The 433,701-nt window shown below is 37.2% G+C and overlaps 12 protein-coding genes, 1 long non-coding RNA gene and 1 pseudogene across 25 annotated transcripts; 10 read left to right on the forward strand and 4 right to left on the reverse strand.

Moving 5' to 3' along the window:
* Window positions 1-13,566: 13,566 nt before the first annotated feature.
* On the reverse strand, window positions 13,567-18,510 carry LOC131438936 (uncharacterized). The gene is made up of 3 exons (XR_009231014.1): window positions 18,370-18,510; window positions 14,163-14,291; window positions 13,567-13,808 (listed from the first exon to the last, which is right to left on the reverse strand). It is a non-coding gene; the product is annotated as an uncharacterized LOC131438936 (long non-coding RNA).
* On the forward strand, window positions 15,749-18,235 carry LOC131438935 (uncharacterized). The gene is made up of 3 exons (XM_058609340.1): window positions 15,749-16,005; window positions 16,067-17,854; window positions 17,913-18,235. The coding sequence occupies exons 1-3, from the start codon at window positions 15,884-15,886 to the stop codon at window positions 18,118-18,120; spliced, it is 2,118 nt and encodes a 705-aa protein (XP_058465323.1). The 5' UTR covers window positions 15,749-15,883; the 3' UTR covers window positions 18,121-18,235.
* A 944-nt stretch (window positions 18,511-19,454) lies between the features above and the next one.
* LOC131437909 (vitamin K-dependent gamma-carboxylase) lies at window positions 19,455-27,630 on the forward strand. Its single transcript, XM_058607572.1, has 4 exons — window positions 19,455-20,008; window positions 24,777-25,874; window positions 25,931-26,113; window positions 26,169-27,630. The coding sequence occupies exons 2-4, from the start codon at window positions 25,237-25,239 to the stop codon at window positions 27,478-27,480; spliced, it is 2,133 nt and encodes a 710-aa protein (XP_058463555.1). The 5' UTR covers window positions 19,455-20,008; window positions 24,777-25,236; the 3' UTR covers window positions 27,481-27,630.
* A 4,900-nt stretch (window positions 27,631-32,530) lies between these two features.
* On the forward strand, window positions 32,531-37,549 carry LOC131436232 (iron-sulfur clusters transporter ABCB7, mitochondrial). 2 transcript variants are annotated; one of them, XM_058604852.1, is made up of 7 exons: window positions 32,531-32,693; window positions 34,354-34,543; window positions 35,087-35,408; window positions 35,510-35,664; window positions 35,729-35,895; window positions 35,956-37,137; window positions 37,195-37,549. In XM_058604852.1, exons 1-7 carry the CDS (start codon window positions 32,565-32,567, stop codon window positions 37,426-37,428), a joined length of 2,379 nt encoding a protein of 792 aa, XP_058460835.1. In that variant the 5' UTR covers window positions 32,531-32,564; the 3' UTR covers window positions 37,429-37,549. The 2 variants fall into 2 exon arrangements, with proteins under 2 accessions (XP_058460835.1, XP_058460836.1); XM_058604853.1 differs by having other exon boundaries at window positions 32,532-32,693; window positions 35,285-35,408.
* A 113-nt stretch (window positions 37,550-37,662) lies between these two features.
* On the reverse strand, window positions 37,663-38,541 carry LOC131437030 (chromobox protein homolog 1-like). Its single transcript, XM_058606072.1, has 2 exons — window positions 38,435-38,541; window positions 37,663-38,374 (listed from the first exon to the last, which is right to left on the reverse strand). The coding sequence occupies exon 2, from the start codon at window positions 38,366-38,368 to the stop codon at window positions 37,778-37,780; it is 591 nt and encodes a 196-aa protein (XP_058462055.1). The 5' UTR covers window positions 38,369-38,374; window positions 38,435-38,541; the 3' UTR covers window positions 37,663-37,777.
* A 1,619-nt stretch (window positions 38,542-40,160) lies between these two features.
* Window positions 40,161-40,860, forward strand: LOC131438862 (RNA-binding protein 8A). The gene has a single exon (XM_058609205.1). The coding sequence runs from the start codon at window positions 40,285-40,287 to the stop codon at window positions 40,777-40,779; it is 495 nt and encodes a 164-aa protein (XP_058465188.1). The 5' UTR covers window positions 40,161-40,284; the 3' UTR covers window positions 40,780-40,860.
* A 2,533-nt stretch (window positions 40,861-43,393) lies between these two features.
* LOC131438861 (2-oxoglutarate dehydrogenase complex component E1-like) lies at window positions 43,394-68,748 on the reverse strand. 4 transcript variants are annotated; one of them, XM_058609200.1, is made up of 12 exons: window positions 68,589-68,748; window positions 60,773-60,964; window positions 60,568-60,708; window positions 60,306-60,509; window positions 58,883-58,985; window positions 55,079-55,141; window positions 53,897-54,387; window positions 52,221-53,836; window positions 51,985-52,132; window positions 51,768-51,922; window positions 50,167-50,292; window positions 43,394-44,886 (listed from the first exon to the last, which is right to left on the reverse strand). In XM_058609200.1, exons 2-12 carry the CDS (start codon window positions 60,863-60,865, stop codon window positions 44,787-44,789), a joined length of 3,240 nt encoding a protein of 1,079 aa, XP_058465183.1. In that variant the 5' UTR covers window positions 60,866-60,964; window positions 68,589-68,748; the 3' UTR covers window positions 43,394-44,786. The 4 variants fall into 4 exon arrangements, with proteins under 4 accessions (XP_058465183.1, XP_058465185.1, XP_058465187.1 ...); XM_058609202.1 differs by lacking the exon at window positions 50,167-50,292 and having other exon boundaries at window positions 68,589-68,747; XM_058609204.1 differs by lacking the exons at window positions 50,167-50,292; window positions 55,079-55,141 and having other exon boundaries at window positions 68,589-68,747.
* Window positions 68,749-78,521: 9,773 nt separating this feature from the next.
* On the forward strand, window positions 78,522-84,732 carry LOC131436320 (general odorant-binding protein 70). Its single transcript, XM_058604985.1, has 5 exons — window positions 78,522-78,827; window positions 83,883-83,973; window positions 84,046-84,161; window positions 84,220-84,412; window positions 84,483-84,732. The coding sequence occupies exons 1-5, from the start codon at window positions 78,738-78,740 to the stop codon at window positions 84,581-84,583; spliced, it is 591 nt and encodes a 196-aa protein (XP_058460968.1). The 5' UTR covers window positions 78,522-78,737; the 3' UTR covers window positions 84,584-84,732.
* A 17,851-nt stretch (window positions 84,733-102,583) lies between these two features.
* LOC131437646 (uncharacterized) lies at window positions 102,584-110,058 on the forward strand. 2 transcript variants are annotated; one of them, XM_058607126.1, is made up of 5 exons: window positions 102,584-102,843; window positions 102,910-103,047; window positions 108,470-108,853; window positions 108,911-108,975; window positions 109,033-110,058. In XM_058607126.1, the coding sequence occupies exons 1-5, from the start codon at window positions 102,737-102,739 to the stop codon at window positions 109,962-109,964; spliced, it is 1,626 nt and encodes a 541-aa protein (XP_058463109.1). In that variant the 5' UTR covers window positions 102,584-102,736; the 3' UTR covers window positions 109,965-110,058. The 2 variants fall into 2 exon arrangements, with proteins under 2 accessions (XP_058463109.1, XP_058463107.1); XM_058607124.1 differs by having other exon boundaries at window positions 108,911-110,058.
* Window positions 110,059-119,649: 9,591 nt separating this feature from the next.
* LOC131438288 (uncharacterized) lies at window positions 119,650-124,811 on the forward strand. 5 transcript variants are annotated; one of them, XM_058608183.1, is made up of 4 exons: window positions 119,650-119,769; window positions 119,830-120,043; window positions 123,043-123,480; window positions 123,541-124,811. In XM_058608183.1, the coding sequence occupies exons 1-4, from the start codon at window positions 119,740-119,742 to the stop codon at window positions 124,614-124,616; spliced, it is 1,758 nt and encodes a 585-aa protein (XP_058464166.1). In that variant the 5' UTR covers window positions 119,650-119,739; the 3' UTR covers window positions 124,617-124,811. The 5 variants fall into 5 exon arrangements, with proteins under 5 accessions (XP_058464166.1, XP_058464165.1, XP_058464163.1 ...); XM_058608182.1 differs by having other exon boundaries at window positions 123,043-123,288; window positions 123,346-124,811; XM_058608180.1 differs by having other exon boundaries at window positions 123,043-124,811.
* A 3,529-nt stretch (window positions 124,812-128,340) lies between these two features.
* Window positions 128,341-133,267, forward strand: LOC131435319 (ABC transporter F family member 4). Its single transcript, XM_058603057.1, has 7 exons — window positions 128,341-128,479; window positions 128,667-128,937; window positions 129,161-129,223; window positions 130,608-131,161; window positions 131,227-131,716; window positions 131,816-132,605; window positions 132,663-133,267. Exons 2-7 carry the CDS (start codon window positions 128,686-128,688, stop codon window positions 133,043-133,045), a joined length of 2,532 nt encoding a protein of 843 aa, XP_058459040.1. The 5' UTR covers window positions 128,341-128,479; window positions 128,667-128,685; the 3' UTR covers window positions 133,046-133,267.
* Window positions 133,268-133,302: 35 nt separating this feature from the next.
* LOC131436287 (U3 small nucleolar ribonucleoprotein protein IMP3) lies at window positions 133,303-134,046 on the reverse strand. The gene is made up of 2 exons (XM_058604927.1): window positions 133,824-134,046; window positions 133,303-133,749 (listed from the first exon to the last, which is right to left on the reverse strand). The coding sequence occupies exons 1-2, from the start codon at window positions 133,958-133,960 to the stop codon at window positions 133,341-133,343; spliced, it is 546 nt and encodes a 181-aa protein (XP_058460910.1). The 5' UTR covers window positions 133,961-134,046; the 3' UTR covers window positions 133,303-133,340.
* A 9,412-nt stretch (window positions 134,047-143,458) lies between these two features.
* Window positions 143,459-432,909, forward strand: LOC131438628 (uncharacterized). Of its 4 annotated transcripts, none has more exons than XM_058608764.1 (7): window positions 143,459-143,764; window positions 143,923-144,831; window positions 151,269-151,773; window positions 158,823-158,996; window positions 414,527-414,832; window positions 422,614-422,990; window positions 430,828-432,909. In XM_058608764.1, exons 3-7 carry the CDS (start codon window positions 151,390-151,392, stop codon window positions 431,951-431,953), a joined length of 2,367 nt encoding a protein of 788 aa, XP_058464747.1. In that variant the 5' UTR covers window positions 143,459-143,764; window positions 143,923-144,831; window positions 151,269-151,389; the 3' UTR covers window positions 431,954-432,909. The 4 variants fall into 4 exon arrangements, with proteins under 4 accessions (XP_058464747.1, XP_058464748.1, XP_058464745.1 ...); XM_058608765.1 differs by having other exon boundaries at window positions 143,459-143,605; XM_058608762.1 differs by having other exon boundaries at window positions 143,459-144,831.
* LOC131439717 (U4 spliceosomal RNA) lies at window positions 175,329-175,443 on the forward strand (annotated as a pseudogene).
* Window positions 432,910-433,701: the final 792 nt, after the last annotated feature.

A 433,701-nucleotide genomic window follows, 5' to 3' on the forward strand; every position in this document is an offset into this window, starting at 1 on the left:
ATTTAGAGATCTTACAAAAGCGACACCATTCTGAACTCCCGGAAGAATGCAGAACGATTCGCAGTATGTACGAGCAGAAGTAAATTCGGCACCCCCTAAAGGATGCCAAACAATCTGCTAAACCCTATTTAAGGTGAATACAGAAGGGATTCATTCACTCCAGGAAGAACGATGAACCCTTCTGACTATAGCTCCTTACCACATTGGGTGAGAAACGAGAGAATATCCTTCAATTTTAGCTCCGCATACACAGACTCAACCATGTATGGAGAACCAAAAACCCGGATACGTAGCTGCGTCAATGCGGGACAGTTACATATCAGATGATATGAAGTACCATAATCGCATTCACACAAATCACACGAATAATACTCAGCACGTTGAATAGTAGCCATGTGATAATTGAGTTTGCAATGTCCAGTCAGAGCTCTGACCAGAATACTGCAATGTTGCTTGGAGAAATGCAGTAGACACTTTGACATTTTCAGATTTAAATCTGGTAGAAATGCTTTTGTCTGAGCGCAAGTTTGCAAGCTGCGCCAGTTGTTGGCATGTTTGAATGCAGCCCAAGAACGAATCTTGTGCTTTATCCAACTAGTTGAAAGTGGTAAAGCTGGTTCAGGACCAACAAAATCATTCGTTGCACCAGCTCTAGCCAACTCATCATTTCCAGTAATACCAGAATGGCCGGGTACCCATAAGAAGTAAACAGCATATGAAATGCTGAGGTCTTCAATTTGAGTTCGACATGCGATCACTAGATTCGACCGTGAGTCATTCGAACTGAGTGCTTTTAAGGCTGCCTGACTGTCGGAACAAAAATAAATTCGCTTACCACAGATCCTCTGCTGAAGTGCCGATTGTACTCCACACAGAATCGCGTAGATTTCTGCTTGGAACACAGTACAGTATCTACCAAGTGAATGAGACTGCTCCAGCCTCATTTCACGACTGTAGACACCAGCACCAGCACGACCATTCAACAGAGAACCGTCCGTATAACAAACTATGTGTTCATCAAGTTGTCGTTCCAGACAACCAGGCAACCATTCCTCACGAAGAGGATAGCTCACATGGAATGTTTTGAAAGGAAAACTGCATGTGAGAGTTAGGTCACTAGGAGCGAGTAAATACTCATCCCATGTAACCATTTGAGACCACAAGCGAGTGTGGCTGGTAGCATAATCTAATGGGTTACTGTTCCAAAGCCCTGTACCCTTAAGACGGTATGCACAAGATAATGCTTCTTGTTTTAGGAACACATGTAGTGGTTTAATGCACAGTAGCGCCTCTAGAGCAGCAGTAGGAGTTGTCGTGAATGCTCCTGTCATCGCCATTAGGACCATCCTTTGGAGATGATTTAGCTTTGACTGAACTGTCTCGACTTCTCCTTTCTGCCACCATACAAGACAACCATATGCTAAAATTGGTCTAACAATAGTTGTGTAGATCCAATGAATATATCTGGGTTTGAGTCCCCATGATTTTCCAAAAGCTCGTCTGCATTGGCCGAAAGCCATACAAGCTCTCTTAATCCTGAAGTCAATGTGAGCAGACCAATTCAGTTTTGAGTCAAGAATAACCCCGACGTATTTAACTTGATCGACCACAGTGACCTCTGAACCGAAGAACTGTAACGGACGAGCTCCTGTGATTATCCTACGATGAGTGAAAAGCACCATTGATGTTTTGCCCGGATTTACAGACAATCCAACCTGACAACACCATTGTTCAACAGATCGCAGGGCTTGCTGCATTAAATCAAATAGAGTGTAATGCTTATACCGGTCATCAATATATGATAATCGTCGGCAAAACCATAAGTCGGAAATCCAAGGTTATTAAGTTTCCTTAACAAACCATCAGCGACTAGGTTCCATAAAAGTGGGGATAGTACACCACCTTGAGGACACCCACAGACACTCAGCTTTCTAATCTCTGCTTGCCGAAGCGATGAACAAAGAAGTCGATTGCTAAGCATTGCGTGTATCCAATTTGTGATACTTGATACTGTCGAACCGTTTGTTTAGCGGTTTCGGACCTAGTTTCATCGCAATAGAACTGAAATTCGGATCTGTTTCGAACTTGATTCCCATATCGGACTCGATCATACCACACAATGAAACAATGAAAATTGTTTGTTAAAATAAACTACCTTGTGTCAGCTCCAAGTTTCTCATGCGGAATCGACATTGAAAGGATAAAAGGAAAAAAAATTGACACATGTTTGGATCAGGGTTGGCGGTTCAATGCATAGGGCGCTGGTCTCACAAACCAGTTGTCGTATGTTCGAGCCCCGACCTGGAAGGATTCGTAGTGTCAGTAGAATCGTAGCACTAGCCATGCAATGGTTCTGTACACTCTGAATCGGCTGCGAAGTCTGTTGAAACAGAAGGTCAAATTCCACTACAGGAATGTAATACCAAGGCTTTGCTTTGGAGCAGGAAATTGAGCATAAAATTACTTCAGTTTCTTTATTTTTCCATATACTTTAAAAGTAAAAAATTAGGCGTCATTTAAAAATACTGAGCCAACCATTAAAAAATCACCATATTCCGATTAAGTTTTGCATCGATGATTGTTTTCAATCAAATTTTCGATTCAACTGAAGTGTATGTCATAGTAATTTTGATTTACATATGTTAATATCATTAACTTTTTCTGTGTAGGTTCAAAATCGTTCAGTTGAGAGAGCACATTTGATGGTGCTGACAATCGTAGGATGCCATGAATTATACATGTCAATAAATTTTGCTCTTTTCATGAATGTGTTAGTGTAATAGGCGACTTACTTCATTTTACTACACTTAAGTAATGAACGATGCAAAGCCAAGGTGGGCCCCTGTATTGGTTTTCTACTATTTCCAACAGTTTATTCTGTAGTTTAACGAAAAACTGAACCTAAACCAATTCTTATTCTTATTATATCTTCATTTCAAGATTAACGTATACTAGCTGCCGCGTCGAACTTCGTCTCGCCAAAAAAAATATTTTTTCGAATTTATGCAGAATTGTCAATCGACTAAGTGATTAACGTTTCTCTCTATTATTTTTCTGATTACTTAAACTACAATCAACAGAAATTGAAACACATTCGCTTCAGCCCAAATAGACATATCGCTAAAAAATTAATGCGAAGATGTGAAATATTTCTGTTATGCCATATTAGAGGAAATGCACAGATCGCCATCCCATCCTTTGAGTCAATGCAATGGACACTCTCCAATGGCCTTGACATAATAGACGTTTTCTCTTTATTCGGTAGAGTAGATTATATTTACAATTTGTATTTAGGCCAAGTAACCTAAAGTTCGTAAAAAACAGATTTGGTTTAAGCAGCATACGAAGCATTCTGAACAGCCTGTTTTTAAGGAATTACTTGAATGTTCACCCGCCACAACAGAACAAACATAGAAGTAATTACTTGTACAGCTTTTTAGCAGCGAGAAAGTTTTCTCAGAACTTTTTCTGTACGTTCGAGTTGCCAAAAAGTGCCACGCGTACTTTAAAGCTCTAATAAAGTGAATATTTTTCAGGTACTGTGGAACTTTCGATTGCTTGGAGAATTCTCTATTGATCTTATCAATTTGAACATTTTTGACAGAATATAAAATTTAAAATGGTAGTCTCAATTTATGGAAATCATATTGAACATTGATCTAATTGCCAATGGTTTTGTGTGCTGAGTGTAATCTAAATTATTCGATAACAAAATGCAAGGAAAATCTCTCAGTTCGACCATAGCGCTTCTTTAGCACAATCTTTTTAGGAATTCACTCAAAACAAATCTGATTTATTAAATTCACGCTGAAAATGACCAATATTATTCAGCTGACTCCATTACACACAATCCATCAACTGGTCAACGATATCAGAACATTTTTCTCCTACCTACAGTGGTATTTCTGGTACAGTCATATACATTCCGCCAGTCATTTAGTCAACAATAATTTTCATTCCAAAATAAACACGTGGCTCGAAATGAAGAATCACATGGGTCAAGTATGCATGTCAAATCTCCACACAAAACAACTCGTAGCTCACCAAACGGGTTTTTCAACGATCTAGTATTCTTTTCTTCGACTCAAAACATTTATGCAACTCATTATGCGCTCAACGATCTAGTATAGACGACTTTTTCAACGGAAAATTCCATTGTCCATACAAAACAATTTTATGGATTTTTTCCACTTTTCCGGTGATTTTTCTCAATTTTTTAATGCACGAACCCGGCGGGGATAGAAACTGATCAAATAAAAAATGAATCATGTAAATCTGTCCATCCGTCCATTACGTGATGCGATTACAAAGAATGATCTCTGCATTTTTATATGTATAGATTAATAAATTAATTTAATTTCGAAGCTCATTAACAAGGAGCACGAAAACGTGCACAATCAAAGATGAAAATGTTTCTTTTCTCCTTCAATTCGGTTGTTGCACTGGCATCCGCATTGATTCGGAGTTCCGAGAGAACTTTTTTTTCTATTTCAACCTGGTAATGTGGGTCGCGACTTCAACCGGAAAACTTCTTAATTTTGAGTACTTGCCTTCAAGTTTCGGGTATCTGTTCAATCATCCAATTTTTTGTAATGTAGCTCTAAGTAATTTCCATGAAGCAATGGAAGGTGAGTTATATCTACTCAATAGTAAGTTAGATTTACTGAGCTGATGAGTTGTACTAACACAATTTTAGGTTGAATGCAGTTTACTTAATTCTAGCTTATTGAACGAGTTTCTCGCTATTGGGTGGTCTTCTTTGACAACAATAAAGCAAATGAAAGAAAATATTCGAAACGACTCAAAATTAACTAAAATGTAGTCTAGTAATAGGTAATTTTAGAGAGTAGCTAAGCTGACTATTGGTGCGGTTACCCTTTTTAAATTTTTTTCCAAAATGAGCTGCGAACGACGAGAAACGGTTAAAGTCTTTAATGAAACAAACAAATCATTTTCCAAATGATTTGGTTCTTCAATAGAAAGTCTTTCGAACCTTTTGATTTGACATCTTTCAAGATGCTTACAAACGGACCGTTGCAGTTCACGTAAATTCACTTGTAGGAACATGTAATATTCCGTGATTGATAGCGACAGCGGCGACTTGAACCGAGAATCGTTGGACCAAAAAGTACATCCGTTAATCGACTGAGCCACAAAAGCACACATTTGCTTGACAGGTAAATAGTAAATATAAATTCATACAGTCGTCGTAATGCAAACTCCAATCGAAAGCAGTCAAATTCATTCTAATTCAATGTGAAGTCATCACAAATGGAATTTTCCGTCATTTGTCAAGTTAGGCCTTTGTGAGTTGCATCGTAAGTGGGATTAGGCAACCATAAAGTTTTTGTGTGTGCGCACTAACAATTCGTGAAAGCACAGATGAGCGGGACTGTGAATACTTTTCATATTTATCTAAGTTTAAGTAAATCGGTCATCTCTGACAAAAGTGAATAATTTCCAATCTGGAGCCTTGGAGGAAACTACATTACCTACAAATTAAAATTGGTTTGTGCCCAATTTATAACAGTTTTCACAGTTAAGAGATCACAGGATCTTTCATTTGAAAATCGATTTTACCATCACTGAGAAAAGTGAGTCAGATTCATTTGGGAAAATTTACCACTTTTTCCGGTGCCTCCGGAATCGTAAGCCAGAAGCCAGGATAGCCGAAATTAGTTTGTTTGACCGTCTACTAATAATGATTATCGAATGGAGTAATTTTGAGGCCTGTTTAGAAATTTTTTTACGTATATTGTTGCGGCGCTTTATGTGATGGAGTAAAATTTTTAATGCACTTTACCCTATAATTCTGGAACCGACAGTCGGATCCAGATGAAATTCAAACGTTTTGTATAGAACCATAAAAAACAATCATTCTTCCCTAGTCGGTCGGCTAATACAAATCTCGTTTGTTTTACACTATTTTGACCCGAGCAAATGTCCAATAAATTCCAGATCGGCACAATCTACAATGACCTTAAGGCTGCTTTCATCTCTGTGAACTAGAGATGGTCGGATCTCGGGTATTTTACCCGATACCCGACCCGTACCCGTACCCGACGGGTTTTTGGTCGGGTACGGGTAAATATTTTTATTTTTAATCGGGTACGGGTAAAAAATGTTACTGCTCACTCGGGTACGGGTCGGGTACGGGTAAAAAAATTTACTGCTCACTCGGGTACGGGTCGGGTACGGGTAAAAAAATTTACTGCTCACTCGGGTACGGGTCGGGTACGGGTAATTTTTTTTTCTGATCGATTATCCGACCATTTGTACTTCACATAAATATGTTTACACGCTGACGAGAATTTTTTTTTGCAAAACAGTTCTTCCGAAAAATAAACAATTTGATTCAAGGGGTTTTGACATTCGCGCCTAGGACCAGACCTGACAACTGGCATCTTTTTCCAGAAAAAAATTTCTTTTCTTCATTAAAAGAAACGATCACATCATAGTTACGTGAAATGTTATGTGAATATTTTCCACCCTACTTTTTTATAACATATTTAATAAGACACACTGCCTTAGCTCTAAGATGTTGCGGTCAGACCCTACTTTTCACGTAGGTTTTAATGGATGTTTTTAAAGCTGTTTAATGCACAATCCAGTAAAAATTATTTGATTCATATATAAAATGTAGTGTAGTATTCATATCACATTCAGATACCAGATACTGTTATTTTAAATATTGGTTGGAGATTTTCTCAAATTTTCATATAAATAATTAGGATTCTAACCATAAAAACATGAACATTTATTTCAGAATATCTGCATAGAAGTTCTTCTTATTCTTCACTTCTGGGTGGTGTCATCTCACTTGAAATGACACCGATTGATGGCACAGCAAGTTAGGCTATATTGCCAGTTAATTTTCATTTCTTTTCACTGGACTACAAATGAAAATCGCGATGCGTGACAACGTGGAGTCACAAAAAACAGGTGAAAATCTTTTCTCGCGAAATACTCAAATTTTCACCGTGTTCACTCGTTGGGGGTTCTACCAGAGACGGCAGAGAAGTTCAATGGCTGTAAAAACCACCAGCTACCGTTAACATCGTGGATGTGGGTTTGTGAGGTTTACAAAACGGGCATAGTTGACAGATTAATTTAAATCAAAATCATAATTCATTGTGCTTTGTAGTAAAAAATTGTAACCAAAAAAAATTCGCACGAATGTTCAAACTCCTTACACTTGAAGGACTCACTATTCACCATTTTCAAAATTGAATTTCATTCATTTTCGTCACGTATGATATTCAATTAGACATTTGGAACCATTTTACGTGATTTTTCAAGTGATTCGAATGTAAATTTTTATTTGTGTGTCAAGATAATGAGCACGCTTACTTGTGGGTCTAAAGAATTGGATCAAAAGTCGCACTGTTTCGTACAAACCATACCTACCCAAAATTGAATACAACGGGTATTACGACATTTTGCGTAAATATGTTTCTCGAAAAATTTGAGTAGATATTACTCCTTTATGTTGACATTTGTAAATGAGTATAAAGTACCAAAGACATTGGAAATCTATTCATGCTTCACAGTGTATTTATATGTTTAAATGTAAACTGTTCACTGTCATGTACCCTGGCGATATTTCCTCGTCGACCGTTACTGTCATATCCCCCGCACTATGGATGACAGAGAGAGAAGATACCGAAAGAAACAAACTTGTTCTTTTATTCCACATGTAACCATTCGCTAATAAAGACACAGTTAATCTATTCGTGTGTAATTTTCTTATCGTCGCGTGTTCCGAAGTTCTTTCCTCGAGTTGTTTATTGTTCGCCTGTCCCTGCGTAACCTGTTTCGTTGTCCCACAGGTTATGGGCCCAGAAGCTGATAGAGAAGTTTTAACGCGTCGTGCTTTTGTGACCACGCTATCGAATGTGTAGGCATTCTAACCTCTACTTGGAGCTGGTTCTTGAATCGACGGAACAGTCGTCTTAACAATCGGATTTCGGCTCGGTTGGTGGTAAAAGCCATATCGTTGAAATATACTTTCAGTGCAGGTGAAATTTTGAGTATGGTTGGAAGCCAAACCGATAACGAGAATGTCAGATAACAAGTTTCTTTTCGCACGACTGTCTAATCAAAATTACCAGACATGGAAACTTCGTATGGAAATGCTCCTGAAACGGGAAGGTTTTTGGTATGTTGTAGTGAATCCCAAACCGGAACCTGTGACCGCAGATTGGAATAGAATGGACCAGAAGTGTCACGCAACACTTGTTCTTTACCTAGAGGATGGTCAGTTAAATCTGGTTAAAGATGCGGAATCGGCAAAAGATGCGTGGGAGAAAGTTAAAATTTACCACGAAAAGGCAACAATAACATCTAGAGTTTCATTGTTAAAGAAAATTTGTAGCCTGAATTTATATGAAAGCGGTGATGTTGAAAAACACTTAGTTGAGCTTGAAGAACTATTCGATCGTCTAACATGTGCCGGACAAGCCTTGGAAGACCCGCTGAAAATCGCTATGATGCTAAGAAGCTTGCCGGAATCGTACAGCAACCTGGTAACCGCCCTTGAGAACCGAGCGGAGGCTGATTTAACATTGCCGTTCATAAAACAAAGAGTGTTGGATGAATATCAACGAAGATCGGAACGATGCACTGATCCGGGAGAAAAAGTCCTAAAAGCGCAGTTCAAAGGAAAGAATAAAAGATTGTGTTATCACTGTCAAAAACCCGGACACTTTCGGAAGGATTGCCGATTATTGAAACAGCAGCAATCAAAGAAAAGTGATGAAGTTTCAAAAGGTGGTAAGCAAGAAAAGAAAAAAGGTGATGAAAAGAAGGATGCTGATAAAGATACACAGTTGTGTTTTTCGGCTGCCAGTGTCCGTAATCGCAGTTGCTGGTATATTGACAGTGGTTGTTCCAGCCACATGTCAAATGATCGTTCGTTCTTCATAAAGCTGGATGCAGAAGTCAGAACGGAAGTGGTTCTGGCAGACGGTTCTACAACAAAATCCGATGGAATCGGTGATGGATACGTGAACTGTGTGAATAGTGCCGGAAATGTGAAGAAAATCCTGTTTAAGGATGTATTGTACATTCCAAAGTTGGACAGTGCTTTATTGTCAGTGCGGAAACTGACACAAAGAGGATTAAAAGTGAATTTCGCTGGTTCCCACTGTGATATTGTAAGTGCTTGTGGCGAAAAAGTGGCTCTCGGTGAACTATACGGAAATTTGTTCGTATTGAAGACGGTGGAATACGTGAAGCTAACTAAGCAGATTGGACACTTGCCGAATTGCCAGCATACATGGCATCGGCGTTTCGGGCATCGTGATCCGGCTGCTGTGGAACAAATGGCAAAGAAGCAGCTTGGGATCGGATTGCAGTTAAACGATTGCGGTTTGAGACAAGTATGTGAACACTGTCTCGCAGGTAAATCCTCTCGTATTCCATTTCCTCGCACCTCTGATAGCAAAACCAGCAGTATTCTTGAGCTGATTCATACTGATGTTTGTGGTCCAATGTCGACTATAACACCCGGCGGAGCCCGATATTTGATGTCCTTGATCGACGATTTTAGCAGATTCACGATTGTATGCTTGCTTCGTCATAAATCTGATGCAGTCAGTTGCATTAAGCGATTTGTTGCCGAAATGAAGACAAAATAAGATAAAGTACCTTGTGTTATCCGTTCTGACGGCGGCGGGGAGTATGTTAACGCAGAGCTCAAGTCATTCTATGAGAAAGAAGGAATAAAATCTCAATTAACAGCGCCATACTCTCCACAGCAGAATGGGGTCGCCGAGCGAAAGAATCGCTCGTTGCAAGAAATGGCAACGTGCATGCTAGCTGATGCAAGGCTTGATAAAAAATTTTGGGGTGAAGCTGTTGTGACTGCTGCCTATCTTCAGAATAGGCTCCCCTCTCGTTCGATTGATAGAACGCCGTATGAAAAATGGTTCTTGAAAAAACCAATTTTGAGTCATCTGCGAATTTTCGGAAGTACTGCTTATGTGCATATAAATGACAAGAAAAGATTAAAATTTGACAATAAGGCGGTGAAACTCACTTTTGTTGGTTATTGTGAAGGCCGCAAGGCATATCGTTTTCTTAATCCGGTAAACAATACAATAGTGATAAGTCGAGATGTTCGTTTTATCGAATTAAACAATGGCTCGCTTAATGCAATATCCGATGCACATTCAACCGTAGATACTATAGGTGATGATACATGGTATAAGTGTGAATATGCAACGCAGGAGGAGAATAATGGTGTTGTAGACCAACAACAAAATGAGACGTTAGACGCCGTCGACGATTCTGACGATGATTTCTTGGGATACGAGCAATTAGATTCGTCAGGTGATATCAACATTGAGCAGGAAACTGAACGAGTTGGACAACGAGAGCAAAGAAGCACAAAAGGTCTTCTACCAGTAAGATTGCAAGATTATGTGATAGACATTGCGAAGGTGGTTCAGCAGGAGCCGGTTAGCTACGATGAAGCTATTCGAGGATCGGAACAAGATTTATGGCAGGAAGCCATGACAGAAGAGTATAATTCACTTATGAAGAACAATACCTGGACTCTTGTGGAGCTACCCATCGGTCGCAAACCAATTGGTTGCAAATGGGTATACAAACGTAAGGAGGACGCTCATGGAAAGGTTTCGAAGTTTAAAGCGCGCCTTGTTGCACAAGGTTTCAGCCAGCAACCAGGCATAGATTATGACACCGTTTTCGCACCAGTTGCAACACTGACTACTTTCAGAATCTTGTTAACAGTTGCGGGTTATAAACGCATGACTGTACGGCACCTGGATGTCAAAAGTGCCTACCTTCATGGGCGTTTACAAGAGGAATTATTTATGCAGCAGCCGAAAGGTTTTGTAATCCCTGGAAAGGAACACCTCGTTTGTAAACTTCAGCGCAGTTTGTATGGCTTGAAGCAAGGAGCTAAGATATGGAACGATACCATATGTGCAATTCTTGGAAAACTGGGTTTCAAACAAGGCAAAGCGGATCCGTGTTTATTTAGCAAGAAATTGTCGACTGGTGAAATGGTTTACATCCTGATTTATGTTGATGACATGATAGTTGCGAGTGTTTACAAAGCCGAAGTCGATAATGTTGAAAAATCGCTAATGAACAGTATCAGTTTGACTTCTCTTGGGGACATTTCATATTTCCTCGGGATTCGCGTCACAAAAGACAACGACGGTATCTACGCTTTAGATCAACACTCTTACATTACGAAGGTAGCAATACGATACGGGCTTGATAAAGCGAAAGGATCTAAAATACCGTTAGATGTTGGATATTATCGAAATCGTGAAGGTAGCAAATTACTTACGGATAACAGTGAATACCGCAGTTTAGTCGGAGCTTTATTGTATGTGTCGATTAATACCCGGCCGGATGTGGCAGTATCTGTGTCAATCTTGAGCAGAAAGATAAGCCAGCCATCGGAAGCCGATTGGACAGAGCTAAAACGAGTCGTTCGTTATTTGCTGTGGGCTAGTGATTATAAATTGAAACTTTTAGTAAATAGACAGCAGAGGATGATGCTAGTTGGTTACAGCGATGCAGACTGGAGTGGTGATCCTACTGATCGGAAGTCAGTGACTGGCTACGTGTTTCAGTTGGGCCAAGCAACAGTGTGCTGGACGAGTCGTAAGCAGTCTGTGATATCTTTATCAAGCATGGAAGCAGAGTACATTGCTCTCTCAGAGGCATGTAAAGAGACCGTTTGGCTACGAAGGCTTTTGGATGAAATGGACCTTAAACAGGAAGGACCGACTACAATCTACGAAGACAATAATAGTTGTGTTGAGTTTGCTGGAATGGATCGTCAGTCCAGGCGTTCGAAACACATAGACACTCGAATGTTCTATGCCAGAGATCTTTGTGAGAAAAATGTTGTATTGTTGCGTTATCGTTCATCGGAATTCATGATTGCCGATGTATTGACTAAGCCTCTCGGAGCACAAAAATTGAAACAGTTCGTGGAGATGCTGTGTTTAACCGATAGCGTAAATTGAAAGCAGAGTTGAAAATATCGAGGAGGAGTGTTCACTGTCATGTACCCTGGCGATATTTCCTCGTCGACCGTTACTGTCATATCCCCCGCACTATGGATGACAGAGAGAGAAGATACCGAAAGAAACAAACTTGTTCTTTTATTCCACATGTAACCATTCGCTAATAAAGACACAGTTAATCTATTCGTGTGTAATTTTCTTATCGTCGCGTGTTCCGAAGTTCTTTCCTCGAGTTGTTTATTGTTCGCCTGTCCCTGCGTAACCTGTTTCGTTGTCCCACATAAACAAGCATTTTTATATATTTTACTTACCAACTAGAGCCTAATACGGCTCGCTATCTAAAAAACATTATTTTCTTCATCCTGAATTTTGGTAAAATTTTTACTACTCATTCGGGTCGGGTACGGGTACAGGTAATTTTTAATCGGGTACGGGTAAAATTTATTATTTTTTGTCCGGTACGGGTCGGGTACGGGTAATTTTTTTATTGTTGATCGGGTACGGGTAATTTTTTTAATATTTAATCGGGTACGGGTAAATTTTTTTGCTGACCACTCGGGTACGGGTCGGGTTCGGGTATAGGAATTTCTATACCCGACCATCTCTACTGTGAACCACTAGATTTTGCTAACCAAGCTGAGCAAACTAGGATACACGACCAAATCCGACCATATCTCGTTAAACGTAAAGTTGTCGTACAAATTGGAAATACTGTATCTGAATCCTTTGCAAGCATCTCAGGAGTTCCTCAGGGAAGTACTCCAGGATCACTTCTTTTTTCGTTGTTTGTGAACGATGCTTTATTTGTCTTAAGGCATGGTGGTAAATTATTTTTTGTTGACGATTTGAAAATATTTCTCGTTATTCGCAAAGCATCTGATTGTCGTGAATTGTAACATCTTGTTAATTTGTTTTACGAACGGTGTGTAAGAGACAAAATGAATCTCTGTGTTTCGAAATGTTCCTTGTCATTAGCTATCATCGTACGAGAAGCATGTTTAGCTTTAATTACACCGTCGCTGGCACTCAGCTGCAACGCGTTGATCACATCAAAGATCTAGGTGTCATTTTGGATGAAAAACTAACGTACACTCATCTTTTAGCAATGATTGACAAAGCAAATCGTTTACTTGGATTTATATTAAAAATCTCGAGTGAATTTCATGACCCACTTTGTTTAAAATCGCTATATTGTTCATCGGTTCGTTCACAGCTAGAATTTTCGAATGCTATTTGGTGTCCATACAACAAATGGATGCAAAGGCTGGAAGCTGTGAAACGTAAATTCGAGCGTTATGCTTTACGGGAACTACCGTGGAGTAACCCACCATATGAAGATCGTTGTCAACTATTGGGACATAAATCTTTAGCAGATCGTCGACGTGCTTCACAAGCCACTTTTGTATCTAAGCTACTACTGGCTGAGTATGATGTTTCGGATCTTCTATCACAAATTAACCTGTATGTTCCAGCACGTGCTCTTCAGTCTCGATCATTACTGCACACTGATCTGCGCAATACCAACTGCTGTACGCGTCAGAAAATAATGAGACTCTAACATTTTTAATTTTATTAATTAATAAATACAACCTGTATTAACATAAAATGTTCGTAGAAGATTAAGCTTCGTCTTCACTCCATATGACCTCCGCCTCTAGACGACGCCTAAAGCTTTTGCAAACCTTGACAATATAATCTGATGACATTTCTCTCCAATGCATTGTAATGAAGGTCCGTAGAGAGATCAAATTCGAGTGAGGATGTTCACATACACGGGCTTCAATATTCGCCCATACACTGAAATCCAGAGAATTTATGTGAGGCGAGATAGGTGACCACATATGTTTAGACAAAAATTGAAGCATGTTGTTCCTTAACCATATTTGTGTTTTCTTCGACGTGTGGGCTGGGGCCTCATATTGCTGGAACACAATATTTACGTCCTTGTCGTAGGAAAACGTAATCCAAGGCAAAACATGATCCTTAAGAATGCCTATGTACACATCTTCACATTCAGGCCTTCTTGGATAAAAGCGGTCCATTTTTGGCCATCGGAAGCAATTAATCCAAACACCATCGCCCCTGCACACATTCACATTTCGGACCAAGCATCTAGTCCGAGATGTGAATGTGAACTTTGAACTTACGTACCAATTGGGGCGACTGTTGGACACGATATCGACAGTAAACAGCTTCTCATCCGTAAATAGAATGGCGGTGGTCCTCTTCTTAAGATTACTAAGCAGTTTCTTGCTTCGCTCCACTCTTGATGCTTTAATTCTGTAAGTAATCAAATATTTTTTCATACAGACCTTTGAAAAACTTTTATCTATCTGCAGGCTGAAAATGGCTGGAAAATTCGGAGGATTTTCCGATTCTTATCAAAAATAGCTCTGAAAAATGAGTGTTTTTGTGATCTTTCACAATTATTTGGAAAAATAATGCGATGACATAACGATTTCTTTAAATAAACCTTACATTCAGACACATTTTTGGAAAAGCTTTTCATGCTTTTCATGGAAAATCAATGAATTTCATATAACCGATGTTATTGTATTTTGACGGTTTAGAAGTACTAAATGATATACAAATTATTTTGCAACGATGCTAATTCAATTTATAATCAGAATGATGTTAGTTTTGTGAAGTTTTCTATGTTTTCCACAAAACAAGATCAATTTTTCAATGAACTGACGAAAATCCGCTTCAGTTTGGATGTGTAATAATTGTGAAAGATAACAAAAAAACTCATTTTTCTGAGCTATTTTTCATATCCTCATATCCTCTGAATTTTTTAGCCATCTTTGTCCTGCAGATAGATGAAAGTTTTTCAAAGATCTGTATGTTTTTGGTTTTGGCAAATTTTTCAAAATTTTCATCGAAAATTTCGTAAAACCACCCGCACGCATGGTACTTGGACGATGGCCTTGAAGGACCATACGACCATTCATTTAAATCTTAGTTTGTAAAAATCGGTTACGCCATCTATGAGAAGTAATTGTATACTAATATTAGCAACGCAATACAAACATAAGAAAAATATAAAACTAATTTGAGTCTTCGTGGATCTACAATATTGAAAAACAAAAATAAATGCATTGTAACACTGGTACATTTAGGTGTTTCCATTTCACGCAGCACGAAGCACATTGCGCAAAACTAAAAGATACAGACCGCCAAGTGACGCTTTTACGCCCACCATATTTTTTTTTGACCACCCACAAGTACCCACTGGATAGCAGTTCCGACGGTTGGCGCCATGACGTCACTCAATGAGTACACACTCATCGGTATCGATGTACAGAAATATTCACTTGTATTTCACTTTCTCCGAAATTGGTCTGCACACCTATTACGATCGGTCACAGCTGGGCTAGACAGGTCCGCACAGACAACCACAACCGTTGCATAAAACTCACACGAGTGATCTCCACTACCACCGCGTCTGAGCTGCGTCCGCACGCTGGTGGCACCGATCCGCGAACAAAGCCGTTTCACGCGTATAAGCCGAAACCATAGAGCTTGGTTGTAAATTCGGCATCTTACTTCAAATTTTATGAATCTCTGGGGCAAACGGGTGCACGTGGTTCACAATAGGTTGGAAACCGTAACCGTTCGTTGTTTTGCTTGCCTCTCCGGTATTCCTCGAAAAAACAACTATCTTGGGAGAGTGGGTACTCGACTTACCCTCGTATATACCTCTGAAAGCTTGTTTGGCGCCGTCTTCGGCAACGGAACTGCAGTCTGGCAACAAGCGGCAGCTGCAAACCTAGGAAAGGCGTGAATTCAATTTTTTGTTTTAATTTGTAGTTCGAAACACAGATCAGTGATAGTGATATGTGCGGTGCTTTCAGTGAGCAAAAGCAAGGAGAATGACGAGGGTTCGCGTGGAAGTTTTAGTCCTCGTTCTAATTATAGCGCACAGTTGCCATTCTATTACTACTAACAGTAAGAAAGTAGTGAACTCCAGTGGGAACGCTAGAGATACGCAAAGGTCAGTTAAAAGCTTCAGAGTTATAGCGAAAAATAACGTTTGTGATTGTGTGTTTCCACAGTGTAACATTTTCCTCTAATGGAGAAGATCAGCTAATATTTCGGGATCCAACTTTTCCACCTCCGAGCGGTGATGCCAGAACCATACAAAATCCTAACAGAAGAGCCGATTACGAAAATGGTGCCGACGAGTTCTTCGAACGAGGTTGGATGCCGTTACACAGCTACCGTTTCGATGGAGATGGAGGGAGCAAAATATCAGATCAACAACCTCAGGAAAACGTTCATCGACCAGCTGTACGGATAGAGCCCCCAAATCGGATGACAAAGTTTTTACGATTCTCCGAATCGGATATAATGCAAACACCGATGAATGATCAAGAAGTGTTGTCCATAAGTGAAAATGTGATCAAATCAAATGAAGATACGTCTGAAGAAGAATACGAAGAGGACTCTAGCAGTTTGCAAGCTAGTGATGAGCATGAACCTTCCCCACTGGCGGTCAATCTGACACATGCCTTTCCAAGAATGTTGAAGTTTGAGGAGTCTGATCGAATGGAAATGGGAACGAGAATGCCAAGTGTGTTGAAATTTTCCGATGATAGCACAAAAAGGGAAATGTCCAACGTAGACTCCCAACAACCAGCAAACTATGAAGTATACGTAATTGAGAATCTTATGAAAAATACAACTGGTTCATTGCGGTTTGATAATCCAGTTATGAATAATGCATCAGCTTCTAGTGATGAGTTTTCAAATTCGCCCAGAAACTCTAGTAGGTTCTTTCGATTCGAGGAACAGGATCGACCAAGAGTGGAAAAGAGTCCGGTCGTTTTGAAATTTCAGGACAACAATCCTCAGCAAGCCAATTTCAAATTCCCGAATAGTGATGTGTCGCGAGCAGGAGAAATGCACTATTATACCGATACCCCAATTAAATTTCATGATACCGACAGCAGACCACAAACACTTCCATCCAGTCAAATGCGCTTCGAGGATAATGATTCTGGACCTTTAAAGTTTGCCGCTGATAGTCCTACAAGCTCCCAGGCGGAGTCTGATCAGTTTTATACCGTAAAGGCAACTTATCAGATTGGCAATTGGAATTCTGCCGCTGCCATTACACCTCCTACGCTGCCAGCAACAAGCTACAGGCCGAAACAGAAAAAGCCGAAAATTTACAATCCCAATTTACTGGATATTCGTAAGCAAGATGGATTCAATTATCAATCGCCTTCTGAATATGACAACTTCCTTCAAAGTGCTCAACAAGCTCAACCTGTCCTAATGAATTACCAGTCTAATTCTCAAATTCCTTCAACATCTGAAGGCTTGCCTAATAATAACCCCTATTACCCAACCCAAGGAACTCCTTACCCTCCGTTTAGTCAAAACAATTACTACATCCAGGACTACCTATCCAACTATCCGTATGCAGTGACGAACCCAAATCAGCAACCATTAGCCGATAGTTCTGCACTTTATCCCTCTCTGTATCCTCAGCATCCAAATGTACCGACAAATCTCATTAATGGAGGACAAACCGACAGTCCTGTGAGTGCCCAAAGTATTTTCGGGTTCCTGCAGAGCATTTTTAATTTTGCTCCCGGAACATTCAATAGCTTTCAGTCCCTAGGCCAAACTGGTAACGTCGCTTCGGCAGACTCCCAGCAGTCCAATGCTGGACAGAGTTCCCCTATTATGGCGGTTAGCACACAGTTGCGAAAAGCATTAGATAACATCGCTGGGAATGATGAACTTCAGTGTGTCCCAAAACTCATCTGTATGATGTCGCGAAGATCAAGTGGACAAGGTTTCAGTACCTACGTCAATCGTGGATTGTTAAGCACGTGAGTAATGATCTACCGTATTCGAAGGAAAACCATAATCAAGTATGAATAATTACAGGGTTCTCAGTGCCGTTCCCGATAGTTCACCGTGGTTGAAATTCTCACGTGCCGCCCTGCTTGGATATGGCATCGGAGCCAACAGTTGCGACATATACTATCCGAAATGTCCGAAGGACGAGTCGGAGATAATCTACTATCTGAACAATCATCGTGGAGGCTTCTTTCGCTTCTTCAATGATGCTACTAACAACGCGAACAGTGGTTGACGATCGTGCCAATTTCAGACAGTCGCTGGACAAACACAATTGTATGATAGAACAGGAGAATGTGTGATTATTTATTGCTAGTTTGTAGATTAAATAAAATAAATTGATTTATCAACTAACCCAATGAAACTTTATCGAATCAAGTCTTTTCATTTTACAGCTAAATGTTATCCGAACTAGTGCTAGAACCGATTTCTTCAAACATGCGAAATGCTGAAATCCAATTCGCTGAAACTCAACAATACTAACCTTTATACATGTACTATTATCGCTGAATCGTGCGGTCTTCGCAAAACACGACCATACTTGTGACCGCATCGATTGTTGTTTGCACTGATGAACGCATCTCGCCGTAGCGATTATTTAACCTGACTGGAAAGGCCACCCACACGATAGTCCTTCGCTCGCCGATCGGTTACATCGATGTTAGAGCGATTCATAGTTTACTTTCTCAACCAGCTGAGATGAGAAAAAAATTGAAGGAAATAAATTATCACAGTTATTTAGGGGTTAGCCACAGGACAAATAACCGTTTTTAGTTTTCTTCACGTTTCGTCTTAGTTTATGTTGCACTGTTATGCCACCTAGCAGTTCAACACAAACCGCTAAGCAGTCGTAAAGTTTATAGAATACTTTTTTGTTTTAAAGTGAAGTCCTTACTATAGTTGCCGTTGACGTATCATATTTTGATTAGCAGCTTATATGGATCGTTTCATTTTTTTTCATTTGATTATAATTCCGTAATTTTCCTAATGCAATTTATAAATTTGAGTAATTTTTGACGCCACAACCGCCTAGACCTGGATTGTAATGGCATTTCAATCTTTCCACTGTGGTTCAAGCCGATCATTTCATAGGAAAGAACTGAAATTACACAATACAAGTAGGTTTAGAATTTTCCCTACACAAAAATCTCAGAATTGCGGAAGCAAATGATGTCCTCAAGGTAATAACCAAATCATATATATATATATATATATATATATATATATATATATATATATATATATATATATATATATATATATATATATATATATATATATATATAACAGGGCTGAAAAGTCACCACTTGTGGCTGAACACCCAATTTAAATCTTAATAATTTAATTTTAACTCATATTCCAATAAATAGTTTAAAAAAAAAGGGAAAGAACTGAAAGGTTGGATGGAAATAAACAATTTGTGAACTAGTGTATGCACACCATTCGAACACTTTGAAGCACCCTACGATGCACATGGCAAGCAAGGTAACCAACCATACGCGAGCCGGACTACCACGCAAAAATAAAATAAAAATAAAAGTGAAATAGCAAAAACAAAACAACAGCTTTCACGCAATCACGCCAAAATAGATCCAGCTAAGATCCGATACGCATAAATTACATTTATTGCCGTGTGGTACGGGTGTTACACTATCACTGGTGTTTTGTTGATTCAGCTCGTTATCGTTGTTTTTTTTTGTTGAATGTTCCTTGTATTACATCTTTGGTTTGTGGCAAGTGCAAGAGCTTCGCAATTTATTCTCATTATTAAGGGTTATACGTTTGCTGTCACATGACAAAATGTTCATAAAGCAAAGTAAAATCCATGATGAGTTTCATTGATATGGATTACGAGGTCACATATTTGAAAATAATGAAGTCTAAATACAACTTATGCCGTTTTTAATTGAAAAACACTGGTGGCGTGGATTGTTCTGGTTTTGCACTTTGGAGCAGAAGTCGATGTCGATGATCAAATAAACTTATTTCAGTTTTACCGGTATTCCGTTTTCGATCCCGGAAGATACCCTACAATTTTATTTGGAACGCACTACGATTTCTTTATGTGGAGACGTATGCTTGATACAGCATAGGACAGCCCAGGACTATAGCTGTTAGGTAAGGTAAGTACTACGATTTATTAACGTTGCCTACACTGATTTTCAAATATTTCGGATCTAATGAAATGGTTTACAATCCATTAGATGAATTTAACTGGCTTCGGTTACACCGATTCCAGAATTCCGTGTCCAAAAGTATCGGGAATAGAGAGGCTAAACAAGAATTCAAATTAAAATAAACTTATGCTTCCAAACAAAATTGCTGATTATTATCCGACTCCGACTGCCAATTTCGAGATTACAGAATGATGAGTTTCTAAAATTCAAACCGTCATGATAGATGACAATACCAAAGGCTCAAAACTATTTCAATTTATTCAAAACTATTTCAATTTATTGTACATACGAACTTCTGAAAGTACCATAAATAATGACAAAAACTTTAAAGAGAAACTCACTTCTACATTTCATTAAATGCTTAATCGATTGTCGCACGTTTATATTAAAAGGAATAATTGTAAGGTTTCTTACAATATCTATCTTAGATTCGTCTTGCAGTTCCAAAATTACAAGGTAATTAGTGATTGAACTTTCAAACTCTCATTTAAAACGACGGTCATTAAAATGATTTCATAAAAACTTAAAACATCGCAGAATATTCACCCGAAAAAAACATGTGAATTGATAAAAAAAAGTATCATCTCACTGCTTGGTGGATTAGGCACGTTTTTTTGTGAAAATAGGTTTTGGCGTTTCTTATAAAACAAAATGAGCTCCGTTTTAAAGTTTGTGATCACCATTTCCCTAACTGGGAACTGATAAATTCGAATTCAAAGTTTTTGGTCATCAACGTGTCTTGCGCAAAAAAGAGGGGTCGTCGAATGGTGAGATAACTAAATGCTCACAAGTTCCTATCTCATGCCTCCCCGTGTGTCTATGATAACATTTGGTCAATAGAACGGCGTCGACTGGATGCTATTGCTCTATGTGTTAGTAGCAGAATGAGAGGGTGCGAAATGGCTTATGAGTTAAAGCCCATCCTAAAGTGCAGTGTTTATCATAGCATATTGCAATATATAATTCTGTTGTTTATCACATTATGTTTCATTATATTATATATAATAATAATAATAATAATAATAATAATTATTATTATTATTATTATTATTATTATTATTATTATTATTATTATTATTATTATTATTATTATTATTATTATTATTGTTATTATTATTATTATTATTATTATTATTATTATTATTATTATTATTATTATTATTATTATTATTATTATTATTAGAGAAATATTATATTTCCTGCAGTACTGCGACGAAAGAAGAGCATAACTTACACTGCGACATTAACTGTCATGTTATATAATAGCATATTATTCCATATATTATCGTCTTACATTATTTTATGTTATGTTATATTATGTTGTATGGTTTTATACTGCATTGCATTATACCATATTATATTGTATTATGCTCGCACCTTTTTAACAAACAAACCATCAGGCGAGTTTAAGCTGGTATAGCGAAATTATTTATTATATGACCGGATGGTTTTGCTGGAAGGCGCCGGATCCTCAGAACCCATTTTGGTCTTCTTAACAGCAGTTATATGGAAGCTATCTAATAATCAAATTCGGATCTACTGTAAGTCACTGGTAATGCCTTGAACTGATGGTGGCTTCACACATACATACATACATAACAGATCGGCTGAAAAGTTCGTATCGTTTCTATGAGAGGGCGCCACTAGAATTAAATCCATACCATTTTCAGTTAGTACCAACCTTCAAAAGATGCGTGTATAAATTTGACAGCTGTCTGATTATTAGTTTGTGAGATATTGCATTTTGAGTGAAGCTACTTTTGTTATTGTGAAAAAAAATGGAAAAAAAGGAATTTCGTGTGTTGATGAAACACTAATTTTTGATGAAAAAAAGTTCCGCCGATACCAAAAAATGGCTTGATGAGTGTTATCCAGACTCTGCACCGGGCGAAGCAACAATTCGTAAGTGGTTTGCAAAATTTCGTACTGGTCATATGAGCACCGAAGACGATGAACGCAGTGGACGTCCAAAAAAGGCTGTTACCGATGAAAACGTGAAAAAAATCCACAAAATGATTTTCAATGACCGTAAAGTGAAGTTGATCGAGATAGCTGACACCCTAAAGATATCAAAGGAACGTGTTGGACATATTATTCACGAATATTTGGATATGAGAAAGCTTTGTGCAAAATGGGTGCCGCGTGAGCTAACAATCGATCAAAAACAACCATGCTGAAATTGAACGAATTGGGCTTCGAATTGCTCCTTCATCCACCGTATTCTCCAGATTTGGCCCCCAGTGACTTTTTCCTGTTCTCAGACCTCAAGACAATGCTCGCTGGTAAAAAATTTAGAAGCAATGAAGAGGTAATCGCTGAAACTGAGGCCTATTTTGAGGCAAAGGACAAATCGTACTACAAAAATGGTATCGAAAAGTTGGAAGATCGCTATAATCGGTGTATCGCCTCTAATGGCAATTATGTTGAATAATAAAAACGAATTTTGGCAAAAAAATGTGTGTTTCTATTAAACGATACGAACTTTTCAGCCGAACTGTTACATAACACATGGATCAATAAGTCCCGAGACTAACAATGGAAACAACATTTTTTTTGCGAATTTTTTTTTTATTCATCAACATAATCACCTTTTAGGATGATACAATGGTTTTAACGTTTTTCCAATTTTTCAATACCATGTTTATAAAAAAAATATCTTTCGCTTCAAAATAAGCTTCAGTTTCAGCGATGACCTCCTCATTTGAGCCAAATCTTTTTCCCTGGAGCAATTTTTCAAGATCAGCAAAGAGTCAGTAGTCACTGGGGGCTAAATCTGGCGAGTATGGGGGGGGGGAAGCAGATCAAAGCCCAATTCGTTCAATTTCGCCATTGTTTTCATCGACTTGTGGCAGGGTGCATTGTCTTGATTCTCTGCATGTGCGGTGGTTTTTTTGCGATTTCCTTCTTCAAACGCACCAGTAAGTCAATATAATAATCACTGTTGATCGATTTACCTTTTCCGAGGTAGTCGATGAAAATCACGCCATGCGTATCCCAAAAAACTGACGACATGACTTTGCCAGCTGACTGCTGCGTTTTCGGACGCTTCGGACGGCTTTCGCCAGCTGTGCGTCACTCAGATGACTGCCGCTTCGACTCTGGAGTGTAGTGATGTATCCATGTTTCGTCCATGGTCACGTAACGACGCGAGAAATCTTTTTTGTTGCGAGTAAATAGCGATAAACTGCTTTCTGAATCATCGACTCGTTGCTGTTTTTGTTCCATCGAAAGCAATCGCGGCACCCATTTGGAAAAAAACCTTTTTCATGCTCAATTTTTCATGAAGGATAATAAATACAGTTCCATATGATATCCGTGTCATCTCAGCAATCTCACGGAGCTTCACTTTACGATCTTTCATTATAATTTTTGTCACTTCACCCACATTTTCCGGTGTAACGGCTTCCACAGGTCTACCCGAGCGTTCCGCGTCATTTGTGTCGGTACGACCACGTTTAAACTCGGCGAACCACCGACAAATCGTTGCTTTTGATGGACAAGAGTCCGGATAATATTTTTCAATCCATTGTTTCGCTTGCACGGTGTTTTTACCCATTAAAAAACAATGTTTTATCAAAACACGAAACTCGGTTTTTTCCATTTTTTTAAACAAACTACAAAACGACTTTACTCCAACCTCGATAACTCAGCTGTTTCTGGTCGGATCGACTTAAAATTTTGACCCGTTTCAAGCAAAGGTTAGTACTCTAGAAAGACGTGGTTACTGGTTTACTACGAGCACCATCTCTGCTTTGGTCTCCGGACTTATTGATCCATGTGTTACATACATACATACATCTTACGCAAAAAGAGAGTGATATGGTTAGTTCAGAGGATGTTTTTTGTTTAAGTTTACAACGCCATGTATAGAAACATGTTCTTGAAATTTAAATTTTTACTTATAATTCTGAAATTCCGAAACCGGAAGTCGATAAAATCAAATTCTATGGGATTGTAAGGCCGGTCATTTGAATCTAAGTTTGCGCTCCGGCATATTTGTTGCTCAACGTGTCTTTTGAGCCCTGCAATTGGATCAAAAATTTGAACAGGATTTGTTGAATTTACTTGAACTACGTTGAAGAAAACAAACACGTTTAAAAATCAATAATCTTGTTACATTCAGGTTTTTAATAAATGCATATTTTGATTTTGTGTAGCATCTGACGCTCGTTCCTCTCAATCCGGTGTCATTCAATGATAAATCACATCTTCAATAGTCAGAAAAAAGTATACTTTCATAAAATTAGTCTTTATACTAGATTCCGATACAGAGTTTGGGACTGTTTAGATAGATGTCGTAGTAAATTATTAGTATCCGAACAGTTTCAAATATATTTTTATGATCCTACATAATCTAACAGTCCTTCCAAGTTGCGATTTACAGACGTTTTGTAGAACCAACGTCTTCCAGTGTGATTCCCAACAATGCTCATATTATGCTTGTTTTCTTGTAAAATGTTTACCCAAATTTTAGATATTATTGACTAATTATTTATGCGTATTTAAAACGACAAGATAGACCAGAATTGGAACATAACATCTAGGCTTTCTTATGCCTCGATTCTTATGATTTGTATACAGTAAGCAGAGAACTTCCTTGGAATGATAAATTCTCGACCAAATTCAATTAAGTAGATAATTGTTTTTTATTTGAGCGAATAAGATCTAAGTATCTTGAGACCATCTCATGAGAACCTGTTTTGAATTCTTTCAGCGACAATACTGGCAAGGAAATAGTTCGGATTAAACAAATACGTCGCAGTTCCAATAAATGTTTCGAAAAATAATACCGATTATTGATTGTATCGCTTCCTAGATCAAAGTCTAGAAAGAAGTTTTTTTTATGGAGATAGTTAATATTGACGGAAATCATATTGCTTCACCCACTTGCAAGCTACATAAAATTGAGACATGCGCAAAAAAGAGTTCTCAGGTGTGAAAGGATACAATCACAACATCCTTGCACCTATAAAACGAAGATATCCTTCGCACTACAGTCAGTACAGTTTGACCACCCGGCAAAATCGATGTCAGTAAAATTGATCCGCATAGGAATTGCAACTATTACGAGATAAATAAAGTTAACCATATATCAAATTATGTATATCAAAAATGTTCGAAACCTGCTTTTGAAAAAGTAGGTCATTAGATCACTTCACGAGGAAATTCAATCTATGTTAGTAAGTGTTCGGCAGTGGTGCTACGAATGGGACATTGTGCATCGTTCAGCGTATCATCTTTTATCAATGGGACCGGTTTCGCCAGTTAATGAGCCGCTGATAGAAGAATTAAACCAATCGGCAGCGATTATGCATGGCAAATATGAGCCGAAAATTGCATTTCCCACCCGATTGAAAATAAACGTTTCTCGTCTGCTCCTTAAGTACTGTGGGCATGATTCGAAATGTTTGCATTCATTCGATCAGTTCATCGCCCTGATGTACCGCCCGACGGATGCTGCAGCTTTGGGAGTTGCGAGATTGATGTTCGGGTTGATGATGCTAATTGACATTCCCGAAGAACGTGGAGGTGGTAGTCTGGACTATCGATGGGGTGATCCGAAAGGATGTACGTTTCCCCTTATCGATGGCATAGAGCCTATGACATTTCCAAGAATGGGCATTGTCTATTTGATGATGTGGCTTGGATCATTGGGGATCATGCTGGGATATCGATTTCGCTTGACTGCCTTGATGTTCGTGACTACCTATTGGTACGTGTTCCTACTGGATAAAAGTGCATGGAACAATCACAGCTATCTTTATGGGTTGCTTGGAACATTGTTCCTATTCACGGACGCAAATAGATTCCTGTAAATTATGGTAGGTTTAAGCCTTTCACACGTAAGTAATCTCGCATTTGTTTAAGATCGTTGGATGCATATCGCAATAGAACGACACAACCCGTGGTTCCGTTTTGGAATTATTTCATACTGAAATATCAGTTCTTCATATTATACTTTTTGGCTGGAATGAAGAAAATGAGCACAGAGTGGCTTTCAGGATATGCCATGACTAATTTAGGCTACCATTGGGTGTTTTTACCGTTCAGGTATGTTTTATGATATATGATAAAATTGACGATGATAAAAATTCTCAATTTTCAGAATAATCATCGGAGTGAAATTAACGGATCTACTAATTATTCACTGGTTTGGGTGTATCTTCGACACATTGGTTGTATTCTTCCTGATATACGCACCAACTCGAAAAATAGCTACGATGTTTGCCTGCGCATTTCACTTGATGAATTCACGACTTTTTCACATTGGAATGTTTCCGTGGACATGCCTAACTCAGCTACCCCTTTACTATAGTGTAAGTTGGCCGCGCTTAGTACTAAAAAGACTACCGTTTCAAAACCCACCGAAATTACCGAATAACAGCAGAAACCAAACCGTGACCAACGTACGATTAGTGGGAAAATCATCAAAAAGGCAAAAATTCGTAGTGTCCACTATGCTCATCTACTGTGGGCTACAACTTTTTTTGCCTTACTCACATTTCATCACCAAAGGCTACAACAACTGGACGAACGGACTTTATGGCTATTCGTGGGACATGATGGTCCATGCTTGGGACACCGTCCTCACATCGATAAAAATTGTAGATAATCTCAGCAATCAGACTCTATACCTTCAATCGTACGCTTTCGTTGATAACGATCGATGGACCAAACACGCTGATATGGCGCACCAGTTTGCTCGATGCATCGATCGATATATACGTGAAGAATATCGCTCGGAGAAACGACCGTTTACCAATTTTTCGATATACTTCGACATATGGTGCAGTCTCAATGGTCGTTTTCTGCAACGTATCTTCCATCCCGAGGTGGACGTTTTGAATGCTGAATGGTCACCGTTTGAACCCGCTGACTGGTTGTTGCCGCTTCTTCATGAATTCACTGGAATGCGAGCTATGATCACCGACTTAACGAAAGAAGTGCACTCCTGGAGTAACAATTCTGACGTTTTATTTGTAGCCGATTTTCCTGGATTTACTTTAGACAACTACATTGTTCCCGAAATGGATAATGTTACATTGACTGTACTGGAAGGAAGTGTTGCTTATAGGTATAGTAATAATACCGAGTCTTTTTACCTTTCCAAAGGACAATATCTGAACGGTATTCCATCCTCATTTCATCATGTAAAAACAACTAGCCATACACCGTCATCTTTGATGTACACCTACGTCAACAAATCAATAAACATCGCACCTAGCGAAGAAAAACTTACTGAAAAGCGACAATCGAAACCAATTCTGCCTTTATGGCAAGAGCTTAGTCATAGACTTGAAAATTATGTCAGGTTTTTGCAGCATGTTGGAAATTCTATACTGTATGAGATTTATGGTGTTCCAATGCCACGGAGAATAAGAATTACCCCCGACGAAGAAGACTGGATGCACGAATAAATAAAAATTTTCGAGACCATGAAACGTTTTCATTACTCGAAATGAAAATCACAAATTGGGAATCTTTTACACCAAAATGGAGGACGATATGAGATATCGTAATTTATTTTCTATCTGAATAAATATTTGATAATTATATTGGTATTGGTATTTTGCTGTTTTCAAATCTACATATTATTAAAAAAGTTCAATAATAAAAAATATGATATGATAAATAGAGTATATGACTCACTTTCTATGGTCATCACTTTACCAGCTCATTTCGCTGCTTAAAGGACTATTCTCAAATATCCGGTCCGGTTCAGTGCCGGCACGACACCATGCACGGATACTGATATTATTTCATTCGTTTTCTATTCGCGCATTCCAACCTATCCGGCACCTTGCCGTTTCAGTGCCGCTCGCCGTCAATGTAGCGTCCGTCCGGCAAACTCAAATTCATCGTCACCGATATTTTTTTTCTATTTTCACTGAAGTCGGTATGTCACTGCATTTGCTGTGTCGAAACGGAAACAGCACGGAAACGGAACGGAAGGGTTCCGGCAAAAAAAAGTACACTGATGGCACTTCCACTGAACCGACACGGAACTGAAATGTGTGAATAGTCCTTAAAACAAATTTCTCGGTTGATTTTTCATTAGGGCGTATAAGCAAGTGACAGTTTCTCTTTAATCACTCTCTCTTTCGATTATTGTGATGCGATTAAAAAGATTTTCTTTGATATCATTATTCTGTTTGAATGTCGAAAGTTTCGGGTATTATTTCATGCAAAGAGTTGAGTGATAAACGTGGAAACCGCTTGGTAATTAATAGAAGAGAAAGTAAACAAAAAAGAACCTGTCACTTGCTTATACGCCCTTTTGAAGAATTAACCGAGATTTGTTCCAGTTCATTAAAGGTTAACCCGCATTAGACCGATCCGACCGACTTTTTACTCTTTCGGCTATGGCTGAGCAACCAGAAAGGATTTATAGTGTCAATGGAAGCGTTGCACTAGCCATGTTATGGTACACACTGAGTTTGATTTCCTTTTTTTGGTAATTGTTTTGACGAAAACAGTTTTACGCAGGTTTTTTCGTTACAGAATTCTATAAATATATATAATTCATACGGTAAACCTCAATAGTTGCCATACTATCCGTATGGCACAATTATCTTCCAATAAACGAACTTCTGTAAATACTGATTGTCGTGAAAACTAACTGTCAAACAGTTATTAAAATTTCAATTAATTGTCCTTCAATTAACCGAACGAATAAAATCTTAAAGTGTTTGTCGAATAAATTGAGGTACAGTTGGACAAATTTTTAGAACATTAGAACTACTCAAAGCATTTTGTTTACTTATAGGCAGAAAATAATTTCAAATCATTTGTCCACTTGCTGCCAACACATATCGTTCGAGGGTAATTTCTGGTGGAATCGACGGATTGTGCAGCGCACTGCTGGAGGGCGCTCATAATTCCGGTCAACCGGAAAATTTTATTTCTCAACAATTTTTTATTTTTTTGGGGATATCAATATTAAAAAAAACCATAGCCACACCTGGTTCGAATTTTCTTTATTCGTTTCTGTGAAAAAAAAAAACAAAACCGAAAACCTTATCGTTAGTTGAAAATTTGTGCTGTTTTTTTAAATCCAAAAACTCATTCAAATCCTGAACTTCAACCAAAATACCGAACAATTCGTTAGATCCGAATTTTACGAAATTTCTAAGTCGAAATTTTCTAAATGTGTACACTTAGAATCGACTGCAATGTACACTGAGAAAAGAACCATAGTAACCGCAACCTGTTTTTCATTGTCATTTCAACTATACGCTAAAATAGTAGCAAAGAGCATGATATATGACTATTCACCATCTGTATTGTATAAATTACTAGACTACAAAGACTACGACTTGACTAAACTATTTGTATTTATGACTTTTCTGGCATGGTCATACTGACAATGGTAGTCATCTCAAATATAAGAACAAATAGTTGAACTCACAATTTCTAGTAAGGTGAAATTGCTCTTGAGCCTTGATATATGAGAAGCGAAATAGTTATTGCTACCATGTTCACAGTATAATAATATTCTATGAATATGTTCACAGTATAATAATGTTACCATAAATATATACATGGTTTGATAGACGATTATGAAGTTTGAAAACACTTCATGTAGTCCATATCAACAGAATTTATGTATTAATCACATTATCGTGTATTTTTTGTTTTTTAATCGACTATGTATTTCATTTGTGCTGACTATACAAATTGTCAATAAACGAATGTTCTATGTTATTGTCACATAAATTTACAATATAACAGAAAATTTCGTACGTGGGTAACACATCAGTGATTGATATGAAAAAAATATTTTATATGATGACTTTGTGTAATTTGGTAGGTCTTGCAGGTGAGTAAAGTTTGTAGCCTTACTAGTTTCTGTCATTGAAATTCAATTTTTCAACAATTTTTCCGGCAACGGCTACGTTTTCCAGTGAAATCAACGTCTCGTATGCGATTTATTATTCATTATCGGTCGCTGTAGAAACAACATCCAACATATCGCAGGTGGGTAACGAGGTTTACATCTGGACTTGACTATTAATTTCTTTCATGCTGCCCATTCCTGCTTCAGGAAAAAATCCACCGGACATCAGAGCCTTTGATCAACTGCTGCTACCAAATAATGCTCCTCAGTGTCTACGTTGCTATTCAACATTTCACTAGACATGTCATCATTTAATATCATGTGAAAATAAAATAAAATTCCATGAAACTATTTTGTTGTTCTTGTTCTAGAATTCAAATTCATAAAACTTTTTAACATTAGCTCATGTTTTGCTGATCTTCAGCATTGTTGAATCAACCACTGCCTTTAGTTTCGAAATAACTAGAAGTGAAATGTTAAAAATACCATGGCTCTGGTTATAGCGAAAACTACAATGTAAATAAAGACTCGGTCATGGTTAGCCTAACCATCGCAATCGTATTAGTTATTCATACAATATACTGTTCAATATTACTATTCTAGAGCCGATACCATTTATAGTAAAAATGAACTTGACTATTGTTGAAATCATCTGATTTAATAGTCGGCTGAAAAACACTATACTCGCATGGTCAGGTTGGCCCTCTATATAGTAACTGTTACCATAATATTTTTCTGAGTGTATTTTGAAACAGAATGGTTACAAAGTTATGAAGTGGACATGAAGTGTTATGAAGTGAAGTTACAAAATGGTTACAAAGTTATGTAGTGGACATGGAGTGTTATGAAGTGAAGTTGAAGAGAATTCTAGCTGAAACCCAGATTGAAACATAAGGAAAATAAAGAAGACTGTAATCCCAATAAACACACAAAAAATAATAATAATTTAAAATCAGCACGAAAATGTGCAACATAGGAGATCGAGAAGAACAAATCAATCGCTTGGCTACAAAATTCATAAAGAATCGGGTGTTGCATTGGAATTCGCATTGTTTCAGAATTGATACTGAGTTCCAATGAAATTCAGAAAAAATATTTTCGCCCCACAGTACTCGCATGTGTCATGATGGCGCCACGTTACCCTATTAAAAACATACAGTCTGAATCGATGTCAAATGGAGAATTCAAATTTCTATGTAGATTGACGTATAAAATGTCACATTTCCGTAGATGTTTTCTGCGAATCCGAATACCCGTAGAAGATCTGTTTGGGCCGAATGAAACGGACAAATTTATATTGAAAATCATTGCAAAATAGGAAGAAAATTTATTTAGACAATAAATAATCTTATTGAATACATGAAAAAAATGTTGCGAATCACTGCCGACAAAATAAATTTAGAAGGATCATCCTTTTTTTCATACTCCTGTGTTGAGACCGGCAATCGCGGCAATATTTCAATTATTGCCGCAATTTTAAGAAAATTCTGAGCTAAATTCAAGATTTGCCGTTTCTTTCTTCTCCGCAGGCGGTTCTATTTGTTGGTTGTTGAGCGCTTATTGAACGACATACTGCACGAAATATTCGTTCAGTTTGCTGGAACGGTTTGTTGTTGTTTTTTCTCTTGTAAAAATAGTGTGAAATCTAAGTGTTACCTTCATATAGAAAGTAGATTTGTTGTTATTCTACGTGAAGTAGAAGTAGTGTTAGTTTATAAAAATAAGTGGAAAAAACTTCGGAAATTGTCCAGTAAAACTAGTCCAACGGGGCTCCAACTCCTCATATTAAAAATGGCTCAACAATGGATCTCTGTCTGCCGGGTTTGTTGAACGAAAAAAATGGCATTCGGTTCAACGATCTGTTTCAAAATCGGCAAACGAAGGTCCCGTGTTGGCCTCCCGTTGAATGATTGATTGGATTATCATTGGACCAATGATTCAACGTATTGGACCAATGAAGGACCACCGTTGAACGTTTTTTTTTTCTAAGAGGGTTACTCGGTGCTTTCTATCGCCCAGATTTGTACACCGTTTCAGAACGAACATAATTTTTTCTTCCATTTTTGCAATAATTTTTCAAAGAAAACTAGTAAAAGTTTTCCACCAATTTGGCAGCTCTTGTAGAAAGTATTATCCAGCCCGGTGGTAACAATAAGGCGCTCCAGCTAGTGCTATCGTAACCAACATCTCAGTCCTTCGGGGCCTTCAAAGCTAGCAAGTCAGTGAGAGCAAAGTAAACAAAATGAAGTAAAATACAACACTTCATCGATTGTGAAAGTCAGTATTACAATTTGGCACCGCACGTTTCATAACGATATCACATTTATAATCAAACATAAAAAATTAACTTTCACAGCTAAATATCACAGATATTTAGCAACAACGAACTTATATACTTCTTCGTTGTTTTCGTCTTTGCGGAAAATATGATGGTCACAAAAACATGGCAGCCTAGCAGGAACTTGGTATTATCTCCAAACCAACCGCACTTTCTGTGTTTCATTTTTTCAAAATATGTGACTTCAATAAATGCATCTTGGCCACATTTGCTCTAGTTAAATTTACTGTGTATAAAATATTCCTGCACTGATCGTTCATGTGTCAGAATTTTATCGCTTCGCCTTTTGTGGAACCTTACCGCCAACTGTCAATTTGTTGATAAAAATGGGTTCTCTGCTACTTTTCACGAAAAAGCAGAGCAGCGGAATAGATAGGATTTTACTGAAAAGTTTACGAAAATCTTTTGCATACCACCCTGCCACTGGATGTGCACATTCTTGTTTAACGAGTCGAGTAAGTATTGATGGATGTTATGTACCTTGCCTCGTTAAATTGTATTCATCCCCCTTTCACAAAACACTTAAAAGGAAGAAGAGATGGATCTGTTTTGAAACAAACGAGGCCTATCAGAAAAAAAATTATCATTTAAATTTATTTTCTAGGGTGAAACCAGATCTATCTCTTCTTCTGATATTTTGGAAGTACACGTATTCTCTGCATGCTAGCCCATGGTCAACAATTCAAGGTCATAGATTAAAATCCTTACATAACGTTTGTTTGTATATCTATATCCAACAAAAGGGCAAGCATAAATGGGTAGAACCAAAAGAAAGAGATCAGCTCGTTCGAAATACGAAAACATAAAAGAAAACAGAGACCATGTGAAACTATACCAAGCTGTTCACCAACTCGGATGGATTAATCATGCCGAATTGAGAGTATCCGAGTTTCCGCATACGGGAAAAGGATTGTATAGCAAAAAACCAATCAACCCTCAGGATTGTATTATTAGGTTGCCATTTGAAGCACTTATAAATATTTCAAGTATTGAAAATGACGAAGGATTCAAAAAGCAGTTCGACCAAACAATGGTTGCAAATATGTCTCCTGGAGAAATACAGTTTCAATCACTTTTAGCGTACTATTTATGCCATTTACGATTGGATCAGAAGTCGAAATATAAATCCTACATGGATTCCCTTCCTACACAATTTTCAACGCCGTATTTTTGTTCTACGGAAGAATTGAACTACGTTCCTGAAATCGTTCTTAATGTTATGGTCACTCAAAACGAAATTATTAAGAAAAATTTTGCTCTTCTACAAAGTATATCCAACGACAACGCTCCAAGAATAGATTTGGATTTATTCAAATGGGCATACTTTGTTGTAAATACTAGAAGTGTGTATGTAGATCCTAAACATATTGTAACCATACTTCAGAATAAGAAATGCACGTTTCAAGAGAAACTATCCGACGAGCCTAGTATGGCTCTGGCTCCAATTCTTGATTTTTTGAATCATGACAGTACAGCAGAGACTTCTTCGAGACTCATCAGCATATTTGAAGGCATCAATGATAAAGAACCAACAAATTTATACTACGAGCTGATAACCGGGACTGCATTTCGACCATATTCTCAAATATTTATTAGCTATGGAACTCACAATAACACTAAGCTACTAAGTGAATATGGTTTCTTTCTACCAAGCAATCCACACGAATATCTAGAAACTAGTTTGAATGAATTAAGATCGTTTATAAAATATGACCCAGCATTGCGTCCCTTGAAAATTCAACGCGAGAAATTTCGTTTCATAGCAGATCATCATCTTGAGGAACAATTATTTTTTGTACCAGGGGATTTACTAAGTCACAATCTGATAGTTTGTCTCACCGTTCTGTTCGTAGAACAAAATGTACATCGATTGAATACGATTGCTTTTGGAGAAATTCTTTCGTTGAATCCAATAAGGGAAATAGCCATTCGATTAACCGATTATAAAATTGTTGAATTCAATAAATTCGTCTGTGGATTTTCAAATATCACTTCTCTCACAATTTCGGGTAGAACATGTCTGGCGTACGTCAATAAATGCATTGAATTTTTGAATAAAATTAAAGATAATCTTCAGCTTAACTGAAAACTGCTGTTTTTGTTTATTTATTGTAGAATTTATATACAAGACCGAAAACCCACCAACATCAAGATGAAGTCCGTCAGTGTGCCCAAAATAAACGTACTAACAGCATGCGTAATATCGTTCCGGTTGCCCTCTATACGAGCACGAAATCAATTCCAAAGACAACGGCTCTCGGTACCAATGTGCTGGGAGGTATTTTCCAGAAACGGCGAAGGAAAGGTAACGAATAACTAGAACAGTAGATTTTAGACTGTTTTTTCTGTGCATAATCTATTAGTAAATACTGGATGGTTTCACAAATGTTTGTCATCCGTCGGAAATTCGTACAATCGATTCGTATACTCTAGTTTTCATATTTATGACACATGAATTCTGTGAATAACAACACGTTTACTGCACAAACTAAAAGGATGTCCAACTGTAAAATCAACTGTTGAAAATGACAAATTTTTGTTAAACTTTTTCATTACGTTTCAGACTACTGATATGTCGGAAACGTAAAGATATTTGTAGGGATCCCATACTGTGAAACGCATAACACCTACCTTTAACACATGTAGATAAAACCGTTTGCCTTCCAGTTTGTTGTTTGTTGCTTGCTTTTTACCATCTCCAAGATTCATTCGGACTACTCACACTAGTATTCGTTACTCACCAAACTTGAAATTTTCACGATCTTTGCTATTAGTTCCGTTATTGTTTATTAGTCCGATTTCTTGTTAAGCTGACTCCACATTGCGACCACCACTGTCTTGTACTTAGGTCCCCATAGTGGTTATTCTCTTACGCCGCCAGTGTCGGCATTGCATAAATCTGCCGTTAGTTGGTACCGCGGTTCCAGTTCACTTCAAGCCTTCTCTCCGCAAAGTAAACAGCAGCAACAACATCAGGAGCAGAAGACCTTTCAAGTTCCCATTCGCCCTCCGCAAAAACAACCAATTCGACCTTGTTTCCATCTAGGGCATCATCCTGCATCCGGGGAAAACATTGGCAGTTACGAAGGACCGGAAATTACCGCGACTGATATGATAAGAGCGATGGCGACGTACATCTGGCCGAAGGACGACGCACTCGTTAGGAAAAGGTTGGTTATATTTCGAGCCTTCAAAGTATTTAGATAGCCACACTTACAACAACAAATGCGAATTTCAAATCACAAACAATTACATTTCCCATGTTTTTCAGGGTGCTTATTTCATTAGGACTTCTTGGTGGCGCCAAAGTGCTGAATGTGTGTGTTCCTTTCATGTTCAAAATGGGAGTGGATAATTTGAGCTCGCTCAGTATGGATACCGTTCCACAAGCAGCTGCCTCAATGACAATAGCGGTTTTGCTAGGATGTACGGTTTTTCATTGTTACGTCATTTGGTTAGTCCATTCCATTTGCATTAATCTATTTTACAGATGGTATCGCCCGAGCCGGTGCTGCAGGTTTCAATGAACTACGGAATGCGGTCTTTGCAAAGGTCGCTCAACACTCGATCAGGAAAATTGCCACCAACGTGTTCCTTCATCTGCATAATTTAGATCTGCAGTTTCATCTAAGCAAACAAACGGGTGCTCTGTCGAAGGTATTTCGATGCTAGTTCTCAGAAGAGTTGTTAAAGTTTTGCTAACAATGATCGTTATAGACTATTGACCGCGGATCTCGCGGTATCAACTTCGTTCTGACAGCGATGGTGTTCAATGTCGTCCCAACAATATTCGAGCTTGCACTGGTTTCCAGCATTCTTGGGCTGAAATGTGGAATCGCATATGCAGGTCTTTCGATGGGCTGTGTGGGTGTTTACAGTGCCTACACTTTGGCGGTAACTCAATGGCGAACGAAGTTCCGTGTTTTTATGAATCAAGCGGAAAATGAAGCTGGAAATAAGGCAGTAGATTCGCTAATTAATTACGAGACGGTGAAGTATTTCAATAATGAAATGTATGAAGCGCAACGTTATGATGATGTACTGAAAAAATACGAAATGGCCAGTTTGAAAACAAGCACCAGTTTGGCCTTGCTGAACTTTGGGCAGAATGCTATTTTCAGTGTCGCCTTGAGTGCAATCATGGTAATGGCAGCGAATGAAATTGCGAAAGGAAATATGACCGTGGGAGATTTAGTAATGGTAAATGGACTGCTATTCCAATTGTCTATCCCTTTGGGGTTCCTAGGCAGTGTGTACAGAGAGGTCAGACAAGCTTTACTCGATATGAGGACTATGTTCACCCTAATGGGGGTAGAAAGTGCTATTCAATCAAAATATAATGCTCCACCTTTGCGAATTGAACGAGAGACAGCTTCAATAGAGTTTAAGGATGTTTGCTTCAAGTACAAAAACAGTAACCCTATTTTTGATCATTTAAGTTTCACAATATCTGCCGGTAAAAAAGTTGCCATTGTTGGTGGATCGGGATCCGGTAAATCTTCAATGGTACGTCTGTTGTATAGGTTCTTCGAACCAACTTCCGGACAGATTCTGATCAACGGGCAAGACATACGGGAAGTGGATCTGCTCAGTTTGCGGAAGGCAATTGCAATTGTTCCACAAGATTCAGTTCTGTTCCATGACACAATTCGTCACAACATCCACTACGGAGATTTGAGTAAAAGTCGGGAAGACATGGAATCGGCTGCCCGAATGGCCGATTTACATGATTCTATCAACAGCTGGCCAAAACAGTATGATACCCAAGTAGGTGAGCGGGGTCTGAAATTGTCGGGAGGCGAAAAGCAACGTGTAGCAATAGCAAGAGCTATTCTCAAAAATTCCCCTATATTAATTTTTGACGAAGCCACGAGCAGCTTGGATTCTATAACCGAACAAGTAAGTTAAGTACAAGCTCGATATTTTCTACGCATAACATCTATTTATCTATTGTAGAACATCCTGAAAGCATTAGCTCGTGCAACAGAACACAGAACAAGCATTTGCATTGCCCATCGTTTGTCAACAGTTATGGATGCAGATGAAATTTTGGTTCTAGAAAATGGACGCATCGGACAGCGAGGTACTCACGACGAATTATTGCAAAGGCAGGGTTTGTACACCAAACTGTGGGATACACAAAATAGGTTATACAACGTTAGTGATAATGTGAATAAAAAGAAATCATAAAACGAGATAAGTACTTCTCGCAACAGATAAATAGAGTATAAATAGACAAATTTCGTTAAACTAGAAAAATCAATTATATAATGCTGTAAATAAAATGTTTTATAAATTACGTTGTTAAAAATGGTTTTGATTTTTTTCTGCAATTTTATAATTTCATTTTGACAGAATAAGATCAGGTAAGATGCTAATAAGCCCTATCATAACTTCCTGTACTTAATGAAGAACACCTTGTGGTATCTACATGAACGTTCGATTTTATTAGTTCTCCAATATAAACTAAACATTTCATTCAATTCATTTTTTTAGCTCATGACAAACAAATGATTTTATAACAGAACAAAGTCAACATCTACGATCGATCCTTGGAATTCCAAATGATTCGATCCTCGTAGAATTCAATCACTTTGATTGGAATATGCAACCGAGCTTGTTTTGAAGGCACCATCTCTACTTCGTCGATGCCTCTCCATTTAATCAGGAAAAACAAATTCCCATTTTCCATGGTAATGCCCAAGATACTGTCCGCAATGTAGCCCTTGGAAAAGCCATCGTCTTTTGTTGGATCGTTCTTTTTTGAATTTACAGTATCAGTTGTTGTTTTCCTGTTTCCTTTGCCTCGCTTAGCCTTTGTTCCTTCGTTACCTTCATCGTTATTACCGTGTTTATTCTCAACATATTCGACTGTTCCTAGATTCGCATTTTTGTCAGCAGATACATCCGAAGCCTTACGACGCAACGGTATTGTTTTGGATCGCTTGTTTTCTTGCTCATGTTTGAACAGAGTAAGCAGATCTGGACAGTTCAGATTTTCCTCTGGTTCCCATGTATTTTCCGAAGAATTACAGTCTTTCCATTTAATGAAATACTGAATCTTGCCTCGACGAACACGTTTATCTAGAATTTGCTCTACCACATACTCGGCATCTTCACTAGCCGACATTGTGACCTATCGAATTATCGACACATTAATCAAAACAATTAAATAAATATGCAATTTAAACAGCACCTGCTTTCCTTTTTGCGGAAAATTCTTGAAAATATATTCAGAAACAGTTCTCGAAATCTGCACGCGACGCGTGTTGATTTCGACAAAAACCAGAGATGCCAGATAAAAATTTCAAATATCTTCACACAGGTTCCGAAAAACTGTCTACTGCCTTTCATTAGCGGCCCTTACACGAGTCATTAAAAATGTCATTAGTAAAAAAAAATATCATTTTAATGAACGTGTAGTGGTGCACTAATGACGAAATTTCTAACAAATTTGAATTACATCATTTAAATGACATCATTTAAAATGACATTTTTAATGCTCGTGTAAGGGCCGCTAATGATGTAATTCAAATTTGTTAGAAATCTCGTCATTAGTGCACCATTACACGTTCATTAAAATGATATTATTTTTTATTAATGACATTTTTAATGACTCGTGTAAGGGCCGCTATTAGTTAGTCATCATTTAAAATGACATTTTTAATGCTCGTGTAAGGGCCGCTTTTCTCTATGAAGTATGAAACACAAAACTGGCTTGGCGAGCAAAAAGAAAACCAGCGCGACCAACTGAAAAATTAGTAACTTCTGGTGAAAGTCCGCGAAAAACTCGATTTTCAAAAGTCTACTGAAAAGTCTGCAACAAAAAATGTCTGCAGCGTTTTATAAAAAATCTGCGGACCAGAAATCTTTGACTAAGTACGATTCAGACGGTCCGTCACCGTCAAAATAAGTTGCATGCGGCCTTTTGTCACGACGCCATCTTGATGAGATCAAAATCAGCTGATTGAAACGTAAACATACAATCAGTAATGCAATTGCTTTACGGTTTACCTCGATTAGTGCACGAAAATTAGTGAACTTTGGGTCGACTCTCTCACAATAACTTGTCGGTTTAATTAAAATACAGCAGACAGTGTTTTGGGACATCAAGTGCAGGTAATTTTTACAATTTGAGAATCGCGATGAGTATCAAAACATCGCAGTGTTTGGGGCTCAAAACGCGAGGGGCTCAAGGTAATCGGTGCACTTTCAAATGGCTGGTGCTCACATACCGGTGTCAGATGGCTGGTTGCATGCATTCTTATGGAGACATTCATACATAACGTCACCGTCTCGGAACGTCTTGATGGACGGACGAGTGAACGTCCGGTGAAGAAAGTATTATGTACGATTCAGACGGTCCGTCAACCTCCGTCACTGTCATGATTAGATGGGATTAGTAGTGTTTACCATCCTAGATATTCACTTTTGGTAAATTTTTATTCTCTTTTCATTACTACAATAAAATTAGGATAAAGATTTTACTACATTTAAAAACAGCACTATTTTTTATATATTTTATTTCGTTCATATTCGAAATCATAATTCGAAATACGTGAAATGCAGATTACTCTATATTTGTGCCGATCCTGCGATAAAGCCCTCATGTCCCAGTAAGCAATCTAACAAGCACTTACCTGTGTTTTTGCGCTTCATTACAACTTTTAATGGAAAAAATAAAACCCAAGGGGCTAAAAATTAAGAACCAATTCAAAATGGTTCTAACAGTCTTGTATGGCAAAAATCTGGCAGAAACAGAACCGTTAATAACCGCTAGGTGAAATTCTCTGCCGGAAAAGGTTGTTGCATTGTTGCCAGACTCTTGCCGGAATTCTGCCAACATTCCGGCAAAATCTTCTGGTAGACGCTGCCAGGCATATGCAAGCGGAATACACTACGATAAGACATAAAAACGATAACTTATTTTAAAGGTCAAATAATAAGCACAAAACCCACTCGAGAAATATAATATAAAACAGTAACCACAAACGAAGTACGTACGAGTGTGATTTGTTTTATCCTTCAATAACTGTTAACAGCACAATGACGGATGTTCTGGATATTTACAACCACGAGGAATTCGAAGTTGATGAAGATGGTGATCAGGGAATTGCTCGACTAAAGGAGAAAGCACGCAAACGCAAAGGACGCGGTTTTGGAAACGAAAGCATCCCTCGCGAAGCAATCGACTATGAGAGATTACAAGATGACGAAGAGGAAGCAGAACCCGGCCCACAACGTTCCGTCGAAGGCTGGATCCTATTCGTTACCTCGATTCACGAAGAAGCTCAGGAGGATGATATACAGGAAAAATTTTGCGAATTTGGGGATATCAAAAATATTCATTTGAATCTGGATCGTCGAACCGGTTTCCTCAAGGGTTACGCACTAGTGGAATATGAGACGTATAAACAGGCGCTGGCAGCAAAGGAAGCGCTTAATGGATCTGAAATTCTTACGCAAACAATCGCAGTTGATTGGTGCTTTGTCAAAGGTCCGAAGAAACTGAAGAAATCTGGGGAACGTAGAAGACGATAGGCCAACGCTATTTGAATAATTTATTCATTTCGTAAAAACATGTATTAAATAAAGACGTATAATTGAAAAATGAACACTCAATCAGTAGATGCGATTAATTTTAGATTCTTCAAAGATGTGCATGACTTTTGGGGTTTTACTTCGGTGGGAGCTTTGGGGTCAGTATCGGAAAACGATTTCTTTGATTTCTCGCCGGAAGTATCACCACTCGGTGATTCAGGGTTGGGTTGTCCGACAATTTCGTTCATGAACTCAATTGACTCTTTTTCATGAGCTGCTTTCGATCCAGTTGCCGTGGAAGCGGAGCATGATCTTCCGATATATCTGAAGAAGAAATATACAAAAATTTCAGAATAATAGCTTATTTCAACTCAAAATAAGTAATATGAATACATCACCAAAGACTGCATTCAAGCGAATTCTGGTGTGCTCAAGACATTTTTCAACAATAGTATAGGTTTTTTTTGTTTATAATTTGATGCTTTTTTTAATAATGACTTACATGCCCAGTATATAAGGTCATATTTCTCCATGCCAAAAATGCAGGACAAATTTTTAGTCACATTGTATAAACTTGATCATAAATCATATTGTGCGAGGACGAATCTGATCTGAGGTCAATTGTGCTTGGTAAATGTGCATGGCTTTGACGAAGCGGAAAAACTCGGTTAAAAAATATTTTTATCGATGGCAAGAAAGGGTGACGCAGTATTTTTAACTCCGATCGACGGTGTCTGAAGTTTCATTTCTGATTTCAGTGAATTATTTTATTTTATGAGGTTTCAGGTTGGTCGGGTTTGTTTTCATTATCCATAATCGCATATTGGTCCTATATGAAGATCGGCATAGTCATCGTTGTGGTCATAGTCATCGTTGATTTTGCGGATAATCAATGCCTAAAATCGGGCATGATTTTTCCAGCGGTGATATTTGATAATGTTATATTTTCGCTACACTGCTCGCAATGTTTGGAAATTTGGAAGGGTTATGGCGAACCCTTCTGGTTCGAGAGATGTACACCCCGATTCTGAATTTCGTTCGAATCGGATTATTCCGAGCGAATGCGAAATTTTGAATTCTGTATCTCAATCGAGTTCGAGTGGTCCATACAAAAGCGTCACTCGATCGAATTACAGAACATTTTCATTCAATCGAAGTAATCCGTTTCGAGCGAAATACAGAATAGGGGTGGCAATCTTCTATGTGACGTAACCGACAAATCCCAGTTTTTTTTTATATTTTTGAAATTTTAATGCCCTTCTCGGGATGAAAGAATCGATTTTGAAAAACTTATTCGTTTGAAATCTACTATTAGGTTATTTGATAAGCTCATAATATTAATGGCCGAGGATAGAATATTACAAATGTTTCAATGAAACTATTTCAATGGCAAGAGAAAGGCATTATCACACCACTAGGTGGATAAAAAGGGTTTTGTTTTGCAAAGAAACATCTTTTTTCGTGGAATTCGGATTGTTTTGTCATAGTATTAGCGTTTAGATGCTACACATTTCGTCTATCTTTCAGGCAAACTATGGATATTTAAAAATTGAAATCTTCTCGAATTAAGTATGTTTTACAGCAGTTTAGAAGTAAGTATGAGACGGTGCGTTATCGTGTTGCAAGCAAACTTTGCCATGTCTTCGAACCCATTCTGGCCGTTTTTTGATTAATGAGCTATCCAAATTACTAATATGTAGCGAAGATCGGGTAAGTAACCCAGGTAGGAGCTATGGTCGTGTGCTGTCCATGTTAGGGCGACTCAAAACAGTGTCTGACCCGGAGCGGACGGCTGAAGATGAAACGTCAGCTATACCAAAAATGGTAGCCCCATCAGGATATACTGTCTTATCGGAATAAAATATAAGAGTATTTTGCGTAGATATATATTTTAAGATACTTTAGATTTAGGAAATAAATGTTCTGTTTATGGTAAAACCACTTTCCAATGAACAATGGAAATGACATAATTATTACTACTTGAAAATAAAAGCAGATGTTTCTTTGAAGAGTATAAATCAAAGAACGGTGAAGAATAACCATTCGATAGTACTCCTGTACTGTATTAACAATGAATAAATGATAACACTGATTTTTCTAGGATCATTTTATCTGTTTTGAATCCAAGACAGGGTCTGATAGAATATCAAAACGAAGTGGTGCTTTAGAAGAATCGTTTAAAAAAATTAAGAACATGGTATGGCATTTTTGAGTCATATCTCTTTAAAAACTGCCGATACCTGCCTACGTGTATTGCTCATGCATACGTTGAGAACTAATACTTTATCTGAATATGGTGGTGATATTGTAGAAAGGAAAATAAATGACACATACACATTTTACTTAACTACCTATGTGCTTTAATATCACTGTCATTTGTCGCCGCATAAGTAGATCCATTTAACGATTCCATCGTAGAGTGCCAAGTGTTAACGTTGTAAGTGCGTTTCTCAAAATATTATTCCTTTTGGCGTTTTCTAGTATTGTTGATGCCGTAAATGTATATAAATTAACTATTACTGTGCAATACATTATAATATTTTCAAAGTTGAAGTAGGTTTCATACAACACAAATAAGGTACTTCATTTTGTGTGCGGGGTTTTGTTTGATACAGAATATTTCTATCATTTTAGAGATTCCATTGGATTCAAGTGACAAGCACTAATTTGAGGGAACAATATTTATAGAAATGTATTCAATTTGATTATAGATATCTTATAGGTTAAGCAAAGAAAAATGTACAAAAGCAAAGATCATGAAACGGAATCATGTGATATCTACAGCAACAAAGGAAAATAAATGTATTCGTTAACATTCCAGCTGTCTTGATTTACTCCATTAGTTTTTTATTTTGATTATTTGCGTTCGTTCTGTTCCTTTCATTCATATAATTGGATGGTCAACATATAAGTAATTTAATAATAATGGTCACATGAATAATTTACTAAAACTATAAAACGAACACACACTCTAGTGTATTTTTTCTCACTTCTCCATGTCGCATCAAATCAAAATAGCGATTTTATTTGTGTTATTGAAACATTTAAAATTGATTTGAACAAAAACATTACCAACTGTAGAATCGCAATTTTTATTCTTTTATGAAAATTCGACAACCACGACTAAATTACTCCAACATTTCATATTTTCTACAAATCCCTAGTATGTAATAGCAACACTACATGCATAACTAGATCTATACTTTTGGATTAGGATTGCAAAGGAAACTACTTGCTGTTTATGTTCAGGATGACTGGATAAATGATCCTGCAAATTTTTAAATAAATTACTCAGATTTTCTGTTCAAAGCCCATCGATCAGAGTTAGAATATGTTTGCTGGTAAAAGCGCTGACAAGTCGTCGTGCTCGTTTACCTAACAAAGCAAAATTAAAAGCAGTATATGTCTACGGATAGTGTTGGTAAGTTCCCGCACTTGTTTATAATGAGTGTAATATCAAATAGATTTACATTTGTCGAACAGAACTTTTCGTATATTTCACCTCGTCGTTTAAACTACCAAAAATCGATATAAGAACTTTTCAACAATCAGTTTTCCCACAAAAATATCATACAATCTCGAATTACTCGATTCATCAGATTCAAACTCGAAATGTTCGACACAATTGGTAATATATAAGCTACTAATGTTAAATACTTCAACTTTACAGTGTTTATTTTTTATGCTTAGATTTCTAGGAAATAAAAACACGTGTGATTCAAATTTCGATTTTCTTATCGAAAATAAAAAATCATTCCGAAAAATTCATCATTTTTGAATCAGACTTGTTTGGTACTATTTTTACATCATTTCAATATTAAATAAATACCTATCTTTCAAACAACAGCGATTTGTAAGTAGCACTGATATAACTTTGTAGTAAAAAAAAAATCTCTTACAAATACTAGTCGTGGCTAAATAGGAATAGAAGCAGATTTCTAACAGACACGCGTGTGTTTGTGTGGTTCCAAGGGTTAGAAGAGCTGTGTGTTGCACGTTACTCCCATTTATAAGGCCATGGCATGATCCAACAGGTTCTTCAACTCCTTCGTGTGCTGGGCTTTGGAGCCGGTGGCCGTAGATGCTGCACATACGCGTCCCACGTAGCTGTTCGATTGTGGTGAAAAATGTATTGTGGAGAAGAAAGAAATTATAGAGAGATAGTTAGAGAGCCTGTTCAATATTGTTCTGCTTCCGATGTGGATATTTCATGAAAGTTTAACAACTTGGTTTTAGGGTTAGTGATACAAGCGGCTGATTAATTATGCTAGCTACTGTAAAATTCATTGTTAGAAACACATTCTAAAGCGATAATGCTAATCTATTACTGATAACGAGCTAAGTCCGTTGCCTGTCGGTAAATAGATGCACGAACTGAATGAGAATATTAAACATAAATGAATTATAATTGAGACCCACACTTCATGAGAGCCAAAACGATGAAACTGAGGATGCTACAGCGATTCCAAATAGTACAAAATAATAAGCTTTTGCAGGGTGTTTTTGAGTATAGCAACTTCTCTCACGAAGCTAGTTGTTGAAACTAAGCCAAAATTTGATACTAAACGTGCTGATAATTAGTATATATTTGAGCAACTAATGCAGTACGTTCTACAGTCGAACCTTCGTGAATTTTGTGAGAGCATTCACTGGCGAATGAATTTGGTGACCTAGTAGCATGCCCATTAGATTTTTTTTTTACCATAACTACTAACCTCAATTCATATAACAATTCAGCAATACTGTTTACATGCTTGTAAGGCAACTTGGTTGAACATAAGGCCAATACCCATGTCTTTCTTATGTTGAACCAAATTGTCTTACGAGCATGTAAACAGTACTGCTGAATTGTCTAATAAATTGAGGCAGTGCCGCTGAACTGTCAAGGATGAACGCTTGTTCATATTTGACGTCACGATAAAAAATCTAATTTGACGTCACGGTAAAAAACCTAATTAGGTTTTGCAAGATGACATCGAAAATCAACCCGTGATGAATAGATCTTATGTTTGACACGTACCGGTGGTTGTTTACATTTTTAATAACACGTATTCAAATTAGAATGAACATGTAAACAAACCACCGCCAGATGTCAAACGATGTTCATTCAATTAGGTTTTTTACCATCACTGCTAACATCAATCGGATGAACAGTTTTAACAGTTCAACAGTACTCTTTATAAATAGTTATTTTTGTTTGTCTGTTGACTGACGAATGAGACCGTTCAAGGTCCATCTTGCCTAAATAGAGTTTAAAAAACATTTGTTGACGATTCGATTTGGTTTGTTCTTTTTTTTGTCTTGGCACTACATTCCTTTTGTGGAATTTGGCCTTTTTGTTTCAACACAGGCTTCGCAGCCGATTCTTAGTGTACAGAATCATTGCATGGCTAGTACTATGGATCCTACTGACACTAAGAACCCTTCCAGGTCGGAGCTCGAACATACGACAACTGGCTTGTAAGACTAGCGTCCTATGCATTGAACCGCCAACCCGGGACTGGTTTGTTCTAGATTTATTAAATAAAAGTGACTAGTTGCAAAGTGTAATGATGAGATGTTTTTTTTCAAACTTGTTTGTAAACAGTACCGCTGAACTGTGAAGGATTAACGCTTTTGCATTTGTGACGTCACGATAAAAAATCTAATTAATTTTGTGAGGTTATGTCATGTTCGTGCTAAATCTAATAAGGTTATACAAAATGAAGCCATGAATGAGCACATGAATTCTGTTCATAATTGACATCTATATGCGGTTTATTTATCTTTTGAATATGCTAATTTTGTGAGGTTATGTTAAGTTCATGAAAAAACTAATTCAACACGATAGAGCATTTGGTTCTATATCGTGACATCAAAAATAAATTTGTTTGCTCATTCTTGCAAAATTTGACAATGGGGATTTACAAGATGCTGAATTTGACAGCTATAGCCCGAATATGACATAACGCTCACAAAACTGATTTCATGAACATCATTTGATAGCTAACAGCGGTTTGTTTACACGTTCATTACATGTGCGTATAAAACGTTTATAATTACATTCAACTTGAACATAAGCTTAGAAAATCAACTCGATAGTCATCGATGGTTAATATTAAAAACCACTGATATCAGTCAAACATGTGCTGCATCCATCTTGTGAACCGAACTCAAACCGATGATAGCTATCAAACGATATTCATTCAGTTTATTTAGTGTGGTTATGTCATAAAATCTAATTCCGTATCATCGATCATATGAATATACGATAGTTGGCATGAATATGCTTATCACAATGGTTATTTGAAATAATGTTCAATTGGCATAATTTCAATTGTGTATATTTTCTTCTGATATTCGATTTTTAGTTATCGAAGGCAAATTACAAAACTAGTTACGTTGTTTAAAACTGATCACAGAGAATTATTCATTATTTTCTAAGATACAAATACAAAGAGACATCAAATGTTGATGACTTTTCAATCACGGGATAACATAAGCAACTTTTTTGGCTATAGGTTCAAGTTAAGCGTGCCTGATTGAGAAACAGTACCGATTTTCGTCTAGTGCACTGTCAAACATCAGGCAAAGTGAATGTTTGGGGGTGTTTGGTTGCTGGAATTTCGCATGCACATTTTGAATGCAGTGAAAATGCTTGAAATAACAATAGATTGGCCCACTCAAAAGAACGTATAGCATCAGTGGCACCTGGACGTTGGAAAACGGTATCGACATTTTGACATTATTGTTAATTGGCACAAAACTGCAAAAATTTCAATATTTGTGTGGTATTCAAAACCATTTTCCATAATTATCGAAGAAAAAGTTATATATTCGTTTAAAATATAAATTCGATGTAATTTTTCAACATTCTTAGTGCGTATATCGAAAACGTAATTTCTAATAATTTCCACAGTGATCAGGGTTTCGAGCGGCCCTTACACGATCATTAAAAGTGTCATGAATTTTTCACACAAATTCGAAATGTCATTTACTTTAGTAAGCATTAAAAATTACATAAATAATTCTCTTGTAAGAGCCGCTCTAAGGTTATCCGCCTGCAAAGATTCGTGTTCTGTCGTCCAGACGTTATACAGTTCACCTTATTTCGGATTTTTTCCGCCGAATTTTAGATAACTACCATATAAATGCTCTCTCTTTATTTTTTGCAGTCTCACTATGATCGTTTTTGTTTTGTAAATTGGTGCTATATTCATGTAAAAAGAAGACGAAATCTTGGCTTGATTACACCTAATTTCGAAAGTGGTCAATCATGTACCATCTGAGCTCGGTATCTCGTCACATGTCATATTGAACATGGCTCAAATATTCTAAGAATCATCCATTATAACTCGAATACCTGATTACAAGGACATTAAAATGAACTTCGCTGCTTTGTCGATCGTTGAAAACTATGCGAGGAATTTAATAAGTATCGAACATTGTCAGAATGACATTTGTCAAAGTGAAGGGACATGACATTGTGGCAGACATCAGTTGTATAATCGTTGACTGTGTGATTTGCAAGGCATTATTAATACTGCCACGAAAGAGTTTTTTTTCGTAGAGTAATCGTGAGGCTATTGTACCAATAGTCATCTCATTTGTATAGTCGCCATGTTATTTTATCGATTACTAGACTTTAAATCAACGAATTGTTATAAAATCGGATACAATTTATTTGCTTCGGCTTTAAGAAGAAATTCCACAGAAAAAATAGTTCAAAAATTGTGCATTACTGCTGTTATAGCGTTAAATCGGAAGTCTACGATGTGCTGGGCATGTCATAAGGATGTCGGACGATAGCCCAGTGAAAATGGTTCTTGAATCTAATCCGACTGGTACAAGAAGAAGAGGAGCGCAGTGAGCAAGGTGGATCGATCAAGTGGAGGGTGATCTCAGAAGCATCCGTGCCTTGAGTGGCTGGCGACGAGCAGCCATGGACCGAGTTGTGTGTAGACGTATGCTTGATACAGCAAAGGACACCCCAGGACTATAGCTGTTAGGTAAGGTAAGTGCTGTTATAGCGACGCGAAATAAAAGATCCTATTTTCATCTTACCCTGAAAGTAAATCTACTCAACAGAGACAGATGATCTCACTCTAACTTATGGTTTTCGTATATGAGATGACTATTGGAGCTGAGATGAATGGAAGATCAGACATATTTGTGAAATACAGAAATACAAACTATTGAAGATCGAAAGCATTGTGAATGGACTAAATACAAAGCCCGAGTATTCTAACGCTGCAAACTGAAAGAAAATTGTTAAGCTAGGACTATAGAGTTATAATAACAATTGATATAGTTATCTAAGAAAACCAAGGATGGAACATAAAAGAGAACTAATTCTAAAAAAGATAAGAGGGGCATATATGGGCGTAACGACTATATTGTCATATTGCAGGAGTCGAACTTGGTTACTCCAATGAAGAAAATCTTTCGAGCCACCAACATGCAACATTTTCCAAAAGAGCCATCGCATAGGCAAAGAAATATCTTTACTTTCATTGGACACTCTTCCCGTAGGCGCTCGTTCGATTTTTTTCTAGACTGAATACCATTGGAATGCAGTTTAGTCAATAATATGAATTTATTTACTCATGCAGCCATGCAAGCATGCTAATGATAAATGACGCTTTGTCTACTATTAATAACATAATATGTCAACAGGTTCCATAGGACGTGAAGTCTAATTTCTCAACCATTTTTCTAACAATATACACAATATGCCCTTAGCATTCCTCAACAGAAATCGGGACAAAACGAATGAAATATATACATCGCATATGGTAGCAACATTCAAATGATTTAAGGACTCTATTATTTTATGTTATGGTATATAAAAGCTGAGAATTCGTTCATTGATCATCAAACATACAGCAGTCTAGTAATGATCAATAATCGAATTCTCTGTACGTAACATGTGTACTAATATACATGTAGTAGTGTAAATGTGTGCGAGTCAGTGTGTGTTTTTTATTCGAGTGTTCGAAGAAAAAAGACAAATTTAATTTGCGATGGATTCAATATCAGAAAAGAAAATTAAACTAAAGAGAGCCAATTCGTTCAATCCAATCAAAAGAACTCAAGAAAAACAACGGAACCAAAGCAAGAAAAAGAACAACTAAAGTATCTTTAGAATTAAAAAGCATAAATAAACAGAAAAAAAACACGTTCGGAACAAAACATGTCTCTAGTCGGTAGACACCGAGACGAGAAACACTTTTCCAGCTATGAGACCATCAATAGTTTTAAGGAGAGCAACGAAAGGAAACTGGATAGTTCAATAAGTGTTTGGTTTCATACACAGCGCAGCCATCAGGCGACTGCAGTTACATAACACAGTTTATAAAACGAAATGACATCTCGCCTGCCATCATCGGTGGCAGAACGTCCTCTCACCTAAGTGGTCTCGATGAGATTTTCACTTTACGACCTTTTGGTGTATCTTCGGATGGTGTATTGAAGGAGCCTTGGCAAATATTGAATCCTTGGGCTGATTTCTGCAGCACAAACTTGTCTTGCACACTGTCAATACGTTTATCATTGTGATTATGTAGATTACTACTAGTACTTGCGATAACGGTAGAGTTAGTAATGCTGGGAGGAGTTGAATTTGAAGAAGTGTTGAATGAGCTAGATGATTTGATCGAGGGATTGATGGAAGTAACAGAGGATTGGGTCATCTTTTTCCGGCCAAAGAAACGAGCTAGCCAAGAAGTGACTGTAGCGGTAGAAGATGTAGTAGCGATAGAGGAACTGGGCGATGATGATGCGTCTGCGGCTGTCGCTGTTGCCGGTGCCGATTGGGCTGTAGTTGGGGTAGCGGTAGTGGTGAAGGTAGATTGTGAACATTCAGTTTGGTTCTGGTAACACGCTACTACATCGCCATCATCATCGCTGTAACGGAACGGAGAAAGGGTGTTCCTATGTATGTACTGGATTATTATTTTTTATTTCTTCGTTTGGTTTGGCGCGAATTAAGAGGTAAGGGAAATGGCTTTACAGTGAACTATTGTGTTGATATTGGTTTGATGTGGTTTCGGAACTTTACGAATTGTACTAGTACAAATAAACTATTAATAACTCAGGAATCATCGAAAAACAAAACAAATAAGGTTAAAATACAACAACCACTTCAAACTTAATGTCAAACGAATGCTAATAATCTACAAAAGCTCGGAGCACATTTTAGATAACAATCATCCGGTTATGTGTCATAGTTTAGGTATAATAGTAGTGATTGTCATTTGAAATATAACGTACAAGCAACCATTAGACACATTATCTTCGAAAAGAATGTAATTTGGAAATTCAGACCTAATTTTTACAGATTCACACTAATAAAAGTCTGTTAAAAAAGATAAATGTGAAGTTTAAACATTAAATTTACCAATCATCTCTCGGATAGTGAAAAAAAATAGTTCGCCTGTAAATGCAGATTGAAGTACGTGCTTACTAGCAACACTTCACGAACCTCTTGTGGTATTGCATAAGAGCATATATCAGGACCAACCAAAAGGGAAGTATTCTAACTTTGAGCGCGAACCAGAACAAAGAAGCTAACACAACCAAAACAAAACTTAGAATATACATCAAAACCAAATAGAAGCTCTTGATGAATAGTTCAGAAAAAGATTGAGAGTATAGTGTAAGAGTTTAGGGAAAGTGCATTCACGGCAGCAGAATTGATTTTGTTTCTATCGATGAGTTTTACATTAATGATAGCGAGGAGAACAGGTCAGATATTCCTGCATTTGGTGGAACTTGAAATCGTATTTGATGTAGAAAATACTTTTGAGAAAGGTGCTGTTTGAGAGTTTAAGTGCTTAATAAAATTTTAAAGAGATTGCCGGCTTTTAGCTTAAATGGAGTATAAGAGGTAATATATGTGCAGTATGCTGCACTAGATTGCCAATCTAAGGAACAGGATAATGGAGGTATCGCATGATTATGAGTTTGATTTCAAAACAAGATGCAGAAGTGATGACACAATATCATACCTGAGATCGCGGGTCGAATTAATAGCGGTGTCGAATCGTGGCGCAACATAGGTCCAGTAGCCTTGATTCTTGTGCTCTTCCTGGGCCCATACCACTTCGGCATTCGGGTACTTAGCACATTCAGCCTTTATCAGATCGTACGGGAATGGTGAGATCTGTAACGATTGTTTGTTATTGTATAATTGTTCTACCGTTACGAATCATCGAATATACGAACCTGCTCCAATCGACTGATTGCGATTTCTGACTCCAGTTTACGTTCACGTCGAGCCTTCAAGATATCGTAGTACACTCTTCCGGAACAGAAGATTAGTTTCTTGACTTTAGTTGGATTTTCGGAAGCGGCCGAAGCATCCGGGATGATTCTATAAATGATAATTATCGTTACATTTTTTTCCAATATGATGGGGAGCGATCGGGTTTTTTAATCTGATGATAACACGAGCAGCTTACCTCTGAAATTCGGTACCATCGACCATTTCGCTGAAGGGACTCTTGGCTTCCGGGTGACGCAGCAGCGACTTAGGCGTTAGCAGAATCAACGGTTTACGGAAAGGTAGCGCAATCTGTCGACGCATGATGTGGAAGTAGTTGGCCGGAGTTGAACAGTTTGCCACGATCCAGTTGATGTCGTGCAGCTGACGGATGGCAAATTCCTCAGATTCTGGCGGGAAATAGTCCGGATCGTCGGAGCACATCTGCAGGAACCGCTCGACACGGGCCGACGAGTGTTCCGGACCCATACCTTCCATACCATGAGGAAGCAACATAACGAGACCGCTTTGTCTGACCCATTTTGCTTGACCAGATGAAATGAATTGATCGATAATGCACTGAGCGGTGTTATTGAAATCACCGAACTGAGCCTCCCAAATGACCAGGGCGTTCGGGTTTGTCATCGAATAACCTAGCTCAAATCCTAGAACACCGAATTCGGACAAGGAACTGTTGCATACCGTGTACGGTGCCTGATCGGGGTACAGATGACATAACGGTCTGTATGTAGCCTTGTCGACAGTTTGATGATGCAGGACATGATGACGATGCGAAAACGTACCACGTTCCACGTCCTGACCGGACAGGCGCACATGAATACCCTCCTTCAGCAGTGATCCAAACGCCATAGCTTCTCCCAGGGCCCAATCAACCGTTTTGTTATCAACCATTTCTTTGCGAGCCGACATAACACGCATGAGACCTTTGTGGATGGCAAATTCAGCGGCATTCGGTGGTGGTGCCGAGAACCGATTTCCGATGTGAACAAGCGTTTCTTCAATAACACCAGTTGGTGCAACCTTCAGTGGGTCTTTGCCTTCAAAGAATCCAGACCACGGCGAATCCAACCAGTCCTTGTACTTGATATGTGTTTCGGACTTAGCCTGCTCGAATGCTTCGTCGCAAATCTTCTCGTATTTATCCTTCACGCTTTTAACCTCCTCAGCGGTCACACAACCCTCAGTGATCAATTGATTGGCGTAAATATCCAATACCGGCTTAATACCTCGAACTTTCTTGTACATAAGCGGCTGAGTAAACATAGGCTCATCAATTTCGTTGTGACCGTTACGACGGTAGCTGACTAGATCGATAACCACATCTTTGTGGAACGTCGCCCGCCACTCAGCAGCTACTTTACACACATGCATAACTGCTTCCGGATCGTCCGAATTCACGTGGAAGATCGGAGCATTCACGACACGCGCTACATCAGTACAGTATGGCGATGAACGCGAGTGACGGGGATCAGTAGTGAAACCAATCTGATTATTCACAACGATGTGAACCGTACCGTGGGTGGTGTAATCAGGCAGATCAGACAAATGCATGGTCTCGTAAACAACACCCTGTCCGCAGAAAGCGGCATCACCGTGCAATAGAATAGACATCACCTTCTTTCCCTCTCCATCTCCACGGTAGAACTGTTCGGCACGTGTTTTACCTTGTACCACTGGATCGACAGCTTCCAGATGGGATGGATTAGCAACGACCGCCAGACGAATGTTTTTGTTTGTGACGCGATTCAGACGCTCAATGTAAGTTCCCAAGTGGTATTTCACATCACCGGAACCCTTTGAAAAGTCGGAATATATGTCAATAAATTAGTTTGCTATCGAAATAAACTAACTCACATCATCAGCAGCTTCCAGTCCAGCGAATTGTGAGAATATTTGGTTCAATGGTTTACGGCAAACATTAGCTAAAACGTTCAATCTGCCACGATGTGGCATACCCATGATGATGGATTCAACGCCCAGCTTAGTCGAGATGTCAATTACTTCCTTCATTGCCGGAATCATGATTTCACAACCCTCGAGACCGAATCGCTTTTCCGAGGAGAATTTTTTCGCCAAAAATGCCTCGAATCCGGTGGCACGGGTCAACCGTGCCAGAATCAATCGTTTCTCTTCGTTCGTGTAAGTCATAATGTTGGGTGTCTCGAACCGTTCGCGAATCCAGTTGCACTGGTCCAGCGAATTGATGAACATAAACTCCACACCAATTTTATTGCAGTAGGCCCGTTCCAATCGACCGAGAATTTCACGCAGTGGCAGGAACTTTTCCTTGCCCCCTATGAAGGTAGTGCTGGGAAGTTTGAACACTCGATCCATATCGGTTTCCTCTGTTTCCGAGGTGAATCGGAATAAAAAAATGGGAAAATTTGAGAACGGAGAAATAAACAACGATTTTGGTTTGAAACTTTAGCAAAGTACAATTGAAATTCGGAGCATGGAATTATTTTCAAAGAAATGTGGGTGTACTTCTCGCTTAACCACAGACCAGCAGAAACTCGTCATTTAGGTAATATTTACAGCTTTATAGCGTTTTCTGTTTTCTTTACATCGGTCTACCAGTTTTCTAGTGTAAACAAACGGTGGACCAGTGTAAAAAAATGAAAACACTATAAAATATCAAGCGTCAATAAAGCTATACCTTCATATATTAAACGATGCTTGGAGGTGCATAGTCAAAAATCAAAATGGTGCAAAGTTAGTAAAAGTGATTAAATTAAATATTTTAACAAATTTCAAACCGGTATGCCAATTTGATATGCCCATCAGGCGATAGTCGTCTGGAAAACTATCGTATGATCGAAGCGAAAACTCATTTTTTTGAAATTGTTAGTTGAATGAAAGCAAAATTTTGAAACCCATTTCAAATTAGGAGCTGCGTTTTGAGAAACAACAGTAATGTACAAACAAACATAACAAACAACAAAGTCTAAAATTTAGCGAAAAAAAGTTCCAATAATTTATAGAAAGCACAAAAATCTATTTGAACACAAATAAGTAAAAAATCAAGAGCATTCTTACGTTGGGTCAGCGTTAAAACCGTGCGATAAACATCTTCGCCTAAACTTTTAAGTATCCGCTTGTCTCAAAGATAAAAGATAGTATAATTGAAATCTGGCGAGTGGACTCAGTCAAGTACGTTTCAGTTGACAGTGTCATGATTGGTAGCTTGAAATGTGCGGCTTGGCTATTGGACTTCGAATTGGAGATAAGCGTTACGAAATTTTATACTGGGATAAACAGCCTTGTTGCAATAGGATATTACGCAGAAAAGGGAACAGACAGACCTCACGTAAGTACAATCTGCCGAAAATAGTTTCTTGAAATAAATAAAGAACACTAACCAAGATCTTCCGATATCATAATTTTACATATCTTCTCAGGTAGCTGATATTAAAATGCAAGCTGCAATCTATGTAAGTGTTATATTCTATCAATGTTATAATTCCTATAGCACATAATTCCAACTAAGTATTTTTCGTGCAAATGGTTGATTTATCAAAATGCATTGTTATGTAATAACTATTGCTGATCATACTTTTCTACAGTTTTGTTAATTTTTTATAAGTAAAAATAGAAGATTCCTTAAAAAAAATGTATTGGAAACTACGAACAATAAAATCTAATCCTATAAACATTGCTCGCCTAATATGAAAATATAATGAATCTTTTTGATTGCATCTCTTTGCATTCGTTGTTATACAGGTTCCTCCATTATATTATTGTTTGTAAGTGTTTTATTTGTGGAATTTCTTAATCACATGTGATTACCCATGAGTCACTATTCTCTACAGTCTGTTGCACAAAAAAGAAGGCGGACTATTTCGAAAGTAATGGAAGCCGAAGACGAAACATAAAATTAGAATAAAATATATTTGATTGTGTTCATCAGCACAACAAAAAGTTTGAGCGTTTTATGTTGAACAGCTAGGTGGCATAACAGTTTCACATGAGCTGCTATGCACTGACGAGTCGAATAGGAGAGTTAAATTTAATATAAAATAAATTTAGTTATGTGCCCTAACACAAAAATAGGCTAAACCCCTAAATCGGTACCAACATGTAATTAGGGCATATCATAGAATAGGGCCTTTCGAAAGTTACAAGAAAAAAGCCCATTACTCGAGTTTTAAGCATTGAATTCAAGCATAGTGTATATAATTCCGCAGATTAGGATTCCGCCTACGAAATTATATCGATTTTTTTGTACATGAAACTATATAGAGCCGAACAATCAGCATTACATTTTATAACATTCGCAAGGGCTTATCGTACGATGTCCTAATCACATGGTGATACCGAAATTTTCTCTTTTATTTTCAGTGAAATTAATCAGAACAGTTTCGACGCGATCAATCAGTGAACAATACAATCACTAACACCACGTGAGACATGGTTTCGACAAGGTTTTCAGGGTAGCCGGTTAAAAAATAATGCTAAGTCTTCCTAATTTTCTGAGATTACTAGTTCAAATATTACAAATTTCTTTCCTGTTGACCCGAACATTTTTGACAGAGCTTGCGTCGAGAAATTGAGAGTGTCAATGCAATGTGGAATGCGGCTCGGATGATTCGGCTCATTGTCCTCTTGAAGGATCTAATTTCTGTTATCTAAACCAAACATCTTCTCGACCTACTTCAGAAGACGTTATTATTAAATTTCGAGTACATTTGCGGCTTTCAAATCTCCGATCCAAGAAGTACCTTAAATATCCACCTAAACCGAAAATTTTACATTGGGCTGGACGAAATCAGAGTTGCTTCCAAACCAGACACTCTCACTCGAACAATAAAAAGCATCCTAATCCGAGGTTTTCAGGCAAATTTAACCTTGGATTCACGCAGACGTAGAGTAATTTCTAAACATTATGGTTATTATTTTGTCGTGTTTTCTAGGATGCTTACAAGAAAGTCATGTACACGCAGAGAAATAGAACATATCATATTCGAATACATTGAGTCTTTAAGTCAGCTTCAAACATGTATTGGAATTAAATAAAACTATTTTTGAATTAAAATTTGAATCAAACAAAACTATCTTTCAATTGTTACTATAATGCATAATAGAATTGAATATATTGAGATTCAAATTCAAATTTAATAATTTTATTGAAGGTAATCTCTGGAAACAGTGTACATTGATATCTCGAAACAACTAAGACTGTAGAGACATAACCTATTTGCTATGAATCAAATACACTGACATATTTTTTGATATGTTCTAAGCGGTTTTTTGCGCGGATTTTCAAAGTTACGCGATTTTATTACACATATTTCCAAAGTTATGTGGTTTATATGCGAATCATGCGGTTTTATTCTTTTGTCTTAGAAACGCATGAAACGTCGAAATCTGGCGTTATTCCGAACTTTTTTATTAATAGATCTCTGAAAATATTTTTCGACATTACACCAGATCTCGATGTTTCATGCGTTCCTAGCTTTCAACATAAAAAAATCGATTTAGGAAATTAAAGTCGATTATTTTCCAATAAATTGTTGATGAGATAACACCAGATCTAGAAGTTTTATGAATTTTTGAAGACATTTGGCAACAAAAATGTTTTTGTATAGTTTTGTCAGTCTTTACGCGGATTTCTGAAGTTTTTTTTGAGCGCGTTTTCTTGTGTGGTAAGTATTCCCGCGTAAAAAAGATCTTACTGTAACAAATATATTTTTGAATTCGAAACACAATATATTAGTGTTATTTGGTTTTAATTGCCGTATAATGTCTACTATATCGATTTTGATTGGTTCTTTTCGGCAAGCATTAACTGAGAGAGACGAAAGATAGGAAATGAAAATCCGTCTTTTCAGGTAACTGCCGGTGTCAGTAGCATAGTGTGGTGAAGAACTACACTTGTTGCACGACCATACTTGGGAACTCGAATTTAGTGTTCGATCCCCTCAAGTAAAAGGTAAAATAGAATTAATTTCTTTCTTCTGATCATGCTTATATGAGCCTGCCTAGGCTATCTTTTCCGTTCTAAATTTATAACTGATTCAATCTAGTATACCTACCGGTCTTTGCATTTGCTATCTTCCGTCTCTCTCAATTAATGCTTGCCGAAAAGAACCAATCAAAATCGATATAGTAGACAATATATTTGTATTTATTATTCATTTTATTTATTTTTTGTTTGTTTGTAGAAACGAACAATTTTTGCTTCGAAGTGAATATCAAATATAAACAATTTCATTGCATTCAAAGTACAATATTTTTAAATTTAAAATATAGTTTTCTGCGTGTACAACTTCCCCCTTTTTTCAACAATGTTGTTTTTTTTTATGGTCAAATGAAATAGTAAAACACTTTTCCTTAACCTGATTTCATTTCGATTCTGCTGACAAAACAATGGATCGTTCAAAGTGTCACTCGGTTTATCTAATCACTACATTGAATGCTTAAAAAGATAGAATGGATATTCAAAAATTTATTCTTCATGTGCTTTGACATAGAAGTATTATGTTTGCAACAACCTTGCATGGCTGATTGTAATTAACCACATTGAAAATGGTTTGAGTGGTTTTACTGTTGTATAAACAAGAACAATTAACTAATTAGGATTGAAATCAATAATACAAATTGTACGAACAGAAACCAGTGTGAATCAATGCAGTCAAAAAAAAACTTAAATTTATAGATCTAAAACAGTTATTATAAATACAGAAAGAAAACAATATTACTTCATAGGTTGGCTGGCTTATTTAGCTCTAAACCAACAAACGACTACGAAATTAACATCGGAGGAAATGACAGGTTTCATCTGATGAGTCAAGAAAATTGTCTACGCTAGTGAATGAAATGACACAGGTCTAAGATACTCACCAAAACGGTAGGAAGAATACAGTAACTCCGTAGGAATTTTATCATCTAGGTCCACGTTACTGATTCCAAGCGGGTCTAGTTTGGCAATGTTATGACCTCGGATCTGTGACGATTCATTTGACAAATTTAGCACGAGTAATTTTTGGCATTGTACAACGCGAAATATGACGTATCCGAGTTTCGAAGATTAATATTAGTAACATATATTATAAGTATGATTTGACAAACAGTTGTTATCCAGTATGTATATCGTCACGTCACAGCAACGGAATAGAAATTAAAGAAGAAATACAATATAATTTGCATTAAATTTTTTTTTTTTGATAATATTGTTTGTTATCAAAGGAACTTGCAGGGCTAGATTGGTGGGGACCTAAATGTCAAAAAAACGCTTACATAGAGTTTCACAACACACAAATTAGACACGATACAAGACTACAATACTGTACCATACGACCAAAAACACCAGTGATTTCGTTCGACCAGTCACATGAACCTAACCCTATGTTACACACCAAATCACACGGTTATAGCTCACAGCAAAAAGCACACCCTGTACTATATTTAGGACTAGAGTTCCGTTATGTTGACTACTTTTGCTATTTATGTACACGCCAAGTTTGTCCGAATCTCAATTTTTCATCAATTACACAAAAAATAATTGGTTTGAAAAAAAAATTACCGAATTGCATGTAAGTACGAGTGACTTTTTCGTTTGCACGTAGGTTATGATCCGGGTCCCTCTGGATGTCGGAATTGAGAATACCCAGCGGATCAATATCCGCTACCAGATGGCCTCGAGACTGTTGGATGAAGGTGTTGATTGAATGATTTGAAGTGTTACATTATGAGTATACATTATTGATGTGCTAGATTTATTATTGTCAGTTGTTTTTTGAAAGAGTTCACCATCATGCAACACCAATTGCACTTTTAAGTCGGGATCCGTTTGTTCGAATGTATTCATAATATGGTCCCGATACGAAAACGTTAGTGCCTAATCATTAGACACAACGAGTTCGTCATCCACGAGCGCAGGAAGAAAAAATCTATTTACTCGCTAATTCTCCAGTGCTACAATTAGTGCAAAGGTGGTAACTAACTTGAACGTGCGGCGAGTTTTCTTTATTTAGAAGATGGAATTAAATTTATTCTTAGGGTTGATCCTGTATAATTAGTTGATACAAATCGCGACGAATCACTAGTTTCATGCAGTACGCACTAGACAAATTACAGACATCATTCTGGCAATGAAAAACAATTAAGTGAACCTGAAAACCCCTACAGAGTGTTCGTATAGGGAAACTGTGTCGAACAACACCCTAGCCTTAGCACAACTGATTGAAAAGTGCATGAACACTACTGTGAAAAAATATATAATTTGGGAGCAAGCATTCAGGTACTACGGGACACGACAATTTACCTGATAGCTTCGAATGATAGCTTGCACAGCCAGATGATCATCAATCAGTTTATCGTCAATCCGTCCGCCGATTGCGCCACCAGGGCTTGACACGGCTGGTAAGGAACTTCCGATGTATTGAGATGCAGGAACGTGATTTCTTGGAATGGTAACCAAGGATGGTGGAGCATCATACGAGTTGTTACGGAAGTATGCGTCCCAGGACTAAAATGACAGACAGATGCGAATAATCCAAACCAAATGTTATTGTAGTACATCTTACCGCATGAACCGAGGCTGGATTGTTAAGCCAGGCACTGTACATGTCGTCGATGTAGTTGGACGAGGAGCCATTGAGGAAAGGTTCTGCTGCAGCAGAGTTGTATAGTTTCACCGAGGATGCTGCCACAAGCTCACCGGTTAACTGAGACGATAATTTGCTAGTTTGCATCAGAGTATCAAAGTTTCACGATTGTACTTTTTTTTACCTTCGATGACGGATGGTGGATCAACCACGAACCGAAATTTTGCTGCCCAACAGGGTGACTGATAAGCTGGAGAGCCGTTCTCGCGCGATGCATTTTGTTCGTTGATCCGGGTCCGGGTCCGAAACAATTACTGCCAATTTAAGACAATTTCAAAAATCACAATTTGTTCGCTGTCTGCTGCCTCCACTGGATCTGAAAGGTAATCGATATTGTGAGTTGATTGAATAAATTTATTTACATAACATTTAGTGCATTGGTACTGAATGTAAACAATAATAATGTGTTACAAGCGTTTCATCGATCAGGATTTTCAGTTTGTCGTTCATTATCAGCTATCATCAAACACCGCATGTTTGTAAATATAATGGGCAGGCGCGTATACAGGGGGGGGTTTTAGGGGTTCAAACCCCCCCCGAAACAAAAAATTATAACCCATGGGAAACATTGTGATATAAATTGTACATGTGTTGATTTATCACCATGTTCTAAAACCCCCCCCGAAAATTTTCTCTGGCTACGCGCCTGGTTCAAGGTCATCGATTTAAAGTTTTATCAAGAACTGTTTTTTCTTCCTCGGATGAGAAAAATATAAGATTTTTTTATATGCGAGGTGATTGTGAACTGCAGAGATATGCATTAGATATAAGTTGAAAGTATTTGTCATCACTTCTTCGAATCAATTTCCTAAATAAGGAATGTACGTTATTGGAATTGTTGTTTACTGAATCCCACAATTCCATCGTGTAATGAATTCTTCATCGTTCACGAATTGACTGATGCTCGAATGGACAGTTCAGAAAACGCACACGTCAAGCTAGTCTTCAAATCTAATTAGGTCCCATTATCAGGCGCGTAGCCAGAGAAAATTTTCGGGGGGGGGGGGGGGGGGTTTAGAACATGGTGATAAATCAACACATGTACAATTTATATCACAATGTTTCCCATGGGTTATAATTTTTTGTTTCGGGGGGGGGGGGGGGGGGGGTTTGAACCCCTAAAACCCCCCCCTGTATACGCGCCTGCCTTGAACCGAACTGGATTCCACTCAAGGAGCTTAAAACATTCCAATCTAGTTTGTACTGCATACGGCTACCAGAGAAGAAAGAAAAGATAAATGACATTACTGTTTTTAAATGCTCATGCTCATGAGGTTCAACGACAACAACGTCAACAATTCTAGATGACTTAATGCAAATGAATGGAAATCTTGGAATAGAAGAACCGGTATTCGTCAGTTCACATTGGTTCAACGATCTGCCTTCAGATAGATTACAATTCAATTTTTGAGTGACCACAGTAAGTTCTTTATTGAACCAGTATTTTGCGTTGCAGATTTTGCACTGAAAAAAGGGGAAATCTGGTTTTATTTTTAAAATACTACAAGGCGTATGTGTGCTCGGCGGTAAACGTAGGCGACTTGCCTGACGTCAACGCTCGTGATTGAACGATAGGTAATGTTGTCCCTAGTCCCTAATGGTACGAAAATGTTCAACGATCGCGTATTGTGCCGAAGTGCAACAGAGAAGATAGGAGAAGATTTTCAATATCACAACCACAGCTCGACTGTTCAGTCTTTTAAAATGAAAATGAAATAAGAGCTCGCAACCCATTTCGAGAGCGATCAATTTTTGCTTTCAATTAACACGAGTTCTTCATTACTCGTAGAACAAATGTCGTTCGTTATCGCAATATTTGCTGAGTAGCTTGTAAATCAAACAATAAAATCATTTTCAGTCTCTAGCCACCCGCATCCATAAGTCTAGAACTGCTTCAAAATCGATTAAATACAGTAACAAAAACCAACCGGCAACGGTTCGATCCGGTTTTTATTATTTTTAGTTTGAATTATTTCCGGTTGATGGAGATTTCTCAGATCTCGTGCGAGTAAATTAAATTCAGTATTCTGCTTTTATTTTTTGCACTGAACCGATTTTTCACAGATATTTGATGTTCATTCAACGAAAAAATCTGAGTCGAAATGATTTCGATTTCAAAAAGTGATTTCCCAAGTAACTCTTTTTATTCAATCAGCAGAAAACATGATTCGAAGTTCAATACAAACTGCTAACGCATTGATGAATCGAAGACGAGTAGTAAAACATAGTAAAATCGATTATGTAAACCATGTCTGAATTCAGGCGAGTTTTTATTTCAACCTATAAATAACTAGAACCCGAACAGGTTGAACGAAATTTGTTTTGTTTTGGAGACATTGGATCAGAAATTTAAATGTTATTCACAATACGTCTGCTTAGCGGTTTGTGTTGCACTGCTAAGTCGCACCATTAGTTCCACACAAACTGCTAACGCACTGATGAGTTGAAGAATCGTAAAAATATTTAAGAACTTCACAGCAAATGTGAAAATCAGTTTTGTATTATATTGTCCTGTTTCATATTTGGATATATCGAATATATTAGACAAAATCCAGATATGGTCAATATTAAATAAATTATAAATCGCTTTTGGTTCTGTAAGAAACGGTACGAAATATTGCACTGATTTTCATGAAGCTCGTAAAAAATAGGATTTAGAGATAACTTCTGCAAGTCTACACGATTATAAGACGATTACAAGTCGTCAAGCGATGAATATGGCAGAATAATTTTTTTTCTACAACGTGAACTTTGACAGTTTGTTGCTATATTTAATAAAGCGTTTAAATATTCACCAATTTTAACGCGTCAGCTATTTCGTATTCTACTTCAGGTCGAAGCATTGGTTGGGTTGTGTCGATGAATATTAGAAAAGGTTCAAAGTGTAAATGACAGTTTCACTTTGTGCAGACCGAAAGTTAATGGTTTTAGCCATTATTATATGTAAGGCGGTACAAGGAACGATTACCGATAATACCGTAATGATCAAAAGATAAAGTGAGAAACTTTTATTTGCATTTGGGACTGTTTTTCTAATGTTATACTCATGTAAATTATTTGGTTTGTATACATATAAATTCACAAAAGGTCGAGCATCATGACAACAAAACGTCATTTACGGGAAGCTTTTTTTTTCTTTCACTTAAGAAAAAGAACACCAGAAAGTTATCAAATGTATTTCAATGTACATGGGAAACATTCTCCTTTAACAAATCGAATCCCAATATCCATAGCTCCAAGAGAAATCCTATCATCAAAAATTGATACGTTTTGGAGAAACATTACGCCAGACGCGATCGGAAACTAGCGACAGGCTCAACAAAATAAGTCATCTTACTCTACAAAAATGCGCGAACGCACATTGCAAATACTCTAAAAACTTATCTCCAAACACTAAAAAAGAAGTGCTACCTCATCCGCCATGCAGCCCAGATACAGCACCTTTGGATTTCTATCTGAACCGACCATTGACGGATGGCTAGACAACGGTACACTTCATACGACGAGTTGTAAAATGGCATCGTTCCGTGGAATTGCCCGAAAGGATGGAAAAAGTAGTAGGAAGCGAATGACATTTGTAGTGCCATTTTCTTTAATAAAAACGTGCTTAATCCACCTAGTAATGAGATGACATCTTTTCTTTTTATCAATCCGCATGTGTTTTTTTGCGTGAATATTCTTCGATGTTTTTAGTTTTCATGAAATTAGATGTGATTTCCTCTTTAAATGTTTGTTATTATTTATGGTACTTCCAGAAACGGTATTCAGAGACCAGCATAACCCAAAATAGTTCGTATGTCCATGAACTAGTGTGACGAATAGATTGAAATAGTTTTGAGCGCAACTTTGAAGATCGTCATCTTCCATGACGGTTTGAATTTTCAAAACTCATCACCCTGTTATTTCAAAATTGGAAGTCGGAATCGGATAAAATTCACCAATTTTGTATGGGACCATAAATTTAATTTAAATTTGAATTTTTGTTGATTAAATACGTTTTGACCTTCTTTCAGCTTCTCTATTCCCGCTTCTTTCCGACACGGAATTCGGAAATCGGTGTAGCCGAAGTCAGCTAAATTCACCTAACGAAGTTTTTGACAATCAGTGTAGCCATCGTTGAGCAATCGTAGAGCATTCCAAATAAAATTTTTGGGTACCTTCCGAGATCGAATTTCAACAATTTCAAAGCTAGTACAAACAACTTATGACTAATTAAATTATAACAAATTATCTATAGTCAAATTATTGCAGATCGCTTATTTGATAAACATTAAAAGAAAATATTTTAATAAATTTCCTATTTCAGTATTTGAATTAAATATGTTTTGACATTGATTCAAATGAAAAATTATTTTGAATTAGCTAAGTGTTTTTTTCTATTAAAATACGTATATGAAGTTCTATGAAATATTAGAATTCAATATATTAGCACTTGAATTCAACTGGCTCAAATACACTAACTTTTGGCTTTAATTTCTTGGATGTAGAATACAATTATCCATTCTTAAATCAACTATTTATTCTATTACATTGCCATTAAAACAAAAGTTGCAAATATGTAGTTCAGAATGCACAGCAAATGACTAACGATTCAGACTATAGATTAGGTTCAAATTTTTTTTACTAATATCAAGAATTAATATATTAAATATTTAAAAAATACGATATTTACTATAATCAGTACAAAAATTCGATTAAAAAAATAATATTCTACAAAATCTTGGATTGAATCTACATACATTCGCATGGAAACATGACGGTAGAAGCAGAACTTATTTGCTTTGAATAAAAAAAGTGAACTTATTTGCTTTGAATAAAGAAGTGAAATTAAATTAGAATTCGAAGCACAATATATTAGAATTAAATATTCATTTTATTTATTTCTTGTCTTGTGAAAACAAATAATTTTGATATTTACTATATAAAATATATTTGAATCAAAGGGAAATGAAAGTAAGCGCTGATTCAACAAGAAATATCTTTGAATTTGAAGCACAATATTTTTAAATTTAAAATCATTTTTTCTGCGTGTCGGTTTAGCATGTCGCTACGATCCTACAATTTTCTTGTGATTGCCGAATTGGCCAAAGAATAAACAATACCAATTTACCTCATAATGAGTAAAATTGTCATCGCTCGTTGTACGTTCACAATTGTTGTTCGAGGGTGATATGTTCAGTGTATGTAATAAAGTTGGGAAACGATCCATAAATAATTCGAACGATAATTACAAACCAATTAAGAACTAATTTGAACAATATCCGAAACAGAATACTTTTACATTAACTGTTGCGGGTTGATCGTGACGAGCAATGAATCATTCGAAATCTTACATCGAAGTAAGTTTTAACATTGGACATTCAATTGCTCGTCAACAATTTTAAAAGAACGTAAGCAAGAGTGTTGCTCTTCGCAGTATGTAAGTAATGTAAAGTGATTTTTTAACTTAAAAAAAATCAAGCTTTCAGGCAGTTCTGAAGATATTATTCATCGGTTTTTTTAGCAATGACATTAAAAAAGTTCAGAACTAATTTCGGAAGAATTATTAAGTTTTCAAATATCAGAGAACCATGCTTATTCTAAAAAGACGTTCTCAACACAAACCACTGATAAAACTGTCAACTATTTATTATCTTTACGTAACATCTTAGACTCATCATCTTAGACTGTGCCCCTTTCACCTGTTATGGAATCTCTAAACTATAAAAGATCGTTTCGCATGACGAAGGTTTAATTCGTTTCCAAGATACAATGCCCTACAATGAAACATCTGGTTAGATTTAAATGAACCAACCAGCTATAAATAAATCTCCTTTCGAACACCCTACCCGCTGTAAATTTAGTTCTACGTGTGTCGATGAATAGCGATTGAGGAGATTGCCGGCACAACGTGAAAAGTCGTTACCCACTCGGAAAGACCTTGACATTGGAATTGTAGAAGGTGTGTTTGTATCTGAGTTGAACTAGCCAGAAACTAGCATTTGTATATTTACTGTTAGGATTCCTAGGATAGCCATTTATACCGTTGTAGTGTCTTTTTCTTTTTTGCTACACCAAACGATCATGAGCTGAATGAACAAAAAAACACGAAAAAATGGCAAACCAGTGTGAACCAGTTTTGCAGGTTCTTTGATATTGTATCAAAAACAGGATTTAGCTCGGAACGGAGCGCGTGTTGTTTGTACATCCATTCCACACAGGTACGCTAATAAGTTCCATTTTTCCTAATCACGTTCTTCTGAAACAACGCAAAAGGTATCCACATGACTGCCGTTTCGACACAACTCTTATCACCTCGGAGTTACTAATTCAAGCATAGGTTCATTGCATTTGCCGGTGCTAATGGGATATCTATTGCACTAATATCAGTTGATTGGGGTTGTTCTAATATTTGCTGTGTATAATTTTGCCCTTAATTACACTTTTTTTTGTACTGACAGAAACTAAAAGTGTCCGGTGAGATCGTGTGACATGAAATCCGTTCAACGACAGTACGAGAATATCTCGTTCATGACTCACAAGGGTTGAAGTATCTGCAGTACACTTCGCAATCAAGTGACGTGGGCTACAGGGGTGAATCAGTATATCTCGGTTCCGTCTGTGATGGTTAAAGAAATTTTCATTTGATACCAGTTATCTCTAATAGTCTGAAAGAAATGAATACTCCGTTGTATATCTAGCAACTGTTTGACGCATATTTACAGAATGTAGCAAACAGATTGTAGACCACTTCAAGCAAGTTTCATTGGCGGCGTAGCACGTGACTCTCGGCGTTGTGTGTATAAGACGATTTGCATTTATGCGGTACACACGTCAACTCAATGGCGAGGGAGGTGCTTCTATGTGCTATCAGTAGTTTGAGAATATTGGCAAAACAAAACGATAAAAAAGATCACATGTACCGCATTGTACCATTGAACATTGATCTTGAAACTGATGTACACGCCAAACACCTGTTCGATAGCCGAAGGACTGTAGTCAACCGACATTTCCGAAGCATCGCTCGACCTTGGCCTTCGCGTTCACTTGGCAAACCCTCAAAAATTCTTATGTTGCTTTATTTACCCTCGGTTTTAACCTTACGGTCATTCACCGAGGTACCCTCAAAAATGTGCACTCTACTAACCTCCAGCTGTTTTATCTTAATTTCTTCTACATACGTAAGATAGTTACTTTGTCAGAGAATCGTTGGATACCCAATTACGCCTACAGCAAAGACGCAAGTCTTTCCATCCGACATACGTCATTTGAAGCCGACGAAAACATTAATGTTTGCTCATCATTCATTAAAATCGAATTTCGTCATATATCGACGAAAAATCGTATCCAAAGACATTGAGATGCTTTTCGATTTCGTATTCGAAAACTGCACAATTCACAAACAATCAAGATAACGAATACAAACGGGACATCCGTTTCGAGAAGGTAGCCGAGACGTGACAGAGACGACGAAAGTCAACTTGGACCATAAACAATTTATTTTTAAACTGCCATCGAAGGTAATTTTCACACTAACAGATCCGTGTAGCACAGTGGCAAATAAAACGTGCCAAATGTACTTCTCATGAATTGAAGGTTACTTGAGTAACGATTCTGTATATGTTGCGAATATTCGGTCAGTTCCGACTTGTTGCTTCAGAATCGCTTTAATATCCACTGTGCAAATTTAGTCCGGTGGTATCCATTGATCAAGCTCTCCAAGCTAATTCGTTAAAAGTTCACGGACACGCTAGATCATTCCACGACGCATTTGACGTTCACTTGAGAAGTGATAACACAGTCTGTGGTTTAATTGATGACGCCCGAGAAGACGGGTAAAGAAGAATCCATTGAATTTGATTTGGCCTGAAGAAATCGTTACATAACGAAGAGCAAAATTTTCACTTTGATTTCATAATGTCCGACGATACTGCGGAGTTTTGTGAGGAATGATTACTTGCCATTAATCGATCTGATCTGATTCCCAACTAAATAAAGGCACTATCGATTCACACCTTATCTTGCTGACGAACTGTTGATAAAAACCGATTCGCCAATACCGTTGTGGGAGGATACTTTTGCGGTGTACACTCGCGTCAACAGATCGATCGCGACTGGGGATATGCGCCACAGTTGAAGAAGATTTAGAGAATACTGTAGCTTCATTCTACTCACGAATACAACCGAGCGTTCATAATTTCAACAAACCTCAAAACCGCTACCGATATAATTGACATGGTCATTGTATAATAAAACATAGAGACATTTTTTAAATGTGTGCTCTGCAACGTTGGGACTTTAATTGTAAAGATTTATGATTATCACAGCTCATATCTTTGACTTATGCTATTACCAGATATTGAACATATGGCTTTTACTTGAAGCGTAAGGATTTTTTGGATGATTACAAATTTGCGTGATTGATACCCATAGCAGATCGTCACACCCCCTGGTTACTGCGCAATCCGATTATACACGTCATGCGTGACGCAATTCTGCGTTTGAGTCAACATGTTTTTTTCGTGATAACAGGATTACAAGTTTTAGGTAGCCGAACCATACTTTCTAAGAAAACTCATATATCATGCAATATTAAATTTATACAGACAACTTATAAAGCGTGTTTTTGTTGTTTATAGAAAATAGGGTAACCGTACGCCTTCAAACATCATCTCAGTTCCTTCATTCATATAATTTTTTGAACCATTCGCGAGAGTTGTTATTTCTTTCCGATGCATTGGCTCAAGGGATGAAATTGAACATTGGTTCGAGTGGTCAATAATTGGCAATGTCAAATTATTTTACCAGAAAAACTTGTAGTAGGTACTGTTAGAGATATAAGCGCGAGATCGACGTACGACTGTTGTCGACAAGGGGCAGATCACTTTAAAAATGCACATTTATTTTGGTACATTGTTCTACTAATAAATTATTCATTTCAAGTAAAATCTCATTAGATCTTTCTAAAATGCTTTGGTTTCTGAAAAGAAACAAAGGTTGCCATTTCTAATACCTTCAACACAGTTGACAATTATTTCCACGAGCAAAGGCTTCCAGAAGGTGGTATTTTCTACGATTATGATATACCGTATGCTGGCTTTATTTGCATTTGTTTGATACGAAATTCGCAAAGCGATAAGGGCACAATCTATCAAATTACTCTAGATTTGCACTAAACTGATGATTTTTACCATCGATTTGCAAGGAAAGTAACATTGATAGTTCTTTAGACAACATTTAGAGCCATTGGAGCGGCTGATTTTGTGTAACGTTCCCCATCGTTGTCCACTTTTCGTTTTCTTTTCCTCCAATGCAAACGACCAGAAACTGTATGATGCAATTGCGAAAGAACCGCAAGACATCTGTGCGCACGGCCGACTATTTCCAAACTAAACCAATTTTGGTTAGGAGCGTTCATTTTACGTGATTTCGTTTGTAGCTTTTTCACAAATAGGCGGTCCCAACGGCAACAAAAATAGCAAAATATAGAATTTTGATGTCGATTATTTCATTTCGGATGTGCATACTTTATTGATAGAAATTATCAAAATGCTGCACGGGATCCATTTCTGGGATTCAATAGGGTCAAATTGTAGAATTCTCTACGATATTAAATTCTGTTCGGAACTTTTTTCTCGAACGAATTTCGCACAGCGATAAGTGCACAAAGCTTATCAAATTATTCTGGATTTGCACTACACTGATGATTTTCACCTTTGATTTGCAAGGAAAGTAATATTAATAATTCTTCAGACAACATTTAGAACCATTAGAACGGCTGATTTCGTATAATGTTCCCACTCGTTTCCAATTTTCTTTTCTTTTGTCTCCAATGAAAACAACGATTGATGCGAAACTCACACTGCGAATGTCCAACAGCAGATATGCTCACGGAAGAACTAGTTGTTTTTCTGCACTTAGGCTGGATGAACGGAACCTCATATTCGCTATTGACTGAAGCACCAGTTTAATAATGCCGGGTGTAGTTCCACTGTCAGCAGCCTGCGCACCCGATGTGTCTCCGTTCATGGATTATCACTGACTGAAGCTAGTAAACTTGCAACAGGGTCTATTTATAGATTCAATTGATTTTATTGTTTCGTATTTGGACCTATTTTTTTCAATATTTGACAAGTTTTCGTGATAAACGTGGTATTAATAACAATCTTACATCTTTTTCCATTCGTTTCGTGAAAGAGAATAAGAGAAAATATTCAAACAGGGAAAAAGTAAGTAGGAAAACAATGCTGGAGTAATTTCGTTACATTTTCGTGTTGTGATATTTTGAAAATGCACCCAGGTGAGCATAGTAAAGAAAGACGTAGTCCTACGTCAAAAACATGAAACACATCTTTGTTTTCTATATTCAATTGAAAATTAGAAATTTAAACATGAAAAAGTGAGAAGGTTTTGAACACTTACAGCTCAGACAATTTCATTTCGATTAGTAATATCATTTGGGTCAGGGTCATTTCGCCGAAAGCCTTTCAGCGATATGCCCTTCGGTGAAATATGTCATTCGGCGAAGCGGCTTCTGGCGAAACGGCTTTCGGCAAAATAACCAACTCCCATATTATTTCACCTTCTGATTGTAAATATTTTCATGCAACGATTTGATTGCTCTTTTTTAAAAATTATTTGGCCATGTTTGGAGGGGATGTGCTCGAAAACACACAAACTCAGGCTCCATTGCATTGAAAGTAAGATCTTAAAGACGATCGCCCCCTTGAACAAGAACTGGTGAGGTACATGAGATGGCCTCCCTGGATATATAACATTTTTAATGTAAAACGTTAATGTAATACAAAAAAAAAAGATTTTAAAACAGACATTCATGCTAATGCTTGACTATCGCATGAAACACGCCACAGGAAGTTTGCAGCTAGACAGTAAGCATTACAAAAACGTTATGTTATGTTATGTGGTAAATAAGCATCGATCAAATTGACGTCAACATTTCGTAAGGCTCACATAAAAAATGAGTTTCTCATTGTCATTCTGTCATTGGCTTTTGGGCCTTTTACGTCGAAATGTGGCGTTCATGCAATTGTAAATTAATAATGAAGTATTACGACTAATTAATGGAGCTGATCCTTGTACTGTTGCCTTTGCCATTTAAGAAAGGAAATGTAATTACTGTGAAAAACGATTTTTGAACCGAGGCCGGGAGAGTCGAGTGTCATATACCATTCAACTCAGTTCGTCGAGTATGCAAAATGTCTGTGTGATGTAACAAAGATTTTCCGGAATAACGAGGTGAGATGTGTTTAAAATTTTAAACCGTCATTTAGAGCAAACGATGAATTCCTATTAGCTTGGGTCAAAACTGTTCAAAATTGTAAAAGGTTATGCTAGTGTATGATTAAACAATCGTTTGTGTTCTTATTCAATATTCCATGGAATGTTTTTTAAAGAATCCCTTAGTAATATTAATGAAAACATGAGTTGCATGAAAAAGGCATCATGGCGCCACTAAATGGATTAAAACAGGTTTTTAACACTAATTTAACAAACAATTTAACACTATATAACCGAACACTAATTTATATATTTATATAACTAAAACAGGTTTCTTAACACATAATTTAACACTATATCATTAAACACTAATTAATATCTGTAGTTCAATTTCACAGCAAACTTTTGAAATAATGAATAGTGACCTTTTTTTTTAAATCGTAACATAACACTACAGTGTACTACTCGGCTTGCTTAACTGACCTCGCTTTGGCACGCTCGAATCAAGCATAAGTAAACAAACAAACTTAGACATATGTGCCAGTCCTTCCCGTTAACCGGTTGTCATAAACTATTGTTCAAAAGTGTTTCTTAAGTACAGTAAACTTTGTATCTAGCTCTGCATTTCAAATTGTGGAATGACAATAGAAGCAGTTCGAATTTAACTATTCTACGTTGATGGATTATTCTGCAAATTGGTTTTAGCAGAAACCGCTTCACTTCAATTTAGACGCAAATTTTCGTACCTTTGAAACCGGAAATGAAGAATTAAGAAACACAAAAATGATTTTGAGTGACCATCAAGTTAAAAAGATCTACAATTTAAAATAGTTGTGCCCAGTTTGCAAGATTTTAACATTTTTAACACTAACCACCCTGTAATTCCGGGATCAAAAGTCGTATCTGGATAAAATTCAAAGGACAAAAGGACAATTAGATTTATTTGAAACAAAGTAAGCTAAAATCGGATCAACTGTGTGTGAACAATTATTTTGAGTACCAGTTAGGTCCTTTGATCACTTATTTCTAATGCTTTCGAAACTAAAAATGGAACACCAGTAAAGCAAAAGTAAATTTGTTTGATCATCAAATAACAAGTTCTGCAAACTAGCCGGATTGTCTGACCCGATTTAAGGAATTCGCTTCTATAAACATCGTTACCAGTAAAAACATTCCCTTTAAACTGAAATGTTAAATGTATATCGGGTTATTGTAGCAATAGTCATACAATTTTGAAAAAATCGAATACAATATATTTGCTTCGGTTCTGAGAAGCAATACCTCGAAAAAATAATTCAACAATTCAGCTGTTTTTCAAAGAATACGAGCCAGTAACTTGTTGGTTATTGTTTGAAAAGTATGAGAATTTCCCCGCTATTTATACTGAATACATCAATCGGATTATTTTAAACAGAAAAGTGTAATTTAATTTCATACTATTGCTCGACTTGTACTCGCAAACATCAGCTTGGACTAATTTGATATTTTTTGGTTGAAACAAGTTCAAAAATTTCTACTTAGAAAACAAACATCCATTCATTTACATGAAAAGATCATTCATTTACATGAAAAGATCATTGTTTGTGCTGCATCTGTGATGCTTATGCGCTAACGTGATAGTTAACGTACGCACGCATATGCTCTTCTTCGCAGCATTAGAAATTTCATAAGTTTATACTAACAGCCTAGCTATCTGCTCTTTTATATATACGTATATGTAATACGAGCATGCATCACTACAAATCTCGCGGCTCGGAAGGCATGGCTTTCGTTATCAAAATCGTAAAGGTCAATGTAAGCTAACAGCATGAATTGGAGGCATGACTGATATGAAGTGCATGCCTTCAAACACACCTTCTGATTAACTATGACCCATGATTCACTTTTCTAGTGAATCTAATTTTTTCTCTCTTTTTACCAACTAAAGCGATACTTCTAATGTACCAAGGTAAACGTAAAATTCGAATCGCGTTTATCACACTCAACCGGTTATCCGGACTGCACTATGAACATGCTCCTAACCTCACTTTTTCTACACTCATACATCATTCAACGGGATAGATGAAGGGAATCCCCAAAAACGATTCTTGGATAACACACTCACTGCTATTTTCGATTTCATTAAAGCAGGCCTTTTAATTTGAATCAAGACCCCATCACACTGATTCAAATTACAAAATCCACTCCTTTCACTTGACATTTACAAAATCCACTCCTTTCACTTTTTCATCTGTACGGTCTTCAATACATACCAAAATCGGGGAATAAAATTTATGCTTCTCCCGTGCTTCTGGGTATTTCTATCACGTGCAAAAATCAATATTGCACAAAGCTGCACTGCAATCTTGCACACAGCTGCTCTTCCGTCGCTTTGCCCTCTACCGTTACATAATTTGGGTGAAAAAACGGAGCTTGCTTAAAGCACCACCAAGGTCACGGTCTCTTTTACCTGAAAACGCACACTAATTCCACGTCATAGATAATGATGAACAGAAAACTAAACTTCCAATGGATGTTGCACCACAAACAAATCGTACCAGAGGCTACACGGAAGAGCTTATCGTTAGAAAAAAAATTACCTCGTAATCAACACAGACCTTCCTTCAATTGCGACTGACTAATGAATGAAGTAATGCAAGCAAAGTGTGCGCAACGGAATCGAGTAATGCTTGTTCACGAAATAGCAAACAAAATAAAACGTCAAACATATCGAAATCACAAAATATTATGTCGACGAGGGGTAGAACACTAAGTGGTGAGTACCCAGTTAATTTTGTCGAGCCGCATCAATCCGATCATCGATCATTGTGCCGTCATAAAACAATTCGACACCACTTGTATCAACCTAAAAGCGCAACAAGATTATCAGATCATACTATCAGACCCTGTCAGCTTGGAGCGAAATCAATCTTCAGTTTAGCAACGCCATCGTACGGTATCACATTCAACATATCATGTCAATTGTATGGGTGCACACTGCTGCTAGTTTGACGCGCACGAATTTGACATTTCTTTCCCCTACTTCTATGTACGAGATTCGATGAGGACTCGCCTGAGGGCGCCATGCTCACACTTTGATACTATAGATCATCGGAAAATGTACGTACTTCTTGTTCTGCTATCTACTTAATTCTTATTCTGCTATCTACTTAGTTGAAACGCAATTGCATGCTTCCCAGAAAATCCCGTCGAGTTGTATCGGTCACGTAATCGGCCCGATTATCCAACCGGAATTCATTTAGAAATCAAACTAAATTCCGAATCAAATTCCATACGAGTTAACTGGGCTGTTTTGCTATCGTTTTCACCATTTTGCTCTAGCTTATTTTATAATTACTTGTAGCAGTCATCAGTGTTACGTCATAAATCTTGCATTTAAACTTTAAACTCCTTAAATGTCAATTGAAACCCATTTTAAGATCATCTTCCAGTCAAGTGGACTATGCTTTATAAAGTATATCTCGGTTAATTTTTCAAAAGGGCGTATAAGCAAGTGACAGTTTCTCTTTGTATACTTTCTCTTCTATTAATTACCAAGTGGTTTCCACGTTTATCACTCAACTCTTTGCATGAAATGATACCCGAAACTTTCTACTTTCAAACAGAATAGTGATATCAAAGAAAATCTTTTTAATCCCATCACAATAATCGAAAGAGAGAGTGATTAAAGAGAAACTTGAACTTGCTTATACGCCCTAATGAAAAATCAACCGAGATATAATGGTATAAGGTATAATGATTCAAAATTCGAGAAAATTTTTAAACCAGCTAAACAATTAACATTAAATTTATTCGAATAAAATAAGTTCCTTAATGAATAAACTGTCCTTTCCTTTTTTTTTTAATATGTATGTGTCAATCGTTTTTGGAAAATGATTCTCCACAATAAGAATTTCTAAGATTTTATTCACGGTTTTGAAGCTTTCTCCTAATGTAAAAAATGTATGCTCTTTTATTTTTATCGCATAGAGAAAAAATAAGAACATGTACTACTTACATTGTAATGAATACAGTATTTGCAAAACTCTGTAAAATTTAAGAAAATGCATTTTTGTGATCCATTTTTATTTTGTGCGAACAATCAGTTGCGTTGCGTCAAAAATTGTACGGGCGTTCTGAAAATGGAGCATAAAACCTAATAAATAGTCTCTTTAAAATTATCAAAATTTCTAAGAATTAATCTATCATCCAATGAACACACACAAAACTAGTTCTGTGAAAGAATTGAATTGACAACAATGTTTCGAGATAGTTTGAAAGCAACATTGAGTGCGTACGTGTGATGCCGCTCCTTTTATGTGCATTTTTTGGAACTGATATTTAAATGATTTTTTTGTGCATTGTACTCACTTAGAAAAATTTACATCTTAGATCTTCGCGTAATTTTTACCATCTGGTAGCGACCTAGAATTAATCTTCGAGACGCAGAGTTACCAAGTAAGAATTTCAACAAAAAATACTTCAAACTCGTTTAACGCGAGATCAATATGGACGATTTGCGGTTCACTTATTGTGTCCTTTTCGCTTGATGCTAAACCTAACTCAGTTTACACTCTAATCCCTGTGAAACCATTTATTTGAAGCCTCTCTTCGACATCCTTGTTTGATTTGAGTCAGAATTTTGGTCAAGATGAACGTAAGAAATATTTTCTCCAACTGATTTAATTGTTAAAATAAATTCTCTATTTATTGTATGTCATCAAAAGCTATGTTAATATTATTGGAAATATCTAGGGTAGTGTTGCCCCCATTCATCTTTGTTTTACTAATCATCTCATACACAAAAATTATGAGCTGGAGTGAGATCTGCTGTCTCTGTTCGATCCATCGAATCTAAGGGTAAGATATGTGCATTTGTTTCGAGTTTTCGCGTTGCTATAACAGCAGTTTTGCACAATTGTGAAACTATTATTTCTGTCGAGTTACTTTAAAGAGCCTACGCGAATATACCCAAGTTATTGTTAATGCATAACTAGTCCTGCATACTTTATAGCAATGTGAACTAAATTAGAATTCAAAATGTAATGAAGTGTTATCCTAAAACAACTTTTCGCTGTGCTATATATCGCTTTATTTTGAAGCAACCAAATTTTTTTAATGCCAGTGCAATGAAATAAATTGCTAAAACAAATCTATATCTATGTTTAAATTTAGCTTTATTCACAAATATTACCGACGCAAATTTGGATGTGGATATGTAAAATAATATTGATAATTATAGAAATAATTTTGAAAATGTTGAATTTTATTTTCGGAAACTTGTCATATCTAGTTTTCTGTTTTTTTGTCTATTGCTGAACGCTGATATCTATTAACAGTCATTGATATCAATTTACAGTTCCAAGTGAATGGTGTGAGTTCAGAAGTCAGAGAGCCACAGTCGTCATGGTTTTGAATCCAAACTAAAGAATAATTATATTCAGAGTGGAGTGTTAAAAACATGCAATATGAAAATAACATGCTATAAACAGCACTAAATGTGAGCTTCATGTATTTATGGTGAATATTAAATACCTTTTTCAATAATTGAATTTTATTTGCAAAGCATTATTTAAGCATTCTTGTTGCATCATGACATTTATAAACTATAGTTGAAATTGTTACCATCGGTAAAGTAGATACGCTACTTGTGCGGTCTTGTCAATTTCTTGACAAACAATTTCGCAGTAAATTTAATTTGTTAATATGGAATAGTTTGTAATGTAAGTAACTCACTGAGAGAGCACAAATATCTTCGGTTATGCAATGACTGAATGGCAAAGAGATTGAAAATTCCAAATGAATGAAAACTTGTACAAAATGTCATCTTCGACAAAAATAAATGCATTTTTTGGTCACACACATTTTCCAATCTCATCGAACTGAGTCGAATGATTTATGACACTTGGCCCTCCGAGCTTTGATTCCAAAAACGGTTCTCACAGTGAGTGCTTAACCTTTCTGTATGAGTAAGATAAACGGTTATAAATTTTCTCTTCTAAGCATCAGAACTCAACACTAAGCACAGGGCTTCCATCAAAATAAAACCATTTTCTTCAAAACATATCGGTCAATAGTTCAGTGCCATTTATCTTTTCTCTTGCAACTCTCATTTCTCTGCCATTTCCTTTCCTATGCAACATAGATGCAAATTTGCCAAAGTTTTCTCAAGAGATAATTTCCACCATTAGAGGTTCAATTATCGATAAACAACAACCATATTTATGCAATATGGTAAAACATTTTGAAACGAAGCCGTTATGAAATGAAGTCACAATTTTCTGATGTGCTGATTGTGAAGATTCTCAGTACGAGTATCATCGTTCGAAATCATCGTTTGTAAAATCAAATAGATTAGCTCAAAATAAAAGGTCCTTATATTAAACGCCCGAAATCTGAATATTGTATATTGTGTAACTGTGTCCCTGCGCATCTGCAGTCTGTGGTCAGCGCCCCCCAATTTATGTATTAACCGGCGTTTGTATTTGCAGTTTTGTCATTCGCGTAGCTGTGAAACAGTTGATTCATGGCATACGATATTCGACTTCTTCAACGTCATCGTTTCTTTCATTGGACCACCTCCAACATTTCGATTCAATTCAAAAAAACATAGTGGAGCGACAAAATCTGTGCGAAAGACCTCACTATTCGGGGCTTTCAATCGCGATTGCGTCGTGGTGTGAGAAGGATGTGCTTGCATTGCTTATAGTTTTTCCTGTGTCTGCAAGTCAACATCTATCTGTCGGTTTCCAGTTTATTTCTATCTTTTCAATTACATTCACGCTATATTTGACTGCGAAATTCAAGTTCAACTTATCAGTTATTGAACGTCTCGTCGACCGTTCAGAGTTGTCTGTGAAGAGAGTCATACGCTATAACAACTCAGGATCAGCATGGCTCCAACTTCGAACGTTTGTTTAGTGGCAGGTTTTGTTTTGGCGTTCGTGCTTTCGGAAATGGTGGTGCAATCGCAGATGACCAAAGTGAGTTCAAATTGAGGTGTAATATTATCTAACCCAACGTGGAGTAGTGTTTCAAACTGTGTGTTGTTTGCTGACGCCTATTTGATTGGTGGCAAAAGATATGCAATACAAGGTGTATTAAGTTTTATTGCATGTTCGATGGTCAATATGCAGCCGTTACCAACGTGTTGTGTTTTGGTATTATCAAGTATTACTACACTTTTTTAATCTAATAGAGCCAATTATTAGATTGTGTGTAACAAAACAATGCATAAAAGAAATTGAGATGATGTACAATAGATCTGATCAAATGATATCGTGATACAAACTGATTCAATTAAAGAGCATAAGGAGAATTTCTCAAACAGATTTTCTTTCAAACAAATGAACTGCCGAAATGAAAGCACCGACCGTTGTCGTCGTCAGTTGCAAGATATCACCTTGAGCTGGTTGAATCCGAAAGTGACATGAGTGACGTCGGTGTCAACGTATTGAACCACGGCACCTGCTCACGAAGCTTTTTCTTGATCGAAATTTAGCTATGATGCATTGGTAACGTTGTAGGAGGTACCCGAAAACACCGGTTGCAACATGTATCTTTCTCGCCTATTGATTTTACGGTTATGCGGCCCAATCCTCTATCCAACCGTTAATTAGTATTGTGATTGAATTTGGTCATGCATGCTAGAATAACCTAAAAAAAAAAGAAATCTGCCAGATCTTGTTTAACCTTGAGCTCAACTGCACAAGGACATGTTGAAGTAAAGTTGACTACTTGCTAGGTTATACTAGGGCGAGTAACGAATCAATTTATTTACATGTTTTACAATTGGTCGACGGTAAATTATTGCTGATGATTGGTAAATTCTTGCTTCATGAATTAAGCTTCGTCGAAATCTCATGAACAAAAATTATTCAGTTTAATACATTCGGCTACCGCATTACTACACTGTCCCGGGTCGGCGGTTCGATGCATAGGGCACTGGTCTTACAATCCAGTAGTCGTATGTTCGAACCCCGACCTGGAAAGATTCGTAGTGTCAGTAGAATCGTAGCACCAGCCATGCAATGGTTCCTGTACACTCTGGATCGGCTGCGAAGTCTGTTGAAATAGAAGGTCAAATTCCACCACAGGAATCTAATACCAAGGCTTTGCTTTGCTTGGCCTATTACTGAAATTTCGAGTTGTCTGATGGTATCATTAGATATCGGATTAACGGATCATAATTATAAATAACGATTCGAAAATCGTTATTTATAATTATGAAGCAAATATGAAATTCTCATCTGAAAATGTAGTGCACAAGAAACATTCTAAATTTTTATATTGAAATATTAGAACGCAAAACACTTCCGATGAACAAACTGTATAAAATGTATAATCAATACCTAAATAATAAGTTCGAAGACCTCTTTCCTTTAATTCTGCTACTAGAAAGCAATGTTACTTACCTAATAAAACATTCTACTAAGACACCCAAACAGAGGAACGATATTTATGTTTATCTTCCATAATCCTAGCTTCAGACGTACTGCTAGAAAATATTCAATTTCGATCAGTGCAGTTTATGACCACTGACCATCTGAGCAAATCGATACAAATTCATTTGACATTTGCTGCCATTTTCAAGTGAAGCTTTATCGTCAGTTGAATAATCTTACCTAGTAATTTGCAATTTTGTTTGCTCAGTTCCAAGTGCCAAGTAGTCTGCTTCTTTGTCTTCACTGTTGGTAGTGAGCAAGTTCGAATGAATAGAATTATAAATGGAGTAAAGTAATAAAAATGGAAACTGAAGTTTCCGTTTTCAAACCGGTACTAAAACCGTAAACAGAGAGCCGATAATACATAATGAGTTTGTTTGCATTCACCTGAAATGTTTAACAGATATGAATGGTATTGATAATCTTTGTTTAAATTTCGTCCAAATTTCGCGTTGTTATTTAGGAAAACCGTTTTGAAATTGTTAAATTTAATCACCCTGTAATTACGAATGAATTTCAATGGTTATCAATTTATGAAAAATCGATAAAAAATCTTTTTCCGAGTCTTTCATCACTGATTCTAGTGTTTTGGAACCGGGAGATAAATTTATCATTAACTACCAAGGTTCACAAATCAGAATTTGTATCGTTCCATATGAAACTATTTGAAATTTTTCTGATTCAATATTCTGTTATTCCGAAACCGGAAGTTGGACCGATTTGAATTCCATTCCTGAATCTTTTGTCTATTATTTCCAGTACATACGGAACCGGAACTCGACATGAATAGCTAAAGTTGAATGTCAAACCAGCAACTAACAATACCCTCAAATTAGAAAAGTTTTGATATATATTTTGCAAATTTCATACTTATTTTATGTGACGGTTTAAGATTTCCAACAGTCGTCATCCTGTGACTCTGGAACCGGAAGTCAAATCGCGATAAAATTTAACAGAAATTAGTAGACCTTTCATTTAAATCTAAGTATGAGAAAATTTATCCAGCCATTTCTGAGAAATCAATCTAAATATTATTTTGGAGTTTTTCTACCACCACTTCCGCTGCTTCTTGAACCTGAAACCGGAAACCGGTGGGGCCAAAATGAGTCTATTTGATCATCAATTAATAAGACTTGAAACTGCATGAGCTAACAGACCAATTTTAGGAAATTCGCTTCTCTTCAACAGTGATGGCATTTCACTAGAGTGATACACCAGTGCGTAAGTTTTAATTTTACACTGTGGATACATTTGGTGTGCTCTACACAAAAAGGAAAGCGCACTTCTTCTCAGTGTCCATTAGACAGACTTTGAGTGTGTGGTTGTTGAAAGAAGCTAGTGCGAGAGATCTACATTCTCTTCGCATGAATCGCTCTCACGTGCTTTCGCCTAAATACACCCAAGTGATCACTGGCGCTTCTTCTACGTAAACCATACACCAGAGTGCTCACCGGTGTGTACACCTCTGTGGAAGTATCTGCATCCACCTCAGAGAATTTGATAGCTCTGCTCTAGCACTTTGGTGTGATTCACTGCTAGAGGTAAAAAGAAAATAAGCACACGCACTCATGATGCGTGCACACTTTCTACAACAGTGGTGTATATATGTAAAAGAGAAGAGCTCTCGTTGAAGTTGTCCGTGCGAGCGGAAAAATTTTGCTTGCGCTTCGTCACACAGAGGAGATGGACATTTCTGCTCTTCAAATCGTTACCTATGAAGGTACATTCTTTACAACATATAATCCTATTGATCCGGAACCGGAAGTCAAATCCAGATAAAATTGAAGATTTTCCCATAGAATCGTAAGATCTTTCATTTTAATCTAATTTTGTGAAAATCGGTTCAGTATTATTCGAAAAATTGAGCTAAATTGTTTCTATTTTTTACACACACACTTAAAAAAAACCCTGTGATTTTACATCTTATTAGATGCACATGAATGAAGCATCGCAATTCACACAAAATTATGTGAAAGAAGATTCAATATTGTGTCTTAATTCCCATGACATGAAATTCACTGAAATAGAAACAAAATTCTTGTGGCGACCGCTGCGACTTGAACCAAGACTCATTGAATCACAAAGTACGTCTGTTAATCGATTGAGCCACATAAGTACACGTCTGCTTGGCTGGTAAAAGGTGCATTTAAATGCATATAGTCGCACCTGCCACCAAAATGCAAGTTACAGTCGAAATCAGTAAAGTTCACGCTAATCTAACATTAAGCCATTAGTAGAATTTAACACTTTGAGAAAACCTGCTATTTTACATTTTATAAGCTCAAAATAAATGGAGCGTCGTAGTTCATGTAAATTTACTTGCTAGAACATGTTATATTCTGTGATTGGTAAATTTCTTGACTTGAAATTCATTGAAATAAAGAACACTCACCGCCGCCGCGAATTGAACCGAGAATCATTGTATCACAAAGTATGTCTGTTATTCGACTGAGTCACAGAAGAACATATCTGCTTGGCTGGTAAATGGTGCATAAAAATTCATACAGTCACACTTGCTAACCGAATGCAAAGTATAGTTGAAACCTGTAAAATTCATGCTTATCCAACACTAAGTTTTTACGAATGATATTGTCCGTTATTTGACAAATTAGGTTTTTATGAATTGCATCGTATGACGAATTAGGTCACCAGTAAAATTCATTTTTTGTGTACATTGGCACGTTTTGCGGTAGGGTATATGGCACTTGGACTTTCTGGTCTATGTTAAACAATCGGTCTTCACAGTGATTACATAGTCTTTCTTTATGAGAAAGTTGAAAAGAACGAATTCCCGATTACGTCACTAATACCATCATATCTCCGGAACCAAAAGTTTCAGCCACTTGATCTTCAAACTTGATCAATAGTCCAAATGTAGCTTTCCAAAGAGCCCAAGTTTGTTGAAATTTGCTAAGCCATCTTCGAAAAAAAACAAATACACAATTCATAGAAATTGCGATAATAACCAAAAGAGTCTTGCTCCCTAATGTATTGGAAAGGTAAACTCGTTGTTGCATCAAAAATGTCCTTTCGATTTTCAATTCAAATGCTTACAATATCTTTTAACAACGAATAGCGACCCTTACACGAGTCATTAAAAATGTCATTACTATAAAATAATATCATTTTAATGAACGTGTAATGGTGTACTAATGACGAGATTTCTAACAAATTTGAAAAACATCATTACTTAGTTACATTAAAAATGACATTTTTAATGCTCGTGTAAGGGCCGCTAATCAGTCCGAACCTTAGCTACAAGTTGAACGACGTCCATGAATTACTATTTCACTACCTCATGTTCTCACGGTGACGACAAATTCCGCGTTGGCACAAAGGTCGATAACATTTCGCCTCGACTTTGGTACTGACAAGTAAAAAACAAGCCTGTTACAAGATTTCAAGTTCCGCGCCAAACCATTTCTGTGTTATGCATTGGATAAATGCATAAACGAACTGCATGATCCGGCTGCAGTTTATGCACAAGCGATGCGTCGATGGAATTGTATAATTTCTCTTTTTCATGAATCCCATAGATGTTTCGTATATTATCTGACGATTTCCTTTTATATGTCTTGCAATTGCACAACTCAGAAACGCTGCATTAGCCAACCAAACGTGTCCAAAACTGTTGACAAGGTTATTCACGAGTGCCAGGAGGAGATTAAAATGAATCTAATTGAAGGCAAGGATTGTCATTAGCCGCTGTTGGGAGGCAGTCATGATCGTAGATATATTTTGCATTCATTCATTCCAGATGCCCTTAAAGTGTATAAAGAGGACTGGCATGACCGCAAAAAGCGTGACACTAACGACGAGGCCGGTTTTCAACATCCGACAGTAGTATCCAACGAAGACAAGTGGATCGCCGGGGTGACTAAGTGGTGGCATTACTTTAGCAAACCCATGAGCTAACACCCATTTCTTTTAGTGTCTGATGCAATGTGTTTATCGCAAAAATAATGCCATTGACAGGAATGGATGGCCAACGCTCGATGGGTTGGTAAATCTTTACACGGATGGTGTCAACGAGCAAGGATATTTTATGGCTACGCTGAGAGGAGTCGATCGATGCCTGAAAGGAACCTCTATGAAGTACAATGTTAAACGAAATGACGTTGCAGGTGCGTTGATGATTCTGTGATACGAATGAAAAGAGTTAGCTAAACATATTCAATAATCACTCTCTTTTAGATTCGCTGGAACGATGTGGAGTTGCGTTTGATGTATTCGACTGCATTTCCGATATGATAACTGAATATTGCAGTGATGAACAAAGGCATGTGTTTAATTGAAAGAACTTCGTCAAGTAATATCAATATGTTGATTCTCTTTGAAGAAGATTTTAGGCTTATTGTATTTATGAGCAAAAATTATACTGGTAGGAAAATTAGAAAAAGAAAATGTTATTGTTAAATTGAAGTAGTTAATAATTCTGCATATTGCGGTGAGTAGTTCAATTCTTTTATGTAACATACGAATAAAATTTACCAATATTTTGAAAAATATTAATTAGAAATTAAAATCTTCAAACTATTCCGAAAATGTTAGTTTTTTTTTTAAATCTGCCAGCCTTTTGTTTTACTAGAGTGATAAAAATATGAGTAAATAAGTCCGTATGAAATCTTGTGACAAAATATGACCCAACGATAGGTTTCGTGAAAGAAACTTGGGATTTGCGTGCACTGTGAAAACTGTGCAAACCAAGGAATGACTCTTCGGTAGACTGCTTTACGTTTTGTCTTTGATCGGTCAGTGCATATCAGTTTATATTGAACAGTTATGACACCTTGTCGTTCAACATAAACTGCTAAGTAGATATAAATTTTCAGCCATTTAACGACTGGTTTGCTCCGAATTATTCAGGTTTGGTTATATAGAGGTTAACCTTATTTTGTTTTTAGGCCACATAGCCATTTTGTATATTTGCTTTACGTTTCGTCTTCGACCCGTCAGTGCATAACAGTTTATGTTTAAGTGTTATGCATCCTAGAGTTATGTTTTGCCATCAATTTTGTATAACTAATTATTCCGTTCATCAAATGTTCCTGATCCTTCTTTCAAAACACAGAAAAGGTTGTGAATTAAAACTTAATAGTGTTTATTTTTGAAATTTCGTTTTTTTACTGAAAAGGAAAATTAGATAAAACTCAACAGACTTCGCAGCCGATTCATAGCGTACAGAGTCATCGCATGGCTGGTACTGCGATCCTACTGACACTAAAAACCCTTCCAGGTCGGGGTTCGAACATAGAGCAACTGGCCTGTAAGACCAGCACTCTATGCATCGAACCGCCAAACCGGGAAATACCAACTTCCTTTCATTCGAAACTAAACTATGGAAATTCGTGGAATAACTCAAAGATCAATTTAATATCCAACCACACTAATCAACATATAACTCCGAACTTGGAAATTGGATCAGAGCCCAATTCAGTAACAGCCGATTGGATTGTTAAAAGTTTCGTTTTTGAACTCGTAAAAATTGGTTTGTCAATCATTACCAAATTGATGCGTGTTTCATTTCCGATCGATATATGTTCCATTCCACATCCGGAAAGCTTCTGGAGAAGAAGATCGGGATACGCCCCAAACTTTCCATTATACAATAAACTTACAAAACGTACAAATTGGAATAGCTTGTAATCCCGTTCGGAAAAATTAGTTCGTTAATTAGCGTCGTTAATTATATGACGGTGTAGAATTTCAAACAATGTATTTTATTACAGGAAGTCAGATCTCGATAAAATTCAGTTGGGAAAATAAGATATTTCGATTCGATCTAAGAGTTTATAAATTGATTCTATAATCTTTGAGAAATGGATGTGAATTCCATTCTGTTTCTGAAACCGAATATTGGGAATCGGAAATATGAGCCAATTAACATTTCACAGAAGTTGATGGGACTGGAATACGTCTTAATGTAATCTTTTGTAATAATGTAGTTTGAAAATCAATTTTTTTATTTACGGATAAATTGATGAATGTTTCATTCCGGTGTCTTTTGACCGCACTGGTCGGAAATTGAAGAAAAGTATGCTTGCAAAATCATTACTTCCTGGTGCGCAAAATGAATTTATTTACTTACCTGAATTCGCAGCTTCATGTATTCTCACTTATGAAAAACAATTTAAAACAGTAATTTTAATCACTTTTTTTTTTCATAAATACGTTTATTTCTTAAGGCAGTTTACATAAGTTTTTCTTCGCCGTAGCATCACTTTTACATAATATTCTTATCCTAATTTAATTCTAACATAGTCACAACGTTTTGAATTTATTAAAACATATTCTCTTATAGCTTAAATATCATCTTAGGTAACTCGTCATTAATTATGAAATCTACTCGGAAATATTATTTGAACCAAATGATTAACTTCTATAAATTATAAAATAAGCTGTTATTTTCAGAACTTTTGTTGATAATTTCATACACTGTTTCGAGTTTGTTTGTATCATTACATTATTTTTATTCTAATTTAGCTATTGGTTGAACTCATGGACTCAGCTGGGATCAGAGCTAAGTCTTAAAAGGGGCCTTTATTAAATTGAAACTCCAATTTTCTTTATGAAATGATAAATAAGTTTCATGTATGAAAGGTCACGACAAGCAAGAATGTCTCGAACTGGGATATTGGATAGTCTACCTTGGGTACGCAAAGAATTTATTAGTTGAGATCTGACATCACGATACTCCACGCATGTCCAAACGACATGATCAATATCCCGATAACCTTCTCCGCAAGCACAATGATTAGTCTCGGAGAGCCCAATTCGAAGGAGATGTGCATCTAACGTGTAGTGATTGGACATGAGTCTGGACATCACACGAATGAAATCCCTACTCACATCCAGTCCCCTGAACCATGCCTTTGTCGATATATTCGGAATAATTGAGTGCATCCACCGACCCAGATCATCTCTATCCCAAGAAGCTTGCCAGCTGGCAAGTGTTCTTTGGCGAGACGAGCTATAGAATTCGTTGAAAGCAATCGGTCGCTCATAAATTTCACCCTCAATAGCACCACGTTTGGCTAAAATATCGGCTCTTTCATTGCCAGGAATGGAGCAATGAGCCGGGACCCAGACTATAGTGATTAGATAATTATTGTTCAATATGTCGTTCAGGCACTGTTTTATTTTGCCCAGGAAAAACGGTTCAGTCTTGCCAGTCATGTTTGAGCGAATGGCTTCAATTGCACTCAGACTATCTGTGAAGAGGAAATAATGGTTTGGAGATAATGTGACGATTACACTCAAACTATAATGAACTGCTGCTAGCTCTGCTATATAAACAGATGCAGGTTCTTGAAGCCTAAATGAGGCCGAAACATTATTGTTGAACATACCAAACCCTGTCGCTTCTTCAATTCGCGATCCGTCCGTGTAAAACATTTTCTCAGAGTCAATATGCCTGAACTTACTTGAAAATATTTTTGGGATTTCCGTCGAGCGTAGGTGATCCGGGATTCCACGCACTTCGCGCTGCATGGATGTGTCGAAAAATAAAGTTGAGTCAGGGACATTTAGGAGGCTGACATGGATAGGAATATATCTTGAAGGGTTGATTTCCTGTGACATATGGTTAAAATATACTGTCATGAATTTTGTTTGAGATCGAAGCTCGACTAGTCGTTCGAAATTATTAATTACCATGGGATTCAGCACCTCACATCTTATTAGCAGGCGTGATGAAAGCTCCCAAAATCGATCTTTTAATGGAAGAACTCCCGCCAGAACTTCAAGACTCATTGTATGTGTTGAATGCATGCAGCCTAAGGCAATTCGCAAACAACGGTACTGAATTCGCTCAAGTTTGATAATATGAGAGTTTGCAGCGGAACGAAAACAAACGCATCCATATTCCATCACTGAAAGTATCGTTGTTTGATACAATTTTATTAGATCTTGCGGATGAGCACCCCACCAAGATCCTGTTATTGTTCGAAGAAAATTTACTCTTTGTTGGCATTTCGTTATCAGATACCTAATGTGTCCTCCCCACTTGCATTTGGAATCGAACCACACCCCGAGGTATTTAAAAGTTAAAACCTGTTGGATCATTCTTCCCATCATATGGAGCTGAAGCTGCGCGGGATCATGCTTTCTTGAAAAGACTACTAACTCTGTTTTCTCCGCAGAGAATTCGATACCAAGATGAACAGCCCAAACGGACAAGTTATCTAAGGTATCTTGCAATGGTTTATGCAAATCAATAGCTTTGGGTCCAGTAACTGAAACCACGCCATCATCTGCCAATTGTCTTAGTGTACATGGGGTTACAAGACAGCTTTCAATGTCATTCACGTAAAAATTATAAAGGAGCGGACTGAGGCATGAGCCTTGCGGTAGACCCATGTAGCTAATTCTGAATGTTGTCAAATCGCCATATGAAAAATGCATGCGTTTCTCTGACAAAAGGTTGTGCAAATAATTATTTATAACCGCTGGGAGTCCATGTTGGTGGAGCTTGTCTGAAAGAACATCAATGGAAACTGAATCAAATGCTCCTTTAATGTCTAAAAATACAGATGCCATTTGTTGCTTTTGAGCGAAGGCAATTTGGATGTCAGACGAAAGTAATGCAAGGCAATCATTCGTCCCTTTATTTCTACGGAAGCCAAATTGAGTATCTGACAACAAACCGTTCGTCTCGACCCAAGTGTCGAGACGTCGTAGAATAATTTTTTCGAACAATTTTCTGATGCAGGACAACATCGCAATGGGTCTATATGAGTTGTGATTGGAAGCTGGTTTCCCCGGCTTTTGAATGGCGATAACTTTCACTTGTCTCCAGTCAGGTGGAACAATATTTTGCTCAAGAAACTTGTTGAACAATTCCAACAAACGTCTTTTTGCGAGGTCGGGCAGATTCTTCACCAAGTTGAATTTAATTCTGTCCAACCCAGGAGCGTTATTGTTACAAGACAAGAGTGCTATAGAAAATTCCATCATTGAAAATGGGTTATTAATAAAACCATTATTTGGAGGAGATTCCCTTATAATGCTCTGCGTAGGAACAGAATCTGGGCAAACTTTCCTAGCAAAGTCAAATATCCATCGGTTCGAGTATTCATCACTCTCATTGCCCACGTTACGATTCCTCATTCGTCTGGCCGTGTTCCAAAGAGTGCTCATTGAGGTTTCTCTTGACAAACCTTCGACAAAATGTCTCCAATAGCTACATTTTTTGGCTCGAAGTATGCTCTTGTACTTGGTTTCTAAAGCCATAAGTTTTTCAAAATTCTGAGGAGTTCCTCCTCCCCGTTTTAGAAACGTCTTGCAAGCATTTTGTTTTGCGAGTTTAGCCTCTGAGCACTCTTTGTCCCACCAGGGGTTGGGAGGCCTTCTGTTAGTCGTTGGCCCAGGAAAGCGTTTAGTTTGGGATTGTTCTGCTGCCTCCAGAATCGAACAAATGAGGAAGTCATATACTTCAAGTGGAGGGAGCTCTTCCATTGAATTCAAAATACTAGAGATACTACTTTGGTATTTAATCCAGTCGATATTTTTTGTCAAATCATATGGAATACTAGCTGAAGTAGCAATGCAATTGCTATTGCTAATTGAGATGATGATTGGTAAATGATCGCTACCGTGTAAATCAGGCAATGTTTTCCAGGTGCAATCTAGTCGAATTGATGTTGAGCAAAGAGATAGATCTAATGCACTTGGGCGTGCAGGAGGTCTTGGGATCCGTGTCATGCTACCCATATTTAATACCGTCATGCTAAAATTGTCACAAATGTTTTGTATTAAAGATGATCTGCTATCATTGTAAACGGAACCCCACATCATTCCGTGCGAATTTAAATCCCCCAGAATCAATCGTGGAGCAGGAAGGGCTTCAACCATTTCATTAAGCTGTCGCTGTCCAACTTGTGCTTTTGGAGGAATATAAACCGAAGCTATGCAAATATCTTTGCCTTTAATGTTTATTTGGCAAGCAATAACTTCTATACTAGAAGTTGAAGGGATGTTTAATCTATAAAAGGAATAGCATTTCTTAATTCCCAAAAGCACTCCACCATACGGAGAGTCTCTATCGAGACGTATAATGTTAAAATCATTAAAATTTAAAGCTATGTTTGAAGTAAGCCATGTTTCGCATAAAGCAAATACATCACATTTTTGGCTATGCAATAAAATTTTAAATGAATCAAGTTTTGGCATTATACTTCGACAATTCCACTGCAGGACAGTGATTGTATCATTATCCATCAAAAGATACAAAACCTGAGACAATTGGCCATTGAGCTGATAACTGCTTCAAAAAATTTCTAGCTATTGGAAGGAATGCCATTATGAGGGTCTTTAAGGGTTCAGATATATTGAATGCTGAGAAAATCCATTCAACAATTTCCGAAAACTTCAGTAATCCTGTTGGTGGCTGTGAAATAGAGCCCGCAGGATTATTACCTTTTTCTGTGCTAGATCCTGGATTGGTTTGTGAATTTGACAAACCAGGAGGGACAGTCTTTGTTTTTGACTTTTTTTGTTCAACACGGGGATCTTTTTTTGAAGATGAAATTTTAGGTGTCTTTTTTGGTAATTTGGAAGAAGACTTCTTTCTCCTAACTGACCCTTGGGTAGTGATAAACGAATTACCTTCACTATTTTCGTCAGAGTCAGAGTCCTCTGGTTCCTCTAGATTTGAAAACCCGTTTTCGGTTTCCAAAGGGGGGACATCAATGACCGTTTTAAGCATTTCTGCATATGTGCGCTTAGACCGTGCTTTTAAAGAAAGCTTAATTTTGTCTTTGTGTACTTTAAATGCAGTGCATACTGAAATATCCTCATGAGGACTTTCTCCACAATAAATACATTTTTCAATTTCCTTGTTTCAATCATTATCTTTATGAGGCCCTTCACACTTAATACATTTTGGTTTATTACTACAGTAAGTAGCTGTGTGGCCGAATTTTTTTGCAGTTCGTACAATTCATTACATTTGGAACAAAAAGCCGAACAGGGAGGCGAATTTTATCGACATAGACATGGGACGCAGACCCGGCAAATGTCACTCGAAACGAGTCTGATGGGCGATAAACTTTCTTTCCCTCTTCATGAACTACTGAGTACAGTTGTTTGCACTCCAGTATTTTCACACCCTCAAGCATAGAGTTCTTGAAACGACCAACACCATGCTTGAGTAAATCATCTACCGAAAGACTCGCTTCGGTAACAACACCGTCAATTTCGACATCTTTGGAGGGTATGTAAACTTTATACTCTTTAATGAAATGTTCCGAAGAGACAATATCATTCGCGTGTTTCAAATTATTTACCACAACACGAATTTGATCGTTATTTACTTTTATGATCTCTTTGATTGAAGAGTATCGTGATGTCAAACCTTTATTAATTTGTAAAATGTTCAATGGCTTTGATATACGTCTAAAAAAGACTATCCAAGGCCCAGAAAAGCTCTCCTGATATTTTTTCGTTCGTGGGGGTATCGGATTCATGCTAGGATTTACGTCCATGGATTCATCCATTACATTAAAATTTTTAATCAAACTTTAAATAAAAAATGAAACCAACACTACACAGTACTCAATCAAAAGGAAAAGAAAAAACTTCTACCTTGAAATTGTTGTCTATCTCCGTTGCACTGCCGTGTAGATTCTCGTTGCTCTAGATGTTCTTGTTGGATGCTGATTGTTGGATGTGATGCTACTGCTACCTGACATCAAGCACCACTCGATTTCCGATTTACAATTTTAATCACTTATTAATCCGAAATTTTGGAACCGGAAATTGAATTCACATTCAATTAAAGCTCATAAAATTATAGGACCGTTCATTTATATCTAAGCTTACAAAAATCGGTTCCATTTTTCCAATTTTTAATCGTATCATGTTGTAATTTCAGAACTGGATATTTGGTCCTGATGAAATCTTTTAGCAGCTTATGAGACGTTAAGATATTTCATTTGAACATAAGCTTGAAATATTTAGGAATATTTGATCACTATTCCTGGTGCTTCTGTAATCGAAAAAAGGGAGCCTTTATAGCTTCTAATATCTTCAAGTTCAAGTTCTTTTAAAAAAGCACATTTGAATTTTGAATTTTTGATCGTCTCATCATTCGATAGCGTTCCATGAGACTATAAGACGTTTTGTTCGAATGAAAGTTTAATAAAATCGGTTAAGCCAACTTCGGGAAAGTTAAGTGTTTCCATTTTTGTTGGACCTGAATAAAGTTCCAAAGCGTTCTACGAGACCACCAGATCTTACATTTGAATCTAAGTTTATTGTAAACGGTCCACATATTTTCAAAAAAGTTCAGTGCACATTGTTGTCTCATACATATTTACATACACATACAAGCACATAGATATTTTCTGATCTTGACAGTTTGAGTCGAATGGTATATGGCACTCGATTGTCACAAAGATTGCAAATCCCTTTCTATATTAGAAAGGTGAAAATGGCCAATATCTATATACAAATTTTTTTATTCATAACAACAAAAAATGTATGCAACGCTGTTTATATGACGAAAGAAGAAATGCAGTCTATTTGAGTTTACGAGTGCATAGAGCGTAAAGTTATGTTTAGTTACTTTGACACTTTTCTCTTTTTAGGCGGTTTTGAACTTGTAACTTCCGCATTTTTTAAGGGAGCTGTTCCACATATTGGAGGAAATTTGCGACTACATCATTCTTACAACTTACAAAACATATGAAAGAGAACATAATATAGCTGGGATAAGATATGGTAAGACCTTGCACACAGCCTACCTAGATGCGGGTTCCAACCAAAGAAATATAGACGAAAAGCATGTTTGACCCGAGAGACGAATGACCACAAGGTTACTAATACCGTTTTTGTTTTTGAACCTACACGCGGGCGACTCTGACTCCCAGTAAAACGAAACATGGTACGCGCCCTAAACAACTCATAAAAAAAGAAAAAATAAACAAACTCGCATGAATGCGTTGTGCGACCCGAGAAAATTTTCAGAGCGAAACTACGCGATTGGAGTCCGATCTAGAGCGACCTCAGGTTGCTAAAACAAACATATCAAAAGTCGCCCAAACAGACTCTGGGTCAGCTCTCGGGTTGCTCTGATCAATAAACAAAAACGGTATAAGTATATACTCAAAATAGTGGAATAAACTCACAACATAAGGACTCTTTTTTCAATGTTTTAGTAGCCGAATGACTACTCTAAATTCTTTGCATACCAGGGTCGCTTTTAGAGAGAGGTAGTGGTCTTAGGTCTTAAAGGCCCTTGACGGAACCCGCCGAGCAAAAAAAGGTCATTTAGTTAGTAAGGTGCATACAAATAAATCTTGTCCCCGGGTCCATTAAAACATAAAAGGGGCGCTGATGAATACTAATTCATAATAGTATAATAAATTTGTAATCAAATCAAATATATTCATACATGAGAATAAAAATATTGTAAAGTGATTTTGAATGAAAGCAGTGGCGTCTCGTGACAAAATTTACGGGTTGTGTACTGATTATGTGGTATGACATATGATGTAACAATTCGGTTTTAAGTTAACACTTAAGATCGAGGAATGGCTACTCGATTGTGTTTTTAAATACAATGAAATAACGATATACTTTTGGATGGGATTTTTTTTATTAAAGCTCATTTTTGTCAACAATAATATGAATTAATAATCGATACAATAGAAGAATTCGGCACTCTGCACGTCGAGCATATCTGCCAGAAACTTCATCAAAAAATCGCTTCGACGTTGCAACTGAAACAGCGATTTGTTTTCAACTGCCATAGACATAAGCCACTGAAGCCTCTTCTGAATGTGTGCAAACAAGTTTTCACGTAGTCAACCGTGACAGATAGCAACAAATCTGTGAGCTGAGCTGAGTAATTCCGTATGTATGTGAATCCGTGCAGTAACTCATGTGTACGGAGGAATAGAGATGCAGTTAATTTCTACAATTTGACCGGTTGTGCATTGCACAAGGTGCACATAAGGACGGGGCGCCACTGAATGAAAGTAAGAATTTCTCCTAATGCGAAAAAAAAATAAACATAACGAAAAGTCAACAATGGATATGAGTTGAAAATTTGATATTTGGTTAAATAAAGGCGAGATTACTACACGAAAAATAACTTTTGAACGATTATTCGTCGAAAGTCCTTGCTAAATCGGAGCAACGGCTTATTGAAGTGATTTTTATTTCGATCCGTATCGCATTAGTCAACATTTCAATGAGAAAATGATTCATTATTTTTCAATATGGCCATAACTATCAAAGTTATGTTAGCTGTGTATATATTTCAACACAAGAAAGATTTTGTCATGTTTAGTATGCTTCTTCTAATGCAAATACATTGTTTTCAGTTCCAAGTATACTACAACAACAACTTCGACATGAAAATCAACAAAAACGCTCCAAATGTGGCGATTTACATGAACCTCCCACGGTCTCACACAACAATCTCGAATCACCGGAAGACAGTTCTCAGAGCAGTGATCTGGAGGCTTGATCTTTTCCGCATCTATCAAATGTGACGAATCAAATACAAATAAACTTATTTAGGTGAACGTAAAACACGTTGTTATTATTAAATCATTCTATGCTACACGATCTCAGCTTGGAGAATTTAATTAAACTGGCCTGTAATTATATTTTGTCACATTGAATTGAATCCATTAGATAATAATTTTTTAAGCTGTTTCAAGTTCATGGTTTTGTTCGGTTTGAAACAATAGCTTTAAGTAAATAAAACTATTCCCCTTCAGTTATTTTGTGAAGACATTTTTCATTATTATAACAACTCTGTCATCGTATATGTACTTTGAGAGTGTTGCGACTGAAACTTAATGTTATCTGATTGATTTAGATCTGTAGTGAAGCTATAGTAGGGTAACGGCTCCAGTAGTCATCTCATGAACGAAAACTATTAGTTAGAGTGAGACCTGTTGTCGATAGCTTAACCTTAAGGGTGCAATGAAAATAGGTGCATTCGCTTCGAGTTTTTGCGTCGCTATAACCGCAGTATTGAACAATCCCTGCTGGCGAATGCAACGATTTTCGCAGACTCTGTTCACTGTACGCACAAATAGGCAAATGATTACTTACAACTCCGTTTATCGCTGTACGAGTAGTACAATTGCAGATCAATCAAAACAATTCCGGCAATCGTTGTACGAGTAGTACAATTGCAGATAAGCACAACATGGAACGTATGACGACTTGTTGATTTTGAATTATAAGCTAACGACCCACATTTTTCATAATATTTTTTAGGAACCAAACAAAAAGTATTTATCAAAAAACATTCCGATAACTTTCATCGATATACTCTCATATTTTTTGTTTGCTATTTGTTGATTTGACACTTTGATACTAAAAAGTGTTTTGTTAGTAACACATGGATCAATAAGTCCCGAGACTAACAATGGAAACAACTTTTTTTTTTGCAAAATTTTATTTTTATTCATCAACATAATCACCTTTTAGGGTGATACAATGGTTCCAACGTTTTTCCAATTTTTCAATAGCATGTTTATAAAAAAATTTATCTTTCGCTTCAAAATAAGCTTCAGTTTCACCGATGACCTCCTCATTTGAGCCAAATCTTTTTCCCTGGAGCATTTTTTTAAGATCAGCAAAGAGCCAGTAGTCACTGGGGGCTAAATCTGGTGAGTATGGGGGGTGGGAAAGCAGATCAATGCCCAATTCGTTCAATTTCGCCATTGTTTTCATCGACTTGTGGCAGGGTGCATTGTCTTGATGAAAAAGGATTTTTTTCTCTGCATGTGCGGTCGTTTTTTGGGATTTCCTCTTTCAAACGCACCAGTAAGTCAATATAATAATCACTGTTGATCGATTTACCTTTTTCGAGGTAGTCAATTAAAATCACGCCATGCGTATCCAAAAAAACTGACGCCATGACTTTGTTAACTGACTGCTGCGTTTTCGGACGCTTCGGACGGCTTTCGCCAGTTGTGTGCCACTCAGATGACTGCCGCTTTGACTCTGGAGTGTAGTGATGTATCCATGTTTCGTCCATGGCCACGTAACGACGCAAAAAATCATGTTTGTTGCTAGTAAAAAGCGATAAACTGCTTTCTGACTCATCGACTCGGTGCTGTTTTTGTTCCATCGAAAGCAATCGCGGCACCCACTTGGGAAAAACCTTTTTCATGCTCAATTTTTCATGAAGGATAGTAAATACACTTCCATATGACATCTGTGTCATCTCAGCAATCTCACGGAGCTTCACTTTACGATCTTTCATTATAATTTTTGTCACTTCACTCACATTTTCCGGTGTAACGGCTTCCACAGGTCTACCCGAGCGTTCCGCGTCATTTGTGTCGGTACAACCACGTTTAAACTCGGCGAACTACCGACAAATCGTTGCTTTTGATGGACAAGAGTCCGGATAACATTTTTCAATCCATTGTTTCGTTTGCACGGTGTTTTTACCCATTAAAAAACAATGTTTTATCAAAACACGAAACTCGTTTTTTTTTCATTTTTTTAAACAAACTACAAAACGCCTTTACTCCAACCTCGATAACTCAGCTGTTTCTGGTCGGATCGACTTAAAATTTTGACCCGTTTCAATCAAAGGTTAGTACTCTAGAAAGACGTGGTTACTGGTTTACTACGAGCGCCATCTCTGCCTTAGTCTCGGGACTTATTGATCCATGTATTAGTATTAACTTTACGTCAACTTAGCGGTTTATGTTCTCAAGCTGTCCAAAATCCCATAGTAATAACTATTTACTATTTATTTATAGTTTTCCACAACATGACAGCTCTGAATATGCCAATATGCCATCGTTGGCACGAAATTTTCCAAAAGGAATTTTACTGCAAATCTTATACTGAAATAGCAAAATATGGGAAAGTCATCTTCAAACTTCATATAGTGTGCATGGCAGAGAATGCCGCTGCATTGTAGATCTTTTTATCCGTGTGATGCACGGCTACCCACCTGAATTATGGCTGAAGATTTATTGTGTGCGATAGCTGTACTTTAAAACGGATGTAGTCTACACCTGTAATTGAGCTTTACATTCAATCATAAACCAACAACCGCACTGCGGTCATGCAGCGTGGTTAGATCACATACGTTACTTAGCACCTGTAGCCGGAGCCATAGTTCTGAATAATGCCCACAGCAGGGAAGGTGTTCAGCTATCACACTGCCATACCAAAATCTATAGGTTCATCTGGTATGAGTGAATGAGTTTTCGCATTATATGAGATGACCTGACCGCCGGCGACGCTAACGTGCCGCAGATGATCTTTTTCAATTCGTTAGCATTTTCGGGAAACAAGTCAAGGGTGTTTTCATCATAATTTCCAATTGTTTTGTCGGGCGGCTCTTGATAAAGTAAGTTCATGCAATGGTTACTGAACCGACACACTGCCGTAATGTACGTTTAAGTATCTATGCCATAGTGAGCTGAAGATGCGCGAAGATTGAAAAGTCAGATTAAGGTCTCAGTTTTCAATGGCGTGGGAGGCTCAGGTTCAGCGTTGAATTGTGTTTCCATGCTAGCTGCTCGGAGCTACTACCAACAGCACTTTACTGGTGAATTTTCGTTGATTTTTTGGACAGCTTATCCGGTTGTAAGAAGCACCTTTTCGCAGAAGAGTTGAAATAAACAGTTGGATCCGGTTCAGTTCGACGGCGGATATCATCTATTACTGAGTGAACAGGAAATATGCAAACATGTGATCGGAACGTATAGAATGAATTCGCACCAAACTATCTTGCATAGGCTATATGATTAATGAGTGTTGGACTGGATATCCGCATATCTTCATGAGATAAATGATCTTTTTCTTCTTCTTCTTCTTGAAATTACATTCAACTCTTCATAAAACCAAAAAACAAAAATGGCATGAAGCCTTGACTTTTATATTTCCTAGCAAAAAGGCAACGCCAGCGATTTGCATTGATGAGACGCTTTAACTCGACTCTTCTGTTAGAAGGTAAAAGTTGAATTACAAGAAGCTTTCCGTTTGCTTGAAGTATCAAGTTTATAATCAACCAGATCAATGATTTTCTGCCTTTCTTATATAGAAAGGCTATGTAATCACTACGAAAACCAACTTTTAACCGAGGGCCGGAGGGCCGAATGTCATATATCTTCGACTCAGCTCGACGAACTGAGCAAATGTCTGTGTGTGTGTGTCCGTGTGAGTGTGTGTGTATGTATGTAACAAAAATATGCACTCACTTTTCTCGGAGATAGCTGAACCTAACTGAAACTAAAATTCAAATGAAAGCTCTCATGTCAAATTTCATAAAAAAAGGTCTCATGGTCCCATAGCCTGCTATTGAATTTCATCCCAATCCAATTTCCGGTTCTGGAGATAAAGGATGATATGCACAAAAGAAATGGAAAAAAGTGCACTCACTTAATTCAGAGATGGCTGAACCAATTGTCACAAACTAAGATTAAAAAAGAGGTCTTATGGTCATTTGGATTTCATTTGGATCTGACTTCCGGTTCCGGAGTTACAAGGCAATATCTGAAAATTAGAGTAAAAGTATGCATTCAATTTTTCTCTGAAACAGCTCAACCGATTTTCACAAACTAAATGAAAGGTCCTATAGTTTCCTAAAAATTTTTAGAATATTTCATCTAGATCAGACCTCCGGTTCCGGAACTAAAGCGTGATAAGTGGAAAATTACCAATTTCGTTAGTATTTTTTTCCAAATGATGGTCAAAAACAGGTACAAATCCCATAAAACTGTCTGATAAATTCTTCTAGTTTGCAGAGCTTGTTAGTTTGTGGGCATAAAAGAATAATTCGGTACTACTGGTCCCCCCTTTTGATGTTCCGGAAGCACCGAAAGTGGTACAGGATTCGACTTCCGGTTCCGCAGCTACAGGGCTATGAGTGTCAAAGTTTTTAAATCGCCATATAGAATGACAATATGTACCACACCGAAAGAAGAAGCAAACACAAAACAAACGATGCGTGCCTTGTTCTATTTCGTACATGCTATGAAGAAATCGAAACGGTTACGGATGTCTGCTACTAGTGTGTAATATTGGTAAAAAACGGTGCTGCGGTTGATAAAAATTATAGCTATTTTATGATCAGTACGACCGAAAGAATAAACGAATGTCAATGAATTCAATTTTTTTAAATATGAAATTTTCACATCCAGTACTGCAGTAATACCGTGCCGGTGGTGTAGTGATGTCAATAATAATAATAATAATAATAATAAAAGTAATAATCCTACTACATGTTTTATGCTGCTGATTAATGCTGTTTAGCTTGACTTGACTTACCCAAGCGTAGGTCTGAAATAATTATGCGGATAGGAAAAAAAATTATTTAGTTACTTGTACGATTATATCTCTAAAACATGACGTATCAGCCATATGATCATCAAAATCGACCCACAGCCCAATTTTAGTCTCGAACGAGCCTGAAATTGTTGATATCAGTCAATACATATCCGAGAAAATTGAACGGTAATGAGTTTCGACGTTTACGTCACTTATACCATTATATCACCGGGACCGTAAGTGACAGCCATTTGAACTTCAATCCTGTTTAGCCAATAGTAGTTTTAAAACGAGCCGAACTAAGCTGGCTCAATGTGGGTGACAAAGTAACATAGGTGATGAATCAGCGTGTAAATTGTATATGCGTTTCGTCTTTCGCTGAAGAAAGAATAGAAAGAATTCCCTGATAAAACCGACTTCTCATCGGAGCCCCGGAAAACCATAGTGGTAAGTACCATTTGACTTAGCTCAATGAGATCCGAAACTGTCTGTGTGTGCACTTATCAGAGATTTTTCTCTTTGCTCAATTTTCTCGGATATGTCTTAACCAATTTTACCAAGCCTATGTTAGGCTCGTTTGAAAGCTACTTTGCTTCAACAATACTACTGCCCTTCAACAACTTATACCCACGAAATAAAATTTTTTGACATTTCCGCAAAAACAATACAATCTACGAAATTCGTTTTGAATCATATTAAAATCTTTCGGCGATTTTTTCTAAAATTTTATAGTTTGAGGTCTCAAAATCAGATTTTTTCGGAAAAATCGTTTCAAATACTGTTTTTCAATTTTTAAAGAATCCTCGTATAAGGGAACAGAACCAATCATAGTTTTCGAAAACCAATTACGGCAAAGCTTGTTGTAAATGCCATAACGAAAAGTTAAGTGTTTTTTTGTTTTCGAAAGTCGATGCAGTTTTTGGATGATTGGTGAAATCAACGTAACGCGCGCATTCTACTGAATTTCACCTTAATAGTAGCTTTCAATCGAGCCTAAGTTTGCTAAAATCGGATCAGTCATCTCTGAGAAAATCGAGCGGTGAAAAAACAGCGCGTTTTGTTGGTTACGACACTTATACTACCATATCTCCCGAACCGTGATTTCTGAGCTTGTTCAATGGCCTAACTTCGAACTTGTTCAACGAACCAATAGTACACACTTAAAAAATGTTACATCTTTATAGATGCACATAAAAGGAGCGTCGCGATTTACTTACATTCACAATACAAAGCATTTAAAAATAAGTCATATCATTAACTTCATAGTTGTTTTAGCTGAAACTCACATCGATACGGACGCAAAATATATGTTTACATGTTAGTAGATGTAATATTGTGTCATCACCGAAGAAATTACGGCATACTTGAATTTACGTCAAGCGTAAATTTCATTTTTTCTAAGAGTGTAGTTTTCAAACGAGCCTAAGTTTGTTGAAATCAGTTCAGACACCTTCGGGAAAATTGAGTGCGAAGAAAACAACACGTTTTGTCGGTTACGTCACTTATACAATTATATCTTCGGAATCAGAAGTCACAACCATTCGGTCTTCGAACTAGTTCAAGTAGCTTTCGAAAGTGCCCAAGTTTGTTAAAATCGGTACAGCTCTCTTCGAGAAAATTGATACCGAAAAAATCGAGCCGGGTTATGCCATGCCATTCAAATCAGTTCGTTTAAGTCATAAAATGCAAAAATTTACACGTAGTTTTTTTCGGAGATAGTTCTACCAGTTTTTACAAACCTTGGCCGAAAAGTCCTCCAGGCGCATAGACTGCAAATTCACTTTACCTGGTTTCAAAAGGTCCAAAATAAGACTCACTTTGATTTCTTAGAGACCAATTTCTTCAAACTCAGATTCAAACCAAAATAATAGTTTATGTTGGTAAAATGAAAGCGCGTATTCACGAAATGCATACGAATGCAAATTTGAGTCACAAATCTGGACGAATTTTTCCAGGTTCTTTCCAGGTTTTGTTTCCTTATATTTTGTTGGACTGTTCTTCTACTTAATCATTGTTAATAGCTGTTGATTTTGCTGTTAGATCTGTCTAAGTTTCGGTCCTATAATTATGAGTTTCTTAAGTGTGGTCAGATATAAAGCCATCGTTGAGTAATTGTCAAAAAAATGTGGAAGATCTATAAAATCCGCACCTAATTACGATTGATAATCGATGAAAAGCTCTAATTTGCAAGTCCTTCTAGTTGATGACTGAAAGAAAAAAAAAATCGATTTGAATTCTAAACGAATTCACTTCTATGGTCCGGCTCGATGGTGTTAAGTATAAGGCGCTGATTGCATTGAATCAAATGTTTTTAAAAATCAGTGCATTATACTTTACATTGTCGATTTAGGCCATCACACAATTATCTGGATTGAAACGGACTTTTATTAGTGTGTTTGTCATGCTTTTGTCTACGTAACTGTGTGTAATCTCGATTTGTTCTAAGTATATATTTTATACTCCTAACGTGTTTCACACCTATTTCAAATTATTGTTTATAATTACTCAGCAAACGCACTTAGCTAAATTTTACTACGCCTGCTGCCGGCAACTATTTTACAGATTTTGAGCACGATTTCCATGCTTAAACTACACAAAATTACCATGCAGGGTATTTTCACCTCCTTCCATTGTGCTAGGTTCAACCTGTGGGCAAGCTCGTTGGGGCTGTTTTCCACCGCCGCGGCCGGTAGTTGCTGAAGGGGTAACACATAAAACGCGTCATAAGCTCTATAAGATGGCACAGTAGCATAGAATCTCGCGAGCCATTTCCGTCTATACCCCACCCCATGCCCAACTACTGCGACTCGGAGCGCGTTGCTGTAATCTAAAATCTTCAAAAATATAATAGCCCCGGACTGACTCAGGTCTACTACTAGTAGAGCTTACATTAGTATAGACACTTTGGGTGGCTCACAGTGATAGAACATTTTGAGAGGTGCTAGGAAAACACGAGCAAGGAAATTAGCATCAGTGGGAAAATGTATATAAAGAAGTAATTTGGCGCGGGTACGGTTCAGTTTTGAATTGAAATTCGACCGGTAGAAAAGTGCGGGTGTGCGTTACGACAGATAGGTTCTTGTGGAACAGTTGTTCTGTCAATTTCAGAACTCTGGATGAGATGTAAAACATTGATATAAATGGACTGTTTGTATGATTTCAGTGTTTGAAAAGGACTTTCAGAAACGATGAAGCTGCTTTTAACAATTAGTGTAGTGTTTGTGTGTTTAATGTCAGTGCATTCCGATCAATCGGATTTCAACCATATAAACTCGGATGGATCATTCAGCTTTGGGTAATCGAGGGACAAAATTCAGATGGTGTCCCGACAGATAAATCATTATTTAATTGTATGTTGTAGTTTGAAGAATTCTGATGTTGGAGGTCATTACCACACCGCCAGCGGTAATCCAAAAACTGTAGTGAGAGGTCGCTATGGGAGCCGTCAACCGGATACGGGTCGGGTCGAAGAAACAGTGTACACTGCTGGACCACGTGGGTAAGTTCGTGATCAACTGGCTCATTTCAATGCAAAGTGCAACAGTGCCCCCAAGTAGATCCTTCATAACGTAATATGGAACTTTAGCTCCAGAGTTCCGGACCAAGGTTGAACGAATGATTGATGACAATTGCGTCGTTTTCAAGTGCACAGAACAATGTCTGCCGATTTTCCCAAACTAATGTTATGTGGGAATACGATTCGTATACAGTTTAATGAAAACAAATTGTTCGGTTTTTCTATTTTAGATGGTCTACCTTTCTGCTAGAGTGGCAAACTAGCTCATAAGCATGGGGACTTACCTTGAGAATTATATCCACCATCACGTGAATTAGCAGCTCCATTTAACTTGATTTAACTTGACTCCAGTTATTTGAATTATATGATCGTAAAAATTTAGTTCGAATGCTTTATCAGGTGTTGGAATTAATTTTTTGATTTTTTTGCTAAGTATCTTGATTTATTATGCGAGAATCATTGAAGGAAAATCATTTTCTTCACATTCGATTAGCACAACTCTGACAAGCCCGTCGCCATGGTTTGGAATAAATGGAAATCGGTTGGAGTAATGTCCGTAGATCCTCCCCGTTTCCTTTCAAATAACTTCATCATGAGACTTGCACACGGAGTCAAATTTTATCGAACCGACTAGAAAAATTCTACGTAGACTGTTATAAGAGAGGGTGGGGTCTACTTGAAACAGTCTTTGAAGGTCTACACGGAGAACCCTTCGATCATAAAATTGCGATATCGCAGTTTTTGATTTTTGCGATAGTTGATTTAACTAATTTATTTTTGATTCAACCAATATGGTTTTTGATTTGCATATATTCAAGTAGTTGAAAAATATGTTGTTTTGAATGCTGTCAAATGCCGGAGACAGTTGAAAGCAAAACAATAATTGCAATGCAAAATCAACAACTGTTTTAGTTGAAATCTGTTCGCGTCGCTTTAAAATGTCAATGAAAACAACATCGATGGTTAAAGCGTTTGGTGAAATTGTGTTCATTCGATTTGAGAAATTTATGATAACAAGTGTTTATCTAACAGCGGTGTTGTGATAAAGTTAACCTTGTTTAAGATGAAAAAGATTTGGTGAAAAATTAGAAAATGTTAATGAATGATCATCTCGTAATCTTTCAGGTATGCGCAAAAATTTTATGCTTCAAATTCGATCATTGATTTATTTCCAGCAGACTGTTTTACTTCCAGCTGTTTGATACCGATGATGATGTTCATGCATTAGCAATAAAACGCTTTTTGACATGAATTTAATTTATGAAAGTAACAGGAGCGAAGGGTTTCAAACACACAGAACGCACTGCGATTGAATGGCGCGTTTGAATTGCCGTTGCAAAATTTCAATTTCCAGCGGTTGATGCACACAAGCTCATATAAATTGACTGAAATTTTCGCAAATCATTAACATTATTCGAATTGATTCAACTATTTGCAATGTCTAAAACAAATAAAACCGATTTATTTTTCAACTAACAGAATTTTGTTTCAATAACAACACCAGTTATTTCAACTAAAATATTTGTTGAAATTGAAAGGTATGTGTCCTCACTAATTGACAGCATTTTTTTTTCAAACAGTTAAATTAGTTGTTTCAACCATCGTTTCTGCTAATCGAAAAACAAAAATGACAGTTTAGTTAAAACAACAATCAATTAGTTGTACCAAATTTTAACCAATCGAATTCAGAAAATCAACTAATATTCTGGTTGAAATGGGATCGCGGGTGGTTCCGTGTACAAAGGAGGACAAGGGTATTCAGAACAGCCAAATTCAGGTTTGCGTGGTTCCAGATCTTAAGCAATTCCTTACTCGAAAACAGTTGAAAGGTTGAATTCCGAAAAAAGAGATACATAAAATAGGCTCGCCAGAAATTGTGTTCAAGTATTTCAGGGAATCTTTGCTTTATCAAGCCCAAGTAGCAAATGTAACTTATTAAAATTTCAAGATGTTCTAAATTTTTCTTTAAGAATTCTTATTTATGTTCAATACGTTCAGAAAGATTTTTAAATAGTGTTAAGTGTTCTTTGATTTCTGTTAGTGTAAATTATGATTGTTATCGGAAACATCCATTGGGGTAGGTTGGCCGAGTTTTGTGCGGGGTTGGTTGGCCGAGTTATAAATTTAGTGTATACTTGAAATGCTAGCTTTTTTCTGGAGAATACGGTGGATGAGGGAGCAATTCGAAGCCCAATTCGTTCAATTTCAGCATGGTTTTCATCGACTTGTGACACGGTGCATTGTCTTGATGAAACAAAACTTTTTTCTTCTTCAAATGAGGCCGTTTTTTTAAAAAAAATTCGTCCTTCCAGAGATGGCATTTCACCAGAGTGATACACGCTAGAGTCAGATTTTTGCCAAACCGAGGATGCAAAAAACGAAGCACCGCACAAAGAGGAAAGCGCACTTCTTCTCAGTTTCGAATAGACAGCATTTGAGTGTGTGCTTGTGGTTAAAGCAGCTGGCGCGAGTGAAACACATTCTCTTCGCATGAATCGCTCACACGCGCTCTCGTCTAAATACACCCAAGTGACCACTGGCGCGTGATGGCGAGCGAACACTTCTGTGAACTTCAATTAATAGAGAGTAGATCTGGCCTTGCTATGAAAAATTTGAAAGGAAAACCGAAAATTTTACGATAAATTGTTTTATTTTGCTGATTTTGCGTGTCCACGCTTCATCTACGAAAACCATACAGCAGAGTGCTCACCGGCGTGTACACCTCTGTGAAAGTATCTGCATCCACCTCGGAGAATTTATTAGCTAATGCTCTAGCACTTTGGTGCGATTCAGTGGAAGAGGTAAAAGGAAATAAACAAACGCACTCATGATGTGTGCACACTCTATACAACAGTGGTGTATAAATGTGAAAGAGAAGAGCTCTCGTTGAAGTTGTCAGTGCGAGGGGAGAAATTTTGCTTGCTCTTCGTCACACAGAGGAGATAGACATCTCTGCGTCCTTCAAACGCTCTAATAACGCTATATAAAAGTCACTGTTGATGGTTTCAATTCGTTGTTGTTTTTGATCGATTGTGAGCTCACGCGGCACCCATTTTGCACAAAGCTTTCTCATATCCAAATATTCGTGAATAATATGTCCAACACTTTCCTTTGATTGAAATTCATTTTGTGGATTTTTTTCACGTTTTCATCGGTAACAGCCTCTTTTGGACGTCCACTGCGTTCATCGTCTTCGGTGCTCATATGACCAGTACGAAATTTTGCAAACCACTTACGAATTGTTGCTTCGCCCGGTGCAGAGTCTGGATAACACTCATCAAGCCATTTTTTGGTATCGGCGGCACTTTTTTTCATCAAAAAGTAGTGTTTCATCAACACACGAAATTCCTTTTTTTCCATTTTTTTTCACAATAACAAAAGTAGCTTCACTCAAAATGTAATATCTCACAAACTAATAATCAGACAGCTGTCAAATTTATACACGTATCTTTTGAAGGTTGGTACTAACTGAAAATGGTATGGATTTAATTCTAGTGGCGCCCTCTCATAGAAACGATACGAACTTTTCAGCCGATCTGTTACTATACGCTCGGTATTATTATTCCCTCATACATATTACTTACTACCTAGGACAGGAACTGACAATTGTTAATCCACTTTTAGGACCAATTTCGGACCAGCTCGTGATTGGTTGAAATTGACATAAGCAAGTACAAGTTGTTGAAATCAATATTACCGCAGGGTGGTAGAAAAAGTGTTGTCAGTATCGTTGGTAACAATGCTTGATATTGGATATTTTATTCTTCAGGTCATCTTTTCAAAATTATTAATTTCAATAGGATTTAAGTTCAATTTGTTTTTAAGTCCTGTCAATGCGGAAAGTATACGAGTACATTTAACAATCACTGGATGATACAAAGAGAAAGCCTGAAATCACGAAGTGTGATATGGACGAGAATATTGATTATGTTGGTTGAAAATAGCACCGAATCTTTGGATACTTCTGTATGTTATTATTTTTCTCAAATAGAATATGTTGAATACTTTAGTTAATAAAGCTGCAAGAATTAATTACCCAAAATTGAGTGTTTTAGAAAAATTTTATTCAGCTGTTTCAACTAAACGTTTTCTTCAAAACAAACACCTGATCAAAATTAATCCAGAGCTATATTTTTGACCGATATAACATTTGTCTAAATGTTTTCAAATGATAAATAATTGCATGTTATAAGGGGAGAAAGTTTTCAGAATGAATAATTATCTCTACTGGCAACAGTGATCGCGAGGCATTTATTATTTACAGCAGGGAGCAACCGGAATAAGAAGAGAAATATTTTTCTGGAAAAAGAAGCCAGTTGTCTGGTCCTGTCCTAGCTTACTACGAGTTACTACGGTTTTCTTATGAGGCGTGATAACTGCTCGATTCTCTCTTGCTTTTTTTCTCTTCACTCATGATTCCAATTGATCTAAGTTGTTTCCACTAATGAACGTTTTCCATTGATGCATTTGATGTGTTTCATTGCTTTGACACTTCAAATTGCTTTTACTTACTTTTTCTTCAAATCTACACTTCAATTTATTGCTACCGAGTTTTAACAAAAAATTGTTAGCTGACACTTCAGCAAAAAACAACTGTAAAAATTTCACTGAAAAATCAGTAAACAAGTATCTTCTTTGCTGAACATTTCCATTGCAGAAATTAATCACAGCATTTAATTAAAAATTCAGTAATTACGCTGTAATCAATGAGCGCTTTAGCATTCATTGCTTATTACTACATTTAAAGCAAACAATGTGTTACTAAATTAGTTACAGCAAACTATTTTGCTGTTTTTGTTTTTAATGATTTTCACATAAACTACAACAAAGTTTGCAAAATTTGTTTGAAAAAAGTGGAATAAATTTTTGTTTCATAATTTTCACTTACGCTTAAATTCTATTTATTTTTTTTAATCGGTTCTTAAGCTATTGTTCTCACCATTTCAACAGTTTGTCTCACTTTGAGCAACCATATCTCAGGAACAACTCGACTTTTTTAAATTAAATGTACACATTTTTCAGTCTCTAATAAAGAGTAATAACTAAATAAAAATTGAAAATTAGGCAACCCATGGTTTTTTGTAATCTACACTCCCCGTTTACAAGAAAATCTGTCCTTAATATACTTGTTGTAATATACAATAGATTTTCACGAGATATTAACTAAGATTTGACGGTTTGATTTGATTTTACTAGAAACTTTCATTTTCGAAAGTTTCTCGGGTTGCATTTGAAATGTGGTTTCTCCTTATCCCTAGGGTGGCGCTGTTTTAGAACTTGGAATAGATTTTCCCATCCGGTCCCTAGAGGATGACGTTCCGCATTTCATTTTCGTTTGAAATCTGTTTTTTTTGGGTAAGAATATGGATATTAAAGGTTTTATTTATTTTTTGTTCCGTTCTAGATTTCGTGCCCGTGGCCCAAAGATTCACAGGAAGCAAAATCTGTCACAGGTCCCCCGAGGCCCGGTAGGAACTCCAGAGGATCCTTTGGCGGATCCATACGATGATCCTAGCTATGATTTCCAATTCAAAACTCGAAACTACCAGCGTCGGGAAGGTGCCGATAGCAACGGACGGGTTAATGGCTTGTATACCTACGTTGATGACGTTGGGGAACAGCATTCTGTGCGTTATTCAGCTGGTTCTGGAACAGGTTTTGAAGTCGCGAATCCTGTACCGGATGCTCCTAATACTCTGGCATACGAAAGTCCACTCTACAAAACTCATAAACAGGTTCGCGGTAAAGTCGCTTTCGAGAGTGGTCCGACTGGGTCTGGCCAATATAAGTAGGATATGTTGGATTGATTTTGTATTTCTGTAAATGACCGAAACATATTTTACAGGTTGCAATCGGTAGGACCAGATCAAAGACGATCGGAAACGACTGGACCAGATGGAGTAACAAGGGGTTCGTACTCATTTTTGGATGACAAAGGAATTCAACGAACAGTTCAATATATCGCAGGAGCTGGAATTGGGTACAAGGTGGTTCAAAGTACTACAGGAACAGGAAGTCATTTGCTTGCTCAACCTGCTACCAACTTCGGCATTAGTCACGTAGAACAAAGTGATGTAACTGACAATAATAATCCTACGCACAATGCGGTTCCATCAGGACCAGCTTCATTTCCAACTGCCAGTGAACGACCGGGATCTGGTGGTTCTAGACCGACTGCTGCCGGTTACGATGACACTCGTCCGTCTGGATCGGCGGGATACGACAGTTCAAGGCCCGTGGGTAGTGGCTATGATGGATCGATATCTGACCATGATGGGTATGATACCGGCAGACCTAAAGGACCATCTTTCGATGACGACTTCGATCGAAAACGACCAACAACGTCTCCAAGCAAAATTCCATCGAGTACGGATCGACCAGATTCTGGTGAGAATAAAGTACGTTTTCCAGACGAAGAATCGGATTATGGTGGAAGACCTCAAGATGATAGTATCATTGGGCTTATCCCACCGAAGTATGATTACGAACAAACTGAGGAATCTCCTTTATCGGGACCATTCGACATCAGTATCTCCAGCGGTCCGTCAGCCCCGTCGGGACCCGGTATTCCCAGTTACGATGAATCCGCTCCCAGAACATTCAACTCCAACGATTTCACCAACTATCCTGAGGTCTCGTATGATAGGAAAAAGTTAGAGGAGGACAGGAAAAAAGACTGGCGTGACTTCTCCAAGGACTCAACGATTATCAAAAATGTCGGCGATTGGTATGTGGGACTAGCACCAGGAGCATCGGTGAGGGCTCACATACAAAACATAGACCTACTGCCGTACGGAGGTCGTGCTCCGTCGCCCAGTGAGGCACTACGAAGAGATACTCAACCAAAGCCCAAATCAAACCGTCCGTATGATCGGCGGAAGCGAAGTGAACGAAAGTGAGCCGTTAGTGTATTTAGTTACTTCTTTTTTACTGTGCAAGACATTTCTGAACGAGTCGTACCAGAGTTGTAAATAAATTATTCAACAAAATTGATTTCTGAGTCGCATTCTTATTCAAATATACTTCTTGACATATCCAAATTAAAAAAGTATTCTGACGATTGGTAAACATTGAAGTAAATATTCCTTCCACGTATTACGATAAAATAGAACCGGAACAATACTAACAGAACATCCGAATGTGTATTTTGCCTTTGGCGAATAAAGTATGTAATCATTAAGTATGAATTAAGAACTGCTTCTCTATTCTACTAGTAGCCTGTTGAATGAAACAAATTGTTGGAATGATGGTTAATGATCATAGCCATCGTTAGTGTGTAGGCACAATCTGTTAGATACTGACAAATGCATTTCCGGCGATGGTGTACAGAACCAACTTAGCGTGAAGCAGTAGATGCAAACATGATTTGTGGAGTTGAAAGAAAACGTGTTCTGTTTGATGAAGAACAAGAACTGCTAATGAGCATATGAATAATGATTGAATCAAATTTCTATGAATGTTTCGGTTTTTGATTTTTTTCAGAAATACACAATTCTGCATTTTTATTATTCGTTGCTTTAAGACGATATCATTTTACATGTTTTGTATTGTTTTTCCACAACTATAGTACTAAGACTCTGCTGACAATTAGGGTTTGATCGTTGATGGTGTTTGATTAATAATTCTATCATCGTTTTAGGTACGCAATTGAATGAAAAGGGCGCCAGTTTTAGTAACAAGCTGTTATATATTCAAGCTCTGGTCGAAAAGGACTCTTTGTGCCAATAGAATCGTAGCACTAGCCATGGAATTGTTCTGTATGCTGTTTGCGTGTATGTTTTTGTTGAGAACAAGCATCTAAATGGCCGAATACAAAATTTCATCTATCCACTAGTGTTTGAATAACAACTTATCGTGTCAGACGCGTTCTAGTTTTCATCATGCTATGGCAAAAGACGCACCAGCGCATTCATGCATAAAAGCAACGGTAAAATTAAATGATTTGCGGTACGGATTGGCCCACCATCCCCTGTATTCTCCAGACCTGGTCCCCTGCGACTATTATCTATTTCCAAACCGGTGATAATTCTTTTTTTTTTCAAAGGGCATCAAAATGTTGGAGGACCGATGGGTCAAGTGCAAGGGTGCGACATTTTTGTATACTGTTGCCAAGCATAAGACAGTCACTGCCAACGATACGCGCGCGCAGCTGCTACTTTCAACAGTAGCCAACACGCAATGACACGAGAGCTTGCCGCAATCATGAGAGCCACGATACACGACAGCAATATTGAGAGCAGTTAATTTTGTCGCACTCTTTCACAGCAGTCCAAGCTACAGCGTTCGTTTTGTGGTAGTGTACGTACATAACATAGTAGCTGCTTTGATCAATTTCGGTCACAGGTTTTGAGAATGTCACGAGCTCAAAATGTCATGACATTTTCATAATGGGACTATCGGTTCAATTTCAGTTTTGAAAAAATTCAATCACAGAGCTTGTTCATGCAGATGTTTCAAAAATATTACAACTATTCACTTAAATTTCATACACGAAGTGTCAGGAGCGCAGCTTTTGCCTTTCTAGTATGACGCAAAGGCAAGAAATCTTTCAGCAGAGACAATAAGTTCTGCGATCCTATTACTTCTACAATTCTGGTTCATATTAAACGGGATTTAATTGTTTAATCGAAAACAAAGCATTTACTTTGCTTTTCTCACTGAACCGCTTCCTTCCAACGGCAGTGCAGAGAAACAAAACACGTAAGGATACACAAAAAACCGTTTGTATTGGGAAGCAAGACTTTCTTGTGCATGTCCCCCTACACCTCATGAGAATCGACATATAACGAATTTCAAAGTTAAACCTTGTTGGCGACTGTCTCTCGAAAGTTGTTGAATTTTGAAGGAGCTACTGTTTATTGTGGCTAGCCATTCTCAGATTGAAAAGAGTAGAACAGCTATCGATGAGAGCAAACGGCGACATTCACGAGAGAAAATGTCATGAGACCTATGACATTTTTCATCTGCTATAGTCGTGGCGAAGTACAAACGACGACTGCTGTCATTTGCGCGGTTTGACTGTCTGCTGTTTCAAAATTGTGTTCTTTTTTTCAATTCATCTCAGTGATTCGCGGTTCTCAGTAAAAATCCCATAGTATTTAGTACCGATATTCAACCGAAGCTTTAAGAATCGAAAATGACTGAAATAGGTTTCACAATGACTTTTACCTGTTGGTGCTCGAGTCTGTAATAGTTTTGGTTTCAAAAGTGGTTACTTCGATTTGTAATATTTTAGTCACTCTTTATCAACGTTACCAGGTATACCGATTTCTCGCTATTTATAAAGATTTTAGACCTCTATACCGCAATACAGATATGCACTCCCAAAATACCGATAATTCACGGATCATATAGATAAATACCGATTTTGGTTTTTTGGTGCAATAGACTTGGTTGTCGTGGGACCTTTTTTTTTGTCACTTTAATGAGCATTGGTGATATTTTCCTGGTACTTATATAGAAGAGATTTTGATACCGATATGGTACAGATAAATTTTTGCGTCGAATACAGATTTTTGGAAAAATGACCCGGCAACGCTACTCTTTATAGCCAAGCGTCACGGATTTTCAAAACATCGATGAAAGAATGAGAATTGAAATTCTGCTGATGCTCGCTGCAGACGTTAGTTTGGTTTCATCATGTCATAAGCGGCCGTGACACGAGGATTATTTACATCATTTTTAATGATTACTAAGTAATGGCATGGTAATTTGTATGGAGAAATCATCATTACTGCCCTTACACGAACATTAAAAATGACATTACTTTTTAGTAACGACACTTTTAATGACCGTTTAAGGGCCGCTATAGAGGAAAGAGTTACGTTTGCAATTATACTATCTCTTTTCTTCATTTGTCCTGGTGTCTGTCATTCACGAATGAGAAGCGGTCCTTACACGAGAATTATAATTGTCATTTTTAATGATCATTAGTAATGATATTTCAAATTTGTATTGGGAACTCGTCATTACTGCACCTTACACGTTCATTAAAATGGTATTAGTTTTTAGTAATGACACTTTTAATGATCGTGTAAGGTCCGCTAGACAATGAAATATTGAAAATAAGGCTTGGATTCTTTCATTGAGAATGCGTGACAATTTTAAGCTCTGGCCTCAATAGACCTGACATGCGTAGTGATTCCCCTGCAAATCTATCGACAGTTTTCTCAAAACAGGAACAACAGGAATGTAATGCCAAGACTTTGTTAATAAAAACAAAACAAAATACGATTTGTCAATTTTTTGTTGGTTTGACATAGAGTCGCAAATCTATGTTCAGTTTTACAAATACTAAGCGGAAAACAAAATGTGAAGTGAAATAAATTAAAAGTTTACAAAATAGATGTTTCTGTTGGAAAAATACACCCAGAGGAAAAAACTCGAAATTGCGTTCTTATGCATTCCGTGCATACGCGTTTACCATAGACAAACCACACATTTTTGCTCATCCGCACAATTTTTGCAATGGTCACCGATCCAGCTTAATTAATGCATTCCGTAAAAATAATCGTAGAAGTGGCGTAACCAACAAAGCGCCTGGCTCTGATGGCTTAACCGATTGAGACAATCATTGTCTCGTATGAAAGGTATAGTGTGGTTTCGGGTCAAGTGTCATGGTAAGTACTTACGAATCAGAAGATATAAACGAATAAGTGACACAACCGACAAACTGCACTGTTTTCAATGCGCACAAGTTTCTAAACTATTTCGACATATTCGAGCAAATTCGAGGTTTCAAAGGAGTTTTTTTTCCCATAAATACGTTTATTTCTTAAGGCAATTTACATAAGTTTTTCTTCGCCGTAGCATCACTTTTACATAGAATTCTTATCCTAATATAATACTAATATAGTCACAACGATTTGAAATTAATAAAACATATTTTTCTTATATTTTAAATATTATATTAGGTATTTCGTTATTTATTATTGAATCTACTTAAGAACATTATTTGAACCAACTGATTAACTGCTATAAATTATAAAATAAGCTGAAATTTTTATACATTTTGTTGTTGATTTCGTAACCTATTTTGAGTTTGTTTTTATCAGCACATCATTTTCATTAAAATTTTGCTATTGGATGAACTAATGGACTCAGTAGGAGTCAGAACTAACCCTCAAAAGGGTCAATTATTAAATTGAAACTCCAATTTTCTTTATGAAATGATAAAGAAGTTTCATGTATGAAAGGTCACGACAAGCAAGAATGTCTCGAACTGGGACATTGGATAGTCTACCTTGGGTACGCAAAGAATTTATTAGTCGAGATCTGACTTCACGCATGTCCAAACGACATGATCAATATCCCGATAACCTTCTCCACAAGCACAATGATTAGTCTCGGAGAGCCCAATTCGAAGGAGATCTACGTCTAACGTGTAGTGATTGGACATGAGTCTGGACATCTCACGAATGAAATCCCTACTCACATCCAGTCTCCTGAACCATGCATTTGTCGATATTTTCGGAATAATTGAGTGCATCCACCGACCCATATCATCTCTATCCCAAGAAGCTTACCAGCTGGAAATTGTTCTTTGGCGAGATGCGCTATATAATTCGTTGAAAGCAATCGGTCTCTCATAAATTTCACCCTCAATAGCACCACATTTGGCTAAAATATCAGCTCTTTCATTGCCAGGAATGGAGCAACGAGCCGGGACCCAGACTATAGTGATTAGATAATTATTATTCAATATGTCATTCAGGCACTGTTTTATTTTGCCCAAGAAAAACGGTTCGTTCTTGCCAGTCATGTTTGAGCGAATGGCTTCAATTGCACTCAGACTATCTGTGAAGAGGAAATAATGGTTTGGAGATAATGTAACGATTACACTCAAACTATAATGAACTGCTGCTAACTCTGCTATATAAACAGATGCAGGTTCTTGAAGCCTGAATGAAGCCGAAACATTATTGTTGAACATACCAAACCCTGTCGCTTCTTCAATTCGCGATCCGTCCGTGTAAAACATTTTCTCAGAGTCAATAAGCCTGAACTTACTTGAAAATATTTTTGGGATTTCCGTCGAGCGTAGATGATCCAAGATTCCACGCACTTCGCGCTGCATGGATGTATCGAAAATTAAAGTTGAGTTAGGGGCATTCAGGATGCTGACACGGATCTTGATGGGTTGATTTCCTGCGACATGTGGTTAAAATATACTGTCATGAATTTTGTTTGAGATCGATGCTCGACTAGTCGTTCGAAATTATTAATTACCATGGGATTCAGCATCTTATTAGCAGGCGTGATGAAAGCTCCCAAAATCGATCTTTCAATGGAAGAACTCCCGCCAGAACTTCAAGACTCATTGTATGTGTCGAATGCATGCAGCCTAAAGCAATTCGCAAACAACGATACTGAATTCGCTCCAGTTTGATAATATGAGAGTTTGCAGCGGAATGGAAACAAACGCATCCATATTCTATCACTAAAAGTATCGTTGTCTGATACAATTTTATTAGATCTTGCGGATGAGCACCCCACCAAGATCCTGTTATTGTTCGAAGAAAATTTGTTGGCATTATGTTATCAGAAACCTAATGTGTCCTCCCCACGTGCATTTGGAATCAAACCACACCCCGAGGTATTTGAAAGTCAAAACCTGTTGGATCATTCTTCCCATCATATGAAGCTGAAGCCGCGCAAGATCATGCTTTCTTGAAAAGACGACCAGCTCTGTTTTCTCCGCAGAGAATTCGATACCCAGATGAACAGCCCAAACAGACAAGTTATCTAGGGTATCTTGCCATGGTTTTTGCAGATCAATAGCTTTGGGTCCAGTAACTGAAACCACGCCATCATCTGCCAATTGACTCAGGGTACATGGGGTTACTAGACAGCTGTCAATGTTGTTTACATAGAAATTATACAGGAGCGGGCTGAGGCATGAGCCTTGCGGGAGACCCATGTAGCTAATTCTGATTGTTGCGAAATCGGCATGTGAAAAATACATGCACTTCTCTGACAAAAGGTTGTACAAATAATTATTTATAATCGGTGGAAGTCCATGTTGGTGGAGCTTGTCAGAAAGAACATCAATGGAAACTGAATCAAATGCTCCTTTAATGTCTAAAAACACAGATGCCATTTGTTGTTTTTGAGCGAAGGCAATTTGGATGTCAGACGAAAGTAATGCAAGGCAATCATTTGTCCCTTTATTTCTACGGAAACCAAACTGAGTATCTGACAACAAACCGTTCGTCTCGACCCAAGTGTCGAGACGTCGTAGAATAATTTTTTCGAACAATTTTCTGATGCAGGACAACATTGCAATGGGTCTATATGAGTTGTGATTGGAAGCTGGTTTCCCCGGCTTTTGAATGGCGATAACTTTCACTTGCCTCCAGTCAGGTGGGACAATATTTTGCTCAAGAAACTTGTTGAACAATTCCAACAAACGTCTTTTTGCAAGGTCGGGCAGATTCTTCACCAAATTGAATTTAATTCTGTCCAACCCAGGAGCGTTATTGTTACAAGACAAGAGTGCTATAGAAAACTCCATAATTGAAAAGGGGTTATTAATAAAACCATTAGTTGGAAGAGATTCTCGAATAATGCTCCGCGTAGGAACAGAATCTGGGCAAACTTTCTGAGCAAAGTCAAATATCCATCGGTTCGAGTATTCATTACTCTCATTGCCCACGTTACGATTCCTCATTCGTCTGGCCGTATTCCAAAAAGTGCTCATTGAGGTTTCTCTTGAAAAACCTTCGACAAAATGTCTCTAGTAACTACATTTTTTGACTCGAAGTATGCTTTTGTACTTGGTTTCTAAAACCATAAATTTTTCAAAATTCTGAGCAGTTCCTCCTCCTCGTTTTAAAAACGTTTTGAAAGCATTTTGTTTCGCGTGCTTAGCATCTGAGCACTCTTTGTCCCACCAGGGGATGGAAGGCCTTCTGTTAGTCGTTGGCCCAGGAAAGCGTTTAGTTTGGGATTGTTCTGCGGCCTCCAGAATCGAGCAAACGAGGAAGTCACATTCTTCAAGTGGAGGGAGTATCTGCAGAGTTGATCAGTAATCAATTATACTGAAGATGCAGAAGAATCAGAAGAATAATTCGACGAAACCGAACGCCCGTACATGTACAGTGTGCACGACCGTACAGTATTATTTTAATCTTGCCTATTGTCGTTTCATATCATAAGTAACATTTACTGCAGTGTACAATAAAAATCAATCCACTTCTTCTTAATTATTCAGCCGTCCGTGAAGGAAAAATGATTCTTTTCTGTCTAATTCATGCCATTTGGAGATTGATAGAAAGTTACATTAATCATTTGATGATTGACTGACTAGATGAGTTTGTATATGAATTCTGTGCTCACTATCAGCATTAGAGCTAATTATGACCGGAAAATAATATAGATTATTCGGGTTCTATCGAAGTGATTCGGGTCACATTCCCGGAACTGAAGAATTTATAATAACATATTTGAACTTGATCATTGACCTTACGTTGTCGGTTACGTTACTTATAAGTTTATATTTCCCGAACCGGAAATGTTCGTCATGACTATGTCAAACATGACAATCGCTCGTATATTTTTTTAAAGAAAAAAGTACATTTTATAGAAAAATCAAGAAACTACTATAAATCGATTTAAAAAAACCAGTTCATTTTTAGTACGCATTTTATTTAAAAATAATGAATAACAACAATAATTTCCGGGTTGGCGATTCAATGCCCAGGGCACTGACATGTAAGACACAAGCCAGTAGTCATATGTTCGAGCCCCGACTCCGAAGAAATCTTAATGTTAGTAGGATGGTAGTATGCCATGCAATGATTCTGTACACTACACAGCAAACAAAATTGTAACAATCTCTATGTGATTATCAATCGATGTGAGAAAAATAGATGTGCTGAACATCAAATGCAATAATTTCCTGTTTTCAAGAAATATTGCAGATAAATCACACGTTATTACATGGAAACAAAGTATTGAGTACATTACATCACCCTAACTGAAAATTGTATGTGATTCTGATATGAAATTATGCACCTTTTGGTGTAATATTACAACCTAACGACGCCAAGATTGTTGTGATATTATATCGCAAGCGTTGCACATCAGTAGTGAGTAGTGATGTGCAGCAATTTTAATGTAATATCAAAAATGTGTTTGTGTTGTTCTAATATTACACGAAAAGATGCATAATTTCCTATCGGAATCGTATACAATATTCAGTCAAGCTGATATAATCTACTCAATACGTTGTTCCAATGTAATACCGTGTAATTTATCTGCAATATTTCTTGAAAACAGAAAATTATTGCATTTGATGTTCAGTACGTCTGATTTTTTTCGCATCGATTGATAAACACATTGAGATTGTTACAATTCTTTTTTTTGCTGTATATGAATCGGCTGCGAAGTCTGTTGAAAACTGTGGGATTTGGATACGAAAAATTTCATACTTGACAGCTACGTCAGTCTCAGTACGAAAATCCACCAACATTCGACTCAGCAATCCTTGACCACGAACAAGAGCAAGCAGCAACTGACAGGTAAGACGTGACCACAATAGACCTAACATGCGGAGTGATTCCCTGCAATTTTATCGACAATTTGCACAAAACAGAATCGTAAATGGCTTTGATGGCTTAACCAATTGCGGCAATCTTAGACTCCGTAACGTAAAGAAAAGTAATCTTAGACTCGTTCGAAAGGTACAGCGTGGTTTCAGGTCAAATGGTGTGGTGGGCACTTACGAATCAGTAGATATAATCGAATATGTGACACAACCGACAAACTGCACTATTTTCAATGCACACAATTTTCTAAATGATTTCGACAAGCCCGTTTGAAGGAAGTAAAGGAGTCAATCATCCTGCTTAAATATATATTTGCTGATACTTTCGGTACCAGGAATGTTACCGAAAAGTGGCGCAATTCCAAATGAAGGAAATGCTATAATTCGACTATTTGAATGACGAAATAAAGGCATTATCACACCAATATGTGGATTAAGAAGCGATTGTTGTTGTTTTTCTTTTCATTTTCGCTGCTTTATTCTAGATTTTCGCAAATGACGAATCACACGCGCCACTTTCCTACCGGAACTACTATAACCATCTTAAGGCATCATAATAAAGTAATCATCGCCGTTATTTACTGTACCCCTTCTTCATCCAAGGAAACATTTTAATCCGATAATTCATCAGTCCACTTGACTGAATTATTTAGGGTGGAGCTATAGGCTATAATCAATTGCTTACCAGTTGATAATACTGTCGTGCAACGGTAATTTGCGACGTTAACATAGTTCACGGAGGTGATGCAGGAAACTGTTATTAGTTCTCAACCGATTTTAGTCTTAGTAGTTCGCTATTGATTTGGCCAGTAGGTTATTGGTAAACGTTTATCAATTAGGTGAACCGCAGCATCTACTAAACAGAAGATTCACGGTGGGTGGGGTTGTGCACGATGAGCTTGACGTAGTTGTAAGGACAACTCGGTTCGCCAGGGTTCGGTGTTATTAGATCTACTATATTCAACGAAGATTTATGTTTGTGATCATAGCGAAACTTACGGGAAACCCAAAATGGCACACGATCTTACTGATATATAAGACAGCTTCGATACGTTTGAACGCTCATTCATATTAGGATTGTGTACTACAGAGAAACTAAGAATAAAATAGTGTAAGTGAAGTGAACAATGAAAGTGCTATCGAATTGCATATTCGCGGTAAGGAAAGAAAGGAATGTTCCACTATTTTAATCAAATATTAACTAATTCGATGCATAGTGTTGTATGCTGATTTTACACGGATGTGCTGTTAATTCTACAAATTATCGTTTACCGCATAACTTTGGTTTTCACACTCGAGGATATGCTACGGAACACAATTTTCTTCAGGATAGACGCAATGGATTGGCAAGCAGCAATGAAGAAGGAATACTGCATGCATCCACCAACTATCAATCGAGAGGTAGCGGTCTACAGTCTCAGTTTAGTACAGGTGCGACTGTAAATTATCTAGAGTGAATGAGAGGACTATTAAAAAAACAAAACAAGTAATAACCTACAGAAAGAAGAATCGACTTTAGAATTTCGTTCCTTATGCTTCGTGATTCGTAATGTGAATAACAGCTATGTATGCTACAGATTGTTAATAATCATCAAATCGATTAGAAATTGAGAAAATTAAAAATATTACAAGTGGTGCTGCCCGGTCAGCAGATCATAAAAAATTATATCGAAGCTGTTTCTGATTTTGGTACTAGACCAAATTTTTATCAGAATTGTTTACCAATTCTTAAAATGACTAAATTTCACGAATATATCCAGCCTTCCAAAAAGGTATATTAACTTACATGTTTCCGCACCTAGCATATGTCAGATTGCATTAACTATGTGTTAAATAAACTGTGATAATGAGTCGTTTTTGACTCTCGAATACGTCATTCTCAAAAGACGTAAATTTATACGATTTTTTTTATATATCAGAATTATATCAGAATGAATGAATCAAGTGAAAGAGTAATGTGCGAACTATTCTAAATGTATAGTTATGCAGTAAAGTTATTTGACTAATTATTGCGTGAAAGTGATTTATGGTGTTAGTGAAGTACTTCGTTCGAAAAGAACAATATACTAATAGAAAACATTTCTCGAGCAAATCTGATATGAATCCGTCTTTGTAATTTAAATAACATCTCCATTCCCTCACAGAGAAAACATATCAATTTTACAGGTGACATATTTCTATAAACGATACAATTCACAACTACTTAATTTTCAAATTGCGCAATATTCCATTAGCACAGAGTTTTACACGCTCCGAGTGAAATTTGCACTCGGCTAGCAAGAGCCTCGGTATGGATTTATATGTATCAATTCTGTATAAAATGTTCAAATTCGACGCTCCATTTATGTGCATTTTATAAGATGCAAATCCACAAGAACTGTGCATCACTACATTGCTGTATTGATTCGATATATTATTTATCCACACTTAAAAAAACAGCAAAACCTCCGTTGATTTAATTGTTAAAAAAGGCATCCGAAAATTACATTGCTTGAAAATCAATGAAATTGATGATGACAATCACGAGATCACTGACATCCAAGTACAAGAACCCAATGTGTGTAAGAAGTTGGACCGGTTATTTGGCAAAGTGTTCACACCAAGTATAAATTTGCCTTTAGAGGCGCTTTTGGGCTGCTTTTGCGTTCGAGATTGAATACAATGGTAGATCATGAGTGCAGTTCACTTTAATTTAACGAAAACGAATTTTCAAATCTGAAAACAAAAGGACAAAAATAGTCTAGTTTTTTATTCAATAATATAATTTATAAGGCACACTGATTAAGCTCCAATATGCGGAGGGCTTTTTCTAATTTTAACTAATAAAGTGCTTAAAACTACGATAATTTCATTAGGTAATTGGTCGTAGTGATCGACAAAACATAATCTAGTTGCCAGAACGAATTAGGCTTTCGGACAGCTCATTTACAACCTCAAATGCAAATGAGATTTGTTTGTTATCATCAGGAAACGCATGCATTAAACACGACTCAGACGATCAATCAATTTCGGTCGACGTTAAGATTAATTTATTATATTTTTTATCCGAATGTTGCTCACGTACCCGACGTGAAAATGTTCCGTGAACTTGACGTAGTGTTCTTTCATATGAATTGCTTACAATTAATATTGTTGTCTCGTAATCGTTCCATGCAGGTGATAGTCGCCTGATGCTACGTGTGAATCGCTTTTGCATATCGTTTTGTTTTCACCAGAAAACGTATTGGCCGCCCATTTAGACTCTACACTGACCCAAACCCTCACATTAGTTTCATTTGAAAAACTACATAAATATCTAAAACAGCCTACCACATAATATTCATATGCATCATATAGAATTCAAATGTTCATTTATAATTTCCAAACGGAAGGTCGATAACTTTTAAGTCTGCAGCTGTAACTTTCAAATGGAAGGTCGATAACTTTTAAGCTGTGACTGTAAGCTGTGAAAAAAATTTTCAAAATAACAATGGCGTAATAAGGAAAACTGTTTACTTGAGTTCTTGAAGGTAAATTAATACTTGTAATCGAATAACATAATACAAATTATTAGACTATTTTTTAGAATGCTAAATATTGTCTAGTTATTCACGATAACGGTCAAACAACTTAAAACCTACAAAAAATGGGTGGAATTACGGCGATTTTTTCAAGTATATGGGAGGCAATGAACTGTTTTGTTTTAATGTTTCATCATAATCATTTATAGAGTGATTATAACAATTACTATAAGAACAATGAGCTCTTTGAGAAATATTGTTCATTGAATGGAATGTTAAATAGTTTTCCTTTAGTCAATTAGAACGATAAAATCATTTGTTTACTATTAAATCGACACATAGAAGATAAATGAGATTCCGATAAAAGATATATCGGCTTCAAATAGAATGCATGTAAAATTCCAATGGTAGGTAAGTGAAATTCACATAAAACATACGTGTTGCCAACAATGATTTTTATTTTATGAAACATATGATTATTATCTATGAACAAAGTAGTATTTATTACGTGTAAAGTATTATGGAAAATATTTATATGTTTTGGCATTTGAATACTAAGTGATATTTTTTTGAGTGAAACAAAATGTGATATTCGAAAGTCGAAATGTTAGTTTTATTCGTACTCACGTCATCCAGTTATATCTTTGGCATTACCCACTCGCCTTTTTTCATTTTTAAGCCATGTAAGTTTTAAATCGCGAGTGTATTCTGTAATATATGGTAAATACCTTTTGTTACAGTTGATTCAATGAAATTTAAAAGGTTTCTTTATGTATAGAAAAAATCGTGTAGATTTTTACGTATTTTTACGCTAGACTTAACGTATTTACGTATTTTTTACGTATTTTTAGACTAGACTTAACACATAATTCATGAATTTTGATATATTTCAAGTAGTCCATAATACACGTCTTTTCTCTTCAATTACAGCGGCCAACGGTGGATCACGAGGTGTGATACATAGCGATAGAACAGATACCGGAGCATTTCAGGCTTTCAGGAGAAATGAAGGAGACTCTCCGTATCACGCATCTTTGTATCCTCGTGGTTATGCCAATGGGCAATATTGGTATCCGAATCAAGTATATGATCAACATTACCTGGCAGGTTCTGGTGGAAGGTTCGGTGGAAGGTTTGGAAATGGTTTCGGTACTCATTATGGAATTGGTCCATATGGTAGTATTAATCCTGCTTTGGGTGGGTTACCTACTGGTTTTCAAAAAAATATTTCAGATGAGCGACATGTGTCAAAAGTTGATGGTGATATACGTGCTGTTGATTCAACTGACGTTCAGAGTACGGCCGTTCAAGGATCGGAAGGCGAAGTTAATCCAAAAACGAGTGTTGGGGCTACTGGCTTCCAACGAGGTGTATATCAAACGCCGGGCATTGGCAATTCTCATGGCTTCAGTACATTTCCTTATGCAGGTAGGAGGCCAGATGACTATTTAGTTTCTGGAGGTGGGAATGGATTTACATCGATCAGAAATGGTCATTCTGGTTCCAATGGTTTTGTACCTTCAGGAGTAGCACCTTTTCAAACATCTTCTGGTAATCCTGTCAATGGTTTCGCTGGATCTCCATACAACATAAATCCAAGTTCATTAAACAATATAAGACCTCGAGGTGATTTTCCTACTAATAAAAACAGCGCTCCAGTACCTGGAGAGAATCCTACTGACAGTAGTAACCAAGAGAATATCAATGGTACAAATGAGAATTTATCGCATCCAAGTGAACCAAGACAAAATGTTCCGAATAGCGTTCCACACGATGGTACCACTGTTACTACTGACAATGCAACTTTGCAGCCCGGGGACACAGAGTTAGGAACAACAAGCAAGGATTTGAATAGATCCAATGATTTACAACACGAATCTGTACATCCGAATCCTAGCTCTTTAGCTGAAGCAAATCCGGCCAGTGGTGGTTTTTTAAATGAAAGGGGAAATCAATTAGGTTCAGTGCAGCCAAGAACAAGACTTTTAGACGGAACACCGAGTTCTGGTACCTTCATTCCTAATACTTTCCAACGTGAATCGTTCGGTTCAAGAGGATTTTTTGCGGGAGGTGTTTCACATGGAACTGGAATTAAAAACCCAGCAAGGCAAGGATTACCCAACAACAATTTGTACAGGTCGAATTATTTTGGAAGTAACCCTGAGTATGCATATCCAAGCTCAATCGGAGGAAGTACCTTTGGTGGAAGGAGGAATCAATTTAGTGGTAGACAAGCGGATGCAGTTAATGGTGCATCGAATTATGATTCTTCTATATCTATTGATGTGCAACGTGGCTCGACTGATCTGAGCGGAAGTACTACAGGAGTGAATGCACATACAAATCTAGAGGACCCGAATAAGTTGGCATTCAATTTAGGGGCTAGGTCAGGATTACAGGGTTCTGGTAGTGATCTAGTAACTTATGGGACAGAGAGTCGGAATAAAAATAATGTCAATATTGAGCCCACAACAGCAAGCACGAATGCTGAAAACAAATCGTAAGAAATAGGAAGTTGAACGGGTGTTTCAAAAAAATAAAAGGATGATCTGGAATTCTCGATGATCCAACCAACAAGATTACAGTTTCTCTAATTTAATGCGGAACAAAATATAAAACTATCAATTTGATTTTATATATTTTTAAAGTTACATGGACATACATATGTAAATAATAAAGATTCTTAAGTGGTAACGGTTTTCGCTATTGTTTTTATATTCATCGACATTTCCGAAGAAGTTTTCAATTTCTTACCTGTTTAAATGTGTCGCTGCTTCGATGTTGTTGATGTTCACTTGTGGCGTACTACTGAAAAAAACCGTTTTCTGAATACTACCTCTAGCTAGTTCTAGTTCTATTTACGATCTCAGAGGCAGGCACAAAGCTATAGTTTTTATGCTTTATTAAGATGAATGTTAGCGATAATTGCATTTATAAGCAAGGTATGTATCTGTTGGATATATGAAATCTGTTGATACAAAAGATGAGAATGTTCAATGTCTGTTGGAGAAAGAGGTTTAAAGAATCTTAGCTCCAGCGGGCTTTCCCCGGCTCTAAACAAATAAACCAATAAATGTTGAATTTAGTTTTATTTTATATTGACAAATTAGTTGATATTTTGTTGGCATATGTTTGTGCATTGATATTGATATTGTCCCGGGTTGGCGGTTCAATGCATAGGACGCTGGTCGTACAAGCCAGTTGCCGTATGTTCGAGCCCCGGCCTGGAAGGATTCTTAGTGTCAGTAGGATCCATAGTACTACGCATGCAATGATTCTGTACACTAAGAATCGGCTGCGAAGTCTGTTGAAACAGAAAGGCCAAATTCCACTAAAGGAATGTAATGCCAAGATTTTGCTTTGCTTTGTGCATTGATATATTAATAGAAAGATATCTTTTTTACTATTTGTATGACGTGTATGAATGTATGCCCATATTAAGATGAAAGCTTTCGATTTACATACAATTAGTTCATACTTTTGTATTAAGTACTACAGGGTGCTCCATCTTTTATGTCGGTCAATTCGTACAAAGATCGAAGAAAGTGGAATTAAGTCAGAGGATGTGTTTGTAACGACCTTGTTCTTCAACACTTACCATCAATCTGACAGTGTTAGGCTGGTATTCCATAAGTCATTAGGAAATATTAATTTAGTTAGTTTTATGTTTTATTTAAAAAAATTAATGTCGAGTATATTGAGCTGTATTTGGTGTTTTTGGCTATTACATACAAGTACGTCGTTTAGGACTCGTAAAACTGTGAATTGTATTGATACATGGAATGCAATTAAGAAACTATTGAAGAGCTGGAAAATCGAAAGCCTTTAACAGCGAACAAATCACACGTTTGCGAACCAAGTGAATGATTAGGACGATAACCAACCAGATTGAGTGCAACCCGTTCCTGAATCAGAGTAAACTTAATACTGCGTTATATTACAATTTTAACTTATGATACAGTCAAATTATAAAGCCATGTACAACATTCATAACAGAAAATACAGTGTTCTACGTAAAAATTTCGTATCTATTTCCAATAAATGTGTTTGTAGAATTAAATAAAGGCTATGACTGTTTTCATCATTGCGTTGGCCATTGTAAGAAACAATCTCCATTAACCCAAACATTGTTTGAAATAAGCTTAAAGATTGACTGAATTCACCTAAGAGTTTTTAACTGTCAAATTGAAACAACCAACCGAGTTTTTGCAAACAAAAAATACTTTCAAACTAGAACTAATCACAACCTAATATTTAAATTTATTTAAAAGTACACAGTCATTTAAAGTGAACTAAAAATAGGTTTGTGCAAATTTCAAAGTAGAAATTAGAATGAAGATTTAGGTTGGTTGTTACTACCATAGTTTATACTCTATGTGTGTGTATCCGACAAAGAGTTGCCAAGTAACTTTTTCAAAAATCTGCATCCGACGCTAAAATCTATAGCGGCCCTTACACGAGAACTATTTATGTCATTTTTAATGAAAACTAAGTAATGAAATTCCAAATTTGTATGGAGAATTCATCATTACTGTCCTTACACGTTCGCTAAAAATGACAATTCTTTTCAGTAATGACACTTTTAATGAGCCGCTTATCTGTACCACATATTGTGCTTGCAGAAAAAAATCAGAAGCGACGTCTCTCTCGCCTGATTATATCCCTCCAGCGAAGTTCATTATACACCAATGCTATGTAGACTGCCATGCAATACATTAATCATTTATATTTGTTCGAAATTTCACTTCCTCGTAACATTCAGTCTTAAACCAATTGATTCCTAAACATTGATTATCAACTTAAAGTGCATACAGAAAGTGATACTTCTATGTTATGTGCTCCGTTAGTGGAGGCAAGAAAATTTATTCATTTATGTTAAAGCACGTGGTTCATAATCAAGACAACAAAATATACATGATGTAACATGATTCTATCAGTTGATGAATAGCAAATGACAGTTCAACTGACGTCGCTCGGAATCGTCGCTGCGCTGGACTGTCCAGCGAATTGCAGGTTAGTGCTTCAGCGACAATATATGCCAGAATCTCTACATCACATGTACTAATGTCGTTTACGCTTGAGGAAACTGAAACTGACCTAGGGTAGTTTCATCAAACAAACACTTTTCACGAAACTATGTTGATTTCGCACTTAGCAACGAGGGTTTGAGCAAACCTGATATAAAAACCAGGTTCGAAACTGACTCGATTTTCAGTTCAACAACGTTGAAACTAGGTTCGAAACTGGCTTCAAACAAACGGTTTGACAGCAGTTAGAGTAGAAACTGGGTTAGGTTTGGCATCAAGCGAAAACGACATAAGGCTATGACCGACACTGAAAAAAATTTTGCAATGAAAATGCTAATATTAATTCTTTAGTTGAAATTATTTTCAGTGGAAAATAAACCCAAATAACTTTCCGTCCTCAAATTTTGCAATGGGCCGCAGTTTTAGTTAAATTTAATTACTCGACACAAAATAACCACTCAAGTGTCAGATTTCAACCAAAAGTTGAAATTAATCGCGAAATGGTTCACTGCCTAGGAAATTCTGACCGGGGTTGATTTTAGTGAGCGAAACAAAGGCCAAACCGAAAATCAGTATTTATGCGTGAACAGTGAATTCTCGGTAATTTTTAAAAGGGCGTATAAGCAAGTGACAGTTTCTCTCTGTGTTTTAACTTGAAAAACCTGTGTACCATCTGTGATGCATATTTTCGATCATAATCAGTTAAGAACATTTTTAAATTCTACCATTTGTATGAAATATTTATTAAATATTCAAATTTGTGAATTTTGATAAAACCTGTGTTCTGTGACACAGAATCTGTGTAGCAAAATATGCAATAAAATCTGCGGTTTTACAGAAAAATTTGTGAATATGGTAACGCTTCCAAGCAGAGAGGGCAGTTTTGCAGAGCATTTGTTCATTGGCGAGTTTTTCCTGATATTGGTAGATTTTGAATGTTTTACCGATTATTCCCGATAAGTTTGTTCGATATTTTTTTTGAATTTCGAATACTTTTACAATCGAATTTTGTCATTGATCGTTAAATTCAGATAATTTATCAATTCAATTAAAATATTTAAGTGCGTGAATTTGGAAAATATGGTTTTCAAATTTAAAACTGGCATTCCTGCGTATGAGTAATTCATTTTGAAATGAATTTTATGGCTACATTCGCATCGGCGTTTATGGTTATGGTTATGCTTATGCACTTGGTGAAAAATTCTCGTTCGGTTGGCGGCCATTGTTCCGCGGTGCAATTTTATAGACCTAAATCACTGTCAAAACGTGTTAATTCACTCTAAAAGTTAGTGCAAAGTGTAGCTTAAGCAAAAGTTTTAAACAAAAGTATATATTTTCGAGTGAGTATATATTTTCTGAGCATTTATCAGCATTTGAAAAAAATGCACGTTCTGAGTCTTGCCCGGTGGGATAAGACGCCATTTTTATTACCACTCTGCGGAACGGAAGGGCAATGCACGCCAAGAATAGATCATTCGCGGCGTCATGTGATAGTTTTTCAAAGTTTTTAAAATTGTTCGTTTTCAGAGTTTGATTCACTGTACCAATGATGAGCCGCGGTGGAAGAGGGTATCCTCGTGGAGGTGGTACCCGAGGCGGGAGCTCGTACAGGGGTGGCGGTGGTTATCGCGGATCTGATCATAGCAGTAGCTACAACGGTCGGGACGGATCACGTAACAGGTATAGCGGAGGAGGCGGTGGATCGTACGATTCCCGCTCATCGCGCTACGACAGTAATCGGTATTCCCGACAGGATAATCGTCCGGAGGGAACCTATAAACGGAACGACTCCTATAAGGTAAGATTGAGATCATTTGATTTTGGGCCAAGTTTAGTCATCGTAACAAAATGAATTGTATACGCTAAATATAAACTATGAACTAGATCTGCAGGTGGGTTTAGCAATTTGATTGTTTCGAAGACGATGGATTTGTATCAATTTTGCAAGAACCGCGTAGAAGTTTATCTCATTTTTGCCTGCTATGATTCATTTGTGACGCTATATTCATTTTTCATTCCAGCAAGATTCTCGGGATCGTCGTTCACCGGATCGCAAACGGCCACGCACGGATCATACAGCACAGGTAATAATGGTAAATTTGTAGGTGGTTCTACTTTTGTGATATTGCCTAAAACATTGAATTCCCACGCTGAAAAATTGCTTCATTGAACTGTCATTTCGAAATAGGTATATCTGATGCTAATCTATTTTTTCTGTTTACTGTACCTTCTCAAAAACTCCTATTTTAAAGACAAAGAAGAGTAATAGAACAGATAGTATGAACTATTTTCACAAGCTTCCTCTATAAGACCAAAGCTAAAACGTACTAGATCCAAACTTCTAAAAAGCTACCATAGATTCGAACGAATAAGGTCTGAAATTTGGTTGAATCAAGAGAGAAGCGGATTATGCCAATGGCAATATACTGATATTGTTAGCCAATTTCGTCTCCATCGAATAATCCGACGTGCAAATAAAATCTGCAGTTACGGTTTATCGGTTGATGTATGGAGATCAAAACTCTAACAAGCGGGATAACTCGAAGACACGAGCAGCTTTCGCAGTGTTTGTTTATACCAGAGCAAGATGTAAATGAAAAATGAAGAACTATATTAAGATATGAAGAACCAATAGTAACGAATGGACAATGACTGCACCAGCCTTGTGATACAAATTGTCGGCTATTTTTCTGCAAGTAAACTAGGATGAGATTTTAAGTGATGAATTTGTAATTTGCCACGTGTGATAGCGACGGGTCCGCCGATAGGCGAAGTTACCAAGCTATGATCCGCGCAGTTGAAACAGTTCAAATCATACCAGAGCAGGATGAGTGTGCTAATATCGGAGATGAGCCTTGCTTCTAGTTTGTGTTGTCCACTTTTGAAGATATTTTTATGTGGCGGTGACTGTGAAGTCAAGCATGTTCGAAACACGGTAATCAAATGTAGGTGATGTAGCCGAGAGCATCTTCGCCCACCGATGCGCTTCTTGGGATCCACAGAGATTATTAGTTTTTTTCCTCTAGCCGACCAAAGCTGACCATTTTCCCAGAGGGATACTGCACAGCAAACCTGAATGGCTTTACTGGCAGCCAACAGGAAACCTCCTCTGTTTGTTTTCCCTTTGTTACACCTGATCAACAGACAAAAAAAAATAAAATTCAACGGTGCGAAACCGGGGTTCGGACACAGAAAACTGTTACAATGTTTTTAGCTCTCTAGCAAATAAAATATACCACTAAAGCTCACATTAGCACCAACCACCAACCCAAAATAAAAATACAAACAACTATGTATACTTATACTAATTTCTCAACCTCAATCTTCATCAACTTTGACATGTTTCCTGTATGATTCGCACTAAACGTATTCACTCGAATTGATGATGAAATCGAACGGCGGTGTGGCTGATTGATAAAAACCGAAAATTCGATTACGTTCGCGGTTTGGTGTGGTGTTGCCGTACAGGGAGGTCGTCGTGATTACAGTACAGGTGGTGGTGGTAGCGGAGATTATCACCGTCGGGATAGCAGCGGTGGCGGCCGCGGAGGCTCATCCAGCCGGTATCATGATAGCGGCAGCTCATCCTACGATAAACGTGGCAATGATCATCATTCATCAGCAGGAGGTGGTGGCGGGGCTGGAAGCCGTGATCGATTCGATAATCGAAGCAGCAGTCGTGGACGAGGCATTAGCAGCGCCGACAGATCCAGAGAACCGATGGGACCACCACGATCGGTTGGTCCACGCAGCAGCATTGGCCAGAGACCGCCCATGAGGACTTCGATGGGAACGCGGCCCATGTCGTCGATCTCGACATACCGTCGAGGAACAATGCGTGGTAGGATTAATAGTCATTTCAGGAACGATGGACGTCGGGGTATGGTGACCAGCCGTTTCAACAACCGTCGTGATCTGCGTGGAGCTCTTCCTTTGCGCCGTCGTTTTACCACTATTCGTCAGCGGGATGGTGGTCGCATCGGGATTGGAAAAGGAATCGATACAACACGAGTGTCCAGAAAGTAAGCTTCTTCTCGAATGTTAGTATTTATTTTTGTTTCTAACAGGATATATTCTTGTTTCCTAGGGCTCTCATCAAGCGTGCACTCGAAGCCGCTAAGGATCTGGATGATGATCATACAACAGAAAATGAAGGAGACGACGACGATGAGGACGTAGACGATGATAAGGACACCACAGGGGCTGAAGGCAATGACAGCAAAAAGGAGCTGAAGGAAGGTGAAGAAGATGATGGAGATAAAACGGAGAAGGAGGAAGAAGACGAGGAGGAAGACGATGACGCTGATAAGAAAACTGAAAAAGGTGAAGATGAAAAGGAAGGCGATGAAAAGGCCGACGAGTCTAAGGATGGGGAAGATGCTGATGGTGAGAAAAAAGAGGGTACGGTCAGCCCTAAAAAAACTGTCAAAAAATCGGTATCTAAAACTGGCGAGAAGGCCGACGAAAAAGGTGTCGAGAAAAAGAAAAAGGATACAAAAATCACAACAAAATATCGATCGTCATCCTACATCAAACTTATCTGTTGCCATTGTTCAACAAACTGTGTTACGTTTAAAGTAAGTTTGACCAGTCAAAAGCATTTGTGCCTAATGTAAATTTGAAATTTAACTGAATATGGCTTCATTTTATCATGTCCTTTTTTCATTCCCAACTAGGAATATCATACGCATCTGTTCCGTGGTTTGCACCGTGCAGCTATGCGTCGCCTGGCTGGTAAAACTCGCGATAAACTGATGGAGATGCGTCAGGCTCAACGTGTTGCCCAGAAGGAGGCCGATCAGAGCACCGAAGATGGTGGTGAGCAGAAGTCTTCTTACTGTGTACTTTGTCAGTTGAACTTCCGGCAGCCGAAGGCAGTACATCAAAAATCGGATGGTCACAAAGAAATGAAACGTTTTCTGATGCCTTACTGTGCGACTTGCAAGATTGGCTTCAAGAGCCCGATGGCTTATGAGGCACATCGTGCTTCGTTAGAGCATCTCAAGCTCAAAGCTCGCTACGAGCGTTACTCCAACAAGGAAGAGTCTGGCGAGGATGGTGACGCCGAGCTCCGTTTGGAGAACTTTATGACTGTGGATGAAGTTGGAAATGTTGATGAACCGGCTGATTGCAGCAAAGAGAGCACTTCAACACCGAAGAAAAGTGGATTGACCGAGAACAGCTCCACTGGCCGACCAGGAACAGATGAGGAGGAAGGCGACAGTGACGACGTTGACGAGGACACTGTTATTGGATCTGAACACGTTAAGAAAGTAGAAGTACAGTATTGTGATTTGTGCAACATGTATCTACCCCGTCGAGAAGATCCCGAGAAGGTTCTACGAATGCATTGCAAGACTCGTTCACATCTCCGAGTTTATATTCGCAATCGTGAGGATAAGAAATTGAGAGAGCGAGCCGAGCGGATTCATAAGAAGAAGCTTTCGGATGCTAAAACGAAACAAGGTAAATATTCAGTAAATATAAAACGAATTTGTTTCTAATATTAAAACTCATTTACAGATGCCAAGAAAGACGCTTCTGAGGCGGATACCAGTGAGACACAGGATGTTAAAACAGAAAAGAAACCAGGCGAAGAGGGCGCAAACAAGGACACGACAACCGATGATCAGATGTGGGAAGTTGTTGATAATGATCTTGGCGATTTACTGCGAGAAGTAAGCGGACCAGCTGAGGATGGCGAGGAAGAGGAAGATGACGAGAAAACCAGCTCAGAAAGATACGATAAATTCAGACACACCGAAAAGAATGGATTAGATAAAAACATTCATGATAATGCTGTTGATGAGGAGGATGCTTCCAACGCGGACAAGAAAGTAGGTGTGAAGAAAGCCACAAACGGCGAAGCAAACTGTGCAGACAAAGAAATCAAGGTTGAAGCTTAAAAGTGACAATTTTTACAGAAATTTATTGCAACCAGTATCCAAACCGTATTGGATTGATACGAAGAAGGTAGAATTAAATACCTTCACATATTTTAACTGTCAAACATACCTTACTAAATAGACTTTAGGATCAGTGAACTGCTACACATAGACAGTTATAAACTTAAAGTAATAATAGCGATTCGAAATAACTATCCAGCAAAAATAAATGCTAAAATAAAATATTTTTGTTCTTTTTCTTGGAAAGAAATTTTTTTTAATTTGTTTTAGTACACATCTATTATTCATTACATATTTACAGTTCGAAATCATCTCTCATATCATTATACTCCAGTACATGTTTCCGAATCGCTGAACCATCCACCCACGTAACAAAGTCCTCCATCGTTCGCGGTACCAGGAAAGCAGGATCTTTTACAACTTCAGCTCCGACTCGTACGTGCCCATGTTCAATCATCTGTGTGGCATGTTTAATATTTTCAGACATTCTATTTCTGAGTAGAACTACCGGTAGTCTGCGTCTGCAGAAAGATGACGCAGTCAATTTGCTAGCGTTTTCCAGATCCCATTTGGTAGGTATCAGTCCCATGACGTATAGCTTCTCTAACAGCAAACCACTCATTTCCGTTCGGAATGGGAGTTTGGCATCGAGCTCCGCAATCTTAGCCGCTAATTCACGAATGTTGCGGGAAAGTTTGTTATAACTAGAAAGCAATAAAATTAAATGTATTTGTAGTCCTAGAGTAGAGCACAATGTTTTGAGTATTTATTTACTCACCTAGTGTAATCTTCCCGCTTCTGAATGTTGTACTTTCTCATCACCTTCACTTCATTTAGATTGTTTGTTTCCTTCCAGTTGAAGAAGTCTACTTTTTTAAGCAGTTTCTGCTCGTGAAATTTTAGCTTGCGTACCATATTGTAGCGTTGTTGGAAATGTTAAGCTGCACCGCGTGCGGGATGGACACAAAAAATAAATACAAACCAAGCAATGCTTGCGGATTCGGGTTGTGGATAAAGTGGATTATATTTTGACGTTTAATTCAGGGATGCCAGGTTTTTTTCCAAGAACAATAGCGAAATTGTAATATATTAGAACGATTCACTGAGGCTGTGGACCATGTTGCGAATTATTTAAACTTTTAGTTAAAATGTGACAGTCGAGCAGTTTTTTTGTCGTTGACAAAAACAACTCTGCTCGAAAGCATGGTTTGATTGTTGTTTTCCGATACTAAAAAAAATCTTACAAAAAAAAATTGTTTCCAGATCTTAAGGAAAAGTTTCTTATGTGTAATTTATTTTTATAAATTCGGTACTCCATTCAAAATATCAATATATTATCAAACGAAATATGTTTTTTTTGGGGTTCTTCTTACGTTTTCTGTATCTATTCTGTCGAAAAACATTTCAATTACTATATCACTTGATATCATTTTATTTGCGGTGCAAAATAAACCAAAGTAACTTTCCATCCGCGAAACTTTGAAATGAGCCGCAGTTTCGGTTGAATTTAACTACTCGATGAAATATAACCGCTCGATTGTCAAAGGTAGAATTATTCGCGAAATGGTCTACGGCCTACATTTTCTATCCTGCCTTAGGTGAATTAGCTGAAAATCTAATTTGATGTTCATGGTTGTGTAAAAATGTAGTCAAAATGTAGTAATTGATTGCATACACACTTATTTTCGGATTTTCAGGTCGGTAATGTTTTCACAAAAAAATTCTTCACTTTAATCGAAATTACCGATTAATCCGCTATGCTTACATAAACTGACGTATTTTGCTTAGCTTTTTACCGAAATTCGGCTGTCTAAAATACATATACCGAAAACTTGGTAATTTTATACCGAACAGTTTTTACTTTAAAATAATTCGGTAGATTTGACAGAAATAGTACTGAACGATCAGCAGTTTATCAGCTTTTAACGGATCGTTCGGTAAATATTAATGAATCCATTTGTCAGCACGTCATATTGATTTTTAGGTGAATTTGATCAAATTGAGTAAAATGGAGTCAATCTTGAACAAAATTCAATGTCTAAATCATTCGTTATTTGTTATTAGTGTTATGCGATTATCTTCGAGTTAATTATGGATTGTAAGTATAAGTTGAGCACAATGATGATTAAAGTGAATAAAATTATGGTTCTTTTCCGCAGGCGCCCTCCTACGTTCAACAAAAATATGGTAGCACAGGCTTTAGTTAGCGATGCTACTCAAGCACTTTGGTTCCATGCAAATGCAAGCCACCTTGCAGATACAATGTTTTATTTGTTCATAATAAATACAATATTTGGAATCGGAACGCTAACTACAACTGGGTAATGTTCACGACCAAGTTTGGAATTCATATAAAAACAACATGTATAATTTTAATTAAATAGTAAAATGCATTCGAAGCTCAATTATTTTGTTTTTGGTTTTCTGAAATCTCATACAATTGAATTAAATTCAAAATTTATTTTATATTGTACTGAACTATAGAAATTACTGAACTAATCGGATGTTTTGGAATCTTCCCGTGCTGGCCATACAGTATAATATTTACCGGATTCTCATCACGAATAACTGATCAGTATGGTTAAAAACGACAGCTCGAACAAACTTCAGCTTCACTGAACGTTCGTCAATAAATGAATTACTGAACTGATTGCGGGACGTTCAGCTGTGTAAAAGTCGGTAAAAGTGTGTACACTAGTGTGAGTGATCTGATTTCTGAAAATTTGATGACTGGTTAACAGTTTTTTTGAGTACAATGAGTTTTGTTTAGTGCAACTCAAGAATCGCGTCTTATGTAAGCCTGAGAGAAATATTCTTTTCAAAACACTCCGTTATTAATGGTTTTTTCTCCTATTATCTCTATACGAGGTCTGTTCAAAAAGTTCCCGGAATTTTTAATTGCGCGCGTCTGGAGAGTCCGGTGGTCAAATTTTTTTTTTATTGTGTTGGTACATATGTCCCTAATGTATGGTGAAATTTTCAGCTGTATTCATTGTTTACATTCTGTTTTGTAGCGGCTAGTGTAGACGTGGTTTTTTTTTAGCTCGGCGATTTTTGTCTTGGTGACGTTGGGTGCTTCCACGTGGACGATTGTGCTTTTGTTTCGACATCATAACCGTACACCCATGTTTCATTACCAGTTATGACCCTTTCAAGTAAATTTGAATCGTCGTTGACGTCGTTTAACAGCTCCTGAGCAATGGTAATGCGTTTGTTTTTTTTGATCAAAATTCAGCAGTTTTGGAACGAATATTGCTGCCACTCGTTTCATGCCCAAAACATTTGAAAAAATATGATGGCATGAGCCAACTGATATGCCAACTTCATCAGCAACTTCACTAATAGTGATTCGGCAATCATCCATAATCATTTTTTCCACTTTTCCCACATTTTCATCGATTATTGACGTGCTGGGTCGACCGGAGCGTTCGTCGTCTTCAACGTCTTCACGGCCATCTTGGAAACACTTATACCACTTAAACGTAAACACTTGTTTTTTTCATAGCAGACTCACCGTAGGCTCTCTGTAACATTTCGCACACTTGGTTACACTTTATTTCATTTTTCACGCGAAATTTAATACAAATTCTTCAATTCTTCCATTGTTTAAACTAATAAAAATCGCCGAGCTAAAAAAACACGTCTACACCAGCCGCTACAAGACAGAATGTAAACAATGAATACAGCTGAAAATTTCACCATACATTAGGGACATATGTACCAACACAATAAAAAAAAATTTTGACCACCGGACTCTCCAGACGCGCGCAATTAAAAAATTCCGGGAACTTTTTGAACAGACCTCGTATATTATACTTATTAACTTTTTAATATTTCGTAACCACAACCAGAGTAGAGGAAAGATAAATAATCGAAACCGATATATCTCAAATAGTCATCTGATTAGTACAGTTATCATGTTATTTTGTTGATTACTCGACTTTCAATCAACTCCCCGGGCGCAACGTTTTTAGGGAGCGGCAAACCAACCCTTGGAACCTTTTTTTGCTTTGCTCGTCCAAGTCATCATTCCGGAGTTTAGAATTTTTTCTCGGTATGCCACTGATTCTAACTAACGGTTTCGGTATATTAGATGAATACTGGTGAATTGAGGTACCGTTACCTTATTTGCTAGTATATTGCGAAAAACGAAACTCAAAATCGATGACTGATATCATTATTATAATGTTAGTCAGGCGCGGAAATTATAGGTGGTAAGGAACTTAACATTGGAAATTAGGTAGAAATATTCCATGAACAAACATTTTTTCTATAATCCCCATAATTAACATTTCATACTTTTATAACTAATTTAGTATAATTTTTGAGTTTGAATTATTCGAATTGACCCGTCTGTCCCACATACATTTTAACAGGTATGAGAAATACATACATACAGCACAAGTAGGTATGAGCAATGTGGTTGGGGTTGGTTGGAATGTGAGAAGTGCTGCATGATATTTTTTTTTAAATATTTTCACATTAATCTCCTGTTTATATGCCATAAACATACACTCAGAAAAATATTATGGTAACAGTTACTATATAGAGGGCCAACCTGACCATGCGAGTATAGTGGTTTTCAGCCGACTATTAAATCAGATGATTTCAACAATAGTCAAGTTCATGTTTACTATAAATGGTATCGGCTCTAGAATAGTAATATTGAACAGTATATTGTATGAATAACTAATACGATGGAGATGGTTAGGCTAACCATGACCGAATCTTTATTTACATTGTAGTTTTCGCTATAACCAGAGCCATGGTATTTTTAACATTTCACTTCTAGTTATTTCGAAACTGAAGGCAGTGGTTGATTCAACAATGCTGAAGATCAGCAGAACATGAGCTAATGTTAAAAAGTTTTATGAATTTGAATTCTAGAACAAGAACAACAAAATAGTTTCATGGAATTTTATTTTATTTTCACATCATATTAAATGATGACATGCCTAGTGAAATGTTGAATAGCAACGTGGACACTGAGGAGCATTGTTTGGTAGCAGCAGTTGATCAAAGGCTCTGATGTCCGGTGGATTTTTTCCTGAAGCAGGAATGAGCAGCATGAAAGAAATTAATAGCCAAGTCCAGATGTAAACCTCGTTACCCACCTGCGATATGTTGGATGTTATTTCTACAGCGACCGATAATGAATAATAAATCGTATACGAGACGTTGATTTCACTGGAAAACGTAGCCGTTGCCGGAAAAATGGTTGAAAAATTGAATTTCAATGACGGAAACTATTAAGGCTACAAACTTTACTCACCTGCAAGACCTACCAAATTACACAAAGTCATCATATAAAATATTTTTTTCATATCAATCACTGATGTGTTAGCCACGTACGAAATTTTCTGTTATATTGTAACTTTATGTGACAATAACATAGAACATTCGTTTATTGACAATTTGTATAGTCAGCACAAATGAAATACATAGTCGGTTAAAAAACAAAAAATACACGATAATGTGATTACTACATAAATTCTGTTGATATGGACTACATGAATAGTGTTTTCAAACTTCATAATCGTCTATCAAACCATGTATCTATTTATGGTAACATTATTATACTGTGAACATATTAACTAGCAATAACTATTTCGCTTTTCATATATCAAGGCTCAAGAGCAATTTCACCTTACTAGAAATTGTGAGTTTAACTATTTGTTCTTATATTTGAGATGACTACCATTGTCAGTATGACCATGCCAGAAAAGTCATAAATACAAATAGTTTAGTCAAGTCGTAGTCTTTGTTGTCTAGTAATTTATACAATACAGATGGCGAATAGTCATATATCATTCTCTTTGCTACTATTTTAGCGTATAGTAGAAATGACAATGAAAAACAGTTTGCGGTTACTATGGTTCTTTTCTCAGTGTATGGTTTCATGGATCTCTACGTTTAATAATCACCGTAATCTCTCCGTTCCCTTTCAAAAAATCCCCCTCATATTTCTGGAACTTGCCGCACCAGACGGTTCGTGAACAGGGTTGCCACATTTAAATCTGCATTTTTCAGAAGAAAAATCTGTAAATCTGTATCGGGAGCTCAAAAACCTGAATTGAAAATCTGTATATAGAAGTGATAAGAAATCGAAGCACAACGGAATCAAAAAGTCTAAATTTAAAGAAACCAAAACTTTTCTTAGTCTGAATTTTATGATTTTGTAGTTGAAAAAACGCTGGAAGTTGTTTTTGCGTTGGAGCCTTTCGAAATAATGGTTTAACGAAAAGCCTTCAAAATATAATCTGAAAGTGAAACTTAATCTGATTGATCAATTGGCAATCTTTTTTCTTTACTACCTTACGTTATGGCCGAAGCCATCATCTTTTCATCTTATCAGAATCAGTATGTTTACTGTCCTTGACATACTCTTTTATATATAATTTCATCCTCTTTTTAAAATTAACGCACAATCAGAATAATGTTTTCACTTTGAAAAAATAATCAGTACCATTATTTAATATACGCGGTCTGTTCAAAAAGTACCCGGAATTCTCATTTTTCTAAAAAAATATTTAATTATTCGTCTACATCTATATGGTCCCCTTCAAAGTAATCCCCCCTAGATATAATACACTTATGCCAGCGTTTTTTCCAGTCTTCGAAACACCCCTGATAGTCACTTTTTGTAATGCTCTGTAACACTCTCGGCGATTCTGCCTTTATCTCTTCAATCGATGAAAAACGCTGTCCTTTCATGGGTCTCTTCAACTTTGGGAACAGGAAAAAATCACACGGAGCGATATCTGGTGAATAAGGAGGTTGGGGCATGATTAAAGCGATGGTAATGCGTTTGTTTTTTTGATAAAAAATTCAGCAGTTTTAGAACGAATTTTGCTGCCACTCGTCTCACGCCCAAAACATTTGAAAAAATATGATGGCATGAGCCCACTGATATGCCAACTTCATCAGCAACTTCTCTAATAGTGATTCGGCGATCATCCATAATCATTTTTTCCACTTTTCCCACATTTTCATCGATTATTGACGTGCTGGGTCGACCGGAGCGTTCGTCGTCTTCAACGTCTTCGCGGCCATCTTGGAAACGCTTATACCACTCGTAAACACTTGTTTTTTCATAGCAGACTCACCGTAGGCTCTCTGTAACATTTCGCACACTTGGTTACACTTTATTTCATTTTTCACGCAAAATTTAATATAAATTCTTTGACTCTTCAATTCTTCCATTGTTTAAACTAACAAAAATCGCCGAGCTCAAAAAATCACGTCTACACCAGTCGCTACAAGACAGAATGTAAACAATGAATACAGCTGAAAATTTCACCATACATTAGGGACATATGTACCAACACAATAAAAAAAATTTTGACCACCGGACTTTCCAGACGCGCGCAATTAAAAAATTCCGGGAATTTTTTGAACATACCTCGTATTTTAACTTGATCTTTATTCAATTTTTAATCCACACTATCAAATATCTGTACAAATCTGTATTTTTTGCTAAAAATCTGTAATCTGCATATACAGAATCTTGGTTACAAATGTATCTGAAAAATCTGTAATATGCAGATTAATCTGTATATGTGGCAACCCTGTTCGTGAATACTAATATGCCATTAACATTGTGTGTCAAGGTAGAACAAAACTGAAACAGCCGAGATTTACAGTACATTTCAAACGTATTGTATGCAATACGATCCATTTGAAAATTCGTAAACATTGTACGGTACGCGTAAATACAAAATTACTAATGTTTTTTTTCATGCAATATGGTGGTCTATGTATTATGAAAACAGTCGGTTTTTTCAGCAATTCTATAGAGAAAGGCAAAACACATTACAACAATAATATGTCTTAGCGAATATATCACCGAATTCGGTAGAAAATTAAAAATGTTACGAGTACTTAAACTGAGCTTAGAGCTTTGTGATTTTTAGTCAGCAAAAACAAAATTGCCCGACTTCACAGCATTCTAAGTGCTCTCGAAATTCAAGACTGGACTGGAAAATTGGTATATGGTATGGTATTGGAATGTATGGGTAAGCTGTAAAAACTAAAAAAAAATATAACAACTAACATTAGCCCACTTCCCGCCATGGTTTGTACCAGATCACCTAGCAAATGTGATCCAAGCCTGGTGTCGGGACAATTGAACCGACATTCTGGACAAAATTTGGTGGCCTTTCAGCTTCCCGGATTTTGATTCTCAAAACTTTTTTGTTAAATCATGTATGATGTCGAAGCTGTACGAATACAAGGCCAGCCCCTTGGACCAGTTTAGGAATGTGATTTTCAAAATCTTGAACAAAATGTTCATGTAGTTCGTGTGTGTTGCTTCCGATGCGTTCGAGAAACGTTTGATACTCGTGAAGACGTACAAAGCAGGGGTCATTCATTGCTGCAAATGTTCCTCATAAACATTGCGTACAATAAAATGAACCTAGAATCAAAAATATTTATCTTCATATCTTGGAAATATATCCAAATTTATTGAAAAAAATACAGTTTATGAATACGAAAAGATTGAAAATTTCAGTGATACAGTACGTGGACTACGTCGAAAATGCGTGATTGATCTACCATCGCTTATAACTTTTCCATACACATTTAGATCTTAGTTTTGATCTCGGCAAAAAAAGATGCTGAAAACTAACAGCTAAGCGATATTTTACTGAAATTTCGATAAAGATAGCTTTTTCCAAAATACTTGGTTTATTATTCCAGATTTCTCGGCAATTTAAAATGTTATACTGATATTCGGTTTAGTAAACTATCGTGTTTACCAAAAAATTGGTCGTTTACCGAAATCACCAAATTAATTATATCAACTTACCGGAACCTCGGTAAAACAGCTTTTAGACAACCGATAATCGTTGATTCATCAAAGTAGTCATTTTGCTTCAGTGCGATGTAAATAAGAGCTTGTTCTCATATGTGGAATCAGTTGCTACGAAAACTTGAATAATATAGATAGTTTAAACAAATTTCCCAAGTAACATTTTTCATATTAATAAATACTTGTAGCTGTCTTCAATGTTGCATAATAAATCTTGCATTAAAACTTCAAACTCCACGAAACCCTACTGAAAACCTCTATAAGAGCATATTTCTGCCAAGTCAAACATTCTTCATAAGTTTTATAAAACAAAGTGAAGAATCAGCATAAGCTTGGGTTAAATCTCAAAATTCAAGCATGTTTCGTTCGTAGCAGGGCGCTGTAGAGCAAAAGAGAAACAACTGCGTCGAATTACAGGTGCTTGAAAGCAATATTAAGAGTGTATGCATGATTTTATTTTAGTACAAATTGTTTTTTTTATCCCAGTTGTAAGTCTGGGTAAAGGGTTTTACAGAAGTTTTGAAAACTATGATATTATTTGTCAAAAGAGACTCTTATTATAGTTGTCATAAAACAGGTGATTGAGAAAATCAATTATAAACTCCAATAAATTGATCAGAACCATAAGACATTCGAATTGTTACTTGGGTTGTTCAATGTTTGGCGATTCTTCGTGTCAAGATCCCCCATAGAATTCTAACGCACAAGGGATAAGATCCTCGTAACGCTAATCTACTGCATAAAATTGATTGGATTCCGGAATGATATATCTCCTTAAATATTCAATGTTTTATGGAGCCCATATTTTCATTGTAGTCGGAATTTGATTTTCAAATTGTGTTCCCTGCATCCATTCCATTGTGTAAACGCTTCACACTTACAGTATTTTCTTAATCTGATATATTGTTTTTTTTTACATTTCCGCGTCGATCAGTTCAACCGCCAACATAATGTTGACATGAATAAATCTATGATAACGAGTTTAAACTGGAATGTTGATTTTATATTTGAAATTTCATTTGCTAAAAAAATACGGCATTAACTCGCATGCATGAACACCGATAATTTTCGATCTCGGTAATTTATAGTTTTCCTGAAACCGAAAATCTCGGCAAATGTAAATTATTATTAAAATGAAAAATACCGAAAATTTCAGTTGTTTTAATGTTTACCGAGCACTTGACAGTTTAAATCTCGGCAAAGTTTTGCTGTTAATATTACGGTTTAATATTCGAAATTTGCGATATATTTTCATATAACACACGCTATTCTTTTAATATGAAAACCACACTAATATGTGGCAGTAATTATTTTACTCTGCTCCGCATATGTTAGTGACAACAGCTCTTTCAGTTGATCATCCCTGCTGGTTCAATCAGAAACAAACCGACCCTAGCTGCGAAGACAGCCGGTGCTGCCAGCCGTCTATGATACAGAACAGCAGAACGCACCGCGTTGCTGCGTTGGTTGCGGAGTTGCGGTGCGAAGACCGAATGCCATCGGTGAGCGGTTCGTTCGGTCGTCGTTGGCCGATGCAGGCACAGAAGGAAACTCTTTTCATTCGTACGACGGTGCACAAGTTTATTCGCCGTTTGGAGTGCGCTCGGAATGGTTGTGCGCTTTGTTGGCTCTAGAGCCGTTGAGCGTGACGTTGTTAACGAACAATAGAACAGTGCAGTGCTGTGTGTGCGTGGATTTGGATACCACGAAAGTGCCGGTGTAAATGCAAATTGCTCGTGTTTACTATGGTTGAGTTTGAGGCAGCATAATTTTTTTTATTGTGTACACGTTCGTTACGGTTCGCAGGACACGCGGATCCTATCAAAGTGACCACGAAAGAATGCGTTGATTTTCGGTTCTGCCAACTTCGAGGAAGTTGTTCTGGTGCGGAGGTCGTTCAAAATCGAGTATGTAATCGAATGCGGTGTAATCGTTGTGGTTGACTAGTTTTTTCTTGGATAAACTTCGAACAATAGCAAAGTGATTGTTTTCTTTGTGGTTTCTGTGGAATGATCCGTGGAAAACGTCAGGCGGATCGTGACTTAACAGCATGTTTCGTTCGTAGCAGGGCGCTGTAGAGCAAAAGATAAACAACTGCGTCGAATTGCAGGTGATATTTGGAAAACATTAGCCGGAGTGATGCAATTGTTTACGTGTGATAAATGTAATCCTGCGATCTTACCCTTCAACCGATTGTGAGTGTGATTGACGAAGCATTGCAAGAAGATTTTAGAAAACCGGAAATAAGGCCAAATAAAAGTGTACCGTTTTTTTTTATTTATCTCAAGCACAAAATCTGCGAAGACCCCAAAAGTGTATTCGTTTAGAGTTTCAGTAGTGTTGTTGGTTCCATTCAATTCCAACACCCAGCTACCAACGCCGTCAGGCCTGAGCGAATTCAATACGATAAAAAGCGTTTCATTTATATTTTTCGACTAGAAATAAAAAGAATTGTGCAAAACATAAATCAGTGTTTGTAGAGTATACAAGCTGGAAAATGGCTGCCGTTTCCCGCCTGTTCGTGCCTTGCAAGTTCAGCAATTTCGAAAACCGTACCACAACACCGGCTTCGGTAACAGTGGCCGCCCCGATACTGGCTGTTTCAATCAACAGTTTGTGCGTACACTGAAACAGCTGAGCCGTTGTGGGTGGACCACCCACATGCACTACTGCAAGTGACAATAGAAAGCGACTGTGTCTAGTTGGTTGTGCGGTCGCTAAAACAAAACAAAAAAAGTTTTCCCTTGTGATCGTGCCGAGTGAAACATTGACAAACGGAAAATCTGCCACGCTCTGCTCAAATGTGCTCTGTTCAGTAGAAAATCGAAGGAAAATTTGTACCTGAACCAAGGTTGCACCGGTATTGCTAAAGTTGTCCTTGGTGGTCGCCTAATTCCGTCCAGTCGCTGAGTACCGCCCCGGTTAATCTAGCGCGCGTGTGTGTGAAGCAGCTGTGATTGTTCAGGTGAACGAGGTGATGTTTGTTTAGAAGCAATAGACAAAGAAAAGGAACTGTTGATGGTAGTCTAAACGATCTGCAAATCGGATTGACGTTTCCTTCGGGACGAAGACTCTTGAAGACTAATATGCTATGCAATACTTATGTACATTTTGAGGTTAGATTAATAGCATACTAATTCAGTGGAAATGTAATGCATTACTTCAATTAAAGATAAAATTATTACCTTAAAAACAAGTTGAGCAGACTGGAATTGTACATAAGAATGAAACTGGAACAGAAGAAAACGTTCCAATTTTATTGTTTTGGACATTTCCAATGTCAAACTCAGATCTTGTAAACTTTGCCATTCTATTTTATTCGACATTTGAAACATGTTTTTAACTGTATTTCAAATTCAGGAATAGTATGTGAGTAATCCATCAATAATTATGACCTAGAAGTGTTAAATGCAGGTAAAAAGACGAAGACAGTCAGACGCTGTAATGGTTTTAGAGCGCATTTAGGAGATCGACATTTCATATGAGTGTGGCTACATTAAACTAAAACCGAAGAAATCGTATTCCCAGCAAGGCGTTTTATCAATTCTAATCAATGTCAGTACCAATGTTAGATTTGAAGTTTTTGTATGGCAGCCATTTTTTTACATATTTAAAACTAATGTAAAACTCGACACTAAACTAGACAAACATACGAGAAATGTCGGTCCAGTAAAATAGAACCACTGTTGAAATGTTTCTGGGGTTTTCCCAATTTTGTTTTATAATTTTCAGATTCAAATTCATGCTCTTAGTGTCACAGGGACACAAAAGTGTCAAGTTCCGCATCGGAATCTACACTAAAATAAAAAATTCACATTCGAATTACTTGAAAAATCACGTAAAATGGTTTCAAAAGTCAAAATGAATGGTTTACGTGACGAAAATTAATGTTATTCTAATATCCCCTTAAATGAATAGTATCCTCATATACAATTTACGTGAATTGAGCAATCGTCAAATAATCTGAGTGAATTTTCAGTGTGAAAAATTTGATCCTAAAAACGGTGAGCAGTAAATCCTTAAAGTGTAATTTGGAAATTCGCTAAAAAATTAATTCCAAGGTTATAAAGCAAATATAATTATGATTTTGTTTTTAGCAAAATTTTTCAAGTTTGCAGGTTTTGTTAAACTAACCTAACAAACGATCCCACGGCAGCAATTGAATGTCATTAGCATTCAACTTCTGGTCCAGCTCCAGGTTGAGGTCTTGTTAGTTATTGACTACAAATCATAAACTTTCATATAGTAATTCTTAATTTTCTGAAATTATTATTTTATGCAAAAACGTACGAAACTCACTGGTTTTCCTATAGGTAGTTAACTTTCAATTGAATATCTACAAAATATACGCATTTTTTTGTGAAATTCATTTTAATTACATGTAGCTCACACAATATTAAAAATAACAATTTTATCTATGAAACACGTAACTCTTATTGGATTATGCATTGACTAGCTTCTACAGGTCAGTCCATTAAAAATTACGTGAGAATTAGGGTGAAAAATATTGACATAACTAGAACAATATGATGTTGCCAAGAGGTTTAAAGCTTTGCACAACAAATGGCTGCAAAAATGCAATATGATGGTGAATTCTAATTCTGACTGCACCAGAAAATGTGAAGCGAAAGTAGTCTTAGTAATGTGACATCAACTTCCTTCACGTTTCGTCTTCGACTCATCAGTGAACTGGCAGTTGCAATTGAACTGCCATTGTCACATAACAGTTCAACTTAAACCGCTAGAAAATAAAAACAAACATTGAAGCTAGAGTAAAAATTATTACAATTAAAATAAATACTACATTAAAACACAATAATGATTTCTTTGTATAGTATAGCTCGTAGCTGATTTAAATTTTAGCTTTGAAAAATTAGTATATTAAGTAAAAAACTAATTAAATTATAGAAATTAACTGCAGAAAAGGAGGTGAAATTAGAATCGATTTCTCCTGTTTGGATGATATTTTGTACACGGCTTCAGTATGGCTAACCGTTTCTCACGAATGGAGAGGCCAGTTCGGCTCAAGACTATGGAAATGGTGTCCAGGAAGAAGTTCTAGAAAATCTATTGGGCACCTTGAAAAGTTATACGCTGAAAAAAGTCCAATGTTTCTTAAATAAGTATAAAACCAACCGAAACAAATAAATTGAAAGCCGAATCATAATATTTTTGCAATATTTCTATCTTAAACTAGTTATGAAACTCTACATCTGACGTAAATTTATCAGTGTCTTTTGTAAGACGAAAAAGTAGCAACTGAAACGATTTAAAAGCGTTCACAATCCTTCAAGTTTTTGACAAAAAGGCGGATGGACAATCTCACAGACACAACAGGAGAGCACAAATACGAATACGAAGCTGACATACTTCCTTCACCCTTCCGTATATCGTATTAGTTTTTGGTGTGAATTCTGAAACTTTTACTGCTTCTCTTCCAGAATTGAGAATTGTAATGGATGCATCTATACTAAAGTACAACTTGTTGACTACAATTATATTCTATCCTACAACTAAATAAAACGAAACAAATGATAGCAAAAAAATTCAACAATCAGTGTCATAGTAGTTTTTTTTGTAATTTATTCTACTCAGTAGAGGAAAACTTCCCATAATCTTTTGAGAATATTTCAATAGTTCTAAATAGAACCGATTTACGAAATTTGTCCGACGTTTACAACTGTTAAGAACTTTTTGCCATAATTTATGGAATTACCAGAACCAAAATTATGGACCAGGATTCATGAACGGGAACTGAATTCAACAACTAAACTCGAAATAAGCCATAGACTCAGAATTCAGTTGGAAAATTCTGGTTCGGAATCCAAATCAAGAATGCAGTTAATGGATTTAGTTCTAGAATTATGAAACTGAACAGGTTTTTCGAATCCAAAAGTTACTAGACCTGAATTTTGAACTTGATTTCCGAACCAGAATAAAGGAACTGAATTCAGCTTCCAGTTGAAACTATGTTCATGAATTAAACTGCGCACTGCCAAGCGAATAATCCTATATAATCTTTCTTATTTTGAGATGGCTACGTAATTCACTAAAGCATCTGAGTTTTAAAAGCGGGATCGAGATAGGACCTCAAAAAATGGATGATGCAATTGGCCGTTGAAAATTCGGATGCTGGAAATTATCAATCATCAAGTTGGCTAGGAAATTATTTCGAACGAGTTGGCTAAGGCTGGTACCACGAATGAAAGATCCAGCTCTATCACTGTCAACTAGTTGGATAAAGCACAGGATTCGTTCTAGGGCTGCATCCAGCTACTGGTACAGCTTGCAAACTTGTTTTCAGACGACAGCATTTTTATGAGATTTGAATCTGAAAATGTCAAAATGTCTATTGTATTTCGTCAAGCATCATTGCAGGATTCTGGTCAGAGCTCTGTCTGGACATTGAAAACTCCACCATCACATGGCTACTATTCAGTGTGTTGAGTTTTATTTTAGTGATTCGTATGAATGCGATTACGGTATTTCATAGCATCCACTGTCCCGCATTGACTTCACTATGTATCCGGGTTATCGGTTCAATTTGTGTATGGTGAGCTGAAATTGAAGGATATTCTATAGTTTCTCACCCGATATGGTAAATTCCTGGAGCGCATGAATCCCTTCTGTTTCTACCCTAAAAAGTTTTAGCAGATTGTTTGGCATACCTTATGGGGTGTCGAATTTACTTCTGTTCATACTTGCGAATCGTTCGGCATTCTTCCAGTAAAGCAGAATGATGTCATTTTTGTAAAATCTCGAAATCCTCTTGGAGGTTGGAGGTTTTATTAAATGTGCATTTGGCACCTGCAGAACTTTCAGCATCCTTTCATGGATGCAGAACGATTTATTTCTTTTTGTTTTGTGCTATTTTCCCACCTCACCCACTTCACATTTCCCTTCCATGGTCCTTTTATCCTTCTCTTTCCATCAGGAAAATGATGAGAAGCCACGGCAAGGCACAAATTTCCAAATAACTGGGGGAACGTGCCACCTGAGCCAATTAGTTCTGACAGTTATCTCTGAGAAAAGTGAGTGCACATTTTGTGGCGTTTTGAAAGTCGGTTCAACTCCGAGAAAACTGGTATTATCTCGACAAAAATTTGTTTGCAAAAAATCGACTTTGGGACTTTGGACTTTGCCTGAAACGTCGAGATCTGGTGCAATCTTGAAAAATATTCATCTGCGAAATTTTGCCAACTAAGCCAAAAAAGATTTCATTAGTATGGCTTCACCTAAGGCTAGACAAATTCGAAAAAAAAACTAAATGTGTAGCATTTCTTAAGTTCAAATTTGCGAAAAATACACCTCAGAGGCTGAACTCGAGCATGCAAACCATTTCTTTCCCGTAAAATTGTTTATATGAATTATGGCGTGGATGGCAAAGTAGAAGTGAAGATAGACATAAGATGTGGTGTGTGTGTTGATTTTCTGTTCGATGTGTTTCCTTAGGAATAGGACTATAATTGAATGCTGTGGTGGCCAAGTAAAGCGAAGCATGCTTGGTTCTTCTAGTGAATTAGGCTATCCTTTTATGTGTTTGCATTTGCAGGATAGTTTAATTGGTAAATCAATATTCCCGGTTAGGAGTTAGCTACGGGTTGTAGTCCCGTCCCGTTCATAACGTAGCTGCATTCACATGTCATTTTTTCAATCTGTTTTCCCTGTTCGATACTAACTCAAAACGGCTCTACATCAGAGTTGCCATTTTAAACTCTGTGTTTCAACTTAAAAAGTAAATTTCCAACTTTTGGTACACGTGGTTTATGAACGGTCCCTTATAGATTATCATTTAATGCTTTTTAGGGTCATATGGTAACAACATCAACCTGTTTCAGGGGACATTAGCGCACTCTTTTATTGAGTGAAAAGTTGGGCCTGCTTAATTTCCGTCGCCAGAAAACAAGCTCATATTCTTCGATTGATCTAGGAATAACAATCTCATAAAAAATAGGATTTTTGAATTCATTGGTTTTTGTGATATTGTGCTTACCCCTTATGAATTCCAACAAAAATTGTTTTTGGATTGGAGTTGTACAATCTAAAATTTGCACAAAAATAAAGCATGAACTACTACTCGGTGCTAGATTAACGGAAAGATATCACCACACCTCTAAAAAAATAAACGATAGGGGTTATTTTCTTCGAAAATGATTTGTTTTATTTCGCTTTCGCCTGACCATCACTTAAACGAGTTGCTAGAGTTGCTAGCTGCTAGACTGATGAGCCGAAGGCAAATCGTGAAGAAATTGAAATAAAATGAGTTACAATTAATAAGGCTAAGAGTGCCGAATTTCTTGAAAAAATACTACATGTTAGATGTGCAACTTGGTTCAACATGAGACAAACATAAAGTAAAATCCATGAAAACAATGCAAGAAAACTGTTAAGTACGATTCAGACGGTCCAATTCCTTCCGTCACCGAAACGGCAGCGTTCGTCAAAATTAGTCTAATACTTTCTTTACAGGAACGAGCCTGCCGTCAGAACGTTCCGTAACGGTGACGTTGTGTGTGAATGTCTCCATAAGAATGAATTCAACTAATTTTGACGGTGACGGAGGTTGACTGTGACGGGCTGTCTGAATCGTATTTTACGGAGTTCATTTTATGGCGTTTTCGTTTTTAATTTGCACTACACCGGTGCAGTGCTACACGGAGGCATGAATAAACGAACAAAAATGACGAAAACATAAACAGTAACCATGGACTACCATAAACGATTCCATTGCACAGAGCTACACCATACTTTTGATGAGTGCTACACCAGTGGTGTCGGTGCAGAAAAAGTGTAGCACTGGTGTAGTTCAATTGGCAAAAACGAACGATTTCAGTGCCACCTTACCTACACCGGTGTAGTGCAATTTAAAAACGAAAACGACATTAGACGTCACGATAGATAAAAAGCTGCCCTTACACGAGACAATATTATTGTCAATACAAGGAGTATTGTCAATACTTTTGATCGTGTAATGGAAACTTCATTGGATTGACGAAAATATTGTCAAAAAAATCAAAACTGCTCATCAATCCAACAATACTTTCTCTCCAGAGAGAAACTGTTAAATATGTGCAATAATCTCTTATCTCTATATTTTAATATTCATTTGCAATATTTTAAGCTCCAAACGCTTGATTTTCTCGAAAAATGCGGACTCCAGTTACCAAGTCAATTGGATTGACGGTATTGACAATACTTTGGATTGACAATAATATTGTCACGTGTAAGGGCTGCTAAAAACTGGAGAAATGCTAATCAAATTGAAATAATAGCAGGCTGAGTAGGCTGTTCAAATTTGGTTATTTGGTAGGAAGGAACGTTGAAAACTGATTTGCAGAACGAAACTCTTTTTTAAGCTACTAACCGAGAATCTTTTCTCAAGTATTAATTTTGTTTTTTCCATTTATACAGTGCTAGCGGTGCTTTTGAAAAAAAAAATGTTCCAAACCATTCTGTTTCGTAAGAAAAAATTGTTCTAAACAGTAAAGTACCAATGTTGAATAGTTATTGAAAAGTGATTGCAACAGTTAAAATGTCCAAAACGATTGAAACGCGGCTGCAGAGTAACGAAGTCCGCATCCCGAAGAAGACGGGATTCGATGTGTCTTCGTCGGCGGCACCGTGTCAGTACTTCAAGAGTTCCTTCGCACGCTCGCTATCCTTCAGCCAGGGTGGCGGCGGGAGCGGAACAGCTCAATACGCTGCGGCTGGAGAACATTTTACCCGATCGTTGGACTTCGAGGTAAACTTCGGGCTGTCCACTATTCCGGATATGGGTTCTTCGCAAGCCTCGACACCATCTGCCTCGCCTGTTTACGATCCGGACCGCGAGGACGACAAAGCAAAACTGGCAAATGGGATCGCCAACAGTAACGGTGGGGTCGTCAAGACGCTGTGGAGCTACGCTAAAATTTCGGTGAGTTATTACATTTCTAATTAAAAAATTTCGAAATCCCATTCAGAAGAAACATTGATCGACCGTAGCAAGATAATGGCACTCTCGACCCATTTTGAAACGTGCATAACATCCCAGAGAGCTTGTCCGTGCCGCAAACACAAAACATCAGATCGCATACCGTCCGATGGCCCGAGTGGCCGATTTGTTAGTGTCAATCAGTTCAAATAACACCAACGATAATGTTTCGACACCTCAAATATCCGAACGGAAATAGAAGAATTAATCAACTGATCATCTGCGTGCTCTGCCAATGATAGTCAAAACAATGCACCAGCACCCAGAGCGTTGTTTGGTTAGTGGGATGGTGCTGATGGCAAAGAAAGTATTTCTCGATGAATCGGCATTCGAATCTTGTCGGGGTCGATTATGGCCAAGAAACCAACCAAGTAAGCAATTAAGTCCGACCATAGAAGCGTATATGTGCAGTGAAATGCATAGCGCATCGGATCGCGAATCCCAAACCGCTGAATGAAGGAACGAAAATTTATTACTCATAAAATCAGTGGCATGAAGGCATGTAGTCAGTCGGTTAAGCAGCGGCCAATAATCGCACGCACGATCCTAGGGAAGCGGAAAGAATGACAGCTCTCTGCTTGCATTTGGGTCCTTGCTCCGACCGACAGCTGACGGTGGTAGTGCGCGTGTGATGACACGTTCCTCGGCACGCTATTTTTCCAAACGCATTACTTTCCGGCTGATTCTGCTGCCGTTTGCTTCTGCTGCCGATGGTGGACTTTTGACCGGAGGTTATTTTTAGTCCTCCGAACTGCGTTCGTGTCTGCTCCGGTTTGGACTGAGCAGGCCACCTTCATAGTGCACTACGCTGCTGTTGTGGGCCGTGTCATTCCGTACTTCACGGCGCGGCAGATCGCACGGTCGTCCTCGCAGGGAAATTGCATATTTCTATTTTTAATTGGTGTGCGGGATCGGGCTTTGGCGCGCAATCGTTGCCAGATCATATTCACCTGTCTAGTGCGGGAATGTTGAGAATGCTGCTGAACCGAGTAGTACAATGTATCAAAGTTTTCATGAATTAATTAAAGTGTTGATTGATGGTCCGCAACGTCGTAGCTACGCTAACTAGTTTCAATATGCGAGGATACTGATATTTGAGATTTGGTCCGATACATTGTGGCCAAGCTTATATTTATTCGAGCTTTAAGATTTCAGATGCGTACCGAAAATATTAGTCATGCGGTCGTCGACAACTAAAAAAAACCTTTTGACATAAACTACTGTTTCAAGTATGATTGTCCCATACATATATAGGAAGTTCCATAGAATATGGGTCAATTATGCGTAGAACGGCAGCAAACCACAGTGGTTTGAATCGACAAAAACGTGAACTCAATTCTCTACCTGCTAAACCGTTGATCCGATATACATAGTTCCTTTGGAGAACTCATTCACAAAAAGATACCTCGTGATTTGATCACAATAAAAAATGTGCAAAGCCTACTACGATAAAAGTTCATTTCAACAACTTTTTTCCCTTAAGAGATAGAAAAACGATGTCTTCGATTCGATATTTCGTTGTCTTATTTACACAATTTGAAAGGGCCACGTTACGCACTTCGTAGCTTTATATTACTTGATTTAAGCTTTCCAAAAAGTATATGTATGTGCCTTTTGGTCTGCGACCCTGCTTCCTAGTAGTAGTTAAAGTTAGTGTATATAAAAGTTTAAATGTTAAATAACTTTTTAGGGAAAAGGCCAAATCGTGCACAGTCTTCAATAAAAATATGTAATTTTATGTTTTTAGTAATTGTCTCAAACATAGTAGATACAGAAAATAATTGCGAAAAAAGTTATGTACAAAAAATTGATTCTAAGTGGTTTCAAACGAAAATGCTTCATATATCCGAAACCTTATGCGTGACCTATAGCTTCTTCGGCAAAGTTTTTTCTCGTTAGAAGTTCTAAAATTTTGTAGAAGATATCATTTTTCTATCTCTTAGGGGAATAAAGTTGTTGAAATGAATTTTTATCTTAGTAGGCTTTGCACATTTTATTAATTGTGATCAAATCACGAGGTATATTTTTGTGAATGAGTTGAGCAGCTTTTTTGTCAATTCAAACCAATGTGTAAACGTATGATGAAAGATATTTCAACGACTTTTGCGTATAAATACAAGATGAGCTCAAAATTACCCTCCCGTGGTTGATGGGCTTGACGGTATTGCAAACATCATCAGATACAATCAATATGCGTTACAATTTGATAAAGATATGTGTTACAGTTTTTAGCTTCGTTATTGAATTAAATGAATAAGATATGGAACGACTTGAATAAGATGTTGATTGTATTACGCTCCAACATCCGGGGTTGGAGAGGCTGGTAGGGCTTAACCGAGTCCTTTTTTTACATTTTCATACTACTGGCTCTTATTACCAGAAGTGAAGTGGAAATTAAGTGGAATGAATATGTCCCAATTGAGTTTCACACGATGGTAGCAGATGAACAAGTTCATCTTTGACGTTTATTGATGGTTTATGTACTATAGAATATAGTGGAATGAGATGTAATATTGTGAAATAGAATAAAATAATATAGACTGAACAAGTGAGCAAACCAACCTATAGCCGTCAAACGATGTTCATCCAGTTTATTTTGTAAGGATGTCTAATGGGTGAGTTGATGTGTGAGTGAAATGTACGAGGAAGTGCATTTAAGAATGGTAATAAAGGTCACCGTTTCAGCTCAGGACTAACGATCGACCAATAGTAGAGATAAAAGTAGGGTAACCGTACCCTCTTTATCTCACCTCCATTAGTCATCTCATATACGAAAATCATTAGAGTGAGATCTGTTGTTTCTGTTTGATAGATTGACTTCTAGAGTGAGATAAAATTAGGAGCATTCGCGTCGCTATAATATCAGTATTGAACCATTTTCGAACTACTTTTTCTGCGGTATAACTTCACAAAGCAAAGATATTGTTTTGTTTTTAGATTTTTTCATAATTCATTGATTGAAAGTCGACGCGGATTCATTGGTGATGGATCGCTGTCATGTCGAGACGTGATTGGAAAAGGCCGGGGCTTGGCTAGTTGAGCGTTCTTCCGTAAGTAAACCGGGAATAAGTTTACATATGTATGTTTGCATGTATGTATGCATGTATGCAGGGCTTTTTTTTCATTTCACTCTAAGGGACACACTAATGCACAATTTTTTGTATCTCCTCCATTATGTTTTAGAGAAAATATTGGATGTTAAAAATTTCAACTTAAGTATGGTTGATGACGGAAAAACAGGGACGAAATCATCAAGATTGATATCAACATTATTCCGATTTGTTAGTCTGCCTAGATGATGATCAAAGTCATTTACGAATTGATAAGTATGATAAGCTTAAAATGTCCAGATGAGTCAGAGTGATATTTTCGAAATTTCCTTTAGGGGCACTGCGTGTCCTCGCGTGCTTCCACAAAAACCCCTATATGTATGTATGTATGTATATATCTATTTATCTATCTATGTATATGTGTATGTATGTATGTGTGTATGTATATATGTTGGTATGTACAATATACATATTAAAAAAATAAAACAAAAAAATACACGATGATGACGAAAACAGCAACTAAATTCATAAGACACTAACATGAGCACGCTTATCAACAATTTTCAAAAATCTGTTTAAATCAACACCAAAAAATTTGACCAAGTGGGCACCATAGCCTAGGAATTACGTCTGGGTGTTGATTTGAAAAAGAAGCTGATAGAAGCAAATCTTATCAAGGGTCCAGTGTAGAACTGAAGCAAGGGACTGCTGCCATTGAGACTACTTAAAAAAAAGAAAAAAAAGAATACAAGATGAGCTCAAAATTCATCAGTCGCAACGACAGATAAGCTCTAGCGACCTGGGTTTTTTATGAGTTCCTCATTTTAAACCAATGAGCTTCAATAACCCGTTCTATGAAATGACCTTCTGCGAAATGACACTTTAAAATCATCACATATAGGAAAAAAATACACTTACAATGTATTTAGTTTGAGTTCTTATTAATTTGAAAACGTCAAATACAAGATTCCAAAATTCCAACCGAACAGTAACAAATATCAGTTGGTTACATAACTGCGCCGCTTTTACGTTATAATAGGCCCGGGGCAAGATTTTTGGTGTGCCCTTAGCTAACTGAATGTATTGTTTTTTTTGCTCGGTTGGTTCTGTCCGGGGCCTCCTAAGACCGTGAGCATGGGGAACTTGCCCCTATGTAAAAGCGGCCCTGCTACATAATAGCGGCCCTTACACGAGAATTATTTTTGTCATTTTAATGATGACTAAGTAATGATGTATTTCAAATTTGATAGAAAACTCGTCATTGCTGCACTGCATTAAATTGATATTATTTTTTAGTAATGACATTTTCAATGACTCGTGTAAGGGCCGCTAATCATTCTAATCATTCTGTCAGTATACTTAGGGTGGTCCTTGCACATAACCTAAAATTTTTTACAATCGAAGCTAAAGTTTAGAAGCACTAGTATTTAGCACTAGTCTTTAGTATTTCGTAGTATTTCTGTATACAATTGCAACATATCTTCAGGACCTTTTGTTTATTCAAATTCAAAAATTTCGATTTTGTTGAAGTTGAACAGCATCGGATTGCCTCAAATCGATTTTGACATGAAACCATTAAAGGGGGTAACGAGCTTTTTATCTAAAAATCAAATCACGTTTCTGTTTTAGATTCAATTCATACACAATGAAGGAAGAATATTCATTCAGCTTCCAGTTGAGCCAATGCAAATCCCTGAAACTTTCGTTTGACTCCTTCCATTAAGTTATGTTTAGTCTTCTACTTGAGGTTTCGCTTGACGATGGTCCAATGTATTGTATTGAGTTTGATGTATTGAGAGGATTTATACTCTTGGGTCACATGGACGTTGCTTGCGGCATGCCACTTCATGACCATGACCACGGAAACAGATGACCTGCCACGCGAAATATTTTTTAAGATCTTCAGAAGCTTAATCTCTGCCATTTTCTCTCTTCTAGTTGCTCATGCTTATCAAGTAAAGTTTAAAGTTTGTCTTGAAATAGCTTTCATCATCCTGAACAACGCAGACAATTCAAATTAAATCGATTTAAAATCACCACCTTCTCATAGGTTGATCGTCCGGCTCATTTTTTTACCTCGATGCACAATTGTAGACTACACTCCCCGTTTGCTTCCGAAATCATAGATGGAAAAGTTGGGCTTCCGCTTGAAACAGTTGGTCACAATTTTCAATGTTTTTGCGGCCTGTGGTTTTCGAATTCATTCCACCTTTAGGAACACTTTAATTCTGCTGATGACATTTGGTTTGGCTATAGGTAATAATTATTGTTATTATGTATTTTTTATATTTTACCTATCTGCAGTGGTGGTAGTTCGAATTTTCGCGAAGAGCGAGCAAAATTTTTATCGCATTGCTCCTCTTGTTGCGATACCATTTCCACAACTGAAGAACAAATGTCTAACTCACTGTATGCACGATGATCTATAGACAGAATTTCAAAAGAAGGTGTGTAGGTTTTTTCATGCACTATGAGAAACCCATTTTAATCCACCTAGTAGTGTAATAATGCCTTTCTCATATTACTGTGGGATTTTTGAAAAACACTTGACTGTAATAAAAGCAAGCAAATTTGTTTGGCCAGCAGTACCCGTAGATGTACATTTTGGATAAAAAAAGTTTTCCTAAATCCAAAAAATTCAAAATGCATATTGAGTATCTCCCAAGGCTGGTTTGAAAATAATTGTCTTCCTTTTCACACGATGTCGTTCGAAGGTAAACAAAAATCTCAAAAATTTCGATTTCGGAAGTCTCAAAAAAAAATTCATTCCGTCAAGTTTAAGAAACGTCGAGATCTAGTGTCATCTCGAGACTTTTTTTTTAATTCGACTCTGTGATTAAAAAAAATTTTTTTATGGATTTCGGATATCGAATTTTTTTTTATGCCAAATGTTTTAGAATTACATAAAACGCCAAGATTTGATGTTATCTCGAAAAAATTTTTTTTGAAAAATCTCCACTCTGAAACTAGGAATAGTTTTGAGATACTGAAATAAAAAAAATGGATTAAACGTGGAGATTTTCCTAGATCGAAAATGTTCAATGTTTTTGCCTTTCTCATATAGAAATCACTGTGAAAACCGACTTTTTAATCGAAGGTAGATTTTGAAAACTAAATAGTAAAATAAGACGTATTCACGTCAAAACAGTTGACCAGTTAACATAACGATTGATCGATTGTATTTTCAGAAAAAAATATCTACGATCATTCAACTGCTGTCGCCAATCGCTTGCCCAATCAGAAACTGTCTAGTGAAGTTGTTAACAAAAACGAATTTATATCTATAGGGGATATCTACTCCAGCCTGAGCCACATCAAATTTGTGCCCGAGAAGCTGCCAAAAGTCTAATTTTCGCAAACGCGTGCGAGTTCGTGTTTTGGATATTCAGTTATGTTTTAGTGCTGGTTTTGACTTACTGATACAATAAGAACAATATTCTTCGCGTATACCCATTCCTAGGACAATGATTTGTTTAAATTTCATTTTGTGGCATATATTGTATGTTGAGATTACACCGAACAACAGAAAGAGTTTTCACTAATCGATGAGTCCATATATAAGGTGTATTGAGCTTCAGTTGGTGTGTTTTTGTGCTGAACAAATAATAGCGTTCAAACATGTTTGCGATGAGTTAAGGATGAAAACACAATTTGTGATACATTCATTTTAGAAATCTGTCGAAAATGTAGCGCACGAAATTTCCATGATTGGTAATACTCTGGGCAGCTGGATGTAGAGAGTTCTAGAACTCATTGATATATTACCGAACCGAAAGTCTAACTTTTAATGAAAATCATATTGAAATACACCTTCAACCTGAAATCTCTCAATATCTAATGGCTATTTAGTGCAGGTTGATTTGATACGTACGAAATCTAACTTCACACCTTACGTATGTTGAGCTTTTCTAACGCGGACCCTCTGTCTACTTACTTTTCCAGGACACAAAACCTAACCCCCCCGGTGAAACTTCGCATAAGGCGGTGGTACCGAACGGTACGGCACCAACGACATCCGCTTCATCGCCATCGAAAATGCCGTCCGGCTCCGGCTCATCTTCGTCCACGCGAAAGAGCGTTGAGGCCAACGAAATCGAAGTTCTACGACTACGAAAGGTAAGTGGAAGTAATTTTTCTAAAGACGTCAGGCCCCGACCCCATCGGGGGGGGTGGGGAAGAAAGCCTTGGCATTTCGTGCGGTGAAGGTAGATTGAATTTTGTGTATTCGTGACGTTTCTGGCATTCTGGTGTTCAACGATGATTGTGTGACGGATTGTTGTGGTGTTTCTTCGGGAAAGAGCACAAAACCACTTTGGAAAAATTGACTAAGAAACGAACAAATGGCAATAGAGAAAACATTACATTGTGTATGGTGATGTGCAGAAAAGAATGGCCAACACAACAAAGTTGGATTTGGATTGCTCGGGGTTTTGAAACAAGGCAAAACAGTATAATTATTTTGCATCATTATTTTGGAATTCCGCTGCTGCAGACCAGCCGGCCAGATATACGATAAAAGCTTAAAAATTAAAGCGTTTCCCCCCGTAACAGTTCGGTGGAGAGTTAGAAGGAAAATTTCTGGAAAATGGATCAATGAAATGGAATAATTTAACCCGTGTGTTGTAATTCATTTCTCTTCGCCGTTTCAATTCCATCGGTTGAGGATCACTGCGTTTGGAATTTTGACTTTCTATTGCACCACTCGGCTTAGTCGAAGTAAAATGAGGTTTTTTTTCCTGTTCAAGATGCTACGGTTGAGTTTAACTACGTGGATGTCAGATAGTGATCTGACGTTACGGCCGGACGGACCGTTAACTGCTGAGGCTACGTGGATACGTTGCTTTTGATAATTTAATGATTATATATATCAAACCGCAATGAGAAATTGACGCACAGTGTTCCGACAAAAAACAACGAGATAAGTTTCGACATTAGTTGCGTTATTTTGCTCGGGAATGCTATCAACTATTGTGTAGAAAAAAAATTGCAACCCAATGGTTTCACTAGTCAAGCAATATTGATCTAAGCAATCCAATCAAACTTTAGAGATCATAATTTTTCAAACACACAAAAATTGGTTAAAGAGTCGATGAGGAACGGTGAAGAATTCGAATCTAGTTATGGATAAGCAAAGTAAAGGCAATACATTCCAATGTGGAGCTTGCTATTCTTTTTCAACAGACTTTACAGGTACCCCAAACGTGTACGGGACAATTGAAAGGTTACTGTAATGATTCTACTGACACACTTGAATGCTTGAATATATGACCAATGCCTTGGAAGACTAGTGCTTTATTAGGTTTTACATGACAGCATATTGACAACTAAATTATTTACACGACGAAAATATTTGTTGTGATTTTGTCCTGAAGATGAGGGGGAATGAATCTTTCGAAAAATCAATGAGAACTCACGCAAAAGTGTCATAATACCAAGAATATTATTTCTTGAAAACACGTGGTATGATTTTGGAATTTCCTATAGTAAAATGAGGGTCACAAGTTCGGAGATTATTCTCTTTCGCTTCAAAAGTTTATGGAATTGAAAGATCTTTGTGTATAATCTATGCATTGGATGAATCGATTTACCCAGTTTTAGTTTCTTATGAAAGGTCCAGGTATAGTCCCATTGGTGTTTGATTTCATCAGGATTTGGCTTTCGGTTCCGGAAATATAAAGTGACGAGTGTTGAACATTTCATGATGAATCGAAAAATCGAATTCACTTTGCGGGTTTAGTTAGTCGATAGTTCCGGTCCTTAAATTCTGCTTCAGGAAGTTGTGACCAAAAGATTTAAATGGAACTCATTTCGTTTTCTGAAAGAATACCGATTTTTATAATTTGAATTTTATTCGGATCTGAATTACAGGTTAATGAGTATTAGAAAAACAAACCGTCATGTAAATGAAACCGCCAAATAAGTATCGTCCTCGGTACTTTGCGAAAAACTCTGCGATGATACTCACATCGGTTATTCAGAGATGTCTAAACCGATTTTCATACGCTTAGATTCCAGTGAAAGGTCATATGATTTCATCGGTTGATATTGAATATCATCCGGAGTTAAAAGGAAAAAAACATAATTACAGCTTCAGGTCAACTTTAACAGTATTTTACGATGGACTTTAACTGGTACTTTTTCCATCTTTATGGAAATTTAGGAAATCCAAACTGCAACAATTTCTCTTATTTTGAAACCATGAAGAAACCGAACCAATTGATTGCATCGCTTTGAAGTGAAACATATTCCGGTAAGAATGTTATGAATTGATCAAAACAAGTGGCAGTCGGCTGGTGTTAAAACTGGACAATATAGACAGTGAAGCAGAAGCACTTTTATACAATAAGATTTTTTCGACAGGATTTCTACAGAATAAAGACGGATGCATCCTGATCGACGACGAAACCTACGCCAAGGAAGACTCTTGAGCCCTGCCCGGACCGCAATATTATACGAAATCGGTGTACCAGGACCTGGACGACGCTGACACCACGGTGGCGATGGAAAAGTTTGGGCAGAAGGTGTTGGTCTGGCAAGCAATTTGTACCTGTGGTTTGCGGTCGTCGATTTTCTTCACGAAGGGCACAATTAACGCCAAGGTGTACGAGGAAGAATGTTTGAAGAAGAGAATGCTGCCACTGTACGGAAAGCATAAATCTCCTCCTCTCTTCTGGCCGGATTTGGCTTCAGCCCACTACGCCAACTCCGTTCTACAGTGGTTGTCAAAAAATAATGTACAATTCGTGGAAAAGAACATCAACCCACCGAACTGCCCGAATCTTCGGCCAATTGAAAGGTATTGGGAAATTGTCAAGCGGCACTTTCGGAAGCAAGGTACAGTGTCCCAAAACATGCAGGAGTTCAAAAAAAAACTGGACAGCTACCACCAGGAAAGTCACAAAAGTAACTGTGCAGAATTTAATGAAGAATGTCAAGTCCAAAGTGCGAGCGTTTCACAGAAACTAGGATTTTCTTTAATATAATCAGTGAAATGCATAAAAATGTAATTTTTCTGCAATATATCGAAAACTGATGTCAAAATATGTTTTTTTTCGCTTTTTTATTCAATAATCAATGTTGCTAACTACTTTTTGATACACTCCTTATAGAAATACAGAATATTTTCAGTGACGTATAAAAGTTGTATTTGCTAGACGGGTTCGACAGGAAAGTTTTTGAAATTAACGTCATATTGATTTCAACTCAAACAAGAAATTCTATATGGCCACGAAAGATTTGCTATGGATTTTTCAAATTTAAATAAATTTTTGAATTGATTAACATTGCATTTTTAATGTCATCGTAATTGTTTTTGTCCCCTACACAACCCGGTTATTTATTGCTCTCATGTGTTCCGCCTTATACCCAGTGATGTCACTTTTCCCTGATACCAAATCCGTAGATTTAGTTTCAAGTGTACTTATACTCGTACATTTACAAAAAATAAAAGCTTAAAGCTCTAATCCATAAGAATAGACTTCCATAAATGAAAGATTGGCGGCGAATAGATGCATGATTATTTTTCTAATTGGACATACCGAGAACTTTAAAGAAATGATGTAACAATATTTAATATTTTCCCGTTGATATCTAGAAAAATAGTGCGGAATCTGGAGATTTCTCAGAAAATAATGCTAAATCCGCAGATTTCATGTGATTCATCCGTAGATCCGTAGAAAATACAGAGATCCGTGGAGCTACGGATAAATCCGTAGGGTTAGCATCGCTGCTTATACCCTTAGAATTCTGCAAGTAAAGCATTGAACGTGTACAAAGTTCACATAATCAATCAACTAGCACGTACAATTATAGATATTCGTAGGTGTTGAAAAAGCACGTCAGTCTTATTCGTATTCACGTCGTCCAGTTATGTTGCTAACATTACCCATCCACTAAGTTTAGCACTAAGCAGTTCAATTTGAACTGCTCTGTACTGATGAGTCAAAGACGAAACGTAAAAATAATGAAAACGGTTATGTGCCCTAGCACAAAATTTGGCTAACCCCTAAATGACCATACCTGCATCGGCCAGAAATAGTCGAAAACACATTTTCGTTCGGCACGTCAGAAAAGACATTGCACTTCGTTGCAAAACAAAAAGTGTTCTGTAAATAGCAGAAACTTTACGTCTGCTTAGCGGTTCAAATTGAACTGCCGAGTTTAGCACTAAGCAGTTCAATTTGAACTGCTCTGCACTGATGAGTCAAAGACGAAACGTAAAAATAATGAAAACGGTTATGTGCCCTAGCACAAAATTTGGCTAACCCCTAAATGACCATTACCCATCCGCCTTTTTTTCTTTTTTTTTTGCACATTTATCCTGTTGCTCTAGAACCGAAAGTCGGATCCGGTTCAAATTCAACAGCAGAATATGGGACTCTGGAGCCTTTAATTTGAATCTGCACACCTGAAACAGATTCTCGAGCGTAACGAAAGGCCGAATTTTGTCGTGAATACGACTTACTTTACTATGGGGCGCCTTTTCAAAATGTACCCTCTGAGAGAGTGATAAGTTTTTGATAGTGAATATCTCTTGTTGTATCTAACGAATCAACATAATTTTTGCTACATTTCATCGGAAATATGATCACAATTTTATGATAAAATTTTCTGTTGTGTGACATAATCTGAAATAATTCAAAATTAAACTTTTCTGCAATGTTTGGTATAAACGAGTATCAAAGAGGATAATTAGTAAAGCGCGTTTGCCTTTCTCGTATTAATAAAGCGCATAGCTCAGTGATCTGTGAAAGGATTTATAGAATCTAACTGCCAGTAGAATCGAAATTTTTAATTTAAACGTGTATAGCAACAGCATTGAAGTATTTAAATAGTACACTATTGAAAAACCTGTTCTGAACAGTGCTTAATATCGTAGTGAGTTCCACAATTTGGTAATTCTGAAAGGCAGGAATGAATCCCTACAGCATTTTGATAGTTTCTTTCAATAATTTGTGCAAATCCGATATGAAATAATCTACAATAAAATTCTGTATGCGGTTATTTTTACAGCCGTTAGGACTGCCCATTAGTGAAAAAGCTACAAAAGAAATCACGTAAAAAGAAACCTCTTAACAAAAATTGGATCAGTTTGGATTCTTTCGCCACTGCAAGCAGATGTATTGTGTGTCGTTTGCAAAGCTAGTTTCCCTTCCGACAAGAGCGATTACGTCACAGCTGCTAGTCGTTTGCATTGGTGAAAAACAGCGAAAAGGGGACAACGGTGGAGAACATCACACAGAATCAGCGGTTCTAATGACTCTGAAAGTTTTCTAAAGAACTATTAGGATTTCTTGCTCGCAAATCGAAGGTAAATATCCTCAGTTTAGTGCAAATCTAGAACAGTATGATTAGATTTGTGCACTTTTCGCTGTGTGAAATTCACAGTAATCGAGATCAAGTGAAGCCTTCTTTGTTTTTGCGAAAAATGTGAAAATGGGGAATGCTTGCATAATTCATACAATTGATCAACTAATTGATATTCGGAAGTGTTCAGGAACATGTCAGTTGTTTTCGTATTCACTACATGCAGTTATGTCTCTGACATTACCCACCCGGCTTTTTTCCTACGTTTCATTACTGATGACTCGGCAATTCATGATTCAAACCTGATTGCTTTACCGAGCTAACAGCAAAATTGCTGCTGACAAGTCCGGTAATAATTGACAGTTCATTAATTTAGGATTACCGAGGATCTCAGTAATTATACATTTTACCTAGGCGATTATCAAGCACTGGGTTGTGCAAATTTCAGCATTTTTGTACCAAAATTCAGCAATTAAATTTTATTGTGCAAGTTTGTGAAAATCGGTTAAGCGGTCTTTAAGAAAATCGCATTTGCATTTTTTAATGTTTTTACACTTTTGAAACTTTACTCCGGAACCGAAAGTCGAATCCAGATAAAATTCAATAGCAGGCTATGGGACTCTACACAGTTAAAAAGAAACCTATGAAATTTCATTGAGTCAGCTGTAACAAAAGGCATCCGTCAGAAATAGCAGAATTTTATGTGCGTTTGAAAAATTATATGGCTAAATGAAATAAAAATTATTGGTAACGACTGGGATTTGAACCAAGAATTACCTGATCACAAAGATCGTCCGTGTATCCACTGAACCACAGAAGCACATATCTGGTGGATAGGTAAATGGTATATATAACTTCCATCAGTCGTACTAGTTAGCCGTGTGAAAGCGGTAAGTGAAAAATATGTGTAAATCTCAATCAGTCATGACGAAAAATGCAGTTGGTAGACAGAAAAATGAGTTTTATTTATTTTAAAGTCTACACTGAAAGAAAATTGATAAAAACAAACGTAATATTAATGCGTGAATAAACTTTCGGAAATTTATGTTATATTTAATGGAAAATTATGTTTAACAAAGATTTGCAACTCTGAGATTTCGGTACATTTAATTTTCAGATATTTTACTGTGTAAGACAGGAGTCGGGAGCCTTTTATCTAGGAAAATTCGAAAAAACATTTTTCCTAATATTCGATGTTTTTAAAGAGCCACAAATATTTTGTTGTCGTTTCAAAACTTTAACTTCACTAAAAAAATGAATAAAATTAGCATAATGAGCTTTTACTTCCTGTAGCTTTACATCCAAAAAGCCGCATATGACTTGCGAGCCACAGATTCCCGACCCATGCTCTAGGGCTTTGCATTTGAATCTAATACTATGTTCACACTATGAGTTAAAACATTTTAACTCACATTAAAACATGTTTTCCCGAAATAACATGATATAATTGTCAGTAAAGCACAACCCTGCTAGCATTTTCCTTCACTTTTCGACTATGTTGATTGACAAGCTGTTCAACAACAGCAGTTTTCCATCAAAGTAGCCATGTAATCATAATAAAAAAAACTGAAAACTGGTACCAACGTTGCCAGGTATACCGATTTCTTGGTATTTATACAGATTTTTGACCTCTATATCACAATACAGATATGTTCTCCAAAAATACCGATAATTCACGGATCACAAAGATAAGTACCAATTTTGGTTTTTAGCTTGAATAGACATGAGAAAAGGTTGTCGTGGGATCTTTTTTTTCGCTCACCTTTTCTACTACTTATGTAGAAGAGATATTGATACCGATATGATACAGATAGATTTTTGCGCCGACTACATATTTTTGGAAAAATGACCTGGCAACGCAGATAGGTACCACCCTTTTTTCTTAGTGTGAACAGTGCGGTTTTAACTTTATATTACTATCGTTAAAACATGTTATTTTCGGCCAGTGTGAACATAGTATAAGTTTGTGTAAATCGGTTTAGTGGTCTTTGTAAAAATTGTGTGCATATTTTTGTTACATACACAGACATTTTGCGATCCCGACGAACTGAGTCGAATGGTATGTGACATTCGGTCGTACGGGCCTTGATTTAAGTATCGGTTTCCACGGTGATTGCAAAAGCTTTCTCCATGAGAAAGGCAAAAACTGCTCAAACAAAAATTTGTGAATGAAAAATTTTGTTCCACTTATTAGAATAATTGGAAAGGCTGTACAGACTTTGAGGAGTAGTTGAGAATGGATTTTTTAAATAAACCTGTTAATTGCTTTGCGAAAGAATGGAGGTGCTGAAAAATGCCAAACTTCGGTCCTTGTTTTCATCATAAACGTCATTATTTTATTAAGCACTTTATATCCTATTACACTCATCAATCCGTTACTCCGGAACCAAAACTCGGATCCAGAAAAAAATCAATTGCACTGACTTTGTCTGTATGATCGTTCGTAAAGACGAGCTAAGTCGAAAGGTAAAGAATATGTATTCATCGTAATCCCGTATCCTTTCTGTACAAGAAAGGTAAAAAAAAGATAATTTTACTCTACAATACTCACGCAAAAATTCACACGGGTTTGAACCCATTTTCGAAAGATTGTTTCCTTTCTCCACTCTAGACAAATCGTCATGCGAACACTAGGCCACCGCCAAGGCCAAACATAATATTAATTTATTGTTATTTGTTCACTTCGGAGCCCACCATCCTTCCCTGTAATGACATACAACGTGATGATTTCCGAGTCACGATTTCTTTGTAATACAATTCGCTATTTTTATTTGATCAATACCAAACCCCTCGGATAGTCCACGGTGGCCACTAGGCTGTCAACTTTTAATGGATGAATTTTGTACTCGCAATCTAATGTGGTTCTCATCGTTCCTTCGTCCGATCGACCCAGCATTAGGGTAATTTGCATTACCTTCCCCTTTACGACATGGCACATGGGGTATCCGTTGATTCGAATCGGATACCACAAGCAAATTGAGATCAAAGTTCTTGTAGGTACAGAGGTGGTGGTCGCGGGTGGCAACATTTTCCCACAGTCATCTTACCACTGGTTACTGGCCCGGGAGGTGCGGGCACGTTGGTTGCACGAACAGGTGCTTAGTTCACTTTCACAGTAGAATCAACCTGCATTCGAGGTTGATAAGTAGATTCGCGTCCAGCAACGTTGGACTTCTACGTGAAGCAAAAGCGAGAGTCCATTAATTTCCAGATTCTATGATTGAAAAATTCTGGTTTGATGAGCGAATCGGCGTCATGACATGATTCTCAAATTGATGCCGTTTTTTCAAATAATAAAAAAATCAACTAGTCATATTACAACATTTCTATTGTTTTGTGCTAGAGTGCCACACCACGCAATTCCAATTAAGATGGAAAATATTCTACAATACAGTGCGAGGGCATTTACAACAAAGTTACTATGCAATTATGTACCCGTTGGCTTCGCGACGAGGGTGCTGTAGATGAGACATAATCGTTTTTGCCAACCATTCGCAATGGTGGTGGAGCCATTTTTCTTCAGATCTTCGAAAGATCGAGACTGCGTGATTGCCGCATTTCGGCACATGATTTTGTGCCACCACCGGTGAGGTGCCATATCTGGGTTTGAAGTTTTCCACAGCTGGCCCGTGTTGAGCTTTGTTTACTGCATGTCCATATATTTGAGGTACGTTTGTATGTTAACTACACATGCACGACGAAAGAAAGAAAAATGGTGCTTGCTGGAGTGCATCGAACGGTGACGAATTTGATTTCATCAAGTAGTAACAAAAAAAGAAGGGAGCTATATGAAGCACGTTCTAACTCAAAAGTTTCCAAAGGTAACGCTAGAATGCTGATGCTTAGATGTTGGCCTACGAACGAGCGAGCAATCACTATTATGGGGAACAACCTGCCTAGCGAGGTGAACGCCTAAATACGCTTGGTTCCGTCGGGGCAGAATCTGTTACAGTTGAGTTTTTTTTTATTTCGGAAACTCCTCGAAGCGCAAACGGGCACCGATTGTGGATTGTGAGGTGAAAGCAACCGTTACACCTCCGTGTGCACAGTATTAATGGGTGTGGGTTCATCTTCCGGAGTCGTAAGAACTGCGTTGCGCGATTCGGTCGAGAGGCGGTCAGCTGGAAAAGTGTATATCATTATTGCGCCAAATAAAGACCTTGACTGGATCGGATTACGATCGAAATTGGTACGTTCGTGAATCCGATTATCGGTGATGTATGATTCTTTGCGGGTGGCAGTGAAGGGTTAGTGTTTACCCAAATGACAAGTTTCCTTGGCTTTCAGAAGAAAAACCTAATATTTTTCCTATAAGATTGGTGGTGCACTTATATAGGTTCTACCTTGTATCTGTCATCGTAAGATTCATTAGGCGCTGTTCTCCTTCGGAGTTTGTTTGTTTTTCTGCCATGATGATCGTTCAAGGATAACCGATCAACTAATATGATCTATAAAGTTTTGAGCTTTTTGCGATTTATTTTAGTTTATTGGCTGTTATTATTGCTGATCAGTCCACCGTGTCGAAAAATAACTAGCTCGCCGTCAAAATTTCCTGTTGTTAATTTATAGAATAAAATCGAGCTTTGCTATGATTTTCCAGTAAATTTAGTCGCCCCTGACGGTGCGCCATTTATAGATGCCTTTCCTAACGCTTTCTTGTAATTGTCATGGTTATTCTAATACCCTGGACCCTCAATTTACGCGCAAAGTCGGGGGTGCGTAAATTTAATTTCGCGTAAATCAAATAATAATAAATGAGTAAATAATGAGCAATATTTAAAACAATTAACTTAAATGTACGTTTCTGTTGAACTGCTACATCCGACCTGACGGTTCAACATAAACCGTTAGGCAGACGTTAAGGTTTGCAAAACACTTTTTTGATACTACACCTAAGTGTAATATTAAAACTGACGTCTCAGACGAAACGAGTTTCGGCTTGCTAGCCGTACAGATTATGGTAAGTTTAAGGGGCAAAAGGTTTTTAATCCCCTAATTTATGCTAAGTGCACATAACAATTTTTACTCAAATTCACGTTTCGTCTTATGTCGTTTTTCATTGAGAACACTGGAGTGTTTTACTCGATTCGTGCAGTCGAGCAATCAAAACAGGTGCACTGTTTTTCATTGATTTGCACCGCACGAAAAAGATGCACTCTCGGGGCAATTCGCGGGCAACTATTTTGCACTCGTTTCCTTTTCCGAACAGCAAGTGTGCAAGCCTAATTTAACAAAACCTTTTTATTGATCGGCTGTCAGGGCAAACCACTGGTATCGAGCGAGTGGAATCAATGAAAAACGACATTAGACTCATCAGGGCGTAGTAGTCTAAGTCTAAGGCGAAACGTAAATTTAAATAAAAATAGTTATGTACACCTAGCATAAATTAGGGGGTAAAAACCTTTTGCTAATTGAACTTACCATTTAAAACATTCCTAATTGAGTCCTACACTAAAAAAAATCGGGTCTTCTTAAAGTCGATTTAGAAACAAATGGCATTCTCGAGTTGGATGAAACTGTATTTTAAAACAACTAATTTTTTCCATCAATTTTTTTAAAGGCTTTAGTCAAAAGACAAATCCTACAAAAAAGTGCAAGTGATTTTAACTAAATTAGTCACATTTTCGAATAAAAATATTGAAAACATCACTAATGGAGTCCTACACTGAAAAAAAAAACGGTTTAATCCATCTAGTGGTATAATGGTGCCTTTTTCTTATTAAAAAAAACTATCGAATCTTGAACGAAAGCAGGAAAGTTTTTTTTATTTATATCGTTTTTTTATACCCGGCTTTAACCTTTTGGTCATTCGTCGGATAGTCAGGAGAATTCATTTGAGTATAACCTATTCAACTTGTTGACAGTGGTAATCAAAATTTTTAATACCTTTTCCGTTTTTCGCATCGTCGCTGTTAAAGGAAAAAGTTTAAGCTCTCATCATTTTGCAAATCCGGATGCAATTGAGGAGTTTTGTATATAATCATGAGACCAATCATTTAAGTTTAGGAAAATCGGCTCAGTCATCTCTGAGAAATCGAAGTGAGTTCCATTTTTGAATATTTGACCCCTATTTCCGGTACTTCTGGAACCGGAAATTGAGGACTGATATAATTGAAGTGAATTTATTTAAACATTTGTCAATAAGATCTACTTCTCATTTTCATTTTATCCTGTATATTACAGCAGAAATTTCCCGAAATACTACAATTTAAAAAAGTTTAGAAAATAGTTTTGAAGATTTCTGTTTTATAATACTGCCACATTGATATACTACAAAAAAATTCTTGGAACTGCCATTTTTACACTAAGCACCCTACCTCCGGCAGCAGGGGTTTAGGCCGAATGAAAATTGGAAGTTTGTGGAAATCGGTTCAGGCATCTCCGAGAAAAGTGAGTGACATATTTTTTCACATTTTTAAGGCATTTTTTCCACATTTTTGGTGCATATCACCCTGCAATTCCGGAACCGGAAGTTGGATCCAAATGAAATTGTGGAACTTTGTATTGAATCATGAGACCTTTAATTTGAATCTAAGTTTGTGAAAATCGGTTCTGCCATCTCCGAGGAAAGTGAGTGACATTATTTTCATGATTTTGGTACATATCATCGTGTAGTTCCGGAACCGGAATTCGGATCCAAATGAAATTCAGAAAAAAGGCCATGAGACCTTTTATTTGAATCTAAGTTTGTGAAAATCGGTTGAGCCATCTCCGAGAAAAGTGAGTGACAATATTTGTCACAAACACACACACATATATACACTCACATACATTTGCTCAGTTCGTCTAGCTGAGTCGAATGGTATATGAATGGTATTTTACAGTGATCGTATAGTATAGCCATTCTATATGAGAAAGGCAAAAACACCTTTCAAATTATTTTTTTTACACTAATCAATTTGTGAAAATCGGTTCAGTCATTTCTGAGAAAAAATAGTGCAAACATTTTAATTTTCTCACATATGTCACTCTGTAGTTCCGGAACCGAAAGTTGAATTCAAATGAAATTTAGTAGCTTTGTATAGGACCTTAAGACCTTCCAATTGAATCTCAGTTTGTGAGAAACGGTCCATCCATCACTGAAAGAAGAGAGTGCACATATTTTAATTTTTTGGCACATATCAACTTGTAATCCTGGAACCGGAAGTCGGATTTGAATAAAACTCAAGAACTTTGCATAGGACCACGAGACCTTTCGTCTGAGAACAGAAGTTTGTGAAAATCAGTTTAGCCATCTCAGACATTTGCTGATCTCGACGAACTGATTCGAATGGTATGTGACACTCGGCCCACCGGGGCTCGGTTTTCGCAGTAATAGCGTAACTTTTCTATATGAGAATGACAAAAAGGATTTTGAAAAGTTGAGATCGATACATAAAAACCAGCCTTTCTCATATAACTCATAACATCATAAATATTACTGTGGAATTCGCAAAAACAACTGTTCATTGAATAGAAATAGAAAAGTTTGTTCGGACTTGCAAATCCTGTTTACCCTGTAGTTCCGGAAATCGGAAGTAGTATCCACAACAAATTTAGTAATTCCGTATGAAACTGTAAGACTTTTCCTTTGAATCTATAAGTTTGTGAAAATCGATTTAGCCATCTCCGTGAAAAGAGAGTGAGATCTTTTTTGCATTTTTTTATCACTATTTCCAATTCTTCCGAAACCGGATTCAGATGACCGGTATAGTCGAAGTTGGTTTGTTTTCCAGCAACAAATATGAACTAAAAATAGAAGCAGTTTTGAACCTAGTTGAACCTACACTTACTATTTCATGCTCTATTTCGATCGAATCAAATTAACGAAATCTAACAAACGAAGCGAATCTGCGTTTCTGTTACTTTTGCATTTTTAAGTCAAGCTAAGCCGTCTGAATTAGCAGCATAAAACATGTAGTAGAATTATTATTATTATTGTTATAATTGACATCACTACACCACCGTATTACTGCACTACTGGCTGTGAAAATTGCATTTACGTCGCGAAGTTTGAAATTTCGATGTATATTTATTGTTTCAAATAATTTTCAATTCATTGACATTTTTTTATTCTTTCGGTCGCACTTATCATAAAATAGCTAAAATTTTTATCAACCGCAGCACCGTCTTATACCAATATCACACATCAGTAGTAGACATCCGTAACCGTTTCGTTTTCTTCATAGCGTTTACGAAATAGAACAGAGCACGCGCACGTTCGTTTTGTGTTTTCTTCTTCTACGTTGGACGTACCGGTGTTGTACATTTTGTCGTTCTATATGGCGGTTTGAAAATTTCGATACTCACCGCACTGTAACTGCGAAACCGAAAGTCTGATCCGGATGAAATTTCACAGTGGCTTTAAAGACAATATGAGCTTTAATTCAAATCAAGATTTGAGAAAATCGGAAGTGAGCTCTAGTTTTGAAAGTTTTTCTTCACTACTTTCGGTTGAGATCGATACATAAAAACCAGCCTTTCTCATATAACTCATAACATCATAAATATTACTGTGGAATTCGCAAAAACAACTGTTCATTGAATAGAAATAGAAAAGTTTGTTCGGACTTGCAAATCCTGTTTACCCTGTAGTTCCGGAAATCGGAAGTAGTATCCACAACAAATTTAGTAATTCCGTATGAAACTGTAAGACTTTTCCTTTGAATCTATAAGTTTGTGAAAATCGATTTAGCCATCTCCGTGAAAAGAGAGTGAGATCTTTTTTGCATTTTTTTATCACTATTTCCAATTCTTCCGAAACCGGATTCAGATGACCGGTATAGTCGAAGTTGGTTTGTTTTCCAGCAACAAATATGAACTAAAAATAGAAGCAGTTTTGAACCTAGTTGAACCTACACTTACTATTTCATGCTCTATTTCGATCGAATCAAATTAACGAAATCTAACAAACGAAGCGAATCTGCGTTTCTGTTACTTTTGCATTTTTAAGTCAAGCTAAGCCGTCTGAATTAGCAGCATAAAACATGTAGTAGAATTATTATTATTATTGTTATAATTGACATCACTACACCACCGTATTACTGCACTACTGGCTGTGAAAATTGCATTTACGTCGCGAAGTTTGAAATTTCGATGTATATTTATTGTTTCAAATAATTTTCAATTCATTGACATTTTTTTATTCTTTCGGTCGCACTTATCATAAAATAGCTAAAATTTTTATCAACCGCAGCACCGTCTTATACCAATATCACACATCAGTAGTAGACATCCGTAACCGTTTCGTTTTCTTCATAGCGTTTACGAAATAGAACAGAGCACGCGCACGTTCGTTTTGTGTTTTCTTCTTCTACGTTGGACGTACCGGTGTTGTACATTTTGTCGTTCTATATGGCGGTTTGAAAATTTCGATACTCACCGCACTGTAACTGCGAAACCGAAAGTCTGATCCGGATGAAATTTCACAGTGGCTTTAAAGACAATATGAGCTTTAATTCAAATCAAGATTTGAGAAAATCGGAAGTGAGCTCTAGTTTTGAAAGTTTTTCTTCACTACTTTCGGTTGAGATCGATACATAAAAACCAGCCTTTCTCATATAACTCATAACATCATAAATATTACTGTGGAATTCGCAAAAACAACTGTTCATTGAATAGAAATAGAAAAGTTTGTTCGGACTTGCAAATCCTGTTTACCCTGTAGTTCCGGAAATCGGAAGTAGTATCCACAACAAATTTAGTAATTCCGTATGAAACTGTAAGACTTTTCCTTTGAATCTATAAGTTTGTGAAAATCGATTTAGCCATCTCCGTGAAAAGAGAGTGAGATCTTTTTTGCATTTTTTTATCACTATTTCCAATTCTTCCGAAACCGGATTCAGATGACCGGTATAGTCGAAGTTGGTTTGTTTTCCAGCAACAAATATGAACTAAAAATAGAAGCAGTTTTGAACCTAGTTGAACCTACACTTACTATTTCATGCTCTATTTCGATCGAATCAAATTAACGAAATCTAACAAACGAAGCGAATCTGCGTTTCTGTTACTTTTGCATTTTTAAGTCAAGCTAAGCCGTCTGAATTAGCAGCATAAAACATGTAGTAGAATTATTATTATTATTGTTATAATTGACATCACTACACCACCGTATTACTGCACTACTGGCTGTGAAAATTGCATTTACGTCGCGAAGTTTGAAATTTCGATGTATATTTATTGTTTCAAATAATTTTCAATTCATTGACATTTTTTTATTCTTTCGGTCGCACTTATCATAAAATAGCTAAAATTTTTATCAACCGCAGCACCGTCTTATACCAATATCACACATCAGTAGTAGACATCCGTAACCGTTTCGTTTTCTTCATAGCGTTTACGAAATAGAACAGAGCACGCGCACGTTCGTTTTGTGTTTTCTTCTTCTACGTTGGACGTACCGGTGTTGTACATTTTGTCGTTCTATATGGCGGTTTGAAAATTTCGATACTCACCGCACTGTAACTGCGAAACCGAAAGTCTGATCCGGATGAAATTTCACAGTGGCTTTAAAGACAATATGAGCTTTAATTCAAATCAAGATTTGAGAAAATCGGAAGTGAGCTCTAGTTTTGAAAGTTTTTCTTCACTACTTTCGGTGCGTCCGAGACAGGAAAAGGGGGGACCAGTTGTGTCGAATTAAGTTCTTATGTCCACAAAGTTCTTCGAACTAGATGAATTTATTTTAATTTATGGGATTTGTACCTGTTTTTGACTATCGTTCGTGAAAAAAATACTCATGAAATTGGTAATTTTTCACTTATCACGCTTTGTTCTGGAACCGGAATTTGAATCTGGATAAAATGTTCTAGAAATTTTTAGGAAACTATATGGCCTTTCATTCGAATCTAAGTTTTTGAAAATCGGTTAATCCGTTTCCGAGAAAATTGACTGCACTTTTCTCTCTAATTTTTACATATGTAACTCCGGAACCGGAATTCGGATCCAAATGAAATATAATAGCAGGTTATGGGAACATAAAACCTTTCATTTGAATCCAAGTTTGTGGAAATTAATTCAGGCATTTTAGAGAAAAGTGAGCGCATATTTTTGTTACATACATACACACATTTGATATTTGCTCAGCTCGTCGAGCTGAGTCGAATGGTATATAAAATTCGGCCCTATTTTCCCCAAAATTGGTAATCAGTTTCAATACATTGCAAGATGAAAAAGTGGCGATATCGTAACCAATGAGGTTCAACCGAGGTGCGATTATTGCTAGTTGAAAGAAAGATGAAAAATTTTTAGGGGAAAAAAATTTCTAACTAAAACCAATACAACCAGAACATTTTGTGAAATCTCCTCAAAAGTTGAGTTAATTGGTTTGGAATATTTCATTGAAATAAAAAATTACGTAATTTGTAAATTGAATATTGATTTTTAAAATCTGATTCTTTCCGTTTATGACTAATTGTGTAGAAAACTCTTGCTTTTTTGTACGATTTGTCATTTTTTTAGTGTAGCCTTCTGGAAAAAATGGTAAAATAGTATAAAATGACAGTCAACTTTGGAAAAACAAAGTAGACAGAGTATCGTTTTGTGACAAAGTCCACAAGCCCAGAAAGTTTTTTTTGTCAAAAATCGAATATAATTTTCTTCTGAATATACAATCACTCAAACACTGCTTCAACTTCTCGACGCCGTGAAGGCTTTGTCCTTTGCCTTGAAATTGGCTTCACATTCAGCAATTGCTTCTTCACTTGAGTTCAATTTCTTATCGGTTAGATTTTTATTAGAAATCAATGAATAGGCAGTAGTTACTGGGGGTCAGATGTGAACTATACAGTGGATGAGGAAACAATTCCAAGTGTAATTTGTTCAATTTAATCATCGTTGAAACCGACTTGTGAATCGGTACATTGCCCGATCAGATGGTAATAACAGAATTATAACAATTTTTGAAATATTTTTGGCTGGTAAACTGTTAAAATAACAAAAATTATAACAAAAAAGACTCTAGCGGGAACAAAATCGTAACAGATTTTGGAACATTTGTATCACAATCATTATTGAATTTGATATAACTACAGAAGTCCGAAAGCAGAAATTTATAACAATAGTTGTAAACAATTAGATAACAAATTTAACACTGAAAAACTATATCCCAGCTAACTTTTAGCATCGTTTCAATCCAAAATTGTTGAATAATTTTGTTTATTAAAGAAATAATTTATTTAGTGATCTAATTTCTTCTTTTAGATTTTTGAAATTCTGATCATTATATTTCGATGTAAAGCTTCATTTTTTCCAATTAATGAGCTTCATCATGAGTTTTGCAAATGAAAATAAAACATTATAACTGATTTTGTTATTATATTGTTATTATAAGTTTTAACTTTCAACTATTTTCATTCGTTAAATATCTCAAAATAACACAAATTGTTATACATATCAACTGTTGATATACTTGTGTAATGATTTTGTTATGCGCATCTGATCGGGTGTCTTGCTGTTTTATTCTTCGACTTATTAGATCGTTTTTTTTTCTTTGGCATATGAGTTCTACCTTGATTTTTGCATTCAAATTATCTAAAAACGCTATGTAGTATTCGCTAGTGATTGTTTTTCCTTCCTCAAGATAGTCGATAAAGATTATACCATGTGTATCTCAAAATACTGAAGCCATAACCTTCCAAGCTGACTGTAGTACTTTTGGACGCTTCGGACGTGGTTCATCGGCTGTAGTCCACTCAGATGATGATCGTTTTGATTCTGAAGTGAAGTGATGGATCCATGTTTCATCCATTTTGACATATTGACACAAAAAAATCTGATTCATTACTTGTAAACATGTCCAAACACTACTCTGAATCATCAACACGTTGATGTTTCGGTCGACTGTGAGTAAACGCGGCACTCACTTTGAAAAGAGCTTTCTCATGGTCAAATGTTCATGCATGTTTCTAAACACAGTGCCTTCTGATATCTTTATGGCCTCAGTTATCTCACACAATTTCCATTTACGATTAGATAAAACCAATTTGTGGACATTTTTATATGCCATTTGATCTGATAATTCAAACTCTCGATATCTGAAAGTGATTCGTTCGAACTGCCAAAGGCGTCATCGAAAGCTTTGCTGAGCATGTTGGCACGTAAATGATTTCAATATTTTAAATCTGTAAAATTGCTGTCGTCATTTACTCGAGGCAATGTCCAGTAGATAAAGGCAACGACAATTCTTATACAGAATTCATGACACTATACGTATTCAAATTGTCTTGGCGCTCGAAATCAGTTTCAGTTGCCAAAATCTGATTGTTATGAGTGAGAAGCAAACAATAAAGAGAATTTTCTTTGCAGGCTTTTACATCAGTTAGTTTACAGTTTTTTTTTCTCCACTGGATGGGACGGATACAGGATGTGTCTTTCTACAAGTCCACGTTACATGGCAAGTACACGTGATTTTCTTCGATTTGTCGAAATATACACAATCCACAACTGTGCGATTGAAATCGGGCTTACCTCGGAACTGGTGGTGTGCGAACATGTTTTCAAGTGCAATGAATTGGAATCCAGACGCGGGGTATAATGGCGGGGAAGTTGCGCAAACTGCAAGCATAAAGTTTTACTGCGAAATATCACTTGTTTGTATGCGCTTGGCGAAATTATATTGTGCTTTATGATGTATTTGGGCAGAATAGATTTAGAAGTTCGATAACCGATGGCAAATCTTTGTTTTATCAAGGGATAAATTAATTTCCTCATGTTGATGGTATATTCAGCAATAAAGACAAAATTACATGTAGTTTCATTTGCAACTTGTTAATCGTTATCGTAAAGATGTGCACTGTGAAGAACAGTTTGGTTCTAATCGATAAAGCCGGACAATGACTCCATCAGTGCGTCACGAATGTCCGTGTCATCAATTCAAATAATTCAACGATTTCGAACTGTTTAATGAGATGAGTTCTACGCTTGCTGAATTAAACTAGTTAGCCCAGGGGCATCCGATGGCTACAAAAGATAAATAAATTTGAATTTAACGACTTGTGTTCGTTTTGTTCTTTGCATCCATTTCTAGTGGAAGAACAAGAAACGTTGCAACGTTTTGTATTTTTAACTGATTTTGGGGAAACACAGGAATCAGAGAATACGCTATAACCGTCACAATTTTATTACACATAGTTCTACTCAAAAACCCCAAAAGCGGTACGGTTTGGGCTGTGTCTGTTCCAGAACTTCTTCTGTTGCTATCTGTACGCCGTGAGGTTGATACATGTATTGAATTTATAATGAAACAGGAATGCGCATTGCAGACAGTCGACGGTTAGAGGAAAAGTTCAAACTATAGTAAGTCTCTAATATTGTCAGATAAAATGTGTTGTGCTAATTCCACTTAAGAAGCGACTCTAGTAATAATAATTTAATTTTTTTTGTAAAAAACAAATTATCGTTAAATTATTTTACTAGATTGTTGAAAATTACGATGCGATAACAAATTCCCTAAAGCGCTTCCGCTTAGCTCCAAACACCGTTGGTAGGAGGATCTGTCTGCAAACTTGTGTTCTCGCATTTATTCTAGCTCGCATGACACTGGAAAGGAAGAATAAGAAGAAGAAGAAGGGAAAAACCTCATCTTCTCCGGCACACAGCAGGAAGTTATATTCAGCGAAAAGACTAATAGAAAAAGTGTTGACACTATGTACTGGTTCAATCTTTTCGGGAGCAGGAAATGATGATTTTATTAGCTTCGTTCAACATTTCGTTTCCGTTTAGTATACGAACAAGAACTTCTTTGGTGCACCAGTTCGATGACAATCCTTTGGTTCACCCCGAGGTCTATCGGTTGTGCTTGATTCGGTGGATTTTTTTTTACTGTGCACACCAAGAAAACTTTCTGTTGACACCACCTTTGTCGGCACTTCTCACTTCACCTCTCCGGTAGCCTGTCTGCTGGCTGCCCGTCTATGTATTCTAGCCAGTCAGCTGAAAAAGGACGATGCTAACTGGAAGAAACTACTGGTCCTCGAACAGTGAACAGTGTGCCGTGTCGTAACGACTGGAATGGTTCGGTTGGGCGCAACCTAGCCCAACCGTAGAGTACGAATCAAGTCGAACCAAGTCCAGAACCATAACCAACCATTGCTGGAATGATCGAAAGAAATACCCAGCAGAGATAGTTCCGTTTGGGGCAATGCTTTTTGTCTGTCTGTTAAATGCTGCCTCGGTTCGCTTCGGATGGCAAGTAGAGCGATTATTGCGAACTGATGTCACATCATAACACGTTATGATTGTGTGAAAAATATCGGCTGGGAATTGTTTTTGGATTACAGTCTTTTTCTTTTTTTTTTTTTCTAGTGGCATATTTCCGTAGAATGGAATGATAGAAAGGCTGGAATAGCTAGGAAAATTGGGATTACAGAGCAGATAGTTGGATGGTATGTTTAGCGATAGAATAACTCGTAAACTGTCATGTGCTGGTGATATTTTGGCACAAGGCAACGAGGCAATTTGACATGAGTTTTTCTTAGAAAATACAGGGTGGGCCATTTGAAGTAGAAGCATTTTAATTTATTTTCATTTCGAATATAATTTGTTTTGGTTCATGCAGATATTCGTATGTTGTCTTTGATTTGAGCGATGGTTCTAGGCTTATCATCGTATACCTGAGATTTCAAATAGCACCACAATAAAAACAGTCTGGTGGCGTCAAATCGGGTGATCTCGGGTGCCAATCAAAATCACCGGTTTTCGACCAGTGACTTCTCTGGGGAACAATGGTCGTAACTAATCGATTGTTTGTCGAGCTGTATGGCATGTTGCACCGTCCTGTTGAAACCAGTAACCATTCAAACCATTTTCACGAACAATGAGCACAATAAAATCACTTAATCGATCACAATTAACAGTTTTCGTTGCTCCGTCATTGTCTTAGACAAAATAGGGCCAATCTAAACTGTAATGTTTAGGTCACATAGAGGCTGTTCCTCAATTAATGGAGTGTTTTTCAGTGGCATGGAATCGACGATTTTGTAGTATTACTTGCAGGATAAAAGTCAATTTTCCTGGCATTAAAACACATGCATTTGTAATGCACACATGCACATACTACATGGAATGAGAGGTCCCGGGCCTAACAAAGAAAAAGTCGATTTTTTACCGTGAAAACTGTTTTATTCTTCAGTATAATCTCCATCTAGAGCGACACTTGATACATCGGTCCTCAAACATTTTGATGCTCTTTGAAAAAAAAGATTCGTCAAGACCTTCTAATAGGTTTTCCTTTCTGCAATGACCTCAGCATTCGACGAAAATTCTTTTCCTGGAGAAACCTTTTCAGGTTTGGAAATAGATAATAGTCGCTGAGGGCCAGGTCTGGAGAATATGGGGGATGATGGACCAATATGCACTGCAAATTATTCAATTTCACCGTTGCTTTTATGCTTGAATGCGCTGGTTCGTCTTTTTCCATAGCTTGATGAAAACTAGAACTCATCTGACACGATCTGCTGTCACTCAAAAACTAGTGGATAGATTGTCATGAACTTTGGTATTGGGTATCTAGAGCCTTTTGCTCAACAAAAATATACACGGTTCGGCCCAGGACTTTTTATTCCATGTAGTAGCTGCATGTGCCATGATCGAAGTAGAAAAAAGTTGGTGCCGGAGAGATCGAATTGATTGGCTCGGTCTGATGCGGGGCAACCTTTAATCCACCTTTCTCATAGTACTGCATGAGGCTTCAAAAATTTCGTTTTTTGCTTCGTCGCTATAAGACGGAATAAATCGGAATTTTTTACCACTATTTGAGGTACTAACGAATCCGGGAACAAAGAGCCAATATAGCCGAAATCGGTTCATTTAGTGATCTATGAGCATAAACTACAAATTGATGTTGTTGCATTTAAACGACATATTACGTTTTTTGTATCGACGCTTAAAATACCGGTTTGAGTCTAAATTTGTGAAAATCGGTCCAGACGTCCCAGAGTAATTGAAATGATTCCCGTTTAGAAACCCGCTTAACCCGAAGACAGTTTTCTATCAATAAACCAGATCAGCGAAATAGAAGAATTATACGGCTAGTTGAACGTTTTTTAAGTGTCTTGTAGAGAAGCTCGCTCTTGAAATTACAATACTTATAATTAACAGATGTAAACTTATCAACTCAAAATTTCCTTTACGAATAACAGTACTAATTACTCTAACAAGTAATTTTGGAATACAAGAATTTCTAAACTTCAAACAATAGACGAAATGGCACAGTATTTTTCGGAGCAATTGCAATATATTTCTGCGGTATCTCAGCGGAGTCCTAACCGATTTTGAATGTGGTTTTTTGGAACATACTTACCGAAATCGACACTGGATATATGAGATAAGTTTCAAACGTATTGACTGATGTGTCTTCCAAAAAGATGACTACCGTCCGGTTTTTTTTGTTTCGGAAACGGTTTGCTGCGAAAGAAAATCAATTTCCAAACTTCAAATTCACACAGTTCATGGAATTGGTAATGAAGTATTCAAATGTTGGGAGATTTCTCAGGGTAAATTTGAGAATATTGTTTTCTTTAGGCAAAAAGGCATGTCGTGTGTCAATTTATCATTGTATCTTCCTGGAAAAAAATATTCTGTAAACTCAGCAATTGCTTCAAAAGTGTTACCAATCGAAAAGAATTTTTTGTTATTGGTTTGCTGAATTTAAACATGGACGTACAGACTCCGATGATGGTGAACATTCTTGTCGTCCAATTAGGGTGATTACTCCAGCAAACACAAAAAAGTCCTAAAATTGGTTATATCTAATCGTAGATAAAAAATGTCTCGAGAGGGCTGAGGCCGTAAATATAGCAGAAGGCAGTGCGCTTACAATTATGCGTGAACATTTGACCATGAAAAACCTTTTTCCGGAATGGGTACCGCTACTCATAGTCGATCAAAAACTACTACGTGTTGATGATGCAGACTACTGTTTGTCCATGTTAACAAATAATGAATCAGATTTTTGCGTCGATATGTGACAATGGATGAAACATGGATCCATTACTTCTCTCCGAAATCAAAACGATCATCATCTGAGTGAACCACGTCCGAAGCATCCAAAGGCATTACATTCAGCTGGGATGGTTATGGCTACAGTATTTTGGGATGCACATAGTATAATCTTCATCGACTATCTTGAGAATGAGAAAACAATCAATGGCGAATATTTCATAGCTTTTAAAGATCGCTTGAATGTAAAAAACAAGGAGAAACGATCTCATATGTCGAAGAAAAAAAACTGTTTCTCCAAGACAATGTACCGATTTACAAGTCGATGGCAACGGTGGTTAAATTGTTCGAATTACTCTTCCAATTACTTCATCATCCACCGTATAGTCCAGATCTGGCTCCCAGTGACTACTGGTTATTCGTTGATCTCAGAAAAGTGCTCGCCGGTAAGAAATTCAACTCATATTATGTGAAATCTATTTTGAGCTTGAGCTTGAGCTTGAGCGACCACCCCTGGTTGCTACTCCGTTACTGATAGGAATTAGCTGAAATTGTACAGGGAGTTTTTAGATGATCCGACCTGGGACTGGTAAATCATCCTTCAATGTACATCTTCTGGTAATCCCAGGAATCATTGATCAGTACCGGCGCCGGCCAGGCCCGAACGTAGATCGTCTAAGGAATGGGAAGGGATGTTAGTCCAACATTTGTTGTTACTAGAGGCCGTATATTCTACTGCGCACTCCACAAGTGTCACGGAAGAAGGATATTTGTTAGTAAAAGTTTCAGTATTGGTATTATTCGCGCGCGACTCAGTATGTTCCGATTTCAAGATGCTCGGATGCACCACTAAACTCACTGACTTCCCGAGTGAACGTTTCAACAATATCCTATATTGAAGTCCCGGGAAGTCTTGATTCACAGCTCTTATTCGAGGAAACTGAAGAAAAATTTGCAATACTATCGCGTAAAGAATAAAAACTTCCCTATTTTTTTATAAATGAAACTACGTGATACAAAATAAACGAGCAAATAGAATTTAGACAAAAAAGTTGATTCATTGCATTGAAATATTCTAAACAGTTATTATAAAATCATTTTAAATCACCAAACAAAGATCAACAGATTTCACACGCGTCTTGATTCTTTATTATTTTCTCTTTATTGTTTTAATTATTTATTAAAATTATTAATTGGTTATATTGGTTGATCTGGACAGCCGACTACTGAGAAAAATATTAATTTACTGTTTGAAATGTTAATATCAAGTGTTTTTTATTATGTATTCAATATACCGATATATGTTATCTCTGTTATTTACTTTGTAATATAAACGGATTTGCGCAATGGTTGATTTTTATCATTCATTTTATAATTCTGAAAGACAATCAATAACATGGAAGAAGAAATCATTCCTAATAAAACTTTTCTCCGAAGCTAGACGGAAATTGGTAGGTTGAATAAATAGATAATTTAGTAAAATAGAGTAATCAGAAGTGAAACATTGAAAATATCTGATAACTGAAAGGAAAAAGAAACTCCTGCAATTGTCGCCTTTTACGACATGGAAGCTGGAACCCAGTGGATCTATTCTTGGTTCATTTTTTTCCGCCGGATTCCACACGGCATTTAGGCTGGTACAGTCCGGAGAGAGCTAATAGGTACTATCAATCTCCTAGTGTACACCAGCCCTTCAAATTATGTGAAATCTATTTTGAGACAAAAGACAAATCCTTCTACAAGCACGGCACCGAGAAGTTAGAGATTCGTTGGAATGGTGATTATACTCTTGAAGGAGATTACATTGATAAAGAAAATCGAGTTCTAGTTATTCTTAGTTAGTCACACAACTTATTGAGTGATGTGTTTTTGTTAAATAAAATTTTTCTGAAATCTGCGGGAGGCATGCAATCAAATCGAATCGGTTTCTTCAGTACTAACCTCTGACTCATACAAATAATATTTCGTTTCGGGAAGCATTATGCGACCTTTAGCCTGTATGTTTCCCAAAACGTAGTCAAGTTAAAAAAATGTGGATCTTAACACTTTCTGCACAAATTTATGTGTAGGTTCACTAAAATGCCAAATGTTCTTATACATGCTGTTATGGGTTCTCAAAATCCAAACGTCTTCCGGTGAAATCTCGGTCTAAGTAAACTTAGAATGTAGCGATCGTTGTGATGCACAGAAATCAAGACTAGATTTAAACTTCGGAGAATTAATATCGCCGTTATTTATTTTCGTAACAAGAATAGCTTGCTGAAATATACTCAGGCACTGCTGATAACTTAAAGTCGGGTTCATTTCATACTACTTAGCATGTACGCACCAAATGTCCGAGATCATTAATACAAAGTTATATTTAATCGGAACATTTTATTTGAGGATATGATAATCGAGCATTTGTCACCGTTCCAGGTCACACGATTTACTTCAAAACACTAAAAACTAAATTTGGTTACGTTGAAAGGGAAAGGTATCCCCGATGCTTTGAATTTATCACCCTAACTTGAAATCATCAACAAATTTCAAGCGCGGACTATCCTAGTAGAGATTCAAGCCGTTGAAGTATAGGACGATAATCAGAAGTGCAAGAAGGTTACCTTGTGGTATCTCAGCGAGAAATTCTACGGTTACGCAGTAGTTTAACTTGATTAAAGAGGGACGGGCATAACATGATACATGGTAAAAGCACCACTATTCCCGTTGCCTACCTCGGTTCGATTCTCAATCCCGCAGGTAAGGTCAGGAAGTTTTTTGTTAACTGAGAAGCAAGTGAGTATAAGGCTAAAAACTGGATATAAATTAGGAACACTTGAACAAAAGACTGCGCGCTTAGAATCGTACTAAATTTTGCGAAGAAGTTTCCCAGTAACGATTCGTGCAATATTAATCTAAATATATCGCTATCGAATAAAAACTACCGCATCTCATTAATCGTAGTTCTAGGAGCTTTTCGGAACTTGATTTCATGGGAACAAGAAACTTATTGCTTGGTAGTGACATTTTGTGTCATTACGACATAAAGTCGTTATCAGCTTTGTTTTATTTTTTTCTGAATACTGGACGAAAATTAAAAAAGTGATAATTGTGACAAAGGAGTAGAAGGGAGATTTGGCAAAACGTTACGTCACGGAGGTTGTATTTTGCAGAGATTTGTGTGCAAATGAAGATTTCTAAAATAAGCTTCAGACATGTTTTAGTTGTAGATTTTTGAAAATCACGTATTTCGCTGTAATTTATCAAAATTTACAGGCTTTGGAAATCGCCGCGGTCTTCTGTGTTTTTGCTCACTAAAACAATTCCGCGCATCATTTTTTCTACAAAACTTGGCGGTCCTCAGACTTGTTCTCCAGTTTACAGACTTTTCAACCCTGCCTGAAGATATTTGAAAGTTTCACCTGGTCTCTCTGCTTACGTGTGAAAACGAAGTATCTTAACGCTTACACTATCTCTTTCAAATTAAAATCACAATACAACAATTATCCAATAAAATCTCGGCTCAAGCGAAAATAACCGATAACTTTGAATTTTAACCATATGTTTGAGTTTGATGCGATGTCCAATATTATGCAAAAAAGATTGAATATGATTGCAGCTACAACTTTTAGAAGAGAATAATTTTACATTTGCTAAATCTTATATATCTAAACAAATATTATCAGTATCTAACGGGGAAAACGAATCGGAAAATTGACATGTGAATGCAATTATGTAATGAAATCCGCGAAAATGTTACCGCAGATACGGGACTCGAACCCGTAGCTAACTCCTAATCGGGGAAATTGTTTTACCAATAACGTGAAAAGATAGACCAGTTGATTAGAAGAGCCAAGCATGCTTCGCTGAACCTGGTCACCACGGTATTCATTTTACAGTCCTGTATCTATGGAAACCAAATCCAACAGAACACACACTGATCGCAAATCTATTTCCGTCAATATGTGATAGCAGTAGTGATGATTGTGATCTCGAACACAATATATTGAAGATGATCAAACCTTCGATTGATTTTTAATGATTTGTGTTTTAGTCTTTGTTAAGACGTAGAGCCGTCTTGAGTTAGTATGAAATATATAACTAGTTTTAAATTATAAATTTAACTAATTTTAGTTTTAAATTTCAACAATTTTCCCTGTTAGGAGTAGGCTACGGGTTCGAGTCCCGTCTCTGCTATAATTTTTTTGCGGTTATCATTACGTAACTGTATTCGCATGTCAATTTTTAAATCTGTTTTCCCCGTTTGATAGTGATTATATTTAAAACTAGCTCAAGACGGTTCTACGTCTCAACAAAAACTAAAACACAAATCGTTAAACATCTTTGAAAACTCGATAATTTCAGCATGTTGCCAGTCTACGGTTGAAAGCCTCTCTAATAACTCCCATTGATTTCTCGGGAATAAACGGATTTTATTAGCATAGGTTTGAATGAAAGGTAGTTTATGAGGTAACTGCTATGGCTTCCGATCGAGCATTTACAACCTTCACCAAAGGCCGAAAGTTCCTGAAAATTTCCAAAATTTTAACACAGGTTAGGCTAAAACAAAGTTTAAATAAATTATATAATAATAAATTCCAGTTCAAGAGTTAAATACATGTGCTACGAAGAATAATGAGGTATAATTACACCAATAGGTGAATTAATGAATTTAATGTCACGCAGAATAGAACTAAATTATGACTCATCTATAAATGTTTCAGAAATACATGTATGAAATGATTCTAGTGAGATCAATTTGTAAAGGCAGCTGCCTAACTTTCCTAAATGTTTTGTGCTTTATAGCCCTGGTGACATTTTTGAGAAAGACTTGTCGGGAACTTGTTCAATGAGGTTCTTGTAAAACATAAAGAATGCATTCTAATGGACGACGAAACGTTCGTGAAGAAGGATTATGGGTAGCCTTCGGGACCATTGACCGTAGTGATGTTAATCGTAAGTTGAGAATCGTTCCTTTCGATAAATTCAGAAGAAAACTTTTGGTCTGGCAAGGTATTTGCAATTGCGGGCAAAGAACTCATTTTTTTGTAACTAACCTGTAAATTGATCTTAATCGAGAAATATTGGGCAAATGACAAACAGAAGATAAAGAAGAGTGGAATGGTGACTTGGGATGCGACAATGATGAAGAGATGTTGGAACACAATGGCCGCTCAGGTTCACCAACACAGTGTCCAAAGTATGACGAGTAAATAGTTTTTATTTCGAATAACAATTATAATTATTATTTATAAATATTTATCTTGAATGTCTCGGAGAAAAAAAAATTTAAAAGGGTGGATATTTTTTAGAAATAACACTGAAATCATTTCGTATTAAACCGAAATTTTCATCATCGTACATTTCTGTTCTGAAGTCAAATTACCATCTGCCGTAAATTCATCATCCTAGCTTAACTAGCGGCAGCACCTCTCTCGTTATCTAGTGCATCGCGCTGTTTCAGCAAATCAATCTTATATCATATTGAAATCCATGCCGGCTGAAATTTATACCCCACTTAACTGGTGTAGGCGCCCAGCAAATTAGCGACACACCAGTCGATTTCCTGGTACACATTTTCCCATAAACGATGTCACCTCTCGATTATCGAATAAACCGAGCCGTCGCTGCTTGGCACCCGGCACGCAGTGTCCAAACCACGAACACTAACTGACTGACTGACTGATGCAAATGTAGTGTACGAATGTGCATGCATGTTGACAAATCTAGTGCCATTGCGTGGCAAACCACGAGACGGTAATCCAATACACTTATTTTCACCATCCAGTCAATCAGCCTGATTCGGAGATCCGTTTTTTTCTGTCTTGCATTTGAACGCAAATGAAATGCTAAGCGAAGTTGATTCGATTTGAGGTTTGTTTGCTACCGTGGAGTTGCGAGACTTGGTTGATCGATCCTTAGATGTTGAACGGAAAAGTGAAATTCAATGGTGCTGCTTTTCCTCGGGGAAAGCTTAATAATAAGCAGATAATTTGACTACCGACTAGCCAGTCAATTGTTGCAGTAGGAATGGGTGAATAATATCACACAAAGAGATGAGTAACAGGTTCGGGCTTCGGATCCACGTTCCTTAAGGTATAATGCGTTAATAAACGATGGTGCAGACATGGGTAACTTGTCTGTAACGGATCGTGTGGTTGTCGCTTTGTTGTGTAGGAAGGATTTTTTTTTGTACCGAAAGCCTTGTTCGCAGCTAGTTGTACGACCGTCCAATTTTCCATATAACGTAACCGATTAGATCGGAGCGATTATGATCGCGTCGTCACTGACAGCGTTGTTGTCGCCAATCGCATTTATTTGTGCTGAGCTTAGCTAAACTGAGACAGTGGCTCGGCGGTTGTTGGTGCTCGATGGAAGCGCGCGAAATCGTTTGTTTCCATCGGCTTTGACTGCGAAGACTGCTGTCGGTTGCCAGTTCCATAGAAACACATTTCCGCATGCATAAGAAAAACCCTGCAGGGAAGCAACGACGGAGAAAGGGGTTTCACCGTGAAACAGATGCATGCGATCTGAGTCTGTGGCTACTCCTCCAGCTCCCTCCGGATCTAAAGGAAGTGGCATTTGGTTACGCTCGCGCCGCCTGCCCGACTTGGTGGTTTCGTTTGAAAGATTTGACTTACCGATCGCTCACTGGATCTTGGATGCCCGGCAGGAGTGACGCGGTTTTACGAAATGCCGTTTGCAGTAGCTGTGTGCAAAAATGCCGATTTGAATAATTTATTCGATTTGTAGTGTTGGCTTTTTCTTATAGAAGCTTGATTGATCGTCGGAGAAAGGTGTTAGTCGTGTGACTTGTTGAAAATGTTGTACAATTGTGTTACATGATACGGCCAATCGGGATGTTTGATGCTACCGGTACAATGCAGGAAACCGAAATGAAAGCCTGGGGTTAAGATTGAGATATTATAAAATATCAGGCATCAATCGAGGCTTGCAGTTGGAAATGTTCAGGTTTGTGAAATTCTATAAGTTGATTTTCGGGTCGAGTCTGTTTTGTTTTATTCAAATCCGCAAATCTTAGTTATGTTCTATTTTTTAGTTATTGAATTCTGTTTCTTAATCTGACGATCTCATCTCGAAATTAATTGAAATAACCTACAAGAAATTTTTTTGAGAAACGTTTTCATTACGTTATTTTCAGTACCTAAAGAGTGACAAATCGACTCTTTCATTCATTCGACAAGATGTTTTAGAAAGAGAAGAGTGGGTAATGTCAGAGACATAACAAGATGACGTGGCTACGAATTAAACTGACTATGGGAACTACCATGTAAAGTTTGCTTCATTTAGAATTGGAACAAACTTTTGCTCATATTGTAACGCTCCTGGTGGACGAATTTGGAAGTTCTTGGCGCCCACGTGTCGGGAATATAGTCAGCTTCAAGTATGATTTTTGACATTCCGTAAATCGACTGTACTTTGTAAACAATCAACATGGTCATTCGTAACCGAATGTTCGAAGTGAGCACACGCGTTTTTTTTAACAATCGACATCGGTAAGACGAAGGTGCCTATCACAGCAGAGGCTGTAGTATAGGCATTAAATAAAAGTGATAAAAAGTAGCATCCCCGCAAGTGAGTTCTGTCTGTGCACCGGTTTTGTATCGGTATCGACAGTAGACGCTATTGTGCTATCCTCGGGCAGCAGTTATTTCTATTGTTTGCTACCCGCATCGCAGCAGCCAAATCCTGAGTCAAGGTCACGCTGAAGCACAACGAAGGAGTGAAGGAGCAACTCACCTAACAGCTTACCGTGACATACTGTTAAGTATTTTCTCAAACTTTTTCTTTCAACTTTTACTATTCATATATTTTCTTTTCATTTTATTTCTTTCTTTCTCATTTCAAGTGCGGGAGACTTCTTTACTCCCGCACTTTAAATATGAATATTGATGACAGTGGGGGTGTCTCGGAGGAGGGCGAAGCTGAACGAATGAACGAAGAACATTTAGAGGCTGAGTTTGCTTCCGAGATGCCATCTACCCCTCCTATGCCATCTCCCCCTCCGATACCATCTCCCTCTCCAATGCTATCTCCCTCTCCGATGCCTCCATCTCCCTCTAAGATATTGCCTGCTCGCCAAAAAGTTTACCAGGACGATGGCTCGGGGGGTCCGTGGGTGGTATACTTCCGGCCCAAATTAAAGTCTCTCAGAGTTTTAAATATTGCTCGGGACCTGGAAAAACATTTCTCGGCAATAAAAACAATAGATAAGGTTTCGCCAAACAAGTTACGCGTTGTTGTGTCCGACCTGAAGCAAGCAAACGAGATTGCTACCAGCGAGTTGTTCACGAAGGAGTACCGCGTGTACGTCCCGTCTCATGTGGTGGAGATCGACGGTGTGGTTCGTGACGAAAGTCTGACAATCGACGATCTGATGAAGGACGGGGTAGGCCGTTTCAAAAACCCCGACCTTCAATCAGTGAAAATTTTGGAGTGCAAGCAATTGCACTCCAAATCGATAGATGGTAAATTTTACCAATCGGACTCATTTCGCGTGACTTTTGCCGGATCTGCACTTCCAAATTATTTGGTAGTGAGTGGAGTTCGTCTACCTGTTCGGCTGTATGTACCGCGGGTAATGCATTGTACAAGCTGCAAACAGCTAGGTCATACGGCAACCTATTGTTGCAACAAACTGCGATGCGGCAAATGCGGAGAGGCCCATGAGGACGATCTCTGCAGAAGAGCAGTGGAAAAGTGTTGCTACTGCGGGGAGAATCCTCATGATCTTTCGGTGTGCCCTACGTACATACAGCGTGCGGAAAAATTGAAGCGATCCGTGAAAGAACGTTCCAAACGTTCTTATGCGGAAATCTTAAAAAGAACCACTCCATCGACCCCTGAGAACCCGTTTGCAATCTTGCCAGTTGAAGAGGATACCTCTGACGACCCAGGCGAAGGACCTTCCTACACACAGGTTGAAGGAAGCAGGAAAAGACAAAATCTGGCTTCTCCCAAGCTTCCTCGTAAAGGCCTCAGACTGTCCTCTTCGTCACAAAAGAACCAAACGGAAACAAAAAGTGCTGACTCAAAACCGAAGCAAACACCTCCTGGGTTCAAAAAACTTAGGGATGATAAGGAGTACCCAGCACTTCCTGGGGCACCAAAAAACCCGAATGACCCCAAAGCACAACCAGAAAATCCAACAAACGCTGGATTATTGAAATTTTCTGATATCGTGGACTGGATATTAACAGCCTTCAATATTACTGATCCTCTGAAAAGCTTCCTAACTGCTCTACTGCCAACAGTAAGGACATTTTTAAAACAGTTGACTGAACAATGGCCCCTCCTTGCAGCGATCGTATCTTTTGATGGATAATTTACCACTGAGAATCGTAGATATGATCATTGTGCTTCAGTGGAATTGCAGAAGTATCATCCCAAAACTTGATTCTTTCAAACACTTAATACATACTCATAATTGCGATGTATTCTCCTTGAGTGAAACTTGGCTTACTTCTAACATCAACCTCGACTTCCATAATTTTAACATAATCCGCCTGGACCGAGAAGACTCTTATGGAGGGGTACTTTTAGGGATTAAAAAGTGCTATTCATTTTATCGTATTAACCTCCCCTCGACACCGGGAATTGAAGTTGTTGCTTGCCAAATTAATATTAAAGGCAAAGATCTATGTATAGCTTCTATCTACATTCCTCCCAGAGTCTCGATAGGGCATCGTCGGCTTGCAGACATCATAGAACTTCTTCCTTCACCGCGGCTGGTTTTAGGGGACTTTAACTCGCATGGTACAGGATGGGGCTGCTTATATGATGATAATCGTTCTTCGTTAATCCAAGATCTGTGTGACAACTTCAATTTGACAATTCTAAACACGGGAGAAATGACACGGAACCCTAGACCGCCAGCACAACCAAGTGCGCTGGATTTATCCCTTTGCTCGACTTCGCTACAGTTAGATTGCAAGTGGAAGGTAATCTGTGATCCTCACGGTAGCGATCACTTGCCGATCATAGTTTCTATCACCAACCGTGGAAGACCATCGGGAACAATCAATGTTTCGTACGATTTCACACGAAACATTGATTGGAAACGTTACGCGAGCTCGATATCTGAGAAACTAGAAACATCACAGGAGCTTCCTCCGGAGGAAGAGTATACATTTTTGGCTGGCTTGATTCTTGACACCGCAATTCAAGCTCAGACGAAACGAGTACCTAGCGCGCAAACTAGTATGCGTTCTCCCAACCCATGGTGGGACAAAGAGTGCTCAGAGCTGAAAACGAAAAAAGCTTCAGCCTTCATCTCGTTTAGAAGGAACGGAACTCCAGATAATTATCGGAAATACGCGGCGGTAGAATTTCAAATGAAAAGTCTGATTAAAGCTAAGAAACGCGGTTACTGGCGAAGGTTTGTTGACGGATTAACGAGAGAAACAGCAATGAGCACTCTTTGGAATACGGCCCGTCGCATGCGCAATCGAAATCACGCGAACGAAAGCGAGGAATATTCTAACCGCTGGATATTTGATTTCGCTAAGAAAGTATGTCCTGATTCTGTTCCGGAACAGAAGATATCCCGCGTCGCGACATTGAATACAAACGAAACACCGTTTTCGATGGTAGAGTTCTCACTTGCGCTCTTGTCGTGTAACAATAGAGCCCCGGGGTTAGACAGAATTAAATTCAACTTGTTGAAAAATCTGCCCGACTCTGCCAAAAGGCGCTTGTTGAATTTATTCAACAAGTTCCTCGAGGGTAATATTGTCCCACACGAATGGAGAGAAGTGAGAGTTATTACTATTCAAAAACCTGGAAAACCAGCCTCCGATCACAATTCGTATCGGCCGATTGCTATGCTTTCCTGTATTCGGAAATTGTTGGAGAAAATGATTCTCTTCCGTCTAGACAATTGGGTCGAAACAAATGGATTGCTTTCAGGTACACAATTTGGGTTCCGCAGGGGCAAAGGAACGAACGATTGTCTAGCGTTGCTCTCAACAGAAATTCAAATGGCATTTGCTCGTAAAGAACAAATGGCATCAGTTTTCCTCGACATCAAGGGGGCATTCGATTCAGTTTCCATTAACGTTCTATCTGAGAAGTTGCATCAGCATGGTCTTTCACCAGTTTTGAACAACTTTTTATATAATCTATTGTCCGAGAAACACATGCATTTTGAGCATGGTGATTTGACGACAAAGCGATTCAGTTACATGGGTCTTCCTCAGGGCTCATGCTTAAGCCCCCTTTTATACAACTTTTACGTAAATAACATTGATGAATGTATCAACACATCTTGCACGCTAAGACAACTTGCCGACGACAGTGTTGTGTCTATTATAGGACCCAAAGCTGCCGATCTCCAAGGACCATTGCAAGATACCCTCGACAACTTGTCGACATGGGCTTTTCAAATGGGTATCGAGTTCTCTACGGAGAAAACTGAGCTGGTTGTATTTTCAAGGAAGCGAGAACCTGCGCAATTACAGCTTCAACTAGGGGGTGAAACCATAGCTCAGGTTTTCACATTTAAATATCTCGGGGTCTGGTTCGATTCCAAAGGTACCTGGGGATGTCACATTAGGTATTTGAAACGAAAATGCCTACAGAGAATCAATTTCCTTCGTACAATAACCGGAACTTGGTGGGGCTCTCACCCAGGAGACCTGATCAGGTTGTACAAAACGACGATATTGTCAGTAATGGAATATGGATGTTTCTGTTTCCGCTCCGCTACGAATATTCATTTCATTAAACTGGAAAGAATTCAGTATCGTTGTTTACGTATTGCCTTGGGTTGCATGCAATCAACCCATACGATGAGTCTTGAAGTGCTGGCGGGCGTCTTACCGTTGAAAAACAGGTTCTGGGATCTCTCATATCGACTGCTAATCCGATGCGACATTTTGAATCCGATGGTGATAGAAAACTTTGAAAAGCTCGTCGAGCTTAATTCACAAACCCGTTTTATGTCCTTGTATTTTGACTACATGGCTCAGAATATAAATCCTTCTTCGTTTGTTCCCAGTCGTGTTCATTTTGTGGATACTTCTAATTCTACTGTGTTTTTCGACACATCCATGAAAGAAGAAATTTGTGGAATCCCGGATCCTGTACGCCCTCAAGAGATCCCAAAAATTTTTAATAATAAATTTACAGAAGTCGACTGTAATAAAATGTTTTACACTGACGGATCATATCTAGACGGGTCCACTGGCTTCGGTATATTCAATGTAAATTTCACCGCTTCCTATAAACTCAGTGATCCAGCTTCAGTTTACGTCGCAGAACTAGCTGCAATTCAGTATACCCTTGAGATCATTGACACTCTGCCCACAGATCACTACTTCATTGTATCGGACAGTCTCAGTTCCATTGAGGCTCTCCGTTCAGTGAAGCCTGGAAAGCACTCACCGTATTTCCTGGGGAAAATACGGGAACAATTGAGTGCTTTATCTGCAAAATCATACCAGATTACCTTGGTTTGGGTCCCCTCACATTGTTCCATACGGGGCAATGAGAGGGCGGACTCGTTAGCCAAGGTGGGCGCACTAGAAGGTGATATCTATGAAAGACCAATCTGCTTCAATGAATTTTTCAGTTGCTGTCGTCAGAAAACTCTAGCTAGCTGGCAGAATACATGGAATAGTGGAACTCTGGGACGATGGTTACACTCAATAATCCCACAGGTATCGACGAAAGCTTGGTTCCGGGGGTTAGACGTGAGCCGAGACTTTATTCGTGTAATGTCAAGGCTCATGTCTAATCATTATATGTTCAGCGCGCATCTCCGTCGTGTGGGGCTCGCTTAGAGTGGTGTCTGCGTTTGCGGTGAGGGTTATCATGACATCGAACATGTTGTTTGGACATGTGTCGAGTATTGTGATGCCAGGTCCCAACTCATAGGTTCCCTTCGGGCCCGAGGTATACCACCCTTCGTACCAGTCCGCGACGTCTTGGCAACTCGAAATCTTCCTTATATGACTCTCATCTATAACTTCTTGAAAACTATCAATGCTCAAATTTAGTGCTCTCCCTATCTCTTTCTCGTCTACAGCTCTACCGCACTCTTCTTTACGTTGCTGGAAGTATGGCCTGTGTAAACGATGCTTCGGAGCATGCACCTGCCTTGAACTGACTGAGTTGCTGGAAGCTACCCAAAAACGTCACATCAACGTCAGAACACACCAACGAAGCATCCCAATCCAGAATAATCTCTTCATTGCTACAAGCTGAAAAACATGAAGATTCATCGAACGCAAAATGTGTCTAAAAGATGTATGCCACAAACCAATGATGTATTCAAATTTCAATTCAATACTGTGTAGGTCCCACCCTCCCTATGTCCCCTTACTAACTGGGGAGTATGCCGCCCCGTAATACGGCATCCCTTTCTCTCTCCCTAACAACAAGACAATCGGCCACGTTAAGCTAAAGCAAATGAGCCTAATAAAAATTTTATTTGAAAAAAAAAAAAAAAAAAAAATCAACATGGTAGCCGAAAGAAGGAAAAAAAATGTGCACAGTTATTTTGAAAATCCATTGTGGTCTGCATCTAGGCTAGCTAAACAGTTGAAATTGCCCAGAAATACCGTATGGCGCGTTATCAAACGGTATAAGGAAACATTGACGACGATTCGGAAGCCTCAAGCCAATCGTCGGAGTGGAACTGTCGACCGGAAACTGCGTGGTAAGATTTTGAAGACGATTAAGAGGAATCCTAATCTGTCCGACCGTGATTTGGCCAGAAAATTCGGGGCTGCCCATAGTACCGTGAGGAGAACTCGACTCCGGAAAGGAATCAAGTCGTATCGAGCTAGCAAACAGCCAAATCGGACCATAAAACAGAATAGTGTGGTCAAAATTCGTGCTCGGAAACTATATGACCAGGTGCTGACCAAGTTCGACGGGTGTCTTCTGATGGACGATGGAACCTATGTCAAGGCTGACTTCGGGCAAATCCCAGGTCAGAAAATTTTACTTGGCAACGGCTCGGGGGGATGTTCCAGCCAAATTTAAATTTGTTATTGCCGACAAATTTGCAAGAAAATTTATGATTTGGCAGAGCATTTGCAGCTGTGGCAAAAAACGAAAGTTTTCGTTACAAATAAGACAATAACATCGGAACCATACCAAAAAGAGTGTCTTCAAAAACGAATTTTGCAGTTCATTCGATCCCACGACCATCCTGTAATGTTTTGGCCAGATTTGGCAAGCTGTCATTACAGCAAAGTCGTTCAAGAATGGTATGCAGAGAAAGGGGTCCAGTTTGTTCCGAAAAACCCCACTCAACTGCCCTCAGTTCCACCCTATTGAGAAATACTGGGCAATTATGTTGAGGAAAGTCAAGGCAAAGGGTAAGATTGTCAAAGACATCAATCAGATGACGACCTGATGGAATTAGATAGCTAAAACGATGGACAAAGAAGGTGTGCGCCGCCTAATGAGCCGTGTTACAGGAAAAATTCCAGAATTTCTTCGAAACCGTGACGAATAATTTTATCCGTATTTTTACTTAAAAGTATGAAGAAAACGCTACATTTGTATAAAAAAAGATTTTGAACTCATTAATAAATATCTGAAATACAGACAATTGTCTTTGTTCCAATTCTATCTGAAGCAAGCTTTATCTGAGTATTAAAGAGTTTTTGAGGAATTACACAGATGTTTTTCTGACCAGTCGCTCTTGCTTGTTAGCCGAATGAGCAGTATACAGCTCATGCCAAATGTTGCTTCAGGGGAGAGCATATTTTATAAGTGCATTTTGGTTATTTATATATTTATTTATCTAATTCTTTCCATATGACCTAGATCGATCTTAATGAAATTTTGGTGGAATGGGAAAAGCCCATTTGAAATTCATCAAATGTGCGTAAAACCCATAACCTTTTTTAACATTTTAAACATATTTGTTTACATAACTACATTTTACAAACATTAGCCTTACGCATAAAAGTACAAACAGTGCTAAAAAATAATTAAGTTCTACTGATAATCTATCTGAGTCTCTTAAGCCCATTCTTGAAAACGACACAGAAAAGTCAAAAAGATCGTACACACTATTGAAAATATTACCCATTGTCCTAATCGGTTTATTCTGACCATACTCCGTTCTTTGTAAGTCGAGTCGCAAGAAATTCCGCGCTCTAAGCGTTCTTGGTGGGACATTAATAATAGTGAGAGAATCTCAGGAGCATCAGTTTGTCCATTCAGCAATAACACTATGAATACAGCTCTGAGTATATTTCGTCGATTTTCTAGTGTTTCCATGTTGAGCAAACAACAGCACTCAATGTATGGTTGAAGCACAGACTAACAGACAGGACACTCAAATTAGATTCTTCAACCATTTTAACGGTCATTTCGAATATTCCTTTATTTGGGACAGTACTCACATGTGTCATGATGGCGCCACGTTACCCTATCAAAAATATCCTGTTTGTCATCTAGACTGTGTTTATTTTTTCATTTACCAACAGAGTTGCCATTCATACAGAATTATATGTAATGTATTGATTTGTATATGTCCATGCGAATTTCATGCAGGATACAGATTTATTACATATTGCCAAAACTATATACATAATTGTGCCTACTTCTCATCCTCCAACGCAATACAAAATCGAACCCGTTTTGCTACAATATTTACTTGCTTCTGATCTGCCGCCACTTAATTTCGGGTGAAAACTACCAACACAATAAAAAATAGTCTAGATGAACAACGTTGAGTCAAATAAATGGTTACCTTCCAACATCGCGAAAAAGTTAAATATATTATCAACGTAATCCAATAATTTATTGTGACGATTTATTTTCAAATATTTTGATGAAATCTGGCATCCCTGCAAGCAGCTGATCGGTGTTGACAAACGAGGGGAAACCAACTAGTAAAAAAACTTTTACATAACACCAGGGGTGTACTGATAGTAAATAGTTCGCGCAGTACAATATAGGTGGAACTAGTGCATCACGAAAAATTATTTTTATAAGAATTTACTCATACTGTCATGTCTGTTAGTCTGTGGTTGAAGTTCCGACGAATTCCGCCATGGCAGAGATCTAAGAGCAAATCGTAGGAATCGTGATTCTATTGATCACTGGCGTAAGGACACCAAATATGCACTGAGGCTTCTAGGGTAGACCGTACTAACGCGTAATATAACGCTCGCGAGCAGTATGGATCAGTAAACTCTTTGGCGATCCTAATAATGAAACCTAGGCTTCTATTTGCCTGAGCAATTACATGCGAGTAATGATGTCTGAAGGAGAGCTGAAAATCAAGAAGCACACTCAGATCTTTGGAAACAGTTACTCTTTCAAGTGTTTCTCCAGAAATAGTGTAGTTCCAAACTATCGGGCTTTTCTTACGTGTGAAAGAGCATTTGGACACACTTATAGCTAAGAGGTTGAGATTGCACCATTCACAAAAATTGCTCAGGTGCTGCTGAAGTTCCATGCAATCAGCTGTCGATCGTACAACAATAAACTGTTTCAAATCGTCCGCATACTTAAGTCTGCATCCTGGTGGAATGACATTTGAATCTTAGATGATTGTCTACGAGAAAAATGAGCTACACAATTTTAATTTCGTTGTATATATCATCCTGTAGTTCCGGAACCAGAAGTCGAATCCAAACATAATTCAAGAATCTTGTTTAGGAGTATACGACTTTTCATATGAATCTGAGTCATCTCCGAAAAAAATTGAGTGAAATTATTTATCACACACGCATTTCTAATCTCGACGAACTGATTCGAATGGTATATGGGTGTTATGTTCTTGCAGCATTTATTGCTGTAAGCAGTTTGAAACAATATAATTATGGAATTACTTTCAACTTGAAAATTCTGCCATCATCTGGTTTACATATGCCATATTCGAACGATTATGTTGCCAAAAACGAACCGTGCTAAAATCGGTCCGAGGCAAAATGTCATGAATAAGGATGCTGTACACAGTCCTTTTGGTACTTAGAAATAATTGTATGTGAAAGTACAAAAAAAATCGTTTTTCAGGTTGCTCCCAAGCATTGCATTCAAAACTCCTACTGCTGGAATAGGGGGAAAAGTCGCTTACACAAAAATGTCGATATCTCCGTTGAAAATAAACGGATTTTAACAATCTATGGGTTGTTGGATAGCTATTACCGTGCGGATTACTATACCTATTTTCTTATATATCTAAAAAAAGGTAAAAAAATCATTTATATTAATACCTGTGAGAAAATAATATATCGGCAGTACTGATAAACGGTTTCTAACGATTCGCTAGACAAACCAAACGGTATTCGTTGTCATTAGTTCATGAGCGTGTCTTTTCAGTTTGGTACATTTCCGATGAACTGTTGTATCATTAGTAGTGAGTGTGGCAAAAATCTGTTTCACGCTCATGATGCCAACTACCATTCCGATTATAACCTTCACAGGCAGAGAAGCATAACACGAATATGTAGCTGAGGTATTTACTTTTGCGCAGAGCCACCATCGGAGGGCTGAAATATCGTTTGCACTGCCATCAGTAAAACGGCAGCCATGCTGATGATGATGATGATGACGACGACGATGTGATTTAATTGGGCATTATTTCATGCTCTGTTGAGTTTTATGCTGAATTCGGTTAAATACTAACATGTTGTTGCACCGGTTGTAGGTATGCGAACACGTTGACTAGATCGCTCGACACATCCACCCATCACGGTTGTTGGGCAGACTTGCTGGTTTGCTGGTGGGCAGTGTCTATCATCACACCACCCAACAACGGCCACCGGGGCGGGTCACACGACGACTGGTGCGGGTAAAGCAAACCTTCAATCGCCACTGTATTTAAGCGAAACTGCATTTCAGCTTCAAAACTGCACTCGTTTTAATAAAAAATGCGAATGAAGCGCAATCAAAACTGAATTTTGTATGAATGTGGTTGTGCCCTCGTTAGATTGTTTTTTTTTCTTCTTCTGTGGTTTACAAATATCCGGATGCAGTCATTTGCCAGTCAAGGCAATCTCAATAAATAGCACCCGGGAGATGGGCAGACAGAGCCAGCCAGCCTGCACGTGTGACTTTTCACATGTGATCTGAATTGGGCTGCCGAGCTATGATGCTTCGATAGACGAAAGCACAAGCGAAGCATGAACGGTGTGGGGTTGGATATTTGTCGACAATTTGATGTATTTTTGAAAGCAATAAAATCAGATAACCACGAACATCAGAAAGTATTTGATGTTTGATAATCTTTGACGGCTAATATCGCCCGTCTAAATGGACGTACATTAAGAGATACCATGGTTACGAGTTATTCACTAATCAAACATTTCTCGAGTGTTTTTGTGAAGTCGTGCTCGTTGGTTCGGACATTCCGGGGTTAACGCATTGAGGTCAAGTTAAGTTTGAGTACAATTTTGTCAAAATTAACTTGCTCCAAATTTGCCTTGCACTTTTATGGCACAGAGCTCAAAGTTTGTCAAACAATCCACGAGGTTTATGTTTGCAACCCAACACCTCAGCTGTTACCGATCGTCGTTCGTTTTCCGGTGGCACGAATCTGATCCAACAACCAAAACCGGCCAGAGAAGGAAATGAGCCGTTTCGTATTTTTTCTCTCTTCAATTTAGTAATTTATATTCCATTCTCAATCCACACTTACTCGGATGAATACATTTCTATTTGCTGCCATTCGACGCCTATTTCTGCTCCCGTGCATTCACAATCACAGCCGCGGTTTGTTGCCGGACGGACCAGAATCCGATTGGTATGGTGTTGTATATTTTGATGAAGCACTTCCAAAAACAAACCGAACCGCGGATCCGTTCGCGTGGTAGTAGGAAGATCCGATTGATCCGGGATACCGTTGTTGCTCCGAGCGGCTTGTGGAATGTTTGCGAAGCTGAGTCACGTTTCTGTCGGAGTATAGAATAATAATTAACCAACTATGGACGGAATTGCTGTAATTATTATATAATCAGACATGCCATGTTAAATTTTTGGCATTGCTGATGTTTGTTATTGTTTTCCACCACGCGGCACCGCTTTTGACGATGATGAGTTGGTACAACGGACTGCAACTTAGACGTTTATGACAGCAGCAGAGAACCCGCGAGCCGTCAATGTCACTTTCCGCAGAGTGTACGTATGTATTTTATTGCCACCGGCTCGAGTCCACTCTCGGACGAGTCAGCATAAATTCTTGTGACTTTGATTGCGGTGAAAAATGAGAGACTGCTACGAAGGCAAAAATTGTCCGTTCATCATCTTTTTCTTAGATGGAATGCCGTGACCGACCGCCGATGAGATTTCGTTTCAGTTGTGGGTCCTGTGCTGGTGCTGATGATGAGGTAATTTGCGTCGTGAAAGTAACCTGTGTGTGTTAGATTCGAGAGGGTATCTTGAGCTATCGCTACTGAGACAGTGATCTTTGCCAGAAGACCGTGAATTATTGCTGACTTCACGCAACCGAACAGAACTCATCGTCAGCATAGCCAGATGATACATCTACCGATGTTGGAAAATGCACTGGAAAAGGCTGAGCACTGCGGTTCGATGAAGCACAGATCGTCGATAGATTAACTACTGCATTGCAACTTGCAAAATTGGTCAAAACGATCAATTCTATGGAGAATCAAGCCTAGAGACATCGTAATGTAAGGTTTCGAAATATCATATCTGTGAAAAAAGTGAATGGTGAATAATTAATTCATGCCTACTGATTAATTTTCTTCTTAGTTTTTGATTTTGGAATTAATTCGTTTTGACCAGAATCGTCCTATATACGTAATAATCTAGAATAGTGTGTTTATATCTAATATCTTGTTATGTCGAAAGAAAATCGAAATAAACAAGTGTCGACTTTTGGTATTTCGATAATAGTATGGAATATTTTATAACGGCACTTTCCCGTGAGCTTGAAGTAGCCGAATGAGGAGACATGATCCGGCGAATTGATGAGGGACAATGATTCACTATTCACGTCCTCGTTCATTGATTCGGCGTTGCTGTTGTTGCTGTAAATATCGTTGTGGGTTATGCTTTTCTATATAAAAATGGTATAGAATGGAAACCCTACTTTTAATCGGAGTCTCGGAGACCCCTAGTGTTGTATACCATTCGACTCAGTTCGACAAGTTTGTGCATATTTAAAAAAAAAATTCTCGCTCAATTTTCTCGGGGATGACGGAAGCAACTGTTGATTTGCGAATCAAGTACGAAGATCAAATGGCTGTCACTTCCGGAAATGTAACGGTAGAAGTTACATAACCTTGTTGGATATGTTGCACTATTTTTACCACGTTAAATTTTCCTGGAGATGACAAAACTGATTTTAGATATAACCGCAAAGTAAAAATCACATTCTTTTCTGATTTTTTCTCTCCACACATTTTTTCAAAAGCCAATGATCGACAATATTGTCGAATAAGAGAGCACTGATGCACGCTTTTGTGCAATACCCGAAACAATCTGAATGAATTTGTGTCCAAAATCAGCCCAAACGTGTGTCCAAAATTAACCCAAATTTGTATCAGAAATTATCTTAATGAAAAAAAAAAATGTTCTAAGGAGACTGTTCTAATGACATAGCAAAATCACTTCGAGTTCCTTGTACAAAAATAATTAGCGTTTTGAAACACTTTCGGGAGTGGTTGACTCTCGATCGGAAACCAAAATCTGGCGGCCGACAACTGACGGAACGACAACTTCAAATCTCAGCTTTTCAGTAGTGCTCGTTGATTCTTTCATCCGAAAAGTGATTCATTAGTGGAACGAGAAGTAGGGAAACAGTTCAAAATCAAGATTGCGTTAGCTGTACGACAAATTGCTCACAAAACTTGATTATGTGGTTATGGATGATAAAACAAATGTCAAAGCAGATTTCAAGTAGCTTTCTGGTCTTGAGTTTCATATCAAGTTTCAACCAAACAAGGCCCGAAAGTCGTCGAAGCTTTCCAGAAAGAACATGGTTTGACAGGCTATTTGTAGTTGTGGTTTAAATATAATTTTTTTCATTACTATAGGTATGATTATCGTATTTGTTTACATCAATGAGTGTCTGTAAAAACGACTACTACCATTCATCCATAAGCACACGAGTTCTAAGCTGCTTCAGTCTGATTTGGCATCTTGCCATTATAATAAAGTGGTTCAAGAGTTAACCCGGGTTGGTATTTCAATGTGTAGGGCGCTGGTATAACCAGTCAGCTGTCGTATGTTCGAGCCCAGACCTGGATGAATTCTTAGTGTAAGTAGGATTGTAGCACCAGCCATTCTATGGCTATGAAGCGGCTGTGGAGTCTGTTGAAACAGAAGTTCATATTCCACAAACGGGATGTAATATCAAGCTTTTGGCTTTTTGGCTTAGGAGTGACATGCAGGAAACAATATCAACATTGTACCTAGTAACAGCGATCCTTCAAACAACCACAGAACTTCGTTCAATATATTGGACCATAGTTTTATGGAAATGAGTTGTCAATTAGCCGATTTTTGTTCGGATTTAAAAATAAGAAGAAATCGGATTCGAGGTCTGTTGAAACGGAATGGTCATGAGAATTTCCGAAGTAACGCGGTTTTTACTGCGAATTTTCGAAGTTATGAAGTTTATTTTTATGCAAATTTGTGAAGTTATGCGAACTTGATGTAATGAAATTATTTTCGACATTTTTTTAATGCTAAATGTGTTGGAAATATCACTAAATCTTGACGGTTCCCGCAATCGTCAAGATTTAGTGATATTCAAAATATTTTTTTTTTGATTTGAAAAAATACCTCTGTGACTTGTATAGTTAAGAGTGGAGTTAGAAATTGAAATCGAAATCGAATTTTTTTATACTACAACTAATTCTTTTGAAAGAATGAATGAACAATAGTACTTTTTTCGAGAACGGTAGTTCTTCAATTCACAGTCGTGGACCTTGTTTTTTTTGCTCGTTCACCCGTTTTCGAGAATGGCTTTATAACGAGAAACCTCAGTTCTAAATGGAAGAACCTTTTTACCTTTTTTTATATATATAAAAAATAGGTATAGAATTCGCTCAAACTTTCGAAAAATTTTCCGAGGCCCGGAGGGCCGAATGTCATATACCAATCGATTCAGCTCGACGAACTGAGCAAATGTCTGTGTGTGTATGTGTGTGTGTGTCTGTATGTGTGTTGTCAACTAAGAGGTCGAGATCTCAGAGATGGCTGAACCGATTGTGATCAAACTAGTCGCAAATGAAAGGTCTCCCCGTCACCCAGAACGCTATTGAATGGTTTTGAGATCGGATGTTTACTTTTTGAGTTATACGAAGTTTTATGTCAAAATTTTCAGTTTTTTGACAGTATCTGTCACAATTGACCTTGAAAACAGAATATGTTTTCAGACTTAGATTCCGCACGGTAATAGCTATCCAACAAGCCATAGATTGTTAAAATCCGTCCATTTTTATCGGAGATATCGAATTTTTTGTGTAAGCGACTTTTCCTCCATATTCCAGCAGTAGAAGTTCTGAGCGCTGTATGGCAAAGAAAGGCTTGGGAGCAACGTAAAACACGATTTTTTATACTGTTACATACAATAGTTTCTAAGTACCAAAAAGACTGTGAACAGCATTATTTTTCATGACATTTTGCCTCGGACCAATTTTAGCACGGTTCGTTTTTGGCAACATAATCGTTCGAATATGACATATTGGAAAGATGGCAGTACTTCCGAATTCTGAACAATTTCATAATTATATTGATTTAAACTGCTTACAGCAATAAATGCTGGAAGAACAAAACACCCATATACCATTTGAATCAGTTCGTCGAGATCAGCAAATGCGTATGTGACAAATAATTTCACTCAATTTTTTACCTTATTTTCGAAGATGACTCAACCGTTTTCTACAAACTAAGATTCATATGAAAATTCGTATGCTCCTAAACAAGGTTCCTGAATTATGTTTGGATCCGACTTCTGGTTCCGGAACTACAGGATGATATGTGAAACGAAATTAAAATTGTGTAACTTATTTTCCTCGTAGATGGCTGAACCGATCTAAGATTCAAATGATATCTAAGAATCATCTAAGATTTGCTGATTTGAATAGTCGACAACCAAATAAACTTATTTCAGTTTTAGTGGTATTCAGTTTTCGATTCGGAAGCCACCCAACAATTTAACTCGTACTACGATTTCTCAAAGATGTCTATACTGATTTTTAAACATATTGAAACAAATGTAAACTAATCAGGTGAATTTGTCTGACTTCGGCTACACCGGTTTTCGAATTCCGGCTCCAGTATCGAATCGTTTCTCAAAGCTCAATCGTTTTCTCAAATAAAGCCAAATCGAATTTCAGAAAAAAATTCAAATTAAAATAAACTTATAGTCCCACACAAAATTAATTAATTTTATTCAATGCTGACTTCCGATTCTGGAATTACAGGAGGATGAATTTTTAAAATTCAAACCGTTATAGAAGATGATAATCCCGAAAAGCTTGAAAGTTGGACTCAAAACTATTGCAATTTATTCGTCATATGGCCATACGAATCGGTTTGGTTTATGCTGGTTCCTGAATACCGGCTCTGGAAGTACCTTAAATTACCTTAAATTCTAAAGTGGAACTCACTTCGACATATCATGAAAAGTTTAATCGATTGTAACCTTTTTAGATAGAGTAATGAGTGATTAAAATGTCAAATTGCAGCTTAAAACGACGGTCATTAAAATTATGTCATGAAAACCGAAGAATATTCATGAAAAAAAACACATGCGGATTGATAAAAAAAGATATCATCTCACTGATAGGTGGATTAAGCACGTTTTTTACTTAACAAACACATCAACTATGCAAAGAACGAACGAACGGCTCTGGAGAACTTGTTCTTTTAATAGAACTCTACATCACTGAACGGTTCTTCGAGAAGAACTGTTCTGCCCATCTCTAATTCTCGCATTCCTAAGACATCTGGTTTCAGACAAATTGTAGAGAACGAGTAACGTATTATTTTCAAGCGAATTTCCGAAGCTATGCAGTACTTGAATTTACATATGCTTTAGTGAGCATTTGGCTTTGGTTACAGAGTGGAAAGCACATATTTGTCATTTTCTGCACGATTCATCTTCGACTCGTTCGTGCATTAGCAGTCCAAATTGAACTGTTTACTTTTTAGCAGTTCCACTTCAGTTAGTCATAATAAAGAAAAGTAAGTCGCTTACGTGCCGTGCGTATGGAATACAATGTCATCGATGTGCGCGTACATGATCTTTCCCGTACTTAAAAGATTGCTATATTTAAAAAAATTCTGAAGTGTGAAGAATTTTTTTCCCAGTAGTAGGTAAAGCCATTTGTGTATTACGTACGAGCTTAGAGAGATCTATTTCCTCTTATTTGGTTTTTGGAAGCGGAAATACCTAATTCGAATTGCTGATCACATACGAGGATAAACGGGCCACATGCCAATGCTATTCAGAATCTACCCATTTCGGTCAGGTCTGCGAGAAATCATACAAACAAATCGATTTTCGAACGGATCCTCGAAGACCCACAGTTTTATATTCCATTCGACTCTGTTCGACGAGATCGGAAAATGTCTGCTTAGGCTCGGACTTTGTTCGAGTCTCAAAAAGTCGATTTTTCGAAAAAAAATTTCAATATGACACTAAATCTCGACGTTTCATGCAATTCTAAAACTTTTGGCATCAAAATTTTATTTCGATTTCGGATATTTCATGTATTTCATATTAATAAAAAGATAAAAAATATTTTTATGAGACTGTTTGAAAGAAATAGAAAGGCATTATCACATCACTAGGTGGATAAGGAAGGGTTTTTTTGAACATAAGTTTGAGAATACGGGCTCTGCTATCTCCGAAAAAAATTAGTGACATTATTTTCACTTTATGGTGCATATCACTCTGTAATTCCAGAACCGGAAGTCGGATCCAAATAAAATTTCGGAATTTTGTATCGATTCATAGGACCTTTCATTTCAATCTCGGTTTGTGGAAATCGGTTAATCCATCTCAGAGAAAATTTATTGACCCTATTTTCACTCTTTTGGTGATAACTGATAACGATACTTCCTACAACAACAACAAAAACAACGAAAGCAGCGATGACGATTCAATGGACGAACGCACGATAAGTGAATCAATAGACCCCCCAAACCTCGCTGGAGGGTATAGAGGCTACCTCTCCCCCGAGGAAAAAGGTATCGAAGAGACTCAGCTCAAAGAAACATTGTAGTGATTTAATTTATTCTTAAAATTTATCTATACCAAATGGAATGAAAAGACTTGGGCATTTCACAGGAAAGATGTGAATAGTTCCGAACCGTGTATGTTTTTGTTGAGAACAAGCCTCTAGATGGTCATGTTTCATGACAATCTATCCACCAGTGTTTGAATAACAGCTGATCGTGTCAGACGAGTTCTAGTTTTCGTCCAGCTATGGAAAAATATGAGTTTCGTGTCCTAATAACCTGAATGCATAAAAGCGACGGTGAAATTGAAAATCATTGCGGTACGGATTGGTCCACCATCCCCCGTATTCTCCAGACCTGGCCCCCAGCGACTATTATCTATTTACAAACCTGAAAAGGTTTTCACCAGGGAAAGAAATTTTCGTTGAATGCTAAGATCATTGCAGAAACGGAAGCCTATTTTGACAAATCTTTTGTTTTTCAAAAGGGCATCCAAATGTTGCAGGACCGTTGGGTTAAGTGTATCGCTCCAGATGGAGATTATACTGAAGAATAAAAACGTTTTTGATGTGGAACACATCTTTATTTTCTCTATAGGGGTGCAAATCGGAAACTCAAGGAAAATACGCCTAGAAATGTGGTCAGGTTTTAAACAATTATAGCTCAGTTTTTTTTGTATCAATTATTAATATTATTTCATCATTTGATTGAGATTATTTCTAAGTTTCGATTTGAATGTTTCAAGACACGTATTTTCAATTATATATGATTATATGAAATTTTGATTAGTAGCAAGCAGTGTCCTATTTGTCTGCATAAAATCTCCGGCATACCGAATTTCCCTGCCATAGACGACGGTTTTGAAGGAGTAAGCGATATATCGAAGGGAACGCATCGCTCTGATTGGTCAATCGATACAAAAGCGAAGCTGTTGGAAGTACGCAAATCTATAGAAGCGAAATTATAGCTAACGTTTCAGTCCTACGCGTAGCGTGCTAGAGGTAGGTTGTTGCTAGACAGCAAGACAAAAAGAGCCGTAAAACGATTTGAAGCTTTAATTTGTATGCTCTGATCTTGTGTCATGCAAGCTCGGATGAAATCCATGTTATGTCGTTTCGCCTGAGAAATTGACAACTACCTCTGGGTAAACTTAGAGTGCTTTAGACTAATTTTTATTTTATATAAGATGAACTCGATTGATAATGAGAAAAAGTTTATTGCTTCAACCGAAATCGCAGAATGGTAGAGAAACTTAACGCTATAAAAATAACTGCTTGCATACAAAACTTGAACACAAGCTTGGCGAAGAGAAGCTTAAATATCCAAATCCTTATCGCAAGCATGTACAAAGATATAATTGCATACATTTGGGATATTGGTGTAATTCAAACAATGACAAACAATGTTCAGTGTTGGTTCCTAATCAAGACCAATCAAAGCAGACTCTCGTGCAATTGCGGATTTAAAAGTGTGGCGATTGATTGAACTGTTTGATTGTAGATCATTAGAAATTTTGATTGTCTTGTTCCACATCAATGGCTCGAACAACCCCATGACTTTTTCTTTGTTAGGTCTGGGACTTCTCATTCCATGTAGTACCTTCAAAACTGACTCTTTATAGTTTAAAGGATCTTGTCTCAGTTTCTGTTCGTGTTGGGTTGGTAACAACTTATGAATATCATGGTCTATCCAATTCCCATAAGATAATAGATATGCTAATTTGAAACAATTTAAATTACACACTACTAGCATTGTGTTAGAAAATTCTTTCAAAAATAAAAAAGTTTTTTCCATTTGAAAATCTTGATTCTTCATATCATGACTGAACTGTTGATGTTTTAATTGTATCATCCTTCAAAATGAAACCTATCTTATTGTGAGCCAATCACTTAATTCAAAAGGTTGCAGATTTCCTTTTCGTTTATTCCACATGCTCCAACCATCATTGCTTCTGAAGCATTCTCAAGTATCAAATCACTCATTTATGCAAACAGCTCATCTAAGACCCGTCTGTGCACTGGAGTGGACTGCATTCTCGTAGTAGTAATAATTTTATATGCATTTCATGCTAAACGGCTCTTTTCAGAAGAGGATGCAAATGAGGAGAGTTGGTTGTCGGTCCCGGTTGGTTGTCCGATGCACTAGTAAAAGCCGGTGCTAGAAATTTCACTGCAACGTTGATGTTGATGGTCGTGATGGCACCGATCTGCCCGTGTTACAATTTCACTCTGAGAACGTTTCGAATTAAATCTAATGAATTAGTAATGGTACCTTGTGTTCGGTTACGCCCGTACGTACGCATTACATTGTAGCTAAGCAGAGTCCGGCTTTGAAGGTGTATGACCAATCGCTGCAAAACTGCATGATGCGGCACTTCAGTTAGTCCCAGTGCAAACAAGCTTTGATCCTGCGCATTATCGATAAAATCTTCGTTACACGGTCGTTTTCGCAGTCGCATTAATCGATAAAATAAAAGTGTAGAACTGAAATCCTTGACATAGACGACGGTACAAAACTTATTTCTTTTGAATGGTAGCATAAAACTAGAAAAAAAAATGAATCAATAGTAGTAGTTCAGCGCAATTACGGGGGCGATGCAGTTGAAATGTCAGTCCCAAAGGGCTTTCATGTGTTTACACTTGACCTTGGTCGGTGGAAATAGTTTGGCTGTGCCACCCAGGATGCCATTTAATATGTATGTATTCTGAACTTGAACTAAACCAGTTCTGTTGACGATTGCTTTGGAAAACGGATTGGCGTGAGTTTCACAACTGCTACAGAGACGAATTCGCGTGTACACCAACCATTCACCGGCCAATTATAGCAGCACTGAAGTGCCTTCCACTGGTAAAAGTTGAAACGTGACCAAGGCTCGCGAACAGGAAACTGTCGGACAGACATCAATCAGTCTGATATACCTGATATCTATGAAAAGTCAATACCGTCATAATTTGCAAGCTTCTCGTTTTCGAGTTTCTCGATCCCGGTGATGGAAGTCTTCGAGTGGCTTCTTATACGTACACGGCAAAGCGCAGAACAAACAACAAGGAAAGCCCCATTGACCTAATTTCCATCGGACGTAAGTGGAAGATAGCTGATGTGTCGGGTTTTAACCGGGCGAGTGAAATGCATTCGGCTGTTTCCTTCCGAAAATAAAAGAAAATCAGAAACTTGCAATGGGAAACGATATTTTCCAACGGTCATCTGTTTGTGTTCTACCGTCATCATTACGTCACCGTCACGTCTCAAATGTGGTCGTGCGGAACTATACTGGGCGGAAACTTGTGTATATCTTGTGCCGAATTCAGTGGATCCTTTTTGTGATTCGAAATAAAAAAAAAAATGTAGAAACATTTAAAAGCATACGGTCATAAATTTATTTCCGCACCTTATTTTAGATTTTGATGAAAATTACAGTTAAAAGTTTTTCCAACACCAATTCAACTTGGCGCTCAGTGCCTAGTCAAGTCTCACTCGTTGAAAGATTTGTGTGATCTGGCTCCGAGATGCGTTACTCTATTATCGTGGTTGTTGGTGTTGTTGCCGATTTCTGGGACTGCTGCAGTCCCATTCACAGATGCACAGGCGTGGTGATGATTCGGTGCTGCGGTGTTTGTTTTATGTTTCGACTACCGACTTCCTTCTGTCCGGTGCTGGGTGGGTAAATCAGAGTTATTTCACTCACTTCATCAGAACGGCCAGATGATTTATGTAGATTTTCCTACTCGATTAACTCGATCAGACGGCTCAGACCGGCGGATGAGTGATGAAATATAATTTGGTGGTTGTGTGTGCGCTTTGCTATGCTGCGGCGAGTTCGAAATAGATCTGAAAGAAAATTGAATGGGAATGCGAGTCGCTATACGGGTGTGCAACGATTGCTGCCTTGTTTCCAAACACCCATACTAAACAAATGTTGATCATAGCAACGGTTCAATAAATGAGTATAGTCATAATTTGATTCAATTATGAGATGAAAGCTACCCGTGGGCGCCAACGATAAACATAATTCAATATGCTACTTCTATTGTCGGTAGCTCAAAATGACACTTCGTGAAAGGGATTCATTCATAGATTTTTGCACATGATAGATAGAGAACTTGTTTCATAAAGGAAGCAAAGAATCTCAATGACTTTGAAAAAAAGAATGTTGCAAAAAACGCAACAAACGAAAATACATTAATAGCAAGTCCAATCCTCTTCAGCGTTAATAAAGGTTTGACACCTTCGAGGCATATTTTTAGCGAGATTTTGCGCGTATTCTTCTGAAAACGACCTCCAAGTTTTGTTAATTCGACGAACAAGCTGCTTGAAATTGTGTGGTCGGTTCTTCCCAAGCTTTATCTTCATTTGAGCCCAAACGTTCTCAATTTGATTGGCATCGGTCGACTGATGGGGCCAATCCAAGGTCACAACACCATTCTGCTCCTTTGCCCATTCAAGATGTTTTTGCACATGTTTTTCACTTAACATCGGTTTTTGCAAAGTACTTCGAAATTTCAATTTTTACAGTTCCGTTCGTTAAATATAATATTTAAACATTTTTTGGTCAATTTTGAAGCACCTTCGCGCTAAGTTGATGTCGAATTCTGCAAAAACAGGCCACAAATCACTTTTTCGTCTTTTTCCGACAATACACCGACAGAATCGCGATTTGGAAAGTCGTCGACATTTTTCACCTCGTTAAAACGATTCACCCACTTACTCACAAACTGTTTCGACTTTTGCATGTATTTCGCAGCGGCAGCTTGGGTCATTTTGGGACCTTTCGGGGGTGCGAGCACAAAAATCTACTTCGAAGCGCGAAGCGTACACGGTACTCATTTTGGAGAAATGCTAAGATCGAATTCTAAACAATAATCATCTGATTTATTCTTATGTAACAGACTGTATGTGTCATGCTGAAGCAACTCATTTCATCGGTGATGATCATAATACTGATAGAGCTATATCATTTAAACTAGTATAAAATACGGATCAGGGTAATTTCGCCGAAAGGGTGAAAATGAAAAAAATATCTAATGCGGCTACGCCACATCGTTTAAGTTCAGGTGCTGCCCGACCTCGCTACCGCTCGTTCGTACCTAACTTAAGCAAAAAAACCTAGCTTTGAGTAGACCGGGCAAACGAGGCGGTTACAGGTTTGTATGCAAGAAGCCGCCGTTTCCGACGACGGGTCGGCGAAATGACTTTCGGCGAAATGACCCTTTCGTGTAATAGCATTCGGCAAAACAACTTTTGGTGAAATGGCTTTCGGCGAAATGACCTGCTTCCGTAAAATACTGTACTGCTCTATATGATGAGGAGCTGGAGAGATTAGTAAATCCGACTAGTTATTCAACTTTACGGAATTCCCGATGGTATCAATGACGATGCTGACAATCATTTATATTTATATTATTTATATTTATATGTATATCATTTATTATATATCATACACCACAACTGAGCGAAGGAGACGTTGAAGTGTAATTTACGATAGGGATTGAAAATCTGAAGACTGATTAATCAATTTATTGTTAACTTTAACTTAAATCGTTTTGTTACAGACAAACTGTTCCATTTTTTTACCTTTTCTCAAAAAATGACAGAGTACTTCTTAAACTCTCATTACAAAACGTGTTAATTGCGAAAACCGCGTAAATAAAAACCGTGTTAATTCCGGAATCCGTGTATAAAAAAATCGTGTAAAAAGAGACCTTAGTGTATAGTAACATTGCTTAGTCATTTGCTAACTAGATCTACAGAAATACTGCTCTTTACATAATCTCTTCAGGAAAATAAACTATTACAACATTTTTTGTTAGCATTAATCGCCTGTAATTTCAAAAGTCGGATCAAAATAAAGTTCAAGAATTTTCTATGGAATTTTAGCACTTTTCACCTCCGAGAAAATTTTACGTTCTCGACGAACTGAATCGAACGGTATATCATTTTCGGCTATTCGGGCTTCGGTTCAAGAGTCGGTTTTCACACTGATTGCATATCCTTACAGTATGAGAAAGGTAAAATGAAGTTGAAGATGGTCTGTAAAAAAAAACATATTTTTCTGCTAAATTCTGATTCTAGAGAAACAATCGTATAAGTGACCTAACCGACCCCTTCATATCCGCACATTTTTTTTCAGCTTTAACCAATCAACCAAAGTTCTAACGTATTATTGCTAATACATTTGGTTTGATGAATGTTGCCGAATATGTGACATAGTATTGACGGTTTCCTCAGCAACAAATCACTAGACAAACGATTTAATACTTAGATGTTTAGATGTTCAATTTATTATTAACATAAAGTGGAGTCCCAGTGGAAACAATTTCCTTTTAAGGGATCCACAATTTAATTACTACGCTATGTTGGAAAGAAAGTACAAATATACTAGGAAATTAGTTATTAATATGTAATACTGTTAACGTTAAATACATTATAAAACAAAAAACTGCATTAGCACTGCATCGTTCAGTCTGTTCTTAAAATGGTACTTTAGTCTACACGCAAATGTGGCACGGTTGTTTATTCCTTGTATATCAGGCATTAAATTTAGTTAGACCAACAAAAAGAATCCGTCTTTGACCAAGGCCTGTAACTGCTCGAACACGAAACAAATTGTTATTACGGCGTGTTGCCCGACGTTTCGCCCGTTTTCGATGGCCTTTTTCAAGGGAAACTGTAAAGTTGTGTTTTTATTTGTTAAACAGTAGGTACAAAAAGTTACATAAATACAAGAAATACAAACGTATTTTGAACTCACTTTAGTCAATTCGTGACGTAAGTGCTTTTCATGTCATAAATTACCTTAATTGCAAAAAATGTTCTAATGAGGATGTGTGAATGACAACAGAAAGGCATTATCACACCACTAGGTGGATTGAGAATAAGTTTTTGTTTTAAGTTTTGCGTTTTTTTAATTGGGTTCATTTGGTCGAAAATTGTTTAAAAAAAGTATAGAATTTTCACAAAACCTACAAATTTTGTCCATTATTTCTTCATCTTGACTACAATCAACTTCTTCGCAAAATTCCTACTACTGGAATAAGGGGAAAAGTCGCTTACACAAAAATATCGATATCTCTGTTAAAAACGGACGGATTTTAACAATCTATGGTTTGTTGAATAGCTATCACCGTGTGGAATCTAAGTCTAAAAACATATTCTGTTCAAGGTCAATTGTGACAGATATTGGTAGAAAACTGGAAACTTTGACATACAACTTCGTATAACTCAAAAAGTAAACATCCGATCTCAAAACCATTCAATAGCGTTCAGGGTGACGGGAAGACCTTTCATTTGCGACTAGTTTGATCAAAATCGGTCCAGCCATCTCGACCTCTTAGTTGACAACACACATACACACACACACACACACACACACACACACACACACATGGACATTTGCTCAGTTCGTCGAGCTGAATTGATTGGTATATGACACTCGGAAATTTTTTCTAAGGTTCGAGCGAATTCTACACCCATTTTTTATATTTATTAAAAAAGGTAAAAACTTGTAAAATACAGATTTATCTGTAAATGTGGCAACCATGCTGATGATGTACAAAACCTAGTAACTTTGCAAACGTTTTTGTTTTCTGTATTTTGAATGAGGGTACACGAAACGTAAACAAAACCGTAGTCCTAGGTCAAAAGGCTAAAGTGTTTTAGATTGTACAATATTTTACTCGGAATTGATTCTAGCAAAAGTAAAAATATTCAAAAATACTTGAGATATTATTCAAATCTCTATTTTCTATATTCTCTTTCTAAGGCTGTATTGTACTTTTTGACTACTGCCACAAAAGTTGAGGGTCATCTGTTTTTCTTTATTTTAGCTGAAATACTACCACAAACGAATTTCCAGACATGACAGTCACAATCTTTTTTGGGCGCACATCTACGGTCCTCCGTGAAACTGGCACCAATGGTGATAAATTGGTTGCACAGCTGAGTTCCCATCATACATTCATAATGCAAATGTCAAACCGTGAGAACCCTTTCGATTCGGTAGCTTATTTGTATATATTAAGATTTTATGGCACACTTTGGTTGAAATGATAACAATGCAATTAATCTCGCGCTCCACCATTTCAGAAGGGACCAGGAACGAAGCACATTTTTCAAAAATATTTATAAGCACATACATGTCTTTATTATTTATCTTTGATACTACCTTGATCAAAAAGTTCCCGGAATTTACTCAGGAAATTAATTCAGTTTTCGGTAATAGCCATCAAAGCCATCTGCGACTTTTCCTTTATCTCATGTAGGCTGCTAAACCGCGTTCCACGGAGTGGTTTCGTGAGTAGACCGAATATGAAGAAGTCGCATGGAGCCAAATCAGGTGAATTCGATGGTTGCTAAATGGTATTCGTTTCGTATTTAGCCAAATGTTCACGGATAACGATAAACGACTGTTTTCTTGAGAGTATCGTTGCCGAAACACTCCTCTAACATTTGCAATGTCGTCGCACCATTGAAACCATTATTAACGCAACATTTAATGCAAACTTGTTGTTGCACATTCAATTCCGTTTTGAAAACTGTATAAAATCGAGGACACCCACAATCGCAGATGTACTCAATACAGCGTAACTTTTGCGAATTTCCAGGTATCTAGCGGAAAATTTGAAAGAATATCAGATGTGGCAACTTAAAAAAAATTCTTATCGGGTGACTGAAAGCGCCACATGGTGGTGATTCCGGGAACTTTTTTTTAACTGTAGTATATCAGAATCTGTAGAAAGAACCAATTTGGGTCAATACGCAATTGCGGAAATAATAGTGGTTCCCCCAAATTGTTTCAAGAATCATGACAGTAAATACAGTATAGTACAGTACAATCAGCTACCGAATGTTTCGGTCAAGCAAAAGGAGGAAGTGTTGTTTTTTAGTAGTGGAAGACAAAACTGTCGAAATTACTGAACCATGTCCGCCGTACGGACGGTAGAATGACTAGTTCTGGTTCAATGACGCAACTACACTCCGGGCCAACTCTTGAGGCAGCTGATTAATCACCGGTCGGACTTTTGCTGTGATCACCGATAGTTCATAGGATTCCATTCACCTTTCGATGGGTGGTTTTATGGGACCACCTACACGCGTTCGAGTGCTACCCTGGGCACCAAACACAATTCATTAGCGGAACATATGGTGTGTATTGATCGAGAGGGCTTCCTGCGGTTATCACGATTAGAGAGCGTGGCCGATACCGGTAGCTTCTTGAATATCGGAATTGTACCCACAATTTACGAATCAATTGCGCGCATAATAACAGATGTTTGTTCATGAATCGATTCCTTGTTCAAGTGATCGGCCCGAGCCACTGAACTACGGAATGGGTGTAATTCAACACTTGGCGATGAACCTTCGTCAGTCACGTCAGTCCAAATGAGGCCTAAATTCAGTGCATTGTTTGAAAACATGAATTATCCTCACTAATTAGAGCATACACGAATGGAGCATGGGTTATCTGATCACGGTGATCTATGCTCTCATGAGTGGTAACTGTACACACATAACTGTGTCATGAACGAGAGTTGGCCCATCTATAAGCAGTGGTAAATGCATGCATGCCGAAAACATACATGATGGATAGCCCTAGACACAAACTGGTTGTCACTTTCGATTCTTCAACCATGGAATCCGACGACGACGATGACTGTTTCAAGCGCCGTAAACCGTGTCGTCACCTATCGTCATACTGCGGGGTAAGACGAGATGGTAATAAAAAAGAACAAAGGCCATCAGACGAAAGTCAAGCACATCATCCAAGTGAGACTAAATCCAACCTGGTGTGATAGCGACGAGTGGAAGCAAAAATGCTGCTGCACTACACTGTTTAATTATGATTAGGCCGGAGCAGGCATTTGGGTGACTTCGACTTTCGCCATCTGGCATGGTAACCTAGTTGTTTCTAAGATGTTTTGTGCAGTGGAACCCATTAAAGGCATGTGTTGAATCTTTTATTTGAAGAGGTTAATTAAAACCTGTAAGGTTTTGCTCTCGTGATTTATTATATTAGACAAACATTTGAGTACCTTCCAGTTTTCCGTGTTTTTTGTTGCAGTTGACTCGTCGGCGGTTCCAGCTTTCATTCTTTTGGAGAAGCATCCAAATAACAGACTCGACAGTTGAAACTTCCGCTTGTAACTATTCACACCCAGTTAGAACGCTCCTCGTCTGGGATCGACTGTTTCAACATCCGGACTACTGATGTTCCTTGTATGCCGGTCACACCTAGCATTATGTTTCATAACTTGTTATCCATTGTCCCTTCTTCGTGAAGTTTGTCATTAGCATAACCCGGCTCCGCAAGTACTGGTCCCAGAATGGGTGAATTATTGTCATATGAAGAGAAACAACAATAAACAATATTCCAACAAAGATCAGCTCCATGTTTCAAGGCCAACCAGTTGAAAGTATAATCGAGAAATCAAATACATCATCGCCAGTGGCTCCCAAATCCAGACTTGGTGCATCGGTAATGTTATTCATACAGTGCTGTTGCGCAACGGCGCGATATAATGGCAATGCACGGGTAAATTATGCTGCGGGAGCCGAGAAAGAATTGATGCGTGCACGACTTTTATATGCGCGCCTATTTATAGACTAACAGCCGAATCATTGGACTCACCGAGCGTGAACCGGAAAACGGAACAATAAAAAAGTAGCATAGTTTTTATTTCTGTTGTTATTGTTGAACGTTTATTTTTTGTGTGGTGACCCAATACCCGAACCCTGCGTTAAACGAAAGCCCTGTTAGTCGGGAAAACCTTTCCAATTTTATATTGTTTGATTTGCACTGACGATTAAATGTGTAGACATTCGATTGTTTAAGAAAGTTATACGGATGATTTATTTTGGTTCTGAGAAAAAAAACACCCTGACTAACTTTTTCATCGTGCATTTTTCAGTCATCAAATCTCAGATAATTGTTAAAAACTTCGGTTATGGAAGATATGCTTAAGTGTTGTTATTTGTCTAATAATTTCATTTCAATTTGATTTCGCAATTTGATTCGAACGTTACAAGTTTATACTGCTAATTATTCATAGTTGCGCTTTTTAGTCTTATATATAAGATGCACATAAATGAAGCAGTTTACATAAAAATTCAAATAAAACTTGAAATTCAATTGATTAGTATTAAAATTGATACTGACATTGAGTAGAATTGTGAATTATTGGATGAATTTATTCAATTGCACTTAAGGATCAAACGTAAAAAATATTAACTTGTGTTGGTAATTTGTGTATTACGTACATTTTATTTGGCACGTATGCCATAGATCTTTTTGTATGCCAAATGTCTTAGAAATAAAAACGCGCTAAAAGAGACCCCACTGTAATTTATTCTCAAATGAATGTTAGACCTGTCTTTTTGGATGAAATATCAGTTTTGATCAATTTTTCACCAACGTTTGATGGAAAATTGCTTACACTTTATGAATGTAGATTTTAATTTCGTAATAAAAAAGTGAGCAACAGATTGCGATTCACAAAATAAACAAAACTAAATATTTTCTGTTATAAAAGCAGTTTTCCGGAAAAATAAATAGTTTTACGACAACATTCCATATCCATTGTCGTTCGCGTGTTAAATTAGAGATTTCTATTTTGCGGGTTTACTTCTAGAAGGTACGTAAACCTTTATATCGCAATAATTTCTGCAAGAGGAAATCCATATAGGAATGTGTTTGTTGCTAATCAAATGTGTCAGTGGAAGTAAGCTGAAACTGAAATAATTGTTCTCGAGCAGTTTTAAGCAAAACGGAAGAGTTTTAGACTTGGATTTTCGCTCTTCTTGAATTGCAGTTTTAAGCAGGATGAACTGATTGGTTTATTTTTCAACCATATGGAAGATTTATTGAATAAAATCAGGAAAAGAAGCGCCGGAATTTGTTTTTACGCACACATTGTTGACATTAGTCATACGCTTGTAAAGAGTAAGCTCCTTAACTAGCCGTGTGCAAATTACAATTGGAGCTAGTAAAATCTTTTAAATGCGATAGAAATACGTTACGAATTGAAATTTCTGTCATTTGATAACTCAGATTTTTATTTCTTACATTGTATGTAGAATTAGCCCGCCTGTGAAATGCATTTTTTTTGTTTCCAGACCCTCAAAACTGTAAAATTGTTATGTATAGTTTATGCTAGATATTTCTCGAACTTCACACAAAAAAAAAAGAAAAATGTTGGACGAAACTGAATTTTGCTGGAATCGAATGTAATTTCCATTTGGTTAGCAAGTGCGAATGTATGAATTTGTATGCACCACTTACCAGCTAAGCAGATGTGTGTTTCTGTGGCTCAGTTGATTAAAGGACGTATTTTGTGTTTTGATGAAACTCGGTTCAAGTCGCTGCTCTCGCTGTCAGTATTTTTATAATGACGAAGTCAGTATTTTTAATTTCGACGAATTTCGTGTACATGTTCTTGAAAGTAAATTTACGTAAACTGCGAAGCTCAATTCATGTGCATCTTATAAGATGTAAAATAACAAGATTTTTTCGAAGTGTGTTTGCCTGTTAGATAATTTACTATCCGAATTCTCTCACGCTTCTTATTTCAATAAAACACTCACTCATCAATTAGCATTTGTTTTGACAATAGTGATTAGCGAATGTTCAAGACATAACTGGCGTAACGGCAATACAATGCAATACAAACAAAAAGTATTAATAATATCTAGTAATGATTAGGATATAATTTAAAAAAATCGATTTAGTAGATTTTAATTACTAAATACTTAACTAGTGAACAGTTTTCACTAAAAGATGAAATTTTTAATACTTTTTTTGTCGAGGTAAAGTCTATAACTGCAGGAACACTGCGGTGTTACTTTCCTTTTGCGAAATTTGACCTTTATGGCTCAACAGCCAATTTTTCTAAGTTATGTGGTTTTTTATGCGAATTTCTGAAGTTTTCGACAGGTTCGGATTTTTTGTCAAATATTCAAGAGTAATTGTTATCTTGAAATAAAATTTTTCAATAAAAAAAATCCAATGAGAAAATTTGTGTATTAATGAAATTAGAATTTTAAATTAACGAACGATATTTTTTGTCAAATGTCTTAGAAATGAAACGTCGAGATCTGGATGAAAAGTAAAAGAAATCGACTTGAGCAATTTTGGGGCTTCAAAATCTCAGATTCGATATTATTGAAAACTAAAGGGTGATTTTTTAAGAGCTTGAGAACTTTTTTAAACAATAAAACGCATAAAATTTGCAAAATGTCATCGGTTCTTTATTTTAAACGTTAGATTGGTACATGACATTTACTTTTTGAAGATAATTTCATTTAAATGTTGACCGCGGCTGCGTCTTAGGTGGTCCATTCGGAAAGTCCAATTTTGGGCAACTTTTTCGAGCATTTCGGCCGGAATAGCCCGAATTTCTTCGGAAATGTTGTCTTCCAAAGCTGGAATAGTTACTGGCTTATTTCTGTAGACTTTAGACTTGACGTAGCCCCACAAAAAATAGTCTAAAGGCGTCAAATCGCATGATCTTGGTGGCCAACTTACCGGTCCATTTCTTGAGATGAATTGTTCTCCGAAGTTTTCCCTCAAAATGGCCATAGAATCGCGAGCTGTGTGGCATGTAGCGCCATCTTGTTGAAACCACATGTCAACCAAGTTCAGTTCTTCCATTTTTGGCAACAAAAAGTTTGTTAGCATCGAACGATAGCGATCGCCATTCACTGTAACGTTGCGTCCAACAGCATCTTTGAAAAAATACGGTCCAATGATTCCACCAGCGTACAAACCACACCAAACAGTGCATTTTTCGGGATGCATGGGCAGTTCTTGAACGGCTTCTGGTTGCTCTTCACTCCAAATGCGGCAATTTTGCTTATTTACGTAGCCATTCAACCAGAAATGAGCCTCATCGCTGAACAAAATTTGTCGATAAAAAAGCGGATTTTCCGAATGGACCACCTAAGACGCAGCCGCGGTCAACATTTAAATGAAATTATCTTCAAAAAGTAAATGTCATGTACCAATCTAACGTTTAAAATAAAGAACCGATGAGATTTTGCAAATTTTATGCGTTTTATTGTTTAAAAAGATTCTCAAGCTCTTAAAAAATCACCCTTTATCTTGCTAGTTCCCGCTTTTATATCTGGTGTAGGTTTTTTTGTTCAATTTCGGTACTTTTTATATAAATTTTCGAAGTTATGCAGATGCAGATTTTTGAACGCAAATTTACGAAGCTATGCGGTGCGCATCCCTCGCATAAAAAAACACTTCAGTTACTGTACTTGATTTTACATCTTATTAGATGCACATAAATGGAGCGTCGCAGTTTTCGTAAATTTACGTGGAAGAACATTTAATATTATGTGTCAAACTCCATGATATGAAATTCATTGAAATAAAAAAAAAAACGAATACTGATAGTGACCACCGCGACTTGAACCGAAAGTCATTGGATCACAAAGTACGTATGATAATCGATTGAGCCACCGAAGCACACATCTGCTTGGCTGGTAAAAGGAACGTTTAAACAGTCGCATCCCCGATCAGATGGTATTAACAGAATTATAACAACTGGAGTAAAATATTTCATAAATATTTTGTAGCAAATTTTTAAATGTTTTTGGCTGGTAAGCTGTTAAAATAACAAAAATCATAACAAAAAAGACTCTAGCGGGAACAAAATCGTAACAAATTTTAAGACGTTCGTATCACAATTGTTATTGAATTTGATATAATTAAAGAAGTCCGAAAACAGAAATTTATAACAATAGTTGAAATAAATTACATAGAAAATTTAACACAGAAAATTATTTCACAGCCAACTATTAGCATCGTTTCAATCCAAAATTGTTGAGTGATTTTTTTTAAATGAATAATTTATTTAGTGATCTGGTTTGTTCTTTTAGTTCTTTGAAATTCTGATCATTATATTTCGATATGAAGCAACGGAAGAACTCATTTTTTCAACTAATGAACTTTATCATGAGTCTTGCAAATTAAAATAAAACATCATAACTGATTTTGCTATTATATAGTTATATAGTTATCATAAGTTTTAACTTTCAACTGGTTTCATTTGTCAAATATCTCAAAATAACACAAATTGTTATATACTTGTGTTATGATTGTGTTATGTGCATCTGATCGGGTCTGCTAGAAAAATGCAAGTTATAGTCGAAACCAGTAAAATTCATGCTAATCTAACATTGTCATTACAAATGAAATTTTCCGTCATTTGACAAGTAAGGTCTTTATAATTTACATCGTATGAGGGATTAGGTCACCTGAAAAACTCAAATTTTTTGGGTGTATACGACAATTGGTTTGGCGACAAGCGCCGTAAACGTTGAACCGTCAACCCACCAATGCTGGAACATTGAATATTTTATTGTATTGTACACGCTTTTTGAATGTCCGGAAGATATTTCGGTCTCACTCACGCAACATGATCGTACTGACCGAAGGCTATGGCGCAAAAACAAAATTAACTTTGTATATTTCGAAAAAAAAACGAAGTATGATCGATACTTCGACAATGCAATGCGCTTTAAAGCTATATTTCAGAACACGAAAATGATTCAAATTAACGTTTCAATCGGTTACTAAATCACTTCGAAAAAATCTGGAACATTTTGCCTTTCTCATATAGAAAGGCTATGTAATCGCTGGGAAAACCGACTTTACAACCGAGGCCGAGTGTCATATACCACTCGACTCAGATCGTCGAGATCACAAAATGTCTCTCTCTCTGTGTGTGTGTGTGTGTGTGTGAAAGAGAGAGAGAGAGAGAGAGAGAGAGAGAGAGTGAGAGTAAGAGAGTATGTGAGTATGCGATGGCTGAAGCGATTTTCACTAACTTATGGCGTTTTCGTTTTTAATTTGCACTACACCGGTGCAGTGCTACACTGAGGCATGAATAAACGAACAAAAATGACGAAAACATAAACAGTAACCATTGACTACAATAAACGATTCCATTGCACAGAGCTACACCAAACTTTTCATGAGTGCTACACCAGTGGTATCGGTGCAGAAAAAGTGTAGCACTGGTGTAGTGCAATTGGTAAAAACGAACGGTTTAGGTGCAGCTTTCGCTACACCGGTGTAGTGCAATTTAAAAACGAAAACGACATTAAATTCAAATGAAAGTTCTTATGGCCTCATACAATTTTCTTGAATTTCATTTGGATCCGACTTCCGGTTCTGGAATTGCAAGTAAATATGAGCAAATTTATGAAAAAATGCGCACTCAATTTTCTCGAAAACTTTAAAATAATTTTAAAACCTTTCATTTGCTTCTTAGTTGGTGAAAATCGGTGACGTTTTCACCAACTAAGAAGCAAATGAAAGGTTTTAAAATTATTTTAAAAGTCCCCGAAAAGTTGATCCAGATCCGACTTTCGGTTCCGGTATACAGTGCGATTAGCAAAAATTATCAATTTCTTTTAGTATTTTTTCACAAGCGATGGCAAAACGAGGTGAACATTTCTATAAAAACTACTGCTAAATTCATCTAGTAGGCAGATCTTTTTAGTTAGTGAATATGTAAAACTACTTTGAGACTACTACACCCCGGTTTCCGCTTTCGAAAGTACCGATAAAAGTGAAGAAACCGGAACTCACTTTCGTTTCCCAGCAAAGGTTAAGCCGATTTTCACGAGTCATGATTCAAATTTGAGCTCTCATTGTCTTTAAATATACTATGCAATTTCATCCTGATGCGACTTTCGGTTCCGAAATTATAGGGCGATGAGTGTCAAAACATTCAAATCGTCATTCAAAATGACGATGCAAAACTAGTAAGCCACTAGTGCTTTGTTCAATTTCGTTTAGCGTACAGGGTTGCCGAATTAAAATTGATATTTTTCAGGTGAAAATAATGTAAATTTCAAAATCTTTTCTTCAATCTACTTGCTGAAGTGAAGAAGTAGAAATTTTAGATGTGCTTTTTTAACAAACCAAGGATATTTTTATTGTTTGGGTAAATATAAAATTTGACCCTACTTGAACAACACTTTATTATTTACACCGAAGCGTGATGTTCTTTCCTAAGTTGCAAACAAACTTTTTGGTGATCAAATTGTAACAAAAGTTTTTTTTGTTGCCAACTGGTTTGGAATAAGTTGACCCAACAAAATATCTTACTTGGAAACTGACGTCCCGAATGAATAGAATAGACATCACGTTTGTTTTTGTTGGAGATGTCGTTAGTTACTACACTGATTTATAAATTGAGTTCTAGAAAAGGACATAATCTCCGATTATGATAATGATTATTCTGCCATGAAAAGTTTTTAATTCATTTAACTCAACCGTGGTACATCGTGTAATAATTATCGCCGTACCCAATGCCGGTCATGGTTCTAATAATCTACGATAATTCGTTTCCAATTGTGTCGGCATTTAATCCCTACGTCCGAACGGTACAAATCTGTCTGCAAACCAATGCATTAAATTTGGCGTGATTAATTTGATAGTCCTTCCAATCTGGCACTGGTCCGAGTTTGCGCACTGGCCGTACGGATTTCACTGCCCGGCAGGGTTTGTACCCGCCGTGGATTCTTGTTGTTGTTGTTTATTTCGAGACTGTCGGGAGCTTTAAGTCCATTGCCGGCCGTGTCTGGCTGGAAGCTAGCGCTGATTCAGGTATGAACTAGTAGAGTCTATCTATGATGAAATATTTATGGCGAGCAGACGTTGCATGTTGCCCGGCAGATGCGATAAATCAAATGGTGGCGGTGGCTGTCTGTGCGCCTCGTCTGCTTCCCATTCTTGGCTGTGACTGCAGTGCTGATGGGAAACGTTCGTGCCTAAATCTCTCCTGGGAGCGCTTAATTTGCATACGATTGCAAAAATGTTTCAATATACCATCGGTGGCAGCTAATCTATCTCTGCCAGTTTCTCGATGGGCTTGAACAGCTTCCGGGTCGTTCCAACGACGCGACAAAGTTATTCGGAATATATGTACTCTTTGGCAAAGTGTTCCGAAAATTCACAACCCATCTTAACTCTTTTCATAGTTCGATTTCCCAAAGTAGATTGTTTCTGTTCATAACATTTCGATGCATGCACCAATGAAGTAATGCTTGGTAGCATCAACTTTAGCCTATAAGTTCAGCAATTTACGTGTGCGGGCTTTTGTTTCCATCGCTATGTTGTGGCTACGGTCGTGGCTCCATGCCACAAAACAGTCAGTTCCGCTCCACTTGATTATTATTCTGTTTTACTACGCAAGTAACTAACTACGTGGTAACAACGAAGTCGAAACGATTGTTTCACAGCACAGTTTCATCTAGCTGTTACCGTTGGCATGGGTTCCTGGAATCCGAAATAGTTCATTGCTATATTAAAGTAAGCTGTCCGTGTTTGCAAGGGTTGCCTTCCATTTTCAACCGACGGCATGATTTAGTTCATGAGAAGAATATTTTATCATCATTAAATTCTACTATATCTCGTCACTACACTAAATACTACATTCGCTATTTATCTTACAAAACTTCAATTTAATGTGTTTATTAAAACGTCGCAACACAGATACCTATTTTGGAATGTTATTTACATCCTTCATTAGTGCATTAGTTTTATGAGATTGTGGAAGTATGATGATTTATTTTCTACAAAGATAAAATCATGTTTCAATGCCTCCAACCAGCCCCACCCCCTAATTCAGTGTGTGACAGCAAATTAATGCAACCATTATAGACAAACTTCTGATCTTTTACATTAAACTCGGGTTGGCGGTTCAATGCATAGGACGCTGGTCTTACAAGCCAGCTGTCGTCTGTTCGAGCCCCGACCTGGAAGGATTCTTAGTGTCAGTAGGATCCATAGTACTAGCCATGTAATGATTCTGTACACTAAGAATCGGATGCGAAGTCTGTTGAAACAGAAAGGCCAAATTCCACCACAGGAATGTAATGCCAAGACTTTGCTTTTCTGATCTTTTACAACTTAATAGAAGTTAGGTTTGTATCTAATTTCTTTTTTTATATTGAAATTATGTTTGGATCCTATCATTACTTCAATTTGCTTACATGTTACAAAAAAAATTGTTTCGGAGCACTTAGATTACTCAACTCGGTACTTAGGGTATACCGTACGATAGGCCCTTGCGAGTGATACAAAATATAATGCTCATTCATTTATACAATAATCGAAACAATCTTGTAGATGGAAGCCCAATCTACGAAATTATGCACAAAATCCTTGGATTCTATGCCTAAAATTCGAGTAATGAACATAATTTTTTGTAACTTTTGTAAATCGCACGATATGCTCTTGTCACATGTCAATACCGAACTCCAACATTCTACTGACTTGAGTAGCATACTAGAGTTGAGTAGAGGTTTGAAAATAGGTAACTTTACAATTAAAAGTTGAATTAGTCGATGCTCTCCATGCAGCCCACCTGGGTTCGATTCCCAACCCCGTAAAGTTTTTTTGTTCCGAAGAGGCGACCAGACCACGAGGCCAACGGATTTACTTCACATTTTTGGATTTATAGATTCATAATTCGGTTGTCATTTTTAAAGATACATGACACCATTTACCCGTCTGGCAGTTCAGTACGTAATTAGTCTTAAGTTCGAGTCCCTACTTGAAAGCATTTTTAGTGTCAATACGATCGCTAGCAAATTCCACAAAATGATTGTAATATCAAGGCTTTAAACACCACATACTTAAAACCTCTGGCTCGACAAAAGGTTAAAAAAGTCGCTAACCGTTCTGTTGGTGAAATGGTATCATAAATACAGGGGGTGGCATGAGATAGGAGCTTGTGAACACTTATGTAACCATTCAACGGCGATTTCATGTACTTCATTTCTTTATTTCTAAAATATTAAATTAACATTCTTTGCTACAATTGTTTTTTTTTTGTGAAACTGTGTACATGAAAATATAAATTCGCCGAACAGATAAAATCAGACCTCTTTGAATTTCAATGGGAAGAGTTTGACAAAAGCTGAACTTCGTTGTATTTCGTGTCTAAATATTTCAAGATCGGCTACTTTTTTTACACCCAAACCTCCGTTTACGAACACTTTTTATACGTTACCTCTTTTCACGTAACTCTTTTACGAACCTTATCCCAAATAACGTAAACTTTTTTTACGAACCTACTTCGTAAAAAGAGGTTTTGGCATAGATCGAAAGCGATTTCCAACTCATTTACCTTAAGATAAAAAAAGAACCGGCATTTTCATTTAAAAATTCCCGCGCTTGTCCAATCGGTTAACTTTTATTCTCTCAACGTTGGCAACACTTTTATACACATTCTGTCAAATTTTGACGCATATCGTACGATTAGTTTTTGTTTGGCGTCTATACAAAAAAGTTGAAAAATTTTCGTGTGGCGATTTTTATAATGGATGAAAATTTAGAACAACGGCTCGCCTTCGAAGCGCCATTCGATCGATTGTTGTGCGGTTTCGACGTCATATTCATAGATCCGCACCTCATCACCACTTATGATGCATTCGATGAATGTGGGGTCACTATCTGCGTTGGAAATCATCTCTTTGGTCACATCAACACGACGCTGTTTTTGAATGAAATTCAGCTTTTTTGGCACCAGCCGAGAAGCGACGCGTTTCAAACCCAAAACACCAGTTAAAATGTGTTCAGCTGATCCATAAAAATGCTCAACAACACAGCAATCTCTCTAATCGGTACAGAACGATTTTGCAACACGATTTGCTTCGCCGATTCAATGTTTTCTTCAGTAACAGATGTTGTTGGGCGGCCAGGGATCTCATCATGATCCAAGCTTGTACGACCACCTTTGAAGCGTTTATACCACTCGTATGCCTGTGTTTTTCCTAGACACGATTCACCAAAGGCCACGATTCACCAAAATCCATTTGCAACACAAAATTTGATGCACGCACGTTGTTCTAAATTTTCATCATTTATAAAAATCGCCACACGAAAATTTTTCAACCTCTTTGTATAGTCGCCAAACAAAAACTAATCGTACGATATGCGTCAAAATTTGAAAGAATGTGTATAAAAGTGTTGCCAAGGTTGAGAGTATAAAAGTTTACCGATTGGACAAGCACGGAAATTTTAAAATGAAAATTCCGGTTCTCTTTTGATCATAAGGTATATTCGATGGAAACTACCACAATATATGTATTTTTGAAACGGTTTTAAAGAGTAGATTCCGGAAAATGATATTTGAAGTATTTTGGAAATCCAAGATGGCGACTTCCTGTTGATTGATATTCCTTGAAAACCCTTACAATATGGGTATTTTCGGAACGAAATGGATTTTGAAACGAGCCCAAATATCATTTTCTTGCACTTACTCTTCACATCCGTTCCGAAAATAGCCATATGATGTGCGGTTTCCACATTAATTACACAAAACTTCCAAATAACTTAAAGTTTAGTGTATAAATGGAGGTTTCGGTGTCTTAATAATATAAGTTTAAAAGCACATTGCTAAAGCTCTAAGATGCCGGGGACAAGATCGGCTTATTATTAGGTTTTAAAAAAATTGAAACATATTTTGAGACAGATTAATTTTCCAATTCTGAAAAAAGCATTTTACATTACCACACCTGTCACAAACTCTTGCCATTTTATCAAATAATTTTAATCTGAATGCAAACGACTCTTACACTTGTATACACTTCGAAAAAACCTTATGATTTCACATCTTACAAGATGCACATAAACGGAGGGTTGCAGTTCTCGCTGTCTTACGTGCGAAGACATACAATATTATCTGATTGGAAAATTTCATGACAAGAAATGCATTGAAATAAAAAAAATACCAATAGCGACAACGAGAACCGAGAATCATTGAATCACAAAGTACGTCCGTTAATCTACTGAGCCACAGAAGCATAAACCATTCGAATGTGTATTTAACAAAAATACAATCGATTTTCTCGAAGATGGTTGAACCGGTTTTCACAAACTAAGATGCAAATAAAAGGACCCTTAGGTCCATAAGTTTCTATTGAATTTCACCCGGATTGAGCTTCCGGTTCAGAAGTAACGGGGTAAAATGTGCAAAAAAAAAATTAAGAAAAATTGCACTCGATTTTCACAGAGATCGCTCAATTATTAGTCTTCAATTTAGATTTAAATTAAAGGAATCATAGTCCCCTAGCTTGTTAATGAATTTCATCTGGATCCGACTTCCGGTTCCGGAGTTACGGGGTAAAATGTGCAAAATGAATAAAAAAAGTGCACTTGATTTTCTCAGAGATCGCTGATTCAATTTTCATAAGCTTAGGTTCATATGAAAGGTCTTACAACTCCATATAATCTTACCGAATTTCATCCGGATACGACTTCCGGCTCCGGAAGTACAGGGTGATAAGTATAAAAAAAATCGTTTTCTTTAGTGTGATTTTATAGATGACACGGAATACATTAAAAAAATAGTCCAACAATTCTTCAATTAGGCAGGTATGGATGACCACATATGCCCAAGTAACAATTTTAATATTAATTCTTCATAAGGTTTATTAAGCAAAGTGAAGAATTAGCATAAACCTGCGTTAAAACTCCAAATTCAAGAAAATTTTGAAACCAGCTTTACGATCAACATTTTAATTTTTCGGAAGGAATGAATTCCGCTATGAATAAATTGTCGTTTTGATAATATTTTTAATGGCTATGTGTGTGTCATATCTGCTTTGAATGCAGCCAGTAAGAATATATTAGATTTTATTTACAAGAAATAAATACAGTTTTTGCGAAAATCTGCATGATTTTTAAAAATTATTGTTTGTGATTCTTCGTCATTTTTGTATAAAACTATTTCGTGGCATTGAAACTTGTGTATACGTTCTGAAAATGAATCATTAAAGCCCATCATTTTTATTCGTTTTTGCATTTCGAAGTATATTTGATGTCAATAAATGCTACGGTATAGGACATCATAATGCATTCTTTAATTCAAATTACGCTTAACCCAAGAAGCAATAATGCAAATAGCCCACAACTAATGTGTCATAAATATACTTTAGAACCCTCAAATTTGCTCTGAGTGAAACTGTCATCCAATAAACACGCACACACAGAAAACTAGATTTATGAAAGAATTTAACTGACAATAATGTTTTGAAAAAAAATGTTTGAAAGCAATATTAAGAGTGTTTGCATGGTTTTATTCTAATACACATTGTTTTATTTGTAGTCCAGTTGTTAGTCTGGGTAAAAAGTTTTATAGAAGCTTTAAAAACTATGATATTACTTGTCAAAAGAGACATTTATTATAGTCGCCATAAAACAGGTAGTGATTGTAAAATCAATTACAAAACTCCTATAAATTACAATCAAAACCATTAGGCATTCGAATTGTTACTTGGGTGTTGATTTTTTGTATACAGGATAATCGTTCCTAGTTCCGGAAGTATCGGGAAAGTATTCGTGTGCTCTAAACCGGAAACCACTCCAATTTCTCTGAAACGACCAGACCGATTTTCGCAAGTTCATGTAGAATTTTATCCAGATCTGGTTTAAGGTTCCAGAAATACAGGGTAGTATGTATGAGCGATAATGTAAAAACGTAGAAATTTGGTTCGAAACTGTTTCAACTTATAGGCTATGCTCCCGGTTTCGGAAGTACCGGAAATAATAGTCGAAAACTCAAAATCCGAACTCTCTTCATTCTCTCCGAAACAGCTGAGTCGATTTTTACAAACTTAGTCTAAAATAAAAGGTAGGCCCTTCTATAAAAATAAATTGCTGTTGACTTTTGTTCGGTTCTCACTTCCGGTTCCGGAACAACAGGTTGAAATGTGATTAACTTTTAAACCGTCGTTTAGAGCGAAAATGCAAAAAAGTGTGTGGGTAATAACATAACTAGATGACGTGAACACGAATAAAACTAAAACGTATCTTCATTATAACGAACATCGTTCTCATAAGTTGATATATTCTGTGATTGATTGCAAAGCCTTGGTATTACATTCCTGTAGTTGAAGGAATTTGACCTTCTGTTTGAACAGACTTCGCAGCCGATCCAGAGTGTACAGAACCATTGCATGGCTGGTGCTACGATTCTACTGGCACTACGAATTCTTCCAGGTCGAGGCTCGAACATACGACAAATGATTTGTAAGGTCAGTGTCCTATGCGTTTAACCGCCAACCCGGGACGATTCTGTGATTCATGCAGGGTTTAATTTCTTTGCTTTCCGAATTTTAAGGGTGTGCCTATACTGAAGTACGACGAATTCAAGACACACTTATTTTAACACACAAATTAATAAGACAGCGCAAAATAGGAAAAAAAATGTTTGTCTGCATTAGTACACACGGTACGAATTACAATCATTTTCTTCAAAGAAAATATCAAAAAGTTCTGTGCTGTTCGGCTAGAATTAATGAAACGACAAACAAGCGTCATGATATTCTCTTTTTAATTTTGTTTTATACTAAACATTTTAAAAAACTATAATTTTGAATTATTTGTGGTTATTTCATATAACTGAAAATTGGATGATAAATTTTTGCTCATATTTTCGATATTATGGAGAAAAAATTATGTTGTTGGGTTCTATATAACAGGAGATTTTATGCCTTAGGCATCTTAGAGCTAAGGCAGTGTGACTTATTAAATATATAGTTGATTGCAAAAAACAAGAGATTTTCACGAATGCGTTCTGCTCATTCTTGTCTAAATATCTTGGAAACGGAGAGGGAGAAAAACAAAGACATTTCTCAACCATTTTGTTGTTTGTGCTATTCCTTTCTAGAATGAGTTTTTAGGATAAGAATATTTATTTTTATTTTAGCGAACACCATTTCATTGCATGTTGTTGTTGTGAAAGAGTCTTTCTGTCGAATCATATCATAATCATAATTTTATGTTTAAAGAAAATTTCTTCCAAAATCACAATAAAAGATGTCGGCTTTTTCGTCTGATCTGATCAACACTGAAACATTTTGTAAAATGGATCAGTAAACGAAATGATCAACGGCCATTTGAAAAATCTATGTCGAACTTTGAAAGTTTATGTATATGATGTATTATTAACAGTTTTTATTTGTAATACAGATTTCGTTCACCGAATACATTTCGGTCGTTCACCAGGGATGATTCAAGCTATAGGAAAAAAATAATAAAGCATCCGAATCAGAAGTGCTCAAAACATAATGTTCGGTTCGGCTAAATTAAATGTTATTTGTGTGGTTAAATTTTCATCTATCTTTATTACTTATTTAAAATCTACCAACAAATTCATAAGAACCGCTCAATCCGCACTTACAACTCGAACTTCCACTAGAGCTCAGCTTACTTGTTTTCCTTTCTTGGGTCCATCGTTACAACGAGACGCCACCGAAGAGTTGTAATTTATGTTACCAACCCGAAGAAACAGGATGCCATTGTTTCCATACAGCTTTCAGTTCATCACAGTTCAGTTCACTCATCGTAACTACGCGCACGGCATTTTTTTTAGTGGCACCACCAGTGATATAGTGGTTCGGTTCCCATCACGTAGATTTTTATGGAAACAGAAATATATGCACCAGCTTTCGATTGATGAGCCGTAAATGGCTAATGAGATCTTCCCGCGTTTCGGTTTGGGCCGAAGCCTCAACAGACGGATAGGCAGACAGTGAGTGGGAAAAAAGTTCACAAAAAAAAAGAACTAAGAAAAAATATACATATATGCAGTATCTCTTTCTGATCGTACACAACAATGGAGCTCTGGGTGCAATCTACCATCTTACCAGTGAACCGATAGGGATTGAGGTTTCACGCCGCTCACCGATGCTGCTGCCTTACAAAAAACTTGGTGTTGTTCAATTGTATTAGTTGTATTACACCATCGGAACAGATTGTGTTGCACCCTTTTCTCCGTGGTGAAGAAAATTTATTTTGAAAATTTTGATGCTTGAATGAAACCATTATCCGAGCAGTAGCCGGTAGAAACAAAAAAAAAGAAGCCTAGATGAAGAAGATATCATTTGCAAAATAGATCACCATAATCAAGACGTTAGGCTTGTTGGGAACGTCAGGTTTTTGTATTAGATGGGTGTAAAATAGAGCAAAGCTGATATGAATTTTAGATGGTGGCTCATCTAACCGGCATCGATTGTTTCGTTGATTAAATGTTAGCAAAGCAACGACATCGGATGGTGTTGCTATAATTTGTGCTAAATGATGTTTTGTTTTTTAGATCACAGACGAATGACAACAGCCGCTGTAAAAAAAAATGGTGACTGCAAAAGCTGACACTAATAGCCCAATTTTGTCACCTTCTACCCCGATTCTATCAAACTAGATGACGTTTTGGTTGTGAACAAAAATTTTATGTCATAATTTATGGCATTTCATTCGTTAACAAAAAGATTATGATTTTCGTTCAAGTTATGAAGATTTTTGTCTAGGAAATCCCAACCCATTTTAATCAAGGTTTTTTGACTGTAAAATAATTTAATGATCTAATGATTATACAATGTTGGACTGCTTTATGTTGTAATGGATAGAACAGCCGATGCATCCGATGTGAACTGTAAACTGAGCATATTCATAGAAGGAACAAAAAATTACTAGAGGTTCATATTGCGTAGATTGCAACAGAACGTATTTTGTGGTGAGTCAAGTTTACTTTTACCTAAACATTGTCATTATTTAACGAAGGTCTCAATATTTTATTCGCACTAATTGTACAACCGAGTTTTTTAGTATAAATAATTTGCGTAGATAAGCATACCAAGTGTGCAAAATTCGATGGAACGGTGACCTTGGCTGTGTAATTCCTGATTTTCTTCGCGGGAAACTCACGTTTTAGTACATTGTTTTATAGTCGCGAGTTTATAGCGAGTTATTGTGAGTAAACTACAAAACTGAACATGACACCCACCAGCTCGTGGATAAGTCCAGCTGTGACAGTCGAAATATAGTGTCTTGTGGAGTTTTCACCTGACAATATAGTTTGAAATCATCCGCGAAACATGGGGTGTGCTATTTCAATAAAAAGTTGAGATCTTTGAGATAGAGTAAAAATAAGAGTGATCCTAAGTGACTGCCTTGAGGGACTACAAAGCTGAAAGATATTGTAGTGCAGTCTCCGATTATGATTGATATTTCAGAACCAATTAGAAATTACTGTTGCTATTTGAGTAAAGATCTACTGAGTCAAAGTCTATTAATATTAGAAACTGTGATCTTATAGTTTATTTAGGCTACTTGCGCAAAAACTAGTACAAATAGCGTCAACTTGTAGACGTACTTGTGGAGATCGAATAATGCAAGATGTATAGGACAGTATGTTTGTTAAAGGCGACCAGTTTATATATTGATATTTTTTAGGAAATTTGTTGTCTTTTCTCGGCAACAGACTGCCCAGACAGTGAAGCGTAGGAATTAAAGCATATGTTTTGCTTCGAACAACCGTGGGCTTCAGCTAAACCCAGACTTTATAATGATCGAAATCATCAATTCCGTAATATTTATGACAGAGCTCAATAAGCTACGAGAGTCACGAAATAAGATTTCACGAGAGAACGAAATAGTACTTAGATAATAAATTCAAGCTTCTTTTCATGCGGTTTTTTGACTTATTTTGTTATGCAAATTTTAATAGTTTTGCGATTTTATGTGAATTTTCAAAGTAGTGCGGTATTTTAAGCGAATTTTCAAAGTTATGTTTTTTTATGTCGTCCTAGAAATGCATGAACCGTCGAAATCTAGGACTTTTTTTCGAGATAACACCAAATCTCGATGTTTCATGAAATTAGAAGAAAGCTGGCAACAAAAGTTTTTATTTCCATAATTCGGCATTTTTTATGCAAATTTTCGAAGTAAATAGACTTAACGAATTATTATCATTAGATTACTGCAAAGGACTTGTTCGAAAAATCTTGGAATATTGGACAAGTTCTTGTAAAGTAAAATGACATTGATATGAAGCATGTTGATGATGATAGTATTTGAGAGAACAAAATCCATTATAGTGAGGATCGATTTCAAGTGGTGCGCAGTTTGACCAACAGTGAATAAGATTGTCGTTTTCCAATGAAATTTGATTAACATTTATTAACCACAACTTTAGTCGCAGGGTGCTAATTCTGGCGAATATGGTGGTAGTAATTTGAATTTCAATTCATGAAATTTTTCCATCGTAACGATAAGTAATTTTCGATCAGCTATGAGGAAACGCGGTTCCCAAGTTTTTTTTGCAAAAAATATTTATATTCAAGTGATCATGCAAAACTGTGAGTACGTTTCCTTTTGATATTTTTTCCGACGTCAACTATATTCTGCAACTTTACTTTTCGATTTTCAATAACGATGGCATGAACTTTTGAAACCATTTGCCATCTGTCACTGTCTGTCTGTTAGACTGGGGATCTACTGACCGTCCCCTGCCTTTTTGAACTTTCACGATTTGTGCTGAAAACTTATACCGGTATGAAGTGAGTGTTCTTTTGTTAAAATGATACACTAATTCTGAATGGGAAAATAAAAAACGTGCTTAATCCACCTATCAGTAAGATGATACCTTTTTTTATCAATCCGCATGTGTTTTTTTCATGAATATTCTTCGGTTTTCATGATATTATTTTAATGACCGTCGTTTTAAGCTGCAATTTGACATTTTAATCACTCATTACTCTATCTAAAAAGGTTACAATCGATTAAACTTTTCATGATATGTCGAAGTGAGTTCCACTTTAGAATTTACGGTAATTTAAGGTACTTCCAGAGCCGGTATTCAGGAACCAGCATAAACCAAACCGATTCGTATGGCCATATGACGAATAAATTGCAATAGTTTTGAGTCCAACTTTCAAGCTTTTCGGGATTATCATCTTCTATATCGGTTTGAATTTTAAAAATTCATCCTCCTGTAATTCCAGAATCGGAAGTCAGCATTGAATAAAATTAATTAATTTTGTGTGGGACTATAAGTTTATTTTAATTTGAATTTTTTTCTGAAATTCGATTTGGCTTTATTTGAGAAAACGATTGAGCTTTGAGAAACGATTCGATACTGGAGCCGGAATTCGAAAATCGGTGTAGCCGAAGTCAGACAAATTCACCTGATTAGTTTACATTTGTTTCAATATGTTTAAAAATCAGTATAGACATCTTTGAGAAATCGTAGTACGAGTTAAATTGTTGGGTGGCTTCCGAATCGAAAACTGAATACCACTAAAACTGAAATAAGTTTATTTGGTTGTCGACTATTCAAATCAGCAAATCTTAGATGATTCTTAGATTTTATTTGAATCTTAGATCGGTTCAGCCATCTACGAGAAAAATGAGTTACACAATTTTAATTTCGTTTCACATATCATCCTGTAGTTCCGGAACCAGAAGTCGGATCCAAACATAGTTCAGGAACCTTGTTTAGGAGCACACGAATTTTCATATGAATCTGGGTTTGTAGAAAACGGTTGAGTCATCTTCGAAAATAAGGTAAAAAATTGAGTGAAATTATTTGTCACATACGCATTTGCTGATCTCGACGAACTGATTCAAATGGTATATGGGTGTTTTGTTCTTCCAGCATTTATTGTTGTAAGCAGTTTAAATCAATATAATTATGAAATTATTCAGAATTCGGAAGTACTGCCATCTTTCCAATATGTCATATTCGAACGATTATGTTGCCAAAACCGAACCGTGCTAAAATTGGTCCGAAGCAAAATGTCATGCAAAATAATGCTGTTCACAGTCTTTTTGGTACTTAGAAACTATTGTATGTAACAGTATAAAAAATCGTGTCTTACGTTGCTCCCAAGCCTTTCTTTGCCATACAGCGCTCAGAACTTCTACTGCTGCAATATGGGGGAAAAGTCGCTTACACAAAAAATTCGATATCTCCGTTAAAAACGGAGATATCGGATTCAACAATCTATGGCTTGTTGGATAGCTATTACCGTGCGGAATCTAAGTCTGAAAACATATTCTGTTTTCAAGGTCAATTGTGACAGATACTGTCAAAAAACTGAAAATTTTGACATAAAACTTCGTATAACTCAAAAAGTAAACATCCGATCTCAAAACAATTCAATAGCGTTCTGGGTGACGGGGAGACCTTTCATTTGCGACTAGTTTGATCAAAATCGGTCCAGCCATCTCTGAGATCTCGACCTCTTAGTTGACAACACACATACAGACACACACACATACACACACACACACACACACACACACACACACACACACAGACATTTGCTCAGTTCGTCGAGCTGAATCGATTGGTATATGACATTCGGCCCTCCGGGCCTCGGATAATTTTTCGAAAGTTTGAGCGAATTCTATACCTATTTTTTATATATATAAAAAAAGGTAAAAAAAGATCCAATGTAGTGAACATTGCTGCAACCATCTATACCATCTTCGTGGCAATTCATGTGTGTCACGCCAATAGAAATGATCGTCTTTTGAAGCAAACCAATCAGACACCTATTTTACAAATTCTTCGATGAAAACAAACGGTAGTCGGAAGGGGCCAAGTCTGGTGAATACGGCGCGTGGGGTTGCAGCTCCCAGCCTAATGCTTTGATTGTAACTTATGAATCAGTTTTATTTTTTTTTACAATAAAATTTTTATTCTGGCCTTTTTGCGTAAAAGCTTTACGTGGCCGATTGACTTACATTTTTGTTACTTAAATTTTGTTTTGCTGTTGGATGTCGTTGTCACCCTTTTTCTAGGGGGAGATGAGTTTCCATTTCCATCCAACGAGGATCGGGGTCACTTCGTCCGCGACTTATCTCATCATCCATTGCTTCATCGTCGGTGTTGTGTGTGATTTCCGTTTTATTTTCGTTTTTCTTGTTGATCGTAGTCTTGGGCTCGTTGAGAGTTGCTGTAGATGCGCCTTGTTGTACATTGGTTGCAGTTGCTGGTTGGTTGGAGGGTAAGTTGTTAACTGCAGCTGGTGTACTTTGTTCTATAGGGGATACTGATGGTTTCGTTGAAGGGGATGCTTCATTGTTGTTGGTGGCTGTTACAGGTGTGCTGGGGTTGGTTGGAGTTGGTGTGAAGGAAGCACCGTTGTCCTTTGGTGTAGTTGTCTCCTTGTCCAGTTTATCACATGACTTACCGTAGTGAACAGTTTTTTGGCAATATTGACATGTGGCCATCTGATTGTCATAGGTAACAAGTGATTTGCACGAAATTCTTGTATCTTGACCGAAAATCACATAAGAAGGTATAGGTTTCTTCAAGTGTATGCGTAATAAACGTACGCCATTTCGAATACCGGGGAAAAAATTCTTCCACTTTTATTTTTACCATAGAGAGAATCTCTCCGTATTGGGACATAGTTTTGCTAATATATGAATCGGTGACGCTTGAGGGAAGATCATGCACACGCACTTCTATAGCACTATCTTCCATATATACTGGAATGTTGTACTTAATGTTCTCGTGCTCCACATAGTGCACATTGTTATTGTCTTTTGCGAATTGAATTGCATTCAACTCTTTATAAAACTGGATGTAAATAACATAAGTTGTATTGAAGTAAATGCACAGGTTTAATGTCAAGATGCATTTGCTCCTTATGCAAACCTTCAAGTTCTCGTATCGAAGGTCGAATTTTGCACTGCCTGAAGTCAACAACAATTGTATTCTTTCGTGTCGGCGGTAGCTTTTGTTCGCTTGGTTCACTCATGTCGAGGTCGTTCTATTTTTCACTACACAATACTGTACTTGGTATCTTCTGTCCCGAACGTAAGCGGTTTTGTTATAACGACTGACTTGGATGAGAATCAGTTTTAGTTTGTGTGCAGGTGCATGTCGCAAAAAAAAATAATTTGCCGTGCCTTCTAGTTTATTCTGGTCGTCTTTTTATCAATGCATGGTTGATCATTCATTGTGTTAACAGTTTCATTACATCTATTAGCATGTTAAATAGTGTCGGTATCGATGTCAGCTTCAGGTAAACAAAATATGAAGTTAAAATTATAACCTTTCTTTACTTGCTTCGAACTGTGAATTTATGTGAATTACGACGCTCCTATTATGTGAATCTTTGTAGACACTATTTTTTCTAAGTGTGCAGATCATTGGGTTCTTGCCGAATCGATCTGGTTTTGCAGTCGATGTTGATGGTTGTCCTGGATGAACCCATGGTTTTTTCCGTTTAGAATTCTTGAAATAATCCATTTTTCATTGCCAGTAACAAGTCGATGTTGAACTGTTTTTTTTTGGTGTCTTTGAAGCAAAACTTCGGTGTTTTTTCGGTTTTCCATTGCTCTCATTCAATTCATGTGGTACCCATTTTTCACATTTTTGGACTTTTCTCATAGCTCATTCACCTTCAGAAATTGTTAGTTGTGCGACATTTATTATTGCTGAAATTCTCTTTTGACTAGTAGTATCATATTGAAATTCGACGTCTTCAAACTATTTTTTTGGTATTCCACGTTCTTCATTTCCCACTTCAAAATCGTTATCTCAGAATCTTTTAAACCATCTTTTGCATGTTGCTTTTGTTAGAGCATGATCATTGTATACCTCAACAAGCATTGCGACTTTGCAACACTTATCTTCAAATAAAATCAAAAAATTATTGCTTATCGCCAATAATCACTTTCTGGTACAAAATTCGACAATTTTACCACGATGAAAAAATAGGATGTTGTGTTTTCAATGATTTTCTGTATACAAAAATTGTTTCACAGATGTCATAAAATATATAGGCCCTTATTACCGTCCTCACTTCCACTTTCACATTCACATCACTTGATTTTACCTTTTACCGGTATCACGCATAGTGCAGTGATCACTGTGGTAGAAAAAACTATTTTTTTTCAACAAAATGTTGGTGGCGTGATGTTCATAATGACATCAAGTTCATTCAAGTAATTACTTTTGTCTCTGAAGCGACTTCCGTAATAAGGACCAACATTCATTTCACTTGATTTCCACCGTGAAGTGGTACCCATAATATGGGTTACAGTCACTTCACTCGGTTTTCACCGTGTAGTGACACCGGTAATAAGGGCCATAATTAAGAATCGTTCACACTCAATGTTCATTATCGACACATTTGTATCTTAAAGCTCACTGCATACCGGTATACCTGGTATTTGTTACATTTAATACACTAAAATCTTAATTTACGCGACTTCTTCACGCGTTTTGTTTAAAAAACGCGATTTGAGTTTTAATTTAATTTACGCGATGATCGCGTTAAACAAGTTTCGGCATAATAAAGCAAATTTTTATTTCTAGGTATACAAAACAATACAAGTGATTGAAGTGATGAATCCATCCATCCATTGTCACATATCGACGCGAAAATTCCGGTATGTTACGTTTAAACATTGTCAAACACTGCTCTGCGTCATCAACACGTTCTCGTTTTTGGTCAACAGAGCTTTCTCATAGTGAAATGCTCATACAATATAAAGCCAACACGTTTCAGCTCCAATGTCAAACTCTTTCGTGTGGTTCTATGATACTACTTGAGATGTTGCATAAAGTTCGTGTAACTAATTAACTCAATTAACACACGCAAGTTCTCTCGCTCTGAAATAACTTTGTTCAAATATTCGTCAAAAATTAATGCATTATAAACAGTAGTTATTGATTCGTTATATCCCAGCTATTAAAACCTGATTTGCAATAAATGGAACTATTGCTGCGATCGTGGTGATGAGCGAAGATTGAGTAGAGACAGAAATTCATTGGAGTCGATTTCGCCGCCTTTATTATTTTTCACCATGTACGGCACAAAATGAGTTTTCCAGTGATGTCTAGGCCGAAGAAACATCAAAGATCCGGGAGCAGGTGTAGATCGTCAGCAGCGACGTGTGTCTAGGAAAATCTTTTGAAAGCAAACTGGATGAACCTCATCTGTACGTGGGAAATTTATGGATTGATTCGGAAACCATTCTAACAAGCATCTACGTATAGAAATTGATGTGTACTTAGCCTAATTTTCTTCCCAAACATTGAACACTGCTTTCGGATCCTAAGGTGCTCATTATGCACCTTTAAATTTCCCACTTCGACATATATTTTCCCATGCCAAATGGCAGTCCTGCTAGATCGTTATCAAAACATCTCACCACACTCGAACACGACCTGCTCCAGTTGGCAGACGTCATTCGATTCAAAAGTGTCACTTGGTAGAGCTCTATTAGCTTCAGATTTTGTGTAGGAATTTCGACGCTAGACTCGGCTTTCGCTCTGTTACGAACGAATGTGGAAAAAGTTGCAAAAGAGGTTACCTCCAATTAACCGGCTGGGATTGTTCTAATTTCCCACAATCTTTGAGAAACCGTCACACACAAACGACAGTCAGCATACAAATTACTTCTTTGTATCCCACCATCGGTACTACTCTAATGGCTGCTGCGATTTCCACTAGCTTTGCTTACTGTTAGATGGTTTTGTAATTATTGTATTGAATTTCAATGTCAAGCTCTTCGGGTGCGCCTGCTGCGTCGATCACTGTCTTTAAAGTGTAGGCCCTTTGGCTTCTTGAGTCGTTTAGCTCCGACGTTCATCCAGGCGAAACATGATGGACACATGTTAATCATTATCATCAGTTGCGAACCTAACCCAACGTTACGGTTGTTGTGGTGGTGTGGTGCAATGTCTGTACGGCAGCAATGCTGAAGTTTATCGCATGGTGCCGTCCACTCGGAGTTCGTGATGTTCAAGAAAGCCGTGCTTTGTTTTTCTTTGTTTTTAATTGCTTGAAACGCACTTGGTCATCCCTCGTGGCGATTCTGTTGGGCTTACTACTGCGTAACTAATGGACTGGTGGTCATCAGATTTCAACATCAACTTGACATTTTGTGTTGGCGGACTCCCCCCGCTACGACGCGACGCCTCGAATTTTCCGAATTCTGTAGACTATTGAAATCTGTCAAGCGGAAACCAACCAATCCGGCTGTCAAGGGCAACTCCCTATTTCAATTTACAGATTCAACGGGACTATTTACACGGTTTGTGAGGGTCTGTAATGAGCAGTTACATGCGTGTGTGTATGTGTTGGTTTATGCAGTAAAATCGCCCATAATGTCGAAGCGTTTGAAAAGTACTAGCAAGGTAAAACAACAAAAAAACGCGCGTGTAAAACGGAAGCTAAATCGTTCACCCGAAAAATGAAATGTCCCACCAATGAATCGTGCTTGATAGACACAATAATGTTCATGTTTTCGAGCCTCGGAAAGACCTCAATCAGGTCGATGTATTTTTTCGCAACAATTTAATTTTCGGTTTTCATGCTTTAATGCGCGATGGGCAGTGACCAGCGCTGATGACTTCCGGTGACATCGATAAAAACCAAGACGCGTGGGTCCTACCTTGAGATAGGATTTCCCAAACCGAACCGATGCGTAGACAAATCATTTAGAAAATAAACCATTTTTGACGCTGATGTGATGGCTGATGTGGCATTCGAGTCACGCGGATGAATTTAATCTAATCGCAATCTTTGATATCAACCAAGCTCTTGTTAGTTTGATGGACATGTTCCATTTATGTAATTAGAAAATTAGTCTTAACACCATGTTCGTTGGTGTTGGATAAAGGATGTTTTCATTTGTTGTTTCCTACTCCTCTGGTAGATCAATTTATTGATCATTTCAAATCGCCGTACCATGACAGGTTTCCATAGAATTTGATTCTTTGTAACCACCTTTTCACTTTGTTGTCCAATGAGATTAGTTATGAAAATATGTTTGGGTAACATTGTTTCCTTTTACTGCTGAGATTACGGCATTTATTTCTGTTCTAGATTTTGGTATCGTACTAAGGCTCGGTTTTCGGCTGTCTAGTTCCCGTTTTCTGTAGGAAAACGGTAACTGTGATCAAACAAATTGTAGCTTTAACCAGTCGACGATGCGGCACTGCAGAGGTCATAAATAACGATGTGCTCTTGCTGGAAATAAAACACAGTGGTCATTTGCGGAGAATCGATTCGTCTGAAACTGAATGAGAAAAGTCAACCAATAATGGAAACAGTTGTACGATGTTTTATTGATTTATCGTTATGTCCATGGTTTAATTGAAGTTTTCATACGCTTTGCTGTTCGAAAATCTTTGGTTGATTGATTACAACTGACAGTTGAAAATTCTGAATTTTTCTGTAAAATCAGCTCTGAATACCGTCGCAAGTTTGAATATTCCCTAGAAATAGCCAATTGTTTTATTCACATCTGGAATGATCTGACTTTACGGTGCAGCGCGGTAAAAAAATTCTAATTCAATCAAACTTTCATTGTAGCAAAAAATCTTTTAGGCAATTGCGCTAATCTCTTATCGAATATGTGGGTTTGGTTACGGTAGAATAATACGCCAAAAAAAAACTTTACTCAGTGTCGCAACCTATTGGTACAATGATGCATTTTACATAATTGTATATATTGCAATTGAATTCTGAAATGCAGATACTGTTTTAAAACATCATCATCATGAATTGAAAACCTTTTTTTTCGTTTACGATATTGAATCAGAATATGTATTAATAAAAATTATCTACGAGGAAAATGTTATCGAGATAGCTGTAATTTATTTTAATGCCATGTTTTTTTCTGAGAAACTATTTCAGAATACGTGTGAGGCTTCTGTCAATTGTTGCAACGCTGTTCAAATTCTGTTGGTTTTTTTTATTTGTGTGTGTATTGTTAACCTATCCTAAGTGTGGGATTCTGTCCCAGCGGTTTACATAGAAAAGATGCTTCCATGTGTTTTGATTATACATGCAAATGACTTTAGTCCAGGACTCGGGGAGGTGTAGACTCACTCGAATTCCGATAACCCATTTCGTACACAGAGTAAATCACGTTTTCCGAGGTCACCGTTCCATCGACCAGCCCCGCCTAAAAGAAATGTTTACATTAAATGGATTTAAACATTACAGAAAGACTTTCGATTCCTTGCAATTGGCAGGTAATCGACGCGTATTTCGTTTATGTTCTTCAGTTTTGTATGAATTTCCATCACATATTCCATTCCCATCAATACACGAGTTTGCATTCAATGTCACATTTCTTATCGTATCGAAAGCTTCCAAACCTTCAGTCTTCTGTGCCAGCCAAATACACCCTTGGAACATAGTATGGTATTTGGTCTATAGACTCTCCTGCATAAAATAATAATAACTAGCTGACCCGTCGAACTTCGTCTCGCCCGTTTTTTTTTAATTTATGTTTTCGGACAGTAGAATTGTCAAACGTTATGCTGTTAATGTATCTTTCCATTATTTTACTGATTACTTGGCTGCGATGAATTCATAAAAAAATTGTGAATATGTTAAAAGCTTTTGTTACGCAAAAATAAAGCGAATGAACCGCGAATCATCTTTTGAGTCAGTGCATCGAATAGCGATTGTTTTTTTTTTTATTCAATAACATATATTAAGGCACACTGCGTTAAGCTATAAGATGCCGAGGGCATTTTTATACTACTTAAAATTAGAGTAAATTAGAATCTTCACTTTCATGACCATATTTTCCAACTAGTCATTGGTGGAGGCTGTTCGGTTGGTGACGTTGGTGCCTGGTGACGATGGTATGCATCGATGGTGGTTTCATTCTTCGTGTGGGTCCGCTGGAAACACCCCCGGGCAACAAGAACCCGGCGAGTGGCCCGCATGTTGATCGTCGACTCGGCCCTCCGGGGTGGTGAATTTTGCGGAAAAGAAGGAGTGAAACAGAGAGAAATAAATGTTGTTGAAAAATGGGGTTAGAAAGCGAAATTACTTAGGTCAGCGAAAAGATCTAATTAGTTCACGTCGAGATAGTGAAGAGACGAAAGAAGGGGGAGCAAAAAAAATTAGTGTCAGCACAAGATCTTGTTAGTTCCGAAGAAGATGGTGAACAGATGTTGGATGAGGAGTTGCGAGCGGATGTTAGAATCGAGCTTGAATTGAAATATCATCGGAGGATAGCAGAACACAGATCAGACTTGTAAGTTGATGTTTTTTATGAATTGGTACAAGAGTGACATATAGGGAAGGTCTCGATGGGCCAAAACGTCTCGTACTGGAACCCCAGGTGATATACCTCGGGCCCGAAGGGAGTCCATTAGCTGCGATCTGGTGCCACAATACTCGGTACATGCCCAGACAATATGTTCAATGTCGTGATAACCCTTACCGCAAGTGCAGAGACCGCTCTCCACGAGGCCGATACGCCGGAGGTGTGCATTCAAGATGTGGTGATTAGACATGAGCCGGGACATCACACGAATGAAATCACGACCCACATTCATCCCTCTGAACCAAGGTTTCGTCGATACCTTCGGGATAATGGAGTGTAACCATCGTCCCAGCTCCCCATTACTCCATGAAGTTTGCCAACTTTCGAGAGTCCTTCGACGAGATATACTGAAAAATTCGTTGAAGCAAATTGGTCTTTCGTAAATTTCACCATCTAATGCGCCCGCCTTGGCCAATGAGTCTGCCTTTTCGTTGCCCGGAATAGAGCAATGCGAAGGGACCCAGACTAAGGAAATTTGATAAGACCGTCGAGATAAAGCTCTCAAGTGTTCCCGTATTTTCCCCAGGAAATATGGGGGATGCTTTTCTGGCTTCATTGCCCGGAGAGCCTCTATTGAACTTAAACTGTCCGTGACAATGAAGTAATGGTCTTCGGGCAAAGTTTCAATGATCCCAAGGGTATACTGAATAGCAGCTAATTCTGCGACGTAAACTGAAGCAGGATCACTGAGTTTGTATGAAGCGGTGATGTTTTTGTTGAAGATACCGAAGCCCGTGGACCCGTTGAGATTTGATCCGTCAGTGTAGAACATCTTTTCACAGTTGACTGCTCTAAACTTATTGTAAAAAATATTGGGGGCCACTTGAGGGCGTACGTGATCCGGAATTCCACGAATCTCTTCTCTCATGGATGTGTCGAAAAACACAGTTGAATCAGAAGTATCCAAGAAATGAGCACGGTTGGAAGCAAGCGAAGAAGGATTAATATTCTGAGCCATGTAATCAAAATACAAGGACATAAAACGGGTTTGAGAATTAAGCTCGACAAGCCTTTCGAAGTTTTCAATCACCATCGGATTCAAGATATCGCATCGGATTAACAATCGATATGAGAGATCCCAGAATCGGTTTTTCAACGGTAAGACGCCCGCCAGGACTTCGAGACTCATCGTATGAGTCGACTGCATGCAACCTAGGGCAATTCGCAAACAACGATACTGAATTCTTTCCAGTTTAATGAAATGGGTGTTCGCGGCGGATCGGAAACAGAAGCATCCATATTCCATAACGGACAATATCGTTGTTTGGTATAGCCTGATCAGGTCTCCTGGGTGGGCACCCCACCATGAACCAGTTATTGTACGAAGAAAGTTGATTCTCTGTTGGCATTTTTGTTTCAGATACCTAACATGACATCCCCAGGTGCCTTTGGAATCGAACCAGACCCCGAGATATTTAAATGTGAAGACCTGAGCTATGGTTTCACCCCCCAGTTGAAGCTGTAATTGTGCTGGTTCTCGCTTCCTTGAAAATACAACCAGCTCAGTTTTCTCCGTAGAGAAATCGATACCCATTTGAAGAGCCCATGTTGACAAGTTGTCGAGAGTATCTTGTAATGGTCCTTGGAGATCGGCAGCTTTGGGTCCTATAATAGACACAACGCTGTCGTCGGCAAGTTGCCTTAGCATGCAAGGTGTGTTGATACATTCATCAATGTTGTTCACGTAAAAATTGTATAAAAGGGGGCTTAAGCATGAGCCCTGAGGAAGACCCATGTAACTGAATCGTATTGTCGACAAATCACCATGCGCGAAATACATGTGTTTCTCGGATAATAGATTAAACAAAAAGTTATTCAAAACTGGCGAAAGACCATGCTGATGCAACTTCTCAGACAGGATATTTATAGAAACTGAGTCGAAAGCCCCCTTGATATCTAGGAAAACTGATGCCATTTGTTCTTTACGAGCAAATGCCATTTGAATTTCTGTTGAGAGCAACGCAAGACAATCGTTCGTTCCTTTGGCCTTGCGGAAGCCAAATTGTGTATCTGAAAGCAAGCCATTAGTCTCCACCCAATTGTCAAGACGAAAGAGAATCATTTTTTCGAACAATTTCCGGATGCAGGAAAGCATAGCAATCGGCCTATACGAATTGTGATCGGAGGCTGGTTTCCCTGGTTTTTGAATGGCGATCACTCTCACTTGTCTCCAGTCGTGTGGGACAATATTACCCTCTAGAAACTCGTTGAATAAATTCAGTAAGCGTCTTTTGGCGGTGTCAGGCAGATTTTTCAACAAGTTGAATTTAATTCTGTCTAGCCCCGGGGTTTTATTGTTACACGAAAGGAGCGCAAGTGAGAGCTCTACCATCGAAAACGGTGTTTCGTTTGTATTCGATGTCGCGACGCGGGAGATCTTCTGTTCCGGAACAGAATCGGGGCATACTTTTTTTTGCGAAATCGAATATCCAGCTGTTAGAATATTCTTCGCTTTCGTTCGACTTGTTTTGGTTGCGCATTCGTCGAGCAGTGTTCCAAAGAGTGCTCATCGATGTTTCTTTTGTTAATCCGTCAACAAACCGTCGCCAGTAACTTAGTTTCTTTGCTTTAACTAAGTTCTTCATTCGCTTGTCTAGCGCCGTGTAATTCCGATAATTATCAGATGTTCCGTTTTTTCTGAACTTTTTGAATGCTAGAGATCTTTCCGCGTTCAGAGATGAGCACTCTTTGTCCCACCACGGGTTGGGAGGACGGATGTTAGTTTTCGCGCTTGGTACACGTTTCGTCTGAGCTTGAATCGCAGTATCGAGAATCAAGCCAGCCAAAAACGTGTACTCTTCCTCCGGGGGAAGTTCTTGTGTTGTTTCTAGTTTCTCAGATATCAAGATTGCGTAGCATTTCCAATCAATATTTCGTGTGAGGTCATACGAAACATTGATTGTCTCCAATGGTCTCAATCCTCTGGCGACTGAAATTACGATAGGTAGATGATCGCTACCGTGGGGATCAGGGATTGTCTTCCACTTGCAATCTAGCCGCAACGAGGTCGAGCAAAGGGATAAATCCAGCGCACTTGGTCTTGTTGGTGGTGGAGGAATCCGTGTCATTTCTCCCGTGTTCAGAATAGTCATATTGAAGTTATCGCAAATATCATAGATCGCGGTTGATCGGTTGTCATCGTGAAGACAACCCCATCCCGTACCGTGAGAGTTAAAGTCTCCTAAAACTAACGTCGGCGCAGGAAGGAGTTGCATGATATCGCTGAGCCATTGGAACCCAACCGAGACTCTTGGGGGAATGTAAATGGAAGCAATGCAAAGGTCCTTGCCTTTGATTGTGATATGACATGCGACCACTTCAATACCTGGTATCGAGGGGAGGTTAATTCGATAGAAAGAATAGCACTTTTTGATCCCTAAAAGTACTCCTCCGTAGGGGTTATCTCGATCCAAGCGAATAATGTTAAAATCGTGGAAGTTGAGGGAAATATTTGAAGTCAACCAGGTTTCACATAATGCAAACGCGTCACATTTCACACTATTTATTAAAATTTTGAAGGAATCAATTTTCGGGATAATACTTCTGCAATTCCACTGTAAGACAGTGATTGAATCCTTAACCCCGTTCGATGAGTTAGCCATCGAAGGATACAATCACTGAAAGGAGGGGCCATGTAGCAGTCAACTGCTTCAAAAATGTTCTAATTGTTGGCATAAATGTCATCATCATACTTTTAAGAGGATCAGTGATATTGAAAGTTCTGAAAATCCAGTCCACAATATCAGAGAATTTCAGTAGTCCAGCACTTGATTGATTCTCTAGTTGAATTTTGGGGGTACTGGGGGTTTTTGTTGTACCAGGAAGTGTTGGAAATTCTTGGTCTGATCTTAAGTTTGCCAGACCAGGAGCCTTTTGCTTCGGTTTCTGTGAAGCACTTCCCCGTGTTGTAACTTTGTTGATCCCCGCAGAGGACACCCTTGGGCCTTTACAAGGCAGTTTAGGAGATGAGGTTGGCTTTCTTTTCCTAGAACCGCTAGGCATAGCAAAGGATGTTCCCTCTTGAGGGTCATCGGAGTCAATCTCGTCAGAAGGCAAACAATCATAAAGGTTTACCGATTCGACAGGTGGCATGGCGTTCTTCAGCATTTCTGCGAAAGTGCGCTTGGAGCGTTCCTTAAGAGATCGCTTCAATTTTTCCCCGCGCAGTTTGTACGTGGGGCAAGAACTCAATTCATGTGGATTTTCCCCACAGTAAAGACACTTTTCAGCTTTTTTACCGCAGGAATCATCCACATGGTCTCCTCCACATTTAATGCATCTCTGTTTATTGCCGCAATAGGTGGCTGTATGGCCCAACTGCTTGCAGTTAGTGCAATTCATCACCCGCGGCACAAAAAGTCGAACCGGTAAGCGAACTCTGTCCAGAAGGATGAAGTTAGGAAGAACAGATCCAGCAAAAGTCACCCGAAACGAGCCTGATGGAGAATATGTTTTTGTATTATCCTCTGCAATTTTTATTGAGTTCAATTGCTTGCAGTCCAATATTTTTACCTTCTGAAGTGTAGGGTCCCTGAAACAACCAACCCCATGCTTCAGAAGGTCTTCGCAATTCAGGCTCGCTTCCGTGACCACGCCGTCAATTTCTACTTCTCGCGCTGGTATGTAGACTCGATAGCTCCGTGTAAAAGCATCGTGGCGAGCAATCTTATTCGCCTGCTCTATAGTTTTTACAACCACTTTCAATTTTTTTGCTCGAACCTTTGTTATCTGAATCACGTCCGGATAATGTTTAGCCAGTTCGCGCGATATTTGCATCAAATTAAGCGGTTCATCTTTTTTGGACCGGAAATATACCACATAAGGCCCAGCAGAACCGATCGGCCACACGCGAGTACGAGATGGATTATCAGAGGGAGGAAGATCATCTATACCATCCATATTGATGAGGGGTTTATCATTTGAGGGGGAAAGGCCTCCACCCTCGCTCATAATAAGGTGAGGGAAACGCTTTACAAATATATACTAGCGAGAAGGAACAGAGAGAACAAATACTACAATAATACTTAGCTTGATATAACACTGGTTCACTTCAAGGTCAGCAAAATGATCGTCTCTGCTGCTGGTGTGCAGAACGCTACTCAAGGTAACATATAATCTGCACAGCAACCAATGAACGCTGACCACGTGTTTGGTTGCACGATGGCGGTGGATGCTAAGCAGTATCGTCAGACACACTACTACTATCACACACGTCTTCACTGCACATATACAGTATTGCCGATAGGCTATCAATTTATGTCTGGAAGGCTAAGTTCGAGCTGGCTACCGTCCGGGAGGCAGAGCTCGACCTTGGCAGCCAATATGCAGATTCGTTGCTGTAAGCACGTGTTATCACGATTTTTGTGGTATCGAATAATGCACTTTTTAACCGTACAACGGATCGAATTTCACTTGATCGAGATGGATTAGCTCCGATCCTAAACACTGGTACTGAAATTACCCGTAACAAAAGGTTGCAATTCACAAATTGGCACTCTACGCTTGGGGAGATTCTAACGAAGCGACCGATTTGAACGATTGTTCGATACGAACTGAATAGCGATTGTTGATCTCTCTCAGACTATGGTTTCGACATATGGAATAAAAAGTGAAGCAAAAATAACTGAGATGACTACTTTAAATTGATTAGAACAAATTTACAAAAGCTGCCCTCGCGACTTGTAGTTCGTCACTTCTCGCTAGTCTGGTGATATTATTTAATCGTGTTTGATGAATGTTCGTAGCGTGACAATCACAGGAAAAAATTTCCATTAACAATTTAGCGATAAAACTTTATTTTTACCTTTAATGTATGACTTCTGGTCAGTCAGTAACTATTTAGTAAATTTTTTAGTGTGGGGAAGTGTGGTGGGCAAAAAAAATTAACATATCAGAGACTCGGATGTTTCGCATCGCTAAGTTCGACTACTCTGGTAGACGGTAAAAGTTTAGATGCGAGAAATCTTCTTCTTACTTAAATGAACCTTGTTACGTCGAATTTTCCGCACTTTATCTTCAAATCCTTACTCCTCCTTGAGTACTATGGTTAGTTTGATATTGTTAAAAAATCGAATGATAAAATGAGTAATTCTTGGACATTCGAAAGTTCAAGTTACCATTCTTTTAAATATTGTATCCATTAACTTTTACATGAACACTGCATTCGTTTGATAGTTTTATCAATAGTCATCTCATTAGTCAACACCACATAATTTTGTTTAGTACCCCACCTACAATTAATGAATGGTGGAGTTCGGCACTGAGAATCTATATCAGAAAGTTTTATATGAAAATAATGTGCAGTTCTTCTGTTATAGAGGAGTGAAGATGAGGAGTGATTGTACCAGTTTTCAGCTTATCGTTCGAGTCAATGCATAAAATCTCACAACTAATGGTTTTCAATCCACCAGAATTTACCCGACGCGAACGAACTTCAGCATGCTAAATTCAAAGCAAACCTCTATGATTGATCTCATTATTTAAAAGGCAGCATCTTATCATTGATTCGTCCAAAAAACGTTCAATTTATAAGGTGATTTGTTCAACTCACGCCTACGATGGCCAACAATAAACAACTAACTGATTACATTGCACACAATGCATCTATCAGAACAGTATCAGAACTTTTGATCATGTTTACGGTATAGCTAGAACACTCATATGCGTTCCATCATTGAATCATTTGGCAATCAATAATGTTGATACCCAATTAAGCACGTGGCTCGAAATGACGAACCACATGAATTCACACAAAACAACTCGTTGCGCGCCAAATGATTCTTTCAACGATCTAGTATTCCTTTCTTCGACGGCCAAACACTTATGCAAGTCGTTATGCACCAAACACCTATCGATGATCTAGCAATCATTGGCGACTTTTTCAGTGGAAAATTCCATTGTCCATACAAAATAACTTTGTTGGTTTTTCCCACTTTTCCGGTAAGTTTTCCTAATTTTTTTGATGTACGAACCCGGCGGAAGTAAAAACTGATCAAACAAAAAAAAGCATCTCAATCCGTCCATCCGTTCTTACGTGATGCGATTACAAAGAATGATCTCTGCATTTTTATATATATAGATAAGAATAGAATTAATAAATAATAATTCACAAAAAGTTTTGCTTTATGTGTCATATTATGTAAGGATGATATGAAATATGCTAATTTATGAATTGCAAGGATGCTGCAGACAGTTAAGTTGTTGATTGACAGGTACATTAAGGGGCTTAACACACTTCAGCAATAAGACGTTAAGGTGAAATACTTGACCTATTTGAACAATTTTCAATAGTTTTCGCGTTTCAAATGAATTATTACATACAAACCAATCCGCATCCTCTCATTATGCTACTAACGCAGAAGGAGATATTTGTCCTTAACTGGAACTCAGATCTGAATTTGATTAAATTTGGGATTAAGTTTGTGAAAAACAGTTCAACCGTCTCGGCGAAATCGATGCGAGTCTCAAAATGATAACAGAATTATATTTGACCGGAAACGGTTTTATTGTTTCTCAAAATATTCTGCTAGATGATCCCTACACTTTTGCAGACGCTGGAAATTTTTTTCATAACATTTCTCCACTCTTCTTGAGGTACCCCTGAAACATGGGTTTTGAACGCTTCAGCAGCTTTTTCAGGTATATTGCATCGATTTCCATGCAGTTTATTCTTCATGGAAGGGAAGACGTTACGTGCCAAGTCAGGACTATACGGCGTGTGGCCCATAAATTCGACATTTTGGGTGCTCAATTATTCGGTTGTTTGAGCCGAAGTGTGAGAGCTTGCATTATCGTGATGAAGAATGATTTTGCGTCTTGCGTTTGGTTTTCTTATTTCACGAAAACATTTTGGCAAACAAATGGTGGTATACCGATCAGAATTGACGGTCTTACGATCTTCTAAAGCAACGGTAACGATATGTCCGTTTATATCAAAAAAACAAGCCACCATTTTCTTTTAAGTGCTTCGAGCTTTGTTGGATTTGGTTCTTCTTGAAACACCCATACAGTCGGCAGCTTGTTTCGGGCTCATATGAGTAAATCCATGTTTCGTCACCTGTGTAGTCACACCAAATTTGAAATACGAGTCTGTTTTTTGAGCAATTGACGAATTATGTTAACGTGAACAAATTTTGTTCACATCTTAATATTCATGTAAAATAACATAACAGATCGGCTGAAAAGTTCGTATCGTTTCTATGAGAGAGCGCCACTAGAATTAAATCCATACAATTTTTAGTTAGTACCAACCTTCAAAAGATACGTGTATAAATTTGACAGCTGTCTGATTATTAGTTTGTGAGATATTGCATTTTGAGTGAAGCTTCTTTTGTTATTGTGAAAAAAATGAAAAAAAAAGGAATTTCGTGTGTTGATGAAACACTACTTTTTGATGAAAAAAAAATGCCGCCGATACCAAAAAATGGCTTGATGAGTGTTATCCAGACTCTGCACCGGGCGAAGGAACAATTCGTAAGTGGTTTGCAAAATTTCGTACTGGCCATATGAGCACCGAAGACGATGAACGCTGTGGACGTCCAAAAGAGGCTGTTACCGATGAAAACGTGAAAAAAATTCACAAAATGATTTTCAATGACCGTAAAGTGAAGTTGATCGAGATAGCTGACACCCTAAAGATATCAAAGGAACGAGTTGGACATATTATTCACGAATATTTGGATATGAGAAAGCTTTGAGCAAAATGGGTGCCGCGTGAGCTCACAATCGATCAAAAACAACAACGAATCATCAGATTCGGAGCAGTGTTTGGAGCTGTTATATCGAAATAAAACCGATTTTTTTCGTCGATATATAACAATGGACGAAACATGGCTCCATCACTTCACTCCGGAGTCCAATCGACAGTCAGCTGAGTGGACTGCACGCGATGAACCGAACCCAAAGCGTGGAAAGACTCAACAATCGGCCGGTAAGGTTATGGCGTCTGTATTTTGGGATTCGCATGGTATAATTTTCATCGACTACCTTGAAAAGGGAAAAACCATCAACAGTGACTATTATATAGCGTTATTAGAGCGTTTGAAGGACGAAATTTCAAGAAAACGGCCTCATTTGAAGAAGAAAAAAGTTTTGTTTCATCAAGACAATGCACCGTGTCACAAGAAATTGTACGAATTGGGCTTCCAATTGTTCCCTCATCCACCGTATGCTCCATATTCGGCCCCCAGTGACTTTTTCCTGTTCTCAGACCTCAAGAGAATGCTCGCTGGTAAAAAATTTAGAAGCAATGAAGAGTTAATCGCTGAAACTGAGGCCTATTTTGAGGCAAAGGACAAATCGTACTACAAAAATGGTATCGAAAAGTTGGAAGATCGCTATAATCGCTGTATCGCCTCTGATGGCAATTATGTTGAATAATAAAAACGAATTTTGGCAAAAAATGTGTGTTTCTATTAAACGATACGAACTTTTCAGCCGAACTGTTATAAGCATTTCAAACTAAAGCCCAAGGCTGCCTCCATTTCACGGTACGGTACGTGGCGATATTCAACTATCTGATTTTTCACAGCATCGATGTGTTCAGGCAAAACAACTGATTTTGGACGAGCTTTAAAGAAAGAAACAGAAAGGATTCATTCACTCCAGGAGCAATGATGAACTCCTCTGAATGTAGCCCCTTACCACATTGGATGAGAAATGATAGAATATCCTTCAATTTTAGTCCCCATACACATATTCAACCAAGCATGGAGAACCAAAAACCTCGGATACGTAGTTGTGGGACAGTTACATATCAGATGCTATGAAGTATGGTAATCGCATTCACACAAATCACGAGAATAATATTCTGCACGCTGAATAGTAGCCATGTGATAATTTAGTTTGCAATGTCCAGTCAGAGCTCTGACCAGAATACTGATGCTTGAAAAAATTCAGTAGACATTTTGACATTCTCAGACTCAAATCTGGTAAAAATGCTTCTGACTGAGCGCAACTTTGCAAGCTTTGCCAGTAGCTGGCATGTTTGAATATAGCCCAAGAAATATATCTTGATTTGAAGCTTCTACGTTTGTGGCCTTTTACGACATGGAACAGGAAACCAGTGGATCGATTCTCGCTTGAAAATAATTCCGCTGGATGCCACACGGTGCATCGTTTTAAATTTCTTCTCTGCTTTTTAAATTTCTTCTCTGCTCCCGGGTTGGCGGTTCAATGCATAGGACGCTGATCTTACAAGCCAGTTGTCGTATGTTCGAGCCCCGACCTGGAAGGATTCTTAGTATCAGTAGGATCCATAGTACTAGCCATGCAATGATTCTGTACGCTAAGAATCGGCTGCAAAGTCTGTTGAAACAGAAAGGCCAAATTCCACAAATGGAATGTAATGCCAAGATTTTGCTTTGCTCTGCTTGCGAAGAAGAATTTAACATTCGTTCGCGCTCGTCAATCCTTAACTCATATCCAGAATTGATTTATTGTCAATTAATGATTTATTTATTTATTTAGACGTCCAACTATGGTTTGGATATGGGATACCGGTCGTGAGGCGGCCTAGGCTTTAGACCAGGTTCGATCTACGCTAACCAAACCCAGTCGTGTGCTAGAGCCGTGTCTATCACACTGCTTTTAGGGTGGCGAAATGATAACGCGTATGAACTGAATGCATAAGATCGCAGGTTCGAATCCTGTCTCTGAGCGTATCTTGTTCCAAAAACTTATATTTTCTGTGAGTTTCTCATCCATTTGGCTTCGCCTATATATGTTTCAGAGTTGTTTTTGGAACTTCAGGAGCCGAGCATTGAAATTGACCAATTATACCATTTACTATCAATACCAAGAAGTTCTTAAAATCGAAATTATTATATTTGATTTCGACCTTATTAGTAAATGGAACTAGTATATTCTAGCTGTCCACACTCAATAATTCTCAACTACATAACCGGAACTCGGATCCGGTTAGTATTCAATTGGTACCTATGACGCAGAGCTACATTTCATTCTAATTTTAGTTTGTGAAAATTGAGTCAGTCCTCTTTGTGAATATTTTGTTCTCACAAATACATACACAAAAAGACATTTTTCAAACGTGATGAATTGAATCGATTAGGATATGCTACTCGACCTAAGCTTGTGAAAATTGTCTCTGCGAAAATCAAGGGTACTTATTTTGCACATTTGACCCCTTAACTCGGGAACCGGATTCCGAATTCGGATGAAATTAAATAGCGGGCAATGGAGCTATAAAGCCTTCAATTCAAATCTAAATTGAAGAAAATTGGTTAAGTGAATCAGAGAAAATTGAGTGCACTTTTTTTAATTTATTTTGTACACTTTACATTTACGTTACTCCCGAACCGGGAGTTCGACCCGCATAAAATTCAATAGCAGGCTATGGGACCAAAAAACCTTTCATTTGAATTTAAGTTTGTGAAAATTGGTCCAGCCATCCGAGATAATCGAGTGCAATTTTTGTTACGTACACACATACACACACAGACATTTTGCGTACTCGATGAACTGAGTCGAATGGTATATGACACTCAGCTCTCGGGGTCTCGGTTCAAAAGTCAGTTTTTAAGTGATTTTATTGCCTGAGAAAGGTAAAAAACAAAAAAATTCGAAACGATGAATGGCAACAGAAATTGGGGAAAGAGAAAATGCTGAAATTTTGGCCTTTTTACGACATGAAAGCAGGAACCCAGTGGACCTATTCTTGGCTAAGTTTTTTTTTGCCGGATTCCACACGGCCTCTAGACTGACCTTGCCCGAAGGAACAAAATGCGCTATATCAATTGTTTTCCCTTTTTCCCCATTTCAAACAAATCTGTCGAATTTCGCAAAAAATAACCCGTGTGTCCGGCCATTTGTTCCGCTGGCTTTCAAAGCGACATTTACGTCTTTATGGCGGTTTTCAACCAGGAAATTAATGTGCAAGAGTTCTTGTCCTTATGATACACAAACGTTCTGTTCTGATTTGGTAGGATTTGGCATCTTGCTATTCCGAAAAAAGTCGATGGTATGTGGCGTGCCATGAACAACGTTCACATGGTACCCGATAACATGAACTCTCCCAATACGCTAGGGCTCCGTGAAATAGAAAACTATTGGGCTATAATCAAGCGGAGAAAACATTCAGTAGTTGTTGAGTTCCATCATCTAAAAAGGTAGAGGAAACTTCATTGTATTGAGTCTCAATAAATCCATAATGGTTAACGTCGTGTGTTTGCTGAAACAAATTCAACAATAAACATTTCCGTTCCATGAAACTCATTCCCACCTTTCAAGCTGCGTTGTACAAACAAGCCTAGTTAAATTGTTAAATTGTAACCACCGCACAGAGCAGGATGTCCATTGTTTCCCAACTATCGTCGTTATTTTTCGAACCGCCTTTCCATCTGTCCAAATGTACAACAAAAGTTGTACTTTAAAAAAACTCTTCCGATCTATTTTCCTATTTTCCATACGCTGTAATTATCACTCCAACCGAAAGTCGATCTGGTTTTATTGCTAATTGTTCTGCTCGCAGCGACTTTCGCTTCCTCTTCGGAAAGCTTGCGGCTTGCGGCTTACGGTGCCGCTGCCGCACTCTGCGAGGTCGAAGGTTCCAACTGTTGCATCTGAAGACTTAACTGCCTGTCACGGACAGGAGACCTTACGATGCCGGAGTGAGGAGCGAACGTGAATATGAAGCTGTACCCGTTTATAATAACTCAATTTCATTGCGCTATTACACGTTTGATTACCTCTCATTTGATCACGATAGGATTTTTTTTCGTTTCCCTCGCGCGACTCGTGCATTTCTCATTCGAAACGCAACTCGTCTACGCTACTGGATACGAAATTGGGAGGTTTGCGTATGGATAAGATCTGTACCGTCTCCATCTGATGTGATGCCGATGATCTATTGGTGTGGGGAGCCCATTAATGCAGATTACGAGCTGATTTATGGGACGATTTCGCCGTTTTGGGATGATAGAGATGGTGGCGTCAATGCATCGACCAGGTCTCGACGGGAAAAATGAAAGTGCAACCGTGTTGAGAATGCGCTGCCTGGCTTTTCTGTCAGTAATTTTGCTAGTGCCGTGCGATTTATTATGGTAATCAAAATGAAATGTGCGTTGGGTGAATAAATCAGCAAATATTAACGTGGATGAAGTCTGATTGTGTTAATTTATTGCTTGTTTGAAAATAGTATGATACTAAATAGTATTTCTCTCTTTCATTCCAGGTAAGCATCCTTCCTACAAACACAACATCAGCCAAATGGTAAGAAATATAATCATTCCAAATTGACTTTGAATTCTAGACTCTAAATCGGTGGCATGATCGCACTTTCGTCGGCAATCCGCTAGACCTCAATCAGCTGAACCGTGATTGCCAACGGGTTCCCTAAGCAAAAGTAGGAAATCGTAACACGGCAAAAACTAATTTGATATGATATAGTTTATGGCCTGTCAAATCACTCGGCCGCGAAATCCACCGGGAAAAGTGTTCCTCGAATTAATCACTAGACTAGAGCTAGTTAGTCGTAAGCGTTCCAGATCAAAGCTATTGGGTCAGTGACGTTCAAAATCGAAAGCTGGCCCGTTCGCTTTTTCGCTTTGCCAAATGTTTCGTTTCCAAATTGGCTGCTGGGCATCGCGGTTTGCACCAGCCGAGAATGCCGTTACAGTTTTCATTTGAACTGGAGGCGTTCCTTTCTCGGTGATTGGCTTTCCAGGTCTCACTAACGTGCGGAATTAGAGCAACAGACGTGAGAAAAAGATGTATTATTGAATGAAATCGTTTTTTTTTTCGGGCATTATTCTAGTAGCCTTGGGGTTTAAATAATAAGTGTTCGTCTTGGTAGTAAACGATCGGGAAAGGTAAATACCAGGTTCCGTACAAGCTGAACATTTACACGATTACTGTACGAGTGAAAATACAGACTGACTCGCAAATATTAATAAGTGTTTTTTCTCGATTTTAATTGGTTTGAGAGCAGCATTCAAAGAATCGACGAGATCTCCCCTTGTTCATTGCAAGGAATAGAGATGTTATCTGCTCATATGAGATACCGATAATTGGTAGCTGCATAGATCTTTCCAATGAAGCATGCGATCATTCGATGCCTTGATAACCACTACCTGCATGCTTTACTTGTTCACGGTGTATTTTTTTTTACTTTGATTGAAACTCTTGCTCTGTAATTGGAATGCTTTCACTGAGCCAATTGGCCTGCGAAATACTACATTGAACAAAAAGTTCTCAAAAATTATGGTAGTATGAGTTTATATGGGTATTCCAGGAATCGAATTTTTGGTTCTAAAATGGACCGATTAATTGGGTGTCGTTGATGTCCAAAAACGTTGACATTTTAATCGAATGCCATGAACTAGTTCAATAATTCTTTTTCCCTACGTATCGTCTTCAACTTGTCAGAACATGACATTCATATGTCGAGTTGTTGTGCTAAACATAAGTCGCTAAGCTGGGATGAATTTAAATGTTACTTAAAAATACTTATACAATCGCAGAAAGTAGAGGTTTCATATCAAATCAACTGAAAAGACGGTTATTGAATAATATATTTGAATATTGAATTACAATATGTAATCTTTAGCAGCATCATGCTGAACAATCAATCAATTATCACAGTTCTTTTAGTCTTACAATAGGTAAACCATTTTGGGTTTGAATTATTAAAATGAAAGAAACGGGAATAACAAAAGAGGCCGATTAATTTTAAGGTGGAATTATATTTCGCGAGGAAACCTTATTCTTCGAAATATTTTTTTTTAGGTTGGTATGACTGTCAGCAGTGTTGGTAATTGCTGAAAATTTGACAGAAGCTGCTATATTGCTATCTACATTGTATACAACATTTTCAATCCGGTAAAAGATGCTACAAGAACTCGAGTCTCTCAATGCATGAACCGTGAGAGAATTTTGCTACATTTCTTCGCTCCACTTCATACTCTGAGTATTTCACGGCCCTTAAAAAAAGTGTACAGTCTGATAATGATCGTTGATGTATGGAATTTCCCAAGAGAGAATCGCAAGTTGACAATTATCGCAGAAAATCGAATCGATGATTCAACTTGATAATTCTCACACTAGGTTGCAATAGTTCAAAACCATTGTGTAGAGCATTCACAGACATTTTCATAGACACAACTTATACAAAGATTATATGCACATAGTTAGAATAAGCGGCAATAGTAAAATGATTCTATCGCAATTATCGACTGCCTGTATAGAATCGGATCGCGAAACGAGAATAAGCGACCGTTTGTTGCTTTAGAGAGGATCCCCACAGCAGCGTGCTAACCTTTGATTCTCAGAAATGTCATCGAGAGAAGTTCGCTCTCGCACTGATGTCGATTCTATGTTAAATGAGCCATGCCGGGTTTTTGTTGTTGCGATGATATCCGTCTCTCTTTGATGGCACTGATTCAATCGTGTGAAGAGTTGCCAGTGAGCGTTCTTTGATACGATAAAAGCCATTTTTGACTGTCAGTGACTGTCAGCTGTGTCAAGTATCACGTCAAAAAATTCATCAATGTTTAGTATACGTCTATCTTTCTGAAGTACTAAAAGTGCAATCGGCGATTTTTGCAATGAGTGGAAGTATTCAACAAAGAAGTTCCATCAAATTTCTGGAGCCAAAAAGTTCAGAATGTTGCAAAACGGCCTATGGTGATAATTGTATGTCACGAAAAAGTGTTTTTGATTAGTACAAGTTGTTTAAAGAAGGTCGAGAACGCGTTGACGACGAATCATGTCCATTTCTTTGATTATCGAGGTGTGGTGCACTCCGAATTCCATACAACCGGCCAAACTGTCAACAAGGAATACTATTAGAGTGTTGTGCGTCATTTGCGCAAAGATATTCGTGAAAAGAGGCCAGAATTATAGGCTGACAACTCTTGGTTGTTGCACCACGATAATGCACCGTCATGAATTCTTCGTGATTTTTTGGCCAAAAATTCAACTAATGTCGTTCATCAACCACCGTATTCGTCTGATTTAGCTCCGTGTGACTTCTGGCTATAGAGCGCACTCAACCGACCGCTCCGGGAATTACTTTAGGAAGAATTACGGGGGAAATTACTTTGAGGGGAACGAAATAGATTTAGAAGAATAAATAAAGAATTTTTACATTTTAAATAAAATCTTACTATTTTTTGCTCACAGTAGTATAACTAACTGAATTAATCATTCCTTACTATCAAATCCTGAATGCTATCTGTAGATGATCGGAATCAAAGACAGTTCACAACAAATGTGACATTGATCTGCTAGAACCAGATCAATTGCAGAAGGATTTCTCATAGAAGATAATTTAGTTGGGCTATTTGGAAATAAAACTGGCAAAAAACCAGTGGAGAGTTCATAATGTTGAACTCGTATTTACGAATAATTTAGAACTCTATTCAGATAAAATAGATCGATATGTTCTGCTTTTTTGCCACTATTATTTAATTTATTAATCATCAACGCATACAAATTGTAAATATTCCTCATTTCAAAAATGAGATGACATGACGGATGTACCTATCGTTTATTGAATAACAGATAGAAACATAAAAACAAAAGGGGTTTTAGAACAACCATGTAACCGAACGTTTTTGCTGAAATTTAGGTATACTTACATCTAATGATTTTGAATTGGATTTTTAATGAGAGTTTAATTTCTTAATATGACATGACATTGTCAATAATTGAATTTATGCTTTTCATCACAATCAGAGTATGAAAGTTCGTCAGAGGGTTTCGATCATTAAACAGACGTGTTTACTAGCGATTTACCACAATTTAAACAGCGTATGTTCATATGACAATTTGTTGTACCGTGGCCAGAGCCCTAGCAATGACGGTATTGTGTTAGGTTTGCAGTGCCATCATGCCGTTTATGATTTTCTCATCGAACTGACATTTTCACGTTCACTTCCGGAAGGAACGAAGAAATCGCCGTGCAAAATACTTTGACATAGCAGGCATGGTCTTCCAAACCGACAAGTGTCTATTTTATGAATTTTTGAGCAATTTTGTTTTGTGTCGCTAAACTTGTATTCTGAAACCAAAACCCCTAGATGCCACACCAAATAAGCTTTTTGCTTCTTTTATATGCACTACATAGCAAAAATTTTTGAAAATTAATCAAAACAGAATTTCAAAATCTACCTAAAACAAAGAATATAAAATAGTTGATAATGCACGGATGCAAATCACAAGCAGTGAGCATTGGACAACAAATAAACAAATAGAAAGCAGCGAACAGTTAGAAAAATGATTGCAACGCTATTCGAATTGGTTTAAAAATTTTTTTTTTATCCTGATGTTGTTTTATATCGCATGTAAAGTTCTGTTATATGTATATGATGAATGCTTTTCGTTACAGTAATTTCAATGTAAATTTGCAGGTTATTTTGGAACTGTGAATATATCATATCTATACATCTAGACGAACGAAAAATACTTCAATTCTTAACTAGCTGGTCTATCAGAATGTTCTCTTTGTTAACATGAGATATCTGTTTAAAACATGAATTATTTATTTATTTATTTATTTTATTTATTCATCTGACAATGTAATAAATCTTATTGAATATATCAGTCAAGTTATAAAATATTCGATCCCAACACTTCCTGAATAAACTTATATGTCGATTTATTAAAATCGAATAGATTTTCAACAGTGGAATATGTTCTTATACATGTAGTTATCGTTTCACGGAATCCGAACGTCGTTCGATGATAACTCAGTTGAAGTAGACTAGTAGAACGCAGCGATCGTTGAGTGGCTCGGAAATCAAGTAGAGACAAAAGTTGCGGTGAGTCGATATCGCCATTGATTAGTTTTGCCACAAACACAGCCTGTTGAATTTTCCTGTGCCGTTCCAATGTATCAAGACCTATCAGACGACAGCGATCGGGGTACGGTGGAAGGTCAAGCGGGTTTTGCCAGGGACGATTTCCTAGAGCCAGTCGAACAAATCTTTAAAGAAAAAAATGAAAGAACATTTAAAATAAACTAAGCGGAGACCTTTTCTAAAAATCGGGAATTTTTATCTCGAAAACTGGGAAATTGAAGCCGTCAATCGATTTGCCACCTTGGATACGTCACCCAAACCGTTATATTTTCGGAACCTTTAGTGACAGCCGACGAACTCGATTCACATCCAAAGAGTAGCTTTCAAACGAGCCTAAGGTCGTTAAAATCGAGAGTGAAATCCTTGAAAGGCAAACAAAAACACTTTTCTCGATTACGTCGAGCTGAGTCGAATGGCGTATAACATTAGGAGTTTCCGGAACCTCGATCAAAAGTCGGTTTATCCTGAAGTTCTATTACCTTTCTATAGAGAAAGTCTAAACCAATTTTATGCAAGTGGATCCATACTTTTGCATTGTACTTTTTCTTGGATACCATTTTTGTACAAATAATAGTTTTAAAGTGACAACGATATCTATAAAAACGGTACAAGTTTACAAATATCTGGGTTCTTCAAATTACAATTGCAAATAACTCAAGATCGGTCACGTCCAGAGGAAAGATCACTATAGGTAAATTTATTGATTTTAATCTGTAAAATCGTAATCTAGTGTTTAATGATAATCAGAAACTTGGAATTTTCATATATCTCTATAAATTGTTTTAGTTATCACCTCTTCATTTTCAAAAAGGCACTAATCAAGTTACCATCACATGTTTGTTGTTATAACGAGTTTTACTGAACAAAAAACCAGATACGTATTTTAAATTATTTTTTTAGTTAATTTTCTCATTCTTGAAAAAGCGTTCAGCGTTTTTTTTCGGTGTATGACTTGTGGAGAGTGTTCAATCGATTTTCTATAACTTTGGGCACCATTTAACGACTTCCGAGTTAGATCGATTTGAAGAAAGGTAGTTACAAAGATTGTATTCATCCTTTTTAAAAATCAGTCTTGAGTCGAATTATTCACTCTATCCGTGCAAAGTTAGTGGTTTACCAAACTGGAAACGTGCACAAAGTTTTATCGAAATTAGGAGCAAATCGGTTTTGTCACGTTTTTAGCTATTCTCTTCTGGAATTGCTCTCCCGCAAGTGGAAGTTTTCGCAAATTTTCATTTCCGCTCATTCATGTATCAGTCTTTTCGTATTTCGAAGAACGAAAGGAAAATAGATTTTGCAACTGAGTTAACTGCTTGCAGCTACCAGCATGATCAATCAAAAATGACGGTTTAGACAGAACAACAATCGTTCAGTTGTATCAAATTTTATGAAATCAATTATCTAATATTTTAGTGGTTTTGATATCGCTGGGGTTTTTGTTGCCAATGCTTATTTTTGTTATAATTTGAAGGGGAAAAAGTATTTCACCCCCAAATTTATGCTAGGCGCACAAAACCATTTTGATATGTTTACATTTCGTCTTCGACTGATCAGTGCGTCAACAGATTATGTTGAACTGCTGACGAAAACCTTATTTTTAGTTTACGCCAAATGCTCTACATTTGAATAACGAATTTTAATTGACAAGCTTCAACTTTCAACTGTAATTGAGGTGAGGTGTAAAAATCGAAAAATACTAAGCGGGTACATTGTTCTGCTCTTCATACATACGTATCAACCATAATACTATTTTACATATCCATTATAATAACAATAATCACCACAGAATACCTCAAACTATCGCACACTGATGACTAGTTTTTCTTTTTATAATTATTTCACACGACCATTAAGTACTCAGACCTACCAAGAGTCAATTAAAAAAACGCACCATAAACACTGAACACCAAAGAAATAAAGAATGCTCGGCACTTGTCACATATGCGGGCGAAAATGATTTGTAAATTAATGGCTTGTGGACTGTGCAGTGTAATGACTTTGAAGCTGATAAACAACCGGTTGTCTTCCTGGCCAGACTCGACAAATGGTAACCCCAAACATGGAATGACCTGTGGCAAGTCAGTCCGATCGGCTCTGGAAGTGTTTGGTGTGTGGTGCATATGAGCGCACTCGAAGAACATTTACCCAACTTACTGCAGTTTGCTGCTGCTGCTGGGTATCTACGCCGCGTTGTATGTATATCTATTCAGTGCTAGGGCAGTAAACTAATGGCGGTTGATTGTTTTCATTGTAGAATTTCCGGTCTGCCCGGCAAAAATCATCCACTGGAACCACCGTAGGCGTTCGCAGTGACTGCGAAAAGATTGCGGGTGGTGCTGAGAATAGTAATGTGTCTTGAATTTTACTCCTCTAGCCAACCGACCAAGAATTTATGGCATAACACTATCTCGAGCAGGTGCATTGACTCCGGTTCCAAACATTTCCCGCAAGAGAAACTCTGGGACTGTGGGTCTAACGGCGACATTCCACCGGGTAATAAGGTGTTAGGAATTAGCAACACTCATTATATTTACTATGGTTTTAATCGTTGGGTGTCCAAAATTTTTGCGGTTGGCAACGACGAATACAAACTGGTGCAGCGTCCGGGTACTGCAACGAGTTAGTGGGCCCAACGTGTAGGCGGTTTTATGGTGCGAAGATAAAATGGTGATGAATGGGTTTGTGCTTCACGCCCAAGAGCCTCTGTCAGGTTGGTTTGGATAGGGAGAATGTTAGTGGCACTTGAATGGGAAATTTATCTATACCGTACATCAATTTGTTACAGTTTGGAAAGCCCCGATACTCACTATTTGCCTTTAGTTAGGCTGACTATGAGGTCACGTTATTCCAACTCATCTGACACATTTTGTAGCAGAGATCGGTACAACATTCACTCACCAACCAGTTCTATCAAAATAATAATTACCGACTGTATGCATCGTGGACTGTTAGCTACTGCCGGTGACAGTCGGATCCTACGTTTCAGTAATTGTATTGGGACCGTGTTAGATTAATTTTATGATTTTTCTATGATCGTTCGTTTTACGATCAGTACTGTTGGTATCTGAAAGAGAAACTGACCAATAAAAACCTGTCTGATTTGGCACTAAATCATTCTCGACAAGTGGGTGGAAGAGATACTTGACTGTTTTTTCAATAACATAAATCGCTCACGGCATTGAGAAACAAATGTTATTTAGTTTTACTAGTCGTAGGCAATTTTTCATTTAATTACTTCGAATGAAAAATTGCTCTTATAAGTTGGAGCGTTTGAAAAATATGAATTTAATACTGTTTCAATTAGTTCCCGTTTTCTAGTTGTTTGCAAGTAGTGATTTTATAGTCTGTAACAGTTTTTGCATTGAAAGTTGAAACATTGAAATTAATAATAAAGTATCCATCCTTTTTATTATGCGTAGTGCGGAACCTCAAACTGTTGTGATTGGATAATTAGGATAGCGGTATCCACATTCAGCTCAGCTCCAGTAGTCGTCATCTCATATACGAAAACCATTAGTTGGAGTAAGATTTACTGTCTATGTTCAATAGATCGGCTTCGACGATGCATTCACTTCGAGTTTACGCGTCCCTATAACCGCAGTATTTTTAAATATTGTCGTATTTTGCTTAGAAAATAACGGTCTTAGCAATCCTGTTCAAGTAAATACCTTCAGTTGTGATTAGACTATTTTTGAGTATGACATAATGTTATGGAGCTTACTAACTCTGCTTTAAAAACATATGCAGCCTCTTCATGCTGGAAGGAGGCCGGGAAGGTTTTGATGATCGAAATTCAATAAACCGATTTCTTTGTAATGTTACTTTGTCATTTTGCTATTACGTACGAAAGCCTGTACGAATAAATCGAGCGGTGTATGAGACTCATTTATTTGTACAAGTTTTTTTTCTCTAGGTATTATAAATCTCAAAAATGTTATTTTAAAGAGTTCGTTTTTATATGCAATCGTTTGAGTAAAAAATAATTCCAAGCTATTTATTACATTTAGTCGTTTATTACGGTGACGCATAACCAGCGGCGTCTTGTGACAAAATTTACTAGTTGTGCACTGCTTATGTGGTATAATATCAGATGTAACAGTTCATTGTAAGTGAAACTAAAGATTGAGGAATGGAGATTCGCTTGTGTTTTTCAATACAATGAAATAACGCTATACTTTCGGATGGGAATTCTTATTAAATTTATTTCGTATCATCGATACAAAAGAAGAATTTAGCGCTCTGCACGTCGAGAAAATAATAAATAACTTCATTAATAAAATCGCTTCGATGTTGTGACTGAGACAGCAATTTGTTTTCAACTGCCATAAGCATAAGCCACTGAAACCTCTCGTGGAGTTCTGCATACAAGTTCTCACATAGCCAAACGTGACAGAGATAACAACAAACCTCAGAGCTGGTCTAATTATTTCCTTTTCTTTTTGAATCTGTGCAGTAACTCAGGTGCACGGAAAAGACTCTTAACACAGCGACAAGTGATACTAGAAATTTTACGTTGGATGTATATGAGATGTAAATACACGCACTTTCGATGTGTAAGACAAAATTCTAGATTTCAGAGCGCAACGTATTGGCTACGATAATGCGATATGATAAGATCGTTCGGCTGTCATTGACCAGCCAACAGCAGGGTGAGTTTGTGTATATTGTGGACAAAATTGCTCATTATTTTATTATTCGATTCTGTATTTCATTCAAATCAGATTATTTCGATCGAATACAAAACTTTTCATTCTGTATATCGATGGAGTTCAAGTTTTCTATATGAAATATCACTCGATCGAATTACAAAATGCAAATTTTCACTTTCGTTCCGAATAATCCGACTCCATCGAAATACAGAAAAGAGGTGTATATTCGAAACCATTTGACCTGTTTTCATCGATTAAATAGAAATTGAATGTGAATGGGGATGCAGTAATTTTTTTCAATTTGACCGGTTGTGCAGTGCACGAGACGCCACTGCGCATAACACTGAAATAGTATTCCTTGTTGACAGTTAGACTTTTCGAGAGGAATGGAACACCAGGATTATCAAAGAAGTTGATGTTGATGGCTTGGTTCGTCGCCAACGCGTCCTCGACCCTCTTTGAACAACTTGTACCAATCAAAAACATTTGCTCGCAACATACAATTATAACATTCTGAACGTTTCAGAACCAGAAATTCGAATCCGCGCTCATAATTTAATTGAACTTCGTTGTTGAATAATTTCACTCATTGTAAAAATCCCCGATTGCACTTTTAATACTTCTGAAAGACAGACGTATGCTAAACACTAATGTATATTTTAACGTGACACTTGGCGCAGACCTCACTGACAGTCATACCAACCTAGAAAAAAAATAATCCGTAGAATAAGGCTTCCGCGGGAAACATAATTCAAAAGTCTTACTACTTTTTGCCCACAGTACAATCATTTTTTATATTTCATTCCTAAATGTTTTTATTTTGGCGACGCGAAGAGAATCATTCTATGACGGGAACAGGTACAAGAATAAATACGGGAAGTACAGGTGTAGAAAGTAGGATCAAGTGCAGAAAGTACAGGGAGAGATGAGGAAAATACAAAAGTAAAGTGTGTTTAAAAGCTTGCTGATTTGAAATTTACAGAAAACTCATGCCAAATTATAAGGTGGTCATTTTTTTATTTGGCAGATGATTTCTTAGCATTTAACATTTAAATATGGTCTTCTAGGAGTTAATCTGTTGTGTGCATAAGGCACATAATCCAAGAAGAACACGTTGTCACACTTCAATGACTGTAACCTATATAAAATAAATTCATAGAATAAGCTGAAGACATAGGCAACGTGCATGATAACTACTATGTAACCTGAAAAGCGTAGGAGGCGGAGCTTGTGCGACTTATCGAAGGCTGCCAAGTAAGCTGTCAGTAACGAATATTTGATTTGATTTTATATCAGTCACATTGAAACAGAAAAAAACATACGTTTGTGTCATGGCCACTGAATTGGCATCCGATAATTAAAACAGAAATATATAGAATTTAAGATTGTGTAAATTCATTATATCTACTAGCAATTTATGTGCAATTCGATATTTATGGTGAAGTTGATCATTGTACTTATTGAAAACGTTCGCGCCATCGATATGTTAGGTTTTAGAGCATCGACATACAATTAATATTAATATTTTCACTCCCATAATATGTGTTAACTTGGAGCTAAAAAGTCAGAATGTGTTCAGATAGAATTTTTATTGATGATTATTATTTGTGTTTCATCGATCAAAGTTCAAACAGTTTACTGAACTCAATAAAAAATGCATTTTGTGAAATCTATTGAATATTGTATTCATTGATTTTAATGGCTGCCATTTGCACAAATTTTTTCAACCATACACTGTCGTGACAAAGCTTTCAAAAATTCTCTAGTAGAGAGAAGGTACTTTCCAAAAACCAAAAAACAAAGTTTGTTCTGCACAAATATCGGCAAAAATTCTTCAGAATTCCAGTTACTCTTCATATTAGCACAAACTCAACTATATCAATTTCTTTTAAATTTATACATTATTCTCTACTTATTGATTTGATATTATTGTCCGGGAAAATGTACGGAATCTTTCAATCGACACTGTATTTGGTTTTTTGTTGAATCGCAACGAAAACGGTAACCGATATGAAATCATTATTTAACTTTGTCTTGTAGTGTTTAACATTTTCATTGTCAAATTTGGTTGCGGTGACAAGTTGGCGATCAAAAATAGTTAATGCGAACATGTCGTAAGAGTTAGGTTACCGAAAAGTTACGTCGGAGCTCATTGTAACTTAGTAAAATGAGATGTGAATTCGTAACATTATTTTGATTTCATTGCCACCATCATATTCCGACTTGGTTAGTTGTGTCTATCATGCGACCATTATGCAGCATATGATTTTTTTTAAATGAATAATTACAGGTGCAACTTGGGAACCGTTTTTTATACTTTATGTTTCGTCTTCGACTCGTCAGTACATAACAGTTTATGTTGAACTGTTATGTTACCCAGCAGTTAAACATAAACGGCTAGGTAGACATAAAGTTTCTGCAATATACAGAACACTTTTTCTGTTTGCCCCGAAGTGCACTGTCTTAACTGTCGTGCCGAATAGGTTAACTTCTAGATGACCACCACCTGAATCGGCCAGTTTAAGTCGAAATCAGTTTACGTTCGGCACGACAGCTAAGACGTTGCACTTCGGTGCAAACAGAAGTGTTTTGTATATTGCAAAAACTTAATGTCTGCCTAGCGATTTATGTTGAACTGCTTGGTAACATAACAGTTCAACATAAACTGTTATGTACTGACTAGTCGAAGACGAAATATAAAGTATAATTCAAATATGATTTTGGGCATATGGCCGCCATGGCCATTTTTCACAAAAGTCATTCTGCAGGTCCAATTTTTGACCACTTTTTCAAGCATTTGAGGGCGTGTTTCAGCAACGACACGTTGAATATAGGTTTCCAAAGCATCAATCATTTCCTGGTTCATCCACATAAACCAATGACTTCGCGTATGTTCACAAAAAAGAATTGAGTGATGTCAAATCACACGGACGCGGAGGCCAATTCACCGGCCCATTTCTCGAAATGAACACAAATACTAATTAGAGACGTCACTTCACACTGTCAGAATAACTTTGAGACAAAAGAGTCATCTTTATTGAAAAAAAAAACAAACCTAAAAAACACCAGTTAAAAGTACAAACTACGCAAAGTACAGGAGCATGTACATAAAGTAAATGAACAGATAGTACAGGAGCAGGAACAAATACAAACAGTTACGAACAGGTACAGGAATAAGTACAGAAAGTATAGAAAGCTGTGCAGAAAACACTGGAACAGATACAAACAGTACATGAACAGGTGCAAAAGGTTTAATAACGAGTTTAAAAAGTACTGGAACAGATGTAGGAAGTACAGGAAGTACGCGAAAAAAGTACAGAAACAGGTATAGAGAATACAGGAACAGGTACAGGAAGTACTGAAAAAAGTGCAGATCGTGTTTTCGAGTCCTCACCTGGAAGAATTCTTAGCTCCAGTAGGATTGTAGCACTAGCCATGCAAAGATTATATGCTATGAATCGACTGCAGTCTGTTGAAAACATAAAGGTCAATCTGCACAAAAGGAATGTAACGCCAACACTATTATAATGAACATTACAATAATTTTTTTCCCAATAATCATTAAAATTGATTGAAAGTAGTTTTGTTTGATTTAAAACTGATCTAATATTATAGCGCTACGAAGTGTGCAGGGGTCCGCTTGTTGTCTTATAAATACTTACTGCACGGAAAGACCGAAATCAGCTTTTTGTCGAAAAAATTTGTTGATTTTCTGATTTTAGTTAGTTATTTTTTGAGACAACTAAAAAAATCTTACTTTTGCTAATTTTGATTTTTTAATTCTAATTCCCTTAAAAATAATAATTTTTTTTTGAAATGGCTATTCTTTTAGTTGAATTCACCAATTAAACGTGCTGTCATTTCTTAGCTAAGGCACACTTCATTTCTATTCAACTAATTTTTTAGTTGAATTAGAGAAATAAAACGTTGTTTTCAACTAATATGAATGGTAGAATTGGCTTCTGCAATTTGCAGCTATATGGCGCTCTGTCAACGCGGTTTTCTTCATTCGACTTCGCGAAATCGACTCTCTCACTGAAAACTTTGAGCACTCGGAAAACAAAAACCGAATACAAATAATACACCGGACGGCGTAGCCCGAAAGGTAGGAATATACAAAAAACATCATTTGACATATACAAATAAAGTGCAACATTCGAAACTCACTTCACTGTTTCACGTAAAACCATTGTTACGCCTAATCGCTTCAAATGCGCACAAATTCTGAATAAATACACTTTCCACTAAAAGTTTACGTCATTTTTACATATCGGTTTAGAAATGTATGTATGGATATATCGTAACACATTCGAAAAACATCAAAACAATTTGCAAGTAGTTTCAACAAGGCTGTCCTTTTTAGCTTTTCAATGGATTGTTTTGCTTTGACACTTATCATGAGTTTTTGGCTAATAAACTTGTTAAAAAACCCAATTTCATTTTTGTTTTCTTTGTGCTGTCCTTCAGTAATGATGGTGATAGATAAATAGAAACAAATTTTCTGATTTTAATAACAAAATTAGTTGTCAATGAGTATTTCGTATTGGATCGAAATATTGCTGGTTTGTGTCCAGGATATTCGCCAACTAAACAGATTCTCTGAAAATAAAAAATTTTTCAGCAAAGTAAATTCTCAATTTTAACTAATTTTATAGTTATTTTGGAAATTTTGTTGGTAAGCTCAACTAATTCAAAAACAGTAATACGAATTAGGCGCAGAGCTAATTTCGGTCGTTCCGTGTGGATAAACTTTTACATCCTACGGATAGAACTGAAGTTTATTAAACTTATTTTATTTCTTTTGTCCCAAATTTACTGCTCTGATTTTTCTGATTATGTTCAAATTGTCATTATTTTACCTAGAATAAGCATTGCAAAAGAGATCGCTCTTAGCGTGATATTATAAGTCACAGTAATATTTTTCGACGTGAAATCTAAATCCTTACTTATTTGGCCACGAAGATTACTGTGTACTTTACTAAACAGCGACTTATTAAAATGTCACGTCAATGGTAAGCTGCCTTGTCCCAGCTGAATAACATAGGCAGCGTAGGTACCTTTATTCGAACAATCCCCTACAATCCGAGATAGTTCGTTCGCATCTATTTATCACCTTTCAGCAATAAAATCCCGCCTATAAATGCATGCTACTACTTCTTGTTATTACACAACTAATTCACTAAAACAGTGCTTGGTACAGCGGTTACCTAACCGGAACACGTGTACGGTGAGGTGAAAATTTGTGCCAAACACAACAGAGAAGAATGCAAAACATAATCGTTCAAAATGTTTCAATCCCTTGCTTGTTGACGGTAGCCATTGATGGTGGTATACGGTGTACGTACTACCCCAGCATCTGTGTAATTGATCGTAAATAATTAGTTTCTTCGACTCGCCGCGAAACGGGGCCATAGGAGAAAAAGTTCGCTCAGTGTGGCAGTGTGGAAACTGCGGCAGCTAACAGCGATACAACCGATACCCCGCTATTAAATAGAGGATCGTGCTAAACAACAACAAAAAAAAGCTAATAAATAAATAAATATCCATCATTCACAATGCCGGTCGCGGAACAATCACCTCTTGTGCATGTGAAAACGAAAGTACATATGCTTCTCGATGTTGTTATTGATGCTACGGAAGGGAGTCGCAGAAACCGGGAAGCATGGAAGCCACTTCTGGCGCCATGAGTCAGCTCAGCGGGCGCGAATATTTCCAAGCGCCGATGGCGATGATTAAAATGTGCGGATCTCATACTTGCTTCGTCAGACAGCTTCGAGCTGCGATTGGTGATGACTAGCTAAATAATAAGCGAAATTGCAACAACTGACAGACATATGGTTTTTGAGTTAAGTAGCACTATTACCATCGCGTCGTGTTTGATACCTGAGCAATGCGGATGAGGACTTTAGTTAGGTTTATTGTTTTCAGGAAGACTTTGGAATGGTTACACAACCCGTATGAATTATGGTGAGTGATCCTGGTAGCATGAATGAACTTCAAACTGTATGTCAATGCGGCTAATCTTGTAGTATATAAGATATATTTGTTTTTGGTCGAGCACCACACAATCCAATTGGTTACATGACGAATAACTAGCAGATTGCACTGCCATTGACGACAATATCTTAACGGAGATGAAAAAATCGATTTAGAAAGACTTAGACCCGTTTGCAAGCTATTTAATTGTGGATCAAGTTCGAAGATCAAATGGCTGGCACTTCCAATTCCGAAGTTATAATGGTATAAGTGACGTAAACGACCAATCGCGCTTTCTCGGATTTTCTTTTCCGAATCCAACAAAGCTTGTTTGTAAGATACTACTGGACCATTGATTAAATTCGAAGATCAAATGGCTGCCACTGTGTGTCATAGTGCCGTACAAAGTTCCTTAATTTCATTTCCGACTTCTGGTTCCGGAATTACAGGGTAATATGCACCAGAAAAATGAAAATAATGTCACTCAATTTTCTCGAAGATGACTGAACCGATTTTCTGAAGTTTACATTCAAACGAAAGGTCTCATGATCCCATAGAAAGTTACTGAATTTGATTGGGATCCGACTTTTGGTTCCGGAATGACAGAGTTATATACACCAAAAAGATAAAAATAATATCAGTAACTTTTTTCTAAGATGGCTTAACCGATTTTTACCATCTTAGATTCAATTTACTGGCTTGTTTGGTTACACTCCTACTCGACCGGCCGTGAAATGATAGTAAAGATTGAAGACTGCACGACTTCATCTTTCACCGTCAGTTGTGGTTTCCTTCAATGTAGTCATCTCGGACCGTTCCTTTTCCTAATTTATTTGAACGATTTTAATTTCTCGATAGAATGCATGAAGCTATCTTTTGCGGATGATTTCAAGTTGTTCAACTTCATTGAAAACACTGACGGCTGCAAATTCTTGCAAATGCAATTGGACAATCTTTCAAACTGGTGTGAAGCCAACAAGATGATACTAAACCTTTCGAAGTGCTTGTTTATCTCCTTCAGTTCTAGATCGAAGATCGTTGGACATGGATCTAGGAGTTTAGTCTAGATTCTACGTTGGTTTTAAGAAGCACAGAGAATTCATTATTTCTAAAGCTTCTAGTTATCGTATTTCCAAGAACTTTGACGAGATTTACGGTCTGGAAGCACTCTACTCTTTTGGTCACCATTTTACTTTCGAGACATTCAACGCCTAGAAGCAATCCAATGTAAATTCGTCCGTTTTGCACATGGTCGTCTTTCGTGGAGAGACCCGTTAAACGTTCCGAGCTACGAAGATCGTTGCAGGCTGATTGATCTATATTTACTCTCTGTTCGACGCGACGTCTGTAAGGTCATTTTTGTCGCTGATTTACTAAAAGCTCGTATAGACTGTTCAGATCTTCTATAATTGGTACACTTAGATATTCATTGCCGTACTCTCCGTTTCCACCCATTTCTAGAACTAATTACGGTTACTACGAACCTTTGACTAGTATGTGCCATCTATTTAATAATTGTTCCAATGTATTTGACCTTCATCATTCTCGTAATGTTAAAAAAAGCTGTATGCCAGTTGTATGTCTCGATAGATTCTAGAAACTAGAATAGTTTATTTAGTATTAGTTTTCTATTATCATTGCACAATTTCTAAGTTTTAGTTTAAAGTTTTTGTGTATCATTTGGATCATTGTAACTTGTTGATGCAAAAGTAGAGGAGGTTTAATGCATGTTGGAGAGAAAGTTTTAACTAAACTAGCTCCACAGTAATTGAGAGGCCTTCAGATACCATAAGAATATTCTGATTATTCTTGATGTACTATATAAGGGGTAATAATAGTACGAGAAAGGCATTCCACCACTAGGTGGATTAGAACAGGTGTTTTATTTGGTTTGACGTAAAGTCATAACTTAGTTCAGTTAGTTGCAACGATTGAGTGAAAACATAGATTGAAAAAGTCAAATAAATGAAAAACTCACTGAAAATATGTTCTTTAGTAAAAGGTACGTCCTGTTTCTGAGTGTTTTTTTTTCCAAAAAAAAACATATTTTATGTGAGTATTTCATTTGTTTGATTTTTTCAGTCTATGTTTCCATTTAATTGCGAAACGGAAGATTAATGACTAATCTTAATTTTTTTGATGATACCTAAGTAAACTCAAGTTTTTATGCAATTGTTTTTATACGGTTTTTCATACGACTTGTTTATGCGAAACTTTTGCGTTTTTTGATGCGCGAATTTTCATAGATTTGTGGTTTTTTAAAGTGAGACGAATTTCTTGTTTTGTTATATAAATGCGCGCAGCGTCGAGATCTGGTGTTATTTTGAGATTTTTTTTCTATTCGAAATATCATCATATTTTTTTCAGTATAACATCAGATTTAGACCTCTCATACATTTCGAAAACATTCGGCAGAAAAAAAAACATTTTCCTATTTCGAAAATTTTAAAAATTTCAGTTCCAGTACATTTCATGTAATTTTAAGGCTTCTAATGCAGTGCAAAAGTGTACTGTGTGCGGTGTGTGGATACTATTTCTCGTGTGCTGCACACCGTGTTCGTTTGAGTATATTCAATACCAATTAGCTATTGATTTAGATTTTGAGCTGGCTTATTTAAAACTATCTGCGATAGATTTTTTGGATCGAATTTTGAACGGTTGAATTTCTGTGATATGTCAACGGAATTGACACATTCAACTTGATTCGAAATCACTATTTCAACACTATGGGTTCATGAGTCGACGCAGTCATGTCCACTGGAATCTTCATTTACGAACGAAAGGGTGGTTCGAAAATGGACTCAGTTCAAGATTTTGTTATCAAATTTGTTAAATAGTTTAATAATTCAAAAATTGTGTTATTAAATTAGATACTTCTTTTTCATCAAACGTGACAAAAACACAATTAATTATCTCTCAGCATAAGCTTATAGCTACTATTATTTAATTAAACTAGATTCATGTAACCTAATTGACATGGTCTGATCAAGCAAAGTATGTTGGTCTAATGTTTGATTAGAATCTTGCATTTTATGATCACATAGCAAGAATTCGATCTACCAGAAAAAAAGGTTCAAAAGATTCAGAAATTAAATTATCTTGAAGCGGTTACCCAGTTTTAATATAAATGAGTTGCACGATCTCACGTATAAATCATTAGATTTAATATCGCATAGTATCATAAGTAGAATCCGACCAAAATCTTTTATAGCATCGATTCACAGTTTACAAAATCAAGAAGTTTGTACGTTCCCTTATTCCCGAATCCCATACAATTTTTCGTGCAACATAAATCACAGTATTGCGGTAGCAAATGATTTCTTAATGGTTATAGCTGAATCAAATAAATAAAAGAATTGAAAAATCGTCACTGGTGTACGAACTCTATGGTCATTTCTTACAATATGTATATCGAAATTTATTATAGGTATAATATGAAATCGTTTCACTTCTTCAGGTATTGGTATATTGAGACTGTTATGATCTAATGTTGGATTTTCGGGCAGTCATAAAATGTAAAAATTGACACGTTTCATTCATTCTAGTTCGCGCAGTTGACTTTTAATAATAAATAAATTATTAAAGAATTTTTTGATATTTTCTTCCATTGAAATTATTGCAATTCGTACTGTATATACTTTTGCAGGCGAACAAAATCTTACTCTCTTTTGCCTCGTCTTATTTTTTGTGGATTAAAATAAGTGTGTCGTTAATTCGTTGTACAATTACTATTACAGTTCTAGAAGTAAAGAAATGAAACCTTGCATAATTCACACAATATATCAACTTATGAGTACGATTTTAAATATTCAGAAGTGCGAAGATACTTGTTAGTTTAATTTGTATTCACTTCTTCCAGTTACATCGCTGACATTTCCCACCCACTTTTTTCCTTAGTTTTGCGGTTTTTTATGGGAATTTTTCAAAGCTTTTTCCTCCCGTTTTTTAAGTTATGCGGTTTATTTTTATGCTAATTTTCGAAGCTATGGTTTTTTATTCGATTTTTTTTATGCCGAACGTATCCCTCGCATAAAAAAGACTTGAATGCATATGGTAACTGTACAACTTTTAGACGCACGGACGGATGCGTAGTCACGTTAATTGTGACATTTCATCAACTTTGAACTGTGCAACTGTAACAGTGAGGGCTTGTTCGTCACACTAGCAATGATAATTACTATAAAAGTTAGTCTGAAACAAAGCAGCTCCTCGTGTACAGTCGTCTACATAAACTGATGCGTCACAACACGAAAAAAGAGAAACTTTTAATTACTTTTCTGCGTAGGTCACCTTCGAGTCTGGTACTGCGTTGCGCATTGAGTTCTCTACCTGTGAGGAGAGGAAATTAACCTTTTTTGAACAATAATATGTTTCAGTTGAAGAGCCACGCGTATCTTGATTTGCGCTTCTTGAATTTCTAGTGATTTCCAGAAAAGGGCGATATTCAAATGAGTGCAATTTTCGAAAGAGAAACGAACCAAAAAAATGTTCGACCTGGTTCCGTGTTTCTGGTAGTCGTGGACTGGTTTTCTTTCACCAAACGATGTGGAAATAATCGGTAAGCGTTTGGTTCGTCACTTGAACCGACCGGAAGCAACAAGGGGGGCATACATCACTTGAATCGATCGCGTTGAGAGGTTATGAACTTAAGTGGGAACCAGATCTCGGAAGCACTTTCATAGTAGAAATGACTCTTTAATCGAAATTGATGGACAATCGAGATGGTTGTTAGATGCTAGTCGAGCCGTACTTCGACGGAACAGTCGATTCCGAACAAGAAATTACCATTTATTGTTAAACTCCAACCGGCACAGGTCGAATGCCGAAGAAGTGTGTGTTTCATAGACTTCGGAGCGCACGCAGGAAAGCCAGCAGCCATCGAGCGTCTTTCGAGATGGCATTGCTACCGTGCGAATTTTAGGCCGAAGCTCGTTTTCAACTACCTATTCAATGTTTGTTATTTGTGAAAGGAGCATCGTAACAAGTCAATTGCAAATCGCCGTAGGCTTCGTTAGGGTTGAGTTATGCATCCGATCGGAATCGAACGGACTTGCTTATAATTTGCAGCGATGAATAATGACTGAGATTTCGCTCGATGTAATGAGTAGCTAATATTGGCTGTTTCGCTCGAGGTGCTTGTCAAAACTATACCAGTCTCAGACTTCCTGAATTAAATTTCGATTTGAAAAACCTTCACCGAATGTAGGTACTGCAATCCATGATATGATATTCTTTTTTTTTCACTTGTGGCGAGATTAACTTTTGCTTTTGACCTTGATAGCACTTGCGTTCGAAGTGGTTTCATTTTCATTCAATCGAAAGTTAACTTAATACATCGATAAAATGGGCTTCGCTAAGATGATTTCCGAACCCATTTTCATTTCAGCTTAGACTCAGCGTGGTTAGCCGTTTGCTCGCCAGCTGCAACGATCTTTCGCTATTCGCGCATAATCGCACTGCTCTATCATGATCATCATCACCATCAGCTGGTGCCCGCGTTAATCAAGATAAATACTATATTTAGTGTAACGTTAGTGTCGGCTGTGGCGCAGTACGCGGCACAACCCTAATTTGAACAGTACCACCGTAAAGTGTGAGTGGGAAATCTCTAAACGAAAGCCTACAGTTCGATTTTCGTGGTCTACATTTTTACTTGCAGCAATCAGCCACCATGAAGAGGCTGAATGTTTCGTAGGGTGTGTAGAAAATGTGGAAGAGTAAAAGTTTACTTTCCGCCCACGCCCACCTACACGTATACGTTCAAACTACGCTCATACACACGCAGGCGTACTCTGAATACGAAATAAGATCATAATTACAGCTCGTTAATCGAGCCCTAAGTGAAGACACTAAATTGACAGCGAAAACATTCAACCTCCTTTTCTAGACTGAATGTCTGCAGTGCCCAATAGAATCCTGTGCAACACGTGCGCCATCTTTCTTACACTCTTTCATCCACTCTTTCTTGAAATTCTTGTAGTTTTTGACGCCCTTTACAGCTTTCCGGAGCTTGCCAGAATTTTTCCACTAGAGGAAGCTCGGGAGAATTTTGCAAATTTGCTATCTTCGGCACAAACAAAATGTCGTTGAATTCGTACCACATTATCACGGGTTTCGCGTAATGGCACGCTGCTAGATCAAGCCAAAAGAGAGTGTCATCTCGTGAGACCGGATCACGGGCAGCAAGCGCTTCTAGAGGTATTTGGCATAAAGTCGTTTGGCATAATAATCATTCTATCATTTGGCATAATGCCATTTGTCATAATAACTATCGGACTCGCAATATTTTGATCTAATGTGAAATTTCATTTGTGTTTCGATCAAGTGATGTTTTGCAAGAAAAACTCGAACGAAATATGTGAATTTTATATTCGATCTAAATATTTCGACTTTTTTCAAATTCTATAGTCAATAGTACACTATCATTTTGTGTAAGACACGCACTCAGTACTGATAGATGATTCAGGTCGAGACGGCCGAAGACTGCGAGTGCGCCGGCGAACAGCAGAAATTATCTCTATCGAAAGGGTGATTTTTTTGCTGGTATCTTTTCGGCAATACTGTTTTTGACAGATCACGCGTGAATCGAGCCTTGTGTCATTTACAAACTTGTTCAGTTTGGTCTATAATCTAATCATGCATCGTCGTTTGGTCTACAATTCAATCATGAATAGGTTCTGGCAAAGTTGGAGGAAGATCTACTTTTTTAATGAAACATTGTGTTCAGTGACGAAGCTCATTTTTGGTTGAATGGATACGTCAACAAGCAAAATTACCGCATCTGGAGTGAAGACCAGCCAGAATCATTGCAAGAGCTTCCAATGCATCTCAAAAAAATCGCTGTTTGGTGTGGATTATGGACCGGTGGCATCATCGGGTCGTACTTCTTCAAAGGCGATGTTGGCGAACCGTTCTATGAACAGCGAGCGCTACCGTGTGATGATTGACGATTTTTTTGCCCAAATTGGAAGAATTGGACATGCCTTACATGTGGTTACAGCAAGACGGTGCCACATTCCACCCGGCACGCGAAACAATGACCAAATTTAGAGCCGCCTTCGGTGAACAGTTTATCTCACTTTTGGACTCGTCAATTGGTCGCCTATATCGTATGATTAAACGCCTTTGGACTATTTCTTGTGGGACCATGTTGAGGCTATGTCTACAAGGATAAATCAGCAACTGGAAGGCAATATTGAAGCATATGTTCGTGAAATACCGGCCGATATGTTGGAGAGAGTGTGCCAAAATCGGTCCTTGCGCATGGGCCATCTAAAGCGGAGTGTCGGCCAACATTTGCATAAAATTATCTCTCATCAATTTTTTCAATTTTTTCAGTTTTTTAACTTTTTTGTGTTTTTTGATAATCAAATCCTATAGCTCTTAAAAATCACCCTTTAGTTGCGGGTTTTTGCCCGGATTACTCAGAATTTGAGACCATACCTCACCAGATCATCAAAAACGGTGCGGCATAGCCGTATTAGACCTTTCAGAATCGTAGTAAATTATAACAAATTGTATTAAGCAGTATGTTGATCTGTTATTCTAAACGACCATCGCAGTACCAAAGATTTGTAAGTTTTATGCCAAATGACTGTTATGCCAAATGACCATTATGTCAAATAACCATAATGCCAAATGGCTTTATCCCTACCAGGCGCGTACCCGGAAAAAAATTCGGTGTGGTTTTTCATAATATAGGGGAGACCGGTATTAAATCGTATACTTTTTAGAAATTGATAAAAACATCCTTTATTGGGTTTTTACCCAAGTCATCTCTACCTCGTCATCTTTAAGCGTGTTTTCAACGTCAATCCATGAATCGAAATAATTGCAGGTTTATAAGATATTTAAGCTGTCCAGTGCAACCCCGTGTCCGGTCTAGCCCCTACCTCCCCTAATAATTTCTTGAGTTTCGCTCTGCAAAGACACAGCAAAGCTTCCAATTCCTTGTCTTAAAACATCAGGAGCATGTCTGGTTTTCAACGAAAAAATCATCACTTTTTCTTCAGTTCGACAGTTATACTCTTGTATCGCTTTTTGGAAATATTATGGTTGATGTAAACATTGGCTTTTATTGCTCCATTTGAGATATACGGCGTCGCAATTTTACCGCAATTCCAAACTGCCGTCCAGATCGTGGTCTTTTTGTTAAATTTTTATAGTAAAAACGGAAGAATCCGTCTTATCAGCGTAATCATCTTCACAAATCGTGTCATATGGCGGACAAGCGTGGTTCATCTTTTCAATTTTTTGAAGTGTATTATTTTTTTTGTAATATGAATTAAATTCAATTTGTTGAGATTTAAGTCAGAAAACCATATCAGAATTATATTAAAATTTTAGCTCGTTTTGATATTTTTTACCAGAAATGGCATACAATTATGATGTATAGTTTTCCAGTCCTATTTAAATTGTATCTAAATTTGATTTGTCAAGATTGGTATTTATTTATATATAAAACTATGTTCAAAAAATTTAGCATTTTGAACATTGTAGTGAAATTATTTTTTTCTTACTGAAGAAAAGGCAAATGAACTACAATAAACTACATTATTTTAAACGAATTAAGATGCAACAATAGTATATTACATAAAAACAAACCTAGAACTAATCAGATACAATTGATAAAACCCTTCTTAATCCACCTAGTGGTGTGATAATGCCTTTCTCTTCTTTCATAACAGTCTCATGAAAATATATTTCATACTTTTATCAAATAATTTCGGATACTAATTTTGACACCAATTGATTCAGATTGATTCGAGTAGTTCACAAAAGCATGCTTCAGTGTTTATGTCACACAGTCAGCATCATTTTTCTAAACTAGTGCTTGACATTTGCGTTGCCTATTTGTATGAGAACAGTGATGCTAATCTAAAAAAGCCTTCTTAGTCTACTTAGTGGAATTTTCATATATTTTGAAAAATCAGCATAGTATAGTCTTCCTTGGCGGATTGTATATATTTTCGAAATTGAAAAAAAAAATTTGATGCCAAAAGGCTTAGAAGTGCATGAAATGTCGAGATTTAGTGTCATCTCGAAAAAAAAAATTTCAAAAAATCGACTTTTTGGGACTTAGAAAAAATATCAAAAATATCAAGTCCCAGAAAGTCGATTTTTTCAAAAAAATTTTTTTTGAGATGACACTAAATTTCGATGTTTTATGCAGTTTTAAGAGTTTTAGCATCAAAAAAAATTTTCGATTTTGGAAATTTCATGTACTCCCCCCTATGGTGCTTTTTCAAGATCGAAAATTGTCAAACCTTTACCACCGGGCAGCACCCTTTAAGCATGTCCGATTTAGGTCAAATTTTGCATGAAGGCTTTTTTCGATGTGCTTAAGCTTTTGAGCACTAGAACTTAACGAAAATAGAGGTGATCCCAAAATTTTGGCACCCTTATATATATATAAGAGCGGTAAAAATCAACGTGTTTTGTCGGTTACGTCACTTATACCATCATATATCTGGAACCAAAAGTCACAACCATTTGATCTTCGAACTTGATCAATGGCCCGACAGTAGCTTTCATAAGAGCCCAAGTTTGATGAAATCGGTTCAGCCATCTCTGAGAAAATTGAGCGCGTTCAAATATCTTCCAAAAGTGCACACACACATACACACATACGCGCACACACACACATACACACACAGACATTTTCCGATCTCGTCGAACTGAGTCGAATGGTATATAACACTATGGGTCTCCGAGTTTCCGTTCGAAAGTCGGGTTTTCCAGCAATTCTAATACCTTTTTATAGAGAAAGGCAAAAATGTTTGATATAAAATCTTGATATTTTAACAACTATTTATAGTAAATTTATATCAGATTCTGATAGGTTTTGATTCATTTATAATATCACATCTGATCGAGAGCTGGTTAAACCAAGTTTAACTGTTTGTGGGTTTTAAATGTGAACTCTGAAACTTTAAAAGTAACCGACGAAACGCATAGCTGAAATGATTCGAATCCGTAACTTTTCTTGGTTAGAGGTTTTGTCAATTTGTCGATATTTTTTTCGTAGTTCTTTTTCAACCTGTTTTCACGTTGGGTGCTGATAAAAGTAAAACTAAAAACGAAAACCTCTGAGATGGTCAAACCTGAAATCCTTTTCTAATTCACGGAACGGGAACGACAATCGATATATTCTAAACTGTGAAAAACTCGCTCGCTCTGCATAGCCGTTAATTGTATCATCTTTTCAATGGATCTATCTCTCCAACATTATAGTAAAACCATCCTGGATGAGATGGAGTCGGATGAAATTTTTGTCAAGAAAAGGCTCGGCTCCATGTTGCGACCCTGTTAGCTCTATTTCCCACTAGTTTGTGAATATTTGAGATCGTCATTCCGAAGTGGTTTTCCCTGTACAAAAAAAGTTCGAAAAATCTTTCCTTTAAATTCTTATTTTGAAACCGTATTTTCGTCAATTATTTGTCCGAATCAAAATGAACTTTCATAGCTATGTAACCCTTTCAAGTATGAAATTTGTTCACAAACTTCCATGTTTTTTTACTGATATAAATAAACAAGACAACTTTACGTCATGACGGTATCGGATGTCTACAAATAGTACAAAACAATGGACTTAAGCGGTTAATTTTCACCGAGTTATGTACAGCTTACAACAGATCTACGATAACTTTCAATTGACTTTCTCGAACTCACCTCCACAAGTTCCTAAACCTAACATAAGCTTCTTTCCTGATCATAGTAACATTTTTAGATGGAAATAGATGCTGAAACGGAGATGAGTCAATAGAAAAAAACAAACCTTTTCATCGACCATTCCGCGGTTACATTGATTGCTAAAAAAGGAAATATTGTGTTCATGGTTGGAATACTACCTCCTTACAACTGTATCCAGATGCCTTTGACGACCATTGGCTGTGCGGTGTTTACACGTAGAAGTTGAAAGCAGGCTGCTGGCTGAACAAGAGTTGAGAGGAAATCGCCTTGCTCTATCCATTATGTTTTCTTTTCACAGCAATGATGTTATGTTACGGTTGTCTAGTTTTGATGTTTCACTTCTGTTACCGCATAGGTCGTGTCGGTTCTTTTCGTTTTCCGTAGCCCAGTCTGATATGATTTACATAAAAGATCTCTTTCAGGATATCCACCGAAGAGTGGCGCTCGGTTGTGGTATTCATGTGTGTTTTGTTTCATGCTACCAATTTCAATAGAATATCGGGTAATTTATGTGGAAGATGCAACAATTTTATGCCAATTAAACCGAACAACTGACGGCTAGAAAGCAGTTTCTGAATTGTGCTCGATCGAGATGTTTAATCTCATTCCAAGTTACCTTCATCTCATAAATGAACTGATTTTACGCTCCACAAATAGAACGGCGATCCGCAAGATAATTCTCAAGTGAAAGAATTACCTTGCGGATTTTGCATAGTGGTTCTATATGGCACTGTAAACGGGGAAAAAGTTTATTTATATTGTACAATCAAAACCTTTTTTGTTTGTTTAACAGAAATGTATCGTTTCCAAAATAGTTTTTTTAATGCTTAAACACATTTTTTAAATTAGAAATGTACCCAGATATGCTTTTACTCAATCATCAAGTTGAACATTTGACATGATAGTTAGAACTTGTTTTGCCTTTCTCACAGAGGCCGTGTCATGTACTATTCGAATCAGTTCGTCGAGATTGTAAAATGTCTGTGTGTATGTAAAAATGTAGAAAAAACTTCTCATGCACCTTTCTCAAAGATTGTTGAACCGATTTTCATGAGCTTACTTTGAATTGAAAGGCCTTGTTGCTCCATATACAATTTCTGAATTTTATTTGAACATAACTACTGGTTCCGGAATTCCAGGGTGATATGTGCAAAACAGAAATCAAAATACTAACTTCTCTCAGAGATGGCACGGCTGATTCTCACAAACCTAGCTTAAGTTTTAAGGCCTTAAGATGCCGTACATATTTAATTCCGATCTGACTTCCGTTTCCGAAATTATAGAGTGATTTGTAAAAAATTGTAATGAATTACCACGCACAGAGTTCAAATTTCTTTTATAATTATTCATTTATTCCTCTAGTTTGTAAACTTTGTCAAAAAATTACCAAATATCATCACTTCAGTTATATCGCTCCTCTGTTTCCTTCTGCGGAAATACCAGAAATAGCGGTCAAAAATCTAATGTTGAACTTACTTAAATTTTTCAAAGATTGTTTGGTCGATTTTCATAAACTTAGATTCAAATGGTAGGCCTCATGTTACTTCAAGTACGTTCTAAATTTTATTCGAATCCGACTTCCAGTTCTGACATTATTAGGAAGTAAATGTAAAATATTTCAAACTATCATATAAAGTGACGAGGCGTAGAGAACATAGGAACTGGAAGGCCCTTGATATCTGATGGCCAATCGGACCGACTTTGGCTATACCAGATCCGGAACTGGAGCTTTTCGGTTCTGGAAATACACGGTGACTTGTAATATAAATTTCATACCGTCGTTTACAATGACAAATGCCTGTTTTATCCACTTAGTGACCATTCTCATATTGCTCATATTTTCGTACTCCACCAAACTTTTCATTAAATTCTGAACAAAAATAAGAATGAAGTCCATTCCGTTTTCGGAGTCTTTGATCACTATTTCTGGAACCGGGAACTAGGTACCGATATAGCCGAAATCGGTTCGTTTGACAAGCATCTAACTTAAACAACAATTTTGTAACCAGTTTTGAGCTCAATTTCGAAGATTTTTACCTGTTTTGCACCGCTTTTTCGCTCTAAACCAGGGATTCCCGAAGTGGTCGATATAGACCCCTTGGGGTCGATATCCTTTTTGCGGGGGTCGACGTAAACGAAAACTCACTATGGGGGTAGACGAGGTCTAGAAAACGACCCCTTATTGTTCAATATAAGTTGTTATTTACGCTAAAAAAGTTGTGTTTATTTGACCATCCGCAGAAGTTTTTAAGTATTTTACATCAATAATAAAAAGGCAAGAAATTGAATTTTCAAAGGAATTTGTTGATGGGGGTCTGAGGCCTAAGTTAATTTTAGTAAAGGGGTCCATGACCCAAAATAGTTTGGGAACCCCTGCTCTAAACGACGGTTTGAAATGTTTCACCCTATAATTTCAGAAGTCGGACTCGAATAAAATTTAACAGCAATGTATAAAATCTTAAGATCTTATATTTGAACATGAACATGAACTTAGCGAGGCACCTCTGGCCGATGAAAACGCAAATAGGGAAAATAATATGTTGCTAATTATTTGTCAGTTACAGTAATTTTTGAATTTGTTGCTCAATTTTTCATATTTTTAGTACTTCGGTAAGTTCATATGAAGTTAGCAAGCTTGAAAACAAAGCAAGCTTGAAAACAAATCGAAACCCAGTAAATACTATATTGCTAATAAGTAAAAAAAGGGGCAACAAATTTAAAAATACCGAAACTAATTCGGTTTGAAGTTTGAAGAATATCACAGTATTTTATATGTAGGGTTGTAAGTGACCGGGAGAATCAGAAAAACCGGGAATATGTCGGGAATTTGGTTTCACCGGGAAAAAGCCGGGAATTTTAGGGTAAAACCGAGAAAAATATTACTATTGCAAATATGAGTAACCATTTTTTATTTAATAAGTGAAAAACACTCAATTTTGCGTTCGAGCGAGAAGTTTAATAAAAGTGTTACAGGTTCTATGTTGAACAATATATTGGAAATTGAGTAATACCAAATAATCAGAAAGCATCGGAGCTTTTCTTTAAATTTGCTAATGATTGCTAAAATTGCATCATACTTTGCCTCAGTAATGTCGTTTTGAGAAAATACTTGTGTGTGTCGTATATTTGTGTGAGTTATTGATGTAAACAGGGCTCACATAATTGAACTCGACTTTGACATTATTCACTGTTTGCAGGTAGTATTCAATTTCCTTCCTTTGAGAGCTGAAGGACTTGTAAAGAACAGTAGAATTTTTTGTAATATGCTTTGATTTGTTTGGTGAATCATTGTTTAATTTTCCTTTGAAGGTGCATAACTATGGATTTCATAGTAGGATTACAATAATGCTGATACAGATGCTGACGAAGTTGATGATAGTAGAATTAATTTTTTTGTGACCTGATAGACTCTAAAACTTTAATAATGCAATCATTTGAACAATCTATTGCTGTATCGATTTCAGCCGAATTTCCCAAAACAATTGCAGGGTTCACATTGCTTTCGGGGTGAGATCTGTATCTTAGACGATCAGTTGTAATAGAGGTGCAATATAGAACTAATTGAATTAATCATTACTTTATTTGAAATCCCAAATGTTATTGATAGATGATTTGAATCAAAGTCTATTTGCGTGATCAGTTCACTACAAATGTTACATTAATCCGATAGAACCAGATCAATTGTAGAAAGATTTGTCATAGAAGGCAAACTAGTTGGGCTATTTGGAAATAAAACTGGTTAGAAACCATCGGAGAGTTCATTATAAAAAAACAAGAGATTCTCGGCATTTTGAACTCCATTAAGAAAAAAAAATAGATCGATATCTTGTGGGTTTTTGAAAATTTCATTTGATTCATTTGCTCATCAACGCATTGAAATTGTAAACTTGTCGCATTTATGAAATGGGATGACATGTCGGACATACCTATAGTTCATTGACTAACAGGTACATTAGAAAAAATGTGATTCAGAAGCAGGACGATTTTGCTAAATTTTAGGTTTATGTACATCTAAACTTTTGTCAACTTTGCAAACTTTAGCTAACTTTAGGTTTTTGTGTTTTTCAAGTCCTAAAGCTTTTACACATTTTGTACTGTTTTTCGCATCAACTTACTGTATAAAATTCGACTATTGCTTGAAAATATTTCATACATTGTTAGTGTAGAGTTTTAAGTCAAAAGTTGGGGAAGGCGCAAAAATTTGAAAGAAAAGCTCGTCATTTACAATGTTGACACTACAAAACAAATTCTGAGAACGAAGCATGAATTGTCAAGTTATTTGAACTTTTATATAATAAGTACTCCATTGTTCATGGAACTTAATGTTGAAAAATTTTCCACGGAGGGGGGTTAAAACTCGCCGTGCAGCCAATCGCCAATGCCTCTGGCCGATGAAAACGCAAATAGGGAAAATAATATGTTGCTAATTATTTGTCAGTTACAGTAATTTTTGAATTTGTTGCTCAATTTTTCATATTTTTAGTACTTCGGTAAGTTCATATGAAGTTAGCAAGCTTGAAAACAAAGCAAGCTTGAAAACAAATCGAAACCCAGTAAATACTATATTGCTAATAAGTAAAAAAAGGGGCAACAAATTTAAAAATACCGAAACTAATTCGGTTTGAAGTTTGAAGAATATCACAGTATTTTATATGTAGGGTTGTAAGTGACCGGGAGAATCAGAAAAACCGGGAATATGTCGGGAATTTGGTTTCACCGGGAAAAAGCCGGGAATTTTAGGGTAAAACCGAGAAAAATATTACTATTGCAAATATGAGTAACCATTTTTTATTTAATAAGTGAAAAACACTCAATTTTGCGTTCGAGCGAGAAGTTTAATAAAAGTGTTACAGGTTCTATGTTGAACAATATATTGGAAATTGAGTAATACCAAATAATCAGAAAGCATCGGAGCTTTTCTTTAAATTTGCTAATGATTGCTAAAATTGCATCATACTTTGCCTCAGTAATGTCGTTTTGAGAAAATACTTGTGTGTGTCGTATATTTGTGTGAGTTATTGATGTAAACAGGGCTCACATAATTGAACTCGACTTTGACATTATTCACTGTTTGCAGGTAGTATTCAATTTCCTTCCTTTGAGAGCTGAAGGACTTGTAAAGAACAGTAGAATTTTTGTAATATGCTTTGATTTGTTTGGTGAATCATTGTTTAATTTTCCTTTGAAGGTGCATAACTATGGATTTCATAGTAGGATTACAATAATGCTGATACAGATGCTGACGAAGTTGATGATAGTAGAATTAATTTTTTTGTGACCTGATAGACTCTAAAACTTTAATAATGCAATCATTTGAACAATCTATTGCTGTATCGATTTCAGCCGAATTTCCCAAAACAATTGCAGGGTTCACATTGCTTTCGGGGTGAGATCTGTATCTTAGACGATCAGTTGTAATAGAGGTGCAATATAGAACTAATTGAATTAATCATTACTTTATTTGAAATCCCAAATGTTATTGATAGATGATTTGAATCAAAGTCTATTTGCGTGATCAGTTCACTACAAATGTTACATTAATCCGATAGAACCAGATCAATTGTAGAAAGATTTGTCATAGAAGGCAAACTAGTTGGGCTATTTGGAAATAAAACTGGTTAGAAACCATCGGAGAGTTCATTATAAAAAAACAAGAGATTCTCGGCATTTTGAACTCCATTAAGAAAAAAAAAATAGATCGATATCTTGTGGGTTTTTGAAAATTTCATTTGATTCATTTGCTCATCAACGCATTGAAATTGTAAACTTGTCGCATTTATGAAATGGGATGACATGTCGGACATACCTATAGTTCATTGACTAACAGGTACATTAGAAAAAATGTGATTCAGAAGCAGGACGATTTTGCTAAATTTTAGGTTTATGTACATCTAAACTTTTGTCAACTTTGCAAACTTTAGCTAACTTTAGGTTTTTGTGTTTTTCAAGTCCTAAAGCTTTTACACATTTTGTACTGTTTTTCGCATCAACTTACTGTATAAAATTCGACTATTGCTTGAAAATATTTCATACATTGTTAGTGTAGAGTTTTAAGTCAAAAGTTGGGGAAGGCGCAAAAATTTGAAAGAAAAGCTCGTCATTTACAATGTTGACACTACAAAACAAATTCTGAGAACGAAGCATGAATTGTCAAGTTATTTGAACTTTTATATAATAAGTACTCCATTGTTCATGGAACTTAATGTTGAAAAATTTTCCACGGAGGGGGGTTAAAACTCGCCGTGCAGCCAATCGCCCTAGTGAACCGGACTTGACACAGAAAGTATCAGAATGCCTGTCGGGATCGAAACAATCAGATAAGGATGTGGTTTGTGTTCCTAACTTGGAAAGACCGGTAACAAATGTTGGCTTTATTTGTCCCTGATGTGATTAATGACGATATATCTGAAATGGTTGGTGCAATTTTTGAATTGGCATATGACCCCGAGGTGGTTGAATTGTTGTAAAAAAACTTGAAACTGATGTCGGCAACAAGGGGCTGGTGTCCACTAGGAGATTGATAGTACCTATTAGCTCGCTCCGGACAGTACCAGCCTAGATGCCGTGTGGAATCCGGAAAAAAATGGACCAAGCATAGATCCACTGGGTTCCTTCTTCCATGTCGTAAAAGGCGACAATTGCAGGAGTTTCTTTTTCCTTTCAGTTATCAGATATTTTCAACGTTTCACTTCTGATTACTCTATTTTTACTAAATTATCTCTTCATTCAACCTATCAATTTCCGTCTAACTTCGGAGAAAAGTTTTATTTAGAATATTTTCTTCTTCAATGTTATTGATTATCTTTCAGGATTATAAATAAAATGATAAAAATCAACTATTGCGCAAATCCATTGATATTACAAAGTTAATAACAGAGATAACATATATAGCGGTATATTGAATACATAGTAAAAAAAAACACTTGATATTAATATTTCAAACATTAAATTTATATTTTTCTCGCTAGCCGGCTGCCCAGATCAACCAACATAACCAATTAATAATTTTAATAAATAATTAAAATAATAAAGCGAAAACAACGAAGAATCAAGACGCGCGTGAAATCTGTTGACTTTTATTTGGTGATTTAAAATGATTTCATAACAACTGTTTAGAATATGTCAATGCAGCAACTATTTTGTCTTAATCCTATTCACTCGTTTATTTTGTATCACGTAATTTTATTTATAAAAAATAGGGAAGTTTTTATTTTTTACGCGATAGTATTGCAAATTTTTCTTCAGTTTCCTCGAATAAGAGCTGTAAATCAAGACTTTCAGGGACATCAATATAGGATATTGTTGAAACGTTCACCCTGGAAGTCAGTGAGTTTAGTGGTGCATCCGAGCATGTTGAAACCGGAACATACTGAGTCGCGCGCGTGAATTATACCAATACTGAAATTTTTACTAACAAATAACCTTCTCCCGTGACACTTGTGGAGTGCGCAGTAGTATATACGGCCTCTAGTAACAACAAGTGTTGGACTAACATCCTTTCCCATTCCTTAGACGATCTACGTTCGGGCCTGGCCGGCGCCGGTAATGATCAATGAATTCTGGGGTTACCAGAAGATGTACATTGAAGGATGATTTACCAGTCCCAGGTTGGATCATCTTGAAACTCCCTGTACAATTTCAGCTAATCCCGATCAGTAACGGAGTAGCAACCAGGGGTGGTCGCTCAAGCTCAAAAGAACTGATGTCAGCAACATGACTTTCATCTTCTTCTAAGTTGGTTTGGACCCAGCTTTAAAATATATCGCTTCGAACTCATCAACCTGGTCACAAGGAATTTAATTCCGTGAGTTCGAGAAGTATCCGGGTAGAAAATTTTGGGATCCGTATATTCAGCCATTGCAAGTGGTTTATTGAAGAAACAAAACATGGGTTTATGCAGAGAAGATCTACGATTATTATTCTCTTGTCCTTCACGACGTTTGGTACGGATGCTACGTACTGCGGCTTACAAACTGACGTTATCAACACGGACCTTTCCGCTGCTTTTGACAAAATTAACCTCACCATTACAGTCGCTAAGTTGGACATACTGCGTTGGTTTCGCTCATACCTCAATAATCGTTGATTAGCAATCAAGATAAATGGTTCTATATTCAAAGAGTTTATCGCTTCATCTGGGATTATTCAATGAATCTGGAATATCCACGCTTATCTTTCGTTGATGATCTCAAATCCAAACAGTTAGAAGTAACGAAGATTACGTTGAATAAATTTAACAAGTGCCTTTTGGAAATGTCAGGCAGATTTTTCATCAAGGTGATTTTAATTCTGTCTAGTTCCGGGGCTTTATTGTTACACGACAACAGTGCAAGTGACCATCGAAAACCGATATTACTTCCATGTTCGATGACGCGACGCGGGTGATCTTCAGTGGTGCAAATTGTTTTTTTTACGAAATCTATCGAAATTTATTACATTCAAAGATAACCCGTGGCTGGGAACTATCTGTCAAAAAAAAAACACTTTGAAATTACTACTCCCACCCAAGATTCCGTTCTGGACCACTGTGCATAGCTCGGGAAGCTGTTTTATCTGTGGCCCTTGTTTCGATAAATAAATCAAGCATTCGCGAAATTCCTCCAGCTGCGGCCAATGACCGTACTTCACCGCTAAACCGGGAAAACCTGTGTTTGATCATTCGAACTCTATTATCGCTCTCGAGTGGTACGGTACGGTTCGATTTAAGATACTCATTTTCGAGTAAATTCAATGTACACACTAAACTGATCGTGATTTATCTGCCACCAGTCGGTTATGTGATACACACTGGATATGGACACTATTGCTTGGGATCTTAATGGATCTACTAGAGTGGGTAACCTGGCGGTAATTACGTTGGACGACCGACTCAACCGTCACAAACGTGGTGGTTCGGTTTTACAACTGATTGTTCTTCTATCGTGTCTTGTTAGGCCACCACGATTCTTCCATGAAGTCCATGTGTCTAATTACGAGGCCTTCCAGAAGGCGGCGACGAAGGTGGCCCTTCGGGTGTAACCATCACGTTTGGTTCAATCTTTCAGAAAAGCGCACGCGTTTACCGTGTTCGCGGGAAACGAACAAAGAAGATGAAACGCGTCGCGACGACAACGACGATGGTGGCTGATGGGATTTTAAATATCTACCGACTAACGGAAATGGGAATTCGAGAAAAAATTAACATTTTAAGTACGTTGTCGTGAGAATGACTTGTTTTTGATAGAAGCAGGTTTTTGAACTTCTGCTTGGTATACCGGTGGAGCATCCGGTGCGGGTGAACAGAAAGACAATGCGAGCGTGACTCACGGCGACGGGTTCGGCCTAGGTGGTGCTGTCAATGAGAACGAAATACCTTCTTTCCCCTAATCTCTAATAGTATAATAAGACATATGATTAATATTGATGGCTATAATTTCTCTTATTTAAAATTCTTCTGATAGCGAACGGTTTACTAGTAGATAATAATGTTATGCTGAACTAAGATCCAGCTTAGCATAGACTATAGATAATTCCAGGAAGGCGAGGTTTATAACAAACCACTTGCAAAAAAAAATGCTTCGCAAATCATTTGCTTTGACTAGCCATTTAAAGAAAGCGGACAAATAAGGAAGCAACGAGTACTAAAATGACCTTGACCTACTACTGCTGCTGTTGCTGCTGCCGTAAATATTTTTCTGCTGACTCCATTGCCTTTGCCTATTGCAACCCACCAAACGAGGAAGTCCACCATTCACGTTTGAGCTCTCGACTCGAATGCCTTTGCCTCGTGTCAAAACGGAGGGCAAATCCAATAAAAAACAAGAACATATTTGTCATATTTTGCCGTGTTTTGTCACCAGCGATTGACTACAAAAACCGTCGTCCGCCGGTTGTCATCGGTGCAATAAATAATTATGCCACTTCCAAACCCTATCTCAGGAGATTATGTCCACGCTTAAGTCGTCTTCTGAAACGGTGTTTGGCTGTTTTTTTTTGTGGAATCTTAGACCGGTGTCTACTCGTCTAATTGGTTGTGTGGTTTTCGTTTCGTGCCTGCTTTTGCTACTATATTTCACTTTTTGTATATCGATAGTCGTTTTATTTTTGCTTCTCGTTCGTCGGTGGTCAGTTGCATGATATGATTTAATGGTCGCCGGTAGTGACCAAACTGCTATAAAAGGCCAATTGGTTTGTATACTGAGTCCATAGAAATAAATATGTTTGTGGGATTGATTGCCGTTTCTTGATTTCTGTTTATGCTCAGCATAAAGGCATTGACTTACCTATATTCAAGAACACGTAGTAGTATTCGTCGCTTCTGACCCGCACTCGTGGTCAGAAGTTGGAAATGTTTGTCTTATTGTGAATTATCTTGGAACAGCTGGCGCTTACGACGACAGGTCACAGGCGACATTTATTGCATATGGCCGTTTCATCCTGAATCAACTCCAAGGAATTGTAAATTGTGAACCATCGATGAAAAATAATTAATTCGGCGAATTGACATACGACGAAATGCCCGGTTTTCGGTAATACGGTTCCCGAGGAAATACTATTTGGCGAAATAGTTCGCTCCACTTTTGATTATTCATTCACCTACTAACTAACCAACCAACTTTCTTAGAACGTTATGTAAAACTTCGACTATAAGCGAAATGTTTAAAATTTTGAAATTTTATGATAAACTTCAAAAGAGAATATCAAGGATGGTAAACATTTCACATTATCCCATCTGCTAATGATAAATGATGATTAATCTATATTAACTTTTCTTCCAATTATTATAATTTTATATTTGTTTTTCTTTATTTTCTGAAATTTCTTCTAATATGGTTCCTATCTGCACTCTATACGAAATTGAACGAAGTATGTTGTGTGCTTCGTTCGAAAGACGGTTGTATTTTCTTCTTCCCTACCAACATGTACTGGTTTTGCATCGTCATTTTGTATGACGGTTTGAAAAATTTTAAGACTCACATAATTAGTTGAGTGCTAGATTTGAAAAATACATCTTATATTTTGCTGTATTATTTTTATTCTGAGCATGTGCTCTACGCACACCTGCTCTCTCTCTCTCTCTCTCTCTCTCTCTCTCTCTCTCTCTCTCTCTCTCTCTCTCTCTCTCTCTCTCTCTCTCTCTCTCTCTCTCTCTCTCTCTCTCTCTCTCTCTCTCTCTCACACACACACACACACACACGTACTATTTTCGCTTACCAAAACGTGCGAGTAAATCAATGAATATAAAACAAAAATGTTGGTAACAACTGGGACTCGAAACGATAATCATTAAATCACGAAAAGCGTCCGTGTATTGATTGAGCCACAGAAGCATATAGGTATCTGCATATAAACACGTACAGTCGCAGTATCTAACCGTGTGAAAGTGGCAAGTGAAAATTACGTGAAACTCAATCTGTCATGACGAGTAATATGATTAATAGACAGCAAAATGCGTTTTATCTATTCTAAAGTTACTGCTGCCTAAAAAAGTAAATTGAAATAAGCCAAATATTGATATGTGAATAAATATTCGGAAATTCACGTGACTTTGAATTGAAATTATAGTTTTTAATGATTTCCACTTTCACTATTTAAGTCGGAACTGAAACTCCATTACATTTAATTTCCAGATATTTTTACAGTGAAGAAGAAGTTTTAAAATCATTTTCGTAAAGAGGAAGAGTAGCATTTTATATTTTCTTAAAACCGATTGTTGCAGTTGTGGAAATTTAAGTATAAAAGTGCTTCTAGTTTTTTTTTTCAAAAATGCTCTTGTTTTGTTGTTCTTATATAGAAATGTTATACAATAACTGTTAAAACAGACTTTTGAATTAGGGCCCGGAGGGACCAATACCATATACCATTCAACTCAGTTTGTCAAGTACCCAAATGTCTGTGAATATGTGTGTATGTAACATTTTTCTCGGAGATGGCTAAACCTATTTTCACAAAACTAGATTTAAATAATAGCTCTTATGGTTCCATACGCAATTAAATATTATTTGCATCCGACTTCCTGTTCCGGAACTATGAGTAAAAGTGTGCAAAAAAAAGTGAAAATAAGTCCACCAACTTTTATTGGAGATGGATAAACCGATTTTTCCAAACAAAAGCTTCTATGGTTCCATACGAAATTCTTTGATTTTGTTTAGATCTGAGTTCCGGTTCCCGAGTTATGGGGTAAAATGAGCAAAAAAATATGTGCCCTAACTTTTGTCAGTGTTGGCGAGACCGATTTTTACAAATCTAGATTCAAATCAATGGTCTTATGGTCCTTCACAGAACTTCTGAATTTCATCTGGATCCGGCTTCCGGTTCCAGAATTATAGGATAAAGTGTGTTAAAAATTTAATAGAATCATTTAACGGGACGAAACGACAAATGGCTTTTGGTTAGGAATCGAAGTAAATTATTTTGAAGTATTCCACTGTATTATGAATGATAGTATGATTGAAATGAAAAAGGCAACATTACACCTCTAGGTGGATAAAAACAGATTTTGAATAATTGATCAAATTCCCTTACTAAATTTTCGAAGGTTTGCGAATTGCCGAGGTTTTGCGGTTGTTTGTAGATGTTTTATGTCAAATGTCTTAGAAATAAATGTTTCTCCAATAGTTGGTGTTAACTTGAAAATAAAACTTTTTTTTTTCAAATGGACTCTGTAACTTAGGAAGTGTTTGTCTTGATTAGGTTCGAGTTCAAAAGTGAAATCGATTTTGTTTTAAATTACATTTCTTAGAGATGCACGAACCGTCGAGATCTGATACTGTCTCGAAAAGCCTTTGAACAACTTTCGCAGAACCCTTAAAGTCTGAGGCCAGTGTGTTTTAGGGTGTTTTAGAGGGCTATTTTTATGCTTCAAATCTGATTTTCTCAGAAACGGTGACGAATATCAAAAAACTCAACTGACAATCTCTTAGAAAAGTTTAGTTTAGATTATTCTGTGAAAATTTCAGAATGATCCATTGACTTTAGCGGTCGGGAAAGTCTTTTTTTTTTTAGGAAGAATTGCATAGCTGAAACGCCGCCTTTCAACTTGTTCATTGAATATCTCGCCTTCAAAGGCATGCATCAAAAATATATCCTGACAATGTCGAGATAATTTGATTTAGATGCGATTAGTGCATAAAAACATATATGTTGTCGCGATAAAATAAAGTGACCGTTATTTTTGTGAAGGTAAGTCGATTTCGATGCACGCGTCATTTTTTCTGCTCCAGTTGCCTGGTAACGTAACGAAACATGAGAGAGAAAAAAATCGACAAGCGGCAGCTTTATTGGATTTTATGTGCGGTGCGGTTTTAAAGACGAATTTTTTAGTTATATGACTTTTTTATGAAAATTTCCAAAATGACACGGGTTTAAATGCAGTATGTGTCCTATAAAAATGAAAAGGATCATAATTTTCGTGGCTTATGGTTCTTTCTAAAGAAGATAAAAAATTGAAATTTTATTTTAAAAGTATCTGTTTATTAATTTTGCATTATGTTTTACATCAATTCTTAATCATACTTTACGGGTACTTCGACTCCTTTAGTTTTTCATTTCCGTTGTTCTTGTTGTTTATTGAATGTGTTGTTGTTGCTCTTTATTACATACTTATATTTAAAAATTGTATTATTTTTCTATTTCTAACCGTGTTCAGTCCTTCTAAAAATTCTCTCCATCAATGCACTTCTCTTTCACTCAATGTTCGGTAACAGAATTGCTTAAAATGAAATGTAAACATGACCAAACAAATTATGCATGCTTTTCAAACAATCCCTCTCCAATACAAACTACCCAACTCATTAGCAAGTGCATTTCTAAACAGTTATCGCACGGTGTATTAGTGTGGGAAAATTCACACTACTGTCCCACCACAGTGAGTGCCCTTTTGCACCGTTCTCTCGTCGGTCTTTGTTTTACCAACAATTACGTGTCAGTTCGGTTTTGTCACTTTGATTACGCGCGTCACCATCGCGGGCATCGCGCGCTACCTTCATCAAAGAAGTGAAAATACCCACATACATTCTCCCGCGCCGTACCTGTTCAAAACACTAAACAAAACAAAACAAAAAGAACACGACCACCCGATCTGTACTTTCATTTCACTTGTCATCACCCGACCCGAGTAGGCCGTTTATATGCGTTTAGGTGAATTGCACTTTTTTCTTTTCTCAAGAGTGTCATGACATCCTCCTTCCTGGTTGACTTGCTGATGTGATGTAGCGCTTGATAACCGATCAAAAGTGCAATCCAGTTGACAGTTGACTGTCACTGTTGGAGATTGCGGATCTCTTAAACTTACCTGTTACCGGCAGAAATGAAACGGTAGCATTCTCTTGGTTTGGAAACATGTTTGTTTTGTCAGGGGGCAGTTATTCAAGAGGGTTAGAGTGTTAGGTAATGCTATTTCTTCTGGTGAATATTGAATTGAGTTATTCTTTTATTACATATACACAGTTCAAGAATTTCCGATCTTCTAATTGTAGATTATTTCACTACATTCCATAAACATTAATGATCATGATGACATTAATGACATCAAGAATAAGAATAATTCATGTTATATTAATGAACAATATTTTCCTTGTGAAACAATCTCGCAAAAATGAAACCGTTGCGAATCATTAACAATTCCTCTCATAAGGTGAGCAGTGAAAAGTAAAGAAGAGATACGTTTCTGTAAATTAAACCTTCCTTTTTGTTGCATTCATTTGTTGTGACCTGGTTATTTCTACTAGTAAAAACTAACCGACTCCAAGCTCGGCTTAAGTTTTTTTTTCGCTAACGTAGCAAATTTGGTAAAGATTTCAATGGGATACTGGCCTTTCGCGTAATTGTCCTTTGGTCATGGTTTTGCATGGTGTGTTTGTTAGCTACAATACACCATTCTCACAATGAGTTGATAACTTGTTGACACTTTCAGTGGTGGTGATACGATTTTCGTCCAGATCGGCGACTGGTGATTTTGATTAGATCCGGCTGTGAATAATAGACTGTGCTGGTTATGAACTGTCGAGCATTGTCCGTTCAAGGTGGTGGTTTTGTACCGAATTTTGCTTCAAGCCGAGATTAATGATGTATGATCAGTTGGAAATCAATTTATGTTAGCCTCTGTTCGAGAGGAGGTTTCTGGTTAGTCTTTCATTTTGGCTGCAGTTGGGATGGTCCACAACTGATTGCTTTTCGCTGTTTGACCCCTGGCAAGTGTTAATAAAAACCTTTGCTGATTCCAAACTGAACTGTGTCTGATAGTTAGGAAGTATGTTTTGGTTGCATGGAAGGAAGTAAATTAGTGGCTTGAGGCCATTCGACTTCGTAACATCAATTATTGGTTCGATTTAAGTGATAGATAATTTATAGCTTCAAATTTTATATAATCAGCTTCCGTCATCGATCAAAATTGTGGGCAAGTTTGATGACTAAATACCAGATATCTGAATCAAGCTCCAACGGACATCAATTTGTTGATCGCTAAGCATGTCTAATTACAAAGAAGTGAAAGGTCGAATGATAATTGAAATTCGGATTTGTTTAATAACCGCAATGTGTCTTTGCTTGAAACTTACCCTTACTTATATGATCTAGAAATATTATTCGCAAATTGTCCTAATGATATGCTCAAGGTGATGTTTCATTTTTGTTGAGGGAATGTTTTTTTTTTTTTTTCATAAATACGTTTATTTCATAGGCAATATACATAAGTTTTTCTTCGCCGTGGCATCCACAATACATAGTAGTTTAAACCTAATACATTTCGAATATCATATTAGTATGTTGGTACTCATTAGTTAATCTAAACACTGTTTTTATCAAGCGAGTTGCTATTTTAAATTACATTAAATAAAATACATTTATTTTGTACATGATCTTATAACTATTTCAGGATTGTTTGTATCAGTTCACCACTTATATTCAATATCCTATAGTTGGCTATTGGTTGAACTCATGGAAGAGAAAACAGTTTAACATAAAATAAAATTTAAATTGGAACTCCAATGGATTTAATGAAATGATAAAGAAGTTTCATGTATGGAAGGTCACGACAAGCAAGAATGTCGCGAACTGGGACATTGGATAGTCTACCTTGGGTACGCAAGGAATTTATTAGTTGAGATCTGACATCACGAAACTCCACGCATGTCCAAACAACATGGTCAATATCGCGGTAACCTTCGCCGCAAGCACAATGATTAGTCTCGGAAAGTCCAATTCGAAGGAGATGTGCATCTAACGTGTAGTGATTGGACATGAGTCTGGACATCACACGAATGAAATCTCTACTCACATCCAGTCCCCTGAACCATGCCTTTGTCGATATTTTAGGAATAATTGAGTGCATCCACCGACCCAGATCATCTTTATCCCAAGAAGCTTGCCAGCTGGCAAGTGTTCTTTGGCGAGACGCGCTATAGAATTCGTTGAAAGCAATCGGTCTCTCATAAATTTCACCCTCAATAGCACCACGTTTGGCTAAAATATCGGCTCTTTCATTGCCTGGAATGGAGCAATGAGCCGGAACCCAAACTATTGTGATTAGATAATTATTATTCAATATGTCGTTCAGACACTGTTTTATTTTACCCAAGAAAAACGGTTCATTTTTGCCAGCAGCGTTTGAGCGAATGGCTTCAATTGCACTCAGACTATCTGTGAAGAGGAAATAATGGTTTGGAGATAATGTGACGATTACATTCAAGCTATAATGAACTGCTGCTAACTCTGCTATATAAACAGATGCAGGTTCTTGAAGCTTGAATGAGGCCGAAACATTATTGTTGAACATACCAAACCCTGTCGCTTCTTCCATTCGCGATCCGTCCGTGTAAAACATTTTCTCAGAGTTAATATGCCTGAACTTACTTGAAAATATTTTTGGGATTTCCATAGAGCGTAGGTGGTCCGGGATTCCACGCACTTCGCGCTGCATGGATGTGTCGAAAAATAAAGTTGAGTCAGGTACATTTAGGAGGCTGACACGGATAGGAATATATCTTGAAGGGTTGATTTCCTGTGACATATGGTTAAAATATACTGTCATGAATTTTGTTTGAGATCGAAGCTCGACTAGTCGTTCGAAATTATTAATTACCATGGGATTCAGCACATCACATCTTATTAGCAGGCGTGATGAAAGCTCCCAAAATCGATCTTTTAATGGAAGAACTCCCGCCAGAACTTCAAGACTCATTGTATGTGTCGAATGCATGCAGCCTAAAGCAATTCGCAAACAACGGTACTGAATTCGCTCAAGTTTGATAATATGAGAATTTGCAGCGGAACGAAAACAAACGCATCCATATTCCATCACTGAAAGTATCGTTGTCTGATACAATTTTATTAGATCTTGCGGATGAGCACCCCACCAAGACCCTGTTATTGTTCGAAGAAAATTTACTCTTTGTTGGCATTTCGTTATCAGATACCTAATGTGTCCTCCCCACGTGCATTTGGAATCAAACCACACCCCGAGGTATTTGAAAGTCAAAACCTGTTCGATTATTCTTCCCATCATATGAAGCTGAAGTTGCGCGGGATCATGCTTTTTTGAAAAGACGACCAGCTCTGTTTTCTCCGCAGAGAATTCGATACCAAGATGAACAGCCCAAACGGACAATTTATCTAAGGTATCTTGCAATGGTTTTTGCAGATCAATAGCTTTGGATCCAGTAACTGAAACCACGCCATCATCTGCCAATTGTCTTAGTGTACATGGGGTTACTAGACAGCTGTCAATGTCATTCACGTAAAAATTATAGAGGAGCGGACTGAGGCATGAGCCTTGCGGGAGACCCATGTAGCTAATTCTGATTGTTGCCAAATCGCCATGTGAAAAATGCATGCGTTTCTCTGACAAAAGGTTGTGCAAATAATTATTTATAACCGCTGGGAGTCCATGTTGGTGGAGCTTGTCTGAAAGAACATCAATGGAAACTGAATCAAATGCTCCTTTAATGTCTAAAAATACAGATGCCATTTGTTGCTTTTGAGCGAAGGCAATTTGGATGTCAGACGAAAGTAATGCAAGGCAATCATTCGTCCCTTTATTTCTACGGAAGCCAAACTGAGTATCTGACAACAAACCGTTCGTCTCGACCCAAGTGTCGAGACGTCGTAGAATAATTTTTTCGAACAATTTTCTGATGCAGGACAACATCGCAATGGGTCTATATGAGTTGTGATTGGAAGCTGGTTTCCCCGGCTTTTGAATGGCGATAACTTTCACTTGTCTCCAGTCAGGTGGAACAATATTTTGCTCAAGAAACTTGTTGAACAATTCCAACAAACGTCTTTTTGCGAGGTCGGGCAGATTCTTCACCAAGTTGAATTTAATTCTGTCCAATCCAGGAGCGTTATTGTTACAAGACATGAGTGCTATGGAAAATTCCATCATTGAAAAGGGGCTATCAATGGAATCATCATTTGAAGAAGACTCCCTAACAATGCTATGCGTAGGAACGGAATCTGGACAAACTTTCCTCGCAAAATCAAATATCCATCGATTCGAGTACTCCTCACTCTCATTTCCTACGTTACGATTCCTCATTCGTCTGGCCGTATTCCAAAGAGTGCTCATTGAGGTTTCTCTTGACAAACCTTCCACAAAATGTCTCCAATAGCTGCATTTCTTAACCCGAAGTATGTTCTTGTACTTGGTTTCTAAAACCAAGAATTTTTCAAAATTCTGAGGAGTTCCTCCTCCTCGTTTTAAAAACGTCTTGAAAGCATTTTGTTTCGCGTGTTTAGCATCTGAGCACTCTTTGTCCCACCAAGGATTTGGAGGTCTTCTGTTAGACGATGGACCAAGAAATCGTTTGGTTTGGGCTTGTTCTGCGGCCTCCAGAATCGAACAAACGAGGAAGTCATATTCTTCAAGTGGGGGAAGCTCTTCCATTGAAGTTAAGACACTTGAAATATTACTTTGGTATTTAATCCAGTCAATATTTTTTGTCAAATCATATGGAATATTAACTGAATTAGCAATGCCTTTGTTACTGCTAATTGAGATGATGATTGGTAAATGATCGCTACCATGTAAATCAGGAAATACTTTCCAGGTGCAATCTAGTCGAATTGAAGTCGAACAAAGAGATAAATCTAATGCACTTGGACGTGCAGGAGGTCTTGGGATCCGTGTCATGCTACCCATATTTAGTACCGTCATGCTAAAATTGTCGCAAATATTATATATTAGAGATGATCTGCTATCATTGTAAACGGAACCCCACATCATTCCGTGCGAATTGAAATCTCCTAAAATCAAACGTGGAGCAGGAAGGGCTTCGACAATTTCATTAAGCTGTCGTTGTCCAACTTGAGCTCTTGGAGGAATATATACCGAAGCAATGCAAATGTCCTTTCCTTTAATGTTTATTTGACAAGCAACAACTTCTATACTAGAAGTCGAAGGAATGTTTAATCTATAAAAGGAATAACATTTCTTAATTCCTAAAAGCACTCCACCATACGGGGAGTCTCTGTCGAGACGTATAATGTTGAAGTCATTAAAATTTAAGGCTATGTTTGATGTAAGCCATGTTTCGCACAAAGCAAATACATCACATTTTTGACTATGCAACAAAACTTTAAATGAATCAAGTTTTGGCATGATGCTTCGACAATTCCACTGCAGGACAGTGATTGAATCATTTGCGGCGGATGATAAATTATCCATCAAATGATACAAAACCTGTAAGAGCTGGCCATTGAGCTGATAACTGTTTCAAAAAAGTTCTAGCTATTGGAAGGAATGCTGTTATGATGGTCTTTAGAGGTTCAGAAATATTGAATGCAGCGAAAATCCATTCTACAATTTCCGAAAATTTCAGTAATCCTGTTGGTGAATGTGAAATGGAGCCCACTGGATTATTGTCTTTTCTTGAGCTAGTTCCTGGATTGGTTATTGAGGGAATGTTATTTTGGGATATTTTTTTGTTCTCAAGAAGCAATCTGCAACTAGTTCCGATACAACTGAGTAAAATAATGTTGCAACAACAGCACGAAAATGGTTTGTTTGTTACACTGGTCAAACAAAGGTGATAGCAATGTTTCTTTGTAGCATAATTAGTTACCAAATAGTTATCTAGGTTACGAAGTACAACATGTTTTTGTCATACTGAACTAATTATCATTTATATGTTTTCGTAACTTATTTCAAACATATCTTTAATCACGACTATGCTTTTTGCTGCTAGTTGGATATAAGTTATTTCAGCATGACATTGCAACGTAACAATACCTTATTTGTAAATGATCTCCAAAATATCGCTAATCACTAATCAAAACTGCGTTTTTTGAATCACGCAAGTGATTGTATGTTAGTAACAATTTGCTCCAATTTCTTGTTGCAAACTAATCACAAATAAGCTGTCGTAACAAAAATTGTTACTGGAATAGTGATCGATATTTCATGAAATAACAAACATGCTCGTTGCCAACGTGATATTCCGCAACAAAAATGCTCGTTGCCAACGTGATATTCCGCACAAAACAATTATTTTTATGTGTTTTGTCCAGTGTATTGAATTGTGAGTTAGAGGGTGTTGAAAATGGATCTTATTTAATTAAATAAATTTTACAGCTTTCCTACAGGGCGAGCAATTTAAATTGGAAACATCGGCAACCAAATAACTTTTGACAAAATTGTCAGATCGAACAATGACGTACCGTGTTGGAAGCGTCATTCCAAGACAATTTTTCCATGGAACAGTACATACCAAAAGAACGCACTAAAATTATTCAGCTTTACATTGAGATTGAGGCCAAATTTTAACGGAAAACCATCACGTCGGACGAGGCATTTTTCACGTTAAATGGATGCGTTAATAAGTAAAATTGTCGATTCTATACCACTGCTTCCAATTTTTCCAAGGCGATGATGGAGCAACGAAAACTGTTAATGGCGATCAGAGCTAAGAATTGTCACGCATTCTCAATGAAAGAAACCATTCCAACAGTCTCATTTTCAATGTTTTACTGTCTCATTCGTAAATGACCGACACCAGAACAAACGAAGAGAGACGAAGAATTTTCGTTTCTCATCGAAAAAATGAGAGAACATAATTGCCAACGTCACTCTTTCCTCTGTGAAAAGACGAAACCAAACTAACGTCTTCTTTCATCGATGTATTGAAAATATGTGACGCTTTGCTATAAAAAGTGACTAAAATATGGCAAATCGAAGTAATTACATCCCAGAACTTCTTAGGAAACCAAAACTACTACTAATTCGAGCACTAACAGTTAAAACTTATTGTGAAACCTTTTTCTGTCGTTTTCAATTCTCACAGCTTTGGTTGAATATCGACACTGCATACTATGGGATTTTTACTGAAAACTGCAAATGACTGAAAGGGCAAATGAAAGAAAAAACACAATTTTGAAACTACTGTCCCTCTTATGTCATTGACTGGACATGAATTTCGTTCTCATAGTTTGCAAGCGAAGCTGAGAGTGACAGTAATTTCTTGTCATTTTCGTCTATTTTTCAGTAAATGAAAATGACTTTTATTTGCTCTGGTGGCGATCGTTATCGAGCCGTGATAAATGTTTTTGTGGTGCCCGTTGTTCGTGAAAATGGTTTGAATGGCTACTGGTTTGAACAGGACGGTGCAACATGCCGTACAGCTTGACTGGCCCCGAGATCACCCGATTTAACGCCACCAGATTTATTTTATGGGGCTGTTTGAAATCCAAAGTATACTCTGATAAGTCAAGAACCATAGCTCAACTCAAAGACAACATACGACGAGAAATCGCTGCCATATCGACCTTTGCCAAAACGTTGAAAAACGCCAAAAAACGGGCACATTTTGTACTCAAGGCCAAAGGTGGCTATTTACGCGATAGAAAAATTGTGACAATAGTTTTTTTAGACATTCTTCACGGTATATTTCCTTGTTTATCGTTCCGGTAGTGATAAAACTTCGGCTTGCTTTACCACAGCTGCATATTGCCTGCCAAACCAAATATTTTTTTATGTGAAACACATCTTTATTTTCTATATAGGGGTGCAAATTAGAAACTCAAGGAAAAATACACGTAGAAATGTGGTCAGGTTTTAAACACTCACAGCTCGGTATATTTTGTATCACTTATTAATATTATTTCATTATTTGATTGGAAATATTTCTACGATTCGATTTGAATCTATTAAGCCACGTATTTTCAATTATAAATTATTGAAATTTTGATTAGTAGCAGTGTTCTATTTTGTCTGCTAAAAATCTCCGGCAGATCGGATTTCCCTGTCATAGACGACGGTTTTGAAGGAGTAAGCGATATATTAAAGGGAAAGCATCGCTCTGATTGGTCAATCGATGCAAAAGCGAAGCTGTTGGAAGCACGCGAATCGTCTTTCTTTGTTTCGATTATAGAGGTTTTAACCTTAAGGTCATTCACCTTAATAAATAATATTCGAAAATTTTCTGAGGTCATTACACATAATATATTTTGAGATACAGCAATTAACAGAAACAAAAGAGGTGCACCACTGTTGCCATGATTCAGGTTGTTCTGTTTATCTGGAACCAAAAAAAACAATACATCATTCTATTCGTAGATCTCGAGACTCTGTTCGGACTAGGGCTTGTTTGCGACCAAATCTGAACATATTAAATTTTGAATAAAATAAATTTGCAGTTAATTCAATCCAAGATGCATTTTTTATCCATTCAATTGTGCATTATTAGTCATCTTAAAACTAATTACAGTTACTTAATAAGATTTCATGAAGAAATGACGAACTTTTGAGTTTACTTCAGCCATTAGGGTCTTCTCTGCAATCGATGAAGCTGCTTTAATTCAAGATTTTTGAAATTTATTGTATAGTTATAACTTGTTGTTTATATTGAAAGAGTTCTTTCTTTACGAGAGCCCAATACCGCTCGATATGTCGCAACTTCGGGCAGTGGGGTGAATTTGTCTCTTTCGGTACAATTTTGACTCCAATTTGCTTTATGTGGACTTCAATTTGCATTCCAAAACATTTTTGGCATAGTGACAAGATGTCAAATCTTACCAGCATAGCGAGGGAGCATCATGGCTGTGTAAGAATGGTAACAATCGTTGCTTTAGACATTCTTCACGATATATTTCCTTGTTTATTGTTGCGGTAGTGATAAAACTTCGGCTTGGTCTACCACAGCTGCATATTGCCTACCAAACCAACCATTTTTGGCAGACTTCTTCATCCTGAAATGCTCCTCCACGCCGTTTCGTTGCATGGCAGTATAAAAAATAGTTCCAGAAAGCTGCTTAAAGTATTCCAGCACATAAGTTTAATTATCCAAATATTCACGAAATACCTTGCTAGCCCGTTTTTTAGACGCCGCATTATGTTTATCATTACTGCGGTTCAGTACAGTTTTCACCTTGGACGACTTCATACCTTATCAGTGCTTGAAAGTCTTTATAAGTTCTAAAACCAAAACTATCAAAGCAATTTTAATTCTTTCAGTTCAATTTGAAGTGGCAAATGTGACGAAAATGCTGCAGAAATTTCAAAAAATCTTTTTGTTTTCGAAATATTATGCAGTTTGAAAAAAATGTTTTGAGAAAAATATGTTAAAAAATTGAGTGGGTTAAACACGTGTCGTATATCTTGTGCATGTATTTTTTCGACCCCTTCAAATCTCGAAAAACTACCGACGTTTGCATACATGTTTTAGACGTGATTTTAGGGAAAGTAAAAATAAAAGTCAATTTTTTATCTGACACATTAGCTAACTTCCTTAAGTTCAATAGCAAATTACGGACCTTTAGGTCAAATCTAGATTTATGAAAATTGGTTTGTCGTCTATGAGAAAACAGTGTTTATTTGTCCTGCACATCTAATTTTTCGTTTAGAAGTTTATGTTGGTAAATCTAGTGCATTCTTTTTTTCATTTTTCTGTACATTTTTCCCCGTTACTCCGTCGCTGGAAGGCGGATAAAATTCAATGGGACTATAAGGCTTATAATCTTAATTTAACGATCAAACATTTTCTGGGAAAATTGAGTGCACTGTAAATTCTTTCTATTACCTCGTTACTCGAGAACTGAAAGCCTTTGGATAAGGATAAACTTCAATAGCTGGCTATCGGATCGGATTTTTTATTTGAATTTATGTTTGTGGGAATCAATCTAGTAAACTGAGAAAATCCAGTGCACTTTTTCCCTTTTTTGTACATTTTGTTCCGCTATTTCGGAATAAATTCAAACAAATCAGACGAATTTTAATAACAGACCCTTTATTTGAATTTAAGCTTGTAAAAACCGGTCAAGTGTTCTCTGAGTAAATCGAGTTTTTTTTCTAACAATTTACATCGTTACTCCGGAATTGGTATTTGGATTTGGATAAACTTCAACAGCAGGCTGTGGAATACACTGTTAATTTGAATTGAAGTTTGTGCAAATCGAGGGCACAAATGAATTCATTTGGCACATTTTAACCTATTCCTCTCGAACTGAAAGTCGGATATAGACAAAATTCGATAGCTGACTTTCAAAATATGAAATCATCTTTCATTTGAATCTAATTTTTGTTAATTCGGTCACTGCGACGATTAAGAAAAACCCTTTAGACGATGCGATACGCAGTGAAATTTATAGTGATGGGTCTATATGACTTTGAATTTAAATCTAAGTTGATAACACACACATACACTTCCTGACTGCATAGCCCTCCTATGTAAGACAGAAAAAAACGATAAAAACGCAGGGATATTCGAAGTAGTAGCAGTAATATATCACTCTATAAGTCGTGTGACTGACACACGGATAAAAGACTATGTGTGAAATTTAATTCATTCATTCTGATTATTCAGAAATAAGTGACAGCCAATTTAGTGAAGCTATTTCTTACATTTTCAAATCAAACAATTGATGAAAAAATAGAAATACTTTGCAAGCTCACCAATGGCTTCAAAAACGTTTTCCGGAATCTGCTCCATAGATGCTTGTTATTGGTTTGCTGACCGTGGTCGTACAGACACCGATGATGGTGATCGTTCTGGTCGTCCAATTGAGGTGATTACTCCAAAAAAAACATAGAAAAGTCCACAGATTGGTTATATCTAATCGAAAATTGAAATTACATGAGATAGTTGTATCCGTAAAAATATCAGAAATCGGTGAGTCTAAAATTATGCATGAGCAGTTGATTATAGGAAAGCTGTTTTTAAGGTGGTGCTTCGCTTACTCACAGTCGATCAAAAATAACAACGTGTTGATGATTCAAAGCAGTGATTGGCCATGTTTGAAAGTAATAAGTCAGATCTTTGGCGTCGATATGTGACAATGGATGAAACATGGATCCATCCATTCAAAGGCACAACAGTCAGCCGGGAAGGTTATGGCTTCAGTACAATCTTCATCGACTATTCTGAGAATCAATAGCGAATACTACATAGCGTTGTTAGATCGTTTGAATACAAAAATGGAAAACGCAACCTCATGTGGCGAAGAAAAAACCTCTGTTTTACCAAGACAATGCACCAATTTACAAGCCGATGGCAACGAACTGAACTAATTACTCCTAGAATTCCTTCCTCATCCACCATATGGTCTAGGTCTGGCTTCCAGTGACTATTGGCTATTCGCTGATTTAAAAAAAAAATGCTCGACGGTAAGAAATTCAATGACGGTAAGAAATTCGAATGAAGAAGCAATTACTAAATGTTAAGTCTATTGGAAGGCAAAAGACCAATCTTTCTACATGTACGGCATCGAGAAGTTAGATAAACGTCGGAATTATTGTATTGCTTTTGGAGGAGAGTACATTGAAGAATAAAATCAAATTTTAACAAAAAAGGGTTTTTCTTAGTTAGTCACAAGACTTATTGACTGATGTGTTAGGAGTAGTTGTAACATCGCTCGGGAGCTATTGAACAAATATAAAGCACTTTGAACCATTTGCTATAATCAGAGTTTGAAAAAATTAGCTTGATGTTGAAATATCAAGTTAATGGTGCAAGTAAGGTATTGTGTTTCATCAGGACAACGTTAGGCCATACCCATCTATGATGACTCGTCAAAACTCTGGCAGTACGAGTCTCGTATCTGCGGTAACTTTTTTGGTCTTTAATGTAATCATGAATGGGCGCTGGCAAAGTTGGAGCTTTTTTATCGAAAAATTGTGTTCATTTCTGGTTGAATGGAGTGAAGACCAGCTAGAAGCATTGCAAGAGAGCAATGTATCCGAAAAAAGTCACTTTCTGGTGTGGATTATGGGCCGGTGGCATTATTCGTGAAAAACCGGCCGATATGTTGAAGAGAGTGGAACTCTCGCATGGGCCATCTAAAGCGGAGCCGCGGCCAACATTTGCATGAAATTATCTTCAAAAATTTAATTTTTCGTTCGATCGATTGCATTGAAGATTTCATAAATTTTCTCAATTTTCTTGTGTTATTATTTTATTTAAATTAAATCTTATTCCTCGTAAAATATTACCCTTTATTTCAATAAACAAACCGATGAACTGGTAAAACACACTTTTCAAATACTTTTCTGGCTGTCCTGTTTTGCGATAGAACCGTGTTTTGCGATTGGACAATGTCATATTTTTGGTGCACCTTATAAATTGTACAACCATTATGCGAGTACTTTTCTCAGATTGTGCTACTAGTTCATGTACATCATTTAGAATCGCATCTCTTCCTACTTCTTCCTTTTTAAATTGTAATTTGAATAAGCGTGAGTTTTTCACCGCACTTTTTTTCTCGAACATGAGTTATTCAAGCATCAAGTTAAAACTAGAAACTCGTAAATGAACCGACTGCATGCAATGCACCGCTCTGGGGACGCAATCCACTTAAATGTAAGGGGGCTAATAAGAAGTAGAAAACTTCGTATCACGCGTTCAGAGATGTGCAATCAACGGGAAAAGGTGTTATGTTGTTCACATGGTAACCACCTATCACACGGACCGTAGCACGCGTGTGCCTTGGAAGCCCACGGGCCGTTTTAATGGTCCTTGATCAAACTTCCGATTCGAGTGCCAGGAGCTATTCATTATGAGCAACTAGCAACGGAGATCATTAGAAAAGCCGACTTTATTAATTTGATATAAGTGTCATTTAGTTATGTTGTGGGAATAGAAAAATCTCAACGGTAGACTATTTTAATGTCTTGGGACCTCTACGGTTAGACTTGAAGTTGATGCCGATTTTTTTCACCTTGTTTGATTATATGTTATTTAACCTATCTCAATCAACACTAATTATTATTTTTCTTTTCAATTTCAGGTATGTTTCAAAACGAAACTTCTGTGAGTACAATTTTTATGTTTCCCTCAAGGTTTTTATACTAAACAGTAATGCCTCAGTGTTTAATGAGACCTCATTGGCTCAACCAATAAAGCAAACGGTATCATCAATTTGTCCAAACAAATGCGGCAATCTTTTATTCATATCGTACCAATTCTTGCGTGACTTTTTCAATTACTTAATTCTTCCATATACGGCAAACATTCACATAAAAGCTTCACTGGCCACGCTGCTGACGAGGGTTTGGGGGGGCCCCGAGGTGACCAAATCTCCTGCTCAAACGAACCAGAACTGCATTCTTTTCGCCATTACGGCGAACGTCTGAAAGAAGGAACTTTTAGCGCAACTCGTACTCGTTGCTTTGTGGAGCCCTTCGGTTAGCCGGACGGTGCCTTCTGCTCATTTTTCCATTTCATAAACCTTAACGATACTACTGCTCCACATGGCTCTGGCACATGGCATTCGGCGTGTTGATTTTGGACCTACTGCACCTTGCGACGTCGCTGAGACTGTTGTTCATTATGACGAATATATCATTTCTCAAACGGGTTAACCAAAACACAACAACTTGGTTGGCGTTTTTTTTTATATAGTCACGGAGACTATACCGAGTTGAGCTAAGAATCATGTTCACGACTGCGGCAGCTTGCTGAATCGATGAAAAGTTGCAAAGTTTTGTTTAGTACATTGATATGTGACAATGTTACGTGAGACTTGCCGAAGGGGTCTGGTAGCACTGTCTCATTATTTGCCCATTATGCATGGAAGTAATTATGTTTCAAAGATCGTGTGTTCCAATTCTAAGATTCCATTGCCTGAAAGTGCTGCGAAACTTGATCACATTTCATTGTATGTGTAAAAGATGACGATAATGAGGACAAAGATACACACGAATCACGTTTTGAATAGCATATTTTTGCTTGTTTTTTTTTACGATGGCCTGTAAGGTTGTTGTTTGAGACCAGTTCTCTCAATTATCTGAGAACGTGTAAACAACAATGAAGATTCATCAGGAAGACATTAGCGATTGAGCATCACATATTTTCACGTTGCAGAAAAAATGCTTCAAAAATCCCTGCATTTGATTTGTTCATCTCACTTTATGCAACTATTTCATAATAATAGAATTCTTGAATGTTTTCGAATTGGAACTCATTTGATAAAATGCAGCATTAAAAGTCTTTTTCTTTCGTTCAGCTATAGCTACATAGCAAGAAAAATTCTTTTCTTTGCAGACAGGTTTCCATCACCATTTATTAGAGTCTCGGGTTTCTTCTTTTCTTGGATCAGAAAAACTATGGCTTGTAATTTGTTTTTCTTTATTGCTTAGAAACGAACAAATGAAAGCGAAAACATATTGAACATATCGATATCGGACCGAACTGTGCAAGTTTGACACTCGATACTTTTAAGATTTATGGTCGCTCTGTGATGCATTCTGACGATAGGCTTGGTAGACTGATTTGTTCATGGTTCCTGCTGACTAGTGAGAGTGTGGATTGAGAACTGAAAATAAATCATCTGATAATTATTTTGATTTATTTTTATTCACAATTTTAAAATAAAATGCGTACTGAAGAATGTATTGTTTTTTCAAAGTCAAAAAAATGTACTGATTTTCATCGAAAAAAAAAATTCTAACGTTAGTTATATACCATTTGACTCAGGTTGACGAGATCTGAAAATGTCTGTGTTTGTATTCCTTTCTACGTATTATTAGGTGTACAACTTTGCTTCCGCCGTTTTTTCCAAAATTTAAAGCTTTATTGCGAAAAAGTGCTTACAGATGTATTATTCAAAACATTGTCCGTCGCTAGCGACAACTTTCTCCCATCTTTCCGAAAATTTTCGGATCCCGGTTCGAAAAAAGGAGTCCTTTTTTGACGCTATCCATGAAGCAATCCATTTTTCCAATTCTTCGACGGATTGAACATGTTGATCTACCAGGCCGTGTGCCATCGAACGGAATAGGGGGAAGTCAGAAGGGGCGACATCTGGGGAATACGGCGTGTGGGGCAAGACTTCTCATTTCAGCGTTTCCAGGTACTTTTTGACCACTTTTGCGACGTGAGGCCGAGCATTGTCGTGTTGGAGGATGACTTTGCCATGTCGCTCTTGATACTGTGGCCGCTTTTCTTTTAGCGCGCGACTAAGGCGCATCAGTTGCGTTCGGTAGCGATCTCATGTGATGGTTTCACCCGGTTTTAAGAGCTCGTAGTAAATTGTTATTCATCTTTGAAGGTTTCTTCTCTTCCACCATCATGTTTGTCTTCGACATCGAAATCACCATTTTTAAAACGTTGAAACCACTCCCGACACGTTCTTTAACGCAGAATAGCATCACCGTAAGTTTCTGAAAGCATTCGATGCGCTTCAGTTGCATTTTTTCGAATTGTAACATAAAAGTAAAACTTCCCGCAAATGGCGAGAATTGGGCACATAAACAGACATTTTCGAGCGTGAATAATACGAAAACAAGAACAACTGTCACTGAAACGGCGATGACAATTCGTTAGGCACTGTACACACACACTTTAAAGGTATTTTCATCTATGTATTTTAACCAGCCTCAGCCGGTACAGCCACCTATCCGAAAACGGCGGAAGCAAAGTTGTACACCTGATATTTATCCACCTAACTTTCTTGGAAATGGTTGAAGCATAAAAAGTCCGCTATTGAGTCAATGATTGAATTCAAAGGTCAAGTGACTATCACTACCGATTTCGGAGATGTAATAGTATAAGTAACGTAACTGACATTTTTTTTGTTTCCTTTCAATGGCTTGATTTGACCAACACTTGAGATGACTTAACCGCTTTGATCGATCTTCAGCTTGTTTGAAAGCTACTATTAGGTTATGGATCAAGTTAATATTTCAATCATTTAAACCGATTTAGACAATCTTGAGCTTGTGTAAAAGCTGCTATTCAAGTTTGAAGAACTAAAGACCGATACTTCCGGTTCCGGAGATGTAATCAAACAAGTGACGGTACCAAAAAACCATAGTATCTTTTGTAAGTGATGATTGAACCGATGACAAATTTTGGCTCAGATCGGCTACAGAACACGCTGTTACACTATTTTCATAGAGAAAACTCAACCGATTTCTTAGATTTTTTCATTGTAGAGGTTTCAACCTTAAGGTCATTCGCCCCTCAGGTCAGAAAAACTTTCTGACCCTATGTGCGGGGTTGGAACTCGAACCCAAGTAGGCTGCTTGAAAGGTGATGGTCTTACCCAAAACTCAACCGATTTTGACAAATATGGACTCGCCTGATAATAGTATCAGTAATGTGCCCTAAGCCAATTTCTTGATAAATGTAGAGCTGTTTGTTTATATGTATCTCTATAGGAGAAAAATCAAAGTACCGGTATTAGTCAGAGTTTATCCAAACGTAGAACCAAATAACAGTTTCAACTGCATTGCTATCGACTATTTAATTCAAATCGATTTCTGAGCTTGGATTTCATGTAAACCCTCTCTGGCATGTTGCTTAAATCGTACGGAATGTCTTAAAATTAGTGTAAATTAGGTTTCTTACAAACCTAAATTACACTTCCTTCAGAATCTCTGGTTCTTTATTAATGTTCTGTTGATGCTCTGTTGATATGTGAATCAATAGTGGTGATATTTTCGAAATTTATTCAGCAGTATCGAGGTGGTCAAACAATATCATCTGTAAAGCAGTGTTGTAACTAATAATAGTTATAATCATAATATAAAACCAATCACAAATATGTTTTGCAGCTGATTAAAAAAAATATTAACAGTACTGCATATGATACTGTTGATATATACTGTTAGCAACAGGAGCGCAGGATTTCGTTACGCCAATTCAAAAATATTAAGGAGTATCATACACAGAAGCAACAGGAGCGCAGGATTCCGTTACGCCAATTCAAATGCGCTATTCCATTACTGCGTCTGCTGTATGTTGAGACATGCGAAATGCTGCGCTCCTGTTACTTCTATTAATCAAATTCATGCTAAATGGCGCTTTTTTGGAGCTTAATCTAAATTGTGGAGCCAACCAGCTGGAATTAAAACAGCCTTTTGTCGCTATAATCGTTATTTGAAATGTGGAAAAAATATTGTTGTTCACTGTTCTTTACGTTTCGTCTTAGACTCGTCAGTGCAGATCAGTTCAAATTGAACTGCTTATTGCAAACTTAAACAGTTCAATTTGAACCGCTAAGCAAACGTAAAGTCTATGCTATTTGCAAAACACACACACACACACACACATATATATATATATATATATATATATATATATATATATATATATATATATATATATATATATATATATATATATATATATATATATATATATATATATATATATATATATATATATATATATATATATATATATATATATATATATATATATATTGTTGTTCATATTGCTCACCCTACGTGCATCGAAAATATCGCAATTATTATTTCTCAGTTGAGATGCTGCTGCGACTTTTTTTCATTGAAGATTTTTTATCGAAGAAAATATAACAATTAAATCTTGTACGAATCACTTCGCTGTCGAACTGAAGCGTGGTGGAAATTCCGCTTCGAAATATCATCGGAGACCATTCTCCCATTCGATTATCTCTTCAGCGTTATGTTTGTGGGTGAAAATTCGTCATCAAGTTTCGCTGATACAAAAAATCACTTCGAGGTTTGGAGTTTTGTGAACGCAAGTTTCCTGATTGAAAATCTCGGCAGAGATTTTTTCAGTAGCTGTGTTTTTTGGAATATCGCTTGAACTGATTTTGCGAGTGATCACGAAATGAACTTTTTCTGATCATGATTTTCCCTACACTGTAAAAGAAATTTATCAATTGAAAATAATTCACTAAGTTTAATAATTTATCCACAAATATTTTTGTCGAAGAATAGTAATTTAAATAATTTGGCGATGTCATTTTCCTCCAGCTTGTCTTGGATTTAGAGTACAAATAATATAATTATTTCTACCATATGGTGTTTTTTGACTCCCTAAGGTTTTCATAACAGTGCACAAAAAAGTACTTGTGTAAAGTTCAGGAGATTAGTCTATAACAGTATAATAATATAAACGTATACCAGAAACCGTTAAATTTAGTAACCGCACAAGATTTGGGGTTGATACGAATGAGCAAATGGTAAGAAAGTACAGTCAATACTTTTTATGACCTATGCATTTAAACCCTTCTCGATTCAGCCGGAACGCAAGGGTTCAGTGCAAGTGTATTTTTTTTAATCCAAACTAGCCACAAAATATAAAAATACGTCCAAATCGTTGATCAGTCTTAAGCCTAAATCGTTGATCAGTTTTATGCAAAGAAATCCAAATAAAATATTGCTCAGGTAATAGAGAAACAGAGGAAATGTTTCCTCTTTCAGTGCTGAACACTTCGACACGATTCTGTTTTTGTTTCAAAGAAATTGCACTTGATGTAAGTCGAGAAATGAAAAGACTCAATATGAAAATACTTTTGAATATTGTTTTATTAGATCAAAAACTTGCATGCAAATACATTAATAAGGAGTGTATCGAAAAGTAGTTAGCAACATTGATTATTGAATAAAAAAGCGAAGAAAACATATTTTGACATCAGTTTTCGATATATTGTAGAAAAATTACATTTTTATGCATTTCACTGATTATAATGAAGAAAATCCTAGTTTTTGTGAAACGCTCGCACTTTGTGACTTTCCTGGTGGCAGCTGTCCAGTTTTTTTTTGAACTCATGCATGTTTTAGGACACTGTACCTTCCTTCCGAAAGTGCCGCTTGACAATTGCCCAAAACCTTTCAATTGGCCGAAGATCCGGGCAGTTCGGTGGGTTGATGTCCTTTTCCACGAATTGTACATTATTTTTTGACAACCACTGTAGTACGAAGTTGGCATAGTGGGCTGAAGCCAAATCCGGCCAGAAGAGAGGAGGAGCCTTATGCTTTATGTACAGTGGCAGCATCCTCTTCTTCAAACATTCTTCCTCGTACACCTTGGCGTTAATTGTGCCCTTCGTGAAGAAAATCGACGACCGCAAACCACAGGTACAAATTGCTTGCCAGACCAACACTTTCTGCCCAAACTTTTCCATCGCCACCGTGGTGTCAGCGTCGTCCAGGTCCTGGTACACCGATTTCGTATAATATTGCGGTCCGGGCTGCGCTCGAGAGTCTTCCTTGGCGTATGTTTCGTCGTCGATCAGGATGCATCCGTCTTTATTCTGTAGAATCCGGTTATACAGTTTTCGCGCTCTTGTTTTGGCCTGAACTTGCTTTACCAGGGACTTTTTCGGCACCTTTTGTTTCTTGTACGTTTTCAGGGAGCTCCGAACTTTGATCCGTTGAATCATCCCGATGCTGGTGTTGAACTGCTTGGCCAAATCCCGCGTCGACGCCGATGGGTTTTTCCTGATGTACTCAACCACTTTTAAGTCCCGGCCGGGCTGGCTGAGACCCGTTTTCCTACCGGATCGGGGCAAATCCTTCATGGAAAGGGTTTTACCGAACTTCTCGATAATATTTTTGACACTGGTGTGGTGCACTTTCACCCATTTTGCAATTTCGTTGTATGTGACACCACTTTCTGAGCACCAAGTGTGCAGAATTTTCTTTCGCGTTTCCGGATCAATTCGACTTATCATTGAAACGATAAACCGTACCGAAACCAATTGATTGCGCAGCTATTATTGACATGTAAACAAACATGTCACCGCAAAACACGCTGCAAAAAATTAAGCCATTTCAGAGTAATAACTGTTTGAATGTGGCTAACTACTTATCGATACACTCCTTAGCAAGTCCAATCCCCTTCAACGTTAATAATAGCTTGACACCTTCGAGGCACACTTTGATCGAGATTTTGCGCGTATTCTTCTGAAAACGACCTCCAAATTTGTGAATTCGGTGAACAAGCTGTTTCAAATTGTGTGATCGGTTCCAAGCTTCATCTTCATTTGAGCCCAAAAGTTCTCAATTGGATTGGCATCGGGTGACTGAGAGGGCCAATCCAAGGTCACGACACCATTTTGCTCCTTTGCCCATTCAAGACGTTTTTGCACATGTTTTTCCCTCAACATCGGTTTTTGCAAAGTACTTCAAAATTAATTTTGAAGCACCTTCGTGTGAAGTTAATGTCGGATTTTTCAAAAACAGGTCACAAATCACTTTTTCGTCTTGTTCCGACAATACACCGACAGAGCCGTGATTTGGAAAGTTGTCGACATTTTTCACCTCTAAAGCGGTTCACCCACTTACTCACAAACTGTTTCGACTTTTTCATGTATTTCGCCAAGGCAGCTTGGGTTATTTTGGGACCTTTCGGATGCGAGCACAAAAAAAATTACTTCGAAGCGCGTAGCGTACGCGGTACTCATTTTGGAACAATGCTGAAATCGAATTGTAAACAATAGTCAGCTGATTTATTCTCGCATTGCATCAAGGACACTACTGTCTCTGTGTAAAAAAAATTACCGATCGCGAGTAATCGTGACCACGCTCTTATGTAACAGACTGCAAATTGATCATTTGTAGCGTTCAAATTCGTGTTTTCCAACAAAATTTACAGAAAAGCTTTTGATCTGGCTGGATATTTGCAACTGCGGACAACAAATTTCATGACAATCGACTTTGACTTTGTTGGGATGTGCAAGTAGAAGTGCCCGGAAGAGCGTATTCTTGTGTACATTTGAACTTACAATAGGCTTTTAAAGTTTTGGTATAATTTGCAAAGCTGTACCACACGGTGAAGATGTGCTACAGTGGTTTGAGAGAATGGGATTAATTTCTTCGACAAGGATTTCAATTTCACTCAATTTCAAGTTGAAGAAGTTAATTCAAGATAGATGGGAGTGTTGTTCAGGTTAGCAAACAGAGTGTCCAAAATATGATGAGTGATAATGGAAAGGGAAAGTTCGAAATTTAATCAAAACCAAATCGGAATGCTTATTTTTTGCTTTTCATTTAAAGCACAGACCTTGATCGACTTGATGATTCTCATACTAGGTTGCAATATTTCAAAACCCTTGTGTGGAGCATTCACATACATTTTCATAGACACAACTTATGCATAGTTAGAATAAGCGGCAATAGTAAAATGATTCTATCGCCATTATCAACTGCCCGTATAGAATCGTATTGCGAAACGAGAATAAGCGACCGTTTGTTGCTTCAGAGAGAATCCTCACAACCTTTGATTCTCAGACAGGTCATCGAGAGAAATTCGCTCTCGCACTGGTGTCTATTCTATGTTAAATAAACCATGCCGGTTTATTTTTGTTGCTGCGATGATATCCGTCTCTCTTTGATGGCACTGATTGAATCGTGTGAAGAGTTGCTAGTGAGCGTTCTTTGATACGAGAAAAGCCATCGTTACTTGTTTTGATAGCCACAGTTTAAGATAGAGTTGCATAGAATGATTTTTAATATATGAGACTGATATTGATTCTATTTTTAAAAATTATTGTGCTCGTTATATTGCTCAAATTCAAATGATAATTAGAAATCCCAGCAGTTTGGGCTATTATTTGCATACAATCGCCAAGGGGTCAAAAGACAACATTATGTCGAAATAGATATTCACATAACAGCTGTAGAAATCATGTTGAGCACATTAACCGGAAAAATTCTCAATGTCTTCCTTTTCATCAGAAAGAATATTGTTGTTTAGGAGCAGCACTTTTAGATCATAACTACAGATTGTCAAATTTTGAACTTCGACGGAGCTTCAATAGTTTATCTACGGGATTCGATTTTCATATCTCACGTAGCCGTAGTGAAGCGTGCCTGGTTGGGAAACGGTACCGATTTTGTTCCATGTACTAACTAACTAGAAAGAACGCAAAACTTCAGCTGTGGATAATCGTTTGAAACAATTGCCACTTTTTCGATGCGAACGTATCGTAGCACATAGCAAATTCTTCAACTGGTCCTCTCGCAAAAATCCGCCAGTACCCACACCGATGCAATTGCGGTCAGGCATAAACTTACATTGTAACCATTGCAGGTGGCATAACCCCACGCAAATGTCTGTGCAGTGGTCTCATTTCTGTCGGTCGCACATCCTTGCCCACATGGGAACCCACCCGGAGTCGATTGCATAAAGTCGAAATCAAAGCCAAGAATCTTCCCTCACCGTTGCATCGGTCAACAGAGCTTGCTGCTGCTGGGCTAGGTCTGACATCACCTTTCGAGCTCTACAGCATGTGGCACCCATCGGACCCTTTGCATTTTTTCTCCTTGTTTTCCACCAGCGGATATCAAATTGTTATGCTTCGCTGGTCTTGCGTGAAGAGTTATGTCAGTGCACTCTTTTAAATACGTTTTAATTTGTTTTTGCAAGAAAACAGCTTGGTTTTGCCAGGTTCAAACATGATCGTTCTAACTACCGTCGCAAGAATAGGGCGATGACCAAACATTTTAATATAATTTACTACGGCTTTCCGGATTTTCGTTTCGCGAGCCTTCTGTTTTCCCATTAACCATCGTCGTTGCCTTTTCCACCTATCTGAACAGGCTTATCTCAACGTTGGCTGCCAGTTCGTGTGTTTTCAGCTATTCAGCTGGTGGAATAATAGCTTTCTACTGGTTTCGTTGTTTACTGATTCTTCTAAATTACAGTTTTTTCCCCTACGGATGAAACATTATTTTGCTATTCCAGCCGTGAATGACGCTGAGAGTGGGTTCTGGCTCTAGACCAGTTTCGTGTGCACCGGACTGCGTTCGTGAGGTGAATGTGCAGATCAGCTCGGAAATAATCGCAAGAGACCTTATCTGAGCCACACCAGCTGTAGTCAGTTAGTGGTACGCTCAAACGCTTCACAGTCTGTACAGCTCTGGATGCTTTTCGCCTTCCTTTCTGAAGGGACTCGTCTGCAACAGTGCGTAGGCGAGGTTGAAACAATTACATCATCGGCCTGTGGTTTTGGTTCTGATTTTTGCATCCTTAACCAACCCATTTAGAGTATAAGAGCTGCCGATTTATTTTCCTAGCTCCGAATAAACGACATTCTATGCGCGGAGTGCAAAGAGATCTGTGCATAGACGATTGTTTTATTAAGTGTTTTTTAATATTTTGATCCATGTACTGCCACACCTGCAAGACTCAACTGGCAATTTATAGGGTTCGGGTTCACGAATCACCATAAAATCTCACAGAACTCGTTTCTCCTATTCTACCTGGTTTAACTAATCATCGCACTCAGCGGTAATTTTGATTAATATCGAACTCAATAGTTGCCTTTCATTCGAAACGGGCTGCAGCTCTAGCATCTATGCACGGACTCAAAGTCTGGTCGCAGACATATGGCGTGACTTCTCAACGCCGATTTTGCTATTCACTATCGGTGAGTTTGTAAACATTGCCTGCCGAAAGCTCGGTCGTCGCCACGGCTAAAAATGGATTATTAGGTAGTAATTATTTTCCCATCGTCTGTAGAACTACCAACGCGACGGCCTACCGGTGACCGCAATTCAAAGACAAGTGTTCCCAATCGAGTCGTGGTTATGCAATGTTTATCGTTGTTGTTTCTATCATGCGACTGTTTTGGTTGCAAATTCGAGAATCGCAGGTGTTGGGCTACGTTCAGTTTTGAATGGGTGGCTACTTGTGTCGTTCCTTCGAGGCGAGATTTTCCCTGGCGTTGATAGCTTTTTGATCACAGATGTTAGGTTCGGGATTTGCCGTTTTCGCAGTCAAACTAACTACTACTTTTCTTGAGATCTACGTGTATTTGCTCCCCAAGTAAAGCCGCTATTTTTTAACGCGGGGCTTTAATTTCTTTTACAAAATTGCAGACATTATGTACTGGAAGACAGATTTGCTTCAAAGCGATTTCATTTCGCCGAATTTAAAAACATAAATTATTTTGTTGGAGACATCAGATCAGTAATTACGCTTCGGCACACTGGTTTAATGTGATACTCGAAACTGTTAACATGACCAGTGCGTAAACATAAATAAATTTTAACATTTATGTGCATTACATTTTTTATTTAAATTATATTAAAATTTTCTTCCCAGAATTTGAAACGGTGCTCTTATAAATTAACTATGACATCGAATACTTTGAAACACAACGAAATAAAAGGAAATAGTAAAAATAATTCTTTATAATAATTATGGTTCTGAAAAGCAGAGATGTCTATCTCCTCTGTGTGACGAAGAGCAAGCAAAATTTCTCCCCTCGCACTGACAACTTCAACGAGAGCTCTTCTCTTTCACATTTATACACCACTGTTGTATAAAGTGTGCACGCATCATGAGTGCGTTTGTTTATTTCCTTTTACCTCTTCCACTGAATCGCACCAAAGTGCTAGAGCATTAGCTAATAAATGCTCTCAGGTGGATGCAGATACTTTCACAAAGGTGTACACGCCGGTGAGCACTCTGCTGTACGGTTTGCGTAGAAGAAGCGTGGACACGCAAAATCAGCAAAATAAAACAATTCATCGTAAAATCGCGTGTGAGCGATTCATGCGAAGAGAATGTGTTTCACTCGCGCCAGCTGCTTTAACCACAAGCACACACTCAAATTCTGTCTATTCGACACTACGAAGAAATGCGCTTTCCTCTTTGTGCGGTGCTTCGTTTTTTACATCCTCGGTGTGAACAAGAATCTGACTCCAGCGTGTATCACTCTGGTGAAATGCCATGTAGTGAAAAGAACATTTCATGTTTGCAGTAATATTGAAGAATATATCATACGCAACTTGATATATTTGCCCATGTAATCAATGTGTTATTGTGCTTTGTTGCGTCCACATAAGAATCTCCCCTAGCTGTTTGCGGTATTTTTATGTCCAAATATTCAATATCGTGAGCGGTTCTTTAGGATCGATTCACCAAACCTTAAAAGAACCACTTTTTTCGAAGTATAACACATGGATCAATAAGTCCCGAGACTAAAGCTGAGATGGTGCTCGTACCAGTAACCACGTCTTTCTAGAGTACTAACCTTTGCTTGAAACGGGTCAAAGTTTTAAGTCGATCCGACCAGAAACAGCTGAGTTATCGAGGTTGGAGTAGAGTCGTTTTGTAGTTTGTTCAAAAAATGGAAAAAACCGAGTTTCGTGTTTTGATAAAACATTGTTTTTTAATGGGTAAAAACACCGTGAAAGCGAAACAATGTATTGAAAAATGTTATCCGGACTCTTGTCCATCAAAAGCAACGATTTGTCGGTGGTTCGCCGAGTTTAAACGTGGTCGTACCGACACTAATGACGCGGAACGCTCTGGTAGACCTGTGGAAGCCGGAAAATGTGAGTGAAGTGACAAAAATTATAATGAAAGATCATAAAGTGAAGCTCCGTGAGATTGCTGAGATGATACACATATCATATGGAAGTGTATTTACTATCCTTCATGAAAAATTGAGCATGAAAAAGGTTTTTTCCAAGTGGGTGCCACGATTGCTTCCGATGGAACAAAAACAGCAACGAGTCGATGATTCAGAAAGCAGTTTATCGCTATTTACTCGCAACAAAAAAGATTTCTTGCGTCGTTACGTGACCATGGACGAAACATGGATACATCAATACACTCCAGAGTCGAAGCGGCAGTCATCTGAGTGGCGCACAGCTGGCGAAAGCCGTCCGAAGCGTCCGAAAACGCAGCAGTCAGCTGGCAAAGTCATGGCGTCAGTTTTTTGGGATACGCATGGCGTAATTCTCATTGACTACCTCGAAAAAGGTAAATCGATCAACAGTGATTATTATATTGACTTACTGGTGCTTTTGAAGGAGGAAATCGCAAAAAAACGACCGCACATGCAGAGAAAAAAAATCCTTTTTCATCAAGACAATGCACCCTGCCACAAGTCGATGAAAACAATGGCGAAATTGAACGAATTGGGCTTTGATCTGCTTCCCCACCCCCCATACTCGCCAGATTTAGCCCCCAGTGACTACTGGCTCTTTGCTGATCTTAAAAAATTGCTCCAGGGAAAAAAATTTGGCTCAAATGAGGAGGTCATCGCTGAAACTGAAGCTTATTTTGAAGCGAAAGATAATTTTTTTTATAAACATGGTATTGAAAAATTAGAAAAACGTTGGAACTATTGTATCACCCTAAAAGGTGATTATGTTGATGAATAAAAAAAAATTTTGCAAAAAAAATGTTGTTTCCATTGTTAGTCTCGGGACTTATTGATACATGTGTTATGTATATGTTCTTGACATTTTCCTAGAATGTGTAAATTTACCAGTATACTGATAAATACAATTCACAGCACTGTATTTAAAAAAATCAATTCACATCACACTCTGCCACTAATAAGGACGAAGCTATCGTGAGTAAAAATATAACGATTACAATACGAACTGTTTTTGCCTTTCACACATAGAAAGGCTATGCAACCACTGTGAAAATCAACTTTAGGGCTTTCGAATATGGTTATGTTTGATTTCGACTGGGGTGATAATTGTGACAAATCTGGAAAAATGGCTGTCTCAGTCATATAATACAAGCGAATGTTGTTTGCTCTCCGACGTTTCGGCCTTTGGTGGAGGACTTTTACAAGGAAACCAGGAAAATTTATTGTGTTACATTAACAAAAAAAGCATAAAGCGTTGAACAAATTATGCAATGTAAAACTTACTAAAGTCTATCGTGCATAGTTAAAATGTTGATGTCTGGCACTAGGTTGTCTGGTCAAGTTTAGAACTTTTTTAGTTAATGTAACACGATAAATGTTCCTGTCTTCCTTGAAAAAGGCCTTACCAATGGCCGAAACGTCGAACAGCAAACAACACTCGTTTGTATTATAAGACTATATTTTTCCTGATTTTTCTATCGAATAACTTCATCGAATGTCACTCGATTCAAATGAAAGGTTGTATGGTACCAAACAAAGCTCCTGAATTCAGGTTTCGGAATTTTCATTAATTTCATCCGTATTTGACTCCCAGTGTTGGAATAACAAGTTTTTGCACAGAAAAATAATATAAATTGGTATTAACAATATTCTGATTTGTTAATCTCATAAGTTGATGCTCAATCTAAATTTTTGGTGTGGATTTTAGTCTCTAACAAAAGTATTGAAATGAATCCCACAAAAAAATATACACGAAAATGTTGTGATAATTTTTTTGTGATCGATTTATTGATCCTTAAAAGAACCGATTAACAAAACTTCTTCGTTGTCTAACATCGAACGGCGTACAAAGCAAAATTATACATTGATCGATTATTTCTGGGCTGATTTAAAAATTTCGATGATAGAAAATATCATAACCAGATGTTGGGATCGACTTATCGGTCCTAAAAGGATCAAATACCCAAAACCAAAACTTCTTGTCATTACATTCGAATTAAAAGGTTCAGTTGATGATGATTTTTTTGCCATGATAATAGCCATCCTGTTTGAAAAATTAACTCAAAAACAATTAGAAAAAAATGTTGCTGTACAGAACCATTGCGTAGCTAGTGACACTAAGAATCCTTTCAGGTCAGGGGCGACAACAGGTTCGTAAGACTAGCGCCCTATGCATTGAACCGCTATTCCGGGATAACATTTTTCCACATTGAATTTTTATTTTTCTCATTGTAAATCTAATACTCAGTTTGCTTTCATGTCATTCAGTGTACTAAACCTCACAGAAGTACAGACACTGGTGGCATAGGACCAAGGACATTCGTTATTGATTTCAAGCAGTATCATGTTCGGTACGAGAAATATATGCATTTTGAGGAAGGAGAGGAAAGTGCATTAGATTGAACTGAGCAAAACTAGCTGTATCTATACATTCCATCCACCTCTGAGCATGGGCCTGCTAAATTCGCAGTCGATATCAATAATATGCATTATGAATAGCATGAAGATATCAAATACAGCAAATGTAGAGAATCATATCATAGAAGTTCGTATGCGTAATCTTTCTGCGGCTCTTACTGAGGATTGTATTCGATAAGTCGTATCCTGCATGGTCTAGTACGGAAAATAAAACACATAAAATAAACCGTAAACTATAATTCATGCACAGCAACATGAAAATGCGACAAAAAATTCCACAAAGACAAATCAATGGATGAGAACGCGACCACTGAACCAATAGTTTCCGATGAAAATCAGAGTGCTTTTCTGAAAAAATAGAAAAGACAATGTAATTCAATAATAAAAAGTTGATTTTATTTACTACTTTCTTTTATTGATATTATTTCCTTTCGATGTATAAATACCATATAAGCAGACTCCTGTTAATCCTCCTGTCATGCAACTCTTACGAAAAACTCTACACAACTTACGACATAACATTTTTTAAAGTTTTATATTGATTGTAATAGGTAGGCATATAAATCATGAGCAAAGTGTTCAAAATTTATATACTTACATTTGTCAGTCATCTAATTCTCGAGCAAATGAAACATGAAACAACCGGTACCAGCGAAACAATTTCTATAAGTGCAACAAATCAACCTAATGAAATAAATTAAACAATTGCAACTAATGGAACAAATGGAACAAATTGAACAAATTAAACAAACTAAACAAATTAAACAAATTAAACAATTTTATTTTTACGTTTCGTCTTTGACTCATCAGTGCAGAGCAGTTCAAATTGAACTGCTTAGTGCTAAACTCGGCAGTTCAATTTGAACCGCTAAGCAGACGTAAAGTTTCTGCTACTTACAGAACACTTTTTGTTTTGCAACGAAGTGCAATGTCTTTTCTGACGTGCCGAACGAAAACGTGTTTTCGACTGTTTCTGGCCGATGCAGGTATGGTCATTTAGGGGTTAGCCAAATTTTGTGCTAGGGCACATAACCGTTTTTATTATTTTTACGTTTCGTCTTTGACTCATCAGTGCAGAGCAGTTCAAATTGAACTGCTTAGTGCTAAACTCGGCAGTTCAATTTGACCATACCTGCATCGGCCAGAAATAGTCGAAAACACGTTTTCGTTCGGCACGTCAGAAAAGACATTGCACTTCGTTGCAAAACAAAAAGTGTTCTGTAAGTAGCAGAAACTTTACGTCTGCTTAGCGTTTCAAATTGAACTGCCGAGTTTAGCACTAAGCAGTTCAATTTGAACTGCTCTGCACTGATGAGTCAAAGACGAAACGTAAAAATAATAAAAACGGTTATGTGCCCTAGCACAAAATTTGGGTAACCCCTATATGACCATACCTGCATCGGCCAGAAATAGTCGAAAACACGTTTTCGTTCGGCACGTCAGAAAAGACATTGCACTTCGTTGCAAAACAAAAAGTGTTCTGTAAGTAGCAGAAACTTTACGTCTGCTTAGCGGTTCAAATTGAACTGCCGAGTTTAGCACTAAGCAGTTCAATTTGAACTGCTCTGCACTGATGAGTCAAAGACGAAACGTAAAAATAATAAAAACGGTTATGTGCCCTAGCACAAAATTTGACTAACCCCTAAATGAAATTAAACAAATTAAACAAATTAAACAAATTAAACAAATTAAACAAATTAAACAAATTAAACAAATTAAACAAATTAAACAAATTAAACAAATTAAACAAATTAAACAAATTAAACAAATTAAACAAATTAAACAAATTAAACAAATTAAACAAATTAAACAAATTAAACAAATTAAACAAATTAAACAAATTAAACAAATTAAACAAATTAAACAAATTAAACAAATTAAACAAATTAAACAAATTAAACAAATTAAACAAACTAAACAAATTAAACAAATTAAACAAATTAAACAAATTATACAAATTAAACAAATTATACAAATTAAACAAATTAAACAAATTAAACAAATTAAACAAATTTAACAAATTTAACAAATTTAACAAATTTAACAAATTTAACAAATTAAACAAATTCAACATATTAAACAAATAAACAAATTAAACAGATTAAACAAATTAAACAAATTAAACAAATAAACAAATTAAACAAATTAAAAAAATAAACAAATTGAACAAACAAACAAATTAAACAAATTAAACAAATCAAATGAACAGAATAAATTGAAAAAATTGAAAAAAATTGAACAAATTAGACAAATTAAACAAATTGAACAAACTAAACAATTCAAACACATTTAACAAATTAAATGAACGGGTGTAGTACAATGGATTAGTCGATGCCCACTTGGGTTCGATTCCCAATCCCGCACATAGTCTCAGAAAGTTTTTCTGACCCGAAGAGGCGAGTGACCTTAAGGTTAAAGTCTCTATAATCGAAACAAAAGAAAATCAAATTCAACAAATTAGACAAACTAAACATATTCAAATATTTTCATATTTTTGGTTGTAATCAAAATGTAAGTACTTATCCATGCCTAATATGTTCAATAATGAAAAAATCTGAGACACGATGCACTTTTGATTGCATTCAGAAATATGTACACCGGACCAAAGTATGTTAGAGTGACCAAAGTATCATCGTTACCCTAAACAATATGTAAAAGCTGTAATGGAATCGTATTTTTACAGCTGGAGACGTATGCAATCGCGAAGCTTGGTGAAAACGCTGATGAATTCAAGCAGTGTAGCAAGAAAAATATCTCTCAAATGTCTTTATCCGAAGAATAATAGAATAAAAATGAATCGATGTTCGTTTATGACTGTGTATTTTCCTAGTACGATCCCTCACAACGTTTCAATAGAACTTCACCAATCGTGCGTGCAAAATGCTTTTGAATTTCGCTTTCTCGAATTTCAAAGGAAGTGTAATGTCATAGATGCTCCACGAATTGGAGAATGTTGGCTGGTTTATTTTGTATTCGGTTTATTATTTATCGATCAAGTTCTCGTTACTTGTGGAATGAAGAAATATATTTTTCAGTATTATTTCTATCACAGCGTCTGTATTTCACGAAGATACCATTTTTTACCCGATCATGCTGTGAATTTAATGCTAACTCTCGGCTTAATGGCACTGGCTAAAGTGCATCAGTTTCAATGGCACGGTTAGATTGGGCTAGCGGAAGTCTGGCGAATTCATTGTCGGAGGAGCAACAAGCCTTCATTAAAACTAATCGTTGAGGCCCACATACCATCGCAATTGAATAAAGTAGGTGCGTGGAGGAAGATCATTTTCAATGATGGAAAGTCGTTGGGGGTCGACTTCAATGAGTACCGGCAAATTTCCGAGTAGTTCAAATTCCAGCAGATGCTGCAGCTTTACGTCGTAAGTCTCGGACGGTTCCCGGCTACAACATCTAGGTTATTATGCTTCTATTATATCTCGTTAGGATTATCCATAACACAGATTCGGCAGAAAATACTACGCTTTCTCAGTGCAAACTTTACTGTGAGAAGTTTTTCAGAATATCTTCTTTTTATGCAACAAAAAAGTGCACTGACACGATAGGACAGCTACGGTGTTGTTACCGAGTGTGAGTCGGTAACATCATGTTAAAGAAGAAAGCGGGTGCCGGGGCACTCGCTGGGAATGTACAGAATTATCGGCAGCCCGATCTGTTTTCCCCATTAACCGGTACGCTACGGTTCGTGTTTCTGAGAGATTTCAACACACTCCAGTCTTAGTCTTGGTCTGGGTCTGATGGGGCTGCGAAGAAGCAGCTGATTACACATATGCATTTGCATAATGTTTTGATAATGCACATGCAAATAACGTGGCACTCGGTAACTATCTGTTTGGATGTTGCTTTTTCTGTTAGTTAATAATAAAATTATCAATCAACCGAATCGGTTATAGTATGCAGGCTTTGATAAAATGCTTTGCTGATGGTAGGCGAAAAATCTCCATTGATGGGATTTAATGTCTATTAAATCCAATTACTAAACTTGTGGTTTCGAAATGTTCGGTCGTGCTGTTCTTCTTCATTTTTTAAATCGAAATGCAATCGGAACATTACGACAAGTTTTATAAGCTAGCTCGAAACCCTCAATTTCGTTGAATCTGTTCAGTTGATTCATGTAGCAGTGATTGTTGATTGAAGTATGCATGCACTACCTCTAACATCCACTCAAATATGAAACTCTTCAACTTGTCAGCTGCCACCGCTATCTGACTGAACCGGTCAGTTGAGCATTCCAGTCACATGCCGCCAGCAATTACCTAATGGATACTATTGAAAATTGAGTTCATTGCATCATCTCGTGAAGTTTCCGCCAAAATGCAAAAATCACGGACTTCGCGATTTAGGTAAATACTCTGTTGCATGTTGGAACACACATTTGACACAGTTACCGGTTCCCATCCATTCAGATGTCGCAATCAAACGGGATAACTTTTGGCATGGGCCTTCTTAATTTCAAAAGGTTACACGAGAATCTCTCATTACGGATGTAAAGGACATGGTGAAGATGCGTGTGACAATTCATTGGTCCCACAATATAACTCCTTAGTATTTTTTTAACCGCCAGTCAAATAGCATGTAGGAAAAGGAACATGCTTATCGCCTCATAATGGCTAACTGAGATATATACAAATTAGATTCAGCAGAAATATCCGACTAGTTACTAGTGAATAGTGTTGTGATAGCTGGCGGATGGGTTGCCATAAAGATATTACTATAATTGAACTGCGTAGCACCCGAGCACAGCTGACAAGTTCGGTTCCTACTAGGCTGTTTCTTCGTATGTTTCACATGCAGAGTAGTTTAATTGGCAAAACGATTTCCCCGGATAGGAGCTAGCAACGGGTTCGCGTCCCATCTCGGCGGTAGTTTTTTCGCGGTTTTCAATTCGCATGTCATTTTTCCAATCTGTTTTCCTTGTTAGACACTGATCAAATTTAAAGCTAGTACAAGGTGGTTCTATGTCCTAACAAGACCTAAACAAATCAATAGTTCGTTAGTTCCTATCGAATTTCATGCCGATTTAAATTTTGCTTTCGGAGTAACGAATGCAGTCAAATGACACAATTCAATCAACTTAATGGAGCATTATAAGCTACACTTACACTTATCGAGTTCCGGATTCAAATGTTTAAATGTCCGAGTAATCTAACCAGAATAACGTCAACAGGCGTAAATTAATGCCGAATTCGTAATCTTAAACGATTCACTGATCAGCAGATAAGCTTTAAAATTAAGAGTCGGCTTAGGCAGCAATGTAATGCTTCTGTATATTGTAAATTGTTTTCAGAATATAGTTTTTAAAGCGACTGAACTAAAGCGGTGTAAAGTTGTTAGGTATGTCTCATTTGTTTTAGTAACACGTGAAATACCTCGTGCAAATAAGGAAAAAGCCCGCTGTAACTGAAATCTACAATCTCTCTCCAGTAGGCATAACCCCCCCCCCTCCCTCTTTTATATCAACAGATTACAATAATCCAACAGATATAATTGTTGCTTAACACTATGTAATATCATGCCTCCAGGCAATGGTCGGCAGTGGCTGGTGGGCTGGAACTAAATCAGGGCACATTGGTTCGTATCGTTAATGACCGCATTCTCCTGTCCACGGAAAACACCCCAAGTCACGAAAACTCGACAGGTGGCCCGCATGCTGGACATCAACGAGAGCGGCCTTCGGAGAGCAGTGATTGATAGTTTTGGAGAAAAGAGGGAGACAACTTTAAATAAGTCCAATTGTTTAGGCTTAGACATAATTTTAGATAGGTAACCAAAAAGCAATCACTTATACCGCATTATAACTGCCAATAATTGCCAATTAGCATTTCAATCGCTCTTAAGACTGCATTTTTTGAGACATACAATGATAATGCATATTTAAATTCTAGTCGAGTTCAAAGAAACTGTTTTAAAAGCATCATCAATGCCTACTGGTTATTTGGCATGTATCATTCATTGAAGAGAAAGAAATATCCTTTTAACCACATTTTGCTCTTTTTTTAACCTTTCTTCATAGGCAGGATATAGAATCACTGGAAACCCCGACTTTTGATCAGAGCCCTCGTACTCTTAGCGTTATATGCCATTCGACTCTGCTCGACGAGATCAGAGAATGCCAGCAGAAAAGGTGGCCAAAGCAGGATCCGATTTCATTGAAACTTGGTCACGTCTTTAGTATGGTAAACCATTACTTTTTCGTGGATAGAGAGACCAATTCGACTCAAGATTAAGTTTTGAAAAAGACGAATTCAGTTTTTGTATGCACTTTCTTCAAAGCAAATTGAAATTGCAGCTTCTTTGTTCTTGACAAAACACTAATCAAATTTACATCAAATGTTGGTTTTTTATGACTAGTTTAAAATTACAAAAAGATGCGATATTTTTTAAATTTTAATTTTTCTATTATTCAGTAAGTTTCTAAAGCTTGAGAAATCGTTTAACATTTATTCTCCAATTATAATTTTTTAAAGTGTTCATTGGACTTCCTACAACTTCTTCTAGATTCTACAATATTTGTACAAATATCGGTTTTTGAGTTACAAAGATTTAAAGAAAGTACAACCCGGGTTGGTGGTTCAATGCATGGGGTGCTGGTCTTACAAGCCAGTTGCCGTATGTTTGGGCCCCGGTCTGAAAGGATTCTTATGTCGTTTTCGCTTGAGAAAACTGAAACTGACCCAGGGAAGTTTAATCAAACAAACACTTTTAACGAAACTGTGTTCGCACTTCACTTAGCAACAGACTTGAGCAAACCTGAGATAAAAACCAGGCTCGTAACTGACTCGATTTTCAGTTCAACAACGTTAAAACTAGGTTCGAAAATAGCTTCTAACAAACGGTTGTACAGCAGTTAGGGTGGAAACTGGGTTAGGTTTGGCATCAAGCGAAAACAACATTAATGTCAGTATGATCGTAGCACCTGTCTTGCAATGGTTCTGTACGCTAAGAATCGGCTGCGAAATCTATTTAAATTGAAGGTCAAATTCTACAAAAGGAATGTAATAGCAAGGCTTTGTTTTTTTACATGCAAGAGTACTTATGCCCTTTTGAAAAGTCAGTCTTGAGACGAAAAAAGAAGAGTCTTGAGTCAAAAAAAAAGAGAAAAGTACGAATTACTCAGCTCAGCTCTAAGATTTGTTGTTCTCTCTGTCACGTTTAGCTCTGTGAGAACTTGTATGCATATCTTCAGGAGGGGTTTCAGTGGATTATGCTTATGGCAGTTGAAAACGAATTGCTGTCTCAGTTGCAACGTCAAAACGGTTCTATTGATGAAGTTATTGACAGATTTGCTCGATGTGCAGAGCGCCAAATGCTTCTATTGTGTCGATGATACGACAAAAGTTTAATAAAAAAATCCCATCCAAAAGTATATCAATATTTTGTTGTATTGAAAAAACAAACGAATATTCATTTCTCAATCGTTATCTTTTATTTACGACGGACTGTTACAACTAATTTCACACCACATAAGCAGAGCACATTCCGTAAATGTCTTCACGAGACGCCACTACCCCTATATTCACCCTAATTCTGAATAACGATGTATTGATTTTTCGATCGAGTCCCAGGTATCAAAGGTATTTGATTTTGCTAGCGTTATTAGGAATACAAATGAAATACGATCGAAAAATCATTACGTAGTTATTCAGAATAAGAGTGATTATGAAACCATCCCCAAAATTTTTTTCTGGGTACGCGTCTGATCCATACAGAATTGCTTGACTGATACAAAACTGGAATTGCAGGGTGATAAATTTTTGAAATTCAAACCGTCATGGAAGATGACGATACCAAAAATCGTAAACAATCTTCAAAGTTGGGCCAAAAACTGTTCCAATTTCATTTAGGGGTTAGCCTATGTTTGTGCTTAGGGCACATAACCGTTTTTACTGTTCTTTACGTTTCGTCTTAGTCTTAGCCAGTTGTCGTATGTTCGAGTCCCGACCTAAAAGGAAAAACAGAAAGGCCAAATTCCACAAACGGAATGTAATGCCAGGACTTTTACGTTAAGGTAACGGCTCCCTATTTCATCTGAGCTCCTTTTTCCATCTCATCCCTTCACCTCATTACTTTGAACATGCATAATATCTTACAACGTACCTGAACCAAACTGTGAATTGTTTTAAAATGATTATTCAAGCTATTGTCACACTTTCTCATTGGATGAAATGGTTTTAAATTCTTCGGTGATCGTTTTTTTTCATTTAAAACAAACTCACTTTTCAATTTAGGACACATTTTTGTCTCAAGATTTACAGTTCGTCATGTTTCTGAATATCTACTCATCGATTCGTCTCAAAACATGATCATTATTTCGCACAATTACACTACTATTGAATGCTGGATGACTTCATAATTAGTAATGTTCACTTGCCAAATCAAATTGGTTTGAAATTTTAATATAAATGTTTATCAGTGTTCATCATCAAATATTTGCACAAAAGATTTCCATTTTAACATGTGATTTGTCCGTTTATCAATAAACATTTATAGAAGTACTGCAATCAAATACTAACAGATACTCAGAGAGAAAAGTCTAACATTTTACTTCTCACTTTTTATGAAACTTTACAAATCTGTATTAAATTTAGAAAATCTGTATAAAATCTGTAATCTGATTAAAAACAGTATGCGAACGCAAAAATCTATACAATACAGATAAATCTGTATAGATGGCATCTCTGGTTCTGCATTTTGTTTTTAGAAAGGCTAATGTCTAAATAGTAACAATTCTGTTTTTTAAGTTCTCCAAATTAACTGCACAGTAAAATTTTATATTTAAAACGTAAGGTAACGAAAACGATCCAAAAAATTTTAAACGTCGAAATTATTCCAAACTGTTTCTAAAAATATCGTCTGTTGTCTCATAGTTGGCATTAGACCTTTTTTAAATTCTGACATTTTGAACCTGAGAGTGTAATAATGCAATATTTTGGTTTTGATTGCTGTCGCCATTGCTAATTTATGGAATAAATAAAGGACCAACGATAGGATGAAATTTGGAGCACAGTAGTGAACATATTTTTAGCTGATTTTTCAATATTATTTTAATTTCCAAGGAATGTGAATCAATTCCTAATGTGGAGCAAGTCGAGTTAAACAGATATATGAAAAAATCGTAGTGATTTTAGTGGCTAAATCAGGTTTTTAAGGTAACGTCCTTACGAATGAGATGAAATAGGGAGCCCTTACCCTATCATTAGTAAATTAGGAACGTGGATACTCTTTGTATAGTGCGAAAGGTAACTTTGCATCTTTGCACTATCATCGTACTCATTCAGATTCGTTGGAATTGAATTCGCGATTGACACTTTGGGAGGCACTCGTCAGTGAGACGATTCCGAGTTAATCATTGTTCTGCATATGCGCACCGGTCGACAGTAATCGAATTTTCTTTTCAACGTGACGGCGTGACATACGTTCGACAGCTGCCAATAAATAATCGATCATTTTGCAATCGATTAATTCTTCGGCAGGGTGGTAATCAACAAAACGTACAGTTCACCCTCTTACGTTACGAACCTCTTGTTTCGAAAACGAAATCGAAAGTGAAATGAATGCTCTCCGTTGGTAGAATGATTTTAGAAACAGTAAAATGTATACGTAAATTTTATTTTGGAGTGTGTTTTGTGTTCTGAAGCGTGTTTACCATAATCCTGCTTTGAAACACAGTACTTACTCTGGCTCATAGTGACCCAAAGAGGATAAGAAAAAAATGTCCCAAATTTTACCTCTTGCATCAGTACCTGTTATGGAAAGTTGATCAAATTTACTGCTTTTTTCAACAATAGCTTCAAGTCTTGTTTGAGCAAGAAACCCGATAATAATATTCGAAATGTAGTTATTGAACAACACACATCAAAGAATCTCAAAACCTTTTTTCGGTAACAACGTTCTGCATAGTATATTTATTTATGTCGTCCTTGCGTTGTGAGCGAACGTACACATCAGAATTGCACAGAAGAGAAGCTCACCATCAACCCATATGCAGAAAGATCGATTTTGCTTACCTTGCAAGAACCAGTAACCTGCAGCAAGCAGCAGCAGCAGATTGCATTGAGTTCCGTTCCTTATATGGGAGTTCAAGAACGTACTGCGGGTCTACGGTCGATTCGATTTAAGTATTGTCATACCAATATGGAAGTTGGCTGCACCAGAAAAACTGTTCCGATTGTAGAATTGCTTTTTCTAGTTCCTTAAACGGGGAGTACCTGCCACTCTGTCATGGTCCGTAAAACAATTCTAATGAAAAATTTCGTCCACCTTGATGTCTCGTTTTTCAACCAACGTACTTTCATTCCTCAAAGCCTGACGTGCAATTAAGGCACTTAGCCAAAGGTGGACCATTAATCATAGCACACTGGCCGGAGCAGGTTGTCTTTGATGATCGAGCCAAAGCTCTTTCCCACATGCATGCACGTTTTTACTGCCGTGATGGAAACATGTCTCCCCACTTAACAGCATAATTTGAATCACTTTCACTCACGCTAGAATTGTCCCCTGCATATCCACCCGTTTAGCGCTAATTTCCGTCATTTAGCACACCAGATTGTGATTCGTCGCTCGGGTCAAACGAAACCCGCTGGCGTAGACTATCGAAAGGGAATGGCATGGCGCCAATTTCTGTCCCCACGGGTTGACACTCTAATGTTTCTCTAACATGCGACAATTTGAGCTCCGCATTTACTTTCGTATGTCGAGCGAACTTGGCAGTGTTGGATTTGACCATTTGACCGGGTTAATTTGATGCTGTCATCATGTATTATATTGTTGCGTAAATAAACTTATCAAGGGTCTTCGGTCTTCACATCGTTCAAACAATTTGATAATTCAATTTGAAACTCTACTTGAAACAGTTTATATTTTGAATAGTCCCAAAATGAATCACCCAAGTTTTTCACCTCTAGAAAGGCTTCATCGTTGCAACCGGCCCTGTTTCTAGTTTCTGGCAGCACCGAGTGCCAAAGCCGGTGGGAAATTATTCTGAAATGAACAGCAGCTTGATAGCAGCAATAGGTCTGCCCGCAAAAATTAGGCCAACCAGTCGGTAGGCGACCCTTTTTTCCGGAGGCCAAGCGTTGGCAAGCTGAAAAGGAAATGCAGATAAAAGTGAAATTCAAGTCATTCCGTCGAATGACGGAAAATCCTAATCCCATTAGTTGGTTGGCAGCTTCGCTGCAACGGGAGTAAAGTGTTACACCGGGAAAAACACAAGGTCAGTCGGTGTTCGTACCTTTCCTGAGCCCGACAAATCAGAGACGGAAACTATTGATCGATTTTTCACCTGCAGCTAGATTGTGTCGGTTTGCTTTGATGTATAAATTGTAATCCGTCCGGGTGAAGTTGAATTATAGAACTGTTGTATAAAACTAAACGGATTTATCAGATAAATTAATATTTATGGAGTGGAAAATCGTTTATTTCTACTTAGATGATACTTTTGAAAATAGCATAGCACTGTACGGTAAACGATCAATTCGTATTAGTACTTCTTTTTTTGTTTCAAATACTGACTGGATTATACACATTTGCCCTTTTTTGTAGAAAATCATAAATAACATAAAAAACGGCAACGGCTCTATTTAGTTTCCTTCAAAATTGGTGAAGCGCTGCTCTGAGTGTTTCTTAGATGTGAAAAGATGATAGTCGAGTGGGGCGTGGTCCGGCGAGAACGGTGTTTGCGATTATATTTCCCAATTATATTATTTACCAGTGTGTCAGTATGTGACGGAAAGGATTCATAGTTTTTTTTATATCGTTTATTTATCTCCGGCTTAGGATTCATAGTTACAATAGCTAGGATGCTATACATATATCTCTAAAATGACGTGTTTGCAGTTTTTGTCAATGCAAGATTCAAAAAGTCCTTCAACTTTAAGTTAATTAATTTTTGATCGTAACAACCCTAGCCTATTGTTTTGTTCGGTTGTTTTGTGGTTGCTCCCGTCGGGACCGCCTTGTTATAGTCATCGACATTTTTGCACAACTCAAATCACTCCTTTTTATTTATTTATTTATTTATTTGGAGCAGGGAAAAGACCACTGGAGATAAGCTCTTATCAATCTATCACTATGTCTCCAGTAGTTGGGGGACAGGTAAAGCGCGATGGGCAAGTCCGATGCCTTTCACGCAATCCACCTGGGCTCGATTCCCAACCCCGCACATAGGGTCAGAAGGATTTTCTGGCACGAAGAGGTGAATGACTTCAAGGTTAAAGCCTCTATAAAAAAGTTATGTCTAGTAGGCATAAAACCTCTTCATCTTTTGTACCAACAGATTACAGAATATCCAAATGATACATTCCATGTTATTAACTGTTATAACTAAATTCTTAAAACTAACAATAAATTTTTAAAGAGAAGTGTTCGAGTATCATGGGTTAGATGAAAGTCGAACTGACTTGAACAGCCGGCACATGCTGACAAATGACTCGTTGTGGCCATAGTTTGTTCTAGCGGAAGGAATGCGTAAGAAAGACAACGACGACGGATATCAAAATTTATCAAACATAACAGCTCCGAGCAATCAATTCGTGATTGGAGAAGATCAAAAAATGAAGACTGCCTAGAACACATTTCTGCGAACGGACAGTAGTCCGAGATCTATGAGCTTGCAACGATCTTGGTAACTCGGAAGATTTGTGGGGTCTCTCCATGGTAGTTGGCGAAGCGCAAAACGAATACATTTATGTTGAATAGCTTCTATGCGTTGAATGTCGTTTTGATAGTAGAGTGACCAAACAACAGCTGCATATGTAATTTATTTTCGAATCCAAGATGACTCCCAAGTCTTTAATATACGATTCTCGTAAAAGAACGGTGTGTGAGATCCAGGGCTTGTATTGTGAATCCTCAAACGAACGAAGCAACAAAAAACAGCTGCTGTGAACACTTTGCTTGACATAGCTGAATGAGAGACCTATATTAGAGAGAAACTGGATGCGTGAGAGTATATGCTACTGAGCAGGCCAATTCCCCTTGCCAAGTAAATTGTCTGTGTTCTCAGTCTCAGTTAACGCATGAACTAAGCAATCCATGAGAATGTAATGAAATGAAGGGTTCGCTCTCGTTAGTATTGTACGAGAAAGAAGACCTTACTTCACGGCGTGCTACAAGACGCGAAGCAAAGTCATATAGGCAATGTTTACGGGTCCTTGCTTGGGTTGCGCTGTGAATTCTATCTGACATAAGAATGTGTGTGAATAGCACAGATGGTGAAACCCTTTTGTTAATATTCGTTGCTTCAATTTGCAAGCCCTGGTGAGATCGAGTAGTCGAATTCAATCATAGAACGTTTGCGAGTGAATGAAATAACAGAACATTTTGAAGCGTTAACGGTCATTCGGTTTGCTCTACACCAGTTTGTTAAAATGGCTAGTTGCGACTGCCAAAATGTGGCGTCTTCGAAGATTTTTATAAGGTGATAAGAGTTTAAAATAAATTTCGCATCGAAATATTCGAACAGTTTCTTATTAACTTAGCGGCAGTTTAAAACGATAATTTCTTCTTCAAACTTCTGGCAGTAATAGAATAATTCGGTTTAGAAACTCTTGGCGTATTTAGCACTGATTTTAGATTTTCATTGATTTATTTAGATGCTAAACAGAACCGATCTATCATTTGCCGATTGTATTTAAATACTAACTTTTTTAGTGCAGTATATTGTTGTCATTTTTTCTGGGAAAGATGCATTCTCATTACTATTTAGTAATGGTTGACTGTTTGTTGGCTCACATGTCGCTGTGTTCCGTCCATTTTTTGAACGGAACGATGAAAATATTTGTTCACATTACTCGGCATGACGACATTTTTCTGTGTGTACTTTTGAATCTAATGTTTCGACACTGTGCACATTGTTACTATCTAAATCCAACCTTACATCATCATGCCCGTAATGAAATTGATTATCTACTTACCAAATAGCTTTGTATTGTGATTGTACTTCTGATACATTTTTGTCATCAAGTTGCGTTTGTTTTACTAACAAGGCTTCAATTTTCTTTAGTGTTGGTCTAACACGGTAACGCTTGAAAACAATGCATTGGGGACGGGTATAGCGTGATGGGTAAGTCGATGCCCTTTCACGCAGCCCACCTGGGTTCGATTCCCAACCCCGCACATAGGGTCAGAAAATTTTTCTAGCCCGAAGAGGCGAATGACCTCAAGGTTAAAACCTCTATAATCAAAACAAAAAAAAAACAATGCATTATAAATTTGGTCGCCGAAGCATAAATGTTTAGGTCTTTAATTGTTTGAATTGGCTAACCATATTATTTGTTATAAATGAAACTGTTACAATACGTACTTTAGTCCATCGCTTTCAATCTATAAAACGGGATCCTGATATTTCATTTTTCAATAGCATTTTCATGGTTTATAGCTCAATGAATTTCAATAATAATTATTGATAATTTATGATAGTGGCATTACATTCCACAACACGTGAGTTTCGTTGTTTTTTAAATTTATTTAAAAATGGATTTGTGAAAGTGGAAAGTAACTCCAATAACATTTAAATTATTTGTCAACTATTCCTGATGATTTTATTATTCGAAATGTTTTGTGAAGGAAATACGTCCTCTGTTTACCGAACTGCAACTAGTACATAAGCTTCAAGTTTCAAAATTTTGGAAATTTATAATCTTTCATATCCGTTCGTAGACCAAAACTCATCCCGAAACAAATTATGGAAAAAGTGTAAATAAAATTTTCGAAGAAGTTTATTCAAGAAGTTGAACTGGAACCGACAAACTTTCCTCAACCGGTAGAATTGCTCTGCCACAGAGCAATTTTAGAGATGCACACTTTGCACGGTTGGTAAAGTTTTATATTTATCTTGTCTGCAATGTGGTCTCATGTGGTAAGCTACATTTACAATTGTTCAGTTTATCAGTCATTTTTTGCCATTTTTTGTCAGTCGGTCTGTGTTTTCATTAAATAATTACAACACATACTCTTCTTCATTACTCAACTAAAATCAGATTTAAAAAGATCAATTAAACAGTAAATATAAAACGTGCGAAATAGTGATACCCCAAAGATGTAACTATAAGCATTTTTAATCCATAGAACAGCTCTGCCATTAAGCTATCTTCAAGGTGTGCATAAACCACATCTCAGAAACAACTCGATAAAGGTGTAATAATGTTTTGATATATTATTTTCATTTTACCTACCGTGTCGCCTCATATCACAAGCAATAATCGTAACTATTGTTTTCTTTGTCGTGTTCATAATTTGTTTTCAATCTGGTCTCGTTAAAAACAATCGAATAGATTTATTAAGTGTATGACGATTTAACGACAAGGTTTCTAACGCGAATTATGAGGATGTATGGGGAATTAATCTATTCGGTGTTAAACAAGTATACGTCAATTCTACATAAATCCTCTCAATATTTGTCATTTCGTTACTCGGAACACAAGCTCCCTGAAGCTGCTAAGTCGATCTAGCGGTTTAATTCGAATTGCTATACACAGGTGTCGGGAACCTTTCAACTCGAAAAGTCAGAAAATAACAATTTGCCAAGAAAATTTTCTTGTCGTTTTAAGCCTTTTACTTCACGTAATGAAATAATAAATATTAGCATTCAAAGCTTTCACTTGCTGCAGCCAGTGTTGGTAATTGCCGATAATTTGGCAGAAAGCGGCTGGATATTTCTCTACATTGTATACAACATTTTCAATCTGGTAGAACTCGCTGCCTCTCAATGCATGAACTGTGAGAGAATTTTTTTACATTTTTTTGCGATCATCGAGAAACAAAGCAATTCTTACAGACTATTGGAAATAGGAAAAAAATGGATGCATTGATTGTATATTACACGGAAAATTTAGTCTATTTCGTTTTTTTTTATTGTTACAAAATAACGGCATTGTAAATTAAAAGAAAAAAAATACACTTAGCAAAAATGTAATTTATAAAAAAATATTCAGACTATACAGGACAGTAAACTGCAATCCACCGTGAAACTGCTCTGTCATTGAGCTACCTTGGGGTGCGAGGAATACACACCTCAGAAACTACACGCAGAAACAGAACAGTGTACGGGGTCCGCCATCCAACTTTTATTTTTGAACTAGCGGTTATTGCGACATTGGTAACCTTAATATCACTTCTGATTTGACAGAAACTTAGTTTTAGCTTTCCGCTGAACGAAAATGGTTGTGTATACGCTTGAGGAACGCGTGAAAATAGTGCAGTTTTACTTTGAAAATCATGGTAATGTTGCGGAATGTGTTGCCAAAAAATCATCTTCTCGGATGAGGCACATGTCCATCTCGGCGGGTATGTTAATAAGCAAAATTGTCGCATCAGGGGAATGGAGAACCGCACGTTATCATGGAGAAGCCGATGCATCCACAGAGAATGACGGTTTGGGGCGGATTTTGGTCTGGCGGCATCATTGGGCCATTTTTCTTCGAACATGAGGCAGGAGCCGCCGCCACGGCCAATGGCGAGCGCTACCGCGCCATGATTAGCGATTGATTCTTCCCGTTACTTGAAGAGGAAGACTTGGACACCATTTGGTTCCAACAAGACGACGTTCCGTGCCACACAGCCAACGCTACGATCGATCTTCTGCGCACAGTCTTCGAAGATCGAATTATCAGTCGAAATTCGGATGTCGTTTGGCCGTCTCTGAGCTGTGATTTGACGCCGTTTATGATACGGTTTTGAGTAGTATGCGATAACCATAAATAACCCAAAACTAAAGTTTTCTAAAATATTTGGTGTGAACAAGCATTATGGTGAAATTCAGTGCTGCGCAAAACTCCGAACACATGAATTGAACGAGTCATCGCACAAAGCGTATAGTGCAAAACCGACACATGAAAATACGGAATATTTTCAGTGATTGAGTGCTGATAAATGGTTATAAATCATGAGTATTTTTAATTGACTAATATGAGGGAGACATATTTCTTTTATTTCTAAATATTATTCTATTGTTTGGGCTCGGCAGCCGGTTAGCGTTAATGAGCCGTGTTGTCGTGACTGTGGTGTCGTCGCCTTTTTTCATGATCCTGTGCTGTGGATGCTCACTCGTCTATGATTTTATCCACCGTTTGATTTGAATCTTAGCAGGCAAACTCATTTTCGTGTTACCGGTTGTATACTTAAGAGATTCTGAAAATTCACATCATATTAATGTTTCTAGATGACTATGTGGGATGATTTGAGGAAACAGTAAATGGGAAAAAGAATTTGAGTGTCAAAAGTTGCGAGTGCGTCTTGAATTGGCATATCAGGAGGTCTTTTCAGGGTTTGAAGTTTTCACTGGCTTTCTGTTGTTCTGTATCGAGTTTTGTACATGTTCAGACAATATGGTCAATATCTTGATAATTTGTACCACAATGGCAAAGGGCACTCTCGGCTAATCCTATACGAGAATGATGAGCATTGCAGGTATAGTGATTTGCCATTAAACGGGACATGACTCTAATGAAGTCTCTTGTCAAGCTATCTTGCTTAAATCGTGGCTTGAGTGAAACTCTTGGGATTATAGAGTGTAAAAATCTACCTTTATCACTCTTTTTTCATCTTAGTTGCCATGCAACTGAAGCTTTTTCTGGAGGAATATTAAGGTATTCGTTGTACGTAATGGGTCTCTCAAATATTTCTCCTTCTATGGCACCCTGTTTAGCGAGTTCATCGGCTTCTTCGTTACCCGGTATTGAACAGTGTGCGGGTACCCACACAAAAGGAGACATATTTATGCATGTTGTTCAAGACGATCAATTAAGTCATTCAATTTTTATCAAAAATGCTCTTATAATTATTTTTCTCGCCTGTTCGCTGACTGATCACGTATACATTTATGTAATCCCTTAAAAACTGTTCAACACTCAGATATATGGTAGTTCCATAGACAACACGAGTAGTAATAATTGCAGGGTGTCAAGTGACCGGGAAAAAGTCGGGAATCTGATTTTACCGGGAAAAAGTTGGGAATTTTAATGCAAATCCGGGAAAAAATTTCCTAGTCCTAATCTTAGTAACGATTTTCAGCGTCATGATTTTTCTGATACAACAAATGAAAAGATGAAGGCCATTTTGTATTTGAACTAGAAGTTCAGTACAAGTTTTGAAACTTCTTATTGTCCTCCACAGGTTCAATGGCGCACAATCCATTGAAAATGGAGCCAACACCTCAGCAATCAATAACAGCATAATCAATGCTCATAATGAAAAATAAGGATAATTTGGATGCTTCTGCTGGATTTTTATTAAATCTCGACAAATATTTGAAAAGATTCTAAGTGCAAAGGATAGTTTCTCTTTGTTTATTTTCTCTTTAAATTATAATGTTTAACAGCAGATCGAAAGTTGATAGTTTCAGTCGTTATTCTATATAAGGTTTAAGATAGAAGGAATGCCTATAGGACCGTAATAATTGAAATAAAGAGTAAAGAAAGAGGAACTCTCATTTGCACTTAGGACCTTTTCTAGTGTTTTTCTTCAAATTTCAGAATAAGTATGCATAATGGTAAAAACTAATTCTTTCGGTACAACTATCAAATTTTCAAAAGTTTTTGAAATGAACGGTTTTGCCCATTTCTAGAATACTAACTCCTAACTTGCATAAGTTTTAAGAAGGACTGATTCAGTGGTAGTCTTGAAAAAGATTGAATAGCTCGAAAAATAATTATTTTATTTTAATTGTAAGACTTTAAATTTAATTATTCATCATGAGACTTTCAAATAACTGATGATATTTCTGGAAAACTACAGGGTGATTTTTTAAGAGCTTGAGAACTTTTTTAAACAATAAAACGCATAAAATTTGCAAAATCTCATCGGTTCTTTATTTTAAACGTTAGATTGGTACATGACATTTACTTTTTGAAGATAATTTCATTTAAATGTTGACCGCGGCTGCGTCTTAGGTGGTCCATTCGGAAAGTCCAATTTTGGGCAACTTTTTCGAGCATTTCGGCCGGAATAGCCCGAATTTCTTCGGAAATGTTGTCTTCCAAAGCTGGAATAGTTACTGGCTTATTTCTGTAGACTTTAGACTTGACGTAGCCCCACAAAAAATAGTCTAAAGGCGTCAAATCGCATGATCTTGGTGGCCAACTTACCGGTCCATTTCTTGAGATGAATTGTTCTCCGAAGTTTTCCCTCAAAATGGCCATAGAATCGCGAGCTGTGTGGCATGTAGCGCCATCTTGTTGAAACCACATGTCAACCAAGTTCAGTTCTTCCATTTTTGGCAACAAAAAGTTTGTTAGCATCGAACGATAGCGATCGCCATTCACTGTAACGTTGCGTCCAACAGCATCTTTGAAAAAATACGGTCCAATGATTCCACCAGCGTACAAACCACACCAAACAGTGCATTTTTCGGGATGCATGGGCAGTTCTTGAACGGCTTCTGGTTGCTCTTCACTCCAAATGCGGCAATTTTGCTTATTTACGTAGCCATTCAACCAGAAATGAGCCTCATCGCTGAACAAAATTTGTCGATAAAAAAGCGGATTTTCTGCCAACTTTTCTAGGGCCCATTCACTGATTTGCAAGCGTTGCTCGTTAGTAAGTCTATTCATGATGAAATGTCAGAGCATACTGAGCAAATAATAATGCATGAAAATCATAACCTCAAAAAATCTGAGCAAATACTAATGCATGAAAATCCTAACCTCAAAAAAATCACCTTTTACAAAACACCACCAATAATCGTCGAATATGATGTGAAAGCTGCGCTCAAGAGCATTATTGGAAAAAGCAAGAAGTTTAAATAAATTGTGTTGATTTTTCAAGAAAATTGCAATAATTTTGATGCTTCATTCCTTCGTGAAATGCAAGACTGATCACTTTCATCACCGTTGGAGAGATATGTTTCTTGTTTTAATCCTATTGTTACATCGAAGTTACTCACTAAGTAAAATACAAAATAAAGATGGAATACATTTGGCTGGATGATACTGTTAGTTCAGAAGATAAACGTTTGGACAAAGTGTGGATGAAAGTTTTATTCGTAGTTCCAAGGAGATACCCGAAAAATACTTATTTCTCAACTCTCGATGTTTTTTTTGGACATGTAAAAAAACCGGGAATTTTTAGTCTCGCGCACCGGGAAAAACGGGAAAAAACCGGGAAATTGAAATGGCTAATTCACTTGCCACCCTGTAATTGTAGCTATTCTTAACAATACATCCGATCAGTTGTTATGAATCTCATTGAATGTTTTGTTTTGAAGTATTCTTATGAATTTCGAGTTGCCAAATTCAAACAGCCAAAACCGATCAGATTTTACGAAATTTTGTTTTTATTGTATCCTTTTGTTTTTAATTTATGAATATTTTTATGCATTGGTCACAGATACAACAGTTTACTAAATATGTTTTGACACTTCCCGAAAGCTACCCCTGTATATACGAAAATACGAATGTTTTGGATTATACATTGATAATATTTGATTTCATTCGATTCGTCGGTAGTCGTCATCATTTCACTTACAGTATCATGGAAAATTATTTCAAATTTTTAGTAAGATTCGACATAAATGTTTTCTATTATATTTATTCACTTTTTTATGATAAATAGGTACAGAATTCGCTCAAACTAAAAAAAAATTGTCGGATGTGTGGAAAAGCATGTAGGTTTCTTCGTATTCAATTTATCCAGTTATATCTCTGACATTACCCACCCATTTTTTTTTATTGTTACTTTGATATCTTATCTCTTGTTTCTATTATGCGTACGGTAATGCGATTATTAAAAATAAAGGAGGTTCAAAGTCTGAAAACAGTGATATCTTTCAACTGATTCTCCCCGAACCATTTTCACACTTTATTCGCTGTACTGATTCGTTGATGGTTAAGCCATGTACTTACCTTTGTGTCTGAAAGATTTCGAATGGGAAATTTCCCAAATTGACGTTGGGTTGGCACAGAAAGAAAAAAAACCGAACCGCTGATGCTTCGCCGGTAATGAGCGCTGCTTAAAAACGCATCCCAGCTTAATTACGCGGCAATCAGTGCTTCACATTACTTCCTTGTAAAATTGATGAGGGAGGAAACACAGAATTTGGTAAATTTTCTGCACCCGCAGACCGGCAGCCGTTCGCCGTGAGCCAGCCAGTTCATTGGTATTGCACTAAATTTGCTTTTGACGTGAGCTTTGGTGCCTTTTATCGTCCGGTACGTAGTAGTAGTAGTCCGTTGTTAATGAGTTGAAAAAATTTTAACCTCACCCAAGCCAAGGTTGAAGGTAATTTCTTTTTTGAGTAAAAACTCACCTTGTCATCGCATAAATGTGAGGAATTATTTTACGATTATGATGTTGTTATGAACTTCTTTAGCGGATTTTTATGGCCGTTTATTTAACACAGAAGTTGCTCGTTTCGAGATTCTACTTTATGATTTATTCATCGAATTGTTTTTTTTTTTTGTAAATAACCGCTGTTGTGCGGACAGTTTTTCGGAAGCTATAGATAGGAGCTGCCATTCATTTCGACTAAAGAGTACTCACAATAAAATCATTTTTAGAAGACTGATGGGTCCCCATCTGTAATGCTCCGAGATTAAAGTGATCGTGTCTATTATGCATATTGCGCATTCAAAGCCATCATCAAAATTTATCTGATCTTTCTAATGGCTTCGTTTGATCAATAGCCTAGCGGCAGTGTTCCATTTCGGAACTTGTGAAATAGAATGTAAATTCAGGCCAACCAGAATCGAACATCGGCATGCATCTTTGATGGAGTGAGAACACATCAAGTTTCCCAAAAAAAAAAGTACTTCTGTATTGTTGCAAATGAACCAGCCATAAAAAGCTTTTCGAAGGTTACCGAAAGTACGCTGCGTTCGGTTTTGACGAGCAGCGGCACTTTTTCTGTGCTTGCATGCGCGAGAGGCTCCGAACACGCGACGTTAGGGATGCAATTAGTTTCGTGATTGCTTTTGGAAATTCAAAACAAGTAATAAAAAGCAAGAGATTAAAATAAAACAAACCCCGACATGCTGGTTGGTAATGGCTGCTGGTGGTATGTACATGTAATGTATGTATGCAAATTTGGGCTCGATTTAGCTCGAGTTGGAAGAATAAACTTTTTGAATGGAGTCATGCTGGTAACGGATGGGGCTCCATAGTCCATTAAGTTGATCTTGATAGTGGTTTAAAGGTTTGGAACGAAGGCTGGAATAGCTTTGAACTTTATGTACATTTGTAAAATAATGATGTTTTTTGTTCGGAGGACATTCATTAGTTACGTCAAACTCAAACTCAAAATCAACGTGGAATGTGAAGAGCTATACTATGAAGCAATCATCATTACAAAGATTCAACATTTTAATTTGTTTGCTGATAATGGCACCGTTACCTCAATAATATTTACGGTTTAAAGGTTCAAGTAGAAATTAGCTGTTGCGATGAGCAAGATATCGAGTACTTATCTTTATTTTGTTATGAAGCTCTGGTTAGTTGATTCTATCTGTCAACACATGGACAGTTATTTGCTAAATTTTCAAAAACTTGCAATGACCTCGATTTGCTTTTGATACTATGTGAAAAACATTTTCTTGAATGTTAGTTACTTCTCGAAGACAACTTCAAGATCAATATCACGTGTCATCTTATTAACCAAAGTACATATGAACGGGTAAAAGGAAAAATCGGATAAGTGCAACTTAGTTTGGAAAACCCATTCAGGTGTTTTTGAATGCAAAATCCGAATAAAAATTTTGAGAAAAAAGCGGAAATCGGGTAATTGGACAACAAAAGTTGAATGCAAAACCGGATAAAAACATTACCGGTTCTTCAAATACAAATGCTTTTATCCAATTTTGCGTTCAAAGTTTTTATCGACCGTAGTTTTGGGATTTTTTCTTTATTTATTCATTCATTTATATATTTATTTATTTATTAAATTATTTATTTATATATTTATTTATTCATTTATTTATTTATTTATTTATTCATTTATTTATTTATTCATTTATTTATTTATTTATATATTTTTTATTTGTTTAAATAAATAACGTCAAGCAGATGTAGACTACATATAAATGGTTTACAATGTTCACTCACATACTACGTCTTATTTCAACGACAAAGCTGACATTTTATTTGATTTTTTACTGTAATGGCGCATTATTTGATTGACTGGACTGTATTTTGCATAATTTGTTCCAGTATGTCTTTCTAAAATTAATTTCCTGAAACGTAATTGACGGTTAGTTATATAATGAATTTAATTGCAATAATAATGAATCTGATTGGATGCGTTGAGAAATAATGTCACTGATAAAATAAAGCATTGCAAAGTTCTTTACGTGTTTGTATATTGATGAGCATGCAGCGTACTTCAGGTGATGGAGGAAATGCTGTCCAGTTTAATTTACGAAGTGCATATAAGAGACATTGTTTTTGTATCGATTCATTGCGTTCTTCGTGAATAATATTATATGAATTCCATACTAGGCTGCAATGGTCCTTGAAAATTATGACTGAAGCGTTTGATAAAGCCCAGCATACTATTTGCTTTATTGATTATTGTATTGTAATGTTCCACAAGTGTTAGCTTGGAGTCCAACATTACTCCTAAATCTCGTAGAATTTTACTTTTTTCTACTATTTGATTTCCTGAGAATATGTCTACAGAATGGGTTTCGTTTTTCCTACTGAAAGTTATTGAGTTATATTTTTTTTACATTGAGTTGGAGTAGACTTTTGCTGCATCAAATGTTGAATAGATTGGTTAGGTTCTGGAATATTACAGATATAGCGTGATGGGTTAGTCGATGCCTTTCACGCAGCCCACCTGGGTTCGATCGCCAACCCCGCACATAGAGTCAGAAAGCATTTCTTGCCCGAAGAGGTGAATGACCTTAAGGTTAAAACCTCCATTAAAAAAATTACAGTGTTGTTGATATTTTTAATTTCCATAAAGAATTTCATGTCGTCTGCATATATAAGCACTTTTAGATTTTTGAGTATGAAGGAAATGTCGTTTATATGTAAAATGAAAAGAAGAGGCCCTAGGTGAGAGCCCTGAGGTACGCTAGATGTTACATTAATTGGTTCAGAGTTTATGTTTTGGAAGCGAACTACTTGTACACGATTCGTTAAGTATGATTCAAACCACTCCAGAAGGAACGTACGATATTGTATGACTCTCGCGTGATGTTTATAAATGTTTCTTGCATTAAAACATCCGAGTCCGGTTTTTGCTCTCAATATTTTTATACGGGTTTGCATTCTAAATACTCAAACGGGTTTTCCAAACTAAGTTGCACCTATCCGACTTCTGCATTTAGTCGTTCATATCCAACGCAGTAGTCGGTACGAATTTTAGTTCTAAATCGTGAACAATGCTGGACAAAGGTGACAAAATAAGGATAGACTTTCAGAGATGCCGAAGAAACTTTGTACACGTCTTCAGTATTGCAAACAATTAATATTGCACGAATAGAGAGACCGATTCGACTCAGAATTGGAAGAGGCAAAAACCTTTGTAACTCGGAAACTATTACTTGTACAGAAATTGTGTCTGAGAATGTGGAAGCAATAGGGCACTCTGTAAACATACACTGAATAAAAATTGAATGCTTTTTTACGAATTTTAAAAAATTCCTGAAAAAATATTAAAAATAAAACTCATCTCATATATATTCGAAGTATTTTGAATTTTACAGCTCGTTTGAAAGCTACTTCACACATCTCCAAAACTTGGTGAAAAATTTATAGATTAATAACAGTAAATCTGCTCGTAGAAATCTCTTTTCTGGATGGAATTGTACTTGAGATATTTTTCGTTAAGATAATTTTGACACAAATTTCGACTGAAGTTTAACATAATCACATTCATATTGCTTCGATTAGTTCAAAAAAACGTGACTCAATGCTTTCGTCGTATATTCGACAACATTCTCGAAACCAAAAGTATCAGCAAGTATACAATTGAACATGGTCATTTGTTACTTTTTAAAAAAAAGTGCAGCTAGAAAAATATGCGCTTTATCGATTACGTCACTTATATCAATATCGGAACCAGAAGTTACAACCAACTGATCTTCGAACTTGATTCACAATCCAATAGTAGCTTTCAATCGAGTCTAAGTTTGTTAAAATCGGTTTAGTCATCCGAGAAAAATGCATGAAGAGAAAAATCTTTGAAAAAGTCTACACACACAGTCAATTTTCGATTTCATCGAGTTGAGTCGAATGGTATATAACACTGGCGGTCTCCGAAGCTCCGATCAAAAGTAGGTTTCTCCAGCAATTCTCTTACCTTTCTATAGAGAAAGACCAAAACTTAAGTTTATACTGAAATTGTTTTCTGAAAATGCCAGAAAAATTGACTTTCGAACTGTGCCTCGGAGACTCATTGTGTAATATACACTTCGACTCAGCTCGACCCAAAATGTCTGTGTGTGCATTTTTGAAAGATTTTTTTACCGCTGAATTTTTTAGATTTCAACAAGCTCAGGCTCGTTTGAAAGTTACTTTTGGGTTGTGAAACAAGTTCGAAAATCGAATGACTTTGAATGGCTTCGGATATATATTGGTATAAGTGACGTAAACGACAAAACGCGTTGTTTTTTATCGTTCAATTTTCCCAGAAGTGGCAGAGCCGATTTCTACTATACTTAGCTCGTTTGAAAGTTACTATTGAATTTTGGATGAAGTTCAAAAATCAAATGGTTGTCACTTCCGGTTCTGAAGATATAATAGTATAAGTGACGTAACCTACTAATCCCAAATGTTTCATCGGTTGAATTTTCTTGAAGATGATTCAACGAATTTCGGCAAACTTAGGCTTATTTGAAAGATAACAATGTCAATCAAATTTGAAAGGGCTATGGCGAATGTTTCAGATTCGAGAGATGTAGTCTTATATGTAACGTAACCGACAAATTCCAGTGTGTTTAAATGAACCAATATTTTTTCAGAGATGGGAGAAAAGATTTTGCAAGAATCAAAAGATTCACCGAAAAAAATTAAGAGAATATATACACTTTCTGTTCTTGTACCAATCTTTTTATTTTAACCTTGTTTTAAAACTCAAAATTGAGCAATTTTTTTAAATGTATATCTTGGATGAGTTTTTTAACTCTAGAATAAATTTTTTTAGTGTTCAAGTTTTTTAGAGTGTCCAACTAACGGTTTGTATGTTACAATTGTTTGAAGAAAGTGCATGTTGAACTACAATAATCCATATTAAAACAAAGTCTTGAATCGAATTGTTTTATTCGACCGTGGATAACAGATGGTTTGCTATCTTGAAGGCATATGCTAAGTTTCCTTCAAATCGGAGTATGTCAAGTATGATGATTTGGTTTAGCCTTTCTATAAAACACATCATCATTGTTTTAGCCTTTCTCAATAGAAAAGAAACCAGGGTTGGCGGTTCAATGCAAAAAGCGATGGTCTTACAAACCAGTTGTCGTATGTTTGTGCCCCGACCTGAAAGGATTCTTAGTGTTAGTAGGATCGTAGTATTAGCCATGCAATGATTCTGTACGCTATGAATCGGCTGCGAAGTCTGTTGAAACAGAAAGGTCAAATTCCACAAAAGGAATGTAATGCCAAAACTGCTGCTATAGAAAAGATATAGAATAGCTGGAAAATCCAACTTTTGATCGGAACTTCGGAAACTCCTATTGCAGCCACCATTCGATTCAGCTCGACAAATTTATGTTCAAAGTTTTTTCTATCAGTCCAATTTTTCTCGAAAATGGCTGAACCAATTTCAACAAGCCTAGACTCGTTTGAAAGCTATTATGAGGTCATTGATCTAGTTCGAAGATCAAATGGCCGTCCTTGTTGGTTCCAGAGATATTAAGGTATAAAAGGCGTAACCAAAAAAATGCACTTTTTTCGCCGCTCAGTTTTGTCGAAAATGGCTATACTGATTCCGAAAAGCTTAGGCTTGTTTGAAAGGAAATTCATGAACAATGGTTAAGTTCGAGGATCAAGTGGCGGTTTCTTCCAATTTCATAGATATAATGGTTTACGTGACGCGCTTTTTTTTCTCCCCGCTCAGGTTTGTCGGAGATGGCTAAATCAATTTCAACAAGCGTAGGTTAGTTTGCTATTAGGCCATTGATCGAGTTTGAAGCACAAATGGCGAATACCTTCGGTTCTGGAGATATAATGGTATAAGTGACGTAACCAACAAATCGACTCAATTTGATTGGAGATGACTTAACGTATTAAAAAAAATAGGCTTATTTTAGGTTCGAAAGGGTTAGTATGAACTTTTCTGATTCGGGAGCTGTAATCATACAAGTGACGTAACCGACAAATTGCAGTATTTTTTCAATAGGCTAAATTTTCTCGGAGATGTCTAAACCGATTTTTCTCTGAGACGCATATCAAATCTACTATTTGTATATTTGATAAGCTCACAATACTCAAGGTGAATACTTGTTTGTTCCGAAGATATAATCGTATCAGTTTTCATTTTCATTTTCATTTTCATTTCATCAGGTTCGACGATCAAATTCAATGCTGTCGGCTCCGCGAATGTAATCGAATAAGCGACGTAAATACTAAAGTTAGCTTTTTGTGAATTACTCGAATCATTCTGAATGGACCCGGACGAATCTATCTAAATTTGTGTCAAAACTCGAATCATTCTGAATGGACCCGGACGAATCTATCTAAATTTGTGTCAAAAATAAGCTCAAATAAAAAAATTTGATGGATTTAAAAATGATTTTTCATGATTGGCGCCTTGATTTCATAGCTTGCTGCCTTTTTACCTTTCTCATATAAAAACCGAGGCACGGAGAGCCGAATACCATTCGATTCATTTCTATGAACTGAGTAAATGTCTGTGTGTTCGTATGTGTTTGTATGTATGTGTGTATATATGTGTGTATGTAACAAAACTGTGCACTCGATTTTCTCGGAGTTGACTGGACCGATTTTCACAAACTTAGTTTCAAATGAAATGTCTTTTCGTCTCATAACACATGGATCAATAAGTCCCGAGACAAACAATGGAAACAACATTTTTTTTGCAAAATTTTTTTTTATTCATCAACATAATCACCTTTTAGGGTGATACAATGGTTCCAACGTTTTTCAAATTTTTCAATACCATGTTTATAAAAAAATTTATCTTTCGCTTCAGAATAAGCTTCAGTTTCAGCGATGACCTCCTCATTTGAGCCAAATCTTTTTCCCTGGAGCATTTTTTTAAGATCAGCAAAGAGCCAGTGGTCACTGGGGGCTAAATCTGGCGAGAAGGGGGGTGGGGAAGCAGATCAAAGCCCAATTCGTTCAATTTCGCCATTGTTTTCATCGACTTGTGGCAGGGTGCATTTTGTTCCATCGAAAGCAATCGCGGAACCCACTTGGAAAAAAACCTTTTTCATGCTCAATTTTTCATGAAGGATAGTAAATACACTTCCATATGATATCTGTGTCATCTCAGCAATCTCACGGAGCTTCACCATACGATCTTTCATTATAATTTTTGTCACTTCACTCACATTTTCCGGTGTAACGGCTTCCACCGGTCTACCCGAGCGTACCGCGTCATTTGTGTCGGTACGACTACGTTTAAACTCGACGAACCACCGACAAATCGTTGCTTTTGATGGACAAGAGTCCGGATAACATTTTTCAATCCATTGTTTCGCTTGCATGGTGTTTTTACTCATTAAAAAACAATGTTTTATCAAAACACGAAAGTTGGTTTTTTTCCATTTTTTAAACAAACTACAAAACGACTTTACTCCAACCTCGATAACTCAGCTGTTTCTGGTCGGATCGACTTAAAATTTTGACCCGTTTCAAGCAAAGGTTAGTACTCTAGAAAGACGTGGTTACTGGTTTACTACGAGCGCCATCTCTGCTTTAGTCTCGGGACTTATTGATCCATGTGTTAGGTTGCTACTGAATTTTATCCGGATCAGGCTTCCGGTTCGGGAGTAACAGGTTAAAATGTGCAAAAATATGAAAAAGTGCACTCGATTTTCTCAGAGACCGCCAAACCGATTTTCTTCATGTAAGATTCAAATGAAAGGCCTTATAGTCCCACAGGTTGCTAATGAATTTCATCTGGATACGACTTCCGGTTCGGGAGTTACGGGGTAAAATGTGCAAAATGAACTAAAACCGTGCAATCCATTTTCTCAGAGACCGCTCATCCAATTTTCACAAACGTAGGTTCAAATGAAAGCTCTTACAACCCCATATAATCCTATCAAATTTTATCCGGATACGACTTTCGGTTCCGGAATTAAAGACTGATTCATTTTCAGGGGTGTGTTTTTGTTCATGGCACGGAAAAATTCAATCAAATAGATTTAAATAGCTGTATAATTCTTGAATTGGACAGGTTTAGTTAGTTGATGACCAAAAACATTGATTTTGGGTATACCGGATCTTCTTTCCGGCTTCCGGAAGCATCGAAAAAAGTGATCGTGTACTCCAAACCGAAAATCAATCCAATTTTTTAGAAACGACTGAACCAATTTTCATAATCTGATATAACGAAGTACTCACAAGTTCCTACCTACCTATCTGGTTAATGAAATGGCGTCAACTGGATGCAAATCAGTCGATTGGGTGCGAACATAAATAATAATTTCTTAACACAGGTAACAGTTTGGTTTGCGCCATACTGAAAAAGTTATTTTATACCACTTCAGAGTTTTTTTTTAAACTTATCCCCGAAAAATCAGGATAGTAAAGAATATTTCCTATGGATTGTTTGGCTATAAATAATGTTACAAATTATATTAGTTTTTGATATAGGTTAACGGTACTAAGAATGATTTTCTGATGTGTGTTATGTCGTACTATATTTAGAGCTTATAATTGACTGATTTTGTGAACGGAAGGTTTAGATACGATTGCTATCAAATGTCTTAACATTGGATGCAATCTGTAACATTGGTAAGATCTTTGAAATGTTTGACTCCGTTTGATTCAGGTGGCAGAACCGATTTTTACAAACTAAGATTCAAACGAAAAGTCCTACGAACACAAAATTCATGATTAGGTTTTTCCATTCCGGAATATGTACTACACTGGTAATTTAAACAGCTTGTTTCTATTCGGTAGAAATGTACGAAATCTTATGAATAAGCTATGTAATTCTTCTTTTGTGCATATTCTATTTTGGGAATATGAGTAATATGAGAAAGGCATCATTACACCACTAGGTGGATAAAAACAGTGTTTTTTAGAAAATTTTCGGTTCGTTTAATTTTCCCATTCGTGAGTAAGAGTTCATTTTTTCCGTGTATAATATTTTTAAAGTTTTCAACGGATTTCCTACAAATTTTTCTTGAACAGCGTATTTTAAAGGTAAAAGTTTTCAAGTTGCAACGATTTACAGAAAACACATGGATTTTTGCATTCGCCTGTCTTAAAATTTAGTATGTAATATTTATGAGTACTTTTATTAAATTAAATTGGCTTATGTTTGCACGTGTCGTTCAGAGCCCGACAATCAGCTTAATGAGCGAATATCAGAAATTATTGTCTGAAGTATGAAGTCCGAAACGATCGGTTTGTAACTAAACATTACCATAAACATCGAACATGACGAGTATGTTTCGATAATTGATCATTTTGGATCGTTATTTTGGATTTTAGAAAGTTAGAACCTTCTCTCACTATTATTTCACCATCAAGCGCATTTAAGAAGTATAAAATAATATAAATCAAACCAAACTTCGAATGTCAAAAAATAAGGCACTCGTAACAAATGCTATTGTACAAAAGTTTTTCGTTAAATCTTAACAATACCTTTAACGTGATTAATCAAAAAATTTCGTAATCTAGATATTGTATACCAGTCTTACAATCTTTTGTGTAACTAAACGATATTAGCTGGTCGTAATTCTACTAAACAGCTGCGCACATCTTTCAACTGTCTGTTAAATCACCACCATGAACTCCACCGAGAAGAAATCTTACCCGAAAGGTAGCAATTATCGTCTCGAGTAGATGTAAATCCTGCAATGGCTACTTGAACCCGTCAGTAAACCTGCGGAGGCGTTCCGGACAATCAAACCGAACACGTGCTCGTTACCCAATCTGTTGCAGTTGCCCGTTGCTCATGTTTTGTACTCGACGAATCGGACGATGCGATCGGAACAAATGGTTGAAGGTTGTATTTTTTTTTCGTACAATACTTCAACTGACAGCGTGTGTTCGAAATTCGTCTGGTAGTCTTAGCTGCCGCTCATGTTGTACCCAATGCCGGTCATTGCAATTACCACCACCGGAGCCATTCTGAATCGGCGGGTCGATTTAAATTTATGCGTGGTTGGCGTGTTGCCTTGGTGAAGGTCGTCTGGATCAATGGCGACTTTCCTGACGAGGGTGGCACCGGTGTGGTGTCCCCAGTGCTTCCCACGCGCTTTAGCTTGTACTCATTTTATGTGGCATTTTTTGTTTGTGCAATAACCGATCTGTCACACCGATAAAATATGAATAATGAAAAGAAATCTAACAAGAATGGTGGCTAATGAAATGCACAGTAGAAAAATCCGTCGTGTCAGGAAGCTTAACAAAAACTGTATAGATATTATCACGATTTTAGGCAATCAAATATTTATAAGGGAAATAATTAGTCACAATCTAACTACCCAAAAAACTTACCAAACATTTGACACTCTACGATCCCGACTCAAATCAGTCGTTTCTTAAGCCACCTAACCAACGTTGATGGTTGACAACAGAAAACATGGAATTAAAATTATCGCAACCTCCCAAAGAGATTCCTTTGTTACAGCCTCCGATCAAGCTGCGTTCGCTGAACGTTAGTGGAATTGATTGAACGTGGTAGCGCAATTAATTAGGCAGTGAAGATGTGTTTAACATTATGGCAGTGGGTGGTAGCTGGACAGCCAGCTGACCCATGCTGGCACGACAGAAACCGCAGAGTGATTTATGATCCGCTAAAAAGGTACATATTTCCTTTTGTTCGGCATCGCAATGGAAACAGGCAAATTAACAGCGGCAATTCGATAGTAAATTTGTGCCACGCCAACCTGACTCAGCTGTCTAGACTATCGAATACCTCGCTTTTGGCCGTGGAAATTCGGTTTGCTCGTGAACTGAGCAAGTGGTAATGACAGCCAATATATACCTATACACATAGCTGGTCATGGATGTTTCGATTATGCAATTATGGCTTTATCTGGAGTTCGTGCCGTTAAACAGCTGAGTAGAAAATAGATAGGGCATATTAATTGAAAGTGTTCTATGCGCGTACGGCGATTTGCAGTATAGCATGATTTGCTCACTTTAGGTTCCACTATGACGTGATACTGCAACAAAGTACGAAATAACCTACTGCACTCAATCTGCTGCAGTTTTGTCTTAATAAATGGAACATGCTTCAACTTGTGTGGTAATAGTCGTTAGGATATCTATTTGTCATTTTTGTTGTGACCTCGGGAAATTTTATCTCTACACGGATAAAAATCCATTACCGGTAACATGATTGGCAAATTATGAAAATCATGAAACATGTCTTCTCATGAGATCATACCTATTATTAATAATTTTATCATCAAAATGGTTCAAATCATGAAAATTTGCTCATGATATGAATCGTCAGTAATAGGTATGATCTCATGACAAGTAATGTTTCATGATTTCTTAACCATAATACCGGCAATGAATTTGTATCCGTGTACCAAAAGTCTGTGTATTCAATTTGTACATTTGCTTAGGTTTCAAGTTCAAGGAGGATGACAAATGGTTGAGGCCTCGAATAAAATTGCCATGAATTAAATATTATCAGTATGCCCTGAGATCCTTACAATAAAATAACAATGAAAAATTAAAACTTTTTAAGCACGCAACTGAGAGCAGTAAAGAAAATTGGTTAATTGGCGGCGGGACTCGAACCCACAGCTATTCGAGGAATTTTTTTTCCAAATTGTACTAGTCTGAATGTGCGACGAATGACCACAAACGGGTAAAGTCGCTAATAAAATAAACAAAAACGTAGCCTGAATGTAATGAAATATCACCAAATTGTACCGAACTCCGTAAGTGTTCCGACTTTGCGCGACCTTGTGGCTTCAGCCCGCATAAAAAAACGCTCCACCAATCAAATTTATTCTCTATCCTTTGTGGGGTACTGATATGTGAGATATTTTATTTTGACTCTTTTGTCACTATATCATTTATTGGTCTTCTTCTGTCTGATAATGGTTCGGCTTAGATTTAAATAAAACTAAGTCTGTGGTGTCATAATGACCGAATAAATGAAATTCATAGTAAGTTTAAAGGGCAAAAGGTTTTTCCCCCTTAATTTATGCTAGGTGCACATAACAAATTTAGTAATTTCAGTGCGTAGCAGTTTATTTTGAACTACTACCTCCGACCTGACTTACCACAATCTGTCCGGCTAGTAAACCGAAACTCGTTTTCGTCCTAGACGTCAGTTTCGATATTACACTTAAGTGTGTTTTGCAAGTAGCATAAGTCCCGGGTTGGCGGTTCAGTGCATAGAGCACTGGTCTTACAAACTAGTTGTCGTATGTTCGAGCCCCGACCTGGAAGGATTCCTAGTGTCAGTAGACTCCTAGCACCAGCCACGCAATGGTTCTGTACACTCTGAAACGGCTGCGAAGTCTGTTGAAACAGAATTCCACTACAGGAATGTAATACCAAGGCTTTGCTTGAAGTAGCATTAACTTTACATCTGTCTAGCGGTTTATGTTGAACCGTCAGGTCGGAGGTAACAGTTTAATATAAACTGCTACGCACTGATGAAACGTGGAACTCATAATTTATTAATGGTAGCGGTTCATTTCACCAAAGCCATTTAGCCGATAAGCGTTTCGGCTACTGACGATAATATTTATTGAGCGGAAGTATTTTAATGCCTAATACAAATCATCGATCGTTGGCATACGTTTTTCAGACGACAAATGCTTTTCACTTACACTTAGTTGACGGAAAAGTAGCGTAAAAAATTTGCCTGGTAAACATACCAAAGCAAATGTTTTACTGCTTAGTAGTTGGCTAAGTTGGCAATTAGCTTACCAGGAATTTCCATTTTGAGAATCATATATCAATCTGAAAAATACAATCAAAGCCGAGGATGGCTTTTATCGTACCAAAGAACGCTCTCTACCAACTCTTAACACGATTCAATCAGTGCCATCAAAGAGAGACGGATATCATCGCAGCAACAAAAAACCGGCATGGTTCGTTTAACATATAATGGACACCAGTGTGAGAGCGAATTTCTTTCGATGACCTGTCTGAGCATCACGGGTTTGCACGCTGCTGTGGGGATTCTCTCTGAACCAATAAATGGTAGCTTTGCGATCCGATTCTATACGGACAGTGGATAATTGCGAGAGATACTATTGCCGCTTATTCTAATTATGTGCATATAACCTTTGTATATGTTGTGTCTATGAAAATGTCTGTGAATGCTCTACACCAGGCTTTTGAAATAATGCAACCTAGTATGAGAAACATCAAGTCGAATCATCGATTCGATTTTCTGCGATAATTGTCAACTTGCGATTCTCTCTGGGTAAATTTCACACAGCACCGAACATTACCAGACTGTAAAGAGCCGTGAAGTACTCAGAGTATGAAGTCGAGCGAAGAAATGTAGAATAATTCTCTCACGGTTCATGCATTGAGAGACACAAGTTCTTGTAGCATCTTCTACCGGACTGAAAATGTTGTATACAATCTAAAGAAATATCGAGCAGCTTCTGTCAAATTATCGGCAATCACCGACACTGATCAAAGCAGTATTCTTTCTGAATTCAAAACGGAGAAATGACTATCCGTTATTTCAAATAGGCATTCTTTCAGATATACGGTTTCGGGTCATAAAACCGGAGTGTACAATTTTATTTTTCTTCACTCGAAATAATTTTCAATACGATGTCAAGACAATTGCAGGATTCAGCGGGTCAACCATTTCGAAAAAAAACACTCTCAGTGAGATGTTTGTGAAGTGTTTTGTGAAATAAGCCTGATCCTTTCGTTCTGTTCAGGATGAAGTTGAACAAAGTTCATTTTATGATGTCATAATAAACGAATAAATGAAATGCTAAATTTATTAGAACTGTAATAATGTTGGAAAATTTTTATCGATTGATATCTTGAAATCCATAGCATGCTTCGTTTTTTAAACTGTACTTATCATACTACGTTCACACTGTTGAGTCCATCCGATTTTTAAAGCTATTTTGATGACATTTCACTTGTCGGTAATCGCTGTAACATATTTCTACTCTATAGTGAGAACGTAATATTAAAGGTGCTGTCGACATATCGAATTTGTCTAAAATCCGTTTCCCGATTTTGTTCTAATTGCTGTTAAACGCAATGATTTACAAACCCGTGTATCGGTATTAAATTTCGAAGTATATAAAATTTGAAAATAATCAAACGAATAATTTCGAAACCGTGAAATTTTCTATACCCATATTCTTAAATCAAGTTTTAAGTGACTTAAATGAATAGAATAGACTTGAATCGGTGTGATATGTATGTTGAATTTGTTTCCGTTTTTTCCGTTTCCACATGGGTTGAAAAGGCCTAACAAAGAGAACACGATTTTTGTCGTGAATACGACTTACTTTACTATGAAGCGCCTTTTCAAAATTTACCCTCTGAGAAAATGAGAAGTTTTTGATCGTGAATATCTCATGTTGTACGTAATATTTAAAACATCATTTTTGCTACATGCCATCTGAAATATGATCATCAATTTATGATAACATTTTCAGTTGTATGACAATCACAAATTATTCAAAACTAATGTTTTCTGAAATGTTTGGTATCAACTAACTAACTAAAAATAAAACTTGAAGCGTGTTTGCCTTTCTCGTACCCGAGCCGACGGTTTTGATGTAGTAAGTAACATTTCGTTTCTGCGTTATCTACTGGAGAGGTATAAAAGGTTAATACTTGATATATTTCGTTCATTCTTATCTGTGCAGTTGACTGAACCGGAAGTGAAGCAAGAGTATCATTTCGTTTGGTTGAGGTCCACAGCTCAGTTTTAGTTCGAGTATCGAGAATTCAGTTTCTGAATCCCTGGGCGTTAGCACAACCTTGAGACTGATTGAATGATGCTGTCGCGGTCCCAGGGCTTGTCTGTATCCTTACTCAATGGAGAAGGATGCACACTAATGGTGCCATGGGTAATGTCTGACAAGAAGAGGCAACAATACACAGAATGGGAACAATAAAATGGATACGTTCCTCTTTCTGAGAGTGCCAAACTTGTCAGGCATTGTCCATGCGACAACAAATACTACACTTTGATCTAGGGTAGAGAAGCGATCTACTAATCAAGTTTGATCTCTTTTGCAGTATGCAGTTGGTTTTATGATGACGGAATCATGTACTATTTGTTACCTCTTGGAACCGCAAATTGAGTGGATAACAGCGCCCGAAACATCCACACATAGTAATTTAGTTGCTTGTTGGAAATAACTCTCTCTTAGATTACATTGTAGTATGCTTGGCGCTTTCTCAGACATTCGACACTTTTACTTAGATCCAAACTAATGATTCACTCACTCATCAATCATCATTCATATGCTACTATGCAAAACATATATTTATTTCCTCTTCCAAGATTGTAGATTAAGTACACCATCAAGCCATATTTAGTAAGTATAATTTCAATTGAATATCTCCTTTAAATATTTCAGCAACGAATTTGCTCATGGTGAAAGGATCAATGCACAATTCCTGACAGCCAGTGTTCAGCTGGTCAACATAGACTAGTTCGTCTGACAAGGAATTGAAATTGTATATTCTGGATCCATAAATGGGCCCGGTTTAGAATCTGCGCTATTCAGCTGCCCGACCGGTAAACCCAGAAAAAAATATTATTGTTATAGTAATTATTATTATTTCTTTATTCTTGATAAATTATCAGCTTGAGATATTAACAGGTTTTTCCGGCATAGTCAAAAAAGCGATGCAATGGGGAAAAGGAAATGTAACGTAACTTCGACAAAGATATAAACAATCAGAACAGATTAGAATGGATAGTGTTAGTAGACCAAACATATCTACATCTATTTAGGAACTTTAAAGTAATAATCGTTTGTACCGCTTCAGACATAAAAGATTCCATCGTGAGGTTCGGCCACGCGACATCCCCTGTATGTCCTGGCTGCCCAGACGAGATCGAGACGGCTGAACACGTCTTGTTCGCATGTTCCCGTTTCGCGGCTCAAAGGAGTGAGCTACTGGAGGCATGCGGCAGGGACACCACACCGGAAAACCTGATCCAGAGAATGTGCCACTGCGTAGAGAACTGGAACGCAGTGTCGACCGCGGCATCCCAAATTGCGGGCATATTGCAGCGGAAATGGAGTGCGGATCAACGCGTACCGTAGTAGGCTCAAGAGGGATCAGCGAATAAACGTCGGTCCGGGAGAACCTTCTTCGTCGGGAAGCTCTTCGTCGGAGTAGTCTAGATCCATCGTCGGGGACTAGACGAGTAGTACGTAAAACTGCTAGGGCGCCAGTGAACCGGAAGCTATCCTCCAACCGGAATCACTGGATCGACCCAGGCATCCTCTCGGTCGGGCGTTGACGGGTATCGAAAGCGTCGGTTTCGGGAGGGCCTCCTTCGTCGGGGAACTCTCCGTCGGTGTAGGCTAGATCCTTCGGCGGGGGCTAGTCGAGTAGCCGCCACAACACCGATTCGAGTCGTCGAGGCGCCAGCGAACCGGAAGCCATGCTCCAACCGGAATCGCGGGACCGACCTCGGCACTCCATCGGGTGTCCCGTGTGGCGTAAGAGACTTGGTGTCGGGAGATTCTCCTTCGCCGGGGAAATCTCCGTCGGAGTAGTTTAGATCCTTTGTCGGGGACTAGATGAGTAGATCGTCGCGTGATACCGATAGGATCGTCTGAGCGCCAGTGAACCGGAAGCCACGCTCCAACCGGAATCATTGGATCGACTTAGGCATCCTTTCGGTCGGGTCGTAGACGCGTACCGTAAGCGTCGGTTCGGGAGGACTTCCCTCGTCGGGGAACCCTCCGTCGGTGTAGACTAGATCTTTCGGCGGAGACTAGTCGAGTAGTTCCGCGACGTAGCACCAGTTTTGGGTCGCCGAGGCGCCAGTGAACCGGAAGTTATCCTCCAGCCGGCATCACTGGACCGACCTCGTCATCCAACTGGTCGATCCCTCGAGAGCAGGATGCTGATCCCCATTCTGCGTAAAACTGGGAAGGGTGCTGTGAGCACCAATAGCCTTCCACCCCGAAGTAATACCTAGCGGTGGTGCCGGGGAGGTAGGGTTGGAGATCCAAGGTGTTTTAGTGGGTAGTTCCAATCAACAGTTGGGTAGTCCTGTGGAGAGTCCCACACTCCGTGCGTAAATGCATTTCACCTTGTAAAAAAAAAAAAAAAAAAAGACATAAAAGACTATTTAGGAAAGCAGGGCCAAGACCGAAGCGGATACAAAGCGAAAGTCTCATCGACGAGGACATTTAAGACACAGAAGCAGTTGGTAGGATGACAAAATACTAATACGATACAGACGCACGACTCAATGATTGACTGGTTACAGGGTGAAGCACACACTTCCTGCCCAAGTGACAAACTCTCTGGTGAACTTGCAATAGAAGATATTCGTATCTTTCGTTGCAAATTGATAATCGTAAAGGAATCTGTCGCTTGGGTTACATGCTGGAGGGAACCTATCAATGATAGGCCGGTTTCCTCCTTCGTTACTAGTGTTCATTTGGGCACCATAGCCTAGTTCGTCCGGTATGGAAAGTGCGGATCGTTGTAACCACCCCCCTCGGCCAGAGTAGCCCATAAAGGGAAAAAAAAGTATCGAGAATGCAGTTTCTGAATAAATTTTCAGAATTTAGTTTCAGATACAGAATCAAGCATTCAGTTCTGCCGCGTGACTGTTTTTTGTGCATCGTTCGCTGTGTGAGTTTCACTTTAAACAAGAGCGATTGCGTCATCCAGCTGCTGGTCGTTTGCATTTGAGAAAAACACAACAAAAAGTGAACAAAAATGGGGAACTACAAAACCAGTCCTTCAAAGGGCTCTAAATGTTATCTAAAAAACTTTTAGAACTACTTATCTGTTGAAATATGCAAATTGGAAGTGAAAATAATTGGCTTAGTGAGTGTTGACAGTCTGGTAGATTCGAATTAGAAAATTTTCGCTTACTTTTCTCGGATTTTTTTACGTAAATACGTCTCACTTCACTATGGAGCGCCTTTTAAGAGCTTATCATATGAGTGACTGGTACATTTTTGATCGTGAATATCTTTTGTTCCATTTAACAGAATTTTCTCTCCAAGTCGTTTAAGATTTCATCGATCGACGTTCGGGTATTACGAACCGATAACATCTTGTTTGAGGACGTTTGGCACTGTTGAACATCTTTTCGATTTTGGTTAACCAATTCACAAATTTTCGCAGAAAATACTACGTTCTACAATTTTATGACTTAACTGATACATATTCATTAAGACAATTTTATTGTCAGATGGATTTCATAATTATAAATGAACAAATAAATAAATAAATAAAAAGATATAATCAGCAATGTGTGATAGAATTTTCAGTAGCATGAGGTAACAACAACTAATTCTAATTCGAATTGCATTTTTCCTAAATATTTTATAAGTGAATAAGCTAACAAATTGACACTTCATTCATTCTAGCCTGCGTAGTTGACAGTTCTAGAGCTCAGTGCTGGATTTCAGATTATGACCCCAAGACCAGATTTTATTGTTCATTTCCACAATCCAGATCTTAACTTCAGTTCCTCGTTGAGAATCCATGGCCAGAATCGAGTTCCAGAATTTTGAAACTGTAGTTGAAACCGAATTTTAGAACTTGATTCTGCGCCTGTATTCTGGAACTGAGATCATAGTCTCGATTATAGACCTGGGCTCTCGATCTAAATTTCAGAAATGAATTCTGGACTTAGATCTGAATTTTGAAACTGACTTCTGGAACTGAAGATGCATTTAAGACCATAATTCAGTTTCAAAATTTTCTTTCCGGAATTCAGTTTCCATAGTTCCGGAATTTTTTGTCCATAGTTCAGAATTCAGTATCAGTAGTTCCAGAATCCTGAAACTGAGTTCTGTACCTGAAGTTCTGGAGCTTCAGACCGAAATATAGGATTATAATTCAGATTCAAAATTCAATTGTATTTCCAGAATTTAGTTCAAAAATACACCGCAGAATCCATGTTCCGAATTCAGTTCAGTGCGGTATTAGAATTTGGTTCAAGAATTCAGTTCTACAATCTAGAATGATAAATGAAATCAGGAAAGAGAATCTGCAGATTTTTGAACTAAATTAATTTGAATTTCGGAGCTGAGTTCGGGATCCTGAACCGGAATTCTGTAGCTAATACTCAGCTGTAGAATCTAGGTCCATGGTACATTACTAGGATTCAGCTTAAGAATTCAGTGTCGAGCCAGAATCCTGGTCTCGAGATAAGTTCCACAACACAGATTCAGTAATCAGTTCAGCAATCCAGACTTAAGTTGTAGAACTCAGCTTTAGAATTCAGTTCCTGACTCTAGCATCAAAATTGAGAATTCAGATTCAAAATTCAGTTCTAGCAGTCGACTCAAAATTTAGTTCCAGAAATCCAGATCCAAATTCCGATCCTTCAATATCAAAGAAACTGAACCATACATTTTACTCGTATTCACGTCATCCGGTTATGTCTCTGACATTACCCACCCGTCTTTTTTTTTGTTCAAAATTAACTTTATTTATCAACGTATTCCCCATCAAGAGCAACGCAATCCTTCCAGCGCCATTCCAATACCACTTTTGTAGAGCGATTCATCTTTCACCTCAAAATAGGCATCAGTTTCAGCGATAACCTCTTCATTCGTGCGAAATTTCTTACCGGAGAGCATTTTTTTCAGGTCTGCAAACTACCATTAATCGCTGGGAGTCAAATCTGGCGTATACGGAGCAATTCGAAGTTCAATTCATGTATTTTTGCGGATGTTTTGCTTGACTTATGACACGGTGCGTTGTTTTTATGAAATATTTCGGCCTTCAAACGCTCCAAAAACGTTATATTATGTTCACTGTTAATGGTATTTCCTTTCTCAAGATAGTCGATGAATATTACATCACGCACATCCCAAAATACCGAGGCCATAACCTTTCCAGCCGATTTTTGTGCTTTCGGACGCTTTGGACGAGGTTCACCACTTTGCTGTCCACTCAGATGACGATCGTTTTGATTCCGGAGTGAAGTGATGAATCCATGTTTCATCCATTGTCACATATCGAAAAATTCCGGTTTGTTACGTTTAAACATGGCCAAACACTGCTTAGAATCATCAATACGTTCTCGATTTTGATCAACAGTGAGCAAATGCGGCACCCACTTTGAACAGATCTTTCTCATAGTCAAATGCTCATGCAATATGAAACCACCACGTTCTTTTGATATCTTTACGATGTCAGCTTCACTTTTCAATCATTCAAAACGATTCTGTGGATTTTTTTTAATGTTATCTGGTGTTATCGCCTAATTCGGACGTGCACTGCGTTCTGCATCATTGGTGTCTCTACGACCATGTTTGAAGTCAGCAATCATATCAAAACCAGTGCTGTAAAACTTCATTCAATACAATTGAAACTGAATGTGGAACACATTGACGATCTCTCTAATGCAGTAAACTTCACTCTCTGACACACACAATGTTTGCTGACGGCCCGAACGGGCAGCATTCAGTTCATCACTCGTTTCTCTTCAATCGAGGCTCAGTTTAACCACCGTCAGTTGATCTCTTGAAATGACAAAATATCTCTTTCAATAGTGTGAGAGCGGCCTTCAAATGAGGTTCATGTAAACATTCGAATTGGTTCAAGATAATAGATGAAAGACAAACCAGATAGCTGAAATATCAATCACCGAATACACATAAATTAATTGTTTCCTCCTTCAGTTTTCATTTTTAATACTTTACTTCATTTATAATTCTATTCGTTCGAACTTGCTTACTACCAAGAGCGAAGGCAATGAAAGAGCTACACTTCTTGGCACTCAGAACTGAGCAAGCAAAACTTCAAATGACTAGGTATGATTAATCAACTGACGAATTTCGGGAGCTTCACTTGAAAATGGCAGCAAAAGTCAAATGAATTAGTAGGGATATGCTGACGGTCAGCGGCCATAAATTTTATTTTCATCTTATATTATTCGATTGAAAGTGAAATTTTACCCCACTGATTAAAACACACGTTTTTTTATTTGTGCTTCAGTGATTAATTTTGGTGCTTTCATGTCTTCAGAAGAATTTCTGTTTGAAATAGTCCGCTTTTTTTTAATATAATTAAAGTTTTTATTAATCCAAGTGAGTTGAAAAAATTATTTTGCACACAATACGAGATAGATTTTATGTCTATATAGATAGATTTTATGTCTTTAGAAAAATTGTAGATCATGCTCAAACACGAAAACATGCCGAAGATATAAACACTTTAAAATGCATTGGTATCGAGATATGATGCACTGTTTATTAGAGACCCCCAAAATCTAGTATTTCCATCATAACTTTATTCAATGATTTTTTAGAATTTTCGGATGTTATACAATTATATTTTAATTATCAAAATACATATATTTGTCAAAAACTGCATATTTTTAAGTTCACAAACTAAAAAGTTTTTAAGCAAATTTATTTACAAAATACTACATATTCAAGTATTAATATCTCGGAAATGTGGAAATATGTGGAACCAATTTCAACAAAGTTTGTAAGTATGGTGAAAACACTATTAGGAAAATTAGTAGTCACAACTTAAACACCTTAAGCACCTTAACATACAGTTTTTATTAACCTTGCACCATAAATTCAATATTGATCAAAGTAAGCAAGAAAATAGGAGCAGAAAAAAAAAACAAAATAAACAAAAACGGAGAGGTCTCCTGGTACAGTGTTCCTTACAATGCAATACAAACCGCTAAACAGATTAATAATATTTAATTGAAGCAAACATTGAAAACTGTACACTGTCTACAGTTTAAGTTTAATCATTGCGAAATTCATTCCATCCGAATCAATTTAATGTTGATCGTAAAGCTGGTTTTAAAATTTTCTTGAATTTGGGATCATTTCTAAAAAGATTTAACGAAGTTTTTGCTGATTCTTCACTTTGCTTTATAAACCTTATGAATGGTTCACTTGGCAGGAAAAAGCTCTTGTAATGGTTTTCGAAACGTTTTTGTGGAGTTTACAGCTTGAATGCAATATTTATTATGTAGCATTGAAGACAGCTACAAGTATTCATTATTGTTAATGGTTACTTGGGAAGTCCATATGATATCGTCTTGATCAGGAGTTAGAATTTTAGTGTGACTTATTCTTAAAATGAAGGTTATTCAAATTTTGAGAGTTAATTTTCCAAGCTTGTCCACTTATAATCGATTTTTTAATCATTTTTTCTCTTTGGTTTCTTACAGGTGAGCTCGCTTTCAACTTTTTCACAACATCACAAACAACACATATTTTATACTGCAGCTATAAGGTAAGGTAAGGATTATCGCGTAAGAACCGGTCTCAACAAATCAATTAGAAAAAAATAAGCAGGCAATGCAAACTTCGCCTGAAGCAAAGTTTGTGTCGCTGACAAAAAAATTAAAACAAAATGATTTACTAAACTGTACAGCATTTTTCCATTTTCCCGCATGCACTTGTCTGGCCACGTCGAAATGATGGATGCCGTGTAACGTGAATGACCCTTCAACAATGAAGCAGTTAAGCAGGTTGTTTGTAGTGTCTTGTAGTCTGATATGAAATGGTGGTACATAACAGCATGTATTTAATTCTTGTAGAAAACTGTTGTGTCTAACCAGCAAATAATGGTCTGACCACCGGCAAACGAGCGATTTCCCACGGCGGTGAACCGTGGCAAGTGTCAGACATGAAACCGGCACTAGAATAGACGGAGTTAGGTTGGTTGTTGGTAAGAATGGAATCGAAAAAGGCAATTTGAAATGTTAGGAACTTTGCGTGATTAGAAATATTGTTCTTACTGGAAAATTACATAGCTTGTCCTCATCAAATCAATGTTGTGTGAACGAGTTGGGTACGAAGACAGAAGAATTCGCCAACGACGCCGTTACAAGCTTCCAAGTTTTGAGATTAACAAATTTCGTAGCAGTCCATGATCAGACAATTGTTGGTGTAGTTCTGCAACGAGTGTTTGATTGTGAAAAATTATTGCAAATCTAGTTCTCCTATAAAATGAAAACTGCCAAACATATTCGAAATGTTTGACTCATTAAACTACATAGACTTGCGATGTTACAGACGGTTAGGTTCGACTAACTTATTTCGTGCTGGCCATGTTTTTCTTCTATACCCAAAGCATAAATCTAATGCTTCTCTGGCGCAATCTTACGAGTCCGTTCCCGAGACCTAACACGGGGTACGAACGACCAGCCTTTCCCAAAGCACTTACGAAAGGTTAATGTTTGTGACTGCGCCTCTTCGTGTTCCACGGAATACACGTAGAACCCAAACCCAAACCTAACTTCATGCGGAACATGAAACGTTCGGATCGGCTGACACTTGTGGCGTCTGTGACAGATTCTTCACCTCGGTTGTAGCCACTGTTTGTTGGTAGCTCTTCAGCGAATATTAAAGCCGTGTTTCATTTCCATCGCGCTACTTTTAGTTTTTTTTTTAATATGATCATCATATGGCTATTAAATTACAGGTTTCTCGTGATTGCTTGGTTCGTCCCCACTGGTCGGCGGCCCAGTCGGACTAGAGCTAAGAGCTTATGACGGTTCGTGAATCTGCATTCGAATATGTACAGCAATGGAGTAGTACCGGTGGTAGACATTTTATTATTTTTTTTTCGACAGCCTCTTACTGCAAGTAAAGTTCAGTAATATCACTAGTTCTTGTTTGACTTTCCCAGAGTTCTGATGTGAACATTACTAGGTTCGTCGCTTATTTATTTTGGGAAGTTGGTTATCACTTCATTGTTCGCTTAATTATATCTAGATTCAGTGCTATGCAAGCTTGAGTCCAGTGCCAGTGAAGAAGTTATCAAATCATGGAGAAAATTTTACTATTCCGAATCAAGGTTAGTACCACATTTAATCAACGAGCTTAAAGTGACGCTATTTTTCACAACCCCGATCTAGTGACTGCATTGTTCTGCATTTGTCGCATATTTATGCGTCTGGAATTCTTACCCGAACATATTTCATTTCATTGTTTAAATTCATCCCGGGCATGAGATAAATTTTTCTTCGGAAAACAATTCGCTGGTACACGCTCATGCTCCGGTTTTAATTCGGTCTCGATTCGTTTGTGGTGCAAAGATTTACGTATTTCTGTGATGTTTCAGAATGAATAATCACGCTTGAGATACGTGTCCCCGGGAATGGTAACAGAATGTAACCGCATTTTTAGTTCACTTTCAAGTCAGTAAAATTGTATTCATTCCTCTCGGAGCCGTGTGATCTGTTGCCAGCAATTAATAAAAACATACGTCTAAGTGGGAGTTTAATTGTGCATTGTTAACTACAACTGTTTTACATTTCACTGGCGCCAAACGTTGAGCATATGTAGTCTAACTCAATCCTTTCGAATATAGTTTGCAGCGACGCAGGAGGTATGGATTGATTTATTGCGCTCATACTATCAAATTAATCTCCGTTCTTGTCTCTTCGTTTTCTAAACGTTGGAATCGACATACCTTGGTTTACTTTTGTTGCAGTTGATATTTTCGTAGACTGGTACTGTTGTTGTTCGGTTATCACATTATTGTTTTTTTTTTTATCATTCAAGAACCTTAAAGGAACACTCTATAAAATGGTTGGAAAAACGGTCCATTTTCTTTATTGCATTGTAAAGAAACAGAAAAAAAAATTTTTTATAGTATCTGCATATAAATGTTTGAGGATAAGGAAAGCAGTTTTTATTAAAAAAATTCAAAATGGCGCACGTTGTTCTTTCGTTCACACGATAGCGTCCGAAGTTGAACTCGGATTCATCAAAGTGATATATTAAAATGACCGGAAACCTTTTTGCCTTTCTCGAATAGAAAGACTATGCAATCACTGTGAAAAATTAACTTTAAAGTGAGCGCCGACAGTCTTATACCATTCGAATCAGCTCATGGAGATCACAAAATGTTTGTGTGTATGTGACAAATAATGTCACTCACTTTCCTCAGAAATGGCTGAAACGATTTCTACAAACTTAGATACAAAAGAAAGATCTTACGGTCCGATATCCTGCTATTGAATTTTATCTTCATCCGACTTCCGGTTCCAGTATAACAGCGCGATAAATGAAAAATTTTGAATTTTATGAATATTTTTGCCTTTCTCATATAGAAAGGCTATGCAATCACTGTGAAAACCGACTTTTGAACCGAGGCCTAGAGGGCCGAATGTTATCTACCATTCGACTCAACTCGACGAACTGAGCAAATGGCTGTGTGTGTATGTATGTATGTATGTATGTGTGTATGTGACAAATAATTTCACTCAGTTTTCTCAGAGACGACTGAACCGATTTTCACAAACTCAGAGTCAAATGAAAGGTCTTATAGTCCCATAGATCGCTATTGAATTTCATCTTTATCCGACTTCCGGTTCCGGAATTACAACGCAATATGTGCAAATCGATGAGAAAATACGCATTCAATTTTTTCGGAAATTTCTCAACCGATTTTCTACAAACTAAGACGCAAATGAAAGGTCCTGAGATTCTTCAAAAGGTCTTCGAGAAATTGATTCAAATTCGAATTCCTGTTCCGCTATTACATTAGTAAAAAATTTCAATTTCATGAGGATTTTTTCACAAGCGATGGCGAAACGAGGTGCACATGTCTATAAAATTTACTGGTAAATTCATCTAGTTGGTAAACCTTGTTATTTGGTGGATATACAGGGTCCGGCACTCGAAGTGTAACCAATTAAAAAGGCCATAAATTCAGTTTGGAAAATTACTTTTACTTAATTCAAAGTACAAAATGTGTAAAAATAATACAAAATTCAGAATCAATTCACTTTTGCTCAATATGACCACCTTTTGCCTTGATTATGGCCTTGAGGCGGTCAAAAAACGAATCGCAAGCTGCCCAAATGTGACTTGCAGGTGTATTTTGGCCCACTCGCGGACAATAACTTTTTTCAGCGCCTCGAGACTGGTGTATCTTTTAGTTCGGACTTTGCTCTCCAAAATGGCCCAAAGAGAATAATCCATTGGATTCGCATCGTGATGAAGTTCGGAACGTTGTTTTTCAGCCATTCTTGGTTCACTCGAGCTTTGTGAGACGGTGCCGAGTCCTGCTGAAACGTCCATGGTCTGCCACCGAAATGTTTGTCTGCCCACGGCTTCAAAGCAACCTCCAGAATACTTTCCCGATAATATGTCGCATTTACCTTGACGCCAGACTCGAAGGTCTGAAGTTGGTTACACTTCGAGTGCCGAACCCTGTATAAATCCACTTTGGGACTACTAGGGTAACAGAGGTATTTCGGCCACTTCATATATTTTGGCCCACCTAACAAACTATATGGATTCAATCGATCTTAGGTAACCCATGTTGCATCAGTTTGAAGCTAATCACATTAAATTACCTATTGCGGAAGGATTTTTCAAAGATATTAAAACATTTGGTGGATATTTTTACAAAGTGGGCCAAAATAAAATCGATCCTAAAGCGGGCCAAAATACCTCTGTTACCCTAGTACTCGGTTTCCGCTTCGGAACGCACCGGTAATAGTTAAGAAAAGCTCCAAAAACGGAACCCACTTCGATTTCTTAGCAACAGTTAAACCGATTTTCACAAATCATGATTCAAACTAAAGCTCTCATTGTCTTAAAAGATACTGTGCAATTTCATCCAGATCCGACTTCCGGTTCCGAAATTATAGGGCAATGAGTATCAAAACTTTCAAACTGTTATACAAAATGATGCAAAATCGGTACGCATCATTACGTGCTGATAAAGAAGGAGAAGAAAACGCCACCGCCTAGCACACAGCGTGCTTTGTTCAAATTTGTATAGCGTGCAGGGTTGCCACATTTAAATGTATATTAACTTGACATAACTGTTTACACATTGAAAAGTGATAATAGTTTATAGCAAAGAAAGTTTTTGATTTTATTCAGGCTTAAAAAAAAATCTTGACAGAATCTTCTAGTCATGTTTTTGAAAATATGAGTAATATGAAAAAGGCATCGTTACACCCCTAGGTGGATTTAAAAAGGTTTTTCACAAGTGATCGACGAAACGTAGTACAAATTTGTACAAAACTACCTGGTAGTCTAATTAGCAGATCTTGTTAATTGGTGGATATATAAAATTATTCTGAAACTACTAGTCTTCGGTTTCCTGTTTCGAAATCATCGTTATTAGAGAAGTAATGCCTGAAAAACAGAACTCACTTCGATTTCTTAACAACGGGTTGATCGTTTTTCACAAATCTTGATTCAAATTAAAGATCTCATTGTCTAAAAAATGATATACAATTTTATTCAGATCCAACCTCCGGTTCCGAAATTATATGACGATGAGTGTCAAAACTTTCAAACCGTCATACAAAATGATGCAAAATCGGTACGCATCGGTACGTGCTGGTACGGAAGAAGAAGAAAACGCTCCTGCCTAGCACACAGCATGCTTTGTTCAATTTTGTGTAGCGTGCAGGGTTTCCACATTTAAATCTAAAAGGTGATTTTTTTGAGGTTAGGATTTTCATGCATTAGTATTTGCTCAGATTTTTTGAGGTTATGATTTTCATGCATTATTATTTGCTCAGTATGCTTTGACATTTCATCATGAATAGACTTACTAACGAGCAACGCTTGCAAATCATTGAATTTTATTACCAAAATCAGTGTTCGGTTCGAAATGTGTCAAATTCGACAAATTTTGTTCAGCGATGAGGCTCATTTCTGGTTGAATGGCTACGTAAATAAGCAAAATTGCCGCATTTGGAGTGAAGAGCAACCAGAAGCCGTTCAAGAACTGCCCATGCATCCCGAAAAATGCACTGTTTGGTGTGGTTTGTACGCTGGTGGAATCATTGGACCGTATTTTTTCAAAGATGCTGTTGGACGCAACGTTACAGTGAATGGCGATCGCTATCGTTCGATGCTAACAAACTTTTTGTTGCCAAAAATGGAAGAACTGAACTTGGTTGACATGTGGTTTCAACAAGATGGCGCTACATGCCACACAGCTCGCGATTCTATGGCCATTTTGAGGGAAAACTTCGGAGAACAATTCATCTCAAGAAATGGACCGGTAAGTTGGCCACCAAGATCATGCGATTTGACGCCTTTAGACTATTTTTTGTGGGGCTACGTCAAGTCTAAAGTCTACAGAAATAAGCCAGTAACTATTCCAGCTTTGGAAGACAACATTTCCGAAGAAATTCGGGCTATTCCGGCCGAAATGCTCGAAAAAGTTGCCCAAAATTGGACTTTCCGAATGGACCACCTAAGACGCAGCCGCGGTCAACATTTAAATGAAATTATCTTCAAAAAGTAAATGTCATGTACCAATCTAACGTTTAAAATAAAGAACCGATGAGATTTTGCAAATTTTATGCGTTTTATTGTTTAAAAAAGTTCTCAAGCTCTTAAAAAATCACCCTGTATATTAACTTGACATAACTGTTTACAACTTGAAAAGGTGATGGTAGTTTATACCGAAGAAAGTCATCGATATTAGTGAAGAAATGCTCCAAAACCAGAACTTACTTCGATTTCTTAACAACGGTTAAACCGTTTTTCACAAATCTTGATTCAAATTAAAGGTCCCAGCGTCTAAAAAGATGATGTACAATTTTATTCAGATCCAACCTCCCTTTCCGAAATTATATGTGCGATGAGTGTCAAAACTTTCAAACCGTCATACAAAATGACTATGCAAAACCGGTACGTATCGGTACGTATTTGTATAGAAGAATAAAACACCACCGTCTTTGCGAAAAAAAATTCTTTATTGAAGATCTATATTCGAAAAATAATGAGAAGTTCAAGCGCAACGAAATGAAAAAACCATCAAATCGAATCTGCAAATGATAGCTACTTTTTTGTTTAGAGGAAGCTTCTTTCCATCTTATCGGAAGAAATTGTAGGAAACATACAGAATAACGCTAAAATAATTCGAGAAAAGTTAATATAGATAAACCGTCATTAGCAGATGGGATCATTTGTACTGTTTACCATTCTTAATATTCTCTTTTATTTAATTTGTAGCCATTTGTTAGTATTATCACAAAATCATGATAACGTTTCTATTCTATAAAAGAATACTTTTTAAATTTTTCAAACAGAAATGTTATGCAATCACTTGAAAAATTGGCTATACCATTCGACACAGTTCATCGAGCTGTCTGTGTGTGTTTATGTATGTATATGTGTATGTGTCAATAATGTCATCCATTTTGCTCGGAGATGGCTTGACCGATTTTCACAAACTTAGACTCAAATAAAAGGTCCTGGAGTTCCACAGGTTGCTATTGAATTTCATCCAAATCGGACTTCCGGTTCCGTAATAATAAGGTAAAGTGTGTATAAAATTACACACCGTCATTCAGAGTGAAAATGTATTCTATATTAATTACTGAATTTGTGGGCTATATGAATTACTTACTGAACGAATAAATGAAAAAACATCATTTTTGTGCATTTTTTTAAAGCTATCGTTCAAAAAAATAATTTCAAATGTTTTGCATAATAGGGGAGCTTCTGAAAAGGCTATTATGCGCAGTGGCGACATCTATAATGAATTTAGTGGAGCATTAGGTCACTTAGAGCAAAGTGCACTTGGATATTCGTGAAATGTTATTCTTTTTTTGGACGAATTAAATTGTATACATATTATTTATTTGCAAACCGACAAACGTTTCTCCAGGGAAAGAAATTTACGTCGAATGCTGAGGTCATTGCAGAAACGGAAATCTATTTGAAAAATACTTGTCTAGGCCTTCAAAATAGATTTCCGTTTCTGCAATGACCTCAGCATTCGACGTAAATTTCTTTCCCTGGAGAAACGTTTGTCGGTTTGCAAATAAATGATAGTCGCTTGGGGCCCGATCTGGAGAATACGGTGGATGGTGGACCAATCCGTACCGCAAATCATTCAATTCTGCCGCTGCTTTTATATCTTTTTAAGTTGTATTGAATTCGTTCTGTCAAATTAATGAATTGAGTATTCTTAACAGGTACGACTAGCTGAGTCGTTTGAAATAAATTTTATTTAAATAATACTCAAAAATAACTGAAAACTCTTTATCCAAGCAACGTGACAATTTTCCATTTTCTGTCACAAACTAAAGCACCCACGTAGAAACTCACATGATTGCCACATAATTGCATCATTGAATGTTTGCTTACCGATTTGTAGAAAGAAGGGAAACAGAAAAACGCTTTCGGATGAACTTGTTCAGTAGGACATTTCAATGAACTGTATCGATAGCGGTTCTATCAATTACATCTACCTCTCCCATACAACACACAACCGAAGGCAGCTCACTTACTCATTCGGCGCGAAGAGTTTGCCTTCACCTTTGCCTTATTCCATAATCGCTTACGGCTCAATTTGTGTGGTCCCAGTACAGCGCATTGTACAGCAGCGATCGGTGGATTCCGAGAACCTAGGTTACTGTAAATGTAATTGGCTCACTATTTGCGCAGATTCACTGCTCAATGCTCGTTTTCCGCCTTTTTCGTGTGCCTACCTGATTGCATACTGGGCCACGGATGAGGAAACAAATATCTCCTGATGGCGGTGTGGCACTGGCGGCGGCGGTGTTTGGCGAAGACGACGGAGCCCCGGCAGGTTCAGAACCTTCACTTCAGCATTCGTTACAGATCGTTTGTTTAGTTTATTTATTCATTATTCACGGGTTGTATCACTCTATACTTATGCGTTCGACCTCGATGAGCAGGATCTGGCCTTGGTGGGGCACCGACGGTAAGAGGATTTGAAGATTTGCGCGAATTTACTATCGAATTTCGTTGAATGGGGCATGGTAACTGTTCATAGTTTAATACCGACACAAATAAAAAAAATCATGACCTACTAAATATGCAAAAAACAAAATTACGGTTGTACGTGCAATTTTTCAACACCAAAAACGTTTTTCAAGCAAAAGAAAATCGATCAAAGTTGACAGGGAAGGTAAGAGAGAAAAAAAAACCATAGAAATTATACAATCTATAAGTTTCTGATATTGGCTGTGATCTTCACCGGTTCAATGTGGTGTCAATATCAACTCAGTAATTGCATTTGATGATAATTCACACAGACACACACAGAGGGTGGGTGCAGCGACCGATCGCAACATACCGCCAATCAAATTCGGCTCACCGGAGACTGGTAATGGCATAATCAACACAAAAGTGGTGTTAATTTTATAATAACTATTGATTGAAACGAAACATCGACTGGGTCGTTCTTTTTTGATACGCTGTTCGATTTGACATCATTTGGGTTGGGTTAAATTTTCAAAGTGCCTCAAAACGGTGCTGTTATATGATGCAATTATCCGTGCCAATGATGGCGTGTCTCCGCCTGATTCACACGCTCCGATGGACTGGTGTTGAATTTGGATGATGCGGTGTATAGAAACAGTGCTGTGTTTAGAGTTGGATGAATCTATATCGAGTTCGATGAGGCAGTAATATCAATTTGTCTTTCACAGCATCTCACCCGGTTCCTATGGTCAATGCGGCGCATGAAGGAAGAACATTTTTTAAACCTAATGGTTAGAAAAAAAAACCTTATATTTTCAAAAACATCACTAGAAGATTCTGGCAAAATTTTGTTCTCAAGCGTGAATAAAATCAGAAACTTTCTTTGATACAAACTACCATCACCTTTCAATTTGTAAACAATTATGTCAAGTTAATACAGATTTAAATGTGGCAACCCTGCACGCTATACAAAATTGAACAAAGCATGCTGTGTGCTAAGGCGGTGGGGTTTTCTTCTTTCGTGCCGATTGGTACCGATTTTGCATAATTTTGTATGACAGTTTGAAAGTTTTTATACGCATTGCCCTATAATTTCGGAACCGGAAGTCGGATCTGGATTAAATAGCACAGTATCTTTTCAACACACTGAGAACTTTAATTTGAATCAAGATTTATGAGAATCAGTTTAACCGTTGCTGAGAAATCGAAGTCAGTTCCGTTTTTGGAGCTTATTTTCACTATTATCGGTGCGTTCGTAAGGGGGAAACCGAGGACTAGTAGTCCCAAAGTAAATTTATATATCCACTAACTAACAAGGTCTGTCAACAAGATGAATTTATCAGTAAATTTTATAAAAAATTAGTACCTTGTTTCGCCATAAATTTTGAAAAATCCTCATGAAAAAGAATTTCTTTCGCTTATCGCGCTGTAATATCGGAACCAAAAGTCGGTTCTGGATCAACTTCTTGGGAACTTTTTAAAGAATTTCAAGGACTTTCATTTGCATCTTATTTGGTAAAAATCGGTTGATAAATTTTCGAGAAAATTGAGTGCGCATCTTCTCAAGGATTTGCACATATTGTCTTGTAATTTCGGAACCGAAAGTCGGATAAAGATGAAATTCAATAGCGAGCTCCGAGATCATGAGACCTTTCGTTTGAATATAAGTTTGTGAAAATCGAAGTTTTACCCCATTTCCTACATTTTATGGTATTTTCTTGTAAATCGGTCTTAAATCATGGAAAAACTTATTGGAAGTTTACTAAATCTAGCTTATCTTATGTAAAAAAAAGTCTGTAGAATCGAATGCCAGAACTTATACTGGCCGCACGAAACGTTTTGGTAGCTATTTTACCCCAATTCCTCCAATATGTGAAAATTTCATCTAAATCACCCTTAAGTCTTAAGCGAACCACGTTGAAAGCACACGAAAACTATCTTATATTATGTGAAAAAATATCAATATCAACTCAGTAATTGCATTTGATGATAATTCACACAGACACACACAGAGGGTGGGTGCAGCGACCGATCGCAACATACCGCCAATCAAATTCGGCTCACCGGAGACTGGTAATGGCATAATCAACACAAAAGTGGTGTTAATTTTATAATAACTATTGATTGAAACGAAACATCGACTGGGTCGTTCTTTTTTGATACGCTGTTCGATTTGACATCATTTGGGTTGGGTTAAATTTTCAAAGTGCCTCAAAACGGTGCTGTTATATGATGCAATTATCCGTGCCAATGATGGCGTGTCTCCGCCTGATTCACACGCTCCGATGGACTGGTGTTGAATTTGGATGATGCGGTGTATAGAAACAGTGCTGTGTTTAGAGTTGGATGAATCTATATCGAGTTCGATGAGGCAGTAATATCAATTTGTCTTTCACAGCATCTCACCCGGTTCCTATGGTCAATGCGGCGCATGAAGGAAGAACATTTTTTAAACCTAATGGTTAGAAAAAAAAACCTTATATTTTCAAAAACATCACTAGAAGATTCTGGCAAAATTTTGTTCTCAAGCGTGAATAAAATCAGAAACTTTCTTTGATACAAACTACCATCACCTTTCAATTTGTAAACAATTATGTCAAGTTAATACAGATTTAAATGTGGCAACCCTGCACGCTATACAAAATTGAACAAAGCATGCTGTGTGCTAAGGCGGTGGGGTTTTCTTCTTTCGTGCCGATTGGTACCGATTTTGCATAATTTTGTATGACAGTTTGAAAGTTTTTATACGCATTGCCCTATAATTTCGGAACCGGAAGTCGGATCTGGATTAAATAGCACAGTATCTTTTCAACACACTGAGAACTTTAATTTGAATCAAGATTTATGAGAATCAGTTTAACCGTTGCTGAGAAATCGAAGTCAGTTCCGTTTTTGGAGCTTATTTTCACTATTATCGGTGCGTTCGTAAGGGGGAAACCGAGGACTAGTAGTCCCAAAGTAAATTTATATATCCACTAACTAACAAGGTCTGTCAACAAGATGAATTTATCAGTAAATTTTATAAAAAATTAGTACCTTGTTTCGCCATAAATTTTGAAAAATCCTCATGAAAAAGAATTTCTTTCGCTTATCGCGCTGTAATATCGGAACCAAAAGTCGGTTCTGGATCAACTTCTTGGGAACTTTTTAAAGAATTTCAAGGACTTTCATTTGCATCTTATTTGGTAAAAATCGGTTGATAAATTTTCGAGAAAATTGAGTGCGCATCTTCTCAAGGATTTGCACATATTGTCTTGTAATTTCGGAACCGAAAGTCGGATAAAGATGAAATTCAATAGCGAGCTCCGAGATCATGAGACCTTTCGTTTGAATATAAGTTTGTGAAAATCGAAGTTTTACCCCATTTCCTACATTTTATGGTATTTTCTTGTAAATCGGTCTTAAATCATGGAAAAACTTATTGGAAGTTTACTAAATCTAGCTTATCTTATGTAAAAAAAAGTCTGTAGAATCGAATGCCAGAACTTATACTGGCCGCACGAAACGTTTTGGTAGCTATTTTACCCCAATTCCTCCAATATGTGAAAATTTCATCTAAATCACCCTTAAGTCTTAAGCGAACCACGTTGAAAGCACACGAAAACTATCTTATATTATGTGAAAAAATCTGGAGAATCGAACAGAAGAACCCACACTGGCCGCACGAAACGTTCTGGTGACTATTTTACCCCTATTCCTCTATTTATGATATCTTAGGGCCGGATGTCATATACTAATCGATTCAGCTCGACGAACTGAACAAATGTTCGTGTGTGTGTGTATGAATGTGTGTGTGATTTTGATCAAACTAGTCGCAAATGAAAGGTTTCCCCGTCACCCAGAACGCTATTGAATGGTTTTGAGATCGGATGTTTACTTTTTGAGTTATATGAAGTTTTATTTCACAATTTTCAGTTTTTTGACAGTATCTGTCACACTTGACCTTGAAAACAAAATATGTTTCCAGACTTAGATTCCACACAGTAATACCTATCCAACAAGCCATATATTGTTAAAATCCGTCTATTTTCAGCGGAGATATCGACATTTTTGTGAAAGCGACTTTTCCCCCTATTCCTGCAGTAGGAGTTTTGAGCGCTGTATGACAAAGCAATGCATGGGAGCAACGTGAAACACGATTTTTTATACTGTTACACACAATTGTTTCTAAGTACCAAAAAGACAGCAGCACCCTTTTTCATGATATTTTGCCTCGGACCAATTTTAGCACGGTTCGTTTTTGGCAACATAATCGGTCGAATATGACATGTAAATCAGATGATGGCAGCATTTTCGAGTTAAAAGCAATTCAATAATTATATTGTTTTGAACTACTAACAGCAATAAATGTTGGATGAACATAGCACGCATATACCATTCGAATCAGTTCGTCGAGATCAGCAAATGCTGGTGTGACAAATAATTTCACTCAATTTTTTTCGGAGATGACTCAACCATTTTCTACAAGCTCAGATTCATATGAAAAATCGTATGCTCCCAAACAAGGTTATTGAATTATGTTTGGTTCCGACCTCTGGTTCCGGAACTGCAGGTCGATATGTGAAACGAAATGAAAATGGTGTAACTCATTTTTCTCGTAGATGGCTGAACCGATCTAAGATTCAAGTGAAAAGTTTTAAGATCCTATAAAACATCTTGCTTTTCAGTCAGATCTAACTTCTGGTTTCGGGGATACAGGGTGAATAGTATAAATTGTCTATTTCACATAAATTAATCAGGTTTATCGGGTTTGCAGGTTTGGATAGTTGATAATCAAATAAACTTATTTCAGTTTTAGTAGTATTCAGTTAGAGATTCGGATTTAATTCGCACTACGATTTCTCAAGATGTTTTACTGATTTTCAAACATTTTGAAACAAATGTAAACTAAACAGCTACTCAGGTGAATTTATCTGACTTCGGCTACACTGATTTTCGAATTCCGGTTCCAGTATCGAATCGTTTCTCAAAGCTCAATCGTTTTCTAAAAGAAAAGTCAGATCTGCAGAGACAAAATTAATTAATATTATCCAATTCTGACTTCCGATTCTGGAATTACAGGATGATGAATTTATTAAATTAAAATCGGTATAGAAAATGACAATCCCGAAAAGCTTAAAAGTTGGACTCAAAACAATTGCAATTTATTCGTCATATGGCCATACGAATCGGTTTGGGTTATGCTGGTTTCTGAATACCGGCTCTGGAAGTACCTTAAATTACCGTAAACTCTGAAGAGGAACTTACTTCGACATATCATGGAATGTTCAATCGATTGTCACGCTTTTAGATTCAAATTCGATCCGATTAGCAGTTTCGACATTACAGAGTAATGAGTAATTGAAATCTTAAATTGCCGCTTAAAACGACGATCATTAAAATAATGTCTTGAAAACTGAAACACTGAAGAATATTCATGCAAAAAACACATGCAGATTAATAAAAATAAGGTATCATCTCACTGCTAGGTGGATTAAGCACGTTGTTTTTTTATTAAGTTCAGAAGTAAATAGTTTTGGTGTTTGAGTTAACGGTGATAATTTGACTTTGCCACTTGCACATGTCAATCCTGTTGTTATCTCTGAATGAAATTTTAGCGCATTTATTGTATCCATCGTGAAGATAGAGATTCTTATTACTGGAATTTTAACGAAAACCTCGAATCTTAAAATGGAGCACCTGGATCAAGTAGGCACAGTAAAATTGCCCTTCATCAGACCCTATCAGCTTGGAGCGAAATCAATCTTCAGCTTAGCAACGTCATCGCACGGCTTCATATTCAACATATTATGTCAATTGCATGGGTACGCAGTGCTGATATTTTGGCGCGCACGAATTTGACATATCTCTCCCCTACTTCTATGTACGAGATTCGATGCGAACTCGCCTGAGGGCGCCAAGCTCGCAAAAAAGGATGTTGCCAATGATTTGTTCGGGAAATGTGAGAGCTGGATATCTTGTTAATATGGTGTCTTTACCTTCATTTATCTGAGTAACAGTTTTTTAATAAATATTTTGTTCTGTTTTTGATTGAATCGACCATCGACAGCATTTCCTCAAACATGTCGACTTTGCTGGCCTGCGAAACCATTCAACGTAACCTACTTACACATCAGCCGCGTGCCAAAATTGTCATTACGGAAGCACGCTGCACAATGTCTAGGAATGAAGACAAATTATTGTCATAATTCACCAAATGTTCACACACACGGCAGCCAGTTTTTCGCCGCCACTGCTGTACTGATCAACATCGACGTGGTGGCGTGAAAAATCGTCCGTAAAGTTTTGCCGCCCCGAAGATCAACTAACCCACATACCACCGACTAATCTGAACCGCTATTTATCCGTTCCGAGCGGTAGGCAGCGGTACCCCCATATGTGGTTGTCCTCCGTTAGGAAATTTTACATATATTCAGCAGATTTTGTGGCAACGGGAAACGACAGGTCGCAGTTAGATGCGCTCATAAACTAGTCAAAAAATATGCAATCTCTGCGCTACAAATCAGTTTGGCAAAGCGATGGTTCACTGTTTCACATTGCACTAAATTTTGATACGAGAAGATGAACTTCAGAATGGTTGGTTGGTTGGTTGGTAATGACGGAAAAACAACGCAACCGGAATGCAGACGACATTCTTTCAACAAATTTAATTTTGATTTCGAAATAACTACTAGGTACCATAATTACCATTGGATAATTCATAACAGTAAACGAAAATTACGGTGTTGTTTGAAGAACTGAACAAATTAGCAGTCTGCAACATGATTATTTGTTAACGAATTTCACCGTGACAGTGTCGTGATGTCGACGAAAGTGTCGTTGATCCGAACACTGGTAGTAGCTGTTGAAAAGTTTCTTTCCTCGGTATGAAATGGTGATTAGTACTGCTTCGGTTGGCGTTGGTTTTTTTCCGCTATTCCCGGATAGTTTTCTTTCGGCAGTGGGAAATCGTGTTTATTTTCTCTCTTCATTGCCATCAGATTCAGTAGACGTTGTCGTCGGTCGGTGACAGAAAACACGAATTGTTAAAGCACTTCAAAGCTCACGCCACGGAACTGCTTTTTCAGTATTATGATTTCATCGTGTATGCGACAGCATCAAATTGCATTGGTTCTGTATATGAATTACTAATTAATAATTTATGTTTTCGGATGAGATGTTTTTCTCTCATCTGTGAATGAATCTATAATAAACCTCGTAACAAACTATTTCTCAGTTATAGCTCAGAGCTCTTACGGAAAAACTTACAACAGATTGAGTCAATGCAATTCGAGTTTGCCTGATGCAGTTTTTAAACACTTGCACTAGTACATTCAGGCAATTTCTGCTGCTGCATACTTCTAACTGTCCCGAGTTTATCCTCACATTTTGACGTAAAATTCCTAACGTCAGGGAAGCACTGTCCGTGTCAATCTTGTCCCTCGGTAGTATGTTGTTTCCTACCGACTGCTCCACTTCGCATAGTAGAATTGGATCATCTAGACATTCAAATATGGCAGCGCCATACAATCCCCAAAGGTTAGTGGTTTCTAATTTCACCCGAACGAATAGCTGCCATGCCCGTGCCAACCGCAGAGTTCCTTATTAGCAAGGCGATTCTCCGCCGATGACATCTTTACAATAAAAAATGTGAATAAAAGCAATCCAACGGCGGCCGTCTTTGAGTTGAGCTAAGAATTTCTGCACTATAGGCACTATGTGCACTTTATGAACGTGTCTGAAAGTAAAAGGTGACAAATTACTTTCTGCTATTCCCTCCCTATGTGAACCCTGTGTCCTGTCCCCTGCACCATTCGGCGGTTCAGTGGGGGACCGCATTCTATCGCGATGGAATGCGAACTCGACGATCTAATTAATTCTGACTAATTTAAATTAAGGAAATACTGAAATAACAGCAAACGGATATTTTTAGAACCCATCCAATAGCGGTGGTTTTGGCGATGATGAAGATGATGATGCAAAAGGGAACAGAGACCGAGTATAAGGCAAAAATATTCGCTGTCGGTGCGTGATTAGATGCATAACATTGTAACTTGCCGTAATTAATCAATGGTGATTTGCTAAAACGGATATCTATCAGTAGAGCTGTCATATTCCGACATAGTTTTTGCGAACGTTAGTTGCGGTATTTTTACTCGCGTTTGCTACGCTTAACTAGTGAACAATTTCAGAAGATTACTGCAGAAAAGGTGGTAAAATTTGACTTTCTTCGATTTAAATGGAAATTTGTATGCGTTATCAATACGATAAACTATTAATTTCTCTCGAATAGAGAGACAATTTTTACTCAAGACTAATTTTGAAAACAGACTCGAAAACAATTAGGGAAGACTGGGGCAAAATGGTAAATTGTCGAAATAAATAATCTGCACTATCCTTTGGTCGATAACAGTTAGCGACAAGAAATTTCTGTTGTGGGTGGTTTTTGGTACCGAAAACAGTTAACGGAAGTTGTGAATCGTTCCCTTGAAAATTAACGGATACAAAACCCAACGGACGAACCAGCTGTGTCTTCGAATTTAAAACTTAACCAAGAACCAAAGTATTTTTTGCCTTTCTCATATCGAAAGGTTATGCAATCACTGTGAAAACTGACTTTTTAACCGAGGCCCGGAGAGCCGAATGTCATATACCTTTCGACTCAGCTCGACGAACTGAGCAAATGTGTGTGTGTGTGTGTGTGTTGATGTATGTGTGCATGTTACAAAAATGTGCACTAGATTTTCTCGGAAATGGCTGGACCGATTTTCACAAACTTAGATTCAAATGAAAGCTCTCTTGGTCCCATAGGGTGCTATTGAATTTTACCCGCATCGGATTTTCGGTTCGGGAGTAACGGGGTAAAATGTGCAAAAAATTGATAAAATGTCCCTACGAGACCGCTTAACCCGTTTTCTTCAATTAAGATTTAAACTAAAGGCCTTGTAGTCCCATAGGTTGCTATTGAATTTCATCTGGATCCGACTTCTGCTTCGGGAGTTACGGGATAAAATGTGCAAAATTAACTAAAAAGGTGCAATCGATTTTTTTCAAAGACAGCTCATCCAATTTTCACAAGCGTAGGTTCAAATGAAAGGTCTGGCAACCCCATATAAGCCTACCAAATTTCATCCGGATACCACTTCCGGTTCCGGAAATACTAGCTAATAGGTATAAAAATTTCATTATCAGGGACGTGTTTCTACACATGACATGGACAACTCAATCAAATACATTCAAATAGCCGTATAATTCTTGAATTGGACAGATTTGGTTGGTTGATGACCTAATACATTGATTTTGGGTATACCGGGTTTTCGTTCCAGATTCCGAAAGTAGCGAAAAAAAAGTGATCGTGTACTCCAAACCGGAAATCACTCCAAATTCCTAGAAACGACTAAACCGGTTTTCATAATGTTAGATTCGAAAGAAAAGTCTCTTGGTCCCATAGCCTGTTATGTTATTATCCAGATCGAACTTTCGGCTCGGGTGTAACAGAGTAAAATATGCAAAAATATGAAAAAAGTGCACTCGAATTTCTAGGAGACCGGTCAACCGATTTTGTCGTGAATTACCATGGGCGCCTTTTCAAGATTAACCCTCTGACGTATAAACATCATTTTTGCCTCTCTCATATCAAAAAGTTATGCAATCATTGTGAAAAACCGACTTTTGTCATATACTAATCGACTCAGTTCGTGGTGTAGCAAAATGTCGTGTATATAACCGATTTTTACAAGCTCAGATTCAAATGAAAAGTCTTATGATCCCATACAAAGTTATTGAATTTTGTTTTGATAGGACTTGCGGTTCCGGAGTAAAATGTGCAAAAAAATTAAAATGTGTACAAATTTTTCTCAATGATTTTTCCAAACTTAGCTTTAAATTGAAGGTCTTATGGTTATATACAAAACTTCTAAATTTCGTGTGGATCCGACTTCCGGTTTCGGAATTATACGGTAAAGTGTGTTAAAAATTTTATACCATCACTTAAAGGGGCGAAACAAAAAACGTAAAAAAAGCCTAAATTAACTTCAAAACTGCCCCAATCGGCAATCATTATCAGTAGACGGCCAAACAAAACGATTCCGTTTATTCCTTCAAGAATCGAAGAAAATTATTTTGAAGAATACCACAGTATTATATATGATTGTATGACTGATATGAGAAAATATGAGTGATATGGATTACAACAGGTTTTTTATTTAAGTATATATCATAAACTAGTATATCACGTAGAGAACCTCGAAAATAATATTTTTTCGTAAAATTTTAAGCATATAAGTGAAAACTTAATTTTTTTTTCATTAAAATTTTATATTGTATTGTTTTTAAAAAAAACTTGTTTAATCCACCTAGCAGTAAGATGATACATTTTTTATCAATCCGTATGTGTTTTTTGCACGAATATTCTTCGGTGTTTCAGTTCTTATGGCATCATTTTAATAACCGTCGTTTTAAACGACAATTTGAGATTTGAATCACTCATTACCCTGTCGAAGCTGCAAATCGGATCGAGTTTGACCCTAAACGTGTGACAATCGATTGAACATTCCATGAGATGTCGAAGTAAGTTCCACTTTAGAGTTTACGGTTATTTACGGTACTTCCAAAGCCGGTATTCAGGAATAAGTTTATTTGGTTACCGACTATCCAAATCTGCAAACCCGGGTAGGTGTTATGTTCTTTCAAAATATATTGCTGTAAGTAGTTTAAATCAACATAATTATGGAATTACTTTCAACTCGAAAATGCTGCTATTATTATTCAAACGATTATGTTGCCAAAAACGAACCGTGCTAAAACCAGTCCGAGGCAAAATGTCATAAAAATGGATGCTGTACACTAGAGATGGGCAATTCGTTCGCGAACGGTTCAAAAGAACTAGTTCATTTTAAAGAATGAATGACCAATAGTTTTTTTTTGAGAATGTTAGTTCTTCAGTTCAAAGTCGTGGAACTTTTTTTTTGCTCGCTCAATCTTTTTCGAGAGCGGTACACACCGAAGAGAACGGTGTCTCGGTTAGTTTTTCAACAAGCAAGCTAACTATGAAAAGAACGAACGAACGGCTCTCGAGAACTAGTTCTTTTAATAGAACTCTGCATCACTGAACGGTTCTTTGAAACGAGCTGTTTTACCCATCTCTACTGTAAAAGCAATGTCCTGGCATTACATTCCTTTTGTGGAATTTGGCCTTTCTGTTTCAACAGACTTCGCAGCCGAATCTTAGTGTACAGAATCATTGCATGGCTAGTACTATGGATCCTATTGTCACTAAGAATCCTTCAGGTCGGGGCTCGAACATACGACAACTGGCGTGTAAGACCAGCGTCCTATGCATTGAACCGCCAACCCGGGCCAAATCTCTACATACAATTGTTTCGAAGTACCAAAAAGCCTGTGTACAGCATCTCTACTGTAAACAGGCTTTTTGGTACTTCGAAACAATTGTATGTAACAGTATGAAAAATCGTGTTTTGCGTAGCTCCCAAGCATTACATGAAAGTTCCGAAATCGAAAAAAAATTGTTGATGCCAAAAGTTTTAGAATTGTTCGAAAAGTCCCAGAAAGTCGATATAAAATTTTTTTTTCGATATGACACTAAATCTCGACGTTTCATGCAATTCTAAGACTTTTGGACAATTTCGGAAATTTCAAGTAGCCCCCTCCCCTATGGTGATTTTTCAAGATCTATGAAAACTACACTAAATGGACAAAGAAGGGTTTTGCCTTTTTCTATAGAAAGGTATTAGAATTGCTAAAAAACCCGACTTTCGAACAGAGCCTCGGAGACCCATAGTGTTATATACCATTCGACTCAGCTAGACGAGATCGGAAAATGTCTGTTCTGTGTGTATGTATGTGTGTGTGCCCTTTTCGAAGAAATTTTCACCGCTCAATTTTCTCAGAGATGGCTGAACCGATTTTAACAAACTTAGGCTTGTTTAAAAGCTATTTGTAGGCCATTGATCAAGTTCGAAGATTAAATGGCTGTGACTTTTGTTTCCGGAGATATGATATATATGAGATATGACCGACAAAACGCGTTGTTTTTTTACCGCGCAAGTTTCTCGGAAATGACTGAACCGATTTTAACAAGCTTAGCGTTTGAAAGCCAATGATCAAGTTCGAAGTTCAAATGACTGCGACTTCTTCTTCCGGAGATATGATGGTATAAGTGACGTAACCGACAAAACACGTTTTACCGCTCTTATATAAAAGGGCAGAGCTAATAAAAGTCATTTTCATTGACTAAAAATAGACGAAAATGACAAGAAATTACTGTCACTCTCTGCTTCGCTTGCAAATTATGAGAACGAAATCCATGTACAGTCAAGCGGGACAGTAGTTTCAAAATTGTGTTTTTTCTTTCATTTCCCTTTCAGTCAATTGCAGTTTTCAGTGAAAATCCCATAGTATGCAGTGTCGATATTCAACCCAAGCTGTGAGAATTGAAAATGACAGAAAAAGGTTTCACAATAACTTTTACCAGTTGATGCTCGAATTTGTAGTAGTTTTGGTTTCCAAAGAGGTTCTGGGATGTAAATACATCGATTTGCCATATATTAGTCACTTTTTATAGCCAAGCGTCACAAATTTTCAATACATCGATGAAAAATGAGAAGTGGAATTCTGCTGATGCTCCCTGAAGACGTTAGGTTGGTTTTCTCTTGTCATAGAGGAAAAAGCGACGTTGGCAATTATACTCTCTCATTTTTTCGATGAGAAACGAAAATGCTTCGTTTCTCTTCGTTTGTTCTGGTGTCGGTCATTTACGAATGAGACAGTAAAACATTGAAAATGAGACTGTTGAAATGGTTTCTTTCATTGAGAATGCATGACAATTTTAAGCTCTGTATAAGGGTGCCAATATTTTAGGATCATCTATAATTTCGTAAAGCGCTAGTGCTCAAAAGTTTAAGCACCTCAAAAAAGTCCTTATTCAGAATTTGAGCAAAATCGGACATGGGTAAGGGGTGCTGCCCACCGGTTAAAGTATGAAAATTTTCGATCTTGAAAAAGCACCATAGGGTGGAGTACATGAAATTTCCGAAATCGAACATTTTTTTTATGCCAAAAATCTTAAAATTGCATGAAACGTCGAGATTTAGTGTTACCCAAAAAAAATCGACTTTTGGGGACTTTTTCGAGATGACACTAAACCTCGACGTTTCATGAAATTCTAAGACTTTTGGCATCAAAAATATTTTAGTTCAAATGAATAGTTTGGAACGGGAATGATTTTTAATGGTATTTCGCATATCATATACTTTTAGGCAGGGGCCTTACACTAACATTTTCCAAGAAATAATCTATAGTATTTTTGTTTTGTTCAGATTGTTACCCAAAACCCTTAGCGTCATCACTAAAAAAATAACTTTAATTGTATCCATCGATATCCATACTACCCATTGGAAGTTCAAGCAATTAATTGTACAATTGTTGTGGGGTGGGGAGTTGATCTATGATATACGTACTAAATATAAAGTACGTAATACACAAAGTTCTAACATCATCGAACTTGGTTTTTTACTTGGTCCGTAACGTAGACGCTTTTTGTACACTGAAATCAACGTTATGTGTGGACAATGGACAATTGGTGTGTGTAAAGTATTCGTTTATTTATTTCTGAGGATTATAGGGAAAAATATTTCCCATGAAATTATAGTAAACTTATGCACCCGGCTATGTTTTTCTTCACACCCACAATAGCTAAAATATTGTGTTGTACTGACATATTTCGTCCTGGACATTGTATGGTCGTGAAAGGGTTAATTTTTTCATCGGTATATTTTCTTATTAAAAAAAACTTTTCAATACTTTTAAGAGTCCCAAATTGATTTTCTTTGATTTCTTTTAGAGCACCATTTCTTTCGAGTAGGGAGGACGGGGGAAAAAAGTAAAATTTCAGAATTTTTGTTTTTTCGGATGTTAAATTGTCACACACATGTATACATTTATATTCGTTGCTCTGGCCATGTTCTGGCGTGTTGTTTCCGGTGGTGTAAGAAATCGCGCACCCTTGCTCGTAACGAAATCTTTAGTAGCAGGTAAGTGAAACGGTTCAATTTTGTAAACTATTAATTTCAACGATGTTCGTTCTTCGACGGTCAAACTGTAATGAGTTTACTCTATTGCTACTATTCTACCATTAATACTCAAGCAGTAAATCACAGTTGTAGTAGTGTGCAACGAACGTGTGAGAAGGAATGTCAACGATGCACGACCAACTAATTCATACTCTACATGTTAATTTGCTCTAGCGGGTAATTCGGTGGGTGTGGTATGGTACTTCTAAGCATAGCCGAAGTGTACTTTTTTACCATTTTACCCCAACGTAGGCAAAATGGAAAATCAAGACTGCAGATCTCCGAGAACTATTTTGTTGAGCTCAATTAAATATGGAAAAGTTAGAAGTTTTCTCTATGAAGCAATTAATTGCAATTTTTTGGTAAGGAATTTCAAACCATAAGGCTTATCGGTCATTATCTGACATTGAACTATACAAAACTTCTACCATCATATTATCTCACCTCCTTTTTTTTCAATTTCAGTCTAATCGATCAGAAGGATTTTGTGTTCTGTGTGATTATTTAGACTCTACTGGTTTCGACCGTGTCTGGCCGATGCAGGTTTGGTCATTCAGGGGTTAGCCAAATTTAGCAAATAGAAGAAACTTTACGTCTGTTTACGTCTGCGGTTCAAATTAAACTGCCGAGTTTTGCATCAAGCAGTTCAATTTGCACTGATGAGTCAAAGACAAAACGTAAGCATAATAATATTGGATTTCCAATATTTTTGGGTAAAACCAAACAGGTAAACATCTTCAAAGTTATTGTGTGTGAATATTACTTACACTCTGAAAAAATATTGCTTGGCATTTGGTCTAACTGTCATGTTTTACCTTTTTTATAAACATTAAAAATAGGTATAGTATTCGCTCAAACTTCAGAAAAATTTTCCGAATTTCATATACCAATCGATTCAGCTCGACGAACTGAGCAAATGTCCGTGTCCGTGTGTATTCCGCTTAAATTCCTTAAATTCCGCACGGTAATACTTATCCTTAAATTCCGCACGGTAATACTTATCCAACAAGCCATGGATTGTTAAAATCCGTCCATTTTTAACGGAGATATCGGAATTTTTGTGTAAGCGACTTTTTCCCCTATTCCAGCAGTAGAAGTTTTGAGCGCTGTCTGGCAAAGAAATGCTTGGGAGCAACATAAAACACGATTTTTTATACTGTTACATACTGTGTACAGCATGAAACTTTGCCTCGGACCGATTTTAGCACGGTTCGTTTTTGGCAACATAATCATTCGAATATGCCATATGTAAAACAGATGATGGCAGAATTTTCGAGTTGAAAGCAATTCCATAATTATATTGATTGAAACTACCCACAGCAATAAATGCTGGAAGAACACAACAGTCATTTACCATTCGAATCAGTGACAAATAATTTCACTCAATTTTTTTCGGAGATGACTCAATCGTTTTCTACAAACTCAGATTCATATGAAAAGTCGTATTCTCCCAAACAAGGTTCTTGAATTATGTTTGGTTCCGACCTCTGGTTCCGGAACTACAGGATGATATGTGAAACTAAATTAAAACTGTGTAACAAAAAAGCCAAATCGAATTTCAAAAACAAAAGTTCAAATTAAAATAAATCCAAGTTTATCCAATTCCGACTTTCGATTCTGGAATTGGGTGATGAATTTTTAAAAATCAAATCGATATAGAAGATGACAATCCCGAAAAGCTTTAAAGTTGGACTCAAAAATATTGCAATTGATTTATCATATGGCCTTACGAATCGGTTTGGTTTATGCTGGTTCCTGAATACCGGTTCTGGAAGTACCTTAAATTATCCTAAACTCTAGAGTGGAAATTACTTCCACATATCATGGAATGTTTAATCGATTGTTACAGATCCGAAATAAACGATTCACATTAACATTTGTTCAAATTGTTTCAATTTGCAAAGTGGTTCGAAATTTCCAACGATTTTTCAAAATGACAAAATTGAGAGCTTTTTATAATCGTTATAATTCTGAAATAAATTCAAATTCTGCAATTTCCAAATTTGGCATTCTACTTCTACTTTACATTTATTTTCTCAATTTTGAAAAATCACGATTTTCGGCTTCAAAGCTGCTACTGCCCGGTGTAACATAATAGGGACTAGTGGACCCCAGCTTCTCCCGTATGAAATCAAACTCAGATTAGTATTTTGCCTGACAACGACAATAAGATATTTTAGTTCATTTTGAGTCGTTGGTACGGAAAGTCAAACAGCACGACGATGTCACATAGCAGATGTTTCTAGATTGCGAAAACAATCAACATCGTTTTCTATGCAACAAATGTATACATTACAATAAGACGTGTAGCTACGCGTTGTAACCTTAGAACAGTTTAACCAAACAACAGGAACAGTGCCACCGTTGTTTCGTTTTCTGTTGTGTTCTTGAGTTCCGCGACGGGTTTGTTTATTTTGTTTGTTTAATATTTTGACGCTCTATTTATAGGTAAGTTTTCTTCAACAATTAAGTTCCACAGGTGAAAATGCTGCGGTCGTATTTCGGCACGCATCAATCTACATTCGTTTATCGCTGGCAGGCTTCATTCGATCTCTCTACGAATTCAAATGGCATGAAATCGTTTGAGTTTTTAATTTCGCGGCAGCAGCGCACTGAGAGATGCATGAAAACTTTCGCTTTATTTCACCGCTATGGATATCAAAATGAATTATCGCCTATCGAGCAACGGCTCCAGCAGTCGTAGTTGAACCAATCGATCTAACCGATCTTTCCCGTCGAACTTTCCGGAATGCATTTCAATAGTGCCGCATTTTCCTGAAACAACAAGCTGACGAAGAAATGTGATCGGTGCTTTTTAGCACATCAATCGACGAACGGAAGAACCGTCGCAAAAAGCGATCTCCGGTGAATTAAGACCACACTAGTGCTAACGGTCAACAGAGAGAGAGAGCGAGAGAAAAATGAGCTAGAGAGAGCTAGTGCCAAGTTACGACAATGTGGGCGACTACTTTTAGCTACATTCCATCAGATGAAAGCCATCGGTCGAAGTGGTGATCTAACTTTAATGAAAAATTAAGATCGTAAAGAGTAGCGAGTTCTCATTGATTCAATCACTTTTCTTTGACTTTTGAATGCACCGCGTAGGTGACATGATGAAAGAAGGGATCAGCGGAGTCGCGCGACTGAAAATAAACACGTCTACAAAGTTCTACCCACTCTGTCCGCACCGTTGTCGATCGGTCGGCAGTCTATAACGAATGTTTCTCCGGAAGGAGACCTGCACTCTACCGCTCCGAACTCCAGAGGCGGCCGGCGGCAATCATTGACAAATCTGCATGAAACGGTTTTTTCTTTCAACCAGACGACCGAAGAACCTGTGTCGGAGGGACAAGTGGTGACTGCGTGTGATTTACATGCCTCAATAAAAAATTACATTCAAAACTGGAGGGCCTCAATGTTGAATGTGTTGGTTGTTATAAAATGTACTACACAAAAGTATGGATTAGCGTGAATCTAAAACACTTGACGCAAGAGCATTTCAGATTAAGGTGATCGATCGGGTTTTATCGTATTTTCATTATTTCATACTTTTAATCCCTGAAATTGAGTAGACGATTGTTGGACACTTAGACAATAAGTAAAAGGCAAACCGGAATATATCAAAACGAATGCAAACGAACTGTGACTGCAGTATGTGTCACGTACATAGAAACAGCTAATAACTAACGTCGTGCTATCTCACATCGCAGTCAAAAAACCCAAATAAGCCATGTCAAGTAATTTTTTTTTTTTCGCAGTCGAACCTTTTTGTCTGTTACCATTCGTTGCCTAAGTGTGGAAACCGGTGGACTTTTGCTTTTAGTGCTAGTTCACAACTAATTTCTACTTGTACGCAGTACAACATAAACAACTTACTCAGACACTACTCTGTAGGTGGTGGCTATGGGGCAAGTAGATCGGGAACACCAGCTGCCCAATTTCTCAAACTGCGCAAACATTGCAACTACTTCGTTGGATTTGTTTATTTTGTTCCGTTTCTGAGCATCGGATCATACTGATAGCGTGTGCCTGCCGCGTCGAACATATGTTTGCGTGTTGTCTGTTGAGCCGTTTGAAAGTTTCGAGCGTTTTTTTTCTTCTTCTAACACTTCCCAAGTCCCGGTCCATCTGGAAGGACGCCCGCGCAATTTCAACGTTAAAGGAAATTAAACGGCAAAGTAGCTTTATTTGGTTCGAGGCAATCGTAAATTTTGCAAAATTTTGTTGTTGAATATCGTTTAATAGTCTTACACTCCTGACCTAGTTTCTTTTATCGGCATGTGGGTTTAATGTTGTTTGTTTACCAATGTAGTCCAATGGATTTTTAGAGAAAAAAGTAATCAACAGGTAGCGTGTGTATCCAATTAAAGAACTATGTCTTTCAATGCAATATCCAACAAAAGGGCTGGGAATGATAAGAATTGCCAGAATGAATTTTTTTTTTTCATTTATTTATTTCTTTGCATCTAGGTTCATTGGACAGGTGTCTAAATGCACCTACAGAGTGGAAAGAATGCTCATTTGAGTTGAACAATTTTAATGACATTTAGAGATGTGCACAAAACAACTATCTGTAGAACAACATTCACGAAATATATAGTATTTAAAAAACATCTTCAAATTTGTACAAGTATATTATCAAATGAAAATAGTTGTTTAACTGAGGTAGATCGTTTGATTTTTTTACTATAAAAAAAGCCAGAAAAAAAATTTGGAGTAGATTTTCACGCAATTAAAATTTGTTTTGAGCGCAGCAAAAAGTACAAGCGTCTGTTTGCTTTGGTATTTGGCACAATAGCAACGTGTTGCTATTACACATACATGACATTTATCGGAATGACGCTATCTGCTTTCTGTCAAAAGTTACGATGGGGTGCCGGCAACCGAAACACCTTACCCTAAATTATTGTATCAATATTTACGGGTAATCTCTAATTTCGTAACGCGGTAGTGCGCAAAAGTTTAAGCACCTTAAAAAAAGTTCTTATGCAAAATTTAAATAAGGGTAAGTGGTTAAAATTTAAAAATTTTCGTTCTTGAAAAATAACCATAAAATAATATAAATCAAACATAAACTTTCCGAAATTAAAAAAAAACATTTTTGATGCCAAATGTATTTTTATTGAATTTTCTAGTTAGTTTAGTTTAGTAGTTACTGTCGAAAAATGACAAATCCTACAAAAAAATGTGGTGCTCGTAATTTTCACAAAACCAGTAAAATTTTTGAATAAAAACACTGAAAAAAACTACAAGATCAGCCCCATGGGGTTGTTCGAGCCGTTGATGTGGAACAAGGCAACCAAAATTTCTAATGATCTACAATCAAACAGTTCAATCAATCGTCACACTTTTGAATCCGCAATTGCACGAGAGTCTGCCTAGATTGATCTTGATTAGGAACCAACACCGAACAGTGTTTGTTTTATAGCCGACGAAATTACACCAATATCCCAAATATATGCAATTATATCTTTGTACATGCTTGCGATACAATTTTGATATTCAAGCTTCTCTTCGCCAAGCTTATGTTCAAGTTTTGTATGCAAGAAGTTATTTTTATAGCGTTAAGTTTCTCTACCATTCTGCGATTTCCGTTGAAGCAATAAACTTTTCATCATTATCAATCATCTTATATAAATTAGAAATTTATCTTCAGCACTCAAAATTTACCCTGGGGTAGATGTCAATTTCTCCGGCGAAACGACATTACATGGAATTTCATCCCAGCTTGCATGACACAAGATCAGAGCATACAAATTAAAGCTTCAAATCGTTTTATGGCACTTCTTGTCTTGCTGTCTAGCAACAACCTACCTCTTGCATGCTACGCGTAGGACTGAAACGTTAGCTATAATTTCACTTCTAATTATAGATTCGCGCGCTTCCAACAGTTTCGCTTTTGCATCGATTGACCAATCAGAGCGATGCTTTCCCTTTAATATATCGCTTACTCCTTCAAAACCGTCGTCTATGGCAAGGAAATCCGATATGCCGTAGATTTTTAGCAGACAAAATAGGACACTACTCGCTTCTAATCAAAATTTAAATCATTTATAATAGAAAATACGTGGCTTGATTCATTCAAATCGAATCGTAGAAATATTTCCAATATTAATACCAAATATACTGAGCTGTGAGTGTTTAAAACCTGTCCACATTTCTACGTGTATTTTTTCTTGAGTTTCTAATTTGCACCCCTATATAGGAAATAAAGATGTGTTCCATATCAAAGTTCATTTTGATCCACCTAGTGGTGTGATAATACCTTTCACTTGCCATTTAAATAGTCTCATTACAACATTTGTAAGATTTCATCTTCGACCATTAGTATTATGAGCTAATCAAATAACCTAATAGTAGTTTTCAGACCGGTCTAAGTTTTTCGGAATCGATTCTTTTATTTCCGAGAAATTTTGTTTCATTGAAAAACACTGGCATTTGTCGGTTACGTCACATATAACATTGCATTTCTCGAAACGGCAATGTTCGCCATTACCCTTCCAAATTTGATTGACATTGTTAGCCTTCAAATAAGCCTATGTTAATCGAAATTTGTTGATTCATCTTCGAGAAAGTTCAGCCGATGACAAGTGTGCGGTTATTCGTTTACTTCACTTAGACCATCATATCTCCGGAACCAAAAGTCACCATTTGATCTTTGAACTTGATCCAAGGCCAAGCAGCAGCTTTCAAACGAGCCTAAACTTGTTGGAATCGGTTCAGCCATCTCTGAGAAAATTGAGCGGTAAGTAAACAACACGTTTTGTCGGTTACGTCACTTATATCATCATATCTCTGGAACCAGGAGTCACAGCCATTTGATCTTCGAAATTGATCAATTGCCCAATAGTAACTTCAAAAAACCTAAGCTTGTTAAATGAGCTTTAACCATCTCTGAGAAAATTGAGCGGGAAAAATATCTTGAAAATGGGAACACACATTCATACATACACGCATACACACAGACATTTTCCGACCTCGTCGAACTGAGTCGAATGTTATAGAACACAGAGGTGGAAATAAGCCCAGTTTGCGCTTGAAAATGTGAATCAAGATTTCCGATTGTGAATCAAAAAACCGAAAACTGTGAATTAAAAAATTTAAATAATGGGACATAAAATTGAAGACCTTTTTAAATTCTAAGTAAAACCAAATTTTATCTTATCAAAAATCATTCGTTTCAAAATTTATTACTATATCTACAATAAATATGTGATATGAAAAGATAATACTGACTATTTTTATTTACTGTGAATCAAAAAATTGCTTATTTCTCCCCCTAATATAACACTGTGGTTCTCCGAGGATCTGTTCGAAATTTGATTTCTCCAGCAATTCTAATACCTTTCTATAGAGAAAGGCAAATCCCTATCGAGTCCTGCACTGAAAAACTTTTTCAGTATAGTATTTCAATAGATGAATTTCGCGCCGATTTAAATGAAACTTTTTCGACATGTAGACATTGACCTGACTGTCTTTCAAAAAGGGTTAGACTTCTTTTTTTGCAAAAAAGAATCGGAAAATGTCAATTCCTGCAAAAAAAATTTGTTTTAGTGATATTTACAAATTCAGTTAAATTTCAGAATAAAGATGCTGAAAAAAACTACTTATTGAAAAGAAAATATTATGACAAAAAACACCATTCTTTATTTAAATGAGGTTGACCCAACATCAGTGCAGTAAAACTTCATTCAATTCATTTGAAACTGAATGTGGAACACGTCACGATCACCCTACTGCAGTAAACACCCTGACACACACAACATTCGTTGACGTATTAACAGGCAGCATTCAGTTCTTCACTCGTTTCTCTTCCAATCGAAGCTCAGTTTTACTACCGTCAGTTGATCTCTTGAAGTAACAAAATATCTCTTTCAATAGTGTGAGAGCGGCCTTCAAATGAGGTCCATGTAAACATTCGAATTGGTTCAAGATAATAGATGAAAGACAAATTAGATAGCTGAAATACCATTCACAGAATATACATAAATTAATAGTTTCCTCCTTCAGTTTGCTTTTTTAATACTTTACTCCATTTATAATTCTATTGATTTGAACTTGCTCACTACCAAGAGCGAAGACAATGAAGCAACATTCAACCTTCCTAGTTACAAAGATCGCTGTCGGCTTATTGAGCTAGATCCGCTGTCTGTACGTAGGAACGTTTGCTAGGCTGTCTTTATTGCTGATCTAATTCAATCACGTGTTGACAGTCCTGATCTTCTACAATTGATCAATTTTGACATTCATCGTCGAAGTCTTCGTTTTCATCCATTCATACGAATTATCTATGCTAGAACCAATTACGGATAATAATGTTAATTCTTTCCGCTCGACCACCCCTTCGTCTCTCCACCATCTCCAATGAAAACTAATAAATTCGTTCGTTGTAACTAATCCTATTGTATTTCTTCTTCTCCTCTCTTCATCGTTCTTCTCCTATCTTTTCGAACACTAATTAGATCTATATGTCGGTTCTAACCACGTTTGCTCACCCTCTTTTTCCGTCTTCCACCATCTTTTTCGACCACTAATTAGACTTGCCGGACCTAACCACGTTTCGTTTGCCAACTCTCATTCACCACTCCCTCCTTCTACCTCCTCTTTTAAAGCATATTTCTTTTCTTCTCTAGTTTTAATGCAAAATCATCATCGTTTTCCCGATTGGTTTAGTGTCATCTAATTACTATAGAGTTAGTTAGCTAAGAATGGTTTTAATTGATACTATTAAGAACATAAATATATCTGTTGGATTGTTATAATCTGTTGATATAAACGATGAGGAGGTTTCATGCCTGCTGGAGTGAGAGATTGTAATATTTCAGCTCCATTGGGCTTTTTCCTGGTCCAAATATATGAAAAATAAATAAATAAATAAATAAACTAGACTACTTGGTACTTGAAACTGAGCAAGTAATACTTCAAATGACTAGGTACGATTATTCAACGGACGATGAATTCTGGGAGCTTCACTTGAAAATGGAAGCAAAAGTCAAATGAATTACTAGAAATATGCTGATGGTCAGTGGCCATAAATTTCATTTTCATCTTATATTATTTGATTGAAAATGAAATTTTACCGTACTGCCCAACATAGATAATTATGTTCTCTGTCAATCTTCCATACGAAGCAAGATGGGCATTTTAAAAGGAAAAAAGTTTTTTTCAACAAAATCGTTTTCTTATCCAGAACTACTTTTTCGTTAACTAGCAACTTTCAACTAACTAGAAACTTTCGCCTTCGGGCAACTAGCAATCGGGTATACGATGCAATTTTCTCACAAATTGAGTTTTATTGGATTCTTGTATGATAATGACTTTCAATTAAGTTTAGTTTTCGATAAAAGGACACTGGATAAAAAATTCCTTTGAACACGAAACAGTTTTTGTTAGAAAAACTTTGTTTCATTAAAAGTGCCAATCTTGCAATATAAGAACGGTTTGTAAAGAATATAATCACAAAAAAAATATTAAAATCAAAACTGTTTTAATTCTGTAAATCGATCTCAAACTTCTAATGTCAATTTTTCCAGTGTAGGACTAAATAAGGATTTTTTCCAGTATTTTACTCAAAAATTTTGCTGATTTTCTGAAAATCAGCAGCCCTACACTTTTTTTGGCATTTGTCATTTTCCCATTATAACTATTTGAAAAAAAATTGATTGAAAATGTTTGGCCCTTTCAAGAAGGCAGTCTAGATCAATTTTGGAAAAACAAAGTATGCTAATGGGCTTTTTGCGACAGTCTATTTGTGAAAAATGTTTCATTCAAATCGGAGAGAGTTTTTGATCATTTGTGGTTTTAAAAATATTTATTTAACGTTAACGGCCAACGTTTCGAAGGTTTATTCCTTCATCCTCCGGGCAACTATAAATATATATATATATATAAAGGGTAACTATAAATATATATATATATAAAAATCACAAAAAATTTGAGAAAATTTATGAAATCTTTTTTGGAATCGCTAGAACGATCGATATAATTTAATGTTTTGAGATGATTTCATGCAAATATTGACCGTGGCTCCGCTTTAGAAGGCCCATGCGCATACATATCTGCCGGTATTTCACGAATAATGCCACCGGCCTATAATCGACACAAAAAAGTGACCTTTTTGGAATGCATTGGTAGCTCTCTTCACTCCAGATGCGGCAATGTTGCTTGTTGACGTATCCATTCAACCAGAAATGAGCTTCGTCGTTGAACACAATTTTACGATAAAGAAGTGGATCTTCCTCAAGCTTTGTCAGCGCCCATTCATGATTAAATTATACACCAAACTGAACTAGTTTGACAATGACTCAAGATACGATTAACGCGTGATCTGTCAAAAACAGTGTTGCCAAAAAGATACCAGCAAAAAATCACCTTTTACGTAAACTAGTTACAAATTTTTTTCACAAGTTACAAAAACAAAGGATTTACTTACCATGACTACACACATTTTTCGTCAAGTAGGTTGCTGCATCAAAAATAACTGATGTGGAAATGATTAATCTAACGTGTCCGATATAAAAAATCGCCTAATTTTATTTTTCATAAATCACATCTAAAATATGAATAGAAAACGTCGACGAAATTTTTTTTTTTAATTTGAAGCAGTTTAAAAGTTGCACACAGTTTTTTGGAAATTTGAAGCAGTTTAAAAGTTGCACGCGCTAGAATACGTGTCGTTATATGTAGCGTGCTTATCCCGCTTATCTTTTGAATTTCTTTTGTTTCAACGGTTTTTCAGAGAAAAGATTCCCCAAAATTGATTCTAAAAACGCCCCTCACACTAGTTGATCCCCTTAAATCGCTTCAAATTTAATCAGATTGTGGATTTCTCATCGCTTATTTTACCTGGGTTCGATTTGTACTCCAGCAGAGAGAATAAATTTTCATGATCAGAATAAAATTTTAAATTATGATTGACTTACTTTATGAAAGTCAAGTTCTTCTGAAGTCTTCATATTACATTCCTTAGCATTAGCATTACAATTCGGAACTCGAACATATAACACAGAGAACAGACACCCAAGTAGAGATTTCGATTCGTGTAAGAAATTTAACGGTTTTTTTTTTCAAAAATCAATCTCCAAGTAGCAATTCTCCTGTAGAGGCGCTTCGAGCAGCCCAGTAATCTCTTATGGGCTCTTGCGAAACCAAACTGCGGACTTCGAAATCAACACCAGAAAAAAGGCACGAAAAAGAATTCAAGATAAACTGACAGTGCTTGTAGACCAAATGTCACAATAATTGTCAATGTCCATCTTGTGTGAATGTCATTTGGTAGGTATGTAAATTATTTTGCGGTTTGCCTGGTAATACACGCATGAAGATGAGATTTAATACATCACAGGTAGCTCACATATATTCTTTACCTATTGTAAACGTTTTAACGGTCAAAAATTTCCAATGCGGCAGTTTCGTTTCGGATACTGAGCTGTGTGGACTACCATTAAAATTATTTCTGTGATATAAAACGTGTTGGATAATAAATGATTTATTGACGATGAAAGAATTTCGTCGTCTGTCATGTTCTGGATTGGAACTTCTTTCTAAAACCAAGGTAAGCATTAAATGATGGAAGTGCAAATAAACAGTGACAAATTTATCAAACAATTCCTCGCGTGTATTTGGAATTCCATCTTACAATAAAACGTTCCACAGTTAGTTCCAATCGGACACCGTGAACAACTGGCAACGAATGTGAAAAGTGGAATTCGAAAGCACGGGAGCTGAACGAATGTGAAACAATAATAAGCTACCACATTTTTTGTTCTGATTTAACATGCTGTAGCTTATCCCATGTTACCGCTGCTGCATTAGTCGTGGATATAATATACTGTAATAATGCCTTATAATGAGGTTCCAAATCGCGAACAAGCCGCAAAAAAAAACAATAATCGTTAGACGAGTAAAAACTAAACGAATCAGTACGAAATCAAATATTAAACCTGGTTGTTGGTTTTTGTTGGGTGGCAGGAGACGACGGTAGCTAAAATTTCAGTTTCAACGTGAAATTAGTGCAACAAAATAAGTTAACATATTGATTAGTAGATTTTTATGATCGTGTTGTATGCATTGATTTTGTGCATTGATAGTAAATTCGACATGGGTTGTTTGTTTTTTTTCTTGTAGTTTTTTAATTCTGTTCAGTGAAGAAAATGATATTTTCAGAATAATGCTGAGAGTCAATCTAGATCACTTCTCTGTTATTATAATGATTTCTATATAACGACTACAACTAATTCATGTATACTGCAAACACAAATAAAGTCCTTTTTTTACGCGAGAGATACGTACGACAGAAAAAACGGGTAACTTCGGAAATCCGCGTAAAAATCACAAAAGTGTAGAATTTTATTTTTGTTGCCAAATGTTTTCGGAAATTCATAAAACATAGAGATCTGGTTTTATTTCGACAAAAATCGACTTTTGAGATGAGAATTTTTGTTCTAATGTCAAATGTTTTAGAAATGCTTGAAACTGATGTAATCTTGAAAAATCATCAGCATCAGTACTAACACATTTTAACTGGACCATTAGTCATTTTCTGGAAAATGTGTGGATGGAAAAAAGGTGGCTGGGTAATGTCAGAGACATAAACGGCTGGCGTGAATACGAAAAAATTGATAATTCAACTTTTTTTATGTTAAGGAATCTGAATTCTGGATTTGCAATTCTGAAACCGAGTTTTGGATCCGAAAGCTGGAATTGAATTCTAGACCTGAATTCTAAAACTCAATTTTGATGCTAGATTCTGGAATTGAATTCTGGATCAGGATTGTAGAACTGATCACTGAACCTGTGTTCTGGAATTGAGTTTTGGAACTGAATTCGAGACTAGGATTCTGTTGCGGAACTGCATTCTAAACTTTAGTTACAGAATTCCGGTCCTGGATTCAGTTTTCGAATTCGAATCTAGAATCCAGATTCGAAAAATTAGTTTAAAAATCCTCAAAATCTAGTTCCAGAATTGGGTTAAACTTCTTTGTGTTTTATGGAACTGAATTTTGGAACCGAATTCAAGATCTGCATTTTCGAACTTAATTTATGGGAATATAACTGGGTTTTGGGTATGAACACTGGTCCTGGATTCCCGTTTGACGTTCTAGAATTTCTGCTTAAGAACTTAGATTCAGAAAGTTTTATCTGAGTATAGAAACTGCATTCCAAGTCAGAATTCCGGACAGGAATTATTGAACTGAAAACTGGTATGAACTTCAATGTTATTTCCAGAATTCTTTGCTATATTTAATTTAGAAATGTAGAATTTAATTCCAAGATCCATGTTTTGAATCAAAAACCTGATATCAGCTCCAGAATCCAGCCTTAGAATCAGGAACTCGATGCTGACCCTGGATTCTGAACGAGGAACTGGATTTTAGAGCTAACTCTGGAAATGAAAAAGAAAATTCTGGTCTTGAATTTGGAAACTGAATTTCAAAACTGAACGAGTCAACCACACAGGCTAAAATGAAATGAATCTGATTTTTGTTTCGAGTTATTTGTGATCGTCACATAATATTGAAAATTCTATCACAAAGTGGCGATCATATCTCCGATAACGTGTACAAAAAATTATGTTGATGCTTTAAATAAAACAAGAAATATTGACTCTAAAAAATTTCAGAGCAACACCAGATCTGATTACTTCGTGCATTTTTAGGACAGAACAAGGAAACCGAATAACTTTGAAAATTTGCGTAACTTCGGAAAATCGCGTAAAAAAGACCTCAGTGTATGACAGTTTCCTCAACTCATATTTTCTAGTGATGATATAACCTTTTTTGTGAGGAAGATAACAAAACTCTGACATGTAAATTGATTTTAAATTTGAACGATTATGAAAAGGGCATCTTTACTTGACTAGGTGCATTAAAATATTTTTCTATTGTATTATACAACTCTTTGGAATTTGTTTTATTTTTCAAGCGAATTTACCGAAGTCTGCTGGATTCTATGTGAATTTTCGAAATTATGTAATTAGTTATGCGAAAGTTCGTTTTGTTTTTCATGCGGTACGTATCCTTTAATTTATATCATTTTTATGTGTATTATCTACGATCTGATTAAAAGTTACTAATCGGAACGAAATCAATGAAATTCACAGTCCTCATTTAATCATTTTTATTAGAGCTTTATTTAAACCTGTGAACTAAACTTTGTGTATTGCGCGGAGTTAAGTGAATTTTTACCTAATCAGACTTAAAACCTGGTTTCTCCAAAAAAACTATTTTAAATTTCATCAATATCTAATGAGGAAAACAGATTGGAAAATGACATGCGAATGCAACGGGACTCGAACCCGTAGCTAGCTTCTAGCCGGGTAAATTGTTTTGCCAATTAAACTACCCTGCATATGAAAACACATGAAGAGATAGCCCAATTGACTAGAAGATCCAAGCATGCTTCGCTTTACTTGGCCACTTGGTTCTATCTCTATGGAAACACACTCAACAGAAACCAAACTCACACCGCGTCATAAGTGTTTAAAAAATCCATTTGCTATTTAAATAAAATTTCAAAATTTATCTTTTTACACATAAAAGTTCATATATCAAACCACTTGAAACTTTTTTTTTTCAATAATGAATAAAAAGATCTGAAGCCCTGAAAATAGCTGTTTAAACTCAACATTTCATCAGAGAAAAAAAAACAAAATTATGGAATTTCTAAATTTTCTTCCCATTTCTGGAAGAAAATTAACCGTTTATAACATAAATCGGCTTGGATTCTGTTGGCGATTGAGAATCGATGTAGATATGCTTGGCTTGCATGACTGAGAAAACACGCAAATCAGGCTCTTTAAATCTAAAAAAATGATCGGATAGACGACCCCGGGTCAGTGATTTGAACCTCAACCGAGAAGAATTTTTGTATCAGTAGAATCATGGCATTTCTAGTACACTTAGAATAGTGCTTGTATAGTCAGTTGTACAGAATGTATGTAATACTGTGACTTGATTTTACTTACAAAAACAAAATCTATCTGAGAATACACTCTTGGACTTCCGATGAAACTCTTAACGAGTGAGCACGTTGTATTGTGTCAGTGCGGTAAGAATTTGAGTATTTAGCGAGAAAGAATGAATTTTTATCCGTATTTTGGCGACTTGACGTTGCAACACAGCGAGGTTTTCGCTGGTAGTCTTGTGAAAAGAAAGTTCATTGGACTATAAACTGAAATTAATTGGCAACATAGCCTAAGTCATCCAATTCGGTATCATCTCAAGTGACAAGAGTCAAGGCCCGGTTGGCAGTTTAATGCATAGGACGCTGGTCTTACAAGACATTTGTCGTATGACCTGGAAGGATTCTTAGTGTCAATAGTTCTGTACGCTAAGAATCGGATGCGAAGTCTGTTGAAACAGGAATGCCAAATTCCACAAAGGAATGTAATGTCAGGACTTTGCTACAAGTGACGTGACAGCAATCCGAAGGAAGAAGAAGACGAAGAAGAGAATAGTTTCAAACAATTACCATGCTTCTCACAGTTTTAATTCATTTATTCAAAAACGAATATACCCTTGATAAGTATCTCTTGTTTAGATAACGATGCCAAAACCTAGTGCTGGTTCTTTCGACATTTGCTTCTGTAATCTAACACACTAAAATTACAAAACAATAAAACATGTAACTAATGACTTAATAAGAAATTATTTAATTGAAATCTACTTTCCCAAGTTGACAGCTTTAGTGACAACGAAACTACATTGTTTCTCATCTCAACAATTTTTTGCCATATAGTATAGTAGACACACAAACTCATCTTCATTTGCATCATCAGCCCCGACGCGGCACCCAAAGGCGGACAAAGAGCAGTCCAACGCCAACGACTCGTAAAGTGCGCTCAGCAGCAATGTCTCGTTAATTAAAACTTCTTTCATCCAGCAATTTTTGCATGTCTCACTGGCAACAACAACCAGTTTGCTCATTAAACGCAAATTTGTTACACATTCCACCAGGGAATCTGAGCGCGCGCCATTATGGGATTCGCTTGGTACATCGCGACGTAAGAATCGAATGACAGCCGGTTTGTAACTCATCTAGAACGCGCGACCTCAGACGTTTAGGGTTTGCACGGCACAAAGTCAGCAGCAATTGGATCTTGTTGTTTTCAGTCTGTAGCAATACTTACCTTCTCAACCTTCTATCGTTCCGCTACTCCCCGATGACAGCGGCAAGCGATGACGGCAGGTTTGTGTTTTTTTTTGTTTTCATTGTTTCATAAACTGGTGGAAAAGCTGCTGTACTTACGTTAGTTACTAATCAAACGAATCCAGATCCACGCTGCTGAATGGTCGAATGAGTGCAATTACCAGCTTCTGATCTCGTGTTTTTGCAAACGCCGTTTAATGGTGTTTACGCATTTGTTTACGGCATGTGAAAGCAGCCGATACTTGCTTGTTGTGGCATATGTGCATGTAATTTTACGGCGAATGCCTCAAATGGACTGAAGAGTTGCGGCGAGTAGATTTGTTTGAAACAGGCTGATGACTATATCTCGTTTGTCAGATTTGGGCACAGTTTAGCTATCTTGGACAAAGTAAACGAAGACTTGTTATTTCGATTGAATGAGAAATGATTTATTTTCTTAAGCGATCAGGCTTTTTTTCAGCCACTCTGAAGCAGTCATACTTGTGATGGTTCGAGTTGTCAGCATTTTTCTAACAACAAAATACTTAAAATTAGCAACACAATATCGTTTAAATTAAGAACTCGTGTCTTTAACGTTTTCCTTACCGTCGAGCCAATTAAAGCTAACTAAGCTACTTTGATACATAATAACTTGTACAGCCGGTTAAAGTTCAACTTTTATCTTGCTGATTGACCTTATTTCACAATCCACACAAGAGCTATGCCACTCATCCACTCACCCCCTTCTGCACATCCTACACATATCAGAGTAGCTAAGTGGTAGAACATTTACACGGTTAGGGGAAGGATTTAAGGTCGAGTCTCTCCTGTGGATGATACTTATTCGGATTTTTTTTGCATCTATCGCCCGGCAGCAACTTTTATTTGAAGGAAGAAGATGCTGGCTATATCGAGCTACACCCAACTTTTTTAATATACCGAGAATATCATAACATCACTATGATGTAATACTTCATGCCTGAAATGTACTTGAGGACTTATGTACCATATTATTCGCTCATTATTAAGGGAAAATCAAATTGGGGATCTAAATCCTACAATGCGTAGTAGATGCGCATGGTTTAGTTTAAGTGGACTAAATATGTCATTGGCAACAATTTTATATCCCATGGGTAATGGCTAGTTAGTGAAGACCTTTATATTTCGAATGGTGGGATCTGACTTTTCATTGGGTCATTTGCTACCTATCAATGCATTGACCGAATATTTAAATCCAATCGAGAAGAATAATAATAATAATAATAATAATAACCTTAATGTGAACCGAAACGTAGTACTTTATTTCGATAAAATTATTCAAAAACATTAACCTTTTTTACTGAATGCTATAACTTTCTTGTATCGTATGATGTATAATCATCATTGCTTCTTTGAAAACTGTATTATATTGTGAATTTTGGTCGCTCGCGGAATGTAGTCACCATCTAAACACATTTCCACGTGATAAAATTTCAATATTAGAACCCCTGTGGTTGTCTTAGAATTAGTAATCACAATTGAAGTCAAGTCAATTTTATTCAATTCAGAAACGTATTGATAATTTTCTCTTTGAATATTAAATTTTACTCAACATCATCTATCTGTTTAACATCTGCAACAAGTTTTGTAGTAAGCAAAAGCCGTAGCCATAAGAAGAGCTTCGGTGTAACAACACGCAATATTAACATAGTGATGGAAAATACGACGAATTCATGATGCCTATCGACTCAAAGATTGAAAGGTAGAGGGTATATGTTTTTATATTTAAGAAATTTCTACAGGAAGCTAGATTTCTGTGCATAACATTTGTTAAAAATTATATATTGTGTTCTTTTAAATTTAAAAACGGCTCATCACAAATCAAAGAATAAACGTGAAGAAAATGAAAAAAAATATGGGTGTTTTTCACAAAGCAAGTAACCAAATAACCTGTAGTTGTACGCATTCTCCGGTGGTTAACCAATCGTCACTCTATTACGTCCAAAACAACAAGAAAGGATATTGCATTTTGATGCAATATTCTGAAAGTATTACATAAGTAGTGTAATTTTTGCGTCAGCTTAGCGATTTAAATTGAATTGCTTTATACACTGTTGAGGCCGAAGGCAGAGCGTGCAAAAAATAAATGAGATTTTTTGTTGACTGTTTTTTGTTACTTCACCGTTTAGAATTAATACACAGTGTCCGATTGTTTTGTACAAAAGCCGTAATGATGTTGCTAGTCGGATCTCATACCAAATCAAATATTTTTTTCCAGAGCATGTTTGAAAGGAGACTGTAACGAAAAAAAAACTATCCCATCAAATATGTTCTATCATCGAACAATTAACGATATCTTCCATTCTAACCATTTATTATAAATATCACTGTTTCATTGCTAAGTATAACTTTTTGGTAAAGAGTTTACAATGTTCAATGAAAATGCGAGAACAAATTAAGCATAATTTATTGAATACGGCGAACGCCATTATCAGCTCGAAAACTTACCAATCCTCTTCTTTTACTGAAAACGTAAAGGAAATTCGCATTTCGAATTTGTAATTGTGTAATTTGTGTATAATTTCATTCAGTTGCAGGTTGTGAATAATAGCGAAGGAGTTTTACGAACAGTCTTTGTGGAAGTTATGAGGTTTCATCATAACATACGAACCCGATATCTCATAGAAGGAAATGCAGAATTTAGTGTGCCACATATATTTTCCGAGTGAACGATCGTGACGAAAATGTATCAATTATTGGGTGTAGTTTAAGGATTCTTGCTTGCAATATTGGGCTATACCGGAATGTAAAACCAGAAGTTAAGTTACGCATATATGGCGAAACGCTTACTTCATCACAGATGAACAATATGAATCTATTCTGCTACTAATGGCAGGAAAAAATGTAACACTGCAATACCATTTTGACAAAATTTTTTTATTCGGTTTAAATCAATATTAAATAAATAAACAAAATTCGGTGAAAAACAAGCAAAAAGCGCGTCTTCTTCCTATTCTCTCAAACTATACCAAAATGAGGCATTTGACACAGCAATTGAATACTTCATCTTTATGCTTAACAAATCTCACCCTAGCAAAATACAATACGAGAAAGTGACGGAATATCTTGAAACTAATTTTGAAAAGGCAAAACGTAGCCTATGTACAACAAACAGGCAAAATGTATTGAGTATAGAAGGAAACGTCAACGAAAAAGCGTAAAAATTCTATTTAATTATTAAAAACTAAATTTCGGAAATTGTTCCAGTTAATAGAAGAAGAAGTCATCCGCAATTGAAAAACCTAAAAAATAAAAAACAAAAAGCACATAAAATTTGCAATAAACTGAGGATAGCAATCAACTCGGCACACTAAGGATATAATATTTAAGTTAAAAGCGAATTCAAGCAGTACACAAAAAAAATACTCATTAATGTTAAATTAATCATTATTATTTTCTCGGTAGCCGACTGCCCAAACAAAACAAATGCAACCAATCAATCTTTTTTCTTTGTGATCGATAATTAAAGTTTAGTGAAAACAATAGAAAGGTGTTGGAGGTGTGCGAGAAATTTGTTAACCTTGAATAGAGCCAACAATAAGAACCAACGCGGTATGCTTAAATTATAATCAATCGTTTCTAATGTACTAGTCAGTTTTGAAAGCATCAGCTACCGAGGTTTGAATAGCTGAGATCCAGAGATGCCAGGTTCACCGATTGGTCTGTGCAGCACAGCTCTCCAGTATACTGCACTGATTTAAAAAATGACATAAGTGGAAAATCCTCAATTGTATGAGTATTATTTCACAAACGATGGCAAAAACAAGCGTAAATCTCATAAAACTGACCGATAAATTCTTCTAGTATTCAGAACTAGTTAGTTTGTGAGTATATAAACTTAATTTGGCAGTACTGGTTCCTCATTTTCTATTCCGGAAGCGCTGGAACTGGTGAAGAACAACTCTAAAAGTAGAACTCACTTCGATATCTCTGCGATGCTTGAACCGATTTTCACAAATCCTGATTTGAATTAAAGCTCATATTGTCTCAAAAGATACTGTGAAACATCATCCAGATCCGACTTCCGGCTCCGCAATTACAGGGCGATGAGTGTCGAAGCTTTCAAACCGCCATATAAATTGACGATACAAAGCCGGTACGTGCTGGCACGGGAGAAGAAAACATAACACGTCTTTACAAACGATTCACACAGCGTGCTTTGTTCAATTTCGTGCACGCCATAAACCAGCAGATTACACTTCGCACTTTGGACTGTTTTTTTTCCACTAGGAGGTTATATTCATTTATCGGCTATTCCGGTCCTCGAAATTAGATATCGAAAGCATTGTAAATAGTGGTCAAAAATTGCAAAAAGGATCTCAGACACTTTTCTTCAAGATATCCAAATCGATTTTCACAAACTTATAGATTTAAATAATAAGGTTTTACCATGGATTCGATTCGTAGATTTGGCTAAATTACGTTCGAACCAACTTTCCTGTTTCCATTCAATATTCAATTGTTTTTAGAACTCTACAGTAATATTTATGATGGTATGAGTAATATGAGAAAGGCAACATTACACCACTAGCTAGATTAAAACAGGTTTTTTTCTTTATCGTAATTGGAGAAGTGCTGGTCAGCCAGGCCTAGCTGCATCGACCGAATCCAAATAGTAATCGGAAATAGCAATGTATGGACTATACGGCGGATGGGGTTGGACTTCCCATTTGAGTAATTTAGAATATGTTTCACCGACTGTGCAGCATATGGACGATCATTGTTTTTTTTTTTTCAAAATTACTTTGTCGTGTCGGCTCAAACGCATCAATTGTCTTTGTTAGACCACTCCCGTAGTCCTTTCACTTGGTTGCAGTAGCTCATAATACACCACACCCACCAGGTCCTGAGCATAACCTTAAGGCCATGAATGTTCTGAACGGACGTCGATGGTGATGCATACCCGGGGTATCTATACGTTGTCCGACGGTTCGGATTATCGTAAGGGACCCTCTTTTCATCACAATTCGATGCAAAAACTTTTTCTTTTGTACCGTTGAGACATGTGAATAAACTGAGTTCGACTTCCTCTGGTTTCAATTCATACGGCACCCAATTACCTACCTTGTTCCACACTAACAACCATTTTCACATCATTAATAAACTTCATACAACTTAAAAAAAAATTGTGGTTTGCGAGTTTCGAATGGGCACACAAACTACATCCAGAGTTGAAATTTGTCAGTCATGTTGAATGACCTTGATAATCGTCAACTGTAATCTGTACTGTGAAAAGTTCAATTTTTATGCTGTCCGTTAATTATTTTAGTCACATCGTAATCAAGCAGTAACATGAGAAATGAAGATAACGTCAATTGCATCGGCGATCAATGAGCGTCCTGTCGAGTGAAATATCGAGAAAATCATAAGTTTGACATATCGGCTCTCAGACACTCAGTACATGGTGATTTGTAGAGCCTGGTTGGCAGCTGTCCAGTGACTTAAGCTATCCAATCTTTATCGTACAATGTTGCTAGTTGATAGATATCAGCTCTGACTACGACTATTCCGATATTATTTCATGAGAATCTTTCAAAAATGATAAATTTTGTTCAACACATTTTGGAAATTTAGCATCATAGTTTGTCATATAATAGTTCAGTACACTGAATATATTCTGAGTTGTATTTCTTATATTTATTTATTTAGCAAATTAACATTTATGGACTATTTCCGATCAGATTCAGTTCCGGCGCAGTTCCGTTTGAAACGTGTGAAAGAATATTACCATCTGTGCACGGAACAGTGCCGGCACTGCACCGGATCGGAAAGGTTTGGAGAGATCTTCATACGCGCAGAGTGATTCTCTTTTCCAACATTACCAAAGTAACATTAGAACAGAGGAAACCATCAAGGTCTTCGGAATATCGGTATGAATCCCACGCGATGAGAAAGTAAAGCCTAATCAAAATCAAATTGATTTGTCATGACATTGTGAGTGCGTGGCATTAGCAAACGAAACAACGATTTAACGTATGACGGTCTCGCGAATGCACTCCAATGGTAAATTATTGTCCCACGAAAACAAAACCCTTTTGTGGTGCAGTTCGTTTCGCTCTTGTCGCCGAAGCGGAATATATCAAAAGATCAGATGCAGCTGTTCCTCGACAGCTTCCACTGTGACTGCACGGAGTCTAATGGCGCTGTTCTTGTCTGTATCTTTCCAGGAATGTCAAAATCTCATCGAAGAGAATCGCCGCCTGGTGAATCTGGCCGCCAATAGCGGATATGCTATCAACGGTGTAATGAACGGTGGCAGCGGTACGGGAATCGGTCGGAGCAGTCTCGGTAGCGAACGGAGCAGTGCCAGCAGTGGCGGCAGCAGCAGCCTTACCACCCTAGGACTCGGGCTTGCCGGTGGAGGAGTAGGTGCAGCGAATGTCGGCACGGGAACTGCCGCAGGGATGTACTCGAATGTAGAAACTGTGATCCTGCAGACACAAGTGGAAACACTACAGTGGCAGCTCAAACAGGTGACGTATTCGATTTAATCGCTTACATAAATTGGCATTTGAATAGCTTTGCAATCGATGTCACCGGGGTTACAATAGCCCACCGGCGGCCATCCGCTAGTTTGCCTGTCTTCACGTGATACCCATCATTTAGTAAAATATATAGTATTCCATTAACTAGTGCCGCGGTATCTGTATGTTGTTGCAAGCAAAATTCACATCTATAAAGTCAACCCATTCATTATCTGTCAGCAGGGTTTCATTGAGATACCCAGCCGGCACTAGTTGCACTTTCGGCGGCGGTTTTCCGTCCTCTCCGTACACCCACAAAGCCACACATCATTAAACGTGATCCAAGCCACTGGCTGCCATGGCGCTCACTGGTACCTAGTTTCGATCCGTCGGTCGTAAGATACCAGTCCCAACCCATTGGCTAACCCTTAACATGAGACCGTTCCTCTCGACTGGTTCTACCGTCCATTATGGGCGACTTCAGTCTCGATAGTAGTACAAATCATCCACGTGGGACAATCGACCGGGTGATAGTGAATCACTTCCATCGGTAGGGGTAGAGGTTGTGATGGTTCAGCGAAAAGTTTGCGTTTCACAAATCGGCGACAAATTTATGACAGTCGAACCTTGCGGTCTAGTTTCGAGACTGATCGTTAGTGTCAAAATTACGTCTTACGGAACCAAGACATGTGTTCAGTTCTAATTACCAAGATTGATGTGACTAGGGCATTGGGAAAGAAGGTTAGCTCCGGCAAACATTCGAAGCGATTTTAAAACGATGAAACTGCTCACGGTTACCATACTTATGTTTTGAATTGCACGTTCGCGTGACGGGGGTTTCACAAAAATATTTGGTCACATTCGAAGGAGGAGACCGTTGGTTTGGTTGGTGATATTATTTATCATGTCAGATAGTGGATTCTATTTTCAGACGGCCTTGGACTAATAGGTGAATAAAGATATGCAAAAAATTACTTAAATGGATTAAAATTTACAGAACAATTTGCTGAGGTACTACTTCTTAGCAGCCTGACTTTCCATTTCATTTTTATTTCATAGCTATGGTTTTGCAAACGGTTTCAACTCAGCTGCATCTTACTTGAGGGAGTATTCCCGTTTTTTCGCGATAATCGTTCATTATTTCAAGATCTAAACTTTTCAAAAGTCTTGGATTTAAAAAAAATGTTGAAAATTGTTCTGGTTATGAGGGTTGGGCGAATCACATCTTCTCATTCTTGGCAGAATTGCGTCCGTTCGAGTCGTCTTAAATTGAGGTGTCATTTTACTCAGGAGAAAGGCAGTTACAAGACAAACTAAGTTTGGTGAAAAAAACTCATTTTTTTCTTTTTAAAATGATAACCAATTGCTTTGTATCATCATGATAGTAGTTCATCTTTTTTCCTGTAACCATGGTGAATAATTTATTGATATATCAATCATTAAGTTCTGTAGTTGTTAGTTGTAAAGAAATCATGTTTAAAGTTACAGTTTTCACTAGTATACTGAAAATTACTATCAGTCTACGTTTCCTGCATCATACAAAAATCCTTTCGATTTTTTGTAGAAGTCTTGTAAACCATCTGCTGCTTTTTTCGATTTTTTTTCAAACCGATAACCAAAAATACCCCCTTATTATCGTTCATTATTAAAAAAAATCATCTGTCATCCAGTTCATTTTTTTACTAAATAACACGCTTATGTTAGTGTTTGTTTGGTCTTTTGGCATAATGGTCATTTAGCATAATGCCATTTGGCATAATAATAATGGGATTTGTAATATTTTAATCTAATAAAAATTTTCGTATGGTTTCGATCGATTGATTTTGTGCAAGCAAAACTCGAACGAAATATGTGAAACAGCCTTAGGGGTTTTACTCAATCTTGGCAAAGCTTCAGAGTGGAAAGATTAATACTTTTGGAGCAGTGAATTTTTCAATCACGACCCGCACGCACGGAGCGTACCGCAGCGCAACTCGCTCGAATACGGGTTTAACTTGTCGACACATGTCGCGCCACTGACTTTGAAAGTTTATTGACAGCAACGTTTCAGTTTAGATCGTGATGTAAAAACGAATTCAAACATCAAAATTGTTGCTGCAATCCATTTAACTTTAAGATTCGTGTTAGCAAAAATCAAAAACATTCGTTGTGTCGGGTTTCTTCTCTTCTTGAGAAACTCGATTTTTTGCAAGCAAATGAAGGTTTTGCAATGACTGAGCGGAAACATATATTGGAGAAGCCAAATGAGTGAAAAACTAACAGAAAAGATGATTTATTGGAAAAAGATACGCTCAGAGACAGGACTCGAACTGGCGTTTTAGAGTGACTAATCAAGATTCAGAGTGGCGAAATGGTAGTGCGTATGCACGGAATGCATTAGAACGCAGGTTCGAGTCCTGTCTCTGAGCGTATTTTTTTCCAATAAATCATCTTTTCTGTTAGTTTCTCATTCATTTGGCTTCTCCAATATATGTTTCCTCTCAGTCATTGCAAAACTGAATTTAGTTATGGCGGCTTTACGTCAAACCAACTAAAAATTAATAAAACGTTAAAAGCAAATGAAGCTTTGTGTGCACCGTGTAAAATTGTTTGACTTTAATAATTTTTGTTATGCTGTTAGATATGAATAACACATGGATCAATAAGTCCCGAGACTAACAATGGAAACAACATTTTTTTGCAAATTTTTTTTTTATTCATCAACATAATCACCTTTTAGGGTGATACAATGGTTCCAACGTTTTTCCAATTTATCAATACCATGTTTATAAAAAAATTTATCTTTCGCTTCAAAATAAGCTTCAGTTTCAGCGATGACCTCCTCATTTGAGCCAAATCTTTTTCCCTGGAGCATTTTTTTAAGATCAGGCAAAGAGCCAGTAGTCACTGGGGGCTAAATCTGGCGAGTATGGGGGATGGGGAAGCAAATCAAAGCCCAATTCGTTCAATTTCGCCATTGTTTTCATCGACTTGTGGCAGGGTGCATTGTCTTGGTGAAAAAGGATTTTTTTTCTCTGCATGAACGGCTGTGTTTTTTGCGATCTCCTCCTTTAAACGCATCAGTAAGTCAATATAATAATCACTGTTGATCGATTTACCTTTTTCGAGGTAGTCAATGAGAATTACGCCATGCGTATCCCAAAAAACTGACGCCATGACTTTGCCAGCTGACTGCTGCGTTTTCGGACGGCTTTCGCCAGCTGTGCGCCACTCAGATGACTGCCGCTTCGACTCTGGAGTGTATTGATGTATCCATGTTTCGTCCATGGTCACGTAACGACGCAAGAAATCTTTTTTGTTGCGAGTAAATAGCGATAAACTGCTTTCTGAATCATCGACTCGTTGCTGTTTTTGTTCCATCGAAAGCAATCGCGGCACCCACTTGGAAAAAACCTTTTTCATGCTCAATTTTTCATGAAGGATAGTAAATACACTTCCATATGATATCTGTGTCATCTCAGCAATCTCACGGAGCTTCACTTTACGATCTTTCATTATATTTTTTGTCACTTCACTCACATTTTCCGGTTTAACGGCTTCCACAGATCTACCCGAGCGTTCCGCGTCATTTGTGTCGGTACGACCACGTTTAAACTCGGCGAACCACCGACAAATCGTTGCTTTTGATGGACAAGAGTCCGGATAACATTTTTCAATCCATTGTTTTGCTTGCACGGTGTTTTTACCCATTAAAAAACAATGTTTTATCAAAACACGAAACTCGGTTCTTTCCATTTTTTAAACAAACTACAAAACGACTTTACTCCAACCTCGATAACTCAGCTGTTTCTGGTCGGATCGACTTAAAATTTTGACCCGTTTCAAGCAAAGGTTAGTACTCTAGAAAGACGTGGTTACTGGTTTACTACGAGCGCCATCTCATCGATTTTTTTGAACCATGACAGCCATCATATTTGGCTACTCTTCAACTCCATAATTCACAGAGAAGGATGAAAGGTACGAATTAAAAAAAACCTGTTTCATCCACCTAGTACAGCTCATGTTTTCATAAATACTACCAAGGGATTCTTAAAAAAAACATTCATTTGAGTCTAGAAAAAGAACAAAAAAGTTTGTTTGGGCATAAACCGTCATGACCTTTTCATTTTATAAACAGTTTTTATCCAAGTTTATAAAAATTCTTCGCTTGTTTTTTTTTTCATTTTCGCTCTATATGATACTTTAAAACTTTTAATATATTTCTCTCTGTTGTTCAGGAGCTATCAAAATTCTAGAGCTTCAGAATTTGCCTACAGCAGATTTTAAATTTGCGATTCGAAGCAATCGAAATTATTAAATGACGATAACTTTCGCCTGCCTCCAGTAATATGTGGAACAATATTATACTCGCGAAGTTTGCAACACAATTCTATAAAGTTTAGTGAACAAATTTTCTGATCCGGCAATAATTGGGATAGTTGTTCACCAAGTAAAATTTGATTTCTTTCCGACTAGGAGCATCATTATTGCATGAAAAATGGGCAATTTCTGAGTATGATGAGGAATAAATATAGTGAAGAGTTATGTAGTTAAACTCGTATGTACTAAAAAAATTTGAGCAATATAAAAAATCTATAGATTCAAACAAGGATGGCTTTTATCGTATCAAATAATGTTCTTTGGCAACTCTTCAACGATTGAATCAGTGCCATAAAAGAGAGTTGGAAATCATCGCAACAAAAAAAATCCGGCATGGCTCATTTAACATAGAATCGACACCAGTGCGAGAGCGAATTTCTCTCGATGACATTTCTGAGAATCAAAGGTTAGCACGCTGCTGTGGGGATCTTCTCTGAAGCAACAAACGGTCGCTTATTCTCGTTTCGCGATCCGATTCTATACAGGCAGTTGATAATTGCGATAGAATCATTTTACTATTGCCCCTTATTCTAACTATGTGCATATAACCTATGTATAAGTTGTGTCTATGAAAATGTCTGTGAATGTTCCACACAAGGGTTTTGAAATATTGCAACCTAGTATGAGAATCATCAAGTTGAATCATCGACTCGATTTTCTGCGATAATTGTCAACTTGCGATTCTCTCTTGGGAAATTCCACACAGCAACGATCATTATCAGACTGTAATTTTTTTTAAGGGCCGTGAAATACTCAGAGTATGAAGTGGAGCGAAGGAATGTAGAAAAATTCTCTCGCGGTTCATGCATTGAGAGACTCAAGTTCTTGTAGCATCTTCTACCGGATTGAAAATGTTGTATACAATATAGATAGCAATATAGCAGCTTCTGTCAAATTTTCGGCAATCACCAACACTGGATTCAAATATTCTCTTTCACTCGGAATCTAATTCAAACAAAGTCGACCAAAAAAAAACCTGTTTTAATGCACCTAGGGGCGTAATGATGCTTTTCTCATATAACTCATGTTTTCAAAAATATTGCTAAGGGGTTCTTCAAAATACTTTTTTTTAACAAGAACATAAAAAATTTTGTACCTAAACTAGCATTACTTTTTAAATTTTCGACTTTGAGCCAAATTTAGAGGAGTTCTTCGATTTTTTGCATTGTCGCTCTAAACGACGATTTGAAATTTTGAACACACTTCAGCCTGTTGTTCTGGAACTGGAAGTCGATTCTGAACAAAAGCAATAAGAGTCCATGAGAATGAAAACCCTTTCTTAAGAGTCTAACTTTGAGAAAATCTACTCTGCCGTCTACTGAAAAAGAAGAGTGTTCCGTTTTTGAGTTCTTGGCCACTATTTACGGTGCTTCCTGAACCGAAAACTGGTAACCAGTATAGCTGAAAACGGTTCGTTTGGCCAGCAACTAACATTATCTATAAATTGAAATAATTATAGTTTTTTGCATCATCGCTCTGAATGAAGAGTCTTAATTTCATATACTTAACCCTGTATTTCCGGAACTGGAAGTCAGGTTTGGATAAAATATTACATTAACTTATGAGAACATGATACTTGGAATTTGAATCTGAGTTTGTGAAAATCGGTCCAACCGTTTCTAAGAAATTGGAATGATTTCCGGTTTAGAGTACACGATCGGTATACCCAAAATCAAAATTCGCTTGAAAATAAAATTTGTATATTCATCAATCTGTAATTCTAGAACCGGAAGTCGCATCCAGATGGGGATTGTAAGATTCCCAGATTTCACTTGAAAATTAGTCGAGTGCTCTCTGACAAGATCGAGTGCACATTTTAGCCCGTAACTCCGGAACTGAAAGTCGGATCCGGATAAAATTCAATAGCAGATTATGAGTCTACAGGGCATTTGGGTTTGAAGCTGAGTTGACGAAAATTGATCGAATCGAAAACCGAGTGCACTTTTTTTGCACATTTTACCCCGTTACTCCAGAGCCGGATGGTCGATCCGAACAAAATTCGATAGCAGGCTATGGCACCAAAAGACCTTTCATTTTGATCTAAGCTTGAGACAATCAAGTGAACATGTTTGTTACATTACATTTTGTGTACTTGACGAGTCGAATGGTATATGATAATAACGGTTCAAAAATCGATTTTCACAGTGTTTGCATAGCCTTTTCCATATGAGAAAGGTAAAAAAGCAGTGATATTTCATTTACTTAATCGAACAACGATTATACTCTTTTGAACGAATCGCGGTGTTAGAGATTTAGACAGGTTTAAGGTATTGAATTTGCTATCAACGAGCGAAACAACCTTAGATTAAAGGTCAATCGATTTTCAAGTGTTTATAGAAACCTAAGAATTTGTAGGGTAACGGTACCTCCATTTATCTCAGCTCTAGTATTCATTGCATATATGGAAACCGTTAGCAAGAGTGAGATCTGCTGTCTTTGTTCGATAGATTGACTTTAAGAGTAAGATGAAATTAGAAGCGTTTGCTTTGAGTTTTTGCATCGCTATAGTAGTAGTATTGAACAATTTTCGAACTATTTCTTCTGCTGTATTACTTCTTAGAGCCGAAGTAATAATATTGTACTCGATTTTATCACAATTAATTGATTAATCGGCATGGCGACTCTAGTATTTAGATGACTATTGGTATAATAGCCCTATTTATAAATTTACACAAAGCTCTTAACTGTCAAGAGTTGAAGGGGAAACACCCATTGTTGCAAATCGCAAAAGCTATGATTGTTGTTTTATTTTCAAGATTGTTAGTAGATCCTTAAATAAATGACTTGTTATTGAAGTTTTAATGAGAACCGGTTGGTATTTGTAAAAAGAACTGATTTAACTTCTTTAAATATGTGCGTTTCTTTAGAAATATTGTGTATTCATTAACCTTAAAATTTTTTTTATGTACAGTTTGAAATATTAAACAATTTTGCATTGTATGTACAGACAAAACCTGAGTAGAATAAATGCACCACAATTTTAAAATCCCAATTTCAACTGCATTTCGTGACCTAGTTATCAATCACTATTTTATTGGACTTACCGTTCGTCCCAAGAACACAAACCAAACCTAAATCCACAACTATCACCGATTTTCTGTTTGTTTGTTTGTTTGTTTACTCATCATATTATTTCGCTTCCGCGGCATCGATTCAAGCATAAATTTTTTACTCCCACATGATCACGGTCGGTCGGTCCCCCTTCGGTTTCTTGTCAACCTACAAATGCTCAACGGAGGAAAATAGTAAATCTTCACACTTTCGACTTTTACCCCTCTCTCCCTCCCGGTACTGTACAACCGAGAGACGCATTTTATGTTTGTTTTAGGAATATCGGTTGCCTACTTATTACCGACTGGCACTCGCTCCGGGTTGCCTTTCTGTGTCACAACATCGTAATATTTTGTTGAACTTTCATCTTCCCACAACAGGTTGATTCCAGCCGACAGATGTACCGTGCCGTGATGGAGGAAGTGGTCCGCTATCTGGACCGGTGCTACCGTGGGCTGGACGCACTACAGCCGAACATCATCGGGCGGTCGAAGAGCGTTCTTCAGGTGTCCAAGAATCACAGCCATCACGATTCCGACAGCAGCAGTGCCAGCAGTCCGAGAGCCCGCAGCAGCACCAATCTGATCGATGTGCAAAAAACCTACACCAAGAAACAGCAAGAATTACTCAGCAGCCATCAGCAGCAGCCGCAGCAGCAACTCCAGGGCAATTCGATTGTGGTCTCACCGCTGCTGGACGATGACTGCGTTCCGCCCTCACCCGCCGGTTCCTACAGCACTTTTCGAGATTTTACTTGGTGAGTATCAAATTTACTGCAATATTTCAAACTTCGAATTGTTTGTTTAAAAATTACTAGTTATGGTTGACAACTGGCAACATTCATTGTGGTTAAAACTTTGAAACACGCTAATCCTACCGGCTCGGGTAGTGTTCAACGTGTTCTAAAAAAAGCCAATTTGTTTTCCCGATAGAATACATTAAATTTGAAAGGTCCAACCTTAATCCGATCTCCCGGTTGTTTGAGTTGCTTTCGTAGGAATAAAATAAGCACATAGAAAACAGGCGATCATCTGAATACATCTTCAAATTTTATGTCAGACTTCCTGATCCCCCTGATTTTCTATTTTACCTTTTACCGAAAAATTCAAACAAAACGAGACAAAAACGGCTAAAACGAAAAACATTCCAATTGACACTAATCCGCCTTTATCACGCGACGACGTCGGCCAGGAATTCCTCTCGTCTGTCAGTCGGCAAGACGCACCAAGAACAGGTCACCAACTCAGATGCAGATGCAGTTTTTTGCGTCATTCCATCGCTGCTGCGTCTGCGTGTGTAATTAACACGTGCGACCAATAAATTAGCGGCCGATTTGTTTATGACGTTGACGTGTTCACCGCTGCTAGAAAGACGAGGGCTTGGGGCTCCGCCAAATGGTTTTCTACACCCACCAGACTGAAGAATGGGGGTTCACCAAACCGAGCCCCAGGGGCCGACACTCACCGTGAGTAGCGGGATTCCGAATGCAATGACAGCGTCATAAAAATGCGTTAAACGAAACGTCCCATTAGATGGACGCATAAATTATCGCTTTTGTTTTGGTCTCTGGTGGTGCGATTTGGCCCATAAATGGAAGACCCTGAATGGCAGCAATCAAATTAATTTGGCTTTTAAGATTTGTTTTGATTTGTTTTCCTTCGGATTCAGTTGCACATTTTGAAAAATTTTGCTCATTTAATGGCGCTTTATTGCCCCCATCTATGCGTGTGGGAAGCTCATTCAGAATGGAGCTTCTTTATGATCGATTATGTCAGTCGAATAAATTGGATCTGTTTGGGCTCACCTTCGTAACATAATTCGAAACCTGCAGATGAACTCCAGTGAATGCCATTTAACTCTGAAAGGTGATGGAGATACAATTAAAAAAATTGGATTGTACCGTTTAGGCACAGTGCCATGCGATGCCGTTTTGCGTTACAATAATTTACAAGACCATATTAATTTGACATGAGTGTGAATGACGGTTGCGATGTGACTTTTTTCTTCTTTATTCGCTCTCTATTCACGAATTTTGCGCCTGCTTGAGCAAGTGTTGGCAGCGCCTTTTCAAATTTCAATGAATCTTTCAGCACATATGATTTTTGTCACGAAAAGTCACTTGGCATGCTTTGTTTTTCCAAAATCGATCTAAACTGTCTTTTCAAGAGTACCAAACATGTAAATTCAAGCATGTCGTAATTTATTCGGTGATGACATAATATTACATCTACTAACATGTAGATATAAATTTTGCATCTGTATCGATGTAAGTTCTAGCTATGTTAACTGTGAAGTTAATGATATGACTTATCTTTACATACTTTGAATTATGAATGTAAATGAATCACGACGCTCCTTTTATGTGCATCTATAAATATGGAGATTTTTCTAAGTGTGTATGTTGAAAAATCTAAACTGAGTGAAAATAATTTCAATACACTACGGTCTTTTTTCGCGATTTTTATGCGGTTTTTACGCGCCTTTTTAACGCGGATTTCCGTGATTACGCTATTGCTACGCGGATTTCCGAAGTTATGCGGTGTTTTGACGCGAATTTTCGAAGCTATCCCATTTTTTGTTTTGTTTTAGAAGGGCATTAAACATCAAAACCGGTATAATCTGCAAAATTTTGTTAACTCAACTCTATGACACTTTTTCAATTAAAAAAAAAATTAGATTACACCAAATCTTGACGTTTAATGCATTTTTAAGACATTAGGCATAAAAAAATTTCATCAATCTGTTTTTTTCTACGTGGATTTCCGAAGCTACACACTTTAAAAAATCCCTGTGATTTTACCTCTAATTAGATGCACATAAATGCAACGTCGCAGTTCACGCAAATTCACGTGGAAGAACATTCAATATTGTGTCTAAAACTACATGACATGAAATTCGTTGAAATAAAAAAGAATGCTGATAGCAACCGCCGCGACTTGAACCGAGAATCATTGGATCGCAAGTACTTCTGTTAATCGACTGAGCCACAAAAGCATGCATCTGCTTGGCTGGTAAAATGTGCATTTAAATTCATAGTGTCGCACCTGCTAGCAGAATGCAAGTTACAGTCGAAACCAGTAAAATTCGAGCTAATCTAACATTAAGTCATTACAAATGAAATTTTCCGTCATTTGACAAATTAGGTCTTTATTAATGACATCGTATGAGGAATTAAGTGACCTGTATTATTCAATTTTTTTTGGTGTGTACGCAGTCTCAAATTCTCTAAGTCTTAAAGTCTCCCCGATTTTTTTTTTTGAGATTACACCATATCACAATGTTTCATGCATTTCTAAGACATTTAGCATAAGAAAAATTCCTTAAGTTTTGCGTTTGTTTTTACGCGAATTTCCGAAGTTACGCGGTTTTTACACGGATTTCCGAAGTTACGCGTTTTTTTAATTGTAAACTAAAATGCACTGAAGGTCATAATCATCCAAGCATCTAATAAGACAACCCCCCCTTACCCCCCGACTTTGGGATATAGAATTTTCTCCTGTCTCCGTAGAAAAGTAATAAAATTGCTGAAGAAGACGACTTTTGATCGGAGCTCCGGAGACTCTTAGTGTTATATATAATTCGATTCAGCTCGACGAGATAGAAAAATGTGTGTGTGCACCTTTCGAAGATTCATTCTATACGCTCAATGTTCTCGGAGATGGCTGTCCCAATTTCAACAAGCTTATAGGGGAAAGTGTTATAAAGCGTCCCTGTTGGCCATTTCTTTGATATACGAATTTTCTCATAACAATCACTCTATGGACATTATGCCCCACCTTCGATTCAACAGTATGCTTCGAGTTAAAATGTTGTTTTGAAGATTTATAACGGTTATTAAAACAAAATGTACCGTTGGGAGGATAAAAAATGTTGGTTTCCAATTGTAATTAATTGATTATGCTATTGATTTCTGATGCAAAAAATATCTTCTTTATCTGCTTTTCAAGGGGCATATTGCATCATTGTTGTGGGGCATACCACTGATTTGTTGTGAGGCATATTATACGGTTGCTGGGGCATTATGCCATATGTGTTTGTATCAATCAATTCTCATCACTTCTTCCGAAATCATTAAAAATTATGTTCCTCAGACGTATTGCAAAGAAATACATACATTCTCGAAGAAAATATATCAGTACATTTAGAAATATCTCAATGTTTTCTCAAGGGGGCCATATTATAACACTTTACCCTACTCATTTGAAAGCTACTATTGTGTTATGAATCTAGTTCGAAGATCAATTGGCTGTCACTTTCGGTTCCAGGAATATAAAAGCATAAGAGACGTAACCGACATCGTCCCGGGTTGGCGGTTCAATGCATAGGACGCTGGTCTTACAAGTCAGTTGTCGTATGTTCGAGCCCCGACCTGGAAGGATTCCTAGTGTCAGTAGGATCCATAGTACTAGGCATGCAATGATTCTGTACACTAAGAATCGGCTGCGAAGTCTGTTGAAATAGAAAGGCCAAATTCCACAGAAGGAATGTAATGCCAAGACTTTGCTTTGCTTTGACGTAACCGACAAAATGCATTTATTTCCTCCGTTCAATTTTCTCCTAGATGGCTTACCTTATTATAATAAACTTATGCTCGTTTGAAAGCTACTATTGGATTGTGAATCTAGTTCGAAGATGAATTGGCTTTCACTTCCGGTTCATTAGGTATACTATAGATATATGTGACGTAACCGACAAACTGCGTTTTTTCATATCCTCACTTTTTTCAGAAAGTAACCAATCATCAAGTTTAAATGTATTATTGCTAATACTGTTGATTTCAAGAATGTTGTCGAATATGTCGACGTAAGCGTTAAGTTACACTATTTTGAACTAACCGAAACTATCCGAATGAATTCGTGTCAGAAATTATCCTTTCGAAACTAAGAAATGTTTAATGAGACTGTTTGAATGACAATAGAAAGGAATTATCACACTACTAGAGGGATTAAGGAAAGGTTTGTTTGACGCCAAATGTTTAAAAAATGCTTAAAACGGCGATATCTGTGTTATCTCGAAAAACACATATTTTTCGTCAAATTTGGGACTTTTGGCAATTTTGAGATTTACGAAATAGAAATTTTGTTTTGATGCCACATGTTTTAGAAATGCATGAGACGTCGAGATCTGGTATTATCTCGAATTAAGTTGATTGCACAAGAAAATATATACCTTATGATAAAAAAAGAACCGGAATTTTCATTTTAAAATTCCTGCGCTTGTCCAATCGGTAAACTTTTATTCTCTTAACGTTGGCAACACTTTTATACACATTCTGTCAAATTTTGACGCATATCGTACGATTAGTTTTTGTTTGGAGTCTATACAAAGAAGTTGAAAAATTTTCGTGTGGCGATTTTTATAATGGATGAAAATTTAGAACAACGGCTCCACAACTTCATAGATCCACACCTCATCACCAGTTATGATGCATTCGTTGAATGTGGGGTCACTATCTGCGTTGGAAATCATCTCTTTGGCCACATCAACACGACACTGTTTTTGAATGAAATTCAACTTTTTTGGCACCAGCCGAGAAGCGACGCGTTTCAAACCCAAAACATCAGTTAAAATGTGTTCGGCTGATCCATAAGAGATGCCCAACAACACAGCAATCTCTCTAATCGGTACAGAACGATTTTGCAACACGATTTACTTCGCCGATTCAATGTTTTCTTCAGTAACAGATGTTGTTGGGCGGCCAGGGAACTCATCATGATCCAAGCTTGTACGACCACATTTTAAGCGTTTATACCACTCGTATGCCTGTGTTTTTCCTAGACACGATTCACCAAAGGCCTTTCCTAACATTTTCAACGTTTCGAAACACTTAAATCCATTTGCAACACAAAATTTGATGCACGCACGTTGTTCTAAACTTTCATCCATTATAAAAATCGCCACACGAAAATTTTTCAACTTCTTTGTATAGACGCCAAACAAAAACTAATCGTACGATATGCGTCAAAATTTGACAAAATGTGTATAAAAGTGTTGCCAACGTTGAGAGAATAAAAGTTTACCGATTGGACAAGCGCGGGAATTTTAAAACGAAAATTCATGTTCTTTTTTGATCATAAGGTATAGAAAAATATTGTTTCAAGTAAACACTAGATCTCGACGTTTCATGCATTTCTAAACCGAAACAAGAAAACCCTATAACCCTATAAAAAACTGCAAAACGAAAATTCGCATAACTTTGACAATTCGCATAAAAAATACGGAATGGATAGCCTCATTTGGACGAACAGAGTGTTATGCACCATCGCTGTTTGCCAGACCACGTTTAAATTCAGCATACCAGTCAATGATTAGTTTGTTTGAAGTAAAACCCTAACAACGAAAGCTAATCAAGCCGTTTCTACGCTTGCACAGTAAATTTTGTTCATTGAAAATAGTGTTTTATCAATACACGAAATTATTTTTCCTCCATTGTTTTTAATTTTTCAACGCTGGGTTATTGAAGGCAAAATAACTAATGAACCTGATGTCATGACATTTTGACAGATGACATCTCAAGGATTTCTCTATTAGGTTTTTCAAGATGACATCACAAATGAACTCGTAATGAATAATGTTCATGATTTGCTTACACCGGTGATTTGTTTACATTTCTAATAACACATATTCAAATTAGAATGAACACGTAGACAAACCATCGGTAGCTGTCAAATGATGTTCATTCTATGAATTTTGTGAGGTTATGTCATGTTCGTGCAAAACCTAATTAGATTTTTTATCGTGAGGTCACAAATGAACAAGCATACATCCTTGACAGTTTAGCGGTACTGTTTAAACAAAAATCGAAGAGTACATCTTGAACAATCATCTTTACATTTTGCAATTAGTTACTTTTTTTAATAAATCTCAAAAACAAACCGTATCCAATCGTGAACAAAACTCTATTTAGATTAATTAATTGTTAAAAAAATTTCTCTGTTTTCAAACAGTACTGCTGAACTGTCAAAATGTGTTCATTCGGTAGAGGTTAGCAGTGACGGTAAAAATCCTAGTTAGGTTTTACACGATGACGATACAAATGAACTGCCGATGAATCAAGTTCATCTTTGACAGCTGCCGTGTGTTTGTTTTGATTTGCGACTGCAAATTAAAAATTATAAAATGACGAAAAAGTGCCTGTTAAAAACGTGTTTCACAGGGAAAAAACTAAAAAGATTGCCTGTATATGTTTCCAGCATCAAGGAGCGATAATAGTATAAATCTGTTTAGTGTGAGGCGACTTGCAATTTTTAAATTCAAATGATGAACCCCTGATGAGCTTTTAAACTGTAAGCAAATACACGGCGACTGTCAAAAAAAGTTTATTCTGTTCATTTTTGTCAGAATAGAACCGCATCGTATGCCAGTTTTAAATTTGGCAGAAGTATTGTTCGAATAAATGAAACTAAAACGAATTACTGGGGATACGTTTGTTTTAGTTCCAGTTCTATTATAGATCTTCCATATAAAACTTTTAACTGCTGCAAACAAAAAAAAAGACCGCGACTATTTTAAAAGTTTGTGAATTTTGACGAATGTCTGCGAAAACCATGATTTCCAATAGTCTGCGAAAAAGTCTACAACCAAAACACGTCATGTACGTATACTTGTCAATTAAAAATTTCAACATGAAACGTTTCTGTTCTGTTGTCTCGTTGAAGAGAATTATTATTTTGCAAGGGTGAAGACCCTTCGCCCACTGACTGCATTCCAAAACTATAATATTACTGCTTTCTTCACGTTTCGCCTTCGACTCATCAGTGCTTAAAGCAGTTCAAATTGAACTGCCATCTCTTCCTCACAGTTCAATTTGAACCGCTAAGCAGACGCAAAGTTTACAATATTGCTGCAATATTACAATTTTGTGTCCTGAGAGTTTTCCGTGTAGGATAGGGAAATCTTTCCCATCAATTATTAGGAGAGAAAACACATTTTTTCGTCTTCGGGTCTGAGTTTTTGTGACTTTAGATGTAGTTTACGTATAACAGTAAAAACAATGCTTCCAACTTCATTGTTTTTAGAATGGTTTAGTTCGTTTTAAGCGAAGTTGTGCTGACGGCTACGCAAGAAAGTTCTGTATAATGTCAACATTAAACACTATTCCATTATAATGTTCAGATTTGCGTTCAAAAATGTACTCTCTGAAGGAATTATTCGAACACATGCAACTTCGTACCGCGTTAAACGTAGAATGGCACCACCAACAGCAGGTTCAACTGTGTAGATATAAATACTCACCGATGATGATGATGATGCTGACGATGACGATGACGATGATGATATGCAGACCAAAACAAAAATATCGGTGTCATCTTGGCGTCGCTATCCGGCCGGCGACCGAGAAGCGCACCATCCAGCCGAGAATTACCACGCAAATTCCAGCCGAAATGAAGCGAATCGAGAGAAATCAGAAACTCTTTTAATCCATGCTGCTTGATATACATAGAAATTTACTGCACGTGACATAAGATCAAATCGTGGTGCCGCCATGCTCAATTTTGCGCCTTATTTCAGCGGAAACTTTGCAGTTCTCTGCATCTTACGGTTCCTTTGCTGGTCTGATAGTTTTCTTTTTCTTTTCTTTTCTTTCGTTCCAGGCGTCGTTCGCCAAAACGCATCCAGACTCTGTCAATTTCCAATGGCGAAGTTGACCCGGAGAAGCTGGCCCAGGAAGCGTTCCGTCTGTTGCGAACGGTACAGAACCTACTCAACACCCAGGAACCAACGTTATCACAATCATCAACCGGACTCGATAGCATGCTGCTGGCATCGGCAGCCGGATCTACTACTGGTAGTACCACGACATTAACCGGAGCTGGCGGAGGGTTGGCAAGTTCCAGTGCTTCCACTGTTCACCACCATCACCATCATCATCACGTACCGGCGGCGGTTGACGGTCTGTACGGAGGAGTGGTGAATACGCGGAGTAATGTTGGATTCAGTCGCAAGTTGAACATGAGAGGAAGTCGGTTATCATTGAGAAGCAGTACAGATGATTCGGTGCACTCAACGTCCTCATCGAACAAAGCGGAAACGGATGAGGATAATACGGATAGACCGTCTCCTCCGTTGAGCCATCATTTGCATCATCATCATCCGCTGGTGCATCAACATCAGAACAGCGGAAGTAGCAGTAGTAGTTGCAGCAGTAGTAATAGCGGCCATTTGATAAATCACCGTCACAGTGCAAACATCGATCGAATCAAAGAGATGATGATCACCAACTCGGCAGAGGATGAAAGTGGATTCAGTTCGATGAACTCGTTTCAAGAGATCGGACTGCCTCTCATCAACTCTACGATGATGTCTTCTTCTACGGCCTCATCGACAACGGGCGTTGGTTCGGCCGATTCCAATTCATCTGCTGCTTCCTCGACCGGTTCGGTATCCATCGTGTCCGACGATTCATCCGATATGAAGGATAATACCGTGATACCGACTAGTAACGTGACGACAATCGCCATAAATCCTATGCCCAATGGACAATCCGCTAGCACTAACAGTAGCAGTAAGCTACTCTCCGACAAGCTAGGAATCCCATCGCCTTCCAAAGCACCGGAGATCCCGTCTCGAGTGACCCAATCTTCGGCATACGAACACCACAGCCATTTCATCAATCATCGCCGCTGGGATTCGGCTCCGGTAGTTCCACCAAAACTCCAGATCCACCAGCACAACGGAGACTCCGACAGTGGTGTTTCATCGCGCGTACTGTGGGTATAGCAAAGATAGAACAGCGAGCCGAAGGGACGTCTCGGTTGCAATTCCCTCCTCGCGTATGCATTGTTTCGTTCAGTTTGTTCTAGGCTTAGACTGAGCGACAGCAAGAAATATTCTAACAGGTGAACGATTGAAGCGGATATCAACGGAAGCAGCAGTATTGGATGTTTATCGTTTTTCTTCCTAGTAACCGTTTTTAAAGGATAAACCGTCTATACATAGTACATCAGTTATTGTTAGCATGCTTTAACAGAAGAATGAGTGAACATAAATATTGCATTTATTTATGAACTGTCAACAACCTACTAACGGTAGCCTGTCTATTATACCTTTGGTTGAATATTACTGTACATTTTTTTAATCAAAACAACTAGAAGAGATCGATTGTACTCGGATCTTACATGAACCATATTTTATTACCAAAGTTAGAAAAAGATAACTGTAATAACATGGATAACATAGCTTTAGTTCAGACAGAAACCCCGCTTCGAAGAGTAACGCTTCATGCGACCGACGAAAAAGAAATCGTTCGTTCTGTGAGTAACGGTTGGATAAAACGTTTCCACAAGCGATTTTGAAGCAAACATCTAATTGTAGGAGTAATCGACTAAAACTAACGAGCATTTATACTAGCCGTGTACTTAATACTTTATTATTACTAGACATTTTTAGTGTAAAACTACTACCAGCGTAAGAAAAAACACCAACAGATTATGCTAATCTCTTACATTTAGACGAGCCTTTCTCCGAATACTATGAATAATTTTTAACGTGTATGTGATAATTTCATTTGACAAATATGAACTTCGACCTTTCTGATCTATCGTCAATATAAAATAAAACGGAAACAGCTCGCATTGAATGCCACATGAAATCTTAAGTTTCTATTAAAAACCGAACTGTACAAATCTAAAATCGATCCATACACGAACAAATCAAAATAAATCATTTAAACGAAATAGCAAACTTAACTAAATAACCACCAGCCTACTAATCCACGATAGCTACTATGGGAAAAAAATCGTAATCCTTCTAGATTTTAGTATTTAAACTGTATCTATATTCGTTCGAATTCATGTATCGTGTATCGTTGCTACAACTGCCAACCAAGTTGTTAAAGTTGAATGTTGCTGACAGGCAGGCAGAACAATTTTGTATTCCGAATAGCAATAGTATACAAACAGCACCAACGAACAGGTTCAGCTAGCTCTGTTTACTATTCACTCAGAAACAGTTATAAATTTGATTAAAAAATACATACCCGAGATCATTCGAAGTCACTGGTGAGCGGAAATTGAAAGGAAAAGAACCCCCAGTGAAACAGTGAAAATCCTCGCTCCCAAAGGGTGGGTTGAAATGCATTCTACTTTTTTATCATCACCCCGATTCTGCAATCCGACGGATTTGTGATACGAACGATTCTACACTTTCGTTCGAGTTCGAATTTTGCATTTATTATTCCGTTCGACTTGTATGATTCGATCGACTCTCGTTCGGGAACATTTGAAATTTCGAACACTGATCATCAAAGCTGTCAACATTACTTACAAGTTCTTTTTCTTTTTATATTATTCATTTCATATTTCATATTTCATATTTTGAATCGATCGACGTACATAATAGGGGTGCATATCTTCCAAGAAGACACCACGCCATCATCTGCCAATTGTCTTAGTGTGCATAAGGTTACTAGAGAGCTGTCAATGTCGGGTGACTGGCGGACTGAGGCATGAGCCTTACTGGAAAAAATA

This window comes from Malaya genurostris, chromosome 3 (genome assembly GCF_030247185.1).
Source record: "Malaya genurostris strain Urasoe2022 chromosome 3, Malgen_1.1, whole genome shotgun sequence".
Taxonomy (NCBI): domain Eukaryota; kingdom Metazoa; phylum Arthropoda; class Insecta; order Diptera; family Culicidae; genus Malaya; species Malaya genurostris.

Coding starts and splice junctions, on each gene's coding strand:
- LOC131438935 (XM_058609340.1), top strand. CDS start 15,884: ATGACGAGGGTTCGCGTGGAAGTTTTAGTCCTCGTTCTAATTATAGCG. Junction 16,006..16,066: donor AACGCTAGAGATACGCAAAG/GTCAGTTAAAAG, acceptor GTGTTTCCACAG/TGTAACATTTTCCTCTAATG. Junction 17,855..17,912: donor AATCGTGGATTGTTAAGCAC/GTGAGTAATGAT, acceptor GAATAATTACAG/GGTTCTCAGTGCCGTTCCCG.
- LOC131438861 (XM_058609200.1), bottom strand. CDS start 60,865: ATGCATCGCGCGAGAACGGCTCTCCAGCTTATCAGTCACCCTGTTGGG. Junction 58,986..60,305: donor CTATCATTCGAAGCTATCAG/GTAAATTGTCGT, acceptor GAATCGTCACAG/ATCCGAGGTCATAACATTGC. Junction 44,887..50,166: donor ATCTCATCGAGACCACTTAG/GTGAGAGGACGT, acceptor ACAATCGAACAG/CTACGTGGGACGCGTATGTG.
- LOC131438628 (XM_058608762.1), top strand. CDS start 151,390: ATGTCCAAAACGATTGAAACGCGGCTGCAGAGTAACGAAGTCCGCATC. Junction 414,833..422,613: donor TACAGTGGCAGCTCAAACAG/GTGACGTATTCG, acceptor TTCCCACAACAG/GTTGATTCCAGCCGACAGAT. Junction 422,991..430,827: donor ACTTTTCGAGATTTTACTTG/GTGAGTATCAAA, acceptor CTTTCGTTCCAG/GCGTCGTTCGCCAAAACGCA.
- LOC131436320 (XM_058604985.1), top strand. CDS start 78,738: ATGGCTCCAACTTCGAACGTTTGTTTAGTGGCAGGTTTTGTTTTGGCG. Junction 83,974..84,045: donor TAAAATGAATCTAATTGAAG/GCAAGGATTGTC, acceptor CATTCATTCCAG/ATGCCCTTAAAGTGTATAAA. Junction 84,162..84,219: donor AAGACAAGTGGATCGCCGGG/GTGACTAAGTGG, acceptor CATTTCTTTTAG/TGTCTGATGCAATGTGTTTA.
- LOC131438862 (XM_058609205.1), top strand. CDS start 40,285: ATGACGGATGTTCTGGATATTTACAACCACGAGGAATTCGAAGTTGAT.
- LOC131435319 (XM_058603057.1), top strand. CDS start 128,686: ATGATGAGCCGCGGTGGAAGAGGGTATCCTCGTGGAGGTGGTACCCGA. Junction 131,162..131,226: donor ACAACACGAGTGTCCAGAAA/GTAAGCTTCTTC, acceptor CTTGTTTCCTAG/GGCTCTCATCAAGCGTGCAC. Junction 131,717..131,815: donor CAAACTGTGTTACGTTTAAA/GTAAGTTTGACC, acceptor ATTCCCAACTAG/GAATATCATACGCATCTGTT.
- LOC131436287 (XM_058604927.1), bottom strand. CDS start 133,960: ATGGTACGCAAGCTAAAATTTCACGAGCAGAAACTGCTTAAAAAAGTA. Junction 133,750..133,823: donor AAGCGGGAAGATTACACTAG/GTGAGTAAATAA, acceptor ATTGCTTTCTAG/TTATAACAAACTTTCCCGCA.
- LOC131437909 (XM_058607572.1), top strand. CDS start 25,237: ATGTTAGTAAGTGTTCGGCAGTGGTGCTACGAATGGGACATTGTGCAT. Junction 25,875..25,930: donor ACGGACGCAAATAGATTCCT/GTAAATTATGGT, acceptor CATTTGTTTAAG/ATCGTTGGATGCATATCGCA. Junction 26,114..26,168: donor TGGGTGTTTTTACCGTTCAG/GTATGTTTTATG, acceptor CTCAATTTTCAG/AATAATCATCGGAGTGAAAT.
- LOC131437646 (XM_058607124.1), top strand. CDS start 102,737: ATGAAGCTGCTTTTAACAATTAGTGTAGTGTTTGTGTGTTTAATGTCA. Junction 102,844..102,909: donor GATGGATCATTCAGCTTTGG/GTAATCGAGGGA, acceptor TGTATGTTGTAG/TTTGAAGAATTCTGATGTTG. Junction 103,048..108,469: donor TACACTGCTGGACCACGTGG/GTAAGTTCGTGA, acceptor GTTCCGTTCTAG/ATTTCGTGCCCGTGGCCCAA.
- LOC131438288 (XM_058608180.1), top strand. CDS start 119,740: ATGAAAGTGCTATCGAATTGCATATTCGCG. Junction 119,770..119,829: donor TATCGAATTGCATATTCGCG/GTAAGGAAAGAA, acceptor TTCGATGCATAG/TGTTGTATGCTGATTTTACA. Junction 120,044..123,042: donor ACAGTCTCAGTTTAGTACAG/GTGCGACTGTAA, acceptor CTTCAATTACAG/CGGCCAACGGTGGATCACGA.
- LOC131437030 (XM_058606072.1), bottom strand. CDS start 38,368: ATGTCGGCTAGTGAAGATGCCGAGTATGTGGTAGAGCAAATTCTAGAT.
- LOC131436232 (XM_058604852.1), top strand. CDS start 32,565: ATGGGTTCTCTGCTACTTTTCACGAAAAAGCAGAGCAGCGGAATAGAT. Junction 35,409..35,509: donor GACGCACTCGTTAGGAAAAG/GTTGGTTATATT, acceptor CATGTTTTTCAG/GGTGCTTATTTCATTAGGAC. Junction 37,138..37,194: donor TGGATTCTATAACCGAACAA/GTAAGTTAAGTA, acceptor TATCTATTGTAG/AACATCCTGAAAGCATTAGC.